The sequence below is a fragment of the Salmo salar genome, chromosome ssa17 (genome assembly GCF_905237065.1).
Source record: "Salmo salar chromosome ssa17, Ssal_v3.1, whole genome shotgun sequence".
NCBI lineage: Eukaryota > Metazoa > Chordata > Actinopteri > Salmoniformes > Salmonidae > Salmo > Salmo salar.
The window spans coordinates 22,367,008-22,943,723 of NC_059458.1; the positions used below are offsets into that span (position 1 = coordinate 22,367,008).

Below are 576,716 nucleotides of genomic sequence, written 5' to 3' on the forward strand. Positions count from 1 at the left end.
TTACTGGTGTTCTTCCATGCCGTCCATGGGAGGGGTGCGTCACTTGAGTGGGTTGAGTCACTGACGTGGTCTTCCTGTCTGGGTTGGCGCCCCCCCCCTTGGGTTGTGCCATGGCGGAGATCGTTATGGGCTATACTCGGCCTTGTCTTAGGACGGTAAGTTGGTGGTTGGAGACATCCCTCTAGTGGTGTGGGGGCTGTGCTTTGGCAAAGTGGGTGGGGTTATATCCTGCCTGTTTGGCCCTGTCCAGGGGTATCATCGGATGGGGACACAGTGTCTTCTGATCCCTCCTGTCTCAGCCTCCAGTATTTATGCTGCAGTAGTTTATGTGTCGGGGGGCTAGGGTCAGTCTGTTACATCTGGAGTATTTCTCTTGTCTTATCCGGTGTCCTGTGTGAATTTAAATATGCTCTCTCTAATTCTCTCTTTCTCTCTTTCTGTCTTTCTCTCGGAGGACCTGAGCCCTAGGACCATGCCTCAGGACTACCTGGTATGATGACTCCTTGCTGTCCCCAGTCCACCTGGCCGTGCTGCTGCTCCAGTTTCAACTGTTCTGCCTGCGGCTATGGAACCCTGACCTGTTCACCGGACGTGCTTGTTGCACCCTCGACAACTACTATGATTATTATTATTTGACCATGCTGGTCATTTATGAACATTTTAACATCTTGACCATGTTCTGTTATAATATCCACCCTGCACAGCCAGAAGAGGACTGACCACCCCTCATAGCCTGGTTCCTCTCTAGGTTTCTTCCTAGGTTTTTGGCCTTTCTAGGGAGTTTTTCCTAGGGAGTTTTTCCTAGCCACCGTGCTTCTTTCACATGCTTTGCTTGCTGTTTGGGGTTTTAGGCTGGGTTTCTGTACAGCACTTTGAGATATCAGCTGATGTACGAAGGGCTATATAAAAATAAATTTGATTTGATCTGTCTATAGAGCCTTATGCTGAGGGAGGCTACAGTAACTCAGCCTACGTATCCACTCCTGTCCTATTCAATCAAAAGCAATGGTCACACTACATTTTTACATGATCATAGTTGCACATACAATAAGTATTTTAGTCAGCTACATATATGGAATTGTAATGTTGCAGTGAAATGACATTTGGGACATGAGGAAACATAGGCCTGGGAACTACCTGCATTCCACACATGTGGTTCATAGAATGTGTAGCCTAGTGTTAATTAAATAATACATCACCCATGCATGGAGTCATACAGTAGTCTGCTGTAAGGCTCAGTACAGGACAGCACCATGCATTGAGTCATACAGTAGTCTGCTGTAAGGCTCAGTACAGGACAGCACCATGCATGGAGTCATACAGTAGTCTGCTGTAAGGCTCAGTACAGGACAGCTGCTGAATCACTCTGTTAATAAACTCCTCCCTCCATGCTTCAGAGGGTAGGACAGAGAAAGAGGCTATGCTAAGCACTCTGTTAATAAACTCCCTCCTCCATGCTTCAGAGGGTAGGACAGAGAAAGAGGCTATGCTAAGCACTCTGTTAATAAACTCCCTCCTCCATGCTTCAGAGGGTAGAACAGAGGAAGAGGCTATGCTAAGCACTCTGTTAATAAACTCCCTCCTCCATGCTTACATTTACATTTAAGTCATTTAGCAGACGTTCTTATCCAGAGCGACTTACAAATTGGTGCATTCACCTTATAATATCCAGTGGAACAACCACTTTACAATAGTGCATCTAAATCTTTTAAGGGGGGGTTAGAAGGATTACTTTATCCTATCCCAGGTATTCCTTAAAGAGGTGGGGTTTCAGGTGTCTCCAGAAGGTGGTGATTGACTGAGGGTAGAACAGAGGAAGAGGGTAGAACAGAGGAAGAGGCTATGCTAAGCTATACTAGCCCAAACCTCCTGGGCCTTCGCCTATACCATCTAAATCATCTTCTCACTTCCTCCTTTTGTTCCAGGAGACACTACACACACAGACCATGGCACAAGATGATATCGTAGCCATCTTGGAGGTATCACATGGGGAACCCACAGTGATAAGTGATAAACCATAGTGTTTGCGGATCATAGTGTTTTCTGGGATCTGCTCAGCTGATTGAGGTTAGCAGTAAACAACTGATGTGTGGTAGGAACGTGTTCTACCTGTAACCCTCTAGCATAGTCAGAGATACTGTAGTCAGCAGGGAATGACAAGAGCACAGAGTGATAGGAAACAGCAACACCTAAGTCCCAGCGTCCCAGGCTCTTTGTTATTGTAGAGGCCGACTTGTCCCAGTCCCAGGGCTATAAGTCAGTCCACCCAGAGCTGAGTGTTCCCAAGGCTGTGTTTTGTCCCAGGCAGGACCAGACAGGCTCCAGGGGGTGTGAAGTGGTGGATATTAGGCTGTAGCAGGATGGAACCAGACTAATTAGTCTATTTCCATGAAATGCCGACTGGTCGTCTGCTACATGGGGAGAAGACTGATCATATTATCCTACTGATTCATGGCACACTGTGACAGACGCTGTTTCACTGTCAATGCTTGGACGGGAAACAAAAATGCTGTTCCTCAAAGTAAATTAAGCAATCTGTATTATCACGGACGGAGAGGTTCACAAACTCAATACAAGCCTGATGAAACTTTAAAGGGGAGTTCCGAGTGGCGCAGTGGTCTAAGGCACTGCATCGCAGTGCTAGCTGTGCCAGTAGAGATCCTGGTTCGAGTCCAGGCTCTGTCGCAGCCGGGAGACCCATGGGGCGGCGCACAGTTGGCCCAGCGTCGTCCGGGGAGGGTTTGGCCGGCTGGAATGTACTTGTCCCATCGCACTCTAGCGACTCCTGTGGCGGGCCGGGCGCAATGCACGCTGACACAGTCGCCAGGTGTACGGTGTTTCCTCTGACAAATTGGTGTGGCTGGCTTCCGGGTTAAGCGAGCATTGTGTCAAGAAGCAGTGCGGCTTGGCTGGGTCGTATTTCAGAGGACGCATGGCTCTTGACCTTCGCCTCTCCCGAGTCCGTACAGGGGTTGAAGCGTTGGGACAAGACTTCAACTACCAATTGAATATCAAGAAATTGGGGATTTAATTTTTTTTTTTTAATATTGCTACACATGGTTGGTTCCCGCATGAGACTGACTGATACCAGACCAGGCTTCTTACCTTGAAACTGAGATACTCCTTTTGGATCCCAGAGCAATGTTCTGGGCATACTGCCAAATTGCTTAGTCAATCTGTCACTCGCATGAACCCAACCAAGACAGGTTATTACGAACATACGATTGGATACACACAGAACATTTCCATCACAATGCATTACTAACGTGAAGTGGAAAAGGTGCAGAGTAACAAAGGTGCTGGTTATGAGTGCGTTCATGTGGCTTCATAAGCACTATGACTCCCAGGAATGGCTGTGAGACGGCAGCTAGTCTGTTCGTCTGTAGAGTGGTGCCAGGTTTGGTCCTCTCCTCCTGCTCGGTCTCCCCAGCTATCGTCTCTCTGTGTGTGTGTGTGTGTGTGTGTGTGTGTGTGTGTGTGTGTGTGTGTGTGTGTGTGTGTGTGTGTGTGTGTGTGTGTGGTGTTTGTTTTCCAGGCCTAAGAGGCGTGTGTCTGAGAGAGCAACATTAATCCCAGGACGGCCACAGCAGCCAGTCATCCACTCACATGGTCTCTGTGTGACTTCCTCAAACAAACCCCCTTTGTCTAAAGCTACCACACACACACACACACACACACACACACACACACACACAATGCACTGCATTCCAGAGATAGGAAAACATCCAACTCAACTCCATTCAAGTCAACCCGACAACACCAAGTGCACATAAAAACTCTAGATGTTGTCGCCAAAAGATTTTAGCCTTTGGAATCCGTTGAACACAGATATGAATCCTAACAAAGCTCCCCATGACTGATCCTCTACATGGTCACACTAGTGTGCATGTTACACCATAGAGGCAGTTCTGTTCTGTGCTAAACAGTCACATGGTCACACAGGCCTTAGTCATGTGATGGGGGACTGTGTGGTGGGATCAGACCAGCTGACCCTTCAGCAGGGGTAAATCTGCTCAGCCCTACTGAACACATGCACTGTGAGGAACACCTCAGAGCTCAGTGCTCAGCCAGGTTTGATTATACCTCCACTCCCATCAATTCACATTTACATTACATTTAAGTCATTTAGCAGACGCTCTTATCCAGAGCGACTTACAAATTGGTGCATTCACCTTATGATATCCAGTGGAACAACCACTTTACAATAGTGCATCTAAATCTTTTAAGGGGGGGGGGGGTAGAAGGATTACTTTATCCTATCCTACAAACTACACAAGCTTCCAACATATAAATGAATGAGATACCCAACCCGTTCACAGGGTTGGTTAACTCTTCAGATTCCTTGGGTCTCCGTGGAATTAGGTAAATCCGCTTTTAGTTCTCACGCTCCACATTTTTGGAATCACTTACAAAACTCATTACATTTAGATTCCCTGGTGCCACTAGGGCCGTTTGAAACCCTGATGATAAATGAGTTCACAGAGGTGTGCAATACTTTTGACTGATTGATTTAGTAACTTGTTAATGAAGGCTGTGATGTTGGTGACGTTCTAATGTAATGTACTTGTTATTGGATCTTGTTATATTTCTTTAAAATCTTTTGCTTTGTGGTCTCAGGCCACCATTGAAAATGAACCCTGGTCTCAACTGGACTCCACTGGTTAAATAAAAGTAGCTAAGAATGTATCAAATGACAATAGAACAGACGCCAAAACAGAAATGCCAAAAATAGACCTGTCAATTCTAAGTCCAGGGCTGTGTTCAAAAAGCTAGCGGAGGTGTAAGTGAGAGCGTCACAGTGAAAGTGTCTCTCTGGTCTCAGTGTAAAAGGTTACGTCACCGTGCACCGCCCACATGTTGTAACAATGTGGAGGGCTCCGTAAAGCTCCGCATTGACATGATTGGGACTTCCTGTATAAACACAAACACTTCTTTGGCAACTTCCTTCACAACAGCTCTGCTCCGCGAAGCATAAGAAGTGTACATGCCCTGACTTCTGCAGAGGCCGTTTCTCAGTAAATGCTGTACAGCCACTGCAGACGTCAGATTGACCATACAGAGCCTTTAAGGCTGTCTGTCTGTGGTGTTATCTAATCCTCCAGACTAAAGCCAGGCGTGTGTGTGTTGGCCCTGTGGCATCACTTCACTACACTCTCACCTTAGCAGCACCAGTCAGCCAGCCAGCCAGCCAGTCAGTCAGTCAATCTCCTACTACATATAAAACATTCAACAGCTAAAGCCAGGACCAAAAATAGCATAGACCTGTCAGGAACCTCTCTGTCATAGAGCTAGAAGCCAGCTAGGGGACAACACAGACCACAGTCACAGCTCTGACTCCTTTAACCCTTTATTTCATTAGTTTGAATGAAAACATTGAAAATCGATACCAGTAAAAGTTTGGAACGGAGAGAGTTGAGGTTATTTTTTTCTGACTTGAAGCTGAATTGTTTTGACTAGCAGAAATCTCTCTCACACTCAATGTGCAGCCAGGCATAACAACCCAATACCTCTCCGTCAGATCACTGACAGCAGCCTGATAGCAGCCTCGCTCTTCTCTCCTAAACGCTTCAAATCGATCTGTGGGCACATTGTATCCACTCACCTCACCAGGCGTTTGATAGACAAAAGGCTGCCAGCAAGAGCCAGCTATCTTTAAATAGATCATTTAGCAGATTACAGGCCTAGACTGAGGAATTTCTAAGCACGCAGAGACAAAAGGACATGGTAGGGAAGTGATACTGAAACAAATGGAAATCTGTTCTGAAGTTCACTGAGCTCACAAAGTAAGAGTTGAAAAAGAATGTCTTTGTGAGATCAGATTAGGCAATTAAGCGAATTGTAATACTTGTATCATTACGGTGCCTCAGCCCACTCACAATATGTGGACAACGAACACGATCATCTGTGATATTTGATCACAGGATATGACACAGATATACACACACATACATACACTGAATGTACAAAACATTAAGGTCACCTGCTCTTTCCATGACAGACTGACCAGGTGAATCAAATCAAATTTTATTGGTCACATACACATGGTTAGCAGATGTTATTGCGATTGTGGCAAAATACTTTTAGTGCTTTTAGTTCTGACGGTGCAGCAATATCTAACAATTCCCCAACAACTACCTAATACACACAAATCTAAGTAAAGGAATGGAATAAGAATATAAATATATGGATGAGCAACGACAGAGTGACATAGGCAAGATGCAGTAGATGGTATAGAATACAGTATATACAATTGAGATGAGTAATGCAAGATATGTAAACATTATTAAAGTTGCATTATTGAAGTGACTAGTGATCCATTTATTAAAGTGGCCAATGATTCGAGTCTGTATGTAGGCAGCAGCCTCTGTGTTAGTGATGGCTGTTTAACAGTCTGATGGCCTTGAGATAGAAGCTGTTTTTCAGTCTCTCGGTCCCAGCTTTGATGCACCTGTACTGACCTCGCCTTCTGGATGGTAGCGGTGTGAACAGGCAGTGGCTCGGGTGGTTGTTGTCCTTGATGATCCTGTGACATCGAGTGCTGTAGGTGTCCTGGAGGGCAGGTAGTTTGGGAAAGGGAAAGGGGAATACCTAGTCAGTTGTACAACTAAATGCATTCAACTGAAATGTGTCTTCTGCATTAAACCTCTGAATCAGAGAGGTGCGGGGGGCTGCCATAATCGACATCACCCATGACCACGCAGTCATGGGTGAACAGGGAGTACAGGAGGGGGCTGAGCACGCACCCTTGTGGGGCCCCAATGTTGAGGATCAGCGAAGTGGAGATGTTGTTTCCTACCTTCACCACCTAGGGGCAGCCCGTCAGGAAGTCCAGGACCCAATTGCACAGAGTGGGGTTTCGTATAGCTATAATGATTGGTTGACGGTAGGTGGGGGCGGGAGTTCCTGTATAAACACAAACTTAGTTCTTTGACAACTTCCTTCACAGCAGCTCTGCATGAACGCTATGATCCCTTATTAATTCACTTGTTAACCTATCTGGGATATGTGGGACGCTAGCGTGATGTCGATCCTCAACATACTTCCAGGAGCTCTTGTTCTCTCCCTATTCACAGTAGAAGCATGAAACAACGTTCTAAAGGCTGTTGACATCTAGTAGAAGCCTTAGGAAGTACAAAATGAACCCTAAGTCACTGTATACTGTATAGGCAATCACTTGAAAAACTACAAACCTCAGATTTCCACACTTCCTGGTTGGATTTTTCTCAGGTTTTTGCCTGCCATATGAGTTCTGTTATACTCACCGACATCATTCAAACAGTTTTAGAAACTTCAGAGTGTTTTCTGTCCAAATATACTAATAATATGCATATCCTACCTTCTGAGCCTGAGTAGCAGGCAGTTTACTACGGGCACGCCTTTCATCCGGACGTCAAAATACTGCCCCCTACCCTAGAGAAGTTAAATCCCCCTCAATCAATGTAGATGAAGGTGAGGAGACAGGTTAAAGAAGGATTTTTAAGCACTGAGACATGGATTGTGTACACGTGCCATTCAGAGGGTGAATAGGCAAGACAAAACATTGAACTGCCTTTGAACGGGATATGGTAGTAGGTGTCAGGCGCACCGGTTTGAGTCAAGAACTGCAACGCCGCTGTGTTTTTCACACAAGTTTCCCGTGTGTATCAAGAATGGTTCACCACCCAAAGGACATACAGCCAGCTTGACACAATCCCCTAGGAACGCTTTTGACACCTTTTAGGTGTCCATGTCCCGATGAATTAAGGCTGTTCTGTGGCAAGGGGGGGGCAACTCAATATTAGGAAGGAGTTCCTAATGTTTTGTACACTCCGTGTATATTTATGTCTACTTTAGTCAGTGGTGACACAATGACCTCTGAAAGCCCCCATTCCAGCACTTCCATGTCCTCACAATCCACTCAACCACAGTTCAGAGCATGAAGAGACTGTTTTCCATCACCACATTATTCTAAAGCCTCTCTCTCATTCCCCAACCCTTCTCTCTCTCATTACCGGCTTCAGTCGAAGAAACCTTTCCCCTTTTCCTGTGTGTGTGTGTGTGTGTGTGTGAGGGTGTGTGTGTGTGTGTGTGTGTGTGTACTGCTGCTGTCTCACCCCAGGCCTCCTGGCTGGTGGGCGGTCACATGATGATCCAATGACCCAGTACTCCAGGGAAACAAATCCCTCTGTCTATGCTGGTGTCTTCCTCTATGAGACTGAGGTCTTCCTCTATGAGACTGAGGTCTTCCTCTATGAGACTGAAGTCTTCCTCTATGAGACTGAAGTCTTTCTCTATGAGACTGAGGTCTTCCTCTATGAGACTGAGGTCTTCCTATATGACACTGAAGTCTTCCTCTATGACACTGAAGTCTTCCTCTATGACACTGAAGTCTTCCTCTATGACACTGAAGTCTTCCTCTATGACACTGAAGTCTTCCTCTGATGATCAGAGACAACAGAGTTGTAGCAGGATCTTGTTAGAACATGGTACAATTCAGGAAAATAGAATTATCTTTGACGGAATGACACTTTGACAGTTTTCTGCTGCAGAGAACACATCCTAAAGTGATGAAGACCAAAGTTAAAATTCAGACTGCCATGTCTTTGTTCTAGTTTTCAGACGACCTTTCTTGTACATTATGTATGACAGGCAAACCATAGACAGTCAATCACATGAGTGTTTAACATGTTTTCTATGACGACAACCAATGTTGAAAGGTCAGAGGTCCCAGCCTAAACACATCAGCAGCGTGACGTCTATAGAACCAACCATTGACTTCTAATCAAACTAGTCTTTGTGCTCCATTATAACCCTGAAAAGGGGTTTTTAAGGGGATCACACACTGATTTTCCGCTCCGCTCGTCCGGACACGGGCCAGAGAGCTGGGTGCATGAATCCTGATGTCCTTGGTCGTCACTGTGGGAACAGGAGGAGGATCTATATTATGGTACGCTGCACCACGGCTCTCACCTATGGTGTTGACACAGTGGATAAAATAGTACTATGTCTCAGTGTGTTTCATTAGCTCCCTATCAGCCGTGAAATAAAGCTGCCACCTGTGCCCTCAGCCACTCCCCCCTCTCTTTCACTTCCTCTCTCCATCTCTTCCTCTTTTACTCAGTGACAGTCTGTTCCAAGGAGGCTCAAGACACCCCCCCACCTCTATCCGTCTTACACTCATTCACACAATTTATTCCAAGGACAGACAGTGTGCCTCCAAGTTGCCATGGCACATTCTTCAAGAATTCGGACAATGATTTAACCATTAGCTCCTCATTTCCATCTCAGCAGGGGACCGTGAGGAGGGACTTCCTGTTGTAACTAGTCACTCGTCAATAATCTTGTCACGACTTCCGCCGAAGTCGGTCCCTCTCCTTGTTCGGGCGGCTTTCGGCGGTCGACGTCACCGGTCTTCTAGCCATCACCGATCCACCTTTCATTTTCCATTTGTTTTGTCTTTGTTTTCTACACACCTGGTTTCATTCCCCAATTACATGTTCATGTATTTAACCCTCTGTTTCCCCCATGTTTTTGTGCGTGATTGTTTCTATGTTAATTCGGGTACGTTATGGCTGGTATTTCGACGGGTGCTGTTTTCACCCGTGCGTAATTGAATACCGTTTATTGTTGGTCAATTGTATTGTTACCTTGTGCCTTTATTTTGAGTAAAGTATGTTGCTCACTCATTCTGCTCTCCTGCGCCTGACTTCATGCACCAGCTACACCCACCTTCTGATAGGTCTGATTAATATCAGTCATAATAGATCAAAGGGAATGTCAAGCTCTCTCTCTCTCAATGTATTTCCAGGCTGAGCGTGCAGTTCATCAAGTCTAGAAGTTGAGAATCTCTCCTATTCGAACAGTGAGGACTTTCACGCGTCACTTCACTAAGGTCCTATCAAACTGACAAACGCTCATCCACCATCCATTGCTATTACATCACCACTGTCTCCTGTGCTAGGCTGGCTCATTCTCCTCGGACACTGCTGTGGATAGGTAGAGGGGCTCTGTTCTCTAGGACAGAATGTCCTGAACGATCCATCCACATAGAAATGTATTGTGTAGAATGGACAATGTTCTATCACACCGTGTTCTATCACATTTCTATCAACATTCAGTTTTCTGAATGTGTCGTGCTGGGCTGCTTTCATCCTGACATCACTGTAGATTACAACGGTTTCAGTTGGATCACATGGAACAGGTTTTGAGCAGTTCCCTCAGGGCTCTGGGACCAGTGACCTAATCACAATACACTGTTAAAAGGAAGGGAGTACTGTCATTGAGATTTGATTGAATTGAGCCCAAAGCCATCTCAGACTATTGAGATACACATGAGCAATGTTCCTGTCTCTGTATGATCTCTAAAGAATGAGTGCGTGCTGGGTAGTGAGATATGATTCTCTGAGGGGGGACAGCATTAAGGGTTATGCCCCCCTTTATCAGCACTCTTTAGTGTTCCTATCCAAGGGCCCGGAACCAACACGTGGAACATTACCAAGTTCAAACACTCACTGGCTCAATCTCTCCTGATGTGGCCTTTTCTGCTCCATTAAATAACTGCAATCCATCATCAGCCTCTTGGTCCAGAGGGCCCTCCTGGTCCACAGGGGCCCCCTGGTCCACAGGGCCCTCCTGGTCCACAGGGCCCCCCTGTAGGTTAATACTCAGCAGTACAGTTGGTAATACTGGAGCTGGAGCAGCTCCATAGTTATAGGCAGGGCCAAAGATATACAGAGTTAGGTGGTCAACTTGCTTTGAGATTCTAGAATTATGATGGGCACCATGTTGGAACCAAATGAATGGAAAGTAGAATGTTATTGTTATTGGATGGAAAGGAATTAACCGGATACTTAAAGGAGAGCAACAAGACAAAATGGATTAAGGAGGAGCTCTGTGAATCCCTGTTCAAGAAGTAGTCCAGTCTGTCCGCACAGAGAGGCAGACAGACACACGTACAGTATGAGGGTGTTAAGTCACAGGTTATTCCACCTGGCTGAAAGACCCTGGACCGAGAGACACAGAGGGTGGGTGCAGCGAGGTGTGATAACACTGTGATTACACAGCTCACACAGTCATAATACTGCTATTTAACCTGGCTACAGCCAGATCAATACGGGAAGCTTGAGTCGAAGCTCTATGAGTGAGGTCATCAGGAGAAATACGTACTCATGTCCATTGAGATTTGCATAGTATTTTCATGCAGCAAGCCTACATCAAGGAAATTAACTTATTTTCCCTTTATCTCAGAAAAATGGTTTTAAAGAGACCAAGCATATTACATCATATTGTAATGTACAGTACAGCTTTGAATTGATGTAATTTACACAAGAACAAAAAATATTTTTGGGTCAGATAAAATGTTTGTGTGAACTTTAGAAACCCCTGATCCTAAGTCTAACTACTAACGACAAGTGGTGTCATGGCCCGTTATCCGTTTAGCTCAGATCCTACTAATCCCAAACCGCCCCTCCTGTCCCGTTCTGTCCCTAGAAACACAGCCAAACAGTCACAACACCACACATAGGCAGTAGACCCTGTGTAAATATCCCACTGGTGGACACAGATGCTGTAGTACTGTATTACTGACTATCAGGAACAATTAAACACGCTACACAGTACATCTAATGTAACAGAGTGCAGGCTAAGTTACATAATGGTAACATTACATGCTCATGAGTTTCTCTTTCAAAGCAAATTAATTCAACATCTTCTTGTCCCAGTTGGAGAGATCCATTGTGCAGTCAGATATTATCATTTACATGTCTGTATATTCACCTCATAATCACCTCTCAACAGCATGACCCTATTATATCATGACATTGTTCTGGTGCTTCATTAAGGTCCCTCCCCCTGGCGAGTATAAATGAGATTATCTATCTATGTGGACAGCGCGAGAGAGAGAGAGCTCCCCCACTCCTAACCTAATCCCCAGGAGACAGGAAGTCAGCAGGAGAGAGACTTCCTGTCCAGCCGAGCAGATTAGTCAGCAGCCAAACAGCCACGGCCCGAGAGTTTCAGGCTCTGTCCCACCTTACTAGTATTGACCAGTGTGTTACTGTTCCTATGTGCTTGTGTCTGTCTGTCGGTCGCCCGATCTGCTTCATACATGTTTCATCGCTCACCTTTGTGTTAATGAATAATGCATTACTGTCTCTATGCTGTTGTTGTTTCTATGTATGTGCATGATTGTGTACTTGTGTTTTGAGTGAACCCTCAGGAATAGGGAAGAGTAGCTGCTGCGAGAACCAAATAATTGAATAGAGAACAGATGTCATTGGCTGCGACTGATGACAGAATCATTGATAATGTCCTGATTCCTGTGTCCTGGGTGACTTCCCCTGAGGCAGAACACGTTCCCGAGGGAATGGGAATTACCCCAAAGGAATAATGCATTTATCAATAACAAGCCATTGTCAGGGGATGAGCCCAAAACATAGTGCTACACACAGAAAAAAAGTCTGTACAACGAGCCTCATCATTGTAAGAAACAGCAATTTCACTCACGGCTTCAGCTCTATGGATGAATTAGTATTTGGGTTTCATAACCCACCAATACATCATAGACAGAGTGGGGGTGAAGAGGACATGTTGACAAGGAGGAGATGAAGGAAAAATGCATAAAAAGACAACCAAGAGAGGAACAGTGGGCACCTTGTGCAAACTGACAGCTACAAATATTATAGTGCTGCCTTTGAACACTTTTGCGGGAAAGACAATTTGAAATTGTCAACCTAAAAAAGGTACACTTGCATAACTGGTGTGTGTGTGTGTGTGTGTGTGTGTGTGAAGAAATCTTCTCCTCTCCTCTTTTTCTCCTCCTCTCCTAACGCCAGACAGCATTACTACGCAGTAGATCAAAGTTCAGGGGGGCCCGAGCTTTTCGTTACACATTACACTCTCGCTCTCTCCACAGTCCCCTCGTGACTAACTAACCCAGTGCGTACTGCATCCAATGGCTTGCCTCCCTCTCTCCCTCTCCTCACTGTCACGGGACCGCTCTCTAATAGACACCATTGATGCCCATCAAAAGTTACAGTATGTTATTCAATAGTCATGTACGTAGTGAAGTCCTATGGGTGTAGGTTTGTAGCCAATCACCAAGACGACGTCACTATTTGCTATTCTTTAATTCACGCCCATCATCCCTCAACAGAGAGAGGCTGTGTGAATCAGAGTCTGTCTGTCAGCCGTCTGTTTGCTGATAAACACACGTCTCAACACGCGGCTACAGTCACGGCCTTCAGAGGTGACGCGCTGGACGACTCGCATGTGTACCCCTACTAGTCCACTGATGTTCTGTGTCGTTTTGTTGTTGAGCCAAAGATGCCATGTGATTGAGGTGTTCCAACTTCATGTGAAACATCACAAATAATCACTGAGGCACAAAATTTAATAAACTGAAGTTTCTCTCCGCCACAATTCAGATCTATAAGCAGTAAGCATATTAAACCCAGAGAGCCAGGTGTGAGCACTGGGCAGCTACCCTTTAATACCTGAGAGCACCACCCTATGTCTCCTTCATTCAGCTAATGGCTACAGTCAGTAATATGTCCATAAGCTTCTCCAAATGCCTCGGACCCCGTGGGCTCATGGGAGCAGCCCTCTGGATTAGTGCCAAACACGCATTACTGTACTGAACTGGATAACCCACAGCCCATAGGCTCCGCTGTAACCTATTGATTCCCCCAGCAGCACACATCAGCCCTAAAACCACTGGATTACGTAATTCTCCACACAACTACGCTAGACATATGGTCTAATGTGTGGTAAGAGGATGTGTTCCAGCCTGGTCATAAAGACAGAAGGAGTGTTTGTTTGCTTTAGGTAAACCAGAGGAGGCTGGTGGGAGCAGCTATAGGAGGATGAGTTCATTGTAATAGCTGGAATAGAAATGGAACGGTATCAAAACACAACCAACATATGGAAACCATTTTTGAATCCGTACCATTTATTCCATTCATTACAATGAGCCCGTCCTCCTATAGCTCCTCCCACCAGCCTCCTCTGATGTAAATTTATGAACATCTGAAATATTTTTTGCTTCATCTTTTAACATGCAACACGGAACAGAAATAAATTGGTAGAAGTGTATATTTGCACTCTTGGGTTGTTGTTGTTTTACAGAACTTTACCAGGGGTCTCTTCCTCATGAGTTCAATTCCATTATTGTTATGTTTACATTTCAGTCAATGATTCAGTTTTCAATCATTATTCTTCCTAGATTAAAACATACTGAATTGATGGTTTGGCGTGTGCTGTCAATTACGTCTGTCATGGCGTGCATCAGTTTGACTTTAGCCTATCTGCCGACTAACGTGCGCTTATATCATCATCTATTTCATGAAAAAGACACGAGGTGACATTGATGCTGATCAGCAGTCAGCACAGGTTCCTGGTGATGTCAGAAGAAAAATATATATCAACAAATGATTTTGTCAGCAACTAGGCTATAAATTAAATACACAATTCTAATAGGCTACAAGTGAATACTCTGCCAAGCTCGAGGAAAGAATTGTTGAACCCTATAGAGTTAAATTGTGGTTTAAATGCAACTGTGATGATTTGCTCTTTCCGTGTTCTAAGAGTGAGTCCATACTCCACCTTACAGAGTCAAGACGATAGTGACATTGTGCAATTCAAAATGTTTAAACCGACCAATTACAATCTCTTTGCTTAATTTATTTTAATGATGTAGCCCATTTAACCTTATACACATTGGCATATATGGATAGGGCTAAATTGAAATGTTTCTTACAGAAGAAATATTAAAAATGCATAACCATTGTAGCAATTGAAAGGGAACAGTTTGGAGAAAACTATGAGACGGACTGTGAGTACACAACAGCTCACCTGACAACAACAAAAAATCCAACATTGCACTTGATTTTATGTGCATTTTACATTTATGCCACATTTGTTGATAACGAAATATGAAAATACTCTGGACACATTCAGTAACCTGATAAGACTATTCCTGGAAAATGTGGGGTAGGTGCAACATAAAACAACAACATGATGAGGGTTTGAGTGAGAGGACTAACTGGTGTCTCCAAGTCACCTCACCTCTCCAAAGTGTGCACAGTTCCTAAGCAATCTCAATGCACTTTTAATGACTCAATGAAGAGTCTTCAACTAGAAGTTTTTTTTTTTTTGCTCTCCTAGCTGTGACGTTGTGGAACTAGAGCAAGCACACTTGTAATTCTTTAATTTGGAACACAACGCTGAATCGCCGCCATCACACAATTACTGTTGTTGTTTACACAACCCCAAAACGGTCCGTTATAAATCACAATCTAGGTCAGGTGGGCATAACCTGAAAGCTTGTTCTATTGCCAACATGACTAGCTAAGTTATAAAATACGATCTAACAACTTTCACAAGGCAATTCAGAGAAACAGATCGTCATTTTGGTGTACATAGAAAGGAGTTATTTGTGCATTGAGGTGCGTGTGCCAAAACACATTTTCTTCACAATAAACAAAGTCTCATTCTGTTCAGAACAACAAAGAGTATGACGACATGTCATCTTGTAACTGTACATAAAACATAATGATCATAAACGTTGACACTGTATACGACATGAGTTTTATAATTTCGAAATGTGAAGTTCACATTTGGACTCACTGTTTGGCTTGCTTGTATGACATCAAAGCGGTATTTACTATAATCCTCAATGTCGCATCTTTCAAAATACATTAAGTCATCTTAATTTATTCAGACAACAAAACATTTGCAAATGTTGCCCAATTAGCGGGTGGGATAGGGGCAACTTTTTGTCGTGCGTGGTACTCACATTCAGAAAGGCTGTCAGTCAAAACCCACACACCTCTGTGAAGCGCAGAGCCAGAGCTCTGACGTCATGTATAGTGTTCCTGTACAGCCACTACGTTCCAATTTAGGAGCTTATTAGTGCGGAAATCTGCCATTTCAACCGGTATATGGGTACGAGTGTAAAGGGCAACATGGGAAATGGAAACCCACAATTGTTCATAGAAACGCAACAATGTTTCGTTGAGAATAGACTGTAAAGCCGCAACCACCTGACCAACAAGTTGGTAGCCTACTATGCAATAGTAGGCTAAACCCCATAGACTTTTGTTTTGGCACAACCAAATGGATTCCAAGAAAGTAATTCAGTGCAATAGGCTACTTACCCATCTGGTGATGAATTTGCGAATAGAGCTACAATCCATTCTTTAACAGGTTCCAGCTGCTCCAAGCAATTTATTTTTTGCCGTCTTCTTTAATCTTTTGACGCTAGCTAATTTTTATTTCTACTCTATACTCCATGACTTTCGGACGGTCCCCTTTTTCTGCCTAAGAACTATAATAGTCTGGGTGTGACTATTTTAATCCTATACGATCAGTCACCTATTGGTCTCTCTATGAAAGGTAAAGCTCAAATGCCCACGCGCTTTCATAGTTCTGCTTTCATTCATATGCTGACATGTTAGTCTATGTTCAGCAGCCAGTGCGGTATTCTTTTCCCCTAATGTTTCAGACGCAAAGTCCCCTACTTCTACAAGTCAGAAGTAGCGTCTTCTTATTCCTCTCCTGCCTTCTCTCTCACCTTCCTCGCGCCGGTAATCTTCTTGGCTCTCCGCTGTGGGAAATAACCGTTTTTCTTCCATCATAGGCTACGTCACTGGGAGCCGTAAGCGCTTGCGCACTCTAGTGTCACACACTTGCCAACTGGAATGTATCAGTTTCGGTCAGGCATGCATGCTCATGTCTTTTCTCAGCAGAATCACTTAAAACTTCTTCAGGATTGGTGGGTCCCCTGCGGATGGTTGAGCTAATGTAGACTTATGCGATTAGCATGAGGTTGTAAGTAACAAGAACATTTCCCAGGACATAGACATATCTGATATTGGCAGAAAGTTAATATTCTTGTTAATCTAACTGCACTGTCCAATTTACAGTAGCTATTACAGTGAAAGAATACCATGCTATTGTTTAAGAAGAGTGCACAGTTTTGAACATGAAAAGTTATTAATAAACAAATTAGGCCCATTTGGGCAGTCTTGATACTACATTTTGAACAGAAATGCAATGGTTCCTTGGATCAGTCTAAAACTTTGCACATACACTGCTGCAATCTAGTGGGCAAAATCTAAATTGCACCTGGGCTGGAATAATACATTATGGCCTTTCTCTTGCATTTCAAATATGATGGTACAAAACAAAAAAATTACTAAACAGTTGTTTTTTTCTTTGTATTATCTTTTACCAGATTTAATGTGCTATATTCTCCTACATTTCACATACTTTCACATTTCCACAACTTCAAAGTGTTTCCTTTCAAATGGTACCAAGCATATGCATATCCTTGCTTCAAGGCCTGAGCTACAGACAGTTAGATTTGGGCATGTCATTTTAGGCGGAAATTTAAAAAAAGGGTCCAATCCTATAGAGGTTCTTAACAAATTCACAAAACTGTTGCACTAAGAGTTAGAAACAAAATGGAATGGCAAATTCCCCATTAATGCATGGCAGCGCACCATTGTAAAGTTTTGGACCATAAAGCCTAATTCATTTTGGCACGTGCAGGCTACAATAAACTTAAATCAAAAAGTGTGTGTGTGTGTTTGTGAGAGGGAGAAAGAGAGAGTTCACAAACCTGCTCTACTAACACACTGAAGCCTCAGGACCAGAACATCCAATCAATCAGATCAAACCATTTGACAACAGTCAAAACAAACATGGCACCCTGTAGAGGAAAAGCTGTGCAACCACAGCAGAACCCAAAACAGAGCTGTATTTCCTGACAAAATGTCACAAATATAAAACAATTAGAGAGTGTCATTTCCCCAAATTTGAAACCCTTATTCAAGGTTTCAAAGACCTCTGATGAGGATAGGCTAACCGTCCTGTTGCGGGAGGACGCAGAGAAGTGTGGGTTGGCAGCGCACTACATTGCTGCCTGCCATATAATGAGGGACAGTGTCATGCCAATAAAGCTAATTGAATTGAGAGAGAGCGACTTGAAGCAGTTGTAGAACCTATTGCCCTTTATGGTTGTGGGGTCCGGGGTCCGCTTTCCAACCAATAATTCACTAAATGGGACAAACACCAAATTGAGACTCTGCATGCAGAATTCTGCAAAAATATCCTCTGTTGTCACGACTTCCACCGAAGTCGGCTCCTCTCCTTGTTCGGGCGGCGTTCTGCGATCGATACCACCGGCTTTCTAGCCATCGCTGCTCCATTTCTCATATTCCATTGGTTTTGTCTTGTTACATTACACACCTGGTTTTCATTCCATAATTACTGCATGTATTTAGTCCTCTGTTCCCCTCCATGTCTTTGTGTGTAATTGTTTGTTTTGTTATGTAGATATTGTCAGGCGCTTTACTTTTGCTATGTTCCGTGTTTTTGGCACATTATTGTTTTTATGTGCTGTTATTATTGGAACGGAATTAAAGTGCGCCTGTTCACTACACTCTGCTCTCCTGCACCTGACTTCGCCTCCCGTACACACCCTTGACAGAATTACTCACCAAACTATGGAGTCAGCAGGAGCAGGGACCCCAGTTAGGAGTCGAGGAGCGCGTCCAGGAACATTCTGCTATGTTACATCATCTTGGTGCCATGATGGATCGCGTTGTCCAGACTATGGCAGAGACAGGAAGTCTCCCCAGTGCCTCGACCAGCGCAACCGGGGTTACCTTTACCCGTCCCGTCCGGACCCAGTCCCAGTGGGATGCGTCTCTCCCTTCCCAGGGAGTATGATGGGACGGCAGCACAGTGCCAGGGATTCCTGCTACAACTGGACCGCTATCTGGCCACTGTGCACCCAGCTCCCTCGGAAAGGGAGAGAGTGTCTGCCCTCATCTCATGCCTCTCGGGGAGAGCTCTGGAGTGGGCAAACGCCGTGTGGGGTGAAGAAGACGCGGCGTTGGACCACTTCGAGGAGTTCACCCGTCGCTTCCAGGCCATCTTTGACCATCCACCCAAAGGTAGAACGGTGAGGGAACGGCTCTTTCATTTGAGGCAGGGGACGACGAGCGCCATGGAATTCGCCCTGGAATTCCGGACCTTGGCCGCCAGAGCAGGCTGGAACGACAGGACCCTCATCGACCACTATCGGTGCAGCCTGCGCGAGGACGTCCGACCTGAGCTGGCCTGCAGGGATGCCACCATCTCCTTCGACCAACTGGTGGATTTGTCCATCCGGTTGGATAACCTGCTGGTCACCCGCGGACGTCCAGAGGGGGCTCTGTTGGTGCCATCTTCCAGCACCCCCGCTCCGGTGCCCATGTAGTTGGGAGGGGCTGAGCGTAGGGAGACTGGAGGAGGAGCCATCACGTGCACCATCTGTGGCCGCAGAGGGCACACTGCTGGTCGGTGCCGCGTCGGTTCCTCTGGGAGTAGAGGTAACAGGCAGGGCACTCTGGCATCACCCCAGGTGAGTCTGCACCACACTCATCCAGAGTCCTCTGTTGACCCCCTGTTTGTACCTGTTTGTTTCCCAGATTTTTTCCCCTGCATTCCCAGCATAAGGCACTCGTCGATTCAGGCGCAGCTGGGAATTTTATCGACAGAGCGTTAGCCCTTAGTTTAGGGATCCCCATTATTCCTGTAGTTAGACCTTTCCCGGTTCACGCTCTAGATAGTCGACCATTGGGGTCCAGGCTAATCAGGGAAGTCACCATCTCCTTGGGCATGGTGACGCAGGGGGGTCACAAGGAGAGAATCAGTCTTTTACTCATTGACTCTCCTGCGTTTCCCGTGGTACTAGGCCTTCCCTGGTTAGCTCAGCATAACCCCACTATCTCCTGGCAACAGAGGGCTCTCACGGGATGGTCGCGAGAGTGCTCGGGGAGGTGTGTAGGGGTTTCCGTTGGTGCTACCACGGTGGAAAGTCCAGTCCAGGTCTCCACTGTGCGCATCCCCCCAGAATATGCCGATTTGGCTCTCGCCTTCTGTAAAAAGAAGGCGACTCAATTACCACCTCATCGATGGGGGGATTGTGCGATAAATCTCCTGGTAGACACTGCACTTCCCAGGAGTCACGTGTATCCCCTGTCGCAAGCGGAGACGGTGGCTATGGAGACATATGTCTCTGAATCCCTGCATCAGGGGTACATTCGGTCATCCACTTCACCCGCATCCTCGAGTTTCTTTTTAGTGAAGAAGAAGGATGGAGGTCTACGCCTGTGCATTGATTATAGAGGTCTAAATCAAATCACAGTGAGGTACAGTTACCCGCTACCTCTTATCGCCACGGCAATTGAATCAATGCATGGGGCGCACTTCTTCACGAAACTGGGTCTCAGGAGTGCATATAACCTGGTGCGTATCCGGGAGGCGGACGAGTGGAAGACAGCGTTTAGTACCACCTCAGGGCATTATGAGTACTTAGTCATGACGTACGGGTTGATGAATGCTCCATCAGTTTTCCAATCCTTTGTAGACAAGATTTTCAGGGACCTGCACGGGCAGGGTGTAGTGGTGTATATCGATGACATCCTGATATACTCCACTACACGCACCGAGCATGTGTCCCTGGTACGCAAGATACTTGGACAACTGTTGGAGCATGACCTGTATGTCAAGGCTGAGAAATGCCTGTTCTTTCAGCAGTCCGTCTCCTTCCTAGGGTATCGCATTTCCACATCGGGGGTGGAGAGTGACCGCATTGCAGCCGTGTGTAATTGGCCAACTCCCACCACGGTAAAGGAAGTGCAGAAATGTTTTGGGTTTGCCAATTACTACCGGAGATTTATCTGGGGTTTTGGCCAGGTGGCTGCTCCCATTACCTCACTGCTGAAGGGGGGCCCCGTACGGTTGCAGTGGTCGGCTGAGGCGGACAGGGCTTTTGGGCAGCTAAGAGCTCTGTTTACTTCGGCTCCCGTGCTGGCCCATCTGGATCCCTCTTTGGCGTTCATAGTGGAGATGGACGCGTCCGAGGCTGGGATAGGAGCCGTGCTCTCACAGCGCTCGGGCACGCCACCAAAACTCCGCCCCTGTGCTTTCTTCTCGAAGAAGCTCAGCCCAGCGGAGCGTAACTATGATGTGGGGGACCGGGAGCTGTTGGCTGTGGTTAAAGTGTTGAAGGCGTGGAGACATTGGCTTGAGGGGGCTAAACACCCTTTCCTCATCTGTACTGACCGCCACAACCTGGAGTACATCCGGGCAGCGAGGAGACTGAATCCTCGTCAGGCAAGGTGGGCCATGTTCCTTACCCGTTTTGTATTTACCCTGTCCTACAGACCAGGTTCCCAGAATACGAAGGCAGACGCACTGTCCCGGCTGTATGACACAGAGGAGCGGCCCATGGATCAGACTCCCATACTCCCGGTCTCTTGCCTGGTAGCGCCGGTCGTGTGGGAGCTGGACGCGGACATTGAGCAGGCTTTGCGTACAGAGCCTGCTCCCCTCCAGTGTCCTGTCGGGCGTATGTACGTTCCGTCTGCTGTCCGTGACCAGTTGATCTATTGGGCCCACACATCACCCTCCTCTGGTCATCCGGGGATCGGCCAGACGGTGCGCTGTCTGACTGGGAAGTACTGGTGGCCCACCTTGGCTGAGGACATGAGGGTTTATGTTTCCTCCTGCTCGGTGTGCGCCCAGTGTAAGGCTCCGAGACACCTGCCCAGAGGTAAGCTACACCCCTTACCCGTTCCACAACGACCTTGGTCACACCTGTCTGTGGAATTTTTAACCGATCTACCTCTTTCACAGGGAAACACTACTATCTTGGTCGTTGTGGATCGTTCTCAAAGTCCTGTCGTCTCCTCCCTCTGCTCGGTCTTCCTACAGCCCTACAGACTGCGGAAGCCCTGTTAACTCACGTCTTCCGGCACTACGGGGTGCCTGAGAATATAGTGTCTGATCAGGTCCCCAATTCACATCGAGAGTCTGGAAGGCGTTCATGGAACGTCTGGGGGTCTCGATCAGCCTTACCTCAGGTTTTCACCCCGAGAGTAACGGGCAGGTAGAGAGAGTCAACCAGGATGTGGGCAGGTTTCTGTGGTCCTATTGCCAGGACCGGCCGGGTGGTGGGCGGCGTTCGTGCCCTGGGCCGAGATGGCACAGAACTCGCTTCGCCACTCCTCCACTAACCTCTCCCCCTTTCAGTGCGTATTGGGGAACCAGCCGGTTCTGGCGCCATGGCATCAGGGTCAGACCGAGGCTCCTGCGGTTGACGACTGGTTCAGGTGTGCGGAGGAGACATGGGAGGACGCCCATGTTCACCTCCAGCGAGCCACGCTCCGCCAGAAGAACAGTGCGGACCGTCACCGCAGTGAGACCGGGTCCGTCACCGGACCGGGTCTGGCTCTCGACCCGAAACCTGCCCCTCCGCCTGCCCTGCCGGAAGCTGGGTCCGCGGTTTGTGGGGCCATTCAAAGTCCTGAGGAGGGTGAAGGAGGTATGTTACAGATTACAGCTTCCCTCTGATTACCGCATTAACCCCTCGTTCCATGTGTCCCTCCTCAGGCCGGTGGTGGCTGGTCCGCTCCAGGAATCTGAGGTGCGGGAGGTCCCTCCGCCCCCTCTGGACATCGAGGGGACCCCGGCGTACTCCGTTCGTTCCATCCTGGATTCGAGGCGTCGGGCAGGGGGCCTTCAGTACTTCGTGGAGTGGGAGGGGTACGGTCCGGAGGAGAGGTGTTGGGTTCCGGTTGCAGACATTTTGGACCCCGAACTGCTGCGGGGGGGGCACTGTCACGACTTCCACCGAAGTCGGCTCCTCTCCTTGTTCGTTCGGCGATCGACGTCACCGGCTTTCTAGCCATCGCCACTCTATTTCTCATATTCCATTGGTTTTGTCTTGTTCCATTACATACCTGGTTTTCATTCCATAATTACTGCATGTATTTAGTCCTCTGTTCCCCTCCATGTCTTTGTGTGTAATTGTTATGTGGATATTGTCAGGCGCTTTACTTTTGCTAGGTGCCGTGTTTTTGGCACGTTATTGTTTTTATGTGCTGTTATTATTGGAACGGAATTAAAGTGCGCCTGTTCACTACACTCTGCTCTCCAGCACCTGACTTTGCCTCCCGTACACACCCTTGACATCTGTGTACAACATAAAACACCAAATAATGCATGCAGAGCAGAATTAGGCCGATACCCACTAATTATCCAAATCCAGAAAAGAGACGTTATTTCTACAACCACCTAAAAGGAAGTGATTCCCAAACCTTTTTCCCTTTTGTACTTTAACTATTTGCACATTGTTACAACACTGTATATTGACATAATATAACATTTGAAATGTCTTTATTCTTTTGGAACTTTTGTGAGTGTAATGTTTACTGTTCATTTGTATTGTTCATTTCACTTTTATTTAATATCTATTTCACTTGCTTTGGCAATGTTAACATATGTTTCCCATGCCAATAAAGCCCTTGAATTGAAATTGAATTGAGAGAGAGAGCTGTCCACTACTTGGGTCATGAAATGCTTGCCTTCTCCCCAAATCTGGGAACTGTCCACTCTCCTGGTTCTGAAATGCAAATATGCAAAATAACTGTCTTTCGATACGGCTGTACTTCATTGCAATTAATTCCAATAAAATAATTGTAAATTAACATTGAAAATGTATTTCAAAATGAACAGTCAACTAGCTATCTACTTAGCTTACAATTTGACCACCATAAGCATGGGGCGAAGGCTAGGATCAACTGAGATGGGAACCTTTAGCGCCATTGCCTTGTTTTGGAGGGTAATATTTTCATTTATTTTTCCCATCTCTTCTCGCTAGCAACGCCTCCAGTCAGGACGCTTTCGGCGGCTTCCGTTAAAATGGCTGTTACTGAGAGTGGAAACCCAAAGTAAGAACAATCGTAGTGGGTACAACTGCATCCAGTAGTATCGCTTAAAAGACTGCAACGCAATGGCTGCCCTAGATCAAAAGTCCCCCAACGTCCTCCTTCAAAGTCTCTGCTGCAGGATCACTGGGAAGAGCGAAGGTAGCTATGGTGCTAGCTAGTTAGATTGCCCAGGCGCGGTTATGTGCAGCTAGGCTGGTCTGTTGCTAGCTAGCTAACATTAACAGTGATGCTGATATAACAGTTGTATGCCAGCGTTCAGCTCGCCATCTAGCTACAGTAGCTAACTAAGTTGGTAGTTAAGTCAAGTTTGTATGACAGCCAATGCTAGTTAGCTTAGGCTAGCTAGTAACAGTACACCTAGCTAGCCAAGTCAAAGATGGTAGGCTATGTATGGACCCCAGCAAGCTAGCCATCTAGCTAACGTTAGCTCGACCGTTATTTGTATTTAGGTGATGGCTACATCCAAGGCTTTAGCTAGCTAGCTAGCTAGCTAGCTAACTACCAAAAGTGTGTCATAACTAGATATAGGTAGCTGCAGATACGGTTGACAACAGTCCAACCACGCCTTGTTCAAGTAAGTTAACTAGTTAGGGATGGCTTGCCAGGCTGCCAGAAAGTTTGCCTAATAAATCTGACTTTGATACCAATTCTTGGTATACAGTCTGAAACAAAGCACTGCACAATCGTGAACATTTTCCTTACAGAAATTGAATACAATTACGTTTGAACTTACTATACCGGTTGTCTGTGCAGTTAGTCTTTCAGCTGCTCGAAATATGAGAAAAAATATTCACCGGAAAGTATTGTTTACCCGACTTTTTAGAGCGCAGGTACTGAAGTAGAATTTTCTATCACCTGGCACATGCTCAAAACCATGTAAACACCTGTTAGTATGCAGGTACTTACCGTCTTGTGCACGCCTTTTGATCATGAGCAAACACATCTTGATTGCGACACACACAGACCCGCGTTTTGAAGTCATTTAATAATACTTTCCTGGGGATATTTTGTCTCAAGTACCAACACCATAGACAATCGGCAGAGTAAGTTCAAATATATATATTTGAAACATTGGTGACAGACAAGGGACATTTCGTTTTTCTTTCTATCTAAATGAAGGTGGTATTGGCTGCACAATTGAAGGCATGTTTCGCCATGTTTCTTGACTACCAGAAAGTGTAAGATAAGGAGCTAGCTACTGATTGAGGGGAAACGTTCTGCATCTGTAAGATTTGAACCAGTCTGAAAGATTCATTCACAAAGTAGTGACATATGGTTTAGGAAAAGCCGATATTCCGTGCTCAATACTTCAACTCAACCCTATTTCACGTTTCAGCTGAAGTAGCCCACCAGTTCCAGTATGCTGTGAGAGTTGTCGGGAGTAACTATGCTCCCACCATTGAGAGGGATGAGTTCCTAGTGTCAGAGAAGATCAAAAAAGAATGTGAGTGACCTATGACCTATTATTAGAGACATTAATATGAGTGACCTAAACTGGACAGGTTTGCTGAGTGAATCCTCTTTGAGGGTCCATCTCGACAGTCGAAAGTAGCATCTGCACATCACTGGTTTGCGCTTTCTCTGTTACCTTTGCAGACATGCATCCTTTGTTAATGTGGTCTTTTTTTGTTGTTTTCCCAGTAGAGCTTTTCTGTCTCGTGTTAAAGGTGACAGCATTGTACATTTGACAACAAATACATTTAAGAGTCTCCATAATAGTACATCTCAATAGCTTTTGTTTGTAGTCACTAATGACCATTTTATCGATCACTAAGCATAGTAAAGTTTAAAAAAACAGCACTTACCTTTGTTCGGAGTGGAGTTGATCCCATTTTAATCAACTTGTGTTTTTGGAATTGTGTCTGTGTCTGTTTATTTAGTGGTCTGATTCTGTTTGTCTTGTCGTTTGGTTCTCCAGTGCTGAAGCAGAGGAGAGAGGGTGACGCTGCCCTGTTCTCTGAGCTCCACAGAAAGCTGCAGACTCAGGTCAGTCTTCTGTTCCAAATACCCTGGTGCATATGCATACTTGTATTGGCTTTGAAAGGAGAACCAATTGAGAATCTGTGTGTTTTGCTTTCCATTAACAGGGGGTGCTGAAACACAGGTGGTCCGTCTTATACCTGCTGCTCAGTCTCTGTGAGGACCCCAGGAAACCGTCCAGGGTGGGTATACTTGTCATTACACCATAGTGCGCTCAACACACACACACACTAACCATAGCTATATATACAGTACCAGTCAAAAGTTTGGACACAGCTACTTATTCCAGGATTTTGTTTATTTTTACTATTTTCTACATTGTAGAACAATAGTGAAGACATCAGAACTATGAAATAACACACATGGCATCATGTAGTATCCAAAAAAGTGTTAAACAAATCAAAATATATTTTCAATTTTAGATTCTGCAAAGTAGCTTTGCTTTGATGACCGCTTTGTACTCTTGGAATTCTCTCAACCAGCTTCACCTGGAATGCTTTTCCAACAGTCTTGAAGGAGTTCCCACATATGCTGAGCACTTGTTGGCTGCTTTTCCTTTACTCTGCGGTTCAACTCATCCAAAACCATCTCAATTGGGTAGAGATTGAGTGATTGTGGAGGCCAGCTCATCTAATGCAGCACTCCATCACTCTCCTTCTTGTTCAAATAGCCCTTACAAAGCGTGGAGGTGTGTTGGGTCATTGTCCTGTTGAAAAACAAATGATAGTCCAACTAAGCGCAAACCAGATACGATCGCGTATCACTGCAGAATGCTGTGATAGCCATGCTGGTTAAGTGTGCCTTTAATTGTAAATAAATCACCAACAGTGTCACCAGCAAAGCACCCCCACACCATCACACCACCTCCTCCATGCTTCATGGTGGGAACCACACATTCGGAGATCATTCGTTCACCTAATATCACATAGAAACGGCGGTTGTAACCAAAAATCTCCAACTTGGACTCATCAGACCAAAGGACAGATTTCCACCAGTCTAATGTCCGTTGCTCGTGTTTCTTGGCCCAAGCAAGTCTCTTCTTCTTATTGGTGTCCTTTAGTAGTGGCTTCTTTGCAGCAATTAGACCATGAAGGCCTGATTCACACAGTCTCCTCTGAACAGTTGATGTTGATATGTGTCTGTTACTTGAACTCTGTGAAGCATTTATTTGGGCTGCAATTTCTGAGGCTGGTAACTCTAATGAGCTTATTATCTGCAGCAGAGGTAACTCAGGGTCTTCCTTTCCTGTGGCGGTCCTCATGAGAGCCAGTTTCATCATAGCGCTTGATGGTTTTTGCGACTGCACTTGAAGGAACTTTCAAAGTTCTTGACATTTTTCGTTTTGACTGACCTTCATGTCTGCAAGTAATGATGGACTGTCGTTTCTCTTTGCTTATTTGAGCTGTTCTTGCCATAATATGGACTTGGTCTTTTACCAAATAGGGCTATTTTCTGTATACCACCCCTACCTTGTCACAACACAACTGATTGGCTCAAATGCATTAAGAAGGAAAGAAATTCCACAAATGAACTTTTAACAAGTCACACCTGTTGATTGAAATGCATTCCAGATGACTACCTCATGAAGCTGGTTGGGAGATGCCAGGAGTGTGCAAAGCTGTCATCAAGGCAAAGGGTGGCTACTTTGAAGAATCTCAAATATAAAATATATTTTGATTTGTTTAACACTTTTTTGGTTACTACATGATTCCATATGTGTTTTTTCATAGTTTCGATGTCTTCACTATTATTCTACAATCTTGGAAATAGTAAAAATAAAGATAAACCTTTGGACACACAAACTTTTGACTGGTACTGTAGATACAGAAAATGAAAGCATTATTATCCTCCAGACTGCATCATCACAAACAGTAATTCCATCGCGGCCATGTTAGCTCTATAGAACTCCATTTATAGCAGAAATATCTATTCTATTAAATGTTCCATATTATTCCACATTTGATTATTTAATTGATACATCATTAATTTATTGATAGCATGTGTCATTCCCAGGTTGGCAGCTATGGGGCGCTGTTTGCCCAGGCCCTCCCCCGGGACGCCCACTCCACCCCGTTCTACTGCACCCGGCCCGGGAGCCTGCCCCTCAGCTACACCGAGCGCTCGGGGCCCGGGGGCGCCCAGATCTCCACCAGCATGGGCACCAGTGGCATCAGCAGCCTGGGGGTGTACTCCCTCAACGGGCCCACACCCACCCCTCAGCCCCTGCTGGCCGGGTAAGACCAATTGATGGAACCCTGTTTGTCCGGTCAGCACCCAGGACTCCATAGTCAGTCGTACATGACTCTAGACTTTCTTCAGTCTTGTTCCTGTGGACTCGCAGGGAGTGCATGCGTTTGTTGTAGCTCAGCACCGCACCTGCATAACCAATGAACCTTCAGAATATGAAGGGGTCTTAAATTAGTAGGACATGTTTAAAAATATATTTTTCTTTGTAGCCATTTGTTGTAGCAGGGTATTTCCATTCCGTTGTGAGCATCAATTATGCATGTCCTTCTCCACAACCCCACCAGCACTTGTGTATAATTACTCTGGCTATACTCGTCTAGTGCCAGGGTAAGTATCTGATTAGTGAGTGGTTGAGTGGATCATCATCAATGCTATAAAAGTCATTTGGAGCTGAGGCATCGCTACAGTGGCGTGACTCTAAAGCCATTCTCTGCTGTTGAAAGGCAAGAGTCCCTCATTAACAGGCTATTAATGGTAATGGTCCTACAAGACAGTTTGCATTAGGAGAACCAACATGTATAGGGGAAGAGTGATGCATGTCGGGGGAGGAAAAATGTTTACGGATGTAAACATACAAAATGGCCCATTAAACATTTCTGTGCTCTCTCCAGACACCCACCCCAGACAGCAGGGCAGCAGCTGGGCTCTCGGCTGGCGTGGGCCCTTCCCAACACCTCCGCCCTGGCACCTACCTCACGGGCCCCGCTCGGCCCCCCACCCCTGTCCACCTGGGCCCCCAGGCCACGCCATGACGGGGACCTCACTGGTGAGTTGTGGGTGGGGACTGACATTGTTGGGATGTATAGGCCTACCTTTTGTGTATGAAACTACATGGCGTTGTTGGGACATGCTTCACGGTTGGAGGACATTTTGTAACGTAGGCAGAAGGTGGGCAGGGGGCCTGTAATGGTGAAAGACACTTTGCTCTCTGCACAGTGGCTCTGCAAACTGAATACTCAATATTAAACAGAAAGAGATTAGTTCGGAGGGAAATTGACCAAGTCTGCAATGAAATGTTCCCGTTCTGCAGTAAGCACCACCTCACATAATCGCCTCATTTCATAAACGTTTAGTTGCTCTCCCGGTATTTCATTTGTCTTGGTGCTCCACTGACAGGGTTGGGGGCTGACGTAAATAGATATACAGAGATACACAGCACATACTCATTCAAGGGTTTTTCTTTATTTTTACTATTTTCTACATTGTAGAATAATAGTGAAGACATCGAAAATATGAATAACACATATGGACTCATGTAGTAAGCAAAAAACTGTTAAACAAATCAAAACATATTTTATATTTGTTTAACACTTTTGATTCCATATGATTCCATATGGGTTAATTCATAGTTTTGACAACTTCACTGTTATTCTACAATGTAGAAAATAGTAAAAATAAAGAAAAGCAATTGAATGAGTAGGTGTCCAAACTTTTGACTGGTACTACATTTACATTTACATTTTAGTCATTTAGCAGACGCTCTTATCCAGAGCGACTTACAGTAGTGAATGCATACATTTTTGTATTTTTTTTGTATTGGCCCCCCGTGGGAATCGAACCCACAACCCTGGCATTGCACACACCATGCTGGCGTTGCAAACACCATGCTCTACCAACTGAGCCACAGGGAAGGCCAACTTTTACTTTTATGGCTTTCGTTAATGTTGTCCTACTTCTTGTTGTTTTTCTGAATCCCTCGTTCTTCTTCTCTCCAGCGGAGGTTGGTGAGGCTGCACTAGTCCGAGACATCCTGTATGTCTTCCAGGGGATCGACGGCAAGTTCATTAAGATGAGCAACGCAGACAACTGCTACAAGATCGACTCCAAGGTGACTTGAACATTCGTTCATACGTGAACAATGTCCATGCCAAGGTGTTTGGTATCTCAGTTCGTGCCCCTTGTTCCTGAAATATTTCCCTGACGAATGCAAAAACTGATGACCAACTTCCTAAGCTATTTGACCTTTCACCGAGTGTACAAAACATTAGGAACACCTTCCTATTGTTGAGTTGCACCCCCTTTTTGCCCTCATAACAGTCTCAATTTGTCAGGGCATGGACTACAAAGTGTCAAACATGTTCCACAGGGATGCTGGCCCATGTTGACTCCAATGCTTCCCACAGCTGTCAAGTTGGCTGGATGTCCTTTGGGTGGTGGACCCTTCTTGATACAAATGGGAAACTATGTGAAAAACCCAGCAGCGTTGCACTTCTTGACACATTCAAACCAGTGTGCCTGGCACCTACTACCGTACACCCCCCCATTCAAAGGCACTTAAGACTTTTGTCTGGCCCATCCACCCTCTGAATGGCACACGTACACAATCCATGTCTCAAGGCTTAAAAATCCTTCTTTAACCTGTCGTATCCTCTTCATCTACACTGATTGAGGGGGATTTAACAAGGGATGGAAAGAGCAGGTATTCCTAATGTTTTGTACACTGCGTATATGTTAGACTTAGTCAACATGCTGTGTTTACATGCACCATGGCAGGTAGGCTAGCGGATTAAGAGCATTGGGCCAGAAACCGAAAGTCTCTGGTTTGAATCCCCAAGCTGACTAGGTGAAAAATCTGTCTGTGCCCTTGAGCAAGGCACTTAACCCTAACTGCTCCTGTAAGTCTCTCTGGATAAGAGCGTCTTGCTAAATGACTCAAATGTTTAATGTAGACAGTGCCTTACTTCCATCCATACTAGCTAGACCAGTTATTGACAGATTACCCTGTTGCATCGCTAGCTGACTCCCTGACATGGCTGTTGTAGAACCGGCCGCCTGACAGCGTTTTTCAGATTCAGCTGTAGTGCTGCTGACATCAAGGCTGATGATCTGTTTCTAAAAGGGGTAAAAAGCTCGACAGATCAATAGTTGGCTCTTTGGTTAGGAGCCACGTCGATGGCGTCCCTCTATCATCCATCAAGGATTCATTGCAACTTTCCTCCCTTCTTATATTCCTACAAATTACAGTCGGCCTGTTTCAGCTTTACATCTTCTCAGCGTTCTATATAGCCTGCTGTCAATGCGCTGGCCTAGGACCACTGTATCGGGCGAGAACACTGGAGCCAAATCTAGCCGTCAAGGGTGTTTCCTGAGGTCTTTTTGAAGTTATCATTTACGCTATAAGCCCTATTCAATCTAACACGGTTTCCGGAATAATTAGAACAGAATACAGAAATGGAACATTATTAGAGACAATCATGTTTTATTATTCTGTCTAAAGTAGAGAAGGTGAGTATCAACACCTCGTCCTCAAGACGACTGCGTCAGCAGAGAGAGACTGCAGACAGTTTTGGCTCCAGGCTTCTTGGCGAATGTCTTCAATCTGTGAAACAAGGGCCACGCTGACTACCATTTAAAAAAAGTGAAATTCAGTCTGAACAAACTGGTGTGAAAGGGATGAACCTTGAATTGGAGTAGTCCTCCAACTGGCAAATGGCTCTGTAATAATACGGCTGATGTGTTGCTATTCATGTTTCTGGGCTGAAGAGCGGAGCTGCTGTTCCTTTGGTGTTGCTGTAGTCATGGGGGGTTGTGGCGTACATGTGTGTGTGGTAACCTGGCAGCAGGAGAGGCCCGTTTTCCGATTGTGAGTGTCTCGTGTCTGTGGAGAGCCATACGGGACAAATGGTACACTCAGGGATAATTAACTACCAACCTGGCAACCCCTTCACAGATTAAATGGGTTACTTTGACAGATATTCACAGTATTCCCTGTATTTTGTGCCTGTGTGTGCCTGCGTGTGCATTCTCCTGTTGTAACTTCTCCAGTGTGTCCCTAGGTGGTGCTCTGTAAGTCTCTGAGGGACACCAGTAGCCGATTGGCTGACCTGGGCTGGCTCCACAACAAGATCCGGAAGTACACTGACTCGCGCAGTCTGGACCGAGCTTTCGGCCTGGTGGGACAGAGCTTCTGTGCCTCCCTGCATCAGGAACTGAAGGAATACTACAGACTTCTGGCAGTGCTGCACTCACAGGTAAGACACACACCTTTCTCTACCTCTCAAAACACTGTACCAACTTTGTTCTTACCCTTCAAGAGGAAAAACCCATGTAGGCTACAGGACATGTGAAGGTGTGTTTGACAGTTGCAGGTGGAGGACGACCAGGGAGTGAACCTGGGAGTGGAGAGCAGTCTGACCCTCAGACGTCTCCTAGTCTGGACCTACGACCCTAAAGTCCGCCTCAAAACCCTGGCTGCCCTCGTTGACTTCTGCCAAGGTAGAGTTGTGTGTGTCTGTGGCGCCTGCTGATTGGTACCATCAAAGTATCCATTTAAATAGTGTGTGTGTGTGTGTGTGTGTGTGTGTGTGTGTGTGTGTGTGTGTGTGTGTGTGTGTGTGTGTGTGTGTGTGTGTGTGTGTGTGTGTGTGTGTAGGGAGGAAGGGAGGTGAACTGGCGTCAGCGGTCCATGCCTATGGGAAGACAGGGGACCCTCAGATGAGAGCTCTGGTGCAGCACATCCTCAGCCTGGTGTCACATCCCATCCTCAACTTCCTCTACCGCTGGATCTATGACGGAGAGCTGGAGGACACTTACCATGAGGTGACGCATACACAACATATATTTAATATACACACTGTGTGTGGGTGTGTGTGTGTGTGTGTGTGTGTGTGTGTATGTGTTTTTTGACCATTCCACAAATTTCTTGTCAACAAACTATAGTTTTGGCAAGTCGGTTAGGACATCTACTTTGTGCATGACACAAGTAATTTTTCCAACAATTGTTTACAGACAGATTATTTCACTTATAATTCACTGCATCACAATTCCCGTGGGTCAGAAGTTTACATACACTAAGTTGACTGTGCCTTTAAACAGCTTGGAAAATTCCAGAAAATTACGTAATGGCTTTAGAAGCGTCTGATAGACTAATTGACATCATTTGAGTCAATTGGAGGTGTACCTGTGGATGTATTTCAAGGCCTACCTTCAAACTCAGTGCCTCTTTGCTTGACACCATGGGAAAATCAAAAGAAATCAGCCAGGACCTCAGAAAAAAATTGTAGACCTCCACAAGTCTGGTTCATCCTTGGGAGCAATTTCCAAACGCCTGAAGGTACCACGTTCATCTGTACAAACAATAGTACGCAAGTAATAACACCATGGGACCACACAGCCGTCATACCGCTCAGGAAGGAGATGCGTTCTGTCTCCTAGAGATGAACGTACTTTGGTGTGAAAAGTGAAAATCAATCCCAGAACATATATATCCACAGTAAAACGATTCCTATATCGACATAACCTCAGAAGCCGCTCCGCTAGGAAGAAGCCACCCGCTCCAAAACCGCCATAAAAAAGCCAGACTACACTTTGCAACCGCACATGGGGACAAAGATCGTATTTTTTGGAGAAATGTCCTCTGGTCTGATGAAACAAAAATAGAACTGTTTGGCCATAATGACCATCGTTATGTTTGGAGGAAAAATGGGGAGGCTTGCAAGCCGAAGAACACCATCTCAACCGTGAAGCACGGGGGTGGCAGCATCATGATGTGGGGGTGGTGCACTTCACAAAATAGATGGCGTTGTGGGACTGGTGCACTTCACAAAATAGATGGCGTCATGAGGAAGGAAAATTAAGTGGATATATTGAAGCAACATCTCAAGACATCAGTCAGGAAGTTAAAGTTTGGTCGCAAATGGGTCTTCCAAATGGACAATGACCCCAAGCATACTTACAAAGTTGTGGCAAAATGGCTTAAGGACCACAAAGTCAAGGTATTGGATCAATCCTATAGAACATTTGGGCAGAACTGGAAAAAGTGTGTGTGTGAGCAAGGAGGCCTACAAACCTGACTCAGTTACACCAGCTCTGTCAGGAGGAATGGGCCAAAATTCACCCAACTTATTGTGGGAAGCTTGTGGAAGGCTACCCGAAAACGTTTGACCCAAGTTAAACAATTTAAAGGCAATGCTCCAAATACTAATTGAGTGTATGTAAACTTCTGACCCGCTGGGATGTGATGAATCTCAGTTTGTTACCTGTATAAAAGACACCTGTCCACAGAAGCAATCAATCAATCAGATTCCAAACTCTCCACCATGTCAGGGACAAGATTGTAGACCTACACAAGGCTGGAATGGGCTACAAGACCATCGCCAAGCAGCTTGGTGAGAAGGTGACAACAGTTGGTGCGATTATTCGCAAATGGAAGAAACACAAAAGAACTGTCAATCTTCCTCGGCCTGGGGCTCCATGCAAGATCTCACCTCGTGGAGTTGCAATGATCATGAGAACGGTGAGGAATCAGCCCAGAACTACACGGGAGGATCTTGTCAATGATCTCAAGGCAGCTGGGACCATAGTCACCAAGAAAACAATTGGTAACACACTACGCCGTGAAGGACTGAAATCCTGCAGCGCCCGCAAGATCCCCCTGCTCAAGAAAGCACATATACATGCCCGTCTGAAGTTTGCCAATGAACATCTGAATGATTCCGAGGACAACTGGGTGAAAGTGTTGTGGTCAGATGAGACCAAAATGGAGCTCTTTGGCATCAACTCAACTCGCCGTGTTTGGAGGAGGAGGAATGCTGCTTATGACCCCAACAACACCATCCCCACCATCAAACATGGAGGTGAAAACATTATGCTTTGGGGGTGTTTTTCTGCTAAGGGGACAGGACAACTTCACCGCATCAAAGGGACGATCGACGGGGCCATGTACTGTCAAATCTTGGGTGAGAACCTCCTTCCCTCAGCCAGGGCATTGAAAATGGGTCGTGGGTGGGTATTCCAGCATGACAATGACCCAAAACACACGGCCAAGGCAACAAAGGAGTGGCTCAAGAAGAAGCACATTAAGGTCCTGGAGTGGCCTAGCCAGTCTCCAGACCTTAAACCCATAGAAAATCTGGGGAGGGAGCTGAAGGTTCGAGTTGCCAAACGTCAGCCTCGAAACCTTAATGACTTGGAGAAGATCTGCAAAGAGGAGTGGGACAGAATCCCTCCTGAGATGTGTGCAAACCTGGTGGCCAACTACAAGAAACGTCTGACCTCTGATTGCCAACAAGGGTTTTGCCAGCAAGTACTAAGTCATGTTTTGCAGAGGGGTCAAATACTTATTTCCCTCATTAAAATGCAAATCATTTAATAACATTTTTGACATGCGTTTTTCTGGATTCTTTTGTTGTTGTTATTCTGTGTTTCACTGTTCAAATAAACATGCCATTAAAATTATAGACTGATCATTTCTTTGTCAGTGGGCAAACGTACAAAATCAGTAGGGGATCAAAAACTTTTTTCCCTCACTGTATCTACATAGGCGTACAGAGGCCCGTTATTAGCAACCATCACTCCTGTGTTCCAATGGCACGTTGTGTTAGCTAATCCAAGTTTATCATTTTAAAAGGCTAATTGATCATTAGAAAACCCTTTTGCAATTATGTTAGCACAGCTGAAAACTGTTGTCCTGATTTAAAGAAGCAATAAAACTGGCCTTCTTTTTAGACTAGTTGAGTATCTGTAACATCAGCATTTGTGGATTTGATTGCAGGCCACAAAACAACGTAAACAGAGGTGACTCCGGAATGCTGGCCTTCTAGGCAGAGTTGCAAAGAAAAAGCCATATCTCAGACTGGCCAATAAAAAGAAAAGATTAAGATGGGCAAAAGAACACAGACACTGGACAGAGGAACTCTGCCTAGAAGGCCAGCATCCCAGAGTCACCTCTTCACTGTTGACGTTGAGACTGGTGTTTTGTGGGTACTGTTTAATGAAGCTGCCAGTTGAGGACTTGTTTCTGTTTCTCAAACTAGGGTGGCCTTGATGACAGCTTTTACATTTACTTTTAGTGCTTTAATTACATTGGTAACCAGTTTATAATAGCAATAAAGCACAGCTAAGGGCTGTGTCCAGGCACGCCGCGATGCGTTGTGCGTAAGAACAGCCCGAAGCCATGGTATATTGGTCATATACCACACCCCATTGTGCCTTATTGCTTAGATATAATACACATATACACACACACACACACTTCCATTAGTTTGTCAAGGTCAGAGTCCGGATGGTAGTAGCTGAGCTCAGGCTGAAGTGGACTCAGACAGACAGGTTCATCTCCGAGCTGAGATGGAGGACGGGAGTGGGGGAGAGAGGGAGGGGTACAGCGGCCTTCCTAATGAGGATGGATGAGAGGACGGTAATGGGGAACTGAGTGATGGCCCTCTCTTCTCTCTCTGTCCTTGCTCTCCATCCATTTCCCTGTCTCCACAACTACAGGACAGTAGAAGACCGTGAATCTACTCCTAATGCACCTGCTGCTGAATCGCCCTCTCAGACTCCGTGTACCTGAAACTAAGTGCTGATTGGGCGAGCACAGGAGAGTTGTAGCGGCTTTCAAGACCAACTCACGAGCTATTCTCAGAAGGGAACGCTTCAAAGGGCACACTGTATTTACGCCCCCTGTATTGACCCTCCCCGTAGCAGGGCTAAGTGATAGTTATGGAGCTGTTCCTTCCCAGCAGAGGGGAATGAGGGGATGGCTCTGAAGCTTACAGGCACCTCAGTCAGCTCCGGGGGCTGCTGGGAGGAGGTGTTAGACTGTAAACACTCATTATGACAAGAAGAGTGGAAATTAAAATAAAACTTGATATATATACTTTTTGTTTACTAAAAGGCTTTTCAATCCCTCTTGTTGTACTCCCTAGGAGAGAAGTCTTCACCTTGTAACACTGATGTCTATTTATCGGCATCCATTTTGGTTTTCAAGTTGAACCACCATTGACGATCAAGTTCATGATTGAGAGATGGAACCACCATTCACTTTCTTTCCATTACTGTAATAAGTATCCATTGTTGTAGTAATCTCCTGTGTTGTTTTGGCTAAACACTGCGTGCACAATTATTAGGCAAATTGTATTCCTTGGGATTCATTTTATTGTTGAACAAACACAATGCTCTCAGTCAATCCAAAATGTTATTGAACCTCAAACCTGAATGTTTAACAAAGGAAAAGTGAGTTTTGTCTTTCTCAGGGAAATGTATAAGTATGCACAATTATTAGGCAACTAAATTACAAAAATAATTTCTCTCAACTCACTTGTTTATTCTCAATTTCTAGAGTAAGTGTAACAGATAAGTAACACAAAATGACAATTATATAACATTTTTGGCCTTTCAAAAATATTCTGTGACCAATATAGCCACCCTTATTTTCAATAACCCTTATTTTCAATTTTCGCTGAAGCTGCAACCACAGCCTCCCAAATGCTGTTCAAAAAGGTGTATTGTCTTCCATCACTGTAAATCTCACGTTTTGAGAAGGGCCTACAAGTTCTCAATAGGATTTAAGTCAGGTGAGGAAGGGGGCCAGGTCATTATTTAGGCATTTTTGAGGCCCTTGCTGGCTAGCCAAGCAGTGGAGTACTTGGATGCATGTGATGGAGCATTATCCTGCATAAAGATCATGGCCTTCTAGAATGCTGAGGACTTCTTCCTGTACCACTGTTTGACGAAAGAATCTTCCAGAAACTGGCAGTAGGTTTGGGAGTTGAGTTTCAGTCCATCTTCAACCCGAAAAGGTCCAACTACCTCATCCTCAATGATAGCAGCCCATACCAGTACCCCTCCTTCACCTTGCTGGTACCTGACTCAAAGTGGTGCCCTGTGTCCATTACTGATCCAGCCACGGGCCCATCCATTTGGTCCATCAAGAGTCACTTTCATTTAATTTGTCCATAAAACCTTTGAAAAATCTGTCCAGGTATTTCTTTGCCCAATCTTGACGCTTCAACTTGTGAATCTTATTCAGTGGTGGTCTTGTTTCAGTCTTCTTGACCTTGGCCATGTCTCTGAGCACTTGACACCTTGTACTTCTGAACACTCCAGGTAGGTTGCAGTTCTGGAATACGGTGGCACTGGAGGATAATGGGTTCCTGGTAGTTTGACGTTTAATTCTTCTCAAGTCTTTTGCAGTTAATTTGCGCCTTTTCTTCCCCATGCGTTTTTTGCGCCCCAGTTGACTATTCACAACAAAACGTTTGATTGTCCGGTGGTCACACCTCAATAGTTGAGCTATTTAAAGAGTGTCGCATCCGTCTGAAAGCCATTTTACATTTTTGGTTTTTCAGTGTTAGTTAAATCTCTTTTTTGGCCCGTTTTACCTGAGGTAATGAGGCTGCCTAATAATTATGCACACCTTGATATAAGGTGTTATTCACTTTCGCCACACCGTCCCTCATTACACAAATGCATATCACCTGAAAATGATTAAATCCAATAAGCATTCAAGTTTATATGGTTTGGAGTTTGAAAATGTGAATAGAAACAATGACAAGATCAGAATACTCACTTGCCTAATAATTGTGCACACAGTGTAGTTGAATCCTGTCTTTTAAGGTGTGATTATGAGGGTTATGGGGATTCCTCTCCCTGCAGTTCTTTGTGGCGTCTGACCCCACCGTGAAGACAGACAGACTGTGGCACGACAAGTACTCACTGAGGAAGTCCATGATACCCACCTTCATCACCATGGACCAGGCCCGCAAGGTACACACGAACACCAATTATCTCATCGTCAACGTAAGAAATACAAGCTTTGCATTCACATGTCACTTTTGCTCGCTCTCTCTTTCTCTTCTGTCTCTGTAGGTTCTGCTCATTGGAAAGTCCATTAACTTCCTGCATCAGGTGTGCCATGACAGAACCTCACCAGGGAAGATCACCCCGGCCTCCAAGTCTACAGACTCCCCCAAAGATGGTACGCTCTCTGACCTCTCTCTCCCCCACCCCAACACACTGTGAAAGGGGCTAGCTCAATACAACACTGGCATTTGGTGTTTGGTACACATTTCTACATAATATACCTTCAGAGTGTGTATTGAGCAGGCAGTGTCTTTTAACAGAGTAGAGAAGCCTTGGCCTTGCCATAGTAGTGTTTGTAGCTAGTGAGAGCAGAGCTGCATTGATCTGTTTGGCATCAGAACTGGTTGTACTGTTATGGTACTTACTGTCGTATCGACTGGATTTAGTCTCACTCTCTCTCCGTCGCTGATCAATGGTTTTCCAGTTCCTTCCTTAGCCTTGTCCTTGAGGGGAATGACTGCACACTGACTGGCTTTGGAAGGGGAGGGGTTGTATTTTTACCCTATCTGTCCCAAATGCCACCCTATTCCCTTTATAGTGCACTACTTTTGACCATAACCTTACGGGTCAAAGGTAGTGCATTATGAAGCCCCCGGTCAAAGGTAGTGCATTATGAAGCGAACAGGGTGCTATTTGGGATGCAGACTCTATCTTGAATTATAGATACAGAGTTCAGCAAACTGTCTGAGAGATGAGTTTAATATGCATCATGTAGTGCCAACTCCAGTACCCATATAATGACCACAGATAATAACTCTCTCTCTCCCCCTTCCCTCTCTCGCACCCCGTCCTCTCTCTCCCCCCCGGTCTCTCTCTGTAGCTGCAGAGCTGTTATCAGACCTGGAGGGGGCGTTCCAGGGGAAGATAGATGCAGCCTACTTTGAAACCAGCAAGTACCTGCTGAATGTCCTCAACCAGAACTATCTGCTGCTGGAGCACCTGCAGGCCATGAGACGATACCTGCTGCTGGGCCAGGGAGACTTCATACGCCACCTCATGGACCTGCTAAAGTTAATACACACACACACACACACACACACACACACACACACACACACACACACAGGTGTACGCACAAATATACATACCCACCCACCCCATCCTATACGTCATATATATTGACCTTAGTGTTTGTCCCTTCAGACCAGAGCTGGCCCGCCCAGCCACCACTCTGTACCAGCACAACCTGACAGGCATCCTGGAGACAGCCGTGAGGGCCACCAACGCCCAGTATGACAACGCTGAGATCCTCAAGAGACTGGACGTACGCCTGCTGGAGGTAGGCTACAGCTCATACCATTACTACTGTCATAGGCTACAGCTCATAGCATTACTACTGTCATAGGCTACAGCTCATACCATTACTACTGTCATAGGCTACAGCTCATACCATTACTACTGTCATAGGCTACAGCTCATACCATTACTACTGTCATAGGCTACAGCTCATACCATTACTACTGTCATAGGCTACAGCTCATACCATTACTACTGTCATAGGCTACAGCTCATACCATTACTACTGTCATGGGCTACAGCTCATACCATTACTACTGTCATGGGCTACAGCTCATACCATTACTACTGTCATAGGCTACAGCTCATACCATTACTACTGTCATGGGCTACAGCTCATACCATTACTACTGTCATGGGCTACAGCTCATACCATTACTACTGTCATGGGCTACAGCTCATACCATTACTACTGTCATAGGCTACAGCTCATACCATTACTACTGTCATAGGCTACAGCTCATACCATTACTACTGTCATGGGCTACAGCTCATACCATTACTACTGTCATGGGCTACAGCTCATACCATTACTACTGTCATAGGCTACAGCTCATACCATTACTACTGTCATAGGCTACAGCTCATACCATTACTACTGTCATGGGCTACAGCTCATACCATTACTACTGTCATAGGCTTTATCTCAGTGGGCTAACACGGTATTGAGTCACGGGTTTGAAACACAACCTGGTAACCCGTGGCTCAAGACTGTGTTAGGACTCTGAGCTGAAGCCTAGATGGTTGATGTCTGGATGCTGGATGTACAGGTGTCCGAGTTACCTATTGGATTTCAAACTGTCAACTTGGCACCATGTTATCCCTCTGAACTAAAGCCTGGTCATCAACCCATCTGTGCTCCTTCTTGTAGGTGTCTCCCGGGGATACGGGCTGGGACGTCTTCAGTTTAGACTACCACGTAGAGGGTCCTATCGCCACGGTAACCACAGCACTTTATATACATACACATACCATCCTATCTGGTGTTGCCTTGTCTCTCTCACACACACACACACACACACACACACACACACACACACACACACACACACACACACACGCACCCTCACAAACAATCCAATAAGCTTCTCCTCTTCTCTGTTCATTCATCCATAAAAGCCCACCTGGAGCATCAGGTCGTTGTTTCTTTCTGCTCTGTTATACATGTTCACTCACAGGCCACCAGTCAACCATGTTAGATGAAGTCAAGTGCTGGCTGGTTTTGTGTTGTTCTGTGAGGTGGTGAGAGAACGTGTAAATGCTGTGCTTCCCTGTGACAGGTGTTCACTCAGTCTCTCTCTCTTCACTCTGTCTCCTTTGTCTTTCTCTGTCTAATTTGTGTGTCTCTCTCTCATTTCTCTGTCTCCTTTGTCTCTCTCTTCTTGCTTTCTGTTTCTCTTGCTGGTTCTGGCTGTGGCAGGTGTTTACGCGGGAGTGCATGAGCCACTACCTGCGGGTGTTCAACTTCCTGTGGCGAGCCAAGCGTATGGAGTACATCCTCACCGACATCTGGAAGGGACAGATGTGCAACGCCAAGCTGCTTAAAAGCATGCCAGGTGAGGACACACACACACACACACACACACACACACACACACACACACACACACACACACACACACAACTATGTAGTTCCCTCTCACCTCCAGCAGAGGGAGTCATGTACCGAAGAGCTGTAGATGAGGCAGCCAGGGTAACATGTTAGTTTTTGTGTTACAGAGCTGTCTGGCGTGCTGCACCAGTGCCACATCCTGGCCAATGAGATGGTCCACTTCATCCACCAGATGCAGTACTACATCACCTTTGAGGTCAGGGGTCGTACTTTTCAGTCATTTATCTAGAGACCACTGGGCTCACCTAGCTTCTCCCTCTAGTCCTCTTTCACCCCTCTCACACTCTCCCTTGTCTGTCTGGTTCTCCGGTTCTCTGGTTCTCTGGTTCTCTGGTTCTCTCTGTGTGTGTGTGTGTGTGTGTGTGTGTGTGTGTGTGTGTGTGTGTGTGTGTGTGTGTGTGTGTGTGTGTGTGTGTGTGTGTGTGTGTGTGTGTGTGTACAGGTGCTAGAGTGTTGTTGGGATGAGCTGTGGAACAAGGTAGAGAAGGCCCAGGATCTAGACCACATCATCGCTGCCCACGAAGAATTCTTAGACTCTGTCATCTCCCGCTGCCTACTGGACACCAACAGCAGGGTGAGACACACGTATGCTCATACACTCTTAAGCGCTGTTGGCGCTTAAAGAGATACTTTGGGATGCTGGCAATTAGGCCCTTTATCTATTTTCCCCAGAGTCAGATGAACTTGTGGATAAACTTTCATGTCTCTGTGTCCAGTATGAAGGAAGTTGGAGGTAGTTTCGTGACCCAATGCTAACTAGTGTTACCCATAGACTTCCAGTCATTGCAGTATTTACTAGCATGCTAGCAGATACCCATAGACTTAGTCATTGTGCTAATGCTAGTTAGCAATTGCGCTAGCGGTAGTTAGCAACTTCCTTCAAAGTGCGTGCAGAGACTTACCAAATGGTATCAGCAAGTTCATCTGACTCTGGGGAAGTAGATAATAAACTCTAATCTAAAATGTTTTTCACTCCCGCTATCCTCTCTCCAGTCCTTGTTGAACCAGCTGAGGGCTATCTTTGACCAGATCATAGAGTTCCAGAGTGCCCAGGACTCTCTGTACCGCTCTGCCCTGGAGGAACTCACCCTGCGGCTGCAGTACGAGGAGCGGAAGAAGCAGAGGGATTCTGAGGTAGAAGGTTCAGGGCTTGAAGTGGACTGAAATGGGGGCCAGCACTTAGGGCTGTTACGGTGACTGTATTACTGCCACACCGGTGGTCACGAGTCATGAAGGCAGTCAAATTCCACATGACCGTTTAGTCAGGGTAACTAGGTTTCTCCAAGCTCTGATGCTGCTGATGGTCATTAGTAGCCTACCAAACTTACTAACTGCCTGGTACTCAACACTCTATTGTCCCTCGAATCACTCTGAAATGAATGCAAATGTATTCGAAAATCTAATCAAACACTTCATGAGAGCTAATGTTGCGTAACATTTCTATAGGCTATGCAATTGCGTGAGATAACAGAGTGATGGCTTCTATTAAAAAGAGGAGGATCCCATCAGCTTTCTATTGGCTAGGCCTACTATATTTTATTTTAAAATGTTCCTAATATTAAGCACATAGCTTATATTCACAACAGGAGTATAGCCCACCTGGCTGGCATGAAAATAAATACGTCCTCCATTTGCTATTTAATTGCCTAGATGTATTTTTATCCCTCTGCCCCAGTTTTGAAACAGATAATGGTCCATTCTAAATCAAAACAGATTTCACACATTATTTAGTATATGTAAAGACGAATAAATCAAGAATAGTCTGATGGGTGACAATATTAGCCTATCACTTGTGAATTATATATTATCACTTTCTTTTGCGACTTTTTCAAATCATAGTCCCACACCTCATGTAGCCTAGCCCATAGGCCTATATGTTTTGATAGAGTTTGTATCACAACTAAAGTGGCCAAATAACTTCTAAAAATGAAGCACATTAATCCGCTTTACAATGGGTAGAGCCTAACTGGCATACATAAGCAGCGCGGGAGTTTCAAGTTTGGGGAAGATCATTTTCACCATAAAAATGCACCTTTTTATAATAAAAGCATTACATGCATAATCTGTAACTTTTGATAATGGTGTTTTCCAGGTAATGGAACATTTGCGCTTATAGCCGTGTGCACATTGCTGCAGTTATAATGTGATGAAATAGCCTAATAGTTTATCAACATTTTAAGCTAAATGTTCTGATCTGTTGCATCATCCACATTGCGTAAAAAAATGTTTTTGATGCGAGTGGTTGTATTAATTTGGGATTTATCGCATACCACAACTGTCCCAGACTGTTTGGAATATTTATTTCTCACACAAAATATAGAATAGGTCAATGTTTGTACTATGGGGGATAGTAGATTGACATAAGCTAGTGCTTTTGCTGTTCGTTAGGCCTACTCATCTTGTTGGCTGACGAAAAGTATATGTGGACAGTTCTTCCAATATCTTCAATATGCACCTCGGAATTAGATAAGGACTGGCGCAGTTGCGTCCCCGATGTGTCTGTCTTCACTTGTAGACTGTGAGAAAGACTAGATCACGTGACAGAGAGCCATGTGAGTGAGAGGTGCTTTTTTTAGGGGCATTACGGTCACGCAAAGGGGATGCCGCCGGGAAATTCGAGTCAGTATCAAGTGCTTGTCAAATTGTGAATGAGAGACTGATGAAGTGTGTACAGCCTGCACAAAAAACAAAGCAGAGCTCATGCCTTTCAAGCAACTTTTTTCAAATCATCATTAGTCGCATCATGCAGCCTTAGAATATATAAAAAAATCAAAACATACAGCCCAACATTTGTATCACAACTAAAGGTACATAATGACTCTAAATGAAGCATATAGAAGTACCTGTCTCTTTGTTAACTGCTCAACACAGAATAGCCGCATGTGGGCACTCCCTCAAATCGTTTGGAGAAAGTATCCTTAATATTTTATTCAGCTTTGTTCAATTGTATTCTTCATGCTATAAAATAATGCCACGGAATTCTAAGCAAATCTTGTCTGCTAAATGAGTGTAGCCCACAGCCATTTGGCATAGCCAGATCAGGACCTATCATAAGGATAAGTCAGAGTATGCTATTCTGTTCTTCTGAAATAGACTACATTTTCTTCATATCATGTTTCTTTAGACTTGTCTAAAATAAATAATGGATTTATTGTGAAAGTGTGGGCTATATGACATGGATTTATTAGACTTTCTGAAATGTAGACATTCCAAAAGTCTGCATCAGTGCGGAAGCCAGGAGATGCTAAATGTGTTAATGTTCATCAGTTACTGTGAGACTGGCAGTTATTTGCTTGACAATCACCGGCTGATGAAGTTTCGTGACCGCCACAGCCTTACCTCTTTATATTTAGGTTCCGGTACTCTGCAATATTTTTAAGCCAATATTCTATAAGAGGTGCCGGTACTCAAGCAGTAGAACATTTGAGGTGTTGGTATTCAGTACCGGTGTGTACTGGCCCAATTCACCTACTTATAATGATGATAACTTTTAGTTATAGAGCGCAATTGGAGGGCCATGTAGTCTTCAGAGAGTCCCATGTCCTGTTTTTGTTCGAAGTCGTCTGGAACCCAGCCAGGGGCCAACTCAAGTTCCCTGCTTAATGGCCATTGGCCATGCTGGTGGTGTTGTCATTCTATTGATTAAACAGGCCCTGAGCATCAGACTATTAAACTCTAAGTGTTTAGAAAAACAAACACCGCCTCGGCGTTTGCCAAGTTTCTCTTTTAATAGCTTGTAAATAAGACTGAGGTCCAAGGTAAAAGGGTTTGGGGTGACAGAAGCTGTTGGTCAGTGATTGGGGGGGATATTGGATTTTATATTAACTTTAAATATTGGGCATTGAGTGTGTTACATGAATGAGAAGTATGTGAGTAGAGAAGACATTGAAGGTCATGTCTCTATGGGGAGAATGCTGGGGTCATAGAGCGGGAATCTGAAACAGTTTAGAATGGGTGTTAGTTACCCATTTACTGAAGTGAAGAGATGGCACTGGTTACTCTTTCAAATTGTATTAGTCACATGCACCGACTAGAACAGACTAGAACCTTACAGTGAAATGCTTACTTACGACCCCCTAACCAACAGTGCAGTTAAAAAAATACAGATAAGAAATAAAAGTAACAATTAATTTAAAGAGCAGCAGTAAAATAACAATAACGAGACTATATACAGGGGGGTACCGGTACAGAGTCAATGTGCGGAAGCACCGGTTAGTTGAGGTAACATGTACATGTAGGTAGAGTTATTCAAGTGACTATGCATAGATGATAGCAACAGGGAGTAGCAGTGGTGTAAAAGAGGGGGGCAATGCAAATAGTCTGGGTGTGCCATTTGATTAGATGTTCAGGAGTCTTATGGCTTGGGGTAGAAGCTGTTTAGAAGCCTCTTGGACCTAGACTTTGCGCTCTGGTACCGCTTGCTGTGTGGTAGCAGAGAGAACAGTGTATGACTAGGGTGGCTGGAGAATTTTTAGGACCTTCCTCTGACACTGCCTGGTATAGAGGTCCTGGATGGCAGGAAGCTTGGCCCCAGTGATGTACTGGGCCGTACGCACTACCCTCTGTGGTGCCTTGCGGTCGGAGGCCAAGCAGTTGCCATACCAGGCAGTGATGCAACCAATCAGGATGTTCTCGATGGTGCAGCTGTAGAACCTTTTGAGGTTCTGAGGACCCATGCCAAATCTTTTCAGTCTCCTGAGGGGGAATAGGTTTTGTTGTGCCCTCTTCACGACTGTCTTGGTGTGCTTGGACCATGTTAGTTTGTTGGTGATGTGGACACCAAGGAACTTGAAGCTCTCAACATGCTCCACTACAGCCCCATCGATGAAAATGGGGGTGTGCTCGGTCCTCCTTTTCCTGTGGTCCACAATCATCTCCTTTGTCTTGATCACATTGAGGGAGAGGTTCTTGTCCTGGCACCACACGGCCAGGTCTCTGACCTCCCTATAGGCTGTCTCGTTCTTGTCGGTGATCAGGCCTACCCCTGTTGTGTCATCGGCAAACTTAATGATAGTGTTGGAGTCGTACCTGGCCGTGCAGTCATGAGTGAACAGGGAGTACAGGAGGGGACTGAGCACGCACCCCTGAGGGGCCCCTGTGTTGAGGATCAGCGTGGCGGATCTATTGTTACCTACCCTTATCACCTGGGGGCGGCCCGTCAGGAAGTCCAGGATTCAGTTGCAGAAGGTGGTGTTTAGTTCCAGGGTCCTTAGCTTATTGATGAGCTTTGAGGGTACTATGGTGTTGAACGCTGAGCTGTAGTCAATGAATAGCATTCTCACATAGGTGTTCCTTTTGTCCAGGTGGGAAAGGGCAGTGTGGAGTGCAATAGAGATTGCATCGTCTGTGGATCTGTTGGGGCGGTATGCAAATTGGAGTGGGTGTAGGGTTTCTGGTACCACACTTTGATACCACACTGACGCTGCAGCAACAAAGTTCCGTCTGGAACTTGACACCTCTAATGTTGCCTGTCTGTGTGTGTGTTTTCAGGGTGAGTGGGGCGTGACGGCTGAACAGGAGGCAGAGGAGAACAGGAGGATCCAAGAGTTCCAGGAGACCATACCAAAAATGCGCTCTCAGCTACGGATACTAACACACTTCTACCAGGTCTTACTCCCTTCTCACTGCTACAGTGGCTTTCACTAGGACAGTGTGGTGGTGTTCAGTGGATAGGACCGTCTGGTTGTCTGTGGTAGTGTTCAGTGGATAGGACCGTCTGGTTGTCTGTGGTGGTGTTCAGTGGATAGGACCGTCTGGTTGTCTGTGGTGGTGTTCAGTGGATAGGACCGTCTGGTTGTCTGTGGTGGTGTTCAGTGGATAGGACCGTCTGGTTGTCTGTGGTGGTGTTCAGTGGATAGGACCGTCTGGTTGTCTGTGGTAGTGTTCAGTGGATAGGACCGTCTGGTTGTCTGTGGTAGTGTTCAGTGGATAGGACCGTCTGGTTGTCTGTGGTGGTGTTCAGTGGATAGGACCGTCTGGTTGTCTGTGGTGGTGTTCAGTGGATAGGACCGTCTGGTTGTCTGTGGTGGTGTTCAGTGGATAGGACCGTCTGGTTGTCTGTGGTGGTGTTCAGTGGATAGGACCGTCTGGTTGTCTGTGGTAGTGTTCAGTGGATAGGACCGTCTGGTTGTCTGTGGTAGTGTTCAGTGGATAGGACCGTCTGGTTGTCTGTGGTGGTGTTCAGTGGATAGGACCGTCTGGTTGTCTGTGGTGGTGTTCAGTGGATAGGACCGTCTGGTTGTCTGTGGTGGTGTTCAGTGGATAGGACCGTCTGGTTGTCTGTGGTGGTGTTCAGTGGATAGGACCGTCTGGTTGTCTGTGGTGGTGTTCAGTGGATAGGACCGTCTGGTTGTCTGTGGTGGTGTTCAGTGGATAGGACCGTCTGGTTGTCTGTGGTGGTGTTCAGTGGATAGGACCGTCTGGTTGTCTGTGGTGGTGTTCAGTGGATAGGACCGTCTGGTTGTCTGTGGTGGTGTTCAGTGGATAGGACCGTCTGGTTGTCTGTGGTGGTGTTCAGTGGATAGGACCGTCTGGTTGTCTGTGGTGGTGTTCAGTGGATAGGACCGTCTGGTTGTCTGTGGTGGTGTTCAGTGGATAGGACCGTCTGGTTGTCTGTGGTGGTGTTCAGTGGATAGGACCGTCTGGTTGTCTGTGGTGGTGTTCAGTGGATAGGACCGTCTGGTTGTCTGTGGTGGTGTTCAGTGGATAGGACCGTCTGGTTGTCTGTGGTGGTGTTCAGTGGATAGGACCGTCTGGTTGTCTGTGGTGGTGTTCAGTGGATAGGACCGTCTGGTTGTCTGTGGTGGTGTTCAGTGGATAGGACCGTCTGGTTGTCTGTGGTGGTGTTCAGTGGATAGGACCGTCTGGTTGTCTGTGGTGGTGTTCAGTGGATAGGACCGTCTGGTTGTCTGTGGTGGTGTTCAGTGGATAGGACCGTCTGGTTGTCTGTGGTGGTGTTCAGTGGATAGGACCGTCTGGTTGTCTGTGGTGGTGTTCAGTGGATAGGACCGTCTGGTTGTCTGTGGTGGTGTTCAGTGGATAGGACCGTCTGGTTGTCTGTGGTGGTGTTCAGTGGATAGGACCGTCTGGTTGTCTGTGGTGGTGTTCAGTGGATAGGACCGTCTGGTTGTCTGTGGTGGTGTTCAGTGGATAGGACCGTCTGGTTGTCTGTGGTGGTGTTCAGTGGATAGGACCGTCTGGTTGTCTGTGGTGGTGTTCAGTGGATAGGACCGTCTGGTTGTCTGTGGTGGTGTTCAGTGGATAGGACCGTCTGGTTGTCTGTGGTGGTGTTCAGTGGATAGGACCGTCTGGTTGTCTGTGGTGGTGTTCAGTGGATAGGACCGTCTGGTTGTCTGTGGTGGTGTTCAGTGGATAGGACCGTCTGGTTGTCTGTGGTGGTGTTCAGTGGATAGGACCGTCTGGTTGTCTGTGGTGGTGTTCAGTGGATAGGACCGTCTGGTTGTCTGTGGTGGTGTTCAGTGGATAGGACCGTCTGGTTGTCTGTGGTGGTGTTCAGTGGATAGGACCGTCTGGTTGTCTGTGGTGGTGTTCAGTGGATAGGACTGTTTGGTTGTCTGTGGTGGTGTTCAGTGGATAGGACCGTCTGGTTGTCTGTGGTGGTGTTCAGTGGATAGGACCGTCTGGTTGTCTGTGGTGGTGTTCAGTGGATAGGACCGTCTGGTTGTCTGTGGTGGTGTTCAGTGGATAGGACCGTCTGGTTGTCTGTGGTGGTGTTCAGTGGATAGGACCGTCTGGTTGTCTGTGGTGGTGTTCAGTGGATAGGACCGTCTGGTTGTCTGTGGTAGTGTTCAGTGGATAGGACCGTCTGGTTGTCTGTGGTAGTGTTCAGTGGATAGGACCGTCTGGTTGTCTGTGGTGGTGTTCAGTGGATAGGACCGTCTGGTTGTCTGTGGTGGTGTTCAGTGGATAGGACCGTCTGGTTGTCTGTGGTGGTGTTCAGTGGATAGGACCGTCTGGTTGTCTGTGGTGGTGTTCAGTGGATAGGACCGTCTGGTTGTCTGTGGTGGTGTTCAGTGGATAGGACCGTCTGGTTGTCTGTGGTAGTGTTCAGTGTATAATATCTGTGGTTGGTTGTGCTCCTTCTCAGGGCATAGTGCAGCAGTTCCTGGTTCTGATAATGACTAGTCCAGTAGTGTTCAGTGTATAATATCTGTGGTTGGTTGTGCTCCTTCTCAGGGCATAGTGCAGCAGTTCCTGGTTCTGATAATGACTAGTCCAGACGAGAGCCTGCGCTTCCTCAGCTTCAGACTGGACTTCAACGAGCACTACCGGGCGAGAGACCCCCGTCTGAGGGCCTCGCTGGGGGCCACCAGGGGCCGACGGCCCTCCAACATCTGACCTGACGCACACCACCATGTCACAACATAGGGACAGAGAGCCACACGGAATCTGCCTTGATAGTATTTATATATGACATGAAGATGACATCAAAGTAGGGCTAGATGGAATCTGTTGTGATGACATAATAGAGCCAGGTGGAGATAATGCCACTTTCAAAACAACTAGGAACTCTGAAATCTCTGACTTCAGTGCGTTCAAAACAACTAGGAACTCTGAAATCTTTGACTTCAGTGCGTTCAAAACAACTAGGAACTCTGAAATCTCTGACTTCAGGGCGTTCAAAACAACTAGGAACTCGGTAAAAAACAAGCTCCAACTGGGAAAAATCGTTTTGAACGGTCATCCAACTCGGAATTCCAAGTCGGGAACTCGGGGCTTCTTTCCAGAGCTCCGACTTTCCGACCTGAAGATGACTGACGTCATGATTTGACCTAGTTTTTTTCAGAATTCCCAGTTGTCTTGAACGAACCATAAGAGGATGATGTAGTGGTGACTTCACAGATTCCATTTGGCCCTGCATTTTAACACCTCAAGACAAATAGGGCTAACTGGGATTCATTTCACTATGACATAAACAAACAGAACATTTTGAAACCCTGCCGCCTCCCCCAATGTCATTGGTAAATTACTCACACAAACAAACACACACGTTCAATTCACCACACACACACACACACACACACACGTTTCCCACTCTTTCACAGTCCCCTCTTGGGAGATGTGGTTTTAGAAGCCTGTCATTTTAGTACTCTGCCTCCAGCATCCAGCTGTGTTCACGCTCACCTCTTCGAGGTGTCTGATAGGCTACCATCACCGTGTGAATTTCATATTGTACATTTGATAATGAACAGAATGTCTTGATTTGATTGGTTTGTTTACATGTTCTGTGAATATTTGAATTTTGTTTCGTTTTTCTTACTGACGTTTGTTTCTTTTTCATACCAGTGTCTTAAAGTCTGCGGTGTGTTTTATAACTGTTAATAAACACTGTTATAGCGGTTTAACAACTGTATTATGGAACCAACACAGCAGGCTCCCACCCACCTCTCTAAAGAGATTCATAAACAATGCCCACAGCCCCTAAGGCTAAAAGACTGACAGACATTAGGATTGTATTAGTGTTTTGTATTATTTAACTGGGTTTCTCTTGATTCTCCTTGCAGACTGTGGCCTCTGTTCTGCATGTCAAACTGTCAAGTTGAACCAGCTCAATTCCTTACAAGGCAGATTTGTCAAACGTGTTGCACCCAACTTATGCCACTTTTCTCTCCTGACCACTCAGACAAACCTGGGAAAATACTTTTGTCATACTGCGACATTAAACCTTGAAGCTACAAGTGGAATGGTAACTGTATGGTGACATAGCTAGCCTTTCAAAACCCTCCCATGATGGAGTGTACTGTAGTATTCGGGTGCATCTCAATAGTCAGAGGTGGCTTCCTCGCCTCCTTCCCTTCTCACTGATCTGAAAGCGATATGGAAGACGCTTACCAGGACTTGCTTTCATTCAGCTGTCAGCAGAGCAGGTGAAGGAAAGGAGGAAATGCAGCTATTGGATGCGTCCTAAATGACACCATACATAATAGGGTGCCATTTGAGATGCAGAGTTAGAGATGCACCCTTTAGTGTTTTAACCCCTCCAGGCAGGCTCCCCTTTCTTTCCAATCACAAGTTCTCATCAGGGCGTGCCAAGAGAAGATGCTACCGGAAGACCTCTGTCTGTAAATCCTGTCCATTGTATAGCACAGATGTATAGAAATGACATGCCATGGACACAAACATCCTGTCATCTCTTTAATAATAAAGTCAAGTTTTTTAACAGTTTGTACTTGGTTTTTTTGTCAGCATCAGGGGTGCATTCTAAGTAGACTATAAGCGGGCCTTTGTCAAAAAAAAAAAGTATTTTCTAATAAATTTAATTTAATACACCACGCTCCCAGTGAGTTTTTTTTCTTGCAGGACGCATTCATGCCTAATTAGTTTGAAGGATGCATGTGACTTGGACATTGTGCTGGAGTTCGAGAACGCAGCAGAACGCATGTGAAGTTATACAGTGGAAATCCACGATATAGCAGGTAAGTTTACTTAAATAGTTAACATCGAAGTGATTTCAGAAACTTGGAAAGTAGTCGACATAAACGGCGCAGACTTCAGATAATGTTTTCTAGGTAGGTAGAACATGACGCACAGACTTGTCAATGTCAATTCCCGCTCGTTTGAATCTAGTAAGTGAATTGTGTTTAGACAACTGTCATGGTTAGAAAACAAACAAGATTACAGAACTGGAGTATACAGTAGTAGTAGCTACACTTGTGCTAGCTAGACACTTCCAACGAGCTGCCTTGAGATATGAGGCAGAATGAGTTTGAGTATTTAACCACGTGGTGGCGGTGTAACTCAATAAATGCGAGATGATGACGTTTAGTACTGATTCATTGATTGATCGCTTATGTTGATCTGTGAAACCGTGGATTTACTTTTCTATCCACAATATGATACGTAGTCAGCTCTCATGCATTTTGCTGTGTGTTGGAGTAGAATAGACAGTCACAGAGCAGCTTTATTAAGTAGTGATATATTTGGTAGGAGAGGTGTCACAATGGTAATGGACGTCTCACTGCAGCCTGGCTTTATTTGGACACGTCACAAGACCCATGACACTATTTTCCCCCCCATTGAGATGAATGGTGTTCTTGTTCTTGACACTAACTCACTTTGTTTCATTATTATCCCTGTTTGTTGTCTGTGTTCTGGTGCCTGTGTGTCTGTTGCTGGTGGCAAACTTAATTAGCTGATCTCGGGATCAGTATATTTAATAAAATGCTTTATAGCTCTGATCCACTACAGTCACTGGCAGGCGGAGTGGAGGAGGGGTTGAAAGACATTTAAGATGACATGGATCAAACTCTCCTGCTGGTGTAGCCAGCAGCCACATTACACAGTCCGAGAGAACGCAAGTGTGTGTGTGGTCCCTGAAGCAGCCTTGCATGTCACAAGGGCTACTTCCCAGCTCAGTAGCCTGTAGGTGCAGGCTATAAATGAAGTGCACAATTACTGTACGCTGCAGTGCTTCACATTTGATGTGTGAAGTGTAACTGCTAGCGATTAAGACTGTTGGGCCAGAAACCGAAAGGTTGCTGGTTCGAATCCCCCTAGCTGACTAGGTGAGCATATCTGCCGATGTGCCATTGAGCAAGGCACTTAACCCTAATTGCTCCTGTAAGTCGCTCTGGATAAGAGCATCTGCTAAATAAAACAGAAATAACTAGGTCAGTGTTGCTGTTGTTTAAATGTGATGTTCTGGCCTGCAGCAGCCATCTTGAAGCAGAGAGGATACCAAGCTTTGTTTACACACAGATCAACCTCAGCTTTTACTACACTGGTTTTTATCCTCAGTTGATGATATACACTAGCTATACAGGACACTTAGTGGTGTTCTTGTACCGTTTACACACAACCTGTGAATTCTGTCTGAATATGAGATGTTAGGCTTATCAAAGTCACTGAGGGAATGGATCTGTGTCTCTATTACTTTCTGGAAGGTCCCTACTGACCCTGTGATGAACCTGCGGGCGTGAACATCTGGCAGACGATAAAGTGTAGGACAATGATGCATAGTGAACTAGGTGAGAGTGACCATATAAAACTCATGGTTAATACATGAGGGGTGCAGCCTCATACCTTCAGCATCACACACAGCTGCTTAGCGAAACAACGAGGGATTACATGAATGATTATCGATTAAGTAATGGTCCCTTTTTCATGTACAGTATTAGAGATGAATCTCCATATTATCTTCTAAAGTTCCCATTGGCACCTCATAATGACTTGATTCTTAACTGTAAGAACTGTGTTCAGAAGAATTCTAATCTCCTTGATTTGTGACTGGTTGCAAATGAATGTTTTCCCACTTTGTCGCAGGGCTGCAGAGAGGGATTCTGTGCATCACAATCAATGACTTATGGCTTCTAATTAGCATAGAGAGTGAAAATGGCCTAAAGTCATTGTATTATTTGTCCTTACTGCACGATGTTGAACTAGTTTACAGTAGCAGTGTAATCAGAGGGGCTCCATCTTCTAAAAGAGACATTTATGAATTCAGGTTGTAACGCTTTCTGACTATGTGTTTGGGCAGAGCAAGGATGAAAGTGTTTTCTTAATCCAGCGCGTGAGACATTTAAAAAAAGAAAATGTATATATTTTTACTCCTTTTTTCTCTCCACAATTTCATGGTATCCAGTTGTCCCATCGCTGCAACTCCCGTACGGACTCGGGAGAGGCGAAGGTCAAGAGCCGTGCGTCCTCTGACCCAGCTAAGCCGCACTGCTTCTTGACACAATGCCCGCTTAACCCAGAAGCCAGCCGCATCAATGTGTCGGAGGAAACACCGTACACCTGGCGACCGTGTCAGCGTGCATGCGCCCGGCCCGTCACAGGAGTCGCTAGAGTGCGATGGGACAAGGACGTCTCTGCCTGCCAAACCCTCTCCTAACCTGGACGATGCTGGGCCAACTGTGCACCGCCTCATGGGTCTCCCAGTCACAGCCAGCTGTGACAGCCTGGGATCGAACCTGGGTCTGTAGTGATGCCTCAAGCACTGCGATGCAGTGCCTTAAACCGCTGCGCCACTCGGGAGGCCCCCGCAAATTGATTTTAACAAACAATTGGTCCCCCAAAAAATGCGTCCCTCTGTTGAATTTCAAAATCCCGATGTGGCCCTCGAGCCAAAAAGTTTGCCCACCCTTGGCCTTTAGTGTCCCATTCAATCGAGGCCAGTATACAGGTTTGTGAGATACTTCAAATGTTTGGGAAACTCCAGTTAGATTACCAGAGTAAGCTGTGGAGAGTTGTTGGACGGGGGGTATCGGGTGTGGGGTTGGAGGGGTTGTATCAGCTGTTGTCACACCACTCCTCAGCTGTCTGGCCTGGGGTCAAGTTTGGCCCAGACTGGAGACAGACAGACCTAATGTATAGGAAGCTGCTGCTGTTGGGGGGGGGGGGGGGAAGAGATCCACTTAAAGGGATAGTTCACCCACATTTCCAAACAATAGATCATCTCAAAGTAAATTTTTTAAGCTAAGCAAAAATGTTAATATCTGGGGTATTGACTTACACTGGCGTTTGCTAAAAAAATCGAAACAGTTTGGAGACAGTGGCCAGGTACACAATCAAAACATGGATTGATGTCTTACCTTGTCCATGGAATAGTTTTGGGAGAACTATCCCTTTTAAAGGATTAGTTCACACCAAAAATCAAAGCTTGTCAGAAGTTTCCATACCTCAAAAGGGCTCTAAAAATTCAGCTGAATTTATATTCCAGGCAGATGGAGATACATTGTGCAGACAAGGCACTTTCTAACTTCCTATCATGGGGAAATAACCTCAGTCCATCATAGACCATACATTTATATTACAACTCTCAACATTTTCCATAATGAAATAAGTGCCTGGTGTACAGTAGCTGCCATTCCCTCTGCCTGAGTCTGTCTGTCTCTAGAGTGTTGGCTCTGTTGTGTGATAAGGAAGTGTTTCCCCAGACAGACCGAGAGAGTCGCACAGAGAGCCTGCTTGTGAAAGATGGGCATCAGGGAACCATTGACTACCCAGGGATGTTGTACTGGGTGATTGGCTCTGTAAATCCCAGTTTGTTTCTATGTGATAAGAGGGGGGTGGAGAATACCCAGTGTATGTCTGGCTGCAGATCATGCTATCAGATGTTGTAGGCCAAGACAATAGAGTTGACCGAGGAAAGAGAGAGTCCTGATGTTGACAAGTCTCTGAATCTGGAACTAATGCGTCCTTTATTGTCACCGCCTTGGTTTGGTGCTGCTGTGGAGGAAGTGGACAATGGCATTGTTCACAGTGTGCTCACATCGTAAACTGTGTGTGTGTGTGTGTGTGTGTGTGTGTGTGTGTGTGTGTGCGCGTGCGTGCGTGGTCCCTGAGCATGCACAGATTACACTTGGCTGGCTGTTGGTATAATTAGCGCAGCGGAAGGAGATTGGTGGTCTTAAACAGCAGCCAGCGCTGTGCTCCCTCCATCCCCCGTCCCGGGTCCCACCCCTCTCTTCCTCTCTGCTACCAACCGGACGTACCACCACCACACCACCACTAAGATGTGTTCCCCAGTCACACACACAGTCACAGACAGACTGGCTGAGGAGTGGAGGAATCAGAGGCACTGGTTGGCACAGTGCGGCTTGGTTTGACTCATTTAGACTTGATTTGGAGAGACTGGAATACACACACACACTGAGCGTAGCTTAGTGCGACCTGGCTCAACTTGGGGACTCCGGAACACTCACCCACGAAGCTGCATACACACACACACTCTCTCCGTCACACACTCTGTCATGTCTCTGGCGGAGTTTGTGCGTCAGGGACAGCTGCAGGAGGCTTCATCACATCTGTTGTCCAGACTGGGTCAGGTCCTACACAGCCTATCTGTCATTGTCCTGGCCCACGGAGCTACAGACAACCTCAACTATAGCTACAGACGATAGAGCACCTACTGGGACCGCCGGGACACAGGTTAGGAGTCTGTGCGTGTGCATCGGACCCTGGGTGTGCCTCTGGGGTTTGCGGTGTGTGTGTGTGTGTGTGTGTGTGTGTGTGTGTGTGTGTGTGTGTGTGTGTGTGTGTGTGTGTGTGTGTGTGTGTGTGTGTGTGTGTGTGTGTGTGAAACACTGTTGTCGGCCTGTGTTTACAGAAAGCTACCGTCAGTTTGAAATGGCTGCTACAGGAATCTCCCTGCAGCTACTTGGGTGGTTTAATGAAGTGCAGTACTTGCCCTCGAGAGTTCATTGCCTCACTTGACCCTGATATCTAGCTAATGAAGATGGCGCCAACGGAGATGGTAGCATCGCGACTTCCTCTTAAAAAAACTTTGCAGTATTTTGTTTTAAGTATTTATTTTTTTACATTATTAGGAAATGTTTTGTGTCATTACATACAGCCGGGAAGAACTATTGGATATTAGAGCGACGGTAACTCACCAGAACTACCAGCATTACGACCAGGAATACGGCTTCCCTGGAGCAGATCCTTTGTTCACTCTCCCCAGAGCAATTTAACTTATTCCGGAGGCCGACCCAAAACATCGCAGGCGGAGGAGAGGCATTCGCGTCGGCCTGCTGGTTCGACTTAGGAGACGTCTCGCGCACACCACCCACCGCTTCCGAGTATATTACTCACTAATGTTCAGTCTTTGGATAACAAAGTTGACGAGCTTAGAGCAAGGATTTTTTTTCAGAGAGACATCGGGGCCTGTAACATACTTTGTTTCACAGAAACAAATACTGATACTCTGTCGGAGTCAGTAAAGTCAGCAGGATTCTCAGTACATCGCGCAGACAGGAATAAATATCTCTCCGGCAAGCAGAAGGGCGAGGGGGGAGTGTTTCATGACTCATGGTGTAATTCTAGGAACATACAGGAACTCAAGTCATTTTGTTCACCCGACCTAGAATACCTCACAATTAAATGCCGACCATTTTATCTCCCAAGAGAATTCTCCTCCGTCATCGCCACGGCCGTTTAAATCGCACCTCAAGCCTAAACCTCGACGGCCCTCAAAGAACTTCACTGGACTTTATGGAAACCACATAGCCAGTTTATTCTAGCTGAGGATTTTAACAACGCAAATCTGAGGACTAGGCTGCCAAAATTCTACCAACATATTGACTGTCTTACTCGCGTTACTAAGACTCTCGACCATTGCTATTCAAATTTCTGGGATGCTTACAAGGCCCTACCCCACCCTCCTTTCGGCAAATCTGACACCGATTCCATCTTGCTCTTCCCATCCTATAGGCAGAAACTTAAACAGGAAGTGCCTGTGCTTCGTACTATTCAACGCTGGTCTGACCAATCGGAATCCACGCTTCAAGATTGTTTTGATCACGTGGACTGGGATATGTTCCAGAAAGTGTGCGAAAAATAATCTAGACGCATACACGGATACAGTGACTGAGTTCATAAGGAAGTGTATAGGAGATGTAGTACCCACTGTGGCTATTAAAACCTACCCTAACCAGAAACCGTGGATAGATGGTAGCATTCGCGTGAAACTGAAAGCGCGAACCACCACATTTAACAATAGCAAGGCAACTGGTAATATGGCAGAATATAAACAATGTAGTTATTCACTCCGCAGGGCAATCAAAGAAGCTAAACATCAGAATAGAGAAAGTAGAGTCGCAATTCAATGGCTCAGACACAAGACATATGTGGCAGGGACTACAGACAATCACGGACTACAAAAGGAAATCCAGCCACGTTGCCGAGACGCACGTCTTGCTTCCGGACAAGCTAAACACTTTCTTTGCACGCTTTGAGGATAACACAGTGCCACCGACACGGCCCGCTATCAAGTACTGTGGGCTCTCCTTCTCCGTGGACGACGTGAGTAAAACGTTTAAATGTGTTAACCCTCGCAAGGCTGCCGGTCCAGACGGCATCCCTAGCTGCATCCTCAGAGCATCCTCAGACCAGCTGGCTGGTGTGTTTACAGGCATATTCAATCTCTCCCTATCCCAGTCTGCTGTCCCCAAGATGGCAGAGGTAACTGAACGTAATGACTATCACCCCATAGCACTCACCTCTGTCATCATGAAGTGCTTTGAGAGACTAGTTAAGGATCATATCACCTCTATCTTACCTGCCACCCTAGACCCACTTCAATTTGCTTACCGCCACAATAGATCCACAGACGATGCAATTGCCATCACTCTGCACACTACCCTATCCTATCTGGACAAGAGGAATATCTATGTAAGAATGCTGTTCATTAACTGTAACTCAGCATTCAACACCATAGTACCCTCCAAGCTCATCATTAAGCTTGAGGCCCTGGGTCTGAACCCTGCCCTGTGCAACTGTGTCCTGGACTTCCTGACGGGCCGGCCCCAGGTGGTGAAGTTAGGAAATATCACCTCCCCTCCGCTGATCCTTAACACAGGGGCCCCACAAGGGTGCTTGCTCAGCCCCCTCCTGTACTCCCTGTTCACCCATGAATGCATGGCCAAGCACGCCTCCAACTCAATCATGAAGTTTGCAGAAGACACAACAGCAGTAGGCTTGATTACCAACAACGACAAGACAGCCTATAGGGAGGAGGTGAGGACACTCGGAGTGTGGTGTCAGGAAAACAACCTCTCACTCAACATCAACAAAACAAAGGAGATGATCGTGGACTTCAGGAAACAGCAAAGGGAGCACCCCCCCTATCCACATCGACGGGACCTCTTTCTATTCTGGTTAGAGCCAGTTTGCTCTGTTCTGTGAAGGGAGTAGTACACAGCGTTGTACGAGATCTCCAGTTTCTTGACAATTTCTCACATGGAATAGCCTTCATTTTTCAGAACAAGAATAGACTGACATATTTCAGAAGAAAGTGCTTTGTTTCTGGCTAGTTTGAGCCTGTAATCAAACCCACAAATGCTGATGCTCCAGATACTCAACTAGTCTAAAGAAGGCCAGTTTATTGCTTCTTTAACCTCTAGAGGATACAATCCCGCTAAAGGGATTGGTTGGACAACAACCAGTGAGATAGCACGGCGCGAAATTCAAAACAAAATTATCTCAAAATTAAAATTCAAGTATTATACGGCATTTTAAAGATACTCTACTCGTTAATCCAATCACATTGTCCGATTTCAAAAAGGCTTTACGGTGAAAGCAAAACATTAGATTATTTTAGCATAGCACCTTAGCAAAAAAAAAAGCAATTTTCCAAGCACGGATAGCCATCACAAAACCAGATATACAGCTAAAATTAAGCACTAACCTTTGACAATCTTCATCAGATGACACTCCTAGGACATCATGTTAGACAATACATGCATTTTTTGTTCAATCAGGTTTATATTTATATCCAAAAACCCTATTTTTACATTGGCGTGTGACGTTCAGAAAATATTTTCTCCCCATAACTTCCGGTGAATAGGCACATTTAATTTACAGAAGAACTCATAAACGTTGACAAAATGTATAAGAATTCTTTAAAGAATTAGAGATAATCTACTCCTTTATGCAACCACTTTGTCAGATTTCAAAATAACTTTACGGAAAAAGCACATTGTTCAATATTCTGAGTACAGAACTTAGCCTTCAATGCTAAGCTATACAGTTAGCCTACAACCACGACGTCGACAAATCTCTAAAAATATGTTCGAAATATTTACTTACCTTTGCTGATCTTCGGCGAATGCACTCGGATGGGCACCCACTTCCACAAGAAATGTTCATTTGTTCTGCAAAGTCCATAATTTATGTCCAAATACGTCCGTTTTGTTGACCCATCCAGAAAACTTTACAATGCCATGTGGCGTGGACGCAAATCCATAGACGAAATGTTCAAAGTTCCATTACCGTTTGTAGAAACACGTCAAACGATGTTTACAATCAATCCTTTAGGGTATTTTTTTACGTAAAATTGCGATTAATTTTACAACCGGGCAATAGGTATTCATCCCAGAAGAAAAATAAAAAACCACAAAGTCACGTGCACGCGTGTCATAAGACACCTGTCCTCAGACTGGCCAGTGTATTGACTGAGCCACAATTTTCTGCCCGGTAACAGATGACGAATGAAACCAGTTCCTAAAGATTGTTGACAGCCAATGGAAGAGTTAGGAGGTGCAATGTAAATCCTATGTCACTGTAGTTTTTCAAGGGATTCAAAAGAAAAACTACATTTCTAATTTCTCCCACTTCCTGATTCAACATTTCTCAGGTTTTTTGCCTGCCATATGAGTTCTGTTATACTCACAGACACCATTCAAACAGTTTTAGAAACTTCAGAGTGTTTGCTATCCAAATCTACTAATAATATGCATATTCTGTTTTCTGGGCCAGAGTAGTAACCTGTTTAAATTGGGTACGTTTTTCATCCGGCCGTGAAAATACTGCCCCCTAGCCACAACAGGTTTTAATCAGAACAACATTTTTCAGCTGTGCTAACATAATTGCAAAATTGTTTTCTAATGATCAATTAGCCTTTTAAAAGTATGAACTTGGATTAGCTAACACAACGTGCCATTGGAACACAGGAGTGATGGTTGCTGATAATGGGCCTATGTAGATATTCCATAAAACAGCCATTTCCAGCTACAATTGTAATTTACAACATTAACAATGTCTACACTGTATTTCTGATCAATTTGATGTTATTTTAATGGACAAAAAAAGTAGCTTTTCTTTCAAAAAAATCTGCCGTTTCCAGCTACAATAGTCATTTATAATATTAACAATGTCTGAATGGTAGTTTATATACAGTTTTTCTATGCTATTCTACTGTATCCACTCTGTATCCGTTCCACTCTGACATCGCTCGTCCATATGTACATAGTCTTAATTCATTCCTACTTAGATTTGTGTGTATTGGGTATATGTTGTGTAATTTGTTAGATATTACTGCACTGTCGGAACTAGAAGCACAAGCATTTCACTACACCCGCAATAACATCTGCTAATCACGTGCATGTGGCCAATAAAATATTATTTGATTTAATGGATAACCTCTCTGGAACCACCCTGTGAAGAGCTGAAACCGTTGTAGAGGTCAACATGCTGAGAGTATTTCCTATAGTGTTGTAGTTACAACTACTGGCCTCCATTCACAAGTTTTGTACACTAGATAGTCTCTGTTGTGTGTGTGATTGGCTCAGGATGGCAGTTAGCAATTTCTGCTGCTGGTCTAAGAAGAGAAGAGACAGAGCTGCAGGAGCACTCAGGTCAGTGATTCTGCTGCTGGTCTGAGACAGAGCTGCAGGAGCACTCAGGTCAGTGATTCTGCTGCTGGTCTGAGACAGAGCTGCAGGAGCATTCAGGTCAGTGGTTCTGCTGCTGGTCTGAGACAGAGCTGTAGGAGCATTCAGGTCAGTGACCCGAGGTTAGTGGTTCTGCTGCTGGTCTGAGACAGAGCTGCAGGAGCATTCAGGTCAGTGGTTCTGCTGCTGGTCTGAGACAGAGCTGCAGGAGCATTCAGGTCAGTGGTTCTGCTGCTGGTCTGAGACAGAGCTGCAGGAGCATTCAGGTCAGTGGTTCTGCTGCTGGTCTGAGACAGAGCTGCAGGAGCATTCAGGTCAGTGGCCAGAGGTCAGTGGTTCTGTGAGTGGCAGTGGAATATTCCTTTATGTTTGTTTCAGGTTAGTAATGTTCAAGTGTTAACGTCACGTTGGAAGACTGATTCGTTGTGTTTGTGTTCTATGATTCAAGTGGCTCTGTTGGTTGGGACAGGGGTTCTTGTAAAAGCACTAGTCTATGTTGGTTTCCTGTAGGTGCTGGTACTGTGTTTTGTTTCAGCCTCCCTGTCAGAATACTCTTTATTGTGAGTAACTGAGTAAGAGAGATGGATACAATGTGACTGGAACCTGACAGGAGTCTTGTTGTGTGGTTAGGGTGGAGAGGTCTGTTTCTGTTGCACTGTAGCTGAGTAAGGCAGTCAGGTAAGTCCAGCTCAATGGCAGAAGTGAAACCGTGTGTGTGTGTGTGTGTGTGTGTGTGTGTGTGTGTGTGTGTGTGTGTGTGTGGAGGCGTAGCTCTCAAAGGTAAAAAAAACTCAGAGAGAGGACACACAAGGCGAAGTGGAGAGAAAGACCGACAAAGCGTTCAGAGCGACTCATTTTTACTGCAGCTGTTTGGAAGGTGGGAGAGAGAGAATGAGGGAGAGAGAGAATGAGGGAGAGAGAGAATGAGGGAGGGACATCATAATAGAGAGGTGTGAAGAGAGGATGACAGAGCTGCACTGGTTCATATCGTTGTGACAGGTGGTGATGAGGACGGGAGAGAGTGATGAGAATATGAAGGAAAAAGAGGAGAAGATGGGAGAGAGGGATGAGATGGAGGTGCGTTTGCAGTCCAGCGGACACGGAGGAGGATGTGTCCACATCTCTCTGGAGGAAGTGAAGAGCTTCTACCGGTTCTCACAGAGCTGTCAGCGGCTGCAAAGTGAGTGTGTGTGTGTGTGTGTGTGTGTGTGTGTGTGTGTGTGTGTGTGTGTGTGGTGTGTGTGTGTCATGCGTAGCTAGCTCTTACTCTCACTGCTTTGAGACAGTGGTGACAGTGTGTTTGAGTGAGCCTCTGTGTGTTCACTGTGCACCTCTGTGTACTGTACTGTGTGTGCATTACCCAGGGTTGTATGTTTAGTGTTAAAGGGTCTGTTCAGCCACCCACCAGAGTGTAATAACATACAGTACATAACCTTGTAATGCTTGGTGGAGTTTCTCATCATGGCACTAATAAGCACTGACTTAAACATCAGCCTATTGGTCAACTCTGAAGTGATGCGTTACTGGATGAGGCTGATGTGTGTTCTATGTGCCAGGAAGCAGGAACTACATGTTGTGTTTGAGACATTCGTCTCCTCTTCACTGTAATCCGTTTTATTGCACAAGGCAAGCTGTCAGGAAATGGATCCCTATTGTGTTCAGTGGTAATTGTTAAATGGTTATATCCTTATTTGCTCAGGGTGTTGCTGAATATGCGTAGGAAGGATCATGGGAGTCAGTGTTAATCCAAGCCCCAGCTGAGTTATACTATTATAAAGTGCATATTTGCCTGAATATTTTGACGTAAAACATTCACCCTGCCTTAGACTACAAAGTCTGTTGTATTTTTTCAGCTTAAGACTTAATTTTAGCCTCATTGACGTGCACCTCAGGGACTTGGATTGCTGTGTCATGCTGTCAGGGAATGGAAGCTATTTAAAGGTATAGTTCAGCCCAAAGCCAAGAGTTTTCAGATGTTCTTCTACCTCTGAAGCCGTCTGAAGTTGAGCTTCAGAGTTTGTTTTCCACACGCCGTCTACTGGGTAGAACTCGCTAAAGAGAGAATTCTGCAGGCACCCGTCCTAAACAAACAGGAAAGATTGGCACCGTGTTATTGGATGGCATTAGACAGTGCCAATATTTCCACTTCATTTCACAGTCTTTGTATGCCACTCACATTTCTGCATTCATTTCCCATTGACATCAGTCAGTGGTGGTCGGTGCCGTTTTTTATGAGCATGGCCTTATTTCTATTACAGCATATTGGATGACTGTCATTCATATTCCATTCACCCAGTTCAGTGTAACATTGTTAGGTTTAGGCTACTACATGATACTCTAATTGTCCCTATACCCATCATGAGGTTGCTACAACACAGGTCAAGATGATAATTTTTTGTAATCAAGGTGAGAGACAGTGACACATTCATAACCGCCTTGCACACTCTTGTCTGCATCTAGCTGATCTAGGGCATAGCATTAGTCCAACAGTTGCAAACAAGAGTTTCTATTGGACAAATTCGGGTATGTTTATCCCCGTTTCATTCCGTTTGCTTCCGTTTTGAGAAACGTTTTTCAACAGAATCGGCGGAATGAATGAATACACCCCTAATCACACGCAAACACAGTTCACTTTCATAGCAGCCACATACAAACATCATTATTACTTTGCTTGTTGTAATTCCTTCTCGCATCTACGTGCTGCCCTCCTCTCACCTTTTCCCTTCGCTTGTGGACTTTAGTGCACAACACATCAGCTGTCTGTGACCAGGCCAAAAAAACTTTCCAAGCCAAAACTTCTTATCATAACCACTACGCACAGCCTTCATAGTTGTCACCATATTATCTAACGTCATAGTCAACATAGCTAATAGAACTAACACATTAGTAAACCCGCTACAATCATGCAGTACAGTGTACAGTCAGCAAGTACTTTCAGCTACACCAGCAGGCTCTGGTGGCAATAAATTCATTAAACCAAAGGCTTACCTTGACTTGGAAGAGTTACAGTGTTGGATAGCCATAGCCAACTAGCTAACATAGAAGCCTTCTCTGTTTGAACCGGGTGTTTGAATAGGCTAATCTAGCTAGCTAGCTAAGTAAGTGAAAGCTAGCTAGCTCTCTCTCTCTCCCTCTCTCTCTTGCTTCTTCTTCATTTTTGAAGAAATATAATTGTTCAAAACTGTTCAACTATTGTCTTTCTCTCTCTTTATGTCAACTACTCACCATATTTTATGAACTGCAGTGCTAGCTAGCTGTAGCTTAGTACTGAAAGCATATGTTCATTCTCTGATCCTTTGATTGGGTGGACAAAATGTCAGTTCATGCTGCAAGAGCTCTGACAGGTTGGAAGATGTCCTCCGGAAGTCGTCATAATTACTGTGTAAGTCTATGGAAGGGGGTGAGAACCATGAGCCTCCTAGATTATGTATTGAAGTCAATATATCCAGCGGAGGACGAAAGCTAGCTGTCCTCCAGCTACACCATGGTGCTAACCTACAGAGAGCTGTTGAGGCTACTGTAGACCTTCTTGTCAAAGCAGTGTGTTTTAATCAATTATTTGGTGACACACATTTGGATATATTTAGTAGTTTTATTTAAAAATTATAGGTTTTTTAATGTTTCACTTTTTATTTTTATGAAATTCACTGAGGAGGAGGGTCTTCCCCTTTCTCCTCTGAGGAGCCTCGACTGACATCCATGCATGGTTTACTTAAAAGTCAGAGTTTCAAGTGTGGATCTAAAGGTAGGATTCAGCCCTAACAACACGCTATGGGCCGGTTTCCCAGACAGATTAAGGCTAGGCCTGGATTAGAACTCATTCTCAATGGAATCTTCAGGACCCGTATTTATCTGTGTCCAGAAAACTGTCCCGATACATTTTCCACCACTTTTGTTCTGTTACACCTCAATCCCATGACCATGATTCCTAGTCATTTATATTTCAGTTTCCTTTTCATCCCATAGAACACCCTCTCTATCTGTCAGTGTAGATTTCGGTTTCCTCGTCCCAGCAGTGACCCTTGCCTGACCTCTGAACCTCACTGTGACCCCTCTGTAGCGCTCTGCAGCGTCAGCATCTCTAAATACTGAACAGCCCAGGCCCAGGCCCAGACACTGACACATAGGCTAACCCCTTCCTGTCCTATCCTTTATCCAACTCATGATACTCGAGTCCAGTGTAGACTGTTGTGTGCGTCCTTTGGTATTGTGCTTGTGAAAGACTGGATATGTTTTTGACTCAGCAACAGTAATGTGATGATGCTTTCTCTGTCAGACTTGGGTAAGATTTCAGTGTTTGTCTTGCTAAGAAGTGGCATGGATAATGGTGTTTTTTTTTGGTCTGTGCCTGATTGGATGCTATCGATGTTTCTTTATGATTGAGCAGGGCGTGTGCAATAGGTGTTACATTAGGTTGACTGAATTGTCTGTGAAACGTTCAGATGAATCATTGTCCACCACGAAGGCTTGTCTGATTGTTTTGGCTGTGCTCTTCTCTACCTCTATCCTGTTCTCTTTCTGTTTGTTGTTCCCTCCCTTGTTTTTCCCTTCCATCTTGTCCGCCATCTGTTCTTCCATCCCTCCTTTCCCAGGTGGTCTGTCTTTCAATGTAGTCGTATACTAATCCCCACAGCTGGTAATCCCAGGTGTGTCAGGCTATTGATAGTGTTTTATACATGATAAATGTTGAAGTATGATTATTTCATCATTATCCCAAATATGTGTTACGACGCCCATGTTCCGAGTAAGATAGCTTGATAAGAACACACACACACACACACACAAGCCTGCCTGCCCTGGCAGCACCACCCAGGCTGCTGGTGAGGCGGACGTGACTGGGAGTGGGCAGGAACAAGGAAATTGGCCTTAATGACCGTCTGGCATTCTGAACTGATGCACATAGTGACAGAGAAGGATATAGGGATATAGAGAGGTTGAGAAACAGAGACGGAGACAGGGAGCCACTCCCTTTGGTAAACAAATACACATACAGAGTCAGAGAAATATGAAAGATTGGTTGTTGTTCTCTTGTACTATAAATGATCTCAAAAGCAACATTTAGTTGTTAGGTGTTTTCCTGTCTGATGGTTTGACAGCTAAACTAGAGGCGAGTCTAATCCTTTATTGACTCAGTGGACGGTCTATTGTCTTATGAGTCCTACATGTCCCAGTGTTCCCGCTCTAGAAATCCCCCAGAGATCATGTCAGCATCAGGTGGCTGTTCTCTTACACCTACACAGATCCCACAGGCCTCAAGTCACACCTCAATGTTTATTTTCCTGGTAAGTTTATGGGGGGAGGGAACAAATGGTGTTTGAATAAAGAGACGGGGAAAGCCCGGCTTAAACAGTCAGTCAGAGCAGTTAGTCTGGGTCCAGTCTCCACCATGCCCCCCAGACCCACTGTTTCATCTCAGGCCACTAAAAGGACCAGTACATGTTTATCAACAACAACAATTACTTCCTTCAACTGAACAGGCCTGCCAACGGTCAGCACTAATCTCATGTTATCAGTCACGTTATTAATGAAAAGTTGATATTAACCGCCTAGATCACGTGTCAGACTCATTCCGCAGAAGGCCGAGTGACTGCAGGTTTTCACTCCTCCCTTGTACTTAATTGATTGTGTAGTAAGGAACTCCCCTCACCTGGTTGTCTAGGTCTTAGTTGAAAGGTAAAAACCTAAAACCTGCAGAAACCTGGTCCTCCATGGAATGAGTTTGACACCTGTGGCCTAAGTACTAAGCTCAGTTGTCAACAAGTTCCATCCAGAATAAAGCTAGTATGTTTGACCCTTGGATTACTTCAGACAGGTCGATTTCCCTCACCCACAGCACCAGCTTCTGTCTCACACATAATGTACACACAAACACACACTTCAGTTGTTTCAGAGACCGTGGGGACCCCACCCATAACACTAACATCAAGTCATGTTGATAATACCTGGCTCCAGCTGCTGTCAGTCTGTATTTAGTTCCATCAGTCAACAACAACACAATCAATCCTCTATTATTCAAATGAACGCAAACGATTCAGAAGGAAACTGCATCACACAGGTACAAGTGTTGCACAAACCGAGAGCATCGTACCAGTAGATTGGTCTACATTGTAAACATTGACAGAAGCATCTAGTCCAGGGGTGTCAATGTTTAGTATTTACAACATAGCAGGCCAGGCATGGGTCACTACTAAGTTGCCTAACAATCTGTTTCTTGGAAATGAAATGCTGACAGGTCTGTTGTGCACCATGCCCTGTCAATAAGACGCCCCATGTGTCCCAAAGCAATCCAGCAGCCACAGGAAACTGTCCGTTTATAAACTACCACTTCCTTTCCTAGAGTCAGCGTTCAGTGTCACACAGATCACACACTGGCCCTGTCTACTTCCCATCTTCTGCCCTGGATTTCATATCAGTTATCAGGTCAGTATAGATATATGAGATGAGACGCACCCCTACAGTGGGACCATGTGACAGGAAGAGCTGACAGGCTGAATCTCCATATGGTTCCTGGGACTGTCCCGGCAGTCTATTTTCATCACTACGCCGGCAGAGAGACAATGTAAAAGGATTTGGATCAGACACACTTGGGGTGCTTCCCAAGTGGCACCCTATTCCCTTTATAGTGCACTACATTTGACCCCCAATATAGGGACTAGGGAGCAATTTGGGATGCAAGCTTGTTTACTCCGGAGTCTGTCCCTGTTGACTGACATCAGATGTGTTTAACTCATTACTGTGGGGCCTGGATTGATGTCTTTCAAAAGTAATTGAAGTGATGCATATTGTACACGTATTTATGCCTAGCAATAACTCAGATAGCCTTACCTATGTTATTGGCATGTTTATTATAATGTTATTATAATGTTGTGTAACAGGTGGTAGATAAGTATTGGGGAAGGGACGGGGAAAAGATTGAAAGGGAGGGATGAAGTGGCCCTGGGGCAGAGAGACAGACGGTAACAGGTAAAATGATCCTTTTATATTATCCCATGAAACCACAGTCATTAGTCTGCTGTAGTCTGGGAGCCAGAACCAGCCTGACAAGAGAGGCTAGGTTGCTGGTAATACTCTGTCTCTAGATATATTGGACTGTGGGAGTCTATAGGACACATAAAACCAATTCATTTTATCGTTCTAACCCCATCGTCCCTCATCTCTAATCTCTCAGTCAATTCAGTTTTTACATTAAATGAAAAACCTAATGCCAACAACATCCTGTACAACATCCTGTATGTAGAGGGGTCTCCTAGTCTGTTCTGTATTCTATGTGGAAACATGTAGCACTGTCCGATACATGACTTCATCACTAGGTGGCCATCTCATAAAGGACCACAATGACAATATAAATACAACTAAAGAGGAAGTACATGACTCTGTCCTCTCCACCATGGCCAGATAGATGGTTGTCTCCTATGTCTGGGTGGATGTCTGGGTGGATGGATGTCTGGGTGGATGGATGTCTGGGTGGATGGATGTCTGGGTGGATGGATGTCTGGGTGGATGGATGTCTGGATGGATGTCTGGGTGGATGGATGTCTGGGTGGATGGATGTCTGGGTGGATGGATGTCTGGGTGGATGGATGTCTGGGTGGATGGATGTCTGGATGGATGTCTGGGTGGATGTCTGGGTGGGTGGATGTCTGGGTGGATGTCTGGGTGGATGTCTGGATGGATGTCTGGGTGGATGTCTGGATGGCTGTAGCGTGAGTGGGGGGATCTGTGTAGTGAGTTAAGGGGATTTCCCACACAGTTCTGTCTGTGTAACACGTCTCAGCTAGAGTCTCGTATAACTTCCTGAGGAGATTAGCCCACTGCTTCACTATCTCACTAGCTGTGATCCATGAGTCATGCACCAAGTCTGGACTTTTATGTCAAGGAGAGGCTCAGCAGATAGGACCACCGGTAATTAACACTGACCGTAAACATTCTGCATTTCACATTTTCTAACGGTTTGCCTCATTGACAGTAAAAGTATCAAAACTCTGTAGATCTATGGCTAAGTACACACACACACCACACACCACACACACACACACACCACACAGACACACACACTTCACAAGGGGGGTCAGGAGACAACAGCTGCGTGAGACTAGAGGTCAATGTCAGGGGTCCAGATCACCTGGTGTCTGTCTAGAACAGAGCTGGTAAAAGGGAAGACTGGGAGGGAAATCTACAAGCTCCTCCCTTCTTTTTCCCTCTCGCCCCTCCTCTTCACACCCCCCTCGTCACCCCCTTCTCTCCCTCCCTCCAATGTGCCCTCTGTTTCAGCAAGGTTTTGCTGTCCTCCCATTTTCACTACAACACATGTTTTCCTCTCTGTAGTGTCCAGGGTAACAGACAGATGGTGTGTGAGGGAGGGAGAGGGAAAGTGTGTAACTGTAAAGATTGGTGTGTTTTTCCTCTGAATACAAACCTATTGGTTTATTCAGTCCCAGCAGTAATGGCTCTCTTCTGTTTGCCTGCTCTCTGTGTGGCACACTGGGTCCCTTGCCCTCCTCCTGCTGTGTGTGTGCGTGTGTGTGTGTGTGTGTGTGTGTGTGTGTGTGTGTGTGTGTGTGTGTGTGTGTGTGTGTGTGTGTGTGTGTGTGTGAATGCTAATATGCACTAAGTGTACAAAACATTAGGAACACCTTCCTAATATTGAGTTGCCCCCCCCTTTTGCCCTCAGAACAGCCTCAATTCGTTGGGGCATGGACTCTACAAGGTGTCAAAAGCGTTCCACAGGGATGCTGGGCCATGTTGACTTCAATGCTTCCCACAGTTGTCAAGTTGGCTGGATGTCCTTTGGGTGGTGAACCGTTGTTGATACACACTGGAAACAGTTGAGCGTGAAAAACCCAGCAGCATTTCAGTTCTTAACCCACTCAAACCGGTGCACCTGGCACCTACTACCATACCCCGTTCAAAGGCACTTCAGTCTTTTGTCTGGCCCATCCACCCTCTGAATGGCACATCTACACAACCCATGTCTCGATTGTCTCCAGGTTTAAAAATCCTTCTTTAACCTGTCTCATCTCCTTCATCTACACTGATTTGAAGTGGATTTAACATGTGGCGTCAATAAGGGATCATAGCTTTCACCTGGTCAGTCTATGTCATGGAAAGTGTTTTGTACTCTGTGTCGGTACCATTGACTTGCGTTGGATTTGTGACACAAATGCAAAAAAGTTAGCATTTGAAACAGTGACCATGTAAACAAAAGCAAAGCATGGGTTGCTGTCATACCTGGTCCATAGACTGCTTATACAGTAAGAAAACCAATATGTAATTTGGGTGAACCATCCCTTTAACAATGAATGTGGGGATTCTTTAAATAGCAGGAACAGCACCGCCTAGTGGTCAGAACCAGGTAATATCAGGATGTAGGATGGGAAATAAACCTAACAAATACAATTACTAATTTCTCTGAACAAGGAAAACCCCCCACTAAGTTCACTGAGAAGACATTACATAGGATGAAGAAACAGAACTCCATACTACTTATCAGACACAGAACTGATACTAAATACTCGTTGTTGAGGTGGGATTGGTGTGGGGGGTCCGTGGATGGCTTTTGACCCCTTTGGATTCCTAAGGGTTTTAGGGTTTGGGATTAAGGTTAAGTTAGGGGTTAGGGAATTGTTTGGTCCCCACAAGGATAGTAAAACAAACGTGTGTGTGTGTGTGTGTGTGTGTGTGTGTGTGTGTGTGTGTGTGTGTGTGTGTGTGTGTGTGTGTGTGTGTGTGTGTGTGTGTGTGACAGATCTAGGATCAGCTTAACACAAAACTGACCCTAGATCAGTGGGGGCAACATCCCTCTCCATATCTCTGGCTGCTTAAAAGGCCAGTAAATGTCATAGGTGGTATTGAGCTGGAGGCGGTCCCATACAGGCAGCTGCTCTGTGACATCATCACTCAGGCCCTGGCTCCTGATTGGCTGAGGGGTATCAGAAAGAGAGGGGTACTCCAGAGGGCTGTGTGAGGGACGATGGCTTTGGTACCAACCACATTCTGTCTGTCACTCGTCTTTATCTCCCCTTGATCTGATCCCAGACCAGCTTACACACCGATTATAGATGTGTGAGGTGCACATGTATAGGCTTATCTGAGGGAATTACATCTGGTTGCTCTCTCTTTCTCCCTCCCTCCCTCCCTCCCTCCCTCCCTCCCTCCCTCCCTCCCTCCCTCCCTCCGTCTCTCGCTCTCTCTCTCTCTCTCTCTCTCTCTCTCTCTCTCTCTCTCTCTCTCTCCGTCCCTCTGTGTCTGTCTATTTCTCTCTCTCTGAGTCGTTTGTTTACGCTCTTTCAGTACCTGGGAGAGAGGGATCAGTGGGAGGTGTAATCTGAAACAACACAGTCTGGCTGAGTGTGTGTGTGTGTATATGGAGACAGAGGGGGAGGGATGGGAGTGTGGTGAGTGTGTGTGTGTATATGGAGACAGAGGGGGAGGGATGGGAGTGTGGTGAGTGTGTGTGTGTGCCGCCCAGCGACGGAGTGTTCAGTGTACGGCTGAAGTCTCAGCACTCAGGCTGTGGAGGAATGGACGGCTGTTGCTCACACGACCGCTTATTCTGAGAGTGTGTGTGTTTGGGAGTGTGTGTGTGTGTGTGTGTGTGTTCTCCCGGAGGGGGGGACAGGATGGCCCTCAACCGAGTGTCCCTGCTCTGCCATGACATCACCAGGATGTGGCTGCAACTCAACTTGATAACAGGTAAGGTGTGTGTGTGTGTGTGTGTGGCAGGGAGGCGGCGTTTGTGACTGAACGGTATTGTCAGAGATGAGGAAGTTCTACTTCAGTTTAATGCACTTTTTTTTTACACTTAGTTTTAGCTTTGTTGTCATTCAGTGTGGAACATCTAAATCTGTCCCTCCCTCTTGCAAAAATACTCTATTTGCATAAATGGAAATAGTGTACCAGCAGTTAATTGGTATCTGGTTACTAACAATCTTCAACTCCCAATTACTGTTTGTTGCCCTGTGCCAAGCAATCAGGACTAGATTCTAGTAAATGTTAAACAAGAGAATTTGAATGAAAACACCCTCCCCATATATTTTACAAAGTGGCTGTTTTAATTTGCATGCCTGTGCACACCCAGGCCGTTGCACAGTGAGAGTCTCTTGTCTCCGTTTCTCCACTGCCAGATGGACAGGCTTTGGCATAAAGTGGGTTTAAACTCACCCGAACCCCTCAACACCGAACCTTCGCAGTTGGCACCTCAGGTGTCACCCTCACTGCCACGTCACGCGGGAGAGCCACCCTCACTACGGAAGAGTCTTCGCTCTCTACCAATCTGCCAATCTGGATGGCTTGGTCATAACATGGGCAGCACCAGCAGGAATCTGTGCCACGTTGTCATGCCAACACTTTCACTTCATTGACTGTCCATTCATTTGAGGAAACTGTAGCAGTTTGTTTTGTTGTTGCATTTTTCTTTGGTTTGAATTGATTCCAAAAGTATTTCAAATCCTTTGCGGGAGCTTAAGGAAGTGTTGTTTCTCAGTATATTCTGCCTGGCTCATGTCATGAGTCGCACACTCCACTCTTCTGGGAAGGCTTTTCACTAGATGTTGGAACATTGATGCGGGGACTTGCATTAGTAAGGTCGGGCAGGGATGTTGGGCGATTAGGCCTGGTTGACAGTAGGTGTTCTAATTTATTCGATGGGGTTGAGGTCAGGGCTCTGTGCAGGCCAGTCAAGTTCTTCCACACCGATCTCAACAAACCATTTCTGTATGGACCTCATTTTGTGCACGAGGGCATTGTCATGCTGAAACAGGAAAGGGCCTTCCCCAAACTTTTGCCACCAAGTTGGAACAACAGAATCGTCTAGAATGTCATTGTAGGCTGTCGCGTTAAGATTTCCCTTCACTAGAGCTAAGCGGCCTAGCCCGAGCCATAAAAACAGCCCCAGACTGTTATTCATCCTCCACCAAACTGTACAGTTGGCACTATGCATTGGGTCAGGTAGCGTTCTCCTGGCATCCGCCAAACCCAGATTTGTCCGTTGGACTGCCAGTTGGTGAAGCGTGATTCATCACTTCAGAGAACGCGTTTCCACTGCTCCAGAGTCCAAAGGCGGCGAGCTTTATACCACTCCAGCTGACGCTTGGCATTGCGCATGGTGATCTTAGGCATGTGTGTGGCTGCTCGGCCATGGAAACCCATTTCAGGAAGCTCCAGACGAACCGTTCCAGTGCTGACGTTGCCTCCAGAGACAGTTTGGAACTCTGTAGTGAGTGTTGTAACCGCGGACAGACGATTATTACACACTTCAGCACTCGGCCGTCCCGTTCTGTGAACTTGTGTGGCCTACCACTTCACAATAACAGCACTTACAGTTGACCGGGGCAGCTCTAGCAGAACTGACTTGTTGGAAAGGTGGCATCCTATGACGGTGCCAAGGTTGAAAGTCACTGAGCTCTTCAGTAAGGCCATATTACTGCCAATGTTTGTCTATGAAAATTGCATGGTTGCGTTCCAAATTTTATACACCAGTCAGCAATGGGTGTGGCTGAAATAGCCGAATCCACTCATTTGAAGGGGTGTCCACATACTGCTGTGTGTATATAGTGTAGCTTACAGTGCAGCAGACTAGCCACCATGTTGGCACCTGACGCTCCATGACAAAAAGGATTTGTAAAAGACTGAACAGTAGCCACATATTGCAGCTCATCATGTAGAAATATAACAGATGTAATCCTATCCAGAGATTTATGGGCTGGGCAGAGGGTTCCCACACACACACTGAGCATGCATGGCAACAGGGTAACGGTGGCCGTTTGACCCAGTTGTTATTGTCGTGTGTGTTGTTATCCCCATGGCAGATGGGGACCTGGTAAACCCAGACTGTAATACCATAATAGAACTGGGTTCCCCCCCACATACACAATGATACACACACACACACACACACACACACACACACACACACACACACACACACACACACACACACACACACAGCTGTGGAATGGCTGTTCATCCCTTACTTGTCCTCTCACTCACACACACAGCTGCCCTTCTTCTTGCCACACCACCACCACCAGCTCATACCCACACAGCGTGGCGCTCCACACAGCATGGCACTCCACACAGCATGGCACTCCACACAGCATGGCACTCCACACAACATGGCCCTCCACACAGCATGGCACTCCACACAGCATGGCACTCCACACAGCGTGGCACTCCACACAGCGTGGCACTCCACACAGCGTGGCACTCCACACAGCATGGCACTCCACACAGCATGGCACTCCACACAGCATGGCCCTCCACACATCATGGCCCTCCACACATCATGGCCCTCCACACAGCATGGCACTCCACACAGCATGGCACTCCACACAGCATGGCACTCCACACAGCATGGCCCTCCACACATCATGGCCCTCCACACAGCATGGCACTCCACACAGCGTGGCACTCCACACAGCATGGCACTCCACACAGCATGGCACTCCACACAGCATGGCCCTCCACACATCATGGCCCTCCACACAGCATGGCCCTCCACACAGCATGGCACTCCACACAGCATGGCACTCCACACAGCATGGCACTCCACACAGCATGGCACTCCACACAGCATGGCACTCCACACAGCATGGCACTCCACACAACATGGCACTCCACACAGCATGGTGCTCCACGCCACACACACACACACATACTTCCACATCCCCAATATAATCCGTTGCCTTTCAGTCCACATACCAAGACAGCCCTGCCCACCCTGCCCACCCTGCCCATACACCACATACCACAACAACACATGAAGTTACTGCATGGACCAGCGAACTGAGGGGTTAGCTGTAGGGGTTAAATAAAGGGGAGGGGAAGGGAGGGGTTTAGGTCTAGGGGTTAATTTCAGACTGGGTGATTATACTGTATTTTTCAAGGGGCGACATGAAGGACTGTACCACCTGTGATCGTGACTTTGTCCTTCAGACCAGACGTGTAAAGGCAAGGAGGTCTTTCCAGGCTGCTAACATGTGTTTTACCGCCTGCTGCTTGTGGGAACATGATGACCGAACAAAGAGAGATTCATGGGACAGGAGAGGGAGTAGCACGCTGTCTACTGCACAGAGGCATGATAACTACCATGTTGGTGCATGTGTGAAACTGGTGGTGAACGTTTGTGTCAGTGGGGTCACACGGTCATGTGAAAGGAATGTCATGACTGGAGTGAAAATGCATCGTAAACTATTCAACAAAAACTGTTGCTCGGTTCTTTTTTTGTAGCTTTGATGGCATTCGATAAAATGCATAGAAGGAACGTGGAGAGCGAGGCCTGTGTAGAATCTCCTTTACTGGAAAGAGCTGTGTAGTTGTCTTCTCAGTCCCCACAGCTCAACCAGAGCCAGGTCTCCACATTAACAATGTAGGCATTAGTAATAGAGCCCTGGCCTCCTTTCAATGGAGTATCTCCCTCCTCCTGTTCCCCTTTTCTCTCCCTCCTCCTGTTCCCCTTTTCTCTCCCTCCTCCTGTTCCCCTTTTCTCTCCCTCCTCCTGTTCCCCTTTTCTCTCCCTCCTCCTGTTCCCCTTTTCTCTCCCTTTCCCCTTCCACATTTCCCCCCCTTTTCTCTGTGAGCTGTCATCCAGATCTGAGCTGTAATCTGTGAGGTTATACAATAGATACCATACAGGAAGGAATATGAGAAGATATAAAACCTTACATGATAGAAATGTGTTGCATAGAGTTGAAATTATTCTGTTTGTTTTCAGGTCAGCTCTATCCTCAACATTGTAAACCTTGACCTTCACTGATTAAGCCCCTGACCTGATTGTGAATGAGTGGCGGGGGGGGGGGCACTGGCATTCTTGGCCCCCATCAACCTCAAAACGTGGGGCCTGTGTTGGCCTGGTTGGGAGGAAGTTGGGGGTGTTGTGTGGTTTTGTGCTGCTTAAGAGTTCCCTGGCTGGCACAGGCCTGTTTTGGTGGCTTTTCTCCGGGTCTCAGTTGGAGCTCTCACAGACCACAGTAACGAGACTGAACACGTCTCTACACATCATATACAATGCACTCAGTGAGGAGGGTAGGGCCCTTAGTTCTCAATGGAACTGAATGGGTTAGAGATGCTCTTGAAAGAGCCGTTTCTTACCTCTAATACCAGGAAGAATGAGGGGAAAACACAGAGAGAGAAGTACTGTAAGGTCTATTTTTAGAAGACATGTTTGTATAAACTTAAGTTAGATTTATTAGAGAATTAGAAATATATACTCACACACACCCTTCGCTCTGCAACCTCTCTCGTGTGTGTGTGTGTGTGTGTGTGTGTGTGTTTCTGGGTTTGGGCCAGAGTGTTATCTTAACCATGCTATACACCCAGAGTTAGTTTAAGAGTCTGAGAGAAGACTGTAGTGGCAGCTGGCTGTAACACAGAACCCAAACCGGCTGTGCACGTGCGCCATCGTGCATCAATGTATTTTGTCCCCCCACACCAAACACGATCACGACACAAAGGTTAAAATATCAAAACAGACTCTGAACCAATGACATTAATTTAGGGACAGGTCGAAAAGCATTAAACATGCATGGCAATTTAGCTAGTTAGCTTGCACTTGCTAGCTAATTTGTCCTATTTAGCTAGCTTGCTGTTGCTAGCTAATTTGTCCTGGGATATAAACATTGAGTTGTTATTTTATCTGAAATGCACAAGGTCCTCTACTCCGACCGTTAATCCACACATAAAACGGTAAACCGAATCGTTTCTAGTCATCTCTCCTCCTTCCAGGCTTTTTCTTCTCTTGACTTTATATGGTGATTGGCATCTAAACTTTCATAGTAATTACCACGACAACCGGCAAAACATTTCGTCGTTCAATCACCCACGTGGGTATAAACCAATGAGGAGATGGCACGTGGATACCTGCTTCTATAAACCAATGAGGAGATGGCACGTGGGTACCTGCTTCTATAAACCAATGAGGAGATGGCACGTGGGTACCTGCTTCTATAAACCAATGAGGAGATGGGAGTGGCAGGACTTGCAGCGCGATCTGCCTCAGAAATAGAAAGGAGTTCTATTTTAGCCCTTGGCATCACAGACGCTCGTTGGTGCGCGCGAGCAGTGTGGGTGCAATAATTGAATAACATGGATTTCTAAATTTATTTTGCGACGCTCGCGCACGCGATGTGTCCGGTCTGGTTAGCATGTAAGACTCCTTTAAGACTGAGCTGTTACCTACCACCCAGGGCTGTAAGACTGAGCTGTTACCTACCACCCAGGGCTGTAAGACTGAGCTGTTACCTACCGCCCAGGGCTGTAAGACTGAGCTGTTACCTACCGCCCAGGACTGCCTGGTCCTGATCCATTACACCAACATCAGACTGAATACTGAAAGTGACTGCCAACATGCATGTCTATGGTTCTAGAATAGACTGCATTAGTGTTTCTCAACCTTGATCCCTATGGACCCACTCACTGTGTGGATGCTAGTCTTACCGGCTCCAGCTGGTTGGAGCTAGCTAAGCCTGACAGGTTGAGGTCACCTTCCCTGAGACCTGAAGTCAGTCCCTCCTGAAACGTGACCACAGGGTTTTCTGGTTTATACTGATGATGGTTGATTTGGGAGAGCATGGTATCAAAACCAAACAGGTTCATAAGCATTAATTAGAAACAATTGAGCATCACTGCAAATTGTTTTTATTAAAATGAGTTAAGAATAAAGAGTAATAAGGCATTTTTTTTAAGCTCACCTTGGCAGTGGCGATTTTAGCATGTAAATCTTGGTAGGGCAAACTCAACAACAAAAAGTATATGCATGCCAGCAAAGCCACACTACACAATGCTAAACAATACATTAATTGCACTATAACGGTGACAAGCGGTGCCCACAAACTGTTAGGGCCTACATACGGTAGAGCTGTCCCAACAGCAGAGAATTATTTTCAGCACCAAGTAGTGAATCCTTACCACTGCTACACCTGGCTATCAGCGGAGCCTTGTCTGGCAGCAAAACAGTTCATTCAGCCTCATTTACTGCCCTTTAAAAAAACATAGCTGATATGGCTGACTTGCTTAAACAAATGTGGTTTCTATTGACAATTGAGATGTACAAATGGGACGACGAGCGGATAAGAGGCAATTTCTATTAAGACATTAATGACCGAGCTAGGACAGACATAGTCAATATAACTATTTGTTCAGCACTTTTGAAAGGTACAGCGACAGAATTTAGAACATGGGCCGTTCTTACAGTATTCTCCCTGTACACCAAGTCAGAACCGTAGGATAAATAAAGGAGGCATATAAGCAGACAATGAAAGCTCTTACAATATTCAATGATTACATTCATCTAAAACAGGCTATAGGCTACATGTGCACCACCAAGTCAGAATAGTAGGCTGAATTACGAGGGAGAAGGACCAAATTATTAGAGTGAGGCACATGGGCTACAAACAGCTTACGACACAACATACACTTAGTATTACTTTCTTAGCTACAGTATACATATCTCCCTGGCATATTACATCATTGATGCAGCAGCATACAAGACATGTTTGGACTCACCTTGTTGTGCTGTGCTCACTTGAACAGGAAGGTGGCGCGGCGGTCCTTCGTGGGTGAATTTTGTCATCAAACTTTGTCATCAAAGTCTGGCATTCTCTGGATTTATAGTGCTTTCAAGACAACTGTGAACTCTGAAAAACACAATGTTGAATCATGACATCAGTGATCTTCAGGTCGGAGCTCAAGAAAGAGGCCCGAGTTCCTGACTTGGAATTCCGAGTTGTATGACCGTATTTCCAGTCGGAGCTAGTTTTGTTCAGAGTTCCCAGTTCCGAGTTTCCAGTTGTTTTGAATGCGGCAGAAGTCATGTTGGATTAACAGCATGGACAATGTATTCAGCCATGGTGTTGAATGTTTATCCTTTAAGCTTGGAAAAGAGACCCTTAAACCCAGATTTGGACCACACGCCCACTCGTCTGAATAGCAGGCTAGTGATTGCTTTGCAACACTTGCAGTTAGCCACTGATTCCTTCCAAACCACTCATTGTTGAATTTTCGATTTCCAACTTGTTGTGTAATGTTCATGGCCGATGAGCACCGATACATTTTATCTATAATTTCTCTTCATTATTTATCTTCATATGACAAGGATTGAAAAGGATTTGCCAGTAGATTGTCGACTTGATTCTGGTCATCTATGAACGTTTGAACATCTAGGCCATGTTCTGTTATAATCTCCACCCGGCACAGCCAGAAGAGGACTGGCCACCCCTCATAGCCTGGTTCCTCTCTAGGTATTTTCTTCGGTTCCGGCCTTTCTAGGGAGTTTTTCCTAGCCACCGTGCTTCTACATCTGCATTGCTTGCTGTTTGGGGTTTTAGGCTGGGTTTCTGTACAGCACTTTGTGACATCGGCTGATGTAAAAAGGGCTTTATTTACATTTTAGTCATTTTAGTCATTTAGCAGACGCTCTTATCCAGAGCGACTTACAGTAGTGAATGCATATATTTCATACATTTGGGTGTTTATAAATAAACTTGATTGATTCATGATGATGACTGCTAGCTAAGATTTTGAAAGTATGATGTTGATATGATCAGTCCAATCAAAACTACGGTAGATATAAGGGGATTTGACATCATTTTATCTGTGGCTATTGACCTTGAGCCTTCTTGGATAGGCACTTCTAATGTAACTATGGCAGCACCCCAGGGGCTTGAATTTTTGAGCTCTACCTGTAGATTTTGTGGTGACGTAGTGTTCCCATGAGTGACAGAACACTGAGCCAATCACGGCGCAACTAGAGAACATTACCAACCCCTACGCTGGCTGCCCCACCACCACAGAAAGCACTGAGCTAGGCTGAAACACCTGCATTTTGGAGCTGTCTTACTCAAGAAAGCAAAAAAAAGAGACCATGTTTGTATGCGACTTTATTAACTCAATTATTTATTTTTAACATTGTTTGCGAACTGATATGCGAAAGGTATAAATACCAAAATAACATGCAAAACCGGCAACAACAAAAACATTTTAAATGTTTACATTTTAAATTCTTTTAGCTAAACAGGTGGGGCTCAAAACTGCAACCACCCCGTCACCCCGTCGCCACTGCACCTTGGCTATATCTAGACAGATGAAAACGCCTGGCTTAATGACCCACTGACAGAGTAAACACACAGCGCTTCGCTGCCAAGAGAGTTAGTTACTACGCAGCGGAGTGTTTCAACGCCTGATGGGTGTTTTATAAGCTCTTTATCCTGGAGATGCTACTGTTGTTGAAACAATGATCTATCTCTTCCTTTTGTGTGAGAGTTGGTGTGGATGCAACCATCAATGTCTCAATATACCTTGGTGATCCTTTGATGCTCTTTCAGCCTATGTGGGTGGATGTGTGGTTTTGTGGTGCACTCTGCCCTGCTGTGAGAAACACTGGCGGCTTTTACTGGGACAATCAGTGGGATTCGTTTCCCAGGCAGGGCCTAGACACACTAAAAGATGGAGGGAGGGAGGAGGAGGGTAGTGGGAAAGTGTGCATGTTTAATCCCTTAGCTGTGACGTTCGTCGTTAAAGGCAGACCAAGGCGCAGCGTGAGTTGGGTTCATCATACTTTATTTTAAATGTGAACCAGCAAAAACAATACAACCAACTAAAAGCTAGGCGTGCAAACACATGCAACACAAAGACAAGATCCCACAACTGACTCTGGGGAAAAAGGGCTGCCTAAGTATGATTCCCAATCAGAGACAACGAATGACAGCTGCCTCTGATTGGAAACCATACTCGGCCAATCAAAGAAAAAGACAACATAGACATACAACACATAGAATGCCCACCCCATGTCACACCCTGACCTAACCAAACAGAGAAAAACGGCTCTCTCTGGTCAGGGCGTGACACTAGCTGGCATAAAGACCCTGAAAATGTTATTTTACCTTTATTTAACTAGGTAAGTCAGTTAAGAACAAATTCTTATTTTCAATGACGGCCTAGGAGCAACTGCCTTGTTCAGGGGCAGAACAGCTCGAGGATTTGATCTTGTAACCTTCCGGTTACTAGTCCAACGCTCTAACCACTAGGCTACCTGCCGCCCCAATACCAGTGATGTCAGAAGATGTTGGCCAATGTCTTCAGTGACTGTTACATCTCATACTAAAACTGGAGAAACACATTGAATAATATGTTTGTTTAGTACTCTGATCCCATCCCTCAGCACCATACACTACCCCCTGTAACCACCCTCACCTCTCACCAGTACACTCCCCTACTGCCAGCCAACACACAGCATGACACACACACACACACACACACACACACACACACACACACACACACACACACAGCATTGCCAATTCCCAGGACCACTACCATACCCCCCCCAACAACCCCCCTCTTATCACTAGCCTTTCGCCCTCTCTCTTTCTCTCACTCACTCACTCACACAGACAGGCACAGTTTTTACAATAATAGATGACAGTTACAGTAACATACAGTATTTACAATAATAGATGACAGTTACAGTAACATACAGTATTTACAATAATAGATGACAGTTACAGTAACATACAGTATTTACAATAGATGACAGTTACAGTAACATACAGTATTTACAATAATAGATGACAGTTACAGTAACATACAGTATTTACAATAGATGACAGTTACAGTAACATACAGTATTTACAATAATAGAGCATAGTATTAGACACACAGACAGGGGAGCAGAGGACCCACTGACCCACTTCTCAAGGAGAAGTCCAAAACAGATTATTATAATCCACTGTGCATGGAGAGGGGAGGAAATAATACTGGCCTATCCCCTCAGCCTCTCCCTCTCCCCTCAGCCTCTCCCTCTCTCCTCCTCCCCTCAGCCTCTCCCTCTCTCCTCAGGCTCTCTCCTCCTCCCCTCAGCCTCTCCCTCTCCCCTCAGCCTCTCTCCTCCTCCCCTCAGCCTCTCCCTCTCTCCTCAGCCTCTCTCCTCCTCTCCTCAGCCTCTCCCTCTCTCCTCAGCCTCTCTCCTCCCCTCAGCCTCTCCCTCTCTCCTCAGCCTCTCTCCTCCTCCCCTCAGCCTCTCCCTCTCTCCTCAGCCTCTCTCCTCCTCCCCTCAGCCTCTCCCTCTCTCCTCAGCCTCTCTCCTCCTCCCCTCAGCCTCTCCCTCTCTCCTCCTCCCCTCAGCCTCTCCCTCTCTCCTCTGCCTCTCCCCTCTCTCCTCCTCCCCTCAGCCTCACCTCCCCTTCTCTCTTCCACACTGAGACTGGGACTGAAAGTTGGAGAAAAGGGGGGATTTGGGGGGACTTCTCCTTGAAGTGGGTCAGTGGGTCATCTGCTCCCCTCTCTGTCATGTCATTCCAGGTGTCTGTGTGTCTAATACTATGCTCTATTATTGTAAATACTGTATGTTACTGTAACTGTCATCTGTTATTGTAAATACTGTTACTGTAACTGTCATCTATTGTTGTAAATACTGTTACTGTAACTGTCATCTATTGTTGTAAATACTGTATGTTACTGTAACTGTCATCTATTGTTGTAAATACTGTATGCTACTGTAACTGTCATCTATTATTGTAAATACTGTATGTTACTGTAACTGTCATCTGTTATTGTAAATACTGTTACTGTAACTGTCATCTATTGTTGTAAATACTGTTACTGTAACTGTCATCTATTATTGTAAATACTGTATGTTACTGTAACTGTAGTTGATGTGTTTTTTTTAATCTTTTATCTTCCAGATGACATCATGCAGCAGGAGAGTGATCGTCTGTTTGCTGTAGACATCGATCCTGACCTCAGGAAACGGTTTGCTTTCCTCTCAGGTCAGTCTTTTTCTTTTCCCTCCTTCATAGTTACCTCTCATAGTGGTTCAGTCCCAAACATCCGAGTGAGCCAATCCCAAGACGCGATGCCAAGGCCCTTGAAGATCTCCCTTCACAGATGGAAAAAGCAATATGGCAGAAGAACCATCCCCAAAGCTGGGTGGGGCTCTGCTCGCCAGCCTCCCACTCATCTCAGAGTTATTAGTACTGTAGGTTTTATCACAAAATGAGTCTATATGACACTCAGTTTGGCCACTGATGGAGCAACAATCATATCACACTATATGAGTGAAGTAGCTGAGTGAAGTAGCTGGCCTAAACATCAAAACATAATCCGTCAGCTTTTTCCTATTTATAAAGTACAGGAATAGCACTCTGGCTGCCAGATAGAGTACAGCAGTGTTTTTCAAACTGATTTCTGTCGCATGACTTAACTAAACTAAGACTTGCAACGACCCGACCTTTGGGCGGAAACTGAGGGAAACATTTCTACACCAGAACCATATTTCCAAAGAGTTGGGCCAACTCAGTTTGTTCCGTTACTACGGCGATGCCAACCCAGATAGGGCCCCACGTCGGGTTACCACGGATAATAACGACACGGAGACGGCCCGTGAATAATTCATCGACATGGCGATCCACTTGGCAACCTGGCCCGGCAACGGTTGGAAGAGCCAAGTGTGTGTGGCACTATGCGCTGCTGTGATTGGCTGCTGAGTGTGTGACTGAATTTAACACTCCACCCGTTGAGAGAGTATGTGTGTGTGTGTGTGTGTGTGTGTGTGTGTGTGTGTGTGTGTGTGTGTGTGTGTGTGTGTGTGTGTGTGTGTGTGTGTGTGTGTGTTCCTAACTGCCTATGTTTTATGGCTGCTGTTACATGCCTTGCCTGGAACCTGTTCTTTGGTTGTGTACAGTCTGTTTGTCTATTTGTCTTCACATCTCTCTGTCAGTGTGTTTTAATAACTCTGTGGTTGCCAGGGGTGATGTGTGTGTGTGTGTGTTCATGACAGCTGACCACCCTCTGATGAGGAGTCATATGAGCACACAGCTAAGTCCGATGAAGATGACCCTTGGTCTATTTCTAGTTCAGACTTCTACTCTACAGCCTAGGTACGCCACTAGAATGACTCCGAGCCCAGCGGGTGAGAGTGTGACGCAGCAATACTGTTTTAGCTGTGTCATTAAAGACTCCTGCTGTGTTACTGTTTCTTCCCTGTTCTCTCTGTATGTCCTCTCCCCTGGAGGTTGTATGTTTCTCCAGGCCTTGTTTTGTGTTGTATTCATTAACCTCTGGTCCTCCTCTAGTCGCCTACTCAGGCAGGTGTCTGCCTGACACACATACACACATGGTACCAGATGGATCAGGGCACAGTGCTACGGTTCTGCTCTAGTGGCACAGCTGGTGCAGAGATTCACACAGACCGTCTGTCTCTTTGTCTCTACTCACACCTGTTCATCTCTCATTCCCTGTACCCTCCTCTAGCACTAAATCAAATCAAATTTGATTTGTCACAGGCGCCGAATACAACGGGTGTAGACTTTACCGTGAAACGCTTACTCGCGAGTCCTTTCCCAACAACGCAGAGTTAAAAAGGAAGAATACAAATAGAAAAGCCTATTTTTGCAGCCTGCAGAGCCGCAGTAACACCAGGCTTTGTGAGAGAAGATGGATCCTATATCTCAGACTTTAATCTTCCCCTCCCCCACTCAGACCGTCACATGATTCCTCTGGGTCAGTGGTTCCCTAAACCTCTCCTCGGGGACCCCCAGACGTGTCACAAAGGGCTTGATGATCAGTTGACAAGTTGAATCCGGTGTGCTAGCTGTGGAAGAGCTGGGGGTCCCCGGGGAAAGGCTTGAACCACTGCTCTGTGTGTTCATTCCACTGGGGTGGATTAGCTATATCTATCAGAAGAATAATGGACATTATGAATATGAAGTACATGAACGTTTAAAAACGCATTAAATAAAAGTATTCCAAAGCTATCCATCTTGTCACTATGTCTATTCTGTGGGGGTCTGAAAGGGGGATATGGGGGGTTGTATGTGCTGTCTAATTGAGGGCAAAATGATGGCCTTGTTGAACAAATTGAATCAATTAATCAATCAAACGTCCCCATTTCTTTCCCAGGGGGCCGAGCTGAGAACGGCAGTCCCATCATCGTGTTCCCAGAATTCCCTGCATTTGGCGAGCTCCAGGAGGAAGAGTTCCACAACGTGCTGACCTACCTGACGAGTGTGCCCAGGTGACACACACGCACACGCACACGCACACACATGCACACTCTGATGCTTGAACTTGTCATTACTTTGTATAGTTGAGGAAGTGGTGTGGTAACATAGCCTACCAGCAGATGTCAGTGTACAACTATTCTCAGTTCCTTTGTTTGAACACAACAATGAATCTCCCTACAACAAAGTCAACTTGTCTTATGCAGGACTGTATCTTAACCATTATAGTTGGCATCTATATTACACCTCAACGTTGCTGCAACTGGTACATGTGGTTTATGTCCTGGTACATGTGGTTTATGTCCTGGTACATGAGGTGTATGTCCTGGTACATGTGGTGTATGTCCTGGTAAATGAGGTGTATGTCCTGGTACATGAGGTGTATGTCCTGGTACATGAGGTGTATGTCCTGGTACATGAGGTGTATGTCCTGGTACATGTGGTGTATGTCCTGGTACATGTGGTATATGTCCTGGTACATATGGTGTATGTCCTGGTACATGAGGTGTATGTCCCGGTACATTTGGTGTATGTCCTGTTTCTATACAGGAACTACCTTCTTGGCCAGATATCCCACGATATTCTCTATCTCAATAGGAATTCCTGATATTAACAAATGTTGAATAACAAAAAAAAAGGTGATAAAATGGACCATATCCTCCCCTCCCCATTAGCTAATGGTGAAACCTTTAACCCCTGACCCCTGTGGGAGTTGGCCGGGGGGGGGCTTGGAGAGACGGAACATGACTGGTGTGGAGGTGTTAATGAAAGAGACTTCCTGTGTATCTAATGGGGTCTGTTAGTTTAAACACTCCAGGGCTCAGCTACTATAAGGAAGCAGTTTGTCATAGAAAGGAGTTCTGTAAAGATGTAATTTCAGACAAATTTGAATTGACAAACAAGAAAGAAAACATATATTTCTAAGTAATATAGTATCATATACTATCCATTCATTACATCCGAAGGGAACCCATCTGTATCAAATGCATGAATGAGGTTCTACCTGAGATGTATATATTCAGTTGTGGTGTGGTGTGTGACTGGGTGATGATATGTGTGATCATGAGCTCACTTGTTACTAAGACCAGGGGGTGTTCAGAAAGCAGACAACTCTCCTGTGGATACTGCCTCCCTCCAGCGCCATGTACCTCTGATGTGAGAGAGAGAGAGAGGGATTCCCCAATTACCTTGAATGAACTACAGGACAAAATACAAACCCTCCAACCCAAAAAAGCCTGTGGTGTTGATGGTATCCTCAATGAAATGATCAAATATACAGACAACAAATTCCAATTGGCTACACTAAAACTCTTTAACATCATCCTCAGCTCTGGCATCTTCCCCAATATTTGGAACCAAGAACTGATCACCCCAATCCACAAAAGTGAAGACAAATTTGACCCTAATAACTACCGTGGGATATGCGTCAACAGCAACCTTGGGAAAATCCTCTGCATTATCATTAACAGCAGACTCGTACATTTCCTCAGTGAAAACAATGTACTGAGCAAATGTCAAATTGGCTTTTTACCAAATTACCGTACGTCAGACCACGTATTCACCCTGCACACCCTAATTGACTAACAAACAAACCAAAACAAAGGCAACGTCTTCTCATGCAAAAAAGCCTTCGACTCAATTTGGCATGAGGGTCTGCTATACAAATTGATGGAAAGTGGTGTTGGGGGAAAACATACAACATTATAAAATCCATGTACACAAACAAGTGTGCGGTTAAAATAGGCAAAAAACTCACACATTTCTTCCCACAGGGCCGTGGGGTGAGACAGGGATGCAGCTTAATCCCCACCCTCTTCAACATATATATCAATGAATTGGCGAGGGCACTAGAACAATCTGCAGCACCCAGCCTCACCCTACGAGAATTTGAAGTCAAATGTCTACTGTTTGCTGATGATTTGGTGCTTCTGTCCCCAACCAAGGAGGGCCTACAGCAGCACCTAGATCTTCTGCACAGATTCTGTCGGACCTGGATCCTGACAATAAATCTCATTAAGACCAAAATAATGGTGTTCCAAAAAAGGTCCAGTCACCAGGACCACAAATACAAATTCCATCTAGACACCGTTGCCCTAGAGCACACAAAAAACTATACATACCTTGGCCTAAACATCAGCGCCACAGGTAACTTCCACAAAGCTGTGAACGATCTGAGAGACAAGGCAAGAAGGCCATTCTATGCCATCAAAAGGAACATAAAATTCGACATACCAATTAGGATCTGGCTAAAAATACTTGAATCAGTTATAGAACCCATTGCCCGTTATGCTTGTGAGGTCTGGAGTCCGCTCACCAACCAAGAATTCACAAAATGGGACAAACACCAAATTGAGACTCTGCATGAGGAATTCTGCAAAAATATCCTCAGTGTACCAAATAATCAGAACACCAAATAAGCATGCAGAGCAGAATTAGGCCGATACCCACTAATTATCAAAATCCAGAAAAGAGCGGTTAAATTCAACAACCACCTAAAAGGAAGCGATTTCCAAACCTTCCATAACGAAGCCATCACCTAATAGAGAGAGGAACCTGGAGAAGAGTCCCCTAAGCAAACTGGTCCTGGGGCTCTGTTCACAAACACAAACAGACCCCACAGAGCCCCAGGTCAGCAACACAATTAGACCCAACCAAATCATGAGAAAACAAAAAGATAATTACTTGACACATTGGAAAGAATTAACAAAAAATCTGAGCAAACTAGAATACTATTTGGCCCTAAACAGAGAGTACACAGTGGCAGAATACCTGACCACTGTGACTGACACAAATGTAAGGAAAGCCATGACTATGTACAGTACAGACTCAGTGAGCATAGCCTTGCTATTGAGAAAGGTCGCTGTAGGCAGACCTGGCTCTCAAGAGAAGACAGGCTATGTGCACACTGCCCATAAAATGAGGTGGAAGCTGAGCTGCACTTCCTAACCTCCTGCCAAATGTACGACCATATTAGAGACACATATTTCCCTCAGATTACACAGACCCACAAAGAATTTGAAAACAAACCCGAAAAAAAATACCACAGTGTGCCATCACAGCAGCAAGATTTGTGACCTGTTGCCACAAGAAAAGGTCAACCAGTGAAGAACAAACACCATTGTAAATATAACCCATATTTATGTTTATTTATTTTCTCTTTTGTACTTGAACTATTTGCCCATCGTTACAACACTGTATATAGACATAATATGACATTTGTAATGTCTTTATTCTTTTGGAACTTTTGTGAGTGTAATGTTTACTGTTCATTTTTATTTTGTATTTCAATTTTGTATATTATCTACCTCACTTGCTTTGGCAATGTTAACACATGTTTCCCATGCCAATAAAGCCCCTTGAATTGAATTGAGAGAGAGAGAGGGTGCTTTCTTTCTCTGTTGTGCTCTCTAGCTTGCTTTCATTTATTCCCTCGCTTTCCTTCTCTTTCTCTGTGCCTCTCCCTTTCTCTCTTGCTTACTCACTCTTTCTTTCTCTCTCTTTCTCTAGCGCGCTCGTCAGACCAAAAGCGTGAGTGACAGTAAGGGGGTAGAAAGAGGGAGCTGGAAGAGGAGATATTAAAGAGAAAGAGGGGTATTGTGGGGGTATAGACTGGGTGTCCTGGGTGTTTAATTACTATGAGTTTATCTCTGAATCAGAGTGTTGTATTTAACACTGTGTCCTATAGAGAAACATCCATCATGCTGCCAGTTCAGCCCTATGGACGGTCCTGATTAGTACCACTGGATAAAATCATATCACCGTCTGTTTTATCTCTCAAGATGCATGCTCTCTCCTCTTTCTCTCACTTTCTCCTCTCCTTTTTCTCTGTCCTCTCTCGCTCTCTTTGTTCATCTCTCTACCTTTTATTTCTATAAATCTCTCTCTTTCTATCTCACTGGCTTCCTCCTTTACCTCTGTGCTCTCCTCACTGCCAACACACATGCTGCTGAGCAGAGAGGGAGGGATAGAGCCAATGAGACCAGGGGGAGGGGAGGGAAGCTCTATAGCTAAAGCGAGAAGAAAGGTGTGTGTGTGTGTGTGTGTGTGTGTGTGTGTGCACCACTGTCATGGCGGCAATTGAATGAATGACATTTTGTGGATCCCTCACCTACCAGCTAAAGGGGGGTGGATCCCATCTCATTCTCCATCAGGAGTCCCGCCCCCCTCTGCTCATGAGCCATTCAAACACACTCCCGCCACCGCTGTCCATCACCGTATGCTGCTCTGTGATAGGCTATGGGGGAGCAGCAGGAGATGCAGGGCTGAGTTGATTGGCTGGTGTAGAGAAGCAGGTAGGCAGAGGAGAGTTGTTCTCAGGGGGCTTGGCGGTTGGCTCCCGTTCTATCAGAGCTGTAAACAGAACGCTGGTGCTTAACAAACGGGATCTGCAGAGAGGGAAAACCGGAATACCGGAATAACAGAGTAAAGGAATGGGAGAAGGAGATGACATTCTATTGAGGAGGTTTTGGGAATAACAGACATATCCTGTCGTGTGACATCAAAGGGATTAACCTGAGGAAGAGGCAACGTTTTGGTAGTGTGTTTTCTACCGTGTGTGTGTGCGCGCGCACAGCAGGGTGATGGATGGATGATGGATTTTCTCCTGGCTGTGTTGATGTACAGCAGGGTGATGGATGGATGATGGATTTTCTCCTGGCTGTGTTGATGTACATGGACCACCTCAGCAGCATTGACTCTTTCACATTTCTGTGTGTGTGTGTGTGTGTGTGTGTGTGTGTGTGTGTGTGTGTGTGTGTGTGTGTGTGTGTGTGTGTGTGTGTGTGGTTGTCTCTCTTGTTAAGAGTGTCTGCTAATTGACTGAGATGTAAACGTGTGCTGCCAGCAACACTCTCCTGGTATTTTTGTACACAATCCACACACACACACACACACACACTCACACACAGGGATTGAGCTGGCCGTTCTAATTCCACAGCCTGTGGGTAGCCTGTGATCTTGGAGCAGTCAAGGGTCCTGTCATTAGGACGATACACACATACACACACATCCATGTAACCGTGGTAACATACACACACATCCATGTTGCTATGGTGACCGTGTCTCGCTATCCTACAGTGTGACAGCGTCTGGAGTGGGCTTCATCCTGGTCATCGACCGCCGCCAAGACAGATGGACCGCCGTCAAGGGGACCCTGCTACGCATTGCAGTGAGTAACCCACCGTGTGTGTGTGTGTGTGTGTGTGTGTGTGTGTGTGTGTGTGTGTGTGTGTGTGTGTGTGTGTGTGTGTGTGTGTGTGTGCACGCCTCATTAACACTATGCTGAGGGTGTGTGTGTTGTGTAATCTATTAGAGCATACGCCTTAACAGGTGTTAGAGATGTGCTGAGCGACAGGAAACCTTTGTATATCAGAGTAGTGGCAGAGTGCAGACTTCTCCGTGAGGTGCCTTGTTGTCTGGTGAAACTGTAACTAAACTGTAACTAATAGCCTAGTTCTGCAGGAGGGTTCTGTAGAATCACCTCCTTTCAGATTATACAACATCACACTCACTTCAACCTGCAGGAGGGTCCTGTAGCATCACCTCCTTTCAGATTATACAACATCACACTCACTTCAACCTGCAGGAGAGTCCTGTAGCATCACCTCCTTTCAGATTATACAACATCACACTCACTTCAACCTGCAGGAGGGTCCTGTAGCATCACCTCCTTTCAGATTATACAACATCACACTCACTTCAACCTGCAGGAGAGTCCTGTAGCATCACCTCCTTTCAGATTATACAACATCACACTCACTTCAACCTGCAGGAGGGTCCTGTAGCATCACCTCCTTTCAGATTATACAACATCACACTCACTTCAACCTGCAGGAGGGTCCTGTAGCATCACCTCCTTTCAGATTATACAACATCACACTCACTTCAACCTGCAGGAGAGTCCTGTAGAATCACCTCCTTTCAGATTATACAACATCACACTCACTTCAACCTGCAGGAGGGTTCTGTAGCATCACCTCCTTTCAGATTATACAACATCACACTCACTTCAACCTGCAGGAGGGGACTGTAGCATCACCTCCTTTCAGATTATACAACATCACACTCACTTCAACCTGCAGGAGAGTCCTGTAGAATCACCTCCTTTCAGATTATACAACATCACACTCACTTCAACCTGCAGGAGGGTTCTGTAGCATCACCTCCTTTCAGATTATACAACATCACACTCACTTCAACCTGCAGGAGGGGACTGTAGAATCACCTCCTTTCAGATTATACAACATCACACTCACTTCAACCTGCAGGAGGGTCCTGTAGCATCACCTCCTTTCAGATTATACAACATCACACTCACTTCAACCTGCAGGAGGGTTCTGTAGCATCACCTCCTTTCAGATTATACAACATCACACTCACTTCAACCTGCAGGAGAGTCCTGTAGCATCACCTCCTTTCAGATTATACAACATCACACTCACTTCAACCTGCAGGAGAGTTCTGTAGCATCACCTCCTTTCAGATTATACAACATCACACTCACTTCAACCTGCAGGAGGGTCCTGTAGCATCACCTCCTTTCAGATTATACAACATCACACTCACTTCAATCTGCAGGAGGGTCCTGTAGCATCACCTCCTTTCAGATTATACAACATCACACTCACTTCAACCTGCAGGAGAGTCCTGTAGAATCACCTCCTTTCAGATTATACAACATCACACTCACTTCAACCTGCAGGAGGGTCCTGTAGCATCACCTCCTTTCAGATTATACAACATCACACTCACTTCAACCTGCAGGAGAGTCCTGTAGAATCACCTCTTTTCAGATTATGCAACATCACACTCACTTCAACCTGCAGGAGAGAGAGGGAGATCGATGGGATTGGCTCACTCGCTAGCGTTTTCCTACTCTGTATTTTAGAACACACTATAAGGAGTATAATTGCACCAAGATGTTGTCATGTACGGTTCACAGATCATAGGGTCTCACAGGAGGACTGTATAGGTCTAAAAATGGCCTTATATGGCCACTTTCATCTTGATTCTCTCACATTGATACAAATGTAAAAAGCTTGTTGAACATCCTTCCTCCCAATGAAGTTTCTATGTTAGAATTGCCAGAACAATCTGAGAAAATATTTAGTAATAATCACCCTTTACACTTCTGTCTTCTCTTTTTTCTACTGTACGCTCTTCCTCTCTCCTTCTCTACTGTCACATGCTCCTCTAATTCTCTTTTGTTCTCTCTCTCTCTCTGTCTCTCTCTGTCTCTCAATTCAATTTCAATTTAAGGGCTTTATTGGCATAGGAAACATGTTTACATTGCCAAAGCAAATGAAATAGATAATAAACAAAAGTTAAACAAACAATAAACATTTTGCAGTGAACATTACATTCACAAAAGTTCCAAAAGAATAAAGACATTTCAAATGTTATTATGTCTATATACATTGTTGTAATGATGTGCAAGTAGTTAGTCTCTCTGTCTGTCTGTCTGTCTGTCTGTCTGTCTGTCTGTCTGTCTGTCTGTCTGTCTGTCTGTCTGTCTGTCTGTCTGTCTGTCTGTCTGTCTGTCTGTCTGTCTGTCTGTCTGTCTGTCTGTCTGTCTGTCTGTCTGTCTGTCTGTCTGTCTGTCTGTCTGTCTGTCTCTGCATGTGGTACAGGCTGTGACAGCTGTAGCTGGAGGGGATAGAGTGATTGAGTAGGGAGGGGATGGGGTGATTGAGTAGGGAGGGGATGGGGTGATTGAGTAGGGAGGGGATGGGGTGATTGAGTAGGGAGGGGATGGGGTGATTGAGTAGGGAGGGGATGGGGTGATTGAGTAGGGAGGGGAAGGGTGATTGGACTAGGGAGGGGATAGGGTGATTGGACTAGGGAGGGGATAGGGTGATTGGACTAGGGAGGGGTTAGGGTGATTGGACTAGGGAGGGGTAGGGTGATTGGACTAGGGAGGGGATAGGGTGATTGGACTAGGGAGGGATAGGGTGATTGGACTAGGGAGGGGATAGGGTGATTTGACTAGCGAGGGGATAGGGTGATTGGACTAGGGAGGGGATAGGGTGATTGGACTAGGGAGGGGATAGGGTGATTTGACTAGCGAGGGGATAGGGTGATTTGACTAGCGAGGGGATAGGGTGATTTGACTAGGGAGGGGATAGGGTGATTTGACTAGGGAGGGGATAGGGTGATTTGACTAGCGAGGGGATAGGGTGATTTGACTAGCGAGGGGATAGGGTGATTTGACTAGCGAGGGGATAGGGTGATTTGACTAGCGAGGGGATAGGGTGATTTGACTAGCGAGGGGATAGGGTGATTTGACTAGCGAGGGGATAGGGTGATTTGACTAGCGAGGGGATAGGGTGATTTGACTAGCGAGGGGATAGGGTGATTTGACTAGCGAGGGGATAGGGTGATTTGACTAGCGAGGGGATAGGGTGATTTGACTAGCGAGGGGATAGGGTGATTTGACTAGGGAGGGGATAGGGTGATTTGACTAGGGAGGGATAGGGTGATTTGACTAGGGAGGGGATAGGGTGATTTGACTAGGGAGGGGATAGGGTGATTTGACTAGCGAGGGGATAGGGTGATTTGACTAGCGAGGGGATAGGGTGATTTGACTAGCGAGGGGATAGGGTGATTTGACTAGGGAGGGGATAGGGTGATTTGACTAGGGAGGGGATAGGGTGATTTCACTAGCGAGGGGATAGGGTGATTTCACTAGCGAGGGGATAGGGTGATTTGACTAGCGAGGGGATAGGGTGATTTGACTAGGGAGGGGATAGGGTGATTTGACTAGCGAGGGGATAGGGTGATTTGACTAGCGAGGGGATAGGGTGATTTGACTAGCGAGGGGATAGGGTGATTTGACTAGCGAGGGGATAGGGTGATTTGACTAGCGAGGGGATAGGGTGATTTGACTAGGGTGATGAACATGAAACACCCACAATGAGTTCCAGGAATCACCATCATAATACTTGATACTGGCTTCACATCTATGTGTTCTTCATAATGGTGGTAATAAATGCAGAGTTATGAAACAGACAAACAAAACAGAAATATTACTTTTCTATAAATATAACATTGACAAATGTTAACCTTTTAGCTCACCCATCAGCAAACCATGTCTTCATCGTTCTCCTTATATGGGCCTGTCAGCCCCCCAATAATAATGGACTGTTCCAGCCATAGCGGCCCGTTCCAGCCCATTGGATCTGTCCATGTGACAGGGGAGGGGAGGAGGCTGGTGTTGAGCTGTTAACATTTCTGAGGTAGGACAGTCGTCCTCTGTAAGCCTCTGTTAAGTGTGTGTGTGTGTTCATTGATTTCGCTACAGTGATAGTAGTGTGTAAACAGGCTGGGGAAACCTGCTGATTAGTAGAGTGCTGTATCAGTATGGTGGTCCCAAGGGCAAATCACACACACACACACACACACACACACCCTCAAGCATGCAGTGTCTGTGATTTTATTGTGACTGTGATTACCAGTATGATTTGTGACTGTGTCCCTGTGGGCCTGCAGTGAGAGGAGCAGAGGGTTGGTGTCATTACTCACCTCTAGGCACTGCACTGCATGGTACTGAAGCGGGGGGGGGCAGAGGGACTGGGCTATGAAGAGGAGGGAGGCAGGGGGAGGTAGAGGGACTGGGCTATGAAGAGGAGGGAGGCAGGGGGAGGTAGAGGGACTGGGCTATGAAGAGGAGGTGAGGGAGGTAGAGGGACTGGGCTATGAAGAGGAGGGAGGCAGGGGGAGGTAGAGGGGCTGGGCTATGAAGAGGAGGGAGGCAGGGGGAGGTAGAGGGACTGGGCTATGAAGAGGAGGGAGGCAGGGGGAGGTAGAGGGACTGGGCTATGAAGAGGAGGTGAGGGAGGTAGAGGGACTGGGCTATGAAGAGGAGGGAGGCAGGGGGAGGTAGAGGGGCTGGGCTATGAAGAGGAGGGAGGCAGGGGGAGGTAGAGGGACTGGGCTATGAAGAGGAGGGAGGCAGGGGGAGGTAGAGGGACTGGGCTATGAAGAGGAGGTGAGGGAGGTAGAGGGACTGGGCTATGAAGAGGAGGGAGGCAGGGGGAGGTAGAGGGGCTGGGCTATGAAGAGGAGGGAGGCAGGGGGAGGTAGAGGGACTGGGCTATGAAGAGGAGGGAGGCAGGGGGAGGTAGAGGGACTGGGCTATGAAGAGGAGGGAGGCAGGGGGAGGTAGAGGGGCTGGGCTATGAAGAGGAGGGAGGCAGGGGGAGGTAGAGGGACTGGGCTATGAAGAGGAGGGAGGCAGGGGGAGGTAGAGGGACTGGGCTATGAAGAGGAGGGAGGCAGGGGGAGGTAGAGGGACTGGGCTATGTGATGGGGAAGAGATAGTAGTGGTGGCAGGCTACTCAGTTGGGTGTGATGGGGAAGAGATAGTAGTGGTGGCAGGCTACTCAGTTGGGTGTGATGGGGAAGAGATAGTAGTGGTGGCAGGCTACTCAGTTGGGTGTGATGGGGAAGAGATAGTAGTGGTGGCAGGCTACTCAGTTGGGTGTGATGGGGAAGAGATAGTAGTGGGGGCAGGCTACTCAGCTGGGTGTGATGGGGAAGAGATAGTAGTGGGGGCAGGCTACTCAGCTGGGTGTGATGGGGAAGAGATGGTAGTGGGGGCAGGCTACTCAGCTGGGTGTGATGGGGAAGAGATAGTAGTGGTGGCAGGCTACTCAGCTGGGTGTGATGGGGAAGAGATAGTAGTGGGGGCAGGCTACTCAGCTGGGTGTGATGGGGAAGAGATAGTAGTGGGGGCAGGCTACTCAGCTGGGTGTGATGGGGAAAAGGTAGTAGTGGGGGCAGGCTACTCAGCTGGGTGTGATGGGGAAGAGATAGTAGTGGGGGCAGGCTACTCAGTTGGGTGTGATGGGGAAGAGATAGTAGTGGGGGCAGGCTACTCAGTTGGGTGTGATGGGGAAGAGATAGTAGTGGTGGCAGGCTACTCAGTTGGGTGTGATGGGGAAGAGATAGTAGTGGGGGCAGGCTACTCAGCTGGGTGTGATGGGGAAGAGATAGTAGTGGGGGCAGGCTACTCAGCTGGGTGTGATGGGGAAGAGATAGTAGTGGGGGCAGGCTACTCAGCTGGGTGTGATGGGGAAGAGATAGTAGTGGGGGCAGGCTACTCAGCTGGGTGTGATGGGGAAAAGATAGTAGTGGTGGCAGGCTACTCAGCTGGGTGTGATGGGGAAGAGATAGTAGTGGTGGCAGGCTACTCAGCTGGGTGTGATGGGGAAGAGATAGTAGTGGGGGCAGGCTACTCAGTTGGGTGTGATGGGGAAGAGATAGTAGTGGGGGCAGGCTACTCAGCTGGGTGTGATGGGGAAGAGATAGTAGTGGGGGCAGGCTACTCAGCTGGGTGTGATGGGGAAGAGATAGTAGTGGTGGCAGGCTACTCAGCTGGGTGTGATGGGGAAGAGATAGTAGTGGGGGCAGGCTACTCAGCTGGGTGTGATGGGGAAGAGATAGTAGTGGGGGCAGGCTACTCAGCTGGGTGTGATGGGGAAGAGATAGTAGTGGGGGCAGGCTACTCAGCTATCTGTTTGCAGGGGCTTCCCAGTGACGTGACAGGAGGGTGTGTGTGTGTGTGTGTGTGTGTGTGTGTGTGTGTGTGTGTGTGTGTGTGTGTGTGTGTGTGTGTGTGTGTGTGTGTGTGTGTGTGTGTGATGGCATATCTCGTGAATGTGTTTGTTATGCTGGAGGCCATACATCTTCCTCTGTAGCTGACATATGTCAAGGTTATCCTGATCAATGTTCTGTCTATATGGTACTCCCTATAGAATGTCATTGGAGATCGAAAAACATGTTCAGAATAAATGACCAAATCAGCTGTTCCACCATAACAGCTAGCTGATGTGTGGTTTGAGTGTTCTGTTACAACATGGCCACCGCCTATCACCTAAGTGGGTGCTGCTACACGTTAGCGGTGGATGGGGTGAGTTCCCTCCCAGCTGAGACCCCAGTGAAAATCCTTATTCTAATATGTGTTCCATCATTACTTCCTACAGTATATCATATACTGTGTAGCTGGGTTTAACATGAGCTTTCATTGGATAAACCAGAGTCAGACTACATGGGATGGTATTGTTATGGAAATCACAGTTTGAAGGTCAAGAAGCAGCCCCTCCTTCCATGTTCTCATTAAATGGTTTTTAACGTCCGCCCGCCCGCTGTTAAAGGGATTTTATGATTTTAGTGTCAGCAAACTCCAAGCTCTCCAAGAATATTGATGGGTTACTGTGATAGAAATGGGTCGTATTATGTGCAAATTGGGTTCAAATCTACTGAGAGGAGGAGCCTAATAACAGTCGAGCTCCAATCACAGCAGGCTTGCTCCAGTCCCATACAGCATCAGTCCCATACAGCCATCAGTCCCATACAGCCATCAGTCCCATACAGCCATCAGTCCCATACAGCCATCAGTCCCATACAGCCATCAGTCCCATACAGCCATCAGTCCCATACAGCCATCAGTCCCATACAGCCATCGGTCCCATACAGCCATCAGTCCCAAACAGATCAAGTCATTTGTTTGAGTGTCATGTGCAGGATAGAGTGTGACCGTGCGCTGGATTATTAATTAGGAGATAAATAATGAGAGAGTGAGGTAATGAAGATGAACACGTTTTATCTCTCAGGGTCTCTTCATTGGTTTTGCGGTGGTAGTTCAGTAATACTCTCAGATTTGAGGGACTTCGCCTGACCCCTGAAGACACGTGTTAGCTCCCAGAGCAAATGCCTAGGTCTTTAGCTCAGTGGGCTAAAGCAGTCTTGAGATCCAGGTTCGAAACCTGGTCATTGACACATTTTTTCAGTGAGAAAGAGCAGTCCTTTATTTACTGGATGCAATTAATGAATAAAAAATAGACTGGCTTTGTGACAGATGTGGATACCGGCGCTGTGTGGAATCTCATCTCTTTCTCCCAAGGAGTGCAGTTTCCATGGCAACGTGGTCTTGCAGGGTTGGTAAGCAGCTGTGTGTGGATGTAGTGGGCTAGTCTCTGGGAAGCAGCCGTTTGGCAATATGAGATGACATCATACTGCTGAAATAGAGCCTTATGCTGCTAATTGGAATTGGGATTTGCAGAGGTTTTACTGTGGTTACAAACCCCCTACGTATTTATTTGAACAGTTAAGCTAAAACTTGTAATTTGTCTCTACTCCAGCATTTTGGATTTGAGATCAAATGTTTAATATGAGGCGACAGTACAGAATGTTACCTTTTTATTTGAGGGTATTTTCATACATACAGTACCTTCAGAAAGTATTTATACCCCTTGACTTATTTCACATTTTGTTGTTACAGCCTAAATTCAAAATGGATTACATCATGTTTTTTTCTCACCCACCTACACACAATACCCCATAATGACAAAGTGAAAATGTGTTTTTACAAGATTTTGCAAATGTCTTGAAAATAAAATACAGAAATATTCACACCCCTGAGTGAATACTTTGTAGAATAACTTTTTGACGGCGATTACATCTTGTATCTATCTGGATTTGGGGTGAGAAAAATTCAGGCGGTAACATAACAAAATGTGGAATAAGTCCAGGGGTATGAATACTTTCTGGTTGCACTGTGTCTGTTTTACCGTTTAGAAATGAAAGTCCCCCAATTTGAAGGTGTCATAAGTATTTGGATTTAGTTAAAAAGGTTGTATTTGGTCCCATATTCCTAGCACGCAATGACTACATCAAGCTTGAGGCTCAATAAACTCGGATGCATTTACAGTTTGTTTTGTCTGTGTTTCGGATTATGTGCCCAATAGAAATGAATGGTAAATAACGTATTGTCATTCTTTTGGTCACTTTTACTGTAAATAAGAATAGAATATGTTTCTGAACACTTCTACGTTAATGAGATCATGCCACCAAAACATGCTTACCACTCACCATTACCAATAACAGGGGAGGTTAGCATTTTGGGGGGGGGTGTAATTTTATGCCTATTAACACCACCAAAATAAACTGCAAATGCACTTTTAGCTTCACTGTCCAAGTAAATACATAGGGGAGTGTGTGTGTGTGTGTGTGTGTGTGTGTGTGTGTGTGTGTGTGTGTGTGTGCGTGCGCGTGCGTGTGCGTGTGTGTGGCTCTGGTTCATCCAATCAGACAATAGGCTATATTCAGGCTGTCAGTTGCTGTGTGGATTCTGGGTTTTCTGGCGAAATCTCTTCTCAGTATCTTCAACCCAAAGAATTCAAAAAAGTACCTATTCTAAAACAAGCGAGAGATGCACCTGTTTTATAACATGCAGTAGATATTTTTGGCTGCACCTCCAGTGATGTTGGTTGAAGTGCTATCCCTCCACTCCTCCAGGGATCAGTGTTATGCCCACTCAGCCTGCTATATATGTCAGCTGTAGCCTGCAGCAGTGGAGTGTGGTGATGCTACATCTCTGTGGGTAGTGTTGTTTGTGTGCCCTAGGCTGAGGAAGGTTGTCCTACTCTAGCTAGTCTTGCAGTATCGATTGAAGACCCCCCGTAGAGCAGAGTAATTCACAACTCCTGTTATAACAAGCCACTAACAATCTGGCTTACAATGCCTTCAGAAAGCAGTCACACTTCTTGACTTTTTCCACATTTTGTTGTGTTACAGCCTGATTAAAATGGATTACATTTTTATTTTGTGTCACTGGCCTACACACAATACCCCATAATGTCAAAATTGAATTATGTTTTTAGAAATATTTACAAATTAATTAAAAATGAAAATCTGAAATGTCTTGAGTCAGTAAGTATTCAACCCCTTTGCTATGGCAAGGCTAAATAAGTTCAGGAGTTAAAATGTGCTTATTAAGTCACATAAGTTGCATGGACTAATGGTGTTTACTAGTGTTTACCATGATTTTTAAATGACTACCTCATCTCTGTAACCCACACATAACATTTTCTGTAAGGTCCCTCAGTCGAGCAGTAAATTTCCAACACAGATTCAACCACAAAGACCATGGAGGTTTTCCAATGCGTCGCAAAGAAGGGCACCTATTGGTAGATGGCTAAAAATGGACAAAGCAGACATTGAATATCCCTTTGAGCATGGTGAAGTTATTCATTACACTTTGGATGGTGTATCAATACACCCAGTCACTAACACAGTTGCTGGAAAGGAAGGAAACGGCTCAGGGATTTCACCATGAGGCCAATGGTGACTTTAAAACAGTTACAGAGTTTAATGACTGTGATAGGAGAAAACTGAGGATGGATCAAAAACATTGTAGTTAATCCATAATACTAATCTAAATGAGGTACTAAAGTAAAACTGCAAAAAATGTGGCAAAGAAATTAACTTTATGTCCTGAATACAAAGTGTTATGTTTGGGGAAAAACACAACACTGACTACCACTGTTAATATTTTCAACCATGGTGGTGGCTGCATCACGTTATGGGTATGCTTGTCAACGGCAAGGACTAGGGAGTTTTGTGGAATAAAAAGAAACTGAATAGAGCTAAGCACAGGCAAAATCCTAGAGGAAAACCTGATTCAGTCTCCGTTCCATCAGACACTGAGAGACAAATTCACCTTTCAGCAGGACAATAACCTAAAACACAAGGCCAAATATATACTGGAGTTGCTTACCAAGACGAATCACTACCCTGATTTACCACTCTTTCCAGTAAGGCATGTGTGTATGTATGTCCATTTAATTTGTATCATTGCATTCCATTCAAGTCCATAAGACTTCTGAAAGGTTATCCCCCAACAACAACAACACTAAGTAATGAATGGGTGTGTTCCACAGGGCTCATTCCCAGTGAATTTACAGCTGGTTCTGGTCTTGCGGCCCTCCACCTTATTCCAGCGGACGCTGTCCGACATCTTCTTCAAGTTCAACAGGGATGAGTTCAAGATGAAGGTGCCGGTATGTTTTTTTTATATGCATGTGCACGTGCTCGTCTGATGTGAGGACGTTCGTGGACGTTTGTATGCGTCTCGTATGTAGGTTAATGTGCGTTGACTCTCCTCCCTGTGTCCCAGGTGGTGATGCTGAGCTCTGTGACGGAGCTCCACGCCTACATCGACCGGACTCAGCTGCCCCAGGAGCTGGGAGGAACCCAGGATTACTGCCATGATACCTGGATCTCACACCGCACCGTGAGTACCCTACTACCATACCCTTCCCACCAGACCCCTGACAGACTACATAGGGCCCAAATCTGCGCACTGAACTGAACTCTTTCTAAACTGTCCCATCTCAATAGGATGTGTGTGTGTTTATAACAGTGATGACACAGTTGGGTTGTGTTTGTCCGGTCCTCAGGCTATCGAGGCCTTTGCTCTGATGGTGAAGACCACGGCTCAGACCCTGCAGTCGTTTGGGACGGAGCTGGCCGAGACTGAGCTCCCCAACGACGCCCAGGCCACCTCCAACCTGCTGGCCACACACACCGAGAAGAAGGGACAGATGAAGGTAAGGGCATGGAGGGACCAAGTCATTAATATGCAGACTATTACCAAAAAGTCCATGTTTTAAGTGATAGTGTTGAGGTCAATTCATTTGAAATTCAAGGCATGATTAAACATTCAGTTCCTGATTTGTTCCTGATGTTAGTGTTTCTCAGAGGAAAGATATACTGAAGAACAGACTTTGGCTAGAGCTGAGACTGTATACTCTGTACTGTCTAATGGTAGATCCCTCTGACTGATGTGTCCATGTCCTGTCTCTCTCTCAGGAGGACCTGTGTGTGGCCCTGGGCCAGGGGGGCCGGCTCCTGGAGAGCATCAACGAGCCCCTGCAGAGAGAACCCGACTATACAATGAACCAGGACGAGCTGGAGAACCTGGCCACCGTGCAGAGGTCAGAGGGGACAGGGGTCAAGGGTCAGGCTTAGAGGTACTCTCATACCTCAGAAGTGGTCTAAAGTTGTGTTGTTTAGATCATACTAAATCTGTATGTATGCCTCAATCTTAAATGAATGGGAAAGTTTGGCGCCATATCAATTTTAGGGTGAACTGTCCCTTTAATGCTAATGAAATGGGTTGAGAAAGGGACAGGGTACAGTAGGAACAACAGAGATAGGAAAGAAGACAGAGATATCCTGAGGTCCAACTGGTTATGGAACAGTCAAGATTCATGTTCTCTAGTAACAATGGTGGTGTGTGTCTTGGTAGAAGTTACCTAGAACTCTACTCTCTCATCTCCCACCATGACCCTGAACCTTCTAGGCTGTGTTCTGCCGCGCTGCAGTGAAATCTGCCCCCCGTGCCATTCTGGTGTATTTTGGGAGTACGGGGATAGGATGCATAGTGGCAGCACTCACAGCTGCAGAGCAGAATTGGGAGAACAAAGGAAAGAAAACTGCAGTGTTTCATAACCCAAAACATTATGTTGGTTATACTGTAAAGTGCTCTGCTCTTGGAGGAGTAGGTTATGTAAGGGATTTGATTAAACACAGGACTGGTTTGGTTTCAAAGAATAGGTACTTCTGATCTCCACTGGTTTCAGTTAGTGATACTTTGAGATCCAAGCTGAAATACCATTGTTAGTTCTTTTTTTTGACTCAGGTTCTCCTCTCTATCCTTCATTCCCTTTCCATTTTTCTCTCCCTCCCTCCATCCATCCATCCATCTCGCTCTCTCCATCCCTTCATTCGTCTATCGTTCTTCCTCCATCCGTGTGTAGACTGCTGGGCCAGCTGGATGAGACAGAGACAGCGTTTGATGATTTCTGGGAGAGACACCAGACCAAGCTGGAACAGTGTCTGCAGCTCCGCCATTTTGAGTACTACTTCCGTGAGGTGAGGGGAACAGGGACACAAGAGCATCATGGGAGATGTAGTCCCAGTCAATGTTTGTGAATTTGTAGTGTGTGCGTGTGTCTCTGTGTGTGTGTGTGTGTGTGTTCTGACTCTACCTGTCCCTCACTATGTGTGTTCAGGTGCGTGCCCAGCTGGATGTGGTATCAGAGCGGGTAGAGGCGATCTCGGAGGTTGGCATCAGTCCCGCCCATGCAGAACACATCCTACGAGAACTCAACAGCCAGGAGGAGAAAGCCTGCGTAAGACACACACACACACACACACACACACACACTCTTCATCCCAATAGCACACATCATCCTCCCCATAGCTCATCAACTTGTCTAACAGATCCAAAACACGATGAGTGAAATGAATGTAGAAAGTTGAATGATGAGATTCCACCAGCTGACATGGGTCATATCCTGTTTCCGCTCTAGTTGTACCCCAGTACATTATAGACCCCATTCATCTCAATGACCGTATTGACTGTACAGATGAGACTCACGTGCAGTGGACCATACCTCTATTGGTTGGTTCACACATACATTACTGCTGTGTCCCTATGTGACTAGAAAACATGGCGTGTGTGTGTGTGTGTGTGTGTGTGTGTGTGTGTGTGTGTGTGTGTGTGTGTGTGTGTGTGTGTGTGTGTGTGTGTGTGTGTGTGTGTGTGTGTGTGTGTGTGTGTGTGTGTGTGTGTGTGTCGGTGCGTGTGTGTAGAAAGAGAGCTTGTCGCCTTCGATGGCCCAGACCATTGCAGGGCTGCAGAGCAGCAGGAGGGAGGGAGGGAGGGAGGGAGGGAGGGAGGAAGAGAGGGTTGTGTGGGGGAGGTTCTGCAGCTGGGTTTGGTGGTGGTAGAGTGGATGGTGTTACTTCTGGTTCTGCACCACAGAAACAACCTGCTCCCTCATTCTACATTCCCACCACATATATGGACATGAACTGAATCCACAATGCCTGCAATAAGGCCCAGAACATCCACAGTGAAATCTTTACAGACTGTATATGTTGTGTAAAATGCTGAGTTGGCTGTTATGCATAGGTCCTTATTTCAGAGGCAACTAGGAAGTAACATGGATTTAATGGCTTTCCATTATGACTGCTTTGTTCATATTTCTTTGTTTTGCTGTGCAATAGTCGTGTGTGTGTTCTCACCTGCCTGTGCCTCTCTCTCTCCAGGATGTGTTGGACTGGGCTCTGTCCCTGGCCGCTGAGGGGGATGGGCTGATTGAGAGTGCTCACTACGCTGAGGACTCCATCCTGCCTAAGTGCAGTGAGCTGAGGGCCGTGTGTGATGAGGTCACTTCCTTCCTCAAGACCAAGAAGGTCCTCCTCCTGAGGGCCATGGAGCTGCACCACTGTCTGGAGAAGGTGAGGGCTGGAGGGGAGAAGTAGGGTCATGGAGCTGCACCACTGTCTGGAGAAGGTGAGGGCTGGAGGGGAGAAGTAGGGTCATGGAGCTGCACCACTGTCTGGAGAAGGTGAGGGCTGGAGGGGAGAAGTAGGGTCATGGAGCAGCACCACTGTCTGGAGAAGGTGAGGGCTGGAGGGGAGAAGTAGGGTCATGGAGCTGCACCACTGTCTGGAGAAGGTGAGGGCTGGAGGGGAGAAGTAGGGTCATGGAGCACTACCACTGTCTGGAGAAGGTGAGGGCTGGAGGGGAGAAGTAGGGTCATGGAGCTGCACCACTGTCTGGAGAAGGTGAGGGCTGGAGGGGAGAAGTAGGGTCATGGAGCTGCACCACTGTCTGGAGAAGGTGAGGGCTGGAGGGGAGAAGTAGGGTCGTGGAGCAGCACCACTCTGGAGAAGGTGAGGGCTGGAGGGGAGGAGTAGGGTCATGGAGCTGCACCACTGTCTGGAGAAGGTGAGGGCTGGAGGGGAGGAGTAGGGTCATGGAGCTGCACCACTGTCTGGAGAAGGTGAGGGCTGGAGGGGAGAAGTAGGGTCATGGAGCTGCACCACTGTCTGGAGAAGGTGAGGGCTGGAGGGGAGAAGTAGGGTCATGGAGCAGCACCACTGTCTGGAGAAGGTGAGGGCTGGAGGGGAGAAGTAGGGTCATGGAGCTGCACCACTGTCTGGAGAAGGTGGGGGCTGGAGGGGAGAAGTAGGGTCATGGAGCAGCACCACTGTCTGGAGAAGGTGAGGGCTGGAGGGGAGAAGTAGGGTCATGGAGCTGCACCACTGTCTGGAGAAGGTGAGGGCTGGAGGGGAGGAGTAGGGTCATGGAGCTGCACCACTGTCTGGAGAAGGTGAGGGCTGGAGGGGAGAAGTAGGGTCATGGAGCACTACCACTGTCTGGAGAAGGTGAGGGCTGGAGGGGAGAAGTAGGGTCATGGAGCAGCACCACTGTCTGGAGAAGGTGAGGGCTGGAGGGGAGGAGTAGGGTCGTGGAGCAGCACCACTCTGGAGAAGGTGAGGGCTGGAGGGGAGAAGTAGGGTCATGGAGCTGCACCACTGTCTGGAGAAGGTGAGGGCTGGAGGGGAGAAGTAGGGTCATGGAGCACTACCACTGTCTGGAGAAGGTGAGGGCTGGAGGGGAGAAGTAGGGTCATGGAGCTGCACCACTGTCTGGAGAAGGTGAGGGCTGGAGGGGAGGAGTAGGGTCATGGAGCACTACCACTGTCTGGAGAAGGTGAGGGCTGGAGGGGAGAAGTAGGGTCATGGAGCTGCACCACTGTCTGGAGAAGGTGAGGGCTGGAGGGGAGAAGTAGGGTCATGGAGCTGCACCACTGTCTGGAGAAGGTGAGGGCTGGAGGGGAGAAGTAGGGTCATGGAGCTGCACCACTGTCTGGAGAAGGTGAGGGCTGGAGGGGAGAAGTAGGGCCATGGAAACACTGGCAAACCCTGGTTTAGATGGGGATCAGTAACCGGGTGATTGGTCAATGTAGCCCTCTAGTAGGTGAGAGCTGATGGAATCTTTCAGATGTTTGACAAGTGTCAAGGTATAAGAGTTAGGGTTTGAGTTCAGCCATTCAAGGAGTCATTCTCCCTCTGACCTGTGGTATAATGAACCCCTCTCCTCCCTCCCTCCCTCCCTCCCTCCCTCTCTAGGCATCGAGGTGGTGTGAGGAAGGGATTTACCTCCTTGCCTCCCAGCCGGTAGATAGATGTCAGTCTCAGGACGGGGCAGAGGCCGCGCTGCAGGAGCTGGAGAAGTACCTGGACACGGCGGCCCAACACCAGATCACCGACCTCAACGGCATCTGGAGGGACTACGACTCCATCCTCAACCCAGAGCTCAGGGTAGGTGGCGCCCCATGGAGGCACCAGATATACATTACATGAGGAGAAAACATTGTATTTGGTGGGCCAGTTGTTTTGAACACTAGACCTGACCAGGAGGTCTAGATATTTTTCCAGGTTTTTCCTCCCCTCTCCACCTGGTCAGGAAAAACTCCTGGCCCCAAGTATAATCAAACTATTGAATAGAGACGAGGAAGACGTTTTTGACGATTGAGATACACCCTCAAAACGTCCGCATCTAACCCTCCCTCCACTCTGTGTGTGTTAACAGGAGCAGGTAGAGAAGGTGTTCCAAAAGCAGGTGTCCATGCAGGAGATGTTTGAGAAGAGGAGGGTCAGTCTGAAGAAGCTGGCAGCCAAACAGACACGGCCCGTCCAGCCAGTGGCTCCCAGGCCTGAAGCCATCATCAAGTTCCCCATGTCCCCTCCTAGTGAGTACTGCACTCTGTTCCACATATCACACTTTTCCCTCCCTGTCTCTCTGGTTCTTTCTCTGCCTTTCCCTCCCTGTCTCTCTGGTTCTGACTCTGCCTTTCCCTCCCTGTCTCTCTGGTTCTAACTCTGCCTTAACCTCCCTGTCTCTCTGGTTCTTTCTCTGCCTTTCCCTCCCTGTCTCTCTGGTTCTGACTCTGCCTTAACCTCCCTGTCTCTCTGGTTCTGACTCTGCCTTTCCCTCCCTGTCTCTCTGGTTCTTTCTCTGTCTTTCCCTCCCTGTCTCTCTGGTTCTTTCTCTGTCTTTCCCTCCCTGTCTCTCTGGTTCTAACTCTGCCTTTCCCTCCCTGTCTCTCTGGTTCTTTCTCTGTCTTTCCCTCCCTGTCTCTCTGGTTCTTTCTCTGTCTTTCCCTCCCTGTCTCTCTGGTTCTGACTCTACCTTTCCCTCCCTGTCTCTCTGGTTCTTTCTCTGTCTTTCCCTCCCTGTCTCTCTGGTTCTTTCTCTGTCTTTCCCTCCCTGTCTCTCTGGTTCTTTCTCTGCCTTTCCCTCCCTGTCTCTCTGGTTCTGACTCTGCCTTTCCCTCCCTGTCTCTCTGGTTCTGACTCTACCTTTCCCTCCCTGTCTCTCTGGTTCTTTCTCTGTCTTTCCCTCCCTGTCTCTCTGGTTCTTTCTCTGTCTTTCCCTCCCTGTCTCTCTGGTTCTGACTCTACCTTTCCCTCCCTGTCTCTCTGGTTCTTTCTCTGTCTTTCCCTCCCTGTCTCTCTGGTTCTTTCTCTGTCTTTCCCTCCCTGTCTCTCTGGTTCTTTCTCTGTCTTTCCCTCCCTGTCTCTCTGGTTCTTTCTCTGTCTTTCCCTCCCTGTCTCTCTGGTTCTTTCTCTGTCTTTCCCTCCCTGTCTCTCTGGTTCTTTCTCTGCCTTTCCCTCCCTGTCTCTCTGGTTCTGACTCTACCTTTCCCTCCCTGTCTCTCTGGTTCTTTCTCTGTCTTTCCCTCCCTGTCTCTCTGGTTCTTTCTCTGTCTTTCCCTCCCTGTCTCTCTGGTTCTTTCTCTGTCTTTCCCTCCCTGTCTCTCTGGTTCTTTCTCTGTCTTTCCCTCCCTGTCTCTCTGGTTCTTTCTCTGTCTTTCCCTCCCTGTCTCTCTGGTTCTTTCTCTGTCTTTCCCTCCCTGTCTCTCTGGTTCTTTCTCTGCCTTTCCCTCCCTGTCTCTCTGGTTCTGACTCTACCTTTCCCTCCCTGTCTCTCTGGTTCTGACTCTACCTTTCCCTCCCTGTCTCTCTGGTTCTTTCTCTGTCTTTCCCTCCCTGTCTCTCTGGTTCTTTCTCTGTCTTTCCCTCCCTGTCTCTCTGGTTCTTTCTCTGTCTTTCCCTCCCTGTCTCTCTGGTTCTTTCTCTGTCTTTCCCTCCCTGTCTCTCTGGTTCTTTCTCTGCCTTTCCCTCCCTGTCTCTCTGGTTCTGACTCTACCTTTCCCTCCCTGTCTCTCTGGTTCTGACTCTGCCTTTCCCTCCCTGTCTCTCTGGTTCTTTCTCTGTCTTTCCCTCCCTGTCTCTCTGGTTCTTTCTCTGTCTTTCCCTCCCTGTCTCTCTGGTTCTGATGGAAAAAGCTATACGGACACTCCTAATATTTTATTTCAGAATAGGTTCAAATTGGGTTAGGGTAAGGGTTAAGGGTTTGGTTGAGGTAAGGGTCAGTTTTACATTTTGCTGAGTTGTTTTGCAGGTCAGCAGTAGCCTGTCCTGTTTCTGATCCATTCATTGCCATCTAGTGGCATGTAAGAACTGCAATTGTGCCTTAAACAATATCTCATTCCCCGACAATATATCATTGATTGATTGAAATGACTTTTTTGTTGGTTGTTTGAAGATCAGATGAGTAGTTCTTATCCCGTCTTTCTGTTTCTTGTAGCTCACAGGAGTCAAGAGACAAGGAATGCAGAGGATAACATCTTGAACGTAGAAAACTGCAGAATAGTGGAGGTCCAGGTGCAGAACGGAGGCAGCAGACACGGCTCTCTGTCTGAGGAGGAGGAGAACCTGGCTGTGCTCCGACGGTAGGGTCAGGGGTCAAAGGTCAATGATGTCATACTATAGCCTGAAATGCCTTAAAATAAATCAATGAACGGCCTCCCGAGTGGCGCAGAGGACTAATGCACTGCGTCGCAGTGCTTGAAGCGTCACTACAGACCCGGGATCGATCCCAGGCTGTGTCACAACCGGCCGTGACCGGGAGTCCCGTAGGGCGGCACAATTGGCCCAGTGTCGTCTGGGTTAGGGGAGGGTTTGGCGGGGGGGGCTTTACTTGGCTCATCGCGCTCTAGTGACTCCTTGTGGCGGGCCTGGCACCTGCAGGCTGACTTCGGTCGTCAGTTGGACGGTGTTTCCTCAAACACATTGGTGCAGCTGGCTTCCGGGTTAAGCGGGCAGGTTTGGCGGGTCATGTTTCGGAAGACGCATGACTCGACCTTCGCCTCTCCTGAGCCCGTTGGGGAGTTGCAGCAATGGGACAAGATCTAAATTGGGGAGAAAAAAGGGGTAAAAAATATATATATTTAAAAAGATCAATATGAATTAATCCTCTTGTGAAACACAATTGAAAAGAGATAGTTAGAAAGATAGTTAGATATTTCATACTTGGTATAGTTTATCAAAATAATAATACAATATGTTGATGTTAAATAGAATGTTGTTTTGTTCCTACAGACATGTAATGAACGAGCTGTTGGAGACTGAGAGGGTGTATGTAGAGGAGCTACTCTGTGTACTGCAGGTGTGTCACTTCTGACCACTAGAGGTCGCCACTACTTCACTTACTGTCGTGTGTGTGTGTGTGTGTGTGTGTGTGTGTGTCTGTGTGTGTGTGTGTGTGTGTGTTATTGTTGAAAATGGACTTATCATAGATGTGCATTTTCAGATTGTCCTGTGTTAACATTTTAGTATGTGTTGTTAATCCAGGGTTATGCTGCAGAGATGGACAACCCAGCCATGGCCCACCTCCTCCCCAGTGCTCTGCTCAACAGGAAGGATGTCCTGTTTGGCAACATGCCGGAGATCTACCAGTTCCACAAGAGGTGACTTTTACTCCACTGCAACACTCATGTTACATAATGTTTACTGAGCAATGTCCTGTCATTGTGAACAGCTGTTCCAGAAGAGGCACGTTCATTCAACCATACCGACCCACTGCTTCCCAACCTCGGGAGTACTGACCTGTGTCCCGTTGTCTGTCTGTGTCTCTCATCAGGACATTCCTCAGGGAGCTGGAGACCTACACAGACGTCCCTGAGCTGGTGGGACGCTGTTTCCTGGAGAGGATGGGCGACCTGCAGATCTATGAGAAGTACTGTCAGAACAAACCTCGCTCCGAGAGCTTGTGGAGACAGTGCTCCGACTGCGCCTTCTTCCAGGTAACCTTTCACCTTTCTTTCAGGGCCCTCAGTGTATCTTGGAGAGGATCCTCAAGATCAGTATACTGTAAGCTTGTTAAAAATTAAATGTATTGATGTGTGATTGTTTGTTTTTACGAAGGAGTGCCAGAGAAAGTTGGAACACAAACTGGGGTTGGACTCGTACCTCCTCAAGCCAGTCCAGAGGATAACCAAATACCAGCTGATACTGAAGGAGTTACTGAAGTACAGTAAGGGCTGTGAGGGTTCAGAGGACCTGCAGGAGGCGCTGTCCTCCATCCTGGGGATCCTGAAGGCTGTCAACGACTCCATGCACCTCATCGCCATCACAGGATATGAGGTCAGCTAACCACGACCCCCCCTATTCTCCTCGTGCTTTAGGGTGGAGAGGAAGAAGTTACCCAACAGTGTAACATCTTCTGTACCACAGACAACACTCAGTTATCTTTCCTACTTGTGATTGATTGATTGTGTTAATTTATTGATCCCCAGGGGAGCCTGACGGAGCTGGGCAGGCTGCTGATGCAGGGGTCGTTCAGCGTGTGGACGGAACACAAGAAAGGTCACGCTAAGGTCAAGGACCTGGCCCGCTTCAAGCCCATGCAGAGACACCTGTTCCTGCATGAAAAAGCCCTGCTCTTCTGTAAGAGACGGGAGGAGAACGGGGAGGGTTACGAGAAAGCCCCGTCCTACAGCTTCAAACACTCCCTCAACGTGAGTCTGTTTATGTCTGGCTGGCTGGCTCACTGTCTGGGGGAGGGTTACGAGAAAGCCCCCTCGTACAGCTTCAAACACTTCCTCAATGTCCTGACTGACTTTCTGCCAGTCTGTCTGGCTGGCTGTCTGGCTGGCTCTCCTTGGATTTTTACTTGGATCTATAGTATGTTATGAGTTCAACAGTGATTTAGGAGTGTAATATTCTTTGGTTCTCTCAAACAGATGAGTGCGGTGGGCATCACAGAGAGCGCCAAGGGTGACAACAAGAAGTTTGAGATCTGGTGTAATTCCAGAGAGGAGGTGTTTATCGTCCAGGCTGCGACACCTGAGATCAAAACATCTTGGTTGAACGAGATCAGAAAGGTTCTGACTGGCCAGCTGAAGGCCTGCAGGGGTAAGATAGGGGATCTGCGGCATTACGGACACACGCACACACATTCCAGAGTTGATACACATCTGGATGCTAAATTCTCTGTTGTTGTGTCTGTGTTCTGTTAGTAACTGTGATGATTTGTTCCAGAATCGAGTCAAAAGAAGGCGTCAGACACAATGTCTCCCAGTCCAACCAGCAACAGCCCACCTATCTGTCTCAGGTCAGATTTTACAGAGAGAACCATGGCTAGAGCCAGTTAGAGAGAAGGAATCAACATGGTTGGTTCTTCTCTTTTTCACCTGTTTGTTTCTCCCTCTTAGTCCATTTAGGAACTGTCAGAAGAGCGTGAAGAAGGGAGAAGAGAAGAAGACAGATGCTGTCAACTCTGACCCCAACTCCCCCTCCTCCCACAAAGGTGAGTTGCCCTATTTTGTTGATTAAAGAAACGTTTTTTACTTCTATCAAATGCTCATGACAAGAAAGCAAACTTCTGTTGCAGTTTTAGTGAGCCCCCTCGTCTGGTTAGGTACCCAAGCCGTCCTTCAATCTTTTCCTACTTCCTCCTTCCTTGTTCCTCTTTTAATCTGAGCTTTCTTTCTCTTCTTTTCCTCTTCAAACCATTTTACTCTCTCTCTCCTTCCTGTCCCTGTTTCTCTACCATGTTTGTAGAGGAGACAGTCACCAGTCCCACCACTGACAGGGCATCAGTGGCTAAAAAGCGTTTTACCCTTCAAGGCTTCAGCAACCTGAAGAGTCAGAAAGGTAACCCTAGTGTTCTGGAGGCATCCCCCATGTTGTTGTCATCATGTATGGCAAAGATATGTTCTCCATTTTGAAGTCAACCCCAAGCTCTCTTAACCTACCCCCAACATGAGTTTAGACAGGGCACATCCTTTCCAGTAGTCGACTGCATCAGGGCTTTTGAAGACTGATATTTTGGCATGCTTTCCTTTGCAGAATTTCTTCAGCCTGCTGGTAAAAGTCTAACATTACCAATGGTATTCTCTCAACCAGGTATACTACAGTATAGTTTGTGGTTAATACATCAAATATTAGAATTAGTGTCTGTTTTAGTAGGCCTGTCCCCCAGCCTCATTATTTAGATGTCTCCAATAGTTTTAGCAAGTAGCTAATTATTCTAGTCAGTTTCAGGAAGTTCTTCCCTCTCTCACAGCTGTTTTTCTATTGCTCTCTTTATCATTTCTCTCTGTTTCCTTCTCTTCTGTCTCTCTTCTTCGGCCGACAGGATCCCCCCTTAGCCCTGACCATAAAGCCAAATGCCACGAGATTAAGAGTGACCCAACTCCCTTTGGGTGTAAAGGTATTCTATCTAGTCCATGTCATACCTGTGTTTGACTCTGTAGTGTAGTCATCTATCCATCCTGACCCTCCCTCACTGTAGTCATCCAGCCATCCTCACCCTCCCTCACTGTAGTCATCCAGCCATCCTCACCCTCCCTCACTGTAGTCATCCAGCCATCCTGACCCTCCCTCACAGTAGTCATCAGTCCTGATCCTGCCTCACTGTAGTCATCCACCTATCCTGACCCTCCCTCACTGTAGTCATCCAGCCATCCTGACCCTCCCTCACTGTAGTCTACTGTAGTCATCCATCCATCCATCCTGACCCTCCCACACTGTAGTCATCCATCCATCCTGACCCTCCCTCACTGTAGTCATCCACCTATCCTGTCCCTCCGTCACTGTAGTCATTCACCTATCCTGTCCCTCCCTCACTGTAGTCATCCACCTATCCTGTCCCTCCCTCACTGTAGTCATCCACCTATCCTGTCCCTCCGTCACTGTAGTCATCCACCTATCCTGTCCCTCCCTCACTGTAGTCATCCACCTATCCTGTCCCTCCCTCACTGTAGTCATCCACCTATCCTGTCCCTCCCTCACTGTAGTCATCCACCTATCCTGTCCCTCCCTCACTGTAGTCATCCACCTATCCTGTCCCTCGGTCACTGTAGTCATTCACCTATCCTGTCCCTCCCTCACTGTAGTCATCCATCCATCCTGACCCTCCGTCACTGTAGTCATCCATCCATCCTGACCCTCGGTCACTGTAGTCATCCATCCATCCATCCTGTCCCTCCCTCACTGTAGGCATTCATCCTGATCCTGCCTCACTGTAGTCATCCATCCATCCTGACCCTCCCTCACTGTAGTCATCCATCCATCCTGACCCTCCCTCACTGTAGTCATCCATCCATCCTGATCCTCCCTCACTGTAGTCGTCTCAGCACCATGTCAACTCCCCATCATCCCAAAATATATCTCTGTGTGACCATCATGCAAGCATTATTTGAGTAAACTGGAGAGGGAATGAACTGTGGTAGATCAATGATCGACATTCAGCCACCAGGCCCGCTGAGTGCCATGGTGCTGTCTAGGTAAAGACACTGGACTGACGAGGGACAGCAACATGGAGATGAACCAGATAAGAGAATTCAAATTTGACGATCGTTGACTACAGAAGATGCATACAACAATGTCTTGTTTTAAACAAGGGAAAAATCAATGACATGCCTTGTTGGCCTCAAAGGCCTTCGTCATACAGTGTGATGGATGAGTCAACCTACACCTGTGTACTTCAAAGCCACGTGAGTGGCAGACACAGCGTTCATCTGGACGACGTTGCTGACTGCTACTGCTTCTTCTCCTCAGAGCCTGGTCAGACTCCTCACATCACTCTGAGCAGGGCCAAGTGGCTCAGCACCTCTAGTCTCTTACAGGCCAAAAGGAGAGGTAGTGTTACAACATGCCTGGGAGGAACACCCTGCTGCACTGTGTGGTTGGCCTGGACCCTGCTCTGCTTCTTACCCCCAACACATAGTCACAAATCACTAGCTTGTTCCACAATCACAAACAAATCTTCTCTGAGATTTGCTGTTGAATATCTGTGTGATATTCACAGCCGGAAAATACTGATTTGGGTTGTTTGTTTACTGTAAGGCAAACTGTGTCTCTCTCTGTAGCATGTGTTGCCGTGTTGGTTGCTGTGTGTCTGCGTTTCTGACTGATCACAATGCATTGATCTAGGTCTCACTGGATGCTAGGACTCCACCTCTGTTCTTCTTGGTTATTCAATCATGTTCTTTGGGTTCTAATCTGGTTCTTGTGGTTCTGTTTGAGGATTTGCAGTGTACTCTGTCAATGGATGTGTTTGCATCAAGTTCTCACCACACACGTCACCTATCACTGTACCTATCACCTTGTCTTGTGTATGATTGTGTTAGTGTCCACTCCTCCTTTCCTCTTGATTGTCACTCCCTTTCTCTAGTTTGACAAACTATCCTTCATGTTTGGATCAAACATTCCATGACAATAACATTCTCTAAATTGCAATCTATCTTGGATGTGTCTTGGAATTTTTGGTGCCACTGCTAAATCTTAATCTAGATATCAATCGAGTTTGCTGAATTCTATTACTCTCCTTCTCTCTTTCCTACTCTCCTTCTCTCTTTCCTACTCTCCTTCTCTCTTTCCTTCTCTCTTTCCTACTCTCCTTCTCTCTTTCCTACTCTCCTTCTCTCTTTCCTACTCTCCTTCTCTCTTTCCTACTCTCCTTCTCTCTTTCCTACTCTCCTTCTCTCTTTCCTTCTCTCTTTCCTACTCTCCTTCTCTCTTTCCTTCTCTCTTTCCTACTCTCCTTCTCTCTTTCCTACTCTCCTTCTCTCTTTCCTACTCTCCTTCTCTCTTTCCTTCTCTCCTTCTCTCTTTCCTACTCTCCTTCTATCTTTCCTACTCTCCTTCTATCTTTCCTACTCTCCTTCTATCTTTCCTACTCTCCTTCTCTCTTTCCTACTCTCCTTCTCTCTTTCCCTTCTCCCCCTAGGTTGGAACAAGGCCTCTTTCTCCATGGACGTGCCAGAAGTGCATGATGGGTACTCCAGCGCCGAGGACCCCATGAACTCTGACCCTGAGGATGAGGGAGGCAGGAAGCTGGTGAGTCATGGTCGCCAACATGTCTACAACATGTTATGAAAGTTACTTGTTATTCCCTAGCAACATACATGGTTACATGACACACTGGATGCAAACATATGAACTTTGCCCTTTACCCTGTGAACCCAGGCTGTCGGTGACAGGTTCACAGTGGTGGCGGACTATGAGAAGGAGAAAGGAGGGCCTCAGGACCTGTCAGTGAAGAGTGGAGACATGGTGCAGCTCATTAAAGAGGGAGATGACGGACAGTGGTTTGTTAGAAACTTGGGGAGCAACAAAGATGGCTGGGTAGCAGCAGCCAACCTTCTCACCCTCATCACAGAGTCCAAGTCCTCGCAGTCTCTCTGCAGCTCAGGTACACTGGCTCCGTCTGTCTGTCTGCCTCTTTCTCTTCAGTCTCTCTCTCGGTTTGTGCAAGAGGGGACTGTATCTTGCAACCCAAACAGCTGTTTTGAAAAGTAACAGGAGTGTGTCTGTATTTTAGTTTGTTTTAGAAGTATCTGTGGACTCTAATGGAAACTAACTTGTGTGTGTTTTGTTGTGTTACAGAGGGCAGTGTAACTGGCAACCTCAGCACCTCCTCCAGCTGCAGTGAAACCTACACAAGTTTCTCTGACATCAAGCCCTAAAGTCCTGCCCCCTCTAAGCCCTGAGACACAGCTACAGCGCCACCCAGTGGTTGGCTGTTCAAATGACACGTGCGCTTTTCCCCTCTACTACTGTTCAAATCAAATTGTATTTATCACATGCGCCGAATCCTACTGGTGTAGCCTTTACAGTGAAATGCTGGCAGGCGTTAGTTTTCATTACAGTCCATAGATACTTCACTCTCACACTGAAGTGGAGGCTGCCTGGGTTGTAGCAGAAAGCAGTCTAATAGCTGCTTATCTGTCAATGTGAAGGGAAGGTAATGAAGGACTGCTTTCCTCTGGACATACTCTACTCAGGGATAAGAGGTAGTGTCCTAGCCTTTTACTGTGATTGAGGGCTAGCACACATTGAGAACAGGAAGTTCAGGCCTCCCCTACCTGTTTGACAGAGATGAACAAGGAAGGACACACCCGCTCCATTCACACACACAGGCAGGCTTTGTTAGCCTAGCGTGGTACCGCTCCTCCCACTCCAACAAGGTGACAGTGATATGCAGCCAGGAGCTCCTCTACTGAACTCAACACTTCAACAGACAAACAAACAGATGCCTCAGTCTCTCTCCTGTGGACTCTGGTAACCGGTTGTGTCATAATGTTTCTCTGTGTCAGGCAGTCAACTTCCTCAGTATGTCCTCAGTCTCTCTCCTGTGGACTCTGGTAACAGGTTGTGTCATAATGTTTCTCTGTGTCAGGCAGTCAACTTCCTCAGTATGTCCTCAGTCTCTCTCCTGTGGACTCTGGTAACAGGTTGTGTCATAATGTTTCTCTGTGTCAGGCAGTCAACCTCCTCAGTATGTCCTCAGTCTCTCTCCTGTGGACTCTGGTAACAGGTTGTGTCATAATGTTTCTCTGTGTCAGGCAGTCAACTTCCTCAGTATGTCCTCAGTCTCTCTCCTGTGGACTCTGGTAACAGGTTGTGTCATAATGTTTCTCTGTGTCAGGCAGTCAACTTCCTCAGTATGTCCTCAGTCTCTCTCCTGAGTGACTTTAAAAATAGATGATGGATTTATATTTCATACGTTTCTACTGAATCCATCAAGACAAACTAAACTGTAAAAGTGTCGAGACAATCGCATTCTAGCAAGAATGCAAATTAGAATGGAATTGTCATGAAATACTTTTTGAGTTTGGTCAACTGTGTATATCTATGGCTTTGTCCAGAGGCCCTCCAGTACATTTCCAGTCTCTCTCCCTCCCTGTTTCTCCTTCTGCCACCTGTGCTGTCTGGGCTATCAGTGAACTCTTGGCTTTGTTCCCAGTGATCTGAGAGAGCTGGGCTTTAAACTACCAGGTGTTCCTTTAGGCAGGGGCGATATTACAGGACGGTCAGATATCATAGAAACTTCAATAACAGTGCTCAGGGTGTTCTTCTGAATCATTTTCTCTTGGCTCCAAGTGAAATCCTATACACTACACAGAAATCCCCTGAAGATTGAGATTCCCATAAAAAGATTCATGTCAGGTCGATTGATGTTGAAATAACTGTACTGTACCAGAGAGTATAAACTTAAAAGGAAATATTTGTATGCGTTAATCAATGTGTACAAGTTCATTTATTTGAGAAAGATGTGTACAGATATTATTAGCCTATACCTCGTATTTTTCATTGAATATGTGTATGTTGTGTATGAGGACCATGGATATGTTTTCGTGGGTCTAAGTATATCAAAGATATTTTATTAATTGGTTGGCGGGGCATGTTTCCATGGTCATTTCTTAAAACTCCTGAGAGGATATATATTCATAGAAATATCATCCTTTTGCTCATTTGAGAATGCAGTCTGTACACTGAAAACCGAAGATGGAATATAACTGTACGTCCTGTGCTGAAAGTTCAACTCAGAATGATGGTTGTCTCAAATTTCAGCACGCACAATAAAAGGTTTTAAACTGTTTTGGTTATAACCGTTTTAGTTATAACTGTTTTTATAACTTATTGTTCTACTGTATATCTTTTTCGATTTGCATCCAGTGAGATTACAATGTCGTTACTGTGTGTCACATTGTTATGCAGCACATTGCAGCATTATTTTGTTCTTTATTTTCCTACGGTAACAAGTATTGATACAGATGTTATATAATTAATGATATGCATTCATATCTGTGTATATGTGTAAATATGTATCTGAGGCGTTGAATAAAGACAAACATTCTTTGCTTTAATCCAATGACTTTGTTTTTCTCATTATAAAACCATCAGATATCATTAAATGATGTAGTCTATCATTGCTCACTGTGTGGTCGTTAGTTTGTTTTAAATCATTTAACGTTGCAGCTACTGTCTTATTTTAATGTCGATTTTCACACTCACAGCCTAGACATGTTTGAAAATCTATACATTTGAAATTGTTTAATATTTTCAATCTTTTTGTGATTTTGATATAACGCAACATAAAAACAGTACAGTATATGAATAGAAAACACCACGCACAACTCAAGTTAGGCTTCTACCAAAAAATATTTTATGAAATATTTTATTGAGTGTATATTGCTAGATAAGATTATGATTCACCCCAGTTGCTAAACTCTAGACGCGTGATTTCCAGCGTTCACGGAGGTTTGGTGAATACCTGTTTTGTGAGCTGTAACTGATAGACCTACAGTAGGGCCATCTTGTTTCACCGGTTTAAGGGTCAAATTGACTTTTTCCCATTTATAAATAATTTGTACACAAAAAACCCCAGCCATAATCAAAACATTGTTCGAGCATGTTTTTCTAGAGCATAGCTGCTATTATCCATGAAATCTAAAAAACAATTGTAATCCGGATATGAAAATCCCTCAACGTCACAGGGGAAAGGACCAATGGGCTGGCAGATAAATATTCAGTGTGCGCCTCCTATCCGGGACTGTGGCTCATATCGAATCAGACCAAATGGAATTCTGCACTGCCTTCTTAAAAGATTCCCTACATTTTAATTCGCACATACACATATTCCTCTGACGTTTTGCCCAGCATACAACACACCGCTGGCGTGACCAGAAAAAGCTTCTCGGTTACATTGAGAATCGAGACAGCAGCAAAGACATCCGACAGAAAAAATACAAAATAGACTCTTGCACCGTAAGTATTCGTAATTTATTAGATCCTTAAGAGATAGCTAGCTAGGTAAAGTTAGGCAATTTTACCCTACGATTATTGTTCATATGTTTCAAATTGATGCTGCCCTTAACATTGTATTCAATCGATTAAACTTTGAAACAATCTTTGCTACTTTAATTAAATGCTGCCATTGCCAATCTGTTTAACTGCTTTTCTGTAAAACCTGCTAAAACGCTGCTAAAACGGTCCGATTTATGCATGTGACATCCATTCTGTTAAAGGGAGTTTAAAACCCCAAACGGGTGTTTCCCATAGTTGACATATTCGCACATGTCTTATTTGTTTTATTTCTGCGTGTCTACAGTAATCTACATGTCACGTGAAACCTTCATCCGGGAACGCTCTTCCCTAAACATGTTTGATGGTCCTTTAACACACAGGACAAGTAGGGTGCGTATGCGTAATGTCACGCATCGAATGTGTCAAGTCTGGCTTTGTTTGTACAGTGTTTGTTTTGCTTTAGCACTAGCAGAGCTTCCCGTGCAGTAGGATCGGAACACCAATGGACAGAGACAGGCCGTCGCATAGGCTGCTATTCTGTCTAGCCGGCTGTCATTCTCTATTAGGCCTACAGTAACAACTTCATCGAAATGTTCGTCTTATAAGTAATTACTTAATTTAAAGACATTGGACCTTGACCTACCATGTTACATTTTTAGTTTGGCCCCTTGTTTTGTTATTATTCATTTATTTATGCATTTATCCAGCCAGACTAGTTTTGTGTTCTCCAGCTTTAATGCATAATTATTTGTGCCTCCATATTTCTAAATCAGACAGTCCATGTCATTAGACAGGATGTGTGATGTCAATGTATGTTTTGAAAGTGTCAGATTGTGAATGTTGGTAGCCAATCTTAGACCAGGCAGGAACAACTGTCACCCAGACTGCACCTCACCTAGGATAGATTGTGTCTCACCATTTCTTTAAAGAGTACCCAATGACATGTCTGACAAGCTGCATAGGCTTATGTCATCAGTGATGTAGTCAGTGCAGGGACTGTCATGATGCTCAGTGACACTTTAGGTAACGAGTTTTATTTCAGCAGCAGCGCCATGTACTGTGTGTTGGCTCTAACCACAGATCTAGGACCAGATTACCCTACCCCCAATCATAGCCTTCACCATTAGGGGTTGGAAAATATCTGACCCTCTATCTGTGGTTAGGGGTGATTAGAGGCCAGAATGATGATGGTGGTTTGATGATAAAGATGACAGGCAAAATGGCTGCAGAACATCCCCTGAAATAGAACAACCCATTGGAGTGTTCCATCAGTCTTTGTTTTGTCTGGGTTCCGTTTGCATTCAGTCTGAGAGTTCTGAGTTGTTCCGTCTGTATTCTTTCTGCCTTGCGTCTGTGACGAGGTTGTGTGTGTTTGTTCATGGAGCTCTGGGACTGGACTCCATCTTGACTGATGGAATCATGTCAGACCCTGTGAAGTGCAGTACCTCTCCCCTCTCCTGCTTCAGTCTCTCTCTCCTACTACCGTAACCATTCTCATGATTTATAAATGACTCCCTATAGCTCTATAAATGACTCCCTATAGCTCTATAAATGACTCCCTATAGCTCTATAAATGACTCCCTATAGCTCCATAAATGACACCCTATAGCTCTATAAATGACACCCTATAGCTCTATAAATGACACCCTATAGCTCCATAAATGACTCCCTATAGCTCCATAAATGACTCCCTATAGCTCTATAAATGACTCCCTATAGCTCTATAAATGACTCCCTATAGCTCTATAAATGACTCCCTATAGCTCTATAAATGACTCCCTATAGCTCCATAAATGACACCCTATAGCTCTATAAATGACTCCCTATAGCTTGTTTAGCAAAAAAAATCGATGCATTCGCAACCATGGAGAAAAACAGGCGGGGTTGGCTTAGAATCAATGGATCGTTGACATGTAAACTTATATTTTTCTTACATTTTTATTGTCACATGCTTAGTAAACAACAGGTGTAGACTAACAGTGAAATGCTTACGGGGCCTTCCCAACAATGCAGAATACAATAAAATAGAAAACATTGTAACACAAGGAATAAATCCACAGTGAGCAATGATGGCTTGGCTATATACATGGGTACCAGTACCGAGCCGATGTGCAGGGGTACGAGGTAATCGAGGTAGACATGTACTTATAGGTAGGGGTAAAGTGACTAGTTAGCAGGATAGATGATATGCGATGAGTGTGTGTGTGTTGGAGTGTCTGTGTGGGTAGAGTCCAGTGTGTGTGTGTGTGTGTTGGAGTGTCTGTGTGGGTAGAGTCCAGTGTGTGTGTGTGTGTGTTGGAGTGTCTGTGTGGGTAGAGTCCTGTGTGTGTGTGTCTGTGTGGGTAGAGTCCAGTGTGTCTGTGTGGGTAGAGTCCAGTGTGTGTGTGTTGGAGTGTCTGTGTGTGTCTGTGTTGGAGTGTCTGTGTGGGTAGAGTCCAGTGTGTGTGTGTGTTGGAGTGTCTGTGTGTGTGTGTGTTGGAGTGTCTGTGTGGGTAGAGTCCAGTGTGTGTGTGTGTTGGAGTGTCTGTGTGTGTGTGTGTTGGAGTGTCTGTGTGGGTAGAGTCCTGTGTGTGTGTGTCTGTGTGTTGGAGTGTCTGTGTGGGTAGAGTCCAGTGTGTGTGTGTGTGTGTGTGGGTAGAGTCCAGTGTGTGTGTTGGAGTGTCTGTGTGGGTAGAGTCCTGTGTGTGTGTGTGTGTGTGTGTTGGAGTGTCTGTGTGGGTAGAGTCCAGTGTGTGTGTGTGTTGGAGTGTCGTGTGGGTAGAGTCCAGTGTGTGTTGGAGTGTCTGTGTGGGTAGAGCCCAGTGTGTGTGTGTGTGTGTGTGTGTGTTGGAGTGTCTGTGTGGGTAGAGTCCAGTGTGTGTGTCTGTGTGGGTAGAGTCCAGTGGGTGTGTGTGTGTCTGTGTGGGTAGAGTCCTGTGTGTGTGTGTGTTGGAGTGTCTGTGTGGGTAGAGTCCTGTGTGTGTGTGTGTGTTGGAGTGTCTGTGTGGGTAGAGTCCTGTGTGTGTGTGTGTGTGTGTGTTGGAGTGTCTGTGTGGGTAGAGTCCAGTGTGTGTGTGTGTTGGAGTGTCTGTGTGGGTAGAGTCCACTGTGTGTGTCTGTGTGGGTAGAGTCCAGTGGGTGTGTGTTGGAGTGTCTGTGTGGGTAGAGTCCTGTGTGTGTGTGTGTGTTGGAGTGTCTGTGTGGGTAGAGTCCAGTGTGTGTTGGAGTGTCTGTGTGGGTAGAGTCCTGTATGTATGTATGTGTGTGTGTGTGTGTGTGTAGAGTCCAGTGGGTGTGTGTTGAAGTGTCTGTGTGGGTAGAGTCCAGTGGGTGTGTGTTGAGTCAAAGTTAGTGCATCGTTTTCGTGACATTGTCAGCTAACCCATCTGGCTTAGATCAACTATTTTCCAGTTTCACATCTAATCAACCAATGCTAGATATTTGGTGAGATGAGGTTCATTTAATATGCTATGTAATACCAGGTGTCTGTTAGATGAGGTTAGTTTATTTAATTGTAATACCAGGGGGTCTGTTAGATGAGGTTAGTTTATTTAATTGTAATACCAGGTGTCTGTTAGATGAGGTTAGTTTATTTAATTGTAATACCAGGTGTCTGTTAGATGAGGTTAGTTTATTTAATTGTAATACCAGGTGTCTGTTAGATGAGGTTAGTTTATTTAATTGTAATACCAGGTGTCTGTTAGATGAGGTTAGTTTATTTAATTGTAATACCAGGTGTCTGTTAGATGAGGTTAGTTTATTTAATTGTAATACCAGGTGTCTGTTAGATGAGGTTAGTTTATTTAATTGTAATACCAGGTGTCTGTTAGATGAGGTTAGTTTATTTAATTGTAATACCAGGTGTCTGTTAGATGAGGTTAGTTTATTTAATTGTAATACCAGGTGTCTGTTAGATGAGGTTAGTTTATTTAATTGTAATACCAGGTGTCTGTTAGATGAGGTTAGTTTATTTAATTGTAATACCAGGTGTCTGTTAGATGAGGTTAGTTTATTTAATTGTAATACCAGGTGTCTGTTAGATGAGGTTAGTTTATTTAATTGTAATACCAGGTGTCTGTTAGATGAGGTTAGTTTATTTAATTGTAATACCAGGTGTCTGTTAGATGAGGTTAGTTTATTTAATTGTAATACCAGGGTGTTGGTTAGATGAGGTTAGTTTATTTAATTGTAATACCAGGGGGTCTGTTAGATGAGGTTAGTTTATTTAATTGTAATACCAGGGTGTTGGTTAGATGAGGTTAGTTTATTTAATTGTAATACCAGGTGTCTGTTAGATGAGGTTAGTTTATTTAATTGTAATACCAGGTGTCTGTTAGATGAGGTTAGTTTATTTAATTGTAATACCAGGTGTCTGTTAGATGAGGTTAGTTTATTTAATTGTAATACCAGGGGGTCTGTTAGATGAGGTTAGTTTATTTAATTGTAATACCAGGTGTCTGTTAGATGAGGTTAGTTTATTTAATTGTAATACCGGGTGTCTGTTAGATGAGGTTAGTTTATTTAATTGTAATACCAGGTGTCTGTTAGATGAGGTTAGTTTATTTAATTGTAATACCAGGGTGTTGGTTAGATGAGGTTAGTTTATTTAATTGTAATACCAGGTGTCTGTTAGATGAGGTTAGTTTATTTAATTGTAATACCAGGTGTCTGTTAGATGAGGTTAGTTTATTTAATTGTAATACCAGGTGTCTGTTAGATGAGGTTAGTTTATTTAATTGTAATACCAGGGGGTCTGTTAGATGAGGTTAGTTTATTTAATTGTAATACCAGGTGTCTGTTAGATGAGGTTAGTTTATTTAATTGTAATACCAGGGGGTCTGTTAGATGAGGTTAGTTTATTTAATTGTAATACCAGGGGGTCTGTTAGATGAGGTTAGTTTATTTAATTGTAATACCAGGGGGTCTGTTAGATGAGGTTAGTTTATTTAATTGTAATACCAGGGGGTCTGTTAGATGAGGTTAGTTTATTTAATTGTAATACCAGGGGGTCTGTTAGATGAGGTTAGTTTATTTAATTGTAATACCAGGTGTCTGTTAGATGAGGTTAGTTTATTTAATTGTAATACCAGGTGTCTGTTAGATGAGGTTAGTTTATTTAATTGTAATACCAGGTGTCTGTTAGATGAGGTTAGTTTATTTAATTGTAATACCAGGGGGTCTGTTAGATGAGGTTAGTTTATTTAATTGTAATACCGGGTGTCTGTTAGATGAGGTTAGTTTATTTAATTGTAATACCAGGTGTCTGTTAGATGAGGTTAGTTTATTTAATTGTAATACCAGGTGTCTGTTAGATGAGGTTAGTTTATTTAATTGTAATACCAGGGTGTTGGTTAGATGAGGTTAGTTTATTTAATTGTAATACCAGGTGTCTGTTAGATGAGGTTAGTTTATTTAATTGTAATACCGGGTGTCTGTTAGATGAGGTTAGTTTATTTAATTGTAATACCAGGGTGTTGGTTAGATGAGGTTAGTTTATTTAATTGTAATACCAGGGTGTTGGTTAGATGAGGTTAGTTTATTTAATTGTAATACCAGGTGTCTGTTAGATGAGGTTAGTTTATTTAATTGTAATACCAGGGGGTCTGTTAGATGAGGTTAGTTTATTTAATTGTAATACCAGGGTGTTGGTTAGATGAGGTTAGTTTATTTAATTGTAATACCAGGTGTCTGTTAGATGAGGTTAGTTTATTTAATTGTAATACCAGGTGTCTGTTAGATGAGGTTAGTTTATTTAATTGTAATACCAGGTGTCTGTTAGATGAGGTTAGTTTATTTAATTGTAATACCAGGTGTCTGTTAGATGAGGTTAGTTTATTTAATTGTAATACCAGGGGGTCTGTTAGATGAGGTTAGTTTATTTAATTGTAATACCAGGGTGTCGGTTAGCACTGGGCGAAATGGCCAAAAATCCATACCAAGCTAAATTCATTGAATTATCACGATAACAATACATTTAACGATATGTTTATAACATTTAATGTGTACCACAGTTCTTCTTATTTTTTTATTACCCTTAAAACTACTACAACTACTTTGAATGTTGTAGCTATCACTTGTCCCATAAACAATAACCCATATTAGCAAACTTATTTAACAATTCCCATTCCTCTAGTAGGACCCTATAGATTATTTATGTAATGACCCATATCAGCAAAATGTTCACGATAAGTGGTCGGTGTCGATCATGTTCAGTTTATCGTCCCAGCTCTAGTGTCAGTATATGATAACAACCTTGCTGTTCTAGGCCCATGACAAGAAATACAACCACTCCCTTTAGGAAAGGCTAAAGGCATTCCTCCTTATTTTTTAAAATGTATTTATTTAACTTTCATTTAACTAGGCAAGTCAGTTAAGAACAAATTCTTATTTACAATGACGGCCTGGCAAAAGGCCTCCTGCGGGGACAGGGGCCTGGGATTAACAATAAATAAAATATAAGTATAGGACAAAACGCACCACGACAAGAGAGACAACACAACACTACATAAAGAGAGACCTAAGACAACAACACAGCAAGGCAGCAACACATGACAACACAGTAGCAACACAAAACATGGTACAAACATTATTGGGCACAGACAACAGCACAACGGGCAAGACGGTAGAGACAACGATACATCATGCAAAGCAGCCACAACTGTCAGTAAGAGTGTCCATGATTGAGTCTTTGAATGAAGAGATTGAGATGAAACTGTCCAGTTTGAGTGTTTGTTGCAGCTCGTTCCAGTCGCTAGCTGCAGCGAACTGAAAAGAGGAGCGACCCAGGGATGTGTGTGCTTTGGGGACCTTTAACAGAATGTGACTGGCAGAATGGGTGTTGTATGTGGAGGATGAGGGCTGCAGTAGATATCTCAGATAGGGGGGAGTGAGGCCTAAGAGGGTTTTATAAATAAGCATCAACCAGTGGGTCTTGCGACGGGTATACAGAGATGACCAGTTTACAGAGGAGTATAGAATGCAGTGATGTGTCCTATAAGGAGCATTGGTGGCAAATCTGATGGCCGAATGGTAAAGAACATCTAGCTGCTCGAGAGCACCCATACCTGCCAATCTATGAATTACTTCTCCGTAATCTAGCTTGGGGGAAATCAATATAAATATATGCCATTTAACAGTTGCTTTTATCCTAAGCAACTTAGTCATGCGTGCATATATTTTATGTATGGGTGGTCCCGGGAATCGAACCCAGTATCCTAGCGTCACAAGCACCACGCTCTAAAAAGGATCACATGTACTGTAGATTGTATACATAGGATATTTCTGTTACCAAACTCTGTCCTTCTAGGCTACATTAGACCAGGTTAAGGTTACAGATAATCCAGGGAAAATCTGTTTATTTGTAAAATATTACGTACTGTAGGCCCCTAGTCTGTTACTAGAGGTCCGATAATGAACCCAAGTCTGAATTGTGTCCAACTGGGCCTTGGTTTCATCCAATCGCTCCTCATATCCCTAGGCTCCGTGGTATGTTTATAAAGTAGGCTAGCAGCCTTTTATTTCCTGGTTGAGCATGTTGTGGCGTGTCTGAATCAGGATTATCCCTTCCATTATGGACTCATGCAGTTGCCTGTCCAGAGACATTTAGCCTCATTCTTGTTTAATTGTGATTGATGGGTTGTTATTAAAGTTGCAATAATCAAATGTTATTTATCACGTGCTTTGTAAACAACAGGTGTAGGACTAACAGTGAAATGCTTACTTACGGGTCCTTTTCCAACAATGCAGAGACAAAGATACTACTTATACTGTGTTTACCTCACAGCTTCATGGGAAATGCAGTTTTTTTAACAGGTCTGGGTGGGGAGAGGGGGGTTGGGTAGAGAGGGGGCTCCTTTCTTGCTTGTAGTCAGTGTGTGGGATAGGAATAGGATTTTCTTGGGTTCACTGTCCTGCGTTTTGCGCTAGGGCTTTTTCAGGGGTGACTGCAAGCATACCAAACATCCAGATAGAAATGGATAGTGTAGAACAGACATTCTCTTCCATGACGAAAATGGGAATAGGGAATCCCATCTACTCTACATGATGTGCAAGGCTGTGAGCGATGCAGTCCACTGACTAGTCTCCTGCTGTGGACTGTGATCAAAGTGACAAGTTCCTGGCATCAGTCTGTCTGTTCTGTTCTGGGAGGAATGGAGGTAATACCGTCATGCTCAGCACTAAGGATTAACAGTCACAAGTTATACTCACCCCCTCCCTCACATACTCTCTCTCTCTCTCTCTCTCTCTCTCTCTCTCTCTCTCTCTCTCTCTCTCTCTCTCTCTCTCTCTCTGAGAGTTTGTTTCAGTAGCTAGGTTATCCTTCATGTTGGCGTCAAACACTCCATGACAATAACGTTGTAAGATTCTTGCTAGAATATAAACTGTGTTAGAACTCTAGGTGCCAACATGGTGAACCATTTGGAATCCTAAATCTCAAACTGAGTTAGCCTACTCATGGCCAGTGTCAAGTTAGGCCATTTCAGTATTTCGGATGCACATTGTTGAGACATCCTCTTGAGTGATGAAACGCACACACCTATTATCTGTCGTCTGGCTGCCTTTGTTTTGTTGTCATGACAACAATGCTGAATGCAGTGAGGTGTGCAGAGTGTAGTTTGACTCAGCGTAAGCGGGTATTGCTTATGCCCTTTTATAAATCACTGCTAGATCCCAGGGGGAAGACTGCACGCTTCTTTCTGTGGGTGTATCTCAATACACTTGCCTTCATCTCCTTGTCTCCTTTCCATCACTACTAATGTTCTTCAGTCCTGGTCTGGGACACCCACGGGGATGCAGGCTTTTGTTTGTTTATTTCACATCAATGTAGATGAACGAGAGGAGATTAGAAGAAGATACTTCAGACTATTGAGATGCACCCCATGTCAAGTAAGGGGAGAAATGCCTGTGGTACACTGATATATGGTATAATTAAGCAATAAGGCTCGGGGGGGTGTGGTATATACCACGGCTAAAAGCCGTTCTTATGCAAAACGCAATGTGGAGTGCCTGGATACAACCCTTAGCCGTGGTTTATCGATCATATACCCCAAACCCCCGAGGTGCCTTATTGCTATTATCTGGTTACCAACGTAATTATAACATGTTTTGTCATACGTTTTCAGCATTCAGGGCTCGAACCACCCAGTTTATAATGTGTGACATACACTGAGTGTACAAAACTTTAAGAACACCTTCCTTATATTGGCTTGCGCCTCAATTCTACAGGGCATGGACTCTACAAGGTGTCGAAAGCATTCCACAGGGATGCTGGACCATGTTGACTCCAATGCTTCCCACAGTTGTGTCAAGTTGGCTGGATGTCCTTTGTGTGGTGGAATATTCTTGAAACACACAGGAAACTGTTGTGTGAAAAACCCAGCAGCGTTGCAGTTCTTGACACAAACCACTGTGCCTGGCACCTACTAACATACCCCGTTCAAAGGCACTTCAATCTTTTGTCTTGCCCATTCACCCTCTGAATGGCAAACATAGACAATCCGTCTCAATTGTCCCAAGGCTTAAAAATCATTCTTTAACCTGTCTCCTCCCCTTCATCTATATTGATTTGAAGTGGATTTAACAAGTGACATCAATAAGGGATCATAGCTTACACACTCTTGGCATTCTCTCAACCAGCTTCATGAGGTAGTCACCTGGAATGCATTTCAATTAACACATGTGCCTTGTTAAAAGCTAATTTGTGGAATTTCTTTCCTTAATGCATTTGAGCCAATCAGTTGTGTTGTGACAAGGTAGGGGTGGTATACAGAAGATAGCCCTATTTGGTAAAAGACCAAGTCCATATTATGGCAAGAAAAGCTCAAATAAGCAAAGAGAAATGACAGTCCATCATTACTTTAAGACATGAAGGTCAGTCAATACGGAACATTTCAAGAACTTTGAAAGTTTCTTCAAGTGCAGTCGCAAAACCAAGCACTATGATGAAACTGGCTTTCATGAGAACCACCACAAGAAAGGAAGACCCAGAGTTACCTCTGCTGCAGAGGACAAGTTCATTAGAGTTAACTGCAACTCAGATTGCAGCCCAAATAAATGCTTCAGAGTTCAAGTAGCAGACACATCTCAACATCAACTGTTCAGAGGAGACTGCGTGAATCAGGACTTTATGGTTGAATTTCTGCAAAGAAACCATTACTAAACGAAACCAATAAGAGACTTGCTTGGGCCAAGAAACGCCAGCAATGGAAATTAGACCAGTGGAAATATGTCCTTTGGTCAGAGTCCAAATTTGAGATTTTTGGTTCCAACCGCTCTCTGTGAGCAGGTGTAGGTGAACGGATGATCTCCGCATGTGTCCCACCATGATGCATGGAGGAGGAGGTGTGATGGTGTGGGGGTGCTTTTCTGGTGACACTTAACCAGCATGGCTACCACAGCATTCTGCAGCAATATGCCATCCCATCTGGTTTGCACTTAGTGGGACTCTCATTGGTTTTCAACAGGACAATGACCCAACACACCTCCAGACTCTGTAAGGGATATTTGACCAAGAAGGAGAGTGATGGAGTGCTGCATTAGAGGACCTGGCCTCCATAATCACCTGACCTCAACCCAATTGAGATGGTTTGGGATGAGTTGGACCGCAGTAGTATTTTGGGATTTCATTAGCATCCCCATTAGCTGTTGCAAAAGCAGCAGCTACTCTTCCTGGGGGCCATACAACTTGAAACATGACATAATACAGAACATTAATAGACAGGAACAACTCAAGGACAGAACTAAATAAAAAAATTAAAAAATAAAGGCACAAGTAGCCTACATATCAATGCATACACAAACTATCTAGGTCAAATAGGGGAGAGGCGTTGTGCTGTGAGGTGTTGCTTTGTCTATTTTTTTTGAAAGCGGGTTTGCTGTTTTTGAGCAATATGAGATGAAATGGAGTTCCATGCAATAATGTCTCTGTATAATACTGTACATTTTCTTGAATTTGTTCTGGATTTGGGGACAGTGAAAAGACTGCTGGTGGCATGTCTGGTGGGTTAAGTGTATGTCAGAGCTTGTGTAAATTGACTATGCAAACAATTTGGGATTTTCAAAAAAAAGAGTAGAGGGCCTAGAGAGCTGCCCTGCGGTACACCACACTTTACATGTTTGACATTAGAGAAGCTTCCATTAAAGAATGCCATATCGTGGATTTAGAGCGGAGGTTGATAGCTGAGCTGAGGTTCAACAACAGTTTATGATCAATAATATCAAAGGCAGCACTGAAATCTAACAGTACAGCTCCCCACAATCTTCATATTATCATTTGTCAGTGCAGAACATGTTGAGTTACCTTCTCTATAAGCATGCTGAAAGTCTGTTAGTTTGTTTACAGAGAAATGCCAATGTATTTGGTCAAACACCATTTTTTCCAACAGTTTGCTATGAGCTGGCAGCAAGCTTATAGGCCCTCCAGGCCTGAGAACGAAGACTTTCCTCTAGGCTCAGATTAAAGATATGACAGATGGGAGTGGCTATAGAGTCCACTACCATCCTCAGTAGCTTTCCATCTAAGTTGTTAATGCCATGAGGTTTGTCATTATTGATCGATAATTCATTTTTTTCCCACCTCTCCCACACCAACTTTACAAAATTCAAACTTGCAATGCTTTTCTTTCATTATTATTTTTTTTTATGCATGAATATGATGGCTCACTGTTCGTTGTTGGCATTTCCTGCCTAAGTTAATAATAATTGGCTAAATTAAATGGTTTTGTGACGAATAAGCCATCTGATTCGATGAAAGATGGAGTTGAATTTGTCTTTCTGCCCATAAATTCATTTTAATATTTTTCCATCATTCTTTATATTTTTGATCTTGACTTCATAATACAGTTTATTTTTGTTGAGTTTAGTCACATTTCTCAATTTGCAGTAAGTCAGCCAATCAGATGTGCAGCCAGACTTATTAGCCACTCCTTTTGCCCCATCTCTTTCAACCATAGGGTTTTTCAATTCCTCATCAATCCAAGGAGCCTTAAGTCAGTTTATTAACAATTGGAAGAAGTCATTTCATAAATTCATCAAGTGCAGCGTCTGGATGCTTCTCATTAATCACATCAGACCAAAAAATATTTTTAACATCATTCACATAAGTCACAGCTAAATCTCTTATACACTGTTTTAGGCTCAGCTGTTGGAACTTTGGCTTTCCTGGATATAGCCACTATATTGTGATCACTGCATTCAATGGGTACGGATACTTGTTCCTGTAGTGTTTGTAAACATGGAATAGCCTTCGTTTCTCAGAACAAGAATAGACTGATGAGCTTCAGAAGAAAGTTATTTGATTCTAGCCATTTTGAGCCTGTAATCGAACCCACAAATGCTGATGCTCCAGATACTCAACTAGCCTAAAGAAGGCCAGTTTTATTGCTTCTTTAATCAGCTCAGCAGTTTTAAGCTGTGCTAACATAATTGCAAAATGGTTTTCTAATGATCAATTACCCTATTAAAATTATAAACTTGGATTAGCAAACACAACGTGCCATTGGAACACAGGAGTGATGGTTGCTGATAATGGGCCTCTGTACGCCTACGTAGATATTCCATTAAATATCAGCCGGTTCCAGCTACAATAGTAATTTACAACATTAACAATGTCTACACTGTATTTCTGATCAATTTGATGTTATTTTAATGGACAGAAAATTTGATTTTCTTTCAAAAACAAGGACATTTCTAAGTGACACCAAACTTTTGAACGGTAGTGTGTGTATTTATTCTCCCGAAGGATAGGACACGGTTTTGATCTGAGAATCCTATCTGAGGAAATGAGAAGCATCACATCTTCCAATTAATTTTTTCTGAATTGGGACTTTTAAATAAATTATCTGCCACTGATAGTTTTTTTTTTTTTGTAGCATGAACAAATGGAGTTTCAATTGGACGGACGGTATAAATAAGCAATAAGGCCCGAGGGGGTATGGTATATGGCCAACCCCTGAGGTGCCTTATTGCTATTATAAACTGGTTACCAATGTAAGTAGAGCAGTAAAAATAAATGTTTTGTCATACCTGTGGTATATGGTCTGATATACCACGGCTGTCAGCCAATCAGCATTCAGGGCTCGAACCACCCAGTTGTGTAATTTATATGTTATTGATAGATGGGGTATAATGTGTGTGTTTTTAAGGCTGTCAGGAGAGACCTGAGGAGAGGCCCCGCCACCATGCCGCTGTTCGGTAAATCCCACAAGAATCCCGCCGACATCGTCCGGACTCTGAAGGAGAACATGGCCATCCTGGTCAAACAAGACAAGAAAACAGATAAGGTGTGACTCATCTTCATACCACGAATCCTCACTAAACAAATCCTTACAACACAAGTCCTTATAATAGTCCTCTCCACACAAACCACTACTCCCCATAGAAAAGGCCCACAAGCAGGTGTTGTGTAACATTGCTGTTGGGGCCTCGGTGTACCTCTTCTATTTGATCTGATCAGTCAGTTGGTGTGGTTATTATTACGGTGCGCCTCTGGCTGACACTGGGCTGTGAAAGTAGCATCGCTGCCTGGCCGTTCCTTCATTGACACCCAGCTGTAAAGGCCCTCTCCACCACGGGACTGTTAGAGAGGGGCTGTCCAGACAGAACTCCCAGTAACCTGGCTCTGGGCTGGAACTGCTTCAGCTCTAACCAGGCTGCTTCCACACACAGCCAGGCTATAGTGATCTCAGTACAGTCCACTCCTGTTGTATGCAATGCTGATATCCAGAGAAAGTCAATAGTAATGTGTCTTATGATTGGGCCTGAGGCTGAGACATAAGTGTCTGCAGAGCTGTACCTCCATAGGTAGTCAATTGTCTCCCTCTTGTGGTCAACTCAAGTATAATACCATTGCAGTTTTTGTTTTATAAACAGCATAACATTATTAGCAGCAGTACTGTTAGACACACAGGCACAATATGTACTTCTAACTGGTGTCCCTGTCCCAGGCATCAGAGGAGGTGTCTAAGTGTCTTGTGGCCATGAAGGAGATACTATATGGGACCGGTGACAAGGAGCCTCACACAGAGACGGTGGCCCAGTTGGCCCAGGAGCTCTACAACAGCGGCCTGCTCATCTCGCTGGTGGAAAACCTGCAGGTCATCGACTTTGAGGTGAGACTGAGCCAAAGCCGGAACATCAGGGTCGTGTTCATTAGGCACCAAACAGAAGAAAACGATCTGAAACAAGGAGGCTTTAGTTTTTAAACGTTTTCCATTGCATGTCCCCAGGGGAAGAAGGACGTGTGTCAGATCTTCAACAACATCCTGCGGAGGCAGATCGGCACCCGCAGCCCCACCGTCGAGTACTTCTGCTCTCACCAAGAGGTGCTGTTTGTGCTGCAAAAAGGGTGAATTTCTCTCTCTCTCACACACACACACACACACAAAAACTCTCTTCATGTACCACAGCCATTGGTATGATACTCAGTGACGTCTGCGTGTCCCTCTTCCTGCAGGTATGAGACCCCTGGGTCGGCGCTGAACTGTGGCATCATGCTGAGGGAGTGTATCAGACACGAGCCACTGGCCAAGCTGGTTCTCCACTCAGAACACTTCCAGGACTTCTTCAGTTACGTAGAGCTGGAGACCTTCGACATCGCCTCAGACGCTTTCGCCACCTTCAAGGTCAGATTACACAAGATTTGAAAGCATCTTTGAGTCCTGGAAAAACCTTGTATTAAACCCATATTAATAAGACTAGGATGGGTCTGAGATGATATGCTAATCTTTACATTACTGTTGTATCTGTCTATGCCCATTTGTTTGAGAGTTGACAAAATGAATAGATCAGAAATTATTCGATGCAGCAGATGATATGCAATATACAATGTTTGTTTTTGTGTGAATTAAAGTGAGCACGTTTCCTCCCCCATTCACAGGACCTGCTCACGAGACACAAGGTCCTGGTAGCTGAATATCTACAACAGAATTATGACGCCGTAAGTGACATGTTCATTCTGCTGCCCTGGGAGAATTGACCTTTATCAGATGGACTTCATGGAAAGAAAATGTTTCTTGTTGTTACACCATCTGCCCTCTTGACAGAATTCATGAAGGAATGGGTGAATGCATTTACGACGTCCCACACTCGTACTCTCATTGCCATTTACCAGATGAATACACTGAAGTGTGTGCCGATAAACAAAACACGTTGATTGATGAGTGCATTTATACCACCTTCAACAGACTAGCAACATACACTCCAGGCATCTGTGGTCACTGGCTTTCCCTGCTTGCATAAGACCACCTTGTCTGTTGGTTGTAGTGTGGGGCTTAGGGGAGAGCAGACAGGCCATGCTGGAGGCTGCTCGGGTTACAGGCCAGACACTACGCTACACTGGGCCGCACTAGGTTACAGAAGGCTGCTTTCATGCCAAAGGCCGCTGGAGGCTTATCTCTCTCTCTCTCACACACACACACTGGCCCAAACCGCACCCCTGACTGAGATTATATATATATCAACTTCAATAGACATTCCATCCCATTTAACTATCTGAAACACCTATTTAATTCTATGAATTTTTATTTTTGTACATTTTTATTGTGAATTTATTTTGAGCCACTTTTGACTGTTGATGCAGCCACCCCTCAGCCTGTTCCTTTATATCTTTGCAGATCTTTGACCAGTATGAGAAGTTATTACACTCTGATAACTATGTGACAAAGAGACAGTCATTAAAGGTGTGTTCTATTATTCACATTTTACATGGATTACTTCTAGACTAAAACTTTGCATGCTATTATGGTGTTGATTATCTTGCTTCATAGTAAACATTTGCATACCCTGGTCTTTGTGTTTGTGTAGTTGTTGGGAGAGCTTCTGTTGGACAGGCATAACTTCACAGTGATGACCCGCTACATCAGCAAGCCTGAGAACCTGAAGCTGATGATGAACCTACTGAGGGACAAGAGCCCAAACATACAATTTGAGGCCTTCCACGTCTTCAAGGTACGACACACAAGCCGTTCCCTGAGCGGTTCATGTACAAAGCCTGGCAAACTGGCCTCCATGTTGGCCCCAAACATTCCATGGCATTACCATTGGGTTCTTACTAGAATGTAACTGCCGATATCAATGTAATGTACAGAGCTGACAGGCTGACCCCTCCACCCAGGTGTTTGTGGCGAACCCCAACAAGACGCAGCCCATCATAGACATCCTGCTGAAGAACCAGCCCAAACTCATCGACTTCCTTAGCAACTTCCAGAAGGACCGCATGGACGACGAGCAATTCAACGACGAGAAGACCTACCTAATCAAACAGATCCGAGACCTAAAGAAACCTGCCTCTTAAAACCCCTTCCCCTTAGCTGTGACCTTTACCCTAACCTTTACTTTTTATTGTCCACAAAAATACATTGACAATAATGATTCAATTTCTTAATATCAAAGACATTATTGTCTTTTTCTTGGTTCCTTAAACTTTGCGGAGAATAGTTCTTAATCACATTTGTTTTCATTGTTTTTACTTTTAAATGAACCCTTTTATTAATAGTGTGTAGTATTCCACAATGGGAAGAGGATTTCCTCTCTTGGGGGGAACCAATAGTTAGGACCTCTAGGTGATTGGCTGAGTGAGCTGTGGAGACCACAGGTCATCACTTTAATTGCGCAAATATTTTTTTGCAAATGTTCTCTTCTTTTCATTGCCACTTGCAGGCACGAGCCAGCTAGATATTTCTGACTTCTTTCTAATACTCTCCTAATCTAACCACAGCACAACCGAAGTACCCAGAATCATAGAAGGAATTGCTATTTCTCTATTAGAGGGTCTAAATGGTATTGTCAAATGTTCTGTAGAACTCTTCTTCAGACTCACATTCCCTCCTAGTCTTACTCCTGCGGTTGTACTTCCACAATTAAGTTATGCTTCAACGCTGTAGCAGGTCCTCTGACATGACAACTCTGAATTTGATCTTACAAGGAACATATTAGATGTCTGGTGATCAGCGGGGCCATTCTTTTACTGCTAAGTCATTCTATACGAAGGTTATCAATAGTTTTGATAATTGATTCTCCACAGATGGCTGGTAGCACTTTCTGTATCATTCAACGCTAAAGGATCTATTTCTTTTTGGTTTATTTTAAGCTGATGAAGTAGTTTCCTGTTCAACAGGATTCTATCATGATGATAAAAAAAACATGTTTTTTGTCGTGTATAAAAGCTGGTTTTAACCCATAAGTGAGTGCCATTGCGGGTGACAGAAAAATCCTCAGATTTTTTTTTTCTGTACGAAAGTGATTTCTTTAACTTGTTTTCTTATTTGGATGGTGGAGGGGGATGTTTGGTGGAACACATTAACAGTAGGGGTACATACAGAGGTGCCTTTGTTTTCCCTTTTTTTGTATTTTAAATACTTTTCTAGGCTAAGCTTAATTCTTATTTAGAAAAATATGGTCTGGTTGAACATATTAGTCGTGATTAAGCAATGAACCTTGAACTCACTATATTTGAGTTGTGCAGTTAAGGAATATTTTACTTTGAAAAAAAACTTGTTGCAGTTCATTGATCGCATCATAAAACTTGGAACCAGGAGGCCAAAACTCAGGACTGTGATTGTCCAGGAAAGTTAACATACCAGTAAACTGGATAAGGTAGAAGCATCTTGCTCTGAATTTTGATTTTATTTTTTACATGTAGCTTGTTTTGGGGGAAATCTAAATTAAATAACCTCAGACAAATTGAGCCAATGCTTATTGTAATCGTGGTGGTTGAGCTTGTAAGTTACGATCACATTAAATTGAAAATGAGCTAATTAATATGGCTCTTCAATGTAATATTGAATAATAAATGTGATGGGCACCATGCCACAGACAAGTGATTGTTCTTTAAAATTGCCAAATACTTAATTTTTTTTTTTTTTTACAATTGGTAGATTGGACTTGACACAAGGGATAGTATCCTCAATGCCCTTGTCGTTTTGGTGAAACTCAGTCATTCTAGCCCTGTTCTATATCTGGTGCTAACATTTGATCTTGACCACATTTCTAGACCAGTGTAGACAATAATTAATTGTGAACAGATCTTCCTGACCACCTCGAGGTAGCTGGGGACAAATTGGTTGGATGAACGTTCAGTGGGCAGAGCTTAGACATGTCAGTGGGTGGAGTTTAAGTGTTTCAGGGAGGGGGAGTGCTTGTGGGAGGGTGTTAAACAGGTTGCGACAGATGGTGTTGCCAGTTTGAATCCCAATGCGGCTTTTGTTTTCCAACATATCTGCTGACATTCTAAAACGACTAAAGGAATGAACAGCTTTATAAAATGCACAAAAACAATAATGGTGCCCTCCCTCCTGCTGGTGCTGTGGACAGGGACCACAAGGTCACAGGTTCATGTCTTGCCATGCCAATGACCTTTCTCAAGTTCTATTGAACCCTAGTCCCTCCCTGTATTCAAATTATGAGATTCCCAATGTTAAGACATATTGATCCCTTGAATCAATGATTTTAGAGGGACTATTTAAAATGGTTTGACAATCCAGATCTGTTTACACTTGTAAGATAAAGATACAATTAGTCTTCGATGACCTCTGGAGGTAGTCAGGAAGAATCACCATCAATTTTAATATTCTACACAGGTCTAGGAATGGTCACAATCAGAATATGGACAAGATCAAGACACAGGACCCATGTTAACACCAGGTATAAACGGGGCTTCGAATGGCATAAACTGTGACGTTGGATTAAAATGCTTAACAAGAAAGTTAAAAGATTCAGGCTGTATCAGTAGGAACTTACACCTGAGCCAAAACAGATTTACTTAACATACTGTACTAAAGTAATATTGACCCTTTTCAACCATGGGATTTCATTAAAAAAAAAAATCACATTGACACTACTGTACCACAACACCGGTAAAATAAATGCATACATTGTTTTCCTGGTTTGTCAATATTTTATATTGTTTTTTTGCTGTTAGATGCTTATTGTTATCAGTTAAAAGCAGTTTGGCAAAACAGGATGAAACAATTCAAGGATGTAGGAGCCAACTACGTAACAAAAGAACAGACAAAGCACAGTTGCATGGGTCTAGAGGTTAGTATCCTTTGAGGCAAAGTGCAATATAGTGGTGGTAGCCTGCACTGGCTGGGATGTGACTGGGATTCTTCACGTCTGGAAGAACTACAGTAAACTTAAAGCTATAATCAACAGTAGCCTTCATACAACTTTCATTGTAAACTCTTCAGACAAACAATTAGGAAACACGCATTTACAGTTCACTTATACATGCAATTACTGCTTTTTTTTTTTTTATATCTACGTAGTACCATTTCCTTTGAATATACAGTCAGTCCTTTAAAAATCACCTTGAGTTTACTCCTTGAAACTGTCCATTACAGGGGAGTATGAAGAGGCCTTTGAATTTCCAACATTGTTAAAATGCATCCTTCCTTACTTGAATCACTGATTGATATGCGATTGGATAAATGAAACGTTTCCAATGCCAACAAGAGCCTGGGGAAACCAGACTGAAAGCTACAGGTACCATTGTTCAACAAACAGGAGAAAGGTCTGGATTTGTTGCTGACCGTAACCTCTTATTGGATTGAAGGGCCTGTTCAGGCTGTCTCCCATGCTTCCCCACGCAGCCATCTGTAATCATAAGACATGGTCAAAGGTGGGACACATCACAGAGTCAAATCAGAGACGGTTAGAAGGGCTGATCCGTCATCAGTATTGTGGTGATTAGGTGGCGGCATGCACATTACATTTGTGCGACTGTCAACTGCGTTTATTTTCAGCAAACTTGACGTGTAAATATGTGTATGAACATAAGATTCAACAACTGAGACAGACTGAACAAGTTCCACAGATGTGACTAACAAATGGAATAATGTGTCCCTGAACAAAGGGGGGGGGGTATCAAAATCAGAAGTAAGTCAGTATCTGGTGTGGCCACCAGCTGCATTAAGTACTGCAGTGCATCTCCTCCTCATGGACTGCACCAGATTTGCCAGTTCTTGCTGTGAGATGTTACTCCACTCCTCCACCAAGGCACCTGCAAGTTCCCGGACATTTCTGGGGGGGGGGGGGGGGAACGGCCCTAGCCCTCACCCTCCGATTCAACAGGTCCCAGACGTGCTCAATGGGATTGAGATCCGGGCTGTTCGCTGGCCCTGGCAGAACACTGACATTCCTGTCTTGTAGGAAATCACGCACAGAACAAGCAGTATGGCTGGTGGCATTGTCATGCTGGAGGGTCATGTCAGGATGAGCCTGCAGGAAGGGTACCACATGAGGGAGGAGGATGTCTTCCCTGTAACACACAGCGTTGAGATTGCCTGCAATGACAACAAGCTCAGTCCGATGATGCTGTGACACACCGCCCCAGACCATGACGGACCCTCCACCTCCAAATCGATCCCGCTCCAGAGTACAGGCCTCGGTGTAACGCTCATTCCTTCGACGATAGATGCGAATCCGACCATCACCCCTGGTGAGACAAAACCACGACTCATCAGTGAAGAGCACTTTTTGCCAGTCCTGTCCAGCAACGGTGGGTTTGTGCCCATAGGCGACATTGTTGCCTGTGATGTCTGAGGACCTGCCTTACAACAGGGCTACAAGCTCTCTGTCCAGCCTCTCTCAGTCTATTGCGGACAGTCTGAGCACCGGTGGAGGGATTGTGCGGTCCTGGTGTAACTCGGGCAGTTGTTGTTGCCATTCTGTACCTGTCCCGCAGGTGTGATGTTCGGATGTACCGATCCTGTGCAGGTGTTGTTACATGTGGTCTGCCACTTCGAGGACAATCAGCTGTCCATCCTGTCACCCTGTAGCGCCGTCTTAGGCATCTTACAGTACAGACATTGCAATTTATTGCCCTGACCACATCTGCAGTCCTCATGCCTCCTTGCAGCATGCCTTTGGCACAGTGTTTTTCAGAGACAGTAGAAAGGCCTCTTTAGTGTCCTAAGTTTTCATAACTGACCTTAATTGCCTACCTACCGTCTGTAAGCTGTTAGTGTCTTAATGACCGTTCCACAGGTGCATGTCCATTAATTGAACAAGAATGGGAAACAGTCTTTAAACCCTTTACAATGAAGATCTGTGAAGTTATTTGGATTTTTACGAATTATCTTTGAAAGACAGGGTCCTGAAAAAGGGACGTTACTTTTTTTGCTGAGTTTATTAGAGAAGGAGGAGAAGATGTGACATCACTCTCTACAAAGTGACAAATGTCATGCTAACTAATGGTACAGAGAAGGACAACTCACTGGTTAGATGAAGACCAGCATGTTCAGAGGCTCTCCTGGCCAGAGGGGACTTCTGCCACTGTGACGAAAACATGTAAACACACTGAGAAAATTGCATCTGTAGAAAGCACTATTATAAGTATAACTCAATAGCCTAACAAGGAAAACAAGGATAGGTAAAAGCTGAATGGAAAACATCTGAGGAATCCATCCAGTTTTTTCCCCTCATCAGTACAGATGAAGAAAATATGAGAGGAATAGACTATTGAGATGCTGCTACACCCATAGAAAAACTATTCATCCGTCAATCAATGTAGGTACTCACAATGAACTTCAGGACTCCTTGGAGGCCATGGAATCTGAGGTAGGAGATGTCTCCCTTGTCTTTGCCGCTGTCCAGGTCAGTGGTGTAGATCTGCTTGATCCCAGCTCCTCGGATCAGAGGGACACACTCATCACACGGACACTTAGTCACAAACAGCATGGTGTTCTCCTCCTCGCGGATCTCGTCACTCCTAGAAACGACAGTCAATCACATTTATTTACGTCATAAATCCTCATGCCCAGCTACTAATTCCTGCCCCGACTTCTCGGATGTACCTCCTTGCTTCCTCTCCTTGCATCCTCTCTGCCATCTCCGTTGACCTGTAAGGACTGGACAGGTCGAGAGCAAATATACCCATGTACACATTCCCTGTATTTCCTTCATCTACAGATGTAGGATCTTAATTTGATCACCCTGTTGCAGAAACATTTTCCTGCAATGCAAGAAATGTAAAATGTGTAGTGTATTTGAGGATTAAAAAGGCTTCTGAAGTTTGCCAATTCCACTTTAAAAATGTCAATACCTTATGTAAAATGTATCAAAACCTACAAAAATGTCCTAATTATAATCTACATAATTCACATTTCCTGTTGCTGCAATTAAGCTCCTACATCTGCATCCTGTCCTCTCATATCAATGGAGGAAGTCACTTAGGAGTATTGAGATGGAGCCCATGTCGTTTCTCTCCTCCTGACCTGAAGGTGAGTGCGTTCTGCTCAGCGTGGATGATGTAGCGGTACTTCCTCCTCTGGCGGTCCTGCTCTTTGTTGTCCATCTGGGGGTACTCTCCGTACTCTGAGCCCACTGGGTAGGCGTTGTACCCACAACCCACCAGGTACAGCCGCCCCGTGCCATCACAACCACCCTGAAACAGGTGAGCACAGAACACAGTAAATGCCAGTTTGACCTTATTCATTTTTCACATTGAAATATTTGTTACCAGCCTTTCCACTTTATTTTTGTCATTATATTACAGAGGCAAAATACATTATATTCATGTATAGTTATGAGTTTAGAAAATACAATAATGGTTTACTCACTGATTTCCCTTCTGCCCAAATGACAGCACCAACCCCAACCTTAGGGTCCTCTGGAATATCAACAAACAAGTTACACTCAGACATGTTCCATCTGTTTAAACCTTCAGATGGGTGGTTCAACCTATTTCAGCTTGTCCTGTTAGCCTTAAAACATAAACATATAATTAACCCTTTCAAAAAATAAAACAAAATGTTCATTTCTTGAGTGATCGGCTGACCAACCAATCAGAGAACTCCTTTTCATAGCAGCTGTCGCTAACCACTAATGAAACTAGAATGTCTTTTGGGATACTTTCTGTTCATCGGACACCCGATACCCCCCCAGGGCAACTTATCTCTCCAACAAACATGCAGTCAATCATGGGATGTTACATCATATCAATAGTCTCATCATAACAATAGTCTTCTCTCTCCTGCAATTTTGAATTGCTTGGAACTCCTTTATGCGATTCCCCACAAAATGTGGTGACGTCACATTTACAAAATTACTTCCTAGTTTGAATGAGTAATCTAGCTGGTATATAGACTACTAAACAGATATTTCAGGTACCTGTTCTGTAGGCCAAAAGTCTGGCCTGTACGATGCAGTGTCTGGCAATTTCCTGGGACACCCCCTGAGGCTGGCGCTGCTCCGAGGTTGCAGGCTGAGAGTCCTTCCTGTAGAAGCCATGCTGGAGAAGAGGCACACTAGCAGCTACTGAGGCCAGAATCCCGACCAGCTCCCTCATGTTCTGACGCAGGTTGGAGAAGTACGGCTCCATGCAGAAGTTCTCCAGACCTGTAGCAAGACAGTGTCAAATCCTCATCTATAAACAGTATGTTTACCATTCATTTAACAGGATCTACACAACAGATGGCGTGGCACATGGCCTCCTGAGCAAAGGAGATCCTCAAACCTACTCATCTTGAGTTAGGCAACATAGCCCAAATACAGCTAGCTGGTGAACACAAGTTAGCTAACAAGTACGGTTGAATGATTGTACTACGGACCTATTTTGGTGAGAATGTCACGGTGGCACTGTTCGTGCGGGATTAGGAACTCTTCGGAGAAAGTGTCCAGGTTCCGTCTCCTCTGCTTCCAGTAGAAGTCCCCAGCGTCCAAGTCGGGGTCGTCCCCCGACACCCTCTCCATGAAGTCACACCTCCTGGAGGTCTCCTCCACAAACTGTTGCAGGCCGGGGTCCACGGGCTGCACCACCACACTGATGTGGGGCCGGCTGTTGGACTTCAGCTTCTCGGACGCAATGGCGTCCAGCATGGCCTCCTGGGAAATGGAGTCTGTCCCATTAGGCCTGACTGCTAGCAGACTCATCTCAGGGTCACCAGGCCAGAAGGAGATGCGGCTCACCCCAGCTGGAGATGACAGACAAGAGATCTCTCTCTCTGTGTGTGTGTGTGTGTGTGTGTGTGTGTGTGTGTGTGTGTGTGTGTGTGTGTGTGTGTGTGTGATATATACATCCTCACCATTGATAAGCATCTTGAGGCAGGTAGCGCAGGGTCTCCTAGAGAAGTAGAGGTCTGAGGCAGCCAGCCTGGGCCCGTGTCTTATCACAGCTACCTGCCCCACGTGGAGCTCTGGACCAGAGCAGTGGAGACCCACCACCTTGTGGTCCCGAACCACCACCAGACCTGTACCCCGCGTCTGACACAGAGAAACAGACAGGAGATAAGGGAGAAAATATATCATATAATTGATGATGCTCAATATGGTAATTTATTGCATGTTATCTATAAAAAAAAAAACAATGTTTTGACACATACACCAGATAGGTGCAGTGAAATGTGTTGTTTTACAAGGTCAGCCATAGTAGTATGGTGTCTCTGGAGCAAATTAGGGTTAAGTGCCTTACTCAAGGGCACATCAACAGATTACTCACCTTGTTGCCTCGAGTATTCAAACTAGCGACCTTTCGGTTACTGGCCTAACGTTCTAACAACAATATGTAATGGCCGCTATTCAGTGCATTCAGAAAGTATTAAGACCACTTGACCTTTTCCACATCACAGCCTTATTCTAAAATGGATTTTTAAATAAATGTTCTTCATCAATCTACACACAATACCCCATGATGACAAAGCAAAAGCAGGTTTTTAGAAATGTTTGCAAATTTATTAAAAATAAACTGAAATATCACATTTACATAAGTATTTAGACCTTTGTAGAAACACCTTAGACAGCAATTACAGCCTCAGGTCTTCTTGGGTATGACGCTACAAGCTTGGCACACCTGTATTCGGGGAGTTTCTCACATTCTTCTCTGCAGATCCACTCTTCACCGTAGGGATGGTGCCAGGTTTCATCCAGACGTGATGCTTTGCATTCAGGCCAAAGAATTCAGTCCTGGTTTTATCAGACCAGAAAATCTTGTTTCTCATGATCAGAGTCCTTTAGGTGCCTTTTGGCAAACTCCAAGTGGGCTGTCATGTGCCTTTTACTGAGGAGTGGCTTCCGCCTGGCCACTCTACCATAAAGGCCTGATTGATGGAGTGCTGATGAGATGGTTGTCCTTCTGGAAGGTTCTCCCATCTCCACAGAGGAACTCTGGAGCTCTGTCAGAGTGACCATCGGGTTCTTGGTCACCTCCCTGGTCAAGGCCCTTATCCTCCGATTGCTCAGTTTGTCCGAGTGGCCAGTTCTAGGAAGAGTTTTGGTGATTCCAGACTTCTTCCATTTAAGAATGGGGCGGCAGGTTAGAGCGTTGGACTAGTAACCGAAAGGTCGCAAGATCAAATCCAGCTGACAAGGTAAAACATTTCATTCTGCCCCTGAACAAGGCAGTTAACCCACTGTTCCTAGGCCGTCATTGAGAATAAGAATTTGTTCTTAACTGACTTGCCTAGTTAAATAAAGGTAAAATATATATATATATATATATATATATATATATATTTTTTTTTTTTTAAGAATGATGGAGACCACTGTGTTCTTGGGGACCTTCAATGCTGCAGAAATGTTTTGGTACCCTTCCCCAGATCTGTGCCTCGACACAATCCTGTCCATAGAGATCAAAGACAATTCCTTTGACCTCATGGCTTGGTTTTTGCTCTGACATGCACGGTCAACTGTGGGACCTTATATAGACAGGTGTGTGCTTTCCCAAATCATGTCCAATCAATTGAATTTACCACAGGTAGATTCCAATCAAGTTGTAGAAACATCTCATGGATGATCGATGGAAACAGGATGCACCTGAGCTTAATTTCAAGTCTCATAGCAAAGGATCTGAATACTTATGTAAATAAGGTATCCGTTTTTTTATTTTTAATACATTTGCAAAAATTCTTAGCCTGTTTTCACTTTGTTATTATGGGGTATTGTGTGTAGATTGATGAGGGGGAAAGGCTGTAACATAACAAAATGTGGAAAAGGGGGAAGGGTACATTCTAAATACATTCTGAATGCACTGTAGGTCAAACTTACAAAGACATCCTGGTTTATGTCTTCTGGTTCCTCCTTGGGGAAAAGTTCCATCCATAAACTCAGCAGGGTGAAGAGGTTAACCTTGGACAGCCTGGGTCCATGACCTAATAACACACCATAGAAAAACAGGATTACAAACAGGGAAGTCAAGTGAGTTTTTTGTCCACTAGATGTTTGCTGCTCCCAAGTGATAACACATTGAGCTCAAAGAAACTATTTGGATAAAGCAAACATTGGGCAGACATTTGCTTCCTCTTCCCACTGCAACTCTGGAGCACTGACATAGAATGTGAAACTGTTGGCCAGTACATTTCTCTTCAAAACATGTATGTGACTCTGGCATTCATAGGGTAGAACAACCAAACGGATGCTTGATCCAGCAACCCTACTATTACAGAGCAAGCCCAGCTTAACTGTCCGGTGCCATAAAGCTCAAGACCTCTTTGCAGAACCAGTCACGTTATCCTAGGAACGTCACTACCCGAAACCATTTAAGTTTTCAATGGGGTGACGTCAGAGCTGGGACGTCCCAAGGATCCCGTTAGGACGTTTCTAGACAGGCACTAGGTAGGCTACAGACGTGTGGGTTGAAACTAATAAAAGCCTAGACGGTGACACAATGACGTCTTTATTTTTAATATGCCTCAAAGCTCATTATTCCGTGTGAGTAGCAATATTATACCGAACAGTAAAAACCTTCGCAGCATTCTCTGTCAAGCTGTGAACTCGCCAGTAACTGACAGCGCAGTAGTCTCACCTTGTACTTTGGTGTCGGTTTGTGTGCTGGCTTCCCTTACATCGCGATATCCTTTACAGTTGCATGAAGCGGCACAGGTTGGTTTCAAATATTGGTTCGACTGTACAGTATCCGTCGTTGCCATTCAATCAAACGAATGTAAAATGTAGCGATCGTCACCAGACAAGGCAAATACGTATGATGATGTGATGTTGTTGGTTTCTGAACAGCTAAGCTAGGCTTCTTCCTATATCTTCTGACGTGGAACAAATAGGCGGAGCTTGTCTTGCACCCAAACCCCCAGAACTGTCCAACGCAGTGTGTTTGTTGTAAATGTTTTACATTCTTGGTTGCAATTAAAAAACAATTGTCAGATTACATCTGCATTCCATTATTAGAATGTCATTTAATTCATGACGTTATAAACTTAAGCAATAAGGCCCGAGGAGGCCTTGGTATATTGGCCATACATCACAAACCCCTAAGGTGCCTTATTGCTATTATAAACTTGTTACCAACGTAATTCAAACGCAGTAAAACATTTTTTTTGTCATACCTGTGGTACGGGGCCTGATATACCACTGCTGTCAGCCAATCACTCCAACACTCTACTCAGCAAACTGGATGCAGTCTATCACAGTGCCATCCGTTTTGTCACCAAAGCCCCATATACTACCTACCACTGCGACCTGTATGCTCTAGTCGGCTGGCCCTCGCTTCATATTCGTCGCCAGACCCACTGTTTCCAGGTCATTTATAAGTCTATGCTAGGTAAAGCTCCGCCTCATCTCAGTTCACTGGTCAAGATAACAACTCCCACCTGTAGCACGCACTCCAGCAGGTATATCTCACTGGTCATCCCCAAAGCCAACACCCCATTTGGCCGCCTTTCCTTCCAGTTCTCTGCTGCCAATGACAGGAACGAATAGCAAAAATCGCTAAAGTTGGAGACTTATCTCCTTCACTAACTTTAAACATCAGCTATCCGAGCAGCTTACCGATCGCTACAGCTGTACACAGCCCATCTGTAAATAGCCCATCTGTAAATAGCCCATCCAACTACCTACCTCATCCCCATATTATTTTTTATTTACTTTTTTTTTTGCTCTTTTGCACACCAGTATTTCTACTTGCACATCTATCACTCGTTAATTTGCTAAATTGTAATTACTTGGCTACTATTGGCCTATTTATTGCATTACCTCCTTACTCCATTTGCACACACTGTATCTAGATTTTTCTATTGTGTTATTGACTGTACTTTTCTTTATTCCATGTGTAACTGTTGTTTTTTGCCGCACTGCTTTGCTTTATCTTGACCAGGTCGCAGTTGTAAATGATAACTTGTTCTCAACTGGCTTACCTGGTTAAATAAAGGTGAAATATATATATATATATATTTTTTAAATAAAAATCAGCATTCAGGGCTCGACCCACCCAGTTTATAATAATGGTATTCATTAGGCTAGTGTCTCTAGAATTAGAGAATGTATGTGATGGCCTCTAGATGGCAGCATAAGGACATGTTTGTAATTATCTGTCATTGCTCATATGAATTTATGTTCAAAACAAGGACATATAAAGTCATTTCTAAAGCATCATCCAGCATTGTGTACAAGAATGTAGTTGTTTATTTCAAAGTGGTTGCTTCTCATGACTTGCAAGTCAATAAACATGTTGAGAATCGTGGCACCAATAGCAACTGTTTCCATCCTAAATAATTGTAAATATTTCAAAAATAAATGTAATTGCAAAAATAAACATGAGCAACAAATTATTTCTGAAAAAATAATAATCTAAGAATACAATGCGTTGAATTTAAATTTCAGTACAAACACTCGCTTCAAAGTAAATTAGAATGTAGTAATGAAAACAATATTCTCAACCAAAGGAATGCAATAAGTAATAGTAAAAAAATGTACATACCTATTTTTGTAAGAATAAAAAAGTTCACACAGAGTAACAAGTTGTGTATGGTCCAAATGTTTTGTTTTCTGTCAGGTAAAAGAACTGAAGAGTTGAAAACCAACTTCCTGCTCATTGTTGCATTGCATCACCATGTTCATCTCAAGTCTCAAGAAATAACGGGCATGAATTAATGACAAGCTCCGCTCTACTTTGTCAGTACACAGCATATTAACAATTCATATTGAAACTGTGATTTCCTCAAAACATCCACAGGCTCTGAACCATAAACCCTATAAAGTATATTTCTGACCAGCTACATCCAACACTTCAACAGTAGAGCAAAGTACACAATGTTGATCCCCCAAAAAAAGTCTGCAAATCGGGGGGGGGGGGGGTTTGACTGCCATCGCCTGCCTCAGCCGTCACCAGACATTGTCAGGCATGTAACAGTGTCCCCATCTTAAACTAGATCTATGGTCCTCCAATTAAACTGACGCCAACTGAGCAGTGTGATGCCATTTAGCAGGTTTGTAAACATGCAGTGACAGACAATGAACTCTGATGTCACCGTTTTGACTGGTAAAGGAACTTCCTCCCCACAGTGCCACCTGTCCGTGTGGAATATTAGGTGCATAGGCAGGGATTGGATTTGGCTTCTTTGGCTGTGTAACTGGAGGTGAGCCATAGTCACCAGATGACCTCACCAGACATTGTCTCAATGGATTAATAATATGGCAATTTAGAGATCCGGTTCAAGCTAGCCGTTTCCATGTTAATACCATTTCTTTCTTTGTCCTTTCTACCATGGCCAAGTAGTGTCAAGCCAAACCAGTTCATGCTAGCCCTTTCCTCGTCCTTCCTTCCTTCGGGGCTGGTTAGTGGTCAGTCAGTTTTTGAAGGCCCCACAGCGGCTGGCTCTGCAGATGAACTCTTTGAGCATGTTGCCATCGATCTGCCAGAAGGCTGCAGTCTGGGTCACCTCTGTCAGGTGGTTCACACAGAACTTGAAGCAGAACTCCTCCAGGTCCTACAGGGGAGCGATCACATCCAGTCACAGTATGAACACGGGTACAGTATACAGCAGGTCAGCAACAAGCGGCCCGTGGGCCAAAACCGGCCCCCCGAGTGATTTTTTTGGGGCCCCCTTAGTTTTGGGTCAGAAAAGACTAAAGTCACCAGGAATTCAGAAAAAAAAACAGTTTAATGTAAGGTAATCAAGGTATCTTTGTTATTTTTAAATAAAATATATTTTGGGGCTTAGTTGTATCCAATTTTTAGAGTACAACTTATTATAATTATGTTCCAGCACTCCGACCATCTGCTACGCATCAAAAATCGGCCCGCGGCTGAATCTCGTTGCCTACCCCTGGTATAGAGTACCTAAATAGGTATAAGATGGTATACGAGGTCATCTGACTAATATGTCCATAATGACATGGCTAACATCTCTCGTATAAGGCAGCCTCAAGAAGCTTGTGGTAACCAGTAAGCATCTGAGTGGTTAACCCTTATTAGTGACACTCTGTCACAGTGTGTCTCACCTCAGCGTCGTATCGCACGGCGGCAGAGAGCAGAGAGAAGGCGTTCTCCACGGTGATGCCTCTCTTGATGATGTGTTGACACAGACGTTTCAGACGGTTCTCACAGTAGGATGTGGCCAGGTCCAACAGGCCTGAAACAGAGACACACAGCGGCTTTCCTACGGATGGACTTTAACTCAATAAAGTCATTTGTTTTGAGTCTGGGGCCCCGAATGGATCCTAAACAGGATTCCTGGTTCAGTCCAACTCACCGATGGCGTCCTCTGGGGGCAGGTCTACGTTGTCAGTGTAGAGGAACTCCAAGAAGGAGCGGTAGACGGGGTAGGAGAACTGGTCGATCTCAATCACCTCCTTCGTGTCCTCTGTCCAGTGGGACTGGAACATGGAGCGGAAGTGTTCGCACCTGACAGAAACAATGATGGACACTTATGTTGTCGTGTTATGTCTATAGACAGGTTTTATTGTACCTGCTTGGTCCTATTGGAAAGGCTAAAACTAGAAAAGCGACATTTCTTAAAGAAAATGTGTGCTTGCTTCAGCAGTTAAAAAAAATATATTTTAATTAAAATTCACATACCGGATTTTGAGCACGGCCTTATGTACGTGGATGTATTTCCCGTCCACGCTGAACTTGAGGTCGGCCGTCTCAGGGCTGTCGAACTCTTTCCTCAGAGACTGGGCCACAGTCAGGAAGTCATCATACTCTACGACAGAACACAACGCCTTAGCTGGGAATCATGGTGTGTGTGTGTGTGTGTGTGTGTGTGAGAGGGTAATCCTAGACCATTGGTTAGGGGAACCTTCTACTTAGAGGTCAGAAAAAGAAGGAAAAAAACATAAGTTACCTTTAAATACCATTTAATAAATGATCACATTAACTCACCCATGGAGAGTAGCCTCCACATGACAGACGGCGTAGCGAAGCAGGCGAAGACGTCGTCAGTGCAGGAGAAGTGTGTGAGGTGTGGCAGCACGATGGACTGACCCCTACACTGGCCCCACATGTACACCTGGCCGCTCTGGGTCTTACAGGCAGATGTGTGTGTGGAGTGGCACGCCGCGATCTCCACTATCCTGCTGGGGGAAGGGGAGGAGTGTGTTACACACACACACACTCTACCAAGTAACGGTACTCTCCTGTGACTTTTGACCGCTGTAGGAAATTCTGTGATTCTTGAGTGCATTGTTTCTTTACACGTCTCCCTACTCTGTCTCTCTGTGCCACGCCTCTTCAGTGTTTTCCCTTGTTCTTTTGCTGCCTACGGCGGGCCACTCTCCCTCTCCCCTTTAAGACGAAGACAGGAAACACAAAAAGAGAAGGAAGAATGACAGGACACTGCTGAAGTCGCTGGTGTTCCATGAATTTAACTAGATAGGATATACACTACATGTACTAAAGTATGTGGACACCCCTTCGAATTAGTGGATTTGGCCATTTCAGCCACACCTGTTGCTGACAGGTGTATAAAAAAATCGAGCACACAGCCACGCAAACTCCATAGACCAACATTGGCAGTAGAATGGCCTTACTGAAGAGCTCCGTGACTTTCAACCTTGGCACTGTCATAGGACGCCACCTTTCCAACAAGTCAATTCGTCAAATTTCTGCACTGCTAGAGCTGCCCAAGTCAACTGTAAGTGCTGTTATTATTGTGAAGTGGAAACGTCTAGGAGCAACAACGGCTCAGCTGCAAAGTGGTAGGCCACACAAGCTCACAGAATGGGACTGCCGAGTGCTGAAGCGTGTAGCGCGTAAAAATCATCTGTCCTCACTACCGAGTTCCAAACTGCCTCTGGATGCAACATCAGCACAATAACGGTTCATCAGGAGCTTCCTGAAATGGGTTTCCATGGCCGAACAGCCACACACATGCCTAAGATCACCATGCGCAATGCCAAGCGTCAGCTGGAGCGTCATTAGACTCTAGAGCAGTGGAAACGCATTCTCTGGAGTGATGATTCACGCTTCACCATCTGGCAGTCCGACGGATTAATCTGGGTTTGGAGGATGCCAGGAGAATGCTACCTGCCCCAATGGATAGTGCCAACGGTGAAGTTTATGCCAGAATTTATTTTTCGTAGCAGGTTAGGAGAACTTATCCAGCAGGTTAGGAGAATTAGGTTAGGATTAGCTAAAATGCAAAAATATTATACTTTTGACGTCAATTTAACAAACTGTATCCCGTCTAGCCATGACCGTATTCCATGGACACAGAAGGTTGTTGGTTTTATTGTGCCCTCTGTCTTGTAGCTTGATCTCAAGGCCAACCTGAGGTTCATTCAAGAGTGTTATGACATGTTACACAACGTTCAGAGATAGAAATGAACATGACAAATGTCCACGATCTATTCCGAATTAAATCCCAATAACTGGTTTGCATGTTTTCAGTGAAAAGTTCATGCTTGTCAAGTGTCAAAACCATTTGTACCCCAGCCCACAACATAATGGCCCCCTCTCTCCAGTTTTGCTTCATTGTGACAGGGACAATGTAAACTCAGAGAGAGCGATTATTCCAGATCTGGTGTGTGAGCCAATGTTTGGACTATGCAGTGTTACCATATGGACCCACACTGGATGGAATACAACAGAGAAGACAAAAAGAAAAGAGAACTAACCATGGGTCTCTGAAAGATGACAGTATCAACTGGGGCTTTTAGTGGACTGTAGCAGCCACCAGAGCTACATCTCAATCCTGTGAGTGTGTTCTCTCCCTTACCTCTCCTTCTCAGCCATGATGTGTACAGGACTGAGCTGGTTGCTCTTGTTGCCAGTACCCAGCTGTCCGTAGGTGTTCGCCCCCCAGGCATACAGCAGGCCCTCGTCTGTTAGAGCCAGGGAGTGGGCGTAGCCTGACGCGATCTGGAAGACAAGTCCTTAAGGGTTTTACACAGTGGGAGTGGACAGAAACAAGGCTCTGGGCTCAATTCTGTTTCGTATTAGTATGAGTTGAAGTAGACGATTCAGACAGAGACATACAGGTGGTAGTAGTGTACACTAGTGTCCAGTCTTACCTGTAGTACACAGAGACCCTGGAGGGCTGCCAGGCGACAGGGGGTCAGCTGGTTACCGTTGTTGCCCACTCCCAGCTGGCCATTCCCGTTGTAGCCCCAGCCAAACACCTGCAACACACAGGCCACGGTAGTCAGCAATATCTTCCTTTATGTATATGGTGCTATACAACATTTTGCTTTGACTTTCACTGGACCGGAGGGAACTATCCAATATAAACCCATCCCTCCCAAGGGCTTGGTCTCTCACCTCCCCGTTGTCGAGCACGGCCATAGAGGAGGTCTGTCCACAGGCGATGCCCATCACCACTTTACCCTGCAGGCAGTTGGTCACCCTGCGGGGGGTTGGCTGGTTGGCTGTGGCACCTGAACCCACCTGGCCACAGTTGTTGTAACCCCACGCAAACACCTAGCAGATACAATCATATACACACCGACTGTCAACCCTGTACACACAATCACACCTCGTGACCAGTGATCCTAGGTAACCATGATATTAGGTCATGTTCTAACTCTCCCTTTACAGTGCTGAGTAACATATATTTCAACACATCCAAGACAGATATTTAGGGCTACTTTTGGAAATCATTAGTCATTTCTACATCAACCCTTCAATCGTGTGTGAGACCAGGCCAGTGTTCCTGGGTTAGATGCAGCCCTCCTGGACACAGTGAACAGATCGTGTGTGAGACCAGGCCAGTGTTCCTGGGTTAGATGCAGCCCTCCTGGACACAGTGAACAGATCGTGTGTGAGACCAGGCCAGTGTTCCTGGGTTAGATGCAGCCCTCCTGGACACAGTGAACAGATCGTGTGTGAGACCAGGCCAGTGTTCCTGGGTTAGATGCAGCCCTCCTGGACACAGTGAACAGATCGTGTGTGAGACCAGGCCAGTGTTCCTGGGTTAGATGCAGCCCTCCTGGACACAGTGAACAGATCGTGTGTGAGACCAGGCCAGTGTTCCTGGGTTAGATGCAGCCCTCCTGGACACAGTGAACAGATTGTGTGTGAGACCAGGCCAGTGTTCCTGGGTTAGATGCAGCCCTCCTGGACACAGTGAACAGATCGTGTGTGAGACCAGGCCAGTGTTCCTGGGTTAGATGCAGCCCGCCTGGACACAGTGAACTGAGATAATACCTTCCTAACCTGCTGCTGGGACAAACATAAACCACTTAAAGAGACAGACAGCCAAGACAAGTGACTACTGATCAGCCCTGGTCCACTCCACACACTGACAGGCTACACACGACCTCCACCAATACACCACTCACGTTCACCAACAGTGTTTTTATTCTCTTGAACATGATGTACCTAGCAGTAGCACTGTAGCAGTAGCATTAAGATGCTAACATCTTGAAACAGGCTTATTTCAGGGTTACAAGTGCATGTAAAAGGACTTAAACAAGTATTTCCCCCCTTCTATCCCCTCACCTCTCCATCGTGTGTCAGGGCCAGAGAGTGATGGGACCCACAGGCCACTTGTGTTATTTTCTTGTTCTGCAGGTTGGTTGAAACCAGGATGGGTGACACCCCCTGATTGGTGGTCCCGTTGCCCAGCTGGCTGTATCCATTGTGCCCCCAGGCAAACAACTCTCCCCCTGGGAGACAAACACACCAAAGTAACACGGTGCTATTTAAGTAAGCTGCACTATGACAATTATACTGGCTTTTGGTAAAGTTCTAGTAACATGTCAACGTAGCCATTTGGTGGTGGTAAAAACAGGTACGGCAAGTGGGCAGCATACCTTCTGTGGCCAGTAAGACGTGTGGTCCACTGCCATAGCTGAGACTGACCACCTTCTTGCCTCGGAGGAAGTCTAGTTTCTTAGGGACCATGGTGCTCTGACTGTCTCCTGTCCCCAGACAGTTACTGCAGTTCAGCCCAAACACAAACACCTACAGGGAGATCAGCGACAAAGATGAAGAGGAGAAGGCAGGGAGAGGATGCCATTACATGTAATTATATTTATTTAACCAAGAAACTCCACTCAGTAACCATTTCCACTGCTTTCCAGAGACGTCTGCACTACATAAAAACTATAAAGTTATTCTATACAATCGAGACACCCCCAGTCTCACCTCATCGTCCTGGGTGATGTAGATGGCTTCGTTGGCTGAGGTTCCGAAGACACAGGCCTGCCTGATGCTGGAGACCTCCTGAGCCCCCAGCAGGGTGAAGAGGGGCCACTTCCCCACGTCCACCATGGCTGGGTACCTCACTCTGGCTCTCCGCGGTGGGGGGGTCGGGGTGAGGACGGGGGGCACAGGGGAGGGAGAAGCAGGGGCTGTGAGGCCACCACTGTCCCCGCTAACACTGTTACAAGACAACCATCAAAGACAGACACGTACAAAACACTGTGTCTTAGTCTAAACCTCAGGCACCCTGGTTTCAATGACGGTATTCATAAATATGTTAATAATTGCTCAAAGTCTTGTGCAGTAAGTTAGACATGACTTCAGGACTTTATAATGCCATCGCTGGATGCTCACGATGATATCGACATGGTTTTAAATAGTATTGGGCCATACAGACAACATGCAGATGGAGATGGAATGGCTACTTTATTTGGCAAACGTTCCCATCCAGATCTTTTAACTGTCCCATACAGTTGGTTAAACAATTGGATGACTAGCTAGGTAACGTTAGCTAACTACGTAAGTACTGCAGAGACAACGCATCTCTGGCCAGGCACTCTGTTGACCATTGGGATTACAATCGTGAATCTCAGCAACAACAGATGCGGCATCCATTAGCCTCCTAGCTGGCTAACAGTAGTTAGCGTACCTTCTGCCAGGTAGCAAACTAGCTTGCGACATGGTAACGTTCACATAACAGTGACTGGCCAAGCTAGCGATGCACTACGTTGAAGGCTGCACCCATGGCTGTTTACCGTTCGCTGGCTATCTACAAAGCAAGCCAGCCCAGCACCTAGCTGGCTAGATTCAGCGCTGACTAATAGCTAGCAAGCTGTAACGTTACTGTACCTAAAGCATCGCTCCATATCATCAAGAAAACTGAGGAGAGAAACAAGAAAGACACATTTAACCGCTCGACTATTAATAAACCTACCTCAAGTAAATATGTTTTGAAAGCACGATTACCAGAATAAAGCTGTCACTTCGTTGTTGTTGTCGTCGCTGATGTAAGGATGCCAAATGTACTAGGCAGCAGCTTTGAGTTAAGCGATAGGTTTGCGCTCGATCCCCAGTCCAGATCGTTGGTCCAGATGGACACACTGACGTCATGGGCTAAGAGAGGTGCGCTTGGTTTACGTCATCGGCGGACACGGTGGACAGAGTCCACGGTTCAGAAGATTTTAGGACACATACGCCTAGCCTGGGTGCCAGTCTATTGTTCTCTTGCCAACTCCTAACGCAAGAAATGGGAATTAAGAATAAGTTTTCAGCTCTCTGGTGTTTAATTTTTGTTTTTTTTTAAACATAGGCCCAATTAAAATAATAAACATACTTTCCTCCCTTGCGGTAATAATCACCCCACTGCTTTCACCAATCAAACCCTAGATCTGCGCAATGAGGGAGGATGCATTTTGAGTATAGACAAACTGAGAAAGCCTGTTGGTACAGCCTTTAAAAGAAGAATGTGAAAAGACTGGTTCTCATGTGACCGCCATGTTTCTATTCTGAAACTCAAACTCAGTTTTATTCACGTTGAGTGAGTCACCGGTGGGCAGCAGCAAGTGAGCACACCTGACGCTTTCACGCCTACTCCCAGACAAAAATACAAAAACTATTTAAATAGAGAAGAGCCACTGGTTGCACATATCACCGAATCTCCTTTTGTTGATGCAAATCAGAGACTACCGAGGAAGACCCAACAAACTAACATTGTTCAGAAGCAGAGGTGGGACTGCCGTACTTCCTCGTTACCTTCTACCTCAGACCCTGCTTTGCCTAGCCAAGTGTGGCTGTCATGGGGCTGCTTCTATCCAAGATGTACATCAAGAGGACTCCCACGGTTATTCTGATGGGCCTGGGCTCATCTGGGAAGTCCACCCTGCTCTTCAGGCTCAAGACAGGGTTGGTGATGGATACTTCCCCCACCGTGGGCTTCAACGTGGCGACCCTGGATCTGAACAAGAAAACGGCCTTGACCGTGTGGGATGTGGGCGGACAGGGGGAGATGAGGGCCAACTGGAGGTGAGTTGTTGGTTCTGTGCTATTCTATTTCTGTTTTAGCCCAGTACTAGGAACACATCTCATTCCACTAATCATAATGCCTGCTATTAGACTGAACAAAAAATATAAACAATTAACAATTTTACTGAGTCACAGTAAATCAGTCAATTGAATTAAATAGGCCCTAATCTATGCATTTCACATGACTAGGCAGGGGTGTGGGCCTGCGAGGGCATAGGCCCATCCACTGTGGAGCCAGGCCCAGCCAATCAGAATAATGTTTTTCCCTGCACAAAAGGGCTTTATGGGTGGCTGGTCTCAGACGATCCCGTAGGTGAAGCCGGATGTGGAGGTCCTGGGCTGGCGGGGTTATACGTGGTCTGCGGTTGTGAGGCCAGTTGGACGCAATTTCTCTAAAATGACATTGGAGGAAGCTTATAGTAGAGAAATGAACATTCAATACTCTGGCAACAGCTCTGGTGGACATTTATGCAGTTAGCATGCCAATTTCATGCTTCCTCAACTTGACATCTGTGGAATTTTGTTGTGACAACTGCACATTTTAGTGGCCTTATTGTCCCCAGCACAAGGTGCACCTGTGTAATGATCATGCTGTTTAATCAGCTTCTTGATATTCCACACCTGTCAGCTGGATGGATTATCTTGGCAAAGAAATGCTCACTAACAGGGATATAAACAAATTTGTGCACAAAATGAGATCAGGCTTTTTGTGCATATGGAAAATGTATGGGATCTTATATTTCAGCTCATGAAACATGGGACCAAGACTACATGTTAATTTTATATTTTTGTTCAGTGTAGTTTAATCAGGTGTGACAGTTCAAGTCTAGAACAAATAAATGCACATTCTGTCTCCGGTCCCATGATCAGGATGGTAGAGTACTGGAATAGAATAACCTTTTATCCTCAACTAATGACTTGCTAAAATTGCAATATCATTAGCTAGACACTACCCTAGTTCTATAATTGGCAGGTACTACCTGGAGGGCTGTAAGGCTATGGTGTTCGTGGTGGACAGTAGTGACCGGGCCAGTATAGGGGACGCTCAGAAGGCTCTGAAGAATGTCCTGTCCGACGACAACATGAAGGGAATACCTCTGATGGTGCTGGCTAACAAGAAGGACCTCCCCAACACCATGAACATCAGAGAGGTGTCCAACCAGCTGGAGCTGCCCAGCTACAAAGACCGAGCCTGGCAGATCCAGGCATGCAGCGGCCTGAAGGGAATGGGGCTCCAGCAAGCCTTCCTCTCTGTGGCCAAACTCATCAAGAAGAGCTGAGAGGAGACACGTCAGTAGAGATATCACTGTGTGAGAGACACTTGACAAGTCGGAGATACTGACTATATAGTGCACTACCTTAAACTAGAACAATATGAAAGTACCTCAAAAGTAGTGCACTATAAAGGGAATAGGGTGCCATTTGAAATGCAGATTATAACGGAACAAAGAGCCAGGATTCTCAATCCAATGATGAACTAAGCGCAGGATCCATATTTGGGTATTTTGATTGTGCTATCAACATGGTTGAGATTTAACACTTATCACAGCAGTTAAATGTGCCTGCTAAGGGAGACTGGAGAGTATTGTTACACTGTGGAGATGTGGGGAAAGATGGCTAGGGAAAATAATATTTTGTTTGCAGATACATAACTTTATTTATATTAATGATAAACTAATAAAACATGCTAAACCTAATGTAAATGGCATTATTATTTGTGTGTAGCCAGGCTTTTCTGTGTAGTGGGCATGCTAATGCCTATTATGTACATACAAAATAATGTCTATTTCTGCTTCTTCGGGGCTTGGTAGGAGGGGTGAAGTCGTTTGAGTGACAGCCATGACTGCCACAGCAGCAGTCCAGGCACCACCACCCACACCCCACTGAAGAAGACCAGGTAGATACATAAGTAGAGCCAGTGGTCTGTGTTGAGGTTGGGGCTGCCTGCCAGCCAGTCTGGGCAGAAGGTCATCCAGCCTCCGTACAACTCACACACACAACGTGATCTAGACAAAGTGCCTGAAAACAAACATGGAGAACTATTCACCCGGGGGGCCAGACTGTGCAACAACAAGACAAGCTAAAAACACACGTTGACCGTTGAGATTCAAAACGAGGACAAGTTTACTTAGGCTGATAACCAACTTGCGCCCAGGCTATATTTTCCATGTACAGTGCATTAGGAAAGTATTCAGACGCTTGGCATTCAGGAAAAAGAGTTCAATCTTGATTTCATCAGACCAGAGAATCTTCTTTCTCATGGTCTGATCGTCTTTAGGTGCCTTTTGGCAAACTCCAAGCGGGCTGCCATTTACTGAGGAGTGGCTTCTGTCTGGCCACTCTACCATAAAAGCCTGATTGGAGGAGTGCTGCAGAGATGTTTGTCCTTCTGGAAGGTTCTCCCATCTCCACAGAGGAACTCTGGAGCTCTGTCAGAGTGACCATCGGGTTCTTGGTCACCTCCCTGACCAAGGCCATTCTCCCTGATTGCTCAGTTTGGATGGGCGGGCCAGCTCTAGGAAGAGTCTTGGTGGTTCCAAACTTCTTCCATTTAAGAATGATGGAGGCCACTGTGTTCTTGGCAACCTTAAACACTGCAGAAAATGTTTGGTACCCTTCCCCAGATCTGTCCCTTGACACAATCCTGTCTCGGAGCTCTTCGGACAATTCCTTCGACCTCATGGCTTGGTTTTTGCTCCGACATGCACTGTCAACTGTGGGACATAGACAGGTGTGTGCCTTTCCAAATCATGTCCAATCTATTGAATTTACCACAAGTGGACTCTAATCAAGTTATAGAAACATCAAGGATGATCAATGGAAGCAGGATGCCCCCGGAGCTCAATTTCGAGTCTCATAGCAAAAAATCCTTACGTAAATAAGGTATCTTTTAATATTTATTAAATGTTTAAAAAATGTTTGTCCTGTTTTCGCTTTGTCATTATGGGTATTGTTTGTAGATTGAGGGGGAAACAGAATTTAATCAATTTTAGAATAAGGCTGTAACAAAAGGGGTCTGAATACTTTCCAAATACACATTACACCTATGTATATGGTAATAGGTCATTCAGCACATCACATGCTTAAGACAGACACTATAAAAATGTAAATTGTGACTTGCTAAGGGAATGTAAACACTTGTTTGTGTAATGGGACAATTCTGAATGTGTTCTCTATAAAGAAATATGGTACCAATACAGAAATGAATGCCATAAAGCATGAGAAAAGCTTGACAATGAAGCATATTTAGTACCAGTGTTCCTACCTGTAGTGTTTGTCCTTGACGATGGCATAGACAAGCACCAGCGCCAGGATGCCGTCCAGGACCACCGTCAGCAGCTCCAGGGAGACGATGGTGGGGTCAGAGTGGAGCCAGCGCTCATCTGCCTTTCCATACTCCTTCCCTACATGGACAGGATATCTCTTAGAGCAGTATCTCAATAGATTCCTGGGGGACCCCAGGGCCAGAGGGTGCACGTTTTTGTTCTACTCCAGCACTAACAGTGATTGATATTCCATTCCTGTATATTATTCAGTTTAATGTGAGCATTTTAATACTATGTGTCCCCACAACCAGGCTCCAAAGCACATCTCAAACACAGGCACCATTGTTAATTTAATTTATATTTTGCATTAAAAAAAGTTCAATACAGTACTATAAATAATTTTGTTTAATCCTTTTTTTTTTTTACGTTGCACAGGTTAAAGTTCAAAAACAACAAGTGACATGTAAACAAAGGGTCCTTCCTGTATGAACAAACAGTAGAAAAAGTAAAATAAGAGCTGCAAATTAACTTTCTATATTGACAACGCCTTCTCACTCACATCACACACTCACCAAGGTAATGTGAACAATTGCGTCGTAGAAAAGCCACACGAGCACCCATCTACCAGTTCGAGCATTTTCTTCCCCAGATCTGCGCAAGGAGGTATCCCACTACCGGCGAATTGAGCGGCGCAGGCCAGCAGAGAATAAAACGTCACGGGAGTAAAGAGAGATTGGGCTTGTTTAAACGCCGCCTATGCTATTTCTCACAGAAAACTCGACTCAAACCATGCAAATTACTCTTTGACTTTGCAACTATTGTCTCGCCCATAAAGCTAGATAGGACTCATATTTGTATCTGTGCCATTATAGCGTCTGCCTGCCCTGCCGATGCTGTCAATCTCAATTTTGAAGTAGTACATTTTCTTCATGATTGGCTGATCCGTCCTGATGACCCGGTTGGGCATGAGGCTAACAGAGTCATCAGGCGGGATCATTCAATTAAGTTGGAAGTCACACCCAGTTGACTTCATTTCAATGGTGGAAGCCCTCAATGGCACTTCCCATCCGAATATATATTTTGGGCCGCTTAGAGGCCTCTATCATTGTCTTCCCAATGCCCCACAGTGAGAAGTACATGATTGGTTGTCGGATAAATCTCTACACTTGTGGGCCATCCTAAGAGAAAACGAAGGGGGAGCAGAAGTTGGTTAACCAGAGGCGACTCCGCCCAAAATATGTCCGCGTGAAAATAAGCGTTTAAGCAGACCAAGTGAGGAGTTTTGTATGGAGGGGAAGCAATGAGCGTCGAATCTAGTGAAGATACAAGTGAATTGCTATTTTGATAGGTGAGGCTTATTTTATCAAATATACGTTTCATAATACTTAAGTTAAGAGTGTACTGATGTGTCCTGCACGTGACATTGCGACGATTATTTATTTTGATCGGTTGTGCCAGTTCACACGGGTCTCTGCACTGTCATTGGCTAGAATGTTCCCACCTGATCTCGATTGTTAGAGCGGTCAATCGACCATCTTGCCACGCCGATTGTAGATGAAGCCAGGAGAGGGTCAGGAATCAGGACCTCGGACAGCGATTGACAATAGTATAAATAAAGCATAGTATATTTGACTAGTCAAACTTATGTTGTTTGTATATCGTATTTTACAGTGGTGTAAAGTACTTAAGTCGTTTTGGGTATCTGTACTTCACTATTCATATTGACTACTTTTACTTCACTGCACTCCTAAAGAAAATAATGTACTTTTTACTCCATACATTTATCCTGACACCCAAAAGTACCCGTTACATTTTGAATGCTTAGCAGGACAGAAAATTGTCATTTTTCCACACTTATCAAGAGAACAACTCTAGTCTCCCCTAATGCCTATGATCTGACCGACTTACTAAACAAATGCTTCATTTCTAAATTGTCTGAGTATTGGAGTGTGCCCCTGGCTATTTTTTTATTATTTTTTTTAAATAAGAAAATGGTGCTGTCTGGTTTGCTTAATATAAGGAATTTGAAATGATTTATACTTAAGTACATTTAAAACCCATACTTTTAGACTTACTCAAGTATTATTTTACTGGGTGACCTTCACTTGAGTCATTTTCTATTAAGGTATCTTTACTTTTACTAAAGTATGACAATTGGGTACTTCTTCCACCACTGGTATTTTACATTTGTGCGACTGTCCTTGTCTATCAGTTCTGTCGACCCCAGGAAGAGTAGCTGCTGCTTCTGCAAAAACGAAATGGGGATCCAAATAAACTGTGTGCATTTGCCATGGTTCTCAGTTTACCTAGTGAAATAAACATAAGTTACCAAAAATTAAAAAACAAAAGGCATAATGGATTTCAACTCATTTTCTTTAATATGCACAATAGTTGAAAGAAACATTGTGAGCCACCTTAAAGAGATATGGATTCTAAAATGTATAAAAAGTAAGACAGAGGCCAAAATGCTATCTGTTGCTTTTTCTTCTTTAGTACATGTTTCGTTAGCAAGTAAAAATCTTGCCCAAAAGCATAAGCTTGTATCAGTTTGATACAAGACAAAAATTCCATTCTTTAAAGTGGCTCTCATTCTATGTCTCTAGAATCTAGATCAATGACTGTACACCAGCTAGACTTTGTTCATCAGTTGTGAATGGCTAGTCCAAAAAGGCATGGGCCGCTCCCCTGAAAAAAATCCCCATTCCTTCTCAGTAGTTAGCAACCAAAACATAACTACATTAGTCCAAATGTAATTTTTGTTTTTTCCGGTCCTTGAGGGAAATCAAGACAAAAGTCCAGTTCACAAAATAATTTTCAATCAAGTCATCGATCACGTTACACGTTTAAAAACAAACTTCCCTGTTAATCTTTTAACAGTGAAAACATTACAGCCTCGCAAAGTGAACCAATCGATGGATGACTGGTAAAATGCAGCTGCTTTGTACAGACAACTTCAGACAGTTGGAAATACTCTTAAATTGTATAATTAATGTAGCATATAGAACAAGAAATATGGAACAACTGTATGTCAATGGGCCATTGCAATGCAACCATAGCTTTGACTTATTGAAGCAAACATTCCTTTCCACACACAGTAAGCAGAGGGAGGGGTGACTGAAGTGTGCATAAGACTGAATAGAAACTGCAGATGTGGAATCTACACAGATGAAATCAGTGTTACATTGTCTTTCTCTGTCCCTCTACCGATATCTTTCCAAAATATTTCCTCAAATTCTTGAGTCATTAAATTCAATGTCCGACGATATGTCTCCCCTGCGAGAGGAGATGTGTCTTTTGGAAAAGCCCAGTTGAAGCCTGTTTTTTAAGGCTTATTTCGTTGTTGAGGGGGTTCTCGTTCAGAGGATAGAACCTGGTAAGAGGGACTGATCCAAAACCCAGTTTAGAGGTTCAAAGGAGAGGTGCGTTTGGTTCCAGCTCAACTCCATTCCCCTTCCCCCTCCTCTTAACCCAAAAACCCTTCCACCAGCAAGCCATCCATAGATCAATGCTACAAAGTCTTCCTTGTTATTCATTTCAGAATTTCCCTGTTGCATAATTTTAAATATATATTTTTTGTACTTTAAATCCATTGTTTTTCATGATGATTTCACAACTAAAAGGAATAATATTATAGTGGTGGGTGGTTGTTGAATTCTGTTCAGTCCACTTGGGTATATGTCGACTGCTCACTTCTGTACCCTCTGAGAAGGGTTTTGAGAGCATTCATTCTCAGTGTTCTGTTCCAAAACAAACTGTAGTTCAATGAGGACTGAATAATTAACAGCCTTTTGATGATGTCATCGATTAGAATGTTTAACAAAGGACGGCCTAGATGCTGTCCGTACTCCTCAAAAGAGTCAATTAACTCAGAGGTTGAGTGTCTTCAGTCGCTGTGTCCAACGTGCTCTGATCCCAGACCATGAGACCAGACTCCAGAGAAGAGCACGCCTTTAAATGAGACCATTCCTCCTCTTTGCTGATATGATTGGTAGAACAAGATCATTGGTCCATGCACACAGATGTCTTCAGTCTCTTCAGTGTGTGTGAACGTGTCTGAGTAAGAGAGGATAATAGCAACTTTTTGGCAACTGCAGGAATGACGGACGAGGCGTTCTCTCTTTCTGGAACATTTATAAGCATCGCTGTGAGATGCTTGAAAAGAGATGGATAACAATGATCCTTCAGTGCTTGAGCTGTTGTTGTTAGTGAGTCAGTGATTGATGTTGGGAAGGAGGTGACTGGAGGGTTCAGAGCAGCTAGAGAGTTAGACCTACTAGGTGGACGTTTGCCTTTAAAACTTGAACTCCTTTGCTTGCAGGTTGGTGGCGGGGTCAAAGTTGAAGGTTCCGCCCTGAGTGGCTTTGGGGATCAAGCTGGGATCCTCGTCAATCTAAAAAGAGAGAAGGAAAAGAAATGGATCAGGGTGGTGCCATAGATGAACAAACACACAGACTAGATTCATTGTCACTACAGAAAAAAGGTCAATTTTTCATTCGATTTTATATAGAATTATGTAGCAAGGCCTATAGCCGATTCCTCCATCTTACCCCATTGACAGAGGAAGTGGAGGAAAAAGGCCCTGCGTTTCTGTAGCACACATCCTACACCCAGCACAGCACTGTCAGGACAGCGCTGGGTTCTAACGGTGTGCAAACTGTAGGGCTTCTGTCAGAGCAGAGGTACTCACATCGTCTCCTGAGAAGTACTGGTCGATGATCTCGAAGGCTAGTTTGTAGATGTCCTCGTTTTCATGCTGCTGAAGGTTCTCGATCTTCTCTAGACCTGATGGGCAGAGAGAAATTAGCATGAAAGTCCATCACAGTGAATCAATCTAGAATGTGTGCTTCCCAGTAGCAACACTACACTGTCATACAATGGCAACATGGTGAACTGACACACAAGCACTCCCCCCTCTAACACACACACTGACCTCCACACTCCTCTATGATCTCAGCGATGGTGCTGGCCTCGTCCCCGGCCATGATGAGGACGTTCTTGAGGCCGTCTAGGACCACCTGGACCACCTGGGAGTCCTTCACAGACAGCAGGCTGCAGAACGGAGGAACCACATTCTGCTGCACCAGGTACTCCACCTATAGGGTCGCGTAGAACATAGATCAGCCTACCAGGGCCTTGCTTTGCCTACAGACGGGTAAAGTTAACCAGCCAATCAGGACCATACAAAACGCAACGCTGTATGGATTGGGTGTTGATGGAAACAGCCCTGGTAGAACATACCTGATCTTTTCTTCCACTTATTGTCAAGTTGCTGATGGCCCAGGCTGCCTCCTTCTGTGTGCCAAAGTCTCCCTGCAGACAAACAGAGGTTGTCTGTGGTTAGGATAGTGTTCCTTACAGATCTCCACAAGGACATATGGCTACATAATGCTTCGTAGGGCTACATAAGGGCTCAGTGACTCACCTTAGCCAGCTGGTGGATGATCATGGGCAGCAGGCCAGCGTCGATGACGGCCTGCACCTGCTGCTGGTTGCCTGCTGTGATGTTGGACAGGAACCACACCGCCTCCTAGTGGGCGGGAGGGATACACACACACACAGGAAGCCATTCAGCTGAGAGAAACCCACAGACACGCACACCATGGACCACATGAGTACTACTGAGACCGTTTCACAGAGGTATAGATACTGTTGGAAATAAACGACACTGGGGTCCATCCCATTTCAACGCTACAGTTACAGCAAAACAAACATATGCCACCAATAGCATCTAAACGTGTGCCTGTTACCTTGTTGATCTTCTCCTTGGGGTGTGTGAGCAGGTTGGGGAAGTGCGAGAGGACGTCACAGTTGAGCACCACCTGCGTCTGCTCGTCTGTCCCTGTCACAATGTTCCCCACTGCCCTCAGAGCTGCAGTCTACAGGATATGACATCATAGGTGGTTAATTAATGACGTCACAGGAAGTCACACATTCCGTACAGTAAGTTTCAGGTATATTACCCTTCCCACAAGCCTAACCTCAACCATTAGAGGGAAAACTGGAAACGGACCTTAGATCAGAGTAGGGGCGACTTCATTCTACTTAGGGCTGTGGCGGTCATGAAATTTAGTCAGCCGGTGATTGTCAAGCAAATAAACTGTCATTCACATGGTAATTGACCGTTACTTAACATAAACACGTTTAGCATCTCCTGTCTTCCACGCATAGCCTACAAGCCACTGATGCAGACCTTTGGAACATCTAATAAATCCATGTAATATAGCCTACACCTTCACAATAAATCCACTATTTATTTTAGACAGCTCTAAAGAAAATGTAGTCCATTTCAGAAGAACAGAATAGCATACTCTGAGTTGTCCTTATGTTAGGTCCTGACCTGGCTATGCCATATGGCTGTGGGCTACACAAGTTTAGCAGAAAAGATTTGCTTAGAATTCCATGGCATTATTTTATAGTATGACGAATACAATTGAACATCGCTAAATTAAATAAAGGATATTTTCTCCAAACAATTTAAGAAGTTTGCAAATGCGGCTATTCTGTGTTGAGCAGTTAAACAGGTACACCTATATGTTTGAGTTATTTATGCAACTTTAGTTGATACACCAACGTTGGGAGATATGTTTTCATTTTTAATACATTCTAAGGCTGCATGATGCGACTTATGATGATTTGAAAAAAGTCACATGAATGGCATGAGCTCTGTTTCTGGTGCAGGCTGTATACCATCAGTCTCTCATTCACAATTTGACAAGTACTTGATAATATTCTCAACAGGCCTCGAATTTCCCAGCGGCATCCCCTTGTGTGGCCTTAATCCCCTAAAAAAATCTATGCCTTTTGCCGCCAAAGTGGCCGTTGTGCCCTTGGGCTGAATATAATAATTATAATTCCATTCTCCCGGCTGCCGTGCTCCAAAGCACCTCTCACATGGCTCTCATATTTCAATAATTATTAATTAGCCAATGCCTGTTATGTGATCAGGTCCTTCTCACAGGCATCTCAGCTAAGAAGGCTACAAGTGAAGACAGACACATCGTGACAACTGCGCGCGTCGCTCTTATGTTAGAACTGCCCACATTCAGCCTACTTTTCATCAGCCAACAAGATGAGTAGGCCTAACGAACAGCAAAAGCACTAGCCCCTATCAATCTACTATCCCCCATAGTACCTATTCTGTTGGTCAGCTTGTCTTTCTGTGAAATAAATCATTATTCTAAACATACTCTGGAACCGTTGTGGAATGCGATAAAGCCCAAATTAATACAACCACTCGCATAAAAAAAAAACTACTTTAAAAGCAATGAGGCTGATGCAACAGATCAGAACGTTTAGCTTAAAATGTTGATAAACTATTAGGCTATTTTATCACATAAGTGCAGCAACGCGCACACAGCAGTAGGCTATAAGCATGAATGTTCCAAAATGCAATCAATTAGCAGGAAAACTGTTGTCAAAGAGAATGTAAATGCGATTCTGCATGTAATGCTTTAATATTAAAAAGGTGCATTTCTATGGTGAAAATGTGATTCCTCAAACTTGAAACTCAAGCGCCACCTATGTATTACACCGCTTATAAAGCGGATTAATGTGCTTCATTTTAAGAAGTTATTTGGCCACTTTAGTTTTGATACAAACCTTATCAAAACATATAGGCCTATGGGCTAGGCTACATGAAGTGATTGGAAAAAGTCAGGCAAAAAAAAGCATGCGCTGTTTGTCTTACTGCACACGCTGGGTGATAATACATCACTAAATGATGTCACCCATCAGACTATTCTTCATTTAATGCTGTCTCGGAACAGGTGTAGGAGGGGAAAAGATTATGCAATCTGCAGTTATATAGCGAATGGAGGACGCTTTTCCCGTGGTTTATTTTCATGCCAGCCAGGTAGGCTATACTCCTGTTGTGAATATAAGCTATGTGCTTAATATTAGGAACATTTTAAAATAAAATATAGTAGGCCTAGCCAATAGAAAGCTGATGGGATCCTCCTCTTTTTAATAGAAGCCATCACTCTGTTATCTCACGCAATTGCATAGCCTATAGAAATGTTACGCAACATTAGCTCTCATGAAGTGTTTGATTAGATTTTCAATCACATTTGCATTGATTTCAGAGTGATTCGAGGGACAATAGAGTGTTGAGTACCAGGCAGTTAGTAAGTTTGGTAGGCTACTAATGACCATCAGCAGCATCAGAGCTTGGAGAAGCCTAGTTACCCTGACTAAACGGTCACGTGGCATTTGACTGCGGACATGACTCATGACCATTGATGTGGCGGTAATACGGTCACCGTAACAGCCCTAATCCTACTTCCAATCAGGGGAAAGTAGGCAGACATACCTGAACTTTGACCTCTTGGTGGCTGAGCAGGGGGACGAGGAAGGGGACGACCCCCGAGTCGATGACCATCTGGATCTGTTCGTTCCCTCCGTCTGTGAGATAGGACAAGGCCCACACTGTATCCACTAGGATCTGACCACCGAGAGAGAGGACGTGTTAGAACCAGGGAATTTCCATAGGAAATGGCAAAGCAACTTTGCTGTTGTGATAGTAGGGTGATACTTACATTTATATCAGTGTGGTATATCAATACACAGAGAGCAGGTAGAATCTGGAAGAGGTGGAGAGGAGAGAGAGAGTGTCAGGCATAATGAGTGGGCATACAATGAGGCGACTATTGAGCAGATCAACAGACAGGACCCAGGGTGTTTCAGCAGGCAGACACTGCAGACCTCCAGGACCAGGCTAGAGGATGGTTGGGAACAGGGAAGCAGAATGCTAGGCAGCACCCACAAAGTCCCAGACCACTTTCCCTAATCAAACCCCCCATCGTCTGATTGTCCTCAGAGCCAAACACATGGAACACAGCCAGAGCTGTTTGACAAAGGGTTCAGCTAATATTGACAACACAAATGTCTATGTGAAGACCATAATTCAGTCATTGGCCTCCCGAGTGGTGCAGCAGTCTAAGGCAATGCATCGCTTGAGGCGTCACTACAGACCTGGGTTCGATTCCAGGCTGTGTCACAACCGGCCGTGACCAGGAGTCCCATAGGGCGGCGCACAATTGGCCCAGTGTCGTCTGGGTTAGGGGAGGGTTTGGCTGGGGGGGCTTTACTTGAATCATCGCTCTAAAGCGACTCATGGCGGGCTGGGCGCCTGCAGGCAGACGTCGGTCATCAGTTGGACGTTGTTTCCTCCAACACATTGGTGCAGCTGGCTTCCGGGTTAAGTGGGCAGGTGTTAAGAAGCGTGGTTTTGCAGGTCATGTTTTGGAGGACGCATGACTCGACCTTCGCCTCTCCCGAGCCCGTTGCAGCGATGAGACAAGATGGTAATTGGATATCAACGAAATTCAGTTAGATTGAATGACTGTGCTGGGTCTCACACACCTCTGTCTCTCTTACCTCCTGTACTGTCTCCATGGGGGGTGGTGGGTCTCACACACCTCTGTCTGTCTTACCTCCTGTACTGTCTCCATGGGGGGTGGTGGGTCCTTGTTGCGGCAGAGGTTGACGATGACCCAGGTGACGTTGCGGAGGAAGGTGATGGGGATGGAGGGGTTAATAAACGACAACAGGGGCTTGACCACGCCCAGTGAGATTACGTAATCCCTGCACTGCGGCCCGTCGCCTGCACGGGAAGAACACAGGTGTGTCATTGACTGGCATTAGCCAGTGTGTATGCATGTGTGTGAGCCATCACTCACCGATGATGTTGCCTAGCGCCCACACGGCCTGTTCACATACGTTCTGGTGAGGAGATTGTAGCAGCCGCAGGAATAGAGGCACAGCATCTGGACATGTAGAGAGAAAGGCAGACCCATATGTTAGACAACGTTGCAGACGTGTGTGAGTGAGTGAGTGAGTGAGAGAGATTAGTTAGAGGTAGAGTGATGATATGGCAGACAAGAGACAGAAAGATGGGGGAGACAGTTGAGAGCAGGTGTTTCTATACCAGGAACCAGATGGATAGATTGGCTCATATAGACAGGTCCATCATGTGTGCCTGATGGTTCAGTTTGAAACTGGGCCACAGAAGAACTAGAAACTACTTACTAGATTTGACCACAGCTTGAGTCTGTTGTGACGTCCCTGATGCTATGTTGGTCAACGCCCAGGCAGCCTCAAACTGGAGAGAGGGACTGAGGAAGAGGAGAGAGTAAATGAGGCTAGCTATATGAAGAGACAAACAGAAGCTGTCCCCAGACAACAAAACACAACCAATAAGCCCATCAACAGCACATGGCTACTGATCAACAATCCATTTCAACCTGCATCACCACTAACCCCCACCTCTATTTTTTGTCCATTAAAATAACATCAAATTGATCTGAAGTACAGTGTAGACATTATTAATGTTGTAAAGGACTATTGTAGCTGGAAACAGCTTATTTTTAATGGAATATCTACATGGGCGTACAGAGGCCCATTATCAGCAACCATCACTCCTGTGTTCCAATGGCACGTTGTGTTAGCGCAAACTCCCTCTAACCAGAATAGAAAGGAGTGGGAGGCCCCAGTGCACAACTGAGCAAGAGGACAAGTACATTAGAGTGTCTAGTTTGAGAAACAGACGCCTCACAAGTCCTCAACTGGCAGCTTCATTAAATAGTACCCGCAAAACACCAGTCTCAACACCAACAGTGAAGAGGTGACTCCGGGATGCTGGTCTTCTAGGCAGAGTTCCTCTGTCCAGTGTATGTGTTCTTTTTCCCCATCTTAATATTTTCTTTTAAGTCTGAGATATGGCTTTTTCTTTGCAACTCTGCTTAGAAGACCAGCATCCTGGAGTCGCCTCTTCACTGTTGATGTTGAGACTGGTGTTTTGTGGGTACTATTTATTCTGGTTAAAGCCAGTTTGCACTGTTCTGTGAAGGGAGTAGTACACAGCGTTATATGAGATCTTCAGTTTCTTGGCAATTTCTCGCATGAAATAGCCTTCATTTCTCAGAACAAGAATAGACTGACGAGTTTCAGAAGAAAGTAATTTGTTTCTGGCCATTTTAAGCCTGTAAATCAAACCCACAAATGCTGATGCTCCAGATACTCAACTAGTCTGAAGAAGGCCAGTTTTATTGCTTCTTTAAATCAGAACAACAGTTTTCAGCTGTGCTAACATAATTGCAAAAGGGTTTTTTAATGATCAATTAGCCTTTTAAAATGATAATCCAAGTTTAGCTAACACAACGTGCCATTGGAACACAGGAGTGATGGTTGCTGATAATGGGTCTCTGTACGCCCATGTAGATATTCCATTAAACATCTGCCATTTCCAGCTACAAAAGTCATTTACAACATTAACAATGTCTACACTGTATTTCTGATCAATTTGATGTTATTTTAAGGGACAAAAAATGTGCCTTCTTTCAAAACAAGGACATTTCTAAGTGACACCAAACTTCTGAACGGTAGTGTGTCTCTATATCTAACTGGCGTCGCCTCACGCTCCTGCCTCCTCCACCCAACCTCCTCCACCCTTCTGTCTACACAACACATAAATCCCCCCACGTCTCCAGCAGCCCTGTGCCTGTCCAAGCCTGACACCCCATCCTGCACATTTAGCCCCTGCCCCCCCGTCTCCACCACCCTCATCCCGCCCCCATTCACCAGTCCCTGTCCAGGGGAGTCCCCCCCCCCCCCCCAATCGCTCCCCATCCCCACCACTGAAGAAACAGAGCTGTCAGCTGTGGGGCAGCGTTAGTGCAGCAGAGCAGAACACACACTTTCTCTCCTATCCGTCTGTGTGTGTCTGCAGCCTGCTACAGTGTTCACATCAGCCCAGCCATGCGGAGGAGAGGGAGGGCACACCAGTAGCCCCAGAGCATGACAGAACGGAGAGAGAGCAATCTGACACATACAGGGCTAGTCTACCCACTCATTCACGCTCCGGTTTTCAGCCTTCTCTCCTGTCGCACTTCTCTGACTTTTGAACGGGGGCATCACACAGAATTACCACAGGGGCAATTTACCACCCTCATCTTTCAATTACTCTTCCAGTGCAAAGGTGCCCCATGACCCATACAGTCTCTTCCTCCCCCCATAAAGCAGACTTACTTGTCGTCCCTCTCCAGGCATTTGACCAGGATGGGTAGGATGCCGGACTTAATCAAGTCGTCGATGGGGGGGTTTCTGTCACTGGACAGGAGTTTTCTGGCTGCCTGCACAGCACTGAGCTGGATGAGTCCATTGTCACTGACAGCATTCTGACAGGAAGGAGAGCGAGAACACGAGGTTAGCTCCAACAGTTCAAGATGTATGTACGGGATGGATCTCAACCACACTGACAGAATGCAGGCTTACCTGTAAGATGGCTTCCAGTGTTACATTTTGCTGTAAAACAAAAAAACAAGAGTTGTGAGGTTTGCTGTAGCTACGCATTTACATGTTGCAAGGTTAGAGCTAGGAAACATATTCCTGAACTTGAAGTTGTAGTGTGAGAGAGAATGAGGACCGGCTCACCCCTTTGAAGTCAGAGTCTATGTCTGAGTCTTCCAGGCTCTCCTCCTGTGGAACGTTCCTCTTCTTCAGAAGGTGCTCATCTCGTTTATTCTGGGGAAGAAAGAAAATATATATATTTTAAGTGTTGAATCCTAGAAGGAATACAGGAGTGAATGCTATTGGAAACATTCACCCACACAGTGAGGGAATAGATTCCCTGCTTGACTCCAACAGGCTAAGACTGGTCCCATAACCTCCCAGTGACGTTAATGGCAGATATCACGAGGGAGGAATGCATCCAACTCTGCACAGACGGTTCCCTTCTGCAGCACACATACTGCTGTGTGAGAGAACTGCTGTGTCACTCATCCTACATTAGTGGTTTGCTCTTCTGTAAGGGTAGGACATGGCATTTTAGCAGAAAAAAACAAGTTCTCTCACACTTGTCGTCAAATCATACAGGCCTACTGTATATAGAGGTCGACCGATTATGATTTTTCAGCGCCGATACCGATTATTGGAGGACCAAAAAAAGCCGATACGGATTAATCGGATGATTTTTTAATTTGTAATAAATGACAATTACAACAATACTGAATGAACACTAACTTAATACATCAATAAAATCTATTTAGCCTCAAATAAATAATGAAACATGTTCAATTTGGTTTAAATAATGCAAAAACAAAGTGTTGGAGAAGGAAGTTAAAGTGCAATATGTGCCATGTAAAAAAGCTAACGTTTAAGTTCCTTGCTCAGAACATATGAAAGCTGGTGGTTCTTTTTAACATGAGTCTTCAATATTCTCAGGTACGAAGTCTTAGGTTGTAGTTATTATAGGACTATCTCTCTGTACGATTTGTATTTCATATACCTTTGACTATTGGATGTTCTCATAGGCACTTTAGCATTGCCAGTGTAACAGTATAGCTTCCATCCCTCTCCTCGCTCGTACCTGGGCTCGAACCAGGAACACATTGACAACAGCCACCCTCGAAGCAGCGTTACCCATGCAGTGCAAGGGGAACAACTACTCCAAGTCTCAGAGCGAGTGACATTTGAAACGCTATTAGCGCGCACCCCGCTAACTAGCTAGCCATTTCGCATCGGTTACACCAGCCTAATCTCGGGTGTTGATAGGCTTGAAGTCATAAACAGCGCAATGCTTGAAGCACAGCAAAAAGCTGCTGGCAAACGCACGAAAGTGCTGTTTGAATGAATGCTTACGAGCCTGCTGGTGCCTACCACCGCTCAGTCAGACTGCTCTATCAAATATCAAATCATAGACTTAATTATAACATAACACACAGAAATACGAGCCTTAGGTCATCAATATGGTCGAATCCGGAAACTATCATCTCGAAAACAAAACGTTCATTATTTCAGTGAAATACGGAAACGTTCCGTATTTTATCTAACGGGTGGCATCCCTAAATCTAAATATTCCTGTTACATTGCACAACCTTCAATGTTATGTCATAATTACGTAAAATTCTGACAAATTAGTTCGCAACGAGCCAGGCGGCCCAAACTGTTGCCCATAACCTGACTCTGCGTGCAATGAACACAAGAGAAGTGACACAATTTCACCTGGTTAATATTGCCTGCTAACCTGGATTTCACTTAGCTAAATATGCAGGTTTAAAAATATATACTTCTGTGTATTGATTTTAAGAAAGGCATTGATGTGAATGGTTAGGTACAGTCGTGCAACAATTGTGCTTTTTCGCAAATGCGCTTTTGTTAAAACCATCCCCCATTTGGCGAAGTTGGCTGAAATTAATTACGGTCTTTGTTAGGAATAAATGGACTCCACACGGTTCGCAACGAGCCAGGCGGCCCAAACTGCTGCATATACCCTGACTCTGTTGCAAGAGGTGACACATTTTCCCTAGTTAAAAGAAATTCATGTTAGCAGGCAATATTAACTAAATATGCAGGTTTAAAAATATATACTTGTGTATTGATTTTAAGAAAGACATTGATGTTTATGGTTAGGTACACGTTGGAGCAACGACAGTCATTTTTCGCGAATGCGCACCACATCGATTATATGCAACGCAGGACAGGCTAAACTAGTAATATCAACCATGTGTAGTTAACTAGTGATTATGATTGATTGATTGTTTTTTATAAAATAAGTTTGATGCTAGCTAGCGACTTACCTTGGCTTCTTATTGCATTCGCGTAACAGGCGGGCTCCTCGTGGAGTGCAATGTAAAGCAGGTGGTTAGAGCGTTGGACTAGTTAACCGTAAGGTTGCAAGATTGAATCCCTGAGCTGACAAGGTAAAAATCTGTCGTTCTGCCCCTGAACAAGGCGGTTAACCCACCGTTCCTAGGACGTCATTGAAAATAAGAATGTGTTCTTAAATGATTTGCCTAGTTAAATAAAGGTGTAAAAAAAAAATACATCTAAAAATCGGGGTCCAAAATGCCAATTTCCGATTGTTATGAAAACTTGAAAATCGGCCATTCCGATTAATCGGTCGACCTTTAACTGTATATGTTTCTACAAAACTGCTGGTCAGCTCAGACTTCCTGAAACACTTCTGCAAGCCGCATTCAGAGGACACGTTGGGGCTTTCGTGCAAAAACCAAGGGCTCAGAGTAGAGCTGGGCGATATGGACAAAAATCCATACCGCGATAAATTGTCTGAATTGATGCAATAACGATAAGTTTGGAACATTGATGTGCACCACAGTTTAAAATTATCCTTTTAACTACTAGTATGATGCTTGTACATTTGCTCAAATCACCCATTTTAGCAAATGTATTTGATTTCAAACTTCTCTTATCTCTAGTATAGGCTTCTTATCATAATTAACGAAATCAGATAAATGCCTGCAATAAGTGACCGGTATAGTCGGTGTCAATCATTTATTGTATCATCTCAGCTCTAGCTCAGAGTCATATTCCAGTGGAATGAATTCCCCCCCCCCAGATGCTGATCTAAGTTCAGTTTGGCACCATCCCATCTAATAGTCATGGTTCTACCCAGAGAAGCTGCTATAGAGTCATACATCCAGAGGAATGGTCATGGTTCTACCCAGAGAAGCTGCTATAGAGTCATACATCCAGAGGAATGGTCATGGTTCTACCCAGAGAAGCTGCTATAGAGTCATACATCCAGAGGAATGGTCATGGTTCTACCCAGAGAAGCTGCTATAGAGTCATACATCCAGAGGAATGGTCATGGTTCTACCCAGAGAAGCTGCTATAGAGTCATACATCCAGAGGAATGGTCATGGTTCTACCCAGAGAAGCTGCTATAGAGTCATACATCCAGAGGAATGGTCATGGTTCTACCCAGAGAAGCTGCTATAGCGTCATACATCCAGAGGAATGGTCATGGTTCTACCCAGAGAAGCTGCTATAGAGTCATACATCCAGAGGAATGGTCATGGTTCTACCCAGAGAAGCTGCTATAGAGTCATACATCCAGAGGAATGGTCATGGTTCTACCCAGAGAAGCTGCTATAGAGTCATACATCCAGAGGAATGGTCATGGTTCTACCCAGAGAAGCTGCTATAGCGTCATACATCCAGAGGAATGGTCATGGTTCTACCCAGAGAAGCTGCTATAGAGTCATACATCCAGAGGAATGGTCATGGTTCTACCCAGAGAAGCTGCTATAGAGTCATACATCCAGAGGAATGGTCATGGTTCTACCCAGAGAAGCTGCTATAGAGTCATACATCCAGAGGAATGGTCATGGTTCTACCCAGAGAAGCTGCTATAGAGTCATACATCCAGAGGAATGGTCATGGTTCTACCCAGAGAAGCTGCTATAGAGTCATACATCCAGAGGAATGGTCATGGTTCTACCCAGAGAAGCTGCTATAGAGTCATACATCCAGAGGAATGGTCATGGTTCTACCCAGAGAAGCTGCTATAGAGTCATACATCCAGAGGAATGGTCATGGTTCTACCCAGAGAAGCTGCTATAGAGTCATACATCCAGAGGAATGGTCATGGTTCTACCCAGAGAAGCTGCTATAGCGTCATACATCCAGAGGAATGGTCATGGTTCTACCCAGAGAAGCTGCTATAGAGTCATACATCCAGAGGAATGGTCATGGTTCTACCCAGAGAAGCTGCTATAGAGTCATACATCCAGAGGAATGGTCATGGTTCTACCCAGAGAAGCTGCTATAGAGTCATACATCCAGAGGAATGGTCATGGTTCTACCCAGAGAAGCTGCTATAGAGTCATACATCCAGAGGAATGGTCATGGTTCTACCCAGAGAAGCTGCTATAGAGTCATACATCCAGAGGAATGGTCATGGTTCTACCCAGAGAAGCTGCTATAGAGTCATACATCCAGAGGAATGGTCATGGTTCTACCCAGAGAAGCTGCTATAGCGTCATACATCCAGAGGAATGGTCATGGTTCTACCCAGAGAAGCTGCTATAGAGTCATACATCCAGAGGAATGGTCATGGTTCTACCCAGAGAAGCTGCTATAGAGTCATACATCCAGAGGAATGGTCATGGTTCTACCCAGAGAAGCTGCTATAGAGTCATACATCCAGAGGAATGGTCATGGTTCTACCCAGAGAAGCTGCTATAGAGTCATACATCCAGAGGAATGGTCATGGTTCTACCCAGAGAAGCTGCTATAGAGTCATACATCCAGAGGAATGGTCATGGTTCTACCCAGAGAAGCTGCTATAGAGTCATACATCCAGAGGAATGGTCATGGTTCTACCCAGAGAAGCTGCTATAGAGTCATACATCCAGAGGAATGGTCATGGTTCTACCCAGAGAAGCTGCTATAGAGTCATACATCCAGAGGAATGGTCATGGTTCTACCCAGAGAAGCTGCTATAGAGTCATACATCCAGAGGAATGGTCATGGTTCTACCCAGAGAAGCTGCTATAGCGTCATACATCCAGAGGAATGGTCATGGTTCTACCCAGAGAAGCTGCTATGGAGTCATACGTCCAAGACAAGCCTGTGTGTCTGATGAACCTACTTAATGGCCCCTGGCCAGAGCTCTGCGCTTCCGCAGGCCAGGAGAGGAAACCCTCCCCAAGGCTGAGGGGTAAGACCAGTCTGGCCTCTCTGACAGGGTGGGAGAGCGAGAGAGGGATGACCTAAATACAGCCAAGGCATCCTGACTCTTCAACAACAACCTGAGCATAAGAGGGGGGTAGTTTCCTAACACACACACACACACACACACACACACACACACACACACACACACACACACCTATTTAGAAACAAAATGACTCAGCAGACAGAGCAGCCCATAAGGGGCAGGGGGTGGACCAGGCTGCTCTGTCTCGGCCAATTTGATAAACAGAGACTGCAACATTTCCCGTCAAAATAAAGATGAATTAATTCTATAACCCTGCTTCCACCTAACATCCAAGTCCCAGAGAGACTTAACAGGCTGGAAAAAGGGCCTGCATGTACCGAAATAAGAGGTACATGACAGACACGGCAGCGCTGGAATGGCATCTGTAGAGTGGGCCAGGACACAAACAGAGACCAGAGAAGTGTGGTAGGGTGGGAGAGGTGAAGGGTGAACTCAAGAGGATAGTGTGGAGATTTAGCTTTTCTAATTTCAGTGTGGGGAGGAGCAGAAATAGGCTAATGGGTTAGTCCATTGGATGTGACTGAACTATAAACAGTCAATTGAGATGCTCGGCTCACCTTTCTCAGCTCCACTGTCACTTCATTGCGATGTCTTCGCATAGTCTGTAAGAGAGAGAGGAGAAGAGTCAGAGATGAGCCTAACTACTGGAGCATTTAAAAGACAGCCCATACACTCAAACAAACCACATGCAATGTTAGTCAATTGGAACTGGCTCCATTTTGTTTACAGACTGGGCTTTAGAATACAAGTGTACTGCTGCATGTTGGCAACAGAGAATCATGTTAACTTGATTGCCAGTCAGGGCATCCTGGTTCATATTACTAAACACTGTGTAACCTCCCTCATGCAAGCAATGATTCTGTTTACTTTTATCCACCAACTCAAAGGTGTGACCCGCTGCTGCTGGCAAAACCCTGCCCCTGATCTGACACCCTAACTCAAGGTCGCAGTAAAAATCTGATGTGGTTCCGTATGTATTTGAAATGCTCCATCTATTGAAGACGGAACACAATGTTTTGTCAACACTGCCTTTTGTGGGAACTGTGTTAAGGGAGGATAGTGAATCAGCCATGAGAGAACACCTGAGAGTGGCTCAGCTGGGAGGAGGAAGTCAGAGACCTCTGAAACAACAACAGTCGATCAAATCTACAGAATTCCAGGCATTTCTCTGGGACACTCATTCCATGCTGGGACAAGAGGGCGACTTCCTGTGAGAGGGAAGACTGCCTCAGCCCCTGGACAACACACCAGAGGTCTTCAACCTTTCTTTACATTTGAATACTACAAATGCTGCATTGCCAATGTTGATTGTGGAGTATCCTGTTATATGTTGGGATTATTATTGTATTGTAACAACGTCATACACGGCAGTCACTGTGGCCCTCTGTGGTGGCGTAGGTCATAACTTGTGAAAGGGATACATTTTCTGTAACCTACAGCTATTAACATTCCTTGAAGTCTAAACACAGCCTAAATCTCATTGAATATGCTGTGTGTCTCCTCTCTGATGCAGTAGAATTCAGCACCATAGGAGCAGGGTGTGTGTGTTGCCCTGGCCTGGGGCACTTCTATAGATCGGATAGGGGCTGTATCTGGACAAGGCCTCTCGTCTCTGACAAGTGATCCATCTCGTATTCTTGGCTTAGCTGCTGCAAGCTTGTCAGCAGGGCTGGTGGGTCGTTAGACATGTGCAAGTCACACTGGCCCCAAAACAACCATGTCGCACTTCTGTTTCCTCTCCGCTCAATATAGCACATACCAGATGGACATTAATCCATCATGCTCTCCGTCCGTGATTACTGTGTTTCTAATACATAAGAATATGGGATAGTCAACATGTTATGTAGTCCCAAAAGTGAAATATTTATGTTAAGGACGTGTGATCAATACAGATACAAGGGAAATGGCATGTCCCTTTGAATTAAATGTGTGGCCCTAATCATCGGGTATGGGGTTTTCATTTTACCTTTATTTAAGTAGGCAAGTCAGTTACAAATTCTTATTTACAAAGACTGCCTACCCCGGCCAAACCCGGACGACGCTGGGCCAGTCGTACACCGCCCTATGTAACTCCAAACAGGACCAGATGTGATGTCAGCATGGATAAGAAAGAGGGTCTGTCGTGACGCCTCTAGCACTGAGATGCAGTGCCTTAGACCGCTGCGCCACTCGGGAGGTTTATTGAATCAACATGGTGACAGTAGCATCATTAGCTTTAGATCGATGTGTTTATGGTGCAACTGCTCTAACTCACTGTTTGTTAAACACCCACCCTGCGGTCACTGGGATATTGAATTGCAAGATGTTCATTCACGTATGAGTTAGTTAGCTGGGTATATTATTATAAACTGATTAATAACGCCCGAATCTCAACTGTTGCAGCCGTGGAAGTTGATTTGTGCTAGTCGTTTTCTAACAGTTAATGTGCATCATCCGCCCATTTTGACACATAGTTATGTGTCAAATTGGGTATAATTAGCTGGTTTTGTTAGCTAGATACGCTTACCAGTTCAGTTAAGTTACAGTGACTGACTTGCCAACTCGAAATATCAAATGCCATGCCCATGACCAACATCAAGATGGTTAGTTGTCTGGTGCCTTTTACCAATTATAACTATTACTTTCATTTAGTTGATGCCAAAAAAGTTAATTTGCAAAAATATGTTTCTCACAACCTAGTTAGCTGCTAGCAAGCACAGAGTTAGCAACTTTCCTGGCTAGCTAGCAGGCCTTCTTGCGAAAGCCGCGCCCGCTCCGCATGATAAACTTTAGCTAGTTAGTGTATGTGGATGATAGATCATAATCCGCGACACATTGTAGAACAAGAAAACTTCAACAAGGACGGACAATGAATACTGCAGCAACCAAACCGAATTGAGAGCTAGGTAACCGAGTGTTCGCTAGCACTCGTTGCTAACGGCTAGTTAGCCAGCCAGCTAACGTTAGCCTAGCTAGACACCTCACCTCGACATCGCGCCCCTTGTTTTTGAAGCTCTTAATTCGGTGGTTATCCAAGTCGGCGTTTTCTGCCATGGCTGTCTGTGTTCGGGATGTTTAGCTAGTCCTGCCCTTGAAGCTCCGGTGGGAAAAGAGAACGTACTGCTGTTTTGCCGAAGGGTGGCTGGCCAGGCGTGATACACCGCGATGGGATAATCTCGTCAAGGAGGAGCCACGGAATACTGTCAATTGGGGGAGGAGGACCTATAGCTCGTGTGTGCATCCCCTGGTGTAACCGACTTCCTTGCAACATTGTTGCGCAATGTAACTAGTCGATTCCCTTAAATTGCTGCAATATATCCAGTTGTTTTTTAGTCTCCAATGAAGATACTGTACATTATTACCAAACGACTTGCTAATCAACTATGCTATGGCTGGCTACTTTACACTGATTGCTTGCTGTTGTTGACCGATAGGTTGGATTTGAGCCCAAAGGGAGGACTTCATTATGAAGAATCACTGAAGATCAATGCTTCACAAATTAAACAAAAAATGAATTGACTTTACTGTTAATCCACACAAATGTAGCTACACTAATATTTGAACAAAAAACAATCAAATCACTACATTTTCTTGTTTAGCATTGCTTTAATGTATTACCTACAACTAAATAAACATTATCATATTGAATTTGGGGAAACTACAGAAACATATTCTCACATATTACCCCTCCTGTTTTTTCAGATTAGTGCAGATTAAGTGCCACTCACTGTCATTTACTGAACTAAACAGACAGGGGGGTAGTCTGAATAAAAGAGACACAAAGCTAAAACATAAACAATGCAACCAAAAAAGGATAACGCTAATCCCATGTTGAATGAATGTAGATGTAATTTTAGACCAATGTCTACTGTCAGGAGCCAAACCAATCACTGCTACATTTGTGTGGATTAGTAACCATGTGTTTGATGTATTTCATACTATTCTGCTCCAGCCATTACCACGAGCACATCCTCCCCAATTAAGATGCCTCCAACCTCCTGTGTTTTATTACTCAATTTACTCCATTGGGGCTCAATGATCGATCTCAATTTGTTGCTCATATTAGCCCCTGGTGGTAACATTCTGTACTATCACCAGCCTCTCCAACTGAAGTTATGTGACTGCACTCACCTAGCATGAGATTTGTTTTGTTTACGGTTGGTGTTGCCAGGATATGTTCACTGAATACCACTCCTCTCCTTAGACCTATTCTTGTCTGCAATGATTTAAACTGTCAGTTATCTAAACATGAGTGCCCAGGACTTAATAACATTTAATATTGGAGGTAAAAAATTCACCACTACTCTGTCAACTCTCAGAAGACACCAAGACTCAAGAATAGCTAGGATCCTGGATGGCAAAGACACAGACTTTAAAGTTATCAGTGGACAAGTTTTTGTAGATAGAGATTGGACTTTCTTTAAATACATCCTGGATTATATGAGGACAGGTCAAATCACCTTGCCAGCAGAATTCTCTGACTACAATGGCTTGGCTCAAGAAGCACAGTTCTATGGTTTGTATCCATTGGCACTTTGGGTTGAGAGGAACATCCATCGATCCAGAGTTGAGGTTCTAGAATTGCGCTTCTCTGTCCAGGAAACTCACGGATTCTTCCGAATATTCTGCTCCAATAACAAAACTCTCGAGGCTTTGGCGACAAGGATATCCGTTTTCGTGGAACATCCAAATCTGAATTTCCCACACCTGCCTCAGAACTCCAGCACACCTCATCCTGTACCGGTCCAGAGACCCTCTCACCACGACATGGTGTTCCAATGTGGGACTGACCAACTAGCCAGGGACGACTTCTCTGCCAGGTGAGGGGAAGTTACACTCACCTGTAGGCTATTATACACATCTCAGTGTCTCCCATTGGCCAATTCCTCAAGGGCTCCATACTGTATGATGAGTTTATTAGTCACATGCACAGAGTTGCAAATATAATTGCAGGGTACAGTGAATTTCTTAAGCTCCGAGCTCCAACAGTGCAGGTCAAAAGAGAAGTGAATGAAACAATACAAATAATAATTAAAATATACACATATTTACAACTGTAACACTAATACATGTCCATTGGGGGTTGGGGGCAGGGTGAATGTCGATTGGGGCAGGTAGAATGTCCCTGAGGGATTGTCCATTGGGGGAGCAGCAGGGGGGAAGTGAGAAGTCCAGGGGGCAGGAGGGGGACAGGGGGAGCAGATGGTTTCCTAGTGTATAGACTCTCGCCTGTGTAATGTTAGGGGAAACACTGGATCTGTAATAACTCTTGTATGTTTATTCAAAGCACTATATTATGCACAGTTTTTAAAGACCAAACCTGCATTGTTTTACTCTTACAGGTTTGTAACTATTGAGCCGGACGACAGAAAGCTTCTCAACAGCACCAACGTCCTGGGCCTGCTGGTAGACACCCTTCTGAAGGATGGGTTCCGTCTGATCGGCACAAGGACAGTTTCCCATGAGGAGAAGATTGAATGCTACATGTTTGAAAGGAGCAGGAATACCCAGATCGTTGTACTGAGTGAAACCCCCAGGGCAGAACATCTCAGAAGAGAGGACACACAGAGCCAGCTTGGTGAAGGAAATAAAAAGTGAACTCAGTGTCAGGGTGCATCTCAAAAGTCTAAAGTGGTTCCCTTTCCATGTCATGTTCTGTAATGTCAGTGGACTTCAGACTATTGAGATGGACCCATTCTCTGAGAGTCAGACTGGATTGACCAGCAGATGGCGACAAAGGATAATAATGTTGAGGGCCATAATGTCAATATGCTTCACCTCACCATTAGTCTCAATTTATACAGTATATTTTATTTGACATCAATTTCCTGTGTCCTAAAGTATATTTCCAAAAGTACAATTCTCTAATTTGAAATAGAATTGAGAATGTATTTGATCAAGAACACAAATAAAACATAAAAAATATAACTTTTTGTTTAATTCAACCAGGTAGCCCATAGACTGATGTCGAACGGCAATGCTTTGCTTCAACAGCACCGTCAATACTGGAGGCTTCAGCAGTGGTGACTCCAATATTTACGTGCTGCTACAGCAAGGCAGCCAGTCACAGAATGGCGGTCACAAGCCTCGGATGTTCAGGCTTCGCTCACGTTGTCACAGACATGCACATAACACCACAGCCACCCTCTCTTGTACCCAGTCTGAACTCTCAAGCCCTTGCCTTAGACACTTATCATAGGTCTGAGAGGATAGGATGGGTGTAAGCACAGGTTGGGCAACTCTGGTCTTGGAGGGCCACGGTATATGCAGGCTTTTGCTCCGGCACACCTGATTTAATTGATTGTGGTCTTAAACCACAATTAGTTGAATCAGGTGTGTTAGAGCTGGGTTGTAACAAAAGCCTGCATTCACCGTGGCCCTCCAGGACTTAGCCTAGCAGGTGGAACTATTTGTGTATTGCTTTCACTCTTCCAATCCTTTTTTCCATGTTTCTCCAGGCGTTACTGCAACAGCACAGTACAGCCTGTATCCCTGTATTACCCACAAACCATTCTGTGCTGCTTCAGCACTGCAAGGCCTGACACATCTACACTAACACATTCACACATACCCATCAGCTGGGTATGAAGGATGGCTAGAGTTCTCCTCTATCTGAAACAAGACAAGAAAAGCCAATGAGGTTGGGATAGTATGGTCATGGAACAATAACAGCATGCTGCGTACTCTGCCATGAGGTATGGGCCTTTATTGCACAAGTGGTAGTATGCACAGGGTCAGTTGTGAACAGCTACAATTAGAAACCACTTAGAAAGCTGTTATTCAATGTGCTAATACTTGGTTAATGTCTCTACATAGCTGAGATGTTTTAGGAGTACCAGTCAATAATTATTTATTTTATTGACCAAAAAGTGTTTTGAGGCCTAACGTGAATATTCTTGATGCCTCCATTTTTTTTATGACCAGTGGAACATTCCCCATGTATCTAATTATATATAATTTATCCGTAAGAATAGATATTTTGATTAGTTGATGACAATAATTATTCTAGTATTTCTTTCAAAAGACTCAGATTAGATGAAAATTAGTAATTGGGGGTCAAATGAAACACATTTTATAATTTGGTATTTTATATGGTATTTAGACACATTCAGATAATGATATAACATTTCACTTCTTTACATCAAGTTTCCCAGTACAACTAAGATAATACCTTCTTTTTTTTAAGTACAGTTCATACTTTTAAATGCTTATATTCATTTTGGATAATTAGATTTTGGCCAATATGACATGCCCAAAAAATTCTATCAAAATATTTTTTTGTCAACTTAGTGGATTTCTATCTAAATATCAGTTTCAAATCATTACATTTTTCAATTACCACTTATTTTTACAATTGAAGAGAGTGTTAGATTGAACCCTGCAGCCTGTTACATTTAACCCTGCTGACAGGGTCAATTGTAACATTTCACTTCTGCCACTCTCGTTGAACTGTAAACGGCTGTATGTCCTAGAAACTTAGTTACAGTGTATAATGGTAGCTGAGACATGTGTGTTGTTTGTATAAAAATATGATTAATCTAACTCAAACAATCTTATCAGAAATAAGTAAAAGGCAAAAAGTGTTAATTTAGCCTCGGTCTACCCTAAGCACCACTATTGATAATACAGAAATTAACAGTTGAGATTGACAAGCCCATGCATTGTTGCATTATATAATATAATGTATATATTTTTAAATAATTGATATTAATTTCTCTCACTTATTACATATTTTCTTAGGCTCTGGCAGTGATAAAACAGCAGTTGATGTGGAGAACTCCCGAACTTATAAACGGAAGTCCCGCCTCTTATTAGTTACAGTTGATGATGTAACCGTTTCTAAATTGATCAAGTTGTTGATGCCTCTAAAGTTGTTTTTCTCCAGTGGCTGAGTCTACTGTCTGTTACACGAGGTCATTGTTATTGTAAACAGTCGACCCTCCACATCAAGCATTAGTATGTATCTGTTAATCAAATACAAATAAGGAAGTGTACAGGCTATAGTATAATTGTAATTTATGAAATGTAATAATATTTTAAGGTAGGCTATTTCAAACAATGTATTTATTGAGGAACACACACGGCGATCATAACAACAACTGCACACACCGACTTGATGAACAAAATGTTACAGACCGACTGAGTGAGAATAACGGTCACAATAGCTGTCACACCGACTTGACGAAAAAAATGTTACAGACCGACTGAGTGAGAATAAATGACTAGACATCGTGCTACTTACCTGCGCGTATGACACCTGGAGACGGTAGCCTATAGCCAATGATCCCGTTTAGACTCTTCCCAATGTGCACAGGAAGCTGCGGATTGAAACAACATAATATTCCAGTGAGTTTAACCAGCCGATCATCACGCTTCAAGGAAGTTCTATTCTTTTGTTACTACTGTAGTAGCCTATTTATAAACTACCCTATAGCGCTAGTTTTGCGAGGGAGGCGGGGCGAAGGCATTTGAAGAAAAAAGGGAGATGACTTGATCTCAGCCGACACAAGCGATAATACACACGAACCAATAGATCAACGCATCCTCCATCGCCTTTATATATAGGCAGAGCGCGACCACCCCCCATCTCTATAAAACCATCATCGGCGAGCCCTCTTCCAAAGACTTGCGCCTCGGGGAGAGAAGAAGTCGCCTTTCGAAGTTCGGTTAAGTGATGACTATAGTCTTCAGAAGTGGTTTAAAGTACTTTAGTAAAAATACTTGAAAGTACTACTTAAGTCGCTTTTTTCGGTATCTGTACTTTACTTTTTGTATTTATGGAAACTTTTACTTTTACTTCACTACATTCCTTAAGATAATAATGTACTTTTAACTCCATACATTTTCCCTGACATCCAAAAGTATTCGTTACATTTTGACAAGAATGGTCAAATTCACATAATTACCAAGAGAACATCCCTGGTCATCCCTACTGCCTCTGATCTGGCGGACTCGCTAAACACAAACGCTTCATTTGTAAATGATGTGAGTGTTGGAGTGTGACCCTGGCTATCCATGCATTTAAAAACAAGAAAATGGTGCTGTCTGGTTTGCTTAATATAAGGAAGTCCAAATTATTTCTACTTTTACTTTTGATACTTAAGTACATTTGAGCAATTCCATTTACTTTTGATACTTAAGTATATTTAACACCAAATACTTTTCGACTTTTACTCACGTAGTATTTTACTGGGTGACTTTCACTTTTACTTGAGTCATTTTCCATTAAGGTATGTAATTGAGTACCTTTTCCACCGTTGGTCGTCAGGAGCAGTCAGGCCTTTTCTTTAACTCTGTGTTAGGAACTATTTGGCGGGTAATTTGGCGTGGTTTGATCGGCCGAGGCCCTACAGTGGGGAATTGTATCTAGCGCGTCAACGCCAACGAACAATGGCTGCACTGCATTGCAATGATGATGAAAATATTCCGTTCGTTGATAACGTCGTTTTAAAGTTGCTTCATACAATGAAATAGCAGTTGAAAGTGTTGTTGGTGGAATTGCCTTAATCTTTTCAATTTTTACATTTTCAATATCATCACTTTGTTTCTCGTTTTCTGTGATCAAAATTGTAAGAGCAAAATTTTGTATTTTGAAAGTGCGTGTGTTTAGTCGTAAATTATATACATTTTCACGCCTAGTTTCACGCTTAGTTCATTAATTGATTTGAAATAATGTATTTTAATGTTAAATTTTGATGTCACACTACTTAGGCTACATGAAATGTAGTACATTTCTAGGTAGTTGTTAAATTAAAACATAATTTGTTTCATTACAGTTCAATTAATGTACACGCTATAGCTATAGGCTGAAAGTCTATCTGAAAGGAATATACACGAAATAGAAACAATTCGTTTTCGAAAATATTTGCAGTCAGACATAGTAAGGCTACTCAACAAACGATCGTCAACTCTGCTTGGAAGAGTATTTTCGCGTGCTCACTGAAATAAGTTAGCCCAGTCTGATTATCGAAAAGAAAAATGTGTTGGAAAACAAAACTCTGAATTTGTCGTCTTCATTTAAATAGCAATGAGCTAATATTTGGAATGCATTGTATAGGTTATAGTCTATGAACCCTTTAAATCCTTGAAATAATGTATGTAATGTATCGGAGGCCTATGTAATGGAACATTGGTCTTACAAAGGTGTTTTTCATTTATCCAAATCTTCATTATAGGCCTATGGATAAAATACTCTAAAATATCATGCCAATTACTAAATCCCGCATTAATCTGTGACACCTGCCGTCCGCGTGCGACCCGAAGATTGTATTCATGTTTTCTGTATCGACAAAAGGCATCAGAGATGACAGACATGTCTGCTATTGCAACAGAAGACCCACAGTATCTGCAAATGGCCAACCTCAGAAACAGCTGATGTCCCATAAGTGAAACAAAACATGACAGTGGATCCTATCAACAAACATAGCCTACATTTAATGGTGTTGAAATATACCCAGTTTACAGGGACAACTGAAAGCCCATGTTTCAGTGGAAGTGGTAGAGTGGGGATCCCCTGTATGAATAAAGTATATACTAAATAAAAATATAAACGCAACAAGCAACAATTTCAAAGATTTTACTGAGTTACAGTTCATAGAAGGAAATCAGTAAATTGAATTAAATTCATTAGGCCCTAATCTATGGATTTCACATGACTGGGCAGGTACGCAGCCATGGGCCTGGGAGGGCAGAGGCCCACCCACTTGGGAGCCAGGTCCACCCACTGGGGAGCCAGGTCCAGCCAATCAGAATTAGTTTTTCCCCACAAACAGACAGAAATACTACTCAGCACCCCCATCCCCCTCCTCAGACAATCCCGCAAGTGAAGAAGCCGGATGTTGAGGTCCTGGGCTGGTGTGGTTACACGTGGTCAACGGTTGTGAGGCTGGTTGGATGTACTGCCAAATTCTCTAAAACAACATTGGTCGAGAAATGAACATTAAATTCTCTAGCTACAGCACTGGTGGACATTCCTGCAGTCAGCATGCCAATTGCACACTCCCTTAAATCTTGAGACATCTGTGGCATTGTGTTGTGTGACAAAACCGCACATTTTAGAGTTGCCTTTTATTATCCCCAGCACAAGGTGCACCTGTGTAATGATCATGCTGTTTAATCATCTTATTGATATGCCACACCTGTCAGGTTAATGGATTATCTTTAGTAAAGGAGAAATGCTCACTAATAGGGATGTAAAAAAACTTTTTTGTTCTTTTTTTTCTCCCCAATTTCGTGGTATCCAGGGATCTTTTATTTCAGCTCGTGAAAAATGGGACCAACACTTTACATGTTTTGTTAATATTTTTGTTCAGTATAGATTAGTTCATGAAAACTAAAGAAGATAATGAAGCTCATTTCTATATAATCAACTGATGAGGTAAAAATGGCGGACTGAAGTCCATGGAGACAAGACAACACAGGAGCAAAAGGTGTCCTATATCCCCTGTGCACCTCTCAACCCCTCTCTCTGTCTATCTTTATCTCTCTCTGTCTATCTTTATCTTTCTTCATGTCCCATCAGGTTAAATGTTTGTCTGTATTTCTGAGCAATCATTCCACGTGTGCTTGATTCCTGACTATTTATAAAGGACTAGTTGCTACCCTCTTCAATTACACTAGTCCCCATCCCTTTCCATACTGAGACCTATCCTCTAGCCATAGGCTCCTTCCCATTTAGTGATTTCAGATATGAAGGGGCTGGATAGGGTTAAGCAATATGGTAAGGATTTTATTACAGTCTTCCAAATGGACTTAGGTAACTTCCACCATGTTGCTTACAACTATCCACTTCCCTCAGATCTACAAACACCATAGGGTGGAACTACAGATGTAGGATCTTAATTTGAGCCAGATGTGGATTATTATGTGGATTATAATTAATAGATATTTTTGTAGGGGTTGATACATTTTTTGGAAGGGAAAATCAAGACCGAAATTTAACAGTGGAAATTACAAACTTCAGAAGACCTTTTAAACCTCAAATACACCACACGTTTTAAATTCCCCCCTGCATTGCAGGAAAGTGCTCTTGCAACAGGCTGATCAATTTAAGATCCTACATCTGTAGGGGGAGAAGGTTCTAGAGATTCTTTTAGGACTGGGCCTAACAGTATCCATGCAGTAGCAGTAGCCCAACCCGTCAATGCAACACAAAACAGGACACAGAATCCAGATCCAGGGTTGTGATCACCAGACACCACAGCATAAACAAATATGGCCGACAAACGCGATGTACAGAAATAAAGCCAGAACAAGTTGTCACCAGGTCGTAACTCTTAAAGTTTGGGGAATGCCCAGCAAGTGCAGTGTGGGGCTGTGAGAGGCGATATGGGGAATAACGTGTGTCTGTGTGTTGATACCGAGAACATTGTCAGGTTTTAAAAGTAGTCTCATATCTATGTAGTCCAAACCAAACGTTAGTTTTAATTATGGTTATAAACCTGTAGTTAGTCTCTCAGGTATTCTGTTATGAGCACATTTTTATGGACCAATTAGGTTCGTTTTTTTAGTACTAGTTTTCTGTTACTTCATGTGGAAATGTACGTAAATAAAAACTCTATATAAAACACAAAGATCAGTGGCTTGGGGTCAACATCATCCTATTCCCATTCCTCCCTGTGTGGGAGTGGCTGGTTGATGCAGCAAGAGTGTTTCTCCCAAGCCGTTGGTAGGGAAAGAAACACACACACACACACACACACACACACACACACACACACACACACACACACACACACACACACACACACACACACAGTACAGTGTCTGTAATGACAGCAGCTGCTCCCTGCCAGCATAACCAAGGTGCCGGAGCAAACGACAGCAAATGCCTGAAATTCTGACTTCTGGAATATTCCCACGTTCAGCCAACACTCCACCCAGTCGAAGTAATCTGAAGCATGGCGCAAGTTTGGGCACGCGTTAGTGGCATTAGTCGTGTGTGTGTGTGTGTGTGTGTGTGTGTGTGTGTGTGTGTGTGTGTGTGTGTGTGTGTGTGTGTGTGTGTGTGTGTGTGTGTGCGTGTGTGTGTGTGTGTGTGTGTTAGTACATCAAAACCTATGCAACCATACTGTATGTCGGCAGACATCCAAGAAGGACAACATGCCAGAGAGAGAGAGTATGTGAGAGAGAGATAGAGAGAGAGAAAGAAAGAGTGAGAGAGAAAGAGACAGAAAGCAAAAGAAAGACAGGGAGAGAGTGGTTGAGAATAATAAGAGAAAGAAAAAGCTTTATTGAGAGTGTAAGAGACAGAAAGAGACAGTCAGTCTAACATTCTGTTAGCGTGTTCCATTAGCACCCAGTCCACAGTGCCCCTCTGTCCCCCTATAACCCATGCTCCCTATTAGCATGGTGGTCCTACAGAGGAGAAAGCTGGTTATTCAGAGAGCCAGGCCACAGACAACAGCAGCCGTCACACCAGACCAGGGCTCTGTATAAATAGAGGGGGGCCACTGGCCTCTGGAGGGGACCATTGCCACCATCGCGTGACTCTGAACACAGTCCAGAGAGGCCCAACAGTCACAATCTGCCATCAGGGGTGAACCCCAATTTGTATGAATTGAGGAGAAGTATGAATAGTGGCTTGCCTGGTTTCCTGAGAGTCTTTTCCGTTTCTGTTTGGGCTAACTCGTTGTTGAATGTAGAAGCAGTCAGGCAGCCTGGCTAGGTAAATGGCTACACCGAATATAGACACTTAAAAAGAAAGAAAGAGAGAGATAACGAAGAAATAGAAAGAGAGACAGAAAAGAGAGACTGATTGACAGAGGTAGTCTGTGTTGTCTTAAGAGAAATGGGCGCAGAGAGAGGAGAAAGAGAGAGAGAGAGAGAGAAAGAGAGACTGATTGACAGAGGTAGTCTGTGTTGTCTTAAGAGAAATGGGCGCAGAGAGAGGAGAAAGAGAGAGAGAGAGAGAGAAAGAGAGAAAGAGAGAGATGAAAGCCTACCATCTCTCCTGGCTGCTGTCCAGACAATGATGTCATGTTTAATGACCTCACCATGCATTGTCATGATCGCCCCCCTTGTGCACCACTTTAGGTGCACCACAGCCCAAAGTGTCTGTCTTTTAACCACCGACATTATTGTACTACCACATGTCTCCATTGCCCAACACCGTGTGTAAAGCCCACTAATTTTAATGGTTTCAATCGCATGGCCTATTAACTTGGTGTTAGCTAATTAGCTTGTTTACCCCAAGGCTAGGGAAAGGCAACCATGTGATCAGGGCAGCTTTGACGCTGGCCCGATGTCTTCATCTTCAGGGAAAGCTAGTAGCGCGCCGTGACAGTAGCTGTCTGAGAGGAACTACGGGAGGCCTTCCTTTTTATATTCTCCTAAAAAAAAATCATATTTTTTCCCGCTCTCTATATGTCTGCGAGAGAAAAAAGGGAGTCTTTATCCTGAGAGTCGGTTAGAGAGGCTGGGAATTCAAAATATAGAAATAGAACCAATAGAAGTGTACACATTTCTAAAATCCACATGATTGTTCATTTAAGTGTTTAAAGTACTTTTTTAAATAGCAAATAAACCAAATTCATTGAAATATTATTATAGCCATATGGCCTACAGCTCAACTAGAAAACGAACCATTTCCACAATACAACACTGTTGATCTGTGCACCCAGCCAGCCTGCTGCTGCTGCTGCTTTCTAGTGGATGATGGAGTAGTAGTAGAAGTTAATTAAAGGACAGGCGTCATTCCCTCCCTCCTTCCCTCACACCGCTCAGTCCCGTGGGCGCCAGGGAAATAACAGGCCTCTCTCTCTCTCTTCACTGCTTTCAGAGCCCAGAGCCTCGTCTCAATCCCGAAAGTCGCTCCCTTTCCTCCTATGCCCTCTATCCTCCGTCACTTCCCTTCAAAATATTGCAATTCACCTATTTGGTTTAGCCAGATCTGTGACGAGAAGTGAGCAAGGGCAGAGAGCAGAGTGGAGGGGGAAATTCTTTGGCATTAAAAGGCAGGCAGCCCTTGGTCGGCTCCATTGGTCGGTGCCCAAAAAAGTGGCAGACAGGCCACAAACTTCACTAGACAGCCCCACTTTCCAACCCTCCCCACCGCCCACCCCGCAACAAAAGAGCCAGCATCACCATATTCCTCTGGGAATGGGCGTGTCCAGAGAAGGGAAAAACAACAGTTGAATCTGTGCTGTTAAACTCCACATTCACCCTGATTATAATCTCTGGCTTTGCTGTTTGTTTGTTTTCAAACCCACCAAGGTTTACATTAGGAGCTCTGAAGTGTGGAAAATGCCTGCCAAGACCAAGAGAGAGCTAAAAGAATAACGCACCAAAACATCCCTGCACGGTTGATGACCTGTCTTCTTGAGATGCATGGCGAATCTATAATACTGCAGTATACACTGTTTCATGCTTCATTCTGACTAACAGATCAATATGGTTTATTTAAGTGGAAAAGCAACTTTGAATTGATAACTATTCAAATGAATGTCAGGTGGAAAAACACAAAGATGTAGTTTACTTTACAAAGTCCTCCTCCGGATTGTAAGCTCCCCTTTGGCAGGAGAAAGTCATGATGTCATCACAGGGTATTCCCTTCTTCACTCTACCAAATATAGGCAGGAAGAATGGCCTACTGTAGTTTTAGGAAAGAATGCAGGGTGATCCAGTGTGTGTGTGTGTGTGTGTGTGTGTGTGTGTGGGTGTGTGCATTCATAACGATGGGCCCGTGTCTAACGTCGCCTCAACATTCTGCCAAGGGATGAATGGAATGTCTGGTATTCTCTAAATCATCACAGAGGTATTTTCTCTCTCATACCTAAAGACTGGCCTGTTTTTCTGACCCCCAACCTTTACAGTAAATGTTTTGTAGAACTGGCTGTCGTTTGTGGAACTATTTCCATTCTTTTTATTTTGTTTCATGATGAATCAAAGGTATGTGACCTGTGACTTGTAGTACTGAACAACATCCTTATTTTGAAAGAACAGAACACGTTTCCTTTGATATTTCCTTTGGAAAAACAGGCCAGTGTCAATTTGTGACTTTACAACCAAAAAACGAAATGAATGCTGACATAAGCCCTCAGCACGTTTCCAAAAGGCTTGGTGAGTTACAGTACATGAAGGTTTCCATGTTTCCTTAGCATTTAAAGTAACTGTGGAGTGAAAATCAAACTTATAAAAGTTAATATTCTGTTAACTCATACCCAAATAATGTTGTTGACTTTTCCTATACTGGTATTTGTGGCCAAAGCATAAATTGGAGAAAAAAAACACTTCAAAAACTCCACCTCAAACTTGTATCTCAAACAGAACATTTAAAAAATGCTTGCTATTTCCTCATAGAACAGGATGTCATGTTGGCTCATTGGCTGAGCCGGCCAATCAGTGGTTTACTCACGTAAATATTTTTAATGACCGGTATACGCCCACACCATTCTGTTGTTGGGGTACGCCCACACCATTCAAACACATAAAATCTTTTAACATACTTCATTACAATTGTTTGAAAGGAAAACGATTTCACTCATATTGTAGTTCATTTTAGGTCATATTGCATAGAAATCTGGAAACACTGAACAGTTACTTTAAGGAGAGAACATCATCAAAGATGGGCCTTGTTAGATGAACTATCTCACGCTACATTTTACAAACTGCCTCGGTAATTATTGTTTTCAACAAACTCTTCCATGTCTCTTCTTACATAAACTGTTCTCAACCGCAATTACGACTTGCAACAAACATATCCAAAAAGCCTCTGAGGAGAGCGGCAGGGAGAAATTAGAAACCTAAAATACGACACTGTTAGCAAACAGCCACATATAAAATAAAATCAGTTAGTCTTCTGGGCTCTTGGAAGACATGTTACCGGTTAAGTCTCACGTCACCTAAGAGCAACAGGTCACAATACCCTGTCTGTACATCAGTGGTATGTGTGTTGTGTTGTGGGTGTGTGTGTGTGTGTGTGTGTGTGTGCGCATGTGTGTATAAGTGGTTATTAGGGTCTCAGTGAGTCACACTAACCCGCAATGTCTAATGAGACATGACCCACACATCCTGCCGTTCATTACTGACTGTGTCCGTTTGGGTCGCAGTCTGGGGTCTTTAAGCCTGCATTCCTCCATTCATTCCTCAACCTCGGAATTCATTACTGACTGTCTTACGTTCCTGACCGCAAGATCGTAAGACAGTCAAACAGGAATACAATCACCTCAGCATTCTGATGAGGTCATTCCCAACAATTAACTGCTCCTGGTGTGATGACACAGAGCCACAAAGCATCCCAGGAATGTCCTCGCCCAAATATACTGAACAAAAATGTAAACGCAACATATAACAATTTCAAAGATTTTTACTGAGTTACAGTTCATATGAGGAAATCAGTCAATTGAGAAACATTTTGGGGGGCCCTCATCTATGGATTTCACTTGACTGGGAATACAGATCCTGTTGGTCACAGACACCTTAAATAAATGGTCCTCAGGATCTGGTGACAAGAGGCACCTGTGTAATGATCATGCTGTTTAATCAGCTTCTTGATATGCCACACCTGTCAGGTGGATGGATTCTCTTGGCAAAGTTTGAGAGAAATAAGCTTTTTGTGCATATGGAACATTTCTGGGATCTTTTATTTCAGCTCATGAAACATGGGACCAACATTTTACATGCTGCGTTTATATTTTTGTTCAGTGTATATATGGTACAATTAAGAGTGGTTAGTTAGCACTGTTGTCTAAATTAGTTTAACTCACCCCTCCCTCGTGTATATGCTGTGAATGTCTGAATGAGCATCCTTTGTCACAAATGCACTGGGAGAGAAATTACATTCAGTCTGTGGCAGACAAAGAGAAGGGAGAATGTTTATCTGCTAATATAGGGTGGTAGTGTTGGTATGATGTCCCAAGCCGGGATTCATACACATTGACTCAGTTTAACCTAAAAACCGTGTGTGTGTGTGTGTGTGTGTGTGTGCATTTGAAGGTTCTTTTGAGGTCTGAGGTTTTAATGGGAATGCCCCTGTAATTCCCCCTGATCCCCAGAGTCTGAAATGATTCATGAGTCTAAAAACAGCTAATGAGATAAATACCGTCTATCAGTCTGCCTCAGTTTATCCTTCCCACTGCACTCTACAGAACAGGGTGACATCATCACGTCTCAGACTGAGAAAACTGACATTGACTATCTCCCTGGATGGCTGCTCTTTTATTCCCCAGTCATACATTTCATTGGTTCCTTTTACAACAGTTCAACATGGTTTTCAAATCAATATGGGTGTTCTGAAGCAATTCAATGCTTATCAAAACAGAAGATGAGCCATGAGTGTTATATTATAGAACTAATGGGATGAATACTGGACCTATATGGTCATAGCATTTATTCCACTCATTCTATAGGATGATATCACCGCTTTGCAGACCGACTGAGTGATTAGAAAATGTATCATCTTGCTGACTTTTGTTAATCTGCTGAATGAGACAATGAGCCCCTCAGGGTGATCGGTATAGACAAGGTTATCAATCACTCTGATTGGAAAATTGGATCGTGTGACAGGCATTGTAGTGCAGAGTGAGTTTTCCGACTGGTGGACTGGGGTCTACTGGTGGACCGGGTCTGGTCTCCTGTGTCACAGATGTCTTTGGGGTCAGCATAGAAACCAATTATGTTGTAAGGTCACAAAAAAAAATCATGATTGCAACAAAGGTTCATGATTGCAGCGACCTTAAGCAACCGTTGCTGGATTCTTAAACACAGCGATACACATTGAGGCTTCTTGTCACGTATTCATCCGTTGACATGGAAATCTCTTGTAAGCGTATAACGTTGTCATGACAACACAGATACTAGGCTCAGTATCGGTTGGTAAAGATAGTGTTGAGAGAGCTGAGAGGTCAGAAGTGAAGTGACGAGTGATCGTCTCATCATCTCGTCCCGAGTGGTGTGTTTTGTCTGTTGTGCAGTAGTAGACTAAACAAAGACTGAGACCAGTGAGTCCCTTGAGACCTGGGCTGGGAGTTCAGTTCAAGGCAGGGATCTGATCTTGCAGTTGCTTTGGGAAAACAAAGTGCTATAAGAGTTCTAAAGTTTTGCTTGGCTAGCAATGGTAGTATACTCGACTAAAAATAAGGAACTACTACTGTTAATACACTACAACAAACGGAAAACCCACTCAGTGAAACTTGACTCACTGATTCCCTTGTAGTCTATTCTAAATCCTCATCTAAATGAACCGTCTCTAGCTGTTTCATGTCCAGTAGATGTTTCCCCTCAACAGAGCCAAAGTCCTAAGCGATATAAGCATAAGCAACATAAGCGGTTGCTTAGGGCCCCCGGGTCTCCACTTACTATTGAATATACTAAGAATACTAGAATACAGCAGGTGCAATTTCAAAATGTAGTTGTGCATCAGCAGTTTTTCTCTTGCTACTGTATGTCAGTCACTCCATTAGCCATGTCAGCTAACAATGATTTGAATGGTATCTAAACTTGTAGTAAGTCATGGCCAAATACCGACCGGGGACAAAGGGCACGTGCCCCATTGGCCCTGACCTCCAGGAGGCCCCATTCATTTTGTTAGTCATATCATGTTAGCATGGCTTAAGTCATAAAAAAAATTGTGGAATTGCAGGAAATTTGCTTTAAAACTGCAACCATTTCTTTCCACTCCATGGCAAATGGGTAGAATTGCATGAAATCTGTTATAAAAATGCTACATTTTCTCTACATCCCATGCAAATGTATAGAATTGCATGAAATTTGTCATAAAAATGCAATGTTTTCTCTCCTTCCCATGGCAATGGGTAGAATTGCATGTAATCTGTTATAAAACTGCAACATTTTCTCTACACCCATGGCAAAATGTGTAGAATTGCAAGGATTTAAATCTAAAATGTACCAAATCTCGCTTAGGGCCCGCAAAAGACTAGAGCCGGCCTTGCCCCTCAATAAGTGAAGGTGAGACTGACAGACTGATGGCGTCAGGGTGTTCTGTATCTGTATGAGTTCATCATGAAGCCTGGAGGCGGTTTGGGTTTTATGGATTTCTGCCCTGTCATGCTCCCTCCACTTCCATATGCCATGATCAAGACCTAATGAGAATGAATGTGATTCCTTCCATTTGACATAATCCAGATCTAATGAGAATGAATGTGATTCCTTCCATCTGACATGATCCAGATCTAATGAGAATGAATGTGATTCCTTCCATCTGACATTATCCAGACCTAATGAGAATGAATGTAATTCCTTCTAACTCACATGATCAATATCTAATGAGAATGAATGTGATTCCTTCCTTCTGACATGATCAATATCTAATGAGAATGAATGTGATTCCTTCCTTCTGACATGATCAATATCTAATGAGAATGAATGTGATTCCTTCCAACTCACATGATCAATATCTAATGAGAACGAATGTGATTTCTTCCTTCTGACATGATCAATATCTAATGAGAATGAATGTGATTCCTTCCTAAAAGCGTACACTGACTCTGTACTAGCCTTACTACCCTCCAGCTAGAGATAGGGAGAGAGATGAGAGAGAGATGGAAAGAGAGAGCTAGATGAGAGAGAGAGAGAGAGATAGAAAGAGAGAGATGGCAAGAGAGAGATGGAGGAAGAGAGAGAGGGAGAGAGAGAGCGAGTGAGAGAGATGAGAAGTGAGAGAAATGGAAAGAGATGGAGGGAGAGAGAGAGAGAGAGAGATGAAGAGATGGAGCCCTTTGAATTGAATTGAGAGAGACAGAGAGACAGCCCAATTCTGATATTTTTTGCACTAATTGGTCTTTTGACCAATCAAACCAGATATTTTCACATCAGCTCTTTTTCAGAGCTGATCTGATTAGTCAAAAGACCAATTAGTGAGAGAAAAAATCTGAATTGGGTACCTTTGTGAACGGCGCCTTAGAGGAGTGATGGAGGAAGGGGAGAGAGGCCTGAGGGGTTGGGGTGTGCGGCTGATCAAATGACCATCTCTGGGTAATAAATCAAATAATTATTAAGTCTCTCAGGAGGGTACACAAGAAGCAGGCATGTCATTTCTTGGACTGCTTCCTTGGGGTAAAGAGCAGATCCCAATCAGTCACATATTCACACATGCCAAAGTCACCCTGCAAGAATGACATCATGGACGAAAACCCACTAGTCAATTCAGTCCCCCACCCACGCATACATTTACATTTACACACACACACACACACACACACACACACACACACACACACACACACACACACACACACACACACACACACACACACACACACACACACACACACACACACACAGCTATATGCTCTGTGTGCAGCAACCATGGCAACCAACATCTAAGCCATGACATCACCCTTCCCACCCCAGGAGAGAGAAGGTGACTCGTGACTTGTCCGTCAGTCGGTGACTCTCTTCCCAGGGATTTCACTCAGCTAGACGTGGAAACTCTATAACGGTACCGAAACTGCCAGGATGTTTCAACAACCCTCTATGTGGTTTACAGTGCTAACACTAAACTACCAAAACAGACCATGTTACAGGTCCAATCAGTTGTCAGGGCCTACCTAGACCCATATCAGACCAAGGGGGGAAATTCCCTCTGACCACCACCTACCAACCCACTGTCTAGCACCTCCACAGTCCTACAGTTTTCCCACAATGGTGAGTCACTGCATGGCTCTCCCGCTATCACACAGGTGCTGTCTGGAACCATTCAAATGGACATATACACAGTATACACACATCACTCCATACAGGGTTTAGAGAATATCATTTGAAAAGAAAGGATACTTTTTTTAATACTTCCAGAGTTGCAGTAAAGATTGGATCAGAGTTCAGAAGGCTGTCATTACCTATTAGTCAAACACATAGTGTACATAAAGACAACACATGTACACAGAACATTAACGTCATTTAGCAGACACTCTTAATAACCAGAGCGATTTACAGGAGCAATTAGGGTTAAGTGCCTTGCTCAAGGGCACATTGTTCGGGGATTCAAACCAGCAATCTTTCGGTTACTGGCCCAACGCGCTTAACCACTAGGCTACCTGCCAGGCTACATTGTCTTCAATTAGCCACAACTGGTAATAAATGAAATTCAGATTACAGACAATGACTCAATGGATGAATGAATTATTGAATGAATCATCTTGCACTTTATCTAGAAGTCCTAGGAAACAATGGAGACATGCTAGAGTGGAACGAGTGGGATGGGGGTCCATACATCCTGGGACAACCTCTAAAGTCAGACTGCAGACTGTTCCAGACACCCACGCACCACATGGTGGGCCCTGACCCGAGCCCTGACTCCTGACTCAGCCGTCTAGGACCGTCTGAGACCCTGAGAACAGGATGTGTCACAAGCTTAGAGTTCTGTATATGCCTGTGTAATGGAGTCCATCCGTGAACGGCCGACCCGGTATTAGAACTCGCGTTCACAACTATATTTGATAGGGCTGCCGACTAACTTACTTTAATGCAGTATCTATCTACAGTAGGAGTATGTAGTACTATAAAAAACCTTTCTAACTATAAAACATTTTTACATTTAACATTTAAGTCATTTAGCAGACGCTCTTATCCAGAGCGACTTACAAATTGGTGCATTCACCTTATAATATCCAGTGGAACAACCACTTTACAATAGTGCATCTAAATCTTTTAAGGGGGGGTTAGAAGGATTACTTTATCCTATCCCAGGTATTCCTTGAAGAGGTGGGGTTTCAGGTGTCTCCGGAAGGTGGTGATTGACTCCGCTGTCCTGGCGTCGTGAGGGAGCTTGTTCCACCATTGGGGTGCCAGAGCAGCGAACAGTTTTGACTGGGCTGAGCGGGAACTGTGCTTCCTCAGAGGTAGGGAGGCGAGCAGGTCAGAGGTGGATGAACGGAGTGCCCTTGTTTGGGTGTAGGGCCTGATCAGAGCCTGAAGGTACGGAGGTGCCGTTCCCCTCACAGCTCCGTAGGCAAGCACCATGGTCTTGTAGCGGATGCGAGCTTCGACTGGAAGCCAGTGGAGAGAGCGGAGGAGCGGGGTGACGTGAGAGAACTTGGGAAGGTTGAACACCAGACGGGCTGCGGCGTTCTGGATGAGTTGTAGGGGTTTAATGGCACAGGCAGGGAGCCCAGCCAACAGCGAGTTGCAATAATCCAGACGGGAGATGACAAGTGCCTGGATTAGGACCTGCGCCGCTTCATGTGTGAGGCAGGGTCGTACTCTGCGAATGTTGTAGAGCATGAACCTACAGGATCGGGTCACCGCCTTGATGTTGGTGGAGAACGACAGGGTGTTGTCCAGGGTCACGCTAAGGCTCTTAGCACTCTGGGAGGAGGACACAAGGGAGTGGTCAACCGTGATGGCGAGATCATGGAACGGGCAGTCCTTCCCCGGGAGGAAGAGCAGCTCCGTCTTGCCGAGGTTCAGCTTGAGGTAGTGATCCGTCATCCACACTGATATGTCTGCCAGACATGCAGAGATGCGATTCGCCACCTGGTTGTCAGAAGGGGGAAAGGAGAAGATTAATTGTGTGTCATCTGCATAGCAATGATATGAGAGACCATGTGAGGATATGACAGAGCCAAGTGACTTGGTGTATAGCGAGAATAGGAGTGGGCCAAGAACAGAGCCCTGGGGGACACCAGTGGTGAGAGCACGTGGTGCGGAGACAGATTCTCGCCACGCCACCTGGTAGGAGCGACCTGTCAGGTAGGACGCAATCCAGGCGTGGGCGGCGCCGGAGATGCCCAGCTCGGAGAGGGTGGAGAGGAGGATCTGATGGTTCACGGTATCAAAGGCAGCAGATAGGTCTAGAAGGATGAGAGCAGAGGAGAGAGAGTTAGCTTTAGCAGTGCGGAGAGCCTCCGTGACACAGAGAAGAGCAGTCTCAGTTGAATGCCCAGTCTTGAAACCTGACTGATTAGGATCAAGAAGGTCATTCTGAGAGAGATAGCAAGAGAGCTGGCCAAGGACGGCACATTCAAGAGTTTTGGAGAGAAAGACAACTTTACAACTTGTAGCCTTTTAAGAACCACTATTTCTTAAGAGCAGTGATCTTCAATCCTGGTCCTGGGATCCACAAAGTCTAAGCAAGGGCTATAGGGCTTGATGTATAGTAAATTAGTTGAATCAGGTGCTTTAGTGCTGGGCTAGCACAAAATACTGAGATAATGGATTTGAACTACTTCCTTGATAAATAGCGCCATCTGGTGACAACAACTTGGATCCACCCTGTAGTGTGCTGGCATGCCCATGCTTCTCATCCATCCACATAGCCGTTTTAGCCACACCTTGTATAAAAGGTCAGATCTAAACATATATCCACGAAAATGTGAAGTAACAACTTCATACAACGATTTAATCAATGTTTATTACCCAATTAAACATAATTATACTTTGGAAAGGCCAACTCACCATGAGCAGGTCTACAGTACACAACTGTAGGGAACTGGAATTCCTGGTAAGTTTCCTCAACAAACTGACAGAAACTTCAGGCGTTTAAGGAGGATTTGTATAAAACACTTTGCATAACACACATTTTTGTCCCAGTATCATTTCTTCTGACATTCCTTTTTACAAAGTAGGCCTACATAGTTGCACCTCCGATAATTTGAAATAAAATACATTCTTTAAAAAGTACATTCAAGTAAACAATAGGCTATCAACCCTGAGACTAGGTAAAGTGAGATATTAGCTATTCAGATTTCAGGGAAGCTCAGATATATCTCTTCAAGCGTGCGTGATGTCTGAATGGCCACGGGATGGTTCATGTTGATGAGAGAAGACACCAGACTGTCCACCATGGCTTTTAAACAGTCCTGCAGATCTCTAAGGTTCCGGACCTTCTGACAGTCAGAGTCCCTCATTGCCATGCGCACACAGATGTTCCTCGGCTCTATGCTTTCCTAGGTGGAGAGAGTAGAGGCACAGATAGAACAATGAGCCAGATATTTCACCGGATGTATAAATGTGAAGTATCAGGTTGGCGTTTCCACTCACAACCAAATATGGTGATGAGAGGAAGCCCAGTGGCCGGCAGTGGGAGAAGATGGAGCGAGATTGATTTTGGCCGACGTTCTGCAAATTTTCTCATCGATGAAACCAAATCTCCATACAGTTTCCAAAACTAAAATCTGTAACAAACAGAGTGGACTGAGTTTTGTAGACTTTACCCTTTGCCAAAGTTTAAAAAATTGTGTTGTTTAGGAGTGCAAGGGAGACTTGAGTTCTCACACACACGCATTTCACAGAGTAGGCGTTCCCTAACGGAAATATGCAAATAAATGCTAGATTGCGCCAATAGGTTCTCACTAGCTCGTGCTTGGCTCTGTTCATCGCCTTGCTCGTTTTGCCCACTATGATTTATTTGCTCCCATTGGAATCGACAGGCTCTGGTCTAGCTTGGGTTAGTTATGAAAAAATATTTGGTAGAGGCGTCCGCATACATAGGTTCGGTTTGCTCCTAGCAGAACTTGGCTAGACGAACATCTCTGCTCGCATATTCCCTAAGACCTTTGTTTGAAGAAAAAATAAATAAAAAAGCGGCAATATTACTTTTGTTTGTCGCTCGTGTCATCATAGCAACAACATAGCCAGTACAGTTCCTCAAAATAGCTTCAATTAAATAAGATGAATCAAGAAATCTGTAATAAATTGACATGTTTTATGTCTATTTACATCTAGATGCTTGGTGCAGTATTTCTCAAGTGAAAAAATGTGCATGAAAACTAGTCAGACTTGACTGATGGTCTCTTGCCACGGATGATTTGTTTACATCGAAGTTTAGGATAACTAATGTGGGCTAATCCACATTAATATTTGATAACTAATAAAGGAAGAGAAGCAATGTTTCCTCAAAATGTTTTTGCCACTGAGCAAATTTCAACTTCCAGCTCGAGTTTACTGTGAACACTGAGGTACCCGCTTTAAGTTACAGTTTCAGACAGTGTTCAAGTAAGCTACTGTGGCTATTTGATCATAATATAGGCCTACCAGTGTGGCCTACCATCAAAATCAACTGAGAAAATGCATTCCATAACATTTTAACTTGGAAATGGCTGTTCTTTCATTCAGCAGCCAATGTTTTTTGTGTTCAATGTAGGCCTACATTCCATGAGTCCTTTGAAAAATAAATCTGGGTTTGACATGAACCTGTTTATCCACTTGTCTTTCAGACAAGGAGGTGACTGAAAATACTCTTGTTGTTTGATGCAAGAAACCACTTTACAAAATAAAATGCATTATTATTAACATACAATTATTACAGAATTGGCTACACTGCGCCTTTAAGACAAAAAAAAGCTGTAATATGTCTCGAAATGTACACGTTTTGTGCTCTTGTAGGAAGCAATCACTCCATTGCTGTCTACAAATGATCTATAACTGGTCTTAATTTATGGTTAGGCATAAGGTTAGCAATGTGGTTATGGTTAGGTTCAAAATCCCATTTTAAGAAGAGAAATTGTAGAAATAGGAAGCCTTAGGACTTTGTGGCTGTGGTAACTAGTAACAACCGTTTAGAAACTCTGGTAAGAGCAGACAAGGAATGTTGTTTGTATACTCTTTGTTTGTTCTTTCTATATTTGACATTTTGAATTGCTTTACAATACAAAAAATAAAGGTTAACATAACTTACGTGTCAGGTTAGGATAATTAACGGTTAAAGTTAGGAAAAGGGTTAGTCTTAGCTACAATGCAACTGTTGTCAACAACTGTTGTCGCGACATTAAAGAAACGGCCACAGACCAATGGCTAGCATCAATTGGTGTAACTTGATATCAAGAAACACCTATATCAGAAAACGCCCCTAATAGTGGTCTGCAATTATACCCTTCATGAAAAAAAAGAACAAAACGTCGTCATAATATATCCGTGAACTGTTTCGACTGGGAAGCGTATGGTAAGCTTTTAGGTCTAGCCAACGTGAGTCAGTAATAACAAATGCACTGTTTATTTTTAACAAATACAAAATATTTTGATATCCATACCATAAAATAATGTTTTCTCATTCATGATAATTGTATTCTAATCTCTAGCCTATCAACCAAAAAGAAAGATTTCAAACATTTTTGTCAAATTATGCAAACCAGCCGATGCACACCATTACTCACCAAGAAATTAGAATTTCATATAAGGGATAAAACACTCACTTTAGGACGCAGAAATATCCTCAGATCCTGAAACGAACTATGACTGATTTCTTCCTCGACTGTGAGTATTTGGGTTAGAATATCGATTAGCTGCGTAATGACACTTTCACGCGCCTTTTCTGCTATTGTGCGGGCCGCTGCTGACGAGTCTTGGATGGTTGTCACTTGTTTTTCTAGTCCAAGTTTACTGGGCCTACTAATCGCTGTTTGGTGAGAGCGCACATTCTGTAGCAACTTCAGTGCTTCTGTTTGGTGCTCCATGGGACTGTACTGCAACGTTGCTGTCTACATTTGGGCCTCTCTCTGTGTCGCTGCCTGTAGCGCGATTGCACCTAGGTGCGCTTAAGTCACAAGAGTCTCCAACTCTCCCACTCACGCGTCAATAGTTGTGCTATCGCTGGTATTTGTGGTAATTAAATGTTAATGACAGCCACTTTCCCAACATACACACACATACATAGACACACACACACACACACCACCATTTTTCTCAACTGTTATCTGTTTACTTTAGTTAGCGAAAAGGGCCACAGGGAGTTGGAAAATGAGGAACCAGACCTAAAGTAAACAGGTCTAAGAACATCCCAACTGTACAAGGTTTAGACTATATAAGATCACACATCAACACCTCCTTATGCAGATTACAGTTACTGTGTACTCATGATTAGCATCTGGAAAGACTGAGAGGAGAGAAAGGAGACTTTCCTTGCTGTTGTCTAGCAGACCCCAAACTATAAAAAAAATAAATGTAACCTTTATTTAACAAGGCAAGCCAGAAAAGAACAAATTCTTATTTACAATGACGGCCTACCCCGGCCTCACCCGAACGGCGCTGGGCCAACTGTGCACCACCCTATGGGACTCACCAGGTGTCCCCCAGCAGGCGGCAGTCGCGACAACAACACAGAGCTCACCCAGGAGTCTCCCACAGATTGAATCAACCTGTTTATAATATCTAAACATCATTTTGTCAATGTGGTTACAAAGTTGAATCAACGTGGAGACCATTGGATCATCAACAAAAATTTGAGATACCGATTTATCACTTTTTGTCTACAGTATTTATAAAACTTCCCACTGGGCACACAGTGGTTTAATCAACATTGTTTCCACGTCATTTCAATGAAATTACGTTGAACCAGCATTGAATAGACATTGAATTGACATCTGTGCCCAGTGGGTTAGCAAGCATGTGTAGAAACATTGTTGATTCTTTGAAAACTGTCAGAACTAGCATGCCTTTGTGGAGTTCAACATTTCATTTCCTAAATGGTCTCAGATTTTCAAACGATGTGCTTCCAAATGGAGTCCAACTCCACATACTTAGAGCAGTCGGCAGAATCGTGAGTTCACGTCGTTGAGGTGGCCCTTTTGAAAAGGTGTAGTGTCTCCCAGAAAAGGTGTGTCTTCGTTGGTGAGGTCACTTAAAGAAGAAGCAGATGCCGTGGTTTGGCCATTCGTTTCCTCCTTTCTCACACTGTCTGGTTCTTCTGTGTGTAAATGGGACAAGAAAGACTCCTTTATCTGGCTGTATCATATGAAACTGCATCTTTCGTATCTTCTGATATGTAATGAAGGCTGTATAACTTGTCCAATAATAAACACATTTTGTTGTTAAATAACCATTTTTTTCTCCCTACTAGCTAGCAATTCAAACAAACCCCAATTGCCTCACCTCTCTCGCTCTCTCCCGCCCCCTGCTGGTTGTCTCTGTACACGCAGGGCTCTCCTGTCCCTCTGGCCATGATGGTGTCCTCAGACACACACAGGTTCTGCAGCAGGAAGTAGGTGGTCATCAGGCCTTTCCCCTTCACCTGGATCTCTCCTCTTTCCAGGATGTCAAAGCCCTTATCTTCCAGCGCACTGCAGATAGGTATAGTTAGAGAGAATCAGAACCATAAGAACTAAGTTCTTTGGCCAACTTTATTGGCAAATCTGAATGGGAGCCATGTTGGCACTACCTGTATGTGAAGGGGCTGAGGTGTATGTGGTCAGGCACTCCGTGACTCTCCATGCGGGAGGCAGTGTTGACTGTATCTCCAAACAGGCAGTATCGAGGCATCTTGTCCCCTACCACACCAGCCAGCACTGGACCTGTGTGCAGACCCACCCGAATCTGGTACACGCACGCCACACACACACACACAGACACACACACACCGCCACTTCAAATCACAATTCCTTAGCTTCATTAAAGAACAGCTCATTTTGGACTATAAAGTCACCTGGATAGGTTGCCCAGTGATAGGGTTGGTCACCTCCCGGGCAGCGATACGCATACCCAGGGCAAAGTTGGCCACCCGCTCTGCATGGCTGTCAGCTGGAATGGGAACCCCACCCACCACCATGTAGGCGTCTCCAATAGTCTCCACCTGGAAGAGCCGAGGCGTTCAGAGCACTCATTTAAAGGTTGGCTGCATCTCAATAGTCTAAAGTATTTTCCTTCCCTTATCTCCTCTCCTTCATTCAATCTTTCATTTACCCCTTCATGTACCTCTCTCTTTCTCTCTGTATACCTTGTACACGTCATGGACGCTGGTAAGGCGGTCGAACTTGGAGTACATGGAGTTGAGCATGTTGACGATCTGGATGGGCTCGCAGGCAGCACAGATATTGGTGAAGGTGACCACATCACTGAACAGGATGGTGCACACCTGGAACTCACCTGAAATAGAGGGAGAAAGGTGAAGCAGAGATGTTCGTAACGTCCACACTTTTCATTACACAGGTCTTCTAGCTCATTTGAAGAGTAGAACAAAATAAAAAGCAGCAGATATGCTGGCCCTGTCTGGAGGACCAGGTAGATATGGAATTAGGCAGACATTGCCATCGTACCTGCTTCCACCCTCTTGCCCTCCTTCAGCTGGTTGGCTACGTGGCGAGGCAACATGGCGTAGAGCAGAGTCTCCGTCTTCTTCTTCTCCGTCTCGAGGTGGCGTGAGAGGATCCTCAGCTCCTCCTATGAAATTACAACATGACAGATGAAGAGGATGAGAAAACAGTGGGATGAGAAACGGACAAAGAAGGAGAGGTGTATGTGCCTTTTTGCGCTCCAGCTGATTGGACAGCTCCATTTCGGCCAGACGCTGTTGGTTAAGCAGGATGAGGTCTCGGGTGGCGTCGTGCTGGGCGATGTCGGAGATGTGCAGACCCCTCTCCTCCAACTCCTGCAGACTGCGCAGCTTTGGGGAGCACAGGTACACCATACAGCCCAGAGACTCCATCCACACCATCTGACCTGGGTACAGGAGAGTTATTCAGTCATACCATGGACACAATGCAGAGCCAACCTGCACAATCAGACATCGGATCAGAGAAGGGGAGTTTGACTGAACCTCTGAGTTTGAGCATGGACTGATGCTGAGAGGCCAGCGGCACCATCTCCCGCCTGGTCTTCAGGACAAATTGGCTGTTGATGAACTTCCTGATGCTCTCGATGTTGAAGGTCACCTGCGGATGGACAATGCTGAAGTACTCATCCAGACGGATGTCCATCGTCTGCAGCCCAGGGACAAACTTCTGGATGTTAACCCCAGTCTGCTTCACCTTGAGCTGGGCAAACATAGAGAAGAGTACTGGTAACAATGTACCAATAGTACTAAAAGCTGCTTAATTATCGTTTTGCATAAACCTAGAAAGATACAAGTTGCCTTACCTGTTTATCAAAGACAATGTGGAAAGGGAAGGCATTGCAGAATGCTTGTTCCTCCATCCACAGCTTATCTGGGTAGCAGGGTGTGAACGACTTCAGAAGGTTGTCTGTGGACACACACACACACACACACACACACACACACACACACACACACACACACACACACACACACACACACACACACACACACACACACACACACACACACACACACAAGAATCGTTCTCATTAGATGTTCTCATATCAACATGAAAGCATCCAACAAACTTTGCTTTTGGAGTGAACACTTCAAGTAAAGAAAGAGCCCAACCTTTTCCAAACATGACAACGCTCCTAACCATGTCCCAGCGTGATCTTTTCCCAGCAGGGCAGTGGGGCAGACTGGCACACCTGGCTCTCATCCTCTCCAATGCCTGTGCTTGATGCTGTTACCAGACCAGAGGAATACACCAGGGATCTCACACTCAACCCCTGGAGGCCACAGTGTCTGCTGGGTGTAGTCTACTTTGCTCTTATTTTTTAACCCTCTAGACCTCATTCTACTTTCATTCCGTTATAAAACATGTAATACTTAAACACTGCTGCTTGACTCTTGTTTTGAATCATGACAAATTTAAATAAAAAAATGAACTTCTCACCCTCCTATCAATCTCCTCATCCTCCTTGGTTACCTCCTTGTTCTCTCTTTGGGGCCGGAAATCCCTCTTTGACCCTCTGCTCCTCTGAGAGACCAGGAAGACCACATGCTCTTTCTTCCCTGTGCGCTCATCTTCCTCTGATTGGTTAAGGATGGTCATGCTCACTTCGCTGTCAAAGAAGTCTTTGGCCACCGCCTCAATGATGCCTGGACAGATAGAAAAGAGATTAATCTACGTAGGTTAAAGGTACATTTTAGGTATGGATGATTAACGTACCTGGCACAATGTGATATAGGCCTTTCCTGTCCGAGTAGTAATGAAGCAACATCCTCCCATCCTCATTCTTCTCCACACGGAACGAGGGAGCGTTCATCTCCTGGAAGAAGGATATTTATTGCATACATAATCTTTTTTTAAATCTGGGCTCTAACGGATTGAAATACGTAGTAGATGATCCATTGTAGATGCCGTAAAGAGAAGGTCACCTGGTAGGAGAGAGCCAGGTAGCTGTGAAGAGCATCCAGGTTCTCAATGAATTCCACCAGGTTCCCCCCTAGCGTACGCAGCATGGTGTCGTACCCCGCCATCTTACAGAAGCTGAAGAAGTACTCCCCGAAAAGCTTCAGCACCACCTCAGAAGGCATGTCTGTGGCCACAACACCACCACATCATCATCATCATCACTATATCATCACCAACTGTAAAACTAAATGGTGCCTATCTCTCCCCTTAGTTTGGGACTGTGGACTGTCCCGTAATTCTAACCCTGACACGGTGTCATGTCCACAGGCTCTGGGGTGACCCTTCGGGTACAGGACACCTGGGCCACACTTGGGTCACCTGTGCCACACCTGGAGGGCCTCAGTAGGGACGTTGTTAACACCTGACCTCACCTTGAGGGCCTCAGCAGGGACGTTGTTAACACCTGGCCTTACACACCCCCTCCCCCGAGGTAGATACTCCTAACCACTGATATAAGGGTATCAAAAACACTGACCTGTGTTTCTGGTTCAAGATAAAACACCGTTATAGAATTGTAAAGAACGTAGAGACTGGTACTTACCCAGCATAGTACATGCCTCCTGCACCAGACGCAGAGTTATGACATCATCGTATATCTCGTAAGTCATGAACGTGTCCTGGACCTCTGCCAGGGTCCTGAAGAGATAGAGAGAATTGGCATACTCATGTCCTGAATCATTTCAAATTGACATCAACAGTTGCTTAGTACACAAAACACCAGACCTCAGTTTCTCCCATGTTTCTTCACCAAATTTCTCAATGACCAGAGATTTCAGACAGGTGTTTATGAATCCGTACTGCGAACACAAACAGCGAAGAAGAAGAGAGCGATATGAGATATCATAGTTGTCAAAAGCAAAACTAGAAGGACTTGATGTTAAAATCTACAAAAAGACATCTTGGTACTCACCATCTCTCTGTCCTCGTCCTACTGGTTTGTACTCTCTATGTACAGAACCCCTAACTCCTCTCTCTCTCTCACACACACACACACACACACACATGCACACACACGATGGAATTACTCTGCCACCATATGGTGAGAATAAGACATTGCAGGGCATCCAGTCCCATCTTCTTGTTGCATGAATCCTGTCTTCAATTATTTTATTATTCTCAATGTGTATTCTTTCTCTTGGTTGATGATCAAATCAGTGGAGGCTGCTGAGGGGAGGACGGCTCATAATAATGTCTTGAACGGAGTGAATGGAATGACATCAAACACATGGAAACCACACGTTTGATGTATTTGATGCCATTCTGCCTATTCCGCTCCAGCAATTACCACGAGTCTGTCTTTCCCAATTAAGGTGCCACCAACCTCCTGTGGTTACAATATATACTGAGTGTACAAAACATTACATAAAATGATAAAGTGAATCCAGGTGAAAGCCATGTTCTTTTATTGATGTAATCTGTTAAATCCACTTCAATCAGTGTAGATGAAGGGGAGGAGACAGGTTAAAGAAGGGGTTTTAAGCCTTGAGATAATTGAGACATTGATTGTGCATGTGTGCCATTCAGAGGGTGGATGGGCCAGACAAAAGATTTAAGTGCCTTTGAACGGGAAATGGTAGTAGGTGCCAGGCACACCGGTTTGTGTCAAGAACTGCAACGCTGCTGGGTTTTTTATGCTCAACAGTTTACCATCTGTATCAAAAATGGTCCACTACCGGAAGGACATCCAGCCAACTTAACCCAACTGTGGGAAGTATGGAGTCAACATGGGCCAGCATCCATGTAGAACGCTTTGGACACCTTGTAGAGTCCATACCCTGACAAATTGAGGCTGTTCTGAAGGCAAAAGGGGCTACAACTCAATAGTAGGAATGTGTTCCTAATGTTTTGTAGGTCTGTATGTCAGTAGTATAGAACACACAGTTGCCTGAACTTGTATTGGTTGGAATTCCTTGTGCATGGTCCTGAAATAGTGTCCAGGTCAATGTTGCAGGCTGCATGTGAGATTAAGGGTTAACAGCCTCATAGGAATTTGGTCTATTTTAAGGTAATAACGCATTTCAGTCTTTGGATGCAAAAGGAAGCTATTTTATTTTTCTAATATATAATTACTTGACATAGTCTGCAAAAACCATAAACAGTTGTAAAGTTTAGATGTCTGTCTTTTCAGAGCGTTTTCATGACGGAACACAAACTAGGCCCTGCATTTTGTAGTGGTAATTTAACCTACACTGTTGTGTTTTGAATCCCAGCGCTTTCAAATAAACAATTATGATTGCGCTGCCTATGCTTTCCCACGAGCTATAAATTCTGTTGTTCCCCCAATAAAATGTTACAAGTGTCACAACACATCACGCGTAACACAAGACAAGACACTAAATTGTAAAAACTGATACTTCCTGGTATGCTTTCCAAAAAACACATGGCTCCCTAAAATAAAGTGTGAACTGACGCAAAGTTACTTTGATCATTGCTGTAAAAGGTGGATTTGCTCAGGATCATGTTCAGTTTGTCGGAAATTTCCAGACCCGTTCATGTTCATGTTCATGTTCAGTTTGTCGGAAATTTCCAGACCCCTCAAGGAGGGTCAAATGTCAAGACGATTTGGAATCAAACAAACATTGATTTGGCGTGAACTATCACGTGAACTACTTTTTTTTAACTAACTTAAAATTGCCTCTGACATTACGTCACAGCAATTTTTATTTTACAATGGTCATAACAATTGGCAGTAGTTTCTGTTAATCTTTAATTCAATGTACTTTTCCAAAAGAAAACCCCTCCAACAGTAAAGTGCTTATATGCGGTGTGTAACCAGACAGTAGAGAAATCATTCCCAGACCATCTCTGGTGTAACTTCAGGAAGAGAAGAATCAATAGCCTACAGCTGAATCAAGTGCAGCATTGCCAAAGGAGGAGCACGTAAGACCTTGAACGTTTATTTATTTAAATACAGAGTTTTTACGATCGACAACCAATCACAGCCATTCTCAACGCTTTTTGTGTTATGTGGGTTTTGTAATCAGCGTGAGTCATTTCACATGGAGGGCAATGAAATGACAATGGTGTAACTGATAAGGTAGAGATACTAAAACACAGCGAAAATACAGTTTAGAGCATGTAGGCTTTTCAGTTGTAATACGAGTAACACTTCAACAACAGCGGAATATACAGTATAAACTCATACTATATTTACGGTCTTGTTCTACACAGGGATGTTGTGTGAAAGCGCACTCTGGGGCATGGGTCACCATGAAGACTTGGTGAGAGAACTCACTCTTCCTCACGCCTCTCTATCAGAGCCATCATCAGAAAACAACAGAGACTGGGGTAGTTTCTACCCGCATCTCTCCAAATGCGCCAACATCGAGGATGATGGCAGGGAAAATATGGAAAACCATACAAGGAAAGAGGCGGTGAAACAAAGATCGGCTCATCAAGAAAAGGGACTGGTCCCAGGAAACCAAGTAGTGAGGAATATGGCATCACCCCATTCTACAGAGCGGTTTGGACCAACAGGGAGAGGGAAGTCATCAGGAGCCGGACGGACACTGGTACTGTGTCAGACGTCATCTCCAAGCCTCTCGCAGAGTCGCACTAAAAACGATGTGGTGTAAAGCCCGCCTCTTCATTTTCCATGGACATATTTAACAGTGGCTTATGGAACAATGTTATTTATTTTGTATGTCATTTCACTATCCTTCATAACCTGTGCTTTTTCGCTGACACGGGTGCCAGTTGTACGGTGTTTCCTCCGACACATTGGTGTTGCTGGTTTTCGGCGAGCAGTGTGTCAAGTATCAGTGTGGCTTGGCAGGGTCGTGTTTCGGAGGACGCATGACTCTCGACCTTCGCCTCTCCGTAGTCGGTACGGGAGTTGCAGAGATGCGACAAGACTGTAACTACCATTTGGATATCACGAAATTGTGGAGAAAAAGGGGTAAAAAGTACAAACAAAAATGATAATGACCTGTGCTTGATATCCTGTTCAACCCTTCCTGTGAATTAAATAGCCCTATAGGCCTATTGCTTATTGCATTTGTTTGATTGAAGGATGACTAAATGTGCAGTGTTTATACATTGTTCTTTCAACTATGTATTATTGATGGAGACGAAGCCAGACTTAACATTCACCATCACTGGCACACTGTAACAGGATCGCGTGGAATGAATCCTGTACTCTATTCTGTGTTGATGTTATTAACAAATAGGGATAGAATAGGCTTGCACTTGTTTCTTATCATTATTCCTTTCCATTCAATCTAGGTCCATTCCAGATAGTGAATATAGATATTTAGGTCCATGAATTATCTATCTAGGTCTATGAAAATACTATAGATGTTAGTTACCATAACTGCCCTCAGATCCAGGAAGCACTTACGAGAGTAACATTTAGTTGTACATTTATGTTCAGTCATTTTTCTTAGAAACAGAACACCATATTTTGCAAAAATGTTCTCTGTTTTATTTCATTTGAAAGTAGCTGCTGTCACTCCACCAGAACGCAAGTCTAGACTATTCAATGATTAATACCATTCATATGGGCACAACATACAGAGCCTTCAGAAACTATTCATAGCCCTTGACTTATTCCACATTTTGTTGTATTTGTATTTATTAGGGATCCCCATTAGCTGCTGTACTTTTAAGGGCCAGCCGTGCTGCCCTGTTCTGAGCCAACTGTCATTTTCCCAAGTCCCTCTTTGTGGCACCTGGCCACACTACTGAACAGTAGTCTAGTTGCGACAAAACTAGGGCGTGGAGTACTTGCCTTGTTGATAGTGTTGTTAAGAAGGCAGAGCAGTGCTTTATTATGGACAGACTTCTCCCCATCTTAGCTACTGTTGTATCAATATGTTTGACCGTGACAGTTTACACTCCATGGTTACTCCAAGCAGTTTAGTCACCTCAACTTGATACATTTCCACATTATTTTTACAAGACGCAGTTGAGGTTTAGGGTTTAGTGAATGATTTGTCCCAAATACAATGCTTTTAGTTTTAGAAATATTTAGGACTAGCTTATTCCTTGCTACCTATTTCGAAACTAACTGCAGCTCTTTGTTAAGTGTTGCAGTCATTTCAGTCGCTGTAGTAGCTGACGTGTATAGTGTTGAGTCATCCGCATACATAGACACATTGGCCTTACTTAAAGCCAGTGGCATGTCGTTAGTAAAGATTGAAAAATGGCAGGGGCCAAAACAGCTAGAATTCCTGATTCTACCTGGATTACGCTTGAGAGGCTTCCATTAAAGAACACCCTCTGTGTTCTGTTAGACAAGTAACTAACTCTTTATCCACATTATAGCAGGGGGTGTAAAGCCATAACACATACACTTTTCCAGCAGCAGACTCAAAAGCTGAACTGAAGTCTAACAAGACAGCCCCCACAATCATTTTATCATCAATTTCTCTCAGCCAATCATCAGTCATCTGTGTAAGTGCAGTGCTTGTTTGAGTGTCCTTTCCTATAAGCGTGCTGAAAGTCTGTTGTCAATTACAGCCTGAATTCAAAATTGATTAAATATTTTTTTAAATCCTCACCCATCTACACACAATACCCCATAATGACAAAGTGAAAGCATGTTTTTAGAAATTCTTGCAAATGTGTTGAATCTTAAGTACAGAAATATCTAATTTACGTAAGTATTCACAACCTTGAGTCACCTTTGGCAGTGATTACAGCTGTGAGTCTTTCTGGGTAAGTGTCTAATAGCTTTACATACCTGGATTGTACAGTATTTTCCCATTATTCTTTTAAAAATTCTTCAAGCTCTGTCAAGTTGGTTGTTGATCATTGTTAGACAGCCATTTTCAAGTCTTGCCATAGATTTTCAAGACGATTTTAAGTCAAAACTGTAATTAGGCCACTTAGGAACATTCAATGTCATCTTGGTAAGCAACTCCAGCGTATATTTGGCCTTGTGTTTTAGGTTATTGTCCTGCTGAAAGGTGAATTTGTCTCCCAGTGTCTGTTGGAAAGCAGACTGAACCAGATTTTCCTATAGGATTTTGCTTGTGCTTAGCTCTATTCCGTTTCTTTTTATCCTAAAAAACTCCCTAGTCCTTGCCGATGACAAGCATACCCATAAAACCATGCTTGAAAATATGAAGATAATAGAAAGTGATGTGTTGTGTTGGATTTGCCCAAACATAACGCTTTGTATTCAAGACAAAGTTAATGTATTTGCCACATTTTTTGCAGTTGTACTTTTTTGCCTTATTGCAAACAGGATGCATGTTTTGGAATATTTTTATTCTGTAATGGCTTCCATCTTTTCACTCTGTCATTTAGGTTAGTAGTGTAGAGTAACTACAATGTTATTGATCCATTCTCAGATTTCTCCTATCACAGCCATTAAACTCTGTAACTATTTTAATGTCACCATTAGCCTCATGGTTAGATCCCTGAGAGATTTCTTTCCTCTCTGGCAACTGAGTTAGAAAGGAGGCCTGTATATTTGCAGTGACTGGGTGTATTGATACAGCATCTAAAGTGTAATTAATAACTTCACCATGCTCAAAGGGATATTCAATGTCTGCTTTTTTAACATTTTTACCCATCTACCAATATGTCAAATCAAATCAAGCTTTATTTATACAGCACATTTCAGACATGGAATGAAACACAAAGTGCTTTACAGGGAAAAAATAATGACACCCAACTGAACAACCCTAAGGAAAAGCAAAGTTAAAAATATATTTTTTAAATATGTCCACAGTTTTGCCCTCCTCAGGTTCTCTGGCAGGCTATTCCAGAGGCTGGGGGCATAATAACTAAAGGCTGTCTCTCCATGTGTCTTAGTCCTAGGATTTGGGATAGTTGAAAGGCCAGTGCCAGAGGACCTGAGCGACCTACTGGGTAAATAACTTAAAAGTATGTCTGACATGTATTGGGGTGCACAACCGTGGATTGATTTAAAAACCAATGGAAGAATCTTAAAATGTATTCTAAAACTCACAGGCAGCCAGTGCAGAGACCTTAAAACCGGTGTAATGTGTTCTCGCCGTCTGGTCTTTGTCAGTACCCATGCTGCAGCATTCTGTATGTTTTGCAGTTGACCAATGGCTTTTTTGGGTAGACCAGACAGGAGAGCATTACAGTAGTCAAGTCTGCTTGTAATAAAAGCATGGATGAATCTCTATATCAGAGAGAAATGGATGCAACTTGGCAATGCTCCTCAGATGGTAAAAATGAATTTTGGTCACATTCCAAATGTGTGATTAGAAATTTAGTTCAGAATCTAAAATAACACCTAGGTTTTTTACCTGATGTTTTCTCTTTATTGCCCATGAATTAAAATGTGCGGCTAGACTCTCTCTTTGTGCTTTGGCTCCAACAATAAGTACCTTGATCTTATGATGATTTAGCTGGAGGAAGTTGTGAGTCATCCAAGTATTTAAATCACTAATACAGTCTAATAATTTATCCTTGGAGCTAAAATCCTTTGGTGACACACAAATGCAAAGTTGTGTATCGTCTGCGTAGCAGTGGAAATCAATACTGTGCGTTCTGATAATGCTGCCAAGGGGTAAGATATATAAACTGAACAGTACCGGACCCAAAATTGAACCATGTGGAACGCACATGTGATATGTATTTTCTCTGAGTTATGTTACAAAAAACACTTGACTGGTTAAATAGGTCCTAAAACAATTTAGAACTGGACCGGAGAAGCCAACCCACCTCTCCAGAATGGAAAGATGGAGATTTGCCCAAAAATTGCTAAGAGCTGAATAATAGATTACTTTTCTTCAGAAAGGGTTTCACCATAGCAGTTTTTAGTGCAGTGGGGAAAGTGCCTATGAACAGAGAGTGATTAACTATAGCTTGCACTTCTTTAGATATGCAATTGAAAACGGTTGTGAAGAAGATGGCGGGGATAGGATCGAGAAGGTAGGTAGAAGACTTAAGTTGTGATATCACTTTCCTGAGCATGTCTGTGTCAACCAGGGAAAATAAATCCATAGTGCCTTTGCGTGGTAGGCTAGGGCACATATCATCAAACTTCTAATCAGGTCTTGCTTGACTGATACCCAGCCTAATGTTACCTAATCTTATCTCTGAAATACGCTGCAAACTCATTACATTTAGATGTGGAGGAAAGTTCAAATAGGTTTGCGGGGGTAGGATTCATCAGGCCATCATTGGTCAAGAAGAGTGCACTCAAATTATTCTGATTAATAGTGATGAAGTTCGAAAAATGCCCCCGGTTGGCATTTCTAATTGCCTTGTTATATATACCAAGTTGTTCTCTCAGAATATCATAATGGACCTGCCACTTTGAGTTTCTCCACTTCCGCTCTGCCTTTCTGCAATTTCTCTTTAAATGATTGGTTTCCTCTTTCATTGATGCCACTGGAGCTATGGAGTCAATGGTTGCCCTTAATTTGCTATTAAAGTTATAAACAAAATAATAACAAGAGGAAGGCAGAATAGGTGGTGGAGTATTGTTCATACACTGCAGCAAGTTAAGATAGCATTTCTTAATAATGCGTTCAGTATTAACCTGTGCTATGGGCAACAAGGTAGCAAGAAATAGAAAGTGGTGATCAGATAAAGCAATGCAGGATATGTCAATAGAAAGCCCCTTAGTAATAACCAGGTCCAGACAATGGCCGCGGTTATGGGTGGGCCCAGTAACATGTTGGATAAAGTCCATAGAGCTTAAAAGATGAATAAATTGAATGGCCTCTCTTTGTCAACATGAATATTAAAATCGCCCAACACTATGATTTTATCATAGTTCTCAAGACCAAGAGACAATAGTTCAGATAAATCAGTAAAGAAAGTGGGGCAGTGCTTTGGTGGCCTATTGAGTCTTATGGCCAGCACTGGTGGCTGACATTTAAACAGTATAGCATGATGCTCAAAAAAACCAAAGTCGCAAAACGAAAAGTCCTTACAGCTGAGAGCATTACTGAAAATAGAGTCTGTCCCCCCTCCACTTTTCCCTTTTCTGATAGAGCATGAAAAGCTGTCGTCCGGGGGGAGACTTCAATAAGAGCAGCACTACAGTCTGATGACAGCCATGTTTCAGTGAGTAACATGCAATCAACTTTACGCTCAGTAATTAGGTCATTCACAAGAAAGGTTTTACTTGTGATTGCTCTAACAATTAAAAGCGCCATATTCAATGCCATCTGCCCCGAGGTGACCAATGAAATAAAAACCAAATTATTAACATTACAACCACGTTTTATCAGAATGGTAGGAGATAACAGTTTGAATAAACTCATTAGAAGGTGGAGTTAAAGGAACATCAATTAGGTTACTCACAATAACCATAGTGCCTTTTCTGCAGGAGTTGATATGATTTCCAAGTCCTCTGTTGCTTATTCTGACAGGGAGAACTGGAACATTACCAAAACAGTTTGCGATGTTACTGGAAAAAAAGAGATATTCCTGTCATTGCAAAGTTTCTTCATGTACTCATTCAGGGCAAAGAGTAAACTGAAACGTTCCGAAACCCTTTAGTAGCACGGGAGGGGGCCAGAGATAATTAATCTATTCCCTGTTCTAGCGAGGGTGTTTAAACATTTTGTAGTCCTCACTCAGTTCCTCAGATCGCTTAAAACAAAGGTCGTTAAAAACCTACGTGAGTGACGAGGGTGTCAACATTGGAGTAGTTGGCCAGAACCGTGGGCAGGAGGGACTTGATGTCATGGACACAGGCTCCTGGCTGACAGTGGACCTTGGTCGGTCCACAGATCTTCGCTGATAGATGAAGAGTGGCCAGGTGCCCTTCTTTGCGAGGCATAGGAAAACTTCCCTGGTCTTTGTGGTTGAATCTGTGTTTAAAATTCAATGCTTGACTGAGGGACCTAACAGATAATTGTATGTTTTATTTAACTAGGCAAGTCAGTTAAGAACAAATTCTTATTTACAATGATGGCCTACACCAGTGTCTGTAGTGACACCTCTAGCACTGAGATGCAGTGTCTTAAAAATCATGTTAAACAATATTATTACACACAGAGTAAGTCCATCCAAGTTATTATGTGACTTGTTAAGCACATTTTTACTCCTGAAATTATTTAGGCTTGCCATAACAAAGATGTTGAATACTTATTAACTCAAGACATTTCAGCTTTTAAATTGTATTAATTTGTAGAAATTTCTAAAAACATAATTCCACGTGGACATTATTGGGTATTGTGTGTATGCCAGTGACACAAAATCTCAATTGAATACATTTTAAATTCAGGCTGTAACACAACAAAATTTGGGAAAAGTCAAGGGGTGTGAATACTTTCTGAAGGCACCTTTTTGACAAACTAAATGTGAAGTGAACTATCACATTAATTGTAAAACGTTACCTTAATGGGCTTGTTCGACATTGGCGCTGACAGTGCAGGCGACTACCGACTGACTGATCTACAAGGAACATTACATCGTAAATAACTGCTCATTATTATTTGTAGATCACTCAGCAAGTCACAATTTACCCATGGTACATGACGGTTTTGATCCTCTCGAACACGCCCTCCGTCAGCTGCGCCTTACCACGGACTGGCTGGAAAAACTGTGCTAGACTACAGTACAGGGGGGGTTGATGGTGACGCAGGAAAAACACCCAAGTGCAGACAAAAAAATAAGCAAGGAAGAGAGATCATATTAGCAGATCTGGATGCATGCATGAAAATATTATGTAACACACGTTGACACTTAGCGAAACCCAGAATAGAAAGATTTATAGACAGGATAAGTCAACTCAAGGAAGTTGCATCAAATTTTGGGGTAAGTAACATTGGGTAGCTAGCAACAATGGTGCTAACTGGCTAGTATAGCTAGATAACATTTCTGAGTAATCATTAACAATGAAACGTTATAGCTGTCTAGCTACAAGGTGTAACGTTACACATATGCTTTTCATTGGATAAAGAGGAGAGAGTAATAGTAAGCAAGGTGCCTGACATCGACAGAATGAATGCTGAAATGCCGGTTTGTTTCTGTATGTAACGTTGGCTAGTTAAGTTAGCTATTATTTTTGTCTGTGGCAAAATGGCTGACGTTTCCCATACCAACCTGTTAATTGTTTGGATTTTGAAATATAACGGTTTCCACATAGCTAGTTCAAGGTCAGTCTCAACCAGACAAGATGTTGGCTAACTTCTTGGAATAGTGGTGTTGACAGATATTGGCTGGTGTTTGATCAACAACCTACCAATGCACACAGACTGTTGATTGTTGTGGCCCCGGCGGCAGTGGAGGCAGCGCCATTAGCTAACGTTAACTAGCTAGCACGTTAGCGCTACTACCGATGTTGAGTAAGGAGGAGGCCCTTACAATGCTTGTCAGTAGCTAGCTAACGTTACGGGCCTTGTCTAACGTTATGCATTAGTTATCGTCCAGACTCCTGTTGTAATAAATAAGTTATTTTTCACATTAATTAACCGTGTTCCAGGCAGTGTTTGCAGGCTGGTTATTTGCGCATTGTTTGAAATATTTGGCTAATGCTACGCAATATAGCAAGTGTAGTTAGCTACGTTAGATAGTTGTTGGCTGATGCTGGCTAGTTAGCGGTCTCTCATATCTAGAATACATCATACAATGTGACAGTGACACTTATTGAGATTGAGTTGTTTGCTGTAACTAAATCAAGTTTTCCTTATACTCCATTCCCCAAATAACTTGATTTAATTAGTTAGCTGCACAATGTTAGTCAATGACGTGTCCTCACAGAAAGAGGTTCTGGTGAGGATAGCGGATCGTGACAAGAATGATTAGCAAGCCTAGGACCATGTACATTTTTATTCACACACATCATGCAAGCAACCTTTTCATTTGTCGTTGCATAATGTTTTCCTTTGTGCCAAGCTCCTTGTAAACCAACGGCTGTCACAAGAAATGTCCGAATGTCTTGACATGTCTGTCTGCATCAGACTGTCTCCCAAAACGGAAACTGAAGGTGTAGCCAAGGGTAGTCTTGAAAAGCCGACCCAAGTTGCCTCTGCCTAGTGTCGTTTTTGAGACTAGCCAAGGTGGGGGCTGGCATTGGATCTATTGACAAAGATTAGATTTGTTATTTGCAAGCAAGGCATTGTAAATATATTTTTAGGCCTGGTAATATACTTACTCTGTGCATTTCCAGATACAAATGACTTAATTCCACCTGAAAGTTCTGTGTTTCCTCAGTCTTGACCTAGCTATGCTCACTTCAAGTTTTATTCCAGTCAGCAGAACAAAGCCTTGACCATGATGACCTGAATACTTGTCGCATACTAGTTGTGTATACACACTGCCATGGCTGCTGTGCCAGCTGGAATTACTATATTTTCAGCATGCTGAAAACCAGTTTCTCAACCCCCAGTTTATGGTTAGAACACAAATGTGGAATGTCCGTCCGGGGTGCTGAGGAGAGGGTTGGAGAAACCCTGGTTTATGGCCCGGTCAGGTGCTTTCTCAAGACTCAAGGTTTCCTTTCATCTGATTGGTTCCTCAACCATTCTTGCTCCTTGGGTCATTGATTCTGATTGGCTTGTTAACTTCCATTCACACTGTAGCTGTCAGCTGTAGGCTACTCCTGCCTGCTTGCCTGATGATGCTTGAGGTAGAAGTCGGCCCAAACCACAGATCTAGGATCAGATTCCCCTTCCCTAATTCTAACCTCTTCCATTAGATGGAAGCAGATACATCTGAAGACGGGAAACTGAAGACAGCCAATAATAAACCTGTAAACTGAGCCCAGAGGATCGTAACTCAGCTGGAGACTGTCTTAATGTGTCTCAAGACTTCCAGTGTCTCACAGCTAGACACACAGACCTTTCCTACCCAGAAACCCTAGCCCCTAATCTTAATGTTACCTCATAGGCACTTGAGTGGATTGAAGGAGCCTCAGGCCCTAAACCTGTTGTAAGGCTATCTCTTCCATCCTGACTCATACTGATTTAAGATGTTTTGCTTTGGCACTCTGCTGTTGTGTAAGGTCAATATTCTACACAAACTCACTTATGTTATAGTGCAGTGTTTCCCAACTCCAGTCCTCCAGTACCCCCCAACATCACACATTTATCTTGTAGCCCTGGACAAAAAACCCTGATTCAACTCATTGAGGGCTTGATGATTAGTTGACAAGTTGAATCAGGTGTGCTTGTCTGGGGCTCCAACAAAAATGTGTGCTGTTGGTGATACTGGAGGATGGGAGTTGGGAAACACTGTTACAGTACTGGGACATGTTGTTGGACTACCACAACTTTATGTCAGTGGCACTGACAGCCAAGCATAGATGGCCTGTTTTCAATCCAATATGCTATTATTAATCATTTTGGGCAATACATTGTTTGTCAGTAAGCGCACAATGGCCTGTTCTTGTTTAGTTATTGTATTAGGCTTGGCTAATATAGCCAGGTGATATCTTGAAACCTCAATATCTCATGCATGTCTTGCTGTAGTGAGATGTGAGTCACCTAGGAGCTGCAGTTTGTTGGGGTAGGGTTAGGGTAGGGTCATGCTCTGTCTGACCAATCAACAGTTTGTCAGTAGCTGTCTACTGTCTTGCACAGTCTAGATATCTCTGAACCAGTTCGACAGAGACTATTAATAGGACAGTGTGGCGTATGGTTGATAGTCCTGTGCTGTCTGCAGCTAAACTGGAAATAGGAGAGATGATGGGGGGGTTCTGTCTGTCTGTCGATATTGGGGCTAGAGTGTGTGTGTGTGTGTCTGTAATAATTCCACCCTGTTGTCAAGCATGCGTATTTAGCATTTTAATGTCTAGACCCAGATAGTGGCAGAGCGAGAGTCATTTGAATTGGTCTTACTTAGTTGAAGACTCCTGTCTTGCAAACATACTGTGGAATCATGGCCTTTGGATGCACCTGTGTTGTTTCTCAGCTATTTTTACACCTCAACAGTGGTCTGAAGTTGACCATGTGATGCTCACTAGATTGTACACAGATTAGCTGAAATGCACATGCCTCAGTCCCAAATGCATGGGGAAAATGGGACATCAACCATTCTAAATCTCTCCCCCCCTGTCTCTGTCCCACAGGTTCTGCAATGGTCTCTGCAACCCTCCCTGAGCCTCAGCAGCCGGAGCGTTCCCTCTCAGCCGGCCTCCGGTTCTCCTTCCCTACCCAGGCGCAGGCAGTGATTCCCCCCCAGGCCAGGGCCTCCTAAAGCGGACAAGACTGCCAAGATCTGCCCCGTGTCAATCATGACGGTCACCACCCGTGGCTCCCCCGTGGGGGGCAATGATAGCCAGGGCCAGGCACCCGCTGATTCTCAGAGCCAGCCCCCACCCACACAGGCCCAGGTGAGTGAGGGGGTGACGTGTGTCTCTGTGGATAGTTCCCCAATTATCAGTGAACAAGGTTACCCGCATATCAGCTGTATGTCTGCGTGAAGTTCACTGACTAATATGGAGCGATCTGCAATGCCATATGCTATCGTACTTACTTACTTAGGCCCATCGCCACATGAGGAGCATAGGACAGTAGTAGGAGTTCATCTTTAGTATGAAACGGCATGAGTGATGTTGAGGCCACAGCTGGCTGCTCTCCAATGAGAGAAGCTCTTTGTAATTTAAAAGTGTTTCTGAGCTGTGGACAGGATCACTGATGTAAGTCTAATTACTGTCACATAATTGAATAAGCTTTATTTATAATCTGATGTTTTTTTTAAAAATGAATTTAGTCCCTCATGCTCTATGAATTGTGTTTGTTTGACTTTGGGCTTCCTGTGAAGTTCCAGGGCTAATTACCTACCTTCCCCACTGTGTGTGTTCCCGACTAGCGTTCATCTCTTTTAATCAGCGTCTGTAGTATGTTTGGTATTAATGTGTGTGCGCGTTGCAGATGGTGTCCCCCAACCCGTCGTCCACGGAGCCGTCTCCTGTGAGCCCACCGGCGGCGGAGGAGGAGCAGGGCCAAGGAGACTCTGCCCCTGCTCTGGAGGAGGAGGAGCCTGCCTTCCCTCACACTGACCTGGCCAAGCTGGACGACATGATCAACAGGCCCCGATGGGTAGTCCCAGTCCTGCCAAAGGGGGAATTAGAAGTTCTACTTGAAGCTGCTATAGACTTATGTAAAAAAGGTGTGTCCATCATCGTATACAATATACATCCATATAGGACAACATCTTTTTCATTTGTCTTATATTGATCTCTCTTTGTTTTCTGCCTTTAATCGTTGCCTCTTTCTGCAGGGCTTGATGTGAAGTGTGAGGCGTGCCAGAGGTTTTTCAGGGACGGCCTGACCATCTCCTTCACTAAGATCCTCACAGACGAGGCTGTCAGCGGGTGGAAGTTTGAGATCCATGTAAGGGCCTCGTGTGTGTGTGTGTGTGTGTGTGTGTGTGTGTGTGTGTGTGTGTGTGTGTGTGTGTGTGTGTGTGTGTGTGTGTGTGCGCGCACACTAGCACTTCCTGTTTGAACTACAGCTGATTGTCCTTCCCTCCCCAGAGGTGTATCATCACCAACACACACCGGCTGGTGGAGCTGTGTGTGACCAAGCTCCCTCAGGACTGGTTCCCCTTACTGGAGCTACTGGCCACAGCCACCAACCCCCACTGCAAGTTCCACATCTACAACGGCACGCGGCCCTCTGAGACCATCCCCGCCGGGGCCACGCTGGCCGATGACGAGCTCTTCGCCCGCTCACCCGACCCTCGCTCACCCAAGGTAGGCCCCAACTCACCCTCGCTCACTCAGGATTCCTCGCTTGATAAAGTACATCCAAGTTTTCAACATGAATAAAGCTGTCGTCAGTGATTGGTCATTCATTATTCTCTCTCGATCTCTCTCAGGGCTGGTTGGTGGACCTGATTAATAAGTTTGGCACACTGAACGGGTTTCAGACTCTACACGACCGCTTCATGAGCGGACAGGCACTCAACGTACAGATCATCGCTGCCCTCATCAAGTATGTTAATGCAGATGGACCAATGTAAGGGACGTGTGAGTGTCCTAACCCGTGTATGTCTTCCCTCCAGGCCGTTCGGCCAGTGCTACGAGTTCCTGACCTTGCACACAGTGAAGAAGTACTTCCTGCCAGTGATCGAGATGGTTCCTCAGTTCCTGGAGAACCTGACGGACGAGGAGCTGAAGAAGGAGGCCAAGAACGAGGCCAAGAACGATGCCCTGTCCATGATCATCAAGTCCCTGAAGAACCTGTCCTCCAGGGTGCCCGGTCAGGAGGAGACCGTCAAGAACTTGGAGATATTTAGGTTGAAAATGATCCTACGGTGAGATTCCTTCAGTTCTTTTCTTTTTAGGTTGTTATTGTACAGAATGAAAATGTTCACATTGGGGTTTGAGCACCACGTATGATGAGTGTTTTGGCCAGTCAGCTGCTGTTTTATTATTAAGGGAAAACTCCACCCAAAAACTAAGTTTTGATATTTCTTTCATTAGTCCATTGTTGACTTAGTCCCAAACTTGATTGCTCTGACATGCAAAACATTTTTCAAGATGTATAACTTTCAAAGTACAGCTGGTATATTTCTAACGTGCAAAACATTTTGGGACAAATGAAATAAATACCAAAAGATTTTGGGTGGAATTTTCCTTTTCGATAAGATGGTTATGCTTTTAATTTGTTGATTGGTCCCCAGGTTATTGCAGATTTCCTCGTTCAACGGCAAGATGAACGCTCTGAATGAGGTCAACAAGGTCATCTCCAGCGTGTCCTACTACACGCATCGGCATGGCAACCCCGAGGAGGAGGAGTGGCTGACGGCAGAACGCATGGCGGTGAGTCACCACAGTTACTCCTTATGAATGATAATGGACTGGATTTGTATAAAGCTTTTAAACTGCTCATTAGAGCATAATAGTCAATTCCAGTTCAATTCCTGTCAGTGGAATTGGACATGGGATTTCTCCACAGGAATGCAAATGTATTTTTATTTATTTCACCTTTATTTAGCCAGGTAGGCAAGTTGAGAACAAGTTCTCATTTACAACTGCTATGCCTGATGTTTGACTTTCTCTCCCTTTCTCTCAGGAGTGGATCCAGCAGAACCACATCCTGTCCATCGTGCTGAGGGACAGCCTCCACCAGCCTCAGTACGTAGAGAAACTAGAGAAGATACTCCGCTTCGTCATCAAGGAGAAAGCCCTCACCATGCAGGACCTGGACAACATCTGGGCAGCGCAGGTACTGAATTAAACGTGTCACGGGAAAATGGGTCTCAGCAATATGGGGATGGCTCCATCTTGAATTTGAATGTACTTCCTGTTCATTGAACCTATACAGGTTATTCTCATTTGTGAAAAATATATATTTTGCAAGAGAGACCTTTTCCTTTATAAGAAGGAATGGGTAGGGGAAGGGGTTGTTTTTAGAACCATGCCGAAGTGTCTTCTGTCTGTTTCTATGTCAGGCTGGTAAGCACGAAGCTATAGTGAAGAACGTCCATGACCTTCTGGCCAAACTGGCCTGGGACTTCTCTCCAGAGCAGCTCGACCATCTCTTTGATTGCTTCAAGGAGAGTTGGACGAATGCGAGTAAGAAGCAGCGTGAGAAGCTGCTGGAGCTGATCCGTCGTCTGGCGGAGGACGATAAGGATGGAGTGATGGCCCACAAGGTGCTCAACCTGCTGTGGAACCTGGCTCACAGTGACGACGTCCCCGTGGACATCATGGACCAGGCCCTCAGTGCACACATCAAGATACTGGACTACAGCTGCTCTCAGGTAAAACTACAGTTACTGCTACTGGGTTGTATTCATTAGGCACCAAACGGAAGAAAACAAACTGAAACTGGGACGTTCTACCTGAACTTGTCAAATGAGAATCTCTTGTTTTGTTTTCTGTTGCAAAATGTTTTGCTACGATGGTCCCTAATGACTAGGACCCTGCTCTGTGCTTCTGTGTGTTCCAACAGGACAGAGACACCCAGAAGATCCAGTGGATAGACCGCTTCATCGAGGAGCTGCGCACCAACGACAAGTGGGTCATACCAGCCCTGAAGCAGATCAGAGAGATCTGCAGCCTGTTTGGGGAAGCTCCTCAGAACCTCAGGTAACGAAAGACCCTCCACCTCCGTGTCTCTCTCCCTTTCTCTCTCGCTCTCGTCTCATCTCTTTTTCCCGTTGAGTCAAAGCTTGTGATGAAATATTACATTTCTCTCCTTCCCTTTCCTCTCCCTCTCTCTTCCCCATACAGTCAGACCCAGAGGAGTCCTCATGTGTTCTATCGTCATGACCTGATCAACCAGCTGCAGCACAACCATGCCCTGGTCACTCTGGTGGCTGAGAACCTGTCTGCCTACATGGAGACCATGAGACCCTTCTCCAAAGCTGAACATGCAGACTTTGACCCTCAGACGGTCAGAGTGGGAAGTCGCTACAGTCATGTTCAGGAGGTCCAGGAGAGGCTCAACTTCCTGAGGTAAGGCAGGCGGCTGACTCCAGGCATCTCGGGATGAAATCAATGAACCTTGACTGCTTTTCTGGGCAGCAAGACATTTCTCAGTCTGTGGGAATGAAAGTGGCCATTCTGAGTCCTCTGTTAGTGTCTAACTGCTTTGAACCATCTTGTTCTCCAGGTTCCTGTTGAAGGACGGACAGTTGTGGCTATGTGCTCCTCAGGCCAAGCAGATCTGGAGGTGTCTGGCTGAGAGCGCCGTCTTCCTGTGTGACCGGGAGGCGTGCTTCAAATGGTACGTACACATTTGTTTCGACCAGTCTTTGATGTATATTAAATATGATTTCCCTTTTTAATTATTCCAGGTTAGTTCAACTCAAATGTTATTGGTAGCACTTCACTTAAAGCCTGCTGGGTTCATACTTTATAATTTGTTACAAGCAAGTATGAGCCTTTTATAATGTCTTCATACTGTCTTTTCCAACTCTAGGTACTCTAAGCTAATGGGAGATGAGCCAGACCTGGACCCGGACATCAACAAGGACTTCTTTGAGAACAATGTTCTGCAGCTGGACCCGTCACTGCTCACGGAGAATGGCATGAAGTGCTTCGAGAGGTTCTTCAAGGCCGTCAACTGCCGCGAGGGCAAACTGGTGGCCAAACGCAGGGCCTACATGATGGATGACCTGGAACTCATAGGACTGGACTACCTCTGGAGGGTGAGTGTTAAAAAGCTTATCAATGTTATAAAACTTTCTGAACATACTGTAAAACCTGGAGTTCAAAGGACTGGACTACCTTGGGAGGCATTTGAGTTAAAACTCCTCTTATCGCTGTTATAAGCTTTTATAGACAACAATCTGGTTCCTGGATTAACCCTGGAGGGGGAGAGTGCACAAAACAGCTTTGCATTGTTCTACCAGGTGGTGATCCAGGGTACTGATGACATCGCCAGCCGAGCCATCGACCTGCTGAAGGAGATCTACACCAACCTGGGGCCCAAGCTGCAGGTCAACCAGGTGGAGATCCACGAGGACTTCATCCAGTTGTGTTTTGACCGTCTGAAGGCGTCGTACGACACGCTGTGTGTCCTGGACGGGGACAAGGACAGCATCAACTGTGCCCGGCAGGAGGCCATTCGCATGGTTCGCGTGCTCACTGTGCTCAAGGAGTACATCAACGAGTGTGACAGCGACTACCACGAGGAGAGGTCCATACTGCCCATGTCCAGGTAGGAGAGAGGCGCACGCTCACACACGGACTCACACCAACACACACTTGTGAAAGCGAGGTTCAACTTAGTTTGTCAGTCTCAGCGACAACATTTTGACTGACCAATCCCTCTGTTCCTTTCTCTCTCTCAGGGCGTTCCGGGGGAAGCACATCACGTTGATCGTGCGTTTCCCTAACCAGGGTCGTCAGGTGGATGACCTGGACATCTGGTCTCACACCAATGACACCATCGGCTCGGTGCGCCGCGGCATCCTCACACGCATCAAGGCCAACGCCACGCACACCAAGATAGAGCTCTTCATTGGCGGGGAGGTCGTCGACCCGGCGGATGACAGGAAGTTGATTGGACAGCTCAACCTCAAGGACAAAGCAGTGAGCTAGTCATTTCGTAATCAATGGCCCATACACTGGTTTTGAATTAGGCCTTAGTTTCGATGTGTTTAAATACAATTTTACTCCCTCCTGGAATCACTAATATACTAGGATTAGATGATGAAAGCACAGTGTATCTGTTAGCGTTTGGTTCAAATCGGTATATTTTGTGTGTGTGTGTAGTTGATCACAGCCAAGCTGACCCAGGTGAGTGCCACCGTGCCCTCCAGTCCTGACAGCTCCTCGGACTCCTCCACTGGCTCGCCCAGTAACCACGGCAACCACTTCAGCGAAGGGCCCAACCCAGAGGAGGAGGGCTGCCTGCCTGGAGTGGTAAGACACACACACACACACACACACACCTTTCCTCACGTGAGAAATGTAAAATGTGTCGTCTTCTCCTGAGTAACGTCTTCCTCTCTGTAGATCATGTCTCTCCACCTGCGCTACATCTCGTTCCTGTGGCAGGTCGCAGACCTGGGCTGTACCCTCAACATGCCTCTGCTGAGAGACGGAGCCAGGCTCCTCATGAAGCTTATGCCTCCAGGTACACTGTCTTTCTCTCTCACGCTCTCTTTCTCGTTATAGCTTGCTGTCTTTCTGTGGCTCCGAAACAGCATCTCTCATCCTTCCTCTGCGTCTCTCTCTCTCTTACTGTGGTTTGAAATGATTTGTCCTGACTGACTAATGTTCTGGTTGAGCTGTGTGTAGACAACAGTACCGTGGAGAACCTGCGTGCTATCTGTCTGGATCATGCCAAGCTGGGAGAGAACAGCCTGAGCCCCACACTGGACTCCTGCTTCTTTGGCCCCTCGCCCTCACAAGTCCTTTACCTCACTGAGGTTGGTAACACACACCACTGTGTGTGGTGGTTTACGTGATCAATTCATTACCCCTTACACTCTTCACATCCTCCTGCCACGATTGATTGGATTGATTCCCCAGGTGGTGTATGCGTTGCTGATGCCGGCCAGCGGCACCCTCGGCGAGGACGCCAGCGACTTCCAGTACAACTTCCTGAAGAGCGGCGGCCTCCCGCTCGTACTGAGCATGCTCACCAGGAACAACTTCCTGCCGTCGGCCGACATGGAGACGCGGCGGGGGGCGTACCTCAATGCCCTGAAGATCGCCAAGCTGCTGCTGACCGCCGTGGGGTTCGGACACGTCAAAGCTGTGGCCGAGGCCTGCCAGCCCGTAGTGGAGGGGACCAGCCCCGCATCACCAGTAAATAACGCTATTGTGTTGCCGTTATATTACCTCTGTAAATACGGGGAAAACCTTGTATTACTACAGCTTAGATGAGTGCAGAACAATGAGAGTAGCAGGACCCTTGTTAACCAGACCCCGAATGGACAGACCATGATCACCCCAAACATACCTTCACTGTGCATTTGAATGAGCTTGAATATGACTGGTGTTCTTAATCCACAGTCTTCTGTTTTTGTTCCTCTCCAGATCAACCAGGCGACCCACGACCAGGCCCTGGTCCTCCAGAGTGCTCTACAGAATATCCCCAACCCCGCCTCTGAGTGCATGCTCCGCAACGTGGCCATACGACTGGCCCAACAGATCTCTGACGAGGTGAGACGAGTGCTTACACATGCGTTCAACCGGGTAACAACGGCTAGTCAAGAAGAGTAAGACCGTAAACGTCTGCTCAATGTTTTGGCAGTCTCTGCCCCCGAACTCCCAGAACTTCTTCCAAGCGTCCAAGTACATCCCAGACCTCTGTGTAATCCGGGCGGTGCAGAAGATCGTGTGGGCTTCAGGCTGTGGCACGGTACAGCTGGTCTTCAGCTCTAATGAAGAGATCAGTCAGATCTATGAGAAGGTAAAACCCTTTTTAAACTATGAAGGTGTGTGCTTGGTATTTTAGGTGTGTATTGCAGACTTCTCGGGGTTTGTATGGAGAGTTTCTGTGTCTTCTATAAACTCACAGCCGTGTGTGTTCACCTCTACAGACGAACGCGGGTAAGGAGCCGGACGGGGAGGATGAGATGGTGTGCTGTGAGGCGCTGGAGATCATGACCCTGTGTTTTGCCCTGCTGCCCACCGCTCTGGACACGCTCAGTAAGGAGAAGGCCTGGCAGACTTACATCATAGACCTGCTACTGCACTGCCACAGCAAGTATGTCTGCATCTGGCTGTTAATCTATGTCTGTGTTGTGGATCCGTTCATTCAGGGCATTTCCTGGACACAGACTAATCCTGGACTGAAAAGCATTTTCAATGGATTCTCCATTGAGTTTAGTATAGGACTAGGTTTAATCTGTGTCGGGGAAACTGCCCCTTGGTGTTCGAACTTAATCTCACAAAAACAAGCCAATATAAAACTGTCATCAGACGACGTCAAAAGCACCTTTTGACAGCGAAATGAACCTGTTGTCATCTTCCTGTCTGTCCCCAGGTCAGTTCGTCAGATGGCTCAGGAGCAGTTCTTCCTCATGGCCACTAGGTGCTGTATGGGACACAGACCCCTCCTCTTCTTCATCACCCTCCTCTTCACCGTCTTAGGGGTGAGTATCCTTCCATCTCCCATCTCTTCGCTCTCCCCTACTGACACAATAGTCACTCTTCAGCTCTGGGTAGAAGTTGCCCTTAAGGACAGACCTAGGATCAGTTTACCATCTCTCAATCCCAGCCTTCATCATTAGAGGAGGAAATGTAACACACTGAAACGCTTCACCCCACTCCATTGGGACCCTTTGTTGTTGTAACACATATCCTTCCTCTCTCCTCCAGAGCACGGCAAAGGAGAGGGCGAAGCACGCAGGGGACTACTTTACGCTGCTGAGGCACCTGCTGAACTACGCCTACAACAGCAACATCAACCTGCCCAACGCTGAGGCGCTGCTCAACAACGAGATCGACTGGCTCAAGAAGATCAGGGTATTGGACAAGAGAAGTCTTTTCATTGTTATAAAATGAAATGCAGTTTAATATGGTGTAGTTGTAGAGAAGACCTAATATGGGCTTTCATATCTCTCATAAATATTACCTCTAAATGGCAGTTTGGTGTTTTTACCATTAGGATGAGGTGAAGCGGACAGGAGAGACGGGGGTGGAGGAGACCATTCTAGAAGGTCACCTGGGGGTCACCAAGGAGCTGCTGGCCTTCCAGACACCAGAGAAGAAGTACTACATTGGCTGTGAGAAGGGCGGGGCCAACCTCATAAAGGTGGGTCATTATGATGTTTATGAAATCCAGTATGTTTGCCAAATAGTCCCCTCAATATAGTCACAGGACAAACCACCATAGGATGATGCTTTGAATGGGAATGTCCATTCTGCTAATTCACCCCACTCTTTCTCCAGGAGTTGATAGATGACTTCATCTTCCCGGCGTCTAACGTGTACCTGCAGTACATGAAGAGTGGGGAGTTCCCTACGGAGCAGGCCATCCCTGTCTGTAGCAGCCCCGCCTCCATCAACGCCGGCTTCGAGTTGCTGGTCGCTCTGCCGGTTGGCTGTGTCCGGAACCTCAAGCAGATCGTTGATACACTCACTGATATGTACTACCTAGGTACACCAACTATACACTCATAGATATGTACTACCTAGGTACACCAACTATACACTCATAGATATGTACTACCTAGGTACACCAACTATACACTCATAGATATGTACTACCTAGGTACACCAACTATACACTCATAGATATGTACTACCTAGGTACACCAACTATACACTCATAGATATGTACTACCTAGGTACACCCAACTATACACTCACTGATATGTACTACCTAGGTACACCAACTATACACTCACTGATATGTACTACCTAGGTACACCAACTATACACTCACTGATATGTACTACCTAGGTACACCAACTATACACTCATAGATATGTACTACCTAGGTACACCAACAATACACTCATAGATATGTACTACCTAGGTACACCAACTATACACTCACAGATATGTACTACCTAGGTACACCCAACTATACACTCATAGATATGTACTACCTAGGTACACCAACTATACACTCACAGACATGTACTACATAGTCACTTAATCTGAAATTCCTAATGATTATTTTTCTCACATATTCCTCTATCTATACTGGTAAATTGTACCTCTCCTCAATGAATTATAAATGTTTTTCTGATATTCATTGTTGTGTTGGTCATATATGTGGAATGGATAAACGTTGAACACCTCCCTGTCTCTCAGGTTGTGAGGCTCTGACAGAGTGGGAATACCTCCCCCCAGTGGGGCCACGGCCCACCAAAGGCTTTGTGGGGCTGAAGAACGCGGGGGCCACCTGCTACATGAACTCGGTCATCCAGCAGCTCTACATGATCCCGCCCATCCGTAACGGCGTCCTGGCCGTGGAGGGCACCGGCACTGACGTGGACGATGAACTGTCCGGGGACGAGAAGCAGGAGAACGAGGTGACTGGACTGACTGGGAATCAATCGAAACTGTATTCACTCTTCAGATTGAATAATTGCAAAATGACTTGCTTAAAGCTACAATCTGAGATGCTTTTTATGGCAGCCCCATCCCTTGGTATAGAGCTAAGGGACTAGGGAAATGAAATCCCTCATATTACCGAGTGTTTACGGATGTTGTGTAGAGGAACCAAGATGTAGATTTTGAACTTAAATAATCAGTCCGGGGGATTGTTACTTTCCCTCCTCAGACTAATGCCGACGGAACGGCGCGGGACGAGGTGTTCGCCTACCAACACCAGTTTGACGACAAGCCCTCGCTGAGTAAGTCGGAGGACAGGAAGGAGTACAACATCGGGGTGCTACGCCACCTACAGGTCATCTTTGGTCACCTGGCCTCCTCCCGACTGCAGTACTACGTACCCCGAGGCTTCTGGAAACAGTTCAGGTGAGCTAGCGATAGCAGGCTGAGGTAAAACAATGTAATGTCAAGGAATGTAGTTAAATGCAGATTACAAGCTGTTTATTTTTAAAGTAATTTTAACACAAACGGTCTTGGGAGACTAAGAGCTATCTCTATCGATCTCTCTCCTGTAGGTTATGGGGTGAGCCGGTGAATCTGCGAGAGCAGCATGATGCCCTGGAGTTCTTCAACTCTTTAGTGGACAGTCTGGACGAGGCTCTGAAGGCCATGGGCCACCCCTCCATGCTCAGCAAGGTGCTGGGAGGCTCCTTTGCCGACCAGAAAATCTGCCGTGACTGCCCACACAGGTGAGTGATTTTCATCCATTTACTAACACTGGAGGAACCAAATGAACGACCCCTCATCCTCCAGATTTTTTTTAATGCGAATATTCTAAAACCCGCATAAAGAAAATATGTGCATTTTCCCACCAGTGGTGTATTTCTACCAAATGGACTTGTTTTGGATCAAATTAGTGTGTGATGACGTAGTGCACACAAAATGTACTTTTCCGCATAACTTCTCATGTACCGAATAAAAATCTAAAGTTCAATATGTTTCCATCGCTTTTTAAACTACTGATAGTTTTGTCACAAAAACTGTTGTGTTAAGTAGACAATGTGCCTACTCTGGTCTTGACATTTGCGCTCTAGCTAACAGCTCTGAGTCAGTGTGGGTAGGCTAGTCTACATGATGACATTATTCTGGATAAGAGAGATAAGTTTTTATTTATTTGTCAAACAGCAGTCATGTATTGATCATCATGTCACCAGAATAAGACCCACGTTATTTATTGGAAAGGAGCGTCAAGCTCATCACTTTTAATCTGTAGCCTAGTAAACTGCATGGTTTCCTGAACCGTAGTGGGAGGACCCACACTGTCATCGCATGGCTCCAAGTTTACTTCCGTATGATGATTATTATATAAATCTTTGCGCATAAAAGCATTTCCACCGCCATTTCTCGCATAATCCATTTTTAACAAAGATCCCACCACGTTGAGCGAACAAATCATCTGTATCGCCATTTATAAAATTGTACTGAAACTAGCTGTCGTGATAATTTTTTACATTTTTATGTGTGTGTGTGTATATATACGGTATGACTAATCTCAGAAATGTGGTTAGTGACACAAAATGGCACCACATAGTTCAGTTACCCTATCACAGGCATGAAATATAATAAGGGAAACTGTTCCACCATCTTGTTCCCAGGTATGAGTGTGAGGAGTCATTCACCACGTTGAACGTGGACATCAGGAACCACCAGAACCTGCTGGACTCTATGGAGCAGTATGTCAAAGGAGACCTGCTGGAGGGAGCCAACGCATACCACTGTGAGAAGTGTAACAAGAAGGTACCTCACTCTTCTCCTGTCCTTCATCATTCCGGTTGACTACTCAGTCCTTTGTTTTCATTCCATTGCAAAATAGCAGTGTCGATATGGATAGATACTTTAGGATGACATTTCTTACTGTTTTGTTTTATCCACTACAGGTGGACACGGTGAAGCGTCTGCTGATAAAGAAGCTTCCTCCAGTGCTGGCCATCCAGCTGAAGAGGTTTGACTACGACTGGGAGAGGGAGTGTGCCATCAAGTTCAACGACTACTTTGAGTTCCCCAGGGAGCTGGACATGGAGCCCTACACTGTGGCCGGGGTGGCCAAGCTGGAGGGAGACGACGGAAACCCGGAGAGCCAGGTAGATGACTTTGATTTGTGTATTAGAGCTCTATAAATGTTTCACAAAGTTCTAAACAGAAGCCATGGCCTGAACCCCGAAAGAGTAAACAGAAGCAGCATTGGCAAGGAAACTCATCATTAGTCGATTCATCATTAGTCCAAACATTCTCTACTCCCTCCTCCTTTCCCTCTCAGATGATCATGCAGAACGAACCATCGGAACCCGACCCACCAGGCTGCAGTTCTAAGTACCGCCTGGTGGGGGTGCTGGTGCATTCGGGCCAGGCCAGCGGCGGCCACTACTACTCCTATATCAGCCAGCGAGACGGCGGTGCCGGCGGTAGCGGTGCCGGCGGTAGCGCCGACAGCGGGCAGAAGGAGAGCTGGTACAAGTTTGACGACGGCGACGTGACAGAGTGCAAGATGGACGACGACGAGGAGATGAAGAGCCAGTGCTTCGGGGGGGAGTACATGGGAGAGGTGTTTGACCACATGATGAAGAAGATGTCCTACAGGAGGCAGAAGAGATGGTGGAACGCCTACATCCTGTTCTATGAGAGGATGGATGCGGCAGGGGGAGGGGCCGCAGTGGAGGCAGACGGAGAGCTGGCCAGGTGCATCTCAGAGCTGACTGTGTCTCCCACTACACCACGACAGGTGGGGATCCGGACTCTGTGTGTGTGTGTGTGTGTGTGTGTGTGTGTTAAAGTGCAGAGGCGAGAACCTGTGGGTGTGAATGAGTCTGTGTATAATGATGTAATGCTCATAACCGTACTAATGAATTCCCCCTCCTCTCCCAGGTGACGATGCCGGGGGCCATTGAATGCAGTGTGAGGAAGCAGAACGTCCAGTTCATGCACAGCCGCATGCAGTACAGCTTGGAGTACTTCCAGTTCGTCAAGAAGCTGCTGACCTGCAACAGCGTCTACCTCAACCCTCCCCCAGGTCAGGACCACCTGCTGCCAGAGGCAGAGGAGATAGCCATGATCAGCATCCAGCTAGCAGCTAGGTTCCTCTTCAGCACCGGGTTCCACACCAAGAAAGTAGTCCGGGGGCCCGCCGGTGACTGGTGAGTGGGTTGTCTGTGAGAGGGAGAAAATGTGTGCTTTCTTTATATTGCAAGACAGCCTTGTAACTCTCTTTCCCTCGTCCCTCTTTCGGTCTACTCTCCCTCTCTCTCAGGTATGACGCCCTTTGCATCCTGCTACGCCACAGTAAGAACGTCCGCTGCTGGTTTGCCCACAATGTTCTGTTTGCGTACCCCACGCGCTTCTCTGAGTACCTGCTGGAGTGTCCCAGTGCTGAGGTCCGGGGGGCCTTCGCCAAACTCATCGTCTTCATCGCCCACTTCTCCCTGGCGGACGGGCCATGCCCCGCCCCCGCCAGCTCCCCTGAGGGGTCCACACAGGTACGGAGGGAGAAAAGGGGGGAGGGAGGGAGATAAAGGGGGAGTGAGAGATGGAGGGAAAGAGTAGAGAAGGTGTGTGTGTGGTGTGATGTAATACTAATGACCATACTTGGTATTCACATCTCAAAAAATATAAATGAACTTACCACAATCAATTTCAATAGAAAGTTAGCAAAAATAGATAAGATTCTGCAACCACGTAGAGGTAAATACTTGTCTATTTATGGAAAAATCACATTGATTAACTCTTTGGTCCTATCACGGTTTACTTACTTACTAATGGCACTGCCTACTCCAGACGACTCGTTTAAAAAAATCATATGAGCAAAAAATATTTAATTTTATTTGGAATGCTAAGCCAGACAAAATGAAACGTACCTATTTATATAATGAATATCACTTTTGGGGGCTAAAATGATTAAATATTAACGCTTTAAACCTCTCAGTAAAAGCTTCACTTATACATAAGTTATACTTAAACCCAAAATGGTTCTCCAGTTGATTAAGGCTCATCCTTTGTTAAAAAATTGACTTTTTGCTTTTATTCAGATTACAAATTCTCATTTTTTTATGAATTGAAAATGAAATGTTGTTTGAAGTATTGTCCTTTGTTAAACAAGGCATACAAAGCTGGTTACAATTTCAGCTTTATCCTCCAGAAAAGATAGAACAAATGTTATGGTTAAACTCAAATATACTGATTATTTAAAAACATTCTTTATGTAAAAATTAAAAGAAAATGGTATTATATTTATTAATGATATTATGATTAGAATCGGAAGAGTTATGTCACATATGCGGCTATCGAAAATATATGAGAATATCTGCTCAATCCAAATTTACAACCAACTGATTGCAGCACTACCACAAAAATGGAGGAGGCGAGTGGAGAAGGTAGGGAACTTGTTTGCATGCCATATATTAAAGATACAAATTGACTGAAAGGAACTGGCATAAATAGAGAAATATACCAGTTTCATTTGAGGACAAAAATGTTGACAGCTGCGCCATACAGGATGTAAATAAATGGAAAGAGATTTTTGATGTACCGATTCCATGGTACAAAAAACGACACTTGATTCAACACTTACTGTTTTTCAATTTAAATTATTAATTTCTTGCCACCAACAGAACGCTATATATATGGGGCATACAACAGAGTCAATAGATCATTTATTCTGGAATTGCCCCAATGTAGCTTGTTTCTGGTCACAGGTTCAAGGAATGGTTAAAAAATCATAACGCGCAATTAGAATTAACCTTACAAATAGCAGTGTTGGGCAATTTGGAAAGCCGTAGTCACTAAATAATATAATACTCGTAGGAAAGGTTTTCATCTTTAGCTCACAATCTGTGGATACAATACGTTTTAGAAAGGTTAAAAATTATGTAAAACATCACAGCACAATTCAAAAATATATGGCATATTAAAACCAAATGAGGATGGTCTATGGTGATAGGTGGGATGGGCTGAGAGTGGCTGAGGGGCGGGATTAAAGAGTTTATGGTTGGTAATGTATTATTATGTGACTGCTTTATATAAAAGTCCCATGGATGCTAAATGTATGTACATATGTAGCAGAAAAGCTGCAAAAATGTTTTAAATATATTTGTCTGACGGGGGGGTGCATGGGTTAATAAAATAAAAAAATGACCTGTAACCTTTGACCTCCTGCATCAGGGCTGTGATAACCTGAGTCTGAGTGATCACCTGTTGAGGGCTGTGTTGAACCTGCTCAGGAGAGAGGTGTCGGAGCACGGCCGACACCTGCAGCAGTACTTCAACCTCTTCGTCATGTACGCCAACCTGGGTAAGACAACGTGTGTGTGTGTGCAGGAGAAACGCTTTTGGTTTGTTTCTTGCTGGAATAAAACATGGTTGCTCTTCCTCCCTCTCTCCCCAGGACTGGCAGAGAAGACCCAGTTGTTGAAGCTGAGTGTCCCTGCTACCTTCATGCTGGTGGCTCTAGACGAGGGGCCTGGCCCTCCCATAAAGTACCAGTATGCAGAACTGACCAAGCTCTACGCTGTGGTCTCCCAGCTACTGCGCTGCTGTGATGTCTCAACACGCATGCAGTCCTCCATCAATGGTATGTTTCACTCTGTCACCGCCTTGTGGTTGCTGTCTCTTCTGCTCTCCTTTCTTTCTCTCTCCTTCTCTCTATCTCTGTGTTTCATTCGTTCTCTAATGGTTCCATTCTCTCTCTCGGGTTCACTGTCTGTCATTCTCTCTCTCGCTCCTGTTTCTTTACTCTTATTTGCATTCTTAGAATAAAGCGAATAGATATAAATGTATCTCACTGTCCTCTAGGTAACCCGGCCCTGGCCAACCCGTACGGAGACGCCAACCTGACCACCCCCATCATGCCCCTGCAACAGCTGGTGTCAGAGATCCTCTTCGTTAGGACCAGCTATGTGAAGAAGATCATCGAGGACTGCAGCAACTCTGAGGAGACGGTCAAGCTGCTGCGCTTCAGCTGCTGGGAAAACCCCCAGTTCTCCTCTACCGTGCTGTCTGAGCTGCTCTGGCAGGTAAGGGGTTAACACTGATGACTCTCACTCACGCACAGCGTTTTCGTTTCCCTCACCCGTCTACCTGTCTCGACCCCTAGGTGGCGTACTCTTACACGTACGAGCTGAGGCCTTACCTGGACCTGCTGCTGCAGATACTGCTGATAGAGGATTCCTGGCAGACCCACAGGATCCACAACGTGTTGAAGGGTATACCAGACGACAGGGACGGCCTGTTTGACACCATTCAGCGCTCTAAGAACCACTACCAGAAACGGGCCTACCAGTGTATCAAGTGCATGGTGGCCCTGTTCAGCAACTGTACTGTGGCCTACCAGATACTACAGGTAAACATGACAGTAGTAGATTAGATACGATATGGTAGTCACCTCTCTCTCCTCTCTGCCTACCAGATCAGTCATTTTGGTGTTTCAGATATGTACAGTATGTTTGTGTCTGGATATCTTGAATGGTGTGTATCAGGAATAGAACTGTGTTAACATTAGAACTGTCTCTCTCTCTGTTGTGCTCCCAGAGTAACGGGGACCTGAAGCGTAAGTGGACGTGGGCGGTGGAGTGGCTGGGGGACGAGCTGGAGAGGAGGCCCTACACAGGGAACCCCCAGTACACCTACAACAACTGGTCTCCTCCCGTCCAGAGCAACGAGACCTCCAACGGGTACTTCCTGGAGCGCTCGCATTCCGCACGCATGACCCTGGCCAAGGCCTGCGAACTTTGCCCCGAGGAGGTACGGAAGGTGTGTGCACGTGGGAAGGGTGTTTGCATGTTTTGTCGGTGTGTGTGTGGTAATGTAACAGAGCTCTCCTTGGCTGATTCCATTGTCTGTATTTCTTTCAGGAGCCAGATGATCAGGAGGCAACAGAGGATCACGACTCCTCCCCTCCCGAGGACACAGCGCTGTACCCCCATAACCCTGCTCCTGCCACACAGTTTCAGCAGGTAACACACACTGTATGGCACTGCTCCAGAATTTACACAATGCTCATATTGAATGCTGACACGTCTTTCTCCCTGTTTCCATGTCTCTCTGCAGCAGAACAACCACCCCCATGCCCAGCCCTATACGGGTCCGGCTGCCCAGCACATGAACACGCCCCAGCGGCCCCCACAGAGAGCACAGGAGAGCTGGGAGAGCACCACAGAGGAGGTGGGGCCCGTGGCGCCCCCGCCCGCTGTCCAGACGGCAAAAGAGTAACAACATGACACGAGGGCAACCAACCCCCTTAACCTGCAACTCACCTCACCAAATCTCTTTGCACATTAATATCACTCAATACCTTCAAGACACCCAGTTTATTGATTGGTTGATCAAACAGTCGATTTAAGACTAGACCCAGGCCGGAGCGCTCTCTTTTCTCCAGGAGGAACAGCGTCCTCTTTGTCACCTCTGATCCTTGACTCCTGCCCTCTGGATCAGGCCAATTAAGCTCTTCAAGTGTCTCTGTTTCTATCGTAGAATTGGATTTCTATGACTTCTAGAACGTTGAGCGGGAAGAGTCTCGACCTTCTCTTTCTCTCTGCCCCATAGAGACAGGTCACTGCTGACAGAGGAAAAAAACACCCGTCTGCAGGGTTGTGTGTACAGTGTTTTTGAGAAACTTTGAGATGAAAGACAATGATGTGTGTACAGGAAGTGAAACAAAATGGTGACGGGAAGGGGTACATAGTATGTTAATGTTTTGGAATCGTTTAAACCTTCTTTCCCTCGACCTCCATCCCAACCTACAGCAATGATGCAGCAAGGCTGTCCTGGATTGGCCACTAGTATGTGACTTCAAAACTGAAAAGGAAGACCAATGTCAAATCAAATGGGGAGAAGAATAAGCTTTTCTCTCATTTTCTCTGCTTTGTAGTCAATGCATGGAGGTGAGGTTTGGCCTTTCATTGGCTGACCGGGTCTTGGTTGATGCAGTCATCTGTTCCACCACTATACTATAGTAGGTTTCAAACGTATCTCTCGCAGTGAGGACATGTTGAATAAAGAATTAAAACCAGTATCACCCTGTGTGCACCAGTTGACAATGGCAGGGTGGGTGAAGGCTTGTTTAATCTCTGCTCACTTGAAGTGAAAAGAACTCTCTGCTTCTCGGTTTTCTTACTTTTTTCCCTTCCACTTTTCGTCCTACTTGAACACAGCTACAGTCTTACAAATGTCTGTCTGTTGAGAATAACAGATGAAGCATTCTAAAGCAGGGTCATGATCTACAGTAACTGCTGGTAAACAAGCTAACTGACTCGCCCAGCGTTTCTGATTGTTCTTTTAGGATTCTATCTGCAACGAAGGTAGATGGCTGTGTTTCAGTTGGTAACATGAATGTGTGGTTTGTTGTAAATTCTTTTTTGTTTTACTGGGAGAATTGTCTGAAATTAGCAAAATCCCTGCAAAAAAAGAAGTCCTTGATATGAAGAATCGTAGGCTATTTTATTTGAATTTCCTAGATGTTTTTGCTGATTTGAAAGGAAGTAGAAAGTAATTGAAGAGGAACTTTTTGGTCCAATTCTTTTTTTTTAAGTACTTTGTTATTAACTGCACCAAACTGTTTTTGCTAACAGTAGTTTTGGCCATGGTGTGATTTTGAATTCCGGAGCTCCAGTTCACACTTCGAAGTTGTTGTTTTTGTCTGTACAGCAGTGTGCCCACTACCAAGAATACATGGAAAATGCAATCTTTACATTGTAGCGGTTTCATATTTCATCTATGGTACATTGTAAATACCTAATGCACGCAACAACAACAACAAAAAATCATCAAGACATACAACGTGACAGTGACGAAACAATATCTCGTTGAGTGTATTTGCCAACAGTAAATTGCATTGCCCCAAAGGACTGGGTTGAAACTGCAATGGATTAGACACAAAATGTCTGCTAAAACTGTGGCCTATACAGACAAGCTGTGGAAGAGCAAAGTGAGGAGGGAACTGGTCCCCCCCTCCCCCAAACAAAAAGCATACTGGGGAGAAAAAAGGGGCAACCCAGGAACCTCCTGAGAGGACAAGACTGTGGATGGTTCTAGATTAGAACCTAATGAGGGGGTGTGGTTAGAATGCTGTATGGACTGATGTCATCCTTCCAGGCCCTGCCCTAAAGCACTACAGGTCATCTCTTCTCTCACTTCTTCCATTATCTTTTTAGACTGCAAGGTCTTACAGATGTTTTTTGTGGTTTATTTTGGCATTTTCTTTGTGTAAAGTGTTATTTCAGGATCAGATCTGCCTTCTTATTTTGTTTGAATAATTCTAAAGTTTTTATTTTGTTTGTGAAACATGCATGGATGGTTGTTACCCCCCCCATCTGCCTTGGAGCACTCTACAAACACAACACACTGTAAAATTATACTTTAAGAAAAGGACAAATAAATGGTCTTTTGAATTATTATGCCCTGTATGCAAGGAGGAACCTACAATTTTTCTTTCACCTGTCTTTTTTTTTTTTTTTTTTAGTTTGGCATGGATAAAGGGGAGGAGTCAAGGGAGAGGAAATTACTATATATTATTGAGTAACCTTTCTTTTGCCCCCTTTGACAAATACAAAGTTAATCTAACGAACCGAACAGACAAGCTTTACAACACAGCTTATAAACCCCACTTTGAGCAGACGCTCTGAAGGGAAGAGCCGGTCCACAGTCAGCCAACTTTACCCCAGCCCTATCCTCCTTCAGTAGGTGAAAACTGACACGAGATCTGCTTTTGAAGCAACAATATCTGGCATCTATTCTCTCAGCAGGCACTGTTTATTCTAGCTCATTCTCACCCGCAGGAGGAATGTCAAGGGGAGATTCTCAATTGCGTACACCTCGCTTCCTTTCTCCTCACCGCCTCCTCTAAAGTCATTGGACGAGAAAGCCAGATATCCCTCCACTCTGACCTTCTCCTCCAATTGTTTTTGAGGAGGCGAGGAGTTGCAATTGAGATTCTCCCAAGGACTGTTAGAAAGGGGATGTGGTGTTGACATAATGAGACTTTACTGCTGTCATCCATTCCTCGATCTCTACCTAATATGACACAGTCAAAGTTCCTTGCCCAGTCAAAGTCATGACTATAGAATTATCAGCACCAGTGTTCAGGCCTATCTGACTAAAACCAATGCAGCCAGGAAAACCTCGAGCCAGGGACCGTAATGTTTTCGATGCATCCACCATGCACACTACCTCCTGTGCCATAGAAGTCCAGAACTCCTGGCAGAGACTTCAGGACACCTACATTTTGGGACCATGCATTCACATAACAAGGAGTGTCAGTACAGTAGCCTTCAGGCAGCTAATGTGAAACACCTGGATTAACAACGGGAATACTACAAAAATAGTAGGTTGGTGATTGATTAAAAGGCTTACTTTAAAAATGGATTAACAAATATAACACACCTACTCATTTCAGGGTTTTTATTTTGACTATTTTCTACATTTTAGAATAATAATGAAGACATCAAAACTATGAAATAACACATGGAATCATGTAGTAAAAGTGTTAAACAAATCAGAATACATTTTATATTTGAGATTCTTCAAATAGCCACCCTTTGCCTTGATGACAGCTTTGCACATTCTTTCTCTCAACCAGCTTCACGAGGTAGTCACCTGGAATGCATTTCAATTAACTGGTGTGCCTTTGTTTAAAAATATATTTAACCTTTATTTAACTAGGCAAGTCGATTATGAACAAATTCTTAGTTACAATGACGACCAATTGTGTGCCGCCCTATGGGACTCCCAATCACGGCCGGATGTGATACAGCCTGAACATAAACTTTTGTTAAAAGTTTATTTGTGGAATTTCTTTCCTTCTTAATCCGTTTGAGCCAATCAGTTGTGTTGTGACAAGGTAGGGGGGTATACAGAAGATAGCCCAATTTGGTAAATGACCAAGTCCATATTATGGCAAGAACAGCTCAAATTAGCGAAGAGAAATGACAGTCCATCATTTCTTTAAGACATGAAAGTCAGTCAATACGGAACATTTCAAGAACTTTTAAAGTTTCTTCAAGTGCACTATGATGAAGCACTATGATGCTTCAAGCACTATGATGAAACTGTCTCTCATGAGGAACGCCACAGTAAAGGAAGACCCAGAGTTACCTCTGCTGCAGAGGATAAGTTCAATAGAGTTACCAGCCTCAGAAATTGCAGTCCAAATAAATGCTTCACAGAGTTCAAGTAACAGACACATCTCAACATCAACTGTTCAGAGGAGACTGCATGAATCAGGCCTTCATGGTCTAATTGCTGCCAAGAAACTACTACTAAAGGACACCAATAAGAAGAAGAGACTTGCTTGGGCCAAGAAACATGAGCAGTGGACATTAGACCGGTGGAAATCTGTCCTTTGGTCCGCATGTGTAGTTCCCACCGTGAAGCATGAAGGAGGAGGTGTGGGGGTGATTTGCTGGTGACACTGTCAGTGATTTAGAATTCAAGGCTCACTTAACCAGCATGGCTACCACAGCATTCTGCAGCGATACGACATCCCATCTGGTTTGCGCTTCGTGGGACTATCATTTGTTTTTCAACAGGACAATGACCCAACACACCTCTAGGCTGTGTAAGAGCTATTTGACCAAGAAGGAGAGTGATGGAGTGCTGCATCAGATGACCTGGCCTCCACAATCACCTGACCTCAACCCAATTGAGATGGTTTAGGATGAGTTGGACCGCAGAGTGAAGGAAAAGCGGCCAACAAGTGCTCAGCATATGTGGGAACTCCTTCAAGACTGTTGGGAAAGCATTCCAGTTGAAGCTGGTTGAGACAATGCCAAGCGTGTGCAAAGCTGTTATCAAGGCAAAGGGTGGCTACTTTGAAAAATCTCACTACTGTCATTGGTTACACTAATTGCAGTGTGTCTACATAACCTGGTTCAATAATTCATGACATTACCCTGAGGAAGGCACAGTGATGCCGAAACGTTGGTAAATACCCGTTAAATTGCTGGGAGATTATACATGGAGTGTGCGACTCTTTATTTTGATAGTTTATCGTTTATTCGCCGTTAGTCAGCACCTCCACACAAACTATTATTCTGGGTGTGTGCCAGCTCATGTATTTTTTTTTAAATCTACTTTGAAACATCTAAAATATATTTTGAGTTGTTTAACACTTTTCTACATGATTCCAGTATTTCATCGTTTTGATGTTTTCAGTATTTTTCTCAATGGACAAAATAGGAAAAAAAATAAAGGACTTGAATGAGTATGTTAGGTATGTCCAAACTTTTGACTGATAGTGAATGAGGTATTGACTGTCATATACTACTGAATATCTTTAACTCAACTATGACGCTGTAGATTTTTACAACATCACAATTGAATATGAAATAGTCAAGCAAATTATACAAATGTAGCCAGACTTTTAAAAACTTTTTGGAAAGGGTGATAAAATGTCGCGATATGCGCAATGTCCTCTGCTCTTTGTGGTTGTCTCAACCAATAAAATCTCGCTCTGGGTTCCTGCTTCTAGCTTCCATTACACCACGACACGCACCTTCACCAGTTAGTAAGCGGTGTCGGTATAAAGGCTTTAGACCACCGAACTATAGTGTCATGAAAATAAGCAAAAAATAATTTACAGTAATATAATATATCAACTGTGTCTTTAAGCTTCATTCATTCGGAAATTGACAAAAGAAGAAAAGACGAGCGAACCTAAGGGACGTCGACAAACCGGCAAACAAAGAGATCCCTTCTCGACGACAACATTTTTCCTCAATATTCTTTAGTTATGAGTCATGTGGCCGTCGAAAATTTACACGGTCTAGAACAGCAGGTGAGTTTTTTTAAATTTGTGTTGATCTCTATAACACGTACAAATGAGTAGAACGAGTCTGAAAATGCAGTCGTGGATACCAAGCTAGCTGGTTAGCTTTGCTCGCTAGCTACGTTAGCTGCAACTGCGTGTGTTGTCTAATCTCTGGGTAAAATGGAGGCCGGTGGGTGAATATGGTTGGTGACGATGGCGGTGAACGTTCAACAATGCAGTATTTCTCACGATTGGGTTGTTCCTTCACTATACCTCTAAAACATGCAATCTAAACCTTATGTTCAATGTTGGTGACATTCAAATGTTTTTGTATCTTTCATTTATTCACTTGAGTTGATGATTGTTAGCCTGCTTGCTAGTTTGGCCTCTAGTTAGCGTTAGGTACGTACGCTAACATGAAAGCTAGCTGGCTACATTTTCTTCTGCGTCACTGTCACATTGTTTTAATCCCGAAAGAACAAAACGTGTTTATGCTTTGCACAGTTGCTGGCTAGCAACGACTGCATTGTTTGGTTTTTGTTGCCATGTTAAAGAACCTGTCATTGTTAAGTCATCCAGTTTTTGTCACCTGTAACGTTAGTCCAGCCGACAGTATCCAGGAAAACACCCATTAATTTGGTATGGAAGCATTATAAAAATGAGTCTTGCTGTAACTGCATTTGTCAATGTTAAATATGGTCAAACATGGAAGATGAAACCTAACATAATTCGTAAGCTGTCATGACATTGTCTGATAGTCAGCAGATGCATATTTGACATGTGCTTGGCAGTGTGAAAGGATGTTGGGTTGGTGGGGGCCAACTTATTTTGACACAGGAAATAAGACCCCCATTGAGCCATGTTGGTCACGCTCCATGATAACCTGTATTTGTCTGTTAAAGCAAAGGACTCGAGGGGAAGAACTTCGGTAGCAGTATATACATTTGAGCAGAGAAGAATCCAGTCCAACTCTGTAATTGGAGTGTTTTGGTAGGGTGTTAGGGAACGAAATCAAGCTATGGTTCTGGTGTTACACTTTGTATTGCATGTTATAGAGAAGCTTCTCATGAACACACAATACTTTATTTCCTGATGATAGGATTTACCATTGCTGATATCAAACGTTCAAGTGATATAAAAAGGTTGCGACAGGTCATTGTCAATAATGGCACCAAATACATTTTCTGATTTCTTAAATTAAACACATATTGTCCAGTATTTCATACTGTTAGGACATTTTCAGGGCTGATGTAGAACAGATTATTCAAATAAAAATAATAAATTATTAACTGAAAATGCGATGTTATGCAAATTAGGCACTTAATATGTAAACCAGGCAGTACAGAATACATAATTACTGTAATTTTAGCCCAATTGAAAGTAGGGTGGTCATATTAACAGATCTAAATGCTTTATACCAAACTGAGTTTGCAAAAATTTGAAACAATTTATGAAATTAGCTTGTGACTTTTTACACTACTTTATGCAAATTACATACTTAATACACTCCTACACTAACTCACACACAGCCTAATGGCGTCTGCATGCTTCCCATCCGCAATCATTTGGAACAGTTCGTGCATTTATTTTAACAACAGTGTTACGATTTTGTTCATTTTGATTTTCGGCTATTTTCTTCCCCCAGCTGTTCACGCCCCTTTGTCTGTGAATGGTCAGCAGTATGGATTCTTCAATGAAGTGTGACATTCCAATGAGAGTAATATTTTTCACTTTAGAAATAATGCACCAAAAATCTTTGTTAGGTGTAAAAAAATAAATAAAACAACAACCTCGACGATTTACAGATTTCTTGTTGTCTATTTTGACCAAGTGTATACTGGCTACGGTGTCTCAAGATGGACAAAGATGGACAAAAAGTACTATTGCATCTCTTTTCTAGTTTTTCAAGCGAAGGTCTTTTAAGGGAGTATACGAGCACACTCGTTTGGCTTGCCGACGCATGCGGAAGGTTTAAGACACACTTCTCAGCATCCCCACACACTTACACAACACACACACACTTCTCACTAAGTCTGAACTGTAACACAGAAAGCTACTAGTCTAATAACGTACACTACATGGCCAAAAGTATGTGGACACCTGCTCGTCGAACATCTCATTTCAAAATCATAGGCATTAATATGGAGTTGGTCCCTCCTTTGCTGCTACAACAGCCTCCACTCTTCTGGGAAGGCTTTCCACTAGATGTTAAACATAGCTGCAGGGACTTGGTTACATTCAGCCACAAGCATTAGTGAGGTCGGGCAATGATGTTGTGTGATTAGGCCTGGATCGCAGTCGGCGTTCCAATTCATCCCAAAGGTGTTCGATGGAGTTGAGGTCAGGGCTAGAGGTCGACCGATTAATTAGGTCCGATTTCAAGTATTCATAACAATCGGTAATCTGTATTTTTGGACACCGATTGTGGCCGATTTATTGTTTTTTACACCTTTATTTAACTAGCCTAGTCAGTTAAGAACACATTCTTATTTTCAATGACGGCCTAGGAACGGTGGGTTAACCGCCTTGTTCAGGGGCAGAATGACAGATTTTTACCTTGTCAGCTCGGGGATTCGTTTTTGCAACCTTCCGGTTACTAGTCCAACGCTCTAACCACCTGCCTTACATTGCACTCCATGAGGAGCCTGCGTGGCAGGCTGACTACCTGTTACGCGAGGGCAGCAAGAAGCCAAGGTAAGTTGCTAGCTAGCATTAAACTTATCTTATAAAAAACTATCAATCTTAACATAATCACTAGTTAACTACACATGGTTGGTGATATTACTAGTTTATCTAGCGTGTCCTGCGTTGCATATAATCGATGCGGTGCCTGTTAATTTCGCATCGAATCACAGCCTACTGTAAATTCCGGACTATAAGCCGCAACTTTTTTCCCAGGCTTTGAACCTCGCGGCTTAAACAATGACGCGGCTAATATATGGATTTTTCCTGCTTTCAAATTATTTTTTATTTTTTTTAAAAACACGTTCTGTGACGTGCTCAGTTTTTTGGCGGCATGAAGCTTTCGTTAGACCAATGAAATTGCCGAACGGGTTAAGGTCAAACAACTTTTTTGTTTACTGTTTAGATTAAATCGGGCGCTCTCAAACTTCCCATCATTCTGATTACGGTAGTCATTTTGTCACCCTCATCATGGCAAAGACACGGAGAAATGCATATGATGCAGCTTTCAAGTTGAAGGCGATTGATCTGGCTGTTGGAAAAGGAAATAGAGCTGCTGCACGGGAGCTTGGTCTTAATGAGCCGATGATAAGACGTTGGAAACAGCAGCGTGAGGAATTGACTCAGTGCAAAAAGACAACTAAAGGTTACTGCTAATTTTATTTTTTGTTACAAGCCGTGTTTCGTTAAAGCCTGTGTAAAGTTAATTTGTTTCAATGTACCGGTAGGCACCTGTGGCTTATAGAAATGTGCGGCATATTTATGTTCAAAATAATATATTTTTAAATTCAGTGGGTGTGGCTTATATTCAGGTGCACTTAATAGTCCGGAAATTACGGTACTTCGACAAATGGGTGATGATTTAACAAGCGCATTCGCGAAAAAACACTGTTCGTTGCACCAATGTACCTAACCATAAACATCAATGCCTTTCTTTAATATCAATACACAAGTATATATTTTTAAAGCTGCATATTTAGTTAATACTGCCTGCTAACATGAATTTCTTTTAACTAGGGAAATTGTGTCACTTCTCTTGCGTTCTGTGCAAGCAGAGTCAGGGTATGTGCAGCAGTTTGGGCCGCCTGGCTCGTTGCGAACTGTGTGAAGACCATTTCTTCCTAACAAAGACCGTAATTAATTTGCCAGAATTGTACATAATTATGACATAACATTGAAGGTTGTACAATGTAACAGCAATATTTAGACTTGGGGATGCCATCCGTTAGATAAAATACGGAACGGTTCCGTATTTCACTGAAAGAATAAACGTGTTGTTTTCGAAATTATAGTTTCCGGATTCGACCATATTAATGACCAAAGGCTCGTATTTCTGTGTTATGTTCTAATTAGATATTTTATAGAGCGATGGTAAGCAGCAGCATGCTCGTAAGTATTCATTCAAACAGCACTTTTTTTTCGCTGTGCTTCAAGCATTGAGCTGTTTATGACTTCAAGCCTATCAACTCCCGAGATTAGGCTGGTGTAACCGATGTGAAATGGCTAGCTAGTTAGCGGGGTGCGCGCTAATGGTGTTTAAAACGTCACTTGCTCTGAGACTTGGAGTAGTTCTCCTTGCTCTGCAAGGGCCGCGGATTTTGTGGAGCGATGGGTAACGATGCTTCGAGGGTGGCTGTTTTCGATGTGTTCCTGGTTCGAGCCCAGGTAGGGGCGAGGAGAGGGACGTAAGCTGTGCTTGTTACACTGGCAATACTAGTGTCTATAAGAACATCCAATAGTCAAAGGTATATGAAATACAAATGGTATAGAGAGAAATAGTCCTATAATAACTACAACCTAAAGCTTCTTAGCTGGGAATATTGAAGACTCGTGAAAAGGAACCACCAGCTTTCATATGTTCTCATGTTCTGAGCAAGGAACTTAAATGTTAGCTTTTTTACATGGCACATATTGCACTTTTACTTTCTTCTCCAACACTTTGTTTTTGCATTATTTAAACCAAATTGAACATGTTTCATTATTTATTTGAGGCTAAATTGACAGTATGTATTATATTAAGTTAAAATAAGTGTTCATTCAGTATTGTTGTAATTGTCATTATTACAAATAAATGTAAAAAAAAATCGTCCGATTAATCGTTATCGGCTTTTTTTGGACCTCCAATAATCTACCAAACCCAGATTTGTCCATCAGACTGCCAGATGGTGAAACATGATTCATCAAACCAAAGCACGTGTTTCCACTGCTCCAGAGTCCAAAGGTGGCAAGCTCTACACCACTCCAGCCGATGCGTTGCGCGTGGGGATTTTAGGCCCATGGAAACCCTTTTCATGAAGCTCCCGACTAACAGTTACATTTAAGTCATTTAGCAGACGCTCTTATCCAGAGCGACTTACAAATTGGTGCGTTCACCTTATGATATCCAGTGGAACAACCATTTTACAATAGTGCATCTAAATCTTTTTAGGGGGGGGGTTAGAAGGATTACTTTATCCTATCCCAGGTATTCCTTAAAGAGGTGGGGTTTCAGGTGTCTCCGGAAGGTAGTGATTGACTCCGCTGTCCTGGCGTCGTGAGGGAGCTTGTTCCACCATAGGGGTGCCAGAGCAGCGAACAGTTTTGACTGGGCTGAGCGGGAACTGTGCTTCCTCAGAGGTAGGGGGGCCAGCAGGCCACTTCTTGTGCTGATGCTTCCAGAGGCAGTTTGGAACTCGGTAGTGAGTGTTGCAACCGAGGACAGATTTGTACGTGCTTCAGCAGTCCCGTTCTGTGAGCTTGTGTGGCTTACCACTTGCTTCTTGACGTTTCCACTTCACAATAACAGCACTTAAAGTTGACTGGGGCTAATCTTGCAGGCCAGAAATTTAACAAACTGACTTGCTGGAAAGGTGGCCTCTTATGGCAGTGCCACGTTGAAAGTCATTGGTCTCTTCAGTGAGGCCATTCTACTGTCAGTGTTTGTCTATGGAGATTGCATGGCGGTGTTTTCAATTTTATACACCTGTCAGCAACGGGTGTGGCTGAAATCCACTAATTTGAAGGGGTGTCCACATACTTTTGTGTTAGTGTTTCATAAAGTACAGTATTGGGATTTTTGGACATTGGGTAACAGCTGATACTTTGTTTAAAAATGCTATGTGTTTTTCTTTTAGTGAAAACAGATTTGATTACTGTGTTTTTTTTAATGTATTTTCTTTGGTCCATTATTTCTCCCTCACCAAACACCCTAGTTTTGGGTCTCTATTCCTGTAGCCCAGGGCTGCCCAACTTTCTTCCTGGACATCTACTGTCCTGTAGGTTTTCAGTCCAACCCAAATTTAGCATATCTGATTCCAGCTAGTTAAGGTCTTGTTGAGCAGCTAAATGGTAGAAACAGGTGTTAAATTAGGGTTGGACGGTAGATCTCCAGGAAGAGGGTTGTGCAGCCCTGTTCTAGCCTATTGGCAGTTTTGAGTGTCTGCCTTGTAAGAAAGTATCTTTGGTTGCTTGCAAAGGTACACCCACGGTAGACTGCTCTGCAAAATGTACAATTGTTACTTACTGTAATTGGATTGTGGTGGTGGGGGGCAACAACTAGACAGGGGAGTTCCCTGCTTCACATATGTGTAATGGGGAAGCACTGTAGTATAAGGGATATTCATGTCTTTCTGCTTTCTGGAGATAAACAGTTTGCCACACTTTATTTGGATAGTGTGACCATCTGTTGATAAGCAACTGCTGGTGTAGGTTAGGGAAAGGGTTAGGGTTAGTAGATTGTTAGTTGAAATGTTACTGTAGAGTATCTATAGATGGAGTGTTACCCAGTTTTTGTCACCCTTTGTCTTGCAGCTTACTGTCCTATTTGCATGTTTAGAATTACATTTATCCGTAACAGTGTTTACCGTAGTACCTAACTGTACGTTTCATTTTCTATTTCAGCTTGCTGTCCTAGGCTTGAACAATGCTGACGGGCAGGGCGGAGGTACTGGCAGTAAGTGATCTCTACTCTTTGAGCCAAAGGACATCTAGGTTGTGTTATGGTGATCCTTTTCTTTTATGATCACTTGGTCTGAAGCAGCCCTCTCTCTTATTCTTTCCTTCAGGGCCATTGGGTGGTTCAAGGACTGAATCTAACCCCCCCCAGGTGGCCTTTTTAATGGATAGTTCATACCCCAAAGTCAAAAACTTGTCAGATGTTTTAAGACCTTAGAAGTGGTCTGAAGTCGAGCTGAGTTGGTGTTCTGCAGGAATCTGCAGATAAATTATTGTTACTGTCCAATCACAGGCCCACGAAACATCCCGGTCCTGACATCATTGGCCTTTGTGGGAAAGAGACTAGAGTAGGGAGCTTTAAACTATTGGGAGTGACTCACATTTCCATCAGTGTATTACTAGGTTCATTTAGGTATAAGATGCCATCAAGTCATTTTAATTTCACTTATTTATTTTTAGCCAATTCATGCTCTTATCATTTATGAGATTGCGTAAACGCCATTTAAGTTCATTTTCCTCATTTGGGGAACAAGACAGTTTTCAGTAGTTTTTTGTTTAATCAAACAGTCCAGATAGGCTACTTAATCCCTATTAAATGAAAGGGATTGAGACATCCCTAGAATAAGACTAGGAACCCATTAGACCTGTTTGTCCGTTTGTATACAGTACTGCCCTTGTGTTCACAAGTCTGTCTCTCTAGGGACCTGTTACATTCCACCTCATTTACGGAACCAAGAGGCTTCCAAAATTGGTAAGTGTCGTCCCCCCATCAACACTACCACCTGAGGTATGCCAGTTGGACACCGTAAAAATGCCCTGGCCCCCTAGTGGTCAAGAATGCCATAATGCATTGTAGTGGCTCATAATAAACATTTACTAAATTGATTGAGCTAGCAACAATGCTGTGAAATTCCCTCAACTAAAAAGCAGACAATTAGCTTTAGTTTTATCTTGACAATAAATTCTCGCTGGGCTGGGACAAGGTCAGCTAGAGGGTGTAATGATTTTCTCCACTAGTTTGAAACAGTGGCGTAAAGGTTGCGTTAGAATCCCCATCTTATATAGCCAGCCGCTTGTTTTTATCTCATCCCAAAAGACACTACAGGAAGACAGACACACAACCGTGCATATCCAATGTCCTGGAGTCCATTTTGTGACAGCATCTGCGAACTGCTTTGACAAACCATCAACCACTCCATTTCCATGCTCTTACTGGCCAACATTCGCAGTACATCGGCAGCAGGTTTTCATCATGAAGCCCCCCCCCCACCCATGACGTTGTTTTGTTGTTTTTTTGCAGCAGCAGATGCTTTCTCTAGACCGAGCGCTTTGTCAATGGCACCAGGAAGCTGTAAGTCCCTTCACAGTCCGCTCTTTGGCTGAGGGAAGCTCTGGCGGTTTTTATTTTAAATGTTATCTTTATTTTATTCTGCATGTTTTAATTAAATTGCCTACCAGAACAGTGGTCTCACTCAATTAGAAAACAAGGACACGTGCGTTTCGACAAGGGGACTGGAGGCTCTCAAATGACATCTTTAAAACCACATTCTCATGGGTGAAACGAAGACATGACTGGCTTTTTCCTGCATTAAGGGTGTTGGCATCTGCTCACATGCTTACATTTTGTTCAAACAAAAAACAGCCTCCATTAGTTGTCATTCCAACATACTGCTTAATTGCAAGGCTTCCATTTATTTGTGTGTGGAATTGAAAGTGGTAGGTATTAGCAAATTAATGCTGCTTGCATAACAAATGTTCCTTAATCGGGACCCTAGTTAATGAGCCAAATGATTGACTTGTGTAGACTGTTTTATTGTATGGATTGTGTATTGTTTACTGGGAAAATAAGCCGGGTCATTTTTAAATGAAGTATTTCCCTTTTCAGAGGCATCCATACAGTAACAAGTGTTGGCTGTCTGGGATGTGAAAGTCAAAGGAACCAAGAAGGGTGTGGTTCCATTGTGCCCCTAACCCCTACTAGCTCTAAAGGACCTCAACACATTTCTTACAGCCATCCAGGTTGTTCTAATCTGTGAACATAGAAAGGCTAAGGGGAAGTAGCTAGAGGCTGAAATGGAACTAGGCCTACTTGGTCCAAATCTCTCTTCCTACAGGGTCCGTTACTGCCTACCGCCGTTGTGCCCTTGAGCAAGGCACTTTACCTCTAGGTGCTCTAGGAGTGCTGCTCTGCCCGCTGCCCCGTGTTGCTCCCAGGCTGTGGTGTCTGTCAGAGTGGGTACTGTGACAGCAACAACTAAAGAATATTGTATTGACTGCGTATGAGGAGGAAACCCTCTTGTACTATGGGAGTCACCATGTCTCCCCTCTATTTCCTTTCTGTTTTTACCCAAGATACGCCTGGCGGTTGGGACGGTGGACGCAACAACGGCTTCGTGCAGAATGGTTACCACGACAACCGCATGAATGGGGGTAACCGGTACAACAGTGGCCCGCCTCGCATGGAGAGGGGCAGGGGGGGTGGAGGTTTCCGCGGTGGCAGGGGCGGGTCCTACAACCCGGTACAGCCTATGCAGAACGCCGGCATGTTTGGCGTCTACGACAACAAAGATGGCGGCGGGTGGAACACGACTAAAGATGCCTACACCAGCTTCGCCGCGCGTCCCGACAGGGGGAAGTCTGCTTTTTTCAACAACGGCGGGAGTGCGCCCCGAGGAAGGTGAGAAGACTAGAGATTTCACCCTCAGCCAACAGCTCTCAGGTTCCTCAGAGTTCAGTGCTGTACCATGAGGCATCTCGTTAGCAAGCTAGCTTTCCTGACCCCTGTGGTTATGTTCTGCTTGACAGTTATCCGCGTGGAGGGTTTGGAGGCAGTGGAAACAGCCGCTGGGTGGAGGAGTCCAGGGATGACGAGGACTGGTCCAAACCCACTCAGGCCAATGAGCGCCTGGAACAGTGAGTAGTAACCCCCCCCCCCCCCTTCCTGCATACTAATGATATTTCAATAATGAGGACTTACCATTGTCATTTTACAATACATCACTATCCGCTATCCCTGTCCTTCATCAATATCCCTCTTGTTAAAATGGTTAAGTAGACCTTTCTCTGTCACTTTCCTGACCTTCTGTGTTTCTGCTTCTCCCCAGGGAGCTGTTCGCTGGTGGTAACACAGGGATTAACTTTGACAATTACGACGACATTCCCGTTGAGGCCACTGGCCAAAACTGCCCCCATCACATTGACAGCGTGAGTCCCCAAGTATTCTAGCCAAATAACCCTGTCTCCGATCCAGTAGCCCTCATGTCCTATTAGTCAGCATTTTGTTAGTATTCTTCAAAACCAGAAGTGTTTCCCATAGGATCTACTGAGCAGCTTGTGTGGTGCTGTTGATCCCCCTGCACATGTCCCCCCCTGAAACAGAGTTGTGTGAAAGCTGTTTGGTGTTCATTTGAGTGACTGGTTTGTCTTTGTATTTCAGTTCCAAGATGTAGAGATGGGAGAGATCATCATGAGCAACATCGCCCTGACCCGCTACACTCGGCCCACTCCGGTCCAGAAGTACGCTATTCCAATCATCAAGAACAAGAGGGACCTGATGGCCTGCGCCCAGACTGGTTAGAACCAGAGCGAACTAGAACCACTCCAAATTGGATTGTTCTGGAGAGCTATATGCAGATATGACTTAAAACAGCTATTGTACTGTAGTTGATTTAAGTATAGGTATATGACTAATATAAACTGGTCTCTCAGGTTCCGGTAAGACTGCCGCTTTCCTGTTGCCTGTACTGAGTCAGATCTACACTGAAGGCCCAGGAGAAGCCCTCGCTGCCCAGAAGTCTGGAGGACAGGACAACGGAAAGTATGGTCGCCGTAAGCAGTACCCCCTCGCTCTGGTCCTGGCCCCCACCAGAGAACTGGCCCTGCAGATCTACGAAGAGGCCAGAAAGGTAAGCAACTGCCCCCATCTCACCTGGGATGTTATTGCGGGTGTTGCAAAATGCTTGACACACCCACGCAATGTGACCACACACACAGAGAGGACAGACATCCCATCAGCATCAATACCAGCTAGGTCGGTAGCGGTCTGCCAGTGGGCCTCTATCTCTTTGTCTCTGTTTTTGTGTTGACGGCCAACCAGCCAAGGTTGGTATTAGGGAACTGCAGTGTAACACACAATCATTGTTTGTGTTCTCCTTTCTCTCTCCTCTCTTGTCCCATTCCCTGCCTTCTCTCTCTCTCTGTACCCCGTATTCCCCCTCTCCCTTCTCGCTCTCTGTACCCCGTATTCACCCTTCTCGCTCTCTGTACTCTGTATTCACCCTCTTCCACCCCTCTCTCCTGCTGTAGTTTGCATACCGGTCCCGTGTGCGTCCTTGTGTGGTGTACGGAGGGGCTGACATTGGCCAGCAGATCAGAGACCTGGAGCGAGGCTGTCACCTGCTGGTGGCTACACCTGGACGCCTGGTGGACATGATGGAGAGGGGCAAGATCGGCCTCGACTACTGCAAGTGAGTAGACTTTCAACAGTCTGGACTGCTGGCAGACTGAGCTGTCCCAGACATAGCGTCTGGTTTTTGACTTCATTGTTTTTGAAAGGTGCAGACAAGTTACAAAGCCCCAGGGCCCAGTCACTAGGCACTTTACCTAGATGAATAACCTAAGCCCTATTCGCATTGGATTAGTTTTACTGGGAGAGATGGGATTAGTTTTACTGGGAGAGATGGGATTAGTTTTACTGGGAGAGATGGGAGTTATGTGAACAAATCACCACATCTGTAATTTAAGTCCTGTCCAAATCTTCCATGTCAGTCAGTCATTTTTAAATAGCAGGAGAGTAATAAACCTAGCATTTTTCGACTATCTCCAAAGTCCTCTGATATTAGTCCTGTGCGACTCGATATCCCTGTCTTGTCAGAGTTTGACAGGCATTGCTCATGGTTTGAGCAAGAAACAATAACTGATTAGATGGGTTTTAACCTCTTAGGGCTAGGGGGTAGTATTTTCACGGCCGGATGAAAAACATACCCAATTTAAACAGGTTACTACTCTGTCCCAGAAACTAGAATATGCATATTAGTAGTAGATTTGGATAGAAAACACCCTAAAGTTTCTAAAAGTGTTTGAATGGTGTCTGTGAGTATAACAGAACTCATATGGCAGGCAAAAACCTGAGACAATCCAAGCAGGAAGTGTGAAGTCTGGTGCTTGTAGTCCATTCAAGTGATTGCCTTGACTGTATACAGTCTAAAGCTTCCACTAGATGTCAGCAGTCTTTAGAACGGTGTTTGAAGATTCTATGGTGAATTTGAAGGGAATACCAGCTGTGGTAAACTGGGGTCCCATTATAAGGCATGGGCTCAAGTCACGCGCAATGACTTGGGAGCGAGCTGAGTTCATATTCACTCCTAAAGAGAACGGATAGGTCCGGTTGGAATTTTATTCAAGGTATATGATAAAAACAACCTAAAGATTGATTCTATACATCATTTTGACATGTTTCTACAAACTGTAGTATAACTTTTTTTGACTTTTCGTCAGGACTAAGTAAGCACGCGCGTAGTGGATTTGGATAGTGAACCTAACGCGCGAACAAAATTGATTATTTGGAAATAAATATGAACTTTATCAAACATTTATTGTGGAACTGGGATTCCTGGGAGAGTGCCTTCTGATGAAGATAATCAAAGGTAAGTGAATATTTATAATGTAATTTCTTAGTTTTATTGACTCCAAGATGGCGGGTTTCTGTTTGCTAGTTGTTAGTGTCATCTGGGCTGTACTCAGATTACAAATTGTGCTTTCGCCGTGAACCTTTTTTGAAATCTGACAGCGGTTGCATTTAGGAGAAGTGTATCTATAATTCTGTGCATAACACTTCTATATTGATCAATGTTTACGATGAGAATTTACGTACTATGTGTGCTCATTGTGCTGATTCACCGGAGGGTTTGGAGGGAAAACATTTCTCAATATTACGCGCCAATGTAAAATGCTGTTTTTGGATATAAATATGAACATTATCGAGCAAAACATACATGTATTGTGTAACATAATGTCCTAGGAGTGTCATCTCATAAAGATCGTCAAAGGTTAGTGCTTCATTTAGCTGCGTTTTGGGTTTTTGTGATGCATCTAGTTGCTTGGAAAATGGCTGTGTGTTGTTTCTTGTGAAGTTTACGTCCTTACATAATCTAATTTTATGCTTTCGCCGTAAAGCCTTTTTGAAATCGGACAATGTGGTTAGATTAACGAGAAGTTTATCCTTAAAATGGTGTAAAATAGTTGATTGTTTGAGAAAATGGAATAATGAGATTTTAGCTGTTGTAAATTTGGCGCTCTGATTTTCCGCTGGCTGTTGTCAAACTCAATCCCGTTAACGGGATGAGAACGGGAAGGGGTCCCATAGAGGTTAAACACAAATCTATATATATATGAAGAGCCTTCATGTACCAACTTTCAGTGAATGCTTTTGTTTATACGTTTTGTGGCAATTAATTGAATATTGTTTTTTTGGTGCCTATTTAACCTCTCTTGGGGAGGTGGGACGCTAGCCATGGTTCACACTATTCAACAGCCAATGAAAAATCAGAGCGCCAAATTCAAAACCACAAAATGTCATAATTCAAAGTTCTCAAACATACGACTATTTTACACCATTTTAAAGATACACGTCTCCTTAATGTAACCACATTGTCTGATTTTTTTCAAAAAGGCTTTACGGCGAAAGCATAAAGTTAGATGTTAGGATAGTTCCAACACAAGAAAAACCACACAGCCATTTTCCTAGCAAGGACAGGCGTCACAAAAACCAGAAAACCAGCTAAAATTATGCACTAACCTTTGACGATCTTCATCAGATGACACTCCTAGGACATCAAGTTACACAATACATGCATTTTTTGTTCGATCAAGTTGATATTTATATCCAAAAACAGCCTTTTACAGTGGCGCGTGATGTTCAGATTTTTTTTGGCCTCCAATACTGCCGGTGAATCAGCACTACAATTTACAAAAATACTCATAAACGTTGATAAAATATTAAACTGTTATTCAAAGAATTATAGATGAACATCTCCTTTATGCAACCGCTGTGACAGATTTAAAAAAGCTTCACGGGGAAAGCACACTTTGCAATAATCTGAGTACGGCGCTCAGAAAAAGACATCAAGCAATACAGATACCCGCCATTTTGGAGTCATCTAAAATCATAAATAGCATTAGAAATATTCACTTACCTTTGATCTTCATCAGAAGGCACTTCCAGGAATCCCAGGTCCACAAATGTTGTTTTGTTCGATAAAGTCCATCATTTATGTCCATATAGCTCCTTGTTGTTTGCGCTTTCAGTAAGCTACTCAAAATGTCATGACGAAAAGTCTAAAAAAAATAGTTATATTTCCGTTCGTTCAAACATGCCAAATGTTGTATAGCATCAATCTTTAGGGCCTTTTTAACTTCAATAATATTCCAACCGGACGATTGCAATGTCTTGAAAAACATTTTGGAACACAGCTACCCCTCACGTGAATGCGTGCCAATGAACTCATGTGCTTTCTTAAGTCAACAACTTCCAACTTCCTTTGTTGGCTCTCTGTTCACCATACACGCCTCAAACAACTTTCTAAAGACTGTTGACATCTAGTGGAAGCCTTAGGAAGTGCAAAATGAACCCTAAGTCACTGTTCGATAGGCAATGACTTGAAAGGACTAGAAGCACCAGATTTCCCACTTCCTGGTTCGATTTTTCTCAGGTTTTTGCCTGCCATATCAGTTCTGTTATACTCACAGACATCATTCAAACAGTTTTAGAAACTTCATATGCATATTCTAGTTCCTGGGCCCGAGTAGTAGGCCGTTTTAATTTGGGTACGTTTTTCGTCCGGCCGTGAAAATACTGCCCCCTACCCAAGAGAGGTTAATCCAACCCTTGCTGTTAATAGATCGCAAAGCAGCATTACAATGTAGCTAAACTTTTGGAAATGACAACTTCCCTTTCTCATCCATAGCCGAAAAATGCATCGCAAGTCTGCTATTTAGCTCGCATCTGTAGACCGGGGGCCTTTTTAGGACGTTTTTAGCAGACCGCTAAAATATCCTTATGATTGTACTTCCTCGATCCAAAGATGGCTTGGTATGGTTTAGAAACTTGGGAGCTAAGCTCTAGATATCAGTGTAGCCTGTTGTCACCTGGACATGTTGAAATATATCTTCACACCTAGAATAAAAACCTCCAGGCTTCCGTCATAACTGTCAATTTATTGAGTAGGAAAATAATAAATTACGGGGCAGTTTGGGGAAATAAACGTAACCCATCTGAATTGTCCTTTGGAATAAGACATTCTGGGGTAATAATTACATAACCAACGTTCTCTAGTAATACTAGTGCTGTGCAAATAGTGCTCTAGATTAATTGCGTACAGTATGGTTCATTCCACCAAGTCCATTAGAGTGCAAGCAAGAGCTGAGACCATATTGCGTAGCCCAGCTCTAACTCTCCTGATGCAGCTTATCAGACTATTGATTAGTTGAATTGGCCTGCTGGACAGGAAAGGAATCCTACATACCCATGAGTCTCTGATGGGAAAACTGGTCTACAGCCAATCCCTGACCCTGTCTCTCTGTTAGTTACCTGGTGCTGGATGAGGCTGACCGGATGTTGGACATGGGTTTTGAGCCCCAGATCAGACGCATCGTGGAGCAGGACACCATGCCCCCTAAAGGCATCCGTCAGACCATGATGTTCAGCGCTACCTTCCCCAAGGAGATCCAGGTACACGCCCACATGGTGTTCAACTCCCTTTCCTAAAGAGATCATGGTACATGGACAATATTTGTTACTCTCCAGTTCCCACAATGGCTTATGTATTTGTCAAAAGTATTGTGCTTAATGAGGAAAGAAGGACGGTGTTATTTGTCCTCTTTCTGGTGTATTAACCCACCTTTCCACACACATTTAATAAATTATCCTCCATGTTGGCTCCACAACAATAACACAAACCCCTCGGTCAGATCCTGGCGCGTGACTTCCTGGAGGAGTACATCTTCCTGGCGGTGGGACGCGTGGGCTCCACCTCAGAGAACATCACCCAGAAGGTGGTGTGGGTGGAGGACGGTGACAAGAGGTCCTTCCTCCTGGACCTGCTCAACGCTACAGGTAACTACCTGGACTATACCTGTCACTGGCTCAACCCCCTCTCCTGTCCCTGTCTGTTAGTGTGTTACTTACTGGAACTTTTACTGGTAGTGCAGGGTTTCTCAAAGCTCATCCTGGGGACTCGCTCACTGTGTTATGGATTTTATATACATTGATATGTGGTTGGTAAGGGCATTCAGTTATCTGAAGGATGCTTTGATTGGTTGAAATTTGGTTGAAATGAAAACCTGCATGGACAGTGGGTGTTTGAGGACTGGAGTTGAGAAACCCTGTGTGTTTGAATAGCCCCTCGGTGTCTTATGAATATGTTGACTTGATCAGTTGGGCTAGGTGGAATTTGCAACGGCAGGATTTCCCAACATCAGCTGACTTTATTCAAATGTAACTACATCTTCAAGCTAATCATTGATTGAATATTCAAACTTCCCAGCAGATTCCACCTGCTCCTAACACTAGGCTAGTTCCTGATTTTTAAAGCTTGTAAGCTATAGATCTTAGAAGATGGGTAACCATTCAGCTGTGATGGTCTAGTATTGATTGCATGAGGTATTCTGTCCTTTCAGATGGTCATAAGCCTGGGTTGTGTTCAGTGGGCAGTTTTTGTGTGTTGAACGTGACCCAGTGTTGGTAGTGTCATAGGGTCAGATTTGAGGTGAAGACTTGTACTCTAGCTTAGGTATGTTGGCTATCATAAACTGACCCTGCCTAGTATCCCCAAACCCCAGTTACTCCTATGCAGAGCCATGTACACACAGAGTTCAGGAAACCGTCCTCCATGTTGGCACCAAATGTTCCACAACAATAACATTCTAATAATGAGGTCGTATTGGAACTCGTTGGTACCATTAATGGCGGCCATTGGGTTTTCTGAACTCTGTTGGCTAGCCTCCCCCTTTTTAATGTCACTTATGAACTGTTGAAACTGCAATGAGTTTATCATCGGGTTTGGTTTTATCCAAAGTCATTCCGAGCGAAGTTCAGGACAATGCAGGTGAAAACATAGAGAAACCTGGTAAGTAGGAATTTATTATTACTAAAGTGGATCTAGAAGCTTGTATCTCATTTCATATTTCAGTTTATTGATTTATTGCTTGGCCTGTATTGGTTAGCCATATTAGTCACCCATTTGTGTCCAGACGAGAAGGTCCCGTTGGTTCTGATCAGCCATCTAGTGTGGTTGTCATTGTGAGGTCATTCACTGTTTTGAAGGCTGTTGTCTCCTTTGTGGGGGGGGTTTGATTTGGGAATCTGTGACTGTTGATTTGTTTAGCCTACACCCTGCTTGCTACTGCAACCATATGCCATTTCCTACACGTATGCTTTTGTTATGATGGCCATGGCAGCTTGCAAAACGTTCACTGCAGGTAGAAAAATCAATAACATGATCCACTATTCTACCAGATGGAGAAACATGTTCAAACATATCTCTATCTGAATGTGCTGTAACATTTTAAACCTTTTGAAGAAGCCCTCTGGTCATCATGCATCACGACTCACTGTAGAGTAGCCCGACACAGCTTTAGATATGCAGCTTTTCTTTGCCAGAGCCTCCATCTCTTAGCAACACTATGGATGTTTCTCCTCTCTAAACACCCCTGGTGATTCAGCCCCCTCCTTCCCTCTCAGATCCACAACCACAGGGGGTAGTGGGTTGATGCTGTTTACATACCTGTAATGTCTCCCCTGGGGCTCGTTTAGGAAGGTACTGACATGGCCTCGGTTTGAACGTTGCAGATAGAAATGCCACGAATAGACCTGACGCAAACCCTCCCATGTCAGAAACCGAGGCCATGTCTGTTATACAGAATCTATTTCTATCCGAACATTTTTAAGCAGTGACTCACCGGTCTTCCTTCTCCTCCCCAGGTAAGAATTCTCTGACGCTGGTGTTTGTGGAAACCAAGAAGGGAGCGGATGCCCTGGAGGACTTCCTGTACCGCGAGGGTTACGCTTGCACCAGTATCCATGGCGACCGCTCCCAGAGGGACCGAGAGGAGGCTCTGCACCAGTTCCGCTCGGGACGCTGCCCCATCCTGGTCGCCACGGCGGTGAGTCTGCAAGCTGACATTTTGCTTTGAATTCTACAGCTCTGTGACAGGTAAAATATATTGGTTGACAAACAATAAAGCCAAACACACTAGGTCTTTGGCCTCGTACTGTTCAAGGCCTGGTGTTTGTTTTGCAATATGGTTGCATGTTGGGGACATTTAAAAAGGGAGCTAACATGCTTCTGTTCAAACAAGCAGGCCAATAGTTGTATTCGGTCTCTTGTACCAGGTGGCTGCCCGTGGCCTGGACATCTCCAATGTCAAGCACGTCATCAACTTTGACCTGCCCAGCGATATAGAGGAGTACGTCCACCGTATTGGCCGTACTGGACGTGTGGGCAACCTGGGTAAGCCTCTACAATATTCAAGAACTCACCACTCAGTGACACGTAATGCCATTTTTTAAATTTAGATAACTATTTGACTGTAACATGGTGAACCCTCTCCTCTCCCAGGTCTGGCCACGTCGTTCTTCAACGATAAGAACGGCAACATCACCAAGGACCTTCTGGACATCCTAGTGGAGGCCAAACAGGAAGTACCCTCCTGGCTTGAGAGCCTGGCCTATGAACACCAGCACAAGAGCAACACCCGCGGACGCTCCAAGAGGTACACACACTCCTACATAAAGGAGCAGAAGTACAAGGGTTTAGAGACATTTCACTCTCTTAATCACGGACTCATCCTCTCTGTTTAGGTTCACCTCTGGTGGCTTCGGAGCCAGGGACTACCGTCAGACCAGTGGCGGCGGCAGCACTGGAGGGTTCGGGGGTCGCGGTGGACGCCAGCCCGGTGGACATGGAGGAAACCGTGGATTTGGTGGCGGCGGTAAATATCCATTAAAACCTCACAATGGAGCAACATTTGGGTGTAAATATTACTGTTGGTCTATCCCACAATTCTTAGGACACATGTCCAAGAGTTAGTGTTTAATTCCAACTATGCTCCAACACAGTCCTTATTTTCCTTCTAACGCTGTCCTGATTCCCCCCCCCAATCACAGGTGGCTTTGGAGGCAACTTCTACAGCAGTGATGGCTATGGAGGAAACTACTCTCATCAGGGGGGAGTGGACTGGTGGGGCAACTAAACATCCCTCCAACCCTATCCCCCTCTACCTACACCTCCTTCCTCCTCCCCCCACCATTGCAGTGGGTCGTGCCACGCCAAACTCACTGATAAGGAAACCACATGTGTAACCTAAGCCAGACTATATAAACACCCGTGTAGCTTCCAAACAGACTGCAGTACATTACCAGCTGTGATTCTCTGACCGCTTTTCCAAAAAATGGAGCTGAGAGACGGGGGACCGAGAGGACAGCTGACCAAGAGGAAAGCTGGAGCCACTGAGCGATTCCTAAAGAAACATGGCATCGCCAGGCTCTGGAATCATCGTGTGGTCGCCCGTAGTGACTATAGCGTATTTAGGATCTTGGGACTTGCAGTTCTTTTTTTCCCATTTTTTTTTTTCACTACAACTGCTTTTTCTTTCTTTGTAACAAAACAAACTGAGGATCATTTGTTTGTAAATGTACTGTGCCTTTAACAATTAGATTGTTTTATCTGTATTTTCTTTTAAGCGTCATAACTGGCTAAAACCTGGCCAACAAGAACTAAATTATATATTTTTTGTTTTGGTTTAAATGTGGTTTTGTTATTTTATTCGGAAGGAAAACAAAATAAGCTTGAACTAAATATCAAACCTTGGCAAATACTGAGATGACATGACTTTTGAGTGAGTCATTTGTCCATTTGAGCTTCAAATTTGTCACAGGGTAATCTGATGGCTCAAACTAGCTCCGACCGCATGTTGCAGCCATCCTATGAGAATTCCAATATAGGTTTTCAAACCCTTGTGTGACAAAAGTGCACTTCAAGGGAAAAAAAAGAGTTCAAAATATTTTTCGCTCACTCTATCCTGGAGAGGAATATGGTAGTCTTCACTAAATGAGCCATTCCAGTTGTACAATTTTAAAATGTAATATTTAAATGGTATGTCCATACATACAAGCTATTTGAGCAAGTCGATGCTCTAAAGTTCAGTTCCCCACTTACAAATTGACTTGGCATTGTGGCACCTAGTGAAGCAACTTCTTCTAGCTGCCTGGTGGGTGAATTTAGTTTTTGATTGAGCTTTTTTACTTAAACATTTTGGAGGATGGCAATTGACAAATATCCATCCTTCTGAGAGAATGTTTCTTAAAATTGTCAATTCTAAACAGCGCTTGCCATATAGAAAGTGAAGTTCGAATGGTTGCCATAGGACCACACAGTAACCTGGGTGGCTTTGCTTTTTGTCAAGGCCATCCTGGGATGAAATACGCATGCAAGTGTTGTTGTTTTTTGGTCAAGGAGTTTTAAAAAAAAAATGCAAAAGGAAATTCTGCAGCAGGCTTTTATTTCATTACAAAATGTCGTTCTCTTACACCTTTAATTTAGTTCTCTTTTTCAAGCTGCGTTCGAATCCGAAGGACATTCTCGGGTTAACTGTTTAAAGACACAAGCTCTTCCTCCTCGGAGAGCGTAGGAAGGTCAGAAGTTAAGGGTCAGCAATGTACAGGCGAGCAAACTGAACTTCACACGTAGCAAAGGGTGATGGGAAGTGCAGTTTATTTACCAGTGCACCATTTTAAGAGGCAATGAGGTTTTCCTGTGTATGCTGGCTGGTGAATCTAGCCCACGCGACCCGGCCAAAGACGGGGGTGCTTTATCTATCCTTCATTTCTGACAGAACCAATGCAGCTATTCTTCCCTTTGTAGGGTTGGGCCGCCATGATGTATTATGTAAAACCACTGGCCAGTTTACTACTATAGCTGGCATCCAGGCCTCCTCTTTATATAGGAGGGAGGCCCAACGTTGGCAAGACAATGGCATTTTAAGTGCAATAGGTATATATTCTCAGTGTGTCTGTCGTGCCTTGACATTTTGAATCAATAACAGTGAGGTGGTGGTTATGAAGCAGATGCACTGACAGTATTGTGTTAACTTAAGATTGAATGGTGCTACCTAAGTTAGGTCAGGCCCCTTTGTGATGTTACTTAACGGCCATCAAGTTTTCAAAAAAACAAACATTTTATTGCACATCTAGAGTTTTATATAAATGTCTTGAGTGTGTGTCCTTAAAGCTTCCGAATTTTGTGTGTGAGGAGATTGTGAAAAACGCAGCTTGTTTACGAAAGGGGAAGGGTTATCACTATTTAAACCAGGATTTATTTGGGACCAGGGGTTAGTTCAGTAGCAGTCTGAGAATTGAGCTATTTGCACACAGATTACTAGATTCTACTTTTGCTGCTAGTTTGTGTAATTTATTAAGCATTTTTGAGAAATATTTATTTTTATAAGCCTAAAGTGATAGTTTAAGAAACTTGACCAAAAGACAGTACAAAAACACTGGCACTTGAATGTTGAATGTCACCAGTATGCGTGGAAATTTATATTTTTCGGGGTAGTGTGAGCTTTTTAATGTCAGTCATATTGGACTCAATCAAAATCCACACCTGTTACTTCTAGTAGTACTGGCCACATGGCCACACCGTTTAATTGGCGAACAAAATTCGAAACAAACAACCAATGCCAAGGTTTGGATAAAAGTGATAACATTTTCTAAAAAATATTGTTCCAGTGCAAGAAGTGTCCAGATTCTCTCCAATTCAATTAGCTTTTCCTTGTTTTTGAGGGTTTGTTTCCTCCCCCAGCGAATGTCTGGCACATGGCAATCTTAAGGAAAAAAAAACATGTGGTTCTGCTCTGTTGTATTTGCATATTTGGGCCTCCGTGTGTTTTCTGTGGAGTGTGAGTCTTAGCCGGATCAATGAGTCTGTAAAGGTTTGGATGAAACGTATGAATGGAAATGTGAAGCTGCAGAGAGGAGAGGTTGGAGAGCTTTCGGCTGGCCAGACACTCCCCTGAACGCCACTGAGTCGCCCACTAGTTTGTATTTGCTTTATGTACTAGTTTAGAGGCTGTGCACTGCACGAGAACCTGTGCATTTATTGTATGATTTTACCAAAATTAAAAGTTTTGACTTGCAAATACTTAACCAACTTTTGTATTTTGTCTTTGCATATCATGTGTCCTGAGTTTAGTATTCAACATTCAAGCCTGCGCTATAAAGTTATTTATTGACTATGATAAATATATTACATTCCACCTTCATTAGTAAAACATTTACAAAAATAAGGGTTCCCTTACACACCCACAGTGATTGAGATGGTTTGACTAGTGGAGGTCAACAACCCTAATTAAGACTGATGAATTGAACCAGTTGTGTTAATACAGGGCTGGAACAAAAGCCAGCACACCCTGTAGCTCTCCAGGAACAGGGTTGGTGACCATGAATACAGGAAGCAGATCTATGTGCTTATTGGTCTCTGGTATCAGGCTCAAAGGTATTTGGTTGGTCTTCTGGTTTGACATCTGGCCAGAAGTCTGGATTATCTTGGTACCATTTGACTGTGAAAAACAAATGAAGGAGAGGACACTTTTAGAGATTCACCCCTTGTGCTAAAATATATATGAAAGTCAATCTAAGGAATCCATAGAGTAATGTGTTCATGTACTGTACCTGTCCTTCTGATGTCCTCTGCCCATGACACTGCAGGCTTCCAGCCCAGCCTCCACAGCTTCTCACAGGGTACCTCAGGTTAACCACTGGCCTTGGGTGGGTGAGAGGTTCAACAATGTCAGTGTCTTAGGAGCCAATCACACAGCCTGCCTTTCTCACACTGGTTTCCATGGCAAAGACATGCTCAAAGGAAGTAAAGGCTCTGAAAAGTGTGATCCCTTTATACTTCATTCCCCGGTCAGGCACAAACTCAAGCCAGTTCTGCATCAGGTACATGCCTGACCTGTAACACACACTATTAGCAGATGTCTTTCAGTGGCTCAGTATAGACGACTACAGTGACCAGACACACACTTCACCTACCATCTTGATATGTTCTCTGGCTAGTTGAATGATGCATATCCTTCCATCTTGATAAGTTCTCTGGCTAGTTGAATGATGGATATCTTGAAGTCGGTCCCGATGTTGTAGGTTTCTCCCACCATCCCCCTCTCCAGGATGGTGTGGAATGCTTCAATGGCATCATCCACGTAGAGGAAGTGGCGAGATTGGGGGCTGGTCCCTTGGATGGTACTGTGGCAGAGAGGAGCATGGGATACATAGGCTTTATTTGAAACAATAACATATGAAGTAAAACATGTCCACATTGTCTGGGATGATGTCAGTGCTCTCTTAAAGTACAAGTATTTACCATTTTTTGTTTAGCTGAAGGAAGGACACGCATTTTGGAATGACCTGGGGGTAAAAAAAAATAATAATTGTTGAGGCAGCTTAAAAGATCAGACACAACAGAAATATATAGACCTGTGGTTCACAACCAGGGGTACTAGGACCCCTAGGGGTACTTGAAGACTCATGAAACCATAGGGTTACTGGTAAAATGCACATTAGGGGGTACTTCAGAGGTACTCCGGGCAGAGCAAAATTCAGTTGGTGGTACAGTAACCAAAAAAGGTTGGGAACCACTGATATAGATACTATATTGACCTTCTCCAAGTACTGTTTGGGTTCATATACATTATTGCTCCTTGTTATTATAACAGGAAACTGAAAGAAAAAGCCAAATATTAATACAAAATAATACAAAAATGTATACATGCCTCACAGAAAAACTTGGTTCTAATTGTGGTATGTCTGTTGACAGTATTTACTACCTTGTGTCTCTCCCTGTAGGACAATACAAGACACTCAGTAGCTGCTTTAGACACAGAGTATGGATTGCTGGGTCTTCTTGGGCTGGTTTCATCTAATTCCTACATGGGGGTAAAAGAGACCGCTTTTAACACTGGGGACTGACAGTACTGCAGACAAAGAACCTTAAAAAGTTGAGAAGTGGCACTCAAAAACTTCAAATGTAAATGTGGCATACACCTTACAAAAAGTTATGACAATTATGTCAGGATATCAGTGAAAGTGGACTGACCTTATACAGACTCTCTCCATACACCTCATCTGTACTAATTAAAATAAACTTCTCCACCTTGGCCTCAGAAGCTGCTTTCAGTAGCACCCTTGTCCCCTCCACGTTCACCATGTGGTATCTGGACGGCCATATGAAGGACGTCTCTGAAAAGGGGCCACAGAAACACATGGATGAATGTCTTGCTCTATGGGTCACTGAGTGTTGTCAACAATGCCTTTGATTGTGTTGTTACCATGCCAAAACAATCTAAACAGTAAAACGTCATTTCTTACCAACGTGTTTGAGCCGCAAAGTGAAAGACGATGTCGATGTTTTCTGTGGCAAACGTGTTTTAACAAGCATGGATTGCATACATCCCCCTGTTAAAGAAAAGGGACAAACCATGACACATATTCAAGCTAACAGTCTTTATGATTGTTTTTTAGATTTTTTTTTTTACAATAAACAAAAACATACATAGACAAAAACAATAAACAACTTAACATTCATACATTTCCAAACATTAATCACATCATACTTACTCAGACCCAAATGTCCCCACCGTAACAACACCATATGTTGTTTGTAACGCTTTTAAGACTCTGGCCCATATGACTTCACATTGTGCTCTTTTGTTTCTGTCCTACACAGATTTTTTACAATATTTAAATAATAAAGCATTTGATTCTTCCATTTTCTTAAAGTTGGAGTATCATTTGACTGCCAGTATCTAAGTAATAGTTTATTCAATATAATTGTCCAACCCATTCGGTATCTCACCGCACCCCTATATGCCATGTCTTGAAATATGCAGAAAGACAGATTAAAAATAAACTTCCATTGTACAACTTCTGACAAATAGCTTTCTAACTGTTGGACCATAGCACTCCCAGAAGGCATGAATTATTGAGTCATTATTAGTTTTACACTTAAGACATTACTCTGCCGTTGTGCTGTAGAATTTGTGAATTTTGTCTCTTGTATAACACATTGTATACATTAGTTTATACTGGATTAAGCGTATATTGTCAATAACTAATTTTGTTCGTTATGTTCCAACACTCTCTCCATCTTGTGCCAATATCAGTTATTTTTAAGTCTTGGTTACAATAGTTTATACCTTTTTTTTCTAAGACATTGTTAGTTCAATAGGCTTTTTTTTGTGCAAGGTTTTGTATATATTACCTTTCATATGAGTATCTTTTCTTGACTCAAATAGGATTCCCTCAATATTGCTCTGATGTCCAAAAGCTTTCAGGTCAAAATTTCGAGATATTATTTTTATTTCACCTTTATTTAACCAGGTAGGCAAGTTCAGAACAAGTTCTCATTTACAACTGCGACCTGGCCAAGATAAAGCAAAGCAGTTCGACACATGCAACAACAGAGTTACACATGGAGTAAACAAACATACAGTCAATAATAAACAATAAACAATAAACAAGTCTATATACAATGTGTGCAAATGAGGTGAGATAAGAGAGCTAAGGCAATAAATAGGCCATGGTGGCAAAGTAAATACAATATAGCAATTAAACACTGGAATGGTAGATGTGCAGTAGATGAATGTGCAAATTAGAAATACTGGGGTGCAAAGGAGCAAGATAAATAAATAAATACAGTAGGGGATGAGGTAGTTGTTTGGGTTATTTACAGATGGGCTATGTGTACAGGTGCAGTGATCTGTGAGCTGCTCTGACCGCTGATGCTTAAAGCTAGTGAGGGAGATAAGTGTCTCCAGTTTCAGTGATTTTTGTAGTTCGTTCCAGTCATTGGCAGCAGAGAACTGGAAGGAGAGGCGGCCAAAGGAAGAATTGGCTTTGGGGGTGACCAGTGAGATATACCTGCTGGAGCGCGTGCTACGGGTGGGTGCTGCTATGGTGACCAGCGAACTGAGATAAGGTGGGGCTTTACCTAGCAGGGTCTTGTAGATGACCTGGAGCCAGTGGGTTTGGCGACGAGTATGAAGCGAGGGCCAGCCAACACGAGCGTACAGGACGCAGTGGTGGGTAGTATATGGGGCTTTGGTGACAAAACGGATGGCGCTGTGATAGACTGCATCCAATTTGTTGAGTAGAGTGTTGGAGGCTATTTTGTAAATGACATCACCGAAGTCGAGCATCGGTAGGATGGTCAGTTTTACGAGGGTATGTTTGGCAGCATGAGTAAAGGATGCTTTGTTGCGAAATAGGAAGCCAATTCTAGATTTAATTTTGGATTGGAGATGTTTGATGTGAGTCTGGAAGGAGAGTTTACAGTCTAACCAGACACCTAGGTATTTGTAGTTGTCTACATATTCTAAGTCAGAACCGTCCAGAGTAGTGATGCTGGATGGGCGGGTAGGTGCGGGCAGCGATCGGTTGAAGAGCATGCATTTAGTTTTACTTGTATTTAAGAGCAGCTGGAGGCCACGGAAGGAGAGTTGTATGGCATTGAAGCTCGTCTGGAGGGTAGTTAACACAGTGTCCAAAGAAGGGCCAGAAGTATACAGAATGGTGTCGTGTGCGTAGAGGTGGATCAGAGACTCACCAGCAGCAAGAGCGACATCATTGATGTATACAGAGAAGAGAGTCGGCCCAAGAATTGAATCATGTGGCACCCCCATAGAGACTGCCAGAGGCCCGGACAACAGGCCCTCCGATTTGACACACTGAACTCTATCGGAGAAGTAGTTGGTGAACCAGGCGAGGCAATCATTTGAGAAACCAAGGCTGCTGAGTCTGCCGATAAGGATGTGGTGATTGACAGAGTCGAAAGCCTTAGCCAGGTCGATGAAAACGGCTGCACAGTATTGTTTCTTATCGATGGCGGTTACGATGTCGTTTAGGACCTTGAGCGTGGCTGAGGTGCACCTATGACCAGCTCTGAAACCAGATTGCATAGCGGAGAAGGTACGGTGGGATTCGAAATGGTTGGTAATCTGTTTGTTAACTTGGCTTTGGAAGACCTTAGAAAGGCAGGGTAGGATAGATATAGGTCTGCAGCAGTTTGGGTCAAGCCCCTTTGAAGAAGGGGATTGCCGCAGCTGCTTTACCTATCTTGGGGAATCTCAGATGACACGAAAGAGAGGTTGAACAGGCTAGTAATAGGGGTTGCAACAATTTCAGCAGATAATTTTAGAAAGAAAGGGTCCAGATTGTCTAGTCCGGCTGATTTGTAGGGGTCCAGATTTTGCAGCTCTTTCAGAACATCAGCTAACTGGATTTGGGAGAAGGAGAAATGGGGGAGGCTTGGGCGAGTTGCTGTGGGGGGTACAGGGCTGTTGACCGGGGTAGGGGTAGCTAGGTGGAAAGCATGGCCAGCCGTAGAAAAATGCTCTCAATTATAGTGGATTTATCGGTGGTGACAGAGTTTCCTATCCTCAGTGCAGTGTGCAGCTGGGAGGAGGTGCTCTTATTCTCCATGGACTTTACAGTGTCCCAGAAATGTTTTGAGTTTGTGTGCAGGAAGCAAATTTCTGCTTGAAAAAGCTAGCCTTGGCTTTCCTTACTGCCTGTGTATATTGGTTCCTAACTTCCCTGAAAAGTTGCATATCACGGGGACTGTTCGATGCTAATGCAGAACGCCACAGGATGTTTTTGTGCTGGTCAAGGGCAGTCAGGTCTGGAGAGAACCATGAGCTATATCTGTTCCTGGTTCTAAATTTCTTGAATGGGGCATGCTTATTTAAGATGGTGAGGAAGGCACTTTTAAAGAATAACCAGGCATCCTCTACTGACGGGATGAGGTCAATATCCTTCCAGGATACCCAGGCCAGGTCGATTAGAAAGGCCTGCTCGCTGAAGTGTTTCAGGGAGCGTTTGACAGTGATGAGGGGAGGTCATTTGACCGCAGACCCATTACGGATGCAGGCAATGAGGCAGTGATCGCTGAGATCTTGGTTGAAAACAGCAGAGGTGTATTTAGAGGGCAAGTTGGTTAGGATGATATCTATGAGGGTGCCCGTGTTTACGGCTTTGGGGTTGTACCTGGTAGGTTCATTGATAATTTGTGTGAGATTGAGGGCATCGAGTTTAGATTGTAGGATGGCTGGGGTGTTAAGCATGTCCCAGTTTAGGTCGCCTAGCAGCACGAGCTCTGAAGATAGATGGGAGGCAATCAGTTCACATATGGTGTCCAGAGCACAGCTGGGGGCAGAGGGTGGTCTATAGCAGGCGGCAACGGTGAGAGACTTGTTTCTAGAAAGGTGGAATTTTAAAAGTAGAAGTTGAAATATAAAACTTTAAGTTGCATTTATTTAAAGTTGTCTACATTGGTCAGTCCTAAATGTATTTTTAATTCTGTCATGGAAATAATTGTATTTCCTATTACCATGTAATTTATGGTTTCTATGCCTTCAGTTTTCCATGTGGGCCAATTTATCAGTGAATTCTGAAAAGCTATCCAAGGATTGTTCCAGAGGGAGTGAAATTAGTTCTTGTAGAATCCGTTTCATTTTCTTCCATGTTGTTACAGTGTTGTTAACTATGAATTTGTTCATGTTCTTAGCTCCATCCTTTGAAAACAGACACGTAAAAAGATTATTGGGATGAGCATGCGCATCTTCAATATGTACCCATTGTTCCTCTTTAGTGTATTTAACAACATGTTGCAAGTAAAAGCCTTGGGTGGTGAGTTGATACAATTCCAAATCTGGAAAGTTAAAAAACACCCTCAGACTTAGGAAGATGTTAAACTATCCTTTCAATTCAGTGGTATTTTCCCACATGAAGTCTGTTACGGGCCGAGTATACATTTGTAAATAATGTCTTCAGTGGGGTAATTGGTATATAACTGAAAATACACAGAACTAAAATATATGTATGTAAAGTGTTGGTCCCATGTTTCATGAGCTGAAATAAAAGATCAGAGAAATTTTCCATACCCACAAAAAGCTTTTTTCTCTCAAATGTTGTGCACACATTTGTTTACATCCCTATTAGAGAGCATTTCTCCTTCGCCAAGATAATCCATCTGACATGTGACATTTAAAGAAGCTGATTAAACAGCATGGTCATTACACAGGTGCACCTTGTGCTGGAGACAATTAAAGGCCACTCTAAATTGTGCAGTTTTGTCACACAACACAATGCCACAGATGTTGAGGGAGCGTGCAATTGGCAGGCAGACTACAGGACTGTCCACCAGAGCTGTTGCCAGATAATTGAATGTTCATTTCTCTATCGTAAGTTGCGTTGTTTTAGAGAATTTGTCAGTACGTCCAACTGGCCTCAACTGCAGACCACGTGTATGGAGTCGTGTGGGTGAGTGGTTTGATGATGTCAACGTTGTGAACAGAGTGCCCCATGGGTGGCGGTGGTATGGGTTATGGTATGGGCAGGCATAAGCTACGAACAACGAACACAATAGCATTTTATTAATGGCAATTTGAATGCACAGCGATACCATGACAAGATCTTGAGGCCCATTGTCATGCCATTCATCCGCTGCCATCACCTCATATTTCAGTATGATAATTTAGATTTTATTTGTACCTTTATTTAACTAGGCAAGTCAGTTAAGAACAAATTCTTATTTACAATAACGGCCACCACGGCCAAACCCGGGCGACGCTGGGCCAATTGTGCTCCGTCCTATGGGACTCCCAATCACGGCAAGATGTGATAAAGCCTGGATTCGAACCAGGGACTGTAATGACGTCTCTTGCACTGAGATGCAGTGCCTTAGACCGCTGCACCACTCTGGAGTCCAATGCACAGCCCCATGTCGCAAGGATCTGTACAAAATTCCCAGAAGCAAAACATTTCCAAGTTCTTCCATGGCCTGCACACTCACCAGACGTGTCACCCATTGAGCATGTTTGGGTACTCTGGATCGACGTGTAGGGCAGCATGTTCCAGTTCTCGCCAATATCCAGCAACTTCGCACAGCCATTGAAGAGGAGTGGGACAACATTCCACAGGTCACAATCAACAGTCTGATCAACTCTATGCGAAGACGATGTGTCATGCTGCATGAGGCAAATGGTGGTCACACTAGATACTGACTGGTTTCTGATCAAAGCCCCTATCTTTTCTTAAGGCATCTGTGACCAACAGATGCATATCTGTACTCCCAGTCATGTGAAATCCATAGATTCGGGTCTAATGAATTCATTTCAATTGACTGATTTCCTTATATGAACTCTAACTCAGCAAAATCTTTGAAATTGTTGCATGTTGCGTTCATATTTTTGTAGAGTAAAATATAAAAATGTTGGGAGTCATGCCATTCTAAAGAGGTTTATTCTACCTGTAAGATTTTTGGGGAGATTGTTCCATTTAATTAGATCTGCTTTCAAGTTGTTGAGTAATGGAATAAAGTTAACTTTATGTTTGTTGTCACATATTAAGCATCCTAAGTATTTCATATTTTTTGTGGTCCACAAAGGATTGCTGTAGTTCGTGAGTTATTATTTTTCTAATTGCCATTATTTCAGTTCTTTTCAATGTTAATTTCCTATCCTTAGATTTTTGAGTATTCCAAAAATATTTTGAACAAGGGGGACATTGAGTTTAAAATATTAGTCAGGTATATCAGAAGATCGTTGGCAAATTAGTTCCTATTCATGTTTATTAATACGGATACCTGTTACATTTGAGTCCTGTCTAATTATTTCTGCAAGAGGTTCAATTGCCAGTGCAAACAGGAGGGGAGAGAGGACATCCCTGTCTCGTACCACTGGCACTCCATATACAGTGATGTTACATAACACCAGGACTTAGCAGTTCTCTCACCCTGATAAAGGTGTAGTTCTCATTCTCCTCTACAGACTCCAGGTTCCTGAGATTGGAACAGTAGTCCAGCTGTATGGGACCAGGAAAGGTTACACAGTCACTCCCAGGAAATTATGACAACTGGGCATTCTGCAGTCACATAATGTAGTAGTTCGGGTGTACAGGAAATAAGCTTCACTTCGTTTTTTTATTTACATTTTTTATTTTGTTGTCACATACACCGGATATGTGCAGTGAAACGTGTTGTCAAATCAAATCACATTTTATTGGTCACATACACATATTTAGCAGATGTTATTGCAGGTGTAGCAAAATGCGTGTGTTCCTAGCGCCAACAGTGCAGTAATATCTAACAATACACACAAGTCTAAAAAAGTAAAAGAATGGTTTTAAGAAATATATAAATATTAGGACGAGCAATGTCGGAGTCCGGAGTATAAATATATATGGACAGCTGGACTACTGTAATTATGGACAGTATATGGATACAATATGTAGTATATCTGAAGAATACGTAGGATAGAATAGTTTATGTACAGCAATAGTAGAATAGGATAGACCTTAACTACAATACAGTATATACATATGAAGTGGGTTAAACATTATGTAAACATTATTAAAGTGACCAGTGTCAAATGTCTATGTTGTACCTTGGCTGCAAAGGGAATGAGAGGGCCCAGCTTGAACAGGGCTTGAATCTGTCGTTACAGGAAAGCACACTTAGCTCCTACTTACATTGTCAAAGTTGATGATACGCCAATCTGGATGCCTGTTGACTAGGGAGCAGACAAAATGGGACCCACTGTATTGGGAAAGAGTTACAGACGAAACGTATAGTATGCAATGAAATCTCATATTTTACATACATTGTAGATTCAACTTGCTTGTTTTCTGTAGTTTAAGTCTTTATCAGAACACTACCGATTGTCATTATGATGATGATTTGCTAACTTACATGAAACCTGCCCCTCCAGTCACCAGGACCGTGATGACAAAGTCCATCCCCGCACAACCTGTTGATGTCTCCTCACAACTCTTCTCCTGGATCTTCAGTTTTCGTTGAAGCCCAAAGGCACTCTCGTAGCGACATAAGTTATGCCTACCTTAGCTAGCTAACTAGCTTACCTGTGCTGGAGAGTGTCTTATTGAGTAAACAAGAGATCATCTCATAAACTATATGCGGGAACTGATGTTAAGTGATTGAGGCCATTCTAAAGCGAAACACATCGACAACACGTTAACGAACAGTTAGATAACGTTCCTCAGATGTTTGCGTTGTCACCAGTTCATGTCAGAAGCAGCTGATACTTTACAAACCACATCAGCAAAATGTAATGTGCAACTTTTGCGACAGTCTTTTGTTACTTTATGGCAATGTTGACACGTATCAGAGGGCTGTGTTTTGAGTTGGTCTTTTTTGGTGCCCACCCTTTTATCGCTCTCTGATTGGCTTACAGCTTTGACGTCGGTAGAGGTCCTTTTATGATTAGGTAAAACCTAAATCAATCAAACGTTCAGTGCAGATGGAACTCACCCTTTTTGACTAGACCATTCATTGTTGTCGAACAATCATCTTCTTTATATCTAATTTGATACGTCTCTTTTAGGAGACAATGTATCCGTTAATGTTCACACTTACAGCCTTCTTACTATGCATTCCAGCTACATTTGGAAAAACTGTGTCGGGAGTTTTCAAGAGCGATGCAGCCAGAGAGCAGAATGGACAGTACATCACAAAATTCATGTACAACGGTAGGTGTAGCAGTCTGAAGCTAGCGACAAATTCTGGAGGGAGGCTTGTGTGCACCAAGATACACATGCACCAAGATGACGTGATGCGTTTTATTATTGGATGTTTTATATAGGCTATAGTTGCAATGCTAATGTACATAAGGAAGCAACAGAACATGTGTTCTTAGTCTGGAAAGTGCTAATCTCTTGCATGGTGTTATTGGGTTCAAAGATCAAATCACATAGGTCTATGCAGTGTCATAATAATAGGTTGGTTCAGTCTTAAATTAGTCCAGACCCATGAGCATCGGCAATGTCATTCTGTTCCCGGGTACAACATGTTGCCAAATGTGATAGCCAGGCAGTACATTAGAATCAATAGAGCTCCTTCCTTTATCACAGACGGTCTGCATATTCTGTAGGTTCAAATGAAACCAAATCCTCAGAAAGGTGGATTTAGTGTCCTGTCAGATCTCTTTCTCTCTCCCCTCTACCTCTTCTTCTCTCACACCCTCTCTTGTCTGTCCCTCCCTCTGTCTCTCTCTTCCCCAGTGGGTAGTGGTCTGGTGGTGTGCAGGCTGGAGAATGCTACCCTGGCCGTGGAGAAGGAGTCCAGACTGCTGCTCTTCCCGGAGACGGAGGACGGCTTTGACATCGACAACCTCAGCTGCCACGACCGCCTCTCCAAGGCACAGCTCTCCAGTGAGTGTGTCTCTGTGACTGTCACGTGTATTGTTGTTTGCATTCATGTCGTGCTGGCTTGTAGTAAACATGCATTCATAAACAAGAGGCATTTGGGAAAGTGGCATAAGTACCATCATTTACAGGACATATTCTGAATGTACTTGCAGTATGTTGCATCTGCATATGTAACCGACTGGTTATCAAACCTTGGTCGTCTGCATGACTTAAGGCCACATTAGCCCTCGGAGCAAAAGCCTAGGGCTTGTCACCCTCCTAACGTTGTTTCCCTCTCTCTGCTCAGTCCGTCTGAGAGAGGAGGAGCACAACCAGAGCATCCCCCACCTTCACTCCCCCACGGCCTGGATGGCGCTGTATGCAGACCGCTACACCTGTGGGGAGGGGGGCATCATCCCTGCCCACGGGGACCTGACCTTCACCATCCTGCTGTTCAACCCTGACTCGGCAGGCAACCCCCTGGAACACTTCAGCGCTGAGGAGGCAGGTCAGTACATGCACATACTTTAATATATGCATTTGGTGCACTGTAAATCGCTTTGGATGAAAGTGTCTGCTAGTCATAACACACTATTCTATACTTCTGAATTGAAGATATGACTAGGGCTCCAGACAGGACTGCACTGAATGCTTGACAAATTGTGTCCTCCTCACCCCTGGCACCCTGCCCCACCCTCCTTTCTTCCTACCCCTGCCCCCCTCTCCCTCCTTCCTACCCCTGTCCCCTTGACCCACCCTCCTTTCCCCCCTGACCCACCCTCCTCCCTACCACTGCCCCCCTTTACCCCGCCCCCGCCCCCCCGCCTCCCTACCCCCCGCCACCCTCCTCCCTACCCCCCGCACCACCCTCCTCCCTACCACTGCCCCCCTTTACCCCCGCCCCACCCTCCTCCCTACCACTGCCCCCCTTTACCCCCGCCCCACCCTCCTCCCTACCACTGCCCCCCTTTACCCCCCCGATCCACCCTCCTACCAGGCCTGCATAGTTTCTACTGCCTGCTGATCCTGGCCTACTTTGTGGCGTCCTGTATCTACATTCAGCCTCTGTGGATGGCCCTGAGAAAGGGTGGGCCTATGCACACGGTGCTGAAGGTGCTCTCCACAGCCTTGGCCCTACAGGGGATCTCTGCCCTCTTCAACTACATCCACCTGGCCAGGTGAGTGAGACTCCATCCCAGTCATTGTTACAGTCACCTTTCAGCAGCCCTGTTCAGGTTTACATCAGTTACTGTATTACAGGATTGTCTTGTATTTCAGGATATTTGGATGAGTGAATATCAGTCTTGATGTGTAAAAACACACACCTGTCGCTCTCGTTCCACAGGTATGCCAGGGACGGAGTGGGCATTCCTATCATGGGCAGCTTGGCAGAATGTGAGTGTTTTATTCTCACTCTGTCGCTCTTGCTTCTTTCTTCGTATTGTCTTTCGTTCTTCCTTTGTGACTGTTGCCTGTTGTTGTTCTCCCATGCTGCAGTCTGTGACATGGTATCCCAGGTGTCCATGCTGTACATGCTGCTGAGTCTGTGTGTGGGCTGGACCCTGAGCAAGAACAGGAAGCCCCAGAGCAGACCTCTCCAGTGGGACTCCTCCCCCGCCTCCAAAGCCCTCGCTATGGGAGGGGTCGCCACACAGGTCAGAGCCTCATCAGCCTATCCACGGCCTTTAATCCCTTACCCCGAATTACTAAGCCCTGACCCTCAAACTAACGTCCATCTCACTGGATACAGTAGTCCCTACTACTCGCACTAACCTCTACTTTGCTCACACCATCCCCTATCCTGACCAATACTGTAACCCCCTATTAACTCTCAATTTCCCCTTTGGGATCAGTCAATAAAAACGCATTCAATACCAATGACCTAAATACCTTTCCACTGACTCTGTCTGTGTCGCTGCTGGGCCACTAGGGGGCGCTACTGCTGTGGGAGCAGTATGAGGAGACTGAGCACCACAGCTACCACGCCCAGCGCAGCATAGCGGGTCTGTTACTCATATCTCTACGTATCATCCTGGCCTTGTTGCTGGCCTCTGTGCTCTACACCATCATCAGCACAGAGAGGAGCGCCCTCAAGAGAGACTTCTACCTCAGCTTCGCCAAGGTAGGCGTAGAAATACAACACAGAATAGCTGGTAACCCTTTCCATGCGTTTATAGTGCCATCTACAGTGCATTATAAGATTGGTTATTCCAGTCTCACTAGTTTTTTTCTCAGGGTTGTTTTATCTGGTTCCTGTGCCACCCTGTGCTGGTCCTACTCTCTGTGGTCTTCAACGAGCATCAGAGAGAAAAGGTGAGAGGACGACACTCTATAGATATATATATACACTGCTCAAAAAAATAAAGGGAACACTTAAACAACACAATGTAACTCCAAGTCAATCACACTTCTGTGAAATCAAACTGTCCACTTAGGAAGCAACACTGATTGACAATAAATTTCACATGCTGTTGTGCAAATGGAATAGACAACAGGTGGAAATTATAGGCAATTAGCAAGACACCCCCAATAAAGGAGTGGTTCTGCAGGTGGTGACCACAGACCACTTCTCAGTTCCTATGCTTCCTGGCTGATGTTTTGGTCACTTTTGAATGCTGGCGGTGCTTTCACTCTAGTGGTAGCATGAGACGGAGTCTACAACCCACACAAGTGGCTCAGGTAGTGCAGCTCATCCAGGATGGCACATCAATGCGAGCTGTGGCAAGAAGGTTTGCTGTGTCTGTCAGCGTAGTGTCCAGAGCATGGAGGCGCTACCGGGAGACAGGCCAGTACATCAGGAGACGTGGAGGAGGCCGTAGGAGGGCAACAACCCAGCAGCAGGACCGCTACCTCCGCCTTTGTGCAAGGAGGAGCAGGAGGAGCACTGCCAGAGCCCTGCAAAATGACCTCCAGCAGGCCACAAATGTGCATGTGTCTGCTCAAATGGTCAGAAACAGACTCCATGAGGGTGGTAGGAGGGCCCGACGTCCACAGGTGGGGGTTGTGCTTACAGCCCAACACTGTTTGGCATTTGCCAGAGAACACCAAGATTGGCAAATTCGCCACTGGCGCCCTGTGCTCTTCACAGATGAAAGCAGGTTCACACTGAGCACGTGACAGACATGACAACGTCTGGAGACGCTGTGGAGAACGTTCTGCTGCCTGCAACATCCTCCAGCATGACCGGTTTGGCGGTGGGTCAGTCATGGTGTGGGGTGGCATTTCTTTGGGGGGCCGCACAGCCCTCCATGTGCTCGCCAGACTGCCATTAGGTACCGAGATGAGATCCTCAGACCCCTTGTGAGACCATATGCTGGTGCGGTTGGCCCTGGGTTCCTCCTAATGCAAGACAATGCTAGACCTCATGTGGCTGGAGTGTGTCAGCAGTTCCTGCAAGAGGAAGGCATTGATGCTATGGACTGGCCCGCCCGTTCCCCAGACCTGAATCCAATTGAGCTCCATCCACCAACGCCACATTGCACCACAGACTGTCCAGGAGTTGGCGGATGCTTTAGTCCAGGTCTGGGAGGAGATCCCTCAGGAGACCATCCGCCACCTCATCAGGAGCATGCCCAGGCGTTGTAGGGAGGTCATACAGGCACGTGGAGGCCACACACACTACTGAGCCTCATTTTGACTTGTTTTAAGAACATTACATCAAAGTTGGATCAGCCTGTAGTGTGGTTTTCCACTTTAATTTTGAGTGTGACTCCAAATCCAGACCTCCATGGGTTGATAAATTGGATTTCCATTGATTATTTGTGTGTGATTTTGTTGTCAGCACATTCAACTATGTAAAGAAAAAAGTATTTAATAAGATTATTTCATTCATTCAGATCTAGGATGTGTTATTTTAGTGTTCCCTTTATTTTTTGGAGCAGTGTATATTGTACAGACTCATTCAGAAGGTTTTTGGTGTTGATGTTTGTGTGTGTGTCTGTGTTTCTAGGTTGTGACAATCGGTGTGATTCTATGCCAGGCGATCTCGGTGGTGATCCTCTACCAGCTTTTCCTGTCCCGTAGCTTATACTGGGAAGTATCTTCTCTCTCCTCTGTCTCACTACCCCTCACCATGTCTAGAGGGGTCCGGGGACGCTACTGACCCCGCGTGCAGGGGGAACACTTTCACTGTGACACCTGCAGTTCAAGGGACAATACTTCCACTCCTCTCCACTCACAGACGGGTGAGGAAAGAGCGGAGGGTGGGATGGAGAGAAGGAAGTAGGAAGTTCACCCACAAATATAGAAGAGGAATGATGGCCTGCTCATGTATCTGGATAGCACACCTATTTAATACCCTCCCAAACAGGATGAGAGTGAGACCTGGGTTTAAGCGCACATAAAGTATGTATGTAAATGACTCATTTGTTAGTATACAACAGATGTGGACACAGGTAACTGCCAAAATAATGGTAACACTTAAAAGCAGGTGCTTCCACACAGGTGTGGTTCCTGGGTTAAGCAATTCACATCCCATCATGCTTAGGGTCATGTATAAAAATTCTGTCTGCCATGGCTGTGGCCCTACAGGATGATAATGCCCCCATCCACAGGGCACGGGTGGTCACTGAATGGTTTGATGAGCATGAAAATGATGTAAACCACATGGCAGTCTCAGTCACCAGATCTCAACTGGGGACGGTGTTTTCCACCACCATCAACAAAACATCAAATGATGGAATTTCTCATGGAAGAATGACGTCGCATCGCTCCAATAGAGTTCCAGAATCTATGCCAAGGTGCATTGAAGCTGTTCTGGCTCGTGGCACAACGCCCTATTAAGACACTTTATGTTGGTGCTTTCTTTATTTTGGCAGTTACCTGTATGTTAGTCTTATTTACAATTGTAATATGTATGTATGTATGTATGTATGTGTGAAATTGTGTTTTATTTTGAATGTCAAACTTTGGCTGGATTTGATGTCTCTTTTTCATTTTCAGACAGAGTATAAGACTCCCAAAATGTTTATAATAGATTACAATGAAAGGTTACTGATTGTCAAATTCCCTGTTAAGTCTTATTCATTGCCGATAAAGATATCCAGGCGCGGACTGAAATACATTTGTTTACCGTTGATCCATAGAGATATGGATCCATGTTCAGTGTGGTAAATCTCAAACCAATAATATAGTCTGATCTTAACTCTGTCAGAAATAGAAAGTTGCGTCGTTTTTTTTAACAGAGTTGCTTCACACTGTTTTACTGCTGTTTCATTCTATTGTCGTCAATTGATGGTTCTTTCTACGAGGTTCAGGTTTAGGGTGTGCTGAAGCTATTACAGAAATCTCATGGAATCTTTGTATCATCCCCAGCACTCCAACACTGCAGCTAGTTGCATGTGTGAGAATCATATTACTATTATTATTTGTGTAATTATTGAATCATACTTGAATATGAACGCTTGGTATTGTTTTGTCTGACATTGGAGCTAGACATGTGTAATGTTTAAATGCAGCTTTATTTTCTTTCTCAATCGTCGCAAGTGCCTGAGAAGACAATCACTTGGCTAGTAGAGAAGGTACCTGTGTTTGTCTATGAAAAGATGGGTTTCACATTGACATAGGTAACCAGTCTGATAGTTAAGTTATGCGGAGATATTGGGGGGGGGGGTCAACAGAGCAGTGACTGTGTAATGTTCCTATTAAGGCTGTTTAAATTCATTACTGTATACTTTGTAAAATAAGTCTTTATCAGATGCTGATGCAATACAAGAAAATGTCTGCAGGGGGCAGCAGTTCTCTTGATCTGTTACAGTAGACCAGCGTTTCTCAACCCTGGTCCTCCAGTACCCCCAACGGTAAACACTTGTATTGTAACCCTGGACAAGCACAGCTGATTCAACTTGTCAACTAATCATCAAGCCCTCAATGAGTTGAATGAGGTGTGCTTGTCCAGGGCTACAACGAAACGGTCTATTTTTGAGCAAAGACACTGCTGTAGACTACTCTCAACCAATGCACACTCAAACCACAGAAGTTACCAGTGTCTTTGCTCAAACTGCCTGCATTCTCATTCAACAATCAAACACATGATAATTCTGGAAGGACAAACCATGAAATGCCACTACGACGCTCCACCTTGAGTACACAAACAGTTTTCTGCTCTCCACTTCCTCAAACGGATCTAATATCAAACACTAACATCAGAGCTAAGCCAAGTCAGTCTCACTTTATTTGGGTAGTTGCTTGCAGATAGATAATCATCTTTGGTTGGTCATTGGTTTCAGTCCTTCTGCTATGAATTCCAGTATGTGACACTAAATAGGCCAATATAACTAGTAGCCTACACAACACAGTCAAAGATGTGGAAACATGTTGTGGAATGTGGTTAAACTAACCCCAGACTTCTAAACAATAAACAGTTAAAAGCGGAAGAGTCGTGTTACTGACGTTTCTCCACTACCTGCCTGTTTTCTTGTTTGGTGGTTTCAGAGTCACTGTCAGCTGGTTATAATCCTTGTTTTCTGGATGCTCTTCTTTCACTCATTTTACCTTCATGTTGCAAAAGATCAAGAACATACCATGAACTATGATGGTGGTGTTTACACAGGCAGCCCAATTCTATTATTTTTTCCACTAATCTATCTTTTGACCAATCAGATCTGCTCTGAAAAAAATCTGATGTGATTGGTCAAAAGACCAATTAGTGGGGGGGAAAAATATCAGAATTGGGCTGCCTGTGTAAACGCAGCCTATATGGCACTGAACCTTAGATGAATTTGAACCTTAGATGAATTAAAACTATTTGAGAATGGTGGGCTATTAGTGACAATGAGGACTAGGCCAGCAGCAAAGTAGTGCTCAGTCCCACACCAGTGCCATACTGCTGTTTAACCAGGTGCTCCTGTGCTGGTTTACAAACATCAGTGGCTCCCTTCAGACCAGACCATGGCGTCCATCTTGGGTCTTTTCAGGACACCGGTTACCCACTGGGCTATTTCTGACCTCAGGCACACCAGGACACTGTGGGCTGAGGGGGATGAATACACACAGGACTTATTTTCCTGCAATACCACCATTAACTCCCTTTCTTGTATTATGCAAATAGTCTGACAACAGGAACGTGCTTGGGCTAATACTGTAACATTCATTTGCACCTTTTTTGACTCTACCACAGAAAGCAGTACCAATTCAGGCAGTACTATTCCATTACTGGGGGGACTTCTTTTAACAGTGTTCCTTTAGATAAGGGTGTTTCTATGTATTCTATATATAGGTCAGGTAGAGAGTAGCGTAGCTGGCAGCCTGAAACCACAGCCAAAGATGGACAGTTTCTGTTATACTATTTTGTATATTTTGTAATTTGACTTACACTGGGCTGAACTACAATCCAATGTATTTTGTATTTTCAAAATACTGTAATATGGATTGTCAAAATACAAAATACTTTTCTATACCATTTATGATAGCGGTTCACATTTTGTGCCCCTCTTTCACCCTGCATTGGTATCAGAAGTCTGATAGCACTATGGTGTGAGAAAATTGTCTGCTAAATGAATGTGTTTGTCATCGGCAAGGACTTGGGAGTTTTATTTGGGATTAAAAGAAAGGGAATAGAGCTAAACACAGGCATAGTCCTAGAGGACAAATCCACCTTTCAGCAGGACAATAACCTAAAACTCAAGGCCAAATATAGACTGGAGTTACTTACCAAGACGATATTGAATGTTTGAGTGGCCTAGTTACAGTTTTGACTTAAAATCGACTTGAAAATGGCTGTTTAGCAATGATCAACAACCAACTTGACAGAGCTTGAATAATTATTTAAAGAATAATGGGCAAATATTATACAGGTTTGCAAAGCTCTTCGAGACTTACCCAGAAAGCTGTAATTGCTTCCAAAGGTGATTCTAACATGTATTGACTCAGGGGGTTGAGTACTTATCTAATGAAGATATATTAGTGTTTTATTTTCCATTTAATTTGTTGTGAATTTTTTTCCACTTTGACATGAGTATTTAGTGTAAATCGTTGACAAAAAAAATGACAATTACATTTATTTTAATCCCACTTTGTAACAACAACATTTTGAAAAAGTCAAGCGGTGTGAATACTTTAAGGCACTGTACCATACGAAATGTAACATATCATACTAGATTTACGTTTCCTATGTTACGTCTACCCCTGAGTCCATGTTGGAGTGCCACCAAGGTTGGACATTTTTGTTCTAGCACAGCTCAAGCACACCTGATTTACTGGGCTTGAACTTTTGGGGTGGCGTAGGAAACAAGTTAAGAAACACTTCTTTAGATGTCACATGTAGATATATTACATATAAACTATATTGTGTATGTCACAGGTTGAGATCCCCTCCTACAGAGAGAAATAGATGAAGAGGAACACCCCCACAGAGCAGACCAGCACCAGGCCCATGTTGAGGATTAGTCTGGTTCTGGGGGTCTCCTGGAGCATCTCCTGCAAAAACCTCTCTTCCTCCTCGGCTGATCTGGGCCGGGTCTTAGCCGGCTCCTCCTTAAACCCACAGAACCACTCTAGAACCCTCACACACCTCCCCTTCTCCCCTCCTACTCCTCCACAGCAGACCACCCAAGGCTTTTCTTGGTCTACCGCCATTCCGGTGCTTGAAAAGGTCGGGTGGCCGCCATTTTGGAGATCAGATGGAGCCTCCATATAGGATAAAGCCTCCACCCCATTGACACCATTATGGAGGTCTTTGGGCGTCTCCTTGTCCATGCAGCCGTTCCCATTGACATGGGTCTTAGTTTGGGGGTTCAGCTTGCTCATCTCCTCGTCTCTCTCCCTGTTTGGAGTTGTGTTTCTTTGGCGTAGCCCCCAGAAGGTAGTGGTGCGGACCTGCTCTATGCTCGGTGGAGGGGTGCAGAGGCTAACCACCACAGCCACCAGTCCTGAGATCCAGAACAGCCCGGCTGCCACGTACATGAAATGAACGTCCTTGACAAAAGATGGCCGCTCGTCTGGTTCGTTGCAGTGGGGCTCTCTGTAGACGAACGCAAGCACCAGTCTCGTGGCGCCCAACGCGAACCCCACTATGCCACCCCAGAATGCACCAATCTCATTGCAGCGCCGCCATAGGACGCCCAGCAGGAATAGGGCAGCGATGGGCGGGGTCAGGTAGTCAGACACTTCCTGGATGTAGTAGAACATCTGGCCTCCCTGCATCTCGATGATGACAGGAACCCAGGCAATGCTGATAACCACCATGAACACCACGAACACACGCCCAACCACCATCAGCTCCCTCGACGACGCCCGCTCCCGCACCATTTTGTAAATGTCCAAGGTGAAGATGGTGCTGGCGGAGTTGAAGATGGAGTCCAGGTCGCTCATGAGCGCTGCGATCATCACCGCCATCATCAGGCCACGCAGACCCACCGGCATGACGGACATCACCAGGCGGGGGTAGGCTATGTTAGAACACCCAGCCCTGGATCCACACACCTCCATGCAGTGTTCTGGGCTGATACATGCCAGCTCATCTGCAAACAGGATGCGGGAGATCATCCCGGGAATGACGATGATGAACATGGGCAGGATCTTGAGGAAGCCGGCCATCAGTGTGGAGCCTTTAGCGTGGGAGATGCTCCGTGCGGCTAGCACCCGCTGGACAATGACCTGGTCGGCACACCAGTACCAGATGGAGGCTGGGGTCTGGCCCAGGAGGAAGCCCGGCCAGGGGAGGTCCTTGTCCAGCGGGCCCCTTAGGATGCGCAGGGAGTCGGGCTTGGGCTCCACATGGCAGGAGGGGATGTAGGTGAAGTTGGAGGATGCTAATATCGCTGTGATGTTCGGTCTGGCTTCCATGTACTTGGTCCGCACCCCTTCCAGGCCACCCACTTTTACCAGGCTAATGGTGGTTAAGCATAGCGCGCCGCCAATCATCAGGAACGCCTGGAGGGTGTCGGTGTAGATGACTGCAACCAGGCCCCCTGTGACAGTCAGCAGCGCGGTCACAGTGATGAGGAGGATGATGGACAGATAGAGGTTCCAGCCCAGTGACTCCTGGATGAAGAGCGCTCCGGAGTAGAGGTCCACAGAGAGCTTGGTGAAGATGTAGAGCAGCAGAGACAGAGCAGCGAAGTAGACCTTGAGCCGTCGGCCGCCGAAGCGCTTGGCCAGGTACTCAGGCATTGTGTAGACCCCAGAGTGGATGTAAACAGGGATGAACACCCAGCCCAGGAGCTGGAGGAGCAGGAGGGCATTGAACTCCCATGCGGCGACTCCAAACCCGCTGGCCGCCCCGGACCCTGCAAGGCCAATGAAATGCTCGCTGCCAATGTTGCTGACGAACAGAGAGGCACCAATCATAGCCCAGTTCATTGATCGGCCGGCCAGGAAGTAACCGCTCACAGTGCTCCGATTGGCTTTCATCATGGCGAAGAAGCCAATGGCAAGGACCAGGATGAAGTACAGCACCACAACAACGATGTCCGCCGCCTCCATGGTGGTGGGAGCCATCTTGGATAATACTTCTAAAGACAGTTATTGAGGAGTTACGTGATATGGTTGCTTTAGTGATCAGTACACTTTCAATTTAAGTTCCAGTCTTTCAGTTGATTATGAGAGATTCTAAGACACTGAATGCTTGGATGCTGCAGGCGAGTCGGGTCCAGTTCAGGTCTTGGTGAGGTATTCCCACAGAAAGGCAGCCTAAGGGTTGATGGGGAATACTGTAAGTTGGAGGTAGCAGCTCATCTGTATCGACGCTCCTACAATAGAGCATAAAAAAACACAACAGACCAGGGTTGGAAAAACCTTTTTTAAATAAATGGAGGTTGAATAAATAAGAAGATCTACAGTACATCTAAAACTGTGTTTCCCCAAAGAAACAGCGGGTCAAGATAAACTGGTTTTGAGTTGTGGCAAAAGTCTTTTAATGAAGTCGTGGCTGGGTCCTGGCCAGGAACATTTGGTTTCGCTGACTTGGTTGGCCACTAAAAAACCTCAAAAGCTATAAAAGGGTCACAGTGAAAAAGGCATTTGTAGTACTAGTCTTGTATGGCTTTTGCACAGTTCAATGGGTGCATGCATACTAACCCTTACCAGTCCCACCTTCAAGCTTTATTTCTCAGTTTAACTGACGACTACGCCCCTTATAGCTGTGTAAACATTCATCCAATTTTAACATGCAGTAGCTGGATCTTCTTGTGCCAGATGGGTGTACATACTTGTGGTCTTCGGGTTTGACTCAGATTTATGTCAAATAGTTCCATAGGGTATCATTTGTTCATCTGGGTTATTTTGAAGAGATACATGTCACAAAGGGAAGGATGTGTCTGAGTTATTGTATGCCCAAATGTGTGCTCCTTCTAGAATCAATAGCTCTGGTGTGTTTGTGGGACAGTCAAAGCCTTACAGTGGAATGGACATAGGGATGTGTCTGTTACTTATGTTCATTCAAATGTGTCCAGGCAAAGCCTCGCAGGGCTACCACACCACATGAAATTGGAAGATAAGCGAAAGACTCCAAACTTTACAAAAGTGTCATTAAGGTTCATCTTTCTCTCTGGCTTTATCTGGGGATTCCAGAATTATGATAGAATATATGATTGATTAGCAGTGTTGAGGAGTAGTGAACAACACGTAGTTCCACTAGTAATTTAACTACATTTACTATATAGTAATTTAAATTACTACATAGTAAATGTAGTTAACTACATTTTGCAGGAGGGTAGTGGTAGTTGAACTTAATTCAAATGTTGGTAGGGTTTTCAGTAGTTAATTACTTTTGTGCCATGTAACGGTGTAGCTAACTACTGGAACTACACTACTTTTTAATGGGTAGGCAAGAATTTCCTTTTTCTGCGTCAGAACTGCCTAATTCTCACTTGAAACATAGTTTATGTAATCGATTCTGGGTTCTGACTCCTAAACTTGGAATAGTGTTAATTATTAGGTATCCTATTGGAATATTGAGTGCTATAGTCTAGGGTCTACACCAGAAGTTAGTGGTTACAGTATCTGTAGGAGGAATGTATATGGTGGAGGCAATTAAGCTTTCAATGTACTGAGTGCAGGGAAGGGCAATCACATGTGGCAGGCACTGATAAGGGTGGTGCGATGTGGATTAGTGAGGAAGAGGGCTGAGGTTATGTCAGGTCACATTAAGGGAGAAGGAACAGTTTATGGCCTAATCACTTAATTTCCTGCCTAGCAATAAAGATGTAATGTTTAGAGAGAAGGAGGATGTCACCCAAATTGGGGTATATATACTACCACTGGTGGAACCATGTCTTTGTCTTACGCAGCTGTAAGACCCAGTGGGTGAATAAACTTGGTTTAAGCTTTACTAATCGTCCGTGAGTTTTACTAGGTTCATTTAGAACCTAACAATAGGCTAAATTACACATTCTGTAAACATCGGACTCCAGAATGATCTGTTCTTGCAATTTGTAGTCTATGACGTTTCAGATTTAGATATGAGAATTTTTCAAAGTCGTTTGGATGTAGTGAACTACTTTTTCAAAGCAACTTTAGTTAAGAAAACTATATTTTTCTTAAGGGTCTCTAGTATAGCATAACTTCTTTGAGTGTGAAGTAACTGTTAGCTTGGTAAACTATATTGTCAGAGAAGCTTCCCCAACACTTTTGATTAGAAGTTCCCCAAGTCCCCTAGACACTGGAACTCAGTGGCTGCCTCAGGACACCATGTGGGAGAGATGCTAGCAGGTATCGGAGGCCTTTATTTTCAAGGGGACTTTGTTGTATACTTAGAGTTTATGGGAGTTTATCTTTTTGAGTGCAATTTTGTGTGAAATATTTAAACCCCGTTGTTTATGGACGCGTTCCTCTGCCCAGACGTTGTTGACGCCTGCCAGATACATTGCACTCCTGCCTTACATTGCACTCCACGAGGAGCCTGCGTGGCATGCTGACTACCTGTTACGCGAGGGCATTAAGAGGCCAAGGAAAGTTGCTAGCTAGCATTAAACTTATCTTATACAAAACGATCAATCTTAAACATAATCACCAGTTAACTACACATGGTTGATGATATTACTAGTTTATCTAACGTGTCCTGCGTTGCATATAATCGATGCGGTGCCTGTTCATTTCTCATCGAATCACAGCCTACTTTGACAAACGGGTGATTTAACAAGCGCATTTGCGGAAAAAAAGCACTGTCGTTGCACCAATGTACCTAACCATAAACATCAATGCCTTTCTTTAAAATCAATACACAAGTATATATTTTTAAACCTGCATATTTAGTTAATATTGCCTGCTAACATGAATTTGTGTCACTTCTCTTGCGTTCCGTGCAAGCAGTATGGGCCACCTGGCTCATTGCGAACTGTGTGAAGTCCATTTATTCCTAACAAAGGCTGTAATTAATTGACCAGAATTGTACATAATTATGACATAACATTGAAGGTTGAGCAATGTAACAGGAATATTTAGACTTAGGGATGCCACCCGTTAGATAAAATACGGAACGGTTCTGTATTTCACTGAAATAATAAACGTTTCGTTTTCGAAATGATAGTTTCCGGATTCGACCACATTAATGACCAAAGGCTCGGATTTCTGTGTGTTATTATGTTATAATTAAGTCTATGATTTGATATTTGATAGAGCAGTCTGACTGAGCGATGGTAGGCAGCAGCAGGCTCGTAAGCATTCATTCAAACAGCACCTTCGTGCGTTTACCATCAGCTCTTCGCAATTCCTCAAGCATTGCGCTGTTTATGACTTCAAGCCTATCACCCCCCGAGATTAGGCTGGTGTAACCCATGTGAAATGGATAGCTAGTTAGCGAGTGCGCGCTAATAGCGTTTCAAACGTCACTCGCTCTGAGACTTGGGAGTGGTTGTTCCCCTTGCTCTACATGGGTAACGCTGCTTCGAGGGTGGCTGTTGTCAATGTGTTCCTGGTTCGAGCCCAGGTAGGAGCGAGGAGAGGGACGGAAGCTATACTGTTACACTGGCAATACTAAAGTGCCTATAAGAACATCCAATAGTCAAAAGGTATATGAAATACAAATCGTATAGAGAGAAATAGTCCTATAATAACTACAACCTAAAACTTGTTACCTGGGAATATTGAAGACTCATGTTAAAAGGAACCACCAGCTTTCATATGTTGTCATGTTCTGAGCAAGGAACTTAAACGTTAGCTTTTTTACATGGCACATATTGCACTTTTACTTTCTTCTCCAACACTTTGTTTTTGCATTATTTAAACCAAATTGAACATGTTTCATTATTTATTTGAGGCTAAATTGACAGTATTTATGTATTATATTAAGTTAAAATAAGTGTTCATTCAGTATTGTTGTAATTATCATTATTACAAAAATAATAAATTAGGCCGATTAATTGGTATCGGCTTTTTTGGTCCTTCAATAATCGGTATCGGCGTTGAAAAATCATAATCGGTCGACCTCTAATGGTCATACACAAAATAGTCCAAATTGGTGAAGTGAAATGAAAAAAAATAACATGTTTCAAAGAATTCTAAAAAATACAAAACGGAAAAGTGGTGCGTGCATATGTATTCACCCCCTTTGCTATTAAGCCCCTTCATAAGATCTGGTGCTACCAATTACCTTCAGAAGTCACATAATTAGTTAAATAAAGTCCCCCATCATGCTGTGGGGATGCTTTTCATTGGCAGGGACTGGGAAACTGGTCAGAATTGAAGGAATGATGGAAGGCACTAAATACAAGGAAATTCTTGAGGGGAAACCTGTTTCAGTCTTCCAGAGATTTGAGACTGGAACGGAGGATCACCTTCCAGCAGGACAATGACCCTAAGCATACTGCTAAAGCAACACTCGAGTGGTTTAAGGGGAAACATTTAAATGTCTTGGAATGGCCTAGTCAAAGCCTAGACCTCAATCCAATTGAGAATCTGTGGTATGATTTAAAGATGGCTGACCACCAGCGGAACCCATCCAACTTGATGGAGCTGGAGCAGTTTTGCCTTGAAGAATGGGCAAAAATCCCAGTGGCTAGATGTGCCAAGCTTATAGAGACATACCCCAAGAGACTTGCAGCTATAATTGCTGCAAAAGGTAGCTCTACAAAGTATTGACTTTGGGGGGGTGAATAGCTATGCACACTCAAGTTCTCCGTTTTTTTTGTCTTATTTCACCACAAAAAATATTTTGCATCTTCAAAGTGGTATGCATGTTATGTAAATCAAATGATACAAACCCTAAAAAATAATCAATTTTAATTCCAGGTTGTAAGGCAACAAAATAGGAAAAATGCCAAGGGGGTGAATACTTTCGCAAGCCACTGTATCATGGATAAATTGGGACTGACTGATCTACAAATAATATTAAGTAGCTATTTATGAGTAGTTATTTTTATCGATCAGTCAGCCGGCAGTCGCCTGCAATGTTTAACAAGCCCTGTGTGCAGCCACCCACAGGAAGTGATCCAGTCCAGAGGTATGTTGGATCACTGTTTGCTGAAAGCTTATTATGGCAGGCTGATACGATTGGAGGTGGTAAACAGAGTTTGTGCTGTAATTGACTAAGGGCGCGTTCCTCTGCCCAGGCATTGCCGACGCATGCCAGATCTTGTAATGCTTGGTTAGATTTTTTTAAGTATCAGCTAACCACATGGTTGTGTTCCCCTGCTCAGACCTTGCATCCACCAACCAATGGTTGCGTGTCACATGATCGACTGAAAGATTGCCATAACATATGTGGTTAGCTGATACATAAAATCCCTGTCCAGGCGTTGTAAGATCTGGTATGCATCAGCAAAGCCTGGACAGAGGAACGCGCCTTTAGTCAATTACAGCACAAACTTGACCTGTCTTAGCGCTGAAGATGGACACCTGTCTGCTGGGCTGTGTCACTTCCTGTGCCCCTTTTTGTTTGGCTTGGGTGTGTCTGATTTTAAGTAGCATGTTTTTTAAAGAAAAGTTAACGAGAAAGAATGTTCATTTCCATATACATTTTAACTGAATAGAGTACCACAGTATGAGTCATAATACCCATAAAACCTAGCGGTCAAACAAGGAAGTGCTTCCAATCGTTTTTCCACCATTCATTTTTCCAACGAAACACAGCCCTTATTTTAAGTGTTCCTAAAAATGTCCTAATGAGAAAGATGAATGGTGGAAAAACAATTGGAACCATTTTCCTGTTTGACCGCTAGGTTTTATAGGTATTATGACACCTCCACTGTGGGGTTCTATAGTGAAACCAAATTGAGAATACGCCGGAACTGAGAATTTGCTGAAACTGATAGAAAAACATGCCTTACAAAATAATTGTTAGTCACTTTTGTCCGCCTCTTGCTTCACGCTGCCTGCTCAACTAAGACCTAGAACCTGTCACTTCCCACGTGACAAACGCACCACGGTTTAGGAGTTTTCTACAGCCTGACTCCATACATTTAATGATGACATTGTTTGTAGCGCTTGTACTTACCATTTCCAGCAGACCTTCTCTGACTAATCTCTCCAACACCGGACTCGCGGCATCAGTCACGCTCCTTCCTAGGCAGGTAGATTAGGTGCAACTTTTTTCACAGGTTGCATTCCTATTTTGGTTTGACAGCATAGTACCATTTCTATGAACACGCCCCCCATCTTTGCCTATGGCGGAGATGCACGATCTAGCCTCAAGTTTTTAGCATAATTGGTGACGGAATTAATAGTCGGTTTCCATCCAATTGGCATTTCGCCATCAGATGTTTCCACCAAATGTACTTGTTTCTGTAAAGTCTGTGCGTGACGGGCACGCAAATAACTTTCGCAGTTAAATTCCCATTTCCGGAATTAAAAAAAGTGAAGTAGGTTTCCATTGCATTTTCAACTCTACTGATGGTTTTGAAACTGAACATGTTGCATTATGTAGCGAATGTGCCCACTGGTATTGGGACTTGCGAGCTAGCCATGATTTCAATCCGATTTTTCTTGATTCCTTTTCAGGTATATATCTGTGTACTCGTTAGAGGAGTTAACGTAAGCATTTCGCTGCACCCGCTATAACATATTCTAAACCGTCAACTTGATTGAACGTTGATATGATGAAAAGGTCGGAACACTTTCTTATACGTCTATGACTTGGAAGTGTGTTTCTGCTCTGGAGGTCATGTGCAACACCTTTGGCAACCGATAGTGTTAGGGTTGCGTCAATTCGAATCTGGTATTGGAATAAAATAGTCAGTACAGAGTAACTACTCATTTCTTTGTACTTTAATTAATGCAAACTCTTGAATGGTAAATATGATGTTTGTATATACGGGCGCACTGAAACACCACGCAGGGCAGACAGAGAACTAACTATTCAACCACAAATTTCTTCTTTAATACTCTGACAGAGATAGTTCCCGCTCCTCGCTGGGCCTGTCAGAGTAGAGGCTGGGTGTGGTTTAGACTTACTCCAGCCTATCATTGGCGTGCAGGCTGGTCCCAGCCTCCTGGCTCATCACATGTTGCCAGGCGTTGGATCTTATCTTCTTAGTGTACACTCAAGAGTCAGCAACCACTCAATTTCCAGTGATTGACTTATTCAGTTGTTTCTCCATTCTATCTGTTCCTGACATGCTCCCCTTGATTGGTTTCACAACCTCCTATCACTAAGTCAGCTGCCTACACCTTGTTACACAATGTTCTCTTTGTCTACCGATTATGCTGTCCTGTTTAAGTTCTGATATATTATAACCATAATTATAGTTGCACATTCAATATCTGCAGAAGCATAAAACCGAAAAATAACCCCACAATAGTTCCAAAGATGCATGAAATTAAAACACTTTCAGGGGTAGGCTACATCATTCTTCAGTTAGTCCTGCACATTACATCCTACTTGATGTTTCATAATAGCCCTACCTGCAGCCAGCGATGACAAACCAGCCCATGTTCCTCTATTAGTTAAACGTTCCTGTGGAACACCCTCATTCCCTCAAAGAAGGGTTTAATCACTAAACCAAACATCCTTTTAATTACGTTTGAGTCTTTTAGCAGACGCTCTTATCCAGAACGACTTATAGGAGCAATTAGGGTTAAGTGCCTTGCTCAAGGGCACATCAACAGATTCTTCACCTAGTTGGCTCAGGATTTTGAACCGTGACCTTTCAGTTGCTGGCCCAACACTCTTATCCACTAGGCTACCGCTACCTGCCAGATACTTATAACCAGATACTGGGTGACTTTCACTTGAGTCATTTTCTATTAAGGTATCTTTACTTTTACTCAAGTATGACAATTTGGTACTTTTCCTCTCTGCTAAACCCTAACCCTAACCTTAACCCCTACCCTTACCATAACCCTTAACCATTTAAAATCTAAACTTCAATGGGGTAGGGCCGTTCCATGGATCCCAATAGCACGGACCCCATTGCTGGCTTTGACCAAGACAGCCATTTTCACATGGAGCTGTGTGTGTACATTGCAGAGATCCATGCAATAAACTGAATTTGATCAAACTCATTCACAGAATTGATGTGTGTGAGTTTACCTCATCAAAGTAATGCACTTCTGCTTCGATATTAATAGCGGCTACAAAGTACGAGCCAATTTTGTTGTGTATCCTCTGTCAAGTGGTCTGGACCTTTATTGCACTGGAGGCAGAGTCCTCCTTGACAAATAAAACCCTGATGATCTCTTTGGAAATCTTCTTTCTTTGAGTTTTCTGTCCGTCAAGCATTGTATTTGCTTTATCTTACAGTTTTCTCATCAGTCTTGATGGTGATTTTTGTCAGTTGTGATCTGTCAGATGGGGATTTTGCAACATTCTATTCTAAATTGCAGATAGATTAACTCATAACCAGGGTTAGGGTTGCTATGTAATGAAGGTCTGATGTAGTGTCTAGACACTAGGTGGCAATGTTGCATTTCTAACAGTATAAAATACCGATGTCAAATCTTGAAAGCAAATTGAAAGCAAATTCCTGGTAGGCATCCATCCACCATATTGCTTTCAATCACCCTGTGTTTTCAGACCAGAACACGAAGGAGAGCAGAGGAGACGAGAGGAAGCCACTTTAAACTATTGAGATGCAGCCTTTAGGCTCTCGTCTGTCACACCGTCAGATCAGTGGTTGTTGAGGAAAGGAGAAAAGCCGAGGTATCTATGACAGTGGAATGGAATACGACCACAGAGGCCCTGCTGCGTGTGTATGGGGTTAATTCAATATTCGGCCTTTCTTCACTGAGCCATCCTGAGCATCTAGGAGATGCAACACCACAATGCCAGCAGCTGTATGGCAATGCGAGGGGACCTGACCTAAATAGCCCCATGGGGCTAGCATGCATAACAATGGACTAGATCAGGGTTGCCCAAACTCAGTTCTGGGCCCCCCCCTGGGTACACGTTTAGTTTTTTGACGTAGCACTACACAGCTGATTCAAATAACCAATTCATCAAGCTGGGAGGCCCCAGGAGCGAGTTTTGGAATCCCTAGATTAGATGGCCGCAGGCAGGGCCTTAATGTAGGCTGATTGAAGGCTAATAAAGCCTGCTCCGCGTTGGCAGAAGTCTCTGCGGCTCTGTCCTGTGTTTATTATAGTGTCTGTATGGCTGTGCTAAATCAACATGAGCAAAGCTAATAGGCATTACAATGTTAGTCACTCAGAAAGATGGCCGTGCCAGCATGGATGGACAAACATGGTGATGCAGTCAGAGCTGATGGGATATGTGTTTTTTATTAAAGGTCAGGGGTCAGGGCTACTTAGTGATTAGAATCATATTGGTGGTTAGAAAGGGTCAGGTTTCAGTCCCCTCTAGAATGACACAACAGACAGAATAACTAAAGGGCTTCAATATAGCTTCCCGCAGGCTGTCAGCATTCATAGAGCATACATAACAGGTTATGACAGCCATATGAACGGATCTATAAACAGCCTTAGAAGCACACCAGCAGCCGTGGTGGCAGAGGTTAAATAACTGCAAGATAACATTAATCAGTGAAAAAGTATATGGATTATGGGAGGGAGATATTGACCCAAATGGCCATGTGACTGAAATCCAATCAAATTTCACATCCATGGGTGGTGTTAGTTTTACTGATGTCATTTCTATGAGCCAGGGCCTCCTGAGTGCTGTGACAGTGATGGGTGAGGACACAGAGGAAGTTGGCACGGGGGCAGTCGCCCTGGAGAACACACACAGCCTTACAAGGACAAGGCATGCTCCAACCAACTCCCAGAGTATGACACTACTGGAGGTGTGTGTGCGCAAGTATTCTGTGTGTATAGTATTGACAGAATATATCTGTGGATAGGGGGAAAGTAAACATAGATGATGTAGGTTACGTGTGTATGTGTGTGTGTGAGAAAGAGCGTTTGGAGGTGGTGGAGGCAGATATCACACCCCCAACTTGTTCTTTCATCTCTCTCCTCCATCTCCCCCCCCAACCACACACCCTCCGTCTGTAGACAGTTGCCATGGCGAGGCGTTGACGAGTCATCGCCACATTCCGGGGCATGGCGCTCTCCCCACTGGACACTCTCCTCCTCTCAAGTTTAACATTGACTCTATGCGGTGTACTGTTGTGTGTACTCATGCAGTCCCCTCCCTACAGTAACCTCCTGCTGAGGAGCTAGAACAACCAACATACCGGAATCATTAATCTGTACGTCACGGGTGTCAAACTCATTCCATGGAGGGCCTAGTGTCTGCAGGTTTAGTTTTGTTCCTTTTAATTAAGCCAGACAAGGTGAGGGGAGTTCCTTACTAATTAGTGACCTTATTTTCATCAATCAAGTACATGGGAGGAGCAAAAACCCGCAGACACTCAGCCCCTCGTTGGAATGAGTTTGACAAGGGATGTACATGGTTTAAGAAGCAGGATTTGATTAGGCTTAAGCATATCACAAAATTGACCACATTGCTTCATTCTAGCCAATTGCATACAGACCTACAGGAGTGTTTACTGAGTTAGCCGAGGGGCTAGGAGTCCATTTGGAGGACAGATGTGAAAAGGCCACCCAGGTCTAGAGTTGTTGTAAACTGTTGTTCTGAGCCATCAGGCCCAACCAACAGATCCCAGAGATGATATGTCTAATACAGGAACCACCACTGAGGATCAAACAAGGCCTTAAACGATCTGTGTCCAGATGAAACACACACACTCATCACCAGAAGGGGAATGGAGGATACAGCACCAAAATCTGGGTCAATTTTTTGAAAGCGAGAGGAAGATGGAGGGAGAGAAAGAGGTGAGAAAAATAACTCACTGGAGGCTGACAGTTCTAAACAAAACACTCATCTGCATTTGTGAGAGTGAGAGAGAGAGAGGACACAGAAGCTATTCCCTGAAGAACGACAAGAGATGGAGGGGAGGAAGGAGGGATACAACAAACCAGCTTCAGTCTTGGTACTGTTATAAAACATTTATTCTGGCAGAAATATTTGAAGTTTTTCAGAGGCCTGGAAGCAGAGGCGAATCATAAAAAACCCTGATTGATCGTTACCCAGAGAAACATCGGCACAGAATAAGATATTCATGTCAGATAAAAATCCATATTGGGCTTTACAATCATTTACTAAAAGACTTAGAAATCTATTTCAAATTACAAAAAATAAAATGACAGTAAGGATCTTTAAAAAGAACTTGGTGTTTTGTGTTGGTGGTTGTCCTATCCGTCTGTGGTTCTAGACTTTAGGGAGGTTCTTCGAATAGATCTCAGATCAGCTTCCCCAAGTCCAAACCTGAACTAAATAATTACGAGGTTGCACACAGAACAGACCTTGGGTCAGTGCTTAGGGACACCTTTCACCCACACAGTGGGACAGCTCGAGGCCTGATACCAATACTATAAAATGCATCTCTTTCCTTCAAGTACATGTCTGACCTTATACAGATGTATGGCAGCTGTAAGCCAGGGTTCCACTACACATCTTTCACCAATCCAGTCATGTCAGATTAGGAACGATGCAATTTCTAAGTATTTTAACAGGGCCCTGGTTTTTTTTGAATGGCACACAGCAGCTCTTCTCCCGTCGGTGGCGCTAGTGAGTTAAACCAGGTCAGATCCCAGAGCCAAAGCCCCAGTTGGTACCTGGCCAGAACCTAGATACAGCTGGTGCCTCTCACAAGATGTGCATTCACACAGGGTTACATTGGCAGTGTGTATACAGGACAGTGTGTGTGTGTGTGTAGGGTTGTATGTGTGTGTGCACGAGGAGTGTGATTTTATTTGTAGATGTTTGGGTACATGGCATTGGGTAAGAGGAGTGTGTGTTTAACTGTTGTTGTGCATGTCAGTATGTTGAGTGTTGACAGCATATGGAGTGTGTGTATAGACAGGGTAGCATTTCAGGGGTGGTAGTTGACATCAGGTACAGGACCACTAAAAAGGCCTTCTGGGTCTAGGTTGGGGTAATTATAATACTGCTGGGCCAACCACTAACCCCAGGAACACACAACAGCCCTGAGAGCCATACATACAAACACACTTCCTTTCTATGGACACACAGCTATTGTACTGTACCAGAGACAGGGGAAGAAGACTCCCTAAGGGACTGGGCCCTACTAAACTGGGAGGTGACATGGAGGTTCCTTTCAGGAATGGGTTTGTTAACAGTTCTCTCTCTAATCCTGCTCCATTGCATTCCAGGGGTGTATCTCCATGCTCTGACTTCATCTGCACTGATGTGAATGAAACGGGTAGGCTTCAACCATTATATTGCTTAGATCCATCCTGTGTTTATTGATCAGTGCAGATGAAGGAGAGGAGACGAGGAAGCCACTTTGGGACTCCTTCAGTTAGAGCCAGGAATTGGCTGGGATAGTGTGTGGAGGACTGCAAGTTCCAGCTGGTTCCACACATTAATCCAGTATGCTACCTATATAAACGATCTCTCCCTCTGTGTCAGTCCATATCATACCACTCCTCTCAGTCAACCATTAGTCCATTCTCCCTTAATGGCCACCTTGCTCTTCAACCTGCCCCATATTACATCAATGTCATTCACAGTGGGGGTAGCACCAGGGTCAGTGTAGGGGGTTACAGCAGGTGAAGTCTGGGTCCATAGTGTCTTTCACTCGCTCTACAGGAGAGCCTCTGAGGTCATCAACGTGCCCCAGGGAACCTGGCTAGTTGCTGTTGAGTCACTGAAATGACATCACACCAGGATATGACATCACACCAGGAACAGGGCAGGACAAAATGGGTAAAGCGGCTCTCTTTCCCAGCCTCCGGTGTGGCAAACCACACAAACATAGTATACACACACACATCTCCATTTAAAAGCAGTCTCATTTCAAAAACTAGTGTTGAGGACAAACGTAGACAAAGTCCACTAAGGTAGGAATACTCCAGGGCTGTTTTGTGCAATACCTAACATCAATATGTTCACATAGGCAGACTAGATATCCTGCTCTCTCCTTTAGCAGTTTATTCAGTGTTTTTCCCCCTCTACAGATCCACAGTAAATGTCCTATTGTCTCTCCTCCTCCTCTCCCGTTGGTGCGCTTAAAAGCTCCACGGAGTGCACCCGAAGGGCTGTGATTGGTCAATTGTCTGCCGTTGCCGTGGTAATGTGCCGGCGCGGTAACGTCGCGCGTGCTCGTAGTTCATCAGCTGGAGAAGCGGTGGTCGCTCCAGCGGGCCTGTGCTAGTCAATCCATCTCCAGGTCCATGAGTTTGTTGCGTGAGCGAGGGGTGTGTGTGGTGTTGCGGCAGCAGCAGTGGGCACAGATGAAACCCAGGAGGAGAGAGAAGAGCCCCACGGACACAGAGGCTACAGAACCGTACAGCAGAGGCAGCTTCAGAGAGTCCCACACTGGAGGGAGACAGACAGACCGAGAGAGAGAGAGTGTTAGTTACTGTACACACACACACACACACACACACACACACACACACACACACACACACACACACACACACACACACAAGTACCCCCCCATCCTTACTCACTGGGGAATCGTACAGTGAGGAACACCTTGGTAGAGGTGAGGTCTGCCCCGTGTGTCCAGGCCCCTGTGGAGGCAGACCGGTACCAGGGCGTGGCCTGGCAGTGGTACTCCCCGCTGTCGCTGTCCTGGGTGGCGTGGATGTTCAGGGCGTAGGTGTGTGTGTCTGTGCGCTCCAGGGACACGTCACTGCTGGTGTTGCGCGCCTCCTTCTTGACCAGACCGAAGCGGTCCACGCTGGCCAGTAGGGTGCCTTTGTTCCCCCCTCTCAGCCGCGTGAGGTACCAGCGTACCTCGTAGGCCAGGTCATCTGAGCAGAGGAAGGAAGAGGAGAGAATTCTATTAAAACCACTTCATTGGGTTTATGTAATAGAGCTAACATTAGCAGATTGAAACTGTGGATGTAGGGACAGGAAGAGGGGAGACTGGATAGAGCAACAGGAAGAGACATGGAGGGGAGACTGGCTAGAGAGAGAAGAGGGGGAAGGGAATGGGACGGAGAGACAGAAGAGAGGGGGAGGGGACTGGATAGAAACACAGAAGTGGAAGGGGGAGGAGAAAATGCCAAGTATTTTATAGAAATCCTTTCCATGTGGTTGAGGCCAAAGGTTTTATTAGTCTATCGCTGAACCTACAGTTAGTGTCTGGTGTTGCCACCGTCTCAATGTTGATCTGTGATGGGAATTCATGGATCTGAAGAAAACTCTACATATGAATAGACATGCTATCACAGAGAACATAGAACACAGTATACATCTTCCATATGGATACATCTATTTCTCTATCCATGTATTCATATATCTGTGTTTGTGTGCTGGGGGCTATTAGCAGAGAGAGGAGCAGCTTTAACTGGTCATTAATGTGTCTAAATGGGACTATCATTACTGTCCCACCCACACACAGATTACACATCAATACTATGTGTGTGTCTACAGCCACCCTTAGAGAACATCTCACAGAAAGAGACAGAGGGAAGGAACAAGAGGAAGATAAAGAACAAGATGTTCTAGAGAAGAAGAGAAAAAGAGAGAGAGGGAGCAACGAGAGAGAGAGAGGGAGCAACGAGAGAGAGAGAGAGGGAGCAACGAGAGAGAGAGAGAGAGAGAGGGAGCAACGAGAGAGAGAGAGAGAGAGAGGGAGCAACGAGAGAGAGAGAGAGAGAGGGGAGCAACGAGAGAGAGAGAAGAGGGAGCAACGAGAGAGAGAGAGAGAGAGAGGGAGCAACGAGAGAGAGAGAGAGAGAGAGAGGGAGCAACGAGAGAGAGAGAGAGAGAGAGAGGGAGCAACGAGAGAGAGAGAGAGAGAGAGGGAGCAACGAGAGAGAGAGAGAGAGAGAGGGAGCAACGAGAGAGAGAGAGAGAGAGCAACGAGAGAGAGAGAGAGAGAGAGAGAGAGAGAGAGAGAGAGAGAGAGAGAGAGGGAGCAACGAGAGAGAGAGAGAGAGAGAGGGGAGCAACGAGAGAGAGAGAGAGAGAGAGAGAGAGAGAGAGAGAGAGAGAGAGAGAGAGAGAGAGAGGGAGCAACGAGAGAGAGAGAGAGAGAGGGAGCAACGAGAGAGAGAGAGAGAGGGAGCAACGAGAGAGAGAGAGAGAGAGGGGAGCAGAGAGAGAGAGAGGGAGCAACGAGAGAGAGAGAGAGGGAGCAACGAGAGAGAGAGAGAGGGAGCAACGAGAGAGAGAGAGAGAGAGAGAGAGGGAGCAACGAGAGAGAGAGAGAGGGAGCAACGAGAGAGAGAGAGCGGGAGCAACGAGAGAGAGAGCGGGAGCAACGAGAGAGAGAGAGCGAGAGCAACGAGAGCAACGAGAGAGAGAGCAACGAGAGAGAGAGAGAGCAACGAGAGAGAGAGAGCAACGAGAGAGAGAGAGAGCAGCAGCGAGAGAGCAGCAGCGAGAGAGGGGGAGCAGCAGCGAGAGAGGGGGAGCAGCAGCGAGAGAGCGGGAGCAGCAGCGAGAGAGGGGAGCAGCAGCGAGAGAGGGGGAGCAGCAGCGAGAGAGAGAGAGCAGCAGCGAGAGAGCAGACGAGGAGCAGCAGCGAGAGAGAGAGCAGCAGCAGCAGCGAGAGAGAGCAGCAGCGAGCGAGAGAGAGCAGACAGCAGCGAAGAGAGAGCAGAGCAGCGAGCAGAGCGAGCAGAGAGACAGACGGCAGCGAGCGAGAGACAGACAGCAGCGAGCGAGCGAGAGAGACAGACGGCAGCGAGCAGCGAGAGAGACAGACGACAGCGAGCGAGCGAGAGACAGACGAGCAGCAGCGAGAGAGAGACAGACGGCAGCGAGCGGCAGCGAGAGAGAGACAGACAGCAGCGAGCGAGAGAGAGACAGACGGCAGCGAGCGAGAGAGACAGACAGCAGCTAGCGAGAGAGAGACAGACAGCAGCGAGCAGAGAGAGACAGACGGCAGCGAGCGAGCGAGAGAGAGACAGACGGCAGCGAGCAGCAGCGAGAGAGACAGACAGCAGCGAGAGAGAGACAGACGGAGCAGCAGCGAGAGAGGGGAGCAGCAGCGAGAGAGGGAGCAGCAGCGAGAGAGGGGGAGCAGCAGCGAGAGAGGGGGAGCAGCAGCGAGAGGGAGGAGCAGCAGCGAGAGGGAGGAGCAGCAGCGAGAGGGGGGAGCAGCAGCGAGAGGGGGGAGCAGCGAGAGAGACGGCAGCGAGAGAGAGACGGCAGCGAGCGAGCGAGAGAGAGCCAGACGGCAGCGAGCGAGCGAGAGAGAGACAGACGGCAGCGAGCGAGCGACAGACGGCAGCGAGCGAGCGAGACAGACGGCAGCGAGCGAGCGAGACAGACGGCAGCGAGCGAGCGAGACAGACGGCAGCGAGCGAGCGAGACAGACGGCAGCGAGCGAGAGAGACAGACGGCAGCGAGCGAGAGAGACAGACGGCAGCGAGCGAGAGAGACAGACAGCAGCGCACGAGCGAGCAGAGGAGACAGACGGCAGCGAGCGAGAGAGACAGACGGCAGCGAGCGAGCGAGACAGACGGCAGCGAGCGAGCGAGACAGACGGCAGCGAGCGAGCGAGAGAGACAGACGGCAGCGAGCGAGCGAGAGAGACAGACGGCAGCGAGCGAGCGAGAGAGACAGACGGCAGCGAGCTGAGCGGAGAGAGACAGACGACAGCAGCTAGCGAGCGAGAGAGAGACAGACGGCAGCGAGCGAGCGAGAGAGAGACAGACGACAGCAGCGAGCGAGCGAGAGAGAGACAGACGGCAGCGAGCGAGCGAGAGAGAGACAGACGGCAGCGAGCGAGCGAGAGAGAGACAGACGGCAGCGAGCGAGCGAGAGAGAGACAGACGGCAGCGAGCGAGCGAGAGAGAGACAGACGGCAGCGAGCGAGCGAGAGAGAGACAGACGCAGCAGCGAGCAGCGAGAGAGAGACAGACGGCAGCGAGCGAGCGAGAGACAGACGGCAGCGAGCGGCGAGAGAGAGACAGACGGCAGCGAGCGAGCGAGAGAGAGACAGACAGCAGCGAGCGAGAGAGAGACAGACAGCAGCGAGCGAGCGAGAGAGAGACAGACGGCAGCGAGCGAGAGATAGAGAGACAGACGGCAGCGAGCGAGAGATAGAGAGACAGACGGCAGCGAGCGAGCGATAGAGAGACAGACGGCAGCGAGCGAGAGACAGACGGCAGCGAGCGAGCGAGAGAGACAGACGGCAGCGAGCGAGAGAGAGACAGACGGCAGCGAGCGAGCGAGAGAGAGACAGACGGCAGCGAGCGAGCGAGAGAGAGACAGACGGCAGCGAGCGAGCGAGAGAGAGACAGACGGCAGCGAGCGAGCGAGAGAGAGACAGACGGCAGCGAGCAGAGAGAGAGACAGACGGCAGCGAGCGAGAGAGAGAGAGACAGACGGCAGCGAGCGAGCGAGAGAGAGACAGACGGCAGCGAGCGAGAGAGAGAGAGACAGACGGCAGCGAGCGAGAGAGAGAGAGACAGACGGCAGCGAGCGAGAGAGAGAGAGACAGACGGCAGCGAGCGAGAGAGAGAGAGACAGACGGCAGCGAGCGAGAGAGAGAGAGACAGACGGCAGCGAGCGAGAGAGAGAGAGACGGCAGCGAGGGAGCGAGAGACGGCAGCGAGGGAGCGAGAGACGGCAGCGAGGGAGCGAGAGACGGCAGCGAGGGAGCGAGAGACGGCAGCGAGGGAGCGAGAGACGGCAGCGAGGGAGCGAGAGACGGCAGCGAGGGAGCGAGAGACGGCAGCGAGGGAGCGAGAGACGGCAGCGAGGGAGCGAGAGACGGCAACGAGGGAGAGAGGGCAACGAGAGCGTGAGAGCAACGAGAGATCAAGAAACGAGAGCGAGGGCAGTGCCAGTGACCCAGAATGTGGTATGACTTCTTCAGTCAGATTTGATATCCTGTCCAGCAGCCTCTAATTACTGGACATCTTAACCACCAATACAGAGTTCTCTCCACTGGAGAGTTGGAGGTAAAAATAAATAAATAAATAGGTACTATGGGGTGAATCCTAACTTTAAGTAACATTTTCACTTCGTATCCCATTGACATCAATGTGTGACTAACTGAAGATTTGTCCATTAAGAATGCTAATACAAGGCCTACTTAGTGAAGAATATGAAGATGCTGATGGTAATGATGATGATGAATAAGATGGGGAAAGGCAGGAAGGGACACATCTATATTTATAGAGATGGAACGGAGGGCACAGCGACCACTCGTTTCCACAACCCCGGTGTCCGGATTCAAGAGGTGACTGGAAGTGACACGAGCCTAAACGTAGTGGACCGCTGGACTAACGGACCAATCAGGCCGATTCCTCCAGACCTTATTGAGGACTGGTCAGTGGACGTTAGTCTTAAAGGCATAGTTTGGTAGCTGGGCTGTTGTCAGTCTTAACTCTTTTCACTCCTAGAATTTGGACTGTATGGATAGGGCCAAATTGAAATGTTTTTAACAGAAGAAATATGAAAAATAATATAAATAACCAATGATAAGGGAACAGTTTGGAGATTAAGGGGAAATTATCTGACCAAAGGTTAGAACAACAGTTCACCTGACAAGGCTGAATCCAAACATTATACAGTCGTGGCCAAAAGTTTTGAGAATGACACAAATATTAATTTCCACAAAGTTTGCTGCTTCAGTGTAGTGTCTTTAGATATTTTTATCAGATGTTACTGTGGAATACTGAAGTATAATTACAAGCATTTCATAAGTGTCAAAGGCTTTTATTGACAATTACATGAAGTTGATGCAGAGTCAATATTTGCAGTGTTGACCCTTCTTTATCAAGAGCTCTGCAATCCGCCCTGGCATGCTGTCAATTAACTTCTGGGCCACATCCTGACTGATGGCAGCCCATTCTTGCATAATCAATGCTTGGAGTTTGTCAGAATTTGTGGGTTTTTGTTTGTCCACCCGCTTCTTGAGGATTGACCACAAGTTCTCAATGGGATTAAGGTCTGCGGAGTTTCCTGGCCATGGACCTAAAATATCTATGTTTTGTTCCCCGAGCCACTTAGTTATCACTTTTGCCTTATGGCAAGGTGCTCCATCATGCTGGAAAAGGCATTGTTCGTCACCAAACTGTTCCTGGGTGGTTGGGAGAAGTTTCTCTCGGAGGATGTGTTGGTACCATTCTTTATTCATGGCTGTGTTCTTAGGCAAAATTGTGAGTGAGCCCACTCCCTTGGCTGAGAAGCAACCCCACACATGAATGGTCTCAGGATGTTTTAATGTTGGCATGACACAGGACTGATGGTAGGGCTCACCTTGTCTTCTCCGGACAAGCTTTTCCCCCAGATGCCCCAAACAATCGGAAAGGGGATTCATCAGAGAAAATGACTTTACCCCAGTCCTCAGCAGTCCAATCCCTGTACCTTTTGCAGAATATCAGTCTGTCCCTGATGTTTTTCCTGGAGAGAAGTGGCTTCTTTGCTGCCCTTCTTGACACCAGGCCATCCTCCAAAAGTCTTCGCCTCACTGTGCGTGCAGATGCACTCACACCTGCCTGCTGCCATTCCTGAGCAAGCTCTGTACTGGTGGTGCCCCGATCCCGCAGCTGAATCAACTTCAGGAGACGGTCCTGGCGCTTGCTGGACTTTCTTGGGCGCCCTGAAGCCTTCTGCACAACAATTGAACCGCTCTGCTTGAAGTTCTTGATGATCCGATAAATGGTTGATTTAGGTGCAATCTTACTGGCAGCAATATCCTTGCCTGTGAAGCCCTTTTTGTGCAAAGCAATGATGACGGCACGTGTTTGACAGAGGAAGAACAATGATTCCAAGCACCACCCTCCTTTTGAAGCTTCCAGTCTGTTATTCAAACTCAATCAGCATGACAGAGTGATCTCCAGCCTTGTCCTCGTCAACACTCACACCTTTGTTAACGAGAGAATCACTGACATGTCAGCTGGTCCTTTTGTGGCAGGGCTGAAATGCAGTGGTAATGTTTTTTTGGGGGGGATTCAGTTCATTTGCATGGCAAATTAATTGCAATTCATCTGATCACTCTTCATAACATTCTGGAGTATATGCAAACTGGCATCATACAAACTGAGGCAGCAGACTTTGTGAAAATTAATATTTGTGTCATTCTCAAAACCTTTGGCCACGACTATACACTTCATTTTATGTGCATTTTACATTTACAGTACTTTTTGCAGCATTTCTCATAACGAAAATCTAAAAATACTCTGGATACATTCAGTAACATAGAAAATGGTTGCTTAAATGGGAAGAGGTCCATGATAAGGCGTTGCTCTGCCTTCTTGACATCTCAGGCGAGGGAAAGTGTCAGTAACATGCATGTCAATCCAAAAACGGCCCATTATAAATCTCAACGTGGTTCAGGTGTGCATCGTTTGAAAGCCTGTTCTATTGCCAAAATTACTAGTTATAAAATACGATCTTACAGTCGTAGGTTTCCACAAGGCACTTCAGTGCGTGTTCTGCTGCAAATTTTCTTCACAATACAAGAAATATAGGCTCATTCTGTTCAGAACAATCCAGGGTATGACATGTAATCTTGTAATTTTACACCAAAAATAGCTAATATAAACGTTGATACTGTAAATAAATACATTTTAAAATATGGAAATGTGAAGTACACATTATGACATCACACCGGTATTATAATCCTCATCGTCTCATCTTTCAGAACACAGACTCTTCTAGATTTACAGCATTCCCCCCACTCAGATTACAGCATTCCCCTCACTCAGATTACTGAAGTAGCCAAAATCATCCACGACGAGTTACAGGTGCTGAGACTAGTAGTTGTAAAAGTAGTAGTACGTTGCTAGGTAACAATGTAAACAATGCCACTTTATATGAACGGGACCATGTGTATGTTGTCTTATATCACGGGCAGGAGAGGCTCTAACAATGGGAACTCTGAACCACCCGCTGTATAAACACGTTTAGAACGTCTGCCAGTTGAAACTCATACAGCTCTGTAAAGCAGACAGCTTGAGCTCTGACGTCATATACAACATGTTACTGTACAGCCCCTGCATTCCAATTGAGGTGTTCATTAATGACCAAATCTGCCATTTTCAACCAGTATATGGGATGACAGGGGCTGTGAGTGTAAAGGGTTAATAGTTTGGTAGCTGGGCCATTTATATTGAATAGTAAGCAGAGTGTTTCTATGAAGCCACACAGTTCCCATCTGAAAGGATCTCCTAAGTTATAAAGCTTCATAAAGCCACCGTTTGCCTCCTTTGACAGTGAATACAATTATAACACAAAGGACAGGAAGAGAGAACATGAAGATATTGAAATAACAACACATCCCTGGAGTTGTATGAACACCCATTACACTATCCAAATAGAAGATGTCGAAAGAGGAATTAAGGTGAACCACCACACCTTAGAGAAACAAAAAGAAGAGGTACCTGCCAAGACCCCCTGTACCAGGCACTGCAGATAACATTCTCTCACACACATGCACACATGTCTGCGAGCACACACCCATCGTCACATTGCCTCAGATTGGTCCCAGCTGTTTCAGTGGACTGTAATTCCTTGAATATACTGCTCTTTGAACCACACGCGTAGCAACAATAACCAAGACGGCAAAACAAATACATTATCATCACCAGTGTTCCCATTAACAAGCTTGATCCCCACCACAACACAACAGTATGCTGTAAGATTCCTCCCACTGGACCTTTTATCCTCCCCCTCCTCTATCCTCCCCTCCCCTCTTCTATCCTCCCCTCCACCTCCTCTATCCTCCCCTCCACCTCTTCTATCCTCCCCTCCACCTCTTCTATCCTCCCCTCCCCCTCTTCTATCCTCCCCTCCACCTCTTCTATCCTCCCCTCCACCTCTTCTATCCTCCCCTCCCCTCTTCTATCCTCCCCTCCCCTCTTCTATCCTCCCCTCCACCTCTTCTATCCTCCCCTCCACCTCTTCTATCCTCCCCTCCACCTCTTCTATCCTCCCCTCCACCTCTTCTATCCTCCCCTCCACCTCTTCTATCCTCCCCTCCACCTCTTCTATCCTCCCCTCCACCTCTTCTATCCTCCCCTCCACCTCTTCTATCCTCCCCTCCACCTCTTCTATCCTCCCCTCCACCTCTTCTATCCTCCCCTCCACCTCTTCTATCCTCCCCTCCACCTCTTCTATCCTCCCCTCCACCTCTTCTATCCTCCCCTCCACCTCTTCTATCCTCCCCTCCACCTCTTCTATCCTCCCCTCCACCTCTTCTATCCTCCCCTCCACCTCTTCTATCCTCCCCTCCACCTCTTCTATCCTCCCCTCCACCTCTTCTATCCTCCCCTCCACCTCTTCTATCCTCCCCTCCACCTCTTCTATCCTCCCCTCCACCTCTTCTATCCTCCCCTCCACCTCTTCTATCCTCCCCTCCACCTCTTCTATCCTCCCCTCCACCTCTTCTATCCTCCCCTCCACCTCTTCTATCCTCCCCTCCACCTCTTCTATCCTCCCCTCCACCTATATCCTCCATCTCATCAACACCAGGATCCGCTAAGGAGAAATAAAACTAGATTGTCTTCACATCGAAATGAACTGAATAAAATACATTTGATTGGTTCATTCCATGTATTGATCCCCAGAGGGGGAGTTAGTTTTACCAGCAACAGCAGAAAGTAAAGACCAATAGTGGTAGAGACACTACAGGCATCCAGAACACAGAACTCAACAGGGATACTGCCACTGATGTCTGATAGAACAACGTCTATTACATGTGGGCCATAAAGCGCTGCTACAACACAGCACACAGGAATACTAAACACTGCATGGACCTCGTAGAATCACAATGAGCAGAACGGCCATTCCAATTACGAGCAATGGGCCATGACCGACGGGCAGCGGCCATTTTGGGTGTCTCATTTGGAATTGACGCTAACAAGTCACAACGTCGCGTAAATTCTATTGTGACGCCAATATTTGGGTGGAATGCGAAAAATGTTGTATTTCTTAGAGTTATGAGCTGATCTAAAGAGACATTGTGCAGTAGGGTGCCATTTGACACACAACACATGTCTGTTCTGTTGTGTTACGCCTTCTATTTCTATGCTCAAGCCGTCCTGCCCTTTATTACCAGAAGAACTTGAAGAGCCTGAGTGAGTCTCTCTTTCCCCACACCAGTGAGTTAGACTGTTCTCTCTTGACCACTCCTTTTAGGAGATCTCTCCAGTCTCCTCTTCTCCCTGTGAGGGGGGTAATGGACCATGGAATATAACTATTAATTACTGGCTGTAGAGGAGAGGAGAAGAAAACAGGGTTAGCAGGCGAGTTTGATTCTGTGGGGCAGGCTAGGAGAGAACAGGGTTAGCAGGCTAGTTTGATTCTGTGGGGCAGGCTAGGAGAGAACAGGGTTAGCAGGCTAGTTTGATTCTGTGGGGCAGGCTAGGAGAGAACAGGGTTAGCAGGCTAGTTTGATTCTGTGGGGCAGGCTAGGAGAGAACAGGGTTAGCAGGCTAGTTTGATTCTGTGGGGCAGGCTAGGAGAGAACAGGGTTAGCAGGCTAGTTTGATTCTGTGGGGCAGGCTAGGAGAGAACAGGGTTAGCAGGCTAGTTTGATTCTGTGGGGCAGGCTAGGAGAGAACAGGGTTAGCTGGCTAGTTTGATTCTGTGGGGCAGGCTAGGAGAGAACAGGGTTAGCAGGCTAGTTTGATTCTGTGGGGCAGGCTAGGAGAGAACAGGGTTAGCAGGCTAGTTTGATTCTGTGGGGCAGACTAGGAGAGGAGACTAGACAGACTCAGTGAACTACTCTAGTCGTAAAGGATGGTTGAATCCTAGTCAGACTTTTACATGCTTCTTTCAGTGGGTTTACAGTTTTTACATTTTACTAGGCAAGTCAGTTAAGAACAAATTCTTATTTACAATGACGGCCTGCCCCGGACAAACCCGGACGACGCTGGGGCAATTGTGAGCCGCTCTATGGGACTACCAATCACGGCCGGATGTGATGCGCTACTGGGCCGAGTCCACATTCCACTCCATTCAGAGAAAATTAAAACCAATAAACAATTTAATGTTCCATCTTTCTCTTGATCTTAATTTAACCTCCTGTTGTCCTTTTTATGTTATTTCCTCTCATGGTAGCAACTGGCACAAGCAGGGACAAAGTCTTCAGGTTCTCCCCTAAGGAAACAGACTCCGTAGTCTGGGTACAGAGTACAGAGACAGGATACAGAGACACGACAGCATCTGAGAAAAATAGCTGTTGCTTGTCAGCTACAACTGCTGCCAAACAAACAAACACATAACTCTGCTCTTTGATGACAGCATCCTCGTGTCCCAACCACTCACACACTCTATACCTTTGCTGTGCATTCCTTACGTTGTGAACATCTGACGTCTCCCGTTAGTCTTGGTCCGCAGGCATCAACACGCCAGGCCAACAGCTAGCTAGCTTTCTCAACAGCATCAGTTCACAAGTGCAACATTCCCACCAACACACGTGCAGTCTGTCGGTCTCACACAATCGCCACACCAGCTGCGTCCTAATGGTCTAATATATATGCATTTCCTTGACGTCCACTAATCTGACAGGACATGATGATAGACCAATATATATTTTTTTATCCATCTGTCCAGTTATATCAGCTAGGAAAGGAAACAAGGAAAGGTGGCTGTTTGTGTCATCTTGCAGTCTCTCTGTGACGCTAGGTCTTGTGGGTAGGCTCATTCCAGTGCTGCATAGGAATGTGATTCTCCTGCTCAGGCTTGTTCCTGCACTGTAAATGTTGTATATAGAGTATCAATGTCGATTACTCAACACTTACACCAAACCATCAGTCCTGTCAGGTACTACCCAGTCCCTCTCCTTTCTATATAGCAGTGGTTCCAAACTTTTTATAGTCCCGCACCCCTTCAAACATTCAACCTCCAGCTGCGTACCCCCTCTAGCACCAGGGTCAGCGCACTGTTGTTGCCATCATTGGAAGCCTGCCAAACACACACACACACACACACACACACACACACACACACACACACACACACACACACAACACACTTATTAAACATAAGAATGAGTGTGAGTTTGTCAAAAACCGGCTCGTGGGAAGTGACAAAGAGCTCTTATAGGACCAGGGCACAAAAAATAATAATAATCAACAATTTTGCTCTTTATTTTACCATCTTACATATAAAACCTTATTTGTCATAGAAAATGGTGAATAACTCACCACAGATTTAATGTGAAGGGTGTGCTTGAAAGGATGCACATAACTCTGCAATGTTGGGTTGTATTGGAGAGAGTCTCAGTCTTAAATCATTTTCCACACAGTCTGTGCCTGTATTTAGTTTTCACGCTAGTGAGGGCCGAGAATCCACTCTCACATAGGTACGTGGTTGCAAAGGGCATCAGTGTCTTAACTGCACGATATGCCAAGGCAGGATACTCTGAGCGCAGCCCAATCCAGAAATCTGGCAGTGACTTATGATTAAATTACATTTTCACAGAACCACTTGTTGCAATTTCGATGAGGCTCTCTTGCTCAGATATTGGTAAGTGGACTGGAGGCAGGGCACGAAAGGGATAACGAATCCAGTTGTTTGTGTCGTCCGTTTCAGGAAAGTACCTGCATAATTGCGCACCCAACTCACTCAGGTGCTTCGCTATATCACATTTGACATTGTCCTTAAGCTTGAGTTCATTTGTACACCAAAAAAAACATACAATGATGGAAAGACCTGAGAGCTCAAATAAGCAAAGAAAAATCACAGTCCATCATTACTTTAAGACATGAAGGTCAGTCAATGCGAAACATTTCAAGAACTTTGAAAGTTTCTTCAAGTGCAGTCACAAAAACCATCAAGCGCTATGATGAAACTGGCTCTAATGAGGACTGCCACAAGAAAGGAAGACCCAGAGTTACCTCTACTGCAGAGGATAAGTTCATTAGAGTTACCAGCCTCAGAAATTGCAGCCCAAATATATGTTTCACAGAGTTCAAGTAACAGACACATCTCAACATCAACTGTTCAGAGGAGACTGCGTGAATCAGGCCTTCATGGTTGAATTGCTGCAAAGAAACCACTACTAAAGGACACCAATAAGAAGAGACTTGCTTGGGCAAAGAAACATGAGCAATGGACATTAGACCAGTGGAAATTTGTCATTTGGTCTGGAGTCCAAATTGGAGGTTTTTGGCTCCAACCGCCGTGTCTTTGTGAGACACTGTGTGGGTGAACCGATGATCTCTGCATGTGTATTTCCCACCATAATCTATGGATGAGGTGTGATGGTGTGGGGTGCTTTGCTGGTGACAATGTCTGTGATTTATTTAGAATTCAAGGTGCACTTAACTAGCACAGTTACCACAGCATTCTGCAGCAATACGCCATCCCATCTGGTTTGGGCTTAGTGAGACTATCATTTGTTTTTCAACAGGACAATGACCCAACACACATCCAAGCTGTGTAAGGGCTATTTTACCAAGGAGGAGAGTGATGGAGTGCTGCATCAGATGACCTGGCCTCCACAATCCCTAGACTTCAACCTAATTGAGATGGTTTGGGAAGAGTTAGACCAAAGAGTGAAGGAAAAGCAGCCAAAAAGTGCTCAGCATATGTGGGAACTCCTTCAAGACTTTTGGAAAAACATTCCAGGTGAAGCTGGTTGAGACAATGCCAATAGTGTGCAAAGCTGTCATCAAAGCAAAGGGTGGCTATTTGAAGAATCTCAAAATATATATATATATATATATATTTTGATTTGTTTAAACCTTTTTTGGTTACTACATGATTCGATATGTATTATTTCATAGTTGATGTCTTCACTATTATTCTACAATGTAGAAAAGAGTAAAAATAAAGAAATTCTAGAACAAATAGAGGTTCTGAAACTTTTGACCGGTAATAAGTAAATATATAAAAACATCAAATTGATTACAAATACAGTGTAGACATTGTTAATGTTGTAAATAACTATTGTAGCTGGAAATTCTAATCAATTTGATGTTATTTTAAATTAACAAAAAATGTGCTTTTTTTGGGTCACATTTCTAAGTGACCCCAAACTTTTGAACGGTAGTGTATATATTTGTTTTAAATGTGAATCACGTTTTTATCATACATACCCCCGACGACATTTGGGAATTATGTTTGGGAATACCTGCTATATAGGCTATCACTGTGGATTACTCAACATTTACACCAAACCATCAGTCACGTCAGCTACTATCCAGTTCCTCTCCTTTCTATATAGAGTATCACTGTGGATTACTCAACATTTACACCAAACCATCAGTAACGTCAGATACTATCCAGGTCCTCTCCTAGACATCTGTTACCAAGTCTCTCTGCCATTTGGCTTCATGTGGTATTGTTGACAGTTTTACAGCACCTCACACATCCTACATCAACAGGATTAATATGGGGATTAGATATGCCCCACCTCTGTAATAGAAGAAGGAATAAATAGTGTGTGTGCGCTAAGACAACAAAGGTTGGGTAACACCATCCGGTGCATGACTAAATGACAGCACACACACACCTACCCACGTGAGTTTAGGACACCGCAGACGGCACGGTTGGGCAATACCGCATCAGTCGGCACATGACTAAACGAAACAAACCACTGCCACACCTGAAGGAAACGAGATGTCTGTTTTAGTATCAGTAGGATTTGTTGGAACAGTTTGTCTTGAATAGTGCGTCACAATACCTATTGTGAGGCATCACAACCAAGACAATAAGAAGGTAAGTCTGGCTCACAGATGAGACATGGCATTCTTAAACCTACAGGGTCTGTAGGCTTTTACTCCAGCCTAGCTCTAATTAATTAACACCTGATTCAACTAAATTAAAGGTCTTGATAATCAGCTGATTGGTTGAATTGGGTATGTCAGTGCTGGGATGGAACAAAACCCTAGGCTAAACCCAAAAGCCCTCACCACTGTTGGAGAAAATTCTGCCGTCGATTGAGAAGACAAAATGCCATTCTAACCCAAAAAAGCCATGAACTAACTAACAGATTCTAACAGTGTAGTTCAGTCATACCATTCCCCTGCATCCTTCCAGCTGTCTCCCTGTAGGTAACTAACTAACTAACAGATTTTAACAGTGTAGTTCAGTCATAACCATTCCCCTGCAGCCTTCCAGCTGTCTCCCTGTAGGTAACTAACTAACAGATTCTAACAGTGTAGTTCAGTCATAACCATTCCCCTGCATCCTTCCAGCTGTCTCCCTGTAGGTAACTAACTAACTAACAGATTCTAACAGTGTAGTTCAGTCATAACCATTCCCCTGCAGCCTTCCAGCTGTCTCCCTGTAGGTAACTAACTAACTAACAGATTCTAACAGTGTAGTTCAGTCATACCATTCCCCTGCATCCTTCCAGCTGTCTCCCTGTAGGTAACTAACTAACTAACAGATTCTAACAGTGTAGTTCAGTCATACCATTCCCCTGCATCCTTCCAGCTGTCTCCCTGTAGGTAACTAACTAACTAACAGATTCTAACAGTGTAGTTCAGTCATACCATTCCCCTGCATCCTTCCAGCTGTCTCCCTGTAGGTAACTAACTAACAGATTCTAACAGTGTAGTTCAGTCATACCATTCCCCTGCATCCTTCCAGCTGTCTCCCTGTAGGTAACTAACTAACAGATTCTAACAGTGTAGTTCAGTCATACCATTCCCCTGCAGCCTTCCAGCTGTCTCCCTGTAGGTAACTAACTAACTAACAGATTCTAACAGTGTAGTTCAGTCATACCATTCCCCTGCAGCCTTCCAGCTGTCTCCCTGTAGGTAACTAACTAACTAACAGATTCTAACAGTGTAGTTCAGTCATACCATTCCCCTGCAGCCTTCCAGCTGTCTCCCTGTAGGTAACTAACTAACTAACAGATTCTAACAGTGTAGTTCAGTCATACCATTCCCCTGCAGCCTTCCAGCTGTCTCCCTGTAGGTAATAACTAACTAACATATTCTAACAGTGTAGTTCAGTCATACCATTCCCCTGCATCCTTCCAGCTGTCTCCCTGTAGGTAACTAACTGCTATGTTCCACCATCAGGAAAAGAAGCTGTAACTGCCCATAAGATTACCATGACATTCCATTACGTTCTCTGATATGCATGTGAATAACAGGAAGGCTTATGTGTGTGTATGCATGTGAATACACACACAGACACCGACAGCTGGGGTTCGGAAAAATGACACATAATTACACAATCACATTCAGACAAACACACAGCTGCTATGAGCAGAACTCTCTGTTCTGATCTGACCGGTCTCGTGGACTGAAGAATATAGAAAGATAACAATATGAATGAGACAGAGAGAGGAGGAGGAGAAAGGAGACAGAGACCGACAGACAGACACAGAGTTATGTAATCTAATGGCTGAGGGAGGGACAGGAAGACAGAGAGAGTTGATAGGAGAGAAGGAGACAGAATGACTTCCAATAAGAGATCACACTGCCCTCCTCCTGGAGCTGGGAGAACAGTGATAAGAGAGGCAGGAGGAGGACAGGAGGAAGGGAGGAAAGGATGGAGAGATGTGAACAGGAGAGCTGATAAGAAACGAATTAACTCAGTCTGTCTCAACAATGGAAGGTTGTGTCTTATGGATACAGCTATCACCTGATGAGAGTGAGTGTGTGTGTGTGTCGTCTCCTACCTGACTTGGGGGATGCTCCAGAGACGCTGAGGGCACACACCATCTTGGCGGTCTCCCAGGGATACACAGTGGTGGTGTCAGAGTGGATGGCCACGGCGAATGTGGGGCCTACAGGAAGGAACACACAGAGGTTAGAGGTCAGGGGTTACATTCACTGTGTTTACACCCCTAACACTGGTCCTTCGCCAGGTCTTTCAAAGGTGCTCATCCAAACAGCTCCTCTCAGCTCGCTGAGCCAGTCAGAGTGTGTGTGTGTGTGTATAAGCACCTACAGAAGGACTCAGTATGGTGTCTCCTCTAACACATGTTCAACACACATGAGAAAGAGAGCCAGTGATACAGATCATTGCGGCTTCTAACTGATTTGTCCAGGAGAGGTTGGTTATGGGGTGCCGATTTGAAGCTTCCACCCCACAGAGAGGAAGAAGGGCTGCAGGTAGCCTAGCGGTTAGGAGCGTTGGACCTGTAACCGAATGGTTGCTGGTTCGAATCCCCGAGCCGACTAGGTGAAACATCTGCTGATGAGCAAGGCACTTCACTATATTTGCTCCTGTAAGACGCTCTGTATTAGAGCGTCTGCTAAATGACTCACATTTAAGAGAGCGTGTGTCTTTCCACAGTGAGAGAGATGTAGAGAGAGAGAGTGCTCAAGGGGTCTACCTCCCCAGAGACAGTAGTAGAGGTTTCAGTAACTGATTACACCTCTCTCCCACGAACATCAAACACAGCCAACTAGGCCGATGCAGGGAATGTGTGAGAGAGTGTATTTAGAGTTCATGGTTGTGAGAGTATATTTAGAGTTCATGTGTGAGAGAGTATATTTAGGGTTCATGTGTGAGAGAGTATATTTAGAGTTCATGTGAGAGAGTATATTTAGAGTTCATGTGAGAGAGTATATTTAGAGTTCATGTGAGAGAGTATATTTAGAGTTCATGTGAGAGAGTATATTTAGGGTTCATGTGTGAGAGTATATTTAGGGTTCATGTGTGAGAGTATATTTAGGGTTCATGTGTGAGAGTATATTTAGGGTTCATGTGTGAGAGTATATTTAGAGTTCATGTGTCAGAGTATATTTAGGGTTCATGTGTGAGAGTATATTTAGGGTTCATGTGTGAGAGTATATTTAGGGTTCATGTGAGAGAGTATATTTAGGGTTCATGTGAGAGAGTATATTTAGGGTTCATGTGAGAGAGTATATTTAGAGTTCATGTGTGAGAGTATATTTAGAGTTCATGTGTGAGAGTATATTTAGAGTTAATGTGTGAGAGTATATTTAGAGTTCATGTGTGAGAGTATATTTAGAGTTCATGTGTGAGAGTATATTTAGAGTTCATGTGAGAGAGTATATTTAGAGTTCATGTGTGAGAGTATATTTAGAGTTCATGTGAGAGAGTATATTTAGAGTTCATGTGTGAGCTTCAGTAAAAGTCTAGTGGGTATAGACTCAGTAGGACACAGAAGATATTACTATGTAACTCAGTGGTGATCAGGGTGTGTGTTCCATCCTCGTACCAGTCTCCTGGAAGTTGATCTGGACCTTGTTGGACTTGGCGCTGACAGCTTTGGTCCAGGCCTGGCCTGGTTGTTTGGTCCAGGCGGTGATGTCACACCAGTAGAAGCCCCTGTCAGCCTGCTGCACTCCGGCCAGACGGAAGCGGAACTCAGCCGGACCCGTCTTAGTCAGAACCAGGCTGTCCCTGGGAGCCAGAACCCAGTTTAGTTTCAACATAGCTCACTAGTAATAACACCACAACTTCATTCATCTTATGATACATACGGCTCAGTACTGTGTGTGTTTACCTGCGGTTAGGGTCAGTAGCCCCTCCATGTTGTAGTACAGAGTCAGGACTGAGAGAGAGGACGGTTCTGGTGGCAGAGTCCAAGCTCTCCTGAGTCTGCACCAGCACAGAGTAGCCCGGGTCCTGCAAGTGCACATGGGATATGGTACAGCTCATCTCAAAGGTGGCTCCGCCCGCCACCGCCTCACGCACACGCTGCGCCACGGCGGTTAGAGACGGACCTGGAGAGAGAGAGATCAATCAATCAATCAATCAATCAATACATCAATCAGTGAGTCAATCAATCACCAAAATTTTCATCCTTATGACTTAGAAAGCTGCCTGGAGCGCAACCTAAATCAAGGACCATGAGAGCAACTGGGATTTGTGCGATCGTGTGGGCCGGATACCGAGGTAACGGCAAGGGAAGCAGTGCAATCAATCAAGCTAGAGCCTGAGGCTAGTAGAGTGGTAGGGAGTAACCAGGACTACAGACAGACAGTAAACAGTCAGACGCTCTGCAACCACTGCTACTCTAACCTAACAACCAGCTGTCAGTAGTAACCACAGGGACTGAGTGGACAGACCATCAGTAGGAAAGTCCGGACTTCATGAATGGACAAAGACACTGACTGAGCTCTGCAGAGAGAGATGGACAGAGAGAGTGAGATGAAGAGGGAGGGATTAACAGAGAGAGAGAGAAGGGGAATCCCAGAGTTGCTGGGAGGAAACAGAGGAAGACAGTCAGAACTAGAAGGAGAAATAAAAACTCCCTACTGTATATCCTCATCACTTCTCATCGCTATTCAGTAGCTATTACACTAGATCGCCATCATCTAACCAGCCTCACGGGGTTCAGTTTGTGTGTGTGTGTGTGAGAATGTGGAAGCCGAAGGGCAACTGTTGAGAACTATTTAGACTCAAATCAACAGTGGAAACTAGGACTCATAGCTGTCACTCAGGGCAGCTGTCTAGGTCCCTTACTTTATTCAATCTTTACTAATGTCATGCCGCCCGCTTTGACTAAATGACTCAACACACGTCAGCAGCTACTACAGCGACTGAAATGACTGCAACGCTCAACAAAAAGCTGCAGTTAGTTTCAGAGTGGGTGGCAAGGAATAAGTTAGTCCTAAATATTTCTAAAACTAAAAGCATTGTATTTTGGGACAAATCATTCACTAAACCCTAAAACCTCAACTAAATCTTGTAAGAAATAATGTGGAAATTGAGCAAGTTGAGGTGACTAAACTGCTTGGAGTAACCCTGGATTGTAAACTGTCATGGTCAAAACATATTGATACAACAGTAGCTAAGATGGGGAGAAGTCTGTCCATAATAAAGCGATGCTCTGCCTTCTTAACAACACTATCAACAAGGCAGGTCCTACAGGCCCTGGTTTTGTCGCACCTGGACTACTGTTCAGTAGTGTGGTCAGGTGCCACCAAAAGGGACTTCTGCAATTGGCTCAGAACAGGGCAGCACAGCTGGCCTTTGGATGTACACAGAGAGCTAACATTAATAATATGTAAGTCAATCTCTCCCAGCTGAAAGTGGAGGAGAGATTGACTTCATTACTACTTGTTTTTGTGAATGCACTGAGCTGTCTGTTTTAACTACTAGCACACAGCTCAGACACCCATTCATACCCCACAAGGCATACCACCAGAGGTCTCTTCACAGTCCCCTAGTCCAGAACAGACAACGGGAGGCGCACAGTACTACATAGAGCCATGACAACATGGAACTCTATTCCACATCAAGTAGACCACCCTCCCTATTGTATATAGTTCTGTCCTTGAGCCATTATTGTCCTGTTTTATGTCATGTTTCATGTTTTGTGTGGACCCCAGGAAGAGTAGCTGCTGCTTTTGCAACAGCTAATGTGGATCCTAATAAAATACCAAACCCATGCAGTAAAATTAGATTTAAAAAACAGAAAAATTCACCTTATGGAACAGGGGGGACTGTGAAGCAACACAAACATAGGCAGAGACACATGCACGCACGCACGCACACACACACACACACACACACGGATTTTGTAATGTAGATGTGGTAGTGGTGGAGTAGGGGCCTGAGGGCACACCGTGTGTTGTGAAATCTGTGAATGTATTGTAATGTTTTTAAAATGGTATAACTGCCTTCATTTTGACAGACCCCAGGAAGAGGGGCTGCTGCCTTGGCAGGAACTAATGGGGATCCATAATAAATACAAATACTCCCACGCCAAACTGACTGACACCATCTCTGGTATGTTAGAGACTGATGCATCCGTCCGTGTGTGTGTGTGTGTGTGTGTGTGTGTGTCTTAGGCTTGTGGTGTGCCATGGTACAGGCTTTCCTGTTGTCAGACATACATTGGCTCCTCTACATCCTCTGCCATGTTTGTTGAGCAGCCAACATGAAACAAGCCAAGGTTACATGGTAATGTTCTACATCCTCTAGCTTGGACTGCCATACAGAACACACGTCCCTTATTACCTCAAACACATCACATAGAAAACAAATGAACATAGCAGAATGACTAATGTATTAAATAGCAACATTGTTATATTCAGGTGGTTTCATCAAAAGAGAAATAAAAAAGGATGGAGGGAGGAGCGAGAAGATATGAGAGCGTCATCACTACTTACGTTTGGCTTCCCATCGGACGGTCAGAGGGGGGGTGAGGAACTCTGCTACCTCCTCCATTCCACCCTGCCTAGAGGGAGTCCACGCTGTCACACTGCACGCATACGCCCCCATGTCCACCTCCTGATGGTACACACACCTTGTTAGCGGCTCTTCCTTTATTACAAACTTGTGTGTCTAACAAATGATTGTGCTTGAGGTAACACACACACACACACACACACACACACACACCTGTGTGCGTAGGAAGCGGAGCTTGAATGTATCCGGCTCTACTCGGGTCAGAAGGATGGCACCAGACTCCAACCTATCACGGTACAACGTCCCAGACTTCAGGTTGCCGTGGGCATCCAGGGAACCAATAGGGAGGGTGGTCTGCGTGGTTGTCAGGCGGTCGCCGGGTGGACCAGGAAGTGGTGTGTACTCCCAGGCCACGCCCAGTCGGCCCCCTGCAAGGAAGTGTGTGATGTTGGTCACATGACACGCCAGCTCTGTGGGGTCACCTGTGACCTGCGGGGTCGACGAGGGGGTAAGGGTCACTGCGAAATTAGGCTCTGGAGGGAGGGACAGAAAGATGGGGGGAGAAGAGAACGAGAAACATGAATAAAACAGACTCTAAATGTCAGTAAAGGGACATGGTGAAATAACATCCACCTTAGGGCATTCAGGGTAGTGTAACATGTTGACTCCTGCTGTATACACAACCAGATCACTTAGTTATAAATGAATCATCTGGAAGCCACTTCACATCCACTAAGGTAGTGGTGAGCAGAGCTCTTCCCTGTCTGGAGCCATGACTCCAATGGGTGGTGTGTGTGTGCGGTTATTTGAATATCTGAACAGGCGTTAGTATTCAAATAATTGTGAGTACTCATTTCTTTGAGAGAGAAAAAAAGTGTTTAAGTATTTTTCCAAGGTAAAATATCCATGTGACGTTGTTATACCATGACCTTTCAAATTATGAATTTAATAAAAACAAATAATGTAATTCATGACATGCACCCCATAAAAGACTGGTAGCCAACCGGTAGCCTTCACGTGTGTAGCTTGTTGTTTATGTTGGCCAATCAAAGCGGCAAAGAGGCTCAATGTGTAGCAAGTGGAAGGAGAGTTCACTAATGCAGTGCAAGATAGAACAAAAATAACCAACAGGTAGGCTGTTTTATCTGAATGGGGTTGGGGAGAAAGCACAGCATATGGCCTCAATTAGCCTAGCTAGCTATAGCTGGCTAGCTAGCGTCTAGGCTCCTGCAATCAAGAAAGGTATTGATATATGGGATGATAAATTGCTTCTACAAGTTAGCTTGTCTTGGCTGTAGTCACGTTGCCTTGGTTACTTGTCTCGCTAGCTCCCATCTCACTGGCCCCTCAGCAGAGCAACAGCCTCTCTCCTTCCCACAGCAGTGCTCAGGTTAAAAACTTAAGCAATAAATAAATAACATACTTTTTGTATTACGAATATCTGGATATCTGACAAAAATTCATGATACTATTCGAATAGTGAAATTATTTGTAAACCCCATTCCTATTGTGTGTGTGCGGGCGCAAATGGGGCAGTCAGGCTTCTCAAACACACACAGTGTATCAGTGTGAAACGACCGAGGCTCACACACACACACACACACACAGTGTATCAATGTTAAGTGTCAGTGGCAGAGTGTGTGTGGGGTCTCAGTAGGTGATGGGGTTGGTATCTCAGTCAGACCTCTAGTCCACAGATTGTCCCTTTATGCTCCAATGAACAGGGAACACACATATTCCTTGCTCTCGATTAGTGTGTGTGTGGTCGTGGGTTTTCCACGTTGTGTCATTTGGACGTCACAGGGGCTGAATCATGCACTGTCACCATCTGCTACACTGCTGTGAGGATCATCACAAGCTCATCTGCGAAAATCCTCCTTCCTTTGTGAGGAGAGAATCCCCGCCAATTACCCATGTGCCCATTCCTCCACTCTCATCCCTCCTTCTCACACACACACTCACACACCACACACACACAGTAGATCCATTAATAGACCAAAGGAAGACTCACACTGCAGAACGACTCAAACACATTTCTTGCTAATGGCCTACAAATGGAACGAAACACACATTATAACAAACTCACGTGCCCACACAAGTACACAGGTGCACAATCACCCACCCACCGCTACTTACCCAAGACCGGATAAACTGAGGCATTATACACAGGACAAGAGCTGTTCCAGGGCCATTTGTTAAGAGAATAGAAAGCTGATATCTAGTCCACCCAGTAGAGAGCTGATAGCAGGCAGTGAAGAACACTACTCAGCTCTGATAAAGAAGGTAACAAAAACAAAAGACTAATGCACATTTTGAAACCGAACACCACAACTAGGTTTCCATATGCCTGGCTGTGGTTCCCAACTGGTTGGTATGGACCACAGAGATGCTCTTCATACATATATGCATGTAATTATATGGACCTGATGCTGGGCTGTGATTGTGGCTAAAGACTGGGGTGACTATGCACTCTAGCTAGAACCACAGTTCTGTTTACTTGAAAGGTTGTATTGAAACATGGTTTGGGTATAGCCTAGCACAGCATAGGGGTTGACAACCACTGATCTACAAACTAACCACATTCAGGATAATGTGCTTGCTTGCCTTAAGAGTATGTGACCTATAAAAAACTACAAGCACACGCACACACACACACACGCTAAACAGACAAGACACTTCGGAGGACATTTCAGTTGATTAAAAGCTCTGCTAAAACCAGTTTGTGTTTCAATTGATTTGGATCAGACCTGTCTTAGGGTTGTGTCAGCAGGGGCAAGCTGACGCACTGTTAACTGCCAGATATCTCTGGGGGGGGGGTGTGTGTGTGTTTAAGTGACTCACTGTTAATACAGGTCTGGAGTTTCAACAGTAAACACAGCCTGGCCTGTGTTTGAAATAGGTCATCCAATCTTACATCAGAACGAAGTTCAGGTAAGAACATAAAATGTGTTGTACTTTGACCTTGTACAGTAAGGGAACAATATACTTCAGCCACCATGTTTCCCTGGGAGCTAAGAGTGCGGCGTTTGAGTGTGGAGTTCTGCTCCGTTTTCAAGTGTTTTGGTGTGTTACCATAGAGATAACATCCATTTATAAACAGACAGGAACTATCTGACCAACTCAACTCCAGAGACATTTACTAACGCACTACAGTTCACCTGTTCATACTGACTACCACACAAACCAGACGTAGCTAATGAAATTCTGTATATTTCATGAAAATAGTTAAACATTGGTGCCGATAAATAAACACACTCAAGTGTATGTGTCTGCACACACACACACACACACACACACACACACACACACACACACAGCTAATATAGTTAGTGTGTCTCACACATACGCTGTGCAACAAACTAAAACGCCAAGGGGAGATTTAATTATTAGGACAGAGCAAGCAGGTGTTCTATCTGGAGTGAAGACAGAGACAGATGGATGAGCAAGGCGAGAGAAAAGGAGAGCGAGAAAGAAAAGGGGACTGAGGAATGTTCTCAGAGGACCCTCTCCACTGCCAAGAAGCTCCAGCCTTCATCGGAGGGTCTCTGGTTTCACTGGGGTGTTTGAGCATATGGTGTGTGTCTGTGTTGAACCAGAAATGACCCAGAGTGCATTCCTCCACCCAGTCTCCACCCTGTCAACACCCTCCATCATCACTTTTCCTCCATTCCCTCAGCAGAAAGCAGCCACTGAGCATCCTGAAGGCTGACTCAGACACTGAAGGGTATATGGAGAGAGAACCAGTGGTGGTCGGTGCCGTTTATGATGAGGGAGAATGATCATTTATTTTATGATCATAGCGCCTTATTTCCTGTTACAGCATATTGGATTCACCCAGCTCAGTGTAACATCGTTAGGTTTAGGCTACTACATGATACGCTAATCTTCCCTATACCCATCATGAGGTTGTTACAACCTAGCCTATGACAATGTTATCAGCATAGGTGCACAGGTCGAGGTCATTTTTTGTAATCAAGGTGACAGACAGTGACACATTCAATACCACCTTCCACACCCTTGCCTGCATCTAGCTGATCTAGGGTGTAATCATTAGTACATCATGGTGCTACCCTACAGAGTGCTGCCGAGGCTACTGTAGACCTTCATTGCAAAACGATGTTTAAATCAATGATAACGATTTGGTGAATACATTTTGTATTGTTTTATCTAAAAAGTTTAACGGTTTATTTTTTATGAAATTCACTGAGGATGGTCCTCCCCCTCCTGTGGAGCCTCCACTGGAGAGAACCCATTGAACTCTATGGTGACTCTGGGTGATTGTATGGGAGAGGCGACACAGCACTAACCCCACAGGGGGGTTTGTAGGATGGAGGAAGAATAATAGTAACTTAAAGTTGTAACATGTCACTTTTTGGGCGACCCGTCCAAATTCACATAGAAATGTGAGTTATAGATCTGTCATCCTCGTTGAAAGTTTTGGCATCTTTTAATTTCGGTTTTGTGCAGCAGCCTCAAACAACTAAAAATAGATTTTGGGCTATTGAAAAGGTATTTCACAGCAGTTTAGGTGGTACCGTGTGATTATCTACAGAATGACTGCTTGTTTTGTCAAACTGAAATTAGGCGAACTATTAGAATATTAGCAAACAGGATTTCTGCATGGCTCATTAAGTGTGTGTGTGTAACCACAGGAGGCTGCTGAGGGGAGGATAGCTCATAATAATGGCTGGAATGGAGTAAATGGAATGATAAACACTTGGAAACCATGTTTATGTTACCATTCCATTAATTCCGTTCCAATGATTACTATGAGCCATCCTCCACAACTAAGGTGCCACCTGTGGTGTGTGTGTTGTCATGCTTCCGTCATCATTGTGACATAAAATACCTATTGTTGTGATGGACTGCAGATGTAGAGTCAAAGAATAGTACCAATCAGTCAAGGAAAGACTCACCAGGGTAGCCCAATCTGTAGCTCCATAGGGGATTAGAAGGACACAGTGACTTCCAAGTCTTTATACTACACCTCTACTGTTGGACAGAGAGGTTTATGGTGGTTGGAGGTATCCTGGATAGAGTGTGTGTGCGCACATTACTACATACAGTGCATTCAGAAAGTACTCAGACCCCTTGACTTTTCCCCCATTGTTGGGTTACAGCCTTACTCTAAAATGTATTAAATTGCCCCCCCCCTACACACAATACCACATAACGACAAAGTATTATGGGGTATTTTGCTATTTAGATTTATTTTTTATAAATTAGCAAAAAACATAAATATCACATTTACATAAGTATTCAGACCCTTTACTCAGTACTTTGTTGAAACACCTTTTGGCAGCGATTACAGCCTCGATTCTTCTTGGGTATGATGCTACAAGCTTGGCAGACCTGTATTTTGGGAGTTTCTCCCATTCTTCTCTGAAGATCATTTCAAGCTCGGTCAGGTTGGATGGGGAGCGTTGATGCACAGCTATTTTCAGGTCTCTCCATTGATATTCGATCAGGTTTAAGTCCAGGCTCTGGCTGGGCCACTCAAGGACATTGAGACTTAAGCCACTCCTGGTTTGTCCTGTGTTGTCTTGGCTGTGTGCTTAGGGTCATTGTCCAGATGGAAGGTGAACCTTCAACCTAGGTCTGGAGGTAATGTGAGCTCTGGAGCAGGTTTTCATCAAGGATCTCTCTGTACTTTGCGCCGTTCATCTTTGCCTCGATCCTGACTAGCCTCCCAGTCCCTGCCGCTGAAAAACAGCCCCACAGCATAATTCTGCCACCACGCTTCACTGTTGGAATGGTGCCAGGTTTCCTCCAGACGTGACGCTTGGCATTCAGGCCAAATAGTTTAATCTTGGTTTCAACAGAACAGAGAATCTTTTTTCTCATGGTCTGAGTGTCTTTAGGTGCCTTTTGGCAAACTCCAAGCGGGCTGTCATGTTCCTTTTGCTGAGGAGTGGCTTCCGTCTGGCCACTCAACCATAAAGGCCTGAATGGTGGAGTGCTGCAGAGATGGTTGTCCTTCTGGAAGGTTCTCCCATCTCCACAAAGGAACTCTGTCAGAGTGACCATTGGGTTCTTGGTCAATCAAGTTGTAGAAACATCAAGGATGATCAATGGAAACAAAGATGCATCTGAGCTCAATTTGTCTCACAGCAAAGGGTCGGAATAGTTATTTATTAAAAATACATTATTTACATGTGCAAACTTATCTAAAAACCTGTTTTCGTTTTGTCATGGGTATTGTGTGAAGATTGCTGAGGATTTATTTTTATTTAATCAATTTTAGAATAAGGCTGTTGCGTAACAAAATGTGGAAAAAGTCAAGGGGTCTGAATATTTTCCGAATGCACTGTATACTACCATTTCCTCAGCGTAGTAGGTCTGAATTTCATGGGATTTGGGTGCGAGTGTGAATGTCTGTGTGTGTGTGTGTGTGTGTCTTCCAGGTGTAGGCACAGTTCCTCTTCCATTGATGTCTGGCCTTGCCTACGACCCTCTCCCACTAGGCTTAACCCAGGGCACTTCTATCAACATGCACAATGGCAGACAGAAAACAGACATCTAGTAACTGGGAGGTCGACCGATTATGATTTTTCAACGCCGATACTGATTATTGGAGGACCAAAAAAAAACGATACCGATTAAAAATCGGCCAATCTTTTTATTTATAATAATGACAATTACAACAATACTGAATGAACACTTATTTTAACTTAATATAATACATAAATACTGTCAATTTAGCCTCAAATAAATAATGAAACATGTTCAATTTGGTTTAAATAATGCAAAAACAAAGTGTTGGAGAAGAAAGTAAAAGTGCAATATGTGCCATGCAGAAAAGCTAACATTTAAGTTCCTTGCTCAGAACATGGGAACATATGAAAGCTGGTGGTTCCTTTTAACATGAGTCTTCAATATTCCCAGGTAACAAGTTTTAGGTTGTAGTTATTTTAGGAATTATAGGACTATTTCTCTCTATACGATTTGTATTTCATATACCTTTGACTATTGGATGTTCTTATAGGCACTTTAGTATTGCCAGTGTAACAGTATAGCTTCCGTCCCTCTCCTCGCTCCTACCTGGGCTCGAACCAGGAACACATCGACAACAGCCACCCTCGAAGCAGCGTTACCCATGCAGAGCAAGGGGAACAACTACTCCAAGTCTCAAAGCGAGTGACATTTGAAACACTATTAGCTCGCACCCCGTTAACTAACTAGCCATTTCGCATGGGTTACACCAGCCTAATCTTGGGAGTTGATAGGCTTGAAGTCATAAACAGCGCAATGCTTGAAGAATTGCGAAGAGCTGCTGGCAAACGCACGAAGGTGCTGTTTGAATGAATGCTTATGAGCCTGCTGCTGCCTACCATCGCTCAGTCAGACTGCTCTATCAAATCATAGACTTAATTATAACACACAGAAATCCGAGCCTTATGTCATTAATGTGGTCGAATCCGGAAACTATCATTTCGAAAACGAAATGTTTATTCTTTCAGTGAAATACGGAACCGTTCCGTATTTTATCTAACGGGTGGCATCCCTAAGTCTAAATATTGCTGTTACATTGCACAACCTTCAATGTTATGTCATAATTATGTACAATTCTGGCAAATTAATTACGGTCTTTGTTAGGAAGAAATGGTCTTCACACAGTTCGCGACGAGCCAGGCGGCCCAAACTGCTGCACATACCCTGACTGCTTGCACAGAGCGCAAGAGAAGTGACACAATTTCCCTAGTTATAAGAAATTCATGTTAGCAGGCAATATTAACTAAATATGCAGGTTTAAAAATATATACTTGTGTATTGATTTTAAAGAAAGGCATTGATGTTTATGGTTAGGTACATTGGTGCAACGACGTTGCTTTTTTCGCAAATGCGCTTGTTAAATCATCACCCGTTTGTCAAAGTAGGCTGTGATTCGATGAGAAATTAACAGGCACCGCATCGATTATATGCAACGCAGGACACATTAGATAACTACACATGGTTGATGATATTACTAGTTTAACTAGTGATTATGTTAATATTGATCGTTTTTTATAAGATAAGTTTAATGCTAGCTAACAACTTACCTTGGCTTTTTGCTGCCCTCGCGTAACAGGTAGTCAGCCTGCCACGCAGGCTCCTCGTGGAGTGCAATGTAAGGCAGGTGGTTAGAGCGTTGGACTAGTAACCGGAAGGTTTCAAAAACGAATCCCCGTGGTGACAAGGTAAAAATCTGTTTTTCTGCCCCTGAACAAGGCAGTTAACCCACCGTTCCTAGGCCGTCATTGAAAATAAGAATGTGTTCTTAACTGACTAGGCTAGTTAAATAAAGGTGTTAAAAGAAGAAAAAAAAGGCAAATCGATGTCCAAAAATACCGATTGTTATAAGAACTTGAAATCGGCCCTAATTAATTAGCCATTCCGATGAATCGGTCGACCTCTACTAGTAACCAACACATACGGTTGGTGAGTGTGTTGGTGTAGGGCTCTATGGTACTAGAGGGGAACTCTTACACTTTGGCTGTGCATTCCTTTCCTCCATGACCGTTTTCACTGCACAGCGTTTGGGTGGGTGTGTGTGTGTGTGTGTGTGTGTGTGTGCGCGCGCGCGCGTCAGAGGAGCGTCATGTTTGGGACTCTAGAGAACCAGCACCAGGCAGACCTAGTTCTAGAGCAGATTTAACCCCACAGCTACTGCAGCACAAATGGCTACTGTGTGGAGCATTCAAGATCTGAATTATTTTTCATACACTAGGAGCAGTGGGGTTGCTTATTATCATGCTAATGCTAACCCAATGGACTTCATGGCACTTCCTCACACAGAAATACAATGTAGCGATTCTCAACTGCTAGATCGCGACGCAAATTTGCATCACAGGAGGTTTCTTCAGAGCGTTTTCAATATAAAACACTATTAGCAATGCTATTTTGGAAGTCTCAAACCAGTGAGTTTATTACTGTTAGGTTCTAATTTTCAGTCTAAAAACTCACTATGAAAGCTCAAACCAAGTTTATTCTTCCCAGAGGGTCAATACAGCTGCATTAGACAAAGACATTTCACACAAGCACTGATATTTAACCCTCTCCCCTATGTTGAGTCTCCCCCTACACATCTGAACAAACATCTTTCTTGCTAGGCAGGAAACTAAGTGATACGGGCCATAAACTTTTTTCTCCCTTAACGTGACCTGGACCCCTTTGACTAATCCATGGCTCTCTCCCCTTATCAATGCCTGCCACGTGATCATTTCCCCTACACTCAGTACATTCCAAGGTTAACCATCAACTTCTGGTGTAGCCCCTCAGCTATGACACCCCTCAGGTCTCTATTACAACTAATGATTAATAACATTTAAAGTTCAGAAATCCAAACCTATCATTAACATTCTTCATCAAGAATATGGGTACGATTTAATTAATGACAATGAAAGGAGGTTGGAATGTTGTTCCCTTGTCATATAATTGCTACATTTACTATCTTTAAAACACTTTTAAAAAATCCAGTTTGTATTGTGTCGATTCTTTTCGCGATGACAATATTGGGTCGGGACTGAGACAACCTGGTTCAATTTGGGTCCCGAGGAAAAACCAGCTGAGAACCACTGGCCTAAAAGGTCATGAAAATCTATACTAAACTGGGAGGGACGACGAACTTATCCATTGCAAAATGTTTTGCTACGGTGGTCACTAATGAATCCCTACACGACCACCCACACACTCTGAAGGATGGCATGAGTGACACCACGGCACCTTGAACCTGTCAGGTCATATACAGTTACACCCTACACCACCGCTTAGGTCCCAGAGCGACCATGCTGTCATAGCTAGGCCTTAACAGGCATGAATAACCAATATGTTTCACTGTGGGGGCAAGTATGTCAGAAAAAAGGCTTGACTAATGGATAGGCTCACTCTGCGGGTGCCTGTGTGTGATGTGCGTGTTCGTTCCTGTGTAGTACAAGGCATCACTGATGTACTGCCATGGTGAGGCATGTGTGTTCAAAGTAAGCCTAGTGAGAGGCCAACGCTATTAATAGTATGTTAGATATGGTAATCTTGGTTGGACTGCATTTCAAGACCTGAAAAACATACAGTAGATTTTAACAGCACTTTCACTCACTGATCTGTGTGACTAGAACTTGTACTGGGTTGGAGGTCTTCTCTGCAGCCTGGTACCATCTTCCTCCTCCTCCGACCCAGGCCCGGACCCTACAGGAGTACATCCCCTTGTCAGACCCCCTTACCCCATACACCACCAGCCTAAACTCCCCTGGCCCCAAACGCTCCAGCCCCACCGAGGGGGACCCGTTTGAGACCACCCCGTCACGGCCCAAGCTGACCGCTGTGCGTCCGTCCACAAGCCAGGTCACCTCCAGGGCCAGGGAGGCCAAGTTTCCGGCGGAGACCAGGCAGGTGAGGGTCAGGGTGTCGTCCATGTTGAGCGTGGTGTTGGACTTGGCCACGACAGACAGGGAACGAGCTGGAAGGCAGAGGGAGAAGATAAAAATGGCTGCCGTTAGAACCAATAAACAAGGAAACAACCCCTAGGTCCTAACTGTTAGACACCTGGAGAACTGGACCGGTTGGATAAGTAGAAGCAATATGGTGGAAATATAGAACATTCTAGCACAGTTGGATATGGAGATACAAGTACTCTACACATCAAGAGAAGACGGAGTAGAAAGGATTCAAAATGTAAAACTTGATTAAAACCATCCAGATCAAAAGAACCAACAGTGAGAATCTGAAAGACCCATATATAGAAGATCAAGGATTACTATTTATTAAAAAACCAATTTCAAAAGCTCTAGAACCTACAAAATGTCAAGTATAAATGGGTAACAATTAAAAGTGAATATACGCCAAAAACGATTTAGGCTAAATGTTAAGAGTTTCAAAGCTATGGAAAGAAAAGTCAAGGAAAATCACATTAAAACATAAGACGACTCATGACTCCAGAGACTGAAGTGAAGCTAAACCCTTTTGAAGGGGTTTATATTTCTCAAATTAAATCCTGGATACTGCTACTATAGGAGACTGGGATATCTGGTAGGTGAGATGACTTCACTTATAGCTCACTATGTATGTTTAGACAAGAGAGCCCGGACAATGTTCCGTTAGACTTCTCCAATCCTCTTTACTTTAGCATCCCAGTAGACAGTCAATAGTGGCTGCTTGGCTACACTAGTCTGTACTTAGATACAGCATGTAAAGGAAGGCCCGTTCCCTCCATGTTGTCTTCCTGCTGAGCTAGTCCCTCTGTCTCTCACCCCATTTTAAATCGCTCACCATGCAGGAGAGGGTTCGGGGGATATGGTGTCCCAGGCAACCACCGTGTGTGTGTGTGTCAGGGGTTCCTCACACACCCCAGGGATAAAGGCCTGACAGGGGGAGGGGCTGAGATAGATCTCTAGGTCAAGAGACTCTCCAACACAAAGAAATGCTGCTAGGCTAAAGTAAAGTAGGGGCCATAGAAACAACTCTACCATCCCCTAGATCCCTCTCTCTCAGCTGGTCCTAACCCTTCGATATTTGTAAGGTGGAAGCCATATTGTGGAAGCTCCATCGCACTGCTTATACCAATCCAGACCGTACAGATCTGCAAATATGGAGGTTAGGGTCAAAGGGGAGTGATTTAGGATTGGCTGAATGTTTCACACGCTAAAGTACATACAAGACACACCCCATCCCCTTTACCTGTAGGTGTGACTGCCACAGCTCCCATCTCCACAGTCTTCTCCACGATGTTCTTCCACTGACCCCCTTCCTCGTGAATCCATTCCTTCCCCGTGCACACGTACATCCCTGCATCAGCCTGCGTCACCCCGGCAACAACCAATCCAAACGCCCCATCTCTGCGATTAGCCAATCGGAGCCCTCCGTCAGCATAGCGCTGGGCGGAGCCACTTCCTGTGACCACATCCCCATCTGGGCCAACGGTCAGGATGTCCACCAATGGGATACCTGGTCTCCGTAGCGACCAGGTGACGGACAGGTAGGTGGGATCAGTGAAGTGGCGGGTGACGTTGCAGGAGAGGGTGATGTCACCACCCTCGGGGATCACGGGCTCTGGGGCCTCCGGGTCCACCTTCAGGGTGTTAGCAATGACTGTAGGGAAAGGACAGACAGTTACACACGGCTAGCGTCGTTCATTTGCTGCTTCACTAGAGCGATGTGGTTCTTTACTGCATGTTAAATGTCATAATGACAGAACGCTAACAGATGTTGCCGTAAGCCAACATCTCAAAATGTCATCCTGTTCGTTCTTCTTCATCGCCAAGAGTCAATTCTGCTTTTATAACCCATGAGAACTCTTAATACCGATGTCAAGCTTACATATGCGCATCTAATCTGCCCCTTTCCTACCCCCCCCAAACACACACACAAAAAAACATAAGGTTTAGGCTGTCAGTGAGGGGTGTAATGGGGGGGGGGGGGGGTTTAGGGTTTAGATTTGATAATCAGAGACAGAAGCCCTGTTTACTCTGACCGTCACAGCTGAAAAAGCAGAAGAGAAATAAGAGGGGGGAGAGCGAGAAAGAGAGCGAGAGACAGGCAATGTATGTCTGTCACTCTCTCAGTGTCTGTTCATCTCTCTCCCTCACTCCCTCTCACCCTCAGCCTCTAAACAAGAACGATACACTGTGCTTTGAAGTGTTCATATTCTGATGAACCTTCTTACTCTAAGCTCAGTAAGCTGCCATTCTACCAAGTCTTTGAATTTAGACTTAGTGTCCTGGAGCTGCCAAATCACTGTCACACTCATCAGTTAAAAAATCTCCCTTTCCCCCGACTAGCTAAACATATTCCTGTCTATGTGTTCGGGTATGGAGAAAGTGAACATCGCACAACAGAAAGCCATTATTAATCTTGAACGTGCTGAAAGCCATTCAGTGGATCATGAATAGTTGTCATAGCAGAAGCAGCATTCAGTCTGTTCAGGGCGGGAGCAGATTAGCATGTCAGGTGTGTGTGTGTGTGTGTGTGTGTACGTACAGTGCATTCGGAAGTATTCAGAACACTTTAGTTTTCCACATTTTGTTACGTTAGAGTCTTATTCTAAAATGTATTAAATTGTTTGTTTCCCCTCAATCTACACACAACACCACATAATGACATAGCCTCAAGTCTTCTAGGGTATGACGCTACAAGCTTGGCACACCTGTATTTGGGGAGTTTGTCCCATTCTCCCATGCAGATCCTCTCAAGCTCTGTCAGGTTGGATGGGGAGCATTGCTGCACAGCCATTTCACGTCTCTCCAGAGATGTTCGATCGGGTTCAATCCGGGCTCTTGCTGAGCCACTCAGGGACATTGAGACTTGTCCCAAAACCACTCCTGTGTCGTCTTGGCTGTGTGCTTAGGGTCATTGTCCTGATGGAAGGTGAACCTTCGCCCCCAGTCTGATGTCCTGAGCGCTCTGGAGCTAGTTGTCAAGGATCTCTGTACTATGCTCCGTTCATCTCTCCCTCAATCCTGACAAACAGCCCCACAGCATGCTGCTGCCACCACGGTTCACCGTAGGGATGGTGCCAAGTGTCCTCCAGATGTGATGCTTGGCATTCAGGCCAAAGAGTTCAATCTTGGTTTCATCAGACCAGAGAAACTTGTTTCTCATGATCGGAGTGTCTTTAGGTGCCTTTTGGCAAACTGCATGCAGGCGGTCATGTGCCTTTTACTGAGGAGTGGCTTCCGTCTGGCCACTACCATAAAGGCCTGATTGTTGGAGTGCTACAGAGAAGGTTCTCCCATCTCCACAGAGGAAATCTGGAGTTCTGTCAGAGTGACCATCAGGTTCTTGGTCACCTCCCTGACCAAGGCCCTTCTCCCCGATTGGCCGGGCGGCCAGCTCTAGGAAGAGTCTTGGTGGTTCCAAAAATGTTTTAACTTATTTTTTTTTATTTTTTTTTTTAAATATATAAATTCTTCCATGTGTCCTTGGGGACCTTCAGTGCTGCAGAAATGTATTGGTACCCTTCCCCAGATCTGTGCCGACACAATCCGGTCTCGGAGCTCTACAGACAAGTCCATCGAACTTATGGCTTGGTTTTTGCCTTGACATGCACGTCAACTGTAGGACCTTATACAGACATGTCCAATCAATTTAATTTACCACAGGTGGAATCCAATCAAGTTGTAGAAACATCAATGATGATCAATGGCAACAGGATGCACCTGAGCTCAATTTCAAGTCTCATAACAAAGGGTCTAGAGAGATAGATAGTTATCTACACACACACACAGTTGAAGTCGGAAGTTTACAAACACTTAGGTTGGAGTCATTAAAATTCGTATTTCAACCACTCCACAAACAAACTATAGTTTTGGCTAGTCGGTTAGGACATCTACTTTGTGCATGATAAGTAATTTTTCCAACAATTGTTTACAGACAGATTATTTTACTGTATCACAATTCCAGTGGGTCAGAAGTTTACATACTAAGTTGACTGTGCCTTTAAACAGCTTGGACAATTCCAGAAAATTATGTCATGGCTTTAGAAGCTTCTGATAGGCTAATTGACATAATTTGAATCAATTGGAGTTGTACCTGTGGATGTATTTCAAGGACTACCTTCAAACTCAGTGCCTCTTTGCTTGACATCATGGGAAAATCAAAAGAAATCAGCCAAGACCTCAGAAAAGAATTGTAGATCTCCACAAGTCTGGTTCATCCTTGGGAGCAATTTCCAAACGCCTGAAGGTACCACGTTCATCTGTACAAACAATAGTACGCAAGTATAAACACCATGGGACCATGCAGCCGTCATACCGCTCAGGAAGGAGATGTGTTCTGTCTCCTAGAGATGAATGCACTTTGGTGCGAAATGTGCAAATCAATCCCAGAACAGCAGCAAAGGACCTTGTGAAGATGCTGGAGGAAACAGGTACCAAAGTATCTATATCCACAGTAAAACGAGTCCTATATTGACATAACCTGAAAGGCCGCTCAGCAAGGAAGAAGCCACTGCTCCAAAACCGCCATAAAAAAAGCCTGAATAAGGTTTGCAACTGCACATGGGACAAAGATCATACTTTTTGGAGAAATGTCTCTGGTCTGATGAAACAAAAATAGAACTGTTTGGTCATAATGACCATCGTTATGTTTGGGGGAAAAAGGGGGATGCTTGCAAGCCGAAGAACACCATCCCAACCGTGAAGCACGGGGGTGGCAGCATCATGTTGTGGGGGTGCTTTGCTGCAGGAGGGACTGGTGCACTTCACAAAATAGAGGGCATCATGGAGGCAGGATAATTATGTGGATATATTGAAGCAACATCTCAAGACATCAGTCAGGAAGTTAAAGCTTGGTTGCAAATGGGTCTTCCAAATGGACAATGACCCCAAGCATACTTCCAAAGTTGTGGCAAAATGGCTTAAGGACAACTATGTCAAGGTATTGGAGTGGCCATCACAAAGCCCTGACCTCAACCCTATAGAAAATTTGTGGGCAGAACTGAAAAAGCGTGTGTGAGCAAGGAGGCCTACAAACCTGACTCAGTTACACCAGCTTTGTCAGGAGGAATGGGCCAAAATTCACCCAACTTATTGTGGGAAGCTTGTGGAAGGCTACCCGAAACATCTGACCCAAGTTAAACAATTTAAAGGCAATGTTACCAAATACACTCAATTAGTATGTAAACTTCTGACCCACTGGGAATGTGATGAAAGAAATAAAAGCTGAAATAAATCATTCTACTATTATTCTGACATTTCACATTCTTCAAATAAAGTGGTGATCCTAACTAACCTAAGACAGGGAATCTTTACTTGTATTAAAATGTCAGGAATTGTGAAAAAACTGAGTTTAAATGTATTTTGCTAAGGTTGTATGTAAACTTCCGACATCAACGGTACACACACACGTAAAAAATTTGAAAAACCTGTTTTTGCTTTGTCATTATGGGGTAGTGTGTAGATTGAGGAAAATATATTTAAGCAATTTTAGAATAAGGCTGTAACGTAACAATATGTGGAAGAAGTCAAGGGGTCTGAAAACTTTGAATGCACCGTATACATGTCAAGGCTACTTTAGTCAGAAGGAAAAAAATGTATTAGACAAGTGAGCCAAACAAACACAAAACTGAAAGTGTTGGTGAATAATGTTGTTTGCGTCAACACACCCATAGGAGAGGTCAGTAGACTGGCCTCACCTACACAGGTGACTCTTCATACCAGAGTAAACTCATTTACTACACGGTGTTACATCAATGGATCTCACTGTACCGTGTATACAAACCCTCTACTAGTTCAACTACACCACCATGAAACGTTGTTTTACAGCACGGCTAAAAGCAGCACTAAAAAAATAAACACCTAGTTCAAGAGCACTTAGATTTCACAACATAATCTCACCCCTCTACCTGTTCTAGCTCTCATCAGCTCAATTCCCCAATAAGCCTCTCGTTTTCTCTCCCTCAGCTCATTCAAACAGACTGTTCAGAACAGGGCAACAGTCAGCTCAACAGAAATAACAACCCCCATTTGACATGAGATAAATACACCCATCTGGCATCTGCTCTCCAAGTGTGTGTGTGTGTTGGAAGACTGAACATGAGTGAAATCACCACTTGAACACCTCTCACTAGTGTTTCCCCAAAGTAGCAGATCTAGGAACCGGTTTTCCCTCCCAAAAGCAGATTAGCATAATTGGGGTTAAAAGTTACATAGCTGATCCTGAACCAGTCCATCTAAGGAAAGTGCAGCTGTCTCCATGTAAGTGTACTGTAGTGTATACAGTATATAAGCACACAAGTGTGTGCGTGTGGTCTGACAAACATACCAGCTTAAGAGAGCGAGTCATGTGTAAGCAAGAGATATGAGTCATGTTCAATAGACCACACGAACCACAAGAGAACATGTACACGCATGCGCTGTATGGGTCTTCCAACCCAGCCCACCTCAGTATGTAAACGAGAAATCATAATGGAGGTCTGACTAATCTAGTTTGAAGTTAAAACAGTTCTCCAAAACGGATATATGGTGAGTCCACACTCTCTGATGGTTAAGACACTCGGTCTAAGTCTCTCTCATACTCGTGTCTGACCCACCTTTGAGCGTCACCCCTGCTTTGTAGTTCCCGCTGAAGAAAGAGTCCGTACTGGGTGTACTGCAGAGGTACGTGGCGCTGTCTGAAGACCTCACTTCCTGTATCCTCAGCTCCACCACGCTGTCCCCCAGCCTCACCACGCTCAGGTCACCACTGGCCACCCGGTCGCTTAGCGACACGTCCGAGTACTTTGGTTCGAAGGTGGAGATTACTTGGATAGGCCCCGCACCCCCCTGCTGCATGGTCCAATCAAAATCCTGCTCCCTGGGCCCCTCGTAGCCAGTGACATCACAGCGCAGTGAGACAGGTTGGCCCTCCACACGGAGCAGAGGGCCAGGGGACACAGACACCACCCTGGCATGGGATACACCTAGAGAGAACACACACACACACACGTCATTGACAGATACATAAAATCTGCAGAATCCGCCACACAATGGCAGTGTTCCTACCACATCAGACTTCCTTAGCTAACCTCTTGAAAGCCTCTCTGCTTAACAATATACATACAGTTGAGAGATACATGGACATATTTAGCACAGGGCAGGCTAAATATACACTTAGATACTACCTTTGGTTTGATTCCTCTGTGATTCCAAACCCACAGTGTGTGTGTTCTATAAAAACACCCACATATTGACACCTGAACCCTAGCGTCGCTGCACTCAACGGGTGAATCAATAATCTGAAGTGGTTCCTCTCCTTGATTCACACTGACATAATAGTAACAGGTGAAAGCAAACCCTACGGTAACCTTTTTAGACTGGAGTAGAAGGAAAGGAGTTGAGGAAAGGAAGCCACTACAGACTATTTAGATGCACCCATACAGAGAGTCTTGCTAGAGAAAGGAACAGCCTAGACCACTTACTCTAGCTAGAGAGAGAACACCTATATAAAGTACAGGCTTGTTTGGATGGGCATAGGGGAAAGAGCAGCAAACATGCACACACACCAGGCTTGTCTGAACAGGCCGAGGGGAAGAGCGTGCACATGCCATGGCCAGCATGGCGCAACACATGCTCCCCCACCCACCACAAACCAAAGAACAGTGTCAGGGAAAATTATATAGAGGTCAGCTCATTTGGCAAGAACAAAGTGACGATGCACCAGCAGTTTCCAAAAGAACGACCCCCCCAGCACAGAAATACTCCCTGTTAAATCCCAACTGGAACAACCAAAGATCAAAGCCTTCTGGGAACATTTCAATAACGCTCTACTTCTAATGGTAACGTTGGCAGCATTCCAACATGATTCTACACCACTGCCTTAGTTGGACGTTTGTTTGGCTCCTTAGTGATAAACATTTCACTCCAAAACGCCTTGTTGACATACAATATTCTTAACCCTTTTTCCTGTCAAGGCATTTTGGGACACTCAAGGAAGTGGAGAAATAGACGTTTGAAGGAAGGTGGTCCATAAAACATTGCTGGAACAGTCTGGTTCTGGGGATGTCTACGCTTTGATTTACCCCACTTCAGAGAAGGGATATTATACTGGTCCAGACACCACTTAGGAGTGTGACTAATATTACCACGCAACTCTTAAGCCACATTATCCAAACAAACAGTCGGAGTCGTAGGGCCACAGAGTAAACAGGCAATATGAGACAGCCCAGTTTAGGAGAGGAAAGTGGAGAGACATAACTGGTCAGGTCGTCTATGAGTAGTCTGGTAGATCATGGATTTACCGCATCGGAACGGCCAACTGAATCATACAGCATCGGAACAATCAGTCTTCCTGCTGTGTTCATTCTACAAACCCGAATAATGCAGGCTATCAGAAGCTCGCTCACACACACACACAAATGGAAGAAGTGGCCACCTGTGCTAATTAGCAGTCTAGCGTCCCCGAACACCTGTTTGTAATCTGAGGAAGTGTCGTTCGTCAACTGGAGGCACACAGCTTGTTGATCTGTGCAAAACAGCTACATGAAGTGCATCTTTTTTTAATTTGGAAGATACTTTCTTGCCAATATGAAAGACAAGGAGCATATGTTGCAAAAATTGTTAAAACACAGCGTTGGAATTGTAGTTCACATGGAGGCAACAATGGGCAAATGTAACTGCTGAAAACCATACATACAGAGAAGGGTTTTGGAGAGCTAGGGAAGTAGTACGTCATCAACCATTTTTGGGGAAGTATGTATTTATTGTTTAGGCCAGGGTTGTCAAAACTCATTTTGCCCCGGGGCCGCATTCGGTCTTCAACATGGTCCGGTGGGCCGCACTGAAAAGGGGTTATATTTCCTCGCGGTCAAAATTTGCTAAAAATATTCCTGTATCCATTGTTTTTTGGAATTTGATGCTCTGAGTGTCTAGCTTTCATTTGTAATTTTCTGCGAGCTGGACAGCCAATAAATTAATGTAGGTCCATTATAATTTCTACAGTTTCGATGTGGTTTTAGTAATAAAAAAAGTATTTTAAGTTTGTATATTAATAAATGTACTCAAACCACCCGTGTGCAGTATATTTGACACCCCTGGTTCAGGCTCTAGATCTAAAAATCATCAGCATGCATCATATCGACTGGCGCCTAGCCAAACTGTTAGGAAAATCAAATGCGTGTGCTCCTATACTCCCTTAAAAAGACCTTCGCTTGAAAAACTGTCATTAATTGACGTTTTTGCCATGGAGATCTTAGTCGCGAAATTTTATACTAAAGAAAAATATGAATGCAAACATTTAAAATGATTTACTGAGTTACAGTTCATAAGGAAAATCAGTCAATTTAAATAAATGAATTAGACCCTAATCTATGGATTTCACATGACTGGGAATACAGATATGCATCGGTTGTCAGGGATCAGAAAACCAGTCAGTATCTGGTGTGACCACCATTTACCACGCAGTGCGACATCTCCTTCACATTGAGTTGATCAGGCTGTTGATTGTGGCCTGTGGAATGTTGTCCCACTCCTCAAATGGCTGTGCAAAGTTGCTGGATATTGGCGGGAACTGGAGCAAGCTATCGTGCACGTCGATCCAGAACATCCCAAACATGCTCAATGGGTGACATGTCTGGTGAGTATGCAGGACATGGAAGAATTTGGACATTTTCAGCTTCCAGGAATTGTGTACAGATCCTTGTGGCATGAGTCTGTGCATTATAATGCTGAAACATGAGGCGATGGCAGCAGATGAATGGCACAACAATGGGCCTCAGGATCTCATCACAGTATCTCTGTGCATTCAAATTGCCATCGATAAAATGCAATTGTGTTCGTTGTTCGTAGCTTATGCCTGCCCATACCATAACCCCACCACCACGAGGCATTCTTCACAACATTGACATCAGCAAACCACTCACCCACACGATGCCATACGCGTGGTCTGCGGTGAGGCCGGATGGAGGACAATGGAGGTGCTTAATGGCGATGCATGGACAATCTGCATTGGCTGTGCAGTATTTACAGTGATATGGCCTACAGAAGTCAGGGCATTCATACTTCTTGCGGTTTGCCGAACAGCGCAGAGTGGCGCACGGCAAGCCGGTACGAGCTCAATTTGGCCTCTGTGTGCCTACGTAATTGCGTCACAGCAGAAATTGGCTCTTATGGTAGAGACATTAACAGTTCTGGTGGACATTCCTGCAGTCAGCATGCCAATTGCACTCTCCCTCAAAACATATGTGGCCCTGTGTTGTGTGACAAAACGGCACATTTTAAAGTGCCATTTTATTGTTACCAGCACAAGGTGCACCTGTGTAATGATCATGCCGTTTTATCAGCGTCTTAATATACCACATCTGTCAGGTGGATAGATTATCTCGGCAAAGGAAAAACTATCACTAACAGGGATGTAAACAAATTTGTGCACCAAATTTGAGAGAAATAGGCTTTTTGTGCATATGGAACATTTCATTTTTGCTCATGAAACACGGGTCCAACACTTTACATGTACACTGAACAAAAATGTAAACGCGACATCTAACTAAGCTGTTTGGTGCAGTATTTCAGTTAAAATAAAATGTATGAATACACTTTGAATGACAGACTTTCCTGCAGAATCCATACTGTTGACCAGTCACCGACGAAATGGCGCAGACTCCGGCTTGCCTCAAGAAAATAATGTGTGCCCGAACAACCGAAAAAAACCAAAAAAAAAGAAATAATAATAATAATCGTTATAATATAGGCACGAACTCTTCTCGAACGGTTTGGGCTGGGAACCATGCGGACGCATTTAAAGCCATAGCGAAAGGCGGACGGGCCCACACCCCTGCTCCAGGAAGGCTGGAGACATGTTAACTGGAGACATTTGATAATCTCAAAGTACCACACTAATTTAAACTCAGACGCTCACACAAACACACTGGCGCAGGGCTCTGCGACGCAGAGTATACATTGACAGACACACACACTCCCCATCCTACACCGTTGTGAAATAAAATGGGTCCGGTCAACTAAACGAAAAGGATATTCCTGCCTTGATCACTGAGATATGATGACTAATAACAGAGAAGTCCATCAGTTAAATTGTCAACTGACCAAGGGGATCTATGCGAATTGGACGGCTACCCATCGCGTGCTATGGTGCCTCCATGTAACTGGACCATTGTCAAGGCTTGTCATCCTAACTTTTAATTAATTTAATGACATCAATAATCTCCCTCGTTCTCCTTTGATTGAACGATTTAAAGTTTCGACTGGGATTTGAGGCTCTCTCAAGAGCTGAAATGGAAAATTGCCACACACCCTCACCTGTGACCAACCACGGTAGCCTATATGTAACGAAGTTGGGAGTGGGAAAACCTATTCACATTAAAAAGGTTCGTTTTGGAAAAACTCACTGTCATGTGTAATTCATTTAGGGAAAACAGCATGCTCAGTAAAAATACGTTGATAGCGTTGCCTTTAAATGAATTTGACCAATTGCTTTGTCAATGGAGATTCAGGTTTTAAGTGAAAATGTGCCCGCGTGTGCATGTCAATCTAATATTTCCCACTAAACGACAGCACACACGTTATGACGACATTATCAGACCGTTTGACAACCCTTTTTCAAATATAACTTACCCATCGATAAAAACAAGAGTAGAAGAGATAGATATTCCATCCTGCAAATTCGCGTCTTTTTAACTCCCAGTTCGTTCCTTTGTCATTCAAATCCGCCACCGGGTGAAAGGAGTCCTCTCGGACCTTCAGTTCAAAATCCCAACCACCGGCGACCTCTCAGAAATCCCCCAAATGCTCTGTTCACGAGAACCGACACTGGCGAGTAGACGTTCCGATGTCCGTTAAATGGACGTGCGTACAGTGAAAGTCCACTGGTAGCGACCGTGTACGCTCGCATAATTCATACTGAGTGTCGTTAATCAGTGTTTGGAACGGGAGAGGGAGGGAACAACGTTGCCGTGTCCGGAAGTCATTTTGCAGGAATGGAGTAGCGGCGGGATTGTCACAGGTAGCTCAGTCCCAAATCTCATCTCATGTGGTCTCACTGGTGGCTATTTAGAGCTGAATAATAGGCCTACAGAATATCATCATCATCGATAAAGTATGTGTAACGTTAGCCTATTGAAATGTTGCTGTCAGATCATTTCACATCTACAAGGGGCCAATAAGAAGTGTGTAGTTTCAAGTTTTAAAGGGGAATTTAACTGAAAAGCGATATTTTCATTAGTCCACTGTTGATACAGTCCTAATATGTCAGCAGTCAAGTTGTCAATATATTATACAAGGGTGGGTCTAATCCTAAATGCTGATTGGGTAAAACCACATTCCAGCCGGGGTCTATTCCACAAGTTACCACAAGCTACATCTATGATGTTAAAGTGCCTATTTACTCTGTTCCATCTGACTGCGCAATCCACTGTCTCATCCGCCCAGCCAGGCAATTTATAAACATGATATCCACTATAAAAAGCATCTAGATATGTCACGTCCATAGATACACAACAGAAAGACTTAACTACTGGGTCACGTCTCTGGAAACCAAACCAATAAAACGAACGACCAGCCGGCTTGGGTAGCAACCCCGGATTTATGTCGGGACTATATCTTGTGGACGGAAGGATGAAATAGTATGAATAAATTAATCAAAATATATTTTATTTATTAAAATATGTAAATTATTATTTGAAGATTTTGGTAATCTGTTGTATGAAAGTGATAATGCCCTCGAAGCTGGAGTTTGGAAGATATATTGGTATGCCTCATGATTTTTTGTTTTTAGCTTTATTTGTCTAGGCAAATCAGTTAAGGACAAATTATTATTTACAATGACGACCTACCGGGGAACAGTGGTTTAACTGCCTTGTTCAGGGGTAGAACAACAGATTTTTACCTTGTCAGCTAGGGGATTTGATCCAGCAACCTTTTCGGTACTGGCTTAACGCTCTAACCACTAGGCTACCTGCCGCCCCAAAACATGTATCAGATGTTGGATGATGATGTGGCTGGAGACACTTTTCTTCTTAAATCAATATCTTGAAAACTTGACTGCTGACATGCAAAACATTTTGGGACTGTATCAAGAGTGGACTAATGAAAAAAATACCAAAAGATAATTTTTGAGTGAAATTTCCCTTTAATGTCATATGCACAAGTACAGTGAAATGCCTTTCTTGCAAGCTCTAAACCACAAAATGCAGTAATCAATATCAATTTAGTATTACAAATAACATAAGGTATACCAAAAACATGTGAAATAAGAACACAAAAATAGTAAACAAACAAAAATTTGACCAACTGGGCACATTTTGTTGGTCCCCACAAGGTCAAATGCTATTTCTAGGGGGTTTAGGGTTAAGGTTACAATTACTGGTAAGAGTACGGGTTAGGGAAAATAGGATTTTGAATGGGACTGCATTTCTGGTTAGCTGTACAAGACTGTGTGTGTGTATATGTGCATGTGTGTGTAACTAAGCATTTCAATGTTAGTCTACACCTGTTGTTTACGAAGCATGTGATGACAAACATTTGATTTGAGCGTTGGTGTGTGTGTGTGTTTGTGGGTCTAAGTGTATGCAACAGGTGTGTGTGTGTTGGGGACAGGCGCATGGCTGGCAGGTGCCCAAAGCCAAACGGTGGATGTATCGGCTCACGGTCACATCACACACACACACAGTCACCCAGACCTCTATTTATACCGGGCCACACAACAGAGTGACTGACCACACACACACACACACACACACACACACACACACACACACACACACACACACACACACACACACACACACAATGATTTAACCCAGAGACGGGAAGTGATTAGTTTAGGGGTCAGAGTTCAGACTGTCGAACATGGCTCTGAGTGATAAACCTGAGTTTACTGTAGCCTCAGCGTGTATCAGGGATACAGCTATTTTCAACCTAGCTTCCTTTTCTGCTGTAAATCTGGATGTGGGAACTCCATTAATGCGTTTCTCTTACGCCTGCTACGTTCGGTTAACTTTATTGTGACTCCTGCCGGTCTGTCATCAAACTGGTTCCCAAACGTTTACTTGCTGTCCGTGACCCAGCCAAAGTCTTTCAGGAACATATTCAGATTTCTGTCAACTAACTAGTTTAAATGTGACCCAAAGGAAAACGTTAATAGCCCACAAGTAGGTCCCTGGCCCACCCACTTCCACTATTACTGTTGAATAGTCATGCAAGCAGAATAAATGAACATGGAAGCAAAGCGCCATCTAGGGTTAATATTGTGAACAGGCGTGTGATGGAGAGGTTTTTTCAAATAAAATGTTATTGGTCACATACACATGGTTGCAGATGTTAATGCGAGTGTAGCGACATGCTTGTAAAAAAAAATGGGTGCAAAAACCTGTGTTAACAGTCATGTGCTGTTCCGCAAACAGAAATGCGCACACACACACACACACACACACACACACACACACACACACACACACACACACACACACACACACACACACACACACACACACACACACACAGCGTCACATCCCTCCCACACACACAGAAAAGGAGGTAAGATGTGTGGAAGCGAGGGCTTCAGATAAGTGTTTCTTTCAGCATCTTTGCTCCCTGCATGCTATGGGTTGGTGCTGTGCCAAAACCACAGCTAAGAGGCCTCAGCGATGTAACAGGAAAACAAGAGATTACATGAGAGCTTTACTCAGAGGTGTGAATACAGAGAATGACTCAAATGCACAATGATGTGAATGGAAACATTTTCAGAACTATTGTTATCATCTTGCAATTGTTAGCTATCAGACCTGGGTTCAAATACATGTGCATTTTAATTATTTGTATTTTAAATACGTATTTCCTGTGTATGAGTATTTTCAAATAATGTTGCCCGAATCAAATACTTTATTATTTGAAAGTATTTCTATAAATGTAATACTATTTGAAACTATTTTCAAATACACGCTGTCGTACATGTCAATCCAGAGCATTCCAAACATGTTCCATGGGTGACGTGTCTGGTGAGTATGCAGGTCATGGAAGAACTGGGACATTTTCAGCTTCCAGGAATTGTGTACAAATTTTTACAACATGGGGCTGTGCATTATCATGCTGAAAGATGAGGTGATGGAAGGGGATGAAAGGCACGACAATGGGCCTCAGGATCTCATCTCGGTATCTCTGTGCATTCAAATTGTCATCGATAAAATGCAGTTGTGTTCATTATCTGTAGCTTATACATGCCCATACCATAACCCCTTCCGCCACCATGGGGTACTCTGTTCCCAACATTGACATCAACAAACTGCTAGCCCACACAACACCATACTCGTGGTCTGCTGTTGTGAGAACAGTTTTACATACTGCCAAATTCTTTAAAACTACGTTGGAGGCGACTTATGGTAGAGAATTTAACATTCAATTCTCTCAACAGCTCTGGTGGACATTCCTGCAGTCAGCATGCCAATTGCACGCCCCCTCAAAACTTGAGACAGCTGTGGCTTTGTGTTGTGTGACAAACCACATTTTAGAGTGGCCTTTTATTGTCCCCAGCACAAGGTGCACCTTTGTAAAGATCATGCTGTTTAATCATCTTATTGATAAGCTACATCTGTCAGGTGGGATTTCTGGGATATTTTTTTCAGCTCATGAAACATGGGACCAACACTTTACATGTTGCGTTTCTATTTTTGTACTTGTACTTTCAAAGAAAAATATCCATATACTAACTTCAATGTTTTTGAATGTAATTGAAATACTCAAAATTGTATTTGAAGTGGACCCAGGTCTGTCAGCTATTAATCATCAAAAGATGCCATACATTGCCTCAAAGCACAGCTTCATCATTAACTTTGTGGTCAGCAATCACATAATTCAGTCAATGACTATGTGCCTGTAATTCTTTCATTTTTATTGACAACCACACAGACATCAAGTTAAGGTCACTACTTCAATAGGAGGTGGATAGATATGCTACAAACTACATTTTAGTCATTTAGCAGACACTCTTATCCAGAGCAACTTACAGTAGTAAATACATACATTTCATGCATTTTTTTTTAAATATTTCTTTTTTGTACTGGCCCCCGTGGGAATCAAACCCACAACCCTGGCATTGCACACACCATGCTGGCATTGCAAACACCATGCTCTACCAACTGAACCACAGGGATGATGGATGATTTCGCTAAACACTATGGATGATTTCGCTAAACACTCAACACATAAAAGCAATGAAACATAATTTATATAAAAATGAGTGTAAAATAATCTACATTCATTTGTAAAATAGAACACTGGGGATTTTTTCCTTCCTTTTCTATCCTTTAGATAACATAATTTTCAACATGTAGACTGCTGGAACTTCTTTCCTTGGATCAAAACGTATATAGGCTAAACCTGTTTCCAGACTCATTGCCTGGGGGGGTGAGGGCCTTTCTTCCTGGGCTGGGGTAGCGGTGGGGGCTGCTCCTCATCGTCATCCATTGGTGTCTGTGGAGGCCTCCCTCGAGCCTGGGCTCTGGGTTGAGGTGCGGCCTGGCTGGAGGCTCTGGCATTGGGCCTGGGGCCCGTGGAACCAGGTGGGGCCCCACCGGGGGGTCTCTGCCTTTGCTTCTGCTCCTCTGGGTCTGAAGGATGCTTTGTCTGGCCTGCTTGTTGGTAAGGATGCTGGGCCTTGGTCAGGGGGTCTAGTCTCAACTCTCTTTCCTCTGTGAAGGAGAATGAACAGATGAAATGAGGGAGGGAACAAAAGAAAGCCAGATACTGTAGATACCGTAAATGTTTCTGTTCACACAACACCAACACTATAGCCGTAGACGTTTGACCTTTGGTCTGAAGCGATTACCTTCAAAGCGCATCTGGCTCTTGCGTCGGCTGCGGAAGCAGCACACCAAGGTGATGATGATGAGGAGGAGTACCAAGCCCCCTCCCCCGGCCAGGATGCACACCATGGTCAAGAAATCAAAACCAAACAGTAAACCATGACCTCCTGAGTCTGAGACAGCTGAGAGGAGGGTGGGGGATTAGGGGTGGAGCAGAGGAGAGAATTATTATTTATTTTTGTCTTTCTTTTTATGGGGTGCGCCGCCAATCTTAGATATTAGTTCCTTTTTTCTTTAGAAACAGAAGAAGAAAAACAGAGAGACAGAAAAAAACAGAGGAAAGAGAAAGAGAGATTCACAAAGAGAATTCCGATTGAGCCCTTTAAAACATACTGTACCGTTGCATATTGGCTTGATGGCGTCACTTGTCTCCTTGCTGACCTTGTTGACTGCAGAGCAGGTGAAGGTGTCTGGCTTTTTCTGTGGTTTCAGAGGGATGGTCAAATTTGGCTCTGTTTTCTTATCTATGGGATTTCCGTTCTGGTTCCACTGGAAAGTCACTCCCTCAATGTTGGTCAAGGTACAGGTAAAGATGATGTCCTTATTAGAACAGGTTATTTTCACTGAGGGCTTGGAGACCTTTTCTGGAGGGAAACAAAATGGCCACTGTCAGTGTCTCTAAAGGAGAGGATAGTTCTTGTATGGCTGGAAAGAAAGAGAGAAAGAGACCTACCCATCACACACAGTATGAAGGACTTCTCAGTGACAATTGTCCCATCGCTGTTGAACACCTCTGCTTTATAAGTACCTTTATCTGCCAACTTCAGGTCTTTGAGCTGAAGAGACCCATCATTGGAGATGTCCTCAGACTTGCCTGGTTTGAACTTTCCATTCTTTCTTTTTAAGATAACTTTATCATTGTGTTTCCAGGTTAATTCTTTCGAACTCAAGTCATTGGAATTCAGAGGGATGGAGAAGGGATCTCCACGTGGGATATAATAATGGCATGAATCTGTGATAGAAGAGAAGAAAAGAGATCAGAATAATTCTCTGTTGTTGCTGACGGTAGCATACTTTTATTACATTTTGGGGTCAATAAAGAATTAGAAAATGTGATCTAATTCAATTCTTATTATTGACATGTTTGGTCAAGCATTTATCTACAGTATAAATGACCAATTATGTATTCTACATTTCAAAGTAAAGTAAGTCCATTGTTAGTTCCTCATTATTTGTCAGTTAGGCCAACTACCAGGAGAATATGCTCTAAAACAGGCCTGTAAATTAAAGTGTCACAACTTATACCAAGTGTTTCTAACTTGGATCATGAAAAGATGTGTTCAACTGGTTGGGTTAGCCACAGTAACCCAGATAATTCTATTACATCTTCCTGTTCTTGTGTACTGCGTGTTTGAAACAGAACATGTCTAAAACAACAACTTTCTGAAAGGCCACAGATACTAAAACAACAGGACCTCTTCAAATCAAATGGCCTATCTGGGGACAATATCATAGACACAGATGGTCAGATTAAGCCTTCTCCTTGAGTAAATAGGATGTTAATCTTGGTCAAAAGACCGATATTTTATACATTTATATATCAATGGTAATTGACATAAAATAAATTACATTGGCATAGAAAAAAAACACTTAAGTAAAGAAATAAGTATTGTAACACATAATGATCTTAAAATATTTAAATAGCATTTACAACATCCATACAAATCATTCTAATAATGAGATAAAATTGCGATATCAAAGATCGAATCCCCGAGCTGACAAGGTAAAAATCTGTCGTTCTGCCCCTGAAAAAGGCAGTTAACCCACTGTTCCTTGGCCGTCATTGAAAATAAGAATTTGTTCTTAACTGACTTGCCTATAAAGGTAAAATAAAAAAAAGACATTGTTACATTTACAAGATAACGCGTAATAGAGGCACCACAGAAGAGACATTTTCGATGTCATTTTTCATGCCCACGTCGTTGTTCATTTTCTCCCTAACATTGCTCAAATCAATTGTGATCAAATGTAAAGGTTCAATAGCAATCCATGAATGTGACCATCAATAGGTAAGAGTTTTTTATTTACCAGATTGACCCTATTTGATGATCATTTAAATGAAAAACATTCTATTTCAAATCAATAGACATCCTCTTCTCAAATAACTGATCCAACAACTAATCATCTTTTTTACTGTATAAAAAAAGCCCGGACTAAACAAGACATCTTCAAAAAACAATCCCGGGGGGGTGTTAGAGGCAGAGTGTCTTACCTGCTGCTGAAAGAGAGATAAATCCATGAAGGACAAGGAATGCCAGTGACAATGTACAGGCCATTGTGTTGTTACTACATGTACTGTGAGAAAAATGTACAGGTTTCAGTTTAGTAGTCAGACCCTTTCCTGGGTCTCTGTGTGTGTGTGTGTGTGTGTGTGTGTGTGTGTGTGTGTGTGTGTGTGTGTGTGTGTGTGTGTGTGTGTGTGTGTGTGTGTGTGTGTGTGTGTGTGTGTGTGTGTGTGTGTGTGTGTGTCAGAAGAGGAAATGATCCAACCAGAAGGCCCTGTATGTATCTACTCCCTCAGCAGTGCAGAAATGTCATATCTTAAAATAAGCTTCAAACAAACTCTTCATCTTCTCATCAGTATCAACTCAGGCATTTTCTCAGGCACGTCCTAAACACAACCTTTTTTAACAAAACGTATTTTTAAATTCATGCCAAAAAAGACATCTAGGCTACATTCATTGTGTGGCATTTAATGGCACAAAACTCCATATTAGGACATTCTCATAAATGATGACGATGTCAACAAATGTACTTCCTTTCCTTCTTTTTTTATTTACATTAGTCATATAATGTTGACTTATGATGCTGGTTTCAGATGAGCTTTTCCTATCTCAACCTAACCCTAGGTCATCGTTCAAAACTGACCCTGGGTCTGTACTTAGGAGTGGCAAGCTCATACACTGTAATCACTTACCAATTCCAAACTGAGCCCAATATACCTACTGGAGAGCACATCTGAAAGGATTAGACAAATGAAAGCAATATCGCAGAATGTGTTGATAACTTTCCTTTCCTCTGTCTACCAGAAGTACCCAGGTGTAGGTGACTGGGCTTGAATTGGAATAGGCCAAGCCAGTGAACTTCAGTTTTCATGGATTGTAGAGCTATGCTGACATCTAGTGTTACTTGCATCACCTGCACTTTTGAAATTCAAATAGCCTTTTGTCAACTTGAAACAGTCAGTATACAGTATACACCTTGCCGGTGTGACGGTGTTATACAATACGAGCGCATATTTCAGCGAGCGCTTCGTAAACCACGCCCCCATTGGGCAGAGTCAGGCATGTTGGACTGGAAACATTTTCATTTTTAAAAAGCCTCTCATTTTACATGGTTCTGTGTAGCTAATATATTTGAGACCAGTATATTGCAGTTCATTTCGTTTTTGACTTAAGTAAAAATTGTATTTTATTTATTTATTTCACCTTTATTTAACCAGGTAGCAAAGTTGAGAACAAGTTCTCATTTACAATTGCGACCTGGCCAAGATAAAGCAAAGCAGTTCGACAACATACAAAAACACAGAGTTACACATGGAGTAAAACAACATACAATCAATCATACAGTAGAAAAAAATAAGACTATATACATTGTGAGCAAATGATGTGAGATAAGGGAGGTAAAGGCAAAAAAGGCCATGGTGGCGAAGTAAATAAAGTATAGCAAGTAAAACACTGGAATGGTAGATTTGTTATTTGAAGAAAGTTCAAAGTTAAAATATAAATAATATGGTGCAAAGGAGCAAAATAAATTAAATAAATAAATACAGTAGGGGAAGAGGTAGTTGTTTGGGCTAAATTATAGATGGGCTATGTACAGGTGCAGTGATCTGGGAGCTGCTCTGATAGCTGGTGCTTAAAGCTAGTGAGGGAGATAAGTGTTTCCAGTTTCAGAGATTTTTGTAGTTCGTTCCAGTCATTGGCAGCAGAGAACTGGAAGGAGAGACGACCAAAGGAGGAGTTGGCTTTAGGGGTGACCAGAGAGATATACCTGCTGGAGCGCGTGCTACAGGTGGGTGCTGCTATGGTGACCAGTGAGCGGAGATAAGGGGGGACTTTACCTAGCAGGGTCTTGTAGATGACCTGGAGCCAATGTGTTTGGCGACAATTATGAAGCGAAGGCCAGCCAACGAGAGCGTACAGGTCGCAGTGGTGGGTAGTATATGGGGCTTTGGTGACAAAACGGATGGCACTGTGATAGACTGCATCCAGCTTGTTGAGTAGGGTATTGGAGGCTATTTTGTAAATGACATCGCCGAAGTCGAGGATTGGTAGGATGGTCAGTTTTACGAGGGTATGTTTGGCAGCATGAGTGAAGGATGCTTTGTTGCAAAATAGGAAGCCAATTCTAGATTTAACTTTGGATTGGAGATGATTGATGTGAGTCTGGAAGGAGAGTTTAGAGTCTAACCAGACACCTAGGTATTTGTAGTTGTCCACAAATTCTAAGTCAGAACCGTCCAGAGAAGTGATGCTGGACAGGCGGGCAGGTGCAGGCAGCGATCGTTTGAAGAGCATGCATTTAGTTTTACTTGTATTTAGGAGCAGTTGGAGACCACGGAAGGAGAGTTGTATGGCATTGAAGCTCGTCTGGAGGGTTATTAACACAGTGTCCAAAGAAGGACCAGAAGTATACAGAATGGTGTCATCTGTGTAGAGGTGGATCAGAGATTCACCAGCAGCAAGAGCGACATCATTGATGTATACAGAGAAAAGAGTTGGCCCAAGAATTGAACCCTGTGGTACCCCCATAGAGACTGCCAGAGGTCCGGACAGCAGGCCCTCCGATTTGACACACTGAACTCTATCAGAGAAGTAGTTGGTGAACCAAGCGACGCAATCGTTTGAGAAACCAAGGCTACTGAGTCTGCCGATGAGGATGTGGTGATTAACAGAGTCAAAAGCTTTGGCCAGGTCAATGAATACGGCAGCACAGTATTGTTTCTTATCGATGGCGGTTACGATGTCGTTTAGGACCTTGAGCGTGGCTGAGGTGCACCCATGACCAGCTCTGAAACCAGATTGCATAGCGGAGAGGGTGCGGTGGGATTCGAAATGGTCGGTAATCTGTTTGTTGACTTGGCTTTCGAAGACCTTAGAAAGGCAGGGTAGGATGGATATAGGTCTGTAGCAATTTGGGTCAAGAGTGTCACCTCCTTTGAAGAGGGGGATGACAGCAGCTGCTTTCCAATCTATGGGAATCTCAGACGACACGAAAGAGAGGTTGAACAGGCTAGTAATAGGGGTTGCAATAATTTCGGCAGATAATTTTAGAAAGAAAGGGTCCAGATTGTCAAGCCCAGCTGATTTGTAGGGGTCCAGATTTTGCAGCTCTTTCAGAACATCAGCTGAATGGATTTGGGAGAAGGAGAAATGGTGGAGGCTTGGGCGAGTAGCTGTGGGGGGTGCAGTGCTGTTGAATGCAGTAGGGGTAGTTAGGTGGAAAGCATGGCCAGCCGTAGAAAAATGCTTATTGAAATTCTCAATTATAGTGGGCTTATCGGTGGTGACAGAGTTTCCTATCCTCAGTGCAGTGGGCAGTTGGGAGGAGGTGTTCTTATTCTCCATGGACTTTACAATGTCCCAGAACTTTTTAGAGTTTGAGTTGCAGCAAGCAAATTTCTGTTTGAAAAAGCTAGCCTTGGCGTTTCTAACTGCCTGTGTGTATTGGTTTCTAACTTCCCTGAAAAGTTGCATATCGCGGGGGCAGTTCGATGCTAATGCAGAACGCCACAGGATATTTTTGTGTTGGTTAAGGGCAGTCAGGTCTGGGGAGAACCAAGGGCTATATCTGTTCCTGGTTCTAAATTTCTTGAAAGGGGCATGCTTATTTAAGATGGTGAGGAAGGCATTTTAAAAATATTTTTGAGTAGTAAACAGGGAAACAACGATCAAGTCCCAGACATTTCGCAATAGAACATACCATAATTTACTACCTTAATTATTGGGGTCATCTGGTTACCTGGTTATATGATGAGCTCTTTGACAAAACAGACCATGGGAGCCCTTTTTACACAGAGATGTATTTGTCAAAGGCCAGAGGTGGGTCTGTGTAAACTATGCGGTTATATTGGAGAAAGGTTTATAGCAGTGAATGTCATCAAATGATTTATTGTTATAGTATTTCTATTTTCGTCTCCTGATGTACTGGCCTGTCTCCTGGGAGCGCCTCCATGCTCTGGACACTACGCTGACAGACACAGCAAACCTTCTTGCCACAGCTTGCATTGATGTGCCATCCTGGATGAGCTGCACTACCTGAGCCACTTGTGTGGGTTGTAGACTCTGTCTCATGCTACCACTAGAGTGAAAGCACTGCCAGCATTCAAAAGTGACCAAAACATCAGCCAGGAAGCATAGGAACTGAGAAGTGGTCTGTGGTTACCACCTGCAGAACCACTCCTTTATTGGGGGTGTCTTGCTAATTGCCTATAATTTCCACCTGTTGTCTATTCCATTTGCACAACAGCATGTGAAATTTATTGTCAATCAGTGTTGCTTTCTAAGTGGACAGTTTGATTTCACAGAAGTGTGATTGACTTGGAGTTACATTGTGTTGTTTAAGTGTTCCCTTTATTTTTTTGAGCAGTATATGTAAAAAATACTTGCTAAAAACTTCAATAGCGTCCACCTCATATCATTTGCATGAATACAATCAACTGTTATTGATTGAGAGGACATGTCTGTACGATCTATGGCAATTCCTTTAATTCTTTGACACCGACTATTTGTTCTATAAATTGAAATGTACTTTACATTAAAAATACTTCCTTAAAACTGCAGTAGCTTGCACCCAATATGACATTAATGAATACAACCAACGGTTATTGCTTCAGGGACCTCTTCCCTCCAATCCACGATCCTATACAGTTGAAGTCAAAGGTTTACATACACCTTAGCCAAATACATTTAAACTCAGTTTTTTCACAATTCCTGACATTTAATCCTAGTAAAAATGCCCTGTCTTAGGTCAGTTAGGATCACCACTTTATTTTAAGAATATGAAATGTCAGAACAATAATAGAGATAATTGTTTATTTCAGCTTTTATTTCTTTCATCACATTCCCAGTGGGTCAGAAGATAAAATACACTCAATTAGTATTTGGTAGCATTGCCTTTAAATTGTTTAACTTGGGTCAAATGTTTTGGGTAGCCTTCCACAAGCTTCCCTCAATAAGTTGGGTGACTTTTGACCTATTCCTCCTGACAGAGCTGGTGTAACTGAGTCAGGTTTGTAGGCCTCCTTGCTCGCACACACTTTTTCAGTTCTGCCCACAAATTTTCTATAGGGTTGAGGTCAGGGCTTTGTGAAATTAAATAAGTTAATGAGTGAAACTTGCTTAACAAGTCACCTAATAAGTTGCATGGACTCACTCTATGTTTAACATGACTTTTTAATGACTACCTCATCTCTGTACCCCAGACATACAATAATCTGTAAGGTCCCTCAATCGAGCAGATTCAACCACAAAGACCAGGGAGGTTTTCCAATGCCTCTCAGAGAAGGGCACCTATCGGTAGATGGGTAAAAAAAAGCAAAATTTGAATACCCCTTTGAGCATCATGATGTTAGGAATTACACTTTGGATGTGTATCAATACACCCAGTAACAACAAAGATACACGCTTCCTTCCTAACTCAGTTGCCGGAGAGGTAGGAAACCACTCAGAGATTTCACCATGAGGCCAATGGTGACTTTTAAACAGTTACAGATTTAAGGACTGACTATGAGAAAACTGAGGATGGCTCAATAATATGGTAGTTATTCCACAATACTAACCAAATTGACAGAGTGAAAAGAAAAAAACCTGCCATCAGAATAAAACATATTCCAAAATATACATTTAATTTTTTCCTTCCTGGCCCCCCGTGGGAATTGAACCCACAACCCTGGCATTGCAAAAAACATGCTCTACCAACTGAGCCACAGGGAGGGCAGTTAAGTTAAAGCTAGTTGTGGCAAAATGGCTTAAGGACAACAAAGTCAAGGTATTGGAGTGGCCATCACAAAGCCCTTATCTCAATCCCATAGAAAATCCCACAGAACTGAAAAAGTGTGTGCGAGCAGGAAGGCCTACAAACCTGACTCAGTTACACAAGCTCTGTCAGGAGGAAGGGGCCAAAATTCACCCAACTTATCGAGGGAAGCTTTTGGAAGGCTACCCAAAACATTTGACCCAAGTTAAACAATTTAAAGGCAACGCTACCAAATACTAATTGAGTGTATGTGAACTTCAGACCCACTGGGAATGTGATGAAAGAAATAAAAGCTGAAGTAAATCATTCTCTCTACTATTATTCTGACATTTCACATTCTTAAAATAAAGTGGTGATCCTAACTGACCTAAGACAGTGAACTTTTACTAGGATTAAATGTCAAGAATTGTGAAAAACTGAGTTTAAATGTCTTTGGCTAATTGTATGTAAACTTCCGACTTCAACTGTAGGTACACTATTTACTCCAGTAAACTACAGTTCAGGTGCACCCTCTGGACCACTAGACACCAGCTCAGATACAGAATTTACAGCCATGGAGAGTAGCTCAGATACTACATAGGGAAGTATAGATAAATCCTGTGCCAACAGAGACCATTACAGATACAGCCTCTGTACCAGAAGAAACCAGTTGAAAGGCACTTGTTGAATATATAGTTTGTTTGACAAGTATTTTGATTCTGTTCAGGGAAGGTTTGTCTTCAGTAAACTCATATCTCTTCTTTGGTTATCATGTATGGCCTGTCATGTTAGGCTACTATAATGTTCAGCTATGTATACTGAATCAAAATATAAATGCAACATGTAAAATGTTGGTCCCATGTTTCATGGGCTGAAATAAGAGATCCCAGAAATGTTCCATATGCACAAAAAAAGCTTTATTTCTCACAAAATCTTTGCACCAATTAGTTTACATCCCTGTTAGTGAGCATTTCTCCTTTGCCAAAATAATCCATCCACCTGACAGGTGTGGCATATCAAGAAGCTGATTAAACAGCATGATCATTACACAGGTGCACCTTGTGCTTGGGAAAATAAAAGCCCACTTGAAGAAGTGCAGTTTTGTCACACAACACAATCCCACAGATGTCTCAAGTTTTGAGGGAGCGTGCAATTGGCACACTGACTGCACGAATGTCCACCCGAGCTGTTTCCAGAGAAATTAGTGTTCATTTCTCTGTCATAAGTCACCTTAAACGTCATTTTAGAGAATTTGGCAGTACATCCAACCAGCCTCACAACCGCAGACCACCCAGCTCCCACTTGGGCCTGGCTCCCTTCCAGGCCCACCCATGGCTGCGCCCCTGCCCAGTCATGTGAAATCCATAGATTAGGGTCTAATTTATTTATTTAAATGGACTGATTTCCTTATATGAACTGTAACTCAGTAAAATCGTTTAAATTGTAGCATGTTGCATTTATATTTTGGTTCAATATATATTGTGAATTTTAATGAGATGTTGATCGATACAGTAAGATGGCAAACGTCTTATAAACTCAGCAAAAAAAGAAACGTCCCTTTTTCAGGACCCTGTCTTTCAACGATAATTTGTAAAAATCCAATTAACTTCACAGATCTTCATTGTAAAGGGTTTAAACATGCGTTTCCCATGCTTGTTCAATGAACCATAAACAATTAATGAACATGCACCTGTGGAACGGTTGTTAAGACACTAACAGCTTACAGACGGTAGGCAATTAAGGTCACAGTTATGAAAACTTAGGACACTAAAGAGGCCTTTCTACTGACTCTGAAAAACACCAAACGAAAGATGCCCAGGGTCCCTGCTCATCTGCGTGAATGTGCCTTAGGCATGCTGCAAGGAGGCATGAGGACTGCAGATGTGGCCAGGGCAATAAATTGCAATGTCTGTACTGTGAGACGCCCAAGACAGTGCTACAGGGAGACAGGTTGGACAGCTGATCGTCCGCACAGTGGCAGACCACGTGTAACAACACCTGCACAGGATCGGTACATCCGAACATCACACCTGTGGGACAGGTACAGGATGCAACAACAACTGCCCGAGTTACACCAGGAACGGACAATTCCTCCATAAGTGCTCAGACTGTCCGCAATAGGCTGAGAGAGGCTGGACTGAGGGCTTGTAGGCCTGTTGTAAGGCAGGTCCTCACCAGCCATCACCGGCAACAACGTCGCCTATGGGCACAAACCCACCGTCGCTGGACCAGACAGGACTGGCTAAAAGTGCTCTTCACTGACGAGTCGCGGTTTTGTCTCACCAGGGGTGATGGTCGGATTCGTGTTTATCGTCGAAGGAATGAGCGTTACGCCGAGGCCTGTACTCTGGAGCGGGATCGATTTGGAGGTGGAGGGTCCATCATGGTCTGGGGCGGTGTGTCACAGCATCATGGACTGAGCTTGTTGTCATTGCAGGCAATCTCAACGCTGTGCGTTACAGGGAAGACATCCTCCTCCCTCATGTGGTACTCTTCCTGCAGGCTCATCCTGACATGACCCTCCAGCATGACAATGCCACCAGCCATACTGCTCGTTCTGTGCGTGATTTCCTGCAAGACAGGAATGTCAGTGTTCTGCCATGGCCAGCGAAGAGCCGGGATCTCAATCCCATTGAGCAGGTCTGGGACCTGTTGGATCGGAGGGTGAGGGCTAGGGCCATTTCCCCTATAAATGTCCAGGAACTTGCAGGTGCCTTGGTGAAAGAGTGGGGTAAAATCTCACAGCAATAACTGGCAAATCTGGTGCAGTCCATGAGGAGGAGATGCACTGCAATACTTAATGCAGCTGGTGGCCACACCAGATACTGACTGTTACTTTTGATTTTGACCCCCCCTTTGTTCAGGGAAACGTTATTCAATTTCTGTTAGTCACATGTCTGTGGAACTTGTTCAGTTTATGTCTCAGTTGTTGAATCTTGTTATGTTCATACAAATATTTACACATGTTAAGTTTGCTGAAAATAAACACAGTTGACAGTGAGAGGATGTGCTGAGTTTATGTTTTGAGGAAAATATTTCATATTGTCAATGTTTTAGTGTGCATGCCATATAGGCCTATGGATGAATGGCTATAGGCTGGTGAATTAAAATCTCTCTTACACTCAGTGGACAGAAAACAATTAAATTAACTATAGTTATTAATTTACCTTTGATTATGACAGTATTGCCAATTTTTGTTACATTATATCAGAGATTCTATAAATTCTAAACTATAGATATGGAATTCTGTACGTTGCAGCCAATTATACACACAGGGAGGCGCCAAAGACCATGTATGGGTACGAATACAGGAAGGAATATTTCAGAACTGGTTAGAAGAAAATGCTTCTTAAAGTTATTATAACATATAAACATAATGCAATGTGTTTGTTATAAAATATTATTTAGTTGCAGCTATTAAACGTCATTTACAAGTCAAATGGAACTTTATTTTATTTTCCACCAAGAGGTCATGAACAGGGAGGAACTCAACCACAGTTTACTTTCACTTTCACAGCCTTAGGAAATAAAATAACAGAAGTAGGTTAGGCTATGAACCACACATTGCTTTGGCATATATCATTTGAATTTACTTTTATTTATTATCTGAACAAACAAACGAATTAGCAAATATGCCCAAACTAACGCTCATCGGATTGTACCTTTGGATTTGTCTGGCGCAAAAGGTGGTTTCCGGAGGTAAATTGAACCGATTGGCAAGGCCGAACGTAGTTTTTGGCCTACTTCATATTTGTAATGTTACTTGTGTGCTATAGCGTTCTTCCTGTATAGCCTACGATATTATCACATAATGTTTGACTATCACACACACACACACACACACACACACACACACACACAGCCACAAACACACACACAGCCACAAACACACACAGCCACAAACACACACACACACACTTTAGGAAGTGATCGAATATTCGAATATGAATATAAGTCTTGGGCTGCATTACAAACACTTATATACACTTGCAGGGCAAGGGAGGAAGGAATGATTTTTAAATGGACTGCACTTGCCCGGAAATTTGTCACTCGTTCATCCCGGATGATTGTGTTTTCAGCCATTGGTAGCTTGTGGGTGCTTTATATGTGCTACAGTCAATTATGATTGCATGTCTACTTATGTTAACTATATCATTATTGATATTCTCCTCCTGTATGATAGCTAGCAAATTAATTAGGTAACTAATGTAAGCCTGCCTAGCTGGAACTTCTGAAGGAAAATGTTTTATTTCTACAATTTCCAAAAGCTAACAAAACAAAAACCTCATTACTTTTACGAGACATGTTTGTGCTGTCATGCGCATTAGTAGCACAATTTCAAACCTTTTTACATTTGTTTTTACTTACACTTGTATGTTGACTTATCCATATTGACGATGAGGTTTTAAGTTTCAGCTGACTTTTCTTAGTGGATGTACAATCATTGGGAATTAAAATATGGGGCGTTTCAGGCCCCGACGTGAACATAATTGTACACTCGCAAACTCAATCAAAAACGAGGGCTGAGGGGCTTACATTGCGAACTTCCCTTGTTTGGCTAATCGTTTGGACCGATGTCCAAGATGGTGACAGGGATTCCCCCAAAGGCATAAGGTGAGGTTAAGTGGACGAGGGTGTGTCTTTTATGAGTGTGAAACGCAGCCCTGGCCTAACCAAGGCGTAAACCTACAGAAGGGTCTGCGTGATCATGGCAGGGGCGGTGATATGGACGGGCCTTAGGGGGGCTACCATACCTTCTTGCCCCTCCAAATAAATTGTTTAAATATTTGTCATTTATTTGACTGAGATGCACACCGACAGAAAGAGCCAGCGATCTCAGATAAAGCATCCGAGCAAGCGAAACGTCTCCCCTCTGTCTCAGTATTTGTAGACAATGTATCTGATGCTATCTGGACTAAAAGAGTATTGCATGTTTCAGCAGAGAGGAAGAGGCGAAGTGAGAGGGCTCACTCTCTTGCCAAAATCAGTCAAGAATAAGCCCTATGGGCATAATATGCAGACATAACCTTGTTGCCTGCCTTCCCGCCTTTGGGACAATGACTCCCATCCTTAGCGCTAAGACATGAGTATCTCATCATTATATACAGTTAGGATGCTGGCTTCCCCTAAAGTAAATTGATGATTGTTTTGCCAAAATTATATAATTACTCCTATATAATTACTCCTGCCTAAATGAAAACATTCAAAAAATACTTCACCAGAGAGCATAACTTAGCCACAGAGGATCATTAAAATACTATACCAGAGAGCATGACTTAGCCACAGAGTATCATTAAAATACTATACCAGAGAGCATGACTTAGCCACAGAGGATCATTAAAATACTTCACCAGAGAGCATGACTTAGCCACAGAGGATCATTAAAATACTTCACCAGAGAGCATGACTTAGCCACAGAGGATCATTAAAATACTTCACCAGAGAGCATGACTTAGCCTCAGAGGATCATTAAAATACTATACCAGAGAGCATGACTTAGCCACAGAGGATCATTAAAATACTATACCAGAGAGCATGACTTAGCCACAGAGGATCATTAAAATACTATACCAGAGAGCATGAGTTAGCCACAGAGGATCATTAAAATATTTCACCAGAGAGCATGACTTAGCCACAGAGGATCATTAAAATATTTCACCAGAGCGCATGACTTAGCCACAGAGGATCATTAAAATACTTCACCAGATAGCCACAGAGGATCATTAAAATACTTCACCAGAGAGCATGACTTAGCCACAGAGTATCATTAAAATACTATACCAGAGAGCATGACTTAGCCACAGAGGATCATTAAAATACTATACCAGAGAGCATGACTTAGCCACAGAGGATCATTAAAATACTATACCAGAGAGCATGACTTAGCCACAGAGTATCATTAAAATACTATACCAGAGAGCATGAGTTAGCCACAGAGGATCATTAAAATACTTCACCAGAGAGCATGACTTAGCCACAGAGGATCATTAAAATACTATACCAGAGAGCATGACTTAGCCACAGAGGATCATTAAAATACTATACCAGAGAGCATGAGTTAGCCACAGAGGATCATTAAAATATTTCACCAGAGAGCATGACTTAGCCATAGAGGATCATTAAAATATTTCACCAGAGCGCATGACTTAGCCACAGAGGATCATTAAAATACTTCACCAGATAGCCACAGAGGATCATTAAAATACTTCACCAGAGAGCATGACTTAGCCACAGAGGATCATTAGCTTCTTAAAAAAATGTTTCAAATCACTAGTGCATTGGCCTTTGCCTTTCCCACGATTTGGGCAGCAGGCGTACAATATGTCTAGCTCACTGAGTTTTGGCCATCAATAAGAATTTGCTCTTAACTGACTTGCCTAGTTAAATAAAGGTTAAATAAAAATATATATTTTTAAAGAATCTAAAATATGTGTGAAGATAATGTGTCTTGAGTATAATTTTTTATGTTGCAACAAGAAGAAGAGGGGCGTGTTTCTCTCCAGAATTCAAGCCGCTATCTCCCGCCAATCCTTGCCCATTCATTGTTTCATTGCGTGAATTGTTTGCCGTTTGATTGTTTATTTTTGATCAATTCCCCATTACATATGTCACAAGTAGGCCTAGTAAATGTGCCGTTAATCCCTCTTCATTTGGTTACATACATTTATGTTAATGCATGCATTAAATACAGTAATTTACCATTCTCGGGGTGGAAACATTGTTTGCAGGATTCACAACCTGCTACACTTGTGAGAAACAAGTTTTGGTTTATTTCATAACCATTATGAGTTTTGTCAAATCTTTTCCTTGTTATTTGTTTGGAGGGCTCTGTGAGCAATGAGCATGAGTCTGGTTTCTGTCTTGATCAAGTTGAGGGAGCACGTGAGTGCCTGTGCTCACATAGAAGTAGGCCTACCTGGCCTGCTGCATGCAACTGTAGGAAAGTGCCCATTTGGCAATGTCTGATTTCTGATTTTCTTAACTCACCACGTCCACCACTAATAGGCGGAACTTCACAGTGATTTTTTCTTCACCTCACACATTGTAAACTAAGTGTTTTTACATCCATTGCAAATTATACTTCCTCAGTATTTGAAAAATCTTTCCAACACTCGATTATCAAAATATCATGATCTGATGATTCTATATATCCAGCAGAAACATCTGTTCTGAGTTTACTGGCGCGGGAAACTCTAAGGGCCCGGAATAGACTAGTTGATACAATGTTGCAAGTTCGCTAGCGACAGCCAGTTGATGATTTGATACAATGTTGCAAGTTCGCTAGCGACAGCCAGTTGATGATTTGATACAATGTTGCAAGTTCGCTAGGGACAGCCAGTTGATGATTTGATACAATGTTGCGCTTCACAAGCAATAGCTCAAGTCAAGACAGATAGAAAGGGAGGCAGACTGGCGGAGTAGAGAGATGAATGTGATTGAAAGAACCAACATTTTCATCAGGATATTTCATACTGTTTTAATTGTCGGTTTAGGTCTATCTATCGTACTTATTTGTTGATGGAAGTTATAGGTCTACTGCTGCATTGGCCTATAGACTATCTCTGAGTTCTATAGCCGCCAATGGACCACAGTGTATCAATGTGTGCATATGGCAGAGGCTGGTGCTCTCGCCTTAAGCCAGGTGTACACTACACGATTTTGGCCATGATTTAGCTCTCCCAGACCCAGTTTTTGAGATTGGAGACAAAATCCCCATGTCGTTGCCTACTCTGGGCGCGCAGCCATCACCGACGCTCTTTAATGTGAGTAGGTCAAAGACGCAATCTGAAGGCTACCGATCTCGTCTTTGAGCAGTACCAGACATCCCAATATAATCAAACATGTTTGATTTTATCGGCACAAAATCTACAGTGCTCTTGTAGTGTGAGATGTGCAACAACAAGTTTCGGAGAACGATGATCAGGAATAGCCAATGAGAGCTCGGCAGAGAAGTCAGTGAGATGATGACGTTGTTTCGCGTCACCCAAAATATGTAGATCTCGAGCAGGAGAAATGACTAGCCTACTACTAGTATGCGTTTGTAATTGCCTTTAATCAAAGCCAAAGTGTCAAATCAGTACAGCCCTGAAGTTCACAAGCAATGTTGTTCAATTCAAAATGTTGGCTAGATATTTGAACTCTGTATGGCAAGCGTTTATGAAGCTGCTTTTAGCCACAGCTCGTAGCTAAGTAAATCTAACCACATCATTGTTTTCACGAGACAGCGTGGTATCGAGAATCCTCACGACCAAGTGAAGAATCTTGTAGTTTGTGACCTCTGTCTGTGCCACATCGTTTAGTGTGAGCACCACTACGTTGGCTACACCAAATAATGAATGGAAACAGTCATTTAATGTGAGAGGCTCAGCGTTGTTAGGATTTTGAAAGTCGTGTAGTGTCCACCTAGCTTTAGTATAATTTTAACTTTGAGATTTTTATAATTAACCATGTGCCAATGATTTTGAGAAACGAAAATGTTATTATTGAATTGAAACTGTTCCACGAAAATAATCAGAGCCTTCATGCAGATCGGTAGAAATGGTAAGATAAATTGTAAGCTTCCCCAAACTTCAATCTCACGAGCTGCCTATGGTCTTTACTATAACACCCATTACAAAATGTGTGAACGAGCAAGCCGCGTCAAGCTATGGATATCAAAGGCCCATTCCACTGATTCGTTCTGCACGCACGCTCCCTCAACGTTATCAGGACAGAGAAACCACACACGTGCTCATTGCTCACATGGAGCACTTCAGACAAAAGACAATGGAAAAAATTTACAACTCCTAAATTATGGTTACGAAATGAACCAAAAGTTGTTTCTCACAAGTGTAATAGGTTGTGAACTCTGCAAACAACGTTTCCACTCCGAGAATGAGAAAGGTAAATGACTGTAATGTATGCATTACCAGTAATTAATGTAACCTAATTACGGGGATTAGCGGTACATTTTCTAGGCCTACTGGTTACATCTGTAATGGAGTATTGATAGAAATAAACAATCAAAGGGCAAACAATTCACCCAATGAAACAATGAATGAATGAATGGGCAGTAATTGGCGGGAGACTGCGGAGCACATTCTGGAGAGCTGAGTGCGTGTGTTCTGGAGAAAGATGTCCGTATCTTCACCTCACACCCCTTATTTTATTATTTTCTCAATATTTTAAATGATACTCAAGACATATTATCTTCACACATATTAGATGCTTTTCACTGACAGCCATACCTTAATAATCAGCTAGACATATTGCCACGCACGCTGAGCAAATGGCTGGCTTCCCAAATAGGCATAGGCCCATTCACTTGTGATTTGAAACAATCTACAGCTATTTTTTAAAGAAGCTAATGATCCTCTGTGGCTAAGTCAAGCTCTCTGGTAAAGTATTTTGAATGATTTTATTTAGACAGGAGTAATTATATAATTTTGGCAAAACATACATTTATTTTAGGGGAAGGTGGCATCCGAACAGTGCGCTGAGCACCCGCCAATTTTCCTTTCTAATTCGCAAGTGGCTGAAACCAGATATTTGTATATAATGACGAGATGCGAGTGGTTGTCCCAAAGGCGGGAATGCAGGCGACAAGTTTAGGTCCCATGGAAACGTGTTGGGTTTATTCAGGACAGATTTTGGCGAGAGTGAGCCCTCTCGCTTAGCCTATTAGTCTCCTACATATGGAGACAAAGGGGCGCTGTTTCCCTCGCCCCGATGCTTCATCTGAGATTGATGCGTCTTTCTGTCAGCGCGATTCTCGGTCAAATAAATGATCAACATTTCAATATTTTACTTGGACAGGCAAGGAGGTACGGTATGGTAGGGCGGGCCAGCCCATAACACCAGCTCTGCTTTATGAACAAATATTGATATAATAACCATCATATAGAAGTAAACTTACTCTATAGAAGTAAAGAAGTAAACACCACTCTGGCGAAGCGGTCTAAGGCACTACATTGCTAGAGGCGTCACTACAGACACCCTGGTTCGAATCCAGGCTGTATTACAACCGGCTGTGATTGGGAGTCCCATAGGGCTGGGTACAATTGGCCCAGCGTCGTCCGGTGTAGGCGTCATTGTAAATAAGAATTTGTTCTTTACTGACTTGACTAGTTAAATTAAGGTTAAATACAAAAATAAAACAATTATACGATTATATGGTGTGTGGTCTTAGGAAACCATGCTGTTTATTAGGGTACAGATGAAATAAGCAGGGGTGCACCTTTCACTGAGGAAAGGGGTCATGTCCCCCCCACATTCTGAAATTACATTTTAGTCCCCCCCGTTTTATCATTACAATGTGATACAAATAGAGGCAAAGGGTGCTTTAGAACTATGCGGACACCTCAGAGCGTGGCTGGATTTAGGACACCACAGAGCGGGCTTTCAGGCTGTGTGAAGGCAAAGCTTCTGGAAGGCTGGCTGGACCAGCATGGGTGTCAAAGGGTGTAGACCAAAACACAGCGGGAAAATGTATACTCATCTTCTTTTTATTTAGTGAAGAAGGAAAACACAGTATACAAACATAAACGAACTGGACAGTCTCGACACAGGCACACAGCTAAACAAGAAACAATCTGCCACAAAATCCCATGACAAACACATTCCTATTTATAGGACCTTCAATCAGAGGCAACGATAGACAGCTGCCTCCAACTGAAGGCCCCAACACCAATTAGCTAAACATAGAAATACAAACGACTAGACTGAACATAGAAATAGACTAACATAGAACAATAACCAAAACCCTGGACTAATAAATCAAATACCCCTCTACATACACAACCACCCCGAACCATATAAACCAAATACCCCCTCTACATGAACACAACACAAACACACCCTGAACCACATAAAACAAATACCCCCTGCCACGTCCTGACCAAACTATAAGAACAAATAACCCCTTTACTGGTCAGGACGTGACAATGGGAGAGTTGAACATAGTTCAGTGTATATGTGTTGCCCTCTTTCACCGAGTTGTAAAAGCAAGCAAGCTACCGCAAAAAATAGTCCCAAACCCAACCACAGTCCCACTATGTTACCGGCAAATCAGAAACGTCTAACACATCATTGTGATCTCTACAGCGCTGTTGGCTGGTCGTCATTGACCTTGCGTAGGCTTAAACACTGGTATACACTGATTTATAAGGCCATATTGGGTAAAATGCCATTTTATCTCTGCTCTTTTTTAATCAGGTCGGTAAATAAATATCAATTACGGTCTCATTCTCATTTGCTTTTAACAGTACCAAGAATTAGAACAGGTCATGGTAGAATAGTTTTAGTTACTCAGCTTTGTGGTCCTGGAATTCTCTCCTGAACATTTAAACATTTGATGATCTAGCCTTGTTTGATGGAGTTTAAACACTTGATCGATGTACATGTCATAGAATAGTGTAATTGTCTTTAGGACAGCTGTTTTTTAGTCAAGACATTCGTGTTTTTTAACGTAATATGTAATTGTTGTACTGTGTGTGTGTGTGTATATAGTTTTGTTTAATGTTGTGTTAGTGTATGTAAGTTGTTTTGTCTGAAACTTTGTTCCCCCTGCTGCTATTGGACCAGGTCTCTCTTCAAAAAGAGATGTTATCTCAATGAGAAAAACCTGTATAATTAATGGTAAAAAAGAAATAAAAAATAATGTTATTTTAGGCGTATGTGGGTCAGCTCACTTGCCAGCCATAGTCCCAGCAATTTTGCACCCTATAGGTAATATCAAATGCGCTAAAATAACTTGAGAAATAGGTTAAATTACCAGAGATTCTCATATGGCCCTTATATTAGGCTATCTGTATTACTGGGGTAGATCAGCCAATATGCTAGATGTAGGTTGAAGAAAGCAGAGTTGGAGAGATTGAGCTATTCTTATAGCCTACTTTATAGGAGTGGTAAGATTTTCAGAAGGATAAATATGGGTGATCAATATTTAGGCCTTTCTATGCAATGTAGTAAACTATAGCTTAATGATAGGCCTATTTAGGAAGTATATTTCCTTGGAAAGATAATTTTGGACATGTAGTGTATGTGGACACCCCTTCAAATTTGTGGATTTAGCTATTTCAGCCACACCCGTTGCTGACAGGTGTATAAAATCAAGCACACCGCCATGCAATCTCCATAGACATACATTGACAGTAGAATGGCCCGTACTGAAGAGCTCAGTGACTTTCAATGTGGCACCGTGATAGGATGTCACCTTTCCAACAAGTCAGTTTGTCAAATTTCCACCTTGCTAGAGCTGCCCCGGTCAACTGTAAGTGCTGTTATTAGTGTGAAGTGGAAACATCTAGGAGCAACAACGGCTCAGCCGCGAAGAGATAGGCCACACAAGCTCACACAGCAGGATTGTCTGTCCTCAGTTGCAATACTCACTACCAAGTTCCAAGCTACCTCTGGAAGCAACATCAGCACTATTTTATTTTACCTTTATTTAACTAGGCAAGTCAGTTAAGAACAAATTCTTATTTTACAATGATGGCCTACCCCAGCCAAACCCTCCCCTAACCCGGACGACGCTTGGTCAATTGTGTGCCACCCTATGGGACTCCCAATCACCGGCAGTTGTGATACAGCCCGGGATAGAACCAGGGTCTGTAGTGACACCTCTTGCACTGAGATGCATTGCCTTAGACCGCTGCGCCACTCGGGAGCCCAAACGATTTGCGTTGGCCGGGAACAACTGTTCGTCGGGAGCTTCATGAAATGGATTTCCATGACCGAGCAGCCGCACACAAGCCTAAGATCACCATGCGCAATGCCAAGCGTCAGCTGGAGTGGTGTAAAGCTCGCCACCATTGGACTCTGGAGCAGTGGAAACGCGTTCTCTGTAGTAATGAATCACACTTCACCATCTGGCAGTCCAACGGACAAATCTTGTTTTGGCGGATGCCAGGAGAACGCTACCTGCCTGAATGCATAGTGCCAACTGTAAAGTTTGGTGGAGGAGGAATAATGGTGTGGGGCTTTTTCATGGTTTGGGCTAGGACCTTTAGTTCCAGTGAAGAGAAATCTTAACGCGACAGCATACAATGACATTCAAGACATTTCTGTGCTTCCAACTTTGTGGCAACAGTTTGGGGAAAGCTCTTTCCTGTTTCAGCATGACAATGCCCCCGTGCACATAGCGAGTTCCATACATAAATGGTTTGTCAAGATTGGTGTGGAAGAACTTGACTGGCCTACACAGATCCCTGACCTCAACCCCATCAAACACCTTTGGGATGAATTGGAACACCGACTGCGAGCCAGGCCTAATCGCCCAACATCAGTGCCCGACCTCACTAATGCTCTTGTGGCTGAATGGAAGCAAGTCCCCACAGCAATGTTCCAACATCTAGAGGAAACCTTCCCAGAAGAGTGGAGGCTGATATAGCAACAAAGGGGGGACCAACTCCTTATTAATGCCCATGATTTTGGAAAGATGTTCGACGAGCAGGTGTCCACATAATTTTGGTCATGTAGTGTAACTGCCCCGCGCTTCTCTGCCCATGCGTAAGCTATAGCCTACACTATTTAATTGAGACCACATGCACAGGTATGGCTACTGAACTGGAGGCAGCAAGAATGATGACAACGACACTTGCTACGTTATGCATAGGCCTATAGGATATAGCCTGCCTTTTAGGAGGACGATTTGCAGGCAGAGACAAATAAATGGGTAATCAATACTTATTAAAAAGGTGCAACGCTCGCTCACCATAGTAGCCTAACCTATGTGTGTGTTGTGCCTTTTCCTTTTCAATGATGATTAAATGTTTTGATTCCACTTTGACTTACGTTGCACCCTCCTTCTTTCCAATATCAATATTTATTTACAGACACTGTAGTAAACTACAGTCTAATCATATTTCAGTTAATTGAGGACAGACGTTCCGCTAGCGGAACCCCGTTCCGCCTGCGGAACCCCTAGCCAACAGCCAATGGCATCGCACGGCTTGAAATACAAAACCAACTAAAATACCACAATTCAATTTTCTCAAACAATTAACTATTTTACACCATTTTAAAGATAAGATTCTCGTTAATCTAACCACATTGTCCGATTTCAAAAAGGCTTTACAGCGAAAGCAAAACATTAGATTATGTTAGGAGAGTATATAGACACAAATAATCACACAGCCATTTTCCAAGCAAGCATATATGTCACATAAACCCAAACCACAGCTAAATGCAGCACTAACCTTTGATGATCTTCATCAGATGACACTCCTAGGACATTATGTTATACAATACATGCATGTTTTGTTCAATCAAGTTCATATTTATATCAAAAAACTGCTTTTTACATTAGCATGTGATGTTCAGAACTAGCATACCCACCGAAAACCTCCGGTGAATTTACTAAATTACTCATGATAAACGTTGACAAAATACATAACAATTATTTTAAGAATTATAGATACATAACTCCTTTATGCAATCGCTATGTCCGATTTTAAAATAGCTTTTGGCGAAAGCACATTTTGCAATATTCTGAGTACATAGCACGGCCATCACGGCTAGCTATTTTGACATCCGCCAACTTCGGGGTCACCTAAACTCAGAATTACTATTAGAAAATTGGATTACCTTTGCTGTTCTTCGTCAGAATGCACTCCCAGGACTTCTACTTCAACAACAAATGTTGTTTTGGTTCCAAATGATCCATAGTTATATCCAAATACCTCCATTTTGTTTGTGCATTCAGGTCACTATCCGAAGGGTAACGTGCGAGCGCATTTCGTGACAAAAAAATTCAAAATATTCCATTACCGACCTTAGAAGCATGTCAAACGCTGTTTAAAATCAATTTTTATGCTATTTTTCTCATAAAATAGCGATAATATTCCAACCGGGCAACGTTGTATTCATTCAAGGAGAGAAAGAAAAACATGGCGAGTTCTCGTGACCTCGCATCTCCATCCCCAGGCTGACCACTTACAAACCCTGCTCCTATACTTTGCCCAGAGACAGCAGACACCCCATTCCACTTTCTGGAGGCTTTAGAGAGCCAATGGAAGCCTTAGAAAGTGTCACGTTACAGCACAGATGCTGTAATGTCGATAGAGATGTAACAGAAGGACAACAAATTGTCAGACAGGGCACTTCCTGCAGGGAATCTTCTCAGGTGTTGGCCTGCCATATGAGTTCTGTTATACTCACAGACACCATTCAAACAGTTTTAGAAACTTTAGAGTGTTTTCTATCCATATCTACTAATTGTATGCATATTCTAGTTTCTGGGCAGGAGTAGTAACCAGATTAAATCGGGTACTTTTTTTTATCCGGCCGTGAAAATACTGCCCCCTATCCCAAAGAAGTTAATTTCATATTTAAGTTAACTGCCACATGGTTCTCCACTCAGGTAGGCAGCCTACTCTATCTCAATGAGTCCACACATACTAGACACACTTGAACTCTCAGGCCCAACTAGGAGAAGTAGGCTACTAAAGTTGAAGCAGCGAATTTTGAGTGTGTGAATAATGCGAATAATATGTGGTTTTAATACAATAGGTAGGCTAACACATACAAAGCAGAAAGAGGACAGTTTCCAAATAATCTGTGGGACAATCTAAATACAGTGTTTTCATCCCAAAGTCGTCTGTCTGACCACCCGCTCCCACCTACAGACCGAGCCGCAATGATCTCTGTCGGAACCCGCAGACATCCCGCGGGAAAGCAGCCCTCTAGTACACAGTCAGTACACAACATTATGCTCATCATGTCTTAGCAGGATCAGATGGTGACAGGGGTCCCAGCAGGGTCAGACAGCCAGGGAAGGCCAGTCTACAGAGCTCAGGTGAATTTAGCAGTATATTAACAATATCAGTGAATGATACAAAGTTCCATCTTGAATTGATGGGTAGACCTACAGTAGCTACAGGACAGCAGTTTAAAGCTATAGTCTGGGATCTGGGAATAATGGTCATTTCAATGAATGAACCATTGATTCTATTCTTGGATGATATAATGTATAAATGTACACCAAGGTAATTCTTTGTCATGCCTCATTTTAGGAGGATCAGATGTTGACAGGGGTCTCAGCAGGGTCAGACAGTCAGGGAAGACCAGTCTGTGATGGATCTCAGGGGAATGTTTGCAGATACAACACTCTCTGTGCAGGAAACACTGGACAAGCCAGATGCTATTTTAAGGCAGTCTGACAAACCTCCGAAGTTGATTTCCTAACTGTATCAAGGGTTAATAGAGGCTTTTCCCGATGACACAAAACATGTAAAACAAAAATGTGAGGAAGTCCTGGTATAAGCTATTGATGATGATGAATGGATACAGATATGTTTGAATGCCCAGTCAGGTTCATATCATCTCAGATATAAATTACTGCAGTTTAAGACCACCCACAGAATGTACTATATGCCAGTGTAACTGAATAACATGCACTCGGAAATGTCATTCCTCTGCTGGAGGTGTAAAACACAAAAGGGGGCATATGTGCATATGTTATGTTCTTGTGAAAGCTGGCTGAATTCTGACAAAGAGTATGTTCTTTTATCTCAGCAGTCCTACAGATTCTCCCTTCGCCCTGTTTTTGTTTGCTTTAAATGTTGATATTGGAGACTTATCTGAAGAAACTGCATTTATAGCGGATAAGAAATGTATTGCCATTAATTGGAAAGTTGGTTATGTATCACTAGCTTTGATCTATTACCAGATTAAGGGTATACTGGGAAACTTTCATAAGGTCTGGATGCCTTATATGGAATTCAGTATGACTAAAGGAGTCTGTATTGAAAACATACCCACATCTCTTTCGGCAATCCCTAGCTGCTGGGGGTCTGCAGTCCTGTGGGTGGTCACTCTGGTCTTGGCCTAACACACCCGAAACCAATAATATATGTTTCACTAAGATCCTAAAGCTGGGTGGGGTGTGTTGGGTTGGGGCGCTGCAGGGTGGTGGACCCCCTAGGGACAGGACGGGGGTACCCAGCTATATTGTGTGCAAGTAAAAAGAGATCTACAGTACTATTAGTCCTATGAAATTAATTTTTGCTATTTCTGTGTGTTAATGTATATTTGCGGTGTACACTGCATTCGGAAAGTATTCAGACTTTTTCCACATTTTGTTACGTTACAGCCTTATTCTAAAATGGATTAAATAACAACAAATCCTCATCAATCTCACACAATACCCCATAATGACAAAGCGAAAACAGGTTTTTAGAAATGTTTGTAAAAAAACGATATACTTATTTACATAATTATTCAGACCCTTCGCTATGAGACTCGAAATTAAGCTCAGGTGCATCCTGTTTCCATTGATCATCCTTGAGATGTTTCTACAACTTGATTGGAGTCCACCTGTGGTAAATTCAATTGATTGGACCTGATTTGGAAAGGCACACACCTGTCTATATACGGTCCCACAGTTGAAAGTGAATGTCAGAGCAAAAACCAAGCCATGAGGTTGAAGGAATTGTCTGTATAACTCCGAGGCAAGATTGTGTCGAGGCACAGATCTGGGGAAGGGTACCAAAACATTTCTGCAGCATTGAAGGTCCCCAAGAACACAGTGGCCTCCATCATTCTTAAACGGAAGAACTTTGGAACCACCAAGACTCTTCCTGGAGCTGTCTGCCCGGCAATCGGGGGAGAAGGGCCTTGGTCAGGGAGGTGAACAAGAACCTGATGGTCACTTTGACAGAGTTCCTCTGTGGAGAAGGGAGAACCTTCCAGAAGGACAACCATCTCTGCAGCACTCCACCAATCAGGCCTTTGTCACATCCTGACCCTAGTAAGATGTCATTTTCTATAGTAGAGTAGGTCAGGGCGTGACAGGGGGTGTTTTGGGTTTTTCTATGTCTTCTATTTCTATGTTTTAGTTCTAGTTTTTCTATTTCTATGTTGGGGTTGTTTGGGTTGATCTCCAATTGCAGGCAGCTGATCCTCGTTGCCTCTGATTGGAGATCATATTTAAGTAGCGGTTTTTCTTCCTGGGTTTTTTGTGGGTAGTTGTTTTCTGTTTAGTGTATGTCATCTGACGGAACTGTTGTCAGTCGTTTTGTTGTTTTGTTAAAGTGTATTCATTAAAAGTAAATATGAGCACTATACATGCTGCACCTTGGTCCCCTTAATACGACCCGCGTTACAGCCTTTATGGTAGAGTGGCCAGACAAAAGACGCTCTTCAGTAAAAGGCACATGACAGCCCACTTGGAGTTTCCCAAAAGGCACCTAAAGGACTCTCAGATCATGAGAAACAAGATTCTCTGGTCTGATGAAATCAAGAATGAACTATTTGACCTGAATGTCAAGCGTCACGTCTTGAGGAAACCTGGCACCATCTCGACGGTGAAGCATTGTGGTGGTAGCATCATGCTATGGGGATGTTTTTCAGTGGCAGGGACAGGGAGACTCGTCAGGATCGAGGGAAAGATGAAGGGAGCAAAGTATAGAGAGATCCTTGATGAAAACCTGCTCCAGAGTGCTCAGGACCTCAGACTGGGGTGAAGGTTCACCTTCCAACAGGACAACGACCTTAAGCACACAGCCAAGACAATGCAGGAGTCTCTCCTTGAGTGACCCAGCCAGAACCTGGACTTGAACTCGATCGAACATCTCGAGACCTGAAAATAGGTGTGCAGCAATGCTCCCCATACCACCTGACAGAGCTTAAGAGGATCTTCAGAGAAGAATGGGAGAAACTCTCTAAATACAGGTGTGCCAAGCTTGTGGTGTCATACGCAAGAAGACTTGAGGCTGTAATCGCTGCCAAAGGTGCTTCAACAAAGTACTTAGTAAAGGGTCTGAATACTTATGTAAATGTTATATTTCAGTTTTTTACTTTTAATAAATTCGCAAAATATTCTAAAAACCAGTTTTTACTTTGTCATTATGGGGTAGTGTGTGTAGATTGATGAAGAAAAAAATATTTAATCCCTTTTAGAATAAGGCTGTAACGCAACAAAATGTGGAAAAAGTCAAGGGGTCTGAATACTTTCCGAATGCTCTGTATGTGAAGAATACGTAGGATAGAATAGTTTATGTACAGCAATAGTAGAATAGGATAGACCTTAACTAGAATACAGTATATACATATGAAGTGGGTTAAACATTATGTAAACATTATTAAAGTGACCAGTGTTCCATCCATGTCTATGTTGTACCTTGGCTGCAAAGGGAACAAGAGGGCCGAACTTGACCAGGCCATGAATCTGTACAGGAAAGCACATTAAGCTATAGATGGATGGATGGATAGACCGTATGTGTTTTTTTGTGTTTTTTTGTTTCCAAAACGTTCCCTAGTGAACAAAGAAAATGAAAGGTAGGAGCTGGGAAGGAACTTGTGTTTGGAGAGAGTTGAGTTATTGACTAGACTGGTGGGGGTCGGTCTGGTGGGGGTCAAGAGTTGTTCATTTGTTAGGCTATTGGTTAAAGGTGCTACACAATATTTATTATTGAATTACCTTTGATCAAGTTTAGTCTTATTAATCACTTAAACATATTTAATATTGATTTCTTACCTAGCTTGATGATTGTGGGCATTTGTGCTTTCTTTTTGTTCTAAATAGAGATGGCATAGTGGATTGTGTAAAAATGGCTTTAGATGCCCCAAAAAATGTTGGGACCCCCAGACGCCCTGCTAAGTTATTTCCCACCCACTTCTAAAAACAAAGTGGTGCCCCTGGAAATAAGTTATGATGAACTTCCCAGGGTGGTGAAAGTGCACGCAATCTTAATGCTCCTTTCCAATAAATATCGAGGGTCTTATTCTGGTGACATGATTATCGATACTTGACTGCCGTGATAATCTCATCATGTAGACTAGCCTACCAGCACAGCCTACCCGCACTGTATCTGAGAGCTGTTGGCTAGAACGCAGGTGCCAAGACCAGAGTAGGCATTAGCCGACGCCAATGGTGACATTATTGACAAAAGACTTTACGATTTACATACATTTAAAAACATTAACATGTAGTGTGTGTGTGCATCTATCAGTTACACGTACATGTCAATACATACATAGAAGTAGGTCACATGGGGGAGAGGCGTTGTGCCGTGAGGTGTAGATTTAGTTGTTGTTTTTAAACCAGCTTTGCTGTTCACTTGCGCTATATAAGATAGAAGGGAGTTCCATACACTCATGTGCACTACGTCATCACACACAGCCTTTTATTCTCAAAAAGTCTGTTTGATGGAAACATCTTTCTGGTGGGAAAATGTGCGTATTGTTTCTTGCAGATTTTAGAATAATAGCATGAAAATCTGTCGCAGATTGGATGGAAACCTAGTTAGTGATATAATAGTGGACAGGGTGTAAAAAAAGACTTGCATCTGTAGTGTAGTCTAGATACATTTCTGCTCCAGTGGTGGTGGTGAGGGGGAAATACTAGTCAAAGTGGGCAGACTACATAGACCAGATACACCCAGCAAGCAGAATTCTAGACATAAAAAGTAAAGATGAATAATAATGTCCCTTTCAATGCCAATAGGGTTAGGACTACATATTTATACCCTAACCATAATGTGTCACCCTGGATGCATTGATACTCTGATACATGTATGAAATGTCTGCTTTTCCAGAGGATCTTTATTATAAAGTGGGAGGTGAGCTCCTGTTGACGCCGGACAAGTCCACAGTGCCTGACTCCATCACAGGCATCCTATGGAAGCATGGGAAGAACAAGGTGGCAGAGTGGTACAAGGACTTTGATCTGGACATCTATGCTGCCTTCAAAGAGCGCACAACCCTGGACCAGACTACTGGAGAGCTGAGAATCAGTGGATTGATGAAAACAGACAGTGGAGTTTATTCTGTGGAGTTCAACAGCAAACTGCTTGACAAGACATATACACTGTCTGTTATCAGTAAGTGTTTCTTTCTGTGTGTGTGTGTGTATGTGTGTGTGTGAATGCCTCTATATGAAACAGCAGGTTGTGCAGTGCCTCACAAGCATTTTCCGTAATTATTGCTGTTTCTTTCCTCTATTTACAGAGGCAGTCCCAAAACCCACAATCACTTCTTCCTGTAACGCCAACAAAACCATCTGCACTCTGACCTGTGAGGGGGACACCACTGATGCTGAACCTGTCACCTACAGCTGGAAAGTGGGAGAGGGGGTGTGGGAGGTCTTAGACAAACAGCATAGTGTCTCTAAGAACAACACTGACAAATCAAACAATGGTTACAAGTACACCTGCAAGCTGAAGAACACTGTTAGTGAGGAAGTCAGCAAGCCAATTAATAGAGGTGTTTGGTCCAGGTGAGTTGACACTCATTTATTTTACCTTTATTTAACTAGGCAAGTCAGTTAAGAACAAATTCTTATTTTCAATGACAGCCTAGGAACAGTGGGTTAACTGCCTTGTTCAGGGGCAGAACAACAGATTTTTACCTTAGCTCAGGAATTTGATCTTCCAACCTTTCAGTTACTAGTCCAACACTCTAAACACTAGGCTATGCTGCCACCTCATAAGTATGTTAGTCTTATGTATTGATTTGTCAGTAACACTGCTGGTGTTGTAGGACATTTTGAATGCTGCACTATGTTGAATTCCTGATCAACTCCTGTCAAAGTATCAATACAAAATGTGTTTTCATTTCAGAGCCTTCCATCAGAGATTTTGTTGTTGTCACTGCCATTGTAGCATTTGTTTTCATTGTCATAACAGGTAAGAACAGCACATCTATAGTAACAGAACACTGCACATGTACATAGTTCTGAAGCACAGGTTGACATAACAGCAGCAACAACAGTGAGCTATACCCCCTGAAGGGGATACTTGTTCTACATGTATCTACAGTAGTGTTCAGGCTACTGCTACAGACAAGACAGGGGGTTAGATGCACCACCTGCTGTAGGGCACTGTCTTCATTCATAATGTGTCACAAGGAGGCATCAATTTGGACAGTTCACAGTATGGATTAGTCTAATATGAATTAATCAGCTAAAAGGATAGCAATGACTTTGTGGTAACCTAAAAATATGTTTATCGTACAATGGATATTGCATAGATGTGAAATCACTGGCTAGATTATTTTACCTTTGTCATAGGCTACATCCACCCTATTATTATTCAAAATAGGGCGGGATCAAAGTCAGGGAAAGCTGAACTTTATGCAAATACTTCCCGCCATCGCAGCGCACTTGATGTACATCCCAACACAAGTCAATAAAACATAATGTTAGGAAACTGCTAATAATAAGTCATGGGTAGAATCTGAATTGTTTACTCCTCGCTTCCTTCTCAAAACCCATTGGAGGAGAAGGTCAGAGAGTAGGGACCTCTGGCTTTCTCATCCAATGGGTTTTGAGAAGTAGTAGAGAGGAGAGAGGACGCAAGGAGTATGCCACTGAGATTCTCCCCTAGTCGCACAAGTATGCAACGTTTTCCATACAATATCGACCACACCCTTTAACTTTAATGTGACTGTGCATAAGGCCTATCTACAGGTCCATTAAAGGATGCTTCATTTTGGCTGTGTGTGTGTGGGTTTACCATAAGAAGTAGGGAGTTTCCAGGGTTGGGTAGGTTACATTTAATCAGTTGCTCACCAACCATGGGGGTTTCCACCAGGGGCATCCATTGGGTATAGCAGGGTAGCTCAAGAACAATCATTTAAGAAAGTAGACTAAAATCATTCCAATCCCGATTTAAAATGCAACGGCTGTTTAGAGTATTGGATGGCATGGCTCAGAGAGCAGCTGCCAGCATGGTGCCTTTTCTTTCACTTTTAGAAAGCAGAGAACAGAGAGTATCAGTTTGTTTTGCCAGTCAGCTCAATTTCGAGTCTCATAGCGAAGGGTCTGAATACTTATGTAAATAAGGTATTTCTGTTTTTTATTTTATTTTAAATTTGCAAACATTTCTAAAAACCTGTTTTCGCTGTTTTATTATGGGGTATTGTGTGTAGATTGATGAGGGCATTTTTTTATTTTATTAATTTTAGAATAAGGTTATAATGTAAGAAAATTTGGAAAATGGGAAAGGTTCTGAATACCTTCTGAATGCATAGTATGTGTACATTTATTTTGCAACACCAGTGGAGTGGTCAGCATGTTAACTCCCTTTAAAAAAGCATGTGTATATTTTGTCATTCTTTGAGTTTGTTTGTCTTCATTCGTTCTTGTCGATTGTAGGCCTAAGTATGTCCTTTGATGTTTACCTTTTATTTCAATGCATGTGTAGGATTTATCTAGCATAGTTTGCATTCGCCGTCAGCTATTTAATGCACTGGTTACTTTCACATTGATTTGAAGTTAGCCTTGTGCAGGTACTGTATGAATGCTCTCAGAAATGATGTCTCCTTATTGCAGTTTAAACATGTAAATGTGGGTGAAGTCCTACTCAATAGCTGATAGAATGGTTACTACACAGACTTCTACTTTAAGAGGGGTTATATCTCACTCTGACATAGCTAATACATAAGATACACAACCATGGATCAACTTGGAAAATAAAATACACATTTTTTTACTCCTCAGGAATGTTGGTGTGGAAGAAAAGGACTGGTAGGACGATTATCTGTCTCTTCCTGTCTCAATTCTTCATACTCACTGCTTTACAATAAAATCATTTACATTTGGATTCCAGTACTAACAAAGAACCATTTGAATGAAACTGTTAATAATGTCTTACATTTTTGTGTGCCTTTTTCATCTCAGGATACACTTGGATCGACATTTTGAGCAAGCTTTTTTGTGGAATGTGTGGTAAGTGTTACCTTAACTTGACTCTGAGTGTTGGTTTTGTGCCATCCCAGAAATCCTGAAACCTGTTTTAATCAATGTGTGTGTGTGTGTGTGTGTGTGTGTGTGTGTGTGTGTGTGTGTGTGTGTGTGTGTGTGTGTGTGTGTGTGTGTGTGTGTGTGTGTGTGTGTGTGTGTGTGTGTGTGTGTGAGAGAGTGCACAGCTGTAATCCCACCACCCAGAATATTTCCACGTTTTCTCATCATAACCTTATGCATCCTAAAGGGCAAATACCTCCTAAATTCAAGGAACCTCTTCTACTCTGTTTACTGTAAACAATGTTGATGGATGGTGTAACTTTACAGGGGATGCAGGCAACAATCAGAATTCTGTTGCCCCGGATACTGTTTATCACACTGTAGGGGATGATCAGGTCACCAACCTTGGAGCTTCAGGGGTTCTCTCTGAGGTTGCCATGGATACAATTTATAGCACTGTAGGGGAGAAGTCTTCTGGAGATTACTCCATGAATCAGAATAATAACAATCAGTCCACTAACACAGGTAGTAACACTAACGCACCTTTTACATGGTACTTCTATGGGGCCATTTTGACAATGCAGATATGTGGAGATGTTGTCAGAAATGTGTTTCTCATATTATTTGTGGTGATATTTATTTGAAGAGCATGTTTTAGTGACATCTACATACAGTATGAGAAGGTGATTACTAATGTGAGTTTAAAGTTAGCAGTGTGTGGGCTAGCATATATAAAATGTATATGATGCAGTTGGAATCTGCAAGGAAAATGTGCTTTAAATTAAGTTCCGTGATGAGTTTTTGAAATAATTTGTTTGGTTTTGGTTTCTCTTTACATCTATGCATTTTTGCACTGTCAAAACGTCACCCATTGAGGTAACACTGTGGATAAAGATCGTCACTGTCACCCCTTGCTAGTTTGTATGTTCCAAAAGCCAATTATTTAATGCGCTTCAGTGTGAGTCTTCTGTTTTATTTGAACTGTCAATCAGAACATTTTGAGTTATCAGAACTGCTTCCATGTTTTGTTTCAACATCTGAAGACCTTTGCAGGTTTTGTCGTCATACAGCAGAAGTAGCATAAATGCTCATCTGCATATCTCAGAATATCACAAGAATTTAGATTGCTGTTTTATTTGAATTCTGTTGATAACTGTAAGCAGGAAGTCACTGTGTATGATGCTATGCTTACTGGTGTACTTTATTGTGAAGTTGTTATTATCAAAATAGAAGGTTAGTAAGAGGCAACTTGTAGGTGAGTGGGGGCAAGTACCACTACTATCTACACCATTTTGCTGACAGTCATTCTGAAATGATCCCTGTTCTACCTGTATTTACAGTAGATTTAAGGTGTGCATATACAGTACACCAGTTTGTTAGTGTTCTCTGTTGTGTCCTCTATTGAAGTAGCTTAGTGTCAATGTAGGAGAAATCTTCAACAGCTCATTGCTTGTGGTCTTGCCACTTTTCTCCATCGTTTTTCTACAGAATCTTGGATTTCCTGAAATCATGAGCTCATTTTAGACTGTATTAGATGTGTATCTGCGTATCTCAGAATATCATAGGAACTTAATTCTCGTTGTGTGGTTAGTGATTTCTTCTGTGATGGTACGTCCACAGAACTTTGCTAGAATCCAGCTTTGATTGTTCAAAGCAGATGAAGGGTTATGCTGAAATATCATTTGGTGCAACTGTGAACAAAACTCCCCTCTGTAAGCTCCACTACCCACAGACATGATAGGAGTCATACAGCCCTTAACTGGGGGAGATGATTTATAGACAAACTTTGTTATTCTGTCCTCAGGGACGGCTGGCAACAATGCCAACAGTGTGAAGCCGGTGACAAAACATGAAGGTAAGACACTAGCTAGGTTTCCATCCAATTGGTGACAGATTTCCATGTGAATATTCTAAAATCTTCATAAAAACAATATGCATGTTTTCCCACCAGAGAGATGTTTCCATTAAACTGACTTGTTGCGGATAAAAGGCTGTGCGTGATGATGTAGTGCACATAAATAACTTTTGCAGTTAATTTCCCATCTACTGAATAAAAAATACAACTTAAGTGGGTTTCCATCCCATTATCAACTCTACTGATGTTTTTGTCACAAAAAAATGGGCCCTCTAGCCAACGTCTCGCAGATACAGTGCGGGCATAGTATACATTATGAGATTATTATGGACAAAAATCAGATTTTTTTTAATTTGTCAAACAGCAGCCAACCATCAATCATCATGGTCCCAGTGTTAGGTTCTTATTTTTCAGAGTAAATAACTCACGGACACTAGAGAAGCTTGACCAAGCTAAATTCTTCCCAAAGGGTCGACACAGCTGTATTCAGACAAAAAAAAAACATTTTCACCATCACAAGTGTATATATACTCCACTTGAGACACCCCTCCTTCTCTCCAATCCTTACATCTTATGGTTCGACAGGAAGAAGATAACAGGATAATATAACCATTAGTTCTCCTTTCAGGGGATCTGACCTGACCTCAACCCCTCCTTCGCCTAATCCACAGATGTCCTCTCGTATCGCACTCCCGTGACTCTCTCCCGTCCACCCAGCACATTCCACAGCCACTCTGTCTTTCTACAGATCTCCTTTATATACACCATACGTCTGATCTATCATGTTCTATCAGGTTAATATCTCAATGTTCAAAGTTTAGCCTGAATCAAACACCAGAATAAGAATGTCAACATTTATTGGAAAGGAGCATCAAGTTCATCACCTTGCACTTTCACCACCTTGTGAAGTTCATCATTTCTTTTGTCTGTAGCCTAGTAAACTGCGTACTTTCCCAAGTCGTAGTGGGAGGACCACACAAAATGTCATTGCGTGACTTCAAGTTTACTTTAATATGATGGTTATTATATCAATATTTGTGCATAAAAGCGTTTCCACTGTAATTTCTCACATAATTAATTTGAAAGACACAAAAAGATCCCACCTTGTCTAGCGTGTTTTGTCGCCGTTTGGAAAGTTTACTGACATTAGCTGTTTCCATCAGGCTGGTCATGACATTTTTTTAATCGGACATGTACTTTACTCACGTTAAAAGGTTAGATGGACAGCTGGTTACAGATTTGAGGTGAAAGTGGCATTCCACTGGAATTCTACAATCAAATATGTTGAGGATTGTGGTGGGTGGGAGTGCTTGTCCTGTCTAAGAAACCACTGTCTGGGAAACACTGGTGGTTCAGGAGAGAGGCTGTAGTACATGTTTTACCCTCTGTTTCCTCAGTGGGCGAGTCTAAAACGGATGGCAGCGCTGCACCAGTGGGCGCGGATGTGTCTAAAACAGATGGCAGTGCTGCACCAGTGGGCACGGATGTGTCTAAAACGGATGACAGCGCCGCACCAGGGGGCGACCTAAACGCAGCTGAAGGAGAGGCAAATGGAGGTGTGTATGAGAAAGGGATAGTAAACCTCAAGTCCCTCTGAATGCATCAGGATAAATGTACAGACCTCAGGCTCAAATAGATGGGAAAGACCGGCATCATCTTAAACTGTCATAACAGAGCAGAAATCAGTGCCATTGTATTTACAGTATTCTTGAATCACATTAATTCTGAATGATTTCATTTCTCCAGTTCAGTTCTCCTAATGTGTTGTCTTGCAGAGGGGTTCGTGCTGCTGAACGAAGACAGGGTGAAGTACGACAATGGCAATGGAGAGGGTGCAGCAGAAGAGAATTCAGCATTGTAGGACGGTAAGTTGGTGTGTGATAAGAATGTAGACTGTTTTCACTTCATTTGCATTTATTGTGCAATACTTCTTCCCACACTCTGGTCAACTCACTATAAGTAGACTGTTAGTCTGTTACCAACTCTTGTTCCTACTAACTGATGTCTCTCTAGACAGGGAACTGTGGACCAGAGGTACACAGAGGATCATGAAGACAAGAGAACCCACCTTCTCATCTGGGTTACCAGCACTGGACGACAAGGCATTCTAACGTTCAGAGAACATTTCCATAGCAATAGACTGGCTTGTGTTCGGTGAAACTGAGGTCCATTTATAACATCACTGGTCCTTTCTGAACAAGTGTGCTTTATTAAAACAAGGACTGGGAATAGTTTGACCCCTAGAAGACCTTTTTGCAATTTAGAGAAAGTATAAAATGCACAACCCCAACAAAGCAAAGCACCTTTAAAGCATCATATTAATGCTTTGATAAGAAACGCAATAAGGCTTTCTTGTATCAGATATAACCAGCAATCAAATTAATAGTCAATACCGTCAGTAGTCCAAAGGTCAAAGTCTGTCACGTCCTGACCATAGTAAGATGTTATTTTCTATGGTAGAGTAGGTCAGGGCGTGACAGGGGGTGTTTTGTGTTTTTCTATGTTTTCTATATCTATGTTTAGTTCTAGTTTTCTATTTCTATGTTTTTTTTGGGGGGGGGGGGGGTGTTATCTCCAGTTAGAGGCAGCTGGTCCTCGTTGTCTCTAATTGGAGATCATACTTAAGTAGGGTTTTTTCCACCTGTGTTTGTGGGTAGTTGTATTCTGTTTAGTCTATGTACCTGACAGAACTGTGAGCTTTCGTTTTTTCTCTTTGTTATTTTGTCTTTAGTGTTTTTGCGTTAAAACAGATTTCATCATGAGCACTCAACACGCTGCGCTTTGGTCCCCTCTCTACGACAGCCGTTACAGAACTACCCACCACAAAAGGACCAAGCAGTGTGGACAGGAATGGACCTGGGAAGAAATTCTGTACTGCAAGGGATCCTGGACGTGGGAGGAGATCAAAGCTGGATGGGATCGCCTCCCATTGGAACAGGTGGAGGCAGCAAGAGTAGAGCGGCGACGAGAAGAGGAACTAGCCCGGCAACAAGGCAAGCACAAGAGGCTTTGGGGGGGTGGAGACCTGAGCCAACTCCCTGTGCTTACCGTGGGGGGTGAGTGATCGAGCAAGCACCGTGTTATGTGGGGGTGCACACTGTCGCCAGTGCGCAGCTACAGCCCGGTGCGCACGGTGCAAGCTTCCCACAGTTGCCGTGCTAGAGTTGGCATTCAGCCAGGAAGGAGTGTGCCTGCTCAGCGTTCCTGGTCTCTGGTGCGTCTCTTCGACCCAGGTTATCCTGCGCCAGCTCTACGCACGGTACCCCCAGTTCGCCAGCACAAACCTGTGCAACCTGTTTCATCGCCCCGCGCTTGCCGGGCTACGGGGGTTATCCAGCCAGGACGGGTTGTGCCAGCCATAAGCTCCAGACCTCCAGCGCGCCTCCACGGCCCAGTATACCCTGTGCCTGCTCTGCGCACCTGGCCTCCAGCGATGTTCCCTAGTCCAGAACTCTGTGACGTTTCCCAGTCCGGAGCCTCCAGCGATGTTCCCTAGTCCGGTGAGACCGATTCCAGCTCCACGAAAGAAGCCTTCAGTGATGATCTATGGTCCGAAGCCTTCAGTGATGATCCATGGCACAGAGCCTCCAGCGACGCTCCCCAGCCCGGAGCCTCCAGCGATGACCTACAGTCCGGTTCCTTCGACGATCCACGGTCCGGTGGTACTAAAGCAGAGGGATCAGCGGGGGTTACACCCCGAACCAGAGCCGCCTCCTCTGCTGGAGGATAACCTTATGTGGACTGCACTAGAGCCGCCATAAACAGGAGTTACCCACTCTACCCTCCCGTTTTTAGTTTTTTAGGAGCATTCGGAGTCTGTACCTTTGGGGGGGGGGATACTGTCACGTCCTGACCATAGTAAGATCTTATTTTCTGTGGTAGAGTAGGTCAGAGCGTGACAGGGGGTGTTTTGTGTTTTTCTATGTTTTCTATATCTATGTTTAGTTCTAGTTTTCTATTTCTATGTTGTTTTTTTGTGATGATCTCCAATTAGAGGCAGCTGGTCCTCGTTGTCTCTAATTGGAGATCATACTTAAGTAGGGTTTTTTCCCCACCTGTGTTTGTGGGTAGTTGTATTCTGTTTAGTCTATGTACCTGACAGAACTGTGAGCTTTCGTTTTTTTCTCTTTGTTATTTTTGTCTTTAGTGTTTGAGTTAAAATACATTTCATCATGAGCACTCAACATGCTGCGCTTTGGTCCCCTCTCTACGACAGCTGTTACAAAGTAAAAAAGAGATTCAGTTCAACCAAAAATGTCCTTTAAATCCAGGATTCCGAAGAATTATTCAGTTCTTTCCCAAAAAAAGGTAAATCCACAAAAAATATAAATTATATTCCATTAGTAAGAGCAGGAGAGTCAATAAAAAATTCACATTCGATCATATACACTCATCACTCTGTGGTGTTGAATGGAAGTCCAGTCATTTCCCTTTTTTTGGCAAATAATCCAGTTGAACACGTTTAAACTACACCATTATGGAACTATTTTACTTAAAAGATTTCCCAAAAAGATTTCCTCTCTGTTCTTCACACCACATACTTAAATTGACAGGTATCATTTCTGGCCAATCAACAGAATATCCACTCTGCGGCACTTACATCATGGCAAGGAATACATGCATGACCATTTATTCTGTTTCATATCACATTTAATGTGGCAACGTTACACGCGTTAGTTCATTTTAATCTCCTTTAGTAAGTCATTTCCAAAGCTGCCTCTTCTACTCTGCATATTTCTGAGCTTCCACCTGTCCTCTCTTCTATTTAAGAACACAATTATTGCTAGCAAGTGTTATGCACATGTCAACATAAAGCAGAGGAATGCCCTGTACATACCTTAGGCCTACTATATTTTAACTGAATTATTTGCTTGCTTATATTGACATGATCATTTCCCCCTGTTGTACAGTAATCCTAGTGTATGTGTTGTGTGTGTTATGTAAGTATTTTGTAATAAAGCCTTTATATATTTTGCAAAAAACACTCAGGCCAAATATATTTAAATATGAAATTAACAAGAGGTGCTGTGGAGAACTTTTGTCAGAGTATTTTTCTCCGCTCATTTAGGAGTATTTTGTTTGTATTATTAACATAAATATATGTATATACAGTACCAGTCAAAAGTTTAGACACACCTACTCATTCAAGGGTTTTTTCTTTATTTACAATTTTCTACATTGTAGAATCATAGTGAAGATATCAAAATGAGGCTGGTAACTCTAATGAACTTCTCCTCTGCAGCAGTAACTCAGGGTCTTCCTTTCCTGTGGCGGTCCTCATGAGAGCCAGTTTCATCATAGCGCTTGATAGTTTTTGAAACTGCACTTGAAGAAACGTTCAATGTTCTTGAAATTTTCAAGAGGCAAAATAACCAGAGATGTTGTCTTGATAAGTGTGTGAATTAGGCAATTTTCTTGTCCTGCTAAGCATTCAAAATGTGACACACACTTTTGGGTGTCAGGGAAAATGTATGGATTAAAAAGTACATTATTTTCTTTAGGAATGTAGTGAAGTAAAAGTTGTCCTAAATAGTAATTTACAGATACCCCCCCCAAAACGACTTAAGTAAATATACTTTAAAGTACTACTTAAGTACTTCACACCATTGCAGATTTGCTCATTCTTGGCATTCTCTCAAAGAGCTTCATGATGTAGTCACCTGGAATTCATTTCAATTAATAGGTTGCCTTGTTAAAAGTTAATCTGTGGAATTTGTTGCCTTCTTAATGCGTTTGAGCCAATCAGTTGTGTTGGGACAAGGTAGGGTGGTATACAGAAGATAGTCCTATTTGGTGAAAGACCAAGTCCATATTATGGCAAGAACAGCTCAAGTAAGCAAAGATAAATGACAGTCCATCATTACTTTAAGACATGAAGGTCAGTCAATAACATTTTACTGAGGCCTTTTACCATTGAAAAAATTGTGACGGTTCCTGTCTTAAGTGGGTGTTTCCTGTCTCGCGTTAGTATACTTTTACCGTGTGATGTGAGCATGCTTTCCCGTGTGAGCTCACGGTTCATCCATAATATCTGGCATGCTCACGCGAGAGGGAACAGCTGGCTCTGGTCTACATATTGTCCCCTCCTGCTTGTCTCACCCGCACCGCCCAGAAACAATTAGCCAGTGTGATGTCTCACCCTGGGGACCCCCTCCGTGGGGCGGGGGCAATAGGTAGACCAGAGTGGCCCTGCCCCGATCAGAGAAAATTGGGTAGTGGGGCTTCTTGCTTTCTCTACCGTCTCTGTGGGAAGCATTAGAAGTGTTGATTTTGGATGCACTGTGAGGGCTTGGTAATTTTGTGGTGTCTCAATAATTGTCATGATGACACCCTCAGAGGAAAAGTGTAAATCAGTTGCCTCCAGTGGCAGTGAGTGGGAAAATTCTGGGCAAAGTGGGCAGCTCAGAAAGTTAATAATGTAATTCTTAATGCCAATGGAGTAACATTTATACCCTTTAAAATAAAGCGTTACCCTGGCTTCTAACTTGAATACATCAATACTCTTTTATATGTTTGGAATGTCTGTTTTTCCAGATCAGCTTAATCTTAAAGTGGGGGTAAGCTCGTGTTGATGTAGGACAAGTCCACAGTGACTGACCCCATCACAAGCATCATATGGAAGCATGGGAAGAACAAGGCAGACTGGGACAAGGATTTTGGTGGTCTGGACATCTATGTTGCCTTCAAAGAGCGTACAACCCTGGACCAGACTACTGGAGAGCTGAGAATCAGTGGATTGATGAAAATAGTCAGTGGAGTTTATTCTGTGCAGTTTAACAGCAGAGCCCCATCTGTTTAGCTATAAAAAAGTTTTGCATGTTATTTTGGTGTTAATACATGTCACATATCAGTTTGCAAACCTGTTAGTAGCCCACGTGCCTCACCTTAATAATTTGGTCCCTTTCCCCCTTATAACTTAGCCAAATGTTCTGACTTGGTGGTGCACATGTAGCCTATAGCCTGTTTTAGAGAAATGTCATCATTTAATATTTTAAGAACTTTCATTGTCTGCTTATATGCCCCCTTTATTTATCATACTGTTCTGACTTGGTGTACAGGGAGAATATTGTAAGAACGGCCCATGTTCTGAATTCTGTCGCTGTACATTTCAAAAGTGCTTGTAACGATGACACTGTAAGTCGAAAAGCAGGTGAAACGTTTAATAAAACAACAAATATGAAACAAAACAACAAATATGAAACGAAACAGCGGCATGAACACAGGAACAATACCGACTGAGGAATGAACGTAAGGGAGAGACAGATAAAGGGGAGGTAATAAGGAAGAAATGGCGTCCAGGTGTGAATCATAAGGATCTGCAGGTGTGCTTAATGATGGATGCCAGGTGTGCATAATGATGAATCCCAGGACCGATGGTTTGTATTCTGGCGACGTCGAACACCAGAGGGGAGGAGCAGGAGTAGACCTGACAGTGCTGAACAAATAGTTATATTGACTACGTCCATCTTAGTTCGCTCATTAATATCTTAATCAAAATGACAGATTGCCTTTTATCCACTCATCGTTCCCTTATGCCATAGTTTGTACATCTACATTGTCAGTAGAAACCACATTTGTTTAAGCAAGTCAGCCATATCAGCTATGTTATTTAAAAATGCAGTAAATGAGGCTGAATGAACTGTTTCGATGCCAGACAAGGCTCCGCTGATAGCCAGGTGTAGCGGTGGTAAGGATTCCCTCCATGATGCTGAAAAGAAAGCTCTGCTGTTGGGCACCGTTTGTCACTGTTATAGTGCAATTCATGTATTTGTTACTGTTGTGTTGTGGCTTTCCTGGCATGCATCTAGCATTTTATTTATTTTTTCCTCCACCAAGATCGCCACTGTTTACAAGACATATAAACTATCTGTCATCAGTACCTTGTTATATGCGTGTGTATATAGTGCTGTGAAAAAGTATTTGTCCCCTTTCTGATTTTCTCTATTGTAGCATATTTTGTCACACTGAATATTTTTGGATCTTCAACCAAAACATAATATTAGATAAAGGAAACCTGAGTGAACAAATAAAATGTGTATACTTGAGGGTTTTTGCGCATGAGCTGCTCGTTTCAGGTCCTTCCACAACATTTGGTGGTGGTAGTGTGATGGTTTGAGGATGCTTTGCTGTCTCAGTACTTGGACGACTTGCCATCATTGAAAGAACCATGAATTCTGCTCTGTATCAGATAATTCTGAAGGAGAATGTCAGGCCATCTGTCCCTGAGCTGAAGCTGAAATGCAGCTGGGTCATGCTGTAAAACAATGATCCAAAAACACACAAGCAAGTCCACATCAGAATGGCTGAAAAGCAACAAATATAAACATTTTGGAATGGCCTAGTCCAGACCTAAGCCCAACAGATGTTGTGCAAGGATCTGAAACGAGCAATTAATGCGCCAAAACCCTCAAATTTAGCTGAGTTAAGGCAGTTCTCCATGGAAAAGTAGGCCAAAATTCCTCCACAGCAACGTGAGACACTGATCAACAATTACAGGAAGCATTTGGTTGGAGTCATTGCAGCTAAAGGTGGCACAACCAGTTATTGAGTGTAAAGGCAATTACTTTTTCACACAGGGGCATTGAGTGTTGCATAACTTTGTTTATTAAATCAATGAAATAAGTATCCACATGTTGTGTTACTTGTTCACTTCGGTTCCCTTTCTAATTTTATGTTTTGGTTGAAGATCTAAAAACATTCAGTGTCAAAAGAATATAAAAAAATAGAGAATCAGAAAGGGGGCAAGTACTTTTTCACGAGACTGTATGTGTACGTGTGTGTTTGTGTTCATGTATTTGTACTATGTGTGAGGCTGCTGAGGGGAGGACGGCTCATGATAATGGCCGGAACGGAGCGAATGCTATGGCATCTAACACCTGGAAACCATGTGTTTGATCTATTTGATACAATTCCACTGTAGCTGTTACCACAAGCCCAACCTACCCAATTAAGGGCCCTCTGGGTCTGAAGGATGCTTTGTCTGGCCTGCTTGTTGGTAAGGATGCTGGGCCTTGGTCAGGGGGTCTAGTCTCAACTCTCTTTCCTCTGTGAAGGAGAATGAACAGATGAAATGAGGGAGGGAACAAAAGAAAGACAGATACTGTAGATACCGTAAATGTTTCTGTTCACACAACACCAACACTATAGCCGTAGACGTTTGACCTTTGGTCTGAAGCGATTACCTTCAAAGCGCATCTGGCTCTTGCGTCGGCTGCGGAAGCAGCACACCAAGGTGATGATGATGAGGAGGAGTACCAAGCCCCCTCCCCCGGCCAGGATGCACACCATGGTCAAGAAATCAAAACCAAACAGTAAACCATGACCTCCTGAGTCTGAGACAGCTGAGAGGAGGGTGGGGGATTAGGGGTGGAGCAGAGGAGAGAATTATTATTTATTTTTGTCTTTCTTTTTATGGGGTGCGCGGCCAATCTTAGATATTAGTTCCTTTTTTCTTTAGAAACAGAAGAAGAAAAACAGAGAGACAGAAAAAAACAGAGGAAAGAGAAAGAGAGATTCACAAAGAGAATTCCGATTGAGCCCTTTAAAACATTCTGTACCGTTGCATATTGGCTTGATGGCGTCACTTGTCTCCTTGCTGACCTTGTTGACTGCAGAGCAGGTGAAGGTGTCTGGCTTTTTCTGTGGTTTCAGAGGGATGGTCAAATTTGGCTCTGTTTTCTTATCTATGGGATTTCCGTTCTGGTTCCACTGGAAAGTCACTCCCTCAATGTTGGTCAAGGTACAGGTAAAGATGATGTCCTTATTAGAACAGGTTATTTTCACTGAGGGCTTGGAGACCTTTTCTGGAAGGAAACAAAATGGCCACTGTCAGTGTCTCTAAAGGAGAGGATAGTTCTTGTATGGCTGGAAAGAAAGAGAGAAAGAGACCTACCCATCACACACAGTATGAAGGACTTCTCAGTGACAATTGTCCCATCGCTGTTGAACACCTCTGCTTTGTAAGTACCTTTATCTGCCAACTTCAGGTCTTTGAGCTGAAGAGACCCATCATTGGAGATGTCCTCAGACTTGCCTGGTTTGAACTTTCCATTCTTTCTTTTTAATATAACTTTATCATTGTGTTTCCAGGTTAATTCTTTCGAACTCAAGTCATTGGAATTCAGAGGGATGGAGAAGGGATCTCCACGTGGGATATAATAATGGCATGAATCTGTGATAGAAGAGAAGAAAAGAGATCAGAATAATTCTCTGTTGTTGCTGACGGTAGCATACTTTTATTACATTTTGGGGTCAATAAAGAATTAGAAAATGTGATCTAATTCAATTCTTATTATTGACATGTTTGGTCAAGCATTTATCTACAGTATAAATGACCAATTATGTATTCTACATTTCAAAGTAAAGTAAGTCCATTGTTAGTTCCTCATTATTCTCTGTTCTCAGTCTTCCCTGTGGCTCAGTTGGTAGAGCATGGTGTTTGCAATGTCAGCATGGTGTGTGCAACGCCATGGTTGTGGGTTTGATTCCCACGGGGGGCCAGTACGAAAAAAGGAAAAAAAATGCATGAAATGAAATGTATGCATTCACTACTGTAAGTTGCTCTGGATAAGAGTGTCTGCTAAATGACTAAAATGTAAAATGATTTGTCAGTTAGGCTACCAGGAGAATATGCTCTAAAACAGGCCTGTAAAATAAAGTGTCACAAGTTATACCAAGTGTTTCTAACTTAGATCATGAAAAGATGTATTCAACTGGTTGGGTTAGCCACAGTAACCCAGATAATTCTAGCATTTACAACATCCATACAAATCATTCTAATAACGAGATAAAATTGCGATATCAAAGATCGAATCCCCGAGCTGACAAGGTAAAAATCTGTCGTTCTGCCCCTGAAAAAGGCAGTTAGACTATTGATACCGACAGAATAAGAACAAGTCTTTGATATTAATTATTAGTCTGCAGCTAAGTAAATTATATCATCGAACGCGAAGACCAACGAAACATCCATTCTATGACGACATTAATGAATGTCGTTCTGAAAGATTCATTCTAACCGAGAGAGAGAGAGAGAACGTGGACAAAACTCCCCAACAGAACAGACGCTCCAACAAAGAACGACGACACATGAGCGTAAATATATATTGATTGCAATTGTTCCCGAATGAGCGAGCCTTCAATTGTCAATTGTTAATATTAATGAACTCTGTGTACCTTCTCAGCTGACCGTTTATGACCCATTGTCTAACAGACCAGCCATGCCTGTTAGCCATTAGCGCACATTACTATACCAATCCTTTGTGACGATAATGACTGTTTGTATGTTTTCTGTTAATTACTTAGTGTAGTAAATAAATGATTTTAAGACAATTGATGTATGGATGATTTTAGTAAAGACTGGGTTCGTGCAGATACAACAATTTACGACGTTTGGAATGAGACTGGACTCGAGGTAAAATACACCATTTAAACCAGAAGATAATCGGCCTATACTATAATAGAATATAATATTATAGTACAGGAAAGTTATGTTAGGAAAATTATAACTTTGTAATCTGAATATTCTCCTTGGTGCCCCGATCTCCTAGTTAATTACAATTAAACGATTAATCAGTTTAATCACGTGATAATAATTACAGGGAGTTAATTGATAAACATGTCTTCAGTTTAATGGTACCCAAAGACACGACATTAGTCATATAATGTTGACTTATGATGCTGGTTTCAGATCAGCTTTTCCTATCTCAACCTAACCCTAGTTCATCGTTCAAAACTGACCCTGGGTCTGTACTTAGGAGTGGCAAGCTCATACACTGTAATCACTTACCAATTCCAAACTGAGCCCTATATACCTACTGGAGAGCACATCTGAAAGGATTAGACAAATGAAAGCAATATCGCAGAATGTGTTGATAACTTTCCTTTCCTCTGTCTACCAGAAGTACCCAGGTGTAGGTGACTGGGCTTGAATTGGAATAGGCCAAGCCAGTGAACTACAGTTTTCATGGATTGTAGAGCTATGCTGACATCTAGTGTTACTTGCATCACCTGCACTTTTGAAATTCAAATAGCCTTTTGTCAACTTGAAACAGTCAGTATACAGTATACACCTTGCCGGTGTGACGGTGTTATACAATACGAGCGCATATTTCAGCGAGCGCTTCGTAAACCACGCCCCCAGTGGGCAGAGTCAGGCATGTTGGACTGGAAACATTTTCATTTTTAAAAAGCCTCTCATTTTACATGGTTCTGTGTAGCTAATATATTTGAGACCAGTATATTGCAGTTCATTTCGTTTTTGACTTAAGTAAAATATCTTTGAGTAGTAAACAGGGAAACAACGATCAAGTCCCAGACATTTCGCATTAGAACATACCATCATTTACTACCTTAATTATTGGGGTCATCTGGTTACCTGGTTATATGATGAGCTCTTTGACAAAACAGACCATGGGAGCCCTTTTTACACGGAGATGTATTTGTCAAAGGCCAGAGGTGGGTCTGTGTAAACTATGCGGTTATATTGGAGAAAGGTTTATAGCAGTGAATGTCATCAAATGATTTATTGTTATAGTATTTCTAAGTAGCAGCCATATAACAACTAGGGAAACTATACTACTGACTTTGATAGAACATTCAGATGTATCTACCTCACTGTGGCGCTCTCTACCTGAATTATTACAATTCCCTGCTGATCACAACAAAACTATTTATTTTGCTCAAATAGATATAGAATGAAATTGTGTTTTCTTTGAAAAGATGGGACTGGACAGAATAGAATGTTTAGTTTTCTGCCTGAGCGTGGCGCTGTTTATTGCAATTGTCTTCTTTTTTACTCATTGAAATAAATGGTGTTTCTTTAAAAAGATGCGCTCGGCTGACATGGACTGTTTCCTCACCTTACATGGACGGTTTTCTCAAGATGGTTGTTGGTTATTTACCAGGTAACAACAAGTAAAAACAAAACAAGGAATGAAGCCATAGACTCCTTATTTTACTCAACTAGATACTGTTACTTTGAAAAGTTTGGCCTGGCTGACATGACAAATACATTAAGGGGAAAGGATCTACAGAAACAGATGATGATTATATTTCTGCACATCTCTTTATGTGCAATGCTGGTTGCCATGGTTTTACAAAAATGCAGGCAAGATATTGAAAGCTACCTGAATTGACTCAGAAAAGTAACATAAGTAGGGCTACGGTATCACAGCAAGGTCAAACAGGTGTGTGTGTTAGTCAGAGTATCCAGTGTCCACAGCAACACTATTGAGTATTCTCTACCCCCAGTGCATGTGGTGTACTATGGTTTTAGCCATGCTCTCACTAACCCTCATCTTTTTGCTTTGTCTTCCCTTCCGGAGGGCCTGAGGCTCTAGGACCGTGACTGAGGACACCCTGGCCCCCTCTAACTGCTACCTGCCTGAACTGATTTTGTCTCCTCCTCAAGTTACTAACCCCTCCCCACAAACCCAGATACCAGATGATTGGATACCATTATTTACCATGATGTCTTTATGAAAAGCCACCTGACCATAGGGTCTTGAAGTGTTAATACTTTCTGGATCTTGTCAGAGCCTGCTGGCCATGACAACTGCTATTGCTCTTTCCTTATTGAAATGGTGAATAAGGGAAGACAATGCTTTCATTTTCAATTAAGACAAAATGAAGACAGTGTTAGAGATTAAATGATTTCATACGGTCTGTATCTCAGGCTTGTGCGGTGGAGGAGATCTTCGTGGGCGATACTCAGCCTTGTCTCAGGGTGGTAAGTTGGTGGTCTGTTGATATCCCTCTAGTGGTGTGGGGGCTGTGCTTTGGCAAAGTGGGTGGGGTTATATCCTGCCTGGTTGGCCCTGTCCGGGGGTATCGTCGGACGGGGCCACAGTGTCCTCCCCCCCCCCCCCGCCGTCTCAGCCTCCAGTATCTATGCTGCAATAGTCTATGTGCCGGGGGGCTAGGGTAAGTCTGTTATATCTGGTGTAATCCTCCTGCGGTTATGGAACCCTGACCTGTTCAGATGTGCTACCATGTCCCGGACCTGCTGTTGTCGACTCGCTCTCTCTCTACCACGCCTGCTGTCTCGACTGACATTTACTACTGAGGTACTGACCTGTTGCACCGTCTACAACCACTGTGATTATTATTTGACCCTGCTGGTCACCTATGAACATTTGAACATCCTGAAGACGAATCAGGCCTTAATGGCCATGGACTCTTATAATCTCCACCCGGCACAGCCAGAAGAGGACTGGCCACCCCTCAGAGCCTGGTTCCTCTTTAGGTTTCTTCCTAGGTTCCTGCCTTTCTAGGGGGGTTTTCCTATCCTTTTTATGGTTTTAGCTTGGGTTTTTGTATAGTACTTTAACGTCGGCTGATTTATAAAGGGCTTTATAAATACATTTGATTGATTGATATCTGTATTACAGCAAGTTAAATAATGGTTAGTGCAAACTGGAAAGTTGACTTCTTTCCCTAATAATTTCCTAAGGCAGAGGTATTTTGTCAGTTATCGGTTATTCCATACTGTAACGCCCTGGCCATAGAGAGGGTTTTTTTGTTCTTTATTTTGGTTTGGCCAGGGTGTTACATTGGGTGGGCGTTCTATGTTCCTTTTTCTATGTTTTTGTATTTCTTTATTTTGGGCCGAGTAGGGTTCCTAATCAGAGGCAGCTGTCTATCGTTGTCTCTGATTAGGAATCATACTTAGGCAGCCTGTTTTCCTTTGGGGTTTTGTGGGTAGTTGTTTTATGTCTTGTGTGTGTTCACCTGGCAGAACTGTTGGCTTTCATTTTCCTGTTTGTTTTTTGAAGTGTCTCATTAAAAATCATTATGACCACTTACCATGCTGCATCTTGGTCCCCTCTTCCAGACGATCGTTATAGAACTACCCACCACAACTGGATCAAGCAGCGTGCTCGGGAGGAGATGGACACCTGGTCTCGTCAGGAGTGGCTGCCAGGTGATTGAAAGATATCGGAGCCTACCCGGGAAGAACGAGAGGCAGCCCCAAATAAAAAAAATTGGGGGGCACACGGGTAGTTTGGCTGGACCAGGGGTGAGGCCTGAGTCAACAAGAAATACAAAAACATAGAAAAAGGAACATAGAACGCCCACCCAATGTAACACCCAGGCCAAACCAAAATAAAGAACAAAAAACCCCTCTCTATGGCCAGGGTGTTACAGTATGGAATAACTGATAACTGAACTACCCATACTTTTCAGGTGCCTGCCTCTCGCACTCTCTCTCCAGTACGTCCTGTTCCTGCTCCCCGCACTAGCCTGAAGGTGTGTGTTACTAGTCTGGCGTCTCCAAAGCCAGTCCCACGCATCAGGCCTACAGTGCGCATTCCCTGTCCGGAGCCGCCAGAGCCGCCCGCCAGTCCGGAGCCGCCAGAGCCGCCCGCCAGTCCGGAGCCGCCAGAGCCGCCCGCCAGTCCGGAGCCGCCAGAGCCGCCCGCCAGTCCGGAGCCGCCAGAGCCGCCCGCCTGTCCGGAGCCGCCGGAGCCGTCAGAGCCGCCCGTCAGCCTGGTGAGTCCTGTGCCTGCGCCCAGGGCCAGGCCTCCTTCATGTCTCCCCAGCCTGGTGAGTGCGCCCAAGGCCAGGCCTCCTTCAGCCTGGTGAGTCCTGTGCCTGCGCCCAGGGCCAGGCCTCCTTCATGTCTCCCCAGCCTGGTGAATCCTGGGCCAGAGCTGCCAGAGCCGCCCGCCAGCCCGGAGCCGCCAGAGCTGCCCGCCAGCCCGGAGCCGCCCGCCAGCCCGGAGCCACCCGCCAGCCCGGAGCCGCCGGAGCCGCCCACCAGCCCGGAGCCGCCGGAGCCGCCCGCCAGCCCGGAGCCGCCCACCAGCCCGGAGCCGCCCGCCAGCCCGGAGCCGCCCGCCAGCCCAGAGCCGCCCGCCAGCCCGGAGCCGCCCACCAGCCTGGAGCCGCCGGAGCCGCCCGCCAGCCCGGAGCCGCCCGCCAGCCCGGAGCCGCCCGCCAGCCCGGAGCCGCACGCCAGCCCGGAGCCGCCCGCCAGCCCGGAGCCACCGGAGCCACCAGTGTCGCCCGCCAGCCGGGCGCAGCCAGGGTCGCCCGCCAGCCGGGCGCAGCCAGGGACGCCTGCCAGCGTGGAGGCCTGACCAATGTCACATGAACATTTTCTCACGTCTTGTATGCATCTTCTCTTAAGGTACCTCAATGTCCTTACTGCCGGGGAAAATAGGTATTTTTAAACATTCCTATAACAGTAAGTCTCTCTTAGCAATGTCATGAACTTGAACGGTCAGGTCAGAGGGGGGACTTTGCTATGTTTTCTGAGGCTGTAGTTGATGCTTTTCTTCTGTGTGATTCTGCAGAGGTTACGGTTCCATTAATGGCATCACCAGAAATCTGTTTTAACTCCATTAGGGACCTTTACTCACGTGTGTGTGTGTGTGTGTGTGTGTGTGTGTGTGTGTGTGTGTGTGTGTGTGTGTGTGTGTGTGTGTGTGTGTGTGTGTGTGTGTGTGTGGCAACACAGATAAAGCTGAAAAGGGGCAGGGGAATGAAGGTGTGTATGAAACTTAAGTGGACAGTTTACCCGGTAACAGAGTGCTCTGACAGTTACAATACACTCAAGACATATTTCTCCCGGATGAGTTGATTCCTGTAACTTGCTGATTCTTAAAAGCTAAATATACTGGAAAAAAACATATAAATGCAACAATTTCAACAATACTGCGTTACAGTTCATTTAAGGAAATCATTCAATTGAAATAAATTCAGTAGGCCCTTAACTATGCATTTCACATGACTGGGCAGGGGCGCAGCCATGGTTGGGCATGGGAGGGCATAGGCCCACCCACTGGGGAGCCAGGCCCAGCCAATCAGAATACATTTTTCTACACAAAAAGGCTTTATTACAGACAGAAATCAAGTTTAACTTCTATGGGTTCGGTGGGACGTTTGCGTCCCACCCTAGTCAACAGCCAGTGGAATCGCGTAGCGCGAAATACAAATACCTCAAAAATGCTATAACTTCAATTTCTCAAATATATAACTATTTTACACCATTTTAAAGACAAGACTCTCGTTAATCTAACCACATTGTCCGATTTCAAAAAGGCTTTACAGCGAAAGCAAAACATTAGATTATGTCAGGAGAGTACCCTGCCAAAAATAATCACACAGCCATTTTTCAAGCAAGCATATATGTCACAAAAACCAAAACCACAGCTAAATGCAGCACTAACCTTTGATGATCTTCATCAGATGACACTCCTAGGACATTATGTTATACAATACATGCATGTTTTGTTCAATCAAGTTCATATTTATATCAAAAACCAGGTCCCCTTCCTCAAGAAAGCACATACATGCCCATCTGAAGTTTGCCAATGAACATGTGAATGATTCAGAGGACAACTGGGTGAAAGTGTTGTGGTCAGATGAGACCAAAATGCAGCTCTTTGGCATCAACGCAACTCGCTGTGTTTGGAGGAGGAGGAATGCTGCCTATGACCCCAAGAACACCATCCCCACCGTCAAACATGGAGGTGGAAACATTATGCTTTGGGGGTGTTTTTCTGCTAAAGGGACAGGACAAATTCACCACATCAAAGGGACGATGGGCGGGGCCATGTACCGTCAAATCTTGGGTGAAAACCCCTTCCCTCAGCCATGGCATTGAAAATGGGTCGTGGATGGGTATTCCTGCATGACAATGAACCCAAGCACACAGCCAACGCAACAAAGGAGTGGCTCAAGAAGAAGCACATTACGGTCCTGGAGTGGCCTAGCCAGTCTCCAGACCTTAATCCCATAGAAAATCTGTGGCGGGAGCTGAAGGTTCGAGTTGCGAAACGTCAGCCTTGAAACCTTAATGATTTGGAGAAGATCTGCAAAGAGGAGTGGGACAAAATCCCTCCTGAGATGTGCGCAAACCTGGTGGCCAACTACAAGAAACATCTGACCTCTGTGATTGCCAACAAGGGTTTTGCCACCAAGTACTAAGTCATGTTTTGCAGAGGGGTCAAATACGTATTTCCCTCATTAAAATGCAAATCATTTTAACATTTTTGACATGTGTTTTTCTGGATTTTTATGTTGTTAATCTGTCTCTCACTGTTCAAATAAACCTACCATTAAAATTATAGACTGGGGATCAAACACGCTTGTTGTTTTTTTGGCTCTGTACTCCAGCACTTTGGATTTGAAATGATACAATGACTATGAGGTTAAAGTACAGACTGTCAGCTTTAATTTAAGAGTATTCTCATCCATATCGGTTGAGACGTTTAGAAATTGCAGCACTTTTTGTACACAGTACCCCCATTTTTAGGGGGCCAAAAGTATTGGGACAAATTCACATGTGTATTATTGAGTAGCTTTTATTCTAAATAAGAATATAATGTTTCTAAACACTTTTACATGAATACGGACGCTACCATGATTACAGAATCCTGAATGAATCATGAATAATGCAATGAAGAGTGAGAAAGTTAGACGCACAAATATCATATCCCCAAAGAATGCTAACTTCCCCTGTTATTGTAACGGTGAGAGCCTGTCTTGGGGGTATGATTTGTGTGTCTAGCTGTGTTTAGACGTCTAAGTGTTTAGAAACATATTCTATTTTTATTTACAATATAAGTGACAGAATACATTATTTACCATTATTTTGTGTCCAATAGAAATGAATCTGCAAAACTAACAGCAAATGCATCCAACAAGTTTGTAGAGTCACAAGCTTGATGTAATCATTGTGTGCTAGAAATATGGGACCAAATACGGGGAATTTGTCCTAATACTTTTGGTCCCCTAAAATGGGGGGACTATTTACAACAACTGCTATAATTTCTAAACGGCTCACCCGATATGGATGAGAATACCCTGAAATTAAATCTGACAGTCTGCACTGTAACCTCATAGTCATTGTATCATTTCAAATCCAAAGTGCTGGAGTACAGAGCCAAAACAACCCAAAAAGTGTCACTGTCCCAATACTTTTGGAGCTCACCGTATAACGTGATGAACAGTGTGCTTTATGAACTAACAGTACTTCAGAAATATGAGGGCAATATTTGTATTTCAGAACACTTGATGGACAAAAACCAAATATTATTTTATACTTTGAGGTAAATGGCTTTGTGGATTCTTACCCTTTCTCAGTATTCATGCGTCATCTTTACAAATCTCAAATCATTTTCTGCAGGTTGTGTTTGTGGTTTGAAGCCAATGTATCTGTCACACCCTGATCTGTTTCACCTGTCTTGTGCTTGTCTCCACCCCCCAACCCCCAGATATCACCCATTTTCCCATTATACCCTGTGAATTTCTACCTGTGTTTTCTGTTTGTCTGTTGCCAGTTTGTCTTGTCTCGTCAAGCCTACCAGCGTTTTTCCCCATACTCCTGTTTTTCCTCTCTAGTCCCTGTTTTCTAGCTTTCCCACTTTTGACCATTCTGCCTGCCCTGAGCCTGCCTGCCGTTCTGTACCTTGTGACACTGCCCTGGATTACTGACCTCTGCCTGCCCTGACCCTGAGCCTGCCTGCCGTTCTGTACTTTTCGGACTCTGCTCTGGATTACTGACCTCTGCCTGCCCTTGACCTGTTGTTTTGCCTGCTCCCTGTATTTGTAAAAAACTTGTGTTACTTTGAACTTTCTGCATCTGGGTCTTGTCCTGAGGCCTGATAGTGTCAATCACTTTGTGGTTGAATGATTCCTTTTTAATTATTTTCTCCAGACCGCTTTATGTCAACCCACTCCACTTTCTGTTTTAAATTGCAGCTGAATGAATGTCTTAAATCATTTTATAATTTACAAATTCTTCAAGACTTGACTTATGTCAAGGAATTTGTACAGGTTGTTATTGTTTGTTATTTTTCTCAGAGTAAATTATGCCACCCCCCCACCCCTACTAGGCAAAGTATGGTGTAGGGAGAGTGTTGGTTGAGAGGAACCAGGCCTGAGAGGTAGATCTCATCCTCATCTGCCTTGTAAAGAGAGAGCTCTGCAGTACTGAGATGTTGTATTACTAAGAGAGAGCTCTGCAGTACTGAGATGTTTTATTACTGAGAGAGAGCTGTGCAGTACTGAGATGTTTTATTACTGAGAGAGAGCTCTGCAGTACTGAGATGTTTTATTACTAAGAGAGAGCTCTGCAGTACTGAGATGTTGTATTACTAAGAGAGAGCTCTGCAGTACTGAGATGTTTTATTACTAAGAGAGAGCTCTGCAGTACTGAGATGTTGTATTACTAAGAGAGAGCTCTGCAGTACTGAGATGTTTTATTACTAAGAGAGAGCTCTGCAGTACTGAGATGTTTTATTACTAAGAGAGAGCTCTGCAGTACTGAGATGTTGTATTACTAAGAGAGAGCTCTGCGATATTAATATATATTTTATTACTAAGAGAGAGTTCTGCAGTACTGAGATGTTTTATTGCTAAGAGAGAGCTCTGCAGTACTGAGATGTATTACTAACAACAATGGTGCAAATGCAGAATCTTTATTTTTTTAATACCTTAATATGTTAATTTGACAAACAGTGTTTGTCTTCATCAAATTAATTCAAAATACCCTCTTATTTACATATATATGTCACGTCCTGACCAGCAGAGGGAGTAATTGTATTAGTTTTGGTCAGGACGGGGCAGAGGGTTTGTGTTTTGTATGTATTTCTACGTTCTGTCTAGTTTAGTTTTTCTATGTTTAGGATTGGGTGTTGGACTCTCAATTGGAGGCAGGTGTTTCTAGTTGCCTCTGATTGAGAGTCCTATATATAGGTGTGTGTTTGGTTTGGTATTTTGTGGGTAGTTGTTTTAGCACTGCTGTTATGTGTATAGCCTGCTAAACTGTTTCCTGTCGTCGTTTTATTGTTTTTGGTGTTCACATTTAACCTCTATGGGCTAGGTGGGATGCTTGCGTCCCACCTACTCAACAGCCAGTGTAATCCCGTGGCGCGATATTCAAATACCTCAAAAATGCAAAAACTTCAATTTTTCAAACATATGACTATTTTACACAATTTTAAAGACAAGACTCTCATTAATCTAACCACACTGTCCGATTTCAAAAAGGCTTTACAACGAAAGCAAAACATTAGATTATGTCAGCAGAGTACCCAGCCAGAAATAATCAGACACCCATTTTTCAAGCTAGCATATAATGTCACATAAACCCAAACCACAGCTAAATGCAGCACTAACCTTTGATGATCTTCACCAGATGACAACCCTAGGACATTATGTTATACAATACATGCATGTTTTGTTCAATCAAGTTCATATTTATATCAAAAACCAGCTTTTTACATTAGCATGTGACTAGCATTCCCACCGAACACTGCCGGTGAATTTACTAAATTACTCACGATAAACGTTCACAAAAAACATAACAATTATTTTAAGAATTATAGATACAGAACTCCTCTATGCACTCGATATGTCCGATTTTAAAATAGCTTTTCGGTGAAAGCACATTTTGCAATATTCTAAGTAGATAGCCCGGCATAACAGGGCTAGCTATTTAGACACCCAGCAAGTTTAGCATTCACCAAAGTCAGATTTACTATAAGAAAAATGTTATTACCTTTGCTGTTCTTCGTCAGAAGCACTCCCAGGACTTCTACTTCAATAACAAATGTTGGTTTGGTCCCAAATAATCCATTGTTATATCCAAATAGCGGCGTTTTGTTCGTGCGTTCAAGACACTATCCGAAAGGGTAAATAAGGGTTACGAGCATGGGGCATTTCGTGACAAAAAAATTCTAAATATTCCATTACCGTACTTCGAAGCATGTCAACCGCTGTTTGAAATCAATTTTTATGCAATTTTTCTCGTAAAAAAGCGATAATATTTAGACCGGGTCATCGTTTTTTATTACAAAGAGAGTGAAAGTAAAAGCATGCTATCCCCTCATGCACGAGCCTCAGTCTAATGGCCCTCTGATAGAGCACTTGCCAAACGCGCTAATGTGTTTCAGCCTGGGGATGGAATTACATCGTTCAGCTTTTTCCCGCCTTCTGAGAGCCCATGGGAGCCGTAGCAAGTGTCACGTCATGCCAGAGATCCCCTGTATTTGTTAGAGATGATCAAGGAGGGCAAGAAATGGTCAGACAGGCCACTTGGGAATACCGTCGCCCAAGGGAAGAGATAGAGGAGGCCAAGGCAGAGCGGCGTCGATATGAGGCCATGTACGTGCTGAGGGTTAAGCACAAGAGGCACCCTTAAGAAAATGTTTTGGGGGGGCACACGGGTAGTTTGGCTAGGCCAAGGAAGAGCCATAAGCCAGCTACCCGTGCTTACAGGGAGGAACGTATGGAGTGGAGGGCGCCGAGTTATGAAGAAGTGCGCACGATCTCGCCCATACGTATGCACAGTCCAGTGCGAGTTTTTCCAGCCCCTCGCAGATGCCGTGCTAGAGTGGGCATCCAGCCTGGTAGGAGGATGCCTGCGCAGCGCGTCTGGTCGCCGGTACGCCTCCTAGAACCAGGCTACCCTACGCCCGCTCTACGCACGGTAACCATCAAGCCCCTGCACAGCCCAGTTCGCCCTGTACTAGCACCCCGCTCGAACAGGGCTGCTAGTTCCACCCAGCCAGGACGGGTTGTGCAGGAGGTGCGAGCAAGACCACCTATGCGCCTCCATGGCCCAGTCTGTCCAGTTCCCGCCTCTCGTGCTGACCCGGAAATGCGTACCTCCAGTCTGGCACGACCAGTACCAGCACCACGCATCAAGCTTCCAATAAGTCAGCCTAGTCCTACTCAGCCTGTTCCCGCTCCTCGCACTAGCCCTGAGGTGCATGTCCCCAGGCTGGTACCTCCACTACCAGCCCTACGCATCAGGCTTCCAGTGCGTCAGACCAGGCCAGAGTGTCCGGCAACAGTGCCTCGTCCAGAGTGTCCGGCAACAGTGCCTCGTCCAGAGTGTCCGGCAACGGGTGCCTCGTCCAGAGTGTCCGGCAACGGGTGCCTCGTCCAGAGTGTCCGGCAACGGGTGCCTCGTCCAGAGTGTCCGGCAACGGGTGCCTCGTCCAGAGTGTCCGGCAACGGGCGAATCTAAATATAACTTTGAACTATGTGAGTCTGCTTACAGCTCAAAACCGAATGAGTCTACCTACGACCCGGAACTGAGTGAGTTTGCCTACGGTCCAGAACCAAGAGACTCTGTCTACAGCCTGGAGGACAGTAGGCCGGAGCCAAAGCCACCTCCAGTATAGGTGGGTTGGGGAGGGGGGGTGTTGCACAGGTGCCGTCGTTGACGGCAGCCACCCTCCCTTCCCTCCCTTTAGTTTAGGGGGATATTTTTGTTGTTTGGGGGTTTTTGTGTTTTCTTTTGAGGTTCATTCGGGGTCTGCACCTTTAGGGGGGGGGTACTGTCACGTCCTGACCAGCAGAGGGAGTAATTGTATTAGTTTTGGTCAGGACGTGGCAGAGGGTTTGTGTTTTGTATGTATTTCTACGTTCTGTCTAGTTTAGTTTTTCTATGTTTAGGATTGGGTGAGTCCAACACGTCCGTTTGTGTGGCATGAGTCTCTGTGTCTTCGACTGAGCTTTCAGTTCTGACAGTGTCCAGTTCCCGTTCCACTGAGACATTAACATCCCTTGGAGCCCACAGTCTCACAACGTCCCCCACCCTTATCCTGAAGGGTAACCTAGGCAACATTGGTTGCTTTTTCCTCGGAGCACCCTGTTTCCATGAGGAGTAGTATGACTGACTAGGCACAAATGAGTCGGTGCTCAACTCAGTCTCTTGTCCCGTGCCAGTGACCTCATGCTCTGAAACAACCCCAAAGTAAGGTTTGATCCTGTTGTAGTGTACCACGGCATGATAAGGTCCATTACACTGTACTACTTCATACAGCACCTCCAACAGTTTCTTTGTCATTTTGAAAGGACCGTTGAATTTCTTACTCAGTTTGGGTGACAACCCCTTTTTCCTCTGGTAGTTTCTAAGGCACACATATTCATTTTCCTCATACCTCTGGGGTGTCACCTTTGGATCAAAGTATTTCTTTTGTTTACCCGTGGCTTTTAGGTAATTTCTCTTTACAGCTTCCCTTACAGTGCTTAAATACCCTTGAACCTTTTGCACATACTGATAAACATACTGTTTCCCTTCATTTTGTTGTGTTCCCATAACCACATCAACCGGTAAAGTCATTTCAGCACCGAACAGCACCCTGTATGGCGTGAACCCTGTGGAAGATTGAACACTACTCCTGTATGACATCATCACATATGGGAGTATCTCATCCCAATTTCTTTGATTATCATCAACAAAAAGGGACAGCATATTGATCAGAGTTCTGTTCATTCTTTCCACTAAACCATCTGATTGTGGGTTGTACAGAGTGGTTCGTGTTTTGTTCATTTGTAAAAGATTGCACATCTCTCTTAAAAGAGCAGATACAAAATTCCGCCCCTGGTCGCTACGAATAGAGAGGAACGCCTAGCTTCAACACAAATTCCTCTACCAGTTTCTTGGCCACTGTTACTGCGTCCTGATTGGGTATGGCATATGCCTCTGACCACCTAGTAAAGTAATCTGACACTACCATAATTTGTCTGTTACCCTGTCCTGTCTCTGTAAACAGACCCATTAAGTCTACAGCTATCCTCTCAAAAGGGCGGCCTGTGACTGAACTTGTCATGGGCGCTCTGGGGCCTGGATCCTGTAACTTGTATGCAGCACATGCCACACAGCCCTTACACCACTGCTTTATGGCTCTCTGCCAGCCTGGCCAATAAAATCTTGCTCTGATTTTACGGGTGAGTTTTCAACTCCTAAATGGCCTCCAGTTCTATCATTGTGGATAAAGGGAAGTATCTCATGTACGAGCTCATCTGGTTCAACTCCTCTCCAGATGGTTTCATCTATCTCATAGTTTTGACTCTCAAGGCATAACACGCAATTCTTCAATGCCCCCAACACTTGTTTGAAAGGCCTGAACTTTGGCTCCGATTACAAATCCATAGGGATCTCGGCTCTATCCTCTTCTTTCATGTCTTTAACCTGTTATGGTATAGGGGGCAGTATTTTCACGGCCGGATAAAAAACGTACCCAATTTAATCTGGTTACTACTCCTGCCCAGAAACTAGAATATGCATATAATTAGTAGATTTGGAGAGAAAACACTCTAAAGTTTCTAAAACTGTTTGAATGGTGTCTGTGAGTATAACAGAACTCATATGGCAGGCCAAAACCTGAGAAGATTCCATACAGGAAGTGCCCTGTCTGACAATTTGTTTTCCTTCTGTTGCATCTCTATCAAAAATACAGCATCTGTGCTGTAACGTGACATTTTCTAAGGCTTCCATTGGCTCCCAGAAGGCGCCAGAAAGTGGAATGAGGTGTCTGCTGTCTCTGGGCGAAGAACAGCAGGATTATTTGTTAGTGGTCAGCCTAGGAACAGTGACACTGGAGATGCGCGTTCATGAGAATTCTCGAGCGAGTAAACTCCCACTGCCTTACATTCTTCTTGCTAACGTGAAATCATTGTAAAATAAAATTGATGATCTATGACTAAGATTATCCTACCAACGGGACATTAAAAACTGTAACATCTTATGTTTCACCGAGATGTGGCTGAATAAGGATATGGACAATATAGAGCTAGCGGGATTTCCCATGCACCGGCAGAACAGAGACGCTACCTCTGGTAAGACGAGGGGTGGGGGTGTGTGTCTTTTTGTCAATAACAGCTGGTGCGCGATGTCTAATATTAAAGAAGTCTCGAGGTATTGCTCATCTGAGGTACCTTAGTAAGCTGTAGACCACACTATCTACCAAGAGAGTTCTCATCTGTATTATTCGTAGCCGTCTGTTTACCACCATAAAACAAAGCTGGCACTAACACCGCTCTCAACCAACTCTATAAGGCCATAAGCGAAGAAGAACATTCTCACTCAGAAGCGGTGCTCCTAGTGGCCAGGGACTTTAATTAATGCAGGCAAACTTAAATCAGTTTTACCAAATTTTTACCGGCATGTCACATGTGCAACCAGGGAGGAAGAAAATCCTAGACCACCTTTACTCCACACACAAAGCTCTACCCCACCCTCCATTTGGCAAATCTGACCATAATTCTATCCTCCTGATTCCTGCTGACAAGCAAAAACTGAAGCAGGAAGTACCAGTGACTCGCTCAATACGGAAGTGGTCAGATGACATGGATGCTAGACTACAGGACTGTTTTGCTAGCACAGACTGGAATATGTTCCGGGATTCATCCAGTGGCATTGAGGAATACATCACCTCAGTCATTGGCTTCATCAATAAGTGCATTGATGACGTCATCCCCACAGTGACTGTACGTACATATCCCAACCAGAAGCCATTGATTACAGGCAACATCCGCATCAAGCTAAAGGCTAGAGCTGCCACTTTCAAGGAGCGGGAGACTAATCCGGATGCTTATAAGAAATCCCGCTATGCCCTCAGATGAAGCATCAAACAAGCAAAGCATCAATACAAGATTAAGATTGAATCCTACTACACCGGCTCTGACGCTCGTCGGATGTGGCAGGGCTTGAAAACTATTATGGACTACAACGGGAAACCCAGACGCGAGCTGCCCAGTGATGCGAGCCTACCAGACGAGCTAAATGCCTTTTATGCTCGCTTCGAGGCAAGCAACACGAGAGCACCAGCTGTTCTGGATGACTGTGTGATAAAGCTCTCTGTAGCCGATGTGAACAAAACCTTTAAACAGGTCAACATTCACAAAGCCGCTGGGCCAGACGGATTACCAGGACGTGTACTCAAAGCATGCACGGACCAACTGTCAAGTGTTTTCACTGACATTTTCAACCTCTCCCTGACCAAGTGTGTATTACCCACATGTTTCAAGCAGACCACCATAGTCCCTGTGCCCAAGGAAGCGAAGGTAACCTGCCTAAATGATTACAGCCCCGTGGCACTCACGTCGGTAGCCATGAAGTGCTTTGAAAGTCTGGTCATGGCTCACATCAACAGCATCCTCCCAGACACCCTAGACCACTCCAATTCACATACCGCCCCAACAGATCCACAGATGACACAATCTCAATCGCACTCCACACTGCCCTTTCTCACCTGGACAAATGGAACACCTATGTGAGAATGCTGTTCATTGACTACACCTCAGCGTTCAACACCATAGTGCCCACAAAGCTCATCACTAAGCTAAGGACTCTGGGAATAAACACCTCCCTCTGCAACTGGATCCTGAACTTCCTGACGGGCCACCCCCAGGTGGTAAGAGTAGGCAGCAACATGTCTGCCACGCTGATCCTTAACACTGGGGCCCCTCAAGGGTGTGTACTTAGGCCCCTCCTGCATTCCCTGTTCCCCCACGACTGTGTGGCCAAACACGACTCCAACACCATCATTAAGTTTGCTGACGACACAACAGTGGTAGGCCTGATCATCGACAACGATGAGACGGCATATTTTGGGAGGAGGTAGGAGAACTGGCAGTGTGGTGCCAGGACAACAATCTCTCCCTCAATGTGAGCAAGACAAAGGAGCTGATCGGGGACTACAGGAAAAGGCGGGCTGAACAGGCCCCCATTAACATCAACGGGGCTGTAGTGGAATGGGTCGAGAGTTTCAACTTCCTTGGTGTCCACATCACCAACGAACTATCATGGTCCAAACATACCAAGACAGTCGTGAAGAGGGCACGACAAAACCTTTTCCCCCTCAGGAGACTGAAAAGATTTGGCATGGGTCCCCAGATCCTCAAAAGGTTCTACAGCTGCACCATCGAGAGCATCCTGACCAGTTGCATCACCACCTGGTATGGCAACTGCTCAGCATCTGACCGTAAGGCGCTACAGAGGATAGTGCGATCTTTTGTAGGATTATATTGACATAACAATTTTGTACCACAACACAGTGCTTTTAATCTGCATGCAAATGTAATTTTGTGCAATTGTACATCCCCCTGTTTTATATTAATCGTCATATGTATGTGCTGTGTATACTGTATTGTTCTTGTTTTGCTGACCCTATGTGGACATTGAACTGTTTGCATAACTTCCGTATGGGGACGTCATGACTAACTGGGGACAAAATCATGGTCCCCACAAGGCAGACCATTGGAACTGATAGAAAATGGCACGCTAATGTGAATATCTCATTATTTGGGTTTAGTCCCCAGACTGTGTTTTTTTCCGGTTACGGTGTGTGTAAGTGTGTATCTGGAGAGCGCCCCTGTGCCTGTGTTTTGGTACGGCAGTGTGAATATTTAGTGAGGCTCCGCCTTCATTTGCATAAGATTTGCGTATTTGGGGGACTTGAGGAAGGGGATTCAAGGAGGACCTTTCTCACCCTCACTCAACATTTTCACTTTCTTTTTTTAGTGTTAATTTTTTTAATGCATGTCAGTTAACCATAAAAGTACATTTATAAAATAGAAATTATACCTGACCAGAAGTGTTCTCTATAAAAAATATGCTGACCAATCAAATTCTATCAGACACACATATTATATTATTTATATAGTCAAACTAAAACACTAGCTAAATGCATTGTATGAACAACCAAAGAATATATGGATTCATTGATTAATAAAAAACAACAAACATTCAATTTTGTGCAATTGTACATTCCCCTGTTTGATATTAATCGTATTATGTACACTACCGTTCAAAAGTTTGGGGTCACTTAGAAATGTTCTTGTTTTTGAAAGAAAAGCACAATTTTTGTCCATTAAAATAACATCATTTTTTTTAACCTTTATTTAACTTGGCAAGTCAGTTAAGAACAAATTCTTATTTTCAATGACAGCCTAGGAACAGTGGGTTAACTTCCTTGTTTAGGGGCAGAATGACAGATTTGTACCTTGTCGATTTGACCTTGCAACCTTTTGGTTACTAGTCCAATGCTCTAACCACTAGGCTACGCTGCTGCCCCAAATTGATCAGAAATACAGTGTAGACATTGTTAATGTTGTAAATGACTATTGTACCTGGAAACAGCTGATTGTTAATGGAATATCTACATAGGCGTACAGAGGCCCATTATCAGCAACCATCACTCCTGTGTTCCAATGGCACGTTGTGTTAGCTTATCCCAGTTTATCATTTTAAAAGTCTAATTGATCATTAGAAAACCCTTTTGCAATTATGTTAGCACAACTTCAAACTGTTGTTCTGATTTAAGAAGCAATAAAACTGGCCTTCTTTAGACTAGTTGAGTATCTGGAGCATCAGCATTTGTGGGTTCAATTACAGGCTCAAAATGGCCAGAAACAAGATGGGCTAAAGAACACAGACACTGGACAGAGGAAGATTGTAAAAAAGTGTTATGGACTGACAAATCTACGTTTGAGGTGTTCGGATGACAAAGAAGAACATTCGTGAGACGCAGAAAAAAATGAAAAGATGCTGGAGGAGGGCTTGACGCCATCTGTCAAGCATGGTGGAGTCAATGTGATGGTCTGGGGGTGCTTTGGTGGTGGTAAAGTGGGGGATTTGTACAGGGTAAAATGGATCTTGAAAAAGGAAGGCTATCACTCAATTTTGCAACGCCTTGCCATACCCTGTGGATGGCGCTTAATTGGAGCCAATTTCCTCCTACAACAGGACAATGACCCAAAGCACAGCTCCAAACTATGCAAGAACTATTTAGGGAAGAAGCAGTCAGCTGGTATTCTGTCTATAATGGAGTGGCCAGCACAGTCACCGGATCTCAACCCTATTGGGCTGTTCTGGGAGCAGCTTGACCGTATGGTACGTAAGAAGTGCCCATCAAGCCAATCCAACTTGTGGGAGGTGCTTCAGGAAGCATGGGGTGAAATCTCTTCAGATTACCTCAACAAATTGACAACGAGAATGTCTAAGATCTGCAAGGCTGTAATTGCTGCAAATGGAGGATTCTTTGACGAAAGCAAAGTTTGAAGGACAATTATTATTTCATTTAAAAATCATTATTTATAACCTTGTCAACATCTTGACTATATTTCCTATTCATTTTACAACTAATTTCATGTATGTTTTTGTGGAAAACAAGGACATTCTTAAGTGACCCCAAACTTTTGAACGGTAGTGTATGTGTTGTGTATACTGTATTGTGTGTGTGCGTGTGTGATGTATGTAAGAAATATTTGACCTTAAAAAAAGAAAAACTGTTACTGTATTTGCATGTTTCCGTTGTCCCCCTAATAGCTGGCGTTGTGATTGGTGTCTTGGCTTCTGTTCTATTGGCTATTCTTCCATCTGTAGTGGCCTGTCTCATCTGCTGGAAGTGTTCCAAAGGTAAGTCCATGTCTTTACTGTAAATATTACCATAAAGGTTTCATTATTTGAGTCTCCTCCTTGAAGTTTGATGGAAATATATTTTACATATCAACAATTGTATCTCTAGCTCTCTCAGGATCAAAGAATGATTCCAGGTCAACAACATATTCAGATTTTGAAAGTAAGAAAGGGAAAGTGTGCTCCATATGCTCCAACATCCCTGGTTCTCTAGGTATGATATGTTGAATGATATCCAGAGCAGGACAAAGAACTGCATGCTGATTGGCTGAAAGCCGTGCTATATCAGACCGTATACCACAGGTATGACAAAACTTGTATTTTTACTGCTGTAATTACGTTGGTGACCAGTTTATAACAGAAATAAGTCACTTCGGGGGTTTGTGGTATATTGTGAATATACCACACCCCCTCAGGTCTTATTGTTAAGTATAACCAGATTACCCACACCAGCAAGGCTGTGATAACCAGAGAGAGTGAGGAAGAGAAGCAGCTGTTACTAGATGAGGCAGGATCTACTGATAACACAGGTGATGTTGGGAGTAATTGCCTGCTCAAACGAAATGACCAGAATCATGGCTGGAATTCCAATGCCTTCCAGCCTAGATCTCAGGTGAGGACACTGACTAAGGTATCTGGAAAAAGAGAGGGAGAAAGAGAAAAGGAAGTTAAGGAAGACAGCAAGAGACAGGAGAAGGACATGTCACAGACTCATCTCACCCCCTCCAAAACCCAGAGATGGATACAGCCTGAACCACAATCAGGATACACTGTGGGGGACAGAGGATTATGGGAATGGATCTGACCAGGAGTCACATGAGGCAAGGGTCAGAGGTTATGATGCAGAGACAGGGGTAGATGGAGAGACAGCGTGAGAGAACAAGGGAAGATGAGATGGCGAGGGTGAGGAAGAAGCTAGAAGAGATGGAGAAGAAGAGGGAAAGCAGAGGGAGAGGAGGAAGAATAGAAAACACAGGAAGAAGGGAAGGAAGAAGGGGGATATAGAAAAGAAGAAAGTGATTCCCAACAACAGGAGGACATCCACTCTGAGGTGGAGCCAGGGTCAGAGGACCAAGAGAGCCACACACGACAGCCAGACTGACGGTCAGAGGTCTCCACCAACCCCTCAGAGAAGAGATGACGATCGAGCGTCAGAGAGAAAGTAGGTGAAAGAACCTAACTTCTCAGAAACAAACACCTCCATCCTGAATTCCCATACATCAAGACCCAACTTCTCCTAAAACAACATGCTCCCACAATCCCCCACCACCTGTTGCACCAAGACCACCATCTATAAGACACTCTAATTGCTATCAGATGGGTGTAGAAGAAGAAAAAGCATAGTGAAAACAATGGAAACCCAGAGGAGCAGTGGTCAGGTAGACAGAGAGAGAGGAACACTTAACCTATAAGGTCTGAATAGACCCACTAGCTCGGTGTCAGACAGTACAAACACTCCTGATAGAAGCAGTCCAGGATTGTCAGCTGGTCTCAGAGCCACAGCATGTAGGTACACTATCTACTCCAGTAAAATACAGTTCAGGTGCACCCTCTGAACCAGTAGACACCAGCTCAGATACAGCATGTACAGCAATAGAGAGTAGCTCAGATAATCTGTCTACTTCATAGGGAAGTATAGGTAAATCCTCTGTACCAACAGAGACCAGTACAGCTACAGCCTCTGTACCAGAAGAAAGCACTTGAAAAGCACTTGTTGAATTTATAGTTTGTTTGATAAATATTTAGATTCCGTACAGGGAAGGTTTGTTTCTCTTCAGTAAACTCATCTCTCTTTTGGGTTATTATGCATCATACTGTTATCCTGTATGCAATGTGCTGTCATGTTTAACCCAGGCTACTATAATTGTTATAAACTTTGAATAATGTGAATTAAAATGAAATGTTAATCCATGCAACAAAAATGTATGATATTTTGAAGAAAATATTTCATTGTGTGAATGTTTTTGTGTGCGTGTCTCATACAGTAGGCCTATAGGTCAATGGCTATAAGCTGGTGAATCAAAAGCCCTCAGACTCAGTGGACAGGAGGAAAATTAAATGAACTATAGTTATTAAGTTACCTTTGAATATTACAGTATTGCCAACCTTTGTTGCATTATAGTACAGTGATCCTATCAATTCTAAATTGTACATGTAATCCTGTGCATTGTAGCCAATCATACACACAGGGAGGTGCCAAAGACCAGCTATTGGCACGACTACAGCAAGGAATATAGAAAAACATGTTATTAAAGTTATTTAAAACAACGGGTGCTTGTTAGAGCTACTCTCCTGCCCATGATATGAGACAACATGGACATGGACGTTATATAAAGTGGCATCTTTACGTCGTTCTAGATAACTACTACTTTTAAAACTACTGGTCTTAGCACCTGTAAGTCACGTTTGAAGGATGATGCCAACAAGAAGAGGAGGAGGATATGAAAGAAATGAAACAAGAAGAAGAGCAAGTGGACCAGCAACCTGAGCCTGGCGTTAACGTTAGACATGCAGAAATCAGTAGCGCTGCTATAGACGACAAAGAAAAGGAGAGAAATTAAAAAGCTACATCAAGACAAACCAATTCGGCAGTGAAGTGCTTTCTGGAATGTCTGTCAAAAAAGTGGATAAACATCGATCTGGCAAGTGTTTCAAAACAGGAGATGAGTAATATTCTCCTGAGTTTCTACGCCACCGCAAGGACTGCTAAAGGAGACCGATATGGAATCAGCAGCTTCACTGGACTGTCTTACATCACCACTTAAATTAGTCTCTGCGAGTCTGAAGCCTTGAGCCCCGCCATCCTTGATGATTACTGAATAAGGTGTTGTTTGATTTGCATTTGCACTTTGGCTGAAGAGGCAACAAAGGAAATCGCAAACCGAAGCCAGACTCATTCGTAATAAAATAGGATTGAGATACGCAACACTGAGTTTCACTGATGAAACCAAGAACCACAAAAATCCAATGGAAAGAGACGGAGACAATCGTCGCGGCTGCACGTATAAAAACCTAGGGAATGTGCTCTGCCCAGTGGCATTGCTAGAAAAATATCTCTCTAAATGACCACAACATAATCCAGCATTTTATCTACACCCCAGACGAAAGCTCTCCGATGAGGACAACGTGTGGTATACCAGGCTCTCACCTGGGCTACTGCTGTATGGGAACAACAGCCGGACATATGCGTTAGTCTGGAAGGGTTCGTGGGAGAGGTGAAGAAGGTTTTTGATGCCCCGTTCTCCAGGAGAGAAGTGGCCCAGAAGCTAATCCAGCTTCGGCAGGACGCCCGCAGTGTGGCAGACTACGCAATGGATTTCCACACGTTGGCAGCGGAGAGTGCTTAGAACCAGGAAGCACTGTTCGATATGTTCCTGCACCGCATCTCAGAGGAGGTTAAAGATGAGCTTGCTGCTCAGGAGTTACCTACGGATCTTGATTCCCTCATCGCGTTGACCATCCGTTTTGATGGGCGATTACGGGAACGACGGAGGGAGAGAAAATTCGATTTTGCTCGCAGGTCCAGGGATTCCACCTTGCCTCCGAGTCATCCTGGAAGTCCCCGATGGTCCCGTTACTGAGAGAACCCAAGGCTTCCCGACCTCCACCGAGAGTCGCCGAAGACGGTAGAGTCACCGCTTCCTGAGCCTATGCAACTAGGCAGAGCTGGGCTGTCGCCAGCGGAACGGCAATATAGGATCAACATGAAGGGTTGTCTGTATTGTGGGACTCTTGGTCATTTTGTGTCCTCTTGTCCTTTAAAAGACCAGGCTCACCGGTAGGAGCGAGTACTCTGGTGGGCCATATGGAGAACTTTTCTGCCTCCTTTGCTCGCACCCCTTTTCATGCCATTCTGCTGTGGAGAAACCAGTCTAATCTCTCTGGGTCCTCATTGACTCTGGGGCTGATGAGAGCTTTTTGGATGCTACCCTGGCTTACGAGCTGAACATCCCCACTCAGCCCCTCTCCATTCCCATGGATGTTAGAGCGCTGGACGGGCGCTCTATAGGCCGGGTCACTCATAATACCACTCCCATCACCCTACTGGTGTCAGCGAATCAAAGAGAGACTATTCAATTTCTGCTCATCAAGTCTCCTCAGATTCCCGTAGTTTTTGGATTCTCCTGGCTCCAGCGATACAATCCCCTCATCAACTAGTCTAGTCAATGCCAGGGTTGTGGGTTCGATTCCCACGGGGGGCCAACACAGGAAAAAAAAAGAAGAAATGTAAGAAATGTATGCATTCACTACTGTAACTCACTCTGGATAAGAGCGTCTGCTAAATGACTAAAATCTAAATCTAATCATGGGCTTGAGTCTGTTCTGCCACGCCCATCGTCTGAAGTCAGTGCAACCTGCCCTGGGACATCATCCTGGGGGCTCGGAAGGTGCCCTGGACCCCTCTGCCATCCCCACGGAGTACCAGGACCTCCGGGAGGTGTTCAGCAAGGCCCGGGCCACTTTTCTTCCGCCTCACTGACCCTGTGACTGCGGGATTGACCTTCTCCCTAGCACCACGCCGCCCCAGGGATGCCTGTACTCTCTGTCAGGACCGGAGACCAAGGCTATGGAGATCTACATTGGGGACTCCCTTGCTGCAGGATTTATCCATCTCTCTTCCTCTCCCGCCAGCGCAGGGTTATTCTTCATGGAGAAAAAGGACAAGACCCTGCTCCCGTGCATTGACTACCGGGAACTCAATGACATTACTGTTAAGAACCATTACCCGCTACCACTAATTTCGTCAAGCTTCGATCCGCTCCAGGGGGCCACTGTGTTTTCCAAGTTGGGTCTACGGAACGCCTACCACCTGGTGCGGATACTAGAGGGGGACGAGTGGAAGACCGCCTTCAACACGGCCAGCGGCCACTACGAATATCTGCTCATGTCTTTTGGCTTCACCCATGCCCCTTCTGTGTTCTCGGCTCTGGTAAATGACGTTCTTCACGACATGTTGAACCAGTTCATCTTCACCTATATTGATGACATCCTCGTATTCTCTCGCTCCCCCAAGAACACGCGCTCCACATCCGGCAGGTTCTTCAACGCCTTCAGGAGAATCAACTGTTTGTGAAGACGAAGAAGTGCGAGTTCCATCGCTCCAGCATCCCCTTTCTGGGTTACATCATCTCTGCTGGGGGTGTCCAGATGTATCCCGGGAAGGTGAGAGTGGGGTTTACCAATTTTTATCGCCGCATTATCCGGGGTTACAGCACCCTGGCTTCCCCCCTGTCTGCACTCACCTCTACCAAGGTTCCGTTCACATGGTCCTCTGCCGCTGACTGGCCGTTCCGGGACCTCAAACACCGCTTCACCACAGCCCCTATCTTGGTTTATCCTGACCCTTATCGTCAGTTAGTGGTGGAGGCCGATGCTTTGGATGTCGGAGTGGGGGCTGTCCTGTCCCAACGTTCTGCCATGGACCTTAAGCTGCATCCCTGCGCCTTCTTCTCCCACTGCCTCAACGCACGGAGATGAACTGCGATGTGGGGAATCGGGAGCTTCTCGCAGTGAAGATGTATTGGAGGATGGAGGCACTGGCTGGAAGGGGCGGAACATCCGTTCATTCTGTGGACTGACCACAAAAACGTGGAGTATCTCCGCACCGCCAAGTGCCTCAACTCCAGGCAAGCGAGATGGGCCCTGCTGTATACCCGGTTCAACTTTTCCCTCTCTTACCGGCTGGGGTCCAAAAATGTCAAGCCGGATGCCCTATCTTGCCGCTATAGCCCCACGGTTACCACCCTGGAGCCCGAGACCATCCCTCCCACCTCGTGCATGGCGACGGCAATCAGCTGGGGTATAGGGAAACATGCCATTTTGCCACAACTTTGGAAGTATGCTTGGGGTCATTGTCCATTTGGAAGACTCATTTGTGACCAAGCTTTAACTTCCTGACTGATGTCTTGAGATGTCGCTTCAATATATCCACATCATTTTCATTCCTCATGATGCCATCTATTTTGTGAAGTGCACCAGTCCCTCTTGCAGCAAAGCACACCCACAACATGATGCTGCCACCCCCGTGCTACACGGTTGGGATGGTGTTCATCAGCTTGCAAGCATCCCCCTTTTCCCCCCAAACATAACGATGGTCATTATGGCCAAACAGTTCTGTTTTTGTTTCATCAGACCAGAGGACATTACTCCAAAAAGTACAATCTGTGTCCCCATGTGCAGTTGCAAACCGTAGTCTGGCTTTTTTTGTGGCGGTTTTGGAGCAGTGGCATCTTCCTTGCTGATCTGCCTTTCAGGTTATGTCGAAATAGGACTCATTTTACCCACTGGAATTGTGATACAGTAAAATAATCTGTCTGCAAACAATTGTTGGAAAAATTACTTGTGTCATGCACAAAAGTAGATGTCCTCACCGACCAGTCAAAACTATAGTTTGTTAACAAGAAATTTGTGGAGTGGTTGAAAAACGAGTTTTAATGACTCCAACCTAAGTGTATCTAAACTTCCGACTTCAACGGTAGCTGTGTGCGACAACAAGGCAGTTGTTCCTGAGAAATGGCGCCTTGCTGCGCTTGAGACCCCGGCGTTAGACACCTACTTCACTAATGGCACAATGAATGGAAATGTGAAATTCAATGTGTGTCACAAATAAACAGCTGTCGATGCTGTGCCCATCCGGAAAAAAATGTAATTGTGGTTTCTATTCTGATCTGCTGTATCAATGTATTTTCTACAATGTTTCAGCACTGTTTTCAGTACCATGGACAGCGCCCCTAGAAACCAAGGTTCTGGAACTATCAACCAGCACTTGGGTAGTTTTTCTTTACATGGCAGTCAATACAACAACAACTAACGACCAGAGATCGCCTGAAATGTCACTTGACAACCAGTGTTAGGAATGTAGCATCATGTTTTGTCAGAAAATTGATCGTTTCGGAAATAATCTTGATTTTTAATGCTGGTAACCCGTTGTATAAAAGTAAGAATACACTCGAGGCCATGTGTTACGACATTTTTTATCATCATACACACGAAGCGAAACCTCTCATGTATTATTGCTTAAATAGCAAATAAACATAATGCAATGTGTTGGTATACAGTGTGGTTGTATTGCAGCTATTAAACATTATTTACAAGTCAAATGGAACGTTGATTTATTTTCCACCAAGAGGTCATGAACAGGGAGGAACAAAACCACATTTTACTTTCACTTTCACAGCCTCGGGAAATGAAGATCAGAAGCAGCCTAGATGAACTACACAGTGCTTTAGCGTATCTCATTTGAATGTACTGTTATTTATTATCTTTACAAACAAACAGTCTCGCAGATATGCCCAAACTAAAGCTCATCAGATTGTGGTTCTGGATTTGTCTGGCGCGGACGGTGGTCTCCGGAGGTAAGTTGAACCGACTGGCAGGGGCGAACGTAGCGTTTTGGCCTACCTACTAATTTTTAGGCTACTTGTTTGCTATTGTGTGCTAATTGTATAGCCTGGCCTACAACATCACTTCCTAATCTTTGATTATCATGAACAATAGGTATAGCGAGATAATGTCCTTTATCAACACTATGTGCGCTGCAACTTCAAGTTAGAAACGCAGTCGCCGAGAGGGATTCATATCACTGAAAAAATAACTTGTAACGACATTATGGATGGACAATAGTCTAAAAACGGTCTTCATATTGATTTTCAACATGGAAAGTCAGAATGGTTTTAAACAACGTCTATATGGGGTTCGATTAGAAATAAGGACCACACCCTTCTTGTTCAGTGACGATTTTGTAAATCTTGGGGGGGGGGATGCATGACAGCAAAGCCACTACACAACACAACACTAAACGGCCCACATAATGCTGTCGCAAAGGCAGTCCTAACATTTTTATCACCACTACACCTGGCTATCAGCGGAGCCTTGTCTGGCAGCAAAACAGTTCATTCAGCCTCATTTACTGACTTTAAAAATAACATAGCTGATATGGCTGACTTGCTTAAACAAATGTGGTTTCTACTGACAATTGAGATGTACAAACTATGGCATAAGGGGACAACGAGCGGATAAGAGGCAATCCGTAATTTCGATTAAGACATTAATGAGCGAGCTAGGATGGAGGTTGTCAATATAACTATACAAATATACAAATAAACAATCAAAGGGCAAACAATTCACACGTTGAAACAATGAATGAATGAATGGGCAACTATTAGCGGGAGACTGCGGAGCACATTCTGGAGAGCTGAGTGCGTGTGTTCTGGAGAAAGATGCCCGTATCTTCACCTCACACCCCTCCTCTTCTTCCCTTCTCAACGTGCACTGTGCATCCGCCAACTTTTCTTTCTCATTCACAAGTGGCTGAAACCAGAAATCTCTATAATCTGACGAGATGCTCATGTCTCCACCCTAACAATGCGAGTTGTTGTCCCAAAGGCGGGAATGCAGGCGACAAGTTTAGGTCTGCATATTATGCAAAAGGTAACGCATTGGGCTTATCCAGGACAGATTTTGGCGAGAGTGAGCCCTCTCGCTTTGCCTCTTCCTCTCTGCTGAAACTAGCTAGCGAAACAGCGCGCCTCTGTCTTTCTATATGTAGACCATGTATCTGATGCTGTCTGGCCAGGAAAAGTATGACATACCATACTCCTTTTGTCCAGACAGCATCAGATACATGGTCTGCACTTACGGACACAGAAGGGCGCTGTTTCGCTCGCTCGGATGCTTTATCTGAGATTGATGCGTGTTTCTGTCAGCACGCGCCGGCCCAGTTTACTGCGCCAAAATCATATGATGACCATCATATCGAAGTAAACCTGTTGCCACCAGATGAAATCTACAACTACAAATACCTAGGTGTCTGGCTAGGCTGTAAACTCTCCTTCCAGACTCATATTAAACATCTCCAATCCAGGGGCGAAAATCTGATATCAACTTTGGAGGGGACAATTACATTACATTTTCTCAAGAGCAATTCCTGAGGGGGACACCAAAAGTAGTGCTGTAACACATAGCCTACGTTTAATATGGTAAATGTATATTGAGGAACCAAAGAAATAAGGTGTTTGCCGTACTCCTAACTACCGGTACCCAAAACTACACAACTAATCACAACAGCAATACCATTGCCTTTAACAAATCTTAGTTCAGTCACCAGTTTAAGTTGAGAGTGGGGGTATCCATGGCATTTTCCAATTATGTTCCTATTTTACAAGTAAAAAAAATTGAGAACCTTTCATAATGTTGCCAAACAAAGACTCAATAAACTTACCTGAGACTCCCAGTCTCTGCCAGTCTGTCCCTGCATATCTGTCCCCAACTCTGCTGTCTGTGTGCCATCTGTTGCCTGCTCTGCCTAATGACATCATTGTGAAACATTTCCATTAGAATTTCATTTCTTTCTTATGAACATTTTATCAACTAGTCTTTGAGATATTAGGCTACTAGGGTTCTTACTTTGCGTTTTTGGTGTACTGAAAAATACTCTGATGTCCGTCTTTTTTCTGCCATTTTTCTGCCATTTTTCTACCTGGTTGGCTACACAAACACAGTATGTAGGTTATTTACAGTAGGAGATGGGCTTCTATCATCTTATCTTCTATCATTCTATATGGGCTTCGATCTAAAAGGTAGCTAGCAAATGTGAAACGGATTGCAGTGACAAGAGTTGACAGCTGTATGAGTTCACCATTTACACAACATATGCTGCAACCTTTTGTAATTTTAATCGTTTGTTTCATATTGGCTGGCTTCCAACAATAGCTGAATTTGAAAAGCTAGCGAGCACCAATTCAGTGGTGTTTGCTATAATCTTTGCTACCCGGGTTAAATAAAGGTGAAATGAAATATATACTGCTCAAAAAAATAAAAGGAACACTTAAACAACACATCCTAGATCTGAATGAAAGAAATAATCTTATTAAATACTTTTTTCTTTACATAGTTGAATGTGCTGACAACAAAATCACACAAAAATAATCAATGGAAATCCAATTTATCAACCCATGGAGGTCTGGATTTGGAGTCCCACTCAAAATTAAAGTGGAAAACCACAGTACAGGCTGATCCAACTTTGATGAAATGTCCTTAAAACAAGTCAAAATGAGGCTCAGTAGTGTGTGTGGCATCCACGTGCCTGTATGACCTCCCTACAACACCTGGGCATGCTCCTGATGAGGTGGCGGATGGTCTCCAGAGGGATCTCCTCCCAGACCTGGACTAAAGCATCCGCCAACTCCTGGACAGTTTGTGGTGCAACGTGGCGTTGGTGGATGGAGCGAGACATGATGTCCCAGATGTGCTCAATTGGATTCAGGTCTGGGGAATGGGCGGGCCAGTCCATAGCATCAATGCCTTCCTCTTGCAGGAACTGCTGACACACTCCAGCCACATGAGGTCTAGCATTGTCTTGCATTAGGAGGAACCCAGGGCCAACCGCATCAGCATATGATCTCACAAGGGGTCTGAGGATCTCATCTCGGTACCTAATGGCAGTCAGGCTACCTCTGGCGAGCACATGGAGGGCTGTGCGGCCCCCCAAAGAAATGCCACCCCACACCATGACTGACCCACCACCAAACCGGTCATGCTGGAGGATGTTGCATGCAGCAGAACGTTCTCCACGGCATCTCCAGACTCTGTCACGTCTGTCACATGTGCTCAGTGTGAACCTGCTTTCATCTGTGAAGAGCACAGGGCGCCAGTGGCGAATTTGCCAATCTTGGTGTTCTCTGGCAAATGCCAAACGTCCTGCACGGTGTTGGGCTGTAAGCACAACCCCCACCTGTGGACGTCGGGCCCTCATACCACCCTCATGGAGTCTGTTTCTGACCGTTTGAGCAGACACATGCATATTTGTGGCCTGCTGGAGGTCATTTTGCAGGGCTCTGTCAGTGCTTCTCCTGCTCCTCCTTGCACAAAGGCGGAGGTAGCGGTCCTGCTGCTGGGTTGTTGCCCTCCTACGGCCTCCTCCATGTCTCCTGATGTACTGGCCTGTCTCCTGGTAGCGCCTCCATGCTCTGGACACTACGCTGACAGACACAGCAAACCTTCTTGCCACAGCTCGCATTGATGTGCCATCCTGGATGAGCTGCACTACCTGAGCCACTTGTGTGGGTTGTAGACTCCGTCTCATGCTACCACTAGAGTGAAAGCACCGCCAGCATTCAAAAGTGACCAAAACATCAGCCAGGAAGCATAGGAACTGAGAAGTGGTCTGTGGTCCCCACCTGCAGAACCACTCCTTTATTGGGGGTGTCTTGCAAATTGCCTATAATTTCCACCTGTTGTCTATTCCATTTGCACAACAGCATGTGAAATGTATTGTCAATCAGTGTTGCTTCCTAAGTGGACAGTTTGATTTCACAGAAGTGTGATTGACTTGGAGTTACATTGTGTTGTTTAAGTGTTCCCTTTGTTTTTTTGAGCAGTGTATAAATAAAAGTTCCCTTGCGTCAATTTAGCTTTTGCAACGAGACCATTAAATATATTTAAAACAATGGTAGAAGAGAGTGTAGTTCTGTTGAGTTTATCGCTAACCTTATCACAGGGACTTTGAAGCACTAACTTACATGCATGCTGATCTTGGAATAAATTGACGATAGCAAAGATTCCATATTTGACGACGCCACATAAAAGGAATAGGTATTAGCTAGCTTAATAGTTAATATTTGCGCGCTAGCTCTGCATATTCAGCTAGTGTGTGTGCGCGATTGACTGGATTAACCTCACGTCAGTTACGTGCATTGAGTGCCTTTCAGACAGTAGATACGACCTCTACGTTACCTCGCAAGCTAAGGAACTGGCAGTGGATCAAACCATTGTGAGGCAAAGGGTGGGGGGGTCGCAATCTTTTGAAACTTAAAAATGAGCAATTAAGTGTCTATAATCAGCACAATTGCTTTCATTGCGTATTATTAATATTATTTAAATTACATAGTTATGTTTCAGGGGGGGACAAATCATATTTTTCCCAGGATGGGGGGGTCGTGTCCCCCCCGTCCCCCCCGGGATTTCCGCCCCTGCTCCAATCCAAAATTAAATCTAGAATCGGCTTCCTATTTCGCAACAAAGCCTCCTTCACTCATGCCGCAAAACATACCCTCGTAAAACTGACTATCCTACCGATCCTCTACTTCGGCGATGTCATTTACAAAATAGCTTCCAATACTCTACTCAGCAAACTGGATGCAGTCTATCACAGTGCCATCCGTTTTGTCACCAAAGCCCCTTACACCACCCACCACTGCGACCTGTATGCTCTAGTCGGCTGGCCCTCGCTTCATATTCGTCGCCAGACCCACTGGCTCCAGGTCATCTATAAGTCTATGCTAGGTAAAGACCCACCTTATCTCAGCTCACTGGTCAAGATAACAACACCCACCCTTAGCACTAGCTCCAGCAGGCATATTTCACTGGTCATCCCCAAAGCCAACACCTGCTTTGGCCACCTTTCCTTACAGTTCTCTGCTGCCAATGACTGGAAGGAATTGCAAAAATCGCTGAAGCTGGAGACTTATATTTCCCTCACTAACTTTAAACATCAGCTATCTGAGCAGCTAACAGATTGCTGCAGCTGTACATAGCCCATCTGTAAATAGCCCACCCAATCTACCTACCTCATCCCCATATTGTTTTTATTGACTTTTCTGCTCTTTTGCACACCAGTATTTCTACTTGCACATCACCATCTGCTCATCTATCACTCCAGTGTTAATTTGCTAAATTGTAATTACTTTGCTACTATTGGCCTATTTTTTGCCTTACCTCCTCACACCATTTGCACACACTGTATTTAGACTTTCTTTTTTCTATTGTGTTATTGACTGTACGCTTGTTTATTCCATGTGTAACTCTGTGTTGTTGTTTGTGTCGCACTGCTTTGCTTTATCTTGGCCAGGTCGCAGTTGTAAATGAGAACTTTGTTCTCAACTAGCCTACCTGGTTAAATAAAGGTGAAATAAAATAAAAAATAAAATAATATATGGTGTGTGGGCCTCCCACTATGACATGGGAAACCATGCTGTTTATTACAGTACAAATGAAATAAATGATGATGAACTTCACATGGTGGTGAAAGTTCACGGTGATCTTGATGCTCCTTTCCAATAAATATCGAGGGTGTTATTCTGGTGACATGATCATCAATGCTTTGCTGCCCTTTGACAAATACAAATAATAATCACTATTATCCATAATAATCTCATAATGTAGATAGCCTAACTTCACTTAGTTTGATGGAAACATCTCTCTGGTGGGAAAATGTGCATATTGTTTTTATGCAGATTTTTGAATATTCACATGAAAATCTGTTGCAGATTGGATGGAAACCTAGCTAGTGATATAACGGGGACAGGCTGTAGACAAAGGCATTAATATGTGGTGTAGTCTAGATACATTTCTACTCCAGTGGTGGTGGTGAGGGGGACATACTAGTCAAAGTGGTCAGACTACATAGACCAGATACACCCAGCAAGTAGAATTCTAGACATAAAAAGTAAAGGTAGATAATAATGTCTCTTTCAATGCCAATAAGGTTAGGACTACATATTTATACCCTAACCATAATGTGTTACCCTGGATACATTGATACTCTGATACATGTATGAAATGTCTGCTTTTCCAGAAGACCTTATCCTTAAAGTGGGAGGTGAGCTCGTGTTGACGCCGGACAAGTCCACAGTGCCTGACTCCATCACAAGCATCCTATGGAAGCATGGGAATAACAAGGTGGCAGAGTGGGACAATGATTTTGGTGGTCTGGACATCTATGCTGCCTTCAAAGAGCGCACAATCCTGGACCAGACTACTGGAGAGCTGAGAATCAGTGGATTGATGAAAACAGACAGTGGAGTTTATTCTGTGGAGTTCAACAGCAAACTGCTTGACAAGACATATACACTGTCTGTTATCAGTAAGTGTTTCTGTGTGTGTGTGTGTGTAACGGCTGTCAAATGGAGTAGACCAAGGCGCAGCATGGTTAGTGCTCATCATGAATTTATTATACTGAGAACACAATAAACAGAGAAACAAAAGACGACAGCCAAACAGTTCTGTCAGGTAAGATATACTAAACAGAAATAAACCACCCACAAAACCCAAAGGAAAACAGGCTACCTAAGTATGGCTCCCAATCAGCGACAACGATGTACAGCTGTCCCTGATTGAGAGCCATACCAGGCCAAAACAAAGAAATACAAAACATAGAAAAAAGGACATAGAATGCCCACCCTAGTCACACCCTGGCCTAACCAAAATAGAGAACAAAACCCTCTCTATGGCCCGGGGCGTGACCGTGTGTGTGTGTGTGTATGTACATGTGTGTATGTATGTGCGTGGTCGTGTAGAAACAGCAGGTTGTGCAGTGTCTCACAAGCATTTCCCCAAATTATTCCTGTTTCTTTCCTCTATTTACAGAGGCAGCCCCCAAACCCACAATCACTTCTTCCTGTAACGCCAACCAAACCTCCTGCACTCTGACCTGTGAGGGCAACACCACTGATGCTGAACCAGTCACTTACAGCTGGAAAGTGGGAGAGGGGGTGTGGGAGGTTGGAGGAAAACAGCTGATTGTCTTTAAGAGCGACACTGGCAATTCAACCAACAGTTACAAGTACATCTGCAAGCTGAATAACTCTGTAAGTGGGGAAGGGGAAGTCAGCGAGCCAGTTGGAGAGGTGTTTGTCTCAGGTGAGTCGACACTCATAAGTGTGTTACATACTTATGTATTGATATGTTTGTAACACTGCTAGTTTTGTAAGACATTTTGAATGTTACACTATGTTGAATACCTGATCAACTCCTGTCAAAGTATCAATACAAAATGTGTTTTCATTTCAGAGCCTTCCATCAGAGATTTTGTTGGTGTTGTTGTCACTGCCATTGTAGCATTTGTTTTCATTGTCATAACAGGTAAGAACAGCACATCTATAGAAACAGAGCACTGCACATGTACAGAGTTCTGAAGCACAGATTGACATAACAGTAGCAACAACAGTGAGCTATACCTCCTGAAGGGGATACCTGTTCTACCTGTATCTACAGTAGTGTTCAGGCTACTGCTACAGACAAAACAGGGGGTTAGATGCACCACCTGTTGTAGGGCACTGTCTTCATTCATAATGTGTCACAAGGAGGCATCAATTTGGACCGTGCCCAGTATGGAATAACCTCATCGGATTCCTTACACTCGTTCTTCCAATGACCGATAGCCACACATCTAAAACAGGGAGCTATTCCCGGGTGCCTTAGCACAGGTTAGTTACCCTTTCCTCTCTGTTTCTTTGTCCTACCTTGGCCATTGAGACCACTGTTAGTGACTTCCACTGTGGCAGCATTAACCACTTGTACATCTGCGGTGTAAACTAAATTAGCTTCCACTCTCAATGCTGCTTGTACTATTAAATCCCAGTCAGAATAATAGTCCACTACCCCCTCTTTATTTGATTGGAATTTTCCATTAGCAGGGAAATGCTGACCAATTTTATCAATTTTGCTCCATTTTTCCAATATTCGAGAATTGGTAGAATGCTTGTGCGCCTCTTTCAACACCTCTAAACTTCTCTTCCTCTAGCCCAGCTTTACAGGGAGAATCCTTGAATGTCTGTCACCATTTCAAGAGTTATTATGCTGAAATCTCTCCTGATGGTGTCCAGGGTGTTCAGATCTTCTTCACTCTAATACACACCTTTTATTAACTATTTTCCAAGGTAGCGCTACCCACTTCCCCTGAGAATAGTTATGGTATTTGTGCCTATTAATTGGTCATGGCACTTAATACCTTGTATTTGAACCAATCCTATAGCGTCTGCAAATGTATTACTGGAGAATACGGGTGACCTTATGTCTTATTCCAGTGTTACGCCTCAAATATCACTGTTGTTGATAACACACATTACCAAAATGATTCACAGTTGTCTTCCTATTTCCACATACTCTGTCATGGTTCCCCCTCCCAATAGGGCATAAACCAACCTCTCTCCTTATTGCTACTGCTAATACACACAAATCAAACAGTATTCGAATATCTTCTTGCTTTTCTTTTAACCATGAATGTGGCTTTCTTTCAGAAATTATAGGCAACCTTCTTATCACCATCCACATTCCCTCCTGTTGTCCTTCTCCATGGACTACTTCTCTACAAACTGCCGTACTAGTACACAAGCATTACAATTTATCCATACACACACACTACGGCCACCGTGGCTGGGGTTTCACCCTCCCTTTACGGGTCTAGTAGGGAACCAACCCCACTCGGGACTTACCCTCTACAGGTACCAACCTGCTCCAGCTTACCTTCCGAGAATTACCCTATACTTTATGGTCCTCGCAGGAACCAACCCACTTGGGATTTACCCTCTAGGACTTACCCTCTGCAGGTACCAGCCTGCTCGGGCTTACCTTCCGGGACTTACCATATACCATGAATCTACGACCGGTGGTAATACAATGGGACTACTGAATAAGCTCAGGCTTTCTAGGTCCGTATCCTATAATTGGTTCAGCCTACGACTCTCATCTCCCCAACATGTCAGAATGAGTGGTAACAGGTGTAGGAACTGTGCCTACCTTGTTTTTGGTGCTGGCTCCTGTTTCACTGATTCGGAATCTCTAGTTCGACTGTAAATCGTGGTGAACCCTGCTCGCAGCGCCAACTGTTAGGTTCTAAATAAACAGAGTAATAAACTCACGGACGCTAAATAAAGCTCAAACCAAGTTTATTCACCCACTAGGTCTTACAGCTGCGTAAGACAAAGACATGGTTCCACCAGTGGTAGTATATATACCCCAGTTTGGGTGACGTCCTCCTTCTCTCTAAACATTATATCTTTATTGCTTGGCAGGAAATTAAGTGTTCCTTCTCCCTTAATGTGACCTGACATAACCTCGGCCCCCTTCCTCGCTAAACCACATCTCTCCATCCTTATTAGTGCCTGCCACATGTGATTGCCCTTCCTTTACCCAATACATTCCAAGCTTAATTGCCTCCACCATATACATTCCTCCTACAGATACTGTAACCATTAACTTCCTGTGTAATTAACAATATCTCAAGTTTAGAACTCATCAGAATTCAAGGCACACTTAACCAGCATGGCTACTACAACATTCTGCAGCGATACGCCAACACATCTGGTTTGCTCTTAGTGGTACTATCATTTTGTAATTCAACAGGACAATAACCCAACACACCTCCAGGCTGTGTAAGGGCTATTTTACCAAGAAGGAGAGTGATGTACTGCTGCATCACATGACCTGGCCTCCGCAACCACCCGACCTCAACCCAATTTAGATTGTTTGGGATGAGTTGGACTGCAGAGTGAAGGAAAAGCAGCCAACAAGTGCTCAGCATATGTGGGAACTCCTTCAAGACTGTTGGAAAAGAAATCCAGGTGAAGCTGGTTGAGAGAATGCCAAGATTGTGCCAAGCTGTCATCAAGGCAAAGGGTGTCTATTTGAAGAATCTCAAATATAAAACGTGTGTTATTGTGTTATTTCATAGTTTTGATGTCTTCACTATTATTCTACAATGTAGAAAATAGTACAAATTAATAAAAACCCTTGAAAGAGTAGGTGTTCTAAGACTTTTGAACAGCAGTGTATATTTACAAAAAAATATATAGGGGGATATGGAAATGATGCAGACAATTACATTGATGGAAGCTACAATTTATCTGCAATATTAAAGCTGATCTACCCCCTAAAAAATAAAACGACCGTTGGTGGGAAGTCATTATAGATCTACACTGTATGCGCCGTTCCACAAGGGTGGCTATAGCCAAGGGGGTCGGCAACCTTATTCATCTTGTGTGCCAATTTACAATTGATCCTACCATTTATAAAGTTCTGCATGCCACTTATGATTTTCATAAACGCATTGTAGGCTACCTATCCACGCCCTAAAATCTGCCCAACAACTGAAGAATACGCATTTTAGGCTAACCATGCCCTAAAATCTGCCCAACAACTGAAGAAAACGCATTGTAGGCTAACCATGCCCTAAAATCTGCCCAACAACTGAAGAATACGCATTGTAGGCTAACCATGCCCTAAAATCTGCCCAACAACTGAAGAATACGCATTGTAGGCTAACCACGCCCTAAAATCTGCCCAACAACTGAAGAATACGCATTGTAGGCTAACCACGCCCTAAAATCTGCCCAACAACTGAAGAATACGCATTGTAGGCTAACCACGCCCTAAAATCTGCCCAACAACTGAAGAATACGCATTGTAGGCTAACCACGCCCTAAAATCTGCCCAACAACTGAAGAATACGCATTGTAGGCTAACCACGCCCTAAAATCTGCCCAACAACTGAAGAATACGCATTGTAGGCTAACCACGCCCTAAAATCTGCCCAACAACTGAAGAATACGCATTGTAGGCTAACCACGCCCTAAAATCTGCCCAACAACTGAAGAATACGCATTGTAGGCTAACCACGCCCTAAAATCTGCCCAACAACTGAAGAATACGCATTGTAGGCTAACCACGCCCTAAAATCTGCCCGAACAACTGAAGAATACGCATTGTAGGCTAACCACGCCCTAAAATCTGCCCAACAACTGAAGAATTATGTAGCTGTCTACTAGACAGAGGCGCTGTCCATTCAGCACCACACCACTGAGCTCCACTATGCCTACCTGTACTGAGGAGCTGTCCATTCAGCGGTGCTGAATCACGGACGCAGCCTTAGCTCCCTTTAAAAAGGCATGTGTATATTTTGTGATTTTCGTCATTCTTTGAGCTTTTGTCTTCATGTGTTCTTCTCAATTGTAGGCCTAAGTAAGTCTTTTGATGTATGCTTTTTATTTCACTGCATGTGTTAATGCATGTTTATGTATTATTTCTTACATTGTTACACCAGGAATATATATTTTTTTACAAGCATTTCGCTACACTCACATTAACATCTGCTATCCAAGTGTATGCGACCAATAACATTTGATTTGATGTGTAGGATTTATCTAGCATAGTTTGCATTCGTCGTCAGCTGTTTAATGCGCCGGTTACTTTCACATTGATTTGAAGTCGGCCTTGTACTGTATGCATGCTCTCAGAAATTATGTCTCCTTATTGCAGCTTAAACATGTAAATGTGGGTGAAGTCATACTCAATAGCTGATAGAATGGTTAATACACAGACTTGTGCTTTAAGAGGGGTTATTTCTCACTCTAAAATAGCTAACACAAGCTACAGAACCATGGATCAACTTGGAAAATAAAATATTTATTTTGTTACTCCTCAGGAATGTTGGTGTGGAAGAAAACGACTGGTAGGATGATTACCTGTCTCTTCCTGTCTCAATTCTTCATACTCACTGCTTCACAATAAAATCATTTACATTTGGATTCCTGTGGAAACAAAGAACCATTTGAATGAAACTGTTAATAAGGTCTTACATTCTTGTGTTTCTTTTTCCTCTCAGGATATCCCCAAGACACCTGGATTGACTTTTTGAGAAAGTTTGATTGTGGAAATTGCGGTAAGTTTTACCATAACTTGACTCTGGTCCATATTGAACCTGCTAACAGGGTCCCCAAAGTAATACAAACACAACATTGTACTACAGTATATACACATACTGTATTCAGACCCCTTTACTTTTTCTACATTTTGTTACGTTACAGTCTCATTCTAAAATGGATTTAAAAAAATACTTGTCAATCTACACACAATAGCCCATAATGACAAAGCGAAAACATAATTTTTTTGCAAATGTATTCAAAATAAAAAACAGAAATATATTATTTACATAAGTATTCACACCACCAAAACTCTTCCTATAACTGTCCGACCAGGCCAAACTGAGCAATGGGGGAGAAAGGTCAGGAAGGTGACCAAGAACCTGATAGTCACTGATAGAGCTCCAGATTTCCTCTGTGGAGATGGGAAAAACTTCCAGAAGGACAACTCTCTCTGAAGCCCTTCACTAATCAGGCCTTTATGGTAGAGTCGCCAGATGGAAGCCACTCCTCAGTAATAGGCACATGACAGCCCGCTTGGAGTTTGACGAAAGGCACCTATAGACTCTCAGACCATAAGAAACAAGGTTCTCGGGTCTGATGAAACCAAGATTGAACTCTTTGGCCTGAATGCCAAGCGTCACGTCTGGAGGAAACCTGGCACCATCCCTACGGTGAAGCATGGTGGTGGCAGCATCATGCTGTGGGGATGTTTTCCAGAGGCAGGGACTGGGAGACTAGTCAGGATCAAGGTGATGAATGGAGCAAAGTACAGTGAGATCCTTGATGAAACCTGCTCCAGAGTGCTCAGGACCTCAGACTGCGGCGAAAGTTCACCTTCCAACAGGACAACGACCTAAGCACACAGCCAAGACAACGCAGGAGTAGCTTCGGGACAAGTCTTTAAATGCCCTTGAGTGGCCCATCCAGAGCCCGGACTTGAACCCGATCGAACATCTCTGGAGAGACCTGAAAATAGCTGTGCAGCAACACTCCCGATCCAACCTGATAGAGCTTGAGAGGATCTGCAGAGAAGAATGGGAGAAACTCCCCAAATACAGGTGTGCCAAGCTTGTAGCATCATATCCTAGAATGCTCGAGGCTGTAATCGCTGACAAAGGTGCTTCAACGAAGTACTGAGTAAATGGTCTGAATACTTATGTAAATGTGATATTTAAGTTTTTTATTATTAATACATTTGCAAAATTGTCAAAAAGCCTGTGTGTAGATTAATGAGGAAAAAAAGCTATTTAATAAATGTTACAATAGGCTGTAACATTACAAAATGTGGAAAAAGTCAAGGGGTCTGAATACTATCCAAATGCACTATACTTCCATGCACTGCACACATGCTTCCTCACAGCACAGGACAGTAGTGTTGTTTTTGTTCCATCCCAGAAATCCAGAAACCTGTTTTAATCGAATTAAGGAACTTTACTCACTAATAGGTACAGTTGAAGTTGGAAGTTTACATACACTTAGGTTGGAGTCATTAAAACTCGTTTTTCAACCACTCCACAAATTTCTTGTTAACAAACTATAGTTTTGGCAAGTCGGTTAGGACATCTACTTTGTGCATGACACAAGTAATATTTCCAAACATTGTTAACAGACAGATTATTTCAATTATAATTCACTGTATCCCAATTCCAGTGGGTGAGAAGTTTACATACCCTAAATTGACTATGCCTATAAACAGCTCGAAAATTCCAGAAAATTATGTCTTGGCTTTAGACGCTTCTGATAGGCTAATTGACATAATTTGAGTCAATTGGAGGTGTACCTGTGGATGTATTTCAAGGCCTATCTTCAAACTCAGTGCCTCTTTGCTTGACATCATGGGAAAATCAAAAGAAATCAGCCAAGACCTCAGAAACAAATTGTAGACCTCGACAAGTCTGGTTCATCCTTGGGAGCAATTTCCAAATTCCTGAAGGGACCACGTCCATCTGTAAAAACAATAGTACGCAAGTATAAAAACCATGGGACCACGCAGCCATCATACCGCTCAGGAAGGAGACGCGTTCTGTCTCCTAGAGATGAACATACTTTGGTGCGAAAAGTGAAAATCAATCCCAGAACAACAGCAAAGGACCTTGTGTAGATGCTGGAGGAAACAGGTACAAAGTATCTATATCCACAGTAAAACGAGTCCTATATCGACATAACCTGAAAGGCCGCTCAGCAAGGAAGAACCCGCTGCTTCAAATCCGCCATAAAAAAGCCAGACTATGGTTTGCAACTGCATGTGGGGACAAAGATCATGCTTTTTTGGAGATTTGTCCTCTGGTCTGAACTGTTTGGCCATAATGACCATCGTTATCATGTTCTGGTGGTGCTTTGCTGCAGGAGGGACTGTGCACTTCACAAAATTGCTGGCATCATGAGGAAGGAAAATTACGTGGAGAAATTGAAGCAAAATCTCAAGACATCAGTCAGAAAGTTAAAGCTTGGTCGCAAATAGGTCTTCCAAATGGACAATGACCCCAAGCATACTTCCAAAGTTGTGGCAAAATGGCTTAAGGACAACAAAGTCAAGGTATTGGAATGGCCATCACAAATCCAATAGAACATTTGTGGGCAGGACTGAAAAAGCGTGTGCGAGCAAGGAGGCCTACAAACCTGACTCCGTTACACCAGCTCTGTCAGGAGGAATGGGCCAAATTTCACCCAACTTATTGTGGGAGCTTGTGGAAGGCTACCCGAAACCTTTGACACAAATTAAACAATTTGCTACACTGAATTAGTATTTGGTATGTAAACTTCTGGCCCACTGGGAATGTGATGAAAGAAATAAAAGCTGATATAAATCATTCTTTCTACTATTATTCTGACATTTCACATTCGTAAAATAAAGTGGTGATCCTAACTGACTTAAGACAAGGAAATTTTACTAGGATTAAATGTCAGGAATTGTGAAAAACTGAGTTTAAATGTATTTGGCTAAGGTGTATGTAAACTTCCGACTTCAACTGTATCTCCTATTGTGTGTGTGTGAGAGAGAGTTTGTTCACATCAGTAATCGCTCAACCCATGTTTTGTCATCGTAACCTTATGTAAACTTTTAAGGGCAAATACCTCCTAAATTCAAGGAACCTCTTCTACTCTGTTTGCTGTAAACAATGTTGATGGAAGGTGTAACTGTACACGGTACGCATGCAACAATCAGAATTATGTTGCCCCGGATACTGTTTATCACACTATAGAGAATGATCAGGTCACCAACATTTGAGCTTCAGGGGTTCTCTTGGTTTGCCATGGATACAGTTTATAGCACTGTAGGGGAGAAGTCTTCTGGAGATTACTCCATGAATCAGAATAATAACAATCAGTCCACTAACACAGGTAGTAACACTAATACACCTTTTACATGGTACTTCTATGGGGCCATTTTGACAATGCAGATATGTGGAAATGTTGCCAGAAATGTGTTTCTCATATTATTTGTGGGGATATTTATTTGAAGAGCATGTTTTAGTGACATCTACATACAGTATGAGAAGGTGATTACTAATGTGAGTTTAAAGTTAGCAGTGTGTGGGCTAGCATATATAAAATGTATATGATGCAGTTGGAATCTGCAAGGAAAATGTGCTTTAAATAACCTGTTTGGTTTTGGTTTCTCTTCACATCTATGCATTTGTGCGCTGTCAAAATGCCACCCATAGAGGTAACAATGTGGATAAAAATTCTGTCCCCGTCACCCTTTGCTAGTTTGTTCCAAAAGCCAATTATTTCACACTCTTCAGTGTTAGTCTAATGCTTTATTTGCTCTGCTCCATGGTTGTCAATCAGAACATTTTGAGTTCTGAGAACTGTTTTCATGTTGTTTTGTTTAATATGACTGTTGCTGGTTTAGACATGTGGCTTGTTTCAGAACGTCTCAAGACTTTTGCAGGTTTTGTGTCTTTAAGAGCTCATGGTTAAACCATTCATCTACTGCAGGGGTGGACAACCCTGGTCCTGGAGGGCCATGTTTTTGATTTAACCGACCTGAAAGACCAAGTGTGTTGAATTTAGGCAATCACTGAGCTGATCAATTAGAGTGGCAGGTAGCCTAGTGGTTAGAGCATTGGACTAGTAATCGGAAGGTTGCAAGGTTGAATCCCTGAGCTGACAAGGTAAAAATCTGTCATTTTGCCCCTGAACAAGGCAGTTAACCCACTGTTCCTAGGCCGTTATTGAAAATAAGAATTTGTTCTTAACTGGCTTGCCTAGTCAAATTAGCTCAGTTGTGGTGCCTAGTTGGAACAAAATCCTGCAGTAGGTTCTGGCCTTTCTAGGGAGTTTTTCCTCCCTAGAAAGTTGCTGCGTAACTCAATAAAACTTGATGGTAAGGCACAGTGCCATTCAACTGGAATTCTGCCACTTAGCATCCTTTTCATTGTCATCCAGAAGTGAACACAACAAATACTAAAATGGTTTGTGTATGAGAATGCTAAGCTCAAGTTTTCTCTCTTCTCTTTGTCTCAGCTAAAGTCAGTGATGGAGCCCAGCCAAAACAAGGCAAGTCATCCAGTTAATTTAAGACTGTATAAAGCAGAAGTAACTTCTTAAAGTTCCATTTGATGCTGTAGTTGAGTTTTTCCTTCTGTGTGATTCTGCAGAGGGGGTTATGCTAGTGTCCATCAAAACGGGATGACGGTACAGGGGAATGGAGGGTTGTATGAGACTTAAGCGCATAGTTTACCCCGTAACAGATCTGGAATCAGTGCTCTGGCAGTTACAGTACACCCAAATTGTATTGGTCCCGGATGATTCCTGTAACTGACTGATTCTTGTATGCTAAATACATAATACTGTGTTTTATAAGTATAGAGGGTTCATCTAGAACAGGGGTGCCAAACTCAGTCCATGAAGGGCTTAGTGTTTGCGGATTTTAGTTTTTTCCTTTCAATGAAGACCTAGACAACCAGGTGAGCTGAGTTTTTTTTAATAATTAGTACTCCCTTGTAATCAAGTACAAGGGAGGAGTGAAAATCTGCAGGCACTCGGCCCTATGTGGAATGAGTTAGACACATGAAGCGGAAGTATTGTGTCATTCTCTTGGCTTGACTACAGTTGGGGAGAATGAGTGGACGATGGTGAAGTAGAAAGGGCTAAAGTTGGAAATGAACAGCAGTTGATGGTTGGAGTGTGATTCACAAGCAGGGATGTTTTTTGGGGGTGACCCGATTGCGATGGTGAAGATCGAATTGGGTTAAGTGCAATCGGTCAGTGACCAGGAGCGGTATGATGTTGATTTCGTGTTTGGTTAGTGTTTTTTGTTTTTGGTAATAAGTAAGAATTTGTAAATGTAAAACATATTTTGTTTATGGGGTATTTTTTACTACCCTGTACAGTAGGTGGCGGCAACACACAATATGAGTGTATTCTGTTAATCAACGAAGAAAAAGAAAAAGACTTGTCCTCATTGGTAGATAAAGCCAGCAGATCCAACAGTCCTAAAGATGAGTCAATGTGTGAGGGTAAGAAACAATGACAACCCCTGAATTATGTCACTTAGCATCCTTTTCATTGTCATCCAGAAGTGAACACAACAAATACTAATATGGTCTGTGTATGAGAATACTAAGCTCAACTTTTCTCTCTTCTCTCCACCTCAACTAAAGGCAGTGATGGAGTCCAGCCAGAACAAGGCAAGTCATCCAGTTCATTTAAGACCCTATAAACAGAAGTAATTTCTTTAAAGATGCACTATACAGAAATCACTCCTCCATTTCCTGGTTGATACAATTCTAATAGTTGAATTTCAGTTTATGTGAAAAAACAAGCGGTCATTGTGTAGAGCAGTGGTTCCCAAACCTTTTACAGTCCCTTACCCCTTCAAACATTCAATCTCCAGCTGAGTACCCCCTCTAGCACCAGGCTCAGCGCACTCTCAAATGTTGTATTTTGTCATCATTGTAAGCCTGCCACACACACACACACACACACACACACTATATGATACATTTATTAAAACACAAGAATGAGTGTGAGTTTGTCACAACCCGGCTCGTTGGAAGTGACAGAGCTCTTACCGGGTACAAATAATAATATAATAATCAATAATTTGCTCTTTATTTAACAGTGTTACATATGAAACCTTATTTGTTAATCACAAATGGTGAATAACTCCCCACAGGTTAGAGAAGGGTCTTCTTGAAAGGATGCACATAACTCTGCAATGTTGGGTTGTATTGGAGAGAGTCTCAGTCTTAAATCCTTTTCCACACACAGTCGGTGCCAGTATTTAGTTTTCATGCTTGTGAGGGATGAGAATCCACTCTCACATAGGTATGTGGTTGCAAAGGGCATCGGTGTCTTAACAATGCGATTTGCAATGGCAGGATACTCTGAGCGCAGCCCAATCCAGAAATCTGTCAGTGGTTTCTGATTAAATTACATTTTCACAGAACCGCTTGTTGCAATTTCGATGAGGCTCTCTTGTTCAGATATCGGTAAGTGGACTGGAGGCAGGGCATGAAAGGGATAACGAATCCAGTTGTTTGTCATCTGTTTCGGTTAAGCTTGAGTTCATTTGCACACAAAAAAAATCATACAATGATGGAAAGACCTGTGTGTTGTCCTTGTTAATGCAGACAGAGAAGATCTTGCTCCAACTTCTTAATCATAGCCTCAATTTTGTCCCGCACATTGAATATAGTTGCGGAGAGTCCCTGTAATCCTAGATTCAGATCATTCAGGCGAGGAAAAAACATCACCCAGGTAGGCCAGTCGTGTGAGAAACTCGTCATCATGCAATCGGTGAGACAAGTGAAAATGATGGTCAGTGAAGAACTTTAAGCTCGTCTCTCAAATGTAAAAAAACATGTCAATACTTTGCCCCTTGATAACCAGCGCACTTCTGTATGTTGTAAAAGCGTTTTTTGGTCGCTGCCCATATCATTGCATAGTGCAGAAAAAACACAAGAGTTCAGGGGCCTTGCTTTAACAAAGTTAACCATTTTCACTGTAGTGTCCAAAACGTCTTTCAAGCTGTCAGACATTCCCTTGCAGCAAGAGCCTCTCGGTGGATGCTGCAGTGTACCCAAGTGGCTTCGGGAGCAACTGCTTGCATGCGCGTTACCACTCCACTATTTCTCCCTGATGGCTTTTGTGCCATCAGTACAGATACCAACACATCTTGACCACCAAAGTCCATTTGATGTCACAAAGCTGTCCAGTACTTTAAAAATATCTTCTTCTGTTGTCCTGATTTGCAGAAGAGAATGTCTTCCTTAATTGACCCCTCCCATAAATGTCACGGACATATACCAGGAGCTGTGCCAGGCCGGCCACGTCTGACTCATTTATAAACAAAAAAAATGCACCTTTATTTATCCAGGTAAATGAGAACTTTTTCTCAACTGGCCTACAACTGTGACCTGGCCAAGATAAAGCAAAGCAGTGCAATAAAAACACGGAGTTGCACATAAACAAATGTACAGTCAATAACACAATAGAAAAATCTATGTACAGTGTGTGCAAATGTAGAAGAGTAGGGAGGTAAGGCAATAAATAGGCCATAGAGGCAAAATTATTTCAATTTAGCATTAACACTGGAGTGACAGATGTGCAAGTGGAGATACTGGGGTGCAAAAGAGCAAGATAAATAACAATATGGGGATGAGGTAGTTGGGTGTGCTATTTACAGATTGGCTGTGTACAAGTACAGTGATCGGTAAGCTGCTCTGACAGCTGATGCTTAAAGTTAGTGAGGGAGATATAAGTGTCCAGCTTCAGTGATTTTTGCAATTCGTTCCAGTCATTGGCAGCAGAGAACTGGAAGGAAAGGCTGCCAAAGTAAGTGTTGACTTTGGGGATGACCAGTGAAATATACCTGCTGGAGCGTGTGCTACGGGTGGGTGTTGCTATGGTGACCAGTGATCTGAGATAAGGCGGGGCTTTACCTAGCATAGACTTATAGATGACCTGGAACCAGTGGGTTTGGCGACGAATATGTAGCGAGGGCCAGTCAACGAGAGCATACAGGTCGCTGTGGTGGGTAGTATATGGGGCTTTGGTGACAAAATGGATAGCACTGTAATGGCCAATTCTAGATTTAATTTTGGATTGGAGATGCTTGATGTGAGTCTGGAAGGAGAGTTTACAGTCTAACCAGACACATAGGTATTTGTAGTTGTCCACATATTCTAAGTCAGAACCGTCCAGAGTAGTGATGCTAGTCGGGCAGGTGCGGGCAGCGATCGGTTGAAGAGCATGCATTTAGTTTTACTAGCATTTAAAAGGAGTTGGAGGCCACGGAAGGAGTGTTGTATGGCATTGAAGCTCGTTTGGAGGTTTGTTAACAGTGTCCAAAGAAGGGCCAGATGTATACAGAATGGTGTTGTCTGCGTATAGGTGGATCAGAGAGTCACCAGCAGCAAGAGCGACATCATTGATATATACAGAGAAAAGAGTCAGTACGAGAATATAACCCTGTGGCACCCCCATAGAGACTGCCAGAGGTCCGGAAAACAGGCCCTCCGATTTGACACACTGAACTCTATCTGAGAAATTGTTGGTGAACCAGGCGAGGCAGTCATTTGAGAAACCAAGGCTATTGAGTCTGCTGGGGTGATTGACAGAGTCTAAAGCCTTGGCCAGGTCGATGAATACGGCTGCACAGTACTGTCTTTCATCAATGGCGGTTATGATATCGTTTAGGACCTTGAGCGTGGCTGAGGTGCGCCCAGACCAGCTATGAAACCAGATTGCATAGTGGAGAAGGTACGGTGGGATTCGAAAGGGTCAGTGATTTGTTTGTTAACTTGGCTTTCGAAGATTATAGAAAGGCAGGGCAGGATGGATATAGGTCTATAACAGTTTGGGTCTAGAGTGTCTCCCCCTTTGAAGAGGGGGATGACCGCGGCAGCTTTCCCAATCTTTAGGGATCTCAGACGATACGAAAGAGGTTGAACAGGCTAGTAATAGGGGTTGCAACAATTTTGGCGGATAATTTTAGAAAGTGGGTCCAGATTGTCTAGTCCAGCTGATTTGTAGGGATCCAGATTTTGCAGCTCTTTCAGAACATCAGCTGTCTGGATTTGGGTGAAGGAGAAGGGGCGGGGGGCTTGGGCAAGTTGCTGCAGGGGGTGCAGAGCTGTTGGCCGGGCTAGGGGTAGCCAGGTGGAAAGCATGGCCAGCCGTAAAAAAATGCTTATTGAAATGATCGATAATCCTAGTCTTATCGGTGGTAACAGTGTTTCTTAGCCTCAGTGCAGTGGGCAGCTGGGAGGAGGCGCTCTTGTTCTACATGGACTTTACAGTGTCCCAAAACTGTTTGGAATTAGTGCTACAGGATGCAAATTTATGTTTGAAAAAGCTAGCCTTAACTTTCCTAACTGACTGTGTATGTTGGTTCCTGATTTCCCGGAAATTGTGCATATCACGGGGGCTATTCGATGCTAATGCAGAACGCCACAGGATGTTTTTGTGCTGGTGAAGGGCAGTCAAGTCTGGGGTGAACCAAGGGCTATCTGTTCTTAGTTCTACATTTTTTTGGAATGGGGCATGCTTATTTAAGATGGTGAGGAAAGCACTTTCAAAGAGCAACCAGGCATCCTCTACTGACGGGATGAGGTCAATATCCTTCCAGGATACCCGGCCCAGGTCGATTTGAAAGGCCTGCTCGCTGAAGTGTTTTAGGGAGCATTTGACAGTGATGAGGGGTGGTCGTTTGACTGCAGACCCATTACGGGCGCAGGCAACGAGGCAGTGATCGCTGAGATCCTGGTTGAAGACATCAGAGATGTATTTAGATTTTATTTTATTTGGATCTCTTTTAGTCCCCATTTGGACAATCTTCCAAGAGTCCGTAAACATTAAAATACAATATATAATACGAACACATTTTCACATACTATAACACACTATTACAAACATACATAATATACTAACATAATGACCCAATAAATACTCAATTGATTGATTCTTCATCTACTATAGTCCCACAACATTTCTATGTATTATATTTAAATGGTTTTAAAATCATGTTTAAATTTATATATTGAAAGGTTTCTGGTTTGCTCAGTTAATTTATTCAATTTCTTTATTGCTCTAAATCGAAATGTTATTTGACCTATTTCTCTTTTCTCTCTGGATAACGCATAGATGGACAATCTATTCCTAGTATTTACGGAATGTCTATCTCTTACCAACTGAATACCGTTGTGAATAGAATTTGGCCGTTTTTTAAATGATGTATATTATGAAATAAAATAAGCATGTTTTTTTTCAATTATTTTGTCGATTGATGACCAACCAAGAACATTGTGCATGACTGCAACAGAAGAACCATATCTCCACCTTAAAACAATCCTTGCTCCTTTGTTCTGTGCAATCTGCAGCCTCCTAACTTCACTTGATGATGCATTTCCCCAGACCACAGAACAGTAGTTCACCTGACTCTCAATTAATGCTTGTGTTATTTGCTTTAAGAATTTTTCCTGGTAAATATTTAGCTATCCTTCTGATTATGCATACTGTTCTAATATTTTTTTTTACATAGATTAGCTATTTGAGACGACCATGATAAACAGTTGTCTAGCTGCACTCCCAATAGTTTGGTTTCTGCCACTTCTTCAATTTGTACTCCTCCCATACTTAATTGTATCCCATGTTGTTTTGGCCTTTTCCTAGTGGGACACACCAACATAACATTGTTTTTCTTGGTGTTTAAAACAAGTTTGTTCCGGCAACCCCACTCCCTGATATTCTCCAAATCTCCTTGTAAAGCTTGCTGTGCCTGTTGAACCGATTGTCTTGCTGCATAAATTGTAGTATCATCTGCAAATATAGTAGCTTGAATTTCAGCTAAAGAATAAGGAAGGTCGTTGGCATATATTAAATAAAGAAGTGGCCCAAGGCAGCTGCCCTGCGGTATTCCACAGTTTTTAAATCATGAGGGGAAGAAAATGAACCATTGATATGGTTTCCTGTCAGTTAGATATGACTGTACCCAATTCAATGCCTCCTCCTTAAAACCATAATGCATTAATTTTGTCAATTATTTCATGATCCACTAAATCAAATGCTGCACTGAAATCTAAAAATAGTACACCCACAAACTTTCCATTATCCATAGAGGGCAAGTTGGTCAGGAATATCTAAGAGGGTGTCGATGGTTATGGATTTAGGGTTGTACCTGGTAGGTTCCTTGATCATTTGTGTGAGATTGAGGGCATCTAGTTTAGATTGTAGGATGGCCGGGGTGTTAAGCATATCACAGTTTAGGTCACCTAACAGTACGAACTCTGAAGATAGATGGGGGTCAATCAATTCACATATGGTGTCAAGGGCACAGCTGGGGGCTGAGGGGGGTCTATAACAAGCGACAACGGTGAGAGACTTGTTTCTGGAAATTAGACTTGTTTCTTTAAAAGTAGAAGCTCAAATTATTTGAGCACAGACCTGGATAGTATGACAGAACTCTGCAGGCTCTCTCTGCAGTAGATTGCAACTCCGCCCCCTTTGGCAGTTCTATCTTGTCAGAAAATGTTATAGTTGGGCATAGACATTTCTGGATTTTTGGTGGCCTTCCTAAGCCAGGATTCATAGACGGCTAGGACATCAGGGTTGGCGGAGTGTGCTAAAGCAGTGAATAAAACAAACTTAGGGAGGAGGCTTCTAATGTTAACATGCATGAGACCCAGGCTTTTACGGTTACAGAAGTCAACCGTAGGATGGTAGGATGTGAGTACAGTGGAGGCCTGGGGAATGGGAGTGATGCTGGGGGCTGCAGCGCCTGGATTAACCTCTACATCACAGGAGGAGGAGGATAAGGGTACGGCTAAAGGCTATAAGAACTGGTCGTCTAGTGCGTTCGGAACAGAGAGTAAAAGGAGCAGATTTCTGGGCGTGGAAAATAGATTCAAGGCATAATGTACAGAGAAGAGTATGGTAGGATGTGAGTACAGTGGAGGTAAACCTAGGCATTGAGTGACGATGAGAGGTTTTGTCTCTAGAGGCACCAGTTAAGCCAGGTGAGGTCACCGCATGTGTGTGGGGTGGAACAAAAGGCCTAGCTAAGGCATAATGGATAGGGCTGGGGGCTCTACAGTGAAATAAGACACTAATGAACCAAAACAGCAATAGACGAGGCATATTGACATTAGGGAGAGGCATGTGTAGCCGAGTGATCATAGGGTCCAATGAGTAGCAATAGATGAGTCAGGGAGCCGATTCAGTAGTCGCAACTACGCTAGGCGAGCGGGAGACACGGCGATTCAGACAGCTAGTGGCACGGGGCTAGCAGATGGGCCTCCGGCGACATCGCAACGGAAGAGCCTGTTGAAACCACCTCGGACGATTATGTCGGCAGACCAGTAGTGATGGATCTTAGACTTGGGAATGAAAGATCTATAACTCACGTTTCTATGTGAATTTGTTTGAGTTCCCCAAAAAGTTACATATTGTAGATTTAAGCAGTGTGTTTTTGATGTAGTAGGAGAGAGGCTGTAATTGATGTTGTCCTTCTGTGTGTGTTTCTGCAGAGGTTACTGTTCCCCTAATGGCATCACCAGGAATTCCAGCGGGAATGACTGCGGCTGCGGACAAGACGGAGGCGGACAAGACGACGCTTGGGGCGGACGCGGCGACGCTGGGGGTGGACAAGGCGGCGGACAAGATGGTGGACAAGACGACTATGCCGACCGCGGCGGTCAATACGACGACGACGCCGGGGGTGGACAATACGACGCCGCCGCCGGACAAGACGATGCCGGCGGACAAGACAGTGGCAGACAAGATGACGCCGGCGACGCCGGGGGCGGACAAGACAACGCCGGGGGTGGACAAGGCAATGCCCGGGGCGGACAGGGCGACGCTGGGGGTGGACAAGGTGGTGGACAAGACGGCGGACAAGAAGGTCGCGGACAAGACGGCGGACAAGACGACGCCGCCGCCGGACAACACGATGCCGGCGGACAAGGCGGACAAGACAGTGGTGGACAAGATGACGCCGGTGACGCCGGGGGCGGACAAGACGACGCCGGGGGTGGACAAGGCAATGCCCGGGGCGGACAGGGCGACGCTGGGGGTGGACAAGGTGGTGGACAAGACGGCGGACAAGAAGGCGGCGGACAAGACGACTACGCCGACCGTGGCGGTCAATACGACGACGCCGGGGGTGGACAATACGACGCCGCCGCCGGACAAGACGATGCCGGCGGACAAGGCGGACAAGACAGTGGCGGACAAGATGACGCCGGTGACGCCGGGGGCGGACAAGACGACGCCGGGGGTGGACAAGGCAATGCCCGGGGCGGACAGGGCGACGCTGGGGGTGGACAAGGTGGTGGACAAGACGGCGGACAAGAAGGCGGCGGACAAGACGACTACGCCGACCGTGGCGGTCAATACGACGACGCCGGGGGTGGACAATACGACGCCGGCGGACAAGACAGTGGCGGACAAGATGACGCCGGCGACGCCGGGGGCGGACAAGACGACGCCGGGGGTGGACAAGGTGGTGGACAAGACGGCGGACAAGAAGGCTGCGGACAAGGCGGCGGACAAGACGACTACGCCGACCGCGGCGGTCAAGACAACGACGCCGGGGGTGGACAATACGACGCCACCGCCGGACAAGACGATGCCGGCGGACAAGACAGTGGCGGACAAGATGACGCCTGCAACGCCGGGGGCGGACAAGACAACGCCGGGGGTGGACAAGGCAATGCCCGGGGCGGACAGGGCGACGCTGGGGGTGGACAAGGTGGTGGACAAGACGGCGGACAAGAAGGTCGCGGACAAGACGGCGGACAAGACAACTACGCCGACCGTGGCGGTCAATACGACGACGCCGGGGGTGGACAATACGACGCCGCCGCCGGACAACACGATGCCGGCGGACAAGGCGGACAAGACAGTGGTGGACAAGATGACGCCCGGTGACGCCGGGGGCGGACAAGACGACGCCGGGGGTGGACAAGGCAATGCCCGGGGCGGACAGGGCGACGCTGGGGGTGGACAAGGTGGTGGACAAGACGGCGGACAAGAAGGCGGCGGACAAGACGACTACGCCGACCGTGGCGGTCAATACGACGACGCCGGGGGTGGACAATACGACGCCGCCGCCCGGACAAGACGATGCCGGCGGACAAGGCGGACAAGACAGTGGCGGACAAGATGACGCCCGGTGACGCCGGGGGCGGACAAGACGACGCCGGGGGTGGACAAGGCAATGCCCGGGGCGGACAGGGCGACGCTGGGGGTGGACAAGGTGGTGGACAAGACGGCGGACAAGAAGGCGGCGGACAAGACGACTACGCCGACCGTGGCGGTCAATACGACGACGCCGGGGGTGGACAATACGACGCCGCCGCCGGACAACACGATGCCGGCGGACAAGGCGGACAAGACAGTGGCGGACAAGATGACGCCGGTGACGCCGGGGGCGGACAAGACGACGCCGGGGGTGGACAAGGCAATGCCCGGTGCGGACAGGGCGACGCTGGGGGTGGACAAGGTGGTGGACAAGACGGCGGACAAGAAGGCAGCGGACAAGACGACTACGCCGACTGTGGCGGTCAATACGACGCCGCCGCCGGACAAGATGATGCCGGCGGACAAGACAGTGGCGGACAAGATGACGCCGGCGACGCCGGGGGCGGACAAGACGACGCCGGGGGTGGACAAGGTGGTGGACAAGACGGCGGACAAGAAGGCTGCGGACAAGGCGGCGGACAAGACGACTACGCCGACCGCGGCGGTCAAGACAACGACGCCGGGGGTGGACAATACGACGCCACCGCCGGACAAGACGATGCCGGCGGACAAGACAGTGGCGGACAAGATGACGCCTGCAACGCCGGGGGCGGACAAGACAACGCCGGGGGTGGACAAGGCAATGCCTGGGGCGGACAGGGCGACGCTGGGGGTGGACAAGGCGGCGGACAAGATGGCGGACAAGAAGGCTGCGGACAAGATGGAGGACAAGAAGGCGGCGGACAAGATGGCGGACAAGACGACGCCGGGGGCGCACAAGACGGCGGACAAGATGACGCCGGGGGCGCACAAGACGACGGGGACGGACAAGACTACGGGGGCAGACAGGATGGCAATGGCGGCGCCGACCGCGAACAAGGCGGACAAGTCAGCGGCGGACAAGATGACGCCGGCGACGCCGGGGGCAGACAAGACGATGCCGGGGGCGGACAGGACAACGCCGGGGGCGGACAAGGCGACGCCGGCGACGCCGGGGGCAGACAAGACGATGCCGGGGGCGGACAGGACAACGCCGGGGGCGGACAAGGCGACGCCGGGGGCGGACAGGGCGACGCCGGGGGCGGACAGGGCGACGCTGGGGGTGGACAAGGCGGCGGACAAGATGGCGGACAAGAAGGCGGCGGACAAGATGGCGGACAAGAAGGCGGCGGACAAGATGGCGGATAAGAAGGCGGCGGACAAGATGGCGGACAAGACAATGCCGGCGGACAAGGCGGACAAGACAGTGGCGGACAAGATGACGCCGGCAACGCCGGGGGCCGACAAGACAACGCCGGGGGTGGACAAGGCAATGCCCAGGGCGGTCAGGGCGACGCTGGGGGTGGACAGGAAGGCGGCGGACAAGAAGGCGGCGGACAAGACGACGCCGGGGGCGCACAAGACGACGGGGACGGACAAGACTACGGGGGCAGACAGGATGGCAATGGCGGCGCCGACCGCGGACAAGATGATGCCGGCGGACAAGGCGGACAAGTCAGCGGCGGACAAGATGACGCCGGCGACGCCGGGGGCGGACAAGACGACGCCGGGTGTGGATAGGATGACGCCAGGGGCGGACAAGAAGACGGCGGACAAGAAGACGGCGGACAAGAAGACGGCGGACAAGAAGACGGCGGACAAGAAGACGGCGGACAAGAAGACGGAGAAGAAGACGCCGGGGGCGGACAAGACGGCGACGCCGGGGGCGGACAAGACGGCGACGCCGGGGGCGGACAAGACGGCGACGCCGGGGGCGGACAAGACAACGCTGGGGGCAGACAAGGCGGTGCTTGCCTGCCCCCAGCGTAATAACGACACCATTACCAGAAAATAACGTTAAAATTTGTCCAAATGTTTCTTTGCAAAGATTTCAGATGCGCAAATGGGATTTATTTACAATCATAGCAGTGAAACGAGTAAATCGACATCCATTGATTTGGAAATAGATCTGGCGAGTTTAATAAAAGCGGATTATCTTTTCTCTTGCGATTTATTGTAATTCCATTATTACATCACATTTGCTCTGCAATGATTATTTTTTAGATGGATAACCTAATTTGGCTTTTTACATCGTTCCAAGTCACGTTGATATTCCAGCTGAATTCGCTCTAACTTTATAGAAAAAGGGTTTATTCGATAAATATGGCAACTCCTCTCTTGCTGCGAAAAAGAGAGTGAAAAATAATAATTCGAATTTTCAGGCCTTATGGTCCCAGCACACCAAGACAGTCGTGAAGAGGGCAGACAAAACCTATTACCCCTCAGGAGACTGAAAATATTTGGCATGGGTCCCCAGGTCCTCAAAAGGTTTTTCAGCTGCACCATTGAGAGCATCCTGACTGGTTGCTTCACTGCTTGGCACGGCAACTGCTCGGCCTCCGACCGCAATGCACTACAGAAGGTAGTGCGAACGGCCCAGTACATCACTGGGGCCAAGCTTCCTGCCATCCAGGATCTCTATACCAGGCGGTGTCAGAGGAAGGCCCTAAAAATTGTCCAAGACTCCAGCCACCCTAGTCATTGACTGTTCTCTCTGCTACTGCACAGCAAGCAGTACCAGAGAGCCAAGTCTACATTTACATCTTACATTTTAGTAGACGCTCTTATCCAGAGCAACTTAAAGTAGTGAATACATTTCATATATATATATTTTTTTTCCCTGTACTGGTCCCCCGTGGGAATCGAAGCCACAATCCTGGCGTTGCAAACACCATGCTCTACCAACTGAGCCACACGGGACCTGGCTCCAAGAGGCTTCTAAACAGCTTCTACCCCCAAGCCATAAGACTCCTGAACACCTAGTAAAATGGCTACCCAGACTATTTCCAGTGCCCCCCACCCCCTCTCACCCCCTCTTTACAACACTGCTACTCTCTGTTGTCATCTATGCATAGTCACTTTAATAACTCAGACCTACATGTACATACTATCTCAACTAACCGGTGACCCTGAACATTAACTATGTACCGGTACCCCCCTGTATATAGTCTCGCTATTGTTATTTTACTGCTGCTCTTTAATCTCCTATTCATATTTTTTTGAAACTGCACTGTTGGTTAGGGGCTCGTAAGTAAGCATTTCACTGTAGCTACCTGTTGTATTTGCATGTGACAAATAAAATGTGATTTAATTGATTATGAGCAGTTTTTTTAATGTATTACCAGGATGTAGAAAATCCCATAAGCGTTTATAGTTTTATTGGTTAGAGGTAAGTCAAGTCCGATACCTTTACCAAAAGTGGATATACGCCAATCTTTTTCTGAGAATATTTCCCAGACCTTTTTAGACAGTCATACAATGCAAAACGTTATCTTCACAGAATACATATATAACGTTATAAATCTTAGCTACTCACATCAACCAATCTATGTGCGTTTTCAATGACTCTCAGCTGCTACAAAGTTTCAGCTTTGCAACCATACTTCCCCAGAACCCAAAGACTTTTGGTTTGCCGGACGCTGCCCGGCGGGTCATGGAAATACTGTGCCACACGAATCCTCAACACCCTATTTAGCCTCCCAGAAACTATAGACTTGCCGCTAATTCCCATACATGTAAAATAACATTACTAGCAGTCCCAGACTATGATGGGCCGTGGAGGACAGAACCCCAAGATAATGTTATATATTGAAACTTATTATCCAAATTTCAATCAGTTTATTATGCACATTTCAGATTAACACTTATTTCCAAACTCACACAGCTCTCATATCACATTTACACAGTACTATCCCCAAACACACTTAATCAATATTTTTATAACCTGCAGGAATGTTTTCTTCTTTCAATAAGAGAATGGGGAAAAAAATAATACCTATACTTATATTTTTTTGTTGGTGTTATTTTAAATTTTTATTACACGTGCATCTACTTCTCACTAGGTTATACCATGTCACTGCATATAACACCTATTCTCCATATTCCTAGGGTTCATAAGAGACCTTTTCCTCTATTCCAAACCTACTCCACATCCCTCACAGATTTTTTTTAACATTGAACACCCTTTTCACCTAACTGCCCACTTCCTTCCTATGTAAAATAAGAGACCAAATTCTCTTCTCACCCTACTCCACAACCTAGGATTTTTTTTAAGGGTAACATTTCTTTCAAGAAAAAGTATTGAACTATCTGCCTGACATTTTTTACTTACCCCCTCAACATTTTCGCCTAAACTGCCCCTCAACATTATCAATGTTCAATTTGTACTATCCAAGTATTAATTCTGCACACTTTCAAGTTTATTTGTTGAAAGAAATCAGCATCACCCTTAATTCTATCTGTTCAAAATGATGTATCCATTCCGCTGACGCTCCCAGCCAGGCGGGGATCCGTTCTGTCATATTCGTCGTAATGATGGGACCAAACTGCAGCGCGAATGTGAAACATCTTGTTGAATTTATTAAAGAAATGAACACTGAACAAAAGAACGACGAAAAACAGTCCTGTAAGGTGCTCTGACTATACATGGAACAACTACCCACAAAACCCATGGAAAAAACACCCCTACTAAATAGCACCTTCAATTAGAGGCAACGAGGAACAGCTGCCTCCAATTGAAGGTCAACCCAATAAACTAAACATAGAAATAGAAGACCTAGAAAGAACATAGTATATTTCTAACATAGAACATTAACCAAAAACCCCGAAACACATAAAACAAACACCCCCATGCCACGCCCTGACCAGGGCGAAAATCTGATATCAACTTTGGAGGGGACAATTACATGACATTTTCTCAAGAGCAATTCCTGAGGGGGACACCAAAAGTAGTGCTGTAACACATAGCCTACATTGTAATATGATAAATGTATATTGAGGAATCAAAGAAATAAGGTGTTTGCCGTACTCCTAACTACCGGTACCCAAAACTACACAACTAATCACAACAGCAATACCATTGCCTTTAACAAATCTTAGTTCAGTCACCAGTTTAAGTTGAGAGTGGGGGTATCCATGGCATTTTCCAATTATGTTCCTATTTTACAAGTAAAAAAAATTGAGAACCTTTCATAATGTTGCCAAACAAAGACTCAATAAACTTACCTGAGACTCCCAGTCTCTGCCAGTCTGTCCCTGCATATCTGTCCCCAACTCTGCTGTCTGTGTGCCATCTGTTGCCTGCTCTGCCTAATGACATCATTGTGAAACATTTCCATTAGAATTTCGTTTCTTTCTTATGAACATTTTATCAACTAGTCTTTGAGATATTAGGCTACTAGGGTTCTTACTTTGCGTTTTGGTGTACTGAAAAATACTCTGATGTCCGTCTTTTATTTTTCTGCCATTTTTCTACCTGGCTGGCTGGCTACACACACAGTGTGTAGGTTATTTACAGTAGGAGATGGGCTTCTATCATCTTATCTTTTATCATTCTATTTGGGCTTCGATCTAAAAGGTAGCTAGCAAATGTGAAACGGATTAAAATGACAAGAGTTGACAGCTGTATGAGTTCACCATTTACACAACATATGCTGCAACCTTTTGTAATTTGAATAGTTTGTTTAATATTGGCTGGCTTCCAACAATAGCTGAATTTGCAAAGCTAGCAAGCACCAATTCCGTTTCAGTGGTGTTTGCTACAATCTTTGCTACCCGGGTTAAATAAAGGTGAAATAAAATAAATAAATAAAAGTTCCCTTGCGACAATTTAGCTTTTGCAACGAGACCATTAAATATATTTAAGACAATGGTAGAAGAGAGTGTAGTTCTGTTCAGTTTGGACTCCAGTTTATCGCTAACCTTATCACAGGGACTTTGAAGCACTAACTTACATAATCTGCATGCTGATCTTGGAATAAATTGACGATAGCAAAGATTCCATCTTTGACGAGGCCACATAAATGGAATAGGTACGAGCTAGCTTAATAGTTAATATTTGCGCGCTAGCTCTGCATATTCAGCTAGTGTGTGTGCGCGATTGACTGGATTAACCTCACGTCAGTTACGTTCATTGAGTGCCTTTCAGACAGTGGATACGACCCCTCTGTTACCTTGCCAACTAAGGAACTGGCAGTGGATCTAACCATTGTGAGGCAAAGGGTGGGGGGGGTCGCAATCTTTTGAAACTTAAAAACGCGCTATTAACCTTTATACGCAAGCGTCCCACCTACTCAACAGCCAGTGTAATCCCGTGGCGCGTTATTCAAATACCTCAAAAATGCAAAAACTTCAATTTTTCAAACATATGACTATTTTACACCATTTTAAAGATAAGTCTCTCGTTAATCTAACCACACTGTCCGATTTCAAAAAGGCTTTACAACGAAAGCAAAACATTAGATTATGTCAGCAGAGTACCCAGCCAGAAATAATCAGACACCCATTTTTCAAGCTAGCATATAATGTCACATAAACCCAAACCACAGCTAAATGTAGCACTAACCTTTGATGATCTTCATCAGATGACAACCCTAGGACATTATGTTATCCAATACATGCATGTTTTGTTCAATCAAGTTCATATTTATATCAAAAACCAGCTTTTTACATTAGCATGTGACTAGCATGTGACTAGCATTCCCACCGAACACTGCCGGTGAATTTACTAAATTACTCACGATAAACGTTCACAAAAAGCATAACAATTATTTTAAGAATTATAGATACAGAACTCCTCTATGCACTCGATATGTCCGATTTTAAAATAGCTTTTCGGTGAAAGCACATTTTGCAATATTCTCAGTAGATAGCCCGGCATCACAGGGCTAGCTATTTAGACACCCAGCAAGTTTAGCCTTCACCAAACTCCGATTTACTATTAGAAAAGTTTGTTTACCTTTGGTGTTCTTCGTCAGAATGCACTCCCAGGACTGCTACTTCAATAACAAATGTTGGTTTGGTCCCAAATAATCCATTGTAATATCCAAACAGCGGCGTTTTGTTCGTGCGTTCAAGACACTATCCGAAAGGGTAAATAAGGGTGGCGTGCATGGCGCATTTCGTGACAAAAAAATTCTAAATATTCCATTACCGTACTTCGAAGCATGTCAACCGCTGTTTAAAATCAATTTTTATGCCATTTTTCTCGTAAAAAAGCGATACTATTCCGACCGGGAAAGCCTGTATACGTACAAAGAGAGACAAAATAAATACATCTCGTGCCCTCGTGCACGAGCGTGAGTCTCAGAGTACTCTGACCAGCCACTATCCAAACGCGATAATGTGTTTCAGCCAGAGGCTGCCTCGATATCATTCAGCTTTTTCCCGGGTTCTGAGAGCCTATGGGAGCCATAGGAAATGTCACGTTACGGCAAAGATCCTCAGTCTTCAATAAAAAGAGCCAAGATGAACAACAACTTGTCAGAGAGGGCGCTTCCTGTTTGGAATCTTCTCAGGTTTTTGCCTGCCATATGAATTCTGTTATACTCACAGACACCATTCAAACAGTTTCAGAAACTTTAGGGTGTTTTCTATCCAAAGCCAATAATTATATGCATATTCTAGTTACTGGGCAGGAGTAGTAACCAGATTAAATCGGGTACGTTTTTTATCCGGCCGTGTCAATACTGCCCCCTAGCCCTAACAGGTTAAGTGTCTATAATCAGCACAGTTGCTTTCATTGCGTATAATTAATATTACTTAAATTACATAGTTATGTTTCAGTGATATATTGGGGGGGACAAATCATATTTTTCCCAGGATGGGGGGGTCGTGTCCCCCCCGTCCCCCCCGGGATTTCCGCCCCTGGCCCTGACCAAACTACAATAACAAATAAACCCCTTTACTGGTCAGGACGTGACAGTGTGTATGAGACATAAGCAGATAGTTTACCCGGTAACCGAGTGCTCTGGCTGTTTAGTGAACTCCAACCATATTTGTCTTGATGATTTGATTCCTTGACTCACCGCTGCTGATTTTTTGCCACCACAGCAAAAACGGTAGGTCCTCTCACTGTCAACTGCGTTTATTTTCAGCAAACTTAACATGTGTAAATATTTGTATGACCATAACAAGATTCACCAACTGAGACATAAACTGAACAAGACATGTGACTAACAGAGATGGAATAATGTGTCCCTGAACAAAGGGGGGGGGGGCTTAAAAGTAACAGTCAGTATTTGGTGTGGCTACCAGCTGCATTAAGTACTGCAGTGCATCTCCTCCTCATGGACTGCACCAGATTTTCCAGTTCTTGCTGTAAGATGTTACCCCACTCTTCCACCAAGGCACCTGCAAGTTCCCGGACATTCCTGGGAGGAATGGCCCTAGCCCTCACCCTCCGATCCAACAGATCCCAGCCGTGCTCAATAGGATTGAGATTCAGGCTCTTCGCTGGCCATGGCAGAACACTGACATTCCTGTCTTGCAGGAAATCACGCACAGAACGAGCAGTATGGCTGGTGGCAGTGTCATGCTGGAGGGTCATGTAAGAATGAGCCTGCAGGAAGGGTACCACATGAGGGAGGAGGATGTCTTCCCTGTAACACACAGCGTTGAGATTGTCTGCAATGACAACAAGCTCAGTTCGATGATGGTGTGACACACCGCCCCAGACCATGACGGACCCTCCACCTCCAAATCGATCCCGCTCCAGAGTACAGGCCTCAGTGTAACGCTCATTCCTTCGACACTAAACGCGAATCCGACCATCACCCCTGGTGAGACAAACGGTGACTCGTCAGTGAAGAGCACTTTTTGCCAGTCCTGTCTGGTCCAGCGACGGTGGGTTTGTGCCCATAGGCAACGTTGTTGCCGGTGATGTCTGGTGAGGACCTGCCTTACAACAGGCCTACAAGCCCTCAGTCCAACCTCTCTCAGCCTATTACGGACAGTCTGAGCACTGATGGAGGGATTGTGCGTTCCTGGTGTAACTTGGGCAGTTGTTGTTGCCATCCTGTACCTGTCCCGCAGGTGTGATGTTCGGATGTACCGATCCTGTGCAGGTGTTGTTACACGTGGTCTGCCACTGCGAGGACAATCAGTGCATAATTTAATAAACAAATGAACAAAACAAGAAACACGAACCCCGCACAGACAGGCAACTGAAACAGAAACTATGACGCCTGGGGAATCCTGTCTCCCTGTAGCGCCGTCTTAGGCTTCTCACATTACGATCATTGCAATTTATTGCCCTGGCCACATCTGCAGTCCTCATGCCTCCTTGCAGCATGCCTAAGGCACGTTCACGCAGATGAGCGGGGACCCTGGGCATCTTTCTTTTGGAGTTTTTCAGAGTCAGCAGAAAGGCCTCTTTAGTGTCCTAAGTTTTCATAATTGTGACCTTAATTGCCTACTCTCTGTAAGCTGTTAGCGTCTTAACAACCGTTCCACAGGTGCATGTTCATTAATTGTTTATGGTTCATTGAACAAGCATGGGAAACAGTGTTTAAACCCTTTACAATGAAGATCTATGAAGTTATTTGAATTTTTACGAATCATCTTTGAAAGACAGGGTCCTGAAAAAGGGACGTTTCTTTTTTTTGCTGAGTTTATATATATTTCGGCCGTGACGCGCTTTTAAATGATCATTGACTCAATTACCTGAATTCTATGGGAAAAGCTACATGTCACGTGTGCTCCCTCTCCGGCCTCTAGGTCACCAGGCTGCTCGTTATGGCGCACACCTGTCACCATCGTTACGCGCACCTGTGCGTCATCAGACTAACCTGGACTCCATCACCTCCTTGTTTACCTTCCCAATATACGTAATTCCCTTTGGTTCCTTCCCCAGGCATCATTGTTTCTGTTTCAGTTGCCTGTCTGTGCGTTGTTCATGTTTCTTGTTTGGTTTATTTGTTTATTAAATTATGCACTCCCTAAACTTGCTTCCCAACTCCCAGCGCACACGTTACACTATATATACACACAAAAGTATGTGGACACCCCTTCAAATTAGTGGATTTGTCCATTTCAGCCACAGCCGTTGCTGACAGGTGTATAAAATCGAGCACACACCCATGCAATCTCCATAGACAAACATTGGCAGTCGAATGGCCTTACTGAAGAGCTCAGTGAGTTTCAACGTGGCACAGCCATAGAATGCCACCTTTCTAACAAGTCACTTTGTAAAATATCTGCCCGGCTAGAGCTGCCCCGGTCAACTAAGTGCTGTTATTGTGAAGTGGAAACGTCTAGGAGCTCAGTCGCGAAGTGGTAGGCCATGTTAACTCAAAATGACACAACGACTAGCTTCCAGTTTAACAATGTTTGCTTCACCGTATTTCCACAGTACTTAGTTGCCATCACACCCAGGCTAGGTGCAACTCCCCTGAGACTACTGCGCAGGTGTAGTAATAAAAGAGTGATAACACCGTATTAACAGAAATAAAGGGATACTTTAACCAAAGCTAACAGGCCTCTCAAGCTCACAGAACGGGACCGCCAAGTTTTGAAGCTCGTAAAAATTATCTGTGCTCGGTTGCAACACTCACTACAGAGTTCCAAACTTCCTCTGGAAGCAACATCAGCACGAGCTGTTCTTTGGGAGCTTCATGAAATGGATTTCCATGGCTGAGCAGCCGCACACAAGCCTAAGATCACCATGCACAATGCCAAGTGTTGGCTGGAGTGGTGCAAAGTTTGTTGCCATTGTACTTTGGAGCAGTGGAAACGTGTTCTCTGGAGTGACGAATCACACTTCACTATCTGGCAGTCTGATGAACAAATCTGGGTTTGGCGGATGCCAGGAGAACGCTACCTGCCACAACTAAAGTTTGAAGGAGGAATAATGGTCTGCGGCTGTTTTTCATGGTTGGGACTAGGCCCCTTAGTTCCAGTGAACAGCATACAATGACATTCTAGATGATTTTGTGCCTCCAACTTTGTGGCAACAGTTTGGGGAAGCCCTCTGACCTCAACCCCATCGAAACACTTATGGGATGAATTGGAACGCCGACTGCGAGCCAGGCCTAATCGCCCAACATCACCAGAGAAAGTTTGTCCTTCTGTTCTCATTAGCAGCAGAAGTCAGCAGATCCATCAGTCCTAAAGATGAGTCAAAGCCTGAGGGTAAGAAGACACAGTGGCATTCACCTGGAATTCTGCCACTTAGCATCCTTTTCATTGTCATCCAGAAGTGAACACAACAAATACTAATATGGTCTGTGTATGAGAATACTAAGCTCAACTTTTCTCTCTTCTCAACTAAAGGCAGTGATGTAGTCCAGCCAGAACAAGGCAAGTAATCCAGTTAATTTAAGACTTTATAAAGCTGAAGTATCTTCTTAAGTAGCATTTGATGTTGTTGGAGAGATGCTGTAGTCGGTGTTTTCCTTCTATGTGTGATTCTGCAGAGACTGTTGAGCTAATGGCCATCACCAAAACAGTGGAAGATGACGCAGACAAAGCTGAGAAGAGGCAGGGGAATGGAGGTGTGTTTGAAACTTAAGCGGATAGTTTACCCACTTAGAGTGCTCTGGCAGATACAGTACACTCAAACCATATTTGTCCCAGATGATTCATATAAATGCTAAATGCATTATGATGTGCTGTATTACAAGTATAGAGGGTTCATCTGTAGAACTGGGGTGTCAAACTCATTCCATTGAGGGCTTAGTGTCTGCAGGTTCTTGTTTTTTCCTTTCAATGAAGACCTAGACAACCAAGTGAGGGGAGTTCTTTACTAATTAGTGACCTTAATTCATCAATCATGTACAAGGGAGGAGTGAAAACCTTCAGACCCTCGGCACTCTGTGGAATTAGTTTGTCACGTGATCTAGAGGGTTACTAGAAATTATATAATTTAGAACAAGTTTGTAGCCAGAATAGGAAAAACTAGGAAATCCCTCTGCTGTTTGATTGTTGTAGCTTATCAGGGCTGTTGTGTTTTCTTGCCAGAAGCCACCCCGTTGATGAAGTAGAACGACCACCAGTAAAGAATCCAGTGTTTCAGGATGGTAAGTCTGAGGAAGACACCAACCACATTTATTAACAAAGCTTTGGCCTGTGGATTTCCAGCGACGATGTGGCAAGGAGCAGCAGCTTGCTAAAGAGGCTGTATAGCTCCAACTATAGTTGAACTAATTATTCAACACCTAGTTACACATTTCGTTAACTAATTGTCCAAGATATCGGTTACATGGTTACATGAAAAGCAGACACGTTTGACCTGCAGCTGCTAGCAAGGAAAATGGTGGAGAGGAAAAGTCTGATGACCCAGTTCTAAAGGAGATTCGCAAAATGGACAAAAATCCCGAAGAGAAGATTGGGAATGTGGGCGACGATGTGGCTGAAATAAAACATAGTGGGCGCACTGAAAACAAAAGTGGGCACTCTCAACAACCAAGTTACAAATGCTGAAGAGAGGATATCAACTTTGTAGGATAAGAATACCCACCTAAACGACACTGTTGTAAAAATGAAGACAGTGATCGAAGAACGACTACAAAACCAGGAAAATTACAGTCGGAGAAACACACTTAGGATCAGAGGGTTTCCGAAATCCACATCAATACGGTGGATTGTGTGAAAGACAATTTTACACAATCTATTTGAGGACACACTGGAGGATGTTAACATGACCATCGAGAAAACACATCGGACACCGACGACAATGCGCCCAGGACCAGCCCTACACAACCCCCGGTCTATCCTGGTGAAATTCTTACGATACACCGACAGGGAGAAGGTACGGCTCAGAGCAAAATAACTTAGGACTTTTCACTGGAAAGGTGGAGTTTTTCCCTGACTTTGCCAAGGAGGTTCAGGATAAGAGAAGTTCACGGAGGTGAGACATACAGTATGTGCATGAAACTGGGACTGAAATACTAGTTGAAATATCCTGCCGTGTTCTGGGTTGCTGTGAGAGGTTCACTAAGTCCTTTCACAGAACCAAAGGAGACAAAGAAGTGTGTCGTGGACGTCAATGAGGCCAAACAAATTGACTAGTGTGGTAGGCTGTGGAAGATCCACATGGTGGTGGTGGTTCATCACGGATGGACTACCATTTTTCTCTAAGGTAATAGGATAACTTCCTATGTTGTGAGTAACAGTCTCATTCAGTGTTTATGCTGCAAATGCTGCCTATAATTTATATTTCTTGTTTACAGTTGATATCATTATAGTACTAGATTAAGCAGGATTATAGTCCAAGCATATCATTGTGTTTTATGGTTATGGTGGGGAGAAACATATTATTTTTAGTTTTCACTCTTATAACAACAATAGTTGGTCAAGATAGGCCACAACAGGCGTTTTTGTGTGATGGGCACATCCCAGAGTGTTAGGTAGCTTATTTTATCATTACTATACCGGTTGCCCTTTTGTGTTTGTTCTTTGCTTACATTCCTGCCTTATGGAATTAGATAGTTCATGTATCAGTCTACATGAGAAAGGTAATCTCTTTGCGAAAATAATGATCACCCTGTCTTTGTTCGATGTTTTGTTTGATCTATGTCATTTCTATGATATGTCATTTGAAAATGTATATGGTCATGCCTATATTTGGCATTGGTAAAACATTATTATTCTAGTTGGAGCGTCAGTGTTCGGAAGACCTCAGGACACTTCACACGGATGAAGGCCTGGTTTAGGGGGAGGGAGATTTTCATTTTGTATTTTCATTATTTATTTTTTTACCTTGTGGGTTTGTTTATGACATTTGTTCTTTGGGAAGTTTAGTGTTCTAGATGGGGGGTACTACCAGTTCTTCACTTTCTTTGATTTGCTAAGCAGTGGCTATCAGAAACGCATTGATTTAAAATATTCTAACACTCGTTTTGGTAATAGTATATTTACAACCTTTCAGATATGATGACCAATGTGACTAAAGTTATGTCGTGGAGTGTGAATGGGTTAGGTTCATATTTAAAAAGACGAAAGGTATTGAATTATCTTAAGCAAAAACACTCGGACGTAATTATTCTCCAAGAGACCCACCTGCTGGAAAAGGATGCTCTTAGGGTGGGAGACAGATGGGTGGGCAGTGCTTAGATGGGTGGGCAGTGCCATAATACATTCAACCCCACCCCCCAAAAAAGAGTTCTCTATTCTATTGTCCACATGTTCAAGTGGAAAAAGAGTTTAAGGACATAGAGGGACGAATCTTGATTTTGCTTGTAAAAGGTTTCAGGACAAAATAAGAGATAATATTCTGAAATATTTATGCTCCGAATGAGGAGGACCCAGACTTCTTCCTTCAACTGAACAAAATAGTACAGGATTTTGGTTATTTTCCTTTGGTACTAGGGGGAATTATATTCAGTTCCCTGATGCATTTTTAGATGAATCCAAAACTGGTCTAACCAGGACCTCAAACTCAAGAAGCAATTAAAACAATCCAACAGCTCGTGATTACACATTCTTTTCAAATAGGCACACTGTTAATTCACGCATCGACTACGTTCTGATCTCACACTCTCTCATAGATAAAGTGGGTGCTTGCAGTGTGGGCACGATAGCTATGACAGATCATGCACCCATTGATCTGACTGTTGGAATAGGAGAAGAAGAAAAATGTAAATGTTGGCGAATGAACATCAGCCTCCTACAGAACAAGGTGTTTTGTAAATTCCTTAACACACATTACAATATTCTTTGAAAAAATGATTGTGCGAAACAGGTACATGTCTGGGACGCTTTTAAAGCTTACATACGCAAAGTGATGATACAACAAATCAGCTACTATTAAGAAATTAAACTTGAAACAGAGCTCAAAATGCTGGTGAATGAATATTGGTCCAATCCTAACAACATTTCTCTGGTAAATCTGACAAAACCAAATAAGAACAGAATACTTTATTCAGTAAAAAAGCTGAATATTACCTGTACAGGCTGAAGCAGAGTTGGTACGAATCAGGTGAAAAGGCAGGAAAGCTGTTGGCCAGTCAATTGAAATCTAGAGAAACAGATTGGCAAGTAGGTGTAATCAGAAATAAGACAGGCAAGCTGGTTACCAATCATAAAGAAATAGTTAATATATTTCACACTTCTACCAGGAACTTTATACTTCAGACGGTCCTTTAGATATACAGAAAGCTGAGGCATTCTTTCAGAATTTGAACCTTCCTAAACTAACAGAGGAAGACCGGAATTGTCTCGACCGTCCCATTACTCTGGAGGAATTGACCAAAAATATAAGCCAAGCACCCAGTGGTAAAACTCCAAGGTTGGATGGGATACCCAGTGATTTCTATAAAAGGTTTGCAAAGCAGCTTGGCCAAGAAATATTGAAAAAATGTAACACATTGATTTGACACAGTTGAGCTCCCACCTTCTTTTAGTGATGCAGTAATCACTCTTATCCTCTAAAAGGGAAAGGATCCCCATGAGTGTGGGAGCTAACGTCCAATTTCTTTGATACATTTTGATGGAAAATTATTTACAAAACTTCTGGCTATGAGGGTGAATCATATCATTAAGAAAATCATAAATCCTGACCAGGTGGGATTTGTGAGAGGCAGAACTCCATCTGATAATCTTAGACGCCTATTGCATGTTCTCTGGAAGGCAAAAGATTTGGATACTTCAGTGGCAGCCTTATCCCTATACACAGAGAAAGCCTTTGATAGGGTGGGCTGGGACTGCCTACATTATACTATAAATACATTTGGATTTAGACAGGGCTTTCAGAATATTATTAAACTTATGTACAACGACCCCAAATCCATAGTAGTCACTAATGGACTACGATCATCGCCATTTTCAATAGGACGCGGCATGAAACAAGGTGACTGTCTATCGCCTCTCCTATTTATTCTAGCATTAGAACCATTAGTTAGCCGAAGCCATTAGGCTACATCAGTCCATCAAAGGGGTTAATATGGGAGATGGGGAGAATGAACTACTGCTTTATGCAGATGACACATTACTATTAATGTCAGACCCCCAACTCTCCATATTGCCGGAGGAAATGACTTCCTCAGCTGGAAGTTTCAATGGTTCCCCTAAAAACTTTAGGTACCTGTGGATCACTTCAAATCCTGGTCTAGAGAACATGATTTCTGAATACATTGACCCACTATTGAACAATATTCAACTCCGATTTAAGAGCTGGGATAAACTACAAATATCATTATGGGGTAGGATACAGGTTATAAAGATGGTCATAACTCCTAAACTGAATTACGTCATCAGCATGTTACCACTGTCTATACTTTTAACTCCATAGACAAAATTATTACTGAATTTATTTGGGCTGGTAAAAGGGCCAGGATGAAACTAGCGAGATTACAGGCAAAGACTAAGAAGGGAGGATTAAAGCTCCCTAACATGCAATTGTATCAAGAAGCCTTTGTGGCTGCCCAAATAGGCTCTCTTTATTGAGAACTCGAATAGGTCAATTTGGGTGGACATGGAAGAGGAGCTTAATGCCCCATTCTGCGCACCAAATTATTTGAGCCAACAAAAAAATGGGACTGCAGAATCCAATAATGTCCCATACCAAAAATAGATGGAGTCAGATTCATAAGAGAAAGAGATCTTCACCTTTCTTGACAAGCTCTGAAAAGTTTGTTTCCTTTTCTATCTTTATTGTGTATATATTAATGTCTGTCAAGTTATTGTTTAGTACTAAATGCAATTCAATTGCTTTGTTATATTCTGAAAGGAAACAATAACTATAATTACAAAAAATAAAGCATTTATAAGTGCTCACATTGTTATTCCATTGTTATGTTTGTGATGATCAACATGTGGGATTATTCTTTTAATTTGGATGTAATGAAAGACTAACAATGAACAAGTCAGATTGGTGCTTGTATTCCCAAAGCCAGACTCAGTAAGTGTCAGTTTCGTCATTTTGTTTTGTTCATTGTATGTTTTGTTTCATTGTATGTTTTGTTTTGTTGCGTCAACAAAACAAACCCAGGCATGATGTCATAACATGCTCTAGAGTCTAGGCCACCTGAGAGAAATCAGGGGCCTGTTGCACAAAAGTAGAATTAAGACATCCGGGATAAATGACTCAGCTGAGCTCAATGAAGCCAAAACATGTGCGTCCAGGCTTAATTGGTTGCACAAAGACCAAGCCAGGATGAGCAGACACGGATTCATTAAGCCAGGTGAAACCAATCCTGGATAGGTGCGCGCTCACGGCTCACTCAAATAGACCCCGCCACAGATCACAGATTAACTGATTTACCATGGCAACTAGAGCCGCGTACTTTTCCCCGTCGGAAGCACAAATCCTCATGGAGGCATACGAGGAGGTAAAATATATAATTAAGAAGAAAGGCAACACCGCCACAGTGATAAAGCAAAGAGAAAAAGCGTGGCAAAGTATTGCAGACCGCCTGAATGCGTAAGTAGTGCACAATTACACAGTCACCGCTCCGCTGAAACATCACAATTACAATTCAAATATTTAATTCACATCTCCAAAAATGCAGTTGTACTGTAATTATGAAACGGTTAAATTTTTAATTGAAATGCACTGCAGATATGAGTGAAATTGTGTAAAGTAACTCCATCACACTGTATAAAGCTATGATAGATTTTTTGATATTTTTACTGAAAACAAGACAAAAATACCAAGTAATTTTTTGCAGTGTGACTCCATTAAATGTGTGTGTGTGTGTGTGTGTGTGTGTGTGTGTAGATTAAACATGAACGGGCCAAAACGGACATGGCAGCAGGTCAAAATCAAGTACAAGAACATTCTGCAGAATGGTATGGTCCCTGACTAATATTTAACAAAGCACAAGCATATATTGTACCCAGAAGGTGCCTGCTCACACATTGTCTGTACTGTTTTAGCAGTGAAAAAGAATACCCACAGACAAGGCACGGGTGGTGGGTCACCAAAGGCTGACCTTACCCCAGCAGAGGACATGGCCTTGGAGCTAAATAAAGGCAGGCCCGTCTTAGAGGGGATCCCTGGGGGGAAAGAGACGAGCATAGGTTCCTCCCAAGATGCCACCCGCTTCATTCAAGGTATGTCCTTCCATCTCTACATGGGATACAACCACATTCATATTGAATCAATTTGGACTGTCTGACTTTGGTTTACCTATTGCCTTGCAGTGTCTGGCAGCACTGTGTTCCTGTTAGAGCCACCAGCACAAGCACCAGACGATGCTGATCCAGTGAGTACTCCATCAAAGGCATACTGTAGGCCTGGCATGTCTTGTCTACTAGCTTCAATATGAATCCGATTAAATGTGATAGGGTGAAGGCCCCAGTGCAGCAGCAACAGCACATGATGGAGACGATGATGAGGAGGAGACCATCTCTCTGGATTCCAGAAGGCATGAGGTATCATGTTAAGACTGTGAAAGTACTATTTACTCTACAATGGTGAGGAGTCCTCATCAAAATCAAAAAATCTAATTTCTTTTACAGGACCCAGATGCTATACAGTGGGAAAACCAGCCTGGCAACATAGTGCGTATTAATAAAAGGACACCACATCCTGCCAAATTCCAGCTGCGCTAATTGTATTGTGTTCACAGAGCTCACAAGCTATCAGAAAGTTGTATGGCAACCACCTCCGGCGCCAAATAGAACTGGCAGACATAGACATTCAGTACAAGAAGAAAAAGATGGAAAATCTTGCACTGGAGTCCGAAATAAAAAAGAGGACAATTAGGAAACTGGACCTTGAAATAAAAAAACTTGAGAGGGAGGTGAGATATGCCTTCAATGTACACTGTATGCTAACTGTAACACAAATGTATTAATCATTATTTTTCTTTCCTCCCCAGCTCCAAGAAGATGACACAGCTCAAAATAAAAATTAGGTATATTCTCGTAAAGTCAAGTGAGCCATGACATATGAGCTCTTATTGTGAGCACACAGGACGGTGGCATCTTTCTAAGGTTTTTTTTATTTTCCCAGCAATCAGTACAACCAAGTCATCGTTATAAGGCATCGCCCTCTTTTGCCCACCCCCCAGCACCAGGTGTGGCCACTAGCCTATATGAAGGCCCAAAATTGTGTGTTCCTTTCTGCTCTGACAATGGCATGCCCATTCGTGCGAGATGTGGTGGATGAAGAAGCACTTGTGCTGAGGAGAGCCTTCAGGCGAGAAAGGGTCTTCAGGGGACCGGTTGGACCCACTGGCCTTCCCTGATGACCATCTATATGAAAGATACAGGTTTTCTGCAGATGGCATCAGGTATCTATGCAGACTACTGGGTCCCAGGATTAAGCACCGCACTGCACGGAGCCATGCACTGAGTGTGGAGCAAATGGTTTGTGTGGCCTTGCGCTTTTTTTCTAGTGGAGCCTTCCTGTACTCAGTGGGGGATGCAGAACAGCTGAACAAGGCCACAATTTGCCGCACAATAAGGAGTGTGTGTCTGGCTATCAAAGCATTAGCAGATGTCTTCATCTCCTTCCCTGGCCACAGAAGACTCTGTGACATCAAAGAGGAGTTCTATAGGATTGCAGGTAAGAGGATCTACAAATTACAGGACAACTGTTAACACATAGTAGGATACTCATTACTTTGTGTGACAGGTTTCCCCAATGTCATTGGTGCAGTGGACTGCACACACATAAGGATAAAAGCCCCCTCAGGTGCCCATGAGGCCGATTTTGTGAATAGGAAATCCTTTCACAGCATTAATGTTCAGGTGAACATAACTTTTTGATATTGTCCATTGACGAACACTCTGCATTGCCAGTGATGTGCATTGATTGGTGTAATATTCCTCATCTTATGATTTCAGATGGTCTGCAATGCTGACTGTGTGATCAGCAATGTTGTGGCAAAATGGCCTGGCTCAGTCCATGACTCCAGAATCTTTCGGGCCTCTGAAATCTATCAGTGCCTATCACAAGGTAAGCCACACAACCCCTATTTATAACCATCATGGCTGTGTCAAGAATATCACTGTGTTTATGAGGTAGTAATGATGAGATTTTGTGTTGACAGGTGAATTCTCTGGTGTGCTGCTGGGAGACAGGGGGTATGGCTGCCAGCCTTTTCTCCTGACACCTTTCACAGACCCCCAGGAAGCACAGCAGGCCTACAACCATGCCCATGCCAGGACCAGGGCCAGAGTTGAAATGACCTTTGGCCTCCTGAAGGCACGCTTTCACTGCCTTCACAAATTAAGGGTCAGCCCTGTTAGGGCATGTGATATTACTGTGGCTTGTGCTGTCCTCCACAATGTGGCCTGCCTGAGGAAGGAGAGGGCCCCCAGAGTGCCACCAGCCATGGACTGGGACAATCCGGCAATCTTCCCTGATGACGACAGTGGTCGGCTGCTGAGGGACCAATATGTGTTGAATTATTTTAGTTAGTATGTGTGCTTTCAATTTTGGTTAAATATGTCCTGCGGTGGCAGAGGAATTGGGTTTTTTTTGGGTTCGTTTTTTTACGAATTTGGCCTCTTATGATGTTTGTGCGGTATACTGTGTGTAATACAAGGCTGCAGGGAGGCTACTGCATCCATTCATTTGTCTGTTCAGTTGATGTGTATGGATTTGTCCTGCATTTATTTTAGTGTGCAGACATGCAGGGTGTGTTATATACAGACCTTTGAATGTGTATGTATCATTTTGTATAATATGCTTGGATTCTGTGCTTTCCATCTTGTAGTCACTGTGACTTCAGTTTCGAAAGGAGCTGATGGTTTACCTGCTTTGTTTTGTCCTTATTCAATAAAGGAACATAATGTTACACATTGTGTTTTTATATTCATATGGAATGTGTATTTGTTTATATGACAGAGTACTAGGGCCACACTGAAGAAAAAGGATAAAGTCATAAATTTATGAGGCTGGTTCTTTCTGCAGAAAAGCTACATATTGTTTTTACAGTTTTGATACTTATGACAATGTGATACTTAATATTCTGGCACATCAGCATGTCTTTGTTTATGAAACCATACTGAAGTACAATTTCACGAAATGCCCCACATCTGTCATTTTAACAACTGTCCTCCTTTAAAACAACCGGTTACAATATTATTACTTGTGTTTTTTTCCCCTCTGTGGCCCTAATATTCTATCATTTTATATATAGCCTTATAGTCTATGGGAAACTGTAAATTATCTAATGATAGCAACATAATCTAAAAATTATTTTTTATCCAAAATCATTGAAATTAATGATCACAAACGTTTAAATAATGACAGTGGGTCTAGTTATGTGATAACAATGTATAGTGAGCAGTGAAATAACTATTGGTTTCCATTTGTGGTGACTGCTGACTGACATTAGGGATGAGATTAAATAGATCCTGGAATTTAGCCTGGTCTGGAGCAGGCTAGCTCCACAGAATAAATCTCCATGGTAATTTATACCATAACATATCCTCCTGCCCCCTATCCATCTTTAGTGCAACCGGATTACGGATCAATTGAGCCAGGATCACCAAGATATCCTGGCTTAATCCCTTATCCTAGTTTTGTGCAACAGGCCCCTGATCTGCAATGTGTAAACAAAGCTGCTGTATTTGTAACTCATAAATATATTTATCACTTTGAAGTGACCCAAATGGCAACTTAAGCTTACATCCATTTCCAGATATATTAAACAATAAAATAATGTGATATTTTATTTGGGACTTACTTAGTCTGGCTTTAAAAGGAAAGGAACAGCCCTTTTTGCATTTAAAACATAAGACCAATAGTTTTTCCAGACCATATTACTTGACCAGGAAAAACTCTTGGCCCTAGTCATTAGTAATGTTGTGTCTCATGAGCTCTTTCCTCTATTGCTTCCTTCCAGCTGGTGGTCTTCCTGGTGAGGTAACCGAGGACCAGAAACATGGGGTTTGAAGGCTCTCACTACATAACTCCATATCTGTTACATTGAGACAAATGACCAAGAAGAGAGAAACATGTTTGAACTGTTGGAGACGTTTTTAATTCAATGTAAAATTAAGGAAAACAACAGGCAAATATTGCACAAATAACATGCATTCAATCAGGAAGTACAGTGAGCTACAAAAGTATTGTGTCAGTGACATCTTTTGTTGTTTTGGCTCTGTACTCCAGCACTTTGGATTTGAAATTAGACAATGAATATAAGGTTAAATTGCAGACTGTCAGCTTTAATTTGAGGGTATTCTCATCCACATCGGGATAAAGCTGACAGTCTGCACTTTAACACAGTCATTGTATAATTTCAAATCCAAAGTGCTGGAGTACAGAGCCAAAACAACCAAAAACATGTAACTGTCCCAACAATTTTGGAACGCACTGTATATTGTGATGAGCTATGTGTAGAAATATGAGGGCAGTATTTGTATCTCAGAACATTTGACGATGGACAAAAACAAGAGATGATCTTATACTTTGAGGTAAATAAAATAGCTTTGTGGATTCTTATCCTTTCTCAGTATTCATGCCTCGTCTTTACAAATCTCAATCAATTTGTACAGGTTGTTTTTGTTGTTTTAAAGTCATAGTATAAATTATTAGTATCAAGTATCAATTGAGCTCCCGAGTGGCACAGCGGTCTAAGGCACTGCATCTCAGTGCTAGAAGCATCACTACAGACCCTTGTTCAATTCCAGGATGTATCACAACCAGCCATGATTAGGAGTCCCAGTGGGCACTGCACAATTGTCCCAGTGTCGTAAAGGGTAGGCCGTCATTGTAAATAAGAATTTGTTCTTAACTGACTTACCTGGTTAAATAAAAAATTTAGTTTGTGGTTGAATGATTCCTTTTTAAGTATTTTCCCCAGAGTGCTTTATGCCAACCCACTCCAATTTTTGTTTTAAATCGCAGCTGAATGAATGCCTTATATAATTTCATAATTCTTCAAGCCTTCACTTAACTTATGTCAAGGAATCTGTACAGGTTGTTATTGCTTTCATTATTTTTCTCTGAGTAATTTATGCCAACTCCGCACCCCCCACTAGGCAAAGTCTAGTGTTGGAAGAGACTGTTGGTTGAGATGAACCAGGCCTGAACGGTAGAGCTCATCCTCATCTGCCTTGTAAAGAGAGAGAGCTCTGCTGTACTGAGCTGTTTTATTACTAAGAGAGAGCTCTGCAGTACTGAGATGTTTTATTACTAAGAGAGAGCTCTGCAGTACTGAGATGTTTTATTACTAAGAGAGATCTCTGCAGTACTGAGATGTTGTATTACTAAGAGAGAGCTCTGCAGTACTGAGATGTTTTATTACTAAGAGAGAGCTCTGCAGTACTGAGATGTTTTATTACTAAGAGAGAGCTCTGCACTACTGAGATGTTTTATTACTAAGAGAGATCTCTGCAGTACTGAGATGTTGTATTACTAAGAGAGAGCTCTGCAGTACTGAGATGTTTTATTACTGAGAGAGAGCTCTGCAGCACTGAGATGTTTTATTACTGAGAGAGAGCTCTGCACTACTGAGATGTTTTATTACTAAGAGCGAGCTCTGCAGTACTGAGATGTTTTATTACTGAGAGAGAGCTCTGCACTACTGAGATGTTTTATTACTAAGAGCGAGCTCTGCAGCACTGAGATGTTTTATTACTGAGAGAGAGCTCTGCACTACTGAGATGTTTTATTACTAAGAGCGAGCTCTGCAGTACTGAGATGTTTTATTACTGAGAGAGAGCTCTGCACTACTGAGATGTTTTATTACTGAGAGAGAGCTCTGCAGTACTGAGTTGTTGTTTTATTACTAAGAGAGAGCTCTGCAATACTGAGATGTTGTTTTATTACTAAGAGAGAGCTCTGCAGCACTGAGATGTTTTATTACTAAGAGAGAGCTCTGCAGTACTGAGATGTTGTTTTATTACTAAGAGAGAGCTCTGCAGTACTGAGATGTTATATTACTAAGAGAGAGCTCTGCAGTACTGAGATGTTGTATTACTAAGAGAGAGCTCTGCAGTACTGAGATGTTTTATTACTAAGAGAGAGCTCTGCAGCACTGAGATGTTTTATTACTTACATAATATCTGAGCATATCTGTTTTCACAATATCATTTTGTCACCCGGATTGTAAATATCTCAAATATTTGAGCACATCAATCAAATCAAATTTATTGGTCACATACACATGGTTAGCAGATGTTAATGCGAGTGTGGCGAAATGCTTGTGCTTCTAGCTCTGACAGTGCAGTAATATTGAACAAGTAATCTAACAAATTCACGACGACTACCTTATACACACAAATGTAAAGAATATGTACATATAACTATATAGATGAGCGATGGCCGTGCGGCATAGGCAAGATGCAGTAGATGGTATAGAATACAGTATATACATATGAGATGAGTAATGTAGGATATGTAGACATTATTAATGTGGCGTTATTTAAAGTGACTAGGCTCCCCAAATTCTATCAGCACATCGGTTGTGCTACCAGGGTGGAAAAAACCCTAGACCACTGTTATTCTAACCTCCGCGACGCATATAAGGCCCTCCCCCAGCCTCCCTTTGGAAAAGCTGACCACGACTCCATTTTGTTGCTCCCAGCCTATAGACAGAAACTAAAACAGGAAGCTCCCACCCTCAGGTCTGTTCAACGCTGGTTCGACCAATCGGATTCCACGCTTCAAGATTGCTTCGATCACGTGGACTGGGATATGTTCCGCATTGCTGCGAACAACAACATTGACGAATACGCTGACTCGGTGTGCGAGTTCATTAACAAGTGCATCGGTGATGTTGTACCAACAGCGTCTATTAAAACATTCCCCAACCAGAAACCGTGGAATGATGGCAGCATTCGCGCAAAACTGAACGCCCAAACCACTGCTTTCAATCAGGGCAAAGTGACCGGAAACATGACCGAATACAGTGTAGCTATTCCCTCCGCAAGGCAATCAAACAAGCTAAGCGTCAGTACAGAGACAAAGTGGAGTCGCAATTCAACGGCTCAGACACGAGAGGTATGTGGCAGGGTCTACAGTCAATCACGGACTACAAAAGAAAAATCAGCCCCGTCGCGGAACACGATGCCTTGCTCCCAGACAGACTAAACACATTTTTTGCTCGCTTTGAGGACAATACAGTGCCACTGACACGGCCCGCTACCAGAACCTGCGGACTCTCTTTCACTGTAGCCAACGTGAGTAAAACATTTAAACGTGTTAACCCTCGCAAGGCTGCAGGCCCAGACGGCATTCCCGGCCGCGTCCTCAGATCATGCGCAGACCAGCTGGCTGGTGTGTTTACAGACATATTCAATCCTTATCCCAGTCTGCTGTCCCCACATGCTTCAAGAGGGCCACCATTGTTCCTGTTCCCAAGAAAGCTAAGGTAACTGAGCTAAATCACTACCGCCCTGTAGCACTCACATCCGTCATCATGAAGTGCTTTGAGAGACTAGTCAAGGACCATATCACCTCCACCCTAACTGAAACCCTAGACCCACTCCAATATGCTTACCGACCCAATAGGTCCACAGACGCCATCACACTGCACACTGCCCTAACCAATATGGACAAGAGGAATACGTATGTAAGAATGCTGTTCATCGATTACAGCTCAGAATTTAACACCATAGTACCCTCCAAACTTGTCATTAAGCTTGAGACCCTGGGTCTCGACCCCGCCCTGTGCAACTGGGTCCTGGACTTCCTGACGGGCCGCCCCCAGGTGGTGAGGGTAGGTAACAACATCTCCACCCCGCTGATCCTCAACCCTGGGTCCCCACAAGGGTGCGTTCTCAGCCCTCTCCTGTACTCCCTGTTCACCTACGACTGTGTGGCCATGCACGCATCCAACTCAATCATCAAGTTTGCAGACGACACTACAGTGGTAGGCTTGATTACCAACAACGACGAGACGGCCTACAGGGAGGAGGTGAGGGCACTCGGAGTGTGGTGTCAGGAAAATAACCTCGCACTCAATGTCAACAAAACAAAAGAGATGATCGTGGACTTCAGGAAACAGCAGAGGGAGCAGCCCCCTGTCTACATTGATGGGACAGTAGTGGAGAGGGTGGAGAGTTTTAAGTTCCTCGGCGTACACATCACGGACAAACTGAAATGGTCCACCCACACAGACAGCGTGGTGAAGAAGGCGCAGCAGCGCCTCTTCAACCTCAGGAGGCTGAAGAAATGTTTTTCAGTCTCTCGGTCCCAGCTTTGGTGCACCTGTACTGACCTCGCCTTCTGGATGATAGCGGGGTGAACGGGCAGTGGCTCGGGTGGTTGTTGTCCTTGATGATCTTTTTGGCCTTCCTGTAACATTGGGTGCTGTAGGTGTCCTGGAGGGCAGGTAGTTTGCCCCAGTGATGCGTTGTGAAGACCATACTACCCTCTGGAGAGCCTTGCCATTGTGGGCGAAGCAGTTGCCGTACCAGGCGGTGATACATCCCGACAGGATGCTCTCGATTGTGCGTCTGTAAAAGTTGAAGTGTTTTAGGCGACAAGCCAAATTTCTTCAGCCTTCAGCCTTTCAGTTTGTCCGTGATGTGTGGTGATAAATGCTGAGATGTAGTCAATGAACGGCATTCTTACATAGGTATTCCTCTTGTCCAGTTGGGATAGGACAGTGTGCAGTGTGATGGCAAGACTATCAGGCAGGGTAGAGGTGACATGATCCTTGACTAGTCTCTCAAAGCACTTCATGATGACAGAAGTGAGTGCTACGGGGCGATAGCCATTTAGTTCAGCTACCTTTGCTTTCTTGGAAACAGGAACAATGGTGGCCATCTTGAAGCATGTGGGCACTGCAGACTGGGATCAAAAGGAATTGATTGAATATGTCCCTGAACACACCAGCCAGCTGGTCTGGGCATGCTCTGAGGAGAGATATCGTCTGGGCCTTGCGAGGGTTAACACATTTGAAATGTTTTACTCACGTTGGCCACGGTGAAGGTAGCGGGCTGTGTCAGTGGCACTGTATTGTCCTCAAAGTGAGCAAGGAAGTTAATTAGTGTGGGAGAAAGACGTTGATGTCCGCGACGGGGCTGGTTTTCTTTCTTGTAATCTGTGATGGACTGTAGACCCTGCAAAATACGTCTCGTGTTTGAGCCGTTGCTTGTTAGCTTGTTTGATTGCCTTGCGGAGGGAATAGCTACACTGTTTGCATTCAGTCATGTGTCCAGTCGCCTTGGATATGATTAAAAGCGGTGGTTCGCGCTTTTAGTTTTGCGCGAATGCTGCCATCAATCTACAGTTTCTGGTTAGGGAAGGTTTTAATAGTCACAGTGGGTACAACATCACCGATGCACTTGCTAATAAACTCACCCAGTCAGCGTATACATCAATGTTATTGTCTGAGGCTACCCGGAACATATCCCAGTCCACGTGATCGAAGCAATCTTGAAGCGTGGAATCCGATATGTCAGACCAGCATTGGATAGACCTGAGCACGGGCGTTTCCTGTTTTAGTTTCTGTCTATAGGCTGGTAGCAACAAAATGGAGTCATGGTCATGGCCGAAGCGAGGGCGGGGGAGGGCTTTGTATGCATTGCAGAAGTTAGAGTAGCAATGGTCAAGAATGCTACCAGCCCGTGTCGCTACCAGCCTTGTTCTCAGATTAGCTTTGTTAAAATCCCCAGCTACAATAAATACAGCCTCAGGATGTATGGTTTCCAGTTTACATAGAGTCCAGTGAAGTTCTTTCAAGGCCGTCGAGGTATCTGCTTGGGGGTGGGGGGGATATACACGGCTGTGACTATAATCGAAGAGAATTCTCCTTGCAGATAATGCGGTTGGCATTTGATTGTTAGGAATTCTAGGTCAGGTGAACAAAAATACGTATACCCCAGATTTTAGTTCTGTTACACTTTATCATGTAGCAGAGGAACATGTCCAGTGTGACTTACAGGAGTGAGTGCATACGTTTTCATTTTTTTTTTTAATCAAGACTCTTCATAGAGCTGGCCGCCTGGCCAAACTGAGCAATTGGGGGAGAAGGGCCTTGGTCAGGGCAGTGACCAAAAACCTGATGGTCACTCTGACAGATCTCCAGAGTTCATCTGTGGAGATGGGAGAACCTTCCAGAAGGGCAACCATCTCTGCAGCACTTCACCAATCAGGCCTTTATGGTAGTGACCAGACGGAAGCTACAACTCAGTAAAAGGCACATGACAGCCCCCTTCGCGTTTGGGGATATCTAGATGAAATGTCCAATGTTTTCCTGAAAATTGGGACATGCTTGCTTTGGGAAATCTATGTGAAATATCATTTTCTCTTGAAACCAGAACATGTTACTTTCACTTTTTTGTTTCCTTCGTTACAGGTTATGAGAATCTACAGTCTGAAGCTGAAACAATATCCTTCGATTCAAGGACTGTACCTGAAACGATACAAGATCACCGGTGAAGTGCAACCAGTGGAACAGAGGAAGAATTCCTCATTACCGGCAGACTGTCAGAACATCATCTTTAATAGTTATCTATGTGGGACTGATACCAGTGTGGAAGGGCTGGTCATTTTTAAAGGACTTTGTGAATGATACCTTGACGATTGAATATTATTGTCTTGCAGACATTTGAAAGATGTTTGAAATTATTGTTCTTGTAGAGTTTTCTCCTAATACAGGATGTGGGTGGTGTTTCCATTTCTAACACAGAGATGCATCAGCAGGATGAGGGACACGTCAATACGTTTCTAGCTCTCTCTCTACACTATGTCACAGTGGTCAATCAAAGTAGTTGTTGGGTTTGTACGTATGCACCATTCACATCAAGGGCAGGTATTCCATGAAGGGTTATTCCTTTTAACCAGAGTGAAATGTTGGGTATATGGAGATGTTAATTGGTATAAGGCAATTATTGGTACTAATTTGGGTATGAATGTTGAGTATAAACATGCGAGAGTACCTAGTTCTACAGTACCTTCTGTCATTTGAAATGACCAATGACACCAATCAGCGACCAGCTTACCTAGTTATTACACATGCCCCTGTTGGGTGGTTATGTTTTAATAGGTCTCTCTCGGAATTTGTCTCAACTACACCAGGACGCGTTTGTCAAAGTAGGACAGAGTAAGTGTGATCAGACAACAGATCTATCTATCTACCTGTGACGGTACTAAGGTTGTGGAATGTCTAATGTCTGTTGAATTGATTCTCGGTAATGGCACTAGGACTACGTTTTATGCCAGTACCTTCGGTAATATCATCAATAATGGTATGATAGCTCCTAATGGGAGTTACTTTATCTGTGGATCCTATGCCTATTCCTGGTTACCAAAGTTGTGTCAAGGGTCTTGTTATTTGGGATATGTTGTACCCCATGTAAGACATTCAGTGAATTCTCCTTTTTCACAGTGTCATAAACGTGTGATTACAGAAACGGAGAGATTCTTTGCAATTGTGTTTTCCTCTTATGGTATTTCTAAAATAGCACGGGAAGTTATTAATATGGATAACTCTTTGGAAATCCTAGCTAATAGTACAGTTGAGAGTCTTGAGTTAATTACAGCTGAGATGGTTGCCATTTGGACTGTGACGATGCAAAATCGTTTGGCCCTTGATTATCCTCTTTCCGCACAAGAGGGTAGATGTGCTGTTATTGGTGCTGAATGCTGTACTGACATTCCTGATAAATCTGAGGAAATAATTGACCTAATCCAAAAGATCAAGACTGAGGGCGCTAAATATCATGATTACAATCCAGATTATTTAGGTTTAATCATGTGGTTGTCTTCCACATTTGGTACATTGGGAAGTTTTTTGGTGAGCACGATACTTCCAATAGTGGGAGTTGTGGTTATTTTTCTTATCCTCATCCAGGTTATTAAGTGTGCTATTGTCCGATGTGTCCTTTTGGAGATGGGTGTCAGTGGTGTTCACAAGAATGTGAATCACACCAAGCCTCATGATTGTGGTCAATGTGCTCGTGGTAACTGTTCTCGGTGCTGTAATGAACCATGCTCTCTCAGATGTGGTATCACACCTGTTGATAACTCTTTTCTATTATTTTGTGTGAAATCTATTTCTTATTGCAACAGAAAGTACAATGTGCCCTTTGTGTTTAAAGAAATACAAGGTGTTTAACGTAAATTATTTTATGCTTACTGCTAATGTTTTTATTCTGTCTATTTTTTTCATGTTTTCTATTGTTTTCTAAAAATACATTTTAAGTATATTTCTTTTTAAAATGGTCTAGGGGGAGTATAAGAATATTTTGAAGATAAATACACAACACAGAGGACGAGAGGACTAGGATCAACGATCAATAGGAGTTGATTTTCAGTTTAACATCTGTTTAGGATCTGTGGGATGTCAGTCATGAGCTACGTGAGCTGCGTGGGCCATGTTTTCATTGTGCGCCGCCCTATTGGACTCCCAATCACGGCCGGATGTGATGCAGCCTGGATTCGAACCAGGTACTGTAGTGACGCCTCTTGAACTGAGATACATTCATCACACGCACTGGCAGTTTTCCCTTCACTGAGCTGCAAACGCTGCATGCTACTGTCATGACTGGCCTGCTCGGGTCAGGTTACCATGGACCACAATCCTACAGAGATCTCTCACACCCACCAGAGGGGAAGAGATCGAGAGGTATGGACATGGGGGGTTTTATGACACCTCACACCCATTGTAAATCTAAGGCAGCAGACAAAATTCCTTTGTCCTCTCATTATGGAGAACTGGCCTCAGAACATTAACATGCAATAAATGGACTTTGGGACAATAGGTTTCGTCATCCACAATGGTGGTAATGACGATAGATGGAATATGAAAATGAATGTCATTTTTGTTATGTTATTAAAGGGTAAAGGATGACGCTATAACAAATACATTGTAACTTTAAGAGTTTTCCTAATACATGCTTGATGTTTGCATATTGTACGTTGTGTGGAAAATGTCCAGATCAACGATAATGTTTTGTAAAGATGAAATGTGAAGTTAGTTGTCTAAATTGGATCTGAGTAAAATCCAGACCTTGCCTCGTAACTTGGTACGCACAGAGAATTTCCCTAAAGGTGGAAACGCCCATTTCTGACACGAGTGTATAAAACATTAACAAATCAGACTAAGTGACCAGAGCTGCAGCCAAGGTCTGAGTAGTCAGCAACCCCAAAACGCAACACAAGGTTGAAGACAAAGGAACCTTTTAGCTATGTATGCTACGGACGAGTAGCTGCATCTAAGAGGGTGAATTCAAGCATGACCACCAGGTCACCACTCTCCATCGAATTGTGTGTCTACACTGCTTTCATTCCTACGTTGTGAGCCCTGAGCTACAGGGCTGGCTGTTCTCAAAAGACCCCTTTCAGAACAAGGGCGAGGAAACAGACCGCTAAGATAAAGGATACTGACATCGTGAGGACAACCAGAGAGTTACACCAGAGAAGTGCGTTATCCGAGAAGCCGAAACGGCCCACGCGGAGACCCCCATCGGACACCTTCAACACGTAATTACATCATTATATTCTGACCCATAAGAGCGGCAGTTCAGGGCAAGGTTAGGGTTAAAATAAGCATAGCTGACAAATGCACGCAAGTGTATTTTTCTCTTGTGTACTTTCTCTCTTTTAAATCCCCATTTTGTGTAACACGTGTCATATTGTGTTGGCCAGCTAGGGAGCTGTTTTGTTGTACTAAGTTCTAATCAATAACCTAGACGGTGTGTTTGTGTATCTTATATTATCATTTTAGCTTGTTAGTAAGTAAATAATCAACTCAATTGGTGTGGTACGGACTCATTGGTGGGACTCGGGTTTGTGCAGATTCACGGATTAAGCAACGTTCAAAATGAGACTATATAGGAAATTGATTAATTACCGACTGTTGTAAAATTGATATTCTGATATTATTTGAGTTAATTTGGAAATAAAAACTCAATAAAACCAAACTTTCCCATGGTGCCCCAGGTTAATGAGTTAATAATTACCTGATTCATTTAATCACGTAATTATAAACCGTTAATCATTCGATGAGCAGCAGTCTTCACATTAATCAATACAATGTCACAACACTACCAACAGGTTACTTGTGTCAGCGACTTTAATACAGGGCTCACGAAGACCCGACAGTGTTGTCATTGTTTACTGTACCCTCAAGTTTATCAGTTATAAACGTTCAATTCTGGAGGGGAGAATCATGTCATTCATCACCACCACTTAACACAGTCCCCCTGCCCTTTCCCTGAAAATCAAATCAAATTAATTTTTATATAGCCCTTCGTACATCAGCTGATATCTCAAAGTGCTGTACAGAAACCCAGCCTAAAACCCCAAACAGCAAGCAAAGCATGTGAAAGAAGCACGGTGGCTAGGAAAAACTCCCTAGGAAAAACTCCCTAGAAAGGCCAAAAACCTAGGAAGAAACCTAGAGAGGAACCAGGCTATGAGGGGTGGCCAGTCCTCTTCTGGCTGTGCAGGGTGGATATTATAACAGAACATGGTCAAGATGTTAAAATGTTAAAATGTTCATAAATGACCAGCATGGTCAAATAATAATAATCATAGTAGTTGTCGAGGGTGCAACAAGCACGTCCGGTGAACAGGTCAGGGTTCCATAGCCGCAGGCAGAACAGTTGAAACTGGAGCAGCAGCACGGCCAGGTGGACTGGGGACAGCAAGGAGTCATCATACCAGGTAGTCCTCAGGCATGGTCCTAGGGCTCAGGTCCTCCGAGAGAAAGACAGAAAGAGAGAAAGAGAGAATTAGAGAGAGCATATTTAAATTCACACAGGACACCGGATAAGACAAGAGAAATACTCCAGATGTAACAGACTGACCCTAGCCCCCGACACATAAACTACTGCAGCATAAATACTGGAGGCTGAGACAGGAGGGATCAGAAGACACTGTGGCCCCATCCGATGATACCCCGGACAGGGCCAAACAGGCAGGATATAACCCCACCCACTTTGCCAAAGCACAGCCCCCACACCACTAGAGGGATGTCTCCAACCACCAACTTACCGTCCTAAGACAAGGCCGAGTATAGCCCACAACGATCTCCACCATGGCACAACCCAAGGGGGGGCGCCAACCCAGACAGGAAGACCACGTCAGTGACTCAACCCACTCAAGTGACGCACCCCTCCCATGGACGGCATGGAAGAACACCAGTAAGCCAGTGACTCAGCCCCTGTAAAAGGGTTAGAGGCAGAGAATCCCAGTGGAAAGAGGGGAACCGGCAAGGCAGAGACAGCAAGGGCGGTTCGTTGCTCCAGCCTTTCCGTTCACCTTCACACTCCTGGGCCAGACTATACTTATTATGTTCAACATAGGAGGGCCAAGCACAGGAAGCAGCTCTTTCAGTAGTTTAGTTGGAATAGGGTCCAGTATGCAGCTTGAGGGTTTGGAGGCCATGATTATTTTCATCATTGTGTCAAGAGATATAGTACTAAAACACTTTAGTATCTCCCTTGATCCTAGGTCCTGGCAGAGTTGTGTAGGCATCAAGGAATCTTTGGGTTGTCTGAGAATTTATAGCACGACTTTTAATGCTCCTTGGTTGGGGTCTGAGCAGATTATTTGTTGCAATTGCAAACGTAATAACATGGTGGTCCAATAGTCCAGGATTATGAGGAAAAACATTAAGATCCACAACATTTATTCCATGGGACAAAACTAGGTCCAGAGTATGACTGTGGCAGTGAGTAGGTCCAGAGACATGTTGGACAAAAACCACTGAGTCGATGATGGCTCCGAAAGCCTTTTGGAGTGGGTCTGTGGACTTTTCCATGTGAATGTTAAAGTCACCAAAAATTAGAATATTATCTGCTATGACTACAAGATCCGATAGGAATTCAGGGAACTCAGTGAGGAACACTGCATATGGCCCAGGAGGCCTGTAAACAGTAGCTATAAAAAGTGAGTGAGTAGGCTGCATAGATTTCATGACTAGAAGCTCAAAAGACGAAAACGTCATTGTTTTTTTTTTGTAAATTGAAATTTGCTATCGTAAATGTTAGCAACACCTCCGCCTTTGCCGGATGCACGGGGGGTATGGTCACTAGTGTAACCAGGGGTGAGGCCTCATTTAACACAGTAAATTCATCAGGCTTAAGCCATGTTTCAGTCAGGCCAATCACATCAAGATTATTATCAGTGATTAGTTCATTGACTATAACTGCCTTGGAAGTGAGGGATCTAACATTAAGTAACCCAATTTTGAGATGTGAGGTATCACAATCTCTTTCAATAATGGCAGGAATGGAGGAGGTCTTTATACTAGTGAGATTGCTAAAGCGAACAGCGCCATTTTTAATTTTGCCCAACCTAGATCGAGGCACAGACACGGTCTCAATGGGGAAAGCTGAGCTGACTACGCTGACTGTGCTAGTGGCAGACTCCACTAAGCTGGCAGGCTGGCTAACAGCCTGCTGCCTGGCCTGCACCCTATTTCATTGTGGAGCTAGAGGAGTTAGAGCCCTGTCTATGTTCGTAGATAAGATGAGAGCACCCCTCCAGCTAGGATGGAGTCTGTCACTCCTCAACAGGCCAGGCTTGGTCCTGTTTGTGGGTGACTCCCAGAAAGAGGGCCAATTATCTACAAATTCTATCTTTTGGGAGGGGCAGAAAACAGTTTTCAACCAACGATTGAGTTGTGAGACTCTGCTGTAGAGCTCATCACTCCCCCTAACTGGGAGGGGGCCAGAGACAATTAATCGATGCCGACACATCTTTCTAGCTGATTTACACGCTGAAGCTATGTTGCGCTTGGTGACCTCTGACTGTTTCATCCTAACATCGTTGGTGCCGACGTGGATAACAATATCTCTATACTCTCTACACTCGCCAGTTTTAGCTTTAGCCAGCACCGTCTTTAGATTAGCCTTAACGTCGGTAGCCCTGCCCCCTGATAAACAGTGTATGATCGCTGGATGATTAGTTTTAAGTCTAATACTGCGGGTAATGGAGTCGCCAATGACTAGGGTTTTCAATTTGTCAGAGCTAATGGTGGGAGCCGTCGGCGTCTCAGACCCCACAACGGGAGGAGTAGAGACCAGAAAATGGGGAGAACCGGTTGAAAGTTTCTGTCGGCCGAATAAGCGACACCGGTTGAGCATTCCTACAGCGTTTTCCTCCAGAAGCCATGAGAAAGTTGTCCGGCTGCGGGGACCGTGCGAGGGGGTTTATACTAACGTTACTATCTGTACTTACTGGTGGCACAGACGCTGTTTCATCCTTTCCTACACTGAAATTACCCTTGCCTAACGATTGCGTCTGAAGCTGGGCTTGCAGCACAGCTATCCTTGCCGTAAGGCGATCGTTCTCCTGTATATTATAAGTACAACGACTGCAATTAGAAGGCATCATGTTAATGTTACTTAGCTTCGGCTGTTTGAAGTCCTGACGAACCATATCCAGATAAAACCTCCGGGGTGAAAAAGTTGAATGAAAAAAGTTGAGTGAGGGAAAAAGTAAAAATATACGGTAATGAAAAAGTAAAAAACCGTCAGGTAGCAAAGTAAGATCGGCAACAAAACGCACAGCAGCGTAAACAAGTCTGCAAGTTGTGACCGGAAACTGCAAGTCTGCAAGTTGTGACCGGAAAATCAATGGCATCTGCTTCCCCAAAACACATATTTTCTTTCTCAAATCAAGTACAGCCCCATATTTTACCAGGAAGTCTGTCCCCATCAGTGAACACTGGTCTGCGTCGTTGGCAACTACAAAATCCCTGGTCAGATTCAAACTGTCAATGTTCATGACTGTGGACCAGCTCCCCAGGACAGAGAGAACCCGTCCATTTGCTACATTAACCATACTGTGGTATGGTTGCAGTGTACCATTCTTACCTCCCAGAAGCATTTCTACATACCTGTTTGTGTACCATGGAAACCTGGGCCCCCGAGTCCGCCATGACCTCACATTCAAAGTCAGCAATTTTGCCCTCCAGGTAAACCCCACAACACTTGAAGTAATCCTCGCTGTTGTCTAGTCAGCTGTGCATGTAGTTGAAGCTGACGCTGTGCTGTCCTTTTCCATGCAAGGACAGTTTTTTTTTAATGTGCAATGTGCAACCACAGTGCCAGCAGGCCCTGCTATTGGTCAATTTAGGTCGTCCTCTGTCGCTCCTAGATCTCTTTCTCCCCTGGTCTGGTCTGTCTCCTCCCGTGGTGTCCACCGTTGCTACTGAAGAAGACCCTGGAAACGCTCTGCTGCTTTGGTATGTCTCCCTCTGATGTGGCTGCCTCGCTGCCAGATGCTGCACCTCTGTCCACAGCTGTGCAACGCTCTCACACAATGACTCAAACATCTCTTCTGGAACTCTGACAGTCTCCAACTGGAGGCAGAGCAACCTTGCTTATCCCACACATGTTCACTTTGTATTGTGCAGTATCTTTGCTTTCAGCAATTCTAGCTGCCTTATCTGATCAAGCTCTGTAGTAATGCTCATTGCCTCTTCCAACGTTTTTGGTTCTGCCTTCCGCAGGTGCACACGAAGATCACTGCCCCCAATGTCTCGTGCCAGTGAATCACGTGTGCTTGCGCTATAATCTGGATGAGATTTTGATGCTAGGCTGCTTTAATTATGCCTAAAATCAAAAATGCGCGATTCCAGTCAGCATGTTCCGGTGGCTCAAAATGCCTCTGCAAAGCCACTTTCATGCTGTTGTAATCGTTCTTTGTATCCTGAGGTAAAATACTACAAAATCTCAGATTATTTCTCTTTAGTAAAAGCATAAGAAAAGTTCAAACGATTTGCCGCGCACCATCCATTCACTTGCGCTGCTAACTCAAATTATTCAATTCAAACAGTCCATTCCTCTTCTTTCCCCTCGAAAGATTCTGGCATGAACACCGGCCAGTCAATTCGCCTGTCCATGGAACCCGGTTGATCCACCACCAGCTGTCGGTCGGTGGTTGTTGATTGCTGTTCCCGGTTTGTTCGACTTCTCTCTCCATTTTCCCATGCCGCTAACCAGCTAAAATTAGCCAAGCTCGAGAGTTGCTGTTAGCTAGGTGACGTGCTGATCCTACCGCTGCCACCAATTTGTAGCGAACCTGTAAATCCACCGAAACTCGCACGTTGTTTGTGGACTACCGTAAACAGTCTAGGACACTGATTTCCCGTGGAATAATCAAGTTGCATTTTATTTGGATGAACTACTTGAGTAAAAGTCTAAAAGTATTTGGTTTTAAATATACTTAAGTATCAAAAGTAAAAGTATTAATAATTTCAAAGTCTTTAGATGGCAGGATTTTCTTGTTTTTTTTTACATTTATTTCCGGATAGCCATGGGCACACTCCAACACTCAGACATCATTTACAAACGAAGCATGTGTTTAGTGAGTCCACCAGATAAGAGGCTGTAGGGATGACCAGGGATCTTCTTTTAAAAAGTGTGTGAATTAGACAATTGTATTATCCTGCTAAGCATTCAAAATGTAATGAGTACTTTTGGGTGTCAGGGAAAATTTATGGAGATAAAAGTACATCATTTAGTGAAGTGAAGTAAAAGTAATAGTTGTCCAAAATATAAATAGTAAAGTTGAGATAGCCCAAAAAACGACTTAAGTAGTACTTTAAGTATTTTTACACCACTGAGAAAAACCATGCGTGAAACATGAAACTTAAATGTGAAATTTAAAATGTTAACATACAAACACCATGTTACGATTACGGAATAACATTTTAGGCTTGAACAAATCTTGTGTTGCAATTCTGATGTACAATAATTGATTTTATTTATATAACCTTTATTTAACTAGGGAAGTTAGAGTTTCAGAGTTTCAGCAGTTTCATCTCACCAACAAAGAAAAGTACACCCATCGGCCTGTGCATAACACAATATAAAATAAAACCTACGTCTGGGAAATAGGAAAGAGGTATCCTGCACGTTTTCAAGAACCTCTTGACGTTACCCTAGGATAGGGGGCGCCACAGCGCATTTTGGAAAAAATTCGTGCCCATTTTCAACGGCCTACTAATCAAACTCAGAAGCTAGGATATGCATATAATTAATACCTGTGGATAGAAAACACCCTAAAGTTTCTAAAACTGTTTGAATGGTGTCTGTGAGTATAACAGAACTCATATGGCAGTCAAAACCCCGAGACCGATTGAATCAGGAAGTGGAATTCTGAATTGTGGACTCAACTTCACGTCGTTGCCTATTATTCACACCGTGAGATATCGTTCATTGAGCACTTCCTATTGCTTCCACAAGATGTCGCCAGTCTTTACAAAGTGTTTTGAGCCTTCTACTGTCGAAACTCAGTGAATGAGACGCGTTGGAAATTGGTCACTGGGGGAGGGCCATCACCATTATGACGCCCGCGGCCCTGTCTACCCCCACCTTTGGAAACGTTTTGAAACACAATGAAATCATCCCCCTCGAATCTTATTGGCTCTCTTGTTGAAACAGGCCCTGAAGATTTATGTTATACAACGTTTGACATGTTTGAACGAACCTAAATGGGAAAAAAATGTTTTATTTCGAAACGGCTGTGGCGCGCTCGGCAGAGTAGTTGGATACAGCATTCGGACGCGCTAACAACAGCAAGCTAATGGAACATAAAGGATGGACTTTTTCGACCGAAAATACATCTGTTGTGGACCTGGGATTCCTGGAAGTGCTTTCTGATGAAGACAACTAAAGGTAAGGGATTATTGACAATATTATACAACATTAGATGTGATATGCGATTGTTCCAAGATGGCGCCGAGCTGTATTTACTAGCTCATTTTCTGAGTATCGCATCCCCTTTTATCGCTAAGTGTGATTACCCAGTAAAGTTATTTTTAAATCTGGTATGACAGGTGCTTTCAAGAGATATTCATCTATAAATCTTAGAATGACAATATTACATTTTAAACATGTTTTTGAATAGTAATTCAGTAAATTGTAGCTCTGTTTCCCTGGATTGCATTTGACGGGAAAATAGTTAGTCAACGTCAGACGCCGATGTAAAATGCTGTTTTCATATATAAATATGAACTTTATTGAACAAAAGAATGCATGCATTGTGTAACATGATGTCCTAGGTGTGTCATCTGATGAAGTTTGTAAAAGGTTAGTGCTGCATTTAGCTGTTTTTTGGTTATTTGTGATGCATGTGGTTGGTCGGAAAATGGCTATGTTGCTGCTTTTTATGATGGACTCCTCTAACATAATCTAATGATTTGCTTTTCCTGTAAAACCTTTTTGAAATCGGACGACGTGGGTCAATTCAGGAGAGGTGTATCTATAAAACGATATGAGACAGTCCTATATTTGAAAAAAAAAAATATTAAATTTCGTTATGCTAATGTCGCTAGGAGTTTTCCCTGGATTTTGATCCCGCTGACGGGACGAGACACTGAAGAGGTTTTAAAAGTCTCCATTCTCTATTACTCCTCAGTTGAGTTTACTTGACATTTAGGTAGCTAATATAATGGATTTGTTTGCCAGCACAAGTCTAGATAGCATTAGCTGTATTATGCCTACAACAACAGTGAAGTTTCAGTCCACTAGGTGTATCTCTACAGCATGGACATATCTCTTGGTGACGTGAACATCCCCATGCATGCACCTTATCAAAATATGACTAATTAAATATTGCAATATCCCATTCTCTGGGCTCTGTCTGCAATCATAACCAGTAGTGTATACCAGGAATAATGAAACAGAATAATAATAGATGTTTGGTGAATCTATTAATTATGTATGACCTCTGGAGTGTTTGCCACTCAAAATATTTTTTTATAGAATATTTGGACAGAGGTTAAATGTAGGCTAAGTCTAACATAAGCTTATTTCCACACTTTACAATAACGTTATTGCAGTTGTGGTGTCCCATGTCTACCCCGGGGTTGGTAATAGAGGGGAGACACGTGAGGCGACGTTGGCTCCCTCTGCTGGGAATATGGGAGCTGGGCACCCCGACACGGACAGCTCCAAGTAGAGGTAATTAGGGGAAAGTGCCAACCAGCCGTGGAGGCCAAATAAAAGGAGCACTGTGGCACATCGCGAGAGAGAACGGGGAGAGACCGACACCAAGCAAAAGTAGAGGAGAAGGACCCCGCCAAACCTCAGTGATTTTCTTTGTTATGTTTATTTTATGTCCTAGTAAAGTTGTTTTTGCGGACTAAAATCTCCCTGTCTCTGTGTCAATCTCTGCACGCTCAACCCAACACCCCACCGTTTACCACACAGTGGTCTTAGGTAGGCTATTCCCTCCATCTCGGCACTGCTGCCCAGTTGAAGAGCTTGTGATCTCCATGCAGCACCACGCGCCTTTGGAAAAGCACCTCTCAGCCTCAGAAGATGCCCTTCTGGAGACATGCAGCCATAGTCGTTATACCCTAATGTAGGCCTATTTGCCTACTAGCCAAATAAAGTGCAGAGCATGCATGTTGAGTGCAACTCATCATTCCAATATTTGAATAGTTGCAATAGGAACTAAATCAAAGAGAATAGAACAGTCTTATTCATTTGTTTATTGAAATCCATGTGTGTATTCAAAATGATCTAAATTCTCCAAAGTTCTTTAGCCTGTCACTTCAATAATTCAATGTTTAATAAAATAAATAGGCCTTCAACTTCTAGACATTACAATTTAGGCTTGGGTACTGGTACTCATTTTGGGTACTGGTCTTAGAACACTGTGTTTTAGAACTGTTTTTATTATAGTCCTCCCCTTAAAAAGAGACCCTAGCTCACAGGCCTATAAATATAGCCTCTAAATACATTTTAAACAAAATAGCTGAAGAAGCACATGCAGTGGCTAATAGGGAAAACATATCTGGCAAAAATAATAGGTTAGAGTGCGCAGCTGAACACTATGCTGGAACAACACCAGGTTTGTTATTTTTGATAAAAACAAAACCGCTATTAATTAAATACGAATACCAAACTTGTTTTTGCGTCGATTCCGTGACACGTTTAGCTTTTAACAGCTAGAAAACACCGCTAACCAAACAACAGTGCTAGGTGGCTGTACTACAGACACCGGTCATTGTCGTGGGAAAGACGCATTGTTAAAAACTTTTGAAAAACAACTGGTTGCAGTAAATAGCCAACTTGGATACTAAGGAGATCCTGAGGGAAATCGATGAGTACCAACAGCTTTACGCTATGGAGGAACAACATAGTCCATCATGGAAAGATCCGACTACCTCACACAAAAGAACTCGAACCCGACAAAAAAAGAAAAACAGATTAATCTACAGACACGGACGATTTACTTACCCGTGAAGTAGAGGTCTGTCGTTGAGCCCTTGAGCAGGGCGTTGACCCTGGATGCTTCTGTGTGTCGCTTTGAATGGGAGTCTGTTGGTTGACTGGTGTGGTGCAGTTGTTGAGCGTCTTCACTTCAAGTATATTGTATGTTTTGGATATTCAATTTTAAAAAAATTAAAAAACAATAGGCTTTAGATAGTCTTGACCATTTGGGACACCTTGGCTATTTCGCTCAGGACAGATTATAACAAAGACTTAATCAATATTTTGATTTGTATCATTTACTGATATGGAGATAGCCTCTGCGTGAAGGGGTTGTGCAATGCTAAATTTTGATATTAAAACAGTCATATGCCTAATTTTAGGCCTACAGTCTGTGCTCCCAAATACTTGAAAAACGGTGATTCATTTGGGTACATGATCACCACAGTAGCCCCACGCAGATATATCAATAAATTATTAAATGATATGGTCATTAAATAACACACAACTGCATGGCATATTTAGATAGTGGAAATAGCCTAAATCATATTTAGTTTCTATTTTGCAGCTCAGGCGTTTATTCTAGACAAGGCACTTCTGTGTGTTATTAGTATCATTCTCACACAAGTCATTTGCTGAAGGCCCAAGCTTATACTATGTCATCTACTGCTATAACGTCTTATCGAATGCCAGAAATGAAACCGGAAGCCACAAAGCAACTCTAACGTCTGGGCTACAGTTGCTTGATTGACTAGCTAACTTCAGCTAGCTACTTTCGGTTCATGTCCTTTGCAGATGCCACATATCTTTTAAAAGTTTGTAAATATAAAAAAGATCTGTAACCGAGTAAAGGGAGAAGTAAAGTAAGAATTCATTCATAGTCGTAACAGGGTTTGTATGTTTACAGAGTTTAATGATTCTTTTTCAAGTTTATGATCCTAACAATTTACATATGGATTTTCTTACGATCCTAACGATATATAAGTTCAGCCTTTTGGCAGATATCTGTCTCCATACATGTAAGCTATAAACATAAATATATTTTCACAATGAGCACTTGTCTCTCCAATACATCTTTATAGTTGTTGGTTAGCTATCTAGGAAATTTTAGTAATATTAGCATAGACATGACCTGAGTCAAAACACCTCAAAAACAAGACATGGTATCAAGAACGAGCGAAACGAGCCACTTATGATTCCCCACATGGCAGTTTCTTGTCATTCTTCCTAGCAATCTGGCCATCCAGAATCTCAATAAAAGTTTAATAAAAAAATACAATGCAAAATAAAATAAAGCAAGTTCACATTTTCCCAGTTTATTCATTAAATCTAGTTAAGGAGGAAAATTATGCCTTAGCAGCCTGAATGGAGGATGCTTTATTTACGAGTGTAAAGGGCTGTCGCGGAGGATGGCTTTGTGGCTTCCGGTTTCATTTCTGGCATTCGATAAGACGTTATACCAGTTTATTAAAGAAAGAACACGTTAGACAAAAACAAGAAACCGACAGCCAAACAGTCCTGTCAGGTGCAAACACTAAACAGAAACAATTACCCACAAAACCCAAAGGAAAAACATGCTCCTTATGTGTGACTGTCATGTCCTGGCCAGTATAAGGGTTAATTAGTATTGTAGTTTGGTCAGGACGTGGCAGAGGGTATTCGTTTTATGTTGTTCGGGGTGGTGTGTTTGTTAAAAGGGTGTTTGATTTAGTATTTCCGGGTTTTGGTTTATGTTTAGGTATTTCTATGTTTAGTCTAGTGTGTCTGGTTCTATGTTGAGTTAATTGGGGTTGGACTTCCAATTGAAGGCAGCTGTTTGGTGTTGCCTTTGATTGGAAGTCCTATATTAGTTGGGTGTGTTTGTCTTGTATTTTGTGGGAGATTGTTCTGTGTTTCGCCTTGTGCCTTACCAGACTGTTTTTGTTGATCGTTCGTGTTTTGTTATTTTGGTACGTTCATTTTGAAAGTAAATAAACATCAAGATGAGCCTGCACATACCTGCTGCGTTTTGGTCCTCCTTCACCGACGACAACCGTGACAGAATCTCCCACCAACAATGGACCAAGCAGCAGAGGAAGGAGCAGAGGGACTTCGAGTTGGACTGGTGGGAAAAATGGACATGGGAGGAAGTTCTGGACGGGGCCGGACCTTGGCACCAGGCTGGGGAGTATCGCCGCCCGCAGTGGGAAATTGAGGCAGCCAAGGCAGAGAGGCGGAGGTACGAGGCCATGGACGCGCTGAGGGAGAAGCACGAGAGGAACGAAATATTTTTGGGGGGGGCACACGGGTAGTTTGGCTAGGCGTAGGAAGAGCCGGAAGCCAGCTACACGTGGTTATATGGAGGAGCGTATGGGGTGGAGAGCGCTATGTTTCGCTGAGGAGCGCACTATCTCACCCATACGCACGCACAGTCCGGTGCGCGTTATTCCAGCCCCTAGCAGGTGCCGTGCTAGAGCGGGCATCCAGCCTGGTAGGAGGATGCCTGCGCAGCGCATCTGGTCGCCGGTACGCCTCCGAGGACCAGGCTACCCAACTCCCGCTTTACGCACGGCTACCATCAGGCCCCTGCACAGCCCAGTCTGCCCTGTACGAGCACCCCGCTCGTACAGGGCTACTAGTTCCATCCAGCCAAGGCGGGTTGTGCAGGAGGTAAGATCTAGACCGACTGTGTGCCTCCATAGCCCTGGGTTTCCAGCTCCTGTCTCTCGTGCGAACCCGAAAGTGCGTCAACCCAGTCCGACTCGTCCTGTTCCCGCTCCCCGCACTAGCCTGGAGGTGCGTGTTCAAAATCTGGTAAGCCCAGTACCAGCACCACGCACCAGGCTTCAAGTGCGTAAACCCAGCCTCACCAGTCAACAGTCGTCAGAGCTGCCCGCCAGTCAACAGTCGTCATCGGAGCTGCCCGCCAGTCAACAGTCGTCATCGGAGCTGCCCGCCAGTCAACAGTCGTCATCGGAGCTGCCCGCCAGTCAACAGTCGTCATCGGAGCTGCCCGCCAGTCAACAGTCGTCATCGGAGCTGCCCGCCAGTCAACAGTCGTCATCGGAGCTGCCCGCCAGTCAACAGTCGTCATCGGAGCTGCCCGCCAGTCAACAGTCGTCATCGGAGCTGCCCGCCAGTCAACAGTCGTCATCGGAGCTGCCCGACTGCCCTGGACTGCCGGAGCGGCCAGACTGCCCTGGACTGCCGGAGCGGCCAGACTGCCCTGGACTGCCGGAGCGGCCAGACTGCCCTGGACTGCCGGAGCGGCCAGACTGCCCTGGACTGCCGGAGCGGCCAGACTGCCCTGGACTGCCCCGAGCTGCCAGACTGCCCCGAACTGCCAGACTGCCCCGAACTGCCAGACTGCCCCGACTGCACCCCGGCGATGCCAGAGTGGCCCGACAGCCTGGAACGGCCGGAACCAGAGCCACCTCCAGATATTGGTTGGGTTGGGGAGGGGGGGTGTAGCACAGTGCCGTCGTTGACAGCAGCCACCCTCCCTTCCCTCCCTTTAGTAGAGGGGGATTTTGGTTTTGTTGTTTGGGGTTGTTGTTTTTTTGTTATTTATTTTTTTAAGGTGCTTCCGGGGTTACCACCTTTAAGGGGGGGGTACTGTCACGTCCTGGCCAGTATAAGGGTTAATTAGTATTGTAGTTTGGTCAGGACGTGGCAGAGGGTATTCGTTTTACGTGGTTCGGGGTGGTGTGTTTGTTAAAAGGGTGTTTGATTTAGTATTTCCGGGTTTTGGTTTATGTTTAGGTATTTCTATGTTTAGTCTAGTGTGTCTGGTTCTATGTTGAGTTAATTGGGGTTGGACTTCCAAGTGAAGGCAGCTGTTTGGTGTTGCCTTTGATTGGAAGTCCTATATTAGTTGGGTGTGTTTGTCTTGTATTTTGTGGGAGATTGTTCTGTGTTTCGCCTTGTGCCTTACCAGACTGTTTTTGTTGATCGTTCGTGTTTTGTTATTTTGGTACGTTCATTTTGAAAGTAAATAAACATCAAGATGAGCCTGCACATACCTGCTGCGTTTTGGTCCTCCTTCACCGACGACAACCGTGACAGTGACTCCCAATCAGCAACAACGAGCTTCAGCTGTGCCTGATTGGGAGCCACACACGGCCCAAAACAAAGAAATACAAAAACATAGAAAAAGGAACATAGAACGCCCACCCAATGTAACACCCTGGCCTAACCAAAATAAAGAACAAAAACCCCTCTCTATGGCCAGGGCGTTACAACGAGCCAGTATACGGGGACACGATAGTGAAGATCTAGCACCCATGCACAATCGGCTGCCTAGGCTAATCAGACAGAGGGTTTTATTTGCTCTGAGTGCCTTTCATACTTCCACATAGTCAACATCCAACTATGGCAATCAACATGTAAAATATTGTTTTTCCATCACAATTTGTATCTCTCAATCTTTTAGTATTATATTGACGTAATTATTTGTACTACAACACAGTGATTTTTAACCTGCATCTGCGTCTTGCGTTCTGTTCTATTGTTTATTCTTCCATGTGTATTGGCCTGTCCCATCTGCTGGAAGTGTTCCAAACGTAAGCCAATATCTTTACTGTGAATATTACCATAAATGTTTCATTATTTGAGTCTCCTCCTTGAAGTTTGATGTAAATATATTTTTCATATCAACAATTGTATCTCTAGCTCTCTCAGGATCAAATAATGATTCCAGGTCAACAACATATTCAGATTTTGAAAGTAAGAAAGGGAAAGTGTGCTCCATATGCTCCAACATCCCTGGTTCTCTAGGTATGATATGTTGAATGATATCCAGAGCAGGACAAAGAACTGCATGCTGATTGGCTGAAAGCTGTGGTATATCAGATCATAGACCACGGGTATGACAAAACTTGTATTTTTACTGCTCTAATTATGTTGGTAACCAGTTTAATATAGCAATAAGTCACCTCTGGGGTTTTTGGTATATTGTCAATATACCACGGCTAAGGACTGTATCCAGGCACTTCGTGTTGTGTTGTGCAAAGAACAGCCCTTAGTCAAGGCACACCAACATTCAAAAGTTTGGGGTCACTCTGGGATGCTGGCCTTCAAGGCAGAGTTGCAAAGAAAAGCCATATCTCAGACTGGCCAAGAAAAAGAAAAGATTAAGATGGGAAAAAGAACACAGACACTGAACAGAGGAACTCTGCCTAGAAGGCCAGCATCCTCTTCACTGTTGGCCAGTCGCCGCTTCACTGTTGACATTGAGACTGGTGTTTTGCTGGTACGATTTAATGAAGCTCCCAGTTGAGGACTTGTGAGGTGTCTGTTTCTCAAACTAGACACTCTAATGTACTTGTCCCCTTGCTCAGTTGTGCACCGGGGCCTCCCACTCCTCTTTCTATTCTGGTTAGAGCCAGTTTGCGCTGTTCTGTGAAGGGAGTAGTACATAGCGTTGTACGAGATCTTCAGTTTGTTGGCAATTTCTCGCATGGAATAGCCTTCATTTCTCAGAACAAGAATAGACTGATGAGTTTCAGAAGAAAGTTCTTTGTTTCTGGCCATTTTGAGCCTGTTATCGAACCCACAAATGCTGATACTCAACTTGTCTAAAGAAGGCCAGTTTTATTGCTAATTTAATCAGAACAACAGTTTTCAGCTGTGCTAACATAATGGCAAAATGGTTTTCTAATGATCAATTAGCCTTTTAAAATGATAAACTTGGATTAGCTAACACAACGTGCCATTGGAACACACATTTCTGATCAATTTGATGTTATTTTAATGGACAAAAAAATTTGCTTTTCTTTCAATAACAAGGACATTTCTAAGTGACCCCAAACTTTTGAACGGTGGTGTATATTGGCCATATATGACTCCCTTCGGGCATTTTGTTAAGTATAACCAGACTACCAACACCAGCAAGGCTGTGATAACCAGAGAGAGTGAGGAAGAGACTATAATTGTTATAACCTTTGAATAATGTGAATTATAATGAAATGTTAATCCATGCAACAAAAATGTATGATATTTTGAGGAAAATATTTCATTGTGTGAATGTTTTTGTGCGCGTGTCTCATACAGTAGGCCTATAGGTCAATGGCTATAAGCTGGTGAATCAAAAGCCCTCAGACTCAGTGGACAGGAGGAAAATTAAATGAACTATAGTTATTAAGTTACCTTTGAATATTACAGTATTGCCAACCTTTGTTGCATTATAGTACAGTGATCCTATCAATTCTAAATTGTATATGTAATTCTATGCATTGTAGCCAATTATACACACAGGGAGGTGCCAACGACCAGCTATTGGCACGACTACAGCAAGGAATATAGAAAAACATGTTATTAAAGTTATTTAAACCACTACTACTTTTAAAACTACTAGTCTTAGCACCTGTAAGTCACGTTTGAAGGATGATGCCAACAAGAAGAGGAGGAGGATATGAAAGAAATGAAACAAGAAGAAGAGCAAGTGGACCAGCAACCTGAGCCTGGCGTTAACGTTAGACATGCAGAAATCAGTAGCGCTGCTATAGACGACAAAGAAAAGGAGAGAAATTAAAAAGCTACATCAAGACAAACCAATTGGGCAGTGAAGTGCTTTCTGGAATGGCTGTCAGAAAAGTGGATAAACATCGATCTGGCAAGTGTTTCAAAACAGGAGATGGGTAATATTCTCCTGAGTTTCTACGCCACCGCAAGGACTGCTAAAGGAGACCGATATGGAATCAACTGCTTTGCTGGACTTTGAGCAGGCCTACATCACCATTTAAATTAGCCTCCACTGAGCCGGTCTTGGTGCCTGATGAGAGATACTGAGTTCCTAAATGCAAACAATGTCTTTGCTGGTATCATAAAACAGCTGAGAAGGGAGGTCGGGGACAGAACCAACCACCACCCCGCTATAACAGACTCACAGGAGGACCTAAAAATCCTCTGCGAGTCCGAAGCCTTGAGCCCCGCCACCCTTGATGATTACTGAATAAGGTGTCGTTTGATTTGCATTTGCACTTTGGCCAAAGAGGCAACGAAGGAAATCGCAAACTGAAGCCAGACTCATTCGTAATAAATGAGGACAAAAATGGATCGAGATACGCAACACCGAGTTTCAATAAAGAAACCAAGAAAGACAAAAATCCAATGGAAAGAGACGGAGATACTCGTCGCGGCTGTTTGTGAAAACCTAGGGAACGAGCTCTGCCCGGTGACATCGCTAGAAAAAGATCTCTTTAAATTACCAGAACATGCCCCAGCGTTTTATCTACACCCCAGACGAAAGCTCTCCGATGATGACAACGTCTGGTATACCATGGACCCAATGGGACTCAACACCCTTTCATCAATGCTGCCTCGTCTGTGCAAGGAAAACATTTTGTTCAAATAGCTAGGCTGCTATACAGTATATGAATATAATAATTGTCATTATTTCTCTCTCTCTCTCTCTCTCTCTCTCTCTCTCTCTCTCTCTCTCTCTCTCTCTCTCTCTCTCTCTCTCTAGGAGGCTGGCACTGCCTCGTCTGTGCAAGAAAAACATTTTGTTCAAATAGCTAGGCTGCTATACAGTATATGAATATAATAATTGACATTATTCATCGCTCTCTCTCTCTCTCTCTCTCTCTAGAAGGCTGGCACATCCGGTAGGTATACCGGATTTCAGTCTAGTGAGACCAAGTGTTTGGACGCGCTGATCCATGATCGACGCTCCTTCACTGCTCTCCTGTCCTAGAAAAATCCCTTGATGGATTGTCCTAGGAATACATTTGGTATTGTTAGCCCTTTTCTATTACTTTTGCTCACGAATGTATGTTCTTTTGTTGACATAAAAAGTTATTCAGAATACCAGTGGTGGAAAAAGTACTTAATTGTCATACTTGAGTAAAAGTAAAGATACCTTAGTAGAAAATTGTAAAAGTGAAAGTCACCCAGTAAAATACTACTTAAGTAAAAGTCTAAAAGTATTTGGTTTTAAATATACTTAAGTATCAAGAGTAAAAGCATTTCATTTCACATTCCTTATATTAAGGAAGCATTTGTGTTTGGCCAGGGGCACACTTCAACACTCAGACATTCATTTACAAAGGAAGCATTTGTGTTAAGTGAGCCAGTTCAGAGGCAGGGGATGACCAGTGATGTTCTCTTGATGTGTTTGAATTGGACCATTTTCCTGTCTGCTAAGCATTCAAAATGTAACAAGTACTTTTGGGTGTCAGGGAAAATTTATGGTGTAATTTTTACATGATTTTCTTTTGGAATGTAGTGGAGTAAAAGTAAAAGTTGTCAAAATATTAATAGTAAAGTACAGATACCCCCCAAAATTACTTAAGTAGTACATTAAAGTAGTTTTACTTAAGTACTTTATACCACTGGAAAATACTACAACTGAATTTAGGCTAATTAGTAGCCTAGCTAGAGGTAACCCACCATCTATTCCCCACACCTTCTGTTTCCCCTGCCCTAAAATATTTTGGGTTTCAGTTACTGCATATTGTGCCAGGTGTTGCTTTTGGGGCCTTTGTGCACTGTCTGGGACAGAACCGGTAGTCAGGACGACTACCATCCAGCAGCTCTCCTATGCAGGTCTGGAGGCCAGAGGGATAATGAGTGTGAGCGGACACAGAGCTGAAAGCTCTCTTAGTTGATATTGGAAGCCGTCCACGGAAAATAGGAAGAAATGGAGTAACATCCTAATAGCTGCGTGCGACAACAAGGCAGTTGTTCCTGAGAAATGGCGCCCAGCTGCGCTTGAGACCCCGGCGTTAGACACCTACTTCACTCATTTCACAATGAATGGAAATGTAATGTGTATCACAAATAAATAGCTATCGATGCTGTGACCATCCCCCCCAAAATGTCATTGTGGTTTCTATTCTGATCTGCTGTATCAATGTATTTTCTACAATGTTTCAGCACTGTTTCAGTACCATGGACAGCGCCCCTAGAAAGCAAGGTTCTGGAACTATCAACCAGCACTTGGGTAGTTTTTCTTTACATGGCAGTCAATACGACAACAACTAACGACCACAGATCGCCTGAAATGTTACTTGACAACCAGTGTTAGTGAATGTAGCATCATGTTTTGTCAGAAAATGTATAGTTTGGTAAATAATCTTGATTTTTAATTCTGGTAACCCGTTGTATAAAAGCAATAATACATTCGAGGCCATGTGTTATGACATTTTTATCATGGCTGTGGTGTGGTCATAGCCAAGAGGCGAAGCTTCTCATGTATTATTGCTTAAATAGCATATAAACATAATGCAATGTGTTGGTATACAGTGTGCTTGTATTGCAGCTATTAAACATTATTTACAAGTCAAATGGCACGTTGTTTTATTTTCCATCAGGGGGTTATGAATAGTGAGGAACTAAACCACATTTTACTTTCACTTTCACAGCCTCGGGAAATGACGATCAGAAGTAGGTTAGATGAACCACACAGTGTTTTAGCCCATCTAATTTGAATGTACTGTTACTTATTATATTTACAAACAGTCTAGCAGATATGCCCAAACTAAAGCTCATTAGATTGTGTTTCTGGCTTTGTCTGGCGCGGATGGTGGTCTCCGGAGGTAAGTTGAACCGACTGGCAAGGACGAATGTAGCATTTTGGTCTACCTACTAATTTTTAGGCTACTTGTTTGCTATTGTGTGCTAATTGTATAGCCTAGCCTACAACATCACTTCCTAATCTTTGATTATCATGAACAATAGGTATAGCGAGATAATGTCCTTTATGAACACTATGTGCGCTGCAACTTCAAGTTAGAAACGCAGTCGCCGAGAGGGATTCATATCACTGAAAAAATAACTTGTAACGACATGGATGGACAATAGTCTAAACACGGTCTTCATATTGATTTTCAACATGGAAAGTCAGAATGGTTTTAAACAACGTCTATATGGGTTTCGATTAGAAGTAAGGACCACACCCTTCTTGTTAAGTGGCGATTTCAGCGGGGGGGGAGTGAGATAGATAGATTCATGCCAGCAAAGCCACTACAAAACACAACACTAAACAACACATTAATTGCACTATAACGGTGATAAACGGTGCCCACAAACGGCCTACATAAAGCTGTCCCAACAGCAGTCCCAAAATCTTACCACTACTACACCTGGCTATCAGCAGAGCCTTGTCTGGCAGTGAAACAGTTCATTCAGCCTCATTTACAGCCTTTAAAAAAAACATTGCTGATATGGCTGACTTGCTTAAAAAAATGTGGTTTCTAATGACAATTGAGATGTACAAACTATGGCATAAGGCGACAACAAGCGGATAAAAGGCAATCCGTAATTTGAATAAGACATTAATGAGCAAGCTAGGATGGAGTAGTCAATATAACTATTTGTTTAGCACTTTTGAAATGTACAGCAGACAGAATTCAGAACATAAACCGTTCTTACAGTGTTCTCCCTGTACACCAAGTCAGAACCGTAGGATAAATAAAGGGGGCATATCAAAAGACAATGAAAGCTCTTACAATATTCGATGATTACATTTCTCTAAGACAGGTTATAGGCTACACGTGCACCACCAAGTCAGAACAGTAGGCGAAATTAAGAGGGTAAATAGACCAAATTATTAGGGTGAGGCACATGGGCTACTAACATCTTACTACACAACATACACTTATGTATTAGTTTCTTAGCTACAGTATACATACACCACCATTCAATAGTTTGGGGTCACTTAGAAATGTCCTTGTTTTCCATGAAAACATACACGAAATGAGTTGCAAAATAAATAGGAAATATAGACAAGACGTTAACAAGGTTATAAATAATGATTTTTAATTGAAATAATAATTGTGTCCTTCAGACTTTGCTTTTGTCAAAGAATCCTCCATTTGCAGCAATTAGAGCCTTGCAGACCTTTGGCATTCTAGTTGTGAATTTGCTGAGATAATCTGAAGAGATTTCACCCCATGCTTCCTGAAGCACCTCCCACAAGTTAGATTTGCTTGATGGGCACTTCTTACGTACCGTACGGTCAAGCTGCTCCCACAACAGCTCCATAGGGTTGAGATCCGTTGACTGTGCTGGCCACTCCAATATAGACAGAATACCAGCTGACTGCTTCTTCCCCAAATAGTTATTGCATAGTTTGGAGCTGTGCTTTGGGATCATTGTTCTGTTGTAGGAGGAAATTGGCTCCAGTAAAGCGCAGGCAACAGGGTATGGCATGACGTTGCAAAATGCAGTGATAGCCTTCCTTCTTCAAGATCCCTTTTACCCTGTACAAATCTCCCAATTTACCACCATCAAAGATCTGAACACCTCAAACTTAGATTTGTCTGTCCATAACACAATTTTCCCAATCTTCCTCTGTCCAGTGTCTCTGTTCTTTTGCCCATCTTAATCTCTTATTTTTATTGGCCAGTCTGAGATATGGCTTTTATTTTGCAACTCTGCCTTGAAGGCCAGCATCCCGAGCATCCCGAGCTTGAGCTTGGCACAAATCATGCTTCATTGATATCATGGCCAATGTTGAATGTTTTTCATTTGAAACTTGGAAAAGAGCCCCTTAATCCCAGATTTGAGACCACACATCCACTCCACTGAAGAGCAGGCTAGTGATTGATTTGCAATGATTGCAGTTAGCCACTGTCACTGATTCCTTCCAAACCACCCATTGTTGAATTTGTGATTTACAACTTGTTGTGTAATGTTTATGTCCAATGGCCGATGAGCACCGATACATTTTATCTATAATTTCTCTTCATTATTTATCATCATATGACAAGGATTAAAAAGGATTTGCCAGTAGATTGTCGACTTCATTCATAATGATGACTCCTAGCTAAGATTTTGAAAGTATGATGTTGACATGATCAGTCCAATCAAAACTACTGCACATATAACGATATTTTATGTCATTTTATCTGTGGTCAATGACCTTGAGTCTTCTTTGATGGGCACTTCTAATGTAACTCTATGGCAGCACCCAAGGGGCATGAATTTTCTAGCTCTACCCTTAGACTTGGCGGTGACGTAGTGTCCCCATGAGTGACAGAACACTGAGCCAATCACGGTGCAACTCTCCATATTTTCTACTGGCTTTCCCCACCACCACAGAAAGCACTGAGCTAGGCTGAAACACCTGCATTTTGGAGCTACCTTACTCAAGAAAACAAAAAAAGAGACCATATTTGTTTGCGGCTTTATTAAATCAGTTATATATATATATATATATTTTATTATTTGTTTTTACATTGTTTGCAAACTGATATGTGACACGTATTAATGCCAAAATAACATTTTAATTTTGCTAAAAAGGTGGGGCTCAAAACCCCCACCTACCCAGAATGACGGGTCACAACTGTTCTTATTCCGTTTAGCTACACAGAGCCTACTTCAGGAAGTTAGCGAATTTTGAGTCCTCGCCAAACCAAAGCGCAAGCCTACAGAAGGGTCTGCATGTTTACATTTACATTTACGTCATTTAGCAGACGCTCTTATCCAGAGCGACTTACAAATTGGTGCATTCACCTGTTCATGGCAGCGCCGGCGTTATGGGCCTTAGAGGGACTGGACCGCCCTACCGTACCTACTTACCCATCCAAATAAAATATTGAAATATTGATCATTTATTTGACCTAAACTCACGGAGACAGAAAGACGCATCATTCTAAGCTAAAGCATCAGAGCGAGGGAAACATCGCCTCTCTGTCTCAGTTTGTATAGGCCATGTATCTGATGCTGTCTGGACGAAAAGAGTATGGCACCAGAACGAATCAGTTGGATGGGCATTTGATTTCTAAAGGTGGACCGTTTTTTCCATGGGACTTTTGTGCACGCCCTCGCACATGCACGAATGTTGTTAATGGGTGTTATAATCAAGACCATAATCAGCTCGAGAGTTTAAAGTTTCGAGAAGCTTACAATTTCTACTACAATTTCTACGTATCTACGTGCCGGTTGTGATTATTTTATGTGCACATTTTCATGCAACAGTTTCATTTCAATAATAATCTTTTCGTTTCGCTAAATTATATTTACGTGGTTAATCATACACATCTGAATTAAAATTATACAACTATACAAGTTAAAATTCAACTAAATGCAAGAGCACCAGCCTTTGCCATATGGACACATTGATGCATTGATCCACTAGCAGCTAAATAAATTAGCGCATGGAACTCAGAGATAGTCTATAGACCAATGCAGTAGTAGGTCTATAACTTCCATCATGAACTAAGTAAAATACATAGGCCTAAAGCCGACAAATAAAAACAGTAGAAAATATCCTGATCAAAATTCAGGTTCTTTAGATTGCATTCATCTCTCTACACCGCCTGTCTTCCTCCCTTTCTATCGGTCATGACTTGTGAAGTGTAACATTGTATCATGTCAGGAGGTTGGTGTGCTCATGCTCGCTCTCTCGCGCCCTCAACGTTATCAGGACAGAGAAACCAGACACATGCGTATTGCTCACATGGAGCACTCAAAACAAAAGACAATGAATAAATTGACAAAACTCCTAAATTATGGTTATGAAATTAACCAAAACGTGTTTCTCGCAAGTGTAGCAGGTTTAGAACTCTGCAAACAACGTTTCCACTCCGAGAATGAGAAAGGTAAATGACTGTAATGTATGCATTACCAGTAATTAATGTAACCTAATTACGGGGATTAGCGGTACATTTTCTAGGCCTACTGGTTACATGTGTAATGGAGTATTGATAGAAATAAACAATCAAAGGGCAAACAATTCACACAATGAAACAATGAATGAATGAATGGGCAGTAATTGGCGGGAGACTGCGGAGCACATTCTGGAGAGCTGAGTGCGTGTGTTCTGGAGAAAGATGCCCGTATCTTCACCTCACACCCCTCCCCTTCTTTTCTCAACATTTTATATTTTATTTCAGAGTAAATTATACCCAAGACACATTATCTTCACACATTTTAGAGGCTGTTCACTGACATCCACAACTCAATAATCAGCTAGGCCTATTGCCACGCACGCGGCCCACATTTCTGGCCTCCCAAATAGGCATATGCCTATGCGCTGCTATTTTTTTTAAAGAAACTAATGATCCTCTGTGGCTAAGTCAAGCTCTCCGGTAAAGTATTTTGAATTATTTTATTTAGACAGGAGTAAATATCAATTTACTTTAGGGGAAGCCAGCATCCGAAAAGTGCACTGTGCACCCGCCAACTTTCCTTTCTCATTCGCAAGTGGCTGAAACCAGAAATCTCTATAATCTGACGAGATGCTCATGTCTCCACCCTAACAATGAGAGTTGTTGTCCCAAAGGCGGGAATTCAGGCGACTAGTTTAGGTCCGCATATTATGCTAAAGGTAACGCACTGGGCTTATCCAGGACAGATTGTGGCGGGACTGAGCCCTCTCGCTTCGCCTCTTCCTCTCTGCTGAAACTAGCCAGCGAAACAGCTGTATGAAGCCCATGTATCTGATTCTGTCTGGACAGAAAAAGTATGACATGCCATACTCCTTTTGCCCAGACAGCATCAGATACATGGTCTACACTTACATCATCAGATACATCGTTTACACTTACATCATCAGATACATGGTCTACACTTACAGCATCAGAAACATGGTCTACACTTACATCATCAGATACATGGTCTACACTTACATCATCAGAAACATGGTCTACACTTACATCATCAGATACATGGTCTACACTTACAGCATCAGATACATGGTCTACACTTACATCATCAGATACATGGTCTGCACTTACATCATCAGAAACATGGTCTACACTTACAGCATCAGATACATGGTCTACACTTACATCATCAGATACATGGTCTGCACTTACATCATCAGATACATGGTCTACACTTACATCATCAGATACATGGTCTACACTTACATCATCAGATACATGGTCTACACTTACATCATCAGATACATGGTCTACACTTACATCATCAGATACATGGTCTACACTTACATCATCAGATACATGGTCTACACTTACATCATCAGAAACATGGTCTACACTTACATCATCAGATACATGGTCTACACTTACATCATCAGATACATCGTCTACACTTACATCATCAGATACATGGTCTACACTTACATCATCAGATACATGGTCTACACTTACATCATCAGATACATGGTCTACACTTACATCATCAGATACATGGTCTGCACTTACATCATCAGATACATCGTCTACACTTACATCATCAGATACATCGTCTACACTTACATCATCAGATACATGGTCTACACTTACATCATCAGATACATGGTCTACACTTACATCATCAGATACATGGTCTACACTTAGGGAGACAGAGGGACGCTGTTTCGCTCGCTCGGATGCTTTAACTGAGATTGATGCATGTTTCTGTCAGCACGCACCTGCCCAGTTTAATGCGCAAAAATCATATGACGACCATCATATCGAAGTAAACTTGGAGTCACCAGATTATATGGTGTGTGGGCCTCCCACTATGACATGGGAAACCATGCTGTTTATTACAGTACAAATGAAATACATTATGATGAACTTCACATGGTGGTGAAAGTTCACGGTGATCTTGATGCTCCTTTACAATAAATATCGAGGGTGTTATTCTGGTGACATGATCATCAATGCTTTGCTGCCCTTTGACAAATACAAATAATAATCACTATTATCCATGATAATGTCATAATGTAGATAGTTTACCCCCACTGTAGCTGTTGGCTAGAGCGCATGTGTCAAGACCAGAGTCGGCACATTTGCTATATTACACAGCAGTCTTTATAACACAGCAGTCTATATTACACAGCAGTCTATATAACACAGCAGTCTATATAACACAGCAGTCTATATTACACAGCAGTCTATATAACACAGCAGTCTATATAACACAGCAGTCTATATAACACAGCAGTCTATATAACACAGCAGTCTATATTACACAACAGTCTATATTACACAACAGTCTATATAACACAACAGTCTATATAACACAACAGTCTATATAACACAACAGTTTTTGTGACGAACCATCAGTGGAGTTGAAAATGCGATGGAAACCCATTGAAACTTGTATTTATAATTTGGTACAATTTATTTTTATGTACACTACATCATCACACGACCTTTTATATGCAAAACGTCCGTTTATTGGAAACATATCTCCTGTGGGAAAATGTGCATATTGTTTCATGCAGATTTTAGAATATTCGCATGAAAATCTGTCACAAATTGGAAAGAAACCTAGCTAGTGATATAATAGTGGGCAGGGAAAAGAAAAATACTTTAATCTGTAGTGTAGTCAAGATACATTTCTGCTCCAGTGAGGGGGAAAATACTAGTCAAAGTGGTCAGACTACATAGGCCAGATATGCCCAGCGATCAGAATTCTTGATATAAACAGTGAAGGTAGATAATAATGTCTCTTTCAATGCCAATAGGGCTAGGACTACATATTAATACCCTAACCATAATGTGTCACCCTGGATACATTGATACTCTGATACATGTATGAAATGTCTGCTTTTCCAGAAGACCTTAACCTTCAAGTGGGAGGTGAGCTCCTGTTGACGCCGGACAAGTCCACAGTGCCTGACTCCATCACAAGCATCCTATGGAAGCATGGGAAGAACAAGGTGGCAGAGTGGTACAAGGACTTTGATCTGGACATCTATGCTGCCTTCAAAGAGCGTACAACCCTGGACCAGACTACTGGAGAGCTGAGAATCAGTGGATTGATGAAAACAGACAGTGGAGTTTATTCTGTGGAGTTCAACAGCAAACTGCTTGACAAGACATATACACTGTCTGTTATCAGTAAGTGTTTCTTTCTGTATGTGTGTTTAGCATGTAGATCTTGGTGGGGGGGGGAAAAATATGTAGGATGCATGCCAGCAAAGCACAAAGCACCACACAACACAACGCTAAACAATACATTCATTGCACTATAACGCTGACAAACGGTGCCCACAAACTGTTAGGGCCTATATAAAGCTGTCCCAACAGCAGAGTCCCAACACCTTACCACTGCTACACCTGGATATCAGCAGAGCCTTGTCTGGCAGCAAAACAGTTCATTCAGCCTCATTTACTGCCTTTAAAAAAACATAGCTGATATGGCTGACTTGCTTAAACAAATGTGGTTTCTACTGACAATTGAGATGTACATACTATGGCATAAGGGGACGACAAGCGGATAAGAGGCAATCCGTAATTTCGATTAAGACATTAATGAGCGAGTGACGACGGACGTAGTCAATATAACTATTTGTTCAGCACTTTTGAAATGTACAATGACAGAATTCAAAACATGGGCCATTCTTACAGTGTTTTCCCTTTACACCAATTCAGAACCATAGGATAAATAAAGGGGGCATATAAACAGACAGTGAAAGCTCTTACAATATTCAATGATTACATTTCTCTAAAACAGGTTATAGGCTACATGTGCAACACCAAGTTAGAACAGTAGGCTGAATTAAGAGGTGAAAATAGACCAAATTATTAGGGTGAGGCACATTGAACGCTGTTTGCGTGTCAAAAAAGATAAACATCATACAACACTATTTGACGCATTAAATAAGCTTTTAATTTGACACGTCAAATAACACAATTCTATTATAGAATGTTGGCGTGTTGAATATGCATGTGACACAACTACTATCAGTAGCACTGTCAAATCTGAACCAAACAGTAGCCGAACAAGCACACACCGGGGAACAAATTATGTGTTTACAATACCACGTTGGTGAAAATAGACCAAATTATGAGGGTGAGGCACATGGGCTGCTAACAGCTTACTACACAACATACACTTAGTATTACATTCTTATCTACAGTATACATATCTCCCTTGCATATTACATCATTTATGCAGCAGCATACAAGACATTTTTGGACTCACCTTGTGATGTGCTCACTTAAACAGGAAGGTGGTCCTTTGTGGGCAAATTTTGTCATCAAACTTTGTCATCAAAGTCTGGCATTCTCTGGATTTATGGTGGGAACACACAGCCACTCCACTGAATAGCAGGCTAGTGGTTGCTTTGCAATGCTTGCAGTTAGCCACTGATTCCTTCCATACCACTACTTGTTTAATTTGCGATTTCCAACTTGTTGTGTAATCTTTATGTTCAATGGCCGATGAGCACCCATACGTTTTATCTATAATTTCTCTTCATTATTTATCTTCATATGACAAGGATTTAAAAGGATTTGCCAGTAGATTGTCGACTTTATTCATGATGATGACTGCTAGGTAAGACTTTAAAAATAAGATGTTGACATAATCAGTCCAATCAAAGATACGATACATATAACGCGATTTGATGTAATTTTGTCTGTGACCAATGACCTTGAGCCTTCTTGGAAGGGCACTTGTAATATAACTCTATGGCAGGACCCAAAGGGCTGAAATTTCGGATGTCTACCCTTACTAAGGACATAAACTTGGCAATGACATGGTGTCCCCATGAGCGACAAAACACTGAGCCACTCACGGCGCAATGCTCCTATTTTCTGCTGGCTCGACTACCACTGAGCTAAGCTGAAACATCTGTATTTTGGAGCTGCCTTACTCAAGATAACAAAAAAAAGACCATGTTTGTATGCGGCTTTATTAACTCAATTATATATATATTTTTTTACATTGTTTGCAAACTTATATGTGACACGTATTAATGCCCAAATAACATGCAAAACAGGAAAGCCCCCCCAATATATATTTATATAGATGTGTATATATATATATATATATATATATATATATAGTTTTAATTTTACATTTTTGCTTAAAATGTGGGACTCAAAACATGTGGGTCTCTGCCCCACCTGCCCTGAATACGGATCGCCACTGATGTACCTGTGTATGTGTGTGCGTGGTTGTGTAGAAACAGCAGGTTATGTATTGTAGTGCCTCACAAGCATTTTCCCAAATTATTCCTGTGTCTTTCCTCTATTTACAGAGGCAGTCCCAAAACCCACAATCACTTCTTCCTGTAACGCCAACCAAACCTCCTGCACTCTGACCTGTGAGGGCAACACCACTGATGCTGAACCAGTCACTTACAGCTGGAAAGTGGGAGAGGGGGTGTGGGAGGTTGGAGGAAAACAGCTGATTGTCTTTAAGAGCGACACTGGCAATTCAACCAACAGTTACAAGTACATCTGCAAGCTGAATAACTCTGTAAGTGGGGAAGGGGAAGTCAGCGAGCCAGTTGGAGAGGTGTTTTTCTCAGGTGAGTCGACACTCATAAGTGTGTTACATACTTATGTATTGATATGTTTGTAACACTGCTAGTTTTGTAAGACATTTTGAATGTTGCACTATGTTGAATACCTGATCAACTCCTGTCAAAGTATCAATACAAAATGTGTTTTCATTTCAGAGCCTTCCATCAGAGATTTTGTTGGTGTTGTTGTCACTGCCATTGTAGCATTTGTTTTCATTGTCATAACAGGTAAGAACAGCACATCTATAGAAACAGAGCACTGCACATGTACATAGTTCTGAATCACAGGTTGACATAACAGTAGCAACAACAGTGAGCTATACCTCCTGAAGGGGATACCTGTTCTACCTGTATCTACAGTAGTGTTCAGGCTACTGCTACAGACAAGACAGGGGGTTAGATGCACCACCTGCTGTAGGGCACTGTCTTCATTCATAATGTGTCACAAGGAGGCATCAATTTGGACCGTGCCCAGTATGGAATAACCTCATCGGATTCCTTACACTCGTTCTTCCAATGACCGATAGCCACACATCTAAAACAGGGAGCTATTCCCGGGTGCCTTAGCACAGGTTAGTTACCCTTTCCTCTCTGTTTCTTTGTCCTACCTTGGCCATTGAGACCACTGTTAGTGACTTCCACTGTGGCAGCATTAACCACTTGTACATCTGCGGTGTAAACTAAATTAGCTTCCACTCTCAACGCTGCTTGTCCTATTAAATCCCAATGAGAATGCTGGTCCACTACCCCCTCTTTATTTGATTGGAATTTTCCGTTAGCAGGGAAATACTGACCAATTTTAACAATTTAGCAAAATATTTCCGACATTCGAGAATGGTCAAATGCTCGTGCTCCTCTTTCAACACCTCTATGGCTTTATTAAACTTCTCTTCCTCTAGCCCCACTTTACAGGGAGAATCGGGGCCATCTGTCGCCATTTCAACCTCTCCCCACGGTGTCCAGGGTGTTCAGATCTTCTTCACTCCCGGCACTAATACACACCTTTTATTAACTATTTTCCAAGGTAGCTCTACCCACTTCCCCTGAGAATAGTTATGGTATTTGTGCCTATTAATTGGTCATGGCACTTAATACCTTGTATTTGAACCAATCCTATAGCATCTGCAAATGTATTACTGGAGAATACGGGTGACCTTATGTCTTATTCCAGTGTTACGCCTCAAATATCACTGTTGTTGATAACACACATTACCAAAATGATTCACAGTTGTCTTCCTATTTCCACATACTCTGTCATGGTTCCCCCTCCCAATAGGGCATAAACCAACCTCTCTCCTTATTGCTACTGCTAATACACACAAATCAAACAGTATTCGAATATCTTCTTGCTTTTCTTTTAACCATGAATGTGGCTTTCTTTCAGAAATTATAGGCAACCTTCTTATCACCATCCACATTCCCTCCTGTTGTCCTTCTCCATGGACTACTTCTCTACAAACTGCCGTACTGGTACACAAGCATTACAATTTATCCATACACACACACTACGGCCACCGCGGCTGGGCTTTCACCCTCCCTTTACGGGTCTAGTAGGGAACCAACCCCACTCGGGACTTACCCTCTACAGGTACCAACCTGCTCCAGCTTACCTTTCGAGAATTACCCTATACTTTATGGTCCTGGCAGGAACCAACCCACTTGGGATTTACCCTCTAGGACTTACCCTCTGCAGGTACCAGCGTGCTCGGGCTTACCTTCCGGGACTTACCATATACCATGAATCTACGACCGGTGGTAATACAATGGGACTACTGAATAAGCTCAGGCTTTCTAGGTCCGTATCCTATAATTGGTTCAGCCTACGACTCTCATCTCCCCAACATGTCAGAATGAGTGGTAACAGGTGTAGGAACTGTGTCTACCTTGTTTTTGGTGCCGGCTCCTGTTTCACTGATTCGGAATCTCTAGTTCGACTGTAAATCGTGGTGAACCCTGCTCGCAGCGCCAACTGTTAGGTTCTAAATAAACAGAGTAATAAACTCACGGACGCTAAATAAAGCTCAAACCAAGTTGATTCACCCACTGGGTCTTACAGCTGCGTAAGACAAAGACATGGTTCCACCAGTGGTAGTATATATACCCCAATTTAGGTGACGTCCTCCTTCTCTCTAAACATTACATCTTTATTGCTAGGCAGGAAATTAAGTGATGCGGCCATAAACTGTTCCTTCTCCCTTAATGTGACCTGACATAACCTCGGCCCCCTTCCTCGCTAAACCACATCTCTCCATCCTTATTAGTGCCTGCCACATGTGATTGCCCTTCCTTTACTCAATACATTCCAAGCTTAATTGCCTCCACCATATACATTCCTCCTACAGCTACTGTAACCATTAACTTCCTGTGTAGACTCTAGTCTATGGCAGTCAATATTTCAATAGGATACCTGATAATGAACAATATCTCAAGTTTAGAACTCATCAGAATTCAAGGCACACTTAACCAGCATGGCTACCACAACATTCTGCAGCGATACGCCAACACATCTGGTTTGCTCTTAGTGGTACTATCATTTTGTAATTCAACAGGACAATAACCCAACACACCTCCAGGCTGTGTAAGGGCTATTTTACGAAGAAGAAGAGTGATGTACTGCTGCATCACATGACCTGGCCTCCGCAACCACCCGACCTCAACCCAATTTAGATTGTTTGGGATGAGTTGGACTGTAGAGTGAAGGAAAAGCAGCCAACAAGTGCTCAGCATATGTGGGAACTCATTCAAGACTGTTGGAAAAGAAATCCAGGTGAAGCTGGTTGAGAGAATGCCAAGATTGTGCAAAGCTGTCATCAAGGCAAAGGGTGTCTACTTGAAGAATCTCAAATATAAAACGTGTGTTATTGTGTTATTTCATAGTTTTGATGTCTTCACTATTATTCTACAATGTAGAAAATAGTAAAAATTAATAAAAAGCCTTGAAAGAGTAGGTGTTCTAAGACTTTTGAATGGCAGTGTATATTTACAAAAAAATATATAGGGGATATGGAAATGATGCAGACAATTACATTGATGGAAGCTACAATCTATCTGCAATATTAAAGCTGATCTACCCCCTTAAAAATAAAATAGACCGTTGGTGGGAAGTCATTATAGATCAACACTGTATGCGCCGTTCCACAAGGGTGGCTATAGCCTAGGGGGTCGGCAACCTTTTTCATCTGGCGTGCCAATTTACAATTGATCCTACCATTTATAAAGTTCTGCATGCCACTTATGATTTTCATAAACGCATTGTAGGCTACCTAACCATGCCCTAAAATCTGCCCAACAACTGAAGAATCGACTGAACAAAGAAGTCCATATGCAACAATAAGAAACTTGTAAAATGCCCAACAACTGTATAATTATGTAGCTGTCTACTAGACAGAGGTGCTGTCCATTCAGCACCACACCACTGAGCTCCACTATGCCTACCTGTACCGAGGAGCTGTCCATTCAGCGGTGCTGAATCACAGACGCAGCCTTAGCTCCCTTTAAAAAGGCATGTGTATATTTTGTGATTTTCGTCATTCTTTGAGCTTTTGTCTTCATGTGTCCTTCTCGATTGTAGGCCTAAGTAAGTCTTTTGATGTATGCCTTTTATTTCACTGCATGTGTTAATGCATGTTTATAAATTATTTCTTACATTGTTACCCCAGGAGAATTGTTTTTTGTGAAAGCATTTCGCTACACTCACATTAACATCTGCTATCCAAGTGTATGCGACCAATAACATTTGATTTGATTTGATGTGTAGGATTTATCTAGCATAGTTTGCATTCGTCGTCAGCTGTTTAATGCGCCGGTTACTTTCACATTGATTTGAAGTCGGCCTTGTGCAGGTACTGTATGCATGCTCTCAGAAATGATGTCTCCTTATTGCAGCTTAAACATGTAAATGTGGGTGAAGTCATACTCAATAGCTGATAGAATGGTTAATACACAGACTTGTACTTTAAGAGGGGTTATTTCTCACTCTAAAATAGCTAACACAAGCTACAGAACCATGGATCAACTTGGAAAATAAAATATTTATTTTGTTACTCCTCAGGAATGTTGGTGTGGAAGAAAACGACTGGTAGGATGATTACCTGTCTCTTCCTGTCTCAATTCTTCATACTCACTGCTTCACAATAAAATCATTTACATTTGGATTCCTGTGGATAACAAAGAACCATTTGAATGAAAATGTTAATAAGGTCTTACATTCTTGTGTTTCTTTTTCCTCTCAGGATATCCCCAAGACACCTGGATTGACTTTTTGAGAAAGTTTTGTGGTGGAATTTGCGGTAAGTTTTACCCTAACTTGACTCTGGTCCATATTTAACCTGCTAACAGGGTCCCCAAAGTAATACAAACACAACATTGTACTACAGTATATACACATACAGTATTCAGACCCCATTACTTTTTCTACATTTTGTTACGTTACAGTCTCATTCTAAAATGGATTTAAAAAAATACTTGTCAATCTACACACAATAGCCCATAATGACAAAGCGAAAACATAATTTTTTTGCAAATGTATTCAAAATAAAAAACAGAAATACATTATTTACATAAGTATTCACACCCTTTACTATGAGAATCAAAATTGAGCTCAGGTGCATCCTGTTTCCATTGCTCATCCTTGAGATGTTTCTACAACTTGATTGGAGTCCACCTGTGATGAATTCAATTGATTGGACATGATTTGGAAAGGCACACACCTGTCTATATAAGGTCTCACAGTTGACAGTGCATGTCAGAGCAAAAACCAAGCCATGAGGTCAAAGGAATTGTCCGTAGAGCTTCGAGACAGGATTGTGTCGAGGTACAGATCTGGGCAGGGGTACAAAAACATTTCTGCAGCATTGAAGGTTGCCAAGAACACAGTGGCCTCCATCATTCTTAAATGGAAGAAGTTTGGAACCACCAAAACTCTTCCTATAACTGTCCGCCCGGCCAAACTGAGCAATGGGGGAGAAAGGTCAGGAAGGTGACCAAGAACCTGATAGTCACTGATAGAGCTCCAGATTTCCTCTGTGGAGATGGGAAAAACTTCCAGAAGGACAACTCTCTCTGAAGCCCTTCACTAATCAGGCCTTTATGGTAGAGTCGCCAGACGGAAGCCACTCCTCAGTAAAAGGCACATGACAGCCCGCTTGGAGTTTGACGAAAGGCACCTATAGACTCTCAGACCATAAGAAACAAGGTTCTCGGGTCTGATGAAACCAAGATTGAACTCTTTGGCCTGAATGCCAAGCGTCACGTCTGGAGGAAACCTGGCACCATCCCTACGGTGAAGCATGGTGGTGGCAGCATCATGCTGTGGGGATGTTTTCCAGAGGCAGGGACTGGGAGACTAGTCAGGATCAAGGTGATGAATGGAGCAAAGTACAGTGAGATCCTTGATGAAACCTGCTCCAGAGTGCTCAGGACCTCAGACTGCGGCGAAAGTTCACCTTCCAACAGGACAACGACCTAAGCACACAGCCAAGACAACGCAGGAGTAGCTTCAGGACAAGTCTTTGAATGCCCTTGAGTGGCCCATCCAGAGCCCGGACTTGAACCCGATCGAACATCTCTGGAGAGACCTGAAAATAGCTGTGCAGCAACACTCCCGATCCAACCTGATAGAGCTTGAGAGGATCTGCAGAGAAGAATGGGAGAAACTCCCCAAATACAGGTGTGCCAAGCTTGTAGCATCATATCCTAGAATGCTCGAGGCTGTAATCGCTGACAAAGGTGCTTCAACGAAGTACTGAGTAAATGGTCTGAATACTTATGTAAATGTGATATTTAAGTTTTTTATTATTAATACATTTGCAAAAATGTCAAAAAGCCTGTGTGTAGATTAATGAGGAAAAAAAGCTATTTAATCAATGTTAGAATAAGGCTGTAACGTTACAAAATGTGGAAAAAGTCAAGGGGTCTGAATACTATCCAAATGCACTATACTTCCATGCACTGCACACATGCTTCCTCACAGCACAGGACAGTAGTGTTGTTTTTGTTCCATCCCAGAAATCCAGAAACCTGTTTTAATCGAATTAAGGAACCTTACTCACTAATAGGTACAGTTGAAGTTGGAAGTTTACATACACTTAGGTTGGAGTCATTAAAACGCGTTTTTCAACCACTCCACACATTTCTTGTTAACAAACTATAGTTTTGGCAAGTCGGTTAGGACATCTACTTTGTGCATGACACAAGTAATATTTCCAAACATTGTTAACAGACAGATTATTTCAATTATAATTCACTGTATCACAATTCCAGTGAGTGAGAAGTTTACATACCCTAAATTGACTATGCCTATAAACAGCTCGAAAATTCCAGAAAATGATGTCTTGGCTTTAGACGCTTCTGATAGGCTAATTGACATAATTTGAGTCAATTGGAGGTGTACCTGTGGATGTATTTCAAGGCCTATCTTCAAACTCAGTGCCTCTTTGCTTGACATCATGGGAAAATCAAAAGAAATCAGCCAAGACCTCAGAAACAAATTGTAGACCTCGACAAGTCTGGTTCATCCTTGGGAGCAATTTCCAAATTCTTGGAGGGACCACGTCCATCTGTAAAAACAATAGTACGCAAGTATAAAAACCATGGGACCACGCAGCCGTCATACCGCTCAGGAAGGAGACGCGTTCTGTCTCCTAGAGATTAACATACTTTGGTGCGAAAAGTGAAAATCAATCCCAGAACAACAGCAAAGGACCTTGTGAAGATGCTGGAGGAAACAGGTACAAAGTATCTATATCCACAGTAAAACGAGTCCTATATCGACATAACCTGAAAGGCCGCGCAGCAAGGAAGAACCCACTGCTTCAAATCCGCCATAAAAAAGCTAGACTATGGTTTGCAACTGCATGTGGGGACAAAGATCATGCTTTTTTGGAGATTTGTCCTCTGGTCTGAACTGTTTGGCCATAATGACCGTCGTTATCATGTTCTGGTGGTGCTTTGCTGCAGGAGGGACTGTGCACTTCACAAAATTGCTGGCATCATGAGGAAGGAAAATGATGTGGAGAAATTGAAGCAAAATCTCAAGACATCAGTCAGAAAGTTAAAGCTTGGTTGCAAATAGGTCTTCCAAATGGACAATGACCCCAAGCATACTTCCAAAGTTGTGGCAAAATGGCTTAAGGACAACAAAGTCAAGGTATTGGAATGGCCATCACAAATCCAATAGAACATTTGTGGGCAGGACTGAAAAAAGCGTGTGCGAGCAAGGAGGCCTACAAACCTGACTCCGTTACACCAGCTCTGTCAGGAGGAATGGGCCAAATTTCACCCAACTTATTGTGGGAGCTTGTGGAAGGCTACCCGAAACCTTTGACACAAATTAAACAATTTGCTACACTGAATTAGTATTTGGTATGTAAACTTCTGGCCCACTGGGAATGTGATGAAAGAAATAAAAGCTGATATAAATCATTCTTTCTACTATTATTCTGACATTTCACATTCGTAAAATAAAGTGGTGATCCTAACTGACTTAAGACAAGGAAATTTTACTAGGATTAAATGTCAGGAATTGTGAAAAACTGAGTTTAAATGTATTTGGCTAAGGTGTATGTAAACTTCCGACTTCAACTGTATCTCCTATTGTGTGTGTGTGAGAGAGTTTGTTCACATCAGTAATCGCTCAACACGTTTTGTCATCGTAACCTTATGTAACCTTTTAAGGGCAAATACCTCCTAAATTCAAGGAACCTCTTCTACTCTGTTTGCTGTAAACAATGTTGATGGAAGGTGTAACTGTACACGGTACGCATGCAACAATCAGAATTATGTTGCCCCGGATACTGTTTATCACACTGTAGGGGATGATCAGGTCACCAACCTTGGAGCTTCAGGGGTTCTCTTGGGTTGCCATGGACACAGTTTATAGCACTGTAGGGGAGAAGTCTTCTGGAGATTACTCCATGAATCAGAATAATAACAATCAGTCCACTAACACAGGTAGTAACACTAATACACCTTTTACATGGTACTTCTATGGGGCCATTTTGACAATGCAGATATGTGGAAATGTTGCCAGAAATGTGTTTCTCATATTATTTGTGGGGATATTTATTTGAAGAGCATGTTTTAGTGACATCTACATACAGTAAGAGAAGGTGATTACTAATGTGAGTTTAAAGTTAGCAGTGTGTGGGCTAGCATATATAAAATGTATATGATGCAGTTGGAATCTGCAAGGAAAGTGTGCTTTAAATAACCTGTTTGGTTTTGGTTTCTCTTCACATCTATGCATTTGTGCGCTGTCAAAATGCCACCCATAGAGGTAACAATGTGAATAATGATTCTGTCCCCGTCACCCTTTGCTAGTTTGTTCCAAAAGCCAATTATTTCACACTCTTCAGTGTTAGTCTAATGCTTTATTTGCTCTGCTCCATGGTTGTCAATCAGAACATTTTGAGTTCTGAGAACTGTTTTCATGTTGTTTTGTTTAATATGACTGTTGCTGGTTTAGACATGTGGCTTGTTTCAGAACGTCTCAAGACTTTTGCAGGTTTTGTGTCTTTAAGAGCTCATGGTTAAACCATTCATCTACTGCAGGGGTAGACAACCCTGGTCCTGGAGGGCCATGTTTTTGATTTAACCGACCTGGAAGACCAAGTGTGTTGAATTTAGGCAATCACTGAGCTGATCAATTAGAGTGGCAGGTAGCCTAGTGGTTAGAGCATTGGACTAGTAATCGGAAGGTTGCAAGGTTGAATCCCTGAGCTGACAAGGTAAAAATCTGTCATTCTGCCCCTGAACAAGGCAGTTAACCCACTGTTCCTAGGCCGTTATTGAAAATAAGAATTTGTTCTTAACTGGCTTGCCTAGTCAAATTAGCTCAGTTGTGGTGCCTAGTTGGAACAAAATCCTGCAGTAGGTTCTGGCCTTTCTAGGGAGTTTTTCCTTCCTAGAAAGTTGCTGCGTAACTCAATAAAACTTGATGGTAAGGCACAGTGCCATTCAACTGGAATTATGTCACTTAGCATCCTTTTCATTGTCATCCAGAAGTGAACACAACAAATACTAAAATGGTTTGTGTATGAGAATACTAAGCTCAAGTTCTCTCTTCTCTTTGTCTCAGCTAAAGTCAGTGATGGAGCCCAGCCAAAACAAGGCAAGTCATCCAGTTAATTTAAGACTGTATAAAGCAGAAGTAACTTCTTAAAGTTCCATTTGATGCTGTAGTTGAGTTTTTCCTTCTGTGTGATTCTGCAGAGGGGGTTATGCTAGTGTCCATCAAAACGGGATGACGGTACAGGGGAATGGAGGGTTGTATGAGACTTAAGTGCATAGTTTACCCCGTAACAGATCTGGAATCAGTGCTCTGGCAGTTACAGTACACCCAAATTGTATTGGTCCCGGATGATTCCTGTAACTGACTGATTCTTGTATGCTAAATACATAATACTGTGTTTTATAAGTATAGAGGGTTCATCTAGAACAGGGGTGCCAAACTCAGTCCATGAAAGGCTTAGTGTTTGCGGATTTTAGTTTTTTCCTTTCAATGAAGACCTAGACAACCAGGTGAGCTGAGTTTTTTTTAATAATTAGTACTCCCTTGTAATCAAGTACAAGGGAGGAGTGAAAATCTGCAGGCACTCGGCCCTATGTGGAATGAGTTAGACACATGAAGCGGAAGTATTGTGTCATTCTCTTGGCTTGACTACAGTTGGGGAGAATGAGTGGACGATGGTGAAGTAGAAAGGGCTAAAGTTGGAAATGAACAGCAGTTGATGGTTGGAGTGTGATTCACAAGCAGGGATGTTTTTTGGGGGGACCCGATTGCGATGGTGAAGATCGAATTGGGTTAAGTGCAATCGGTCAGTGACCAGGAGCGGTATGATGTTGATTTCGTGTTTGGTTAGTGTTTTTGTTTTTGGTAATAAGTAAGAATTTGTAAATGTAAAACATATTTTGTTTATGGGGTATTTTTACTACCCTGTACAGTAGGTGGCGGCAACACACAATATGAGTGTATTCTGTTAATCAATGAAGAAAAAGAAAAGACTTGTCCTCATTGGTAGATAAAGCCAGCAGATCCAACAGTCCTAAAGATGAGTCAATGTGTGAGGGTAAGAAACAATGACAACCCCTGAATTATGTCACTTAGCATCCTTTTCATTGTCATCCAGAAGTGAACAAAACAAATACTAATATGGTCTGTGTATGAGAATACTAAGCTCAACTTTTCTCTCTTCTCTCCACCTCAACTAAAGGCAGTGATGGAGTCCAGCCAGAACAAGACAAGTCATCCAGTTCATTTAAGACCCTATAAACAGAAGTAATTTCTTTAAAGATGCACTATACAGAAATCACTCCTCCATTTCCTGGTTGATACAATTCTAATAGTTGAATTTCAGTTTATGTGAAAAAACAAGCGGTCATTGTGTAGAGCAGTGGTTCCCAAACCTTTTACAGTCCCTTACCCCTTCAAACATTCAATCTCCAGCTGAGTACCCCCTCTAGCACCAGGCTCAGCACACTCTCAAATGTTGTTTTTTGTCATCATTGTAAGCCTGCCACACACACACACACACTATACGATACATTTATTGAACACAAGAATGAGTGTGAGTTTGTCACAACCCGGCTCGTGGGAAGTGACAAAAGAGCTCTTATAGGACCCGGGTACAAATAATATAATCAATCATTTTGCTCTTTATTTAACAGTCTTACATATAAAACCTTATTTGTTCATCAAAAATTGTGAATATCTCCCCATAGGTTAGTGAGAAGGGTCTGCTTGAAAGGATGCACATAACTCTGCAATGTTGTACTGGAGAGAGTCTCAGTCTTAAATCATTTTCCACACACAGTCTGTGCCTGTATTTAGTTTTCATGCTAGTGAGGGCCGAGAATCCACTCTCACATACAGTGGGGAGAACAAGTATTTGATACACTGCCGCTTTTGCAGATTTTCCTACTTACAAAGCACGTAGAGGTCTGTAATTTTTATCATAGGTACACTTCAACTGTGAGAGACGGAAATAAAATAAAAATCCAGAAAATCACATTGTATGAATTTTAAGTAATTAATTTGCATTTTATTGCATGACATAAGTATTTGATCACCTAACAACCAGTAATTATTCCGGCTCTCACAGACCTGTTAGTTTTTCTTTAAGAAGCCCTCCTGTTCTCCACTTATTACCTGTATTAACTGCACCTGTTTGAACTCGTTACCTGTATAAAAGACACCTGTCCACACACTCAATCAAACAGACTCCAACCTCTCCACAATGGCCAAGACCAGAGAGCTGTGTAAGGACATCAGGGATAAAATTGTAGACCTGCACAAGGCTGGGATGGGCTACAGGACAATAGGCAAGCAGCTTGGTGAGAAGGCAACAACTGTTGGCACAATTATTAGAAAATGGAAGAAGTTCAAGATGACGGTCAATCACCCTCGGTCTGGGGCTCCATGCAAGATCTCACCTCGTGGGGCATCAATGATCATGAGGAAGGTGAGGGATCAGCCCAGAACTACATGGCAGGACCTGGTCAATGACCTGAAGAGAGCTGGGACCACAGTCTCAAAGAAAACCATTAGTAACACACTACGCCGTCATGGATTAAAATCCTGCAGCGCACGCAAGGATCCCGTCTGAAGTTTGCCAATGACCATCTGGATGATCCAGAGGAGGAATGGGAGAAGGTCATGTGGTCTGATGAGACAAAAATAGAGCTTTTTGGTCTAAATTCCACTCGCCGTGTTTGGAGGAAGAAGAAGGATGAGTACAACCCCAAGAACACCATCCCAACCGTGAAGCATGGAGGTGACATCATTCTTTGGGGATGCTTTTCTGCAAAGGGGACAGGACGACTGCACCATATTGAGGGGAGGATGGATGGGGCCATGTATCGCGAGATCTTGGCCAACAACCTCCTTCCCTCAGTAAGAGCATTGAAGATGGGTCGTGGCTGGGTCTTCCAGCATGACAACGACCCGAAACACACAGCCAGGGCAACTAAGGAGTGGCTCCGTAAGAAGCATCTCAAGGTCCTGGAGTGGCCTAGCCAGTCTCCAGACCTGAACCCAATAGAAAATCTTTGGAGGAGCTGAAAGTCTGTATTGCCCAGCGACAGCCCCGAAACCTGAAGGATCTGGAGAAGGTCTGTATGGAGGAGTGGGCCAAAATCCCTGCTGCAGTGTGGGCAAACCTGGTCAAGAACTACAGGAAACGATATGATCTCTGTAATTGCAAACAAAGGTTTCTGTACCAAATATTAAGCTCTGCTTTTCTGATGTATCAAATACTTATGTCATGCAATAAAATGCAAATTAATTACTTAAAAAATCATACAATGTGATTTTCTGGATTTTTGTTCTAGATTCCGTCTCTCACAGTTGAAGTGTACCTATGATAAAAAAAAATTACAGACCTCTACATGCTTTGTAATTTGGAAAACCTGCAAAATCGGCAGTGTATCAAATACTTGTTCTCCCCACTGTAGGTAGGTGGTTGCAAAGGGCATCAGTGTCTTAACAGCGCGATTTGCAATGGTAGGATACTGTGAGCGCAGCCCAATCCAATAAATCTGTGAGTGGCTTCTGATTTAAATTACATTTTCACAGAACCGCTTATTGCAATTTCGATGAGGCTCTCTTGTTCAGATATCGGTAAGTGGACTGGAGGCAGGGCATGAAAGGCATAACGAATCCAGTTGTTTGTGTCATCCGTTTCGGGAAAGTACCTGCGTAATTGTTCACCCAACTCACTCAGGTGCTTCGCTATATCACATTTGACATTGTCCTTAAGCTTGAGTTCATTTGCACACGAAAAAAATCATACAATGATGGAAAGACCTGTGTGTTGTCCTTGTTAATGCAGACAGAGAAGATCTTGCTCCAACTTCTTAATCATAGCCTCAATTTTGTCCCGCACATTGAATATAGTTGCGGAGAGTCCCTGTAATTCTAGATTCAGATCATTCAGGTGAGAAAAAACATCACCCAGGTAGGCCAGTCGTGTGAGAAACTCGTCATCATGCAATCGGTGAGACAAGTGAAAATTATGGTCAGTAAAGAACTTTGAGCTCGTCTCTCAATTCAAAAAACGTGTTAATACTTTGCCCCTTGATAACCAGCGCACTTCTGTATGTTGTAAAAGCGTTACATCGTTGCTGCCCATATCATTGCATAGTGCAGAAAAAACACAAGAGTTCAGGGGCCTTGCTTTAACAAAGTTAACCATTTTCACTGTAGTGTCCAAAACGTCTTTCAAGCTGTCAGACATTCCCTTGGCAGCAAAAGCCTCTAGGTGGATGCTGCAGTGTACCCAAGTGGCTTCGGAAGCAACTTCTTGCACACACGTTACCACTCCACTATTTCTCCCTGATGGCCTTTGTGCCATCAGTACAGATACCAACACATGTTGACCACCAACGTCCATTTGATGTCACAAAGCTGTCCAGTACTTAAAAAATATCCTCTTCTGTTGTCCTGGTTTGCAGAAGAAGATGTCTTCCTTAATTGACCCCCCCATAAACATCACGGACATGTACCAGGAGCTGTGCCAGGCCCACCACATCTGACTCATTTAAAAAGAAAAATATTTCACCTTTATTTAACCAGGTAGGCCAGTTGAGAACAAGTTCTCATTTACAAGTGTGACCTGGCCAAGATAAAGCAAAGCAGTGCAACAAAAACAACACGGAGTTGCACATAAACAAATGTACAGTCAATAACAACAGAAAAATCTATGTACAGTGTGTGCAAATGTAGAAGAGTAGGGAGGTAAGGCAATAAATAGGCCATAGAGGCGAAATTATGTGCAAGTAGAGATACTGGGGTGCAAAAGAGCAAGAAGATAAATAACAATATGGGGATGAGGTAGTTGGGTGTGCCATTTACAGATTGGCTGTGTACAGGTTCAGTGATTGGTAAGCTGCTCTGACAGCTGATGCTTAAAGTTAAGAGAGGGAGATATGTGTCCAGCTTCAGTGATTTTTTTTTTTTTTGCAATTCGTTCCAGTCATTGGCAGCAGAGAACTGGAAGGAAAGGTGGCCAAAGTAAGTGTTGGCTTTGGGGATGACCAGTGAAACATACCTGCTGGAACGCATGCTACGGGTGGGTGTTGCTATGGTGACCAGTGAGCTGAGATAAGGTGGAGCTTTACCTAGCAGAGACTTATATATGACCTGGAACCAGTGGGTTTGGTGACGAATATGTAGCGAGGGCTAGCCAACGAGAGCATACAGGTCGCTGTGGTGGGTAGTATATGGGGCTTTGGTGACAAAACGGATGGCACTGTAATAGACTACATCCATTTTGTTGAGTAGAGTGTTGGAGGCTATTTTGTAAATTACATTGCCGAAGTCAAGGATCGGTAGGATAGTCAGTTTTACGAGGGTATGTTTGGCAACATGAGTGAAGGAGGCTTTGTTGCGAAATAGGAAGCCGATTCTAGATTTAAGTTTGGATTGGAGATGCTTGATGTGAGTCTGGAAGGAGAGTTTACAGTCTAACCAGACACCTAGGTATTTGTAGTTGTCCACATATTCTAAGTCAGAACCGTCCAGAGTAGTGATGCTAGTCAGGCAGGTGCGGGCAGCGATCAGTTGAAGAGCATGCATTTAGTTTTACTAGCATTTAAAAGCAGTTGGAGGCCGTCGAAGGAGTGTTGTATGGCATTGAAGCTCGTTTGGAGGTTTGTTAACCTGTTGGGGCTAGGGGGCAGTATTTGCACGGCCGGATAAAAAACGTACCCGATTTAATCTGGTTAATACTCCTGCCCAGTAACTAGAATATGCATATAATTGTTTGATTTGGATAGAAAACACCCTAAAGTTTCTAAAACTGTTTGAATAGTGTCTGTGAGTATAACAGAACTCATTTGGCAGGCCAAAACCTGAGAAGATTACAAACAGGAAGGCGCTCTCTCTGACCATTTCATGGCCTTCTTGATCATCTCTAACCAAAACAGGGGATCTCTGGCATGACGTGACATTTTCTAACGCTCCCATAGGCTCTTAGAAGGCGCCAGAAAGCTGAATGGTGGCTTTGCAGGCCCTGGCTGAAAAACATTAGCGCATTTTGTAAGTGGTCGATCTGAGAACAATGGGACTGGAGGCGCGTGCCGAGCCGACACCATGTTTACTTTCTCTCTCTTTGAACGAAAATAACCACTCCCGGTTGGAATATTATCGCTTACGAGAAAAATAGCATAAAATTTGATTTTAAACAGCGGTTGACATGCTTTGAAGTACGGTAATGGAATATTTAGAATTTTTTGTCACGAAACGCGTCGGGCGCGTCACCCTTCTTTACCCATCGGATAGTGTCTTGAACGCACGAACAAAACGCCGCTATTTGGATATAACTATGGATTATTTTGAACCAAACCAACATTTGTTATTGAAGTAGAAGTCCTGGGAGTGCATTCTGACGAAGACAGCAAAGGTAATCAAACTTTTCTAATAGTAAATCGGAGTTTGGTGAGTACCACACTTGGTGGGTGTCAAAATAGCTAGCCTGTGATGGCCGGGCTATCTACTGAGAATATTGCAAAATGTGCTTTCACCGAAAAGCTATTTTAAAATCGGACATATCGAGTGCATAGAGGAGTTCTGTATCTATAATTCTTAAAATAATTGTTATGCTTTTTGTGAACGTTTTTCGTGAGTAATTTAGTAAATTCACCGTCAGTGTTCGGTGGGAATGCTAGTCACATGCTATTCACATGCTAATGTAAAAAGCTGGTTTTTGATATAAATATGAACTTGATTGAACAAAACATGCATGTATTGTATAACATAATGTCCTAGGGTTGTCATCTGATGAAGATCATCAAAGGTTAGTGCTACATTTAGCTGTGGTTTGGGTTTATGTGACATTATATGCTAGCTTGAAAAATGGGTGTCTGATTATTTCTGGCTGGGTACTCTGCTGACATAATCTAATGTTTTGCTTTCGTTGTAAAAGCCTTTTTGAAATCGGACAGTGTGGTTAGATTAACGAGAGTCTTATCTTTAAAATGGTGTAAAATAGTCATATTTTTGAAAAAATGAAGTAATAGCATATCTAAGGATTTGAATAACGCGCCACAGGATTCAACTGGCTGTTGAGTAGGTGGGACGCAAGTGTCCCACCTAGCCCATAGAGGTTAATGGTATCTGTTGCTTTTATGTCTTACTTCTCGAAAATTGTATTTATTCTCACCAAAACTCCCGTGGCTTATTTTTCAAATTGGTATGTTTTGTTTCTAAATGTCTGCGCAAGAGTGAAGGTTTCATCCAGTTGTGAGATAGTACTTTTGCACATATAACACACTGTGGATGAGGAAAGGCACTACTCCCAAAATAAGTGAACCCCAAATCAATGTAGTTCTCATCATATTTGAGCCTCTTCGATGGTCCAACATCCCTGTCTGTTGTTCGGTGCTTTCCCGGGTAAGGGGGCAGTAGCACTTTGGCTACATCAGATTCACAACTGTCAGTGTCCATGCTTGTTGGGCTAACAACAAATGTAGAATTGCTGATGCTAGCATTAGATGTGCTCGTGGAAGCAGAACAACTTGTCGTCGACAGGTGCAGGTGTATTACTGCTGGTAGTAGCAGTACTACCAGTAGAGCTGGTATGTGTATCAATGGACTTGGGCCTTTAAAAAAAAACATTTATACATTTGATCCAGCGGAATGAGCAGCAGCTACATTTGGCTACATGCGGACCTTTAGTGGAATTCCCACGAGAGAAAAACCTCACCCAAATGTATAGCCCCGTTGGAAAATATAAATGGACTGTTTAAAAATGTGAATCACATTTTTATTTGGCGCACCCCCGACGGCATTGCGCGTACCCCTGGTAGGTTGGGAATACCTGGTGTAGAGGATCATTGTAGCATCTAAACCGCTGTGAAATATATTTTCCATAACCAAAGATATTGTATATTCAGCTGTTTGAAGCTGGTGTACAAAACTGAAATGGGAAGCATATAAATAGCACACGTAGAACAGATCTACTGCTTCTTACACTTGCTTTCAATGGGAAAGAAAGATCTATAACTCACGTTTCTATGTGAATTTGTTTGGGTTCCCCAAAAAGTTACATATTGTAGATTTAAGCTGTGTGTTTTTGATGCAGTAGGAGAGGGGCTGTAATTGATGTTGTCCTTCTGTGTGTTTCTGCAGAGGTTACTGTTCCCGTAATGGCATCACCAGAATTTCCGGCGCCAACGACGGAAGAGGCTCGGCCGGCGAGGGACGACAAGGATGCTCCAGTGGCAGACAAGGCTCTGGCTGTACCTGACGATGTGGCGGCGGTGCAGGCGGACGCCGCGGCGGTGCAGGCGGACGACGCAGCGGCGGTGCAAGCGGAGCACGCGGCGGCGGTGCAGGCGGACGACGCGCGGCGCAGGCGGACGACGCAGCGGCGCAAGCGGACGACGACAAGATTCGGCGGCGGACAAGATTCCCGGCGGACAAGATTCCGGTGGCGGACTAGGCCGGTTCGAAAGGGCCGGCGGAGGCGGACCAGGCGCATTGTAGAATATTTTGAGTGGTTTAGATGGTACCACGTGTTGCTTCCTTTCACCTGGACGGCAGTTAACCTGTTTAGGATAGGGGGCAGTATTTTCACGGCCGGATAAAAAGCGTACCCGATTTAATCTGGTTATTACTCCTGCCCAGAAACTACAATATGCATATAATTATTTGATTTGGATAGAAAACACCCTAAAGTTTCTAAAACTGTTTGAATGGTGTCTGTGAGTATAACAGAACTGATATGGCAGGCCAAAACCTGAGAAGATTCTTTATGGGAAGTGCCCTGTCTGACCATTTCTTGGCCTTCTGTAGCCTCTATCGAAAATAGAGGATCTCTGCTGTAACGTGACATTTTCTAAGGCTCCCATAGGCTCTCAGAAGGCGCCAGCACGTTGAATGATAACTCTGCAGTCCCTGGGCGAAAAACAGTAGGGGTTTTGGAAAGTGGTCGTTCTGAGAACAATGACACTGGCGCGTGTGTGCATGTGAAGACTACAGTTTCTATTTTCAGTGTTTGAACGAAACGTCTCCCGGTTGGAATATTATCGCTATTTACGAGAAAAATCGCATAAAAATTGATTTTAAACAGCGTTTGACAAGCTTCGAGGTACGGTAATGGAATATTTTGAAATTTTATGTCACGATACGCGCCGGTCGTCACCCTTTGGATAGTGTCTTGAACGCAAGAACAAAAACGCAGCTATTTGGATATAACTATGGATTATTTAGAACCAAAACAACATTGGGTGTTGAAGTAGAAGTCCTGGGGAGTGCATTCTGACGAAGAACAGCAAAGGTAATCCAATTTTTCCTATAGTAAATCTGAGTTTGGTGAGGACCAAACCTGGTGGGTGTCAAAATAGCTAGCCATGATGGCCGGGCTATCTACTCAGAATATTGCAAAATGTGCTTTCACCGAAAAGCTACTTTAAAATCGGACACCGCGATTGCATAAAGGAGTTCTGTATCTATAATTCTTAAAATAATTGTTGTGTTTTTGTGAACGTTTATCGTGAGTAATTGAGTAAATTCACCGGACGTTTTCGGTGGGTATGCTAGTTCTGAACATCACATGCTAATGTAAAAGCTGTTTTGATATAAATATGAACTTGATTGAACAAAACATGCATGTATTGTATCACATAATGTCCTAGGAGTGTCATCTGATGAAGATCATCAAAGGTTAGTGCTGCATTTAGCTGTGGTTTTTGTTTTTGTGACATTATATGCTAGCTTGAAAAATGGGTGTGGTAGCTCCGTTTTGTTCGTGCATTCAGTTCACTATCCGAAGGGTGACGCGCGAGCGTGTTTCGTGACAAAAGAGAAGCATGTCAAACGCTGTTTAAAATCAACCTTTATGCTATTTCTCGTAAAATAGCGATAATATTCCAATCGGGCAACGTTGTATTCATTCAAAGGCTGAAAGAAAAAAATGGAGTAGTCTCGTGACCGCATCTCCAGTGTCACTGTCCCCAGGCTGACCACTTACAAATTCTCCTGCTGTTCTTTGCCCAGAGACAGACACCCCATTCCACTTTCTGACGGCTTTAGAGAGCCAATGGAAGCCTTAGAAAATGTCACGTTACAGCACAGATGCTGTATTTTCGATAGAGATGCAACAGAAGGACAACAAATTGTCAGACAGGGCACTTCCTGTATGGAATCTTCTCAGGTTTTGGCCTGCCATATGAGTTCTGTTATACTCAGACACCATTCAAACAGTTTTAGAAACTTTAGAGTGTTTTCTATCCAAATCTAATTATATGCATATTCTAGTTTCTGGGCAGGAGTAGTAACCAGATTAAATCGGATACGTTTTTTATCCGGCCGTGAAAATACTGCCACCTATCCCAAAGAAGTTAACGTTGTTCAAGCCACCTTGTAGTAACCCTCCCTCCTTGGCTCATTCCATTCTTCCGGAACACTCGGACCTGGTCACCTTGGCTCACCGGATGTGGAACCTCTGGTCCTGGTTCAGGTTTCTGCCTTCTTTCTGTGAGGCATTCAAACTTAGAGACTTATGGCCTCTGTTCTATGATTACACCATACACCCTCTTATTCCCATCACTTATCACACAACAAATGACGTTCCAGCTGAAGCTGGCGACCCCCCTCTCCTTGAGGTTCCTAAGAGAGTGATAGCATAAGACTTGGAAAGCAAAAACAAAACATAACAGTATTGACAATGGATATGTTATGCATAAATATATATGCATGAAAACCAAAGTCTAAGACCATGACAATTCTTACTCTCTCTTCACCTGTCTCTATGCCTCCAGGATACTCTTCTGCTGGACTTGTTACGAACCGGCTCAGAGTTCGCAACAAAAGGGAGACAACGTGGAGACCAGGAGTATCAAAATATATATTTATGAAATAAAGTAACTAAGTAGTTAACAATGGTGTGTGTAATCAGTAATGTAAGTGAGTGTTTTGCATACCTGAATGTAATAATGCAGAGTGTTGAAAGGTGCCAAAGCAAACAACCAAAAAAAACACAACTACCACAACCAAAAACAACAAGGTGTCTGCATGGAGAGAGTCTCCCCAATGAATGTGGAAGAGGGTGCCTTTATCCTGGGACACACCCGAGCCCAGGTGTTTCCCATGTAGCTGACGACCCTCCCAACTCCGCCCACCGGCATCCTAATAAGGAACAAGAGCAAAGAAAGAAAATACGGCAGACAGAGTGGGAGGGTCGTCACAGACTCCACAAAAATAAAAGCCCTAAAAAGCTTCCTCATGCTTTCACCAGTCTTCCCCTTCGCCCCATGGTTCCGAGAGGTGTTCCCAAATCATGTCATTTTCACTTTGTTTCCCATCTCCTCCATTTCAACTGATAGGCATGTGCATATCCTTAACCTGTTGGGGCTAGGGGGCGGAGTATTTTCACGGCTGGATAAAAAAACGTACCCGATTTAATCTGGTTACTAATCCTACCCAGTAACTAGAATATGCATATACTTATTATATATGGATAGAAAACACCCTAAAGTTTCTAAAACTGTTTGAATGGTGTCTGTGAGTATAACAGAACTCATTTGGCAGGCAAAACCCTGAGACATTTTCTGACAGGAAGTGGATACCTGATGTGTTGAATGACCTTTAAGCCTATGCCATTGAAACACACAGGGGTTGATTAATGTTTTGGCACTTCCTATTGCTTCCACTAGATGTCACCAGCCTTTACAAAGTGTTTTGAGTCTTTTACTGTGAGATCTGACCGAACAAGAGCCATGGAACGGTGATGGCCGATTAGACTCTGGCGCCTGCGAGTTCATGTTGGGTACCCTCGTTCCAATACGTTATAAAAGAGAATGCATTCGTCCACCTTGAATATTATTCATGTTCTGGTTAAAAAGGCACTAATGATTTATGCTATACAACGTTTGACATGTTTGAACGAACGTAAATATATTTTTTCCCCTCGTTCATGACGAGAAGTCCGGCTGGCTTAGATCATGTGCTAACAATACAGAGCTTTTGGACATAAATGATGAGCTTTTTTGAACAAAACTACATTCGTTATGGACCTGGGATTCCTGGAAGTGACATCTGATGAAGAGAATCAAAGGTAATGGATTATTTACATAGTATTTTCGATTTTAGATCTCTCCAACATGGCGTTTGTCTGTATAACAAAGCGTATTTTTCTGGGCGCAGTGCTCAGATTATTGCAAAGTGTGATTTCCCAGTAAGGTTATTTTTAAATCTGGCAAGTTGATTGCGTTCAAGAGATGTAAATCTATAATTCTTTAAATGACAATATAATATTTTACCAATGTTTTCTAATTTTAATTATTTAATTTGTGGTGCTGACTTGACTGCCGGTTATTGGAGGAAACGATTTCCTGAACATCAACGCCATAGTAAACCGCTGTTTTTGGATATAAATATGAACTTGATAGAACTAAAAATGCATTTATTGTCTAACATAATGTCCTAGGAGTGTCATCTGATGGAGATTGTTAAAGGTTAGTGCATCATTTTAGCTGGTTTTATGGTTTTGGTGACGCCTGTCTTTGAATTGACAAAACATTACACACAGCTATTGTCAATGTACTCTCCTAACATAATCTAACTTTATGCTTTCGCCGTAAAACCTTTTTGAAATCGGACAACGTGGTTAGATTAAGGAGATGTTTATCTTTCAAAGGGTGTAAGATAGTTGTATGTTTGAAAAATTTGAATTTTGACATTTATTTGGTTTCAAATTTGCCGCTCTTGAAATGCACCTGCTGTTGATAGGGTGCACCACGGGTGGTACGCTAGCGTCCCACATAGCCCCAAGAAGTTAATCAACATTATATCTTCGGAAGTAATTCAACACTGTATGTGCTTTCACATCAATGCCTTCATGTTGTTTAGAGTACAATCACCCTAACATCCATCCTTTTTCATATGATGCATTAACCAATAAAGCAAGTCGCTCCCAAACCCAACAGATCTGTATGTCTACAGTGGAATCTAGTTTCTCTCTCTCTCTCTCTCTCTCTCTCTCTCTCTCTCTCTCTCTCTCTCTCTCTCTCTCTCTCTCTCTCTCTCTCTCTCTCTCTCTCTCTCTCTCTCTCTCTCTCTCTCTCTCTCTCTCTCTCTCTCTCTCTCTCTCTCTCTCTCTCTCTCTCTCTCTCTCTCTCTCTCTCTCTCTCTCTCTCTCTCTCTCTCTCTCTCTCTCTCTCTCTCTCTCTCTCTCTCTCTCTCTCTCTCTCTCTCTCTCTCTCTCTCTCTCTCTCTCTCTCTCTCTCTCTCTCTCTCTCTCTCTCTCTCTCTCTCTCTCTCTCTCTCTCTCTCTCTCTCTCTCTCTCTCTGTCTCTCTGTCTCTGTCTCTGTCTCTCTCTGTGTCATGGTGTTTTCAAGCTCACCCATTATTCAGCTGGACCTTACTTCTTGTGAGAATTATGCACCCACTGAAGAGAGACATGACGATCTTTACCACTGCAGGTGCTATAAGAAGTATACCCCCAGCCTGGTGTATCTTGATGTACACTCAATCTCCAGAATTCAGCCCATGCCCTTGGTTATTTCTGGCTTCTTATGTACTGCTTTTCACCTGAGGACATACACACTAACACATGGGTTATTTCCTGACAACAGACTTTCTTCTTTATGGCAAGATCACTAATTCTTAATATTTAAATAACAGCCCTATGTAAACATTCTGTCTCAAACATCTCGCCTCCTGCCACAGATATATTTATACATAATGATAGTCAAATTATGGTCCCTACAGCAACTGCCGTAAGAATAACATGTAATCAGTCAAGTGTCTTCCAGTTGGAAGAATATCCAACTTAACAAAACTCTAAGTCATAAGTTTCTTAAACTTTTACCAAAGTGTTCAAAATGCCACCACTATCGCTTTTACTCTTACCATAATCTAGGTATGTGTAATGTTCAATTTACTTAGAATTGTCCCTATAATTTACATCCCTATATTTTACACAGACACCATCTCCTGTAACCATATACATAGTCTCTAGAAATAACACCCCTCTACTACCATAACCTTCATTTATTAGCCCCCTCAGATCCCCAATGGAGTAACAGTTCTTCTAACCCATAACACGTAAATTACTACTCCTAATTTTCTTCCACAGTTTGATACATTCTCAAATCAATTTTAGTCAATTTATAACAGTCCCTCCTCAGGAACAATAAACACACTTATGTTCCTCAAAAGAAAAATAAATTGACCAGACAAGAAAATACAAAAATAAATTATAATAACTGCACATTACCCATGGATGTGACCAACATTATGTGTCTGTGTACATTTGAAAACAAAAGATATTAAACACCCTCATGGTTAACCCCTAGCTATCATCCAGTGAGTACTCTTAACAACCTCCCTGTCGGAGGACTTAAAAATAATGTATCAGGAGCTTCCCCCAGCCTATTATATTTGAGTAGAGCCTTCTATATTTGAATCATAACTACAACATTTTATAAATTATCCAACCCATATTCAGAATAAGTCCTTAGTGCTTACTTTAACTCAAATTCTACCTTCTCAATTCAACACACATCATCCCTTTTAAAAATGTACATTTATACTAAAATAAAAATATAACTTTTAGTACCAGTAATAACTATTCTCATTACAGCCACACTTTGTCCCTGTTTTCCTGTCATGAGTGGCCTGGTAATGAAAGGTCAGTAACCCGTTCCCTTTTAGTCTTCCTTCTCCCGGCACATATCATTCCAGCATGTCTATTTCAGATATAGTTCACTGGTCATCTCCCCTACAGACACAGTTGTCCCTCACTCTTCAGCCAGTTAGGGTGGGTTTGAGGTTCACACACACTGGTTGTGGTGAAAATAACCCTCCCATGCATTAAGACGTTCTGAAGTCACCTTCCGTTATAACTCCCTTATTCTACTGGCGACCTCTCTGAAAGGCTTAACAAATCATGAAGTTATCGCCCTAACCCCACCTAGAATTCCACACTCCATAAATCCCAATCTGGAGAAATTTATATTAAAACAAAAACAAGGAGTGAAATCATCAATACATATATCACAATCCATTTGGAGTTACTGTCATCCCTTGTTAACATATATTTTCCCTTCTATATGCAGACTGAACAATGGACATTTGTATATTTACCCATAGTCCATAACCCCAGTTAACTGGTAATCTTCCCTATGAACACGTGATTCAAAAACATGTTAAATCAAAAAATAAACATATTTGAGTAACTAGTCAACTTATATTACAACTCTTTATAATTTCCTACGGAATTAATAATAATCTCCTAAAGTAATAGTACAATTTGGATAGAGAATGGTGTTTCTCAGGAAGTTTATACTGAAATCCCCCTTCTATTTAATTCATAATGAAGTTGATCATTCTTCATTAGGAATTTTTAATATTCAGGGCACCTTTCGACACCATTAAAATGTTTCCACTCCCTTTTCTTTCCCCTTCCTTTAGAAACCACTTAAATACCTTTTCAAAAACATTTCCATCCTTCTGCATACCCAATTTGAAACTGAATTGAAAAGACCCCTTTCAAAATAACTCCACTAACGCATATTCATTCCCGGTATGGTGTGTACCTGCTGGTGAACCGTAGGTCAAAAACACACAGGAACCGGCCTCACTTATCCGGAACTCCATTTATAGCCTAATCCAGATACTTTTACTCTTAAAACGGCCGAATATCACTAACCGCTTTCCCCAGTACCGCAGGCTCCAGGGACATTTCGACAAGAGAAAATGAAACCCCTTCTTCTGGAAAAGAAAGTGTACATTTAGTTAGCATTCACAATGTTACCTTTTAATCAGCAAGCCAATTGTATTACTTATATACCGAACATGATCATTATAAGTCCACTGTCCTTACTCCAATCATTAAATGTTCGTTTCAATCCACCACAATGTTCATAAACTAAAACATTTTAAAAGGTCATTTTAAATTTGGCAATCCCAATGCTGACGCTTGACCCAATTTCTTCTTTTACTCGACTAACGTTTCCTCACACTCTTGATTCGATTCTATAAGTGTCTTAGCAATTTCAGAGAATGACGGTATAAAATGTCTAACAAAATTGAAACCCCCCAAAGTTTTCCTGAGCGTGCGAGGAGTGTTTGGCCATGCCACAGAACGCATAGTTTCTACCCGATCCCGGGTTATGTGTATCTTGCTCTCAGAAATTGAAAACGCCAAATATGTTACATTTTGCTTTGCCTGTTCCTCCAACTAGTCTACCAAGGTGGTGAGGTCTCGCATATAAGTTTATTCGTCGGTCGACGCTAATAACAAATCACCCATGTATTGTATCACCACAGAAACGATTGTTTCAATGCAAAATGATACCAAGTGGGACTATTTGTAAATCCCATCGCTACTCTACTAGAAGTTAGGTAAAATGTGATCTAATACGTCTTCCATCACATAGAAACTGTAATCTCTGTGAACCACTCATTGATCGAACAGACTATACACCGCTAGGTGAAAGTTCCATTCTTACTAACCTCAACACTATTAGCTGTTGCTCTTTTGAAAAAGATGCAAACTCTTGTATAGCTGCATTTCCTGCCAATGCACTAGGTTCCAGTATCACCTTACACTCATTCTTCCAATGCCCGATAGCTCCCTGTTTTAGATATGGGACTATCTCCTTACGCTTTGATATTCTCTATGGCTCTACTAACCCCTTCCACGTCTGCGAGGCGAACAGCGTCATATCTGGCTTATCGTGATGCATTTTCCGATTATAGAATGCTGACATTAAAACATTGGTATATTGAGCTTTTGATTCTGGTTTTATGTCCTTGTGCCAAGTCATAATTGCCTCCCTGAATTCTTTGAGATTTAAATGTTGTCCAATTTTATCTAATTTGGTCAAATATTTCCCATATTCCAGCCGAACTGGTAGAATGCCTATGCGCTTCTTTTAGCGCCTCCATGGCTTTATTAAATTCCGTTATCTCTGTATTACAGGGAGAAATGGGTCCGTTTGTCGTCATACGACTAGCTTTTTATTCCCTAAACACTCCCAACGGTGTTCAGGGTATTTTAGATTCCTTCACACCCGTCTATAATACACACCTTTTATTAACTATTTTCCAAGGTAGGGCTACCCACTTTCCCGGATAATAATTCATTAGTCACGGCACTTAATACCTCCTATTTAAGCCTACTCTATGTCTGCAACTGTATTACTGAATACTACAGATGTCTTAATGTCTTATTCCTGTACAGAGCCTCTGTCACGTCCTGACCATAGAGTGCTCTTATTTTCTATGGTAGAGTAGGTCAGGGCGTGACTGGGGAGTTTATCTAGTTTATTTTTTCTATGTTGTGCTCTAGTTTATTTTTTCTATGTTGTGCTCTAGTTTTGTCACAGCATTCATCGTCTTCAGAAGAAATAGAAAAGTCCTCGTCAGAAAAGGTAGACCAATACGCAGCGGAGGTCGTGTTCATCTTTGAATTTAATAAATCTCTAACGTGAACACGATACAAAAAACAATAAACAACGATAGTGCAACAGTTTTACAGGCTACAAAACACGCAATGCAAAAACAATCTCCCACAATTAGACAAACACACCCAACTAATATAGGACTTCCAATCAAAGGCAACACCACACAGCTGCCTTCAATTGGAAGTCCACCCCAATTAACCAAACATAGACATACATAAACACAGACCATAACCCAAAAACCCGGAAATACTAAATCAAACACCCTATTTTCCAAAACACCACCCCGAACCACATAAAACAAATACCCTCTGCCACGTCCTGACCAAACTACAATACCAATTGACCTTATACTGGCCAGGACGTGACAAGTTTATTTTTTCTATGTTGGGGTTTTTGTATGATTCCCAATTAGAGGCAGCTGGTCATCGTTGTCTCTAATTGGGGATCATATTTAAGTAGTTGTTTTTTCCACCTGTGTTTGTGGGAGATTATTTTGAGTTAGTGCATGTTGCACCGCTGTCGTCACGGTTTGTGGTTTGTTTATAGTTTGTTTGTTTGGCTAAGTTTCACAATCAAATAAAGATGTGGAATGATACTCACACTGCGCCTTGGTCCGTTTCTACACACATGCGTGACAGCCTCAAATATCACTGTGCGTTTTTCCCATTCACAGATATCATTATTATTTCTTCTTAGCATAGGGGTTGCTAGCCCCTAGGATTTATACTGGTGTATTACTTATTTATTGCTTGTTCTTCCTTTTTCCTTATATTCTATTTTATTGTTAGTTAATATTCTTATTTCTAATTTAGCTATCCATAGTTTCTGCACTATTTCATATCTTTACTGTGCTATTCACCTGTTCAAAACCAATCTCTCTACCACTCGCTGTGATATGCACTCCTCCCGGGCTATATCTGTCCCTCTCAGGCTGTTTCCATACGGGCCCTATTGCTGCACCGCTATTTATGTCTCTACGGCCGTTCTTTCTTTCAACAGTACAGGATTTTATTGTATGATGGGAGCTCGCCAAATTGGGTCAAAGTCCCAGCACAACCATACACTTTTCACGCTTTCCTAAGCGACCTAATAATTATCGATACACTTCCGCAACACGATATAGGATTTCTCTTATAAAAGGATCGCGCCAAATCGGGTTAAAGTCCTAGTATAAGCTATACACCTACCCAGGTGACCCACCCTTTCAGACCTTAGCTATTCTTTAGCTAAGCGGTAGCCGCCGGATTTTGTTTCTTCTGATAAGAGCTCGCAAAATCGGGTGAAAGTTCTTATCATAACCTATATACCCATCCACACCTTCTTGGAGTGGTGTCACGGGGTGCACAGGATTCTACTTTTATTCGTGTTGACAATATGCAGAGGCAGTCGGCACACCAGATGAGACTAGGTAGAGAAACAGCCCCACCCGTCTAAAATACCCGACACCCACGAAACACACACACAGCCCCCAATACACATAGCCCACACAGATACCTATAAATAACTATCACTTGGTTTGTTTAATATTTGGAGAGACCCTGGTTACCTACCTCTGAAAACAGGTTCCTAGAGTGGACCACACAATAACTTTATTATTACAGGCAAAAACTCAGTTTACCGTCTTAACAAGTGGCCATTTGTGCTTTGTGCAGTCTGTCCAGGAAGCCCATTCACAGCTGCAGATTTTCAGTGTCTGGTCCCTTGCACCTCCTGGCAAAGCTCGCCATTTTGTTGTGGAACATCTTGAGTCAAATATTTGCACAGGTACCGGAACTTGTGAATTCAATTCAGACTTTATTACAAACGTAACACAGCCGAGTCCTTCCATGGAAAGACTAAATTCTCATATTACAGAGTCCTGCCTTTATATTATTCTATCTTTGCATAACGCATAGAGTCCCCTCCCTCTATATGAAAATAGCTTCCCTTCACCTTTCTCCACCATTATCTTTCCATCTCAGTTCTTGCTTGTTAGCTCCCACATCTGACAGCTGTATAGGTTGTAATGGTAGCGGGGCCCTGGTCCTATATGTTCCATTCCTTATACAGCCAATCTGTCTCAGCTCTTCAAGGTGGACAGTCTAAATACTGCCTGCTAATAATGGAGTCATGAGTTTTGCTACCACAGGGGCCAGCGGCGAGCCTGAAAGGGCCGGCAGCGGCGGAGGACCGGGGGCCGACCTGAACACAGCTGAAAAACGAGAGAGAAATGGAAGTGCAAGAATTTCACTAACCCCTCTCCCAAGGCACCTGACCTCAGGAAACATTTCAAAGGGAGAGATACAGAATCCTTGGTAAACTCATCAGACAACTGGTTGGTGGACATTCCATCAGTCCTGAAAAAAATAAAATAAACATGTACTTAGTTTTCACTATGCTGCATCCTAAAAATAGTTGAATCTTAGTCGAGTTTACAGCATTTTGGGCAGGAAGCCTTGATAAAACCATACGTATCCAGAATTATACTTCAGACACATCAGATGATACAGTTTCCCAGTAAGCGGAATAGAAACCTTCTGAAGTAAACAATCCCAGAGCCACTTTCCGGTAATCTTATCATTTTGACCTGTTGCATTGATTTAGTGACAATATAAAACCTGCTGTTTAATAAATCCAGGACCCTCAAAAGTTGGTGCCGTTTTAGCAGCTTAATATTCAATACTAAAATGTTTAATTCAATCTCAGACACTGTTCCACGTAATGGAAACCAATTATCATTTTAGATGACATTACCTTCTTGCTTAAATCACTGGTGTTACCCAAACTATGAACTTGAGTAATAATAATTAGAAATTGTCAAACATCTGCTCCAAATATCCCACATGCATCCCTTACAGCCCACTCAAGCCCAGCGGCACTAATCTCGTTCACCCGTCAACTAATACATTGAATTATTAGTGTATTCAAACCACTAATAACATTACCATCCACATACTGAAAACAATCATTAAATTGGAAGTTATCAATTGTGATCATGTTCACAGTTCTATCACAATTGCCGATCAGCTGTTTTTAGAATGCATTAGATTTAGGGAACAATCCGTCAGATTAGGCTACATGTAACAAAACAAACACTGGCTGTTGTTGACAAGCATATATTCAGTTCATATCCATATTATTCATATTTGATTCAGTGATTGAAATTACGACACCGTTCTCAGTAGCCTATTCTAGCAGGCTATTAGGCAACAGAAAAATGTATTACCTCAATCGCCTTGCTATTCATGAATAAAAAAGTATTTCAATTTGAACTGAGCAAGGCGCTAAATCGTTCAGTTTACATCTTAAAACAAACACTAGCTGCTGTATCTAGCTAAGAAAACCATGTCAATATTTGAATTACAATCAGAAACCCAGATTTGAGTCATTATTATTTAATTTGTTTGATTATTGAATGATTATTAAATTTGTTTTTGTTATTCTGTTTTTGTTCCTAGGGGGGAAGGGGAAGGCGCCTAGGGAGTGTTTAGGCAAGAGGCCTGCGGGCATACACAACCCATAGTATTTACTGTCTATGCACACTAGGTAAGATGTGGACGGACCACCCCCTGTATTTTGGTTAGCGCACCAGGTGGTGCTAAATTAGGTAAGTAGTGGGTAGGCAGGTAAGGTAGGAGAGGGGGCTTTGACTTTGACTTTCTTTGCTTTGGTTCCGTTCAGCCCTTTTCCCCAAAATTACCGTGTGAAGGAAGCAATAAATTCCCAGTAAACGGTAAATTCTCTGCCTTTGTCATCCTTACAATCCCATTCATCTTTCACTTCACAGGGAGTTGAGTTGTAGCAGGGTGTTGCGTTCCCTCTTCCTAGAGGCATGCGTAACAATAACATAGACCCAATGCTATTGAAATGACGAGTAAATCCCGCAACTAAACCAATTATAATGGTTTGTAGTCTTAACATCTGGCACATAATAATGACACCATTACCAGAAAATAGCCTTAAAGTTTGTCCAAATGTTTCTTTGCAAAGATTTCAGATGCGCAAATGGGATTTATTTACAACCATAGCAGTCAAAAGAGTAAATCGACATCCATTGATTTGGAAATAGATCTGGCGAGTTTAATAAGATAGATTATTTCTATTTCTATGTTTAAATCTATCTTCTAGGCTTCTCTGCCTAGAAGCCTAGCATCCCAGAGTCGCCTCTTCACTGTTGACATTGAGACTGGTGTATTGTGGTTACTATTTAATGAAGCTGCCAGTTGAGGACTTGTGAGGCGTCTGTTTCTCAAACTAGACACTCTAATGTACTTGTTCTCTTGCTCAGTTGTGCACCGGGGCCTCACACTCCTCTTTCTATTCTGGTTAGAGCCAGTTTGCACTGTTCTGTGAAGGGAGTAGTACACAGCGTTGTACAAGATCTTCAGTTTCTTGGCAATTTCTCGCATGGAACAGCCTTCATTTCTCAGAACAAGAATAGACTGACGAGATTCAGAAGAAAGTTATTTGTTTCTGGCCATTTTGAGCCTGTAATCGAACCCACAAATGCTGATGCTCCAGATACTCAACTAGTCTAAAGAAGGCCAGTTTTATTGCTAATTTAATCAGAACAACAGTTTACAGCTGTGCTAACATAATGGCAAAAGGGTTTTCTAATGATCAGTTAGCCTTTTAAAATGATAAACTTGGATTAGCTAACACAACGTGCCATTGGAACACAAATTTCTGATCAATTTGATGTTATTTTAATGGACAATAAATGTGCTTTTCTTACAAAAACAAGGATATTTCTAAGTGTACTCAAACTTTTGAACGGTGGTGTATATTGGCCATATATGACACCCCCTCGGGCATTATTGTTAAGTATAACCAGATTACCCACACCAGCAAGGCTGTGATAACCAGAGAGAGTGAGGAAGAGAAGCAACCATTACTAGATGAGGCAGGATCTACTGATAACACAGGTGATGTTGAGAGTAATTGCCTGCTCAAACGAAATGACCAGAATCAGGGTCCGAATTACAATGCCTTCCAGCCTGGATCTCAGGTGAGGACACTGAATAAGGTATCTGAAAATGAAGAGCGGGAGAAAGACAGAGGGAAGTGAAGTGAAGGAAGAGAGTGAGAGAAAGGAGAAAAGCATGTCACAGGCTCATCTCACCCTCTCCAAAGCCCCATCGGATGTCACATTCCAGCGATGGATACAGTCTGAACCACAATCAGGATACACTGTGGGGGACTGAGGATTATGGGAATGGATCTGACCAGGAGACATGAGGCAAGGGTCATAGGTTATGATGCAGAGACAGGGGGAGATGGAGAGACAGAGGGAGAGAATGAGGGAAGATTAAATGGCGAGTGGGAGGAAGAGGGAAAGCAGAGGGAGAGGAGGAAGAATAGAAAACACAGGAAGAAGGGAAGGAAGAAGGGGGATATAGAAAAGAAGAAAGTGATTCCCAACAACAGGAGGACATCCACTCTGAGGTGGAGCCAGGGTCAGAGGACCAAGAGAGCCACACACGACAGCCAGACTGACGGTCAGAGGTCTCCACCAACCCCTCAGAGAAGGGATGAAGATGGAGCATCAGAGAGAAAGTAGGTGAACCTAACATCTCACAAACAAACACCTCCATCCCGAAATCCCACACATCAAGATCCAACTTCTCCTAGAACAACATGCTCCCACAATCCCCCACCACCTGTTGCACCAAGACCACCATCTATAAGACACTCTAATTGCTATCAGATGGGTGTAGAAGAAGAAAAAGCATAGTGAAAACAATGGAAACCCAGAGGAGCAGTGGTCAGGTAGACAGAGAGGGAGGAACACTTAACCTATTAGGTCTGAATAGACCCACTAGCTCAGTGTCAGACAGTACAAACACTCCTGATAGAAGCAGTCCAGGATTGTGAGCTGGTCTCAGAGCCACAGCATGTAGGTACACTACCTACTCCAGTAAAATACAGTTCAGGTGCACCCTCTGAACCAGTAGACACCAGCTCAGATACAGCATGTACAGCAATAGAGAGTAGCTCAGATAATCTGTCTACTTCATAGCGAAGTATAGGTAAATCCTCTGTACCAACAGAGACCAGTACAGCTACAGAGTCTGGACCAGAAGAAACCAGTTGAAAAGAACTTGTTGAATATATAGTTTGTTTGATAAATATTTAGATTCCGTACAGGGAAGGTTTGTTTCTCTTCAGTAAACTCATCTCTCTTTTGGGTTATTATGCATCATACTGTTATCCTGTATGCAATGTGCTGTCATGTTTAACCCAGGCTACTATAATTGTTATAAACTTTGAATAATGTGAATTAAAATGAAATGTTAATCCATGCAACAAAAATGTATGATATTTTGAGGAAAATATTTCATTGTGTGAATGTTTTTGTGTGCGTGTCTCATACAGTAGGCCTATAGGTCAATGGCTATAAGCTGGTGAATCAAAAGCCCTCAGACTCAGTGGACAGGAGGAAAATTAAATGAACTATAGTTATTAAGTTACCTTTGAATATTACAGTATTGCCAACCTTTGTTGCATTATAGTACAGTGATCCTATCAATTCGAAATTGTACATGTAATCCTGTGCATTGTAGCCAATCAGACACACAGGGAGGTGCCAAAGACAAGCTATGGGCACGACTACAGCAAGGAATATAGAAAAACATGTTATTAAAGTTATTTAAAACAACGGGTGGTTGTTAGAGCCTCTCCTGCCCATGATATATGAGACAACATGCACATGGCCACGTTCATATAAAGTGGCATCTTTACGTCGTTACCTAGCAACCCACTACCACTACTACTTTTAAAACTACTAGTCTTAGCACCTGTAAGTCATCATGGATTATTTATTTTAACGTTGCTTTTGATTTGTTTTATCCACTAACGTTTGAAGGATGATGCCAACAAGAAGAGGAGGAGGATATGAAAGAAATGAAACAAGAAGAAGAGCAAGTGGACCAGCAACCTGAGCCTGGCGTTAACGTTAGACATGCAGAAATCAGTAGCGCTGCTATAGACGACAAAGAAAAGGAGAGAAATTAAAAAGCTACATCAAGACAAACCAATTCGGCAGTGAAGTGCTTTCTGGAATGTCTGTCAGAAAAGTGGATAAACATCGATCTGGCAAGTGTTTCAAAACAGGAGATGAGTAATATTCTCCTGAGTTTCTACGCCACCGCAAGGACTGCTAAAGGAGACCGATATGGAATCAACTGCTTTGCTGGACTTTGAGCAGGCCTACATCACCATTTAAATTAGCCTCCACTGAGCCGGTCTTGGTGCCTGATGAGAGATACTGAGTTCCTAAATGCAAACAATGTCTTTGCTGGTATCATAAAACAGCTGAGAAGGGAGGTCGGGGACAGAACCAACCACCACCCAGCTATAACAGAGTCACAGGAGGACCTAAAAATCCTCTGCGAGTCCGAAGCCTTGAGCCCCGCCATCCTTGATGATTACTGAATAAGGTGTCGTTTGATTTGCATTTGCACTTTGGCCAAAGAGGCAACGAAGGAAATCGCAAACTGAAGCCAGACTCGTTCGTAATAAATTAAGACAAAAATGGATCGAGATACGCAACACTGAGTTTCAATGAAGAAACCAAGAAAGACAAAAATCCAATGGAAAGAGACGGAGATACTCGTCGCGGCTGTTTATGAAAACCTAGGGAACGAGCTCTGCCCGGTGACATCGCTAGAAAAATATCTCTTTAAATTACCAGAACATGCCCCAGCCTTTTATCTACACCCCAGACTAAAGCTCTCCAATGATGACAACGTCTGGTATACCATGGACCCAATGGGACTAAACACCCTTTCATCAATGCTGCCTCGTCTGTGCAAGGAAAACATTTTGTTCAAATAGCTAGGCTGATATATAGTATATGAATATAATAATTGATATTATTCATCGCGCTCTCTCTCAGTGAAGGAGCGTCGAGCATGGATCAGCGCGTCCAAACATTTGGTCTCACTAGACTGAAATCCGGTATACCTACCGGATGAGAGAGAGAGAGAGACAGAGACAGACAGAGAGAGAGAGAGAGAGAGAGAGCTGGCACATCCGGTAGGTATACCGGATTTCAGTCTAGTGAGACCAAGTGTTTGGAGCGCTGATCCATGATCGACGCTCCTTCACTGCTCTCCTGTCCTAGAAAAATCCCTTGATGGATTGTCCTAGGAATACATTTGGTATTGTTAGCCCTTTTCTATTACTTTTGCTCACGAATGTATGTTCTTTTGTTGACATAAAAAGTTATTCAGAATACCAGTGGTGGAAAAAGTACATAATTGTTATACTTGAGTAAAAGTAAAGATACCTTAGTAGAAAATTGCCCAAGTAAAAGTGAAAGTCTTAGAAACCTGTCTGGGTTGGCGCCCCCCCTTGGGTTGTGCCATGGCGGAGATCGTTGTGGGCTATACTCGGCCTTGTCTTAGGACGGTAAGTTGGTGTTTGGAGACATCCCTCTAGTGGTGTGGGGGCTGTGCTTTGGCAAAGTGGGTGGGGTTATATCCTGCCTGTTTGGCCCTGTCCGGGTATCATCGGATGGGGCCACAGTGTCTTCTGATCCCTCCTGTCTCAGCCTACAGTATTTATGCTGCAGTAGTTTATGTGTCGGGGGCTAGGGTCAGTCTGTTACATCTGGAGTATTTCTCTTGTCTTATCCGGTGTCCTGTGTGAATTTAAATATGCTCTCTCTAATTCTCTCTTTCTGTCTTTCTCTCGGAGGACCTGAGCCCTAGGACCATGCCTCAGGACTACCTGGTATGATGACTCCTTGCTGTCCCCAGTCCACCTGGCCGTGCTGCTGCTCCAGTTTCAACTGTTCTGCCTGCGGCTATGGAACCCTGACCTGTTCACCGGACGTGCTTGTTGCACCCTCGACAACTACTATGATTATTATTATTTGACCATGCTGGTCATTTATGAACATTTTAACATTTTAACATCTTGACCATGTTCTGTTATAATATCCACCCTGCACAGCCAGAAGAGGACTGGCCACCCCTCATAGCCTGGTTCCTCTCTAGGTTTCTTCCTAGGTTTTTGGCCTTTCTAGGGAGTTTTTCCTAGGGAGTTTTTCCTAGCCACCGTGCTTCTTTCACATGCTTTGCTTGCTGTTTGGGGTTTTAGGCTGGGTTTCTGTACAGCACTTTGAGATATCAGCTGATGTACGAAGGGCTATATAAAAATAAATTTGATTGATTGATTGATTGATGTTCAAATGTTCATAAATGACCAGCATGGTCAAATAATAATAATCATAGTAGTTGTCGAGGGTGCAACAAGTCAGCAACTCAAGAGTAAGTGTCAGTTGGCTTTTTCATAGCCGATCTTTGAGAGTATCTCTACCGCTCCTGCTGTCTCTAGAGAGTTGAAAACAGCAGGTCTGGGACAGGTATCATGTCCGGTGAACAGGTCAGTGTTCCAGCAGGTCTGAGACAGCAGGTCTGGGACAGGTAGCATGTCCGGTGAACAGGTCAGGGTTCCATAGCCGCAGGCAGAACAGTTGAAACTGCCAGGTAGTCCTGAGGCATGGTCCTAGGGCTCAGGTCCTCCGAAAGAGAGAAAGAGAGAATTAGAGAGAGCATATTTAAATTCACACAGGACACCGGATAAGACAAGAGAAAAACTCCAGATGTAACAGACTGACCTTAGCCCCCCGACACATAAACTACTGCAGCATAAATACTGGAGGCTGAGGCAGGAGGGTCAGGAGACACTGTGGCCCCATCCGATGAAACCCCCGGACAGGGCCAAACAGGCAGGATATAACCCCACCCACTTTGCCAAAGCACAGCCCCCACACCACTGGAGGGATATCTCCAACCACCAACTTACCATCCAGGCCGAGTATAGCCCACAAAGATCTCCGCCACGGCACAACCCAAGGGGGGGCGCCAACCCAGACAGGAAGACCACATCAGTGACTCAACCCACTCAAGTGACGCAAGAACACCAGTAAGCCAGTGACTCAGCCCCTGTAATAGGGTTAGAGGCAGAGAATCCCAGTGGAGAGAGGGGAACCGGCCAGGCAGAGACAGCAAGGGCGGTTCGTTGCTCCAGCCTTTCCGTTCACCTTCACACCCCTGGGCCAGACTACACTTAATCATAGGACCTACTGAAGAGATGAGTCTTCAGTAAAGACTTAAAGGTTGAGACTGAGTCTGCGTCTCTCACATGGGTAGGCAGACCATTCCATAAAAATGGAGCTCTATAGGAGAAAGCCCTGCCTCCAGCTGTTTGCTTAGAAATTCTAGGGAGAATTAGGAGGCCCGCGTCTTGTGACCGTAGCGTATGTGTAGATATGTACGGCAGGACCAAATCGGAAAGATAGGTAGGAGCAAGCCCATGTAATGCTTTGTAGGTTAGCAGTAAAGCCTTGAAATCAGCCCTTGCCTTAACAGGAAGCCAGTGTAGGGAGGCTAGCACTGGAGTAATATGATCAAATGTTTTGGTTCTAGTCAGGATTCTAGCAGCCATATTTAGCACTAACTGAAGTTTATTTAGTGCTTTATCCGGGTAGCCGTAAAGTAGAGCATTGCAGTAGTCCAACCTAGAAGTAACAAAAGCATGGATTAATTTTTCTGCATCGTTTTTGGACAGAAAGTTTCTGATTTTGCAATGTTACGTAGATGGAAAAAAGCTGTCCTTGAAACAGTCTTGATATGTTCTTCAAAAGAGAGATCAGGGTCCAGAGTAACGCCGAGGTCCTTCACAGTTTTATTTGAGACGACTGTACAACCATCCAGATTAATTGTCAGATTCAACAGAAGATCTCCTTGTTTCTTGGGATGTAGAACAAGCAACTCTGTTTTGTCTGAGTTTAAAAGTAGAACATTTGCAGCCATCCACTTCCTTATGTCTGAAACACAGGCTTCTAGTGAGGGCAATTTTGGGGCTTCACCATGTTTCATTGAAATGTACAGCTGTGTGTCATCCGCATAGCAGTGAAATTTAACATTATGTTTTCGAATGACATCCCCAAGAGGTAAAATATATAGTGAAAACAATAGTGGTCCTAAAATGGAACCTTGAGGAACACCGAAATGTACAGTTGATTTGTCAGAGGACAAACCATTCACAGAGACAAACTGATATATTTCCGACAGATAAGATCTAAACCAGGCCAGAACTTTCCAATCTCTCCAAAAGAATGTGGTGATCCATGGTATCAAAAGCAGCACTAAGATCTAGGAGCACGAGGACAGATGCAGAGCCTCGGTCTGACGTCATTAAAAGGTCATTTACCACCTTCACAAGTGCAGTCTCAGTGCTATGATGGGGTCTAAAACCAGACTGAAGCATTTCGTATACATTGTTTGTCTTCAGGAAGGCAGTGAGTTGCTACGCAACAGTTTTTTCCATTTTTTTTGAGAGGAATGGAAGATTCGATATAGGCCGATAGTTTTTTATAATTTCTGGGTCAAGATTTGGCTTTTTCAAGAGAGGCTTTATTACTGCCACTTTTAGTGAATATGGTACACATCCGGTGGATAAAGAGCCGTTTATTATGTTCAACATAGGAGGGCCAAGCACAGGAAGCAGCTCTTTCAGTAGTTTAGTTGGAATAGGGTCCAGTATGCAGCTTGAAGGTTTAGAGGCCATGATTATTTTCATCATTGTGTCAAGAGATATAGTACTAAAACACTTTAGTGTCTCCCTTGATCCTAGGTCCTGGCAGAGTTGTGCAGACTCAGGACAACGGAGCTTTGGAGGAATACCCAGATTTAAAGAGGAGTCTGTAATTTGCTTTCTAATGATCATGATCTTTTACTCAAAGAAGTTCATGAATTCATTGCTGCTGATTCATTCATTGATCCACTGGCGGCTAAAGAAATTAGCGCATGGAACTCAGAGATAGTCTATAGACCAATGCAATAGTACGTCTATAACTTCCATCATCAACTAAGTAAAATACATAGGCCTAAAGCCGACAAATAAAAACAGTAGAAAATATCCTGATCAAAATTCAGGTTCTTTAGATTGCATTAATCTCTCTACGCCGCCTGTCTTCCTCCCTTTCTATCGGTCATGACTTGTGAAGTGTAACATTGTATAATGTCAGGAGGTTGGTGTGCTCATGCTCGCTCGCTCGCTCCCTGAACGTTATCAGGACAAAGAAACCAGACACATTGCTCACATGGAGCACTCCAAACAAAAGTCAATGAAAAAATGGACAAAACTCCTAAATTATGGTTATGAAATTAACCAAAATGTGTTTCTCACAAGTGTAGCGGGTTGTGAACTCTGTAATGCATGTATTAACAGTAATTAATGTAACCAAATGACGGGGATTAACAATACATTTACGATACATTTAAGGCCTACTGGTTACATGTGTAATGGATTATTGATAAAATAAACAATCAAAGGGCAAACTATTCACCCAATGAAACAATGAATGAATGGGCAGTAATTGGCGGGAGACTGCTGAGCACATTCTGGAGAGCTGAGTGCATGCATTCTGGAGAAATATGTCCCTATTTTTACCACACACCCCTCCCCTTCTTCTTTTCCCAACATTTTATATTTTGTTTCAGAGTAAATTATACTCAAGACACATTATCTTCACACATTTTAGATGCTTTTCACTGACAGCCACAAAGCTAGGCATATTGCTAGATGCGCTGCCCAAATTTCTGGCTTCCCAAATAGGCATATGCCTATGCAGTGCTATTTAAATAAAATAACTTAGGATTTGTTGTGGCTAAGTCAAGCTCTCTGGTAAAGTATTTTGAATTATTTTATTTAGACAGGAGTAAATATCAATTTACTTTAGGGGAAGCCAGCATCCGAAAAGTGCAATGTGCACCCGCCAACTTTCCTTTCTCATTCACAAGTGGCTAAAACCAGAAATCTCTATAATCTGGCCGAGATGCTCATGTCTCCACCCTAACAATGCGAGTTGTTGTCCCAAAGGCGGGAATGCGGGGCGACTAGTTTAGGTCCGCATATTATGCTAAAGGGCACTGGGCTTATCCAGGACAGATTGTGGCGGGACTGAGCCCTCTCGCTTCGCCTCTTCCTCTCTGCTGAAACTAGCCAGCGAAACAGCTGTATGAAGCCCATGTATCTGATTCTGTCTGGACAGAAAAAGTATGACATGCCATACTCCTTTTGCCCAGACAGCATCAGATACATGGTCTACACTTACATCATCAGATACATGGTCTACACTTACAGCATCAGATACATGGTCTACACTTACATCATCAGATACATGGTCTACACTTACATCATCAGATACATGGTCTACACTTACATCATCAGATACATGGTCTACACCTAAGGAGACAGAGGGATGCTGTTTCGCACGTTCGCACCTGCCCAGTTTAATGCCAGTTTAATGCCCAGTTTAATGCGCAAAAATCATATGACGACCGTCATATCGAAGTAAACTTGGAGTCACCAGATTATATGGTGTGTGGGCCTCCCACTATGACACGGGAAACCATGCAGTTTATTACAGTACAAATGAAATACATTATGATGAACTTCACATGGTGGTGAAAGTTCACGGTGATCTTGATGCTCCTTTCCAATAAATATCGAGGGTGTTATTCTGGTGACATGATCATCAATGCTTTGCTGCCCTTTGACAAATACAAATAATATCGCTCTTATCCATAATAATCTCATAATGTAGATAGCCTAACCCCACTTAGTTTGATGGAAACATCTCTCTGGTGGGAAAATGTGCAGATTTTTGAATTATCACATGAAAATTTGTCGCAGATTGGATGGAAACCTAGCTAGTGATATAACGGGGACAGGCTGTAGACAAAGGCATTAATATGTGGTGTAGTCTAGATACATTTCTGCTCCAGTGGTGGTGGTGAGGGGGACATACTAGTCAAAGTGGGCTGTCTACATAGACCAGATACACCCAGCAAGCAGAATTCTAGATGTAAAAAGTAAAGGTAGATAATAATGTCTCTTTCAATGCCAATAGGGCTAGGACTACATATTTATACCCTAACCATAATGTGTCACCCTGGATGCATTGATACTCTGATACATGTATGAAATGTCTGCTTTTCCAGAAGACCTTAACCTTCAAGTGGGAGGTGAGCTCCTGTTGACGCCGGACAAGTCCACAGTGCCTGACTCCATCACAAGCATCCTATGGAAGCATGGGAAGAACAAGGTGGCAGAGTGGGACAATGATTTTGGTGGTCTGGACATCTATGCTGCCTTCAAAGAGCGCACAATCCTGGACCAGACTACTGGAGAGCTGAGAATCAGTGGATTGATGAAAACTGACAGTGGAGTTTATTCTGTGCAGTTTAACAGCAAACTGTTTGACAAGACATATAAACTATCTGTTATCAGTAAGTGTTTATGTGTGTGTGTACATGTGTGGTCATGTAGAAACAGCAGGTTATGTATTGTAGTGTTTCACAAGCATTTTCCCAAATTATTCCTGTTTCTTTCCTCTATTTACAGAGGCAGCCCCCAAACCCACAATCACTTCTTCCTGTAACGCCAACAAAACCATCTGCACTCACACCTGTGAGGGCGACACCACTGATGCTGAACCAGTCACTTACAGCTGGAAAGTGGGAGAGGGGGTGTGTGAGGTTGGAGGAAAACAGCTGATTGTCTTTAAGAGCGACACTGGCAATTCAACCAACAGTTACAAGTACATCTGCAAGCTGAATAACTCTGTAAGTGGGGAAGGGGAAGTCAGCGAGCCAGTTGGAGAGGTGTTTGTCTCAGGTGAGTCGACACTCATAAGCGTGTTACATACTTATGTATTGATATGTTTGTAACACTGCTAGTTTTGTAAGACATTTTGAATGTTGCACTATGTTGAATACCTGATCAACTCCTGTCAAAGTATCAATACAAAATGTGTTTTCATTTCAGAGCCTTCCATCAGAGATTTTGTTGGTGTTGTTGTCACTGCCATTGTAGCATTTGTTTTCATTGTCATAACAGGTAAGAACAGCACATCTATAGAAACAGAGCACTGCACATGTACATAGTTCTGAAGCACAGATTGACATAACAGTAGCAACAACAGTGAGCTATACCTCCTGAAGGGGATACCTGTTCTACCTGTATCTACAGTACTGTTCAGGCTACTGCTACAGACAAGACAGGGGGTTAGATGCACCACCTGCTGTAGGGCACTGTCTTCATTCATAATGTGTCACAAGGAGGCATCAATTTGGACCGCGCACACTATGGAATAACCTCATCGGATTCCTTACACTCGTTCTTCCAATGACCGATAGCCACACATCTAAAACAGGGAGCTATTCCCGGGTGCCTTAGCACAGGTTAGTTACCCTTTCCTCTCTGTTTCTTTGTCCTACCTTGGCCATTGAGACCACTGTTAGTGACTTCCACTGTGGCAGCATTAACCACTTGTACATCTGCGGTGTAAACTAAATTAGCTTCCACTCTCAACGCTGCTTGTCCTATTAAATCCCAATGAGAATGCTGGTCCACTACCCCTCTTTATTTGATTGGAATTTTCCGTTAGCAGGGAAATGCTGACCAATTTTATCAATTTTGCGCAATTTTTCCAATATTCGAGAATTGGTAGAATGCTTGTGCGCCTCTTTCAACACCTCTAAACTTCTCTTCCTCTAGCCCAGCTTTACAGGGAGAATCCTTGAATGTCTGTCATCATTTCAATAGTTATTATTCTGAAATCTCTCCTGATGGTGTCCAGGGTGTTCAGATCTTCTTCACTCTAATACACACCTTTTATTAACTATTTTCCAAGGTAGCGCTACCCACTTCCCCTGAGAATAGTTATGGTATTTGTGCCTATTAATTGGTCATGGCACTTAATACCTTGTATTTGAACCAATCCTATAGCGTCTGCAAATGTATTACTGGAGAATACGGGTGACCTTATGTCTTATTCCAGTGTTACGCCTCAAATATCACTGTTGTTGATAACACACATTACCAAAATGATTCACAGTTGTCTTCCTATTTCCACATACTATGTCATGGTTCCCCCTCCCAATAGAGCATAAACCAACCTCTCTCCTTATTGCTACTGCTAATACACACAAATCAAACAGTATTCGAATATCTTATTGCTTTTCTTTTAACCATGAATGTGGCTTTCTTTCAGAAATTATAGGCAACCTTCTTATCACCATCCACATTCCCTCCTGTTGTCCTTCTCCATGGACTACTTCTCTACAAACTGCCGTACTAGTACACAAGCATTACAATTTATCCATACACACACACTACGGCCACCGTGGCTGGGGTTTCACCCTCCCTTTACGGGTCTAGTAGGGAACCAACCCCACTCGGGACTTACCCTCTACAGGTACCAACCTGCTCCAGCTTACCTTCCGAGAATTACCCTATACTTTATGGTCCTGGCAGGAACCAACCCACTTGGGATTTACTCCCTAGGACTTACCCTCTGCAGGTACCAGCCTGCTCCAGCTTACCTTCCGAGAATTACCCTATACTTTATGGTCCTCGCAGGAACCAACCCACTTGGGATTTACCCTCTAGGACTTACCCTCTGCAGGTACCAGCCTGCTCGGGCTTACCTTCCGGGACTTACCATATACCATGAATCTACGACCGGTGGTAATACAATGGGACTACTGAATAAGCTCAGGCTTTCTAGGTCCGTATCCTATAATTGGTTCAGCCTACGACTCTCATCTCCCCAACATGTCAGAATGAGTGGTAACAGGTGTAGGAACTGTGCCTACCTTGTTTTTGGTGCCGGCTCCTGTTTCACTGATTCGGAATCTCTAGTTCGACTGTAAATCGTGGTGAACCCTGCTCGCAGCGCCAACTGTTAGGTTCTAAATAAACAGAGTAATAAACTCACGGACGCTAAATAAAGCTCAAACCAAGTTTATTCACCCACTGGGTCTTACAGCTGCGTAAGACAAAGACATGGTTCCACCAGTGGTAGTATATATACCCCAATTTAGGTGACGTCCTCCTTCTCTCTAAACATTACATCTTTATTGCTAGGCAGGAAATTAAGTGATGAGGCCATAAACTGTTCCTTCTCCCTTAATGTGACCTGACATAACCTCAGCCCTCTTCCTCACTAAACCACATCTCTCCATCCTTATTAGTGCCTGCCACATGTGATTGCCCTTCCTTTACTCAATACATTCCAAGCTTAATTGCCTCCACCATATACATTCCTCCTACAGATAACCATTAACTTCTGGTGTAGACCCTAGACCCTAGACGCAAAAGGTGTCTACTTTGAAGAATCTTAAATATATGTGTTATTTCATAGTTTTGATGTCTTCACTATTATTCTACAATGTAGAAAATAGTAAAAATAAAGAAAAACCCTTGAATGAGTAGGTGTTCTAAAACTTTTGACCGGTAGTGTATATTTACAAAAAAATATGGAAATGATGCAGACAATTACATTGATGGAAGCTACAATCTATCTGCAATATTAAAGCTGATCTACCCCCTAAAAAATAAAACGACCGTTGGTGGGACGTCATTACAGGCCTACACTGTATGCGCCGTTCCACAAGGGTGGCTATAGCCTAGGGGGTCGGCAACCTTTTTCATCTGGCGTGCCAATTTACAATTGATCCTACCATTTATAAAGTTCTGCATGCCACTTATGATTTTCATAAACGCATTGTAGGCTACCTAACCACGCCCTAAAATCTGCCCAACAACTGAAGAATTATGTAGCTGTCTACTAGACAGAGGTGCTGTCCATTCAGCACCACACCACTGAGCTCCACTATGCCTACCTGTACCGAGGAGCTGTCCATTCAGCGGTGCTGAATCACGGACGTAGCCTTAGCTCCCTTTAAAAAGGCATGTGTATATTTTGTGATTTTCGTCATTCTTTGAGCTTTTGTCTTCAAGTGTTCTTCTCAATTGTAGGCATAAGTAAGTCTTTTTATGTATGCCTTTTATTTCACTGCATGTGTTAATGCATGTTTATTTATTATTTCTTACATTGTTAACCCAGGAGAATTGTTTTTTGTGAAAGCATTTCGCTACACTCACATTAATATCTGCTATCCAAGTGTATGCGACCAATAACATTTGATTTGATTTGATGTGTAGGATTTATCTAGCATAGTTTGCATTCGTCGTCAGCTGTTTAATACGCCGGTTGTCTCCTATTTCTGAGAGCATGCATACAGTACCTGCAAAAGGCAGACTTAAAATGCCAACATCAATGTGAAAGTAACCGGCGTATTAAACAGCTGACGACGAATGCAAACTATGCTAGATAAATCCTACACATCAAATCAAATCAAATGTTATTGGTCGCATACACTTGGATAGCAGATATTAATGCGAGTGTAGCGAAATGCTTTTACAAAAAACAATTCTCCTGGGGTAACAATGTAAGAAATAATAGCTTAAACATGTAAATGTGGGTGAAGTCATACTCAATAGCTGACAGAATGGTTAATGCACCGACTTGTACTTTAAGAGGGGTTATTTCTCACTCTGTTAATCCAACACATAAAATACACAACTATGGATCAACTTGGAAAATAAAATATACATTTTTTTACTCCTCAGGAATGTTGGTGTGGAAGAAAAGGACTGGTAGGATGATTATCTGTCTCTTCCTGTCTCAATTCTTCATACTCACTGCTTTACAATAAAATCATATACATTTGGATTCCAGTACTAACAAAGAACCATTTGAATGAAAATGTTAATAATGTTTTACATTCTTGTGTTTCTTTTTCCTCTCAGGATATCCCCTAGACACCTGGATCGACTTTTGGAGGAGGTTTTGTGGTGGAATTTGTGGTAAGTTTTACCCTAACTTGACTCTGATTCATATTCAACCTGCTAACGGGGTCCCCAAAGTAATACAAACAACATTATTCATGTACTGCACTATATACACATACACTGCATTCGTAAAGTATTCAGACCCCTTTACTTTTTTACATTTTGTTACATTTAGTCTTATTCTAAAATGGATTAAATGAAAAAATATGTATCTACACACACAATAGCCCATAATGTCAAAGCAAAAACAGGCTTTTAGATTTATTTGCAAATGTATTCAAAATAAAAAAAACAGAAATACCTTATTTACATAAGTATTCAGACCCTTTGCTATACGACTCGAAATTGAGCTCAGATGCATCCTGTTTCCATTGATCATCCTTGAGATGTTTCAACAACTTGATTGGAGTCCACCTGTGATAAATTCAATTGATTGGACATGATTTGGAAAGGCACACACCTGTCTATACAAGGTCTCACAGTTGCATGTGAGACCTTATATAGGTGCTTACTTTTATTTTTAATACATTTGCAAAAATTCTAAAAACCTGTTTTTGCTTTGTCATTATGGGGTATTGTGTGTAGATTGATGAGGAAAAAAAGCTATTTAATCAATTTTAGAATAAGATTGTAACGCTACAAAATGTGGAAAAAGTCAAGGGGTCTGAATACTTTCCGAATGCACTGCACACATGCGTCCTGACAGCACAGGACAGAAAACCTGTTTTAATCAAATTAACAGTGCTGTTAACTGTATCCATGGCAACCCCAGAGAGAACCCCTGAAGCCCCACAGTTGGCGACCTGAACATCCCCTACAATGTGATAAACAGTATCCGGGGCAACAGAATTCTGACTGTGGACTGTATATCACAGTGTACGGGATATTCAGGTCGCCAACCGTGGAGCTTCAGGGGATCTCTCTGGGGTTGCAATGGATACAGTTCACAGCACTGTAGGGGAAAGGTCTTCTAGAGATTACTCAAACAAACCAGAAAAATGATTTAAAAGAAAAGGCTCACAGTGCCTCTCTGAAGATGATGTGGGCCATGAAACCACGGAAAGCCATTCATTTCCAATGAAATAGAAGTGTGCAGGGGACAGTTGGTAGTATGGGCGATAGTCGTGTACAGGGCGCTGCCAGTCATCAAAAGCTGAACTTTATGCAAATACTTCCCACCATCACAACACAAGTCAATAAAATCAGTTAGTCGCCAACTCTGGGGGTTTCCACCAGGTGTTTCCAGCGTTGGGTATGTTACATGTAATCAGTTACTCCCCAACTCTGGGGGTTTCCACCAGGTGTTTCCAGCGTTGGGTATGTTACATGTAATCAGTTACTCCCCAACTCTGGGGGTTTCCACCAGGTGTTTCCAGCGTTGGGTATGTTACATGTAATCAGTTACTCCCTAACTCTGGGGGTTTCCACCAGGTGTTTCCAGCGTTGGGTATGTTACATGTAATCAGTTAGTCGCCAACTCTGGGGGTTTCCACCAGGTGTTTCCAGCGTTGGGTATGTTACATGTAATCAGTTACTCCCTAACTCTGGGGGTTTCCACCAGGTGTTTCCAGCGTTGGGTATGTTACATGTAATCAGTTACTCCCTAACTCTGGGGTTTCCACCAGGTGCTTCCATTGGGAATAGCAGAGTAGCTCAACAACAAACATTTAAAGTAGGCAAAAATGATTCCAATCCCAATTAAAATGTATTTTAGAGTATTGGATGGCATGGCTCGGAAAGCAGCTGCCAGCATGGTGCCTTTTCTTTCACTTTTAGAAAGCAGAGAACCGAGAGTGCCAGTTTGTTTTGCCGGTCAGAAGTTTAGGCTGTTCGCCGATTGCTTTGAATCTGATGTCAGGATTTGAACTCGGCCTTGTAAGCCTTGTTGTAATCTGATAGCCAGGGAACTGGGAGGTGGGCGAGCCCTCCTTTAAATAATTTTGGTTTGTGTGCTCTTCTCCTGTGTCGTTGAAGACACTATAATGACTTCCCACCAACATTGTCTCGTGCTCTTCCCACTTTCTACAAAGACCATTGGTCGGATTAAAACCAAATTATGATAAATGTACTATATTACGTATTGGATCCCTAAAAAATACAACTTTAGCATTACTGTGTAGTTTACCAATAAAATGGTCTGACTGGGATGTGGACATACTCAGTATACATATCCCGAAAGAAAGAAATTCTCACTCCAAAACATTTTAATAGAAAGATATCAACAATAGATAAGATCTTGCGACCATGGAAAGGAAAATACCTGTCTATTTGTGGAAAAATCACCCTGATTAACTCTTTAAACATATTCCAGTTTACCTATTTGCTTATGGTCTTGTCTACACCTAGCGACTTGTTTTTAAATTATATGAGCAAAAAATATTACATTTTATTTGGAATAGCAAGCCAGACAAAATTAAAAGGGCCAATTCATATAATGAATGGGAATTCGAAGGGCAGAAATGATAAAATATTAACCTGATATGGATAGGGGGCAGTATTTTCACGGCCGGATGAAAAAACGAACCCGATTTAAACTGGTTACTACTCTTGCCCAGAAATGAGAATATGCATATTATTAGTAGATCTGGATAGAAAACACTCTGAAGTTTGTAAAACTGTTTGAATGGTGTCTGTGAGTATAACAGAACTCATATGGCAGGCAAAAACCTGAGAAAAAGTCAACCAGGAAGTGTAGGATCTGACAAATGTAGTTCTTCTTTCTAGTCCCTTTCGAAACTACAGTATCTGTGCTGTTACGTTGCACTTTCTAAGGCTTCCATTGGCTGTCAACAGCCTTCAGAAAGTTGTTTTAGCATTCTCCTGTCACTGGGCAGATAATAGGAGCTCAGTTACTGAGTGGCCTGCCTGGCAACAAAGGGATTGGATATGCGCGGTCACGCGAGCATGCTGTTCCTTCTTTTTCTCCTTGAATGAATATGCTATTGTCCGGTTGGAATATTATCGCAATTTTACGTTAAAAATACCATAAAGATTGATTTTAAACAGCGTTTGACATGCTTCTAAGAACGGTAATGGAACATTTTGACTTTTTGTGTCTCGAATTACGCTCGCGCATCATGCTTTTGGACAGTGACCTGAACGCACGAACAAAACGGAGGTATTTGGAGACAAATATGGATTATTTCGAACAAAAACAACATTTCTTGTGGAAGTAGCAGTCCTGGGAGCGCATTCTGACGAAAATCAGCAAAGGTAAGAGAATATTTCTAACACTAATTCTGAGTTTAGGTTGCCCCGAACTTGGCGGGTGTCTGTATAGCTTGCTGTGATGGCGAGCTATGTACTCAGAATATTGAAAAATGTGCTTTCTCCGTAAAGCTATTTTAAAATCTGACACAGCGGTTGCATCCAGGAGTAGTCTATCTATGATTCTTTAAATAATTGTTATATATTTTGTCAACGTTTATGATGAGTATTTTTGTAAATTGATGTGCACATTCAATGGGAGTTTTGGTGAGAATACATTTTATGAACATCACGCGCCAATGTAAAATGCTGTTTTTGGATATAAATATGAACTTTATTGAACGAAACATACATGTATTGTGTAACATAATGTCCTAGGAGTGTCATCTGATGAAGATCGTCAAAGGTTAGTGTTTTATTTAGCTGTGTTTTGGGTTTTATTGACACATGTCCTTGCTTGGAAAATGGCTGTGTGATTATTTTTGTCTATGTACTCTCCTAACATAATCTAATGTTTTCCTTTCGCTGTAAAGCCTTTTTGAAATCGGACAATGTGGTTACATCAAGGAGAAGTGTATCTTTAAAATGGTGTAAAATAGTTGTATGTTTGAGAAAGTTGAATTATGACATTTTGTTGTTTTTGAATTTGCCGCCCTGATATTTCACTGGCTGTGACCCGCAGGTGAGACGCTAGCGTCCCACGTAGCCCTGAGAAGTTAACAGACAGATTATTTAACTTAATCACAATTCCAGTGGGTCAGAAGTTTAACTGTTGACTGTGCCTTTAAACAGCTTGAAAATTCCAGAAAAATATGTCATGGCTTTAGAAGCTTGTGATTGGCTAATTGACATAATTTGAGTCAATTGGAGGTGTACCTGTGGATGTATTTCAAGGCCTACCTTCAAACTCAGTGCCTCTTTAGATGACATCATGGAAAAATCAAAAGAAATCAGCCAAGACCTCAGAAAAAGAATTGTAGACCTCGACAAGTCTGCTTCATCCTTGGGAGCAATTTCCAAATGCCTGAAGGTACCACGTCCATCTGTAAAAACAATAGTATGCAAGTATAAACACCATGGGACCACGCAGCCATCATACCGCTCAGGAAGGAGACAAATCAATCCCAGAACAACAGCAAAGGACCTTGTGAAGATGCTGGAGGAAACAGGTTCGAAAGTATCTATTTCCACAGTAAAACGAGTCCTATATCGACATAACCTGAAAGGCCACTCAGGAGGAGGGACTGGTGCACTTCACAAAATAGATGGCCTCATGAGGAAAGGAAAATTATGTGGGTATAATGAAGCAACATCTCAAGACATCAGTCAGGAAGTTAAAGCTTGGTCGCAAAGGGGTCTTCCAAATGGACAATGAGCCCAAGCATACTTTCAAAGTTGTGGCAAAACGGCTTAACCTCTCTAGGGGATGTGGGACGCTAGCGTCCCACTCGCCAACATCCAGTGAAATTGCAGAGCGCCATATTCAAAAACAGAAATACTCATTATAAAAATTCATAAAAGATACAACTGTTATACATCAGTTTAAAGATGAACTTCTTGTTAATCCAACCATGGTGTCAGATTTCAAAAAGGCTTTACGGTGAAAACATACCATGCGATTATCTGAGAACAGAGCCCAGCAGACAAATCATTACAAACAGTAACCAGCCAAGTAGAACAGTTACACAATTCAGAAATAGTGATAAAATTAATCACTTACCTTTGATGATCTTCATATCGGTGCACTCACAAGACTCCCATTTACTCAATAAATGTTTGTTTTGTTCGATAAAGTCCCTGTTATTATCCAAAAACATTTTGTTTGTGCATTTTGTTCAGTAATCCACAGGCTCAAACGCAGTCACAACAGGCAGACGAATCCGTAAAGTTCGTAGAAACATGTCAAACAATGTTTATAATCAATCCTCAGGTTGTTTTTAGCCTAAATAATTGATCATATTTCAACCGGACAATAACGTTGTCGATGTAAAAGGTAAACAAGAAAGGCGTGCTCTCGGTCTCGCACATGAAAAAATCTCTAGGCCACTGTGGTGTCCACTCATTCAGACTGGTCTTACTCCCTCATTTTTCAGAATACAGGCCTGAAACAATTTCTAAAGACTGTTGACATCTAGTGGAAGGCATAGGAAGTGCAATTTGATGTGCATATCCTAGCTTCTGGGCCTGAGTAGCAGGCAGTTTAGTTTGGGCACGCTTTTCATCCAAAATTCCGAATGCTGCCCCCTACCCTAGTGAGGTTAAAGACAACAAAGTCAAGGTATTGGAATAGCCATCACAAATCCCTGACCTCAATCCCATAGAAAAGTAGTGGGAAGAACTGAAAAAGCGTGTGCGAGCAAGGAGGCCTTCAAACCTGACTCCATTACACCAGCTCTGTCAGGAGGAACAGGCCAAAATTTACCCAACTTATTGTGGGAAGCTAGTGGAAGGCTACCCGAAACGTTTGACCCAAATTAAACAATTTGATAACACAATAACTAACCAAAACAGCAATAGACAAGGCATATTGACATTAGGGAGAGGCATGTGTAGCCGAGTGATCATAGGGTCCAATGAGTAGCAATAGATGAGTCAGGGAGCCGATTCAGTAGGCGCTACCACGCTAGGCGAGCTGGAGACACGGTGATTCAGATAGCTAGCGGGCCGGGGCTAGCAGATGGGCCTCTGGCGAAGTCGCAACGGAAGAGCCTGTTGAAACCACCTCGGAAGATTACGTCGGTAGACCAGTCGTGATGGATTGGCGGGGCTCCGTGTCGGCAGTAAAGGGTCCAGGCCAATTGGCAGGAGGGGTATTGTAGCCCAAGAATTGGCTGGTGGACCTCTTCGGCTAGCCGGGAGATGGGCCTTGCTCGAGGTTAGCTCAAGGCTAACTGGTGCTTGCTTCGGGACAGAGACGTTAGCCAGGAGTAGCCACTCTGATTGCAGCTAGCTAGCTGCGATGATCCGGGGTAAAGGTTCAGAGTTTGCGGTAGGAATCTGGAGATGTGGTAGAGAAAAAGCAGTCCGATATGCTCTGGATTGATATCACGCTGTGTAGACTGGCAGGTATTGACTGAGCTGAGGCTGGCTGGTGTCCGAGTTAAGGCTGAAGACTCCTAGCAGTGGATAACTGACTACTAGCTAGTAAGCTGGCTAGCTGCTGAAGGGGGTTCCGGTTCTAAAGTATAAAAATAGCAGATCCGTACCACATTGGGTGAGGCGGGTTGCAGGAGAGTATATTCAGTCCGTAGATGGAAAGTGAGATTAAGATGTATACAAAGGGGAAAAAACAAGCAAAAAACAATATTTACACGGGACAGGACGGGGCAAGACAAAACACACGTCTGACTGCTACGCCATCTTGGAATCAGCTGTAACGCATATAATTAACAAAGCAGTAATTGTTTCAAAACATCTCCTGCATGTCACTGATATGTCATGAAACAGTGTTGTTTGATGAAGGCATTGTCTGTATAGTTTTTTTTGTCCTTTTCCCCCAGCATTGTCCCAGCCATATTTACATTTTTATTTATTTGACCTTTATTTAACTAGGCAAGTCAGTTAAGAAAAAAATCTTATTTTCAATGACAGCCAACAGAGGGTTAACTGCCTTGTTCAGGGGCAGAAAGACAGATTTGTACCTTGTCAGCTCAGGGATTTGAACTTGCAACCTTTCAGTTACTAGCCCAACACTCAAACCACTAGGCTACCCTGCCACCCCATATCTGTGGCAGCAGGAAGAATTAAGGCCTCCACAATAGTATGGGGTTTGCCCGTCCTAGCCACTCGGTAGCTCACCATATAAAATGCTTCTAGCCCCTTCTTATTAATGGTATCTGTTGCTTTTATACATGTCTTACTACTTGAAAATTGCCTTTATTCTCACTCAAAACTCCTGTGGCTTATTTTTCAAATGGCCACGTTTTGTTTCTAAATGTCTGCGCAACAGTGAAGGTTTCATCCAGTTGTGAGATAGTACTTTTGCACATATAACACACTGTGGATGAGGAAAGGCACTACTCCCAAAATAAGTGAACCCCAAGTCAATGTAGTTCTCATCATATTTGCGCCTCTTCGATGGTCCAACATCCCTGTCTGTTGTTCGGTGCTTTCCCGGGTAAGGGGGCAGTAGCTCTTTGGCTGCATCAGATTCACAATTGTCAGTGTCCATGCTAGCTGGGCTAACAACAAATATAGAATTACTGATGCAAGCATTGGATGTGCTCATGGAAGCAGAACAACTTGTCGTCGACAGAAGCAGGTGTATTACTGCTGGTAGTAGCAGTACTACCAGTAGAGCTGGTATGTGTATCAATTGACGCTGGCCTTTTTTAAAAACCATTTACACATTTTTGAGTAAACGGAATGAGCAGCAGCTACGTTTGGCTACATGCGGACCGTTAGTGGATTTCCCACGAGAGAAAAACCTCACCCAAATGTATAGCCCCGTTGGAAAATATAAATGGACTGTGAATCACATTTTTATTTGGCGTACCCCCGACGGCATTGCGCGTACCCCTGGGGCTTTGGGAATACCTGGTGTAGAGGATCATTGTACCATCTAAACCGCTGTGAACTATATTTTCCATAACCAAAAATATAGTATATTCAGCTGGTGTTTGAAGCTGGTGTACAAAACTGAAATGGGAAGCATATAAATAGCACACATAGAACAAATCTATCGCTTCTTGAACTTGCTTTCAATGGGAATGACAGATCTATAACTCACGTTTCTATGTGAATTTGTTTGGGTTGCCCAAAAAGTTACATATTGCAGATTTAAGCAGTGTGTTTTTGATGCAGTAGGAGAGGGGCTGTAATTGATGTTGTCCTTCTGTGTCTGTTTCTGCAGAGGTTACTGTTCCCCTAATGGCATCACCAGAAATTAGTTTTAATTGAACTAGAGACCTTTACTCACAGAGCAGTAAATCCCACCACCCAGAACATTTCCAATTTGTCATAACCTTACGCAAAATTAAAGGGCATATACATAAATTAACTTCAAGGAACCTTCTCTACTCTTTTTGCTGCGAACAAATGTTGATGTCTGAGAAACACTGGTGGTTCAGCAGAGGCTGTAGTATATTGTTTACCCTCTCTGTGTGTTTCCTCAGGGCGCGACGGTGAGCCTAAAAGGGACGACGGTGGCGGGACAGGGGCCGGCGGCGGACCGGCGGCGGCGGCGATTGCAGATGCAGCGGAGGCGGCGGCAGCAATTGCGGCGGAGGCGGCGATGGTGGCGATTGCGGTGGCGGCGGCGGAGGCGGCGGCGGCAGCGGAGGCGGCGGCAGCAATTGCGGCGGAGGCGGCGATGGTGGCGATTGCGGAGGCGGCGATGGTGGCGATGGCGGCGGCGATGGCGGCAATTGCGAAGGCGGTGATTGCTGAGGCGGCGAATGAGGAGGCGGCGAATGCAGAGGCGGCGATTGCAGCGGAGGCGGCAATTGCAAAGGCGGCGGAGGCGGCATTTGTGAAAGCGGCGGCGGACTGGAAGCCGGCGGCGATTCTGAAAGGGGCGGCGGCGGAGGCCCGGGGGCCGACCTGAACACAGCTGAAAAAGGAGAGGGAAATGGAGGTGCGGGAATTTCACTAACTCCCTCTCAAGGCACCTGCCTCAAGAAACATTTCAAAGGGAGAGATACAGAATCCTTGGTAAACTCAGACAACTGGATGGTGGACATTCCATCAGTCCTGAAAAAAATAAACATGTACTTTGTTTTCACTATGTTATATCCAAAAAATAGTTAATCTTAGTTGAGTTTACTGCATTTTGGGCAGGAAGCCTTGATAAAACCATGCGTATCCAGAATTATACTTCAGACACATCAGATGATACAGTTTCCCAGTAAGTGGAATAGAAACCTTCTGAAGTAAACAATCCCAGAGCCACTTTCCGGTAATCTTCTCATTTTGACCTGTTGCATTGATTTAGTGACAATATAAAACCTGCTGTTTAACAAATCTAGGACCTTCAAAAGTTGGTGCCGTCTTATCAGCTTAATATTCAATACTAAAACGTTTACTTCAATCTCAGACACTGTTCCACGTAATGGAAACCAATTGTCGTTTTACCTTCTTGCTTAAATCACTGGTGTTACCCAAACTATAAAATTGAGTAATAATAATTAGAAATTGTCAAAAACATTTCCCATTCAACTATTCATACCTCTGCTCCAAATATCCCACATGCATCCCTTACAGCCCGCTCGAGCCCAGCGACACTACTCTCTTTCACCCGTCAACTAAAACATTGAATTATTAGTCTATTCAAATACCACTAACATATTACCATCCACGTACTGAAAACAATCATTAAATTGGAAGTTATCAATTGTGATCATGTTCACAGTTCTATCGCAATTGCCGATCAGCTGTTTTTAGAATGCATTAGATTTAGGGAACAATCCGTCAGATTAGGCTACATGTAACAAAACAAACAATGGCTGTTGTTGACAAGCATATATTCAGTTCATATCCATATTATTCATATTTGATTCAGTGATTGAAATTACGACACCGTTCTCAGTAGCCTATTCTAGCAGGCTATTAGGCAACAGAAAAATTTATTCCCTCAATCGCCTTGCTATTCATGTTGAATAAATAAGTATTTCAATTTGAACTGAGCAAGGCGCTAAATCGTTCAGTTTAAATCTTAAAACAAACACTAGCTGCTGTATCTAGCTAAGAAAACCATGTCAATATTTGAATTACAATCTGAAACACAGATTTGAGTCAATAACATAGACCCAATGCTATTGAAATGACGAGTAAATCCCGCAAATAAACCAATTTGGCTTTTTACGTCATTCCAAGTTACGTCGATATTCCAGCTTAATTCGCTCTAACTTTATAGAAAAAGGGTTTATTCGATAAATATGGAAACTCCCCTCTTGCTGCGAAAAAGAGAGTGAAAAATAATAATAATACGAATTTTCAGGCCTTATGGTCCCAGCACACCAAGACAGTCGTGAAGAGGGCACGACAAAACCTATTCCCACTCAGGAGACTGAAAATATTTGGCATTGGTCCTCAGATCCTCAAAAGGTTTTTCAGCTGCACCATCGAGAGCATCCTGACTGGTTGCTTCACTGCTTGGCATGGCAACTGCTCGGCCTCCGACCGCAAGGCACTACATAGGGTAGTGCGAACAGCCCAGTACATCACTGGGGCCAAGCTTCCTGCCATCCAGGACCTCTATACCAGGCGGTGTAAGAGGAAGGCCCTACAAATTGTCAAAGACTCCAGCCACCCTAGTCATAGACTATTCTCTCTGCTACTGCACAGCAAGCGGTACCGGAGAGCCAAGTCTAGGTTCAAGAGGCTTCTAAACAGCTTCTACCCCCAAGCCATAAGACTCCTGAACACCTAGTCAAATGGCTACCCAGAGTATTTCCAGTGCCCCCCACCCCCTCTCACCCCCTCTTTACAACACTGCTACTCTCTGTTGTCATCTATGCATAGTCACTTTAATAACTCACACCTACATGTACATACTATCTCAACTAACCGGTGACCCTGCACATTAACTCTGTATTGGTACCCCCCTGTATATAGTCTCGCTATTGTTATTTTACTGCTGCTCTTTAATCTCTTATTCATATTTTTTTGAAACTGCACTGTTGGTTAGGGGCTCATAAGTAAGCATTTCACTGTAGCTACCTGTTGTATTCGGCGCATGTGACAAATAAAATGGGATTTAATTGATTATGAGCAGTTTTTTTTATGTATTACCAGGATGGAGAAAATCCCATAAGCGTTTATAGTTTTATTGGTTAGAGGTAAGTCAAGTCCGATACCTTTACCAAAAGTGGATATATGCCAATCTTTTTCAGAGAATATTTCCAAGACCTTTTTAGACAGTCATACAATGCAAAACGTTATCTTCACAGAATACATATATAACGTTATAAATCTTACCTACTCACATCAACCAATCCATGTGCGTTTTCAATGACTCTCAGCTGCTACAAAGTTTCAGCTTTGCAACCATACTTCCCCAGAACCCAAAGACTTTTGGTTTGCCGGACGCTGCCCGGCGGGTCATGGAAATACTGTGCCACACGAATCCTCAACACCCTATTTAGCCTCCCAGAAACTATAGACTTGCCGCTAATTCCCATACATGTAAAATAACATCCTGTGATATTACTAGCAGTCCCAGACTATGATGGGCCGTGGAGGACAGAACCCCAAGATAATGTTATATATTGAAACTTATTATCCAAATTTCAATCAGTTTATTATGCACATTTCAGATTAACACTTATGTCCACACTCACACAGCTCTCATATCACATTTACACAGTACTATCCCCAAACACACTTAATCAATATTTTTATAACCTGCAGGAATATTTTCTTCTTTCAATAAGAGAGAACCGGGAAAAAAAGAATACATATATATATTTTTTTTATTACACGTGCATCTACTTCTCACTAGGTCATACCATGTCACTGCATATAACACCTATTCTCCATATTTCTAGGGTTCTGTCACATCCTGACCAGTAAAGGGGTCATTTTGTTATTGTAGTTTGGTCAGGATGTGGCAGGGGTGTGTTTGTTTTGTGTGTTTCGGGATTTTGTTGTATGTTCTATATTTTATATTTCTATGTTCCATTCTATGTTGTGTATTTCTTTGTGTTGGCCTGGTATGGCTCTCAATCAGGGAGCTGTCCCTGATTGAGAGCACATCGTTGTCGCATCGTTGTCGCTGATTGGGAGTCATACTTAGTTAGCCCTTTTTTCCACCTGTCTTTTGTGGGAAGTTGTTTTTGCATTGCTGTGTGTAGCCTGCAAAACTGTATAGCTGTTGTTCGGTTTCTTGTTTTTGTTTAACCTCTCTCGGGTATGTGGGACGAAATCGTCCCACCTAGTCAACAGCCAGTGGAATCGAGTGGCGCGAAATACAAAAACCTTAAAAATGCTATAACTTCAATTTCTCAAACATATGACTATTTTACACCATTTTAAAGACAAGACTCTGGTTAATCTAACCACATTGTCCGATTTCAAAAAGGCTTTATAGCGAAAGCAAAACATTAGATTATGTTAGGAGAGTACCCAGCCAGAAATAATCACACAGCCATTTTTTCAAGCTAGCATATAGGTCACAAAAACCAAAACCACAGCTAAATGCAGCACTAACCTTTGATGATCTTCATCAGATGACACTCCTAGGACATTATGTTATACAATACATGCATTTTTGGATCAATCAAGTTCATATTTATATCAAAAAACAGCTTTTTACATCAGCATGTGATGTTCAGAACTAGCATACCCACCGAAAACCTCCGGTGAGTGTTTTCTATCCAAATCTACCAATTATATGCATATTCTCGTTTCTGGAAAAGAGTGGTAACCAGTTTAAATCGGGTACGTTTTTTATCCGGCCGTGAAAATACTGCCCCCTACCCTAGAGAGGTTAAGTGTTAAATAAAACTTAAAGATGAGCACTCAACCCGCTGAGCCTTGGTCCATTCACTGCGACGGCCGTTACAGGTTCATAATAAGAGACCTTTTTCTATTTTCCAAACCTACTCCACGTCCCTCACAATTTTTTTGCCCGCTTCCTTCATAGGTAACATATGAGACCAAATTCTCTTCTCACCCTACTCCACAACCTAGTAATTAAAGGGTAAAAAAAAATTGCTGCCTGACATTTTTTACTTGCCCATTCAACATTTTCGCCTAAACTGCCCACAATGTTCAAATAGTACTATCATAGGTTTAATCCTGTGCAATTTCAAGTTTTAACTGTTGAAAGAAATCAGTCTCACCCTTAATTCTATCTGTTCAAAATGACGTATCCATTCCGCTGACGCTTCCAGCCAGGCGGGGATCCGATCTGCTCTGTCGAGTGGAGTATGGCTTCCCAGCTGCATCTAATGTAACTCCCGTGTACGGTTAACCTGGATTTCCCCTGAACAATCAGCAAAATGAAGATTATCATCCCATCATCGTTGCCAAATTGTCGTGGAATATTTCTAACGAAAGGAGAGAGACTGAGATTTCTTCAAAACAATCACACTTTATTATTAATTATTGCAATAAAGGAGCTGGTCAACAATCACCTAGAGGTGATCATATGAGAACCCGCAAGCAGATTTTCGTTTCAGCTCTTTATAGCAAAGTACATCCTCCTGAATGTTCATGACAAACAACAGATGTGTAGAATTATACAAAGGTACATTGTGCAATAAAGCAACAGACAGCAAGATTTACATTGCGCCAGGTTTCTGTCTCTAGCTCATTTACTTCTTGTTTATACAGGGTTGTCTTCTCAGTTTGACACTCCTTAACACACAGACACTAATGAAACGTGGGACACTGGGTCTTCATCAACATTTCTGAAGTCCGGTGTTCATCTGCATGTGGGAGAGAAACTGGAGGGAGGGTTCACCTGGCCCTGGCAGACAGGTCATCATTTCATGGACACTAATCATTCAATGGAATGCAGGCTGTAGGTTTAATCACTGTCACGGCTGTTTAAATGATCAGACCAAAATGCAGCGTCTGTTTCGTTCCACATATTTATTAGACTGTGAAACTTAATGCAATACCAAAATAAACTGAAGGACAAAACAACAAACCGTGATGCAGGAGGAACAAACACTACTCACAAAATATAATCACCCACAAAAAACAAGTGGGACAAACATCAACTTAAATATGACCTCCAATTAGAGACAACGACAACCGGGTGCCTCTAATTGGAGGTCATGCCAAACAAAAACCAACATAGAAATACAAAACTAGAAACTGAACATAGAAATACAAAATCGGACAAACACCCCCTGTCACGTCCTGACCTACTCTACCATAGAAAATAACAACTTACTATGGTCAGGACGTGACAATCACCAAGCCATCGTAAATCAATTGCCAGCGTTAAGCCCTAGAGGGCCAACTCAGTCACACAGACACAGATGAGAGAGTACTAATCAAAGCTATTCGATGCATAAACAGTATTAAAACAATCTTGTAATTTTCTACCATATGGCTTAGTGTCTGCGGGTTTTTGTTTTTTTCCTTTCAATGAAGACCTAGACAACCAGGTGAGGGGAGTTCTTTACTAATTAGTGACCTTAATTCATCAATCAAGTACAAGGGAGGAGTGAGGCTGCATTCCAAACACGTAAAAGACACACCCTCAGCCCTCAAATGAAGTGGACACTTCTGATGACGAGTTGACACTTGCAGGACGATGGAGGGAGGCGGTTGTGAGAGGGAGGGAGGGAGGGGGGGCGAGGGAGGGAGGGCGTGGGAGGAAGGAAGGAATGTTAAATGGATCACCCTTGCCCGGAAATACGTTACTCGTTTGTCCCACGGTTTTGTATTTAGTCATTTGCTTTATCTGCTCTACAGTCAATTATGATTGCATTTCCTGTCTTGGCTAGAAGACAATGCATCTGCAGACATCGAATTCTAGCCATCCAACGATATTGGGTAAATCCAAACTTATTATGTATAAGCGTGATGTCAGGGAAAGTTGTAAAAGCTAACCAAACAAAACCTTAATTATTTTTATGAGACGTGTTATTGCCGTCATGTGCATTAGTAGCACAATTTCTAACTTATTTACAGATTTTTTTACTTACACTTCTATGTTGACTTCTCCATATTGATGTTAGTTTTAAGTTTAGGCTGACTTTTCTTAGCAGACATACAATCATCGCAAATTGTATTATGGGCCATTTCAGGCCCGGGAGTGAACAGAATTGTACTCTCGCACAGTATCACAAACGAGGGTTGAGGGGCTTATGTTGCCACCTTCCCTTGCTTGGCTAATTGTTTGGACCGACGGCAAAGATGGCCGCGGGGATTCCCCCAAGGGCGTAAGGCAAGTGTAAGTGGAGGAGGGTGTGACTTTTGCGTGTTTGGAACGCAGCCTGAAAATTGGCAGACACTCGGCCCTCCGCGGAATGAGTTCGACACATGATCTAGACGGTTACTAGAAATTATCTAATTAGAAAGAGTCCGTCTGTTCGCTTTTGCAGATGAACCTAGCAGATCCAACAGTCCTAACGATGAGTCAAAGCCTGAGGGTAAGAAGACACAGTGGCATTCACCTGGAATTCTGTCACTTAGCATCCTTTTCATTGTCATCCAGAAGTGAACACAACAAATACTAATATGGTCTGTGTATGAGAATACTAAGCTCAACTTTTCTCTCTTCTCTCCACCTCAACTAAAGGCAGTGATGGAGTCCAGCCAGAACAAGGCAAGTCATCCAGTTCATTTAAGACCCTATAAACAGAAGTAATTTCTTTAAAGATGCACTATACAGAAATCACTCCTCCTTTTCCTGGTTGATACAATTCTAATAGTTGAATTTCAGTTTATGTGAAAAAACAAGCGGTCATTGTGTAGAGCAGTGGTTCCCAAACCTTTTACAGTCCCTTACCCCTTCAAACATTCAATCTCCAGCTGAGTACCCCCTCTAGCACCAGGCTCAGCACACTCTCAAATGTTGTTTTTTGCCATCATTGTAAGCCTGCCACACACACACTATACAACACTTTTATTAAACATAAGAATGAGTGTGAGTTTGTCCCAAACCGGCTCGTGGGAAGTGACAAAGAGCTCTTATAGGACCCGGGCACAAAAAATACTATAATAATAATCAATCATTTTTCTCTTTATTTAACAGTCTTACATATTAAACCTTATTTATTAATCAAATTGTGAATAACTCACCACAGGTTAGTGAGAAGCTGTGCTCGAAAGGATGCACATAACTACATTTACATTTACATCATTTAGCAGACGCTCTTATCCAGAGCGACTTACAAATTGGTGCATTCACCTTATGATATCCAGTGGAACAACCACTTTACAATAGTACATCTATATCTTTTTTTTTTTTGGGGGGGGGTAGAAGGATTACTTTATCCTAGCCCAGGTATTCCTTAAAGAGGTGGGGTTTCAGGTGTCTCCGGAAGGTGGTGATTGACTCCGCTGTCCTGGCATCGTGAGGGAGCTTGTTCCACCATTGGGGTGCCAGAGCAGTGAACAGTTTTGACTGGGCTGAGCGGGAACTGTGTTTCCGCAGAGGTAGGGAGACGAGCAGGCCAGAGGTGGATGAACGCAGTGCCCTTCTTTGGGTGTAGGGACTGATCAGAGCCTGAAGGTACGGAGGTGCCGTTCCCCTCACAGCTCCATAGGCAAGCACCATGGTCTTGTAGCAGATGCGAGCTTCAACTGGAAGCCAGTGGAGTGTGCGGAGGAGCGGGGTGACGTGCGAGAACTTGGGAAGGTTGAACACCAGACGGGCTGCGCCGTTCTGGATGAGTTGTAAGGGTTTAATGGCACAGGCAGGGAGCCCCGCCAGCAGCGAGTTGCGGTAATCCAGACGGGAGATGACAAGTGCCTGGATTAGGACATGCGCCGCTTCCTGTGTAAGGCAGGGTCGTACTCTGCGAATGTTGTAGAGCATGAACCTACAGGATCGGTTCACCGCCTTGATGTTAGCTGAGAACGACAGGGTGTTGTCCAGGGTCACGCCAAGGCTCTTAGCACTCTGGGAGGAGGACACAATGGAGTTGTCAACCGTGATGGCGAGATCATGGAACGGCAGTCCTTCCCCGGGAGGAAGAGCAGCTCCGTCTTGCCGAGGTTCAGCTTGAGGTGGTGATCCGTCATCCACACTGATATGTCTGCCAGACATGCAGAGATGCGATTCGCCACCTGGTTATCAGAAGGGGGAAAGGAGAAGATTAATTGTGTGTCGTCTGCGTAGCAATGATAGGAGAGGCCATGTGAGCATATGACAGAGCCAAGTGACTTGGTGTATAGCGAGAATAGGAGAGGGCCTAGAACTGAGCCCTGGGGGACACCAGTGGTGAGAGCACGTGGTGCGGAGACGGATTCTCACCACGCCACCTGGTAGGAGCGACCTGTCAGGTAGGACGCAATCCAAGAGTGAGCCGCGCCGGAGATGCCCAACTCGGAGAGGGTGGAGAGGAGGATCTGATGGTTCACAGTATCAAAGGCAGAAGATTGGTCTAGAAGGATGAGAGCAGAAGAGAGAGAGTTAGCTTTAGCAGTCCCGAGAGCCTCCGTGACACAGAGAAGAGCGGTCTCAGTTGAATGGCCAGTCTTGAAACCTGACTGATTTGGATCAAGAAGGTCATTCTGAGAGAGATAGCAAGAGAGCTGGCCAAGGACGGCACGCTCAAGAGTTTTGATGGTCTGTGTATGAGAATGCTAACCTAAACTTTTCTCTCTCCTCCTCAGCTAAAGTCAGTGATGTAGTCCAGCCAGAACAAGGCAAGTCATCCAGTTAATTTAAGACTGCATAAACAGAAGTAACTTCTTAAATAGAATTTGATGCAGTAGGAGAGAGGCTGTAGTTGATGTTTTCTTTCTGTGTGTGGTTCTGCAGAGATTACGGTTCTGCTAATGGTCAACCACAAAATATGGGAAGAGGATGCAGACAAAGAATGGAGGTGTGTATGAAACTTAAGCGGATAGTTTACCTGGCAGTTACAGTGAACTCCAACCATATTTGTCTTGATGATTTGATTCCTGTAACTGACTGATTCTTAAATGCTAAACGTCAATGGTCACAGCTCTTTCCTCTATTTCTTCCTTCCAGCTGGTTGGGTAACTGAGGACAAGAAAAATGGGGCTTTTATTGTCCCAAGCACAAGGTGCACCTGTGTAATGATCATGCTGTTTGATCAGTTCTTGATATGCCACACCTGTAATGTGGAATAATTATCTTGGCAAAGGAGAGGTGTTCACTAACAGGGATGTGCACAAAATTTGTCCGAAATGAGGTTTGTGTGCATTTGGAACATTTCTTGGATCTTTTATTTCAGCTCATGAAACATGGGACCAAGACTTTACATGTTGCGTTTATATTTTTGTTCAGTGTATAAATGGTAAATGAAGGGAAACAACAGGCAAACATTACACATAGTAACTTGCATGCAATCAGATGAAGTACAGTGAACTACAAAAGTATTGGGTCAGGAAACAGCAGAGGGAGCACCCCCCTATCCACATCGACGGGACCGCAGTGGAGAAGGTGGAAAGCTTCAAGTTCCTCTGCGTACACATCACTGACAAACTGAAATGGCCCACCCACACAGACAGTGTGGTGAAGAAGGTGCAACAGTGCCTCTTCAACCTCAGGAGGTTGAATAAATTTGGCTTGGCACCTAAAACCCTCACAAACTTTTACAGATGCACAATTGAGAGTATCCTGTCAGGCTTATCACCACTCGGTACGGCAACTGCACCGCCCGCCACCGCAGGGCTCTCCAGAGGGAGGTGCAGTCTGCCCAACGTATCACCCGGGGCAAACTACCTGCCCTCCAGGACACCAACAGCATCCGATGTCAGAAGACTTTTACAGATGCACAATTGAGAGTTTGCCAGCAGCATACCACCCTGCATCCCACTGCTGGCTTGCTTCTGAAGCTAAGCAGAATTGGTCCTGGTCAGTCCCTGGATGGGGTACCAGATGCTGCTGGAAGTGGTGTTGGAGGGCCAGTAGGAGGCACTCTTTCCTCTGGTCTAAAAAAAAAAAAGATCCCAATGCCCCAGGGCAGTGATTGCCCTGTGTAGGGTGCCGTCTTTCGGATGGGACGTTAAACGTGTGTCCTGACTCTCTGAGGTCATTAAAGATCCCATTGCACTTATCGTAAGAGTAGGGGTGTTAACCCCGGTGTCCTGGCTAAATTCCCAATCTGGCCCTCATACCATCACGGCCATCTAATCATCCCCGGCTTACAATTGGCTCATTCATCCCCCTCCTCTCCCCTGAAACTATTCCCCAGGTCGTTGCTGTAAATGAGAATGTGTTCTCAGTCAATTTACCTGGTAAAATAATGGTAAAATAAAAAATTAAATAAAAAGACAGCCAAAAAGTTCACCCTGCTATGATCCAGAAGACAAGGTCAGTACAGGTGCATCATAAACAGCTTCTATCTCAAGGCCATCAGACTGCTAAACAGCCATCACTAGCACATAGAGGTTGCTGCCTATATTTATAGACTTGTAACCACTGGCCACTTTAATAAATGGAACACTAGTCACTTTAACTTCTATGGGCTAGGTGGGACGCTTGCGTCCCACCTACTCAACAGCCAGTGTAATCCCGTGGCGCGTTATTCAAATACCTTAGAAATGCTATTACTTCAATTTCTCAAACATATGACTATTTTACACCATTTTAAAAACAAGACTCTCGGTAATCTAACCACACTGTCCGATTTCAAAAAGGCTTTACAACGAAAACAAAACATTAGATTATGTCAGCAGAGTACCCAGCCAGAAATAATCAGACACCCATTTTTCAAGCTAGCATATAATGTCACATAAACCCAAACCACAGCTAAATGCAGCACTAACCTTTGATGATCTTCATCAGATGACAATCCTAGGACATTATGTTATACAATACATGCATGTTTTGTTCAATCAAGTTCATATTTATATCAAAAACCAGCTTTTTACATTTGCATGTGACTAGCATGTGACTAGCATTCCCACCGAACACTGCCGGTGAATTTACTAAATTACTCACGATAAACGTTCACAAAAAACATAACAATTATTTTAAGAATTATAGATACAGAACTCCTCTATGCACTCGATATGTCCGATTTTAAAATAGCTTTTCGGTGAAAGCACATTTTGCAATATTCTCAGTAGATAGCCCGGCATCACAGGGCTAGCTATTGAGACACCCAGCAAGTTTAGCACTCACCAAAGTCAGATTTACTATAAGAAAAATGTTATTACCTTTGCTGTTCTTCGTCAGAATGCACTCCCAGGACTTCTACTTCAATAACAAATGTTGGTTTGGTCCCAAATAATCCATTGTTATATCCAAATAGTGGCGTTTTGTTCGTGCGTTCAAGACACTATCCGAAAGGGTAAATAAGGGTGACGAGCATGGCGCATTTCGTGACAAAAAAATTCTAAATATTCCATTACCGTACTTCGAAGCATGTCAACCGCTGTTTAAAATAAATTTTTATGCAATTTTTCTCGTAAAAAAGCGATAATATTCCGACCGGGAAAGCCTGTATACGTACAAAGAGAGAGAAAATAAATACATCTCGTGCCCTCGTGTGCGAGCGTGAGTCTCAGAGTACTCTGACCAGTCACTATCCAAACGCGATAATGTGTTTCAGCCAGAGGCTGCCTCGATATCATTCAGCTTTTTTCCGGGTTCTGAGAGCCTATGGGAGCCGTAGGAAGTGTCACGTTACGGCAAAGATCCTCAGTCTTCAATAAAAAGAGCCAAGATGAACAACAACTTGTCAGAGAGGGCGCTTCCTGTTTGGAATCTTCTCAGGTTTTTGCCTGCCATATGAGTTCTGTTATACTCACAGACACCATTCAAACAGTTTTAGAAACTTTAGGGTGTTTTCTATCCAAAGCCAATAATTATATGCATATTCTAGTTACTGGGCAGGAGTAGTAACCAGATTAAATCGGGTACGTTTTTATCCGGCCGTGTCAATACTGCCCCCTAGCCCTAACAGGTTAATAATGTTTACATATCTTGCATTACTCATCTCTTATGTATATACTGTATTCTATACTATTCTACTGTATCTTAGTCTATTCCGCTCTGACATTGCTCATCCATATATTTATATATTCTAATTACGTTCCTTTTCTTAGATTTGTGTGTATTGGTATATGTTGTGAAATGGTTAGATATTACTTGTTAGATATTACTGCACTGTCGGAGCTAGAAACACAAGCATTTCGCTACACCCGCAATAACATCTGCTAAACACGTGTATGTGACCAATAGAATTTGATTTAATTTTAAATCCAACATAACGTTTGCAATCGAGTGGCTCAACAGGCAAGTTGAAGTTTTACATCTCATGTCTGCTAGGTAGGCAGACATGCTAAAGACATAGCCACATTGGGTCAACATACTACATGACTGTTTTGTTGTCTGTAGCTGCAAACTAACCAGCAAAATGACTTCTAAGAAAAGGCTCACTTTTGAGCGTCTTTTTCACTGAAACGATACGCTGCGCAGTTTCATCAAGTAGGTTATTTTGTTGCACAGGCTGTTGTCTGGGTGGCGCGAAACTCTTCTTTTAAAGATGCACTTGTGTTTATTACAAGTTACTGGTCTGTTATGTGTGCTGATTACAAACAAGGATATCACAAGTGTTAGGGTTGAACTGGCTATTGGTATGCATAACCTTTATAATATACTGGGGAAGCTATGCTAAGTACATAAACTACGAGTAAATCAACTGTTGAAGACAAGAAGAACTACAACCGGCAACAGGAAGTGCGTCACGACGCTGGGATCAGCCTACACGCCGACGACAGGAGGAGCAAGTTTAAACCACGCTCATCCTCCCTCGGACAGGCCAGCATTGAGCGGGAAATATCTCTCAGTATAAAACAGAGAACAAAGGAGGTGTCGTGCTCTTCTTCTGTTTTGCCCTGCGAGGTGTCACAGAGAGACCGTATACGAACGACACATTTACCATACACGTGTTTGCATTAATTAAATTACAGCTAAATCAGAAGTTACTATGTGCTGACTATTTTGTTCTGTTACCAGAAACGAACTGTCGCAACATTAACACAAGTCAATAAAACACAATGATACGAAACTGCTAGTAAATAATAAGCCATGTTTGCACAAGTAGGCTACGTTTTCAATATCGACCGCACCCCATAACTGGAATATATGACTGCAGAAGGCCTACAGTATTTGCAGATCCATAAAAGGATGGTACATTTTAGCTGTGTGTATGTGTGTGGGTGGCTTTAGCATAAGAAATCGGGGATTTCCAGGGTTGGGTAGGTTACATGTAATCAGTTACTCCCCATCCCTTGGGGTTTCCACTTCTGCCTCCCAATGATGACATATTATAGGACTATTGTATTGGCAAGCAGAGATTTTAACAGCTGAAACTGTACGTGGTAACCCTCACTTATTTTGACATCAGTTTATTTTAAGGGCTGTACATAAACCACACATAACATAATTCCCACATAGGGATAACATGACACGTTTAAAAGTACATGTAAACTGACAACTGTTATTATGGTTATTGTGGTTAATATATATCATGTTCAATGTCAATGGCTATGTAGACACATTTAGAGTGTTAACCTCTAACCTGGACACAAGCCACTAGTTCACTTTCATGTATATGATGTCTGGTTTTCCAGATGAACAGCTCTACAGAAAAGTGGGAGAGTTTCTTGTTTTGACTCCGGACAAGTCCACTAGCTGTAGGTTTAGTTTATGTCCGTTGGTGGTGTACCGCTGGTCTTGGCCTGACCACCAGGGGGAGATGTGGAGCCAGGACCAGACTGGACAGCACTACAACCTCAAATCCCCAGAGTCAGACAGCTACACCTGTGAGGCCAGGAACCCAGTCAGTGAGAAGACACAGACCCACAACAGAAATGACTGTCTGACCACAGGTAAACAAGAGAGATAGGCGAGATTTAGAAGGTTTGGGTTTTGTGAAGTGAATACCATTCTGTTGGTATACTCAGTCAATGTTAAATCATGTCCAAGTATTTTAACGCTGTTGGTAAAGGAATAGGAATTCCTTTGTTCAGTTTCCACTGATCATGTGACCTTTCCTGTGTGTTTCTGTCTGTATGTGTGTGTGTCAGGTAATCCTGAGATCTACATCTACACTGGTATTGGTGCAGGTGTCTTGCTGTTGGTTGCTGGTGTGGTTGCTGTTGTGGTCTGGCTCATCAAGAAGCGTTCAAGAAGCGTTCCAAAGGTAAGCCCAGTTTTTAAAATAAGTACAGTAATACCTTGTAACAGGGTTCTTTATTATGAGTCTCCTTAAAGTTGTATTGACATGGTGTTGATTCATTGTGTTCAGTTTAGACTCATAATCAACTGAAGAAAATCTGTCACAAGTTGCAATTCCCTGTCTTTCTAAGCCCTCTAGTCGCTCCATACCTGCATACCCATTGACTTCTCTTCTTTCCTCTCCCTTGTTTTTGTAACTAAGGCTAAGCTAATTCTGTGGATCAATCAAGATCTGTCAGCTCCCTTGGTGACACCACAGCTATGTCACGTCCTGACCATAGTAAGATGTTATTTTCTATGGTAGAGTAGGTCAGGGCGTGACAGGGGGTGTTATTCTATGTTTTGTATGTCTATGTTGTAGTTTTGTATTTCTATGTTGGTTTTGTTTGGGATGATCTCCAATTAGAGGCAGCTGGTCCTCGTTGTCTCTAATTGGAGATCATACTTAAGTAGGGTTTTTTCCCACCTGGGTTTGTGGGAGGTTAATTTTGAGTTGTGTATGTGTTCATCTCTGCATCACGGTTTGTTGTTTTTTTCATTTCAGTGTATTTATATATTGCATAGTTTCACAGTATAAATAAAAATGTGGAACGACACACACGCTGCACTTTGGTCCGCTCCTCTCTACGACAACCGTGACAAGCTGATACTTTCCAATTCGGCCATGACATCTCCGTTCCTCTAGATTTGCGGAGCACAGGGAATGCCAGCCATCTTGAAGAGTATCGAGAGAAGGCGGTGGCAATCAGCCAGGCAGAGATTGGGGAAGAGGAGAAAAGGGTATTA

The 576,716-nt window shown here is 43.9% G+C and overlaps 20 protein-coding genes and 3 long non-coding RNA genes across 67 annotated transcripts in view; 13 read left to right on the forward strand and 10 right to left on the reverse strand.

The window, feature by feature from the left end:
- Positions 1 to 16,609, reverse strand: part of LOC106575518 (phospholipid-transporting ATPase IH) — a 71,354-nt gene extending 54,745 nt beyond the window's left edge. For 4 of the 6 annotated variants that reach the window (XM_045699010.1, XM_045699008.1, XM_045699013.1 and 1 more), the window contains exon 1: positions 16,134 to 16,608. In XM_045699010.1, the coding sequence (XP_045554966.1) occupies positions 16,134 to 16,172 (39 nt within the window). In that variant the 5' untranslated portion in view covers positions 16,173 to 16,608. Of the gene's footprint in view, positions 1 to 16,133 lie in introns of all 6 variants that reach the window. The other 2 variants (XM_045699009.1, XM_045699011.1) reach the window with 2 other exon arrangements.
- A 7,056-nt stretch (positions 16,610 to 23,665) lies between these two features.
- On the forward strand, positions 23,666 to 51,655 carry LOC106575517 (gamma-tubulin complex component 3 homolog). 3 transcript variants are annotated; one of them, XM_045699014.1, is made up of 21 exons: positions 23,666 to 23,900; positions 25,099 to 25,206; positions 25,681 to 25,748; positions 25,850 to 25,924; positions 27,756 to 27,976; positions 28,601 to 28,755; positions 29,705 to 29,817; positions 31,766 to 31,960; positions 32,072 to 32,204; positions 32,362 to 32,528; positions 38,361 to 38,471; positions 38,574 to 38,682; positions 39,388 to 39,577; positions 39,711 to 39,846; positions 40,735 to 40,803; positions 41,284 to 41,419; positions 41,583 to 41,671; positions 41,918 to 42,049; positions 42,469 to 42,609; positions 46,966 to 47,082; positions 49,672 to 51,655. In XM_045699014.1, the coding sequence occupies exons 1-21, from the start codon at positions 23,825 to 23,827 to the stop codon at positions 49,831 to 49,833; spliced, it is 2,703 nt and encodes a 900-aa protein (XP_045554970.1). In that variant the 5' UTR covers positions 23,666 to 23,824; the 3' UTR covers positions 49,834 to 51,655. The 3 variants fall into 3 exon arrangements, with proteins under 3 accessions (XP_045554970.1, XP_045554971.1, XP_045554972.1); XM_045699015.1 differs by having other exon boundaries at positions 32,078 to 32,204; XM_045699016.1 differs by lacking the exon at positions 46,966 to 47,082.
- Positions 51,656 to 51,834: 179 nt separating this feature from the next.
- Positions 51,835 to 118,242, forward strand: LOC106575511 (guanine nucleotide exchange factor DBS). Of its 14 annotated transcripts, none has more exons than XM_045699018.1 (30): positions 55,936 to 56,367; positions 62,607 to 62,787; positions 83,282 to 83,365; positions 85,497 to 85,611; positions 90,674 to 90,764; positions 101,317 to 101,436; positions 101,553 to 101,669; positions 101,836 to 101,985; positions 102,248 to 102,372; positions 103,198 to 103,312; positions 103,453 to 103,572; positions 104,495 to 104,686; positions 106,367 to 106,558; positions 106,830 to 106,989; positions 108,891 to 109,035; positions 109,685 to 109,751; positions 109,937 to 110,052; positions 110,226 to 110,388; positions 110,510 to 110,728; positions 110,881 to 111,102; positions 111,328 to 111,499; positions 111,626 to 111,698; positions 111,799 to 111,893; positions 112,148 to 112,240; positions 112,436 to 112,492; positions 112,725 to 112,799; positions 114,149 to 114,229; positions 115,320 to 115,429; positions 115,559 to 115,784; positions 115,979 to 118,242. In XM_045699018.1, exons 2-30 carry the CDS (start codon positions 62,613 to 62,615, stop codon positions 116,056 to 116,058), a joined length of 3,750 nt encoding a protein of 1,249 aa, XP_045554974.1. In that variant the 5' UTR covers positions 55,936 to 56,367; positions 62,607 to 62,612; the 3' UTR covers positions 116,059 to 118,242. The 14 variants fall into 14 exon arrangements, 13 of the variants coding, with proteins under 13 accessions (XP_045554981.1, XP_045554974.1, XP_045554980.1 ...); XR_006760018.1 differs by lacking the exon at positions 55,936 to 56,367 and having other exon boundaries at positions 62,404 to 62,787; positions 115,979 to 116,660; positions 116,744 to 118,242; XM_045699025.1 differs by lacking the exons at positions 55,936 to 56,367; positions 62,607 to 62,787 and adding an exon at positions 51,835 to 51,911.
- Positions 118,243 to 118,862: 620 nt separating this feature from the next.
- LOC106575510 (calcium-binding protein 39-like) lies at positions 118,863 to 138,035 on the forward strand. The gene is made up of 9 exons (XM_014152038.2): positions 118,863 to 119,143; positions 132,304 to 132,441; positions 133,105 to 133,269; positions 133,387 to 133,505; positions 133,614 to 133,782; positions 134,037 to 134,096; positions 134,773 to 134,838; positions 134,963 to 135,106; positions 135,273 to 138,035. The coding sequence occupies exons 2-9, from the start codon at positions 132,340 to 132,342 to the stop codon at positions 135,450 to 135,452; spliced, it is 1,005 nt and encodes a 334-aa protein (XP_014007513.1). The 5' UTR covers positions 118,863 to 119,143; positions 132,304 to 132,339; the 3' UTR covers positions 135,453 to 138,035.
- LOC106575509 (cytidine and dCMP deaminase domain-containing protein 1) lies at positions 135,718 to 146,472 on the reverse strand. Of its 3 annotated transcripts, none has more exons than XM_045699032.1 (11): positions 146,431 to 146,472; positions 145,139 to 145,242; positions 143,182 to 143,359; positions 142,708 to 143,070; positions 142,268 to 142,495; positions 141,718 to 141,767; positions 141,373 to 141,542; positions 140,953 to 141,006; positions 140,678 to 140,867; positions 140,374 to 140,431; positions 135,718 to 138,751 (listed from the first exon to the last, which is right to left on the reverse strand). In XM_045699032.1, exons 2-11 carry the CDS (start codon positions 145,187 to 145,189, stop codon positions 138,651 to 138,653), a joined length of 1,443 nt encoding a protein of 480 aa, XP_045554988.1. In that variant the 5' UTR covers positions 145,190 to 145,242; positions 146,431 to 146,472; the 3' UTR covers positions 135,718 to 138,650. The 3 variants fall into 3 exon arrangements, with proteins under 3 accessions (XP_045554988.1, XP_014007511.2, XP_014007512.2); XM_014152036.2 differs by lacking the exon at positions 146,431 to 146,472 and adding an exon at positions 145,896 to 146,154; XM_014152037.2 differs by lacking the exons at positions 140,953 to 141,006; positions 146,431 to 146,472 and adding an exon at positions 145,896 to 146,154.
- Positions 146,473 to 147,482: 1,010 nt separating this feature from the next.
- Positions 147,483 to 161,439, reverse strand: LOC106575507 (RCC1 and BTB domain-containing protein 1). Of its 6 annotated transcripts, none has more exons than XM_045699033.1 (14): positions 160,327 to 161,439; positions 159,754 to 159,892; positions 154,410 to 154,644; positions 154,076 to 154,226; positions 153,762 to 153,928; positions 152,583 to 152,741; positions 152,336 to 152,443; positions 152,041 to 152,183; positions 150,531 to 150,608; positions 150,207 to 150,397; positions 149,901 to 150,027; positions 149,575 to 149,726; positions 149,324 to 149,454; positions 147,483 to 148,809 (listed from the first exon to the last, which is right to left on the reverse strand). In XM_045699033.1, the coding sequence occupies exons 1-14, from the start codon at positions 160,373 to 160,375 to the stop codon at positions 148,669 to 148,671; spliced, it is 1,971 nt and encodes a 656-aa protein (XP_045554989.1). In that variant the 5' UTR covers positions 160,376 to 161,439; the 3' UTR covers positions 147,483 to 148,668. The 6 variants fall into 6 exon arrangements, with proteins under 6 accessions (XP_045554989.1, XP_014007507.2, XP_045554991.1 ...); XM_014152032.2 differs by having other exon boundaries at positions 150,207 to 150,400; XM_045699035.1 differs by lacking the exon at positions 150,531 to 150,608 and having other exon boundaries at positions 160,327 to 161,433.
- On the forward strand, positions 155,920 to 158,185 carry LOC106575508 (ADP-ribosylation factor-like protein 11). Its single transcript, XM_014152035.2, has 2 exons — positions 155,920 to 156,488; positions 157,462 to 158,185. The coding sequence occupies exons 1-2, from the start codon at positions 156,262 to 156,264 to the stop codon at positions 157,766 to 157,768; spliced, it is 534 nt and encodes a 177-aa protein (XP_014007510.1). The 5' UTR covers positions 155,920 to 156,261; the 3' UTR covers positions 157,769 to 158,185.
- A 670-nt stretch (positions 161,440 to 162,109) lies between the features above and the next one.
- LOC106575504 (importin subunit alpha-4) lies at positions 162,110 to 180,538 on the reverse strand. 2 transcript variants are annotated; one of them, XM_014152025.2, is made up of 16 exons: positions 180,237 to 180,538; positions 177,830 to 177,874; positions 172,184 to 172,273; positions 172,025 to 172,054; positions 171,779 to 171,927; positions 169,781 to 169,866; positions 169,432 to 169,518; positions 169,186 to 169,355; positions 168,289 to 168,333; positions 168,063 to 168,194; positions 165,502 to 165,630; positions 165,177 to 165,281; positions 164,993 to 165,064; positions 164,685 to 164,847; positions 164,442 to 164,536; positions 162,110 to 164,144 (listed from the first exon to the last, which is right to left on the reverse strand). In XM_014152025.2, exons 1-16 carry the CDS (start codon positions 180,303 to 180,305, stop codon positions 164,046 to 164,048), a joined length of 1,566 nt encoding a protein of 521 aa, XP_014007500.2. In that variant the 5' UTR covers positions 180,306 to 180,538; the 3' UTR covers positions 162,110 to 164,045. The 2 variants fall into 2 exon arrangements, with proteins under 2 accessions (XP_014007500.2, XP_045554993.1); XM_045699037.1 differs by having other exon boundaries at positions 169,432 to 169,524; positions 180,237 to 180,536.
- Positions 180,539 to 180,756: 218 nt separating this feature from the next.
- Positions 180,757 to 183,425, forward strand: LOC106575506 (putative potassium channel regulatory protein). The gene is made up of 2 exons (XM_014152026.2): positions 180,757 to 182,071; positions 182,594 to 183,425. Exons 1-2 carry the CDS (start codon positions 181,500 to 181,502, stop codon positions 182,847 to 182,849), a joined length of 828 nt encoding a protein of 275 aa, XP_014007501.2. The 5' UTR covers positions 180,757 to 181,499; the 3' UTR covers positions 182,850 to 183,425.
- Positions 183,426 to 201,539: 18,114 nt separating this feature from the next.
- Positions 201,540 to 209,788, reverse strand: gucy1b2 (guanylate cyclase 1, soluble, beta 2). Its single transcript, XM_045699038.1, has 15 exons — positions 209,694 to 209,788; positions 209,116 to 209,276; positions 208,907 to 209,006; positions 208,631 to 208,836; positions 208,303 to 208,417; positions 207,993 to 208,096; positions 207,673 to 207,889; positions 207,379 to 207,575; positions 207,173 to 207,296; positions 206,854 to 207,002; positions 206,563 to 206,709; positions 206,299 to 206,453; positions 206,013 to 206,200; positions 204,338 to 205,827; positions 201,540 to 202,093 (listed from the first exon to the last, which is right to left on the reverse strand). Exons 1-14 carry the CDS (start codon positions 209,758 to 209,760, stop codon positions 205,661 to 205,663), a joined length of 2,097 nt encoding a protein of 698 aa, XP_045554994.1. The 5' UTR covers positions 209,761 to 209,788; the 3' UTR covers positions 201,540 to 202,093; positions 204,338 to 205,660.
- A 1,903-nt stretch (positions 209,789 to 211,691) lies between these two features.
- Positions 211,692 to 213,134, forward strand: LOC123728172 (uncharacterized). Its single transcript, XR_006760019.1, has 2 exons — positions 211,692 to 212,032; positions 212,324 to 213,134. It is a non-coding gene; the product is annotated as an uncharacterized lncRNA (long non-coding RNA).
- A 6,480-nt stretch (positions 213,135 to 219,614) lies between these two features.
- Positions 219,615 to 242,891, forward strand: LOC106575516 (probable ubiquitin carboxyl-terminal hydrolase FAF-X). 2 transcript variants are annotated; one of them, XM_045699039.1, is made up of 42 exons: positions 219,615 to 219,850; positions 223,104 to 223,367; positions 223,909 to 224,146; positions 224,258 to 224,370; positions 224,514 to 224,732; positions 224,858 to 224,973; positions 225,044 to 225,295; positions 225,665 to 225,803; positions 226,057 to 226,209; positions 226,436 to 226,747; positions 226,939 to 227,075; positions 227,220 to 227,444; positions 227,602 to 227,715; positions 227,911 to 228,139; positions 228,344 to 228,651; positions 228,785 to 229,025; positions 229,209 to 229,358; positions 229,452 to 229,572; positions 229,737 to 229,867; positions 229,971 to 230,249; positions 230,481 to 230,606; positions 230,698 to 230,856; positions 230,987 to 231,153; positions 231,433 to 231,541; positions 231,768 to 231,914; positions 232,057 to 232,203; positions 232,341 to 232,548; positions 233,211 to 233,431; positions 233,683 to 233,879; positions 234,029 to 234,202; positions 235,109 to 235,250; positions 235,391 to 235,594; positions 235,771 to 236,232; positions 236,376 to 236,644; positions 236,758 to 236,983; positions 238,665 to 238,794; positions 238,888 to 239,073; positions 239,295 to 239,515; positions 239,596 to 239,841; positions 240,030 to 240,251; positions 240,353 to 240,454; positions 240,549 to 242,891. In XM_045699039.1, exons 2-42 carry the CDS (start codon positions 223,269 to 223,271, stop codon positions 240,708 to 240,710), a joined length of 7,803 nt encoding a protein of 2,600 aa, XP_045554995.1. In that variant the 5' UTR covers positions 219,615 to 219,850; positions 223,104 to 223,268; the 3' UTR covers positions 240,711 to 242,891. The 2 variants fall into 2 exon arrangements, with proteins under 2 accessions (XP_045554995.1, XP_045554996.1); XM_045699040.1 differs by having other exon boundaries at positions 240,030 to 240,242.
- A 3,045-nt stretch (positions 242,892 to 245,936) lies between these two features.
- On the forward strand, positions 245,937 to 268,057 carry LOC106575500 (ATP-dependent RNA helicase DDX3X). 10 transcript variants are annotated; one of them, XM_045699042.1, is made up of 18 exons: positions 245,937 to 246,270; positions 252,805 to 252,856; positions 253,559 to 253,609; positions 254,159 to 254,209; positions 255,211 to 255,535; positions 255,664 to 255,771; positions 255,963 to 256,062; positions 256,295 to 256,430; positions 256,567 to 256,763; positions 257,164 to 257,324; positions 261,442 to 261,586; positions 261,826 to 261,970; positions 262,932 to 262,982; positions 263,837 to 264,018; positions 264,248 to 264,365; positions 264,474 to 264,627; positions 264,716 to 264,888; positions 265,022 to 268,057. In XM_045699042.1, the coding sequence occupies exons 1-18, from the start codon at positions 246,226 to 246,228 to the stop codon at positions 265,105 to 265,107; spliced, it is 2,280 nt and encodes a 759-aa protein (XP_045554998.1). In that variant the 5' UTR covers positions 245,937 to 246,225; the 3' UTR covers positions 265,108 to 268,057. The 10 variants fall into 10 exon arrangements, with proteins under 10 accessions (XP_045554998.1, XP_045554999.1, XP_045555000.1 ...); XM_014152014.2 differs by having other exon boundaries at positions 245,938 to 246,270; positions 264,716 to 264,846; XM_045699043.1 differs by lacking the exon at positions 262,932 to 262,982.
- Positions 268,058 to 268,120: 63 nt separating this feature from the next.
- LOC106575515 (uncharacterized) lies at positions 268,121 to 278,047 on the reverse strand. Of its 2 annotated transcripts, XR_006760021.1 has the most exons (10): positions 277,656 to 278,042; positions 277,436 to 277,502; positions 276,701 to 276,769; positions 270,278 to 270,364; positions 270,006 to 270,148; positions 269,737 to 269,835; positions 269,274 to 269,317; positions 268,946 to 269,155; positions 268,583 to 268,673; positions 268,121 to 268,470 (listed from the first exon to the last, which is right to left on the reverse strand). It is a non-coding gene; the product is annotated as an uncharacterized lncRNA (long non-coding RNA). The 2 variants fall into 2 exon arrangements; XR_006760020.1 differs by having other exon boundaries at positions 269,274 to 269,835; positions 277,656 to 278,047.
- A 141-nt stretch (positions 278,048 to 278,188) lies between these two features.
- On the forward strand, positions 278,189 to 285,483 carry LOC106575501 (integral membrane protein GPR180-like). The gene is made up of 9 exons (XM_014152022.2): positions 278,189 to 278,452; positions 278,984 to 279,133; positions 279,417 to 279,617; positions 280,107 to 280,287; positions 280,455 to 280,504; positions 280,607 to 280,764; positions 281,040 to 281,231; positions 281,345 to 281,422; positions 283,059 to 285,483. Exons 1-9 carry the CDS (start codon positions 278,314 to 278,316, stop codon positions 283,209 to 283,211), a joined length of 1,302 nt encoding a protein of 433 aa, XP_014007497.1. The 5' UTR covers positions 278,189 to 278,313; the 3' UTR covers positions 283,212 to 285,483.
- Positions 285,484 to 287,096: 1,613 nt separating this feature from the next.
- Positions 287,097 to 296,335, reverse strand: LOC106575499 (sodium/myo-inositol cotransporter). Its single transcript, XM_014152013.2, has 2 exons — positions 295,479 to 296,335; positions 287,097 to 289,797 (listed from the first exon to the last, which is right to left on the reverse strand). Exon 2 carries the CDS (start codon positions 289,544 to 289,546, stop codon positions 287,423 to 287,425), a length of 2,124 nt encoding a protein of 707 aa, XP_014007488.1. The 5' UTR covers positions 289,547 to 289,797; positions 295,479 to 296,335; the 3' UTR covers positions 287,097 to 287,422.
- Positions 296,336 to 297,960: 1,625 nt separating this feature from the next.
- LOC123728173 (uncharacterized) lies at positions 297,961 to 303,936 on the forward strand. Its single transcript, XR_006760022.1, has 4 exons — positions 297,961 to 298,121; positions 299,083 to 299,220; positions 300,066 to 300,214; positions 303,852 to 303,936. It is a non-coding gene; the product is annotated as an uncharacterized lncRNA (long non-coding RNA).
- LOC106575514 (prostaglandin F2 receptor negative regulator) lies at positions 300,374 to 345,809 on the reverse strand. The gene is made up of 11 exons (XM_045699051.1): positions 345,416 to 345,809; positions 340,402 to 340,770; positions 335,052 to 335,462; positions 333,475 to 333,834; positions 323,616 to 323,935; positions 323,384 to 323,504; positions 320,770 to 320,989; positions 320,482 to 320,666; positions 318,970 to 319,077; positions 302,921 to 303,226; positions 300,374 to 302,783 (listed from the first exon to the last, which is right to left on the reverse strand). The coding sequence occupies exons 1-11, from the start codon at positions 345,453 to 345,455 to the stop codon at positions 302,620 to 302,622; spliced, it is 2,604 nt and encodes an 867-aa protein (XP_045555007.1). The 5' UTR covers positions 345,456 to 345,809; the 3' UTR covers positions 300,374 to 302,619.
- A 3,859-nt stretch (positions 345,810 to 349,668) lies between these two features.
- LOC106575540 (T-cell surface antigen CD2) lies at positions 349,669 to 363,211 on the reverse strand. Of its 2 annotated transcripts, none has more exons than XM_045699052.1 (5): positions 362,986 to 363,211; positions 351,332 to 351,610; positions 350,997 to 351,242; positions 350,622 to 350,780; positions 349,669 to 350,484 (listed from the first exon to the last, which is right to left on the reverse strand). In XM_045699052.1, the coding sequence occupies exons 1-5, from the start codon at positions 363,005 to 363,007 to the stop codon at positions 350,186 to 350,188; spliced, it is 1,005 nt and encodes a 334-aa protein (XP_045555008.1). In that variant the 5' UTR covers positions 363,008 to 363,211; the 3' UTR covers positions 349,669 to 350,185. The 2 variants fall into 2 exon arrangements, with proteins under 2 accessions (XP_045555008.1, XP_014007572.2); XM_014152097.2 differs by lacking the exon at positions 362,986 to 363,211 and adding an exon at positions 352,871 to 353,096.
- On the forward strand, positions 362,105 to 386,671 carry LOC106575470 (uncharacterized). 5 transcript variants are annotated; one of them, XM_045699054.1, is made up of 9 exons: positions 362,105 to 362,316; positions 379,134 to 379,418; positions 379,546 to 379,813; positions 380,157 to 380,222; positions 382,037 to 382,063; positions 382,217 to 382,264; positions 384,084 to 384,134; positions 385,532 to 385,690; positions 385,910 to 385,999. In XM_045699054.1, exons 1-7 carry the CDS (start codon positions 362,250 to 362,252, stop codon positions 384,130 to 384,132), a joined length of 810 nt encoding a protein of 269 aa, XP_045555010.1. In that variant the 5' UTR covers positions 362,105 to 362,249; the 3' UTR covers positions 384,133 to 384,134; positions 385,532 to 385,690; positions 385,910 to 385,999. The 5 variants fall into 5 exon arrangements, with proteins under 5 accessions (XP_045555010.1, XP_045555011.1, XP_045555012.1 ...); XM_045699055.1 differs by lacking the exon at positions 380,157 to 380,222; XM_045699057.1 differs by lacking the exons at positions 362,105 to 362,316; positions 379,134 to 379,418 and adding an exon at positions 386,148 to 386,671 and having other exon boundaries at positions 379,628 to 379,813.
- A 4,614-nt stretch (positions 386,672 to 391,285) lies between these two features.
- Positions 391,286 to 394,327, reverse strand: LOC106575468 (T-cell surface antigen CD2). The gene is made up of 5 exons (XM_045699059.1): positions 394,027 to 394,327; positions 393,692 to 393,937; positions 393,317 to 393,475; positions 393,078 to 393,179; positions 391,286 to 391,569 (listed from the first exon to the last, which is right to left on the reverse strand). The coding sequence occupies exons 1-4, from the start codon at positions 394,028 to 394,030 to the stop codon at positions 393,082 to 393,084; spliced, it is 507 nt and encodes a 168-aa protein (XP_045555015.1). The 5' UTR covers positions 394,031 to 394,327; the 3' UTR covers positions 391,286 to 391,569; positions 393,078 to 393,081.
- A 27,099-nt stretch (positions 394,328 to 421,426) lies between these two features.
- Positions 421,427 to 438,336, forward strand: LOC106575469 (uncharacterized). Its single transcript, XM_045699053.1, has 7 exons — positions 421,427 to 421,652; positions 427,871 to 428,158; positions 428,662 to 428,934; positions 429,085 to 429,156; positions 433,496 to 433,522; positions 433,676 to 433,732; positions 438,186 to 438,336. The coding sequence occupies exons 1-7, from the start codon at positions 421,541 to 421,543 to the stop codon at positions 438,233 to 438,235; spliced, it is 879 nt and encodes a 292-aa protein (XP_045555009.1). The 5' UTR covers positions 421,427 to 421,540; the 3' UTR covers positions 438,236 to 438,336.
- A 59,704-nt stretch (positions 438,337 to 498,040) lies between these two features.
- LOC106592161 (uncharacterized) lies at positions 498,041 to 512,158 on the forward strand. Its single transcript, XM_045700387.1, has 6 exons — positions 498,041 to 498,211; positions 505,133 to 505,417; positions 507,565 to 507,837; positions 507,988 to 508,059; positions 511,883 to 511,909; positions 512,064 to 512,158. The coding sequence occupies exons 1-6, from the start codon at positions 498,145 to 498,147 to the stop codon at positions 512,156 to 512,158; spliced, it is 819 nt and encodes a 272-aa protein (XP_045556343.1). The 5' UTR covers positions 498,041 to 498,144.
- The last annotated feature ends 64,558 nt before the right edge of the window (positions 512,159 to 576,716 follow it).

Bases quoted from the DNA above. Each gene is read 5' to 3' on its own strand.
- LOC106575469 (XM_045699053.1), top strand. From the start codon at position 421,541: ATGTACTGTTATTTATTATCTTTACAAACAAACAGTCTCGCAGATATG. The intron at 421,653-427,870 runs GTAAGTTGAACC...CTGCTTTTCCAG, and splicing joins GCGGACGGTGGTCTCCGGAG to AAGACCTTATCCTTAAAGTG. The intron at 428,935-429,084 runs GTGAGTCGACAC...TTTTCATTTCAG, and splicing joins TGGAGAGGTGTTTGTCTCAG to AGCCTTCCATCAGAGATTTT.
- LOC106575509 (XM_014152036.2), bottom strand. From the start codon at position 146,019: ATGGCAACGACGGATACTGTACAGTCGAACCAATATTTGAAACCAACC. The intron at 143,071-143,181 runs GTGAGGATGTAT...TGTCATCTCCAG, and splicing joins CCTCAAGATGCTTATCAATG to CTGGGGTGAGCCGCATCTCC. The intron at 141,543-141,717 runs GTGAGTAAACCA...CACCTGTTTCAG, and splicing joins TTTGGGCAGAAGGGAAATCA to GGTGGTTGTGATGGCACGGG.
- LOC106575504 (XM_045699037.1), bottom strand. From the start codon at position 180,305: ATGGCAGAAAACGCCGACTTGGATAACCACCGAATTAAGAGCTTCAAA. The intron at 165,631-168,062 runs GTATGTCTGCCT...CATATCCTGTAG, and splicing joins ACCAAGAGGTCAAAGTTCAG to ACTGCAGCTCTGAGGGCAGT. The intron at 165,065-165,176 runs GTGAGTCACTGA...GTTTGTCTGCAG, and splicing joins TCATCCACCAGCTGGCTAAG to GGAGACTTTGGCACACAGAA.
- LOC106575514 (XM_045699051.1), bottom strand. From the start codon at position 345,455: ATGGAATATCTATCTCTTCTACTCTTGTTTTTATCGATGG. The intron at 335,463-340,401 runs GTGGGTCAGACA...CTTTCCCTACAG, and splicing joins AGCAGGGGTGACGCTCAAAG to TCATTGCTAACACCCTGAAG. The intron at 319,078-320,481 runs GTACGAGGATGG...TCCTTCCTGTAG, and splicing joins GATCAACTTCCAGGAGACTG to GCCCCACATTCGCCGTGGCC.
- LOC106592161 (XM_045700387.1), top strand. From the start codon at position 498,145: ATGCCCAAACTAAAGCTCATTAGATTGTGTTTCTGGCTTTGTCTGGCG. The intron at 498,212-505,132 runs GTAAGTTGAACC...CTGCTTTTCCAG, and splicing joins GCGGATGGTGGTCTCCGGAG to AAGACCTTAACCTTCAAGTG. The intron at 505,418-507,564 runs GTAAGTGTTTCT...CTCTATTTACAG, and splicing joins ATATACACTGTCTGTTATCA to AGGCAGTCCCAAAACCCACA.
- LOC106575517 (XM_045699014.1), top strand. From the start codon at position 23,825: ATGGCTGCCCTAGATCAAAAGTCCCCCAACGTCCTCCTTCAAAGTCTC. The intron at 42,050-42,468 runs GTGAGACACACG...TCCTCTCTCCAG, and splicing joins TACTGGACACCAACAGCAGG to TCCTTGTTGAACCAGCTGAG. The intron at 42,610-46,965 runs GTAGAAGGTTCA...GTGTGTTTTCAG, and splicing joins AGAAGCAGAGGGATTCTGAG to GGTGAGTGGGGCGTGACGGC.
- LOC106575516 (XM_045699039.1), top strand. From the start codon at position 223,269: ATGACGGTCACCACCCGTGGCTCCCCCGTGGGGGGCAATGATAGCCAG. The intron at 229,026-229,208 runs GTGAGCTAGTCA...GTGTGTGTGTAG, and splicing joins TCAACCTCAAGGACAAAGCA to TTGATCACAGCCAAGCTGAC. The intron at 239,074-239,294 runs GTATGTTTCACT...ACTGTCCTCTAG, and splicing joins CATGCAGTCCTCCATCAATG to GTAACCCGGCCCTGGCCAAC.
- LOC106575501 (XM_014152022.2), top strand. From the start codon at position 278,314: ATGTATCCGTTAATGTTCACACTTACAGCCTTCTTACTATGCATTCCA. The intron at 279,134-279,416 runs GTGAGTGTGTCT...CTCTCTGCTCAG, and splicing joins CTCCAAGGCACAGCTCTCCA to TCCGTCTGAGAGAGGAGGAG. The intron at 280,765-281,039 runs GTCAGAGCCTCA...CTGGGCCACTAG, and splicing joins TGGGAGGGGTCGCCACACAG to GGGGCGCTACTGCTGTGGGA.
- LOC106575506 (XM_014152026.2), top strand. From the start codon at position 181,500: ATGAGTGCCCAGGACTTAATAACATTTAATATTGGAGGTAAAAAATTC. The intron at 182,072-182,593 runs GTGAGGGGAAGT...TTACTCTTACAG, and splicing joins AGGGACGACTTCTCTGCCAG to GTTTGTAACTATTGAGCCGG.
- LOC106575507 (XM_014152032.2), bottom strand. From the start codon at position 160,375: ATGGGTGCTCGTGTGGCTTTTCTACGACGCAATTGTTCACATTACCTT. The intron at 150,401-150,530 runs GTAGGGAGACGT...CCCTTCCCCCAG, and splicing joins GCGTGGCACAGAGAGACAGA to CAGGATAGTGGAGATCGCGG. The intron at 149,455-149,574 runs GTGAGTTGGACT...TCTCTGTTTCAG, and splicing joins GCCCCCAGAGGACGCCATCG to GCCTGTTGGACCTGGCCACA.
- gucy1b2 (XM_045699038.1), bottom strand. From the start codon at position 209,760: ATGACTTACGAGATATACGATGATGTCATAACTCTGCGTCTGGTGCAG. The intron at 208,418-208,630 runs GTGAGAAGTTCA...GTCTGGTAACAG, and splicing joins ATGAGGAGATTGATAGGAGG to CATCAAGCACAGGCATTGGA. The intron at 207,297-207,378 runs GCACATACACCT...GTAATTTCATAG, and splicing joins ATCAGCTGGAGCGCAAAAAG to GAGGAGCTGAGGATCCTCTC.
- LOC106575511 (XM_045699018.1), top strand. From the start codon at position 62,613: ATGAGGACGGGAGAGAGTGATGAGAATATGAAGGAAAAAGAGGAGAAG. The intron at 110,389-110,509 runs GTAACCTTTCAC...GTTTTTACGAAG, and splicing joins CCGACTGCGCCTTCTTCCAG to GAGTGCCAGAGAAAGTTGGA. The intron at 111,103-111,327 runs GTGAGTCTGTTT...TCTCTCAAACAG, and splicing joins GCTTCAAACACTCCCTCAAC to ATGAGTGCGGTGGGCATCAC.
- LOC106575499 (XM_014152013.2), bottom strand. From the start codon at position 289,546: ATGGCTCCCACCACCATGGAGGCGGCGGACATCGTTGTTGTGGTGCTG.
- LOC106575540 (XM_014152097.2), bottom strand. From the start codon at position 352,934: ATGGCCTGTACATTGTCACTGGCATTCCTTGTCCTTCATGGATTTATC. The intron at 351,611-352,870 runs GTAAGACACTCT...CTTCTATCACAG, and splicing joins TATCTCTCTTTCAGCAGCAG to ATTCATGCCATTATTATATC. The intron at 350,781-350,996 runs GTACAGTATGTT...CCCTCCTCTCAG, and splicing joins CATCAAGCCAATATGCAACG to CTGTCTCAGACTCAGGAGGT.
- LOC106575470 (XM_045699054.1), top strand. From the start codon at position 362,250: ATGCCCAAACTAACGCTCATCGGATTGTACCTTTGGATTTGTCTGGCG. The intron at 380,223-382,036 runs GTAAGAACAGCA...TTTACTCCTCAG, and splicing joins TGTTTTCATTGTCATAACAG to GAATGTTGGTGTGGAAGAAA. The intron at 382,265-384,083 runs GTAAGTGTTACC...TTCTGTCCTCAG, and splicing joins GCTTTTTTGTGGAATGTGTG to GGACGGCTGGCAACAATGCC.
- LOC106575500 (XM_045699042.1), top strand. From the start codon at position 246,226: ATGAGTCATGTGGCCGTCGAAAATTTACACGGTCTAGAACAGCAG. The intron at 256,063-256,294 runs GTGAGTCCCCAA...TTTGTATTTCAG, and splicing joins GCCCCCATCACATTGACAGC to TTCCAAGATGTAGAGATGGG. The intron at 257,325-261,441 runs GTGAGTAGACTT...TCTCTCTGTTAG, and splicing joins ATCGGCCTCGACTACTGCAA to TTACCTGGTGCTGGATGAGG.
- LOC106575510 (XM_014152038.2), top strand. From the start codon at position 132,340: ATGCCGCTGTTCGGTAAATCCCACAAGAATCCCGCCGACATCGTCCGG. The intron at 133,270-133,386 runs GTGAGACTGAGC...GCATGTCCCCAG, and splicing joins TGCAGGTCATCGACTTTGAG to GGGAAGAAGGACGTGTGTCA. The intron at 134,839-134,962 runs GTGTGTTCTATT...GTGTTTGTGTAG, and splicing joins CAAAGAGACAGTCATTAAAG to TTGTTGGGAGAGCTTCTGTT.
- LOC106575468 (XM_045699059.1), bottom strand. The intron at 393,476-393,691 runs GTACAGAATGTT...CCCTCCTCTCAG, and splicing joins CATCAAGCCAATATGCAACG to CTGTCTCAGACTCAGGAGGT. The intron at 393,180-393,316 runs GTAATCGCTTCA...TCTCCTTCACAG, and splicing joins GAGCCAGATGCGCTTTGAAG to AGGAAAGAGAGTTGAGACTA.
- LOC106575508 (XM_014152035.2), top strand. From the start codon at position 156,262: ATGGGGCTGCTTCTATCCAAGATGTACATCAAGAGGACTCCCACGGTT. The intron at 156,489-157,461 runs GTGAGTTGTTGG...TATAATTGGCAG, and splicing joins GAGATGAGGGCCAACTGGAG to GTACTACCTGGAGGGCTGTA.